The sequence below is a fragment of the Lissotriton helveticus genome, chromosome 3_1 (genome assembly GCF_964261635.1).
Source record: "Lissotriton helveticus chromosome 3_1, aLisHel1.1, whole genome shotgun sequence".
Taxonomy (NCBI): Eukaryota; Metazoa; Chordata; class Amphibia; order Caudata; family Salamandridae; genus Lissotriton; species Lissotriton helveticus.
Genome location: NC_136061.1, coordinates 811,725,475 through 812,215,473, shown reverse-complemented (window position 1 = coordinate 812,215,473; position 489,999 = coordinate 811,725,475). Strand labels below are relative to the sequence as shown.

The 489,999-nt window shown below is 46.2% G+C and overlaps 1 protein-coding gene and 1 pseudogene across 2 annotated transcripts; both read right to left on the bottom strand.

Moving 5' to 3' along the window:
* Positions 1–2,750: 2,750 nt before the first annotated feature.
* Positions 2,751–348,753, bottom strand: UEVLD (UEV and lactate/malate dehyrogenase domains). 2 transcript variants are annotated; one of them, XM_078681085.1, is made up of 12 exons: positions 348,619–348,752; positions 323,456–323,540; positions 298,532–298,597; positions 264,350–264,513; positions 233,141–233,276; positions 204,288–204,421; positions 202,472–202,580; positions 154,766–154,936; positions 128,386–128,559; positions 96,417–96,504; positions 47,275–47,398; positions 2,751–4,279 (listed from the first exon to the last, which is right to left on the bottom strand). In XM_078681085.1, exons 1-12 carry the CDS (start codon positions 348,658–348,660, stop codon positions 4,112–4,114), a joined length of 1,461 nt encoding a protein of 486 aa, XP_078537211.1. In that variant the 5' UTR covers positions 348,661–348,752; the 3' UTR covers positions 2,751–4,111. The 2 variants fall into 2 exon arrangements, 1 of the variants encoding a protein (XP_078537211.1); XR_013608720.1 differs by lacking the exon at positions 2,751–4,279 and adding an exon at positions 39,729–40,664 and having other exon boundaries at positions 46,768–47,398; positions 348,619–348,753.
* Positions 224,930–226,141, bottom strand: LOC144822991 (tubulin beta-4A chain pseudogene; annotated as a pseudogene).
* Positions 348,754–489,999: the final 141,246 nt, after the last annotated feature.

Below are 489,999 nucleotides of genomic sequence, written 5' to 3'. Positions count from 1 at the left end.
AAGACGAAAATTAACAAACTCATTGAGGATTTGACTACTGCTTTACCACCAGAGTGCTGTGTCTTATCGTGACAAGAGTCGTAAATTTTAGTATCGTTTTGTGCCTCTGAGAGAGTTATCCGAGTGACAGCTATAACTGCAAATGTTCAAAAATAATTTGAAACAGCATTCCATGGAAAGCAGGATTCTCATTTTACTTGTACCATCTTTGGCTCTGCATTCCAATGTATAGCTCATTCTAAGTCCAGGACTCATCGCTGAATTAAATAATAATAAAAGAAACAACATGATCTGGAAAACTTCCCTCCAGATTAGACTCTGTGCTACGACCTGTCTGAAGGACAGTGCTGCACAAGCTGCAATGATTTTGTTTTGACACAGTTACGAGCAGCATCTAAAGGCCTTATTATAAACAATTACAACATTCAAACAGCCACAGCAATGCAGCTGAAGGCTTACATGAAACCACACATGTGACCACACATACGGTAAAAAGCCATGTCTTCCCTGTAATGCGTAAAACACATACACATTTCTTCCCCCTCTAGGCTGCTGCTAATGTGTTTGCAGGTACAATTTGCATCTTTGTGGCAGAAAACGTGACAACAGTATGTTTCTTAAGGGAAAAGACAGCACCCAGTCAATTGTTATGCCTTGTTTATACCTGGAAGCACATGACACATTCAAGACATATTCTGGATTAATGAGTGTGCATACCAGTTTCTGAAAATTGTAAATCTGTTCCTCTGTCATATGACAAACCTCTCATGTCCAATAAGACAATTTTGACTTTGCGTGTTTTATCACACCAGACCGAGTTGTCACTTACATAGAGGAGCGAGAGAGACAATCAGTTGTAAGGGTGACACATCACGTCTTCCCAGATTATGGTAAATACGAAATTTTAAAGTGGGTCTTTTCCTGTATCACTAGGCATAAACAGGAATGAAGACTTGATGACTTTTGCAAGATGAAAGCTGGAGGTGCACTAGTGGGGCTGATTGTGGTACTTATATTTACCCAACATTTTTTAACTTAGGTTCATCGTGTAAAAATATACATGTTTGATGGATATTTAGACAATAAAAACAATTTAAATGTAAGGAATGTGATCCCTGTAATTCTATTGATATCCAATATGAACCACAAAAACAATTTTCCCGGTCATGGATGCACTAAGTAAGGCACTGGGCTTTGAGCTACTTTATTCTTGCCACTAAAACTTGGGCCTGCCTAGACTTGTACTAATTACAGCATTAGATGGTATGTTATAAAGGTACACAATCACAGCGCAAACCATGTAAAAAGTAGTGCAATGCATGCACTGAGCCTTTTACAAAATGTTCGGCCACATGCATCATTGTAGGATTTTGCGATTCCTAAATTGCGAAAATTAAGGAATCGCAATTTAGGAATTGCAAAATCCTATGCATCAAGAAATCTTTAAAGTTTTTAGGATTTCTTAATTTTCGGTATTTGTGATTCCTTAATTGCGAATCGCAATTAAGGAATGGCATTACATTGATTCCTATGGGCCTAGAGGCCCATAGGAATCAATGCCTTTTTGCAATTTTTATTTTGCGAATCGCAATTTGTTGATGCATTTCAAGGGTGCTGAGGGGGGTCCAAAGGACCCCCCTCACCCTTGAAATGTTTTTTTAAGTGCAAGTTTCACACACACATGTCCAAAGGACATGTGTGTGTGTGTAACATGACACTTTCAAAAATGCTTTTTTGAGCATTTTTGAAAGATTTCGCAAATTAACACGAGGGTCAACCTCGTGTTAATTTGCACCTCCTATTTTCTATTTGACATTTTTTTAAATTTCATGCATTGCATTTAAGGAATCGCAAAAATGCGATTCCTTAAATGCAATCGCATTTCTAGAACTCGCTATAAATTGTGATTTTTGAAAAATGTATGAATCATCCCAAAAAGTGATTTTGGAATCGCAAACGGCCGAATTTTCCGATTCGCACCGTTTGCGACTCCAAAATCCCTTGATGCATGTGGGCGTTAGTTCTGTAAGAATCTGGAGTTTTTTTAACACACACACACAACCCACTCACACACCCACCAATCCAGAATTTGTCTTTTTTTAATGAATTTTACTTTTTCGACCATGCTTTAGGCCACATTTTAGATGTGTGTACATGAAAGATCTTTTTTCAGCACAATGACCTTTAGAGTAAAGTACAGCATACACGTAGGCAGAAAACAGGTCTTTGATTTAAAATGTATTCCAGAGAATGTACTTTAAAGAACATTGCTGCAAAGTGCTTGGCCGAAGTGCTTCAGCAGGTGCTCTCAATCTGAGACAGTGTAATGTATATTCTGCCTCAAGGACATTTTAACAATAAAGCCACGATTTATGAAGTACTTGATAGAAGATTAACCTTCAAAGGTGACCTTTGTGACCAATGCTCTGACAAACATAAAATAGCAAGCTACTCTAGAGCTATGTAGTATATGGTGATACTGCAGAGGATGCCCACCTGTGAACAGGGGCATTATTGCTTATGTAGAACACTGTAAACTTTCAGTGTTGAGTAGTACACGAAATCAGAACTTGGACTTCTTATACCAAGTAGGAAAGAGGCACAAATAACCCATGAAAATGTATACCTGCTGCAGCCAAATGACAACATTCTCGACCAACCACCCATACTGGACACAGTGGCCTTGACAAAAAGCAATCTGGAGTCTCAGACCACATACTAAGTTTTAGATTCCATCTGCACAAGGAGAGCATGGATGCATAGATCTTTTATTTTAAATCTGTATGTAAAACATTACCAATGCATCAACACGATACATGTTCAATATACACACACACATATTTTCCTGGATATGTTGCCAATAACATAAAACACATTTGAAAGCAGTATGGTACAGGCAGAGTGGTATCTTGCTAGTGATTAACTTGATTTTTAGCATTTTAATGTAGTTCGGCTTAAGACATTACTTCTCATTCAAGAACATTTTAGCAGTTCAAACGCAAATCAAATAAATTACACATTTCTGAGGGATACAACCCCAGAAACAACACAAGATAAAAAATGGAAAAAACAGTGCATTTTTGGATTTGTTCTTCATAGTCACTCAATAAAATGGCAACATCGTGATCAACTAAAAATCATTAGACTCATGTTTACTCTTTCTCATCCACCATCATTAATCAGTGGCAACATTTAATGATTGGCTACGGGTATAAGAACCAGTTTAGAGTAACTGTTGGTTTGATAAATACACAGAACTATGGCCTGGCCTTTGAGCCTGATCTTCTGTGCTTCACACTGTGCAAGTTTCAGTAACTGTGATACATGTAGTTATTCCCGACCCGAAAAAAGGAAGGCAGGTAATAATAACAAATATTTAACTCCACGCTTTTTCTCTTATTATTGAATACAGTTAGAATGGAGGTTAGTGTGTCCAGTCACCACAGGAGCGTGCCTGGATTTGCAAAGCTGGAATGAAAGTGCATTGAAAAGCGACAACTGTCTCTATTGCTTTCGAGAACAACATAATTGTAGCTACCATAGGGAGAGAGCAAGGTACCATATTAACATCTGTATGGAAACTATATACATTACACATGTCCTTTACTATACTGTACAGGAATAAAAAAAAATCTCGTCTTTGGCCTGTCAAGATGCAGCTTAATAAATTCATTAAAGGTGGTACACAGCGTGTTTCAAGAGCCAGCTCTTGGAGTTTTAATTGGTCAGTGACTGACCAGAGTGACATTCATCTAAATATCACCAATACCTCCCTGCAAGGAATAAGTCCCTTCTGTTTTATGAAGAAAAGGGATACATACACGTCACTTCAATTCATATACAAGTGTCTCTACACATCATAACCTACCTAACAAAAGTATACGTTTATTAAACTGCATTAATTAAAGCAATATATCCATTTCACTGGACTAACCACTAACTTTGGGTTCCAGAGCAGCGTGCTGCCCATCGTAAAGTGCACCATCGCTTAGTGAGGGCGAGTAAGCACTTTATAAATGCAATTCAATTACAATAACAATCTCTTTAGAAGGAGGGGAGGCCGTCTTGCATCCTGGCAAGGGACACCATGAACTTGTAGGTAAAAAAGGATTCAAAGTCTCAGTTGCTGCTGCAGTGCATGCATCGTTGCAGCGCTGCTCTGTAGTTTCTGCATCACAGCATCGTCGTTTAGTGGAGTTCTGACAATTTCCAATACTCCACTGCTTCCGAGCATACAAGGCAGGCTTAAAAACACATCCGTATGTATACTACAAGATCCCTGAAAAAAGGAAAAGAGAGGGGATAAATGCAAACATCGTCATCATTTTACACGCACATCAGTAGAAAACTTGAAGGTGATTGTTTGCTTAATGGATGAAGATTTTAGAAAACCAAGGGTGTGTACTTCGGACTGGAATACGAAAGCGAACACTGACCTATGTAAATATGTTTAGCATGAGAAGTTATATGAAATGGATACTATATGGGGACAGCTTCTCGCAAAAAAACATAAGGGGAGGCAAAAAATCGTCAAGAAGAGGATTCTTCCCACTACATTGGAGCTCCGTTAGTTGACAAACTTTACATTTTTCACTGTTCTCAAAAGCAATGCAATAATCAACAGCATTTAACACAATATTCAACATAAGTACATGTATACAAAGTTTAACAATATTTACTCATTTGTAGAGAACACAGGGGAGTGGGAGGTAACTGATGTGCAATTAGTGCTGCTCATCATATGCAATTGAGAAACTCAATTACAGAAGTTGCACCAATACCTCTGAGCAAATAGTAGCACGGACATCCTACAAAAAGGAATATGGGTATAAAAGGACAAAAGCCCCACTCAAATCCCCACACCTCACACCCTGGACCAGAGACATGTCATCACCAACACTGGTTCATTGCATCAAAGGAAAAGTTTGCATGAAGAGAAAACTCTTCAATGCCTGCAACATGTGATCTTCAAATTTGAAATACCTTACCTTACAGTGAGGTCAATTTTAAAGAAGATCCTGATTCCTTGGTCCATGGCTTGTGGCTTAAGGGCGTTTTATGCTAAGGCAATTAACTGCCCCCTGCAGAGAACCATACTTGGGATTTGTAAGAGGATAACAGATCAAGTTACAGAAACTCACCTCAACAGTCAAAAGATAGCTTTCTTTCTTGATTAATACCCAGGCTCCTTATAATAAAGGAGAGATCTGGCCCTCACATTAAAATAGCCACTCTCCAGCAGGATATAACACGAGTCACGTAGACTGTCCTGATCAAGAAGGGATGAATAACAACACCACTACATTACCTCCAATGTTAATATGACTTCCATATCTACAGCACAGAATATGGCTTTAGACATCAGCCTTGCCACCTCTTTTGCCATTAAAATATTACAGGCTTATAGACCGGAAGGTCCTTTAAAGTATTTCAATGACTACATGACAGACAGCATCATACCCTTTTATGTTCGCTCAGAGAAGTCTCCACACCCACAGGAGGCTTTTCTTTTGACTGCAACTAAACGAGCAAATTTCCAGATGAACACCCTGAGAAAACTGCCTCACTCAGTACAGCTGCTAGACTCATCACAGGCTCCAAAAGAAACTGCCTCATTTCCCCTGACCTTCGTGCCCTCAACTGGCTAACTTTTGAGGCCAGAATCCATTTGAAAATTGCCTGTATGACACATAAGGCATTACATCACAAAACACTGAGATACCAAGCGGAGAAACTAGTACTATCGGGTGGTGACAGATCTACTAGGAGCTCTAACTATCTTCTACTTAAACCACAACGTTTCTCAAGAAGAAAACATACCACCGTACCTTCTCAGGAATGGCTCCCAGGATTTGGAACGCCTTGCCCCCAGAAACTAGACTTAATCCATTGGCATCTTTTTTTAAAAAAAGAAGTGAAATCGATTCTCTTGGCCAAATTCACCTGAACCTTTTTATACACTCCTGTAAATATGTGCTGTTCTATTTACCACTACTGTATTCACCTAATTCCTTGAACGTATATGTTTTATGTCGATATATTTGCCCTGTAAATCGCTCCGATACCCGCAAGGGTCTTGTTCGCGCTATACAAAACTGTCAAAATATAAGAATATAAGAATTTGTTTGATAAAGTGATACAGGTATCCAATCTGAGATATTATTCAGCCAAATTGTTTTCCATGTATCATATGATAAAGAGGTTGAAAATGTATTATTCCAAAATGTTAAATTCGTATCAATATTGTTACCTTGAAATGCATTCATTTTCTTATACGTTAATGAGCTAACATGAGACGAAGAGGATACAGTTTCAATATAAATTAATAAATCTGACTTAGTATTTGAGGGAATATTATGAGGAAAGAAATCTAATATAGAGTTACATAAAACTTCATATTTGAGAAAATCAGAAGATGGTAAATGACATTTTCTCTGTAAAACATCAAATAATATAAAAGTATTGGTATTGTAGACATCATTGAGGTAAAAAAATAAAAGCCTTAATCCATGAATGTAAAAATCTAACAGTTCAAGAACGTTTTAGGTGTGGATTATACCATAATGACATAGCTACAGTGTTGGACAAGGGTGAATGAAAAAAAGTCGAAATCGTTTAATATTAGTTTGGGGGATTTTAAAATAATGGATTTATAAAAAATGTTGATTTATTAGACATAGATGACAAGTTAGACAATGGAAACGGAGTTACCAGACTCCTTTCTATGAAAAGCCATGTAGGAGGACTAATCAGGTGAGAATAATTAAACAAAAGGGAGCTTTGTTTTAAAATAAATGCTTTATGATAATTAAAAAAGTCTGGTAAACCAAATCCTCCATTACATTTAGCCATTTTTAGTTTTTTATAACCAATACGAGGTGCTTTATTGTTCCAAAGAAAATTAGAAAGGAGCTGATCAACAACTTTATAAAACTTCCTTGATTAGGGATCATGGCTAGGGAATAAAAAACATTCGGTGCTATAATCATTTTTATTGAGTCAATTTTTCCCACCATGAAAGATGAAGTGAAGACCATTTAGATATTTTATCTGTAATGTAACTTAAAATAGAATCACAATTTTATGATATTGTCGTTTTTAGGTATCGTGCCTAGCGATACACTGCGCAGCAGTGTTCGCGCAGCGCGAGTCCTATGTCTGGGTTTTCAAAATGGACCTAGGAAATGCACATGCTCGTGCGTGTTCATTTCCTATGGTCAATTTTGATTGGGCTGTAGTGCATGTTGTTTTGTAACATCACCTGTGCGCACCTCCTGCCTCTCCCAGGGATCCTTCCACCCTCCTCTCTCCGCCCTGTCTGCCGCTTATATCAAAGGCTCCATCGTCCAGGACGGCACCGGATCTTCTGCAGGTAGGATCGGGCGGGGCACTTTAAGGGGGCTGGCCTGACAGCGGGTGAGCGCTGGGACACCCGCACACTGAGATACCGCAGGAGCAGAGTGGTGGGTCTCTCTCGTGACCCCGGACCTCTTGGCAGAGTGTGGGGGAGTACAGCTGTAGAGCATGGGGGTCGAACTGAACCCCAGCATTGCAGGTCCGGGGACACTACCTAAAATGAGTGGGGCGTGCAGGGCGCACAGTGACACCCTATGAAGTAGAGCTTTGGTGGGTCATTGTGCCGAGGGCAGAGATTTGGGGGGCAGACACAGCACTAAACACCACAAAGTGAGTTGAAGCGGGTCCTCTCCCCGCCCTCGTCCATGGCATGTGCATATCGCGATGCAGGCACAGGCTGGTAGGAATGTCTGGAAGTGCGGACACGATAACACCACAGGCAGCGGGGGCCGTGCAGGGGGCGAATAGAGTCAAGAGCTGCTGCAATTTGATCTCAGAGGGGCGCCTTGGAACATCACTTTACGAATGGCTGTCCCCCCGGGCCTGTTACATACATTGTGTGTGTCCGGATGGATAGTTATGCTTGTGGGGCGGGCGGCGGCACCTCCAGCAGACTCGAAGTCAATATATTGCCAGATGCGCTTCTTGCGTGCCCGCTTCTGCCCCATCCCGAGGCAGCGGTGTCAGGGGCGGCGCGTGCCGAGCACCGCCCGGTCTCTTATCGCACAGTCTGTGCTGTGGCAAGGGGTTACATGTGGGTAGACTGCGGATTCAAAGAGGGCCGAGCCGGCGTCTGGCGTGGCTCTAGCACAAGCCAAGCCATCCAAAGATTCAACATGTACGTTCCGAGTCTCTCAGTTAAGTACACATATTTTATTACCAAACTGAGTAGCATTTATTGAAAGCAATATTTTTTAAACATGAAGCATTCAAAAATCACCCCATGCTCTGACAATGCTGCCACAAGTTAAATGTGAAGAGATATTAATTTGTAATACTTATACACAAGGGAGGTGTTTGCACAGCACAGATCCTAGGCTGAATTACTTTTGCTTGGTGAAGAAAAATGGTGCATAGTAAAGTCATTTTGCCGTGAATTACACTTACATCAAGTCTCAAGGCGCTGGGGTCATTTTGCCGTGCATCACACTTAGATCAAGTAGGTATGCCGGGATATGAGCCCAGGTTTCCTGGTTACACAGTGTGTAATTCAGTAATTGTAGGGCTAGTTCCTTCTCTACGCTGCTTAGCACCACAGGTCAGTACTTTGAGTTCAGTTATTTCATGAATTGGTATTGGTACACAGAGTTTAATAAATACACTTATGACGCCTTAAATCAAACGGATATTATACATGCATATATTCCTGTACATAGTAATATGATTTGAAGGTGTGCTTTCCTGTTTAGAATATTTCCATAGATCAAGTACAGTGCACAACATGCGAGTGTGAAGCCACACTGCAGTTCAATAACTATTCGCCCATTGAACCTCGTCGCTACCAAGTTTTCTTGGAAACATTCGTATCCATGTTTTATTGACCGTGGCCTCCTTATTCACCTTCAGCAAAGCAAGGGGTGGGTGGGGGGTGAGGGGGTCCCAGATCCCTGCTGCCAATCCACCCCACTGTGGACCGGCGCCACCCCTGCTCAATTCCTCCTGTCGGCACCCCGCCCCCCCCAACAGCATTCAAGGCCTCAGGCTATTTCCGAATGGCACCAAACTGGTCATCCCACGCCCGCCCTGACATCCTTATCTTTATACATTCCTTCTCCTGGACGGCATCCTCCCCCCAACCCAGTCCTTTCCTCCTTTCCCTGCAATCTGACCCGTTGCTGCCTCTTCCATAGCTACCTAATTGGTGGCCACGGCACACTTTTATCACCTTCTCACCCTAGTCAGCGTGTATGTTTTGTTCTAGGAATACCCAGCCCTGCCCCCCAAGTCTTGTCCGCTCCCTGAGGCCCCGCCCACCGTTTTAAATTTAAATTTAAAAACATTTATTGAGCGCGCTTATACCCAGCGGTTTCATGGCGCTTTAAGGACTACGACCAGCAACAGCAACAAAAAAAGACAGGCTAGGCAGCAAAAGCTCTGGAAAAGAGGAAGGTTTTCAGGTTCTTACGGAACTCCAAATAGGAGGTTGAGTATCTGAGTGTCATAGGGAGGGAGTTCCAGAAGACAGGTGCAAGGGCCGCGAATTTCGCCCCACCTGCTTTCTTTTTCTTAAAGCGAGGTGTGGCCAGGAGTGCCATGTGGGTAGAGCGGAGTTCTCTGCCCAGGAGGTAAGGTTTGATGGCTGAGCATATGAACTCTGGGGCAGTGCCCATCCTGGCCTGGAAGGTGAGGCAGCCTAATTTAAATAAGGCCCGCTCCCTCACAGGCAGCCAGTGCAATGATTTCAGCAATGGGGTGACTCGATGGAATTTGGGCAACCCGTGGATCAGGCGGGAAGCCTGATTTTGCACTAGCTGCAAGCGGTGTATGGCATAGGCCGATGCGCCGTTATAGATTATGTTCCCATAATCAAGGCGCGAGAGCACCATTGCCATCACAATTATTTTCAATGCCGGAAGGGAGAAGAAGCGGGATATCTTCCTAATTGTCCGGAGGGAGAAAAAGCAAGAGGAAACCACCGAACTGACCTGGGTGTTTACAGATAGTTGGGAGTTGAGAAAAATCCCGAGGGTTTTAACTTTGGGGACCGGGAGAGGGGGGGGCACCAAGTGAAAGGGGCCAAAACGAGGGGGACCAGGGACTGCAACCACCTCCTGTCAAGACCAGCTCTGTCTTGTCAGGGTTGAGTTTGAGGTGGTTGCAGTTCATCCAATCTTGGATGAATAACATAACAGTTTGAAAGTTCTGGACAGAAGAGGGAGAGTGAGAGAGGTTAAAAATAAGCTGGAGGTCATCGGCGTAATTAAACACCGTGACCTCGAGCTGCTGCAACATAAAAATGAGGGGATAGATGTATAGATTAAACAGAAGGGGGGGATAAAGAAGAGCCCTGAGGGACGCCGCACTCCACCTTTAGTGAGGAGGCAGCAAAACCAGCGAGATGGACAGCCTGTGCCCTATCACACAGGAAGGAATTGAGCCAGGAGAGGGCAGAGCCATCTATGCCCGCCGCCCTGACACGAGTGAGAAGGAAGGAATGATCCACCGTGTCAAAAGCGGCGGACAGGTCCAAAAGGACAAGGGCTTGCGGAAGGTTGGTGTCAATACCCTCGCGGAGTCCATCCATCACTGAGATCACTACCTTCTCCGTGGAGTGCAGGGGTCGAAAGCCCGCCTGGCAGGAGGAGAGGCAATGATTTGCCTCCACATAAGTGCTCAGGGTACTCGTAACGTGGGTTTCTAAGACCTTTCCCAAGTAGGGCAAAAGGGAGATGGGACGGTAATTAGCTGGGGACGAGGGATCAGCGCCAGCTTTTTTTAAAATCGGGATGATGACTGCTGATTTGTGAAGGGTGGGAACAACACCATTGCTTAGTGAGTCATTAAGGAACGTGAGGGGAGGGGTAGGACAGGCCGAAAAAATCTCTCTTAAGACATAGGCGGGACCAAAATCCAAGGGGGAGCCCGACTTCACCCGCCAAAGCAAAGGGAGGAGTGAGTCCTTGGTCAGCAAGGGGATGCTAGCCAGTTTGGAGGTAGAAGGGGGAGGGGACGGATTAGCAAATGTTAACGAAGGAGGTGGTATATTAATTTTAATCTGTGCGACCTTCTCAATGAAGAATTCGTTTAGCGAGTCGCAAAGATGTTGAGAGGGAAGGATAGTTGCCGTAGCTCTATCAGATGCTGCCAATTCATGGACGGCAGCAAAGATCTCTTTGGATTGGGACTCTGCCGCTAAAATCCTGCCTGAGTAGTATTCTGTCTTAGCCTCAAGGATGCCTTTTTTATAAGTCTGTAAGACAGAATGGTATGCGGATTTTAGTAAAGGACAATAGGCTCTCCTCCAAGCTCGCTCAGCTCTCCGTGCAGCTATTTTTTTCACCTTAAGGTCAGAGTGAAACCACCTATTGGCTGCATGGGCCCGCTTGACCGTAATCCGCCTCAGGGGAGCGAATTTGTCGCCCGATTGAATCAGCCAATTATTGATGGATTCCAGTTGAACTGGGGCTGCAAGGCCTGAGAGGTCAGGGCTGGTCTCGGACAAGGACGAGCAGAGGGACGGCATGTCGGCTTTGCCCCATTTCCTGATCCAGATGTTCTTAGGGAGCGGGGGCTTAACCTCAGGGGATAGTGCAAGGGAAAAGGAAATGAGAGAATGGTCCGACCAAGGGCAAGGAGAGATGGTGGGGGGCGTTGTAGGGACATTTAGGGCCCAAATTTGGTCCAATGCATGACCATGAATATGAGTAGGGCTATGAATGTAAAGTACAAAGTTGAGACTAATCATAAGATCAGTGAAATCCTTAGAGTAAGAGGTTTCGGCGGGGTCGTTAGGCCAATAATTAAAGTCCCCTAGGACTAAAACGGACAAATTGTTTATCGCCAGAGTAGCCAGGAGATCTTGGAAACAAGGAATGAAAGATGAGGTGAGTTGAGGGGGGCGGTAGATAAGGACACAGGTCAAAGGGGTTTGGTATGAGGTCGAACGCGCTACCAAGTAGTCCACTTCTGGGATTACGGGGGAGGGAAGGATCTGAAAGTGCAGATCAGCGCGAGCTATCAAGGCTACTACTCCGCCCATCTTGCCCTCAGGCCGATCCGCTCGGATGGCAGAATGTGAGGGGGGCAATGCAGCTAGAACATTGGGCAGGGAGTCCGCTCTGAACCAGGTCTCAGTTAAAAACAAGAGGTCAGGTTCATGCGTGTCGATATAGTCGAATAGCTCGTACTGGTGTTGAACAGCTGACCGGGTGTTGAGTAGGGCAGCCGAGATGTTAAATACCGGTGTTTGAGGGTTAGAAGGAGGGAGTGGGGTGGGGAGTGAGGTAGGAGGCAGGAGTGTCACCTGGGATACAATCTCCGGAGGAGAACAAGAAGGCGAAGTAAACAAACCTAAGGAAGTCACACGGTTGAATACAGCGAGAGGGATGGTATCAGGGGTCCAATAGGAGCAGAGCTGTGATGGAGTGTATCTAATCAGCTGGGCAGAACGGGGTGCCCCTAACCCCGGTCGGCCGCGGACGGGCGCCGACGGGCTTGACTCTGGCGCAACTCCGGCGCGCCTACGGCACCCCCGCTGCGCTCGTCCGCTGCGCTGACTCATAGCGGCCGTTTAAGTAGAGGAGGAGCGTGGGGGGAGTGGCATAGATGGAGTTCGCCTGTCCTACCCAACCAAAGATGGCGGCCGCGGCCGCTGTGAGCCCGCCTAGGACGATCAGCCCACAGCCAGTCGCTCAGCCTCTGAAAGAGAAAACCAGGTTAGTGACCTGCTAACTTTGAGGGTTAAGTTAGTTCACAAAAGTCCCAGCGTTAAAAAAGCGCGCCACCGCTCGCACTCAGCGGGGCAAAATACAGTTTAAAATTCAGCAAAGCAACCATCCAGCTACCGCTAGCAAGCCCACTGCCACCGGGCTGCTCGCAATCGCAGAATGGGAGCAAGAGACACTCCTAAGTAGAGGAGGAGCGTGGGGGGAGTGGCATAGATGGAGTTCGCCTGTCCTACCCAACCAAAGATGGCGGCCGCGGCCGCTGTGAGCCTGCCTAGGACGATCAGCCCACAGCCAGTCGCTCAGCCTCTGAAAGAGAAAACCAGGTTAGTGACCTGCTAACTTTGAGGGTTAAGTTAGTTCACAAAAGTCCCAGCGTTAAAAAAGCGCGCCACCGCTCGCACTCAGCGGGGCAAAATACAGTTTAAAATTCAGCAAAGCAACCATCCAGCTACCGCTAGCAAGCCCACTGCCACCGGGCTGCTCGCAATCGCAGAATGGGAGCAAGAGACACTCCTAAGTAGAGGAGGAGCTTGGGGGGAGTGGCATAGATGGAGTTCGCCTGTCCTACCCAACAAAAGATGGCGGCCGCGGCCGCTGTGAGCCCGCCTAGGACGATCAGCCCACAGCCAGTCGCTCAGCCTCTGAAAGAGAAAACCAGGTTAGTGACCTGCTAACTTTGAGGGTTAAGTTAGTTCACAAAAGTCCCAGCGTTAAAAAAACGCGCCACCGCTCGCACTCAGCGGGGCAAAATACAGTTTAAAATTCAGCAAAGCAACCATCCAGCTACCGCTAGCAAGCCTACTGCCACCGGGCTGCTCGCAATCCACCACTACGTGCTCCCGACCCCACCCTCAGCATTCCTTCACTTCCATTGAACCTCAGCAATTCGAGACACACTCCGCCTCACAGGTGCCCCCCTGCACCCATCCCCCTTCAGCCTCCTACTGAGGCATGCAACCCTCCCCACATCCCTCACTCCCAAAAATTGGAGCCCCCAACCCCGCTTACTGGCACTTACTCTTCTCTCCCCACTCCCACAACCAGCCCCCGCTAGCAGATCGATCACGGCAAAACTCTAACCTCACTGACTTGCGATCCGAACTGGTGCCACCGCAAACCCACTCGCCCCGTGGAACTGCACAGGCGCTACCACAGGCCCCCCTGGCTGCGCTCCATCCATTGCCTTGAGGCTAGTCCTTCTGGTGCCAAAATCTGTGAATGTATGATTCAGTGATCTCTAAACGTAAGTCCAGACTATAATGTTGAGACCTTTATTTCTGTGATAGCCTGACTGGTGTGCACAGACATTACTGTAACATTGGCTGGCTGTACGAGGCATCCTGTCATCTCTCCACTGGTTCTGGGGATGGAAGATACAAATATAAAGGTCCACACAGGCCGCAGTTTCCCAACAGGCACATTTCGGAATGGTGTTGTCCTTGTAGAGATGCAAAGTGTGCATGCCAACATTTGGGATCATGACCGGGGAATATTTTGGTTTTGATTTTTTTCACCCAATTGCATCGGTGCGTAAACAAGCACTTTGTACTTATAGTCCATGCTTATGAGAAGCAAGGCTGGCAGTCTCTTTTACTGCCAGCCTTGCTCATCGTAAGCAAGGACTATACGTTCAAAGTGCATGTTTATGCACCGATTGCAGGTTTTAAAAACAAATTAATAAAAGGCATTGTCATTTACGGTGCCAATAGCTCAAACTTTAATAATGCGAGACCTATTGCATTGTAAATGCTTGTTTTAGATGAGGAGAACAAAATGCCATGGTATTTGAATTTATCTCTTTGCCAAATGATCTCCTTCATAGGTAACATATCTTGGGTACAGTGAATATTTAAAGGAAAAAAAATCAGTTTTACTGGTATTTAACGTGTAACCAGAAAATTCGGAATATGACGAAATAATCTCTAATAAAAGAGGGAGTCAGGATTCAGGGTTGCTAATAAATAAAAGTATATCATGTGCATATGCCAATGTTTTAATAATAACCACATTAATATTGATACCAGCTATATCATTACATTTCCGAATGGAAACAAGCAGAGGTTCAATAACAAGAAGAAATAATAACGGGGAAAGTGGACAACCTTCTCTGGTACCTCTAAAAAGAAAAAATTGATTCAAGATTTGACCATTAATAAATAAACAAGCAGTTGGAGTAGAGCAAAGAGCAGATATCATATGGATACATAAATCACCAAATTAGATACAGTTAAAGCACGAAATAAAAATTGCCAATGAACTTTGTCAAAAGCTTTTTCAGCATCCAATGCAAGTACTCCATATGGTAGGGATAAAGTGGATCCCTGTTCTATACCATGTAATACAGTTCTTGTGTTATTGACAGAGTATCATTTTTCATTAATCTAGACTAATCAGGATGGATGAGAGAATCTAAAATAGGGGTTAGTCTAGTTGCAAGTATTTTGGCATAAAGTTTCCAATCTGGATTTATTAAGGAAATAGGGCGATAATTTGATACAAGAGTAGGGTCTTTATTAGGTTTAGGTTACACAACAATTAGAGCCTCAGAAAAAGAACCTGAAGTTGATCCTGTAGAACTAAAAAAGGTAAAGAGTTTCAACAAAGTTGCAAATGAAATTCCCTAAAAAGTTCTGCTGGAATGCCGTCAGGGCCTAGGGATTTTTTTTGTTTAAGAGATTTAATGGCCAATAGAATTTCTTCTTCAGTAATGGGTAAATCTAGTTTGTTTTTGGTTAATTGAGGAACCTTAGGCAAACCGCATTTAGATAAAAAAGAATCAATTAAAGAAGGGTCATCAAATTTTGGTTAATCATATAGGGCAGCATAATAATTTAGGAATTCATTAACAATATCCTTTTGTGATGATGCAATTTTCCCATTAGGGCAATGAATTGAATTTATTTGCGTTTTATCTTTTTTAATACGCAAATAGTTGGCCAAAAGCCGGACAGATCCGTTAACATTAAAACAGAACTTTGCTTTAGAGTTAGAGAGTTGCACACCCGCTCTTTTGCTTACTATTGAATTGAACTCATATCGGAGTTTTTGCAATTTCACTATATATTGGGGGTCATTGGAGGTGGTAAAAAGTCTCTCAAATGCTGCAATTTGTTTATCTAATTCCTTGGTTTTTTCATTAAAAATGTTGTTTCTATGTGCCATGATTAGCCTAGGCACCGAGGTGAGAATTATCAGGTCCGGGGAGATTGAGTCCAAGAGCCGCCGAGGTGGGAATTGAACCCTGGTCCGGGGCCAGACCTCTGCATCAGGGTCTGCCGCTCTAACCATTGAGCCACGCTTCTCCACGTAGATTAAAGATATTGATAGAGGCATAGGATGAGAAATAGGGTAGTGCATTGGATATGCTTTTTCAGGAGAAAAGTGACAGACCCACAGATTTAAGTACATGGAAGGTACATATATGCACAATGGAAGTATGTACATGTAGACCAAAGATGATTTTTATTTATTTATTAGTTTTTCTCTTAACAATATAAAATTATTTTACATGGTTATACAAAGTAATACACAAAGATAGGTACATATCTATAGTGAAAACAAATGCTGATATACAGAGGTATATGCTGTAAATTTCTGTTTGCGTATTGTGCTTATGTGGGGAAGAGCCAAGTCTGGAGTAGTTTTCTGAAGATAAGGTGGTTGTCGGTGGACCTTATGTTGGGGGGTAAAGAGTTCCATAGTTTGGCTGCTTGAACAGAGAAGGATGTGCCACCCATGTTTTTTTTCTTGTATGGTGCAGGGGTGTGGAATTTATTAAAATATCTATGTGTCCATGGGGCAGGATGCTTCATAAATCTACTTGTCCTGTAACTTGTCCCTTTGATGCCATGTTGTGCGGCGACAAATTATGGCAGCAATCTCATTATATAAGACCTCTTATATAGCCTCTCTGATTATGCCAGGGCTCATACCATCCCTTTATGTTGCCACGTTTCCGCAGCTATACATACTGGGACTGAAGGTAGTGGAACAATAGTTCCAGGGTTGGAATGTCCTTTTGAGTATCTGCAAACCTACTAACTTGCATGTTTTAATGGTTTTCAACAACTCTTCTCTAATCTTTTCCAATACTTAGAAATGTTGGAAAATTACTCCTTACAATGGCAGATGTAAACCTTCTTCCAGAGTTGGGAAAAAAGTGGTTGGAGGCAAAATAAACTTGCAAACACTCAGGTGTTCCCATGAGCAAATCTACACATGCATATTTGCTCATGCTAAAATGCAGTTCACAAATATTTTCTAGAAGTACTATTTCTTGCCCTACTTTTGTAAATTCTTGTGAATTCACGAAAGCCATATAGCTGCCCTTAATGCAAGGACATATACCAAGGGTGCACTTTTGAGACTTTCTTTAATAATTGGGCCCCTAATTTGGTCTGGCGTTACCCAAGACCTTTTGTGTTAATTAAAATTCTCTCTCTGTATCGGCTGGCTTCACGGTGAGTGACAGCATTCTGCTCTTTCACAAGGAGCATATCGGCACACAAGGTAGTTTTATTCCGTGCCAGTAACTAATGTGGCAGTGTGAGCTTTTTTTGAGACCAAAAACAATTTTTGCTTTTGCCAATGTTTGTTATATTGGTGAGGGTCCGGCAGCTCCCACATCAATAAGGTTTTACAAAAACCATGCCAAAACAAGTCACGCATTGCCAAAACTAAAAAGCGGACTACCATTTCAGACCTACTGGCTTTGCCAATGCTTGTTTATTTTTGTTTCCCAAAATCTTATTGAAACTGGTTACACTGATTTTCTAATATGAATAGTTTGGGGAAATACTAACATGCATCAACACATTTTACAAAATGATGCTGAAAAGAAATGGTAACTGAAATTTTACAGTAGTTTAGCAAAAACATTTTTTTCCTACTTTCATTTTTTAGGAACATTTTATATTGAAAGCAAAGAATCATTAATCTTGCTTTAAACTTCTGCAAATATTTGCATCTAATCAGAGAGCATTCTGGGAGCATTATGCATAGCCTCACATTGCTAAACTTTGAAACCGTGTGTCCACATTTTTATACTGGAACCACTGTCAGTAGTGCAGTCAGAACTTACATTTACTGAAAGCGCTCAGCCTACTAATAAAGGCTCTCAATTAATGAACCATAAATACAAGTTTGAACAGCATTAACATATGCACACAAATACAAACTTAACTGCAGGCAGTGCCGTTCCCTGAGCCTTAATGTGGTACTGCAAACTGGCAGCCAAAGGGTTTGCGCAGCAGGGGGTTGGGCTTGCTTGTCCCAATGTCAGGAACCCCATTCAAGCCTTAGGTGAGAATTTGAAAAGAAAAACATTGGCCTCCACCTTCTTACCTGAATTCAAGTGCCCCCAGTGGAAGAAACAAAATCTGTGTTGGAGATCTTCACTTCGCTTGTTGTTGCGCGGACTTCAGCGGTCCGCCATGAAGGAGAGAGATTAGACCTCACCCACTTCCTATAGTGGTTGGCGGACTATTTGTTCTACTTTTGTTCGGCAGTGAGATGGTAATGCGCATGCGTGGCTAGCGCGCTGCACACTTCAACTGTGTAATTATTCCGACAGGAGCTTGTGCCTTACGCTCGCTGTCAACAAATGTTTTTTCCTCACAGAACTTCTTGATTTTGGGTCTGCGCTGACATTCCCTGAAGGGAAGTATTCATATTGAGCCTTGTTAGTGTGTTTACGGAGCAAAATAAAAATAATAACATTTTTCCTCAGCAGTGAAAAATATTGCGAGTCTGAAGAGAAGCAGAACCGGATTCCAGGGGATGGGAGAGTAAGGATTGTGGATACTGGAGTATCTTCTGTCAAGAGAAGAGTACTATTCTTCAAGTAAGAGTGTTCAGTTTGTTCTAATTTTCTCTTGCTGAGGCTTAAAAGGAATTCAGTGTTCTCTGGTGACACAGTATATTTTGAGCCTTTGGGAGCACAAGATTTCAGAGTTTTGAGTGACATTCTGAGTTATCGCAGTTCTGTAATAAAAGTCCAGAGACTATAGGAATAGACTTCAGAGGCCGCCAACTCAATATTCATTTATAGACATAATTATTTTGAGACTTCCTTCATTAATTACTGAGAAGAAGAAGAATTATTTAAACTGAACAATTAAACAGAGAAGAGACATTGAGAAGAACTTGACTGGTTGAAAATACTAGAAATTCAATAACATAGCACTTGTGTTAGGCGGGTTCTTCTAATTAATCAGACCTTACAATGAAAAGAACATCTATAGACAAAACTCCTCAGAGAGTTGCTAGCTTCTAATAAGGCACAGGTGAGACTAATTCCAGTAAAATAAGAGTAGTAAGATCATAGAGACATTACAGTATTAGAACGTTATAAATGTTATGTTATCTTACAGGGTATCTTGCTGAATACCAGAAGAAGAATCCTGTGCCCAGAGATGTGTCACTCTTGTTTTGTCTTCCACTTCCCCTTTCCCCCAGGGCTATGTTCAGAGGCAGTTTTAAAAGTAGCTGTCGCTGGTTTTGGTCAGTGGGATTTGGGGTAGGATCATCTGTTACCGAGGGGACTGCACCAGAAAGTATCCTTTTCTAACACTCAAGGGCAAAATGCACATTAAAACTTGTTGCCCTTGACCCCAAACAATATGTCCTGGGCGTCTGGCTATAGGAATTCTACATCCCTGATGATGGGATTTTGAGGCGAGATGCTCCTTTACAGCGGAGGTTCCTTTGTTGAATGTGTATGGTGATTTTATTCCTGAAGAAGAGTGGTCCTATTCCATATATTGCTTTGTGGGTGATACAAAGCAGCTTGAACGTGTATCTTCTGGCAACTGGTAACCAATGCATGGCTTTCAAGGCCGGAAGATGTGGTCTTGCGGTTTGATATGCAAGAGTAGTCTGGCAGCCGAGTTCTGAATCCGTTGTAGTCTTTTCATGATCATTAAAGGTGATCCGTGGTAGAGGCTATTGGAGTAATCGAGTTTGGACAGAACAAGGGAGATGGTAGCTCGGACCTTATGTGGAAATCCCAAATGAGGGAAAATTCGTCGCAGCGTTTTTATAGTAGCAAAGCTTGATCTTGCTAGTTTATCCACTTGGGCATTCATCGACAGCTTGGAGTCCATGGTCATTCTGAGGTTTCTTACTTCCTTCGATACTTTAGGCAGTGATCCCAGTTCATCAGGCCCTGCGTCAAGCGTGTTGTAATGTTTCCAATCGCCACACGTGAGTATTTCAGTTTTTGAAGCATTCAATTTGAAATGGATCCAAGTCATCCACTGATCCACGGCTCTGAGACAGCTGAAGATTGGTGATTTTCCAATGTCTTTGGGGCATTCCAGTTGAAGGAGTATTTGCGTGTCATCTGCATAGTTATAGCACGTGAGGTGAAATTTATTGATCAGTACTGGTAATGACTTCATGTAGATGTTGAAAAGCATGGGCGAGATGATAGAACCTTGAGGGACCCCTGCTTTTGTGGAGTACGGTTTGGATGAGAAAGGTGGGGTATGGATGACATTAGTTCTGTTTCGAAGGTAGGACGCGATCCAGTCTAGAGCAGTTCCCTCTATGCCGGCTTCATAAAGTCTTTGTTTCAGAGTGTCATGGTCAACCGTGTCAAAGGCAGCTGAGAGGTCCAAGAGAAGTAGCGCAGCAAGCCCGTTGCGGTCAACTGTTTTCTTTAGGTCATCCCAGATGGCAAGGAGGGCAGATTAAGTGCCTCTTCCCGGATGGAATCCTATTTGGAAGTCTGAAAGTATGTCATTCTCTTCAATGAATTGTGACATCTGGGTGAACACTGCTCTTTCTATCAGTATGCCCAGGAAAGGTCCATTTGTAATGGGTCTCTTTAGTTGTCAGGGTTCAGCAGGTCCAAGTTTGTTTTCTTCAGTAAAGGGCGTATGTATGACTTTTTGAGTTCTTCTGGAAATATTCCAGTAGTTAAGGAATTGTTGATGCTTCTTCTTACTGGAGTGGCAGCAGAGGTTGTTCAAAGAATTATCTTGAAAGTTTGTGGCGGTCAGGAGTCAGAAGGGCTGCCGGCAGGCATGCTTGCTTTGACCAGGTCAATAAATTCATTGTGTGAGATGTGTTGGAAGGAACGGAAAGGCTTGATTAGAGCATTCTTGGATTGTTGTTTTGTACAAGGGTTAGTGCTGGTGCTTTGTTTCTATTTTATGTACGAGTCCAACTTGTCTGCTTTATCCGTGGAATGATTTGCCAGTTTGTCTGTGAAATCTTGAGTAACAGTAGGAGTTCCTTCTAGGCAACTTGGTTTGCGAAATTCATTGAGTATTTTATAGAATTCTTTATTTGCACATTTAGCGTTAAAAATTCTGTCTGAATAGTACCTTTTCTTAGCTTTTTTGATAGACGACTTGTGTAATCTGTTAATTTTCTGTAGGTGAAGTTTTCTTGTTTGGCGTTTGTTTTGAGCCAGGTACTTTGCAGCTTTCTAATTGTTGTTTTATGTCTTTTATTTCTATGTTTCTCCAAGGCGCTTTTTTTCTTTTGTTCTGTTGTGGGGTTTTGAGTGGTATCAGGATGTCAAAAGCTTCCTGTAGCCACTCATATAGATTTTGAACAGAATTTATGGTTTCCAGATGTGTACTGGATGTTAGTTGTGTTTCCAAGTGTTCCAAATTGAGTTTGTTCCACGGCCGATAGATGGATGGATGTAAGGTAGTTTTAGGTCGCTCAGCGTTGTTTTATGTTGAAAAGCAAGCAAGTGGTGGTCTGACCATGTGACTGGAGTTATAGTTTGAAAGGTAACTAGTTCAGTATTAGCAAAATGACATCTAGGATATGTCCAGCAGTGTGTGTTGGATTGTGGACAATCTGATGCAGGTTCAATGCGTCTAGGCCGGTGATTATTGTTTTTGGATGGGTCATATTGGGTTTATCAAACCAAATGTTAAGGTCACCCAGGATGCATAGGTTGGAGTGTATTGTTATCAGGTTTGAGACTGTGTCTAGAAGTGGTTCTGAGAATGTTGCCTTGCTAGATGGAGGTCTGTAAAGGAGCAGGAAGTTACAGGAGGAAGACGGTGTAGGATTGCATCTTGTTAGAAGAGCCTCACAATTCTTTACGGAGATGTTGTCAATTTTAGTGATATGTATTGTTTGCCTGAATACAACAGCTAGACCACCTCCTTTTTGGGCTATACGATTTTGGGTGATTATTTGATAGCCTAGAGGAATGGCTTCATGCAGGACTGGAGCAATGTCCTCTCCCAACCATGATTTGGTTATGAATAGTATGTCTGGTTTTGCATCGGTGAGAATGTCGTAGATGTGATGCTTGTTTTTAGAAAGGGATCGAGCATTTATTAGTAGACAGTTTAGTGAGTGGCCTTTGGTGATAGTGGGACTTTGTTTTGTAGAAAGAGTGATCAGTATTGCGTGGGTTTGTAGCTGGTGTGTTTTAGTGCTGGTATTCGCTGTATCAGGATAGCAATTGTGTAGCTGTTCTATTTCGTGTTCCTCATCCAGCATGCTAAGAAGGCACTTTGATGGGTCTGCGTGTGTATGAGTTGGAGATGGTGTTTGAGAGTGAGTTGGAGTGCTGTGTTGCTTTTGTGGTGTAACATTGTTGTGAAGTAGACATGGGGAAGCAAAGTTGTGAGGTGTGGCATGTTGTTTATATTTTTGTGTGTGTATTTAACGCGGAAGGTGTGTTGCAAGGGTGGTGTTGTGCCAGTACTTTACACTTTAACACTGAGGTTAAGGCCGACTGCTCTGTGCCCAGCTACCCAAGGGTGAGCACTGGTTATTGGAAAACTGTATCATACTCATCCTATCTAGGACGGTGGATTCTGTCTGGCTTGGATGTGTCAAAGCCAGCCAGAAACCGCTGCGTCTAATATCCCAGAAATTCACTACATGTTTGGATCCTCTACACCTTCGACAGCTCTTGTTTTTCCAAGCTTCAGACTTTTCAGAAATGGATTCTAACTTTTTAAGGGTAAATTATATGTTATACTTCCTTAATAGATAATGTGCTAGCCTTTATACAAATCCTTTTACAACAGAATCCTCAAGTGTCAAACTGTAAGCCTGGAGCACCTTCAAAGTCTAGGCATGATTCATCTTGTCCTAAATAAAATGTAATCTTCTAAAAAGCGTAGACAAACAAATAAGCACGTCTCTCTTCATATAACTAAAAATGTAGTTACTAGACTAACCAATGACTACAAATAGCATATTAGAGGGGGGAAAGCTGAATTATTGCTTCGAAGAATTAAAGAGGCAATACAGTCTGGTGATCAAAAGATATTTTGCAAACTAGTAAATAACGTTTCCAACTGCTATCCAGGTGAACTTCCATGTATGATCGCAGAAGACACATGGATTGCTCATTTGGATACTCAATATGGTTCACCTGCAATGCATGTATACCCTCAGTCTCATTTTAAGGTTATTGATCTCATTAAGCTGCTTTCAATTAAACAAATTCAAACCGAAATGATAGTTCTGAAATTAGAAAGAGCTGCAGGCCCAGATAATACTCCGGCGATTACTATTAAGACAAATAGTGACTGTGTGCATAAATATAAATGCAATTGTTTCAGTTGATAGCTAAGACTAGCTTAATACCAGATTCTTGGAAAGTTTCTGTTTTGCAGCCCATCTTGAAAAAACACGATGGAAGTAACAAGAAATTATAGATTAATACGTTTGTTGGACATTCCAGAGGCTTTCCTAAATCCTATTGACTCACCTAGAAGAGTGAGTCTATAGGCGGCAGATTTGCCATCCTCGCTAACGATCGCCACCTCTTTTTCGTCCAAAGTGAGCACCACCCATATCCCATGCCTCCTTTATGCAAATGACCTAATACTTCTAGATTATACTGCAACAGATCTTCAGAGAAAACTAGGGGCCAGGTGTACGACTTCTCCTATTTGCGAGTCGCAAATTGTGTTGTTTTGTGACTCGCAAATTGGAATTTACAACAGTGTCTCAGACATGGTTTGCGATTCGTAGTGGGGTTGCAAACTGCGCACCTCATTAATATTCATGTATTTGCGACCCCACTTGGAATGACTAGCACTACCAGACATGGTGGCCTGCTGGGGTCAGCAGACCACCATGTCTGTGACTGCTTTGTAAATAAAGCAGTTTTTCTTTAATGCAGCCCGTTTTCCTTAAAGGAAAATGGGATGCATTTAAAAAAGAAAAATTAAAGGTTAATGTTTCATTTTTTAAGAGCTGGCAGTGGGACCACTGCCTGCTCTTTAAAAATATTTCCAATACCAGTCACAAAGGTGACCCTGAGGAGCCCAATCTTACATTGAAGTGCGAGCAGCTATCAGGAAGGGACGCCCTTGGCACGCCCCTTCCTACTAGCGAGACGCAAACCCTATTTTGCGAGTCAGTAATTGGTTACCGACTCGCAAAATAGGGTTTGTAAATAGGGCATACCTAATTTGCAGTCGCAAACGGGCTGAATTCTCGTTTGCGACCGCACAAAAAAGATAGTACATCTGGCCCCAAATGTTTAAACAACATATTGTAGAAAAGACCATATAAAATTAATTTAGAGAAAACAAAGATCATGACTGTTGGGAAAAAAGACCCTAACTTCACAAAGATGAGAGTTTAACTGCAAGCAGGGTCCCTTGTGAATTGTTATAATACTTAAAGGGGTTGTCATTGGCACCAGTCTTGAAAGCTTGCACAAGTAAAATTCCTCTCTTGGCCATACATGGGTCAGAAGTGTCAGTTTTGGATTTGCAAGTGGGATCCGCGCTGCTTGTGTGAAGTTTCTGGAGAGAAGAGCTGCTACTACCACACACAATACACCACGGCTGAGGAACCATAACATTTCCACAAGTTACTGGACAAAATCCAAACATGCGCCTTACTTGTTAACTGAAGTCTATGCAGCTCATCAAACCAAAATAAAATTCCTAGATGTAATTGTCAGCTGTAATACTCCTTTACCTGAGGTCTGGCTGATCAGCTCATCAACTCTAACAATTCTGCCACATCTGGGTCCACACTCTGGTCACGGATTGTGTACACCTCTTACCGTTTTTCTTGTGTGGTAGCCTGCCAACAAGCCCTAAACACACCATAATCCCAACGGCACCCAAGACAGCAGAGGCTGATCACTGTTCCTCAGACATGCCATTTTGCTGCAGGCTAATCACTGTCTGCACCATATGATTCATTACTATACAAAACCTGAGAGTACCATATGCTTTGTTGCACCTAATGTAGCGGTCATCTCTAAAGGATCACTCTGACACATACCACAGGCACATGGCAAACTATATACAAGGGACACTGGTGATTTTGTCTTTTCCACAGTTTCCTGGGGAACTTGGGGGTTTTGAAAAGGGAGGGATAGATAGCCGGAAATTAAAGCCCAAAGCTGAAACAACAATTTCAGTTTTCTGCAGTCCATGTCCCCAATATACATAAATTCAAGAGTGATCAAGCAAATAATAGTCCAGACCCAATCGATTTGCAGTACCCGACGATCTGAACAAAGCAAAGTAAGTACGGCACAGCTGACAGTTTAGCCCTCTATACTGTTGGGTTCCTACTGACCTCAACACCAGGACAGATAATCATTACTTTGTACCTAGTTTCTAAATCAAATCTTCATCATTTAAACCAAAAGTGTTTGACTACAAGAGCTCCTCCCCTCCCGTGTTGATGCTCATGGGGTCCCAATTAGGAAACTTATAATGTACGTTTCTCTACCATCTTCTTTCATCAATATTGAGGACTTTAAAACCACCTTTAATGCCTTACAATTTTTAGGCTGATGGGAAGTCTTTGCACAAATAAACAGAGGGAAGCACGAATCACATGATTTACGTGATATCGTGCATGAAATGAAAAATATATCACAGAGAAAAAATATATCACTATTTTATCCTCACACAAATAGGGTAAAGATATGTAATGATAATATCAAAGAGCACCTACCTAGACTACTAATTCTTTTTGCGTCTATCCTTTGTCACAATTAGGAAATTGTATATTCGCTCTATTAACGAATATTACCAAGCAGGTATCGAATGAATGTCTTGCACAGAAATATATTAAACTGAAACATCAAATAGTCTAACAGCACTAGACCTAGTCAGAGTAGTAACAGGGATCATTGTATTTGGTCCTGAAGAAGGAGCTTAAGTGTAGGCTTCGAAACAGGTCGACTAGCGAGAGAGCTGCTCATTAAAGCTTTTTTCCCTCCTTTTCTCCCCGTTTTTATCAATATCAGCTATAGGTAGCATTAAAGTTTCATTTTTCCATAAAGACAGGTCTTTTTTAAACACACTCATTCCTGACCCTTCCAGTCTCACCCCAATACACATAGTTCACTTCAAAGTGCTTCCATGTATTCGTCGGTCGTAGGACGCCCCGTCCCGCAGCTGGCAGGAAGAACCCGATGATGAAGCATGCCACCAAGGGACCTTTTTGTGGGTGAGGGTTATTTTAAAAAACGTTATTGCTTTCCATGCTAGTAACCAAACGGTTCACTTGGGTTTAGTCACTTTTTGGAAGGTTAAGCACTGTATTTTGTAAATTTTTGTAGACTCTTTGTTTTTTCATCTGAACAAAGCACCATAAAGTGATCCAGGTGGAAATACTGTGTAACATGCCAAATAATCTACTAAATAACAGATGATTATTTGTTTGATTTTTATAAAGTCTTACAAAAAGCATTAGCCGAGCCTAACTGATATGGAAAGATAACTGTAAGCTCTTTTTACTCAGTTTTAAATCTTTGTAAGTATGGTTTGTTAAACTTTTTCATTTACATATATATATATATTCCCCTTGTTAACGTCTTGTTGTATACCATATTTTGCCATCCGAACACACAATGAAAGCACTGTCAAGAGGAATGTTGTACTTCCCAAGTGCCAAAAAATGTCACAAAAATAAAACAATGACGGTTTGCTGCTGAAAGCAAAGGATACAGATGTAATGTTATTGTCAACACAATGAAATCTGTTCTTATTCATAGAAAAAACCTGAACAAATATTAAAGCAAATGTAATATACACATTTTAAATGTACTGCATTGGAAAAAATATATACAATGTATATATTTGCAAAGAGACAGAGGCATCCTGCACAGCAGTAAAGATAACCATCCTTTTAATTACAGGAGCCAAACATAGTCTAAGAAAATGGTTGTACATAAAGCCCTATGCATTATGCCATGATTCTGTATAATAGAAAAACAAATGTATAAGACATATCAGTGCAATTAATTTTTTCAAAATTTCAAGATCCAAACGGTACAGTCATTTTATCAGTTTTTAGATGACAATGGTTTTATATATCTAGTATCTAGGACTCTTAGGCATGACTTTCAGATGTATAATGACAAATGTGCTAAAATTTCACTGCCAACGGAGTAGCAGAAAGCCAATACCTGTTAGACGGTTTGTGCTGTGCAACATTTGATCAATAACTTTAAGAGATATTAAATGATCTAATGTTACAGCGATCAACATTATCCAAAATATATTATTTATTCAGTAGTAGGATCGCAAATACATAGTCTAGTTGAGAGTAAGTTGTAGGCTGGTTTATAGTGCAGCTTTGCGGGTAGAAAATAATCTATTCAGAGACAAGAGAATAACCTTATCCTTTCAACAAGGCAATTTTATATTTACTACATGACTTACCTTTCTTTTCATAATGGTTCTTTGCCTCAAAGACACAATGTGAGTATTATTCAAATGTACCCAGTGGCCATGGGTAAAGAACTAACTTTGTCTAAAGGGTGCCAAAACGTACTGGGGTACCTGGGATGCCAGAACAAATTTTATTCTCACTGTCAACAAACGTGAAGGCAGCACTATGGCAAATGAAGAAGGTAAAGGACGCAGCCCAATAATTTATTCAGCCGTGCCTTTCTCTCCTCCTAACCCCCCCTACCGTCCCCCCAACAAATACACCTCAGAATTTGATGGCACCAAAATCCAAGTATCCATGCTCTGAATACTCTACCACTTCTAACAAACTCAGTGGAGTTTGCAAGTACCCTGGTAATTGAAAGTCTCCAGTGTGTCTCCATTCAAAAATGAATCCGCAGGTTGCAAAAAAAAAATTCGAAAAAGTCACCAAAAAACAGACACTTAAAATATTTAACTTAAAAGCACACCATTTTCTCACAAGAAAAATCAGGATTAAACTCCGAATTCTCTCCAATTCCTCTATGACGCAGGCCAGAGCATTGTCAAATGCTGCTCTCTTACTATATAACAGATCATGAATTTCCAATCGGTCTACAAACAGTAGCAGAAGCAGTAAAAATGAACAGTAGATCCTGCAGAGTACAAAGTGGTTTGAGAGTGCCCCTCAATCCCACCTTGAGAAAACAGCCAAACCACAATGAACGAGATTTTGGTAGGTATCCGATGGCGCTCCATTCTCTACTGTCAACAGCCCTCCACCTCTGCTCCAATTATTGTCCTGATTCAAACCCAGACCTAAGAGATTCCTACCTCAACCACAGCTCCACCAGCAAATGTCTTCCCATACAACTTGCCTGCTCTGTATCAGTAGTATAAAGGATACCAAATTCAGTAAGAATACAGTTTATCTCATCAATATGAACTCAATAACTCAGTGTGCATGCTTGTGCCACTTAGCACTTTGGCAAAGCACATATGAAATTGCTAAAATAAATTAGTTACTTACCTGTAACTTCAATTCTCCAACATTGGTATCTTTAATATATTCACATGCTTGAATCATTACCCGTCATCAGGCTGGGAATCCCCAGTACATTAAAATAGCAGTATACAGTGTAAAATATATATCATACAGTATATGATGTAAAATGGCCATAGGGCTGAAATAACATAGTATGTTGATAGAAGCTTAAGCTTTCCTACTCCCCCTAGAGGCCACCATAGATCAGATATCAAAGCACAAGTGTATGAACAAATATGTTGAGCCTCTGACCGGGGAGGAGGGAGAGTTGCATGTGAATATATAAAAGATACTGAATTGATAATTAAGGATGCGTCTACATTCTGAGTAACGCACACAACCAGTAATATATAAAAGATACCAATGTTGGAGGACCAGAGTTACAGGTAAGTAACTGAATACTTCTCCAACATTGGATATTTTATTTGTTAGCATGCTTGAATCAGAATAGCAAGCAGTACACATTATAAAAATACAATAAAGCGGGAAGCAGGTTCACCTTTAAAGAAACAGGTTTCTCAGGACTGCCTGTCTCACTGGTGCCTCAGCTTCTACATCCACATCTAGTCAATTATGCTTTGTGAATGTATGCCTCCTCCTCCAGGTGGATACACAGTAGATGTCTTTCAAGGGCATCCCAACATAGACTGATGCAGTTGACGCCAGCACCTTGAGACCCTCACATGTGAGTAGTGTGCTTTACAAATCCCTGATTGAAGCCATACCTCAGTGGTATGGCCCTCACTCTTCCCTGGATAGGACGCTTAGCTTTGGCATGACAGAAAACAATACAGGCTGGGAGCCAATGAGCCATCCATCCCCTATTTGGACAGTGCTTGAACTTTTTGTGGTTGACCAAATGATACAAATAGCTGGTCTGATGTGCGTATGTCATTTGTTTTGTCTATACAGAATGTGAGACATCTACGCAAGTCTAAAGAATGTAATGATCTTTCTGCTGTTGAAGATGGATTGGGTAAGAAAGATCTAAGAACGACAGGCTCATTTACATGGAAGTCAGTGGCCACCTTATGAAGTTAGAATTGGTGCTAAGTATCACTTTGTGAACCAGAGAAAATGTTCCCCGATGGTAAATGCCTGATAATCTCCCACATTCTTTTAGCGGATGTCAGAACCAGTAGTAGTACTGTCCTCTTTGAAACAAATGTTAAGTCTGCTCTATGTATAATTTAAAAGGAGGTAACATTAGCTGGCTTAGGACTGTATTAGGCCCCCATGGAATCGGAGGATGTGGAAGAGGTGGAGATGCCCTGAAGTGTCCTTTAATAAACTGTATAATGACCCTTTTAGAAAGCAGGACCGAAGTTGATGGGTCAGTTCTTCCAAATCTCGAAATTGCAGCCAGATGGACCCTGACAGAAGAATACTTGAGAGCTCCAGTAGCCAAATTTAACTAATATGGAAGGAGCAGTGAAGGCTTCATGAGAAGTGGATGATACTTCCATTTAGCATTGTTAGTCTGATTGGTAGCTGGAGCTCAAGCTTGCACCAGAATCTGTTTACACTCTTGCAATAGATCCAAATGGCCAAATTCTAGGTGCTCAGATATCAAGCTGCCAAGTTCAGCAACTTGAGATTGTTGTTAAGAATATCTGGACAATATCCTGGGATGCACCTTCAAAGAAATGGCTGGATGTGCTGCCAACTGCAGCAGTTCACTGTACCAGTACAAGCAAGGCTATGTCGGAGCAATGAGGATCAGAGGGCAATTGTCTATTTTTGCTTTCTTCTACACCCTGGGGATCAGGGGAAAAGAAGGAAAGGTACAGGCAAATATCTAGAACCAATTGATCGAAAAAGGATTGCCCATTGTTTCTGGATTCCAAAACCTTATAGTAATGCACTGGCATTCCCCTGACTGAAAATGTAATCCACCTGTTTCTGTTTTAGTCCCCACTCGTGACAATTTACTGACTGAGTGCATATGCCAGATCGTTCTCGCAGCCTTGCAGATGTTCCACAGTAAAGTCTATCTTGTGAGAAACTGTCCAGTTCCACAGCAGCTGAACTTCTTCTGAAAGGAGTTTGGACTGTGTTTTTCCTAGCTTGGCTAAGTAGAACATAGATGTTGTGTTGTCTGTTCTGACTAGGACCAGGTGACCTGCCAATCTGGGGAGGGACGCTTATAAACCTAGTCTTATGGCGCCGAGTTCCAACACATTCATGTGGAGCCTCTTTTCTGCTTGTGACCAGTGCCTTCTGGTTGAAAGCTCTTGCAGGTGGACTCACCATCCGTCCATGGACACATCTGTGGTGAGTAATAACCTCTATGTTATCGGCAGAAAAAAAAGACCTGCAGTTAGATTTGCTAGAATCCTCCACCACATTAGAGCTTGCTTCAAACGACTGCTGGTGACACAGACCATACCTTCCCATGAGCCTTCTACCTGTTTCCATAGCAAATCAAGCTCTTGCTGAACAGGTCCCATATAATGCCTGCAAAATGGAAAGAGACCTCTACATGATGCAATCATACCTATCAGAGATTTGTATTGCCCAACTTTGATTGATTGCTTTGCAGCAATAGACTTTGCCATTCTCTGTAACTTTCTCACTCTTTCTGCCAATGGAACGGCTTTCCTCAACTGAGTGTCAAGTACTGCACCAGAATTGGATCTTTGTTTAGGGTTCCAATGAGGTTTTTTCCCTGTTCAAGGTGAGGCCTAATCTTCAAAAGAGATTTATGCAAGCATTTCTGGAAGCTTTTGCTCTTTCCTTGAATGGAGCTTACTTACCAGTAGTCCAAGTTTGGGAACACCTGGTGACCTTCTCTCCTGATAAAAGCAGCAACTGGAGCGAGACGTTTGATGAATATTCTCAGCACTGACTTGAGTTGAAAAGGGAGCGCCTTGAACTGGTAGTGCTGACCTACTACTGAGAATCAAAGGTACTTTCTGTGTTTTTTTTCTTCTGTGTTTTCGATGAATGTGTATGTGGAAGTTTGCATCCCAAAGGTCCAGCGAGGTAAAAAAAACAATCCCCTTCCTGCATCACCAGCAGGACTTTTTGCAAAGTAGACATCTGAAACTACTGTTTCTTTAGAAACCTGTTCAGCTCTCTCAGATCCAGTATTGGTCTCCGCGGACCTGTTTTTTTTTTTATTAGGAAGAACCTATATTAGGGGAGAGGATGTGATCTGACGGCTAGATTGCCGACTTTGGTGCTGGAAACCAAGGTTCGAGCCTCGGAGTCGCGTCCACATCCTGTGATTCTGGGCAAATCACTTAATCTCCCCATGCCTGAATGTGTCCTTGTGTAACGTAACTGGTGCTCATGTAAAGCGCTTCAACACCTTCGGGTCGAGTTTGCGCTATATAAATCTGCATTAAGAAATAAAAAAATAATTTAAAATAAAAGCTACGATTCCTTTGCGATTTGGGGACACCCTGCATGGCTCCTTTAAAGAGATGCATGCACATTTTAATTTGTAGCTCCTTCAATGAAGATGATGCTCCTTTCTTGGTGGATAAACTGGGAGTCTCTGAATGAACTCCAACATATGGCCTGATTGGACAATATGTATCACCCATTTGTTTGATGTTATGTTCTTCCATGCAGGAGCAAAAAGTGAAATTCTTTCCCCCAACTTCTGAGGACCAGATGAGAAAGGGGGTACAAGCTAGGAGTCAAGCTCTTTTCTGATTGTCATTGGTTTCATGCTTGTGAGAAGCTCTCCTGAAGTCTTCCCATAAGTCTGCCTTTGATTTCGACTGACGGAGTATCCTTGATTGTGTCGGACTGTCTTTGAGGATAATAAGGTTATCGCTGACATCCATACGGCTTGAATCGTGCTCTGAAATGTTGCGATCTTCGGGAGCCACGAAAAGTAGACGGATCAAATCTGCGATACTGCAACAGTCCTAACACCTTTGCCGTATCAGTGTCAGTTTCAAGGCCTAGCAAAGCTTCATCAACAAGCTTACCAAAAAGAGTAAGCCAATCAAAAGGCATGCCTAAGACTTTATATTGGACACCAGTAGGGAAGGCTGTAGATTGTAACCTGACTTGTCTCCTTAGTACAGTACCTCCTGCCAGCTGGGAAAAACCTATATTTCATACATCCATCACTGCATTGCCGTTTCCCTCTTATCCTCAGGAATAAGCTACAGTAATGAAGCAATGCATTCCACATTTGGCGATCAAAACAACATGGAATGGTCAGGGCATTGGCTGTCTTAATTGAGACTGCTGTCATAGAGGAAATTCTCCAGTCCAGATTGTCAGTACGTTTGCTATCCTTGTCTGGCGGACTAGGTGATGGTGTTTTCGGGGTTTCAATTCTTCTCCGAGCTGCTGAAGCAATTACTGGATCCGGTTTAATATGACCAGTGAGGTAGGCTAGAGATGAATCTGGGTCCTTGTATTTCTTCTCCAGACAAGGTATCACAGCTGGAACAGTAGTGGGCGTCTTCATTAATTTCAGACCTTGTGACCAGACATAATCAAGAAAGGATATGGACTTAACGCATTTCAGAGGTTGATCTTTAAAAACATAACGAAGCATGGTTGATCTACAGAGGTCATTGGTAGGTTGAATTTCTTGAATGAAATGTAGAGATACCATCTGTAGAATCCTGTGGAATTGGCGCATCATTTCCACTTGGGGCAATGAATTCTCGCTCATTAAATCTTCCATCACCATTTAGTGGTAGCTCTTCTTCCTCTCCCTCTATATCAGAATATGTAGAACCATTAGAGTAAACATCCTCCATATCTTCTCCATGGACAGATCCCCTTGGCGTTGGAGATGGAGGTAGCAGCTATGGCTGCCTACGAGGTGAAACTAGCAAAGACGAGATGGAAGGATGGGTGAAGCAGGTTAACCCATTATACGATTATTAGTTTGTTGCTATGGTAATAACTTATTAGAAGTATTAATTATTTGTTGCAACTTTGATAATATTGGTGCCTGGACAACATCTGGTTCTCTATCAAATTTAGGTGGTTTCTGCCTTAAATTAATTTGAGTACTCCCAGGCTTGTATTCCTGCTGACATACATATTCACTGACGGACTCCTCATCGTCCATTGCTTCCTCTCCAAAATCTGGGACATATCTCAGATCCAATTGAGTTGGGCTGTAAACAATCAGTGAGGCATTATCACTAGCCTCTTCAACTGTAAAGGTGAAAAAATATTTCCTCCCATATCCTTTGTTGGTTGCATGGTTCTCAACGGTGATGCAGTCAATGATGACTTCATCGTCGACGGTATCGTTGCCATCGGCAATGGTATGGTCGTTGTCGACGGTGTCTTTGACGTCGCCTGAATGCTCAACGGTGTTGTCATCAACAGAATGCTCAACAGTGTGGTCATCGACAGAATGTTCAACAGTGTTTTCATCAATGGAATACTCGACATCGACAGTGTCATTGAATGTCATCATTGATGGAATGCTCGTCATCGACGGTGTCATCGTTGACGGTCTCTTCGTCTATGATGGAGTTGAAGTCGACAATTTCGTCAACCAGGTTTACTTTGAAGACTTCCTTTTTATTACAAGTGAATCTCTATAGTGGTTAGACTCTGGTTGGTCAGCAGAGGAGGTGGCTGCAAGCGCTGTACCAAATAAGTCATGCTTCGGAAATTACAAAGCTCCTGCTGTGCGCTGCCTTCATGGAAGTGCTTGAATGGGCACTTCTCACAGAATCTTTCCCTGAAGAGTGGGCATCTCCATTAGAAGGAGTACAATTCTCTTCATTCATATGTAATAAAGCCAGCCTCCTTTCTCTGTCCTTAAGAGTCCTATTTTGAGAAAGACCTACACATTTTACTTTCTGCCGACTTATGATTAGGATAAAGACAATAAATACAGAGAGTGTGGGTCATCAGTGTAAATCGTCTTGCTGTCACAGTTGATTGTCAAACTAATGACATCCCTGGATCAGAAAATGTAACAATCTTCCCTGAAAGAAACTTTCAGTACAGTAGTGCTGAAGATAGGACTGGTTCCCTTCCAGGGTAGACCAAAATGGAAACAATTTTAGGATCACTGAAAGGTTAGAGCAGAGCTCTGACAGCGGACTCACTCGTACCCAACGTGTGGTAGTAATCTGAGCTTTGGTGGCCTCTCGGTGGAGTAGGAGAGCTTAAGCTTCCGCCTCATTGGCTAAAGTTTTGGGTTCTTTCGAAAGAGGTGGATGTGCTACTAAACATAACAGAACAAATATGTCTTAACAACCAAGTTTTTCATTTTTTTCTAAAATGGTGCTCCAAAGGGGATTGTCAAACAGAAAGAGGGAGCGAATTCCCCAAATTCAACGCCAGAAAGCTAAAAGAGTTGCCACCCAGGTGCACTCTTCTCACTTTCGGGATACTAGCCCTCAAGGCCAGAGATTCCTCAGAGGAGTAAAGGGTTGAATGAAGGGCTGTATGTACCAATGACCACTGTTTGTCAAGGCTGCAGCACAATGCCTTAAGTGAGATCCTCTGCTTCACAGGAAACCCGTGTAACTTTATAAGTGAAGATCCCACGGAGATGTGTTTCAGGAGATTGAGTAACAGAAGAGCACTTTCTGCACTTGGAGTCACATCATGCGAGCCAGGGACACCACCAGGTGCAACAAATTAAAGAAGTCAAGCCTTGAGATAATTAAAGCCTGGGCCACATCTTTCCTTGAGGTTTCTAGGAGCAAATACAGGATCTTTTTTCAGGGTCTTGAAGATTTCGAAGCATTTCCTAACCAATGCTGTGATTTGGCGGTCAAAGGACAGCTTCTGGTCAAACAAAATGCACAGGTTTTTAAGCTTGGGCTTGGGAAAAAGGGCCAACGGTTTCAGGCCACCAAGAGGTCGACCAGGTATTGGGTTGTTTGCTCAGGAACAGGACCTCAGTCTTTTCTGCATTTAACATAAAACAATTTTGTCCCATCCATCCGGCAACCTCCTCCGGAAACAACCTTGGAGAAGTAGCCATGGTTGCAGCATCCTGGGAGAGGTTAATGATCAACTGAGTATCAACAGCATAGGCGATTACTGTGAACCCATGATGTTCAATGATCTTAACCATGGGAAGCATGTATATATTGAATAAGGTTGGACTCAGGGAATTGCCCTGAGGTGCTACCTGCAGCAGATTAAACACTTTAAAGTGGAATGGTTTTTTACACATCTGGAAGGTGTGTCTCTGTAGAAAGGAGGCAACACACCATAAGGCCATATTGTTAACCTTGCATCTCCTCAGATACTAAATGAGCAGATTGTGTGTAATGGTGCTGAACGCCACACTGAGATCTAGCACCAAGAGAGTGTCTCCTGCGTCCAAGATTTGGCGAAAGGATTCGGAGGACAACAGCAGGGTTGACTCTGTACTATAGGATGGGTGAAACCCCGACTTTGTTTTATGAAGAAGACCATTAGTCTTGATAAACTGAGAAAGCTGTTGGTTTACATGGTTCTCAGTGACTTTAGCTAACAGTGGCAACAATGATACAGGTTGGAAGTTTTCTCGATTAGTAGGATCAAACAATGCCACAACAAGATGCTTACAGGGTAAGTAACATTTTCTGTTCAAGGCATATGTGGCTGTAGACCCACATGCTGTGCATAGACTGTCAAACAGTCCAAAGTGGTGGCTAGCCAGTGGATGTTGCAGAAGACAGAATGAGGGTATGTGATACAGCCTGACCAACACTGGCTTGTTGGCAGGCTAGCACATCTATACAGTAGTATTTAGTGAAATTATGTTGTGTAAACCAAGTAGCTCCTTTATAAATGTCTGCAATTGGGGATGTTCCAAAGGAAAACCAGAGAGGCCCCTTTCTTCCAGGTAGAGAAGTCTCTCGGATGAGCAGGCAAAATCCTTTCACCGTTTACGCAACAAGCCTGGATGCATTTAACTAATCATCTGGCTATGCCCGATTTTGATAAGCCCTTCCCCTTATGCGGTTCAGAAAAAGCAACAAACAGTTGCTGAGTTTTCAGAAACCAGTTTGTCCTACCCACATAGTACCTTAAGGCTTGTTTGACGTCTAACGTACAAAGGTCGCTAGCTACAATTGAGTCAGGTTGAGGAAAGAAGACTTGAAGCTCGATAAACTGGTTAAGGTGGAAAGGAGAGACCACTTTAAGAAGGAATTTAGGGTTGGTGCAAAGGGAAACCCTATCTCTATGAACCTGAAAGAAAGGTCATGTAGGGTTTAGGCTTGGAGCTCACCGACAGGTCTCAACAATTTGATAGCCACTAGGATAGCTACTATACAAGAGATTAATTGTAATGGAACATGACTGAATGGGTTCAAATGGGGGGCCCATAAGTCTTGTGAGGACAATATAAAGATTCCATGCCGCAGCCGGAGGCACCCATGAAGGAATGACTCTTTAGAGTCCCTCCATAAAAGCCTTAATGACTGGAACCCTGAATGGAGAGACATGTTGTCTATTTTGGAGACAAGAAGCCACGGTGGCCAAGTATAGCTGAATGGAGGTGAAGGCTAGTCCACACGTTTGAAGGTGTAGTATATAAGAAACAATGTTTTGAATGATGGCTGCTAAGGGGTCAATCTGGTTTGAAAGGTAGGTAAGTATCCCTGACCAGTTCATACATAGTGCATTTTCCATGGACTGCATGTGTGGGAATCTGGAGACGAAGTTTGGGCATTTTGAGTTTTCTGTATGTAGTACATGGCTGTCATGTTGTCCATCTGGACGAGGACTACCTTGCTCACTATGTGGGGAAGGAAGGCCTGCAGAACTAGATGGACAGCTAACAGCTCCAGATTGTTGATGTGGAGGCCCGTTATTGGGATCTCACTCATCTTGGACAGATAGATGTGCCCAACACCCAGTGAGTGATGTGTTTGTTGTAGTGGTAATCTGCAGAATCCGGTGGAGAAAAGGTTGCCCCTGTACCAAATTGCTGGTGTTCCACCTTTGCAGAGAGCAATGAGTGTGGCGGCTATCAACACTAGATCTTCCCAATGACCCTCTGCCTGAGACCAATTACGCAATAAACATTCCTACAGTGCGAGTATCTTTAATCCTGCATGGGGTACTATGGCGATGCAGGAGGCCATCATGTCCAGGAGGTGCATGACTGTCCAGACTGGAACCTGTTGAGCTGGCTGAAAAAGAGGCAGCAACACATGGGAGGACTGGATTCTTGTTGGACGGGTATAGGCTTTACTGACCTCTGCTTTGAGAAAGGCTCCCAGATAGGGTTGGATTTGAAGGGTTTGGACCTTGGGCTTTACAGATTGATCCACAAGACCACGGCTGAAGGAAAATCCTTTCTCCTACCTGACTGCAAAGACCTGAAACTCCCTGCCTCTATACCACAGGCAATCACCATCGCTGCCACAATTCAGGAATGACCTTAAGACCTGGCTCTTCGACTGAACCGCAGATTCCCCCCTCACACTCAGCGCCTTAAGGCCCTAGTGGGTGAGTAGTCGCACTTTATAAGAAACCTGATTGATTGATAGTAAACCCTAGATCATGAAGCAAGTCTACTGTGGCTTGAATGTCCGCACAGCACTGCTGTTGCGTGGCACTCTTTATCAGCCAATCGTACAGGCATGGGAATACACGGATGTCATGTCTTCGCCGGTGCAACTTTGAGGCATTTTGCCAAAACGTGAGGTGTGGTGGTGACCCCGAAGGATAACACTTTAATTGGTAGTGTTGACAGCTTACCACAAACAGGAGAAAGCGCCTATTTGCAGGATGGATCGAGATGTGGAAGTAGGCATCCTTGAGGTGGAGTGTAGCCATGAAGTCACCTTGCTGTAGCAGTGCAATGACATCCAGGAGAGTAACCATGTGGAAGAGCTCTGACAGTATGTCCTCGTTCATGGGTCTGAGTGACCCGTGCTTCTAGGGAATCAGGAAGTAGAGGGAATACACTACCCGAGCACTATAAGGTGTTGTGGCACAGGCTCTATAAACCCTTTGAGAAGGAGTGCTTGGACCTCTTCTCCAAGGAGGCGTTTATGTTCCAGGAAGTGGACATCTCTGCGAGGTGGCATGTTGGGTGGTGTGGAAATGAGCTCCAGGCAGTAACCATGTTGAATGATGTCTACTACCCACTGATCTGAGGTGACGTGTTGCCATGCGGGGAAATACATCTGAAGTCGACCTGACAGCTGTTCTGTGGTCGTGGAAGGGGAGTGGCACAAGTAATTGCCTGGCTAGGGCAGCTCCTATGGGGGCTACCTTTGACTCTACCTTTTGCAAGATCAACTCAGTAGGCGCCCCTAAAGTAGCCTCTTGTGGAGGTTTGCTGGGCTAGCTGATGTTGAAAAGACATGAAATATTCGGGAGGAGGCGGTCTTGGAGCATCCATGATAAGCTGAGCGGGGAAAGGACCCACGCGGGGTAGGCATCTGCAGGGCACCCATGGTTTTTGCCAACTCCATGTCATTTTTCATTTTCTCCGGCTTTTCATAAACCAGGGGCCCCAAAAGATGTTCTCCGTTAAAGGGCAGGAGAGGAGATGAAGTTGAACATCCGGTTTGAAGCTGGAGACACTGAGCCAAGCTTGGCTGTGAATAAGTATGCTGGAGTTGATGCCCTGAGCAGCATTGTCAGCGGCAAACAAGGCACACCTCATGGTAGTGTTGGAGATCAGCTTGCCTTCTGACACCAAATCACACCCTCTTTTACAGTGCTTCTTTGGGAGATGTTGGAGACCTGGGTGGGGTGGAGGAGAGGAGTGGAGGTGAGGAGTGGCGGGCCAGGGCCAGGAAGAAGACTGGTGCCTTTGTCCTGCTTCTTCCACTGCTTTGGTGGTGGAGCGGGCTTCAGAGCTTCCTTAAAGCTGAGCGGTCTCTTTGGAGGTCGAAAGCCTGGTGTCAAAGGTTGCGTGAGGGTCCGGCCTGTCTCAGGGTGGACGATCATCTGCCTCGGTCGAGATTGTCCTGCAGCTTCTGGAGGATTGCTTCGACGGCAAATTTTCTGGTCAGCACCGAATGATTCATTGCCGACTTGGATTTCAATATCAACAGCTTCGGATTGGACAACTGAGTCCGCGCCTAGCCTTGAGCGGGTGGCACCAAGGGAGACAGTTTCTAGATTTTCTTTGGCGCCGAAGCTGGGCGACGATGAACCGAAGGTTAATCCAGAGTGGCTGAATGCTCTTTGAGGGGAGGAAGCTCGGAGCAGTGACATTGGGGAGGGGAGCAGGAACTGTAACCACAACCTGTTGAGCCAGCGGGATGTCTTTGATCTTGAGGTCGGTGCCGAAACTTCCTTTCGGGCGATAATGACTCCCTGTCTGCAGCCGAGGGGCTCAGGATGATGTTCCCCCTAGAGGTCCTGCATGACGCAGAAGTCTGAGGTATTGTCACTTTTATTTTGAGTCGATGGGTTTGGCGGTCACGAAGAGTCTTTTTTTACCAGAAGGACCAGCACGTGCATTAAGAGGCCTGATCCTGCGTAGGTGAGTGCAAAGATTACAGACCTGGTGAAGGTCTGCCCAAGGGTACTTCACACAACACCAAGGGCAATATCGAAAGGGTGTCCATTCCATCACAGGCAATGCATGGTTAGATTGGACTGAGTTGAAGGGAGAGGACCCGAAGGATGAGGCCCTACTGAGGGCCGAGGTCGACCAGAGATCAGCCCCAGACGAAACAGCAGAAGTAGACCAGATATGAAAGTAGGAGAATTTGATTGAATACAATGCCGACGGAGGGAGAGGAACCGTGAAGACAGAAAAGAACACTGCAACAGAGTTGATCCGCAGCACGAGAGCACACTTCCGTTCCCACATGGCAGAAAGAAAACAATCTAACAAAAGAGCAGATGACCATGCGCATTACAAGCAAGAGGTGGGGCAACAGTACCTGGTGACTAGAAAATAAATCTTCCAAGAAAAGCAACGTGCACACTTCCGAGCCCAATACTAGATGGCAGGAGTATCTACAGCCACACATGCCTCAAACACCTTTTTTCTAAAGTATAGGTAAAAGTTTTATGCACACCAGATGAGATAAACTGTGAAGTAAATATTTGAGACTACATTTATGCAATCTGGTGACCTATGAAAAACTCAAGCTCCTGATTACTGCATAATGAGGATCTACATAACGTTTATCAATTGTCTCCGAGAACATGGTCCAGTACTTCTTAAGGGTTGGCCGTATTTGCAAACAGGTATCCAGCAGAATGAACATTAAGGCAGTTAGTAAGATAGATCATTGGCTTATGAATCCATTGAATAACTCTGGGGTTGAATGCATAAAAAAGCTTATGAGTACCTTAAGTGGTACTACAGGAGTACTCATTTATGTACTTTTTTTAAAAAAAAATTTTATTTTTTAAAAACCTTTATTTGAGCAAGCAAAAAGGTACAAGGATGGGCCTACAACCACACGGGCCAGCCGCTAAAAAGGAGTAGACACATATCATATATGCCCGCAGAGGTAACCGTCAATCAACAATGCAATACTCCACATTATATACAGGACAAAAACAGGTTTTATATATATGAAAGAACAAACATACAGAAAGGCGAGAGTGTATCACTGAAGGTCAGCCCAAGGGACGCAAGGGGGGAACAGCAGCGGAAGTGCAGTAGCAATATCCTAAGCACTAAGGAGTGCGGAGTGGGGGGGGGGGGGGGGGGGAGGAGGGGGGCAGAGATCAGGAAGAAGAAGGGGGGAGAGCCGGAGACACCAGCTCAGTCCCTATATGAAGATTCCGGGAACGCTAGCCTAAGGAGACAGGGTAATCTCGATAGTGTCCACAAGGGGAGGAGTACAAATGTCGCCACGGTATTCGTTCCATTGACCCCACACCTTCACCCATGCCCTGGGTCTGCCCCTGGCCACATAGACAGTTTTCTCACGGAACATGGACCAATCCATGTTATCCTCCCATTGCGAGAGGGCAGGGGGCCTGGAGGCCCCCCAGAGTTGCGCAATATCTCGCTTCGCAATCATATAGCCCAGGGTGGCCCATCTAGTCTGTGCCACCGAATAGTCCGTGGGCTCCCAAACATTCAAAAGACAGCGACGAGGTTCCGGACGCAAGGATATCCCTGTCACCACAGTCATCAGATCAAGCACAGCCACCCAATAAGCAGCCACCATCGGGCACTCCCAAAGAATATGCAGGAAAGTAGCACGCAAACCACATCCACGCTTACACAGTCCATCGGAGGAAAAGCCCATCACCATCAGTCGCGGTCCCGTCACGTACACCCGATGAAGGATCTTCAATTGGACCAGACGGAGTCGAGCCGGTATAGCCACCGCCTTCGGAGAGGAGAGGGCCGATTGCCAATCCTCATCATCAAGTTCCAACCCATCTCCCATCCACTGTTCCCGAAGTCGGGCCAATAAGTCAGTCCGATTGTTAATCAACTTTTTATAGATCAGGGAGATAGTGCTATCAGGAAGATATTCGTCAAGGATACGGTCTTCAAGTGGGGAAGAGTCAGGCGGAATCTCACCAGGAGCAAACACCGAAACCAAAGCGTGCCTGATCTGTAAATAACGAAAGAATTCCCGACTACTCAGGCCGTAGTCAGCCTGGAGGGCCTGAAACGGGCGCACAGAACCCTTAGAGTATACATCCCCCACTTTAGAGATCCCAATCAAGTCCCAACGGTCAAAACCCTTGGAAGACCAAAGACCGCCCAGACGTTCTGAAGCATAAAGCGGCGTCGCCAACGTCAAGCGATCCTCCCAGCCCAGGCTCACATTCGCAGCACGCCACACCGTCAAAGCAGTCAAAGTAGGTCCCACAAGATGGCGCCCAGCGGAGCGAGAATAGAGCACTCTGTTAAAGTCACCTCCCGGAAGCTGAAGTTTATCCATCTCAAACGCCGGATTACGACCCGGCGAGAACATAGCGTGATTAATAGCGGACAGATGGGAAGCCCAGTAGTATCTCTTAATATCGGGGAGCGCCATGCCCCCATCGTACCACGGGATGGAAAGTTTCGCGAGAGCAATGCGCGGTCGCCCATCCCAAATAAGTTGCCTCTGAAGGCTCTCAATCTCCCGAAAATAGGTCTTGGGGATAGGATCATAATAATTCTGGAGAGCGTAGAGAAACCGCGGTAGTGACATCATCTTAAACAGGGCCGCCCGACCCAGTGGAGACAGGGGAAGTTTGCGCCAGCGGGCAACGTCCAAACGGAGCCTAAGCAACGGGGGAAGGAGATTACGATCAAAACGAAGGGACGGATCCAAGGTAACAAAAACCCCCAAGTATTTGAAACCATCCCGGACCACCTGAAGAGGAAGTCTACTCGGCAACGGAGGCAAGATACCAGATAAAACGTATACACAGGATTTAGACCAGTTGATGACGAGGCCTGAGTTAGCGCCAAAGGACGCAAGAACGTCAAATAAAACAGATAAAGACTTGCGAGGAGAAGTAAGATACAAGAGGATGTCGTCCGCATAAAGCGAGACGCGGTCTTCGAAATCCGGGGCCCAACGAATACCTTTAAGGGACGGTTCCCAACGGAGCCAGGCCGCCAACGGTTCAAGAGCGAGCGCGAACAACAGAGGGGACAAGGGGCAACCCTGACGGGTACCCCTGCCCAAGGAGAAGGGGGCCGACACTCTACCGTTCACTACAACTTGCGCCAGAGGTTCCGCGTACAACAGCCTAACCCAGCTAATAAACTCGCACCCGAATCCAAATTTCTCAAGTGTCGCCCATAAATAGGGCCACTCCACAGTATCAAAGGCCATGGAGGCATCCAGGGACGCCAAAATGGCCGGTTCAGTCAAAAGCCCCGCCCTCGCCAGCGCGCCGTGGAGGCGACGTAAATTCAGAGCAGTGTTGCGATGCGGGATAAAGCCAGATTGATCCGGATGGACCAACTCCCCAAGAACCGAAAGGAGACGGGTCGCCAAAAGTTTAGCCAACACCTTAGGTTCAACATTTAATAGGGATATGGGCCTATACGAGGAACAGAGGTCACGCGGTTTACCCTCTTTGGGAATGACGACGATTGTCGCCAGACGCTGATCATAAGGAAGTATGTTCCGCTCACGAGATTCTAGAAACATGGCGCGGAGATACGGCGCCACCTTATCGGGGCGTAATTTGTACAACTCAATAGGCAAACCGTTCGGGCCCAATGCTTTGCCCGAACGGAGCGATCGAACTGCATTGGCTATCTCATCATTCGTAAAAGGGGAGTCCAAAGCAATACGGTCCAAGTCGGTGACACAGGGCAAAGTGATATCACGCAGAAGAAGGCGGGAGTCGGCAACATCCCTCTCTGACACGGGAGCATATACCACACGGAAATATTCCGCAAAACGATCAACAATGGCGGTCGGATCAATCACATTCTCACCACTCGCAGACTGAATCACGGGCACCACACGATTAACTCTTTCTTTCTTGTCCAACCACGCTAGGAGTTTGCCCGCCTTGTCACCCACATCGTACAATCTGCCCTGCTGCTCACGAAACATCACCTTTGCAGCGTCAGTGACCAGAGATTTATATGCAAACTGTTTTAGACCCAGGGCATGGAGTTTCTCAGGCGTGACACCAGATTCCAACTCGTCCTCCAAAGCAGAGATCTCCCCCTCAAGGTCCACCACCTCCCTCCTCCCTGCCCTCTTAGCTTCAACAATCAAGGAAAGGGCCTGTCCACGAATCACAGTTTTAAAGGCTTCCCACAGGGACACAGCCGAAGAGACCGACCCCTCGTTTTCCAGGAAATATGCATCCATGGACTTGAGCAAGAGGGTACGAGTCTCAGGGGAGGAAAGATACCAAGGGTTAATGAGAGCCACTCGGCCCGCCGCCTCTACCCCAACCTCGAAACGAAGCCAGAGCGGCGAGTGATCAGAAATACCCCTCGGCAAATGTAAAATCTCACGAACCGCCGATGATTGGGCTGCGGGCATCAGGAAATAATCCAGCCGAGACAGACTGCCATGAGCACCAGAATGGAAGGTGTATTGGAGCTGAGTAGGATGCAACAGTCGCCAGCAGTCCACAAGGCCAAAGGTATCTAAAAACCCACCCAACCACTGCTGAGCCTGCGGGGTATCTCTAGGGGGATGGCGATCGTGAAGGCCGGAAAGCACCGAATTAAAATCACCGGCCAGAAAGAGAGTGCTATCAGGGAGATCTAACAAAACACGGCCCAAGTCAGTAAAAGTAGAGGCCTGCAAACCCGGGGGAACATAAACATTGAAGAGAGATAGGGTGCGGCCTTCATACCTACCCACCAGGACAGTATATCTCCCACGGTCATCATGAATCACCTCATCGATCGCCAGGGGGAGGGAGGTTCGAACAAGAATACCCACACCCCTAGATCCGGAGGTAAACCCCGAGTGCGCCACAAGGCGGTAGCCCCATCTATTCATTGCATAACAAACATTACCAATCAAATGGGTTTCTTGCATGAAAACAATGTCCGGTGACAAACGTCGTATACATTTTAAGACCACACTGCGCTTAATACGATCTCCCAGGCCATTAACGTTCCAGGAAAGAAATTTCAACCCTCTACCCCCCATCCCAGCCGCCCGAGCCAAGACCCCTCGTCCATGAGCTAGACATCAGAAACAGCAGCAAACACAGGAGCAACTCGCCTTGAAAACAACACACAGAAAAGAAAAAACTTCCCAACCCCCCTCCCCCAAACTGAAGAGAAACACCCCCCACCCTGCACCCCTGCAAAAAGCTAAAGAGCCACCCCAACCTGCAGTGTGCCTGTCGCCCAAGAACCCCTATTCTACACAAAGACCCCGGAGGAGGAAAGGTCTCCGTTCCATCCTCCCCCCGACCTCAGCAAGAACAAAAATAACAAACGAAAGACAGAATGATCACAATGTAGAGGGACGCCGGCCAACACTCCTGAGAATGTATTCAAAATAAGACATAAGAGCCGAACAGTTAGATCTCCACACCACCTTCGGCACCACCAGGGTGAGCGGCGGAGTCCGTCTCAGGAGGACGGTCAGGCAATGAGTCCAGCCAGTCATTAACAGCATCTGGCCGATCAAAGAAAAGGGTACGCTCATTGTATTCGACCCGGAGTCTGGTGGGAAAGAGCATGGCGTAACGTAGGCCCCGATCCCGGAGACGTTTCTTGGCACCACGAAACTCCATACGTTGTCTCTGAACCTGTTGGGAAAAGTCCGGGTAAAAGTTCACCGTAGCATTCTCAAAGGCCACCGGGCCCTTCACCCGCGAGGCCTGCAGGATAGCGTCCCGGTCTCTATAATGAAAAAGCTTCGCTACAATGGGTCTCGGCGGGGCTCCCGGCTTGACTTTGCCCCCTGGAACACGATGTGCGCGTTCCACCGTGAAAAATTTTGTGAGACCAGAAGGGGCCAGATGGTTCAAGACCAGATCCTCAACCAGGAGATCCACCGAGTGGGGTTCAGGGTTTTCCGGTACACCAACCAGGCGAACATTGCAGCGACGTGCCCTATTTTCAAAGTCCTCCAGGCGACGGGTCATGAAGTCGTTCCCCCGACGTAGATTTCCAATCTCTGTTTGGAGCTCCGAGACGTCATTCGTAAGGCTAGAGGATTTAATATCCAGTGATTGTACCCTCTCATTCGTCTTGCCGAGATCAGCACGAATCAGATTCACCTCAATAGCCACGGTGTCAAGTTTGTGGGCCAAGGCCTCGTACTGTAGGCCGATGGATTCCCTCACACCCGAGATGGCGCCCATGATATCCTGTAGGGAGGGCTCCGCCGACTCTTCCAAAACTCGTTCGGACGCTATACTAGAACCAGGCAGGGCAGCTCCGGGGGACCCCTTAGAATGGGTATAACGGTCCATGACATTTGATTGAACTGGAGCTCCGCGCAGAGGTGTTTTCGTCTTGCGCGTCTCTCTGTCCCCTCTGCCCGCCATTTTGAAGATGCGTCACAGGACAAGCCACCAGGTTCGACGGGCCCGACACCCAAAGACAGGATCAAAAGTACATAAAAAAGGGGGCACAACTCGGGTAGAGGTCGCCAAGCCAGCAAATAGGTCACATGAAAGCCCAACAGCCGATCTGCCTCCAAGTCTCAGTCGCAACACGACATCCACATCCGTGGCCCAAGTCGGAACGGAATCGAAACCGAAACTTAGGAAGGGGGGACCCACAAGGCCAGATCTCCTGCCGTTGTTGTTCAATTGCAGGACGGCTACAGAACCGCACCCCGTCCCGGGCGCACCTCAAGGGCGGAGCCCAAAAGTTCAGAGCACCATATCTCAGGAATACGAGATCCAAATCGATTTCTGAAAAGTGCCAGGGTAATCAGCCAAACGTCCCCTACACGAATTCTTGCAAGAAATCAGGATTCAGCCAGGATAAAATGCCGGGAGCGGCGAGGGTCCGGAGAGCGCTGTGCTCAAGCGGCCATCTCGGATGCCCGCCAAGCTCCTCCCCCCATTTATGTACTCTTAAATGCCTATGTGAATCAGGCCTGAAAAATCCATATCGCTATCTCTATTAGTAAAGTGCTGAGATGGCAATGCCCCTTCTATTGGTACTCAATGTATATTTTGTTATAATTCCCGTTTTATATGTTTTGAGGCTAATTCGCAAGGTACATATGAGTTCCTTCAGGAGTAGTACAGGAGAACTAAATTAAATATAAGATTAATACAGATGTACTACTTTATGTTTACCAAAATGCCTTCATGAATAGGCCCCTTTGTATGCAGTTTGAAGATCATATGATTGAATAGCGCCAGAATACTGAGCAAGCTGTTTAGCAAGTAGTGAGTTTAGTTTTACAAACCCCCCAGAGAAGTTTGTTTTGTTTATATGTTACATGAGAACTGCCACATTTCCGCTGAGTGTTATGTCAGTACAATATGAAACAACAGCACAGTATTAACAATGCACAACATTATCATAATTCCAATTAAGAGAACATAGGAAAACATCAGTGTACATTTTTACCTTTGCTAGAGTTGAAACAGAGTGAACTTTCCTTTTATTTTTCACTATACTTTCGACCAGATCAGCGACAGACAGACCAACAGACCAGGATCTTTGACCTTTTGACTTAAGAATTTCTGTGGCCCTGTGGATGAGGAAGAAGAGATCAGCAGAGTTTGAGCATGACATTGATTTATGTTCAATATACCATACTTTAGGCATAAACAACAGTCAAAATCTGATTTTACCAAATTATTTTTAAGCCAACAATGCCTCATAGCAACCTTGTGCTCTCCCTTTTCCTTTAACATATCACCAAAGTGCAATACCTTACATTACTATTAAGTGCCTATGGTTATAGATACAAAATATACACATGCCAAGACACTATATTTTTTTTACTTCTTTTAGATTATTACACAGAGAGAGGATGTCTTGATCTCAGTGATAGACCTGCGCTTAAATGTGGATTTAAAAAACATAGCAACCTTCCGATACATGGCTACATTGAGAAGGGATTTCACCTGGAGGATCACAGCCTGATTCTTAGGGACTGGACCAATGTATCTGTCAGCTATATCATCTCAGTCACTCTGCTTCAGCAAGGTCTCAGCATGCTCTTACTCTGAAACAGATCAATATTCAGAACTTGAAATTGGTGATTTTAGATCGAGGGCCTTCCTGCTGTTCTTTAAGCATATGAGACTGATGTTCTGCAATGACAACAGAAGAGCAGTGCTTAATTTGTAAAAGAATAGAGCTTTCTCAGATGCCGGCAAACTGCGCTTTCGAAGGGTGGGATGCCAGATATGAAGTCTGCATTGTCTTGATTTCACCTCATGCCTCTTAAATCCACTATCAGACATTCCCTGTCTTTATCCATCTTTTCTTGGTCTAGACAAAAGTCTGATGATAAAAAATAAGCGCCAGTCCTAAAGAATGAGTACCTGCAACCAAGGGCTCAAATTAAGCACTGCACAAGAGCAATGTTATTTGTACCAATTCTTTATTTCAATTACAAGTGAAAAACAGAGTACATCTCTACAGTGTAATCAGACTTTATCTGAGAATTTGTGGAACAGAAACCTATCTTGTGTCAGGGAACATGGAGTATAATAATATCACAACCCACTATTCTACCTACTTGTGCCTGAAGTACCTCCAGTAGAAACCACCTGCCCAGCTAAGAAGAGCAATGTTTTAAGAAATCTGTCTAATTATGTAAGCCTCTGGCCATTGAATGAAGGAGGCTGGGCTTCTGCCCTATGGATGTTTTTGGTGCTACAGTGTGTTTCTGTAATCTGCCCACTGATGCCTCCCCATACAGGAGGTAAATAATTGTGTTGTCCCTCGTCTATTCTATCACTGGAGTCTACTCAGCACGTGACCCCCTACCCCCACAGGAGTTTAAGCCTGTTCAGTAGGGATCCTCATTCTGAGGAAAGTGTTCTTTCTTTTTACCAAAGTATCTGTTCATTTGAGTCCTTTCTCGGTGTTCCTGGTGACCCCCTTTTGGCCAATCACTTCTGTACCTTTGATATAAATCAGTGAAGCCGGGAGATGCTCGTTGTTGTCCACTCATGCTTTCTAGATTTGAGATTAGTTTAGAAACAAGTCCATGGCCTACTCCGTTTGTATAGAGCTCCTAAAGATGATTTTAAGTCTTTTTAATGACATTTTTAAAATCCTAGGAATATCAACAAAATGATTCCATCATCATCATCGAGATGAACATACTTATTTTGATTTAAACTTTTGAAAAAGTACAAGCTTAACTCTCTGCTGGGTCCACCATGGCAGCCACAAGATCTACACCACTGCCATAGCAGGAGACCTGCAAACATACTTGGAGTTTTCCATCAGGATAGTGGAGATCCTTCTGCCTGAAGCAGTGCTGACATTACAGCGGCTCATGAAGGCACAGCAACTTTCAAGTAGGTTGGATCATCTGTGCTAAACTGAACAAGTGATCAGGGGTAGTTTGACTGGGCAGCTGCCGGTCAAAGGTTTCAGACGTTGGAGCCACCATAGTTTCCCCCATTGAACACATAGTGGATTGCCAGACTCTAAACAGAGTAGGGGGGACACTGAATTTGGCAGACAGGGCATTCACCAGGTTTATGATGTTTATGAGCCCTTTGAATCTCTCTTTCTGACAGATGATCCTTTTTCGTTATCGTTTGATCTAGAGAGTTGTCAATTCCATCTGTATGCCTGAACTGACTGAGCTTTGCTTTGAATGAAAGTCATGTCTTTGCTAGGGACAAAACTGACAACACAACAACTATGTCTAACAACCCTCTTCTAATCTCTTACTTGGTTTTTCAGTTAGTAACGTTTAGAAAGTCTATAAGTAAAAACTATCTTTGACAGTCCTATTTTCTTAAGTGGAACAGCTTTCAGGATCCCTACCCTGGGTGTGCCAGATATAGTGTAGTCATAATGTTACTTCTGCCAACAAACAACCTGCCCCTCCCACCACCGCTCCCCCATGGTCTCAGAAGTAACCTACATATTTTTAGAAGTTCTTTGTTTGGCTTTAGTCAATCTATCAAGTCAAATGTCAGTTCCTTTCTTGAAGTGCCAGAACCACTTGCTCGATGTCACGTTCCAATGATACTATTAAATCTGTTGAATACTTCTGGAATTTAAAGTTGCTGTCTTGTTGGTCTGAAAGAGCTGTCATTTTCAGGGTGTTAGCACTGGCAGAGATTTTCTACCTCCTGAACTTTCCTTTTGTCATACCCCAATTGGAGGGTAACACGACTGGCAGGGTCTACTGTGTTACAACCGTTGTAGTTACAGTCATTTGCCACTGGTGGCATGGGGTCAGTCCTGCTATGGCTGAACCAACTGGGCCAAATACACAACTTCAACTTAGAGTAGGAAGGGCAAGCAGTTAAAGGCTTCTTTGGTGAGGCAGAGTGGTTGACTGGGGCGGGAGGAGGACCTGTTTTCTTCAGTGTAGGGGCCAAGAGCTCAGAACTCAATAGTTAACCAACAGCGACAATAACAAAGGATCCATAACAAATCTATTTTATAAGAAAGTTCTTTAATCTCACAGTAAAACTGACTGCTAAAAAAATCAATAAGAATCACCATATAGGTTTGTTGTCTCACAATCTTCAGGAAGGCGTTACACCCCCTTTCGATGCCCACATGACAGTGATGCAAAATCATTTGTGTAGTGCACATGGAAATCATGCGAGATACCGAGTTGTTTTAAGCTTTGCATCCAGTGTAGTTCCTGGCTGCCCTCTCTATGCTACTCAGCTTTATTGGACTGTAATGCATGGCAGGAAGACACTGGTCTTCTTCTCTAGGTCAGTTTCTCCTCCTGCAGGGCTCGGCACCCTCCGTTCCTCGCTCAGCAGGCAGGGAGATATGTAAGCACTTCAGGCAGACCCGCAGATCTTCCAGCAGAAAGTTTAAATATCAAGTGATGTTCCCCTCACTGATGGAAGACAGCCTGACAGGCAGGCACCAGTCTGGGTTGCACAGAAGCTCTTCGAGTACTGTCTGGTTCACTTCATAAGTTGTTTAAGTAGAACTTGGGAACAGAACAAAGCGGGGAGGTATGGATCCATCTTTTACACACATTTTTCAGACAGGGGATGTGGATTTCAAAACCAGTTTGGGTCAGTTCTTTAACAGGTGTCACTTTCAGATTGCTCCTCAGTCACAGCTTTTGTTTCAAATTGATTGCTCCAAACATGGGTACAATTAAGTGTAAAATGTATGACCCTAGCTGTCAGCAGCCTTCTTGAAGCAGGATTCAGAGACAGACCAAAGTGCAAGCCACTCTGAGAAATGTCCTCACCTTGGACAACAGAAACTCCAGTTCCAGCCATCACCTCTACCATCTACCAAATGTTAGTGCTCAGGAAGAAATGATCAGTAATCCTTTGCCAAAAAGGGGAACCTTTGAAATTCTAGGAGAAACCCTGCCACCATCCTCTTCCACTTCAATATTTAGGTCTTCACCCTCGGGAATGCAGGATGGAATTCTACTGTCTAGGGAAGCAGTCCTCTACATCCATTTTGTGCCATGTTTAGGGAGGGGCAAGGAGACGTTTAGGAAGAGACATGCTAATAAAAACACGCACTCACTAAAGAGCAAGTACATTGCTATTCACAAACTTCACTTCTGAAGTTACTATAGCCCATAAGGTCACAAGACCGTCGCAAATGTACTCCAGCTCAATGTTGGAGTAAGCTTACTACACCATACATGGCCATTCACAGGTAATACAAGTAACACCAATAAAAAATAATGGAGGCAGGGGCTTAATGCACAAGTTACTACTTGTGTAATGGCATATCTGTAAGAGACATTAGTTAGTGATAGATTCCTTACCTTAGAATATCCCCAGGTGTCAGACTGGATCCAGAAAGTTTTGCTTAGCAGTACCCCTGCGCGTCAGTAGGTGGCGTTGTGCGGCTCCGCATCCGTCACTAGCGTCGTATGCGGCGAGATGATGTCAAGGAGATTACTTAGGCACCACCCATGCGCACGGACGTCAGTTCTGTACACGACTTTCCGCGTCGAAACGCAGAGCCATGCAAGAAACTGACCATTGATGCATAAAATTAGGGCCCTAAAAAGGGGATGACTTTAACCCTAGTAATCAGTCCGCAGAACGGGGAGGATGGGTGGGGCGGTAAGGAATCTATCACTAACTAATGTCTCTAACAGATATATTGTTACACAAGTAGTAACTTGTGCATCTGAAAGAGACACGTTAATGATAGATTCCTAAGCTTAGAATAGATATCCCAGCAATACCAACCCCGGTAGTGGGTCTGCGAACGAGATTACAACAAAAAGTCAAGGAGCACAGGGCGGCCAAAGAAGCTGTCTCTCCGGACCCGACTGTCAAGGCAGTAGTGCTTTGTAAACGTGTGCAGCGAGGCCCACGTAGCTAACTGACAAATGTCCTGCACGGGAACGCCATGTCCCAAGGCAGTAGTGGCTGCAGTTGCCTTGGTCGAATGGGCATGCAGCCCCACAGACGGCTCCTTCTTGGCCAAGGAGTAACATGCTTTGATGCACAAAACAACCCAATGGTAAATGGTTTGTTTGTCCACAGCCCGACCTTTTTTGGCGCCCACGTAGCCAACAAAGAGTTGATCATCCACCCGGAACTGTTGTGTATGCTGCAGAGAGAAAGCGAGCGCACATTTTGTGTCCAGAAGGTGGAGCCTCTCCTCTTCCCTGGAAGGATGCGGAGGCGGAAAGAAGGTGGGCAGAGTGATGGTCTGCCCGATGTGGAAGGGCGTGGCAACCTTTGGCAAGAAAGAAGGACGGGTCCTTAAAACCACCAAGTCCAGATGAACAGAAAGGAAAGGAGGTTTGAAAGAAAGAGCTTGGAGCTCACTCACTCTTCTGGCAGAGGTGATAGCTACCAGGAAAGCCGTGTTTAGAGCAAGAAGACGTAAAGGACAGTTATGAAGAGGCTCAAAGGGAGCGCCCATCAGAAAAGTCAATACCAGATTTAAGTTCCATTGAGGCATTTTGAAAGGCACAGAAGGAAACGTGTGTGTAGTGCCTTTGAGAAAGCGCTAACAACCGGGTACTAAAAAAGAGAAGGCTGGTCTGGAAGCCACAGAAAGGCGGAGATGGCAGAAAGATAACCTTTGATAGTGCCCAACGCAGAGCCCTGCTGGGCCAAAGAGAAAAGGAACAGAAGAACCTCAGAAAGAGGGGCAGAAAGGGGATCCACAGCCATCGCTGTGCACCATACCACAAATTTTTTCCAGGCGTGCACCGTCTTGGTGGAAGGACGTCTGGCAGCCAGAATGACATCATAGACTTCGGAAGGAAGATCAAAAGGTGTCAACTGCCGCCGCTCAATCTCCACATATGGAGGTGGAGACTGGACAGGTTCGGGTGGAGGACCGTCCCCTGCTGCTGCAACAGAAGATCCTCCCGAAGAGGCATACGGATTGGGGGATAGACGCTCATACTGAGTAGCTCGAGATACCATACTCTTCGATCCCAGTCCGGAGCCACAAGAATGACTTGGGCCCGGTCGCGCCTGACCTTCTTCAGCACTCTGGGCAGAAGTGGTATAGACGGAAAGGCGTACAACAGACCGCAGCTCCACTCGCGACGAAAAGCATCTCCAAGCGAGTGCCGCCTTGGAAATTCCAACGCGCAAGACTGGTGACATTGCACGATCTCTTCAGTGGCGAATAGATCTAACCAAGGCTCTACCCACAGCCGAAAGAGACCTTGCGCGACATCCAAGTTCAGATGCCATTTGTGATCCATCATGCACCTGCGGCTGGGTTCGTCCGCCCTGGCATTCAGAGAACCTGCCAGGTGTTGAACCACCAAGGTAATCCCTTGACGTTCTAGCCATGTCCAGGGGCGGAGAGCCTCCTGACATAGGGTCCACAACCCCACTCCGCCCTGTCTGTTGCAGTACCACATGGCAGTGGTGTTGTCCGTGAACACCTGCACTACACTTTCCTGAACAGAGGGAAGGAATGCCTTTAGTGCAAGTCGGATCGCCCGAAGCTCCAGAAGGTTGATGTGAAGCCGGGACTCCGCCGGAGACCCGAGACCTCTGATCTCCGCCTCCCCCAAGTGGCCTCCCCATCCCAGGAGGGACGCATCTGTCGCTACTGTATGCTCCGGTTGGGGGAGGGAGAGGGGTCTGCCACTGACCCAATCGTGATTCGTGAGCCACCACTGCAACTGCTGTGCAGCGCCCTCCGATATCTGGATGCGATCGGACAGGTTGCCCTGATGCTGTGCCCACTGGAACTTCAGGTCCGACTTTAGAGCCCCCATATACCATCTGGCGTGAGTCACCAGCAGGATGCAGGAGGCCATCAGGCCCAGAAGCCGGAGGGTCATCCTGACGAAAACCGGGATAGAAGCTAAAAGAGCGGAATCATAGCCTGAATATCCTGGACACGCTGTTCGGGAGGATGAACCCGAAACAGTGTTGAGTCCAGAACCGCTCTGATGAAGGGGAGCGTCTGAAAGGGACTCAGGTGTGCCTTCGGCACGTTGATGGAGAACCCCAGCAAATGCAGGAGGTCGACCGTAGTCTGGAGGTGGGTGACAACTGTATTGGGCGAGCCTGCCTTCAACAGCCAGTCATCGAGGTAGGGGAAGACTGACACCCCTAACCTGCGCAGATGAGCTGCAACCAACGCCATCAATTTCGTGAACACCCGAGGGGCACTGGTAAGGCCGAAGGGGAGCACGGCAAACTGAAAATGCTCCTGGCCTACCGTGAACTGCAGGTAGCGCCGGTGGGCCGGCAGAACGGGACTATGGAAATAAGTGGCCTGCAAGTCCAATGCCACCATCCAGTCTCCAGGGTCCAGGGCAGTCAGGACCTGAGCCAAAGTCAGCATCTTGAACTTCTCCTTCTGGAGGAAGCGAATAACGTCCCGGAGATCCAAGATGGGGCGCAAGCCCCCCTTTTTACTTCTTGGGGACCAGAAAGTAGTGGGAATAACAACCACTCCATACTTCCTGACCAGAGCGCACTCGATGGCCCCCTTGGCCAGGAGGGCCGTGACTTCCTGACGGAGAAGAGCCAAATGATCCCCCGACATGCGGTGGTTCCGAGGTGGCATGGCTGTAGGGGAGGACAGAAAGGGGAGCAAGTAACCATGGCAGATTATCTGAAGCACCCTATTGTCCGATGTAATCTCGCGCTAGTGGTGGAGGTGGTGGTGAACCTTGCCACCCACCGGCGTAGGGTGCGCCCTGAAGCTCGGATTAGGAAGGCTTAGAGGCGGCAGCAGCGGGGGTGGAGGTGGACTGACGCGCGCGCTGGTTGCCAGGACCCGCCCCTGCGGAATCCATGGCCGCGCAGAGGCTGATTCTGCACAGGCTTGTTGGAGGGACACGCCTGAGTGCCCCCTCCCTGGCCACGGAAGGAACAAAAAACAGGCATGGTAGAGTTCTTTGTAGAAAGACCCAACGACTTGGCCGTAACCCGGGAGTCTTTAAAGCGCTCCAGGGCGTTATCAGCTTTATCGCCAAAGAGGCGGGAACCATCAAAGGGCATGTCCATGAGCGAGTCCTGGACATCGGGTGAGAACCAAGTGGAACGCAACCAGGCGTGGTGCTGCAACGACACCGTCGTGGAAATCGTCCTGCCCAATCAATCAGCGGTATCCAAACTGCACTGGATGGCAAACTTTGCCGTATCCTTACCCTCTGCAATTGCTTGGGAAAGGACAGCCTGGACCTCCTCAGAACACTGAGGCAAGACCTGGGCCACAGAATCCCACACTGCATGGGAGTTACGGCCCAACAAGCAGGCGGTGTTAACTGACTGCAGTCCCAAGCTGGCTGAGGAGAACAACCTCTTGCCAAACTGGTCCAGCCGCTTAGAGTCCTTGTCCGGCAGAGCCAAGGGAAAGGCACTCTGCAATGTAGAAGCTTGAATGAACAGGCTCTCAGGCGTGCGGTGAGCGGTCAGGAAGGCGGGATCGCCGGGCGATGACGCCTAGCGACTTTATCCCCCGGCGACTCCATGGCCCATCTCAACCAAGTACCCAAGAGGACTTCGGTGAGGGCTTGACTGAAAGGGAGCAGCGGCTCCCGCGACGCAGACGCCGTCTGGAGCACTTCAGTAAGGAGCTTGGTCTTGAGGGACGCAATAGGGAGGTCGAGATGGAGAGCCTCCGCCGCCCGACTGAGCACCATGGTGTAGGAGGCACCCTACTCCAAGGTAGGCAGAGGAGAGGGAATCCCCGGGTCCCAAGACACATCCAGTTCGCCCGCATCCTCAAGGTCGTCCACCCAATCCTGCTCGTAATCACATTGCCGAGCGAGGGGATGCACTGACCCGTCCCAGTCCTCGTCTGGCTCTGGCATAATTCGGGCCAGTGGCAGCAGCAGAGCCGGAGAAGGGACAAGCAGCGCTGGGAATGGCGCCGACCGGACCGGAGCCGCCTCCCAATGCGGATCCCAGGCCAGAACAAAATGGTCCGGGAACCGGGGCAGGGGTGGAAGGAACAGCACCCAGTGTGGCACCGGGGGCGGAGCCGAGGGTGGCGCCGAGGCAGGAGCCGGCGCCGCTACACCTCATGGCGCTGAGGCCAGAGCCAGCAGCGCAGGATCTTGAGCCGGTGGCGGAGCCGCAGGGCCAGCAGGATCTGGACATTGGACCGCGGGGCCCGAAGGCGCACCGGTGGGAGCCCGGGGCCTGTAAAGGCAGTCCTAGGCAGCAAGAAACTCTTGCATCTGTTCGGGAGTCGCCGATGGACCCGGGTATAGCGGGTAGGCCACTGGATTCCCCAGCAGAGCCCCTGTCCCCCTCCGGGGAGCAACGGGGGGGACGTCGGAGAGCGAACGCGCTTCTTCGACTTCTTTTTATGGCATCGCTTACCGGAATCTGAAGCTGAAGACTTGGAGCCCGAGGAGCGACGGCTCTGGTCCCGCGAGTGGTCCCAGGAACGGCCCCTAGATGCGGAGCGGCGGTGAGAGGAATGCCGGACTTCCAGCAACTTCAGGCACCGCTCCCTCAGGGCCTTCGGGGCCATGGCACGACAGTCTTGGGAGTCGTGGTTGGTCTCTAGGCAGTAGAGGCACACGTCGTGGGGGTCCGCAACCGACAAGTTATGGTGACACGACCAACAAGACTTAAAGCCAGGCATCCCTACATGCAACAGGAGACAGAAGGGGAGACAAAAGTCTCAAAAGATTTATCAAAAAATGACTGAGGTACATGCTCAATCCGGATCTGCTCTTTCAGCGCAGAAAAATAAAGAACTGACGTCAACGCGCATGGGTGGCGCCTAAGTAGTCTGTGTGACATCATCTCGGCACATACGACGCCAGTGACGGATGCAGACCCGCACAACGCCACCTACTGACACTCAGGGGTACTACTAAGCAAAACTTTACGGATCCAGTCTGACGCCTGGGAACATTCTAAGGTAAGGAATCTATCACTAACATGTCTCTTTAAGATATTACAAACCATAGCAAATGATATGTAAAATAAATTAAACTATTTTAACATTATAGGGAACCCTAGTTGGAGATCAGATCATTTATTTGGAACACTCTACAACACCACCAACACTCCAAATATGTCCACCTCAAATTTTTTTTTCTAGCAGTGTTTAAGCACAGTTTTAGTACAGATACAGCTACGAAGAGCTAAAAAAAAATGACAAAACCTTTCATCATTCCAGGCACAATATCACAGCTTTGGTTGGTAAAATACCACCCAAGCAGATTTGGAATGTCGGTGATGTTGCAGAGTGTTCCATATAAAGGCGCAGCTCTCCATCTAAAATATGGAACCTACCAGGAAATGCAGTGACCAAGACTGGGTAATGGTAGAAACACGTTGGTGTTTGTTGCGGTTTACCATTTATTAAATTTGAAGCCTAAATACCATTCAGGAGTGCTGCTCATATTTTGTCTTCTTTATCTATCTATCTTTAAAACTTACATATTGTATAATTTTAAAAATACATTTTTTTTTAAAAATAAACGTTTACTAAAAATTAAAAAAAATATTTTACACTATTGAAAAAACACAACTTTTAAGTAAACAGACTAAATATATACTAAAATGCCAGTGAGGGTTTTTTTTTTAATTTTGAATAAAAATAACAATTATAGAATGAATATATTTTAATTATCTCATTTTTTTATGTGATGAGTTAATGTGCTGCATCATTTCATTGCATTAGTTCCAGGTTAGTAAAAATGATTTTAAATTAATGTAATATATATATATATATATATATATCACAGCAAAAGTACAGCCTTACGCGTTTCAGGCCATCGCCCTTTGTCAAAGGCTCAATCCATCATCTCTACACAGCGAAATCATCATTAAGTATTCACCGGTACTTGTCCAAGTGGGCGCGGCCGTTAACACAGCCTTCTGGTAACTGTAGTTGTGTTCCCCAAGTGAGGCGCTGTGAGATGAAGTAATATGGAAAAGTTAAAGAATCACAGTGGGTGCTCTGACTGATTTCAAAAGCGCCATGTCAGCATGTGATAGTCTCTGGCAAGCTCCTTCTTCCCGCAGATTGGCGTACGCCACAGGACCGCCGCTGCAGCTGGGCCTCCTCCACGACTGGGTCGGCCGTAAAACATCCACAAAAAAAGGTTACCCATACAGAGGAGCCCAAAACAAGGTAAGTGGTGCTTAAATCCCTTTATTAGCTCAGAGACTGCCAGCAAGGAGTAAGACAGCGTCACAGCAAAAGTACAGCTTTACGCGTTTCGGGCCAACGCCCTTGTCAAAGGCTCAATCCATCATTTCTACACAGCAAAATCATCATTAAGTATTCACCGGTACTTGTCCAAGTGGGCGCGGCCGTTAACACAGCCTTCTGGTACCTGTAGTTGTGTTCCCCAAATGAGGCGCTGTGAGATGAAGTAATATGGAAAAGTTAAAGAATCACAGTGGGTGCTCTGACTGATTTCAAAAGCGCCATGTCAGCATGTGATAGTCTCTGGCATGCTCCTTGTTCACGCACATTGGCGTACGCCGGTTGGCGTCGCCACAGGACCGCCGCTCCGTATGGGTAAAGCCAGTCTCCTCTTTGTAGCTGAGGATAAATCTGGAGCAAGGACAGCATGCGAAATTTCTCCCTGCTAATCCATCTGTTTGCTTGTCGCAAATCCAGAATGGGCCTGAACTCGTTCTTGTCCTTCTTGCGCACCAGGAAGAACCGTGAGTATAGACCCTTTCCCCTTTGAGACAAAGGGACGTCTTCTATTGCCCTTTTTCTTAACAGGGTATCGGCCTCAGCTTGGAGCTCGCGCAGCTGGAGCTGCAAGCGAACCGGTGGAATTCCTGGAGGAGGGCTGACAAAACGAAGCAAACAATATTCAGCACCCACTTGTCCTGAGTAATTTTTCTCCACTCTGCCAGGTAATTTTGTATGCTTCCCCCCACCGGAGCGGGTAACGGACGAGGGGGAAGTAGCACCTCAGGGCTTAGACCCAGCCGGGCCCTTGTTCGCAGAGGAGGACTGCTGGCAGCCTCTGCCCGTCTGACGCTTCTGGAAAGGCTGTCGCTGGTACTGCTGCTGCTGTTGTTGCTGCTGGCCAGCTTGACGACCTTGTCCTCGCTTCTGGGAACCATATCTCCTCTGGAACGGACGGAAGGACTTCCGTTGTTCCTTTAGTTTCTCCAAACCAACGGCCTTCAATGTCTCTACTTCCGCCTTCATGCGGGCCATCTCTTCATCCGCATGCGTCCCGAAGGGCGTCGATCCAGAGAACGCCAAATTTGCGACTCTCTGCCGCGCCTCCGGTTTGAGAGAGGTAAGGCGCAACCAGGAATGGCGTCTTAAATTAATGCCATGGAAATAACCATGAGCCGCCAGGAGAGAGGCGTCCGCCGCAGAGCTGATGACTTGATTGGAGACCATCATGCCTTCGTTCAATATCTCCTGGAAGTCTTCCCTCCTATCCCTCGGGAAGAGCTCGATAAACTGTTGCAGAGACTCCCACAAAGCGCGGTCATAGCGACCCAAGAGCGCCGAGGCACTCGCCGCTTTCATTGATGTGGCAGCCATACCGCAAACCTTCTGTCCGGCTGAATCCATCTGACGGCTCTCCTTGTCCGGAGGCATCATTGAGCAGTAGCATGCTGTTTCTTGGCTGCTGTCACGATGACAGAATCCGGTACAGGATCTAACCTCAAGAACGCTGGATCATAATCCGGGGGTCTGGACTTCCTTTGCAGCCGAGATGGAGCCGACTTCACCGAAGCCGGGGTCAGAAACAGCTCCATAGCAGATTCCTCCAGTCCTGGTACCAAGGGCAACAGCGGGCGAGAAAGATGCCGTTTGTGCACAGTCTCAAAGATCACAGAGGTAGATGGTGTGGGTACCGTCAATGTGAACCCTAACTTCGCTGCCCCCCTCAGCAGCACCTCCTGAAACGTCACAATGTCATCCACAGGTGACACCCTCGTAAGAGGGGAATCCGATAATGTTGGAGAATACCTCCGGTCACTCGAGGAGCCCGTGTACCGGGACCGCGACTTGTCTCTCCGATGGCGGTGACGAGACCTTGTGGAGGAGCGGTGTCTACTGAGAGTGCGATCCCTTCCTCTAGACCTTGATCTAGATCTCCTGGGCTTCGCCGGAGCCGCCATTCTTAGAGGAGGCGGAAGCAGAGGAGTCGGAGACGGAACCTCAGGCCGAGGTTGGGGTCAGATTTAGCCTTCTTCCTACCACACTCAGGGCACTTGTCGAATAGAGCTGGCATTTTCGACAGAAAGAGGTGGTAAAACTGGTTAAAAAACACAGCAAATGGAAGAGGAAGACCCCAGACGTCGAGTGAAACACTCAAAACACTGGAAAAGTGCCAAAAATTTAAGAAATACCCAAAAAGGGAGAGCTCAATGCTCCAAGGTCTTGCTAGCAGGAGCCGGAAAAAAGAACTGAAAGTAAAAGGACTTTGGCTGTGCATCCTGGGATACCGAGGGTCTCTAGAGAGTTCCTTAAAGGCACGGTATCCCTTTTCCAGACCCATAATGGCAGCCTATGGGGGCTTGTCTGTCCAACCCTTCATCTCTATCATTTCAAGGATGTTGGTGAAGGGAAGTTTCTCTATGGGTGAAACCTGGCAATGTGTGTAAAATTTGATTTTATTTGGCTATCCTTTTCACTTTAAGTTGAAGTATTGGCCAGTGTAGCCTTGTAATTATAGGCTGCATTATTTGTCTTTGATCTTCTCTTAAGTGTCTATGCAGGACTGCAAAGAAGACAGCTTAAGAGATTATTTTTGATTGCTCCGGGGTCCCCGCACATGGGCTATTCACTAGATTATGACTATACACAGAGATCCCCTACTACAGAAATATATATACATACATACATACATATATATATATATATTCACTGAAAAAACCATAGGTTATAGACCATATATAGTTAGGAATTAGCATTTACAAAACCTTGAAAATTCACTGAAAAAACCATAGGTTATAGACCATATATAGTTAGGAATTAGCATTTAGAAAACCTTATTTTACTCACACAAAACCATTGAAATTCCATATATAGTTAGTTGCACTAACTATATATCGCGCACCCGCAATCCACTGCTGATGATGTCACATATTACATCATTCATGACATGGTCAGTGACATCACTGATGACATCACTGATGACATCTCAAATGACATCACTGATGACATCACTGATGACATCATCCAGTGACTGTGTGTTTCTGTAAAGTTTAAATATGTTTTACATATTGAAGAATGAGTAGATGTAGAAGTGTCTGGATGAAGGATTTAGTAGGTGCGTGACTGACTGTATGAGTGAGTGATTAAATGTGTCTCACTGAGTGCATGGGTTAGTGACTAAACTGTCTTAATTTGTGCATCATTATGTCTGTTGTTCTGTAAACTGCTGCATGTGTTGATCAGTAGCTATATGAGTAACTATATGGGTTATTGATTGATTGCCCAAGTATTTGTATGGGAGACTGAGTGTGTGTGTGGCTGGCTGGGAGGTGTGTGACTGTGCAGATCAATGTGTACTTGTATCAATGATTGTATAAGAGAGTAATTATGTGTTAGTATATGTTTCAAAATGTAAGGTGCTCTATGTTTAACTGTATAGATTAGAAAATGGAAGTGTGATTGATTCTTTACAGGACTGACTAGGTGTGTGAGTAACTCCATGGATGAGTGACAGAGTGTGAGAGTCTGTATAGGTGTATGAGTGCATATGATAGTGTTGTAAAGATGAGTGATTGTATGTATGAATGATTGTATGGGTAAATGAGTGAATGTGTGTGTAAACATAGGAATCACTGAGTGCGTATGTAGTAACTAGTATTGGTGTGTCAATGGTTTCAAAAATTATACTCTGTATTTAACACTGGGTGTAACAGAGGTTATATTAAAGTGTGAGGAGATGCATTGTATTGTCACATGAATGATATCATCAGTGATGTGGTCATTGATGTCAAATGAGATGTCATCAGTGATGTCATCAGTGATGTCATTTGAGATGTCATCAGTGATGTCATCAGTGATGTCACTGACCATGTCATGAATGATGTAATATGTGACATCATCAGCAGTGGATTGCGGGTGCGCGATATATAGTTAGTGCAACTAACTATATATGGAATTTCAATGGTTTTGTGTGAGTAAAATAAGGTTTTCTAAATGCTAATTCCTAACTATATATGGTCTATAACCTATGGTTTTTTCAGTGAATTTTCAAGGTTTTGTAAATGCTAATTCCTAACTATATATGGTCTATAACCTATGGTTTTTTCAGTGAATTTTCAAGGTTTTGTAAATGCTAATTCCTAACTATATATGGTCTATAACCTATGGTTTTTTCAGTGAATTTCAATGGTTTTTTAATAGCAAATATCATAAGCTGTCGAATGTCAAGTACGTGGTAAGTGAAAACATTTTCGTGTTTATGCACACTGATCTGCTTTGATTGCTGCCCCCACCCCTCATTTCTATTAGGAGTACTCTCTCTTTGCAGATAGTGAAGGGTAGTTAACGCAGCCCTTTGCCCCCTTTGTAATCCGTCGTGCCTGCTTCTCTCTCCATTTGATTGATTGTTCTCTTTGGTTCATTCTCTATTTACAAACAAGCACAGAGTCGCAATACTCTGTTTAGTCTTTGCAGATAGCGAAAAATCGTGTAAAAAAACAAAAGGAATCGAGCAAAATCAGTAGGCCACTAATGGGATCTCTTTTGACCTCGCTAAAATAGAAACATTAGGAACAACCTGTTGAAAATAGCAATGCGTATGTATATAAGCGGCGTTCATTTGTGTTCACAGTACCCCTTGTTGATTGTTTCAATCGAGCATTGAATTGTTCGAAGTTAATTCTCTTAAGGATCTTCTCTACCTGCAAACGAGGAAGAATAGGAATATTCTATCTCCCTTTGCAGATAGTGAAGGGTAGGTAACGCAAGCCTTTAACACGTCGTACCTATTTCATTCCTCATTGATTGATTGATTGTCCGAACATTGACTGTTTGGGAATTAGTTCTTTTTGGAGGTATTCCCTGTTTGCAAATAAACGTAGGAAAATCTTTGCAAGTAGTGAAAGGGTACGTAATGCGGACCGTTCTCCCCCGTTGTAATCTGTCATGCCTATCTACTCCCCACTGATTGATGCACCTTTTTCACCCGGACCATTTACTAGAGATACGTCATCTGGCCCGACCAGAGAGCACCCCTAGTGAATAGGACATATGCAATAATAACGAAGTGATCACTGTATCCTGTTAACAGAAACTTTACCATGAAACAACCTGGAAAGAAAAAAATAGGAAAACGAAAATCAGTAGGCCACTGATGAACATGAACTTTTATTAAACAACGAACAAAGAAACGATAACATAACGTAATGATAAAACCTATTAATGTCCTAGAAACAAGAAAACGTTAAAATATGCCAGTGGTGAGAGACCAGAAAAACAGTAAGAGAAACCAAATCACCCCTCGCTGTCCCACCGCCTGCCACGCCAAAAAAATCGATAGACTAGGGAAAATGCAAGTCAGTAGAACATCCACCCCCACTCTGGAAACTTCCAAGGTGGGGCAGGGTTCCGGCTACGCCCAGCCGGGAGCAGCCCATATAAGGCAGGTCCTGCTGCCACGCCTCGGCCAGGAGATCCTAACGTAGGGTGTAGCCGAAGGAGAGGCCGAGGCCAGCGGGACCCGGCCAGGGGATTGCCTTTACAACGCTGAACAGTTGCAGGGGGGGGGAATGTCTCCTCGACCCTCCCCTCTCTCTCCCAGTCCGGCCGCGGTGGCCCTTGAGAGTTGCAGGTAGTCCCGCCACATGCTCTTCCGGTCCGACCACCAACGGTCGGGGGGCCGAGGCCGACGGGATCCGGCTGCAGCCGATAAACCAAGAAACCCGTTCATGGGGCCAGAGCCAGGGGCGTCCGGCCGACATCCACCGGAAGCCCGGCCCGAAGACGGACGGGACACTTCTTTCTTTTATAATGGCTGCGACAACACTGGGGGGGGATGTCTTGCACATGCCTCCGACCCCCCCCTCGTCCTCATCGCCTGGTCCGGCCATAACAAATCTCAAGCGAGACGCCGTGGGGTGCACTGGGAGGGAGAGACGGTGCGAACAGGCCTCTCCCGCCTCCCCAGGTGGAGACTTCCCAGCTGCACCCTCAGCGCTCCAGGCGCCCGGAAAACGGTTCTTCCACTGTGGCCATGCTGCAACGTCTCGCCCGGCAGGGTGGAGCCCGTCCGCTCATGTGACCCTGCGATCGCCGGTAGCTGCCGAACTCTCAAAATGGCGGTCGACCTGGCAAGAGCGGGCCCAGCATAAAGAAATGGCCCGGTCACTGGTTGACTCCACCACCGTAGTCCTCCACGACCTTGAAGATTCTAGAGGAGCCGCGGGAGTCTCCGACCCCCGATGGGGAATGACTGCCATGATCGCCCGTGGAGTGACGAAACTGTATCCGCGGGACGTCGGCGCTCCCATGCTGGCGCCAGCCTCACTTTGAATTACTAGCATCCTGCAGACCTCACTTCCGGTGAAAGCACAGTGTGACCCGGTAGGAAAAATTATTGCACCCCCTCCCCTTTTTGACTGATAGTTCAAACCACCGATCCTTTCCTTTGCCCTTTTAACGGAACTTTGGACTGCCTCCCCCTCTTTTACATTTTCTAGAGAAAACAAAACATTAACCACTACATTAGCATAGCAGTTGACACCAGAACTGTTTTCAAATTGAAAACCAACAACATCTTCAACAGAATCCTTTTTGTTTCTGCTGTGACCCTGCTACAGCACAGGCATTGTCCCCAGCAGTAATTCTGCAATGCCGGTAAGAATAGCTGTGGTGCCTACTGGACTCACTCACCCCCGCGGCGCCCCACGCCGTTTTTTGCTGGGCGGCAACTTACTAGACATCACTTTCGTGCCATCTAGATTTCAGCGCGTTCTGCTGCCTTGGAACTATTCGCACAACAGACCGCTACTGACAAGAATATTTCATTATTGGTGCTGTCAATTTCAATAAATCTATTGGATAATTAAAAAGAAATTGCCACGGTCTCTTCGTTGTTTAAATGTTTTTACTGTTTTTGTTTTGTTGTATATATTTATATGTTATTAAAGTTTTATATTCCTACTACTTTGTTGGAGTGCTATATATTTTTAATGTGACACATAATTGTAAAAACTTTGATGTACAAAGAGTCATTCCTGGAATCTTCCGCTTCAGGCTCGGTCCCCTCCCCAATCACAATACAGGATGGTTTTCAGATAGTAGGAACACGTGTGGTGTGACGGATCTCATCGGGTGTGGGCCTTGATCTACTATAACTCCTTTGAAGAGGGGTGATTCTTTACAGCTGGGGCCATAAACTACATCTGCAGGGCTAGCTGATAGCCTGGACAATCGGACACAGAGAAAGAGGAGTGTCAGAGGGTGCGGTAGTGAATAGGGCGAAAGGGAGGTGTCGGGCGGGCACAGAGTGTGATTCTCAGGGAAGAGCAGCGCAGATGGGGGGAGGTTTATTGCCCATGCATAAGACAGAGAGCGGTGGTGACCAGTGCCTAGGGAAGATGCTTGCGTGGGTGAGGAGCCATGCTACGAATCGACAGCGTGCAGAGAGTGGGTCTGGTCAAGACATCTAAAATGGCTGCCGTGCACGACAAAAGTGTGGCATTTCAAAAAAGGCAAGATGGCGCAGACAATGTTTTTCAACACTTCCTCATTTCCTTCGAATCGAACGTTAACAGACGTTGGGGCATATTACCAAAGTTAAGCGATATTTATCGCTAACGATGCTTACCAACCAATTTTTTACCACTAAGCATCGTCAGAAATTATCGAAGATAAACCTTACTATTATCAAGGTTTATCGCAAATGCGATAATAAACGGCCGCAATGCATGAATATCGCTAAAAACTCAGCGATATTCATGCATTACCGAGCTAATGCTCTTAGCCATGTTATCCACCTCCCATTGGATAACATGGCTAAGAACTGCTCAGGGCAGGTGTTACTTTTTGGAGATATTCGCGCTTAGCGCGAATATCTCCAAAAGTTGGTAATAGGAGATAGATATCTTGCATGTTGTAATGCAAGTTATTGTGGTATATGGAACTCATACCATAATCTCTCAGGAAAGCAGAAACTGATCCTTTTGGGACCGCCTAAAAAGGCCTAGGGGGTGAGGAGTACTCTACTTTGCCCCCTTTTCACGTTCCGAACTATTTTATTTTACTCTCTTCTGTAATTACACAAAATAGCAGCGATAAGATGCATCGGAGACACACAGTGAGAGAAAGGAGGCCGGAGATGAAGAAGACATGTCAAATACACATTGGAGATAATATAGTGGCAGAAGGGAAGTAAATATGAGTAAACTTACCATGTAACATAAAAATGTTGCACTCTATACTATAAGTCTCATTTTATACTACAATCACTTCGCTACAACCTCATAAATTAAAAATAAAAATGAATAATGTCTCAAACAATTTTTGAATTCTAAATATAAATTTATTCTTCAGAATTTTCTAAATTTGAAAGAACTAGTAACATGTCCTCATCAGCAATGTCCTCATTAAAAGTCTCCAATGATGATTCTTGTAACTCTATGGTCTCCAAACACTCGATAAATTCGCCATCAAGAGATTGATTAAAAAAATCATTCAAGTCATCTCCTCCTTGTGACAATATTTCATTATTGGTGCTGTCAATTTCAATCAATGTAGTGGAATCATTCAAGTCATCTCCTCGTGACAATATTTCATTATTGGTGCTCTCAATTTCAATCAATGTAGTGGAATCATTCAAGTCATCTCCTCCTTGTGACAATATTTCATTATTGGTGCTGTCCATTTCAATCAATCTAATGGAATCATACAAGCCATCTCCTCCTTGTGACAATATTTCATTATTGGTGCTCTCAATTTCAATCAATGTAGTGGAATCATTCAAGTCATCTCCTTGTGACAATATTTCATTCTTGGTGCTGTCCATTTCAATCAATCTAATGGAATCATACAAGTCATGTCCTCCTTGTGACAATATTTCATTATTGGTGCTCTCAATTTCAATCAATGTGTTGGACAATTCAAAAGAAATTGCCACGGTCTCTTCATTGTGAGCCATTTTATTTTGAAATTGCTTGCTGTAAATTGCAGAAAAAAATAATCACTTTCATTTATCGTTTTTAGTAATACATAATATAAAACTAACTTTATCAAGTATTTAGTATAACAGAAGGACTGCAAATAAATAACAGAAAACATTTTTCAAATTATCTTCAAGTGTACAACATAGTTCCCCTTACAAATTAACAACTCACCTTTTTAAAAGTAGCAGAAGTGTTAGTACTGTGTAAATCAAACACCAGAAATTCACCACCAAAAATTCCTCACAAATGTACCTCAGACAGTAGTATCACAAAATGGCTGTGGTTTCCTCTCATTTGACATATATACATAACCAATTAACTTTCATCACACACAAATACAAAACCAAAGTAACATTTTAATTGGTTCTAAATTTCAACACTTTCAAATGTGTTTTCCCCATGCAATTTTCCATAGGACATTTACATACGTCTACAGCCTGAATGGCTGAACGGAATTACACCAAACTTGGCAAAATGGTACATCAAACCTAAGAGGTCAGGAAGGATCTACTATGCCCCCTTATGGTCATTTCCCCCTTCGCTTTGGCCTCCTCTTGTCTCTCAATCCTACCGAGGGACAAGATGGCAGCCGCTACGGACTGTTTGGAATGTTGACAGACGCCGGAGAACCAATCAGCTTCGCAAAGCTCCGTAACGCGAAAAGTACGCGAAGCGGAGCGCTGTTACAGATATATATCTTTTTTTGAACGTTAATTTCTCAAAATCCACTGGAGCACATATATTGAGACCTAGCAAAGGCACATCGGGCTACCAGTCCCTAATATTTTGCCAAGTTTCGTGCAAATCCATTCAGCCGTTCGATTATTATTATTTTGTTTTTTTTTTGCCCCGCGGGGCCCTTTTAAAACCTCCACATCAAACCTAGGGGGTCAGCGAGGATCTACTATGCCCCCTTATAGTTATTTCCCCCTTTGTTTTGACCTCCTCTTGTCTCTCGATCCTACCGAGAGACAAGATGGCGGCCGCTACGGACTGTTTGGAATGTTGACAGACGCCGGAGAACCAATCAGCTTCGCTTCACAAAGCTCCGTTGCGCGAAAAGTCCGCGAACCAGAGCGCTGCCCGGTCCGCTGTTACAGATATATATCTTTTTTTAAACGTTAATTTCTCAAAATCCACTGGAGCACATATATTGAGACCTACAAAAGGCACATCGGGCTACCAGTCCCTACAATTTTGCCAAGTTTCGTGCAAATCCATTCAGCCGTTCGGGCTAAAAGTGAGGCCAACCGCCCTATGGAAAACTCAATGTTAAAAACACGTTTTGGGACCCCCCTTTTTTCTCGGCCCCCCCTTGACGAACCCCCCCCAAATTTTCAAGGGCTGCTCAGAAACAAAATGTGCCATTTTCCTGAAAATTTCAGCCAATTCCGTCCACAAACGCCAAAGTTATTAGACATAGAATTTTCAAAAAACCCATAGAGAAAAAATCCTAACTATATATACCTACTGGCGACCGCCAGTAGGTAATATGAATGCTCCGTTGCCATACCCAAAATAGAGCCGCACACAAACGCTGGACTTAAGGTGGCAGGCCTTTAATGAGCAGTACAGGCAGGATATATATATATATATATATATATATATATATATATTACCTACTGGCAGTCGCCAGTAGGTATATATAGTTAGGATTTTTTCTCTATGGGATTTTTGAAAATTCTATGTCTAATAACTTTGGCGTTTGTGGACGGAATTGGCAGAAATTTTCAGGAAAATGGAACATTTTGCTTCTGAGCAGCCCCTGGAAATTTGGGGGGGTTCGTCAAGGGGGGTCCGAGAAAAAAGGGGGGTCCCAAAACGCGTTTTTCCAATGTTAATTTCCATAGGGCGGTTGGCCTCACTTTTAGCCCGAACGGCTGAATGGATTTGCACGAAACTTGGCAAATTTGTAGGGACTGGTAGCCCGATGTGCCTTTGCTAGGTCTCAATATATGTGCTCCAGTGGATTTTGAGAAATTAACGTTCAAAAAAAGATATATATCTGTAACAGCGGACCGGGCAGCGCTCCGGTTCGCGTACTTTTCGCGTTACGGAGCTTTGTGAAGCGAAGCTGATTGGTTCTCCGGCGTCTGTAAACATTCCAAACAGTCCGTAGCGGCCGCCATCTTGTCTCTCGGTAGGATCGAGAGACAAGAGGAGGCCAAAGCGAAGGGGCAAATGACCATAAGGGGGCATAGTAGATCCTCCCTGACCCCCTAGGTTTGATGTGGAGGTTTTAAAAGGGCCCCGCGGGGCAAAAAAAATAAAATAATAATAATAATCGAACAGCTGAATGGATTTGCACGAACCTTGGCAAAATTGTAGGTACTGGTAGCCCGATGTGCCTTTGCTATGTCTCAATATATGTGCTCCAGTGGATTTTGAGAAATTAACGTTAAAAAAAAGATATATATCTGTGACAGCGGACCGGGCAGCGCTCCGCTTCGCGTACTTTTCGCGTTACGGAGCTTTGTGAAGCGAAGCTGATTGGTTCTCCGGCGTCTGTAAACATTCCATACAGTCCGTAGCGGCCGCCATCTTGTCTCTCGGTAGGATCGAGAGACAAGAGGAGGCCAAAGCGAAGGGGCAAATGACGATAAGGGGGCATAGTAGATCCTCCCTGACCCCCTAGGTTTGATGTACCATTTTGCCAAGTTTGGTGTAATTCCGTTCAGCCATTCAGGCTGTAGACGTATCTAAATGTCCTATGGAAAATTGCATGGGGAAAACACATTTGAAAGTGTTGAAATTTAGAACCAATTAAAATGTTACTTTGGTTTTGTATTTGTGTGTGATGAAAGTTAATTGGTTATGTATATATCTAAAATGAGAGGAAACCACAGCCATTTTGTGATACTACTGTCTGAGGTACATTTGTGAGGAATTTCTGGTGCTCAATTTCTGGTGTTTGATTTACACAGTACTAACGCTTCTCCTACTTTCAAAAAGGTGAGTTGTTAATTTGTAAGGGGAACTATGTTGTACACTTTAAGATAATTTGAAAAATGTTTTCTGTTATTTATTTACAGTCCTTCTGTTATACTAAATACTTGATAAAGTTAGTTTTATATTATGTATTACTAAAAACGATAAATGAAAGTGATTATTTTTTTCTGCAATTTACAGCAAGAAATTTCAAAATAAAATGGATCACAATGAAGAGACCGTGGCAATTTCTTTTGAATTATCCACTACATTTATTGAAATTGACAGCACCAATAATGAAATATTCTCACAAGGAGGAGATGACTTGAATGATTTTTTTGATCAATCTCTTGACGGCGAATTTATCGAATGTTTGGAGACCATAGAGTTACAAGAATCATCATTGCAGACTTTTCATGAGGAGATTCCTGATGAGATGATTGAAGAGGAAATTCCTGATGAGGACATGTTACTAGTTCTTTCAAATTATGAAAATTCAGAAGAATAAATTTATATTTAGAAATCAAAAATTGTTTGAGACATTATTCATTTTTATTTTTAATTTATGAGGTTGTAGCGAAGTGATTGTAGTATAAAATGAGACTTATAGTATAGAGTGCAACATTTTTATGTTACATAGTAAGTTTACTCATATTTACTTCCCTTCTCCCACTATATTATCTCCAATGTGTATTTGACATCTCTTCTTCATCTCCGGCCTCCTTTCTCTCACTGTCTGTCTCTGATGCATCCTATCGCTGCCATTTTGTGTAATTACAAAACGCGTTTTTCCAATTTTAATTTCCATAGGGCGGTTGGCCTCACTTTTAGCCCGAACGGCTGAATGGATTTGCACGAAACTTGGCAAAATTGTAGGGACTGGTAGCCCGATGTGCCTTTGCCAGGTCTCAATATATGTGCTCCAGTGGATTTTGAGAAATTAACGTTCAAAAAAAGATATATATCTGTAACAGCGGACCGGATGGTTCTCCGGCGTCTGTAAACATTCCAAACAGTCCGTAGCGGCCGCCATCTTGTCTCTCGGTAGGATCGAGAGACAAGAGGAGGCCAAAGCGAAGGGGCAAATGACCATAAGGGGGCATAGTAGATCCTCCCTGACCCCCTAGGTTTGATGTGGAGGTTTTAAAAGGGCCCCGCGGGGCAAAAAAAAAAAAAAAAAAAAAAAAAAATCGAACGGCTGAATGGATTTGCACGAAACTTGGCAAAATTGTAGGTACTGGTAGCCCGATGTGCCTTTGCTATGTCTCAATATATGTGCTCCAGTGGATTTTGAGAAATTAACGTTCAAAAAAAGATATATATCTGTGACAGCGGACCGGGCAGCGCTCCGCTTCGCGTACTTTTCGCGTTACGGAGCTTTGTGAAGCGAAGCTGATTGGTTCTCCGGCGTCTGTAAACATTCCAAACAGTCCGTAGCGGCCGCCATCTTGTCTCTCGGTAGGATCGAGAGACAAGAGGAGGCCAAAGCGAAGGGGCAAATGACCATAAGGGGGCATAGTAGATCCTCCCTGACCCCCTAGGTTTGATGTGGAGGTTTTAAAAGGGCCCCGCGGGCCTGGGGAGCGTACTACAAGGAAACAAGAATGATTGACTTTTAACTTATTGTATGTTTATAGACTTTTTTTTTTCTTTTTTTTCTGCTGAGTGACGTCTCGGCCTATCTCCACGGGATGCAGTCCCTACCATCTCGGCGTTTAAGCCCAGGGGGACCGGTAGTGTGGTAGAGATAACGTCTGTTAACGTTCGATTCGAAGGAAATCAGGAAGTGTTGATAAACATTGTCTGCGCCATCTTGCCTTTTTTCAAATGCCACACTTTTGTCGTGCACGGCAGCCATTTTAGATGCCTTGACCAGACCCACTCTCTGCATGCTGTCGATCCTTAGCATGGCTCCCCACCCTCGCAAGCATCTCCCCCAGGCACTGGTCACCCCCGCTCTCTGTCTTACGCATGGGCAATAAACCCCCCCCCATCTGCGCTGCTCTTCCCTGAGAATCACACCCTGTGCCTGTCCGACACCTCCCTTTCGCCCTATTCACTACCGCACCCTCTGACACTCCTCTTCCTCTGTGTCCGATTGTCCAGGCCGGTCCCAGGCTATCAGCTAGCCCTGCAGATGTAGTTTATGGCCCCAGCTGTAAAGAATCACCCCTCTTCAAAGGAGTTATAGTAGATCAAGGCCCACACCCGATGAGATCCGTCAGACCACACGCGTTCCTACTATCTGAAAACCATTCTGTATTGTGATTGGGGAGGGGACCGAGCCTGAAGCGGAAGATTCCAGGGATGCCTCTTTGTACATCAAAGTTTTTACAATTATGTGTCACATTAAAAATATATAGCACTCCAACAAAGTAGTAGGATTATAAAACTTTAATAACTTATAAATATATACAACAAAACAAAAACAGTAAAAACATTTAAACATTTTTAGGGAAAAAGAAGGAAGTAGCGGTCGGCTGTGCGAATAGTCCCAACGCAGCACAACGTCCAGATTTCTGGACGGCACCCAGGTGATGTTGCCTGGGTGCCGCACTGATTTCGGTATTGGGCGTGGGGCGTCGCGGGGGGTGGGTCATCAGTAGCGGTCTGCTGTGCGAATAGTTCCAAGGCAGCAGAACGATGGCACCAAGGTGATGTCCAGTAAGTTGCCGCCCTCCGAATAACGGCGTGGGGCGCCCCGGGGGGGGGGGGTGGGGGGGGGGGGGAGAGGCGGCGTGAACGGGCCTCCCCAGGTGGAGGCTCGTCTGCTGTAGTGGGGCGCCCCTTTACCGTTTCAGTTGCCATTCCGTCCGCTTTTGGTCCACTGTGTCAAAATCCGCCATTCAGCTGAGTTGCGCCCACTCTTGCGGTGCAGCGATAGGCGGCTGCCACAGGACTCTCAAAATGGCGGCAGGCTCTTTCCTTTTTGGGCCTGGTCCACTGAAATGGCCCTGGGACACCTTGGAAATCGGACGCTAGTCTGCTAGGTCTTGGACCCCATTCTCGAAAGCGTTCCCTCAGCCTTGAGGATTGTACAAAAGTCTTGGGGGCCCCCGACTCCTGCAGGCTTCCAGTGGGGAGCGGCTGCCATGATTGCTCGCGGAATGACCACGACGGAGCCACGAGATGGTGGTGCTTTCATGCTGACGCCAGTTTCAGTCTGAAACATCCAGAAACAAGGTGGGGCTTTCATCGTTTGGGAAAAAAAAAGTTTTCATCCAATGAAAAGTGTTATTTTTAGGTCATATGATCAAGCCTTCCATCATTAGGAAACCAAAAGTAAAATGAACCAATGAAAAGTTTTATAAACAAGTCACATGACCTGTTATGCGGCATAGGGTATAAAAAGCGTAGAAAATCCGTTGGCACGTGAGGCAGCGTCAGTAGCGGACCGATGTGCGAATAGGCCGAAGGCAGCACAACGCGCCAAGATCCGGATGGCACCGAGGTGGTGTCTAGCAAGTTGCCGCACTGGTGTGGCCATCGTACAATGCTGAAAGTGGGCGTGGGGCGCCCCGTTGGCCTGTGAGGTGGCGTCAGTAGCGGACCGATGTGCGAATGGGGCCAAAGGCAGCGCAACGCGCCAAGATCCGGATGGCACCGAGGTGGTGTCATAGTTGAGAGTTCTGAGCAGCGGTTGTAACACTGTCTGAAGCTTATTTGCAGCTGCTGCAGCTTCACTACGCGCCAAGATCCGGATGGCACCGAGGTGGTGTCTAGCAAGTTGCCGCACTGGTGTGGCCATCCTATAATGCTGAAAGTCGGCGTGGGGCGCCTCGTTGGCCTGTGAGTTCGCGTCAGTAGCGGACTGATGTGCGAATAGGCCGAAGGCAGCACAACGCGCCAAGATCCGGATGGCACCGAGGTGGTGTCTAGCAAGTTGCCACACTGGTGTGGCCATCCTACAATGCTGAAAGTGGGCGTGGGGCGTCCTGTGAGGTGGCGTCAGTAGCGGACCGATGTGCGAATGGGGCCAAAGGCAGCGCAACGCGCCAAGATCCGGATGGCACCGAGGTGGTGTCTAGCAAGCTATGCAGCTGAGTTGCGTGCGCACTTGCGGCGAATAGGTCGAAGGCAGCACAACAATATTTTCTGAATAGAAGACACCACAAGGCGCTGAGATTCGGTTGGCACCGAGGTGGTGTCTAGCAAGTTGCCGCATTGGTGTGGCCATCCTACAATCCTGCTCCGAATAACGGCGTGGGGTGCCCGAAGGGGGGGGGGGGAGGCGGCGTGAACGGGCCTTCCCAGGTGGAGGCTCGTCTGCTGTAGTGGGGCGCCCCTTTACCGTTTCAGTTGCCATTCAGCTGAGTTTCGGCCGCTCTTGATGCTACAGCGGCAGGCGGCTGCAACAGGACTCTCAAAATGGCGGCCTGTCCTTTGGATTTGGGCCTGGTCCACTAAAATGGCCCTGGGACACCTTAGAACTCGGACGCTCGAATTTTTTTTCCTTTCCTCTACATGCAAAAAAGGTAAATTCCCGGTACGTTACACGCTTCATCTGCCACGATGTACTCTCCAGAGGAACCGAAAAAAAATATAGTTATGGTAACTATACCATGCATCGTCATATGGAGAGGTGGCACCGATTAATTATAGTGCTGCATAAAAGAGAGATTTGGAGGAGAACCCCCGACCTGCCAGTACATTCATCAAAGAACTGGCACTGACAGCATCAGAGGCAAGGGAAACGGTCCCAAATATTTAGAAGAACTTTGGAAAGATTAAAATGACATGTTTAGATTGTGGCAAATTAATTTCATGTGGACAGATGAGTGTTACTCTAATAAATACAGCATATGAACATCATCATAGTCGATGGTTGGTAGAGACATTTTGACTATATCCTGGACCTGCCCGTCCTCGCCCAAAATGGCGCCAGAATAAATGGGAGTCGTAACTCCTTGTTGTGTACTGGTTGCAGAACCTTGAAATCACGAGATACGTATGCAGTTTTGAAGCACATGGCGGGCGGGGACGAGAATTGATTGAATATTTCGACATCCCTATTGATATTAAGTTCTGATGTGTTATTGATTACTGTACTATTGAAAGTTCGAATTAACGTCACCCATGGTACTTGCCCGCAAATGTATATCTAGATAATTTTATTGTAACTGGCCCTGTCGTATTTTAATTATAAAATGTACGTCCACCGATTCCGCAACTGTTAGACACCTTAGTTCTTGCAACCTAATGGCCCGCCCGTTACGTTCCTCTACAGTGTAAATGTCTACTCATCATATACGATTACAGTTTGCTCCGTGGCCGGCCCACGTGGTTATAGGCCCGTATTTGTATACTGACATTTTCACAATAAAGGTTTTTAAAAGAAAACATGGTAGTAGTATTTACATTGGTAAAGTTTTTAATAATAGTCACTGTTTTAGAATCAGTAAAAGGCAAGTGAAATAAAGCATTCGAATTACATGAAGGGTAAAAGGTATAATACGCAGGAACGCAGTAAAGATAAATGGTCAAGGGTTGTTGTGTTTTCTACTCCTGCAACATAAAGTGATCGATAAGAATCTGATATTCTGGCGTATCGGCGACTAAGACAGCAGGCCGACCCTCTTTTGCTCAACGGCTCCGTCATGGGACGAAGAAACGCCCTTTTTCTCGAAAAAGGAATATATTTTACTTGCAGGACAGTTGTAAATTTTCCGGGAAAGTACATTAGCCTGGAACATTATAACATATGTTTAAGAAAAAATAATGTTCGAAAGTAATAAAAAGCGTAATTTTTAGGTCATATGACCAAGCCTTTCATCATTAGAATAAGAAAAGTAAAATGAACCAATGAAAAGTTTTATTAACAAGTTACATGATCTGTTATGCTTACGTTACGCGCTGCGCGCCGCGCCCCGGATCACTTCCGGATGCGCTAACGCGGCGCGTCATATGACGCATTACGCGACAACGCAGGTCCAGAATATAGTCAAAATGTCTCCACCAACCAGCGGTCGGAACACAACCCCTCTCAGCAGGCTAAATAGTTCTGTTAAATGACAACAGAAGGGACAGGCAACAAGAACCATCAGTCAAAGAGGGGAGGGCAAGTTCTTCTCTACCGGGTCACGTTGGGGCGCTACCGGAACTGATCGAATTGGTAGTCTACAGAGTTTCTGGATGTTTCAGACTGAAGCTGGCGTTAGCATGAGAGCACCACCATTTCGTAGCTCCGTCGTGGCCATTCCATGAGCAATCATGCTAGCCGCTCCCCACCAGAAGCCTGCGGGAGTCGGGGGCCCCCAAGACTTTTGTAGAATCTTCAAGGCTGAGGGGACGCTTTCGAGAATGGAGCCGAAGCTCTAGCAGACAAGCGTCCGAGTTCCAAGGTGTCGCAGGGCCATTTTAGTGGACCACGCCCAAATCTGAAGAGCCGGCCGCCATTTTGAGTCCTGTGGCAGCCGCCTATCGCTGCACCGCAAGAGCGGGAGCAACTCAACTACATGGTGAGCGAGACGTTGTAGTCGAAAGAGCGGGCGGTAAACAGCTGAATAGCGGAAGAGGCACAGTGTAGCAAAAGCGGGCGGAATGGCAACTGAAATGGTAAAGGGGCGCCCCACTACAGCGTGTCTTTAGGTGAAACGGATTGTGGGACAAGGTCAAGAATGGAAGAGTTACCAAAAGGCAAAAAGTTCCGCTTGATCCCGGGAGCCGGCCACCTATGTCGGGGGCGATCTCAGGCCACACCAGGAGAACACGACTTGGGGAGGGGGCCGGAGCCAAGCGCCCCCTCCGAGTCCGCGCCATCACACCGTCCCTCGGGGGCCTCCGTTAAGCGGTTCAGGGTGGCACCGCATCACATTGTTTACAAATGCAGTAACGTACTCAAACAGCCCCCACTTACTTTTAGAATAGTGAAGATGAAGCAAGTGCAAATAGGCTTCAGACAGTGTTACAAGCACTCTTCAAAACTTTGAATCATCAGAGTGCATGAGTTTCATGCTCGATCGATTGAGCTAGCCGGATCGGGCAACAAAAAGTTTAAAATAGTTATGTAAATAGTTGTTTAATAAAATGTTTTACCCTGTTACTTTGCTGGTGTGTTGTATATATTTGCATAGAGTTTATCGTTATTTTGGGCGGGGTGGGTGGCGGAGCCGAGCTGTCTTGCAGCCATCATGGTGTGGAGTTCAGTTCATCTCACTAGTTTCGTATTTGTCATGAGGGGTTGTTCCTAATGTTTCTATTTTAGCGAGGTCAAAAAGAGATCCCATTAGTGGCCTACTGATTTTGCTCGATTCCTTTTGTTTTTTTACACGATTTTTCGCTATCTGCAAAGACTAAACAGAGTATTGCGACTCTGTGCTTGTTTGTAAATAGAGAATGAACCAAAGAGAACCAATTCTAAAACAGTAAATGTTTGGATAACAATCAATCAAATTGAGAGAGAAGCAGGCACGACGGATTACAACGGGGGCAAAGGCCTGCGTTAACTACCCTTCACTATCTGCAAAGAGAGAGTACTCCTAATAGAAATGAGGGGGGGGGGGCAGCATTCAAAGCAGATCAGTGTGCATAAACACGAAAATGTTTTTTCTTACCACGTACTTGACATTCGACAGCTTATGATATTTGCTATTAAAAAACCATTGAAATTCACTGAAAAAACCATAGGTTATAGACCATATATAGTTAGGAATTAGCATTTACAAAACCTTGAAAATTCACTGAAAAAACCATAGGTTATAGACCATATATAGTTAGGAATTAGCATTTAAAAAACCTTTTTTTACTCACACAAAACCATTGAAATTCCATATATAGTTAGTAGTACTAACTATATATCGCGCACCCGCAATCCACTGCTGATCATGTCACATATTACATCATTCATGACATGGCCAGTGACATCACTGATGACATCTCAAATGACATCACTGATGACATCACTGATGACATCTCAAATGACATCACTGATGACATCACTGATGACATCTCAAATGACATCACTGATGACATCACTGATGCCATCTCATTTGACATTACTGATCACATCACTGATGACATCATTCATGTGATAATACGATGAACCTCTTCAGACTCTAATATAACCTTAGATACACTCAGTGTAAACAGACACTCACAGACTGTCACTCATCCATGGAGTTACTTACACACCTAGTCAGTCATGCAAAGAATCAATCACACCTCCATTTCCTCAACTATACAGTTATACACACCTTACTTATTCAAACATATACTAACACATATTTACTCTCTTTTACAATCCCTGATACAAGTTCACAATCATCCATACAGCCACTCACACATTCACTGGCTCTTATGCACAGTTATTTATATATGCCAACTCTCACATGTACTGTGTTTTACATATGTACTTACTTTGACATGTAGCACTGAGATATCCATTCACTCACCAATGCACAGTCATACACCTCCCAGCCACCCACACACACACTCAGTCTCCCATACAAATACTTGAGCAACCAATCAATAACCCATATACTTACTCATATAGCTACTGATCAACACATGCAGCAGTTTACAGAACAACAAACATAATGATGCACAAATTAACACAGTTCAGTCACTAACCCATGCACTCAGTGAGACACATTTAACCACTCACTCATACAGTCAGTCATGCACCTACTAAATCCTTCATCCAGACACTTCTACATCCACTCATTCTTCAATATGTAAGACATATTTTAACTTTACAGAAATACACAGTCACTGGATGTTGTCATCAGTGATGTCATTTGAGATGTCATCAGTGATGTCATCAGTGATGTCATTTGAGATGTCATCAGTGATGTCATCAGTGATGTCACTGACCATGTCATGAATGATGTAATATGTGACATGATCAGCAGTGGATTGCGGGTGCGCGATATATAGTTAGTACTACTAACTATATATGGAATTTCAATGGTTTTGTGTGAGTAAAATAAGGTTTTTTAAATGCTAATTCCTAACTATATATGGTCTATAACCTATGGTTTTTTCAGTGAATTTTCAAGGTTTTGTAAATGCTAATTCCTAACTATATATGGTCTATAACCTATGGTTTTTTCAGTGAATATATATATATATACATATAGTATATAGTTCATAGTGATATAACAATATACAACACCATGAGAAACTAGGGTCTCAAAGGCTTCTTTCCCTGTGGGCACTGCAGAGCGTGCCAGGACAGCACGATGGTGAAAGAATATAAAGATGGAGGTGGCAGAGTCGACTCCATCACACAATGAAGGGGCGTTAGAGGGTGCACGGCAAGATGGCCGCACTCATGTGAGGCTCTGCCAGTCTGAGCCTAAATCCGTCCAATATCCGCCACATCCAGCGTCTACTGCCTGATCTTTCTATGCTAATTTATGCCCGAGGACCTGCGGAGCTGATTTGAGCTGTTCCCGGGCGGCGGAGCCCTCTGGCAGCGTGTATTGGTGCGCCATTTCTATTGCTGCGAACTTTGCCGCATAGCGGCCGGAGTTGGCCTACATTTGTCAGAACCTTCCCAGCACCTGGCGCGGTGATTGCGGCGCGTCGACCAGTGGTGCTGTGCCCAGGAGGTGCGGGGGTCTGCTGTATCCGCCGGAGCGAAGACGGAGAAATTTTGAACACGGACGGCTGATTTTGGCTCCGGGACTGTCCCGGCTAGCCGCGCTGGGCCTACGCTGCTGCCTGAGTTGATAGCGGTGAGTGGGGCTGGGATCTAAGGGAGGCCGGGGCTGCGGAGGCGGCGCATGGCTGACCTGGGCCTGGCCGTGCGAACGGCGTTTGGCGAGGGTGGAGTGGGCACCGGAGTGGTCGGATTGTGGCAGCTAGGAGACTGGGGGCACCCGGGAAGCTTCGGGTCCTCGTGGGCAGCTGCGCTGGGGGGCTCCATTCCCCCCGGGACGGGATATTGGCTGCTGTAATCTGCCTGGCTACTGGGAACAATCACGAATTGGAGGCCTGATCTCTACCAGTATTGGATAGTCTGTGGGAGCGGTCGATTGGTGAGTGGACTTGGTCACCAGTGAATGTTCTGGAACGCTGCTAAATCTGGATTGCGGCAACTAGCTCTGGTGGAACGCTATTGTGTATTCCTGCAGTGTTACACACCTGCACGTGCTGCTGTGGGACTGACTGCTTGGCGTGGACACTCGGCGACCTGCTCGGTCTCCATTGCAGGAGCCTTATTGCGACTGGTTTACGTTCGCCTTGCCTAGTAGCGACATGGGAAGGCCTGAGCGAAATCAACCAAAGCTTAACTTTGACACGCGCAAATCCGCGATGTTCCCGTCTCAGGCCCCATCTGACGCTGAGAATGCGGGAGCGTCGGGAGGAGCGCCAAATTTGGAGGCCACGCTCATTACAATGCAAAAGACGTTACAGTCAATAGAGGGAACTATGGAGGCGGTGAACCACAGGCTTGACCACATGTCCACGCAATTTGAAAGGCAGAATGAGAGAATGGGTGAAGTGGAGCAGAGAGTATCAGCTGCGGAGGATGGCCTTACAACAGTCACAGACAAAGTCTTCAGCATGGAGCGGGTGCTGGCAGTGATACAAGCTAAGAACGAGGAGTTGGAAGGGCGGTCCCGGCGCAATAACATCCGCGTCACGGGGCAGCCGGAATCCACGAATGTGGGCAAGATGGAGGATTTTATGGAACGTTTGTTTGTGGATCTATTCGGGTCTGACCAGCTTCCCCGAATGTTTATTGTGGAACGTGCGCACTGCTCGCTAGCGAAAAGACCGGTGCCAGGTGCACCACCGCGCCCCATCATTGCTCGATTTTAAACTATAGGGACAGGGATGTACTGCTACGGTTGGCACGGGAAAAAGGCACTATTGAGTATCAAGGTAGCAAGTTGCAGTTTTTTCCTGATTTTACTGTGGCTGTACAGGCAGCGCGAAAAGAATTCAATAGCGTGAAACAGCTTCTCCGGGCAGATGAAATTCCGTATGCCATGTTGTACTCTGCTCGGCTGCGGATTGGTGCGCCTTCGGATAATAAAATCTTTACCTCTCTGAAAGCTGCCATGGAGTATGCCAAGAAACAGAAGAAGCGTAAGCGTGACTCCGCAGTGGCACAGGAGTAAGACGCCGACATGAACGCTGACAGCTGAACGTAACCCTAAGTACAATGTGTTGATTGTTGCTTGGAAAGATGTTCCCAGGAGCATTGTCAGGCTGGGGTCGCTCTCCTAAATAGTGCTGTTGACCTTGCTTTCTCTAGGCCATTGCACAACGTATGCACTGTTGGGATATATGCCCGGTGGGACACAAAGTTCGAGACTGTGATATTCTGAAGGTGCTGTATCAGTATGTACGTGGCATCTGGCCCCTTCAAGTATGTGGTTTGGGTGTTACAGAAGTAGCGGGATGCAGCCTCCAGGTGGTAGACGTAGGATGTTCATTATTGGGGCTTGGTCATTTCCCGTGTTCCACACATGGGAATTCTGCGCCTCTATGCCCCCACATATAGGAGTACCCCACAATTTACTTGCAGTTGAGACTGAGGGGGGGAGTTTGGGGGTGGGATGTGGCTTTGGCAGGTTGGGGGAGCTGAAGTGGGTGGGGGGTCGGGGTGGGTGAGTTGTGGGATCGGGGCCTACTGGTTGACATGTTTTTTGGTTTACGAGGGGTTCCTTGGACGCAACTACTGGATATACACTTGTGAGAATAACTGTTGGTGTTGGAGGGCGAATGATTTGCTTATTTGTCATCGGACGAGAGGAGGTCTGTTGGCTATATTTCAGGTTCTACATACTGGTGGGCCGTATGGATAAGGGAGGCAAGGTTTCTTGGATCTCTTGGAATGTGCGGGGATTAAACAAGCCACAAAAGACCAGGCAGGTACTAGCGTATTTAAATAGACATGGTGTGCAGGTAGTCTTTTTGCAGGAGACGCACCTCAGGGGGCGGGCGGCGGAGACGGTGGCTAAGCAGTGGGCGGAAACTAGACTGGCAACAGCATATTGCTCATATGCTCGTGGAGTCTCCATGCCACTGGAATCAAGCTATCCAGGCTGATGAGGGCTGAAAGCCCGAAACCGGTCCTTGGATGCTTGTTTCCAGTCCAGGGAGGACCTGGCTTGGCAGTTCGGGCTGGACTGTTCCCATGGGGCACAGGCTCAAGACTGATTTGCATATAGCTGGGTTCAAACTGGAAAGGCAAGGTGAGCAAAAAAACGATGGATTTAGGCCCATATCTCTGTACTGGGGTGAATGTATGACATTGTTCTGCATTCTGTCCATCACCTGTTGTTTTTGCTTTGTCACCCCGAGTGGGACGGGTATGCTCAGACGTGAGTCCCGTGCTCTCCATGCCACTGGAATCAAGCTATCAAGGCTGATGAGGGCTGAAAGGCCGAAACCAGTCCTTGGATGCTTGTTTCCAGTCCAGGGAGGACCTGGCTTGGCAGTTCGGGCTGGACTGTTCCCATGGGGCACAGGGTCAAGACTGATTTGCATATAGCTGGGTTCAAACTGGAAAGGCATAGTGAGCAAAAAAACTATGGATTTAGGGCCAGATCTCTGTATTGGGGTGAATGTATGACATTGTTCTGCATTCTGTCCATCACCTGTTGTTTTTGCTTTGTCATCCCGAGTGGGACGGGTATGCTCAGACGTGAGTCCCGTGCTCTCCATGCCACTGGAATCAAGCTATCCAGGCTGAAAGCCCGACACCGGTCCTTGGATGCTTGTTTCCAGTCCAGGGAGGACCTGGCTTGGCAGTTCGGGCTGGACTGTTCCCATGGGGCACAGGGTCAAGACTGATTTGCATATAGCTGGGTTCAAACTGGAAAGGCATGGTGAGCTAAAAAAACGATGGATTTAGGCCCAGATCTCTGTACTGGGGTGAATGTATGACATTGTTCTGCATTCTGTCCATCACCTGTTGTTTTTGCATTGATTAAGAAGAACTTACCCTTTGAGAGTTTTCATGAGGATGTTGATAAAGAAGGGCGCTATATTATTTTGCATGGCAAACTGTGTGGGACACGTATAACAATGGTCAATGTTTATGGACCGAATATTGACGATCCTGAGTTTTATGTCACTTTATGGAATAAGGTGTATGCCCTACCTCCCTCTGCAATTGTCTGTGGTGGAGATTTGAATGTGACGTTGGATTGTAACTTAGATAGAAAGGATAACCGGCAATGTTCGACTAAAAGAGCGGCTGGAGCGGTGTGGGACGGAATGAAAGAGCTTGGCTTAGTGGATGAGTGGCGCCTTGGCCATCTGGGAGCGAAAGAGGGTACCTGCTACACGTCTGCGCATGATACATGGTCACGTTTGGATTATTGGCTCGTGACGAAGGATGTTAGTGGTTGAGTGATGAAGTCGGAACATTTGCCTCGCACGCTGTCGGATCACGCGCCCGTCCTTATGGAGGTGTGGTTGCCGTCACATGCGCCTGCGCCATTTTCGTGGCGATTGCCGCCTGGTGCGTTGTCGGATCTGGTGTTGCGTGAGAGCTTGAGAGAAGTAATTGAGGATTTTTTTTTGTCAGGAATGTTGGCTCTGTGGTTGACGTGTGTTGTTTGGGAGGCCTTTAAGGGTGCGGTGTATTGGTTTGCAGGCTGGTGTGCTCAAGTCACTGAGGGGCTCCATGGACAAACTGGAGCGTGAGCTGATGAGACTAGAACGGCAATATGAGCTACTACCGACGGCATCTCTTTTGGCTGACATACGTTTTAAAGTTACCGAGTATAATGAACTGGTGGAACAAGAGGTCAAATATTTATCTAAACGCACCAGGGCACGGTATTATGGGTAAGGTGGTAGTCCGGGGCGTGGGCTGGCCGATAGAATCAAAGAACCGTGGGCTAAGCACTGCAGAGTCCAAGAAATTAAAGATGGGGACAGAACTGTGACAGATGCGGCCGGTATACTGAATTGTTATGCGCAATATTACACACAAATGTACGAGTATAGGGAAACGGCTGGTGAGGACGAGATAGCGCAATATTTGGAAGACATAGCGTTGGTCTGGCTGTCGAAGGGACAACAGGAATTTTTAATGCATCACATCACGGAGGGGGAACTTAGGGATGCGATTGCGGACCTGCCTAACGGCAAGGCGGCTGGCACTGACGGTCTACCGTCTGAATTTTATAAGGAATATGTGGACTTACTTTTGCCTCACCTGGTGGAAGTCTTGGAGGAGGCTTTAGATCAGGGGCAGCTTCCAGCGACGATGCGAGAGGCCCTGCTTGTGGCCCTTTCAAAGCCGGGTAAGCCACAGGACCAATGTGAGTCCTATCGTCCGCTTTCCCTGATGAATACCGATGTGAAAATACTTGCCAAAGTGTTGGCGACTCGCCTACGCTTGTTATTGCCTGTTATGATACTGCCGGACCAATCTGGCTTTGTTCCCCTGCGCTCTACATCTCATAACTTGAGAGCTTTGTTTGCGGTCCTCCATCTACTTAAGCCGGACCTTACGGCAGTGGCGGTCCTGCTGGATGCTGCCAAAGCTTTTGATTCTGTCGCATGGCGATATAGGATAGCGGTATTACATCGTATGGGGGTGCCCTTTGTATTTACGTCCTGGGTCACCTTACTTTACACCAATCCGATTGCCCGGGTGCGTGTTAATGGACGAGTGTCAGCGCCCTTTTCTATACAGCGAGGTACAAGACCGGGATGCCCACTCTCGCCCCAGTTATTTGCCATCGTTTTAGAACCCCTGGCCTGTATTTTGCGGCAGCGACACGCGGCCTCTGCGTTGCGTTTTCATCTCAGGTCGCTAGCGGTTTCCATGTACGCTGATGACATGGTCCTATATGTGCGGGAGCCAGATAGGTACCTGGAGGGGGTGATTCGGGAGTATATCCGGTTCGAACGCTTTTCTGGGCTATCGATAATTTGGGATAAATCCATATTATTGCCTTTGACTGACATTACACGACCCTTTCAGCTGGAATTCCCATTGGCATGGGCCACGGAACCTGTCCGGTACTTGGGGGTTTGGGTACATAGAGATTCCCAAGAAATAATCCGAGCTAATTATGGTGTAGCGATTTTGAAGCTGGAGGATCAGGTGGCTCGCTGGACGCGACTACCCCTATCGTTTGCTGATCGGGTCAACCCTGATTAAATTGGTGGTACTACCTAGGTTTCTATATTTCTTTGTTAATATTCCCCTGGCTCTGACGTCTCATTTTTTTGCTACGCTTCAGTCTTTGTTAATCACTTTGGCCTGGGATGGTAAGAAGCCCCGGGTGAAATGGGACACTCTGACCAAGCCTTATGAGTTGGGCGGGTTTGCTGTGCCGGATATGCGCTTGTACTATCTCTGTGCCCGGGCACATTTTGCCTCTTACTGGATTTCGGCACCGCCATATACTCCTCATGTGGCGATTGAGGCTAGTGCAATATATCCATTGCCCTTAAAGGCGATGGTGGTGAACCCGCATTCGGTATATGAGACGGGCGAGGTGGACACGGTGCAATGTACAGCTAGAGCTTGGAGGGAATTAAGGAAGCGTTCAAATAGACTGCCGCTATATGCACCGGCCATGCCTCTATTGCATCATGCGAACATCTCAGTGTCGTGTGAGGCGGGGGCCCTTCAGTTGTTACGAGGTGCTGGGGTCCAAACCATGGGTGATGTTTTTCCGGCTGGTCAATTTCTCCCACTGCAAAGCTTCCTGGAACATGAGACTAACGGTACCATGGCTACCTTTACTTATGTCAGGCTGCGTGCTGCGGTGCGTGATCTATATCCATCTTTCCCCGCGGAGCCACCGGTACTGCGCGCATTACAGTTGCTGTATACTGCGAATACTCGTGTGAAGTTGGTTTCGCGGTTGTACTGAGCGTCGCAGGAGGACGAGGGAGGTGTGAATGTGGCCGCCAGAGCTAGATGGGATGCCTGTTTGATGGAGCCACTGACGGATGATGATTGGTCTGAATGCTGTACCATGACTGGCAATTTCGCGGCTAACGGTACTCCTGGGTGCTTGCAAGGAGGTAACCAGGAAGTACCAGGTGGTACAAAATATGGCAGTTCACCTTATTTGTAACCTACCTGCCAGAACCTCAGCCGCGTCTCATATGCGTAAACTGCATTGGTTGCGAATTGAGAGCAGAGTCAAATTCAAGGCACTTTGTCTCATGCACAAAATCATGACTGGAAGAGCTCCACACTATCTATCTGTTCTAGTGCAGCAATATATCCCCCCCGCACACTTAGGTCATCCACGCAGAATAAGTTTAGGATACCGCGTGTCAAGAGAGCTAAAATGGGAGGTCGCTCGTTCTCCCTGTTAGCACCTTCTCTTTGGAACTCCCTACCCCTATCTCTGCGTTCTGAAACGTGCTTCTTGACATTCCGTAAAGGAATCAAAACCTGGCTCTTCAATACTTAAACTGCTGGTCTGCCGCTCCTCTCACCCTGTATACCATTCTGTTTGCCTTAGCGCCGGGAAACCTCCGGGTAGCTGCGCGCTTAATAAATGTAATTATAATAATAATAATAACGGTAATTTTAGACTCATACACTACAAGATTTTACAGCAGTGGTACTACACGCCAGCGCTGCTAGCTAAATACGGGCTGCGTGATTCGGCTGTTTGCGTGCGTTGTGGGATGGATGGGGCTGACTTTATGCACTTAGCATGGGTGTGCACCCGGGTATTTGCGTTTTGGATGGATGTGACGACGGCGTTGTCTGAAATGTTGGCGGTGACGATTGCTAATCACCTGCGCGTCTGTTTGCTCGGCATTGTCTCTAGCGTGCCAGCCAGTGCGAGCGTTTGGTGGTCTTGGCGTTACAGATGGCCAAGCGCAGAGTGGCAGTTTGCTGGGGAGGGAGGCGGACGCCTGATGTGAGGACTTGGTTGCAAGAGGTGGCGTATTGCCGTGACCAGCTGACGTGCTATTATGAGGAACTACCCACTGCCTCCCGTCCAAGAGATATTTGGGGCCATTACACGGCCTATATGTTGTCCAAGCTTTCCGACGACTGATATGCTACAATGTTTATCACTACCTTGCTCAGCTGTTGCTTTCTTGCAATTGTGGTGCTATGCGCTGTCATCTGCCTTGTTGTTGATGTGGTCCTGCACAAGTACATATTGATGTGTTGTTTGGTACCGATAACCTGCACTTCATAAACATGCGGTTCTCTGAATTCTGATGTCTGGCACGGTCACCTTCCTGCACTTGTGGTCTATTACGCTCCTTTCAGTAAGCATTTCACATGAATACAGGATATACGCAACGTCCAGGTACTGCATGGGAACGAGGTCCATGTGTTTCACACTTCTACTGCACTGTGATCTATTTGAATATTGGTTGCTGCCCTGCTGGGGGGGGGGGGTTGATTCTATGTTTTGTTTATTCCATATGTAAATGAAAGGCTGATGGTACATTCTGAATCAGAACTGCAGGATCTGAATGTGCCAGTTTTGCACTACAATGCCGCCAGAATTGGTTGTCGGCTGAAGGGCTGTCATTCGGACTGTATTCTATGCATATATGATCTTTGCGGCCGGCCCTATTAGGGTTATAGGCCAAATGCTGTGTTTCTGCAGAGTGGAACAATAAAGGTCTTTTGAAGGAAAAAAAGAAAGAAAAAAAAACATCACACAATTCCTGACTTGTGGAACTCCCTTCGTTATCTACTGTCTTGAGTGCCCATGTAAACTGAAATATATAGGGAGCACGATACACCCAGCCAAAAAACGTGTGCTCGAACACATGCGGGCCATAAATAACTATGATAAACAGTACCCAGTAGCACGCCATTTTCATGACCACCATTTCTCTAACAATACTGATTTTAGGTATTTCGCTATCGAACATGTCCAGCGTAACCCAAGGGGAGGTAATAGAGTGTTAAGATTGAGACGTGAGTCTAAATATATCATTGACCTCCAAACCAAATCCCCGGGGGGGGGCTTAACCTGGATGAGGAGTTGCGAATACATTTGTATGAAATGTGAATCAATTTAACTTGCAGTTTTTCCTCCATAATTGAAGAGTTTACATGATGTGTATGTATGAAATTTATGTTCAACGGATGTTGATTTTAATGGATTAATCACATTTTTGCTATTTCTTCTTTTTTACTTATTTTTTTCTCTTCACTACAGGAGGAAAGGCAGGGACCCACACTACGGAGGTAGTGTCACACTCACGGGTCCCCATCCTTTTTTCCGAAGACACTTCACGAATCGGTATCACGTCACCGTAACTTTTTGATGAATTCACTTTTTACCTTGTTTGTGTCCCCATATGTACAGTATCACTGAGAACACGGGCACTGGCCCAGTACAACACTTATATAGTTGATTTAGACTTGGACCTGTCACGTTCACAAGGCATCGGCACTTGGACATTACGCACATACGTTTATTGCTGCCACTGTATTTCGGGCTGTAGTGCTTCATTATAGATGCCCACTGCGGCAATAACCCTGCCAAATACACATGAGCACTTCTATACTCAGACTCACAACCACCAGGGGAGTGTACCCGAGTATAATCATGCCTGCTTGTATTTGAGGGGGGTCGAGATTTGCTACTTGCATATTTTATGCATTATGTGTCCTGCAGCTAACTATGTCGTTGTAGTCTGGCCTTACATATGGGTATTTGGGGACCAGCTAACATGTTAGAGGGTACGAGCATTTAGTAGCGGTTGGACATTAGTCCATGAGGAGTTCACTTTGATAGTCACGAGCATTTAGCTACAGACACTTAGGCGGGCCTTTTGAATATTATATTAATGAGCTTTGTCCATTTATTTAGCTCTCATGATTGCATTTATATTTTGTGGATTATTATTTACGTGTATATATTGACATCTGAGTAATAAGATGGCAACTTTATTGACAATTTGTATACACAATGATTAATACTATGTATGAACCTGTTCCATCATGGCCGCCACATTCCTCATACTGGGGATGATCCTGTTGAGCTAAGTCCTCTCTTTTTGTCTAATGCAAGACGAAATGACGATGTTTGTATATAGTAGTGACACAGTTTGTTTTTCCTTCGTGTCAACAAGTCTTTACCGCCGAAACGCGTAGCGAGGAATAAAACTTTCCTGATTTCTTTATATCATTGAAGCCTAAGAGTACATTTCATTTGCTATAATGGACATTTGTGGACTTATTTATATCACCAGTAGGTAGTTATAGTTAGGATCTAGTTTCCATAAGAAAAGCTTTTTTTGATTTGCGAATATCTTTGGCATTGTTTGACGAATCTTCGTGAAATTTTCAAAACTAATGGGGCAGTCAGGTCAGCCGAGAAAAGGGGGGGGGGGGCCCAAAACGTTTTTTCTCCATGTTAATTTCCATAGGAAACTGTCGCCGCAGCTACAGCTCGAACTGCTGAACGGAATTACACCAAATATGTCAGAAAGGTAGCTCTTGGTCCAGAGTGCACTCTTTTTGTTAAATGGTATAAATCCATTCAGTAGTTCCTGAGAAATGTAAACCGTTCTCAGATATACAACAGGGACCCACATGGCACACAAAAGCATGTTTTTATAATATTTGAGATTCGCGTTTACGGCCGAAATTTAAAAAAAATAATAATCGCAGGCTCCTTCTCTTCCTTTAATTAGGCCTCTGGGTGGGTCAGGTCCTGGTGGCAATGATTAAAATATATGCGGGGGCCCTCACAGCCCCGGGGACCGCCACCTCCCCGGGATGATCTATTCAATACGGTGGAGGCAACGAGACCCCCCCAGCAAATACTGGGACCGGCATCTCCCCAGGGCTAGGTGCTATGTATATTAAATTCAGGGGGGCCATCTCCACAGGGCTACATTACACAGATAAGTGGAGGGGCTCCAGCTCCCCCATGGAACGCCACCTCCACGGGCTGTATTTCAAAATAAAGTGTGAGGGACTCGAACCCCCCCTGCCCCCCCCACCACACAGCCCCAGGGACCATCACGTCCCCATGCCAATTTTAAAAGAGGAGGGGGGCCGCGTGACCCCCCTCCTGGAGCCGAACATGGACCTAGGGACCCCACACTCCAGGGCCGGCTCCAGCAATGTCCCAGGGTGCCCTCCTCCGGGACATTGCAGTTCGCTATTGGATAGCGGGTGCTCCCGTCATCTCATAGAAAACAAGTGCTCCACTGTGAACAAGTGAGAGCATTTTGCTCTCACTTGTTCACATTGGAGCACTTTGTATTTTACCCTCAGGGAGCAGCATGTCAGCGGCTCCGACCTCCCACGCAGGAGGCCGGAGCCCGCCGGAACCGCTGGGCCTTCAGGCTCCCCCGCGTTCCCAGACCATCTGACCATGCCCCGGGGGATGAGGTCCCCGGGGCCGAAATTGGCCTAGGCAGGGGGGCCGTGCGCCCTCCTCCTTAAAAATAAATATTAAAAAAAATAATTAAATGGCCTGGCCCCGGGGAATGGGGTCCCCGGGGGCCAAAAATGGCCGGGGAGGGGGCCACCCGGCCCCCATCTCTTATAAAACAATTATTAATAATGGCCATGCCCTTGGGGATGGGCTCCCCGGGCCAAAATTGGCCTGGGGTGGGGGGCCGCGCAGCCCTCCTCCCCTTTTCTTAATAATTTTAAAAAAGGGAAAGGCCAGGCCCCGAGGGATGGGGTCCCCAGGCCAAAATCGGCCTCAGGAGGTAGGACACATCACCCCCTCCATATTTCAGAGTTTCTTTAAAAAAAAAAGAAAAAAGGTCAGTCCCTAGGGATGGGTTCCCTGGGGCCAAAAACTATCAAGGGAAAGGGGGCTACACAGACTCCCTAACTAAAATATATACAATTTTAAAAAACGGAACTCGCCGAAGGCCCCTCTCCCTTTCTCCACTACTCTGTAAATGTGCCTCATGGCGCACTTTTGGGTGGGGGATTAAGTCCCCTTCACTACTGAGGGTCCTTAAGGGCCAACTTGCCCACTTGTTACCTCCAGTAAGCCCCACATATTGGGATTGCTGAGAGGTGGTCAGAGGCCACACCCCTTTCCACATCACTCTGAAAACACATCTCTCGACGCACTGCTGGTGGGGCAATGAGGTCCCCATGTGTCCTGAGGGACTCAGGACTAAAATGGACTTCATCCCCCAAGCACACACCTCCCCACCCACAGACAACCATAGACTTAGTCAGTCAACTAATCAATCACACATACAGCCGTCCACATACCCACTAACACACTCATACACCCACTTAGACATTAACTGACAGACAGATACACACATTCAGTAGTAGTGTGGCTCACTGGTTAGAGGCGGCAGGCCTGAGAGCAGAAGTCAGCCTGGGACCAGGGTTCAATTCCCGACGCGGCAGGGTCGTGGACCTTGGTCAGCGGACTCGATAATTCTCGCTTCGGTGCTTACTCTAATCAGGGGTTCCACTCGGCAACTCTGGGCATTAGCTTGCCTAATCTCCACAACGGCCGCACCAATTCCGGGGATGCCTGGCTCCACCTTGGGGACTCCCAGCAAGGGACCATCCCACAGGGAAAGCCAGGACGGGTTCCCCAGAGTTATACAGCGCCGGGACGCCCGTTGCTGGGGCAGCTGCGCGCTTTACAAGTATACAACACATACTACATTCACACAATCAGTCACTCACCCATACACTCACTGAGACACCTAACCACTCACTTATACAGTCAGTCACGCACCCACGGAGTCACTAATACACCCACTGATTCATCAATACACCTTGGTATATATATTTAACACTCATAAAAAACACAGTAACTAGATGATGTCATCACTGATGTCATCAGTGATATCATTTGAGATGTCATCAGTGATGTCATTTGTGAAGTCATAAGCAGTGCATTGTGGAGGAGCAAGTTATAGTTAGCTTAACTAACTAGAACGGCTGATTTCTCTGGTTTTGTACGAGTGAAATGTCAGCCTAACTGTAACGTCCCTGTAACCTTTAGTTTTTTCCGTGAATAAATACATATACATCTACATCTACATCTATATATATATATATATATATATATATATATATATATATATATATATATCCAAAGGAGTGTCCATGAGGGTGGCAGCATCCCCTCTTGTATGAGCGCAGCAGTGAAGTTGATCAAATGCTGGCAAAATCGCATCCGGGCTCAATGGAGGGGCATAACACAGAGTCCTAAAGAATGTGCAGCGGACTGGACTCACTGGAGGGTATGAATGGGCGTTATCGGAACTACGAATCCCAGCGTGCATCATAAAATCAAGTGCTATCGAGCAGGCGCACCGGAAGCCAATAAATTAATTAAACACGCAGGGGACTCGTGGTTCAGCCGTCAATTAATTTCCGCTGTCACGGCCTCTGATGAGAAGCGATAACGGCTTTGAAACGTGTCAGGCCAAGGACTTTGAAATAGGTTATGAAGCTGTCAGCATGTTCTAAATAAACAATGTTTCTTACCTGCTACGTTGTGCGGCCTCAAGCTTCTGGGCAAACTTTTGGATCATATTATGCGGCTGTCCGGGCCACAGAGGGATCGCACCACGCCAAGCCAAGCCAATGGAGTGTCCATGAGGGGGGGCAACATCCCCTCTTGTATGAGCGCAGCAGTTAACTTGATCGAATGCTGGCAAAATCGCATCCGGGCTCAATGGAGGACCATAACACTGAGTCCTAAAGAATGTGCAGCGGACGGGACCCACTGGAGGGTATGAATGGCCGTTATCGGAACTACGAATCCCAGCATGCATCATAAAATCAAGTGCCATCGAGCAGGCACACCGGAAGCCAATAAACTAATTAAACACGCAGGAGACTCGTGGTTCAGCCGTCAATTACTTTCCGCTGTCACGGCCTCTGATGAGAAGCAATAACGGCTTGAAACGCGTCAGGCCAAGGACTTTGAAATAGGCTGTGAAGCTGTCAGCATGTTCTAAATAAAGAATGTTTCTTACCTGCTACATTGTGCGGCCTCAAGCTTCTGGGCAAACTTTTGGTATGTATGTATGTATGTAATGAATGTAATGTATGTATGTATGTATGTATGTATGTATGTATGTATGTATGTATGTATGTATGTATGTATGTATGTATGTATATATATATATATATATATATATATATATATATATATATATATATATATATATATATATATATAGATATAGATATAGATATATAGATATTCACTGAAAAAACCATAGGTTTCAAGCCTTATATAGTTAGGAATTAGCATTTAAAAAAACCTTTGAAATTCACTGAAAAAACCATAGGTTTCAGGAGTTACATAGTTAGGAATTCGCTTTTAAAAAACCTTTGAAATTCACTCAAAAAACTATAAGTTTTAGTGGTGTTATAGTTAGCTGGACATTTTACTCATACAAAACCATTGAAATTGCTCCTATATAGTTAGTTGTAATAACTATATTTCGCACACCCGCAATCCACTGCTGATGATGTCACATATTAGATCATTCATGACATGGTCAGTGACATCCCTGATGACATCTCAAATGACATCACTGATGACTTCACTGATGACATCATCCAGTGAATGTGGTTTGCTTCGTTATTTAAATATGCATTATATATATAGCAATTTGCATTGAAGAATAAGTGGATATATATAAATAAATATTTGGATGGAGGATTTAGTAGCAGTGTAATTGACTGTTTACTTAACCAATTTATAATGTCTCATTAAATATAGTGGATAGTGACTAAACTGTGTGAATATCTGTATCACTTTGTCAGTTGTTGTGTAAACTGATTCTACAGTTGGTTACTAGCTATGTGAAAGTCTATATTAGTTATTGATTAGTTAACTGAGTATTTGTATAGGAGTGTGAAAGTGTGTGTGGTTCGGTGGGGGATGTGTGACTGTCCAAAGATGTGTGAATAGTTGATTCAGTAGATATATGAAGTTAAAACTACATGTTCTAACAGTTGTTTGGGTGAGTGAATCTCGTTATGGGTGTGGTGATGAGCAAATATATTTCTCAATGGTACATGTCCAACAAACTAGAAAAATAAAAGGCACTGTATGTGTCAGTTGTTGTATATAAATAAGTATACATAAGACACAATGATTGTGTGAGTGACTGTATGGATAACTGTATACTTGTAATAATGATTTTATAATTCACTAAGTATGACTTACTATCTAAATGAATAGAAGAAGTGGTGTTTGTATAAGTGTTTTGCTAAGTAAATATGTAAGTATGATCCATTGTTTGCATAAGTGAGTAGGATGACTTCATATGTGAAAAGGATGCGTGCTGTTGTTTAATGTCGATATAGATGTATAAGTATTTTTGATAGTGTTCTATTGTTCATTGACAGCATGTATGAGTGAATCCATAGATAAGTGATTAGATGTGTGTATACATCTATGAATCACTGAGTGGATTTTTAGATACTTGTATTGCTGTGACAATGGCTTTAAATATGATACTCTGTATTTTACAAAGAGTGATGAAAAATTGTAATAGTGTATGAAAAGGTGTATGTGATTGTCACGTGGATGATGTCATCAGTGATGTCATCAGTGATGTCATTTGAGATGTCATCAGTGATGTCACTGACCATGTCATGAATGATCTAATATGTGACATCATCAGCAGTGGATTGCGGGTCCGTGAAATATAGTTAGTACAACTAACTATATAGGAGCAATTTCAATGGTTTTGTACGAGTAAAATGTCCAGCTTACTATAACACCACTAAAACTTATAGTTTTTTGAGTGAATTTCAAAGGTTTTTTAAAAGCTAATTCCTAACTATATAACTCCTGAAACCTATGGTTTTTTCAGTGAATTTCAAAGGTTTTTTTAAATGCTAATTCCTAACTATATAAGGCCTGAAACCTATGGTTTTTTCAGTGAATTTCAAAGGTTTTTTAAATGCTAATTCCTAACTACATAAGGCCTGAAACCTATGGTTTTTTCAGTGAATTAGCAAGGTTTTTTAAATGCTAATTCCTAACTATATAAGGCCTGAAACCTATGGTTTTTTCAGTGAATTGCAAAGGTTTTTTAAATGCTAATTCCTAACTATGTAAGGCCTGAAACCTATGGTTTTTTCAGTGAATTTCAAAGGTTTTTTAAATGCTGATTCTATTAGCGGATAACGTTTAAATATATTAATATCCTAGTGGGACCACCTGAGCAGCCCTAAGGGGTCAGGGTGTTTCTACCATGCCCCCTTTTTGTGTTCTACACGTTTGTTTTTCTGCTTTCTTGTGCCTAATTCCTAACTATATAAGGCCTGAAACCTATGTTTTTTTCAGTGAATTTAGGTGTGCCATACTTTTGTCATAAGTAAGACTGTTAGCGCTCTAGTTGTTCTTTAGAACACTCTGGGACATTCTGCCATTGGGCTATAGTTGGGCTACATCTGGCTGATATTTGGGCTACATTTGTTTTTTGTTTGTTTCTGGTGGCCATCTTTGGGCTACATTTGGGCTCTAACATATATATAGCCCAATGTAGCCCAATATATATTTTTTCAAAGTTAATTTTCCTAACAACCACTGGAGCATATATCTTGAGACATAGCAAATATATATATATATATATATATATATATATATATATATATATATATATATATATATTAATATTTTTCCACATATGAAAATCTCCAGTCTGTTGGAAGAGTAAATTCGGTTTCAGATGTCTCCACCTCATGAAATGAGAGGCTGGAGACATGTAAATCTACACTGGATAATGATTAATAGCAAAAAAAGCGTAGGCGTACTCCTAGGAGTTGGCGTAGATTTACAAGTGAATAAATCTACACATATAAATTTAACTAGTGAATATGGCCCCAAATGAACATTCAGTCTTCTCTCCATCCAGTTTCTCCAATATGATTTGAGATAATAGGTTGAACTGCATTCAACTTCCCCAGGTGTCACTTGGGGGACATTCAGTTATTGTGCTGCTTTGTTTTATACATATTTTGTTCTTAGCTCCTTGCCCTATTGTGTTATACTTATGTAGTCCTGCGCTCTTTCTGCTGTCTGACCAAAGGTTTTGACATTTTTTTCTGTTCTGCGTATCCACACAATTTCTTACGTTTAATAAAGAGTTACTTTACTTCCACTTTAAAGTGCATCAACAAAGGACTACATGGCAGATATAGCATCTCTCGATTGTATGTTAAACATCTGGTACTTTATACTTCACCATACTACTAGTTACCTGTTTGCTAACTGCTCCTGGAAGGTTGTATGATCTGTTACCCCATCTGCATAGGATGGTGACCGAGCACGATTGCTCCAAGCAGGCACTGAACGAGAGATAACAGATATGCATTAGAACAAATTCATAAAAATGTATGCGTCTATTACCAAGCAATTCAGAAGAGTTTCTTCTGTTTGATGTGCACAATTAAAAAATATATTTTTTTATAACATAATTTTTACTGAGTTTTGTCGTTACATCTGTTACAACCAGTAATTTATACCATATAAATTTCACTATGGCGTTTCTGACAAATAAAAACAGTAACTAACCCCCCTCCCTCCCACTCTCCAGTCTCAGCGGTACATTATTATTTGCGCATAATAATCAACGTGACATTGTAAATATTGACACAATACATTCCAGCCGTTTTGCTCATCAGTTATATATATCATCTTACAACATCTCATAATGCATACGTCCCCTATATTGAAATCGACATCCTCCAGAATACATTCTTATATTTGTTGTGCCTGTAAATCTATAGCTATAAATTCTTCCAGCATCACATTCCAGTCCAGTGAAATGGGTTTCTTACACAGCCCCTGTCTTCTTCTCGTTTAAGCTCTGCGCTTTCTGCCTTACCCCATCTAACCATTTCGGCGTGCCATTCTAGTAGCGACGGTGATTTGGCCGTTTTCCATCTCATAGTATATTCTTTTAGCTAGTTAGCAAATTAGCAAACTTGCGCGCAGGGCTTCCCTTCTTTCCTTTTGAACACAATCCTAATAAGCAGTATTCCAGTACGTTGCTGCATTTTACTGGGGCAATTCTAACCACTATTTTGTGTATGGAGGACCAATATGGGATTAATCTCGGGCACATCCATATCATATGTAACAAAGCAGCATTGGAGAGTGGAATCTGGGCAGCCATCCGCCGTGTCTGGGAACATTAAATGTAATTTATGCTGGGTTAAGTAGCCCGATGTACAATCATAAACTGTATGAATTTAAATTTTGGATTTCTGGATTTGTTTCTTGGATTTTCCAGCAATGTCCCCCATTCTTTATCATTAAGTACCCGGCCGATGTCAGTGCTCCATTTGTCACGGTGTTCTGGAGCGATACTACAGTGTGTGATCTAATCCCGCGGTATAACCATTTTGTCAAATGGCACTATTACCCATCAGGTATTGCATACTAGGCAGTTCATGAGGCTCTCTTCCTTCTGGGGCCCAGACCGATCTTATATATCAAGTAATATTGGCATGGAGTAGGAATAATGTATTCAGTACTCCCTGCTCTCTCACAAATGCATCGTGGTTCATCAGGTTGGCATCAATAAAGAACATGCCTACCGCGTTCACACCTGCTTCCTCCCACACAGTTATATGGCGGCGAGTCACTGTCCCTGACGGCAATGGAACTCCCCGTATTGGGATATTAGGTGCGTAAGGGGCCTCTGTCTTTGTGCAGCGCACTGCTTAGTTCCAATATATAAATGCAGTTCTCAGCAGTGATGGCGCTGTATAGGAGAGTTTGATGTTTGGTAAGAGAAGTGTATGCAGCTGCCCTCATTCCCAGGCTGAGCAAATCATGGCAATCTCTTGCAAATTGTGGCCAGCTAACCAGTACGCCAACCACAGTAGTTGGCCGGCATAGCAATAAGGTTTCAGATCCGGTACTCCTAGACCCCCTTGTTTCGTATTTCATTGTAATTTAGTAAGTCCTATCCTTCTACGTCCCTTTCCCTAGATTCATTCTATGAGGAGGGAGTCTAAACATCTAAACACCTGTGCCGGGATAATGATAGGTAGGTTAGTGAAATAGTATAGTAGTCTAGGGAGTATCACCATTTTGGTAATGGCAACACGTCCCGGTATTGAGATTGGTAGTGAGGTCCAAAATCTTATTTGTGCTTTGAGTGCCGCAATAGCTCGGTTTAGATTTCCGTCCAGCATGTCCTCCGTCTTTCTGTATATCTGTATGCCTAGATATCTAAATGTGGTATTCGCTATTTGAAATGTCCAGCGCCCGAAGCGTATCTGGTTGTTGTGTGTCATGTCTGCAAAGAATTATGCATAGGACTTATTTTCGTTTATGGAGAGACCCGACACCTGTTGAAAGGTAGCAAACAGTGTGGGTATTAGCTCACAGTCCTCATTAAGGTTGTTCAGATATAATATTAGGTCGTCCGCATATGCCGAAACAATGTGAGTTTCATTTCCGATTTTTATCCCTTTATTACCTGTCATATTACGAAGCTTGATAAGTAAAGGTTCCAGGGCCAGAATAAATAGCAAAGGATATAGCGGGTATCCCTGTCTAGTACTGCTTGCTATTCTATATTTTTGTGATATGTGGGCCCCCCCCCATGCAGGCACGTGCCGTTGGTTTCGTATATAACATCTGACATATTCCTCTGGAATACCAAACCTCAGAAGTGTACGTATCATATATTACCACTGCAATAATACAAGTGCTTGACGCAGGTCAAGGGATATGCAGCCCTGCAAGTTATCCATTGATGATGCATGGGACTTCACCTGATGGAGTCTCCTAATATTGAGGGCCGTACATCTACCTGGCACAAACCCGATCGATATGAATCAACCGAGGGATAAACTGTAAGATCCTAGTTGCAAATAACTTGCTCAGTACTTTATAATCTGCATTGAGAAGTGAGAGGGGGCGGTAGCCTGCCATGTCTTTACTTTCTCTACCTGGCTTCGGGAGCGAGACCACTGTCGCTTGTAGCGTAGTAAGGGGGAGTGAACCAGTGTCTAATGAGGCCTGATATAGTCTCTGTATGTGAGGGACTAATAATTCATTGTATGTGGCGTAAAACTCTATGGGCAAGCCATCACTACCTGGCGCTTTATTACGCTGAAATGCCTTAATCGCCGCTCGTATTTCCAAGCTAGTTATAGGTCCCTGTAAATCTATTGTGCGGTCTCCCAGCAGCGGTGGAATTTGCAACTCCTAAAAGAAGGATTCATAATCCCGGTCATCCAACTCTTCCGGTTGCGCATATAGTGTTTCATAATATGTTTAAAGGCCAGATTGATTTCAAATTGGGTACGCGCTATAGTCCCTTCTGAAGTGTTAATTTGAAGAATAGAACTTATAATTCTAGCAAGTAGATGGCCTGCCCTATCTGCGTGGGCATGCTGTTTCTGCATATATTATCGATAATCCCATACACGGAGTTCCTCTAGTAATTCAGCGTTTTATGCGCGCCTCTTGTAGTGCTTCCCTACGTGTATCATTTGATGCTGCTTTCTGCTCTAACGTACCCAATTTATGTTCATTTTCGGTAAGTTTTTCAATTAATTCTTTACGCGTCCCCACTCGTGTGCTAATTGCTACCCCACGTATCACAGTTTTGAATGTGTCCCATTCAATTTGAAGTGTGCTAGCTGTGTCTACGTTATCTGTAAAATAATTAACTATAGCTGAGGAGAGGGTACTGCGAAATATCTGGTCTTCCAGTAATGCGGGGTGCAACTTCTAAGTAGGGATTGGTGTGGGGATTTTTCCCCATGATAGTGTAATTTCTAGGGGTTTATGGTCAGAGTAGGTTTTGCCTAGATATGTGGTATTTTGGATATTGGCCAGTAGGTTCGATGATCAGTACATTCTATCTATGCGAGTATGCAGTCCATGTGGTGGGGAAAAGAAAGAATATTCTTTTTCAGTAGGGTGCATCTTACGCCATGCGTCTTCAATATGCAATCCCTCCGCCCAGCCCTTTAGGGCCTCTGCTTGTTTACTGCAACCCGTGCCCTGCAGTGGGGGGTGCAATCTATCTAATTCGATATCCGTCAATGTATTAAAATCCCCTCCCAATACCCCCAGGGGTATTCTTCCCATCCCACTAGCACATTATTAAGTATTACAAGAAATGTGTCTTGTTCTGTGTTTGGGGCATAGATACTTCCTATCACTATGTGTTCCCCATCCAATAGGCCGTGTAACAGTACATATCTGCCGTTAGAGTCTATCCTTTGCTCTAACCATGTAAAGGGGGTCCCATTTCTAATCGGTATCGCTGTCCCACGCGTGAATGCTGAATAGGATGTATAAAACAATTGGCCCCTCCACTTATTTTGAAGTTTAAGGGCTTACGCTTGTATTAAATGGGATTCTTGGAGGAACACTACATGGGCCTTCCTACGATTTAGTTGTGCCAAAATTCTGTGCCGTATATGTATTGAGCCCAGCCTCCTAACATTCCAGGCTATGTACGTATATTTATTAGGCTGTGTTATTTACTTCTTTGTATAGTAATGTATCATGTCCCTGAGTCTCTGCATGTTGATTCTGGAATACATTAGGTGTCCCTGAGCCTGTGTAACCCATTAAACTTCCTAATGGAGTAGTTTCTTACATGTAACTCCAGTTCCGGAAGGACCTGCCCCCCATTCATGCCTTTTTTACCTTTGGAATTTTTAGTAGACCCGAGCCCGAGGATCTCAAGGTTCGGGCTGGCTCGTAGGGAGTAATAAGGTCTGTAGTGGTTTCGGTGCCTTGCCGCCTACAATACGATGACACAAGCACAGAGCTTTAAACTCAATTCTGCTCCTCACCGGAAGCCAATGAAGTGCCTGCAGCGCTGCATTTGAGGCAGATCTTCTAGGCAGCCGCAAAACCAGGCGAGCCGCGGCGTTTTGTAACACCTGTAGGCGGTCGAGGCTCTTTCCCGTGGCGCCTAAGTAAAGAAGATTGTCATAGTACAAGCGTGCAGTGACAAGGGCATGCACCAGAGTCTTTCGTGCCTCCGTAGGGAGAAGCTCGAGAATCTTCCGCAGGCCTTTCAGGACGCCAAAGCATACCCCCACCACCCGACTAATCTGGGGCTCAAATGTTAGTTTAGCATCGAGCCAAACGCCCAGGTTCTTAGCTTCCTGACATGGAGTAGGGGCCGACCCCAGACAAGACGGCCACCATGCCGACGACCAAACCGACGGGCCCCCCCACCACCACGAGCACCTCAGTCTTGCTACCATTCAGCCTCAGACAGTTGGTCAACATCCAGGAAGCAAGCTCCTGCATGCAAGATCTGAACCTGTCAGCAGCAAGACCGGGCGCGCGCGATAGGGAGATGACCAGCTGCGTGTCGTCGGCGTAGGACACTTTGCGCAACCCATGGGCCTCAGCTATGGCTGCCACTGGGGAGACAAAAAGATTAAATAAAGTTGGGCTCAGAGACGAACCCTGAGGTACGCCCTGACCCAATTGAATTGCTCTAGAGTAACAATCCCCCAGCATGACTTGAAAGCCCCCGTCTACCAGGAAGGACTGGATCCATTTCAGTGCGGCACCTGAAATCCCACCTTCATTCAGACACTGCAGCAAGGTGACATGTGCTACAGTGTCGAATGCCGCACTTCGATCCAGAAGGATCAAAGCAATAGTTTGGCCCTCATCCACCCGCTGTCTGATGGTCTCGACTGCCATAAGCAGGGCCAACTCAGTAGAGTGGCGGGGTCGGAATCCAAACTGAGTAGCGTGAAGGAGGTCAGCTTCCTCCACATATTCCATCAGCTGGATATTCACGACCTTCTCCGCCACTTTAGCCATATAGGGTAGAAGTGAAATAGGGCGGAGGTTCTCCAACTTCTCAAAGTTGATGTTAGGCTTTTTTTGAAGAGGGAGAACTACCGCCTGTTTCCACCCTATGGGTACCGTGTGAGTCCCAAAGGATACCTCCAACAGATGTCTAATGTATGGCTCAAGGGTCGTCAAGCTTTCAGCAAGTCGCTTGGGCGAGGCGGGATCCCTAGGGGAGCCCGACTTTATTGATCTGCAGATCTGTATAAGTGCCTCTGGGGAGGGGGTAGTGAAGTTCTCCAGTCCATGTCGCCCCCTGATTGCCCCTGCATATTCTACAAACTCGGACCCTGTTATAATTTGTCCCGGAAAAGAGGAATACATTTTTGCCACTTTTTCTGCGAAGAATTCCACAATACGGTTACATGAGTCCACAGAACAGTCCACCGGCGCAGCGGAGGACTTGACAGTGGAAATGGATTTATAGATTTTGAACAATTCCTTCGCGGAGTTCTCCGCCTCCCTAATCCTCTTAGCAAAGTAGGCTGCCTTTGCCTTTCTAATCAGCCCATGGTAGGCCCGCCTCTTCGCTAAGTACTCCTGTTTAGCCTGGTTAGAGAAGGTCACCCTCCACTGCCTCTCATAGCGCTTACATGCCGCTTTCGCTAGCCGCAGCTCATCATTAAACCAAGGGGCCGTTCTCTGTGTGCGGCATCCTGCATTGGTCAAACAGAGTGCGGCGGTACAGTCCAAAGCCTCTGTAATGCGCTTGTCCAGATTGCTACTAGCTGTTTCCATATCCACCCCGCGCGGCTGCCCTCCTTTAGTGAGTGCTTCATCGAACCTAGCCTGAGATAATTTCGCCCATTTCCAGCTAGGATAATTACGGAGTGCCTGTTCCGGTGTTCTTGCATCAGGAATCTGCACCACAAAAGACACGAAGAAAGTGGTCTGACCAGGGAACCGGGATGGTGGATTTAATCTCCACTTCCCCCCAGTTAGCAAATATCGGGTCCAACAAATGGCCCTGCAGATGGGTGGGGGTTTTTACTCTCTGGTCTAGCTGTAGTGCCTGCAGTTCCTGACAGAAACCTGCCGCCCCTCTGTCCAGGGGGTCTTCCATATGCATGTTCAGATCCCCTAACACGAGGAACTTGTCTCTGCGTAAAGCGGCTTCAGCAATTCCTTCTACCAAGCTATCTGTGAACCTGGTGTGGGGACCCGGAGGTCTATAAATCAGGAAGCCCTTCACTGTATTGCCCGCGTTCACCCTAATAGTGAAGGCACCTGCCTCACTCTCCGCAACCATCATTTGCTCCATTTGACAGCACAAATGCTGCTTGAAAACAATGGCTATGCCTCCACCTCTACCAATAGGCCTGTCTCGCCTCACCATCTGATACCCTTCCGGCAAGGCCTCGATAACATCCGGATCTGAATGCGCGTCTAGCCATGTTTCCGTAAGGAACATAAGATCAAATTGTTTTTCTGTAAGTAGATCATAGATGTCCAATCTATGTTTGCGCAGAGACCTAACATTGAGTAGCCCACAAACCAAGCTGGTATACTCCTGCTCTCCCTTACCTCCCGTGTTACACACAAATTGACAGTGCTTACAGCCTGTGTCCTCCTCCACTCTCATGCTATGAAGACATGAGTTAGGGGTGTTTCTGCAGAGACACAGGAGTTGATCTCTACTCCACTGCGTTCTAGCCATAATCCGACAAGGGGTTGGGGCCCTGGCCCGCGCCCGGCCGCGGATGGGCGCAGACGGGCTCGCATTTGGCGACCCTTCGGCGTGCCACCGGCGCGCCCGCTGCGCTCGTCCGCTGCGCTGCCGAGTAGGCATCCGCCTTTTTACCCCCCCCAGCGTCTAGGAAGACAAACGCTGACCGTCCTCCCCCGCGCACCGGAAGTGGCTGGCTCGGACCTTCCACGCCCTCTGCACAAAAGGTGCTTGTCACCGGCGTCAGAACGGGGCGGGAAGGAAACAAACGAACCCATCCCCCCTGCGCGATGTTGCTGCCTTCAGGTAGGAGACCTCAGCAGCCCAACTGCGTCACCAGTGAATGAATTAAAAATACTTGCGGGGTAGCTACCAGAAGACCACGGCAGTCCAGCAGTGCAGTACAGTGCAGCAAGTGATTAAAACAATGCACTGCGGGAGCCTAATCGCTCTCCTCCCTATGCCCCCTCACAGTTAAAAACCAATATAAAATTACACCACAGGTCGCGTTAGCGCTAGTGCCGTTAAAGCAGCCGGGACACTGCCCACTCAATCCACCTAGATATGGACTGTTTGGAGGTGGCAAGGCCAGTCCTGACTGAACCATAATTCACAAACAACTGATCTAACCTACTAATGTCCTTGGTCTTATCTAAGTAGAATTTCAACATCCGCCTCACATCAAGTGAATGAAGGGACGTCTCCGCAGGAGAGGAGGGATGTTGGAAAAAACGTAGGTAACAGATTGTCTGGTTGACATGGAAATCAGATATCACCATAGGGAGAAATTTAGGGTGAGTCCTCATGACAACCTCGGAAGCATGAAATACAGTATAGGGCTCTTGACAACACAGAGCCTAAATGTCACTCACCCTGCGAGACGATGTTATAGCCACAAGGAAAGCCTTCTTCCAGGACAAATGCTGTAGAGAAGCCTTATGAATTGGCTCAAAAGGCTCCTTCATCAACCTGGACAGTACCACATTCAGCTCCCACGAAGGCGAAGGACGCCTAACGGGGGAGGAAGCACCTTCAAACCTTCCAAAAAGTCTTTAATTACAGGTATCTGGAAAAAGGATGTTTGTGAAGGGCATTTCCTATACGCAGTTAATGCTGTGAGGTGAACCTTGATAGAATGGAAATTAAGGCCAGATTGAGCTAAATGCCAAAGGTATGGAAGGATGACATCTTCCTTGCAGGAGGTAGGGTCAGCATTCTTGGACGTGCACCAAATGCAGAACCTTTTCCACTTGTAGGCATAGGAGGTCCTGGTGGATGGTTTCTTAGCCTCCTTCAGTATTTCCATGCAGTTGTCAGGCAAGTTCAAGTGTCCATACTGTACTATCTCAGGAGCCATGCCGCCAACTCAACGATGAGAGGTTGGGGTGCATCATCTGCCCCCCGAACTTCGTTAGAAGGTCCGGCCGACATGGAAGCCGCAGGTGGGGTTGGAGAGACCGGTGGAGCAGGTCTGTGAACCACCACTGTCGGGGCCACTCCGGAGCAATAAGGATCATTCACGCTCTGGATTGAGGCAGCTTGATGAGCACTGCCGGAATCAGGGGAATGGGCAGAAAAGCGTACAGAAAGCTGTTCGACCAGCTGATCTATAGCGCATTCCCCAGAGTCCCCGGTTGGTAAAACCTGGAGGCAAAGTCTCGGCATTTGCTGTTTTCGGCGGTGGCGAAAAGATCTATTTCTGGAGTGCCCCATCTTTCGAAGATGTTTCCTATCACCTCATCGTTTAGAACCCACTCTTGGTTTTCCTGAACGAGCCTGCCGAGTGCGTCCGCCTGAGCATTCTGCACACCTGGTAGATGGGTAGCCGTTATTGTCAGTCCTCTGGCTATCAGCCAGTGCCAAATCGCTTGCGCTTCCTGAGACAGGGTGCGCGATCTTGAGCCCCCCTGATTGTTGAGGTAATACATTGTGGTCGTATTGTCCGTCTGTACAAGCAGGGAGCTGCTCCGGAAGGACGGATGAAAGGCTTTCAGCGCCAAATGAACAGCCCTGTGTTCCAGAAAATTGATATGATACCTGGACTCCGCCTGGGACCACGTCCCCTGAAATTGTAGATGGTCCGAATAAGCTCCCCAGCCCTGGAGAGAAGCATCCGCCACGTTGGTCAGTATTGGAATGTCCTTGTGGAATGGAACCCCCTTGAGGAGATTCTCTGCTGAACACCACCACTTCAGGGACTGCTGAGCGTGCTGCAACAGTCTGATCCTGTCCTCCCAGCTTCCCCGTTTCTGGTCCCATTGATCCTCCAGACATTCCAGCAGCGGTCTCATGTGGAGGTGGGCATGTGGTGTGAGGAATATGCAAGAACCCACCAACCTCAGGAGAGACAACACTGTCCTCACCGTCGTTGATGGAACGGACATGAGAGTCTGAGCCTTCCGAAGGATCGATAAGCGTCGCTCCTCCAAAGGACACACGCTTGCTCTGAGAGTATCGATGGAGGCTCCCAAGTACTGCAGACATTCAACAGGAGTCGGAACGGACTTGAACATGTTGATGTGCAGACCCAGTTGGTTCAACAGAAAAGCCGTCCTGTTGAAATGCAATTGCGCTTCTTGGAAGGTGGAGGTTTTGATCAACCAGTCGTCCAGGTACGGGTAGGCAAACACCTTGTTCTTTCTTTCTCATTGCCATGCATTTCGAAAAAGTCCTGGGTGCAGACTTCAGACCAAACGGAAGTACGGTGTACTGATAGTGGTTGGTGTCGACTAGGAAGAGCAGGAACTTCCGATGTTTACGTGCAATGGGCACATGGAAGAACGCATCCTGCAGATCAATTGCGCAAAGCCAGTCTCCTCGATGCAGCTGAGGATAAATCTGGTGCAAGGACAGCATGCAAAACTTCTCCCTGTGAATCCATTTGTTTGCTTGTCGCAAATCCAGAATGGGCCTGAACTTGTTTTTGTCCTTTTTGCGCACAAGAAAGAACCTTGAGTATAGACCCATTCCCCTTTGAGACAGAGGGACGCCTTCTATTGCCCTTTTTCTTAACAGGGTATCGGCCTCTGCTTGGAGTTCGCGCAGCAGGTATTGTGAGCGAACCGGTGGAATAGCTGGAGGAGGGCTGATGAAACGAAGACTGTATCCATTGCAAACAATATTCAGCACCCACTTGTCCAGAGTCATTTTTCTCCACTCTGCCAAGTAATTCTGTATGCTTCCCCCCACCAGTGGGTAACAGAAGAAGGGGAAGTAATCCCTCAGGGCTTCGACCCAGCCGGGCCCTTATTCCCCGAAGTGGCCTGCTACTTCCCTCTGCCTCTCTGACGCTTCTGGAAGGGCTGCCTCTGATATGAATGTTGTTGCCGCTGCTGTTGCCCAGCTTGGTGTCCCTGCCCACGCTGGAATCGTTGGGAGGAGTATCGCCTCTGGTTGGGACTGAATGACTCCCACTGTTCCTTTGGCTTCTCCAAGCCCACAGCCTTCAGCGTTTCAACTTCCACCTTTATGCGGGCCATTTTCTCGTCCGCATGGGTCCCGAAGAGGGTGGAACCCAAAAAAGGGAAAGTTGGCAATCCGCTGTTGTGCCTCCGGTTTTAGGGAGGTAAGGCGCAACCAGGAATGGTGACTCAAATTCACCCTGTGGCAGTACCCAAGAGCAGCCAGGAGAGAGGTGTCTGCAGCCGCGCTGATGATTTGATTGGAAACCATCATGCTCTCATTCAAGATTTCTTGAAAATCTTCCCTTCTGTCCCCCGGGAGGAGTTCAATGAATTGTTTGAGTGACTCCCATAACGACCGGTCATAGCCACCCAAAAGTAGAACTTGGGGCTTTCATGGAAGCGGCCGCAGTACTGCAGACCTTCCTTCCCGCCGAATCCATTTGGCGGCTCTCCTTGTCCGGAGGGACCGTAGATGATGAAGTAGTAGAATGTTGCTTCTTGGCCGCTGTCACAATGACTGAATCCGGTGCAGGATCCGTTCTCAGAAAGGCACGATCCGAATCTGGGGTCTGTATTTCTTCTGAAGTCAAGATGGAGCAGACTTCACCGAGGCAGGCGTCAGGAACAGCTCCATGGCAGGTTCCTCCAACCCTGGCACCAACGGCAGTAACGGACGAGAGAGGTGCCTACGCTGCAGCGTTTCAAAGATGACCGGGGATGGATAGGGTAGGCACTGTCAGTGCTATCCCCAGCTTCGCTGCCCCCCTCAGCAGCACGTCCTGAAATGTAACAATGTCATCCACTGGTGAAACTCTCATAGGCGGAGAGTCCGACAATGTAGGTGAATACCTCCCGTCACTAGAAGAGTTTGTGTACCTTGTATGCCTGGACCGCGACCTCTCTCTACGACGACGATGTCGTGATCTGGTCTTAGATCTGTGCCCACTACAAGAGCGGTGTCTCCCCCGGGGTCTTGGACTCCTGGGCGCCTCCGGAACCACCGGCACAGGTGGTTGTGGCAGAGGCTGAGCCGGAATCAAAGGTCTCGGTAGTGGAGGGGGTGGAGGCGGAGGAGGAGGTGGAGGATGTGGAGGATTTGGAGGAAGAGGAGGAGGCGGAGGAGGTAGTTGAGGAAGAGGAGGCGTAGGTGTCCTAGGCCGTGAAGGTGAGTAGGTCCTGGAATAGTCACAGTCCGGAGAACTAATTACTCTCCTTTTCTTACGAGCAGGCCTCGAGGAGGGTGCTCTGGAGGTTGACTTCCCTGATGAAGAGCGCCGGCACGACCGGGTACTCTGTGATGTGGAAATGCTAACCACAGAGGATGAACTTACACTAGACACTGTTCTGGGCGTCGACTTTCTCTTCGACGTCGACTTTCGCCGCGACGTCGGCTCCTTCCTCGACGTCAATCATCTCCTTGACTTTGATCTTCTCCTCGACGTTGATCTTCTCCTTGACGTCGATCTTCACTTTGACGTCGATCTTCCCTTTGACGTCGATCTTCCCTTTGACGTCGATCTTCCCTTTGACGTCGAACATCTCCTTGACGTCGACCTTCATGTCGACGTTGACGGCGAACGGCTGTGCCGCCTCGACGGCGAGCGCTGATGCCTTCGGGACTCAGTACGGCGGCGATGGTGTGTCGACGTCGTCTGTGAAGTCCTCGACCTCGTCCAAGGTCTCGACGTCCTTCCCCTCGACGCCGAGCGTCGATGTTGTTTCGACACAGGACCCTGGGTTGACGGGGAGCATATTGTAGTCATACCTCTCGACGCCGACGTCATAGCCATCGACGTCGACCGGACCGGTGCCGTTTTTGGGCCTTGTCTTGACTGGAGAACCTCCCAGAGGCCACTGCACGGGCAGAGGAAGAGGAAAGAGTCCCTCCATGCTCAGAGGTCCCACCTGCATCCAGATGTCTTCTCTGTTCCAGGCCTTTAAGACGGATCTTCTCCATGTCATGCAGGGTCCTCCTGGAGAAAGATTGACAAATATCACAGGAATCAGGAACATGTGTTGATGGAAGACAGAGTATGCATACTCTGTGTGGGTCTGACTTGGCCTTCTTCCTACCACACACAGGGCACTTGTCGAATAAAACTGGCATTTCGACAAGAAAAAGGTGGTCTAGGAGCTTTAAAAAGCAGCAAATGGAAGAGAAAGGCCCCAGACGTCGAATGAAACACTAATTAGATCAAGAAAGCTCCAAAAATTGAAGTAATAACAATAAAGGTAGAGCTCAATGCTCCAGGGTCCTGCTAGCAGGAGCCGGAAAAAAGAACTGAAAGTAACTTGCCTGTGGCTGTGCATCATGGGAAACCAAGGTTCTCTGGAGGGTTCCATAAAGGCATGGTATCCCTTTTTCAGAGACATAATGGCAGCCTATGAGGTTTGTCTGTCCAACCCTTCCTCTCTATCATGCAAAGGATTTTTGTGAAGTGGAGTTTCTCTAGGTATGGTGAAACTCTGTAAAATGTGTAAAATGTAATGATATTATTTGTTAATGTCAGGCTGCATAAGCACATGGGCGGGACTATTCACAGATTATAACTATACACAGAGATCCCCTACTACAGATACTAGGTTCCCCTTTAAAACACTAGAGGACCAAACTGTGAAAATAGGGCTCAACAGGAACCCTGCATAAGCAATAATATAGAGCATTAATATATATGTTCAGCTAATGCCTCCGCTGTCAGTAAAGCGTCTCTTTGGCTTTCTGTAATCTGCTCTGGCGAGGGGTTCCCAGTGTTATTCGAACCATATTGCTTCTGTCGATCCATGTTTTGTCCCCTAACACGTTGTGGTTGGGGCTGCTGCCGCTGGCTTGCCTGGGACGAGTTATGTGATCCAGGTGGTGTTAGAGTGATTTCCATTCAGTCTGCTGCTTTTGTTTGGGTTATCGAAAAACACTGCTTGTTGACCATGAATTATCTTTAGCAGAGCCAGAAACAACAACTCATATTTCAATTTATGCATCCGGAGTTGCCTTTTAACGTCCTGAAATGTGGCCCTCGCTTTCTGAACCGCCATGCTAAAGTCCGGGTAAAGACAGATATTTTTGTTTTTAAATGTTATTGGACCATTCTCTCTAGCTGCACAAAGTATTGTATCTCTATCTTTGTAATTGAATATTCGTGCTATGATGGGCCTGGGTAGTGCACCTGCAAGGGGAGGACGGGGTGGGACTCTATGGGCCCCCTCACCACTGTAGTGTTCCGTTAAGCCCACAGTTGCCACCTGGGTTCGGAGCCAGCTTTCAATAAAGTTCTTAGTGGTAGACCCTTCGCTTTTTTCCGGTATTCCAAGAATGCGTATATTTTTATGGCGGGATCTTCATTCCGCGTTATCCACCCTGTCTTGCAATTCTTTCAGTTGGTGCTGTAGCTGTTCTAGCTGAGAGGTGTTCACTGTTTGCTGAGGTATCAGGTCGTCTAGGGCTATTCTATTAGATTTGACCTTATCTGATAACTGCGTGGTTCGCCTTCAGCAAGGTGAAACTGGTGGTTAGTGTACCTATTTGAGCTTCTATAGCTGTACGTGAGGCTCTAATTTCTGTTAAGATCAGGTCCAATTTATCATCCCGTCAACCAGGTTCTGTAGGCGGCACTCCCTCTACGTCTGGGCTTTGCTGTAGCGCACCCTGCGCAGTGTCGTTTGTCTCTTCAAGAGTTAGGGGGTCTGGTTGTTTAGTTTTGGGACGTCCCATTATGATGGTGGATATGGGTATAATATGGCTCTGCTATTCGCTGTTGCGTTACTCACTTTTCTCTGCTCTTGATCTGATCTGCGTAGCGATATCAGGCATCCCTACTAGTTGCCACAAACAGTCTGCATGGTATAGCAATCTGTGAGGGATCGGGACGTCTTCTCACTCTCCAATCCGTGGCAAGCCTGTATGTGCTCTCCCTTTATTTTTGCCAAAACTCCCCCTTTAAAATGTCGAATTATCACAGCTTATTGATGCTCAGTCCATAATCATACTCTATCAATATAGTCCAGACAGTGGCGTAACGAAACTGATGGGGGCCCCCCTGCAAAGTGCATGGAGGGGGCCCCCAACACTTCTGACCCAGTCAAGAGCTCTCATGCCCACCTGTGTACAGTGCCGGAGGGGCCCCCATGGAGCTCGGGAGGCCCACCAGTACCGCGGGGGCTGTTTTTACGCTACTAGTGTGCACCACGCTTGACAGTGACAGCGCTATTTCATTGAGGCACTGATATACCCGCTGCTCTGCAAGCAGGTGCGGCCTGCTACCTGACAGCTAAAGTTGTAAGGATCTCTGTGAAAAAGGAGTTTAATCATTCTAAACACACCACTTGTATATGCCTGTCTCTTTGATTACTGCTTAACCTTTTTGCCTTGTAGGGTAATGTAAACGCACATTCACAAAAGAGATTGTGGAATACGTAAAGCAGTACTCCAGTAGTACTAGTTCACATACTACAAAATGCAATTCACAAACCCAAGGCCAGAGATTTCGAACCCTGCTTATCCAGTCTTTTCTGTACATATGTCTGCGCCCGGTGGCTGAGATGATCACACACATACGTGTAGGATTTAGTAGTCAATGTGAGTGATACAAGAGTGAGTGGTGGGAAAATAGGGAATAATTTCTACAAAATTAGTGGGGTTTACAGAAATTTAAGAAGGGTTTAGGGAGGGAAGTGCTGATAGAGAACACACAGCCATATAAGAGTAAGCCATTCGCTAATTCACAAAATACACTTCAAATTCTACTACAGCCCCAATAGTGACAAAATAGGGTTAAATGTCTGTAATGTTCTCCAACCCAGACATGGTGTAAGTCAAGCACCACACGTGGCCTGCCTCTGGAACGGAAACACTTCCATTGAAAGCATTAGAGGTAGGCTATAACACTATCCCCCTATAAGGGCTAATTCTACATTTTATTATTTTGAATATAATATTAGTCATACATTTTGAATAAATTCAATTACATTTTAACTTAGTTAAAAAAAAGTCTAATAAACAAAATCAAATTAATTAAAACCATAACTTATAACCAAGTGTGTTACAAATTAAATTAAAATGCGTAGGTGATACTTTTAAAGTATTGTTCGAAAATAATATTTTAAAAATGAATTAATATATTTAAATTAATTTACAATTGAATACCAAGTTAATTTCAGGAGGCAGTGGCTTATATATTTCCCATTAAGTAGTCATAGGTTAATATTATTTGTTTAAATGTATGTTCTATTTTTGTTTTTCATTAATTTGATTTGCTTAAATTAAGATTAATAAACCTCCCTGTGTTTTGCTATAGGGAGATCTCAATCCAGATGGTGGAGTTTGCCACAAACAGGACAAAAGTTACTAACAGTAACTTTCATATATAAAGTCAGTCGTAGGAGTCTTCCCCCAGCCCTTATAAGCGGACGGAAACTGTTAAGTCTAAGTCTGCACCTGGGATAAATCTACACTTGGAAATGGTAAACATAAAAGGAGTAGAGATTTACACCCATGTGTAATTGTAGAGCTACACATGAGTGGATCTACACATATAAACGTATCTTTGTGAATTTGGCCTATAATTTCGAGGTGGAAAAGAAAAATGAAATACCACCACATTAAAGGGGTGCAGAATTTCTCTGTGGAGATATGGTTTTAAAAAGTACAATGCAGATTTTCATGATACATAATCATGGTAATTGTTCACCTGCGGTCAATCTCCATGAGTAAGTATGATGCAGCAGGTGCACTCATAATAATAACTTAATTTTAGGTCTCATCCAAGACAGCACACTCGCTATCTCTGTCTGACCTTTTGTCTTCTAATAGTGGGCTCAGAAACTGTTTATCGCTTACCATTTGTTGGCTTTATTGTCACTCTCATGTGCTTCTTTCTCTTGGTCAGCTGCCATAGGCTTTCTTCCTCTTTGTGTATTTTTCCCTCCCCTGAAGCATGATCGCGTTACTTGCAATGGTTCCCCGAATAAAGAAAGCCCGTATTGGGGGGCGTTCCTTTAGGCTCAGGGCGCCACAGCTTTGGAATGCCCTACCATTGGCCTTACGTCGTACCTCCAATCTGATGTCTTTCAGGAAGGGCCTAAAAACTTGGCTCTTTACCCTCTAATTCTTTTCCTCTGCTGTCTGTCGCTGCCTCCTTTTCTTCTGTCTCTGTGTTATGTTTTCTTGGTTATGAGTCGCCAAATTAAAAGCGCCGGGACACTACAATTGGAGTAGCCGTGCGCTATAGAAATCAAAATTAACATAACATAACATAACTTGTGTCCTTTAACCGCTCATTTTTTTAAGGTGCTACTTTTTTCCTTGTGTTTAAGCACTCTACATCGCCCTCCTGTACTATTCACCCCTGTGTTCCTCCAGCCAATCCTCTGCTGTACATCTGATTATCGCCAGCATCTTCCTGCCACCCTCTGTTGTCCGTCTGCTAGCCCTTCTACCCTTCTTTGTCTGTGTGCTTGCTCCCAGTCCTTCTCTACAGCCCACCATTTGTCCGTCTGCTTGTCCCACCCCTCCCGAACATCCTCTGTTGTACATGTTGATTGACCCCCATCCACTCTCTTGCAATTGTCTGTGTTGCCCCCCACATGCCTCTCTCCGCTGTCTACGCTGCTGTACAACATGGTTAAATAAACATTAACGTCAATACCTCTTGTAAGAGACACCTATTGGCTTTGCTATTGCTTGTTTTATATAGTGCTGCTTCTTAACACATTTCTGCCATTTGTAAGCACTGTAAATAAGAGGTTTTCTATCACTCAGTTTAACGGCACTCAATCTACTGACCTCCCAAAAAAATGAGGGCTGGGGTTACTACCTTCCGGCATAATTGAAATATACAGATTTCTTGCAATTCCATAACTACTCTATGGTGCTTCCGTTGTCGCAAAACATATTGTACAACCAAATGTCTGTACTTATTGTGTCATCGCAATGCAGAGTGTGAGTAGCTACACAATAATAATCCATGCAGAAGAGTAGACCACACAAATGTACAACAAGCATCTTCTCACACTAAAGACCAATCGGGAAAAGCTCAGCAATAGGATGCAAGGATGCTACATTAAGTCTATTGAAAAACTGCTGTACACAAACAAAGGCACATAGTCTTGAAAATACAATGGATCACATCCCAATTGGAAGTCCGAGACAGCCGCAGGAATCCATAGGTTTTTTCCATCTAAACCTACAAGTGAGATGCAGAGGTAACAATAATGAGTAGCTCACCTACAGGTTGTGGAGGCAGTTTGGGGAGTTACTGGAGAGGCTGTGTTCGGAAGGTCACTTTTCGCAGCTGCTTGACTATGATGTATTTTGCACTCTCCGTAAAAGGGCACAGCAGGGTTACGCAGGTGGCTGGATCTTGCTGCAGGTGGTGACCTCTGACTCCTGTGACCAGAGTCCTGCTGGCCACTACTGGTTCAAAAGCACTCATGTCCCAATGCCTGGTGCAGGGACGTTGTTGCTGCGTCATAGAAAGAAAGGGAAACCCAGAGAGAAAATGTCTCTCTTTAAAGGATATCCCTTACAGGTACAACGATCACTGTAAAGTACACATAAGTTCTTTATTTGATTGTCAACATAGCACGCTACGGCGCGCTCATGTTTTAGCACCCGCTCAGTGTTCCATCATTGTGCACGCACTCTTGAAGAGAATGTTTCTCTTCAAAAGTGCGTCCCCTCGAGTCAATCCTGTATACAGTTTATGTTTAGTAGTTTGTGTCAGTTATTCCCTGGACTTAACTTGAACAGGCTGCGCTCCTGTGTTCTGCTGTATATTACTTAAATAAAGTATTTCTTAATACTTTCACCGTCTGCTTCCTGTATCAATCGCTCCTCACATATTGGCGACAAGCATCTCGGCAACTCCGGCGATTTTACCAGCATTTCACCATTTTTGCGCATCCTTCTCAAATACCTTCATTTTTGTGTGCACCGCGCTAACCTCGATTTTGATCTGCTACTGCATTCCTGGAAACCTCGTCATCCTGTGGCACTGCGCTGAGCCGTGAGGCATTTCTTCTCTTTTCACAGTTTTGAGATACCAGCGTTTGATTTGACTAGCAGCCAACTACGCGTATGACATCGTCTTCAACGTCATTACGCTCACGCCCAGACAGCCAGGTTTATTCACTCGTCTCTATGACAACGCTATAACGAGTGATTTTAAAGTTGATTTTCTTCAACCAGTGACCCTCAAGTTGCTTTTAAACAGCGCGCACACCTAATTCAAAAGGTATTTGCTTCATATTTACAAAAGAAAAGACTTTCTGCATTTTTAAAAAAGTATTTGTTTTATATTTACAAGTTAAAAGACTTCCTGCATTTCGTTTTAACTACATGTTATATACTGTTATTACTATTTCACAAGAAATTTAAAAGCTTCCTGTTTTAATTACTTTATCATGGCCACTAGTCAACAAATTGTTTATTTGAACCAATTTTTACCCAATCCTGGTAAACCTAAAGAGTCATGGAAGTTATGGTTCATAAGTTTTGAAAATTACTTAGTGGCCATTGGAGCAGATGAATACTCTGCAAAAAGGAAGCTGGCCATTTTATATAGCCATTTGGGTACTGCAGGAAAAGAAATTTTCAACAATCTTCCATTGTCTGTACCTCCATCAGGAGATGGAGAAGGATGGAATGTTTTCACAGATGCAATTTCAAGATTGAATAAAAAATTTATTGATCAGCCAAGTGTTATGATGGAGCGTTTCAACTTCATGAAAAGGAAACAACATCAAGATGAGTCTGTGGAAGACTTCATCTCTGTTTTGAGAAATTTGGCTGCGGAATGCAATTTTGGAGCATATCTAGATACTGTTTTAAGAGACCAGTTTGTCTACAACTGCTATCACAAAAAAATTCAAGAAAGGATTTTAAGTTGTCGTGACCCCACGTTAAATGAAGTGTTGGATATGGCCAAAAGTGTAGAAAGGTCGATTGTTTCTTCCAGATGTATCACCGATGGAAATTCTCTTCAACATGAAAAGGATGTACAAATTAATGCTGTTCTTCAAAAAAACTCATCATTTAAACCTTTTCAAAAGAAATTTAATTCTTATTGCTTTAGATGTGGATCAAAAAGCCACCTTAGTAACAGCCCCACATGTCCTGCGTTGGGTAAAAAATGTACTTTTTGTAGCAAAATTGGCCACTTTAATATTGTTTGCAGAAACAGGAAAGGTGTTAGAATCAATAACCTTTCTTCTGTTGAAGACCCTAATGTAAATGTTTCCAACATTGAAATGTCTGTCTTGCAATCTCCATTTGATGATCTTCACATTAACTCTATTCAAAATGTTGATTCTAACCTGTCTATTCCTGAAAGGAAAATTCTCTCCATTGATTTAGTTGAGCTTGATCTAGACACTACACTTGTCAAAGACCCCACTTGCTGTGTAATTGTTGATGGTGTAGAATTAGACATGATGGCAGATTCAGGGGCACCTATTACCATCATCTCTAATACCTTATTTGATAAAATCTGGAGCAAGAATGTAACTTTATCTCCTCTTGACATCATTCCCAAAGCCTATAATAAGAAACGTATTGACATGTTAGGATATTTTATTTCAAGAATTGAATGTTTAGGTAGGTTTACTAATACAAAAGTATACATTGCCATTGATGGAAAACTTATTGTTGGATGGCAAGATTTAGCTAGAATGGGTTTGAAATTGGTTCCTGGTTCTGACACACCAGTCCAAATCAATGAAACCTCAATTTTTAATGTAGTTCATGAAGAAAACTTGGAGATTCAGAGTTTAATATCTGAATTTCCAGAGGTTTTCAAAGATTCCGTAGGCTACATCAAAGATTTTGAGCATCTTATCAGATTGAAACCCAATGCCATTCCTGTCTGTCATAAACTGAGGAATGTTCCTTTGAATGTAAGAGATGACCTTAAAAAAGTTCTAGACAATTTAGTTTCAGAAGGCATTATTGTTCCCACCAATTCTTCTTTATGGGTTAGTCCTATTGTTGTCGTTAAGAAAAAGGATTCCTCTATTCGTTTATGTGCGGATTTGCGCTCCCTTAATCAAAACATCATTGTGGATTGCCATCCCTTACCTAAAATTCAAGAATTGTTGACAGGTATTTCGGAATCAAAAATTTTCTCACTTTTAGACCTCAAGAGTGCTTACCATCAGATTCCTCTCTCGAGGTCCTCCTCTGAGTTAACAACCTTCATAACCCCTTTCGGGGCATTTAAATATCTCAGACTCCCTTTTGGTTTGGCTTCTGCCGCCAGTGTCTTCCAAAAATTCATGGACACAATTTTGCATGACATCCCTAATGTACAAGCCTATCAGGATGATGTCCTGATCCATTCAAAAAATAGATCAGAGCATCTTAAAGTGTTAAGGAAAGTTTTGTCTCGCTTTCAGGAAGTTGGCATAACTCTGGGTGTTAAGAAATGCATATTCATGGTAAAAGAACTTGACTACTTGGGCCATAGTATTTCTGCATATGGTATTAAACCAAAGATTTGTTTAACCAAAGCTATTTCCAATGTTGCTGTCCCTAAAGATAAGGATGCCCTAAGGTCATTTCTTGGACTTGCTGAGTACTATTCACGATTCATCCAAAATTATTCTCAGTTTGTCCAACCTCTCCGCACCTTACTCAAGAAAGATATCAAATTCATTTGGTCTGAAGAAGCTAACAAGGCTTTTGACACTGTTAAAAAGGTTATTGTTGAAGCACCTGCACTATCATCATTCAATCCAAGTTTAGAATGTACCATTGCTGTTGACGCAAGTCAAAAGGGTTTAGGTGCAGTGTTAACTCAAAGAGACTCTTGTAAGGAGAATACTATAGGTTTTGCGTCAAGAGCCTTAAATGTAGCTGAGTCTCACTATAGCACTATTGAAAGAGAAGCCCTTGCCTGTTCTTGGGCAATTGAAAAATTCAAAACATTTATATGGGGCTCTCACTTTATTCTCCTCAGTGATCACAAGCCCTTACTTCATCTTCTCAATGGTAATGGTACAGGCAAGGCTTCCTCTAGGTTAGTTCGTATTTTGTCTAGACTACATGAGTACAATTTCACCATTAGACACATTTCAGGTGGCAATAATTTGCGTGCTGATGCCCTTTCAAGACTTACTTTACTTGAAAATGATGTTGATGATGATTCCGTTGATGACGTAGAGTGTGTTGTAGCATCCATAGAAGAGTTGGTCCTTTCACCTTTTTGTATATCAGAGACTGAATGGAAGCATAGTTACTCTGAGGATTCAGTTCTTCTCAATGTTAAAAATCTAATTGTTTCTGGGTGGCCAAGAATTCGCTCTCTCCCTGCGTCCTTGAAAGTCTTTGCTCAAGTGTCTGGTGAACTTTCCATTGCTAATGATGTCATTTTTAGGGGTGATTTATGTGTTCCTCCTTTGGGTATTAGGAAAAAACTTTTTGACTTTGCTCATCAGGGACACCTTGGCGTTGGCAGCACCTCAAGGAAATTGAAGGAACACTTTTGGTGGCCTGGTCTAGATGGTGATGTTGCTAACTGGATTGGGTCTTGTTCTACTTGTCTGGTTTCGGACAAGCACTGGAAGACACCCCTTTTACCGTTGCATACAGTTCCTTTTCCTGCTGAAGCTTGGCAAAAGCTAGCTATTGACTTCTCTGGTCCTTGGGAGATTTTACCTAGTAATAAACGTTTTATTGTGTCACTAGTTGACTATCATTCTAAGTGGTGTGTTTTTGACTTCTTAGACTCTCCCACTTCTGTTGCTGCCATTGATTTTCTCAGTAAAGTTTTTCTCTCTGAGGGTCCCCCTAGAGAACTGGTCAGTGACAATGGCTCTCATTTTTGTTCATCCTCGTTTGAGTCATTCCTCAAGTCTTATGATATCAAACATCTTAAAGTGGCATTATACTCTCCTTCTTCCAACGGACTAGTCGAGAGAATGAATAGGTTTTTCAAGGAGGGAATACAGACCGCTGTGTCTTCTAGTCTAGATGTAGAAAAATTCCTTAGGGGCAAATTATGGTCTTATTTAGTTACCCCTCATAGTACAACTGGTGTTTCCCCTTTCAGACTCCTGAGGAAGAGAAATCCTAATGGGAACATTTGCCCTTCTTGGTTAAAAGATTTGAAAACTCAGGACAACTCTTGTTTAGCTTGTCTTGACAAAGAAATTGTCAAAGTAAATGTTGCTTCTAAGCAATTATCCCAAGAAAGAAATTTTAATTCAAAGTTTCTTTCTTCTGTTCAGCCCTTCCATGTTGGAGACTGGGTCATGATTAAGTTTAATAACAAGGTTAAAAAAGGCCTTTCGACCTTCTCCTTACCCACACAGGTCCTTAAAGTATCTAAGGGATCTCTCTTTCTTGATGGAAGGGGGTGGTGGAGTAAGCGTGTCATTGTCAGACTCACTCCTGAACAAGCAAGGAAAATTTCCACTACCAAATATGTAAATGAACCGTCCTCTTGTTCCTTTTTCCCTTTAGGTACCACCTCTGATGAAGACACACTTGCTAATAATTGTTCTTCTTCTTCTCGAATTTCACTTCCTAATTCAAACTTTGTTTCAGATTCTCAGATTGAAGAAACAACATGTGATGCTGCTGATGACCCTCATGTTGTTGCAACTTCTTCTTCTCTTGTTTCCTCTGACAGGTCTCACAGAAATTGTTCTCTCCCAACTCGTTTTAAAGATTATTTTCTTTCTTAAATATTGACTTTTTATTGTCATTTTGTTTTCTTTTATTTATGTAAATAGGGAGAAGATGTAAAGTACACATAAGTTCTTTATTTGATTGTCAACATAGCACGCTACGGCGCGCTCATGTTTTAGCACCCGCTCAGTGTTCCATCATTGTGCACGCACTCTTGAAGAGAATGTTTCTCTTCAAAAGTGCGTCCCCTCGAGTCAATCCTGTATACAGTTTATGTTTAGTAGTTTGTGTCAGTTATTCCCTGGACTTAACTTGAACAGGCTGCGCTCCTGTGTTCTGCTGTATATTACTTAAATAAAGTATTTCTTAATACTTTCACCGTCTGCTTCCTGTATCAATCGCTCCTCACAATCACCTATTCGGCCTCATGCTGTAACTTTTCCAGCAGTGAAAACATGCGCACATCTATTGTACACCAGTGCGTATACTCAAACCTGACACTACAGAAAAACAAGCATTTGCAATGCAATAGGTCTCGCATTTGCGACATTTTTAAGCTATTGGTATTGTAATGACAATGCCTTTTTATTTATGTTTTCAAAAACGAAACATAGATAAAAGGTTTGTCATTTACAATGCCAGTAGCTCAAAGTCTCGCAAATGCGAGACGTATTGCATTACAAATGCTGGTTTGCATAGCCTTGAACAGAAGTGTGTGGATTAGCTAGCTAGGTAGTTTGAGCTGTCTACATAGCCTTAGCAATTGCAGGACCTCCACCTTTTGCCCCTGTCCCCATCCTCCCGACTCCGTCTCTCTAGTGGGAGCAGACAGCTACCTACTCCTGGGCATGGCTGGTAGTACGAATAAATTATGTCAAACTTCAGAGGCGTCTGAAAGGAGAGCATATCCATAAATGTTGCCAGCCAACGAGGGGGGGGGGGGCTGGCGGGAGGGGGCTCCCTGTCCGTGCATATCTTTGTGTTGTACAGTTTTAAACCAGCTCTAATCTTACCTCATGCCCTCCCCACCCCTTTTCCTTTTCTCTCACACCCCCTCAGAGGCATAGCCCATCACCTTAGAGGCCCCTGCAACCCCAGGAGCGGGTCTCGAGAGAACCCGATACCCCCCCCCCCCCGGCCCCTCCTCCCCCTTTTACCCCGAGAGTCCCTACCTATCAGACACCTGGTGTTCCATTGTGGGTGGCGGGACGGCATGCACGCCCAGGTTTCCAGCATTTCTAGTAATTCAAACTCGAGAGGGAAAGTAGAAAGGAGTACAGGCTGCAGATGAAGAGGGGGATACAGGCTGCGGAGAAAGGGTCGAGAGGGGTGCAGGGTGCAAAAAAGAGGGTGCGGGTGGCACAGGAAGGGTACAACGGGGGTACAACCTGCAGAAACAGGAGTGGAGAGACAGAGTGGTGCAGGCTGCTGAAAAGGTGGCGAGGAACAGTCAGCAGAGAAAGAAGGCACAGGCTGCAAACAGGGGTGAAGTGGGGCGCAGGACCCAGAAAGGGAAGAGAAGTGGGCAGGCTGCAGCGGAGGCGTGTGGGACAGGTCACAGTAAAAATTGTAAATACGGGGTGCGGGTGAACTTAAAAGATTTAAGAAGGGTGCAGACAAGGAGGGAAGGAAAGGGCGCTTAAAACCACGAAGAGAGGACAGGAGAGAGGATCGGAGCGAGAGAAAAGGGGCAGCAAAAAGGGGAGGGGGGAAGTACATGAAGCACTAGAGAAGAGAGTAGACAAGAGACGCTGGGATGGGTTTACCATTACCAACAAACAGGGCGGTGGAGACTGAGGGAGGAAGAATGATGTGGTAAAAAGGAGATGAAAAGATAAAAACATATGGATTGGGAATTGGCGAGATATGAGGAGCGCTAAGTGGGAAAGGCAGAAGAGGCAAGGCCACTGCTGAGTGTCAGGGTGCTTTTTACGAGTGAGCTGAGTTTTCTCATATAGCGCTCCCTGCGACTTGCGGCACTAGGTAGAGGTGGGCCTCTCTGCAGCCCAAATGTTTGCATACGGGGATCCTCCGAGCTCAGTTTTGTCCTCGCGTCCTCCAGCCATGACCTCCCGGCCCCACTCAAGGCGCTACAGGCACGTTCAATGGGCATCGGGGAGATGTAGAAACATGGGACACTGACGCATGTTGGCATGACGGGCACAGAGACACACTCATGTGACCCTGTTATGCACCAGTGTTCGGACAGCCTGTACTCTTGTCTGACCCTGTTGTGCACTAGGTATCAACACATGGTGTGCTCTTGTGCAAGGATTTAAGTGTACCACGTCTCAGGCATACTTGTGAAAAACGACTTTGAGACGGTTCCACTCCAGGCTCCATTTCCACATGCTCCACTTTACTGGCAAAAAACTGATCGACTTCTGAACAGCACTGTAACAAGCGCCCGCCATTGCCTCGATAAGACTCACTCACGGTGACTCACCTGAGGCCTGGCCTGCCACCTCCAGCTTCTCAAGTCCGACACGCGCACTTTTAATTGCGCTCCACAATGCGCATGACAATGGACCAGCCCCGACCCCACCCTGAAAAGTGCGCAGACGCAGAGAGTGGAGGAAACAACTGCGCGCCACGCACCTACCACCATTTCCTCTTTAATTAATGAAGGGCATAAGACTGAGGCCCCGCCGGGGCCAGCTCTTGCGCAGTTGAACCTGCGCATGGGCACCATTTAATAAATGAAGAGCCGCCTCTGAGGCCCGGCCGTGCATGCATAGCATTTAATTTTTTAAGAGGCCGATCGTGCAGAGCAAAGGGGCCCCCTGGAGCGCGAGGCCCCCCCGCAATGCAATGCGGGGGCTGCGGGGGCCTGTGTTACGCCCCTGAGTCCAGATCAGCTGTATATTTCCAATTTGATGCAGTTGGTCAGCCGTATGCCTCCTTCATGTGACCGATCCGGAGAGATGTGCAAATTGCTCATCTATGCTTGCCCTTTATTTGCATAGAAAGACGTAACATATGAGCATGCCCTGGTTTATCAGCTCCGACCTACTTTGGTTGTCCCCTTAGGTACCCGCCGTCCGCTTGGTTTGGAGTGGAGCTAAGTGCCGCTTTAAAATGGCGCTTCGCAGTTAGTCATCTCTTGCGCTGTTTTTCTGTCCTCCGGTGTCACTGCCTATCATTGTGCAGAGCAAAGCGTCTAGCCAGCAACCGGCGCAGTGCTCTATCTGTCTGTTACCTCACAATAAAGTCGTCACGGTGCTCATCTGTGGCGCAGTATCCAAGTCCTGTCTCAGTGTCCCCTCTGCAGTGCGCTGAATCGCCTGGATTCTCTCAGGGCTCCCGGTAACACGATAGCTGCGGAGTATGTCTGGGCACGCGTCTGTATGTGGCCTCAGTGTTCTTTACCATACGGCACTCCTCTCACGTCTAACGAACGGTCTGATCCGCATTTTGTTGGGCCCTCGGTGTGCATACTTTGGAACCGACTCACACCGTTACACGGCGTCTACGATTGTCCAGGCTCCGGCATTAGTCACTCTCGGGCACACCGGAGCCTGCGTTCCTTCTGCGTCGCTTAGTATTCGTGTCCGGTAGGACTCAGGCGAAGTCGGCTGTTCTCTCCTCTGCCAGTCTCTGGGCCACCGTGGGGCGTGCCGTGAGGTTTGGCTCGATGTCAGTAGCCGATTCAGATTTCGATGGGGTCGCTGTATGCCTGCATGTATCTGCCGAGTAGCGCGCTACTGAGAAAGCACGGATGGTCATTGTCCTGCCAGATTATTGCCATAGTGTCAGGGTTTCACTCGGAGCTCCTCTAGTCCGCGTCCACCATGATTGGTGGTTGGCCACGCCCCCTTGATGGGCACAACATAAGAGGGCAGTGTTGCATAGATATGTATTGTGAGTATCTTATTTATAGTCATAAGCTTGTTTGAAGGTTTTAGGAATTTTCACAGCCAGTAACTTATTGACATAAGCAACCTGTCAGTGAGATGCCAGGTGTGAATTCACTACCCATTGTCTCAGATTTGTGGACTTTTACTCTCTTTTACCTATTTGTATATCTTTTCTCCCTACAAATGTGAAGTACTTCACAGGTTTCTACTCTTCCCTTGTAGAACAATAGCTCACAAGCAGGCTTGAAATATCGGAGCAGCCACCAACCGCAAAAAAAGATGCTTTGGATTTCATTGTTCAACACTCCATCCATCATCCCTTTGGTTTTGCTTTGTTCGCCCTAAGTTGGCATGGTATGCCCAGACTTGGGTCCCTTGCTCACTTTGCCACTGGATTCATGATAGCCTGGCTGATGACGGCTGATTAGCCAGAAACTGGTCCCAGGATGCTTGTTTCCAGTCCAGATAAGACATGGCTTGGCAGTTTGGGCTGGACTGTTCCCATGAGGCACAGGGTCAGACTGATTTGCATATGGCCAGGTCTGAACTGGGGTGGCGGAGTGAGCTAAAGAATGATGATGGATTACACCCAGATCAGTTGACTGGGGGTGAGTGCTTGCAATGTTCAACACTCGGTCCATCATCCCATTTGGTTTTACCTTGGATTTCATGGCGTGCCCCCTTGCAGGCTTATTTTTAAACAATGGGAATTAGGGAGTATGTGGCTGGCCCTTTCTAAGTCCTACTAGAGTGCTTGTGCAAGGTAAGTACTAGTGTTTCAGAGGTAGAGAAGGGAGAATGCCTGGGGAATCTGGCAGAATTGAAGCTGGTATAAGGACTGGCATAAAGCCCACATATCTTATTTGAATATCTCGGCCATCAAGGAGGAATTCCAATAGCAAGCCAAAATACTCTGCTAATCTTTCACAACTTAAATATGTCTTAATTCTATATACTAACTAGGAGTTATCTGTGTCTGGTGGTTAGAGGTTTTGGGATATAATTTTGCTTAATGATGTTGTTTCAGGACAGTCGGGTAGTCAAGGACTTTATAATAATTTTGAAGAACTACAGTTACATCCAAGTAATTTTAAATTCTTCATGGCATGGTCTAAATAAATCTCCAATAATGGAAGCTCTGGATGGCACAGGGATCTGGAAAAATTCATTTTCTCTTCTCCAAAACACAAGCCCATCTTGAAATTTACAAAATATAAAGTTGCACCATCATATTTTGGAGGAAGCGCTGCAAAATCTGAATGCATCCATATGATTGAAGTATCATTTTTAGAAGGTGAGAATGTACCTTATCAAATATCTGTAAAATAGGCCAGATCCCAAAATAAGAGGTCATCCTTAATTAAGAAATCCTTCGCCATGGTAGAGTCCCACTTTTGAGCTCCCATTTACGATAGGGAAGAATGCTCACAGAACCACTCGAAGCAAACAGATAAACCGGAACTAATGTTGATACTATTTCCACCCCACATCCAGTAAGAGAATTAAACTATAATTTCTCATCAGCATAACTGTGAATATCTGCATACGGTACATGTAAATAGTAGGGTCCTGATTCACAAGTGCAAAACCACTTTTTGCAGTCGCAAAATGTAATACTCGTGAGATGTGAATGCTTAAGGTCAACATGGAGTGGTGAAGACTGACTGGGAATAAGCATTTCAAAGGTATAATACTCTTGAGTTTGTGCACACCCAGAAATGAATACATCCTAATTTGGAAAAAGATATTAATTTACTCCTCACAAGAGCAGGACTAAAGCCCTTTTCTAAGTGTCAAGAAGACTGGAACCCTCCAAAAAAGGTGGAGGTGAAGAGGAAAGGAGTTTTTCATGGATAAAGCAGTTTCCCATTGGAAAGGTTTTTTCTAAAACTTAGCTAGTACATTTGCACTTGCTCAGCAAATGTAATCATGAGGACCAGAGAATGGAACTCAAAAACGTTTTCCTGGGGCACACCTGGAACGCTACAGCGGTCACAGGTTTGCAGGCGTACTCTGAAAACCGCTATGTATTCCAGAAAGCCATAAATCTGCTTCCATGTGCGATTATAGACGTGCAGGTCAGATTTACGACTAAGAGTAGGGCCCAAGTTTTAGAGCCTGCACCCACCACATAGAGCACTTTTATTAATAAAAACAAATGTGAAAATTGCCAGGGCCCAGGATGGTTTATGATTGCTCATCAATTTCTGACAGCCAATGACAGTTGTAGAGCATTTAAATATGAAAGATAAAGTCCTAATATAATTCAACCAGGATTTCTTTTAGTTTTGGGTTCTGTCAAGGATGCTTTCCCCTTGAAGAAAGTCTGTCTAACTTTCAAATCAGTGGTCATTTCCTCACTGCACAGCATCTAATTTCTTTATTTTTTTGCGATTCTTTATTTACCTGTATGTCCAACATCTCCCTGAAGATCAACCCAACGAAGACAGAATTCCTGTTATTTTGCCAAGAACAACAAGCAGGAAAACTGGCTCAATTACATGTCCCTTGACGTCTTCGAATCCAAACATTCATGGAATACCAAGTTTACTTTGGACACCAACCTCAAACACTAAAAACAAAAGACAGTCTGGTACTAGCACTCTTTTCTAAAGAAAGTGAAACTGTTTCTGCCAGTAAGCGACTTCAGAATAGCTGTGCAAGCCCTCATACTCTCACTTCCGGATGATGGCATCTCCATGGTTTCCAGACTCTACAACAATACCACTTACGAACATCCTACACACTAGCACGTCTCATACACGACCAGAAGAAATATGATCATATCACCTACATCCTGATCGAACTCCATTTACTTCCCTTGCCGTCCGACAACATCTTTAAAACCAAGTCTAGCACCCCTACATATTTGGGGGAGAGGCTCCCAATTTGTGGTGCCCCTCTGCAAAACTTTAGCTAGGCCACCATCAGACTGGAGACTGAAAAAGTGCACCAAAAAAATTATATCAAAAATTTAAAAAAAGAAGAAAGCAAGACCGCGTGCCTTTTTCATTTATGCACCCAGAATCTGTAACAGCATCCTTGTATTGGAAAAGACCTCCCCGCGCTGCTTCAGTTTAGAAAAGAGTTGAAGACACACCTTTGTAAAGAACATTACATCACAATACAGTAATAATCCAATAACCAGCTACCTTCGTCATTCCATGACTTTCTACTGGTCTTTGAGCCTGTATTGCACTTGCTGCCTTTTCGGTTAGATTTGCACTATACAAATACCGCATACATATATACTCTCATTATATGAGTGGACATTGGCATATTATGTTATGCTTAATTGTATTGTAGACATATCAGCCAGGAGGGTATTATGCCACCTAAGAAGGTGGCCTTTGGCTGTCTGTGGTCCATTGGAAGAGGCAGGTTTTTAGTTTCTTACAGAACTCTAGGATGGAGCTAGTGGCTCTGATGTGGAGGGTGGGATCATTCCAGGCTTTAGGGGCGGAAAGACACACCACCCAGCTCTGGTTCAATGGATCTAAGGGATAGGGGCGAGGAGGAGATTGGCAGAGGGAAGGTGTCAGACTTGTGTGTGAAACTATCAGCTCTTGAGGTATGCTGCACCCAACTGAAGACCTTTCTGAGTAGCTTGATGGTGTGGCTTGGGTTGAGATGTGTTGGTGGTTCTCAGGGGAGACAGGGAGTCTGGGCAGGAGGTGATCATTGTGTTGACGTTTGTGATGGAGCATGCCACATCATCCTGGTGCGGCAGGCAGGCGTTGCAACTAGAGTTTGGTGATCCAGATGTCTTCACGGATTTTGTTCAAGCTGCACCAGGAGGTCAAGTGCGCCGAAAGTTCGTAGTTTAGTCAAGTACAAGCAGAAAAGGTAGAGTCTGACATAGTGTGGTTATGTGTGTGATGCAAGGATGGAAGGAAGTCAGAAGGTGCGTGTTGGGAGAGTCATCGGTGGGTCTGTTTTGTGTATGGTGGCATCTAGCATGATGTGGTTATGGGTGCGATGTGTGGTGGGTGTGGAGGTGGAGGTTGGAGGGTGCAGGTTAGAGGAGATGCATGAGAAGCGTCAAGAAGGATAAAAGAACAGACCTTTGGATCTTGTGGGGAGACCAGGGCACATCGCCGGGACAGACATCCAGGGTTCAACGTGAAGAGAGTTTCAGCAGGGTAGTGTTGTGGGCTGCTGTGGGTGGCTCATGGACCTGGCATTGGGCGCAGTCAGGGCTCAAATGGGTACAGACAAGCTTGCATTTGACACACTAGTAGTGTGCCCCCCTGCAAACGACCACCATTAAGAAGATCTTGGGAAAGTGAACAGGGTTAGGGAAGGACAGAAAGAGGAAGAAGGTGTGGCACATGAGGCAGGAAGTGGCATGGGAGTTGGTAACTGCAAAGGATGAGAAAGATCACAAGCACAGGGGAAAAAAAGCTGACATTGGGCAAAAGTGAGAATTAGCTGAAGGGGCAGAAAGGCAAGGAGCTAAAAGAGGCAAATGTGAAAAAGAGATGAAAGCCGAAAAAGAGTTAAATCAATTAAACAGGGCTTAACAAGCAAAAAAAGTACCAAGAAGCTGGAGGATGAGAGAGAAGCAGGTAAAGTGTGGGAGGAGGATAGGAGGCCACAGGCGAGTGAAGTGGAGGTCCCAAAGGACTGGGCCTGGTTGGAGGACAGGGAGCTTCGAGGTAAGGTGGTCACGTGGGGGGCCAGGCAGTAACGTCTTATAGTGTGACACAAAGTTTGCTCTGTTTGAAAAGGTTCCTCACCCTATCACCTCTACTAGTTTAAAGTTGTTCTGTGAAATAGCCCTAAAGAAAAACCTATTACAATAAGAGTGAAAACACCTATACCTTTTTCTTCTCCTTGTTCACCAACAATCCAAGCTTCCTTTCCCCAGGAGTGTGCCATTAGTACATTTTCAATGGTGTAACGAAATCTCTCAGTATCCAGATTACATCCAATCCCAATCACTTGGTTTTCTGGAAATCCACTTAGTTTCCAAACAACATGTGTCATTATATCAACTGAAAAAACAGTACAAATAAACAAAAGGAAAGAGAAAAAGTTAAGTCTGCAGCCAAAGTTCTCTGTACCAAGAAATTCAAAACGGGACTATAATCATCCATTAATGTTTGCATGAAGCGAAGATTCAGGCTGCACTTAAAAAACGCAAATACAATGAGGATACAATAAAGAAGAGATAGGAACAAGTTACTAACCATCAGTAATGTTCTTTATGGTGGATACTATATCTACCTGCAGATTCCTCACCTCCAGAATATCCTTAGGCTGTATTCCCATAATGGATTAGAAAGTTTTAAACAGCATTACTCCTGTGTACTAGTAAGTGGTGCTGTGAGGCTCTGCGTTAACTTGGTTCCATCCCAGAAGATATGATGGAGCCGGATATAGGCACCACCCCTGCATGTCAACATAGCTTTCTTTAAAGACTCTGTTTGCACCCTCGAATGCCAAGCACCGCAAAAATCAGAGGTATCAGTGTGCAGATCTCTAGCTTGAGACCATTTTAGCTGTAATAGAGACCGTTCCACAGAATGGGGAGGTGGGAATGCAGTGGGGAATTTGGTTAGTTGCCAAAAGTAACCAATTTGTTCTTCTGATGGATACTAACCACAGAGTCCTCAACTTTAGAATAGACATCAAAGCAGTACCTCCCAAGGTGGTTCATCTGTGGAATGGCTCTGACCAAAAAATACTGCAGGACTGAATGGGAGTAATGTTCTTCCTGCCGGACGTGGCTGTCACGGCAGTAGTGCATCGTGAACAATTGCACTGATTCTGATATCAAGAACAGGCACTCCAAGTTGCAACACAGTGGTAACAACCTTTGTCAGGGTGGAATGGGGCCCGGTCTTTCTGTACACTGCTTCTTGGCCAGTGTTTAGCAGATTTTAGTTCATAAGAAATCCCACCTTGACAGAGTCCTTTTCTGCACTGCCTTGTCTTTGTTCGTCCCTGAGAACCCCACAAAAAGCTGATCATCCACCAATATTCTTTGGTGCGATCGATGTAAAGTTCAAAGCTCTATTGTGGTCCGGTCGATGAGTCTCTCTACCTCTTCTGGTTTGTCCAACGTGAAAAGCAGCCATTGGCTTTGGCAAAAAGGCCACCTTGGTCCTTAACACCAGTTTATCTGGGAAAAATGTGGTATAAGGCGGGTGCACCGAGAGAGTTTGGAGTTCACTCACATGACATGCTGAAGGTATTGCAAACAGGAATACAGTCATGAGAAATGATGAACAGCTATGCATTTGTTCTAAGGGAGTGCACATGAGAAAAGGGAGGACAAAAATGTGATCCCACTTTGGCATCACAGTGGGTTGTGGAGGAAACCTATGAATCAAACCTTTCAAAAACCTCATCACAACAGGTGATTGATGGATGGCTGGCCCAGAAAACACAAAAAGGCAGAAAGGCCTGACAAATAACCTTTAATGGTGCCCACTGCAAGTCCTTGCCAGGCCAAAGTTAAAATAAACAGCAAAACATCTAACAGTTTGGCCTCTAATGGGTCAGTATTGTGAGTGCCATACCAAGCCACAAACTTGCCCCAGCACGAGGGGTAAACAGTTTTTGCAGAGGAACCCCTCACAGCAAGGCAGAAGATCGAATATAGTCAAAAGATGATGCTCAATCTCCATGCAAGGAGTTGAAAATTGAGCAAATTGAGGTGCAGGACCATGCCCTGCTGCTGCTGCAATAGAAAATCCTCCAGAAGCTGTAGCCTGATTGGAGGACAGATCCTCATGCCCACAAGTTCCGGGTACCACACTCTTCTTGTCAAATCCAAAGCCACTAGAATGACTTGGGCCTCGCCATTTTTGATGTTCTTCAGAAATCAGGATAGGAGAGTTACCAGTGGAAAGGGGTATGGGAGCTTGGTGCTCCACTCTATCCAGAATGTGTTTCTGAGAAAAAGCCTCCTTGAAAACTAAAGCCAAACCGTTTGACACTCCGCATTTTCAACTGTCACAAAATTCTAGCCAGAGTACTCCCCATTGCTGGAAGATGCTCTTTGTCACCTCAGGAAGTCATCGTCCTTTTGTGACGTGGCAGTTACTGCCAACTGAGTTTGCTTACCCTGACGCTCAAAGATCACGTCAAGTGATTCGTGATCAAGGAAATGATGCTCCAGCCAGCTCCAGCGACAGGGTGGAGTGGGTAATTTGCCAAGAGGCACTCTGTTTGTTGCAGTACCATGTGGAGGTGGTGTTGTCCATGTGAACCTGAACATCTCTTTGATGGAAGGTAGGGAGGCTTTCAGAGCAAGGAGAACCCCTGAAACTCCAACAGATTGATGTGAAGATGGGTCTTGGCTGGAGACCAGAATCACCTGATCTACACCTTTCCCAGATGACCTCCACATCCCAGCAATGACACATTCGTCATCGTCCCTAACTCTGGGTGAGGCAGGCAAAGGGGTCTGTCAATGTTCCAATTGCGGTCGAGCATCCTCAAGTGGAGGTCTTTTGCACTCTTTAAAACCTGGATGGAATCCAACAGGATTCCGAAGTGCTCTGCCAATTGAGACTTTAGAAGACCTCACAAATGCTACCTGGCATAGTAGACCAGCAGAATGCAGAAGGCCAAGCAGCCCAGTAGCCTCAGAGTCACTTTCATTGAGACCTAGAACCGATGTTGAAATATCGGGATCATAGCCTGAATGCCCTGGACTCGAGGTGGTGGGAAGGTCTGCATCCAGAAAGGCCCCACTTAAAGGGAGCCTTTACAAAGGAGTCAGGGGTGACTTCGGTACATTGATGGTGATCCCCAACGAAATTAGGAGGTTCATAGCCATCTGGAGATGGTCTATGACATACTGTGGAGAGCCCACCTTCAACAGCTAGTCCTCATGATAGAAGAAAACAGGAATCCCCAACCTCTGAAAGTGTGCTGTGACCACCGCCATCACTTTCGTGAACACCCGAGGGGCACTGGTGAGGCTGAAGGGGTGCAACACAAATGGAAAATTCTCTTGGCTTACTTTTAACCGCAAGTGGCATCTGTGGTATTGCAGGACGAATACATGAAAGTAGGCTTCCTGCATATCCAAAGCCACCATCCAGTCATCTGTAACCAGGGCAGACAAAACATTGGCCAACATGAGAGTCTTGAATTTGTCCTTCTCAACATGGCAATCAAAGGGCAGAGATCTAGAATAGGACAAATACCTCTGTCTTTCTTCAGCATGAGGAACTAGTGGGAGTAACAGCCAATCCCTAACACCAGAACCAGAACCCTCTCTTTTTGGCTACCCTGCCAAGAGCGTGCACCTCTGAAAGCTGCTCTGATGTGGGCTGAAATTGCAGCAGATCGAAAAGGAACAGTAGGGCATAGCCCCATTGAACGATCTGAACGACCGACTAGTCAGATGGTATATCAATTGCAGAAAATGCCTGATCCTGCCTCCCACCTGGTGGTCAAGTGCCACTGAGGGTAAACTAAAGCTGATTGGAGGCTGCTGCTGCAAGGGGGGTGGGGGGGGAGAGGGGGGAGACAGGGGAGTTTGCTGTCCCTGGTGGCTTGGATGTTGTCTGCTTGATTCCCACTCGCTCCTGAAAGGGCAAGGGTGCCTGTTGTGGACGCAGTGGGCCTCGGCATTGCCAGTATGCAAACACTCAGAAGTAGACTCGAGTACAAAGGCCTAAGGATCACGCAATGGATATATATTTTTTTTACTGTACCAGCACAGAGTCGCCCTTTTTGTTAAACAGGCAAGATCCATCCACTAACATATCCATCAAAGAGGCCTGCATGTCACCAAAGAAGCCCATAGATATCATCCAGGCATGATGCCAAAGAACCAGGTGACAGCTTGCTGGACTCAAGCAGTTAGTGGGGTCCAGTCCAAAATGCATTTGGCCACATTCTAAACATCCAAGATCAGTGGTTTCCAAACATTCTAGAACCATGACCAACGTTTTATTACAACAAACCTTCACAACCTATTTCGCTTTAATGGACTTGCTGCGGCTGCTTTTGTTTTATGTAACTAAAGATTTGTGTGGTAGAGCCCTGTCATTTACAGACATCACATTTACCATTGCAATACCACTCCATTTGCAGAGAGATACAGTTTTACTGATAAAACTATAACACACACCAATGATTATGTTTAGAAATTGGGTTTTGGTGAATCTATATAATTTGTGCAAGTAAACTGTCTTTATTTGTTTTGAGCCCATTAAAATCTTTGTTTCCATCACATTTCAGAATTACAAAAAAAAAAATCATTTTTGCTTTCCTAACTGGAGAATGTGTAGCATTCATTTGCAGGTATTTACATTGTGTTTTGTGATACAAAAAAATGACATCCTAAAGCCTTTCCTTTCACACTCTGTACTCGGCATAATCTGCTTTACTTTTCCTTGTCTGTCTGACTGTAAAGTGAGATGAAATTGTAAACACCAATCCTCACATAAAAAAATATATGCAGCAATTTGTCGAAAGACAGAGCAAGATAGTTGACCTCTGCATTTGAAGCACAGCAAATGTGACAAGATAAATACATAATCTAAAATACTTCTTTATTTATCACTTGGTCTTTCACAAATCAACAAAACAGCTTGCGACCCACAGTTTGGGAAAAACTGCCTAGTTGGCTTGAGCCAGGTTGCTCAGAAATTCCTAAGGGACTGCCGACAGGATCTCAATGACTATGTCCCATAAAACTATCTCTCCCCAGCAAGTAGCTGGCACTGCCTGACTGGAGGTCTAGGCTGGCAGATGAAAACATTAGTTTCAGGAATCCTTCAATTCTCTTCTACTCTGTATCCGAGTAGGTCGTAGGGAATGAATTGTGGTTCACACTGGTGGTGGAAGCCTAAACTATCAGACTTTCTGGCATAGGGTGTTGTATCAAGAAGTCAATGTTGCCTGCGCCGGCCTGTAACATCTGGGTACCTCCCTCTTCATCGGTGGGCAAGAACAAGGCTTAGACAAGGTGCTCATTAAGGTGGCACTAGAGGCTTCATTGACTGCCAAAAAGGCTCAGAAGAAGACTGTTCAGAATACAACAATTCTGTTAGCACGTTAGTGTTAACTTCCACAGATGGCAGCCGTAAATGTAAGATCTCTCGTGCACGTCTCATAAGCGCAGCAAAGGAAGCCGTCTCTAACTTTGACGATCCAAGAAGAGAACATAACTCAGTGTCTGGGGATATGTCTAACCCACAGGCTTCCTGCAAGTCCATGTACATATAATTATCATCACAGTGTAGGGAAATTATACCCATCATCTATATTGTCGTCTCTGAAATATTGTTGATTTGGATCACAGTTGGAACTGAAAAGTTGTTGGAGCGCTGGGGTGTGGCCCTGAGGTAAGGCATGGTTTTATCTGTTTCGGATTGAACTGCGATCGGGTGCGTCATTATTAATGTATTAGTAAATTGGTCTAATTTTGTCTTAATGGCCACTTCTGCACTTATTCAATGGAGGGCATAGAGGTAACAATTAAATGGAAAGCTTAGAGGTAACAGATCTTGGGATTATCATTGCATGAAATGAAAATACCATTCTGCCGCAGTAATCTACAAAAAAAGACAGATTATTCATCAAATGTTGGATGGGTCAATGCTTTAAAGTGAATGCTATAAGTTTTGAAGAGCATAATACACTGTCAAAATCACACAAGCAAGCATTTAGAAAATCTAATGAAACAACTCATTGGGTCTCAGATGAAGAAACCCACCATTAACATGGGCAGAAAGAAGATACTATTTTCAAAAATAGGAATTAGCTTAGAACAAGTAAAGAAATAACCTTTCACATTCATTCTTTCACAAGAATAACATTTAATATTACAGATCTATCCAGGTACCGCCAGATGTGTACACACAGAAACAAATGTTAAAGAAAAATGCCTTATATTAACACTAATGTCATAAAGAAAGATATTATGCTAATATGTCATAAATTGATTGAAGAGACCAACAGAGTTGATATCTGTCCACTAGAGTAACTCTCTGGGAGAATCAATACATTCAAATGGAAGAGCTTAGGCACCTTAATGGTGTAAAACAATACCCCTTAGACACACTTTCAGTCAACCAAATAATGTATGAAAGTTAGACCTTCACCTGATTCATGACTCAGCACACAAAGAACGAACTACTTCTGGACAATAAGACAAAACCTACTTACACAAAGAATATTACAGTGTTATGACAATTAACAAAACTATACTGCATGAGCGGTACAATGATCATTTCTTTACAAATCCCCATTGAACCCACTTAACGTATAGTCTTTACACATGAGGATATTCATCTACCAGCGAAATACAGAAAGGAAAAGAAAATATATTTTTACGTCATTCTCTGAGCCAATTGTCATAAATATCAGACTTAACTAAAATAGGAAGCACGAATAAGCAAACAATATATAATAAACAGTACATTCTGATGGGTGTTTATTTATCAGCAAGTAAACTAGTCAAACAAAGTCCTAATGAGGAGGAAGATTGCTGTAAAGCCAAGAGTCCAAATGTAAACCTTCAGGATGTTTGTGAATTGAAGGAACTGTATTACATTGTGAAATGAAACAGCCAAATGGATTCATTTAGTGACTTATTTAATGTTGTCTATCTAAACTAGTAATTCTATTCAATGATGACTCAATATGGCCCACACGTGATATATGAAAATGGTATGATTATAAGGAGCTTACTGGTTGCAAAAAATACTTAATACTTTAGTTTTCCATATTGGTGAAGGGTACTTTGTCCTTTATTCCTAAATCACTAAGCTACTTTGCGTCTTGGCCGGCCCTGTTCTAGCAGTCTGTGTGCAAAATTAGAGGTTATTATTTCAACAAACCACACATTTATGGCTAATGACACAAAAACAAAATTGTAATGAAGTACAAAATAGAGGAAAGTACACGCATGTAATATTAGCATTCTGCAGGTAGGTCTCCAAAAAATTGTAAATAAAATAATTAAAAACAGAACTGATCCACCTAAAACAGCTTATACAATTATCTAATCTTCTGGTACTACTACACTGCGCATTTTAAAGACATGCTTAAAATGGCGTTTCACCCAATTCTATGAAAATGGAGGTGTCTCTCACCCGAACAACCTTTGTAGGAATGGGACAAATGATATCAGTATACTGCCAGCTTTGTATTTTTCATAATGCAAATAACATTGAATTTCCATCATAACAATAGTTGCAAATAGATTCACACTCAAACACAGACTATAACTTTATCCTAGAAAGACTGATCAGTCAACATGAACATAACACACACAGATGGGGAAAAAAAGTACTCTCTTGCACAACACCGAGAATACTGTGATAGGGCACACTAGCGGGTGCAGTAACTACGTAGCTCCTAGTTTTTACCGCTTCCATTCACTACATCCAGGGATGGCACCAGAACATGGGCAATGTAAATAATGATGAGCAAAAGTTACATATTACAAGGCCCAAGAACTTGTCGAAGGAGAATAGAATTTCTTCAGTACCATAAGCATAAGCAAGATCATGGTGTTAGTTTGACTTCTATAAGTATGCTGATGATTGTTTTCATCTTATCTGAGATCGCAAATAACCTGTTCAAGTGCAGGCATCAGCACAATGAGAGATGCTAAAAAGTCCTTTTAAAGTACCAGAAGCAGAGAAATAACAAAAGAGGGGCACTGGGGCTCACAGACATCTTCCATGCCCCCAGCAACAACAAGGGCCTAGCATGACCAAGCTAATATTTGCAAATTAAGTTGAGAATGCAGTAATGTGGCGTCCAAATCCGACCTAAAAAAAGTTCTCGGTCAGCCAGAAGTTCTGCTGCTGAGGCAAGGGTTCTGGAGTAAAGTCCTCATTGTCCCTATAGTTTGCTTGGGTAATATATGCCTCAACACTGTACAGGCTCTATCAACAAACAGACCCGGGTCCAACGCCAGAGCTGGTTATGGATCCGGAGCCAGTGCTGGAGGAATCGTAGTGAGCGCTGAGGGAGGGGCCAGAAGGTGGGCCCAATGGCATAGGGGTGGAGGCTTGTCTTTCCAGTGGATACGTTTTTCGAATTTACCTTAGACCTATTCACAAGGATGACTTTTACTGAGATCAACCTTGAATCTAGTGTTCCTTGATACAAAGCTTGCCTAGTTTGCTCCTTTTGGCCCTTCGGATGCATTAAGGAATACCGGTCATAGGACTTGTAGCTAGGTTTGTACCCGAGGCATCATAAGCAGAACCATCACAGACATCTGCTTCTGACATGTGTCACATGGCTTATAGGCTATCAATATCAGGGTTGACACCCCTGCACACTGCCAAAGTTTTAATAAGAATTTGACAATTTGGTAAAAGGAGACAAGACGCCGCAATAGGTGAATCTGCAGGGTGTAACCTCTGACGAATGTGTGACTACAAGGCCGCCCTAGTTTACCTCCTCCATGAGGTTTTCCCTAGTTTAGTATAAGGACCTCTTCAAATACACACTGACTAAGCGTTCTTCCATTTAGCAGGAAAAAAGATGTATACGAATGAGTATGGTGCATGTGCCTGCTTTAACTGTAAGATGTGTGATCTAAGAATCTAGAGAATCGGTATCCCTGGTCCTGAAGAAAGCTGCAGACCCCATTTGGGGGAATTTGGCTGAAACATGGCGAGCTACTTGATGCAGGAGTGATGACGACTCCTAGGCATTGCTAAAACTTTTAATCATCCTGTTAGCCTCACAATTAAATAAAGGTATACCCTTATTGAGGGTTCCTGGTAATTTTAATCCTGAACTTTTTGAATGGATCACACCCCCAAACCTTCGTTGGCTCCTAATTATCTTATTGGTGAAGCTGAAGCACCCCTAGAGAATGCAATGGATTGGTAGGATGGCTGATGATGAAGCATGACACCCACATTGGGGGGCAGGAGGGGGGCGGGGCGTAAGGCCATACCTTTCAAATGTTTGAAATGATTTCCAAGTGTTTTGACTGGGGTTCTACATTTACCATATAAATATATTGCCAAGGTGTTACGGGTGCGGGATGAATAGGCAACAAGTGAATTTTAGTCTTCTTATGTTTTATTTTGTGAAACAATAAATCGGAACTTTTCTTTCCCCTTGTGATCGTCCCACGTGGAGACCGGCTTCTCGCGGTGCTTCTACGGCTGTACTCTGTGGGTTCTGTTCGACGGCCTCTCTCGGGTGTCCGTCGACGAAGAGTCTCGTCCGGTTCCGTCTTGTTGCTCGAAGCAATCAGAAGGAGAATACAGGGTATGAGTCGAATGTCCAATTTATACACTACGTTTAAAGGAAAGGGTGTGAGGATCTAACAACCCGTGCCACACATCTATGGATAATTTCAACGTGAGGGGTAAGTGCTCAGGGTAGGGACACAATACCAGGGATGTGGGAGTACGCAGGTTATTCGGAGATTTTTCCCTTATAACTGACCCAGCCCCTGATCTTGTCTCGTACCTGGGTGAGCCATACACCTCCCGCGGGTGTATGGCTGGGCGAATCACGGAGTCGTTGGCCTCCTGGCTTCTCCCGTCTCTCGTCCTCTTCTCGGCGTCTCGTCTCCGTCTTCTCAAAATCCGCGCCGCTCTTCTCCGGGTCGCTTTCTCTCTCCTCTCCGCTCCGGTCTCCTACTCGCTCCCTCCGGGTGAATAAACACACTGTTGATTCGTCCTTCTCAGTATAAGACTCCTCTACGTCCTGACGTGACTCCTCCCACTCTTGATTCCAGTCCAAATTAAAGGGCCATTGACCCGTCTCATTCTCTTGTAGTTCCAACTCGGTGTTGAAGTTCTGTGGAAAGTATAAGGAATGAGAGGTGGTACCTGACTTCTGTCTCTGTGATTTCTGTATGTATCCCTGCTTTTGCGACAGTCCCAGGCCGTTACATACCTCCCCCTCAGGACACTCACGATCGGTGAGTGGATGGCGAGACAGAAAGTCAGCGCCCACGTTATCAGTGCCCTTCCTATGATGAATAGAAAATACGTAAGGCTGCAGGGACAGGAACCATCGTAGGACTCTAGCATTATTAGCCTTGTTGCGAGCCATCCACAGTAGCAGAGCATGATCAGTAAAAAGGTCAAACCGACGTCCCTCGAGATAATATGCCAGTTTGTCAATAGCCCATTTTATCGCGAGGCATTCCTTCTCAATCGTAGCATATTTCAGCTCACGAGGGAACAACTTCCTGCTGACGTATAGTATTGGATGGTCGTGACCGTCACTACCTACTTGAGACAGCACTGCCCCAATACCATAATCAGAAGAATCAGTATGCAAGGAAAAAGGGCGAGAAAAGTCTGGGGAAGAGAGCACCGGTGTAGATGTTATAACGGACTTCAGTACTCGAAAGGCTTCCTGCATTTGTACGGAAGGTCGTACCGGTGTGGATGATTTCCCTGCATCTCTCAGTGCATCCGTAAGGGGGGCAGCTATGTCAGCAAATTGTGGAATGAACCGTCGGTAATAACCGACAAGTCCCAAGAAAGACCTCAGTTCCTTTCGAGTCGAGGAAAAAGGGGTGTCGGCAATAGCCCGAACTTTCTCAATCTGTGGTTCAATCAACCCGTGTCCCAGAACATAGCCAAGATATTTCACCTTTTGAAAGGCCATCTTACATTTTCTAGCGTTAACAGTGAGCCCCGCATTCTTGAGGGCCCTCAGCACTTTGCACAGGTGACCGAGATGAGTTTGCCAATCCGGACTATATATCACAATGTCGTCCAGATATGCCGACGTGAAATCGGACAATCCAGCCAGAACAGTGTTCATTAGGCGTTGGAACGTAGCCGGTGCCCCATGAAGTCCGAAGGGGAGCACCGTGATTTCAAAATGTCCTTCATGTGTGGAAAAGGCAGTTTTTTTGGCATCCTCAGGTCTTAGGGGAACTTGCCAATAGCCCTTTGTCAAATCCAGGGTAGTGATGTATTTCGAGCTTCCTAGTTTTTCAATTAACTCGTCCACTCATTCAAAGCTCGAAAGTCCATACAAAACCTCCTGCTGCCGTCAGGTTTGGGTACCATGACAATGGGGCTAGACCAATCACTTTTAGAAGGTCGAATAACACCAAGGCGAAGCATCTCGTCGACCTCCTTTTTAATAGCAGCCCTCCTAGCCTCTGGAACTCGGTATGGTCTAATCCTAATCTTCTTGTCACGAGGGGTCACAATACAATGTTCCGCCAGGGATGAACGCCCCAGTTGATCGGAAAAGACACTCCCATACTTTTCCAGAGTATCTTTCAGTTCTGTTTGTTGGCCTGCCGTCAGTTCCTCATTACGTACAAGCAATTCACATGTAGACTCAGTGGGGCGGGATGCCTCAGTCAAATTACACGGGAGGGTGGTGGACACAACCATTTTTTTAAAAGGTTGATGTGGTAGGACTGTTGTTTGTCGCGATTAATTTGCAATTTATAACTAGTGAGACCAATCACCTCGACTACTTTATAAGGACCTGTCCACTCTGCTTTAAATTTGTGAGAGGAGGAAGGCAATAGAACCAAGGCCCAGTCATTGATCTGGAGCTGTCTCCATTTTTTTCCCCTGTCATAAGCAACTTTTTGTCTATGCTGGCTAGTCTCAAGGTTGGCAAAGGCCAGATCTCTCAACTTGCCAAGTTTAGATTTTAGACCCTTAGCATAGTCGAGTGTCGCAGATGTTTCTTCTGAGGATTCATTAACCCATGCGTCCCTAGTCATTTCTAAAAGGGAGCGGGGTTGACGCCCGTATAACAGCTCAAATGGCGACACCCCCATACTGGATTGTCGCTGAGCTCTTATAGCGTATAACGCTAGAGGTAACATCTTATCCCAGTCCGCCCCACTAACTTCCATCATTTTACAGAGGATGGCCTTCAGGGTGTGGTTGTAACGTTCCACCAGTCCGTCCGTCTGAGGGTGGTAAACAGAGGTACGGATCTGGTGGATGTCCAACGTGTGGCATATCTCCTTCATTAGTTTGGAAACGAACGGACTGCCCTGGTCCGTCAAAATCTCCTTTGGAAATCCGACCCTATTAAACAATTCCACCATCTTATCCCCCACCTGTTTAGAATTTGCCGCCGACAAGGGAAACGCCTCAGGGAATCTCGTGGCATAGTCGACCACGACCAAAATGTGTTGGAAGCCTTTCCTAGTTTTAGGCAAAGGTCCAATAAGGTCCATTCCGACACGTTCGAATGGCTTCCCAATGATTGGCAATGGCTGAAGAGGGACAGCCGGGGGTTTAGTCATATTCAACCGTTGTCATATCTCGCACTTCCTACAATAGGAGTCGGTATCCTTATATATTCCTGGCCCAAAAAAAATTCTGAGGATATTTGGAGTGGTTTTTTCGGCACCGGCATGGCCTGCAACCAGATGGCTATGCCCAAAAAAAAGGACCTGCTCCCTAAAAGACACGGGCACCAGGAGTTGAGGGGAGTCACCCCGTTTACCTATTCTATACAGTAGCCCGTCTTGAATTGAGAATCCGGGATAAGAATTTGAATCTTCGGGCCTCAGGTGGGCCTGTTCCCACGCATTGAAAAGAGTGGTGTCACTCATTTGTGCAAATTTAAAACTCTTATCGAGAACCCAGGGGTCCTGTGAAAGAACCGCATGGATCGATTCGCTGTGTTTATCGGAGGACCCAAACCCGTTATTGCCACGACCTGTGTCGTCTAGTTTATTTACTTACCGTAGTGTAGTGGAAGCTATACTTTCACATATCAACTGTGCCACTCTGTCACCTTTACGGACAAGAAACGTCTCAGTCCCGAAGTTAAACAGGAGAATCATTATATTGCCCCTGTAATCTTCGTCAATAACACCAGCCCCCACGTCTATGAAGTACTTAGCGGCTAGCCCAGAACGGGGAGCGATCCTGCCATAGCAGCCCGGTGGTACTGCGATTTGTAAGTCTGTTTGGATTAAGGCTTTTTCCTTGGCTGGTATTTCATACTCATATGCGCTATACAAATCGTATCCGGCTGCTTTGGCCGAACCCTTGGTGGGGGACGTTGTGTGTCTAGATAACTTTACAAAGTTAAGACTGACCTCCCGTGGGTCTACACATGGTTCTTTGCCTTCCTCATCTTTAGGGTTTTTGTTGTTGAGCAGCTTCTCGGGATTAGTTTCTAGCGTTTTTTTAAACATGTTCAAGAAGCTGGGATTATCGGTTTCAATGATTATATCCTCAGGCAAGCTGGACATCACTCCCACCCTCACTGTGTGGGGAATCCCTACTGTAGGTTCTATCTCAATGTTAGCTATAGGATATAGTTTGACATCCCCGTGAACACATTTAATATTAACAGTACCCCGGGGAATGTATTGCTTTGAGGTCACATATTGAGATTGTATAACCGACTGACGACAGCCGGAGTCTAGTAAGGCTAGTAGTGAATGCCCATTAACTTTCACACTTACTCGAAATGATCCGCCAAGTTGCGCCGAGTAGAGAACAGATTTGGGGAGGTACCCGACCTCCATAGGTTCCTCATCCAGTCTCTTTTTTGGACACAAACGAGCGATGTGTCCCCAATGTCCACAATCAAAACACTGTGGTCCGGATGTTCCAGTGTTATCTGTTCGCCATGTACGAGGCCGTGCGGCTTCTTTTCCTTTAGAAAAATTTCTTTCTGGTCGTATAAGCATCTTTTTCTCTCTCTCCAAATCAAACGGGGCGTTTTTCGGTTGGGCTCTGGTAAATGAAGATGCCATCTCTACTGCTTGAGCGGTGGTTAGGCTATGATGTTGTCTAAGCAACTTTTAAGTAGCGTAGGGGAGTGCCTCAAGAAACTGCTCCAAATATATTCGGTCGAGTATTTCTTCTTTACTGCTAGTAGAGGGTGTAAGCCACTTATCCGCGGTCATTTTTAACCGTACGAACAAGGTTTTGGGGTTTTCTCTAACGGTGCCTCTCTCCTTGCGAAACCGGAGACGGTAGGCTTCCGGATCTAGTCCTAAATGGTCTAGTACGATTCTTTTTTGTCCTTTTACCAGTTGTTGTACGACAGTTTCCATCTTTTCTCCAGAGATGGTGCCTATGCCCGCATTCTCCACCACTGTTACGGGTGCGGGATGAATAGGCAACAAGTGAATTTTAGACTTTTCTTTCCCCTTGTGATCGTCCCACGTGGAGACCGGCTTCTCGCGGTGCTTCTACGGCTGCACTCTGTGGGTTCTGTTCGACGGCCTCTCTCGGGTGTCCGTCGACTAAGAGTCTTGTCCAGTTCCGTCTTGTTGCTCGAAGCAAACAGAAGGAGAATACAGGGTATGAGTCGAATGTCCAATTTATACACTAAGTTTAAAGGAAAAGGTGTGAGGATCTAACAACCCGTGCCACACATCTATGGATAATTTCGACGTGAGGGGTAAGTGCTCAGGGTAGGGACACAATACCAGGGATGTGGGAGTATGCAGGTTATTCGGAGAACTTTCCCTTATAACTGACCCAGCCCCTGATCTTTTCTCGAACTTGGGTGAGCCATACACCTCCCGCGGGTGTATGGCTGGGCGAATCACGGAGTCGTTGGCCTCCTGGCTTCTCCCGTCTCTCGTCCTCTTCTCGGCGTCTCGTCTCCGTCTTCTCAAAATCCGCGCCGCTCTTCTCCGGGTCGCTTTCTCTCTCCTCTCCGCTCCGGTCTCCTACTCGCTCCCTCCGGGTGAATAAACACACTGTTGATTCGTCCTTCTCAGCATAAGACTCCTCTACGTCCTGACGTGACTCCTCCCACTCTTGATTCCAGTCCAAATTAAAGGGCAATTGACCCGTCTCGTTCTCTTGTAGTTCCAACTCGGTGTTGAAGTTCTGTGGAAAGTATAAGGAATGATAGGTGGTACCTGACTTCTGTCTCTGTGATTTCTGTATGTATCCCTGCTTTTGCGACAGTCCCAGGCCGTTACACAAGGTTTATAGGGTCTACCAGAATTGGGGAACCTCCCAAATTGGCTGTTCTTAGGTCTCCTTCGCTCTGACCTCCCAGGAAAGCAGGGTGTAATTTCTTTAGGAGTATTTTACCATCCACATTGGTCCAACTTAAGTTTGTTGAAAGCTTGAGAGATACAAAGGTCTAACAAGCCGCTCGCACTGATTCAGAGTTTTTTAAAGCAATGGCGGATGAAGCAGAACAGTGCACAAATCTCAGAACACGTTTCTCGCCCTTACTGCCCATTTGACAGCACATCGATTCACAATGGCTGAGGAAGACATCACATAATTGGTTTGAGCAGCACTATATACCAATTAGGTACTCTAAGAATATAAACAAACAGAATATGCAGATGCAGCAAGGCTGTTCACATGCTATGCAATAATAGATTCCCCAGTCTGTTATGATCCATAAATATTCTCTGAACCGCTGTTAACTTGCATATAACATATGAATGTGCTCCACAGGAGGCTAACACATATAACACATGCAGTGCCTGTAGGATCAGATCTCTAATTTTGCTAGGTCAGACATGGCCTGACTTTGCTACATATAAACCTTACTCAGAAAGACACTGGCTGCCAACAGGTGAGCCTAGGCAAATGATGATGGAGATAAAAGTCACATTCAGACCATTTGGGTAGTTGCATTACAAAAGTGGGACACTAGGGTCAAAGGCACTGTTCAAATATCTATAAATGCCTGAGTCACTGTCCTTAATCAACAAACTATAAATATGATAAAAGTTTAATGCCCAGGTAAACAACATGAATTTCAGTTTTGGATACCCAGGTAAACAACATGAATTTCAGTTTTGGATACCCAGAAAAACCTATCAGTTGGAGGTGGCTCATCTCTACTTAACCTCACAGGATAAACATGAATAATGAGTATATCCTACCAACGGAAATGGTACAGAATCCACATTAATGGCAGTTGTAGGGAAGCATACTTGCGACTCTGCACACTACTATGGATAGCATACCATCAACAGCAGTTTTACAGTAGGTGATCAAGGAAATACAGGCAGATAATTGTGCACCGCACATGCAGGCAATCTGGGTATGAAACAGATAGGCAATATAGACAGTGTATGCAACTCGCTAGAGAGCCATAAAAGCGATGTAGTTGTGTTGGCTATGCACCATAGGTAGGGCACAGCTCAATAAGACGAAAAATAAGTAGAGTTATTGATGATTACCTCTCAGGTTTATGCATCAAGGGGAAGAAACACCCTGGGTGCAAAGACACGGAGGATCCAAATTAAATCAAAACATGAGAATGAAACAGGCACAAAGGAAAAGAAGCAGGGAGAAGCAACCCCAGGGGAAGGATACACAAGACAGGGGTGGATTCAGGAAAATTAAATTACAATACCATCACAAAGAAGAAGAACAGGCAGGGCATAACTTGAGAGATAAAAACTGAATTGAGGGTGGAGGAGCTTCCCTGACTCTGAGATGGTGGCTTAGTCTGCGAGTTCTGCTGTGTTGTATAACAATTTGGCATATAGCCTGCATCTGATTTACCTAATTTGCTTCCCAACCGACAGATTCCCGCATGCAGAGACCGCGCCAACATAAACGGCACCTTTTGCGGAACTTTAAAAGGCCGTTGCTGTGGGTGACCTTGCTGCGGGCGGCCGCAGAGGCCTGGGCTGACTCGGCAGAGACCAGCGGCGCAGCGTGGAAGACGAGCCAACTATACGTGCGCCAGGATTTTGGCAAACCCAGGGGGTTGCTTGCGACTCAGGCCATTGCTGCCCGAAGTGCATGATCGCCCCCCCTGTCCTCCCCGGTGGTATGTCGCACCATGGGAGCTGCGCACTTCACGTGAGGGGTCCTGGGCCTACAGAAGTAGCTGTGCAGGCGTCAGCGGGGGCAATTGGTGGACCGGAGCTTACAGCGAGTTTGTCGTCCCAATAGCGGTGAGTGCACACACACACCCCCGGGGCCAAGGACACCCCTCCGAGGCATAGTGGCACTGCCTGACTGAGCGGGATCCGCACAGGAGTGCGGTGACTGGTGAAGTCTCGTGCGCCACACTCGTGGTGGACAACGCTGAGATTGCGGAGGCTGGGCACTGAGTAAAGCGGTCCTGGCCCTCCCATCGGCCATAGAGAGGCAGCGGGTGCTTGGAGGAAGACTGGCCCCCGCATCGCCACTCAGTACACGACTGCTTGCTGCAGTTTTAAGTGCGAACTACGACCTCCCGGGCCTGGGATGGCTGGAGTGCTGAAGCCTCTCCGGACACGTGTGTAGGTCCCTTTAAGTCCTTTGTCGCACCCCAGGAGATGATCACAGTGGAACTCTAAGTGCCAGGACCCCTGCAGCCAACAAAGTGGAGTGGTGTGGCTCACTGGTTAGAGGCGGCAGACCCGGGAGCAGAGGACGGCCCGGGACCAGGGTTCAATCCCCGACGCGGCAGGGTCTTGGACCAGGGTCAACGGACTCGATAATTCTCGCCTCGGTGCCTACTCTAACTAGGGATCACACTCGGCAACTCTGGGCATTAGCTTGCCTCATCTCCACAACGGTCCCCCACATACGCCGGGGATGCCTGGTTTCACCTTGGAGATACCCAGTAGGGACCATCTCACAGGGAAAGCCAGGACGGGTTCCCCAGCGGTCTACAGCGCAGAGATACTCCTTCGGGAGTCGATTCTAGCGCTTTAGAAATCCACAATCAATCAATCAATCAATCAATCAATCAATCAACTAACGGACTACGGGGTCTAAAACCGCCGATCTCCTCTAATACTCACGCTGCCCCCCTTTGAAAAGCACATTGCAGGCGGTCTTGTCGGTGCCCTAGGCATCCAGAGATCTACAGCAGCCTGGTGGTCTCTGATGGACTCTGAGACTCACTTAGCGCCTACTGCGTTACTCCTGTGCAGGTATACCTCAGTTAGTACTGTGGGCAAAATAGACGAAACACAACCGAGGCTGAACTTCAAGCAGAGGAAGACGCAACTACGTGACCCAACCCCGTCTCGGGACGTGAATGCCCAATCGGAAGTCCCGGATTCGGAAGAAGGAGACCTCAAGACCATGCTGGCTGCAATGCAGAAGAGTCTTCAGAAAAGCCTGTCCACAATTGACAGTAAAATCGACTCCCTAGCTATTCGTATGGGCTGAATGACAGAGCACGGAGGTCAAAGAGGCGCAGACAGAAATGGATACAGACCAAAAACAGATGGGGAAACTACTGCAGTCTCTACAGGATAAGGCTGAAGACCTGGAAGCAGCAATATCCACATCACAGGACTTCCAGAAACCACCAATGTGGGAAACATGGTACTGTTTGTTGAGGGGCTACTAGCAATGTTACTTGGTAGGGAAAAGTTCTCCTCAATGTTCGTTGTGGAGCCTGCGCACCGCTCTCTAGGACCGAGACCACCACAGGGAGCTCCCTTGAGGCCGATCATCGCCAAACTGCTCAATTACAGAGACAGAGATGCAGCATTAAAAGCGGCAAGGGAGAAGCAAACTCTACAATATGAGGGCTCAACTATTTCCTTGTTTCCTGATTTCACGCTCAGAGTACAAGAAGCACGCAGACAGTTTGCACCTCTGAAGAGACAGTTGCATGACAAGAACTTAGACTATTCTATGCTATAACCGGCACGCCTGCGGGTATATTGACAGGGCCAATCTCAGATTTTTACGGACCCAAGACAACTGCAGAAAGCGCTGAAGGAGTGGGCCAGAGATTATGGCTCACAATGCGGGATCACCAGATCGAGATGGAGCAGCCGGCGGCAGTCTGGGCGAGCAAGTTTGAAATCAGAGTACTCTTACTAGCATATAAAACTCCTTGCTTTTCCATAATCTACACAGTTTCACAAACTCTGTAGATTATGGAAGTAGATGATAGAGAATGTGTTTAATTACCAATCATAACAGTTTCTCCGGGAGTGATCTGGGATAGCGCAAGTTGCATGTTATTTTGGGATGTTATCATCATTGAACTCAAGTACAGATATGATGCTGGTAGTCAGATAACCTTTTTAATGCTTGACGACCGGTGTAAATATCACCGGTCATTATTGGGGCGGGATTGAGTGTAGAGCAGGTTACATCTGACCACGAGTGGGATCCGCACACTGGCGATCTGCCTATTTTTGTTTATTTATTCTAAGGAATCTAGAAATGTTATTTTTAGGTGTCGCCTGAGCCAGCGCATACGCTGCTCTGGCGCGACATTTAGTGAGTGGGCTTTAAAAAGCCAACCACAGCTTTTTGGGTGGCATAGATCGTGCGGTTAAGAGCACAGTTACGAGCAGCTCATCCAAGTGCGTGTGCCTTGCTCTGCCTCTCGGTCTTCCTCGCGCATCAACGCTCCTCCCCCACCACAGAGTGAGTCTCACAGCCGCGGGTCTTGTTACTCCTTCTCTCTGGTTCTCGTTGTTTGTCGCCCTGCCCTTGCTTAGACACTATACCCATCTTCTCTTTCATGCTTCACCTCTGCCTTTTCTGTCCTGAGGGCAGTTTACTTGGCAGTGGAAGACGGTACTTGAAAGTTTTCAGCAGAAGCCCTTCCCAAGCTGGCCTCATTCTCGTGATGTATGTATTTCTTGATACTCTGTATCTCCCCGTTGGCTGTCCTGCCTGGCGCCTGGGGAGCAATGTCGAGTTCACACCATTGTGATTGGAATGGTCTTTTTGGGTGCCTTCTCTCCAGCTCACCTATCCCTAACACGTCTAGCCGCCCTCTCAAACGAAGGACCTTTAAAGCCATTAACAAAACGTAGGCATGAGCTTACTATTCACTGTGCGCCTGTCCGACCCGATATTCTTTGAGCAGCGCAGCTCAGTAATACCTCTTACCTTCGTTTCAGGGAAGGTAATAGATTGCTTCTGGGCAGGCGTTGGTACCTGCACGGGCTCTGCCTCATCCCTTGCACAGCGGGGGACCCCAGATGCATTGATCCCCCCCAAACTGACTGAAGTGCTTGCAGTTCATGTGGTGCAGAAGGCCGCATCAGATGGCTTCTTTGAGCAGCGCAACTCTGTAATTCTTTTACCTTTTTTACCTTTGTTTCAGGGAAGGAAAAAGATTGCTTCTGGGCAGGCGTTGGAGCTTGCACGGGCCCGCCTCCTCCCTTTCGCAATATCTGTTCTCGAGGCAGGCTGTTTGAGTATTTATATAACGTATGCGGCAAATTCAAAAGCATACAGGTCTTGATTTGCTCATTTGAGCAATAAGTTAACCGAAACTCTCTAGTTTCACAGGTCAGTGCAGGAGTAGCTCATCCTGCCAACGTTTTTTACAGTGCATTTTGGGACATGTAGTCCTGATTTCCTAATAGAGTCAAGGGCTACACGTCCCATAATGCAAAGCTAAAACCTGGGCTGGATGATCTCTATCGCACGCATGGACAACCTAAGAGTTTCGGGTAAAATTCGGAGAGGGTTAGAAAAGCGGCGCCTTGACGATTCGCAGGAAGCTGATGCCGCGGGCCATGGGCAAAATGGTGTTATTTAAAGTTGACGGCCATGGTTGGTACAGAAAAGACTGATCTGGAATGAGTACATAGCAGCGATAGCTTCTTAAGCTGTTGCTTTCCGACCCACCCCTAAGTGCTTTGTTGGCAGCCCTTTTCACTCCTGAGTGACTGCGTAGCAGCTGCATGGAACCAAGGCACCGGGATGAGCTGCGCAGAGAGCACATGCATGAAGGGAAGGCGTGGGCACTTTCAGCACGGGCCTCGCCTCATTCGGCTTACCTGGGGCAGCCTTTTTCTGAAGGAGAGTTTAGTGGACCTGGTGGGAGCCGCGCCTTCTTGATACCACGCAGTAACCTTTACAACCCGGAAGCGTTTGACAGCAAAGTGCAGCTGTCCTCTGTGCTGGTAGGAAGAAGACCCAGGAAGCACAGAGCAAACAGCCATCCACTTGTCACAGGTCCAGCAGCCCTCAGTCACAGGACTTCAGTCGGCTGTCACAGGTGAGGCTGAGACCATCAAAGGGACAACAATTAACAATGTTAAAAGCTGGTCGTTAAATTGCCTGAAAGTATGGTCACGCATGCCTGTCAACTCACTCGTGCGTGAAGTGATTCTTTTTGGTGCTAAGTCCGGTCTTAAGGTTAATTGGAATAAATCGCTATTCTTCCCGCTGATGGCAGAGATGGCCCAGTTTACGCCAGACTACCCCCTATGCTGGACGACAGAGCCAGTTCGATACTTAGGCATTAGAGTGCATACTTATTCGGATGTTGTATTCAAGGAAAATTATTGGAAAGCGATGTCCTAATTAGAAGATAACGTGGACAGATGGATACACTTACCCCTATCATTAGAGGGAAGAGTATCGATCATGAAAATGTTAGTTATTCCTCGGTTTTTATTCTTATTCACTAATATTCCCATAGTCCTCCCGAGGTCCTTCTTTCGGTTGCTGACAACCCTGATGGTACGATTAGCCTGGGCTGGGAAACACACTCGAGTCAAGTGGGAGATTCTCACACTCCATACAGCTTGGGTGGGCTTGGAGCTCCGGATCTCAAACTGTATAATAGGGCGGCGCAGTGAGTCCATGCGCACCACTGGCTGCACGGCCCCATGGATGCTCCGCATTATCGGATTGAGAATGTGGTGGCGGCTCCAATCCCATTGCCAGCTCTCCTTTTTAAACCGCCTCACCGCAGGACTGGTATCCTTGACTTCATTAATACGACAACGCATGCCTGGCATCACCTCCTGAAATTACAAGCTGGCGCCCTCCTATACTCACCTAAGACACCGTTGGAGTGGTGCCACTGGTTGCCCCCGTGCAGGGAAAAAGGGGTGAATAAGGCCTTAATCACTATAAATATCCCTACAATAGGAGAGTGCTGAGGGTAAAACGGTATCATGGGAAGACATAGTACGGTAAGGACATACAACTAGACCATTGACCCAATTCCACTTCCACAGGGTGAGGCATTCTCTGAGGGAGCTTCTGGGCAGCGGGTTGGATGAGGGGCACCAGATGCAGTTCTGCTCACATATGTTATTAAGACTGAATCGCCATTGCAAATCATCTCAAGGATATATAACACAGCACAGGGATACCGGGCCAACCACTACACTATGGCTCCTTTTTTAGGTTAGCGTGGCAGGCAGACCTGGGTCGGGTGATCGATGATACAACATGGAAGTACTGCTGTGAGAGCACGAAACGCTTCTCATAAAATGGGTGTCATAGTCTGATCATTTCAACTTTTAAATAGGGTATATTATAGACCAGAGAGGCTCTGCAGGTACGGTTTGCGTGACTCGGCAGCGACCCTGCAGATTTTTGTCATCTCGCCTGGTTATAACCTGGGATGGCGACCTTTTGGGAGTTGATATTCAAGACACTGGGGGAAGTCTCAGACACCACACTTGAACCAGACCCTATGCTCGCTCTATTGGGATACTCTAAAAATTGCCTATGGAAATCAGATGTCTGGTAGATATGGGACTCCTAGTTGCTAGGCGTAGGGTTGCACTCTGCTGGTCCTGGGGCCCGACACCCACTGTGACGGCCTGGACTAATGACATGATGTATAGCAGTACACAAACAATATTATAGCGAGTAACTACCCTCTCCAGCAATCGGCCTAAACACTTCTGGGGTCTATACCAGGCTTATCTGGCTGACAAGGCAAATGGCCCAAATCGCGCTGAGTCCCTTGAAACATAGCACAGGAGAATTGATTGCATGAGATATTCCTTGTTGCTGGACTGGGAGTAGTGCTTAGAATTGTGGCCATCCTCAAGTGCCACAGGATTAGTACTGTGAACTAGGTATGTACAACATTTAACTGAACTGTAAATGTTATGGATGCAAATTGTAAGGAGCTGATATTGATACTGCATGCTATAAGATACTAGCATTGCCCTACTGTGTAAGCCTTTGTGTATTGTGTATATTGCAGCAAGACTGATATGTCTCAGATTTTTTTATCAATAAAAGCCTTTAAAAAAAAAAGAGATAAAAACTGAATTAGGGCTCTACAGAGATTAGCAATTCTGTGATGAGCATTATTCTGATCCTTCACAGGATCAAGGAGAAAAGAGACCAGAGCCTAAAAGTGCTCATTCTTCTCAAGGATCTGATGAAAGACATACCTATCAGCAGGGGAAAATGGGCTGAAGAGGATCAAGTCCACAACCAAGATAGTACTTCCAAAAGAAGAAAGTAGCAGCAACTACAAGGAAGGATACCCTTATGGCACACTCAATTTTATATACAACAATTTTAGTAAGAATTCAGTCTTCGGTTGATGTTTTTCAGTCTTGCTTTTTTTTGATTTTGAGTGCTTTATTTCATTCCATAATATTCTTCACAACAGCCTCCCCTTTAAGGGGTATAACCCAAATATTACTCCTGTCCAGAACGCTTATCTCATGATGTAATCAGAGGGGATGGGGAACCCCTCTATACTTTTCTTTGGATTCACTTGTTTTACAGTTTGAACTAATTGCTGCATAAGATTATTAAAACGTACAATTTATTTTCCTGACCAGCCGCAAGTCAATCTTCATGGTCTCCTGGACTGAGCAAGCAGCAGATTCCTCTTATATTGCAGCAGCAGAGTTAAGAGTGTTATAATTGATATTCTTATTGAGGAGGAAGTTATAATGGGATTCTTCTATTTGATATTGCCACAGGCGGACCTGTATGTCACAAGTTGGTATTACAAAAGGTCTTGGCACAATATAAGAATCAAGCGGATTGAGCAAGAGAACAATTCCTCACATCTTCTCCTGTAAGAAGAACCCAAGGTTCAGAGCCAGTGTCCAAAGAAGTTAAAGACAAAGCAGGATCTGGAACTCTTATACAATGAATAGCAATATTAACAAATAACTACCTTGTACCCATCTACCACGAACAAAGCAGATAGTACTGGCTTAACTCATATGCTAAAAAAAAAACTACTAGTGATATACCAAATGGATTCCAAAAGCACAGCTTCTGATTCCAACTATCTAATCTAATTTTGTTCACATTTGAGGGGGACACAGTATGGATTTAGGAGACTGTCTCAAGGGTATAAGTAGCCCATGGGTGGAGTTTGGCCCATATTACTGAACTGTTGCAGGAGGATTTGAATCTGGTTTCTTATGTAGACATACACATTACTGATGAGGACCTAGAGGAACACTGCCAGAAGGTAAACAAGATACTGATGATACTTGCAGAGGCCAGTTGCAAATTAAGCTTCAGAAATTCCAAGATGTGATATCTGAATGTAATTGTCCTGGGATATAAGGTATCCAGTGAAGATAATGGATTTGACATATCTCCCACATTTTGTAGAGGGAATTATACCATTGTACCAGTTAATTATCCCTATTTTCATGGGGAAATACTGGAAAGAAGAGCACTCTTAAAAGCTCAAGGATTTACAGAAAGACATTATTTCGACAACTCACTTACAAGCACGGAACAGCACATTTAATCTAGTAATAAGAACTCAAGATTCAGATCAACTCAGCACATACCCCAGCGATAGAGATTACTTTAAAATACACCCCATTCAAGTGCGGCACTAGTCGTATTAACTTACTTCTATCCATAAAGCGTTCGGCGTGGTATCCAATTCCCTAAATGCAGCAAACAGAAATGGTTGCATTTTTCGGCCATGTATTTATACTAACATTGCAATGTCTTTCAATGCTATGTGATTTTGTGGAACATGTACAATCTAGGCTAAAAGGGCAACATTTAAAATGTGACTGATCAATTCCAGCTATGAGTATCTAATATTATAGAACTAATTTGAACTATTATCATTTCCACTGACGTAGATAAAATGATCCAAACCCCACAAAACTGATTTTTGTTACTTTCTCGTTTTTGGAACATGCCGCTGTATATTCAATGCATGCCATTGTACAGGTATCATGTCAATCGGTTTCCCTGTATGTTTTTCTTTGCGTGTGTCACTGTTAAAGCCAAAAGATGATAAGTCTGAATTATGCATATATATTTAAAATGAAAAATCCCTTGTATATTCAAAAGTGTTTTTAACCCCTTCCGCGCTCATGACGAGCTGAGCTCGTCATGAGTTACGACGCTCGTACGCTCATAACGAGCTGAGCTTGTAATGTAACGTGGCTTTTTAAAAACGGCCGCACACAGCGGGAAAACCGCTAGCGCGCATGCGGTTAATGTTTAAACTGGTATAGTTTTGAATGTTGTAAAACAATTAAAAATTGCATGAATATTGGCCAACAAATTCTTTATATGCACGTTCTTATAGCCTTGAAGAAGTCTCGTGGAGACGAAATGCGCCGCGTCAGCAATGATGGCTATGATTTTGCACTGTATTTTAAATGAATGAACATCTATCAAATATCAAATAAAAAAGAAAACTAGTATTTTCACATAAAATTTGGAGCTTTGTATATTTTCTATGGGGGATTGTTTTCTTTGTTCTTGAGTAACTTTGAACTCGGGATTACTAATCTTGTGATACGCATTATGATTAGACAATACATGGGTATGTGCTGAGTCGATCTGAATCTTGTGTTTTTGGTCATCCAAAAGTTGAGGGAACTAGGGATGGATTAAACCCAGATCTTTTGACTGGGTGTGACTGTTTGATTGGTTCAGATGCTCCATCCATCACCACCCCCTTTTGTACCTCTATGTTGAGGAGACACCTCAAAGGAGATCCGAAAGGACAACAGATGGTAGTAGCTGCAATGACACGAGCTTCTCATCATTGGTGCTCACTTGTGAAAAATTAGGTCATCAATTGCAGGGGAGTGGAAAGGTATATTATCCACCAGTATGAGACTAATCAAAAATATTGAACAAAAATTATTTCAACATAGTTACATCGCTAATCAGAAGCAATATATTGGTCTACAAATATAACAATCCATGTACCAGCTGAAGTCATGACGTAGTGCTCTTGAGAACCAGTGAAGCAACACGAAAAGGCAATGATAAACATTGTAAACTTGTATGTAATGACATAATCTAAAATGATTTTACAGACATAAGGACATGGGTAATCCAGTTGGATATAGGTCAGGGGACTGATCACAAGGGACAATCTATATTGATTTTGTTAATATTTTTAACAATTATATATTGAATTAAAGGGTCTTAACCAGGACAAAGGATGCCTGAAATCAAATGTGGTAGCATCATAGGGACCATTTTTTCACTTTCAATAGTTGAACACCGTTTCCATGGAATGAACAGTTAACCCCCTTTCTTAAATCTAGGAAGATATTCTATTTGCATAAGAATCTAGTAGAACTCAATTTCTGGAGGCACATTCACATTACAACCATCAATCATTGCTCTGGAAGAATCAGTGCTGCAATAGATTACATACCTGGCTGAGATGCCACAAGTAACACACAATGTTGACAGTGATGAGCAAGTGCTGGCACAATTCCTCGCAAGAGATCAACATTGCTCTGTATTACATTGAGGTAGGTCTGTGCATTGGTCCAAGCATTAACAGTAAATACTACCACCTTTGACCCTGCTGCAGCAGCAATATCTGTAAATAAATAGGGAACATTTAAAATTCATGCATTGTCTTTTAGCCTGTAGCACAAGTGGCATTGTAGACTCCTTTAAATATCTGCAAATTACTGATTGAAGCAAAATAAATCATCTATGCAATTTAATTCATGTATGTAGTGTCACTTCAGGACAGAGGGGCTGATTACGAGTTTGGTGGTGTGGGAGTAGGGTGGCACGCCACAGCCCCGCTCCTGCACTGTCAAAGTTGACTGTTGACCGCCCACCAGACTGGGAGTTTTCTCCTGGTCAGGCAGGCGATCCTTTGGCATTCCCACAGCAGTGCCTTTAAAAAAGGCACGGCATGCTTAGTCCATGTCGTGCAGGAACTTGGCATGCAAGCATGCCCCCGGCATTCATCTCAGTGAACAGGGGCGATAGGGGGCCCTAAAGGGCCCCCTTTGTTTCCCCACCGCCAGCCAGGTGGTGGGGAAACGGAATATGTCAAGCATATTACTGCCCAGACCGCCGCAACACTGCAGCAGTCCCAAAATGGTCAGACCGCCATTCTTGTAATACAGTGGCCAGACCACTGTTGTGGCGGTCACCGACCACCACCACACCTACACGATAGGTTTGGCAGTCTGATGGACCAGACTCGTAATCAGGGCCAGCAGTGTTGGTGAAATACTGCATTGCTTTGTAAAATAATCTGAATTATCTGTGTGGACATAGATGTAAACAAAAACTTAAGGGACTGATTACAAGTGGGCCGCATATCCCTGCATCTAATTGTGCCTACTTTAATTTAACAGCCACAGAATGTACGTGTATTACTTTATGTGTGGGGATGTGAGAGAAGACCATCACAGCTGGTGGTTGGCAACGAGATTAACGTGGAACAAAAAGTACTGCCCTCATGCTGCGCAGTTTGTTGTGAGAGGGCAGACTACTTGTAGGATTAAGGTCTAAATCAGTGTGGTAATGAACTGTGCAGTCAATGCTGTTGGGGGCCAACTTGGCCACTGGACAATAGCATTTGGTGGACTAACATACATTTTAACTTGGATGCCAGGGAATAGTAGTGGACCTGCTCCAGTGTCATGGCCTTCTGATGGTAGTATAGTGGTTGCGGCAAAGTAGCTCAAAGGAAACTAAACCCTTGTCTCTCCATTTCAGGACAAATAGCTCCAGGTTCCCTTATTGGGAGGGCAGCAGGCACTTCTACTGTGTTTAATACCCTTGTTATCATTAGCAGGGAACATATGACTGCATTACCTTGAATATACCCACTTTTGGAGGCTTCCATCACCAGCATGCCGAAACACCTGTGAGCATTTCATATTGATTCAATAAAGCCGGGTTCCATGCATTTGATACTTGCTAAAATGAGGTAGAACTAGAAATTATGAAGCATTTAACAGGCACCATCTCAACCCATTGTTCAGGTGTCCAAATAAATATTTTGGGATTCAAGGGACCATGTGCAACACATTATAGATGTCTTGAATTGCCAGAAGACCGGTTTGGAAATAATGACAGGCAGATTTAGCATATAAAGAGGAACTCTGGTAAAACAATCATTTTAATCAAGTACATTTTTACATTAAAAGTAATCACACTATTACTTGAAATATTGTAACAGTTCAGGTAGCACACTGTGTACATTAGCTACACTATATGTCAATTTGAGGTGAACCATATCTGTCTGAGGCCAGACGTGTGAATCCTTATGGCCCCACCCACTGACTCTTCTGCCACCAGTGAAATATCAGCTTTGTCCCACTAGCCACAAAGTAAGAACTAATTCTAAACCTTCTAAATACTTTACAGAATAAATCACATATTTCTGACTCTTAGAGAGTTTCGAAGACAGGATACTCGCAACACCTCTATGCAGTCAGGCAGACCAGCAGGTAAAATGTACTCTATTGGCGTAACACTTCCTCCAATGGCCAGAGGGAGATTGGCAGACCGAGGTAAGCCACTCGACAGTCGGATGGCTTTTTTTAAAAATTGTACGTCACCACCAGGAATATCGTCGCGGTGAGGGATAGTAAAAAATAAACAAGCATTGACAAAACCAATAGTTCTCACCTACGCAGGAGTTATGGTGTATGCAATGTGTTTTAGCCACATTCTACAGCTGTCCAGCTGCTGTGCAGCATGGCTGAACGTAAAGAATAAAAGAGCGATATGACGCGATCAGCGCTGTATGCATCACAGCTCTTTTTTCCCTTTACTTTCAGCCATGCTGCTCAGCAGATGCGCTGTAGTACAACAGGCTAAAAAAACATTGTCAAAGCCACTAACTCTTGCGTGAATGTTACCTATCGGCTTTGCCTAAGCTTGTTTCACTAGCTGTCTCGTTTTTAGTTTCAAGAGCAAAAATCCTACAACACAATAAGCCAACTGCATAGATTATTAAAGAGATGTCCTTCCCAGTTTTTAGAGGTGTAGTTTTCCAAAATTTTGGGAAACTGTGTTTTTTTTTACCCAAAATGTAGTCTGCCGTTTAAAGTAAGTATTGAACTTGTTAAAGTGTTCTGAAAAGCACCTTTTTAAATGTGATGAAAGGAACACGTTTATTTTGGCCACACGGTTTACTTGGCTGAACTGTAGCCAAAGCACCGCAGCTAAACAAACAAAACCGTTAAAGCTGCAAGAAAGCAGGTTTAATTTTACCTTTCGGATGCCTTAAAGTGGGCGAAGAGTGCCACAAGCAAAATGAGAGATTGTAGAGGGAACAAGCAGAAACGGTGTAGGCCCCAAATCTAGGATCACTCAATCTCCCCCTGCCTAAAAATATGAATGTGACCATCTGTAAATGTAACTAGTGCTTTTAAAAAGTATCAACAAATGCCAACTTTGTGAAGCCTCTGAAGGCTTTACCCTTCTTTGAAAGCACTATAGTTGGGCTTCTTGGGCCTAGAAGCAATCTCGATAGCTTGATATGCACTAGAGCGTAGTTTCTATCGATCAATATTGATGATCCTTAATAAAGCCCTCTGTTTTTCATGATAGTAAAATGAAACACGAAGAATCCACAATTAAATTCAGTGGAACGCTCAATTTTCAAGTGAAGTATCGCAGTATTGAATAAAGGGTGTATAAATGGCTGATCAAATAGACCTCCCTCTCCCAGCAACACTTCTGTAATTGTGATAAAAGACCGTTCTTTTGGATTCTGCACTCTCCTCGAATTGATTCAATCTACACATAATTAACTCACAAGGTTCAATTATAGCTTAATTCTCCCGCATTTTTAAATACTCGCAATTGCGACATGCATGGAGAGCTGAGAGTTCGCACTCCTCTTCCCTGCCAGAATATGCCCCGCTGGAGGGTCGCCTACTGCAAGAACAGGTATCCAACAAGATAGTATCTTTTACATATAGGACTCTGAACAATAACATGCCAGATAGATTAGGGAAACTGAGAAAAACTTGAAAACAGAACCTGGGCACGATGGACACAGTAGACTGGGAGGCTGCCTTATGCACCATAGAGAAGTGGTGATTAAATCCGCCTCCGACTCATCCAATACAAGATACTACACAGGGTGTATTTGGCAGGGTCCGATTGCACCGCATGGGCCGGGCCAGTGATTCAAATTGTCTCCGTTGCAGACACCCGTAGGGGGACTTCTATCATATCAAGTTGGACTGCCCCACCATCCACACTTACTGGACACAAGTATTGGGAGAGATGAGTAAGGTGCTAGAGGCCACACTCCCTCTGAAACCTAAATTCATACTATTGAGGATAACCAATGATATAGACCTGAGCCACCCACACCTGATCTTCGCATTGTTGGCCTTAGTGGCAGCAAAGAGAGACGCGGCACGGGCGTGGGGGGCGTCATCTCCCCCTCAATTAGGAGAATGGAGGAGGGGATTGGATATATATATGGCGGCGGAAAGGGTTACATACAAAGCGAGAGGGTGAACCTGGAAATTCCGTAGAGTATGGGGGAAATGGAGAATGTACCATGGTCTGGATGGGGGTCTGGGAACTGATTAATGCAATGTGGGTCCTCTTGAATTATGCTGTTCTCCGCGATGGTGTGTGATTGGACATGTGCCTTACACCCTGGGGGAGCTTCTGCAGGGGAGAAAAAGGAATATCAAAAGCGTAAGTTATGACAGAGCTGAATTTCGATTGGTTGCTTGACATGGACATGATAATGTGGGTTGTGGGTGGGTGAGCGGGGGGTTATTCGGGCGCATGGATGACTACTTGAGACATGCCAGTTGTTTTTGTATTGTTAAAAATGCAAATACAAACATTTCTAAAAAAATTATTTTTGCTTAATTCCAGAACATGTGTAAGGTTAAATCAAGTCCAAATTGCATCCACTTAAATAAAAGAAAAAAAAAAGAAATGCACATAAAATAATAAGTGTATGCCAAATTGCAGTCACATGACGTGTGAAGCAAAGTAAAGAAGTGGCATTCAATTGGTTAGAAGAGCAAAACCACAATTTACCGTAACACAATCTAGTTCCTCATGCTGTAAGCAAATGAAACAGCACTTGCTTGCACAGAAAAATGTAACCCACAATGTAGCCTCAAATGACTGCGATCTATAAGAATGAATCTACCAGTCACAACAACGCGGACATCGCAGTTGAAACGCAACATCGTTCTCTAACATTTGAAGTATAGACAAGCAAGAAAAGCAACAAGCCGAGCCATAAGAACTGGGAAGCAGTGATACACAAGGAGTCAGTCACTTCCCTGGTGGCATTGGAGCTTGGGAGCAGTGACGTATTCCATGATAAGAGTACAATCCGACTGGCTCAAGTCAGTTCTAAGCACCAAATACTGTAAAATTGCCCAGGTTCGTTGTGTGGTAGTTGTGGGAAAACTTTAAATTTAATGAAATTACACCTTGATTAAACAAGCATTTGCAATGCAATAGGTCTCGCAATTACGAGAGTTTGAGCTATTGGCATAGTAAATGAAAATGCCTTTTATTTATGTGTTAAAAGGCACTGTCATTTACAATGCCAATAGCGCAAACTCTCGCAAAAAGCGAGACCTATATTCTGGTAACTAGTCCTGCATGGGGCACGTGAGCTTTCAGAGGTATTTCCGGTTGCCTCTTTTGATAGATGTTTTTAATGGGAACCATGCCAGAGAGAGAAGCTGACACTCATTAAAGAGGCCTCGGCCTGTAGCTGGAAAGGAATATGCTACTTACCATTATACATCTGTTCTTGGCATGTAGAGCTGCAGAGTTGTACATTTAGCAATAGATCGCCACCTGGTGTTGGGCTCGGATGATTGCAGGTTGTTGTTGTCTTCTTGGAAGAAGTGTAGTGTAGTCACGAGATAGGGGACTCCTCCCTTGGACAATACTGCGCATGGTCATCGACTCCATCCTCAGATTGTTTTTCGCCATGATGGGAAATGATGGAGTTAGTAGAATCAAAGAGAAAAGGATGTCCATGCGTGTGCATCTAAGTAAGATGAGTACTGGAACGGATACAAGTCCCGGGGAGGCGGGAGGGCATGTACAACTCTGCAGCTCTACATGCCAAGAACAGATGCATACTGGTAAGTAGCATATTCCGTTCGAGGCATATGAGCTGCAGATTGTACATTTAACAACGATTGTGCTGCAGTGTCTCCCCTAGCGGTGGTCGCTCGTATCCGTTGCAGCATACTGAAATAGTGTTTTAAGTACAGCTTGGCCTACTGCAGCTTGCTGCTTGGCTTGCACATCAACACAATAGTGTTTAGTGAAGGTGTGTATTACCATGCTGCTGCTTTGCATATGTCCTCTAATGGTATGTTTCCTAAGAAAGCCATAGAGGCTCCTAGTTTGCGAGTGGAGTGCGCTCTAGGAGGAACTGTCAGTGTACGTTTCGCTTTTTGATAGCATATTTGAATAAACTTTACAATCCATCTGGCAATTCCTCCTTTAGAGATGGGATTGCCTTTGTGTGGGGGAGAGAAAGATACAAATAGTTGTTTTCTTTTTCTGAAGGGTTTTGTCCTGTCTGTGTAGTATAGTAGAGCTCTTCTAACATCTAAGGTGTGTAGAGCTCTTTCTGCAACAGAGTCCGGTTTTTGAAAAAACACTGGCAACTCTACTGATTGGTTGAGGTGAAAAGGAGTAATGACTTTTGGCAGGAATTTTGGATTGGGTCTAAGAACCACTTTGTTAGGGTGTATTTGAAAAAATGGTTCTTCTATTGTGAATGCTTGTATTTCACTCACTCTTCTGACAGAGGTGATGGCAACAAGGAATGCAGTTTTCCATGTTAGGAATTGTAGTTCACACTTGTGTAAAGGCTCAAAAGGGGGACCCATAAGTCTTGTAAGGACCACGTTTACGTTCCATACTGGTGCAGGTGGTAACCTAGGTGGGATTATTCTTTTCAATCCTTCCATAAATGCTTTAATTGCAGGTACTCTAAAGAGAGATAGATGCTGTCTATTTTGTAAATAGGCTGCAATTGCTGCTAAATTCAGGCGTATGGAAGAATAAGCCAAGTTGGACCTTTGTAGGTGTAGAAGGTAGCAGATGATATTTTGGATGGAAACATCCAGTGGATCAATGTTATTGTTGTTACAGTATATTGCAAATCTTTTCCACTTCGCCGCATAACATGCTCTGGTAGTGGGTCTTCTAGCTTCTTTAATTATGTTCATACAGTCTTGTGGTAGGTTTAAGTAACCAAACTCTAAGACCTCAGGAGTCAGATCGCCAAATTCAGTTGGTTTGGGAGTCTTATTTCTCCACGGTTCTGTGTTAACAGGGATGTCGTGAGCCGTAATATTTGATGTGGAACCAGTGAGAGATCCAGCAGTGTGGTGAACCACGGCTGACGTGCCCATGTGGGGGCCACTACTATCAGTTTGAGAGACTGTTGTCTGAGCTTGCGTACTACTAGTGGAATGAGTGGGAGAGGCGGAAAAGCATAGGCAAATCTGCCTGACCAGTTCATCCGTATCGCATTTCCTTGCGATTGTGGGTGTGGAAATCTGGCGGCGAAGCTTGGGCATTTCACATTCTCATGGGTGGCAAAAAGATCTATCTGTGGATGCCCCCACCTTTGGAAGAATGGTTGGAGAACTTGTGGGTGCAGCTCCCATTCGTGAATCTGTTGTGACTGACGACTCAACAGATCTGCTATCTGATTGTGAATTCCTGGAAGGTGTTCCACTGTCAGGTGTATGTTTTGAGGGATGGCCCATCTCCAAATGGTCTGTGCAAGTTGGGACAGTTGCAGAGAGTGCGTCCCCCCCTGTTTTTGTACATAATACATGGCTGTCATATTGTCCGTCCGGATTAGAACAGCCTTGTTTTGTACTTGTACTTGAAAGGTTTTGAGTGCTAAGAAAATTGCTAGCAGCTCTAAATGGTTAACGCATAACTGTTTCTGTTGATTGTTCCATTGGCCCTGTGTGGTATAATGCAAGAGATGGGCTCCCCATCCTGTGAGGGATGCATCTGTCGTGAGCACTATTTGTGGAATAGGGTCTAGGAATGGCCGTCCCTTTGTCAAGTTTTTGGTGTTCCACCATTGCAGAGAGCGATATGTACGGCTGTCTACCAACACCAGGTCTGTGAGCTGACCTTGAGCCTGACTCCACTGTTGTACTAGACATTCTTGAAGTGGGCGCATTTGAAGTCTTGCGTGAGGGACTATGAAGATGCAAGACGCCATCATGCCTATTAGTTTCATGAACACTCTGGCTTGAAGAGAGTGTTGGCATTGAAAAAGGGAAACTAAATTCTGAATGCTTTGAATCCTGGCTTGACTGGGATACGCTAGAGCTACTGATGTGTTTATGGTAGCTCCTAGATATTGGTGAACGTGCGAAGGCTCTAGGTGCGGCTTGGTGTAGTTTATTGTAAACCCTAAGTCGTGTAATGTTTGAATCGTTTGTTTTGTGTGTTGTACACACTGGTTGAACGATCTTGCCTTTATGAGCCAGTCGTCTAGGTAAGGGAAGACATGTATCTGTTGTCTTCTGAGATGTGCTGCTACTACTGCTAAGCACTTGGTAAACACTCTTGGTGCTGTTGTGACCCCGAATGGAAGGACTTTGAACTGATAGTGTTGTCCTTGTATGACAAATCTTAGATCATTCCTGTGCGCAGGATGTATAGGCACATGAAAGTAGGCGTCCTTTAGGTCTAGTGTTGAAAGAAAATCTCCCTGTTCTAGCAATGGGAATACTTGTTGTAACGTGAGCATGTGAAAATGATCTGATTGTATATAATGGTTGAGGAGCCTGAGGTCGAGAATTGGTCTCAGTGTCCCGTCCTTTTTGGGGATTAGGAAGTACAGTGAGTAGACTCCTGTTCCTTGTTCTTGTAGAGGAACTACTTGAATAACATCTTTTTCTAGGAGTGCTAGAAGTTCCTGTTGAAGCAGAGTTATGTGTTCTGTGGACATTGGACGCTGCCTGGGTGGTATGTTTGGGGGGGTTGCTGTGAGTTCTAGGCAGTAGCCATGTTGGATAATCTGTCTTACCCACTTGTCTGTTGTGATGGAATTCCAGACAGGTAGGAACTGTGATAGTCTGCCCCCCACAGGAGTGGAATGCTGTAGTGGAGGCAGAGGGAAGTCACTGTTTGGGAGTGGAAGAGGAGCGGTTGTTATTACCTCTACCTCTTCCCTTGTTGTTATTGCCTCTGTATCCTCCTCTAAAGTAGCCTTTATTAGAGGAGGTTTGTGTGTGTGTTTTAAAAGATGATGTGGTATCTGCGCCGGTTTGCTTGCAGCCTCCTCTATAAGAGGAGCGGCGAAAAGAACCTCTAGTTTGGGTGGATTGTAATTAGGGCTCCCGGTTTTATGGTATTTATTTTTTTGCCATTTCCGTCTGTATTTATCCATATTTATTTTTTGGGCATTTTTTCTGTATTCATCCACATTTATTTTTGCCACAAGCAAAAGATGACTCTACAGCTAGTATTTTTCCATGTTTATTTAAATTGACAATTGTATTTGTTTTCTAGTACAATATAGGCTATATTGTACTAGAAAACGGATAAAAATTTGGTTAAAAAAAGGGCAGGAAGTGTAGGGTGGAGAGAGAAGCGCGAGGTGGAAGCATGACTCTAGAGCCTTTGGTGTTTGGTAACCCGGGGGCTACTAACAAAAAATTCTGGGCCTATATAATGCGACCCTTACCCCGGGAGCACACTATGAGATAAAGAAGAGCAGCATAGTGACCTAGTTCTAGGACACCCCCGCGCCGCACGGCCACCAGCTGCTGCGTGTGCCCCCTTGCCGGTCTGTCTCGCTGCCGCCGCGTGACCACGCCCCCTGCCGACGAGCGGCGTGGTCCGTGATCGCCTGACTTGTCCCTGTGGTCTTTAGCTGTTTTTGTATTGTTTTGACTCTCTATATTGCCTGTTTTCTTATTTTTTATCTGAGTTCCTGTAATTTCCTCCCTGTTTGCCTGTTGTCCTGCTGCCCTCGCCCTCCCTCCCCGCTTCCCGCCACCGCCGCTAACCCCGCCCCTTTTTTCCTTCTGTACCCTCCCCGCTCCCGCCTCCCAGCTGCTCCGCCCCCCCGCGCACTTCGCCATATATGGCGACCGTGCGAACGCGCAGCGGTCACGCGCAGCGGGCGCGCCGATTGTGCGCCGAAGGCGCGCCAAAGGTAAGCCCGTCTGCGCCCGTCCGCGCGTGGACCGCGCCCAGCGCCAGGATCCCTGGCCCCCACCGACGGAAGCCGACCCGACGAACCTACAACGCCGCCGAACTCATCGCACTCAATACCGGCGCCATCCCGGGATGCCACCGAGCCACCCCGAAGCACACCCACGGACCCTTCAGCTGCCACGCCTGCAAATTCACCTGCATCCGGAACTACCCTGCACCAGCACCCGCCAAGCCGAACACCAACAGCAACCACCTCAAGTGCATCCTGCTCAACACCCGCTCCGTCCACAGACACGCCATCGAACTCTGGAACCTCCTCGACACCACAGCCCCTGACATCGCCTTCCTCACGGAGACCTGGATGAACGCCTCCTCAGCACCCGACATCGCCATCGCCGTCCCAGAGGGCTACAAGATCACCCAGAGGGACCGCACCGCCAACCAGACGGGAGGAGGCATCGCCATCATCCACAGGGACACCATCCGCGTCACGACCAACACTGACGACACCCTAACCACCGCCGAACACCTGCACTTCCAGATCCACACCGACCCGAAGACCACCCTCAGAGGCACTCTCATCTACCGACCCCCGGGACCACGCACACGATTCAGCGAGGACATCGCCGACTTCATCAGCCCGCATGCCCTCCCCTCCGCCGACTACATCCTCCTGGGGGACCTCAACTTCCACCTGGAGAACAACAACGACCGCAACACCACCACCCTGCTGGACAACCTCGCCAACCTCGGACTCAAGCAGCTGGTGTCCACCCCCACCCACCTCGCCGGACACACACTCGACGCCGTCTTCTCATCCAGCAAAGACATCGCCTTCACCCACGCAACAGGACTCCACTGGACAGACCACAGCTGCGTCCACTTCACCTTCAAAAGAACGACGACCCACCACCACCAGCAACAGGTTGCCCGAAGAAGCTGGAACAAGATCACAGCTGACCAGCTCACCACCTCCCTGAGCCAGCACCCTCCGGCCGGCTCAGCGAACCCCAGCCAGGCCGCCGACAACCTCACGAAGTGGATCAGCAACTGCGCGGACGAACTCGCCCCTCTGAGGACCCCGCCCAGCAGACCCGGCAGCAGAAAAGCCCCATGGTTCACCGACGAACTCAAGAGCTCCAAGAAGAACTGCCGAGCCCTCGAGAAAGCTTGGAGAAGGGAACCAACAATGGACAACATGACCACCCTCAAGCTCGCCACCCGGGAACACCACCAACTGATCCGCGCCACCAAGAAAAATGCATACAAGGACCGGCTGGACAACAACGCACACAACTGCAAGGAACTCTTCAACATCGTAAAAGAGCTCTCCAACCCCAACGCCGGAAACAACGACATCACCCCATCGCAAGACCTCTGCAACTCCCTCGCCTCCTACTTCCACAACAAGATCGCTGACATACACAACAGCTTCAGCATCCAACCGACGCACGCCACAGCCGCGGCAACGCCACCCACCGCCACCCTCCGCGCCTGGACTCCAATCAGCACCGAAGGCACAATGAACTCCGTCCACTCCGGATCGCCGACCGACCCCTGCCCTCACCACGTCTTCAACAAAGCCGACGTTGTCATCGCACCCCACCTGCAGGACATTATCAACACCTCCTTCGACACCGCCACCTTCCCCGAGAGCTGGAAGCACGCCGAACTCAGCGCTCTACTCAAGAAACCAACAGCGGACCCCACCGAACTCAAGAATTTCCGTTCCATCTCACTCCTCCCGTTCCCGGCCAAAGTCATCGAAAAGACCGTCAACAAACAGCTGGCCGCCTTCCTCGAGACGAATGGATCCCTCGACCCCTCACAGTCTGGCTTCCGAGCCAACCACAGCACCGAGACCGCCCTCATCGCCGCCACCGATGACATCGGAACCCTGATGGACAACGGAGAAACAGCGGCCCTTATCCTCCTGGACCTCTCCGCGGCATTCGACACTGTCTGCCACCGCACCCTAGTGCAACTCCTCGCCAACATCGGAATCCAGGAGAAGGCACTGGAATGGATCACCTCCTTCCTCGACGGAAGAACACAGAGAGTCCGCCTACCACCGTACAAGTCAGAGGCCACCAAAGTCATCTGCGGCGTCCCTCAAGGTTCCTCGCTGAGCCCCACCCTCTTCAACGTCTACATGAGCCCCCTCGCGGCCATCGCACGCCAACACAACCTCAACATAATCTCCTACGCCGACGACACCCAGCTGATCCTCTCCCTGACCAACGGTGCGCCGCCGCCAGAGCCAACCTGCACGGAGGGATGAGAGATGTAGCCGATTGGATGACGACCAGCCGCCTGAAACTGAACTCAGACAAGACGGAGGTCCTCATCCTGGGCTCCTCGCCCTCCGCCTGGGACGACTCCTGGTGGCCCCCCGCCCTGGGCACCGCACCCAAACCGACGGACCACGCACGCAACCTGGGCTTCATCCTGGACTCCTCCCTCTCCATGACCAGACAAGTCAACGCCGTCTCCTCGTCATGCTTCAACATCCTGCGCATGCTACGGAAGATCTTCTGGTGGATCCCCACCGAGACCAGGAAGACTGTCACCCAGGCCCTCGTCACCAGCCGACTGGACTACGGCAACGCCCTCTACGCCGGAACCACCGCCAAGCTCCAGAAGAGACTCCAGCGGATCCAGAACGCCTCAGCCAGACTCATCCTCGACATCCGACGAAACAGCCACATCTCCGGACATCTGAGAGACCTGCACTGGCTCCCCGTCAACAAAAGAATCACCTTCCGTCTCCTCACCCACGCACACAAAGCCCTGCACGACCAAGGCCCGATCTACCTCAACAACCGAATCAACTTCTACGTTCCCAAGCGCCACCTCAGATCAACCAGCCACGCCCTCGCCGCCGTCCCCCGCATCCGGAGAGCGACAACAGGAGGAAGGTCCTTCTCCTACCTGGCCGCCAAGACCTGGAACTCCCTCCCGACCGACCTGCGCCTAACCCAAGACCACCTCTCCTTCAGGAAGAAGCTCAAGACCTGGCTATTCGAGCAGTAACGGCACCCCCCCCTCCTAGCGCCTTGAGACCCTACGGGTGAGTAGTGCGCTCTATAAATGTCTTGATTGATTGATTGATTGATTTCATTTTGGTTCCATGCCCCTCTTAACCATCTCACAATCACTGGACGAGCAAAGAGCTCTCTTTTAGCCCCTTATTAGCTGTAAAATGTGTCTGTGGGGATCTACGTGTGCGGGGGTTGTGTACACTATAGCTTCAGGAACACTTTCAGCCAAAAAGACACACATTTAACCACATGCCGATAAACAGATCTCAAAGTGTGATTGACCGCCAGCCAGCCGCACCCGAGTACTTATTATGATTATTATTATTATTATACAGCTTGTAAAGCGCCTGGTTACACTAACTAGTGTGTCCCCGCGCTGAGTAGTGCCAACATTGACTGTCTAATGAGGATGTCTTATTTAGGGCAGCCCGCAGTCTAGATGTTTAGATGTTAGTATTTGGGGAACAGGAAGGTTTTCAACTCCTTGCGGAAAGCCGCCTCTGATGTCTCCAAACTGAGCCTCTGAGGCAGTCTATTCCACTGTGTGGCGGTCATGACTCTGAAGGAGCGCCCTCCCATTCTCGTTCTGTTGAATTTTGGGACCTGGACTTGCCCCGTCCTGCTTGACCGCAACTGTCGAGTAGGGTGGTATCGGTTAAGCATGTTAGTCAGGTACCTAGGGCCCTTCCCCTGTAGGATTTGGTGACCCACACAGAGGGCCTTAAAGATCACGCGTTCCCTGATTGGTAGCCAGTGCAGTGTTTTAAGCGCTTTCTTGGCAGAAGCTCTTCTGGGTAGCATCAGGATCAAGCGGGCAGCCGTATTTTGTATGTGTTGCAGCCTCTGCGTGCACTTTGCACTAGCTCCCAAATACAGGGCATTATCATAATCCAATCTGGAGGTAATTAAGGCGTGGACCATGGTTTTCCTAGCCAGCAGTGGCAGGAGGTCCAGTGTTTTCCTGAGGACCCTCAGTATTCCAAAACAGTGGCCTGCCAATTGTTTGGTCTGGTGCTCAAACGAGATTTTATTATCCAGCCAGATCCCCAGGTTCTTGACCAAATTACTGGGAGTGGGTAGGGTACCCAGCGTGGAAGGCCACCATGCCGAAGTCCATACTGAAGGAGCCCTACCCACTATCAGCACCTCTGTCTTAGATCCGTTTAACTTAAGACAGTTGTCCTGCATACACGCGGAGAAGTTGCTGGCACACTGCTCCTTTGGCTGTGACAGAGTCACAACCAATTGCGTGTCATCTGCATAGGACACTACTTCCACCCCAAATCTGTCTGTAATATCAGCTACAGGTGCGACATACATATTAAAAAGGGTGGTACTAAGACTGGAGCCCTGAAGAACTCCCTGTGTCAGGCCGATCCGTTTGGATCGAAAAGATCCCTGCGCCACTTGCAAGCTGCGGTCTGCTAAGAATGACTCCAGCCAGTCCCACGCTTTGCCCACTACTCCTCCCTTTCTCGGACACTGTAGCAGTGTGTGATGAGCCACAGTGTCTAAAGCGGCACTAAGATCGAGTAGAATTAGTGCCGCTGTTTGCCCTTCATCCGCGTATTTCCACAGGGTTTCGGTAGATAAAAGTAGTGAAGACTCGGTCAAATGGAGAGCACGGAAACCCGACTGGGTGGGATGAAGCAGGCCGTTGGCCTCAAAATGAGCAGAAAGCTGTTCATTAACGGTCTTTTCCGCAATTTTTGCGAAGTACGGGAGGAGCGAAATGGGGCGCAAGTTCTCAAGCTGCTCCATGCTGATGTTAAGTTTTTTCCTCAGGGGGAGGACCACTGCCTTCTTCCAGGTTTTAGGCACCTGTCCTGAGTCAAAAGAGAGCTCTAATAAGTATCTAATCCGGGGCTCCAGAATTTCCATACATCCTTTTAGAACTTTAGGAGCCGCGGGGTCTCTAGGGGAGCCTGATTTAATGCTGCCTCCAATCTGACATAGGACCTCCTGAGGGGGCACCATGAATGCTGTAAGACAACTATCTGGGATGGTGGGATTTACACCTTTGCTACAACCTGCCCTTGCCGTGTCTGGGAAGGCCGAGTAAATCCTATCCACCTTATTTGCGAAAAACTCTGCAACCTGGTTGCAGGAGTCGATCATAGGGGTCGCTGTGCTCGAGAGGTCTGACAACTCTTTATATACCAAAAACAATTCTTTCATGGAGTTGTCAGCTCCCTCAACAGGTGACCTGTTCTCAGGACACCCCCGCACCGCACGGCCACCAGCTGTTGTGTGTGTAACTCGTCCCGCTGCTGCCCGCAGCCTCGCCGAGCCTGCCTCGCCAATCCCGCCCCCGCCGTATTTGCGTGTACTGTTGATTATATTTTGTTTCCTTTTTGTTTTTCCTGCATCTTGTTAATCTTGTTTTTGTTTCCCATTTGCTGTTCTTGCTTTTTTGTGATTGCCTGTGCTGTTGTACTGTCTCTCTGCCCCCCTGTGCCTGCCCGCCCCGCTCCCCGCTTCCCGCCGCCGTGCTAGCGGCCACGCCCCCTTTTCCTTCTGTGCCCTCCCCGCTCCCGCCTCCCAGCTGCTCCTCCCTCCTTCCCACTTCGCCATAAATGGCGACCGCGCGGACGCGCAGCGGGCGCGCTGATTGTGCGCCAAAGGCGCGCCAAAGGCAAGCCCGTCTGCGCCCGTCCGCGCCTGGACCGCGGCAAGTGACAGGACCCCTGGTCCCCACCGACGCAAGACGATCCGACAGACCTACGACTCCGCCGCCTTCAACGCACTCAATGCCGGCCGGAACCCCGCCTGCTGCCGGGCCGCCCCGAAACGCTTCCACGGACCCTTCACCTGCACAACCTGCAAGTTCACCTGCCTCCGAACATGCACCGCGCACGCCAAGCCAAACTCCAGCAGCGACCTCAAGTGCATCCTGCTCAACACCCGCTCCGTCCACAGACACGCCGTCGAACTCTGGAACCTACTCGACACAACATCACCAGACATCGCATTCCTCACTGAAACATGGATGAACGCCTCCTCAGCTTCCGACATCGCCATCGCCATCCCGGATGGATACAAGATCATCAGGAGGGACCGCGTCAACCAGACTGGGGGAGGCATCGCCATCGTCCACAAAAACACCATCCGCATCACGACCGACGCCGACGACACCTACACCGCCGCCGAACACCTCCACTTCCAGATTCACACCGACCCAAAGACGACCCTCATCTACAGACCCCCGGGACCACGCACACAATTCAGCGAAGACATCACGGACTTCATCAGCCCACACGCCCTCCCCTCCGCCGACTACATCCTCCAGGGGGACCTCAACTTCCACCTGGAGAATAACAAGGACCGCAACACCGTCACCCTGCTGGACAACCTCGCCAACCTCGGACTCAAGCAACTGGTCAACACCCCCACCCACTACGCCGGCCACACGCTAGATCCCGTCTTCTCATCCAGCAAGCACATCGCCTTCAGCCACTCCACCGGACTTCACTGGACAGACCACAGCTGCGTCCACTTCAGCTTCAGAAAAACCACCACCCACCACCACCCGCAGCAGGTTCCTCACAGAAGCTGGAGCAAGATCACCGCCGACCAGCTCACCACCTCCGTCAGCCAGAACCCACCTGCCAGCACACCGGACCCCAACGAAGCAGCCCGCAACTTCACGCAGTGGCTGATCGTCTGCGCCAACGACCTCGCACCACTGAAGAACCCTCCCAACAAACCCAGAAGCAAGAAGTCCCCCTGGTTCACCGACGAACTCAAGGACTCAAAGAAGACCTGCCGCACCCTCGAGAAAGCCTGGCTCCTCGACCAGACCACTGACAACATGACCGCCCTCAAACACGCCACCCGCAAGCACCACCAGCTCATCCGCGCCACCAAGAAGAAATCACTGAAGGATCGACTGGACAACAACACCCGCGACAGCAAGGAACTCTTCAGCATCGTCAAGGAGTTCTCCAACCCCAGCACCGGCAACAACGACATCACCCCATCACAAGATCTCTGCGACTCCCTCGCCTCGTTCTTCCACCGCAAGATTGCCGACATCCACAACAGCTTCGGCGCACCATTCCCGCACCCAACCGCCGAACCAACGCACCCCACCGCCACCCTCCGCACCTGGACCGCAGTAACCACCGAAGACACAGCCCGCACGATGAACACCATCCACTCCAGATCTCCGACTGACCCCTGCCCCCTCCACGTCTTCAACAAGGCTGACTCCACCATCGCACCCCAACTCCGAGACGTCATCAACACCTCCTTCGACACCGCAACCTTCCCGGAGAGCTGGAAGCATGCCGAGCTCAGCGCCCTACTGAAGAAACCAACAGCGGACCCCACCGACCTCAAAAAATTCCGCCCCATCTCGCTCCTCCCTTTTCCTGCCAAAGTCATCGAGAAGATCGCCAACAGACAGCTTGCCGCCTTCCTCGAGACGAATGGATCCCTCGACCCCTCGCAGTCCGGTTTCAGAGCCAACCACAGCACCGAGACCGCCCTCATCGCAGCCACCGACGACATCCGAGCCCTTCTCGACAACGGGGAAACGGCGGCACTCATCCTCCTGGACCTCTCCGCCGCGTTCGACACTGTCTGCCACCGCACCCTAGTTCAACGCCTCAGCAACACCGGCATCCAAGGAAAGGCATTGAAGTGGATCATCTTGTTCCTCGCTGGAAGAACACAGAGTCCGCCTCCCCCCGTTTCGCTCCGAGGCCACCGAAATCATCTGTGGCGTCCCGCAAGGATCATCACTCAGCCCCACCCTCTCCAACGTCTACATGAGACCTCTCGCAGCCATCGCACGCCAACACAACCTCAACATCATCTCCTACGCCGACGACACCCAGCTGATCCTCTCCCTCACCAGAGACCCCGACACCGCCAGAACAAGCCTCCACGAAGGGATGAAAGACGTCGCCGAGTGGATGAAGAACAGCCGCTTGAAACTGAACTCAGACAAGACGGAAGTCCTCATCCTTGGACCATCACCCTCCGCCTGGGACGACTCCTGGTGGCCCCTAGCCCACGCGCGCAACCTGGGCTTCATCCTGGACTCCTCCCTCTCGATGACCAGACAAGTCAACGCCGTCTCCTCCTCATGCTTTCACACCCTCCGCATGCTCCGCAAGATCTTCCGATGGATCCCGATCGAAACCAGGAAGACGGTCACCCAGGCCCTCGTCACCAGCCGGCTGGACTACGGAAACACCCTCTACGCCGGAACCACAGCCAAGCTACAGAAAAGACTACAACGCATCCAGAACGCCTCCGCCCAACTCATCCTGGACATCCCTCGACGCAGCCACATCTCCGGCCACCTGAGGGACCTGCACTGGCTCCCCGTCAACAAGAGGATCACGTTCAGGCTCCTCACCCACACACACAAGTCTCTCCACAACCTGGGCCCAAAGTACCTCAACGACCGCCTGACCTTCCACACGCCCACCCGCCAGCTACGGTCCGCTAGCCTCGCCCTCGCCGCTGTACCACGCATCCGACGAGCCACCGCCGGAGGCAGATCGTCTCCTACCTGGCGGCCAAGACGTGGAACTCCCTCCCCATCCACCTTCGGCTGACCCAGGACCACCTCGCCTTCAGGAGACAACTCAAGACCTGGCTGTTCGAGCAGTAGCGGCCCCCTTCCCCCAAGCGCCTTGAGACCCTTCCGGGTGAGTAGCGCGCTATACAAGTGATTGATTGATTGATTGATTGAATTCTGCTGCAGTAATAAGCTTTACGAACCTTCCTAATTAGGGCATGGTATTCCCTCAGGCCCGCTTTATAGATATTCCTTTCCATCTCAGAGAAGCTTCTCCTCCACAGCCTTTCCAGGTGTTTACATTCTGCTTTCTTACCCCGAAGTTCATCGTTGAACCATGGGGCAGATTTAGATTTCCTCGATGGTACATTATGCGACCATGGCGCAGTGCAGTCCAAAGCTTTAAGAATACGTGAGTCTAATTCCTCACAGGCTAGCTCTATATCTAAACCTCCGGGGGGTCCGCCCTGGTCAAGGGCCTTATTAAATGCCTCTGTAGAGAACTTCGCCCATTTCCTGCATCTGTTTTTGGTTCTCATCTTGCCTTGAACCATGAGTTCAGGTATTATTGCCCTAAATGGGACTAAGTAATGGTCAGACCAGACCACAGGTATAGGAGGCGTAACAGCTAGCATGTCCCAATTTGCGAAAATTGGATCCAAGAGGTGGCCTTGGCTGTGAGTGGGCAGTTCAGATTTCAGCATCAGTTGTATTCCTGCTAGTTCCTGCCGAAATTCTTGAGCCTCCACGTTAGTGGGATCATTGAAGAGGAAATTCAGATCTCCCAGGAGAAGGAGTCTCTCATACCTCAAGGCTGGTTGAGTAAGACTCTCAACCAGATTTGCAGCAAACCGCGCCCCAGGTCCAGGGGGTCTGTATGTAAGAAAACCCTTAAGGATGTGGTTATGGGATGCTGAGATCGATAAAAATCCAGTCTCACTATCCACTATGTCTGCGGCCTCCAGGGTGCACCGGAACTCATGTTTGCAAATTATAGCGATCCCTCCCCCTCTCCCTTCTTGCCTGTCTATTCTGCTGATTCCATACCCCGGCGGGAGAGTGGCTACAATATCTGGTGCTGATGCATTGTTGAGCCACGTCTCGGTGAGAAAAAGGACGTCCACCTGTCCCGCCGTCAGGTAGTAGGAGTAGTTTCTGTCCTGTAACTCCAGTTCTGTAGTAGGGGTATCTCTGTTATAGTCATAATCTAGTGAATAGTCCCGCCCATGTGCGAGGACCCCGGCAATCAAAAATAATCTCTTAAATTGTCAAAAAATTGCAGAACTGCAAAGACACTTAAGAGAAAATTTAAAGACAAATAATGCAGCCTATATCCACAGGCTACACTGTCCAGTACTTCAACTAGAAATTCCACCAAAAAATCCACAAACAGCAAAGCCTGTCCAGATTTTCCTTGTTTTTACTGCAAAACCCCTCAGAAATGATAGAGAGGAAGGCCTGGACAGACAAGCCCCATAGGCTGCCATTATGTGGTTTAAATAGGATACTGTGCCTTTAAGAGAATCTTCCAGAACTTTCTCCCAGTATCCCAGAATGCATAGCAGGTCCAACTTAGTTTCAGTTCTTTTTGAAGGCGTAACACGCCCAGACCTGTCGCATTCCGTAAAGGAACATCTCTCTCTCTCTCTCCACCGGGGAGGCGGGAGGGCGCTTATGACTATAACAGAGATACCCCTACTACAGAACTGGAGTTACAGGACAGAAACTACTCCTTCTGTAGTAGGGGATCTCTGTGTATAGTCATAATCTAGTGAAAAGAATGGCAAGCCCATCCCCACACCAAAGCGGCGGTGGAAAAGAGAGAATTAACGCCACTATTGTGCGAACAGATTACGCAGCGAAGCCTGTCCAACTTGAGCATCTGCCCTGGCATCAGTGTCCAGGCAGTAATGCTTAGCAAAGGTATGAACCGACTTCCAAGTGGCCGCCTTGCATATCTCTGCAATCGGAACATTACGGAGCAAGGCTGTCGTGGCAGCTTTGCCCCTGGTGGAATGAGCCTTAGGCTTACCCCCTAAGGTCTTATTAGCTTTTTGGTAACATAGCTGTATGCAGGACACAATCCACCTAGTGATAGACTGCTTAGAGGTCGCAAGACCCGTCCTGACTGAGCCATAATTGACAAACAATTGGTCAGACCTACGAATATCTTTGGTCTTATCAAGATAAAATTTCAACACCCTCCTAACATCCAGGGAATGTAAAGACCTTTCCGCTGGAGATGAAGGATTCTGAAAGAACGTAGGCAAAGTTATGGTCTGGTTAACATGAAAATCAGAAATAACCTTGGGAAGAAATTTAGGGTGAGTACGCATAACAACCTTAGCAGCATGAAATACAGTATAAGGTTCTTGGCAACACAACGCCTGAATTTCACTCACCCTGCGGGCCGATGTAATGGCCACGAGGAACGCCGCCTTCCAGGACAGGTGCTGCAACGAAGCCTTATGAATAGGTTCAAAAGGCTCCTTCATCAATCTGGACAGCACCACATTCAATTCCCATGAAGGTGAAGGAAGCCTGACAGGAGGGAACACTTTCTTCAAGCCTTCCAGAAAATCTTTGATCACAGGGATCTGGAAGAAGGAAGTCTGTGAAGGGCATTTCCTGTAGGCAGTCAAGGCAGCAAGATGAACCTTAATAGAGTGGACATTAAGGCCAGACTGCGCCAACTGTAGAAGATAAGGAAGGATGACATCTTCCTTGCATGTCGTCGGATCATAGTTCTTGGACTTGCACCAGATACAAAACCTCTTCCACTTGTACGCATAAGAAGTCCTAGTGGAAGGTCTCTTAGACTCCTTCAGAATGTCCATACAATCTGCAGGAAGATTCAAATGGCCATATTGCACTATCTCAGGAGCCATGCAGCCAAACTCAAAGACGAGAGGTTGGGGTGCAACATCAGCCCCCCGAACTTCGTGAGAAGGTCCGGCCTGCACGGCAGCCGTATGTGAGGAAGGAGAGACCGGTGAAGCAGGTCCGTGAACCACCACTGCCTGGGCCATTCCGGGGCAATCAGTATCATCCGCGCCCTGGACTGGGACAGCTTGATGAGAACCGTCGGAATCAGGGGAATGGGTGGAAAAGCGTACAGAAAGCTGTTCGACCAGTTCATCCATAACGCATTCCCCAGCGTCCCCGGCTGGTAGTACCTGGAGGTGAAGTCTCGGCATTTGCTGTTTTCGGCGGTGGCGAACAGATCTATGTCTGGAGTCCCCCACCTTGCGAAGACTTCTCCTAGTACTTCGTCATTTATGACCCATTCGTGGTTTTCCTGAATCAGTCTGCTCAGTGCGTCTGCCTGAACATTCTGCACACCTGGCAGATGTGTAGCCGTTATCGTCAGCCCTCGGGCCAGAAGCCAGTGCCAGATCGCCTGCGCCTCCTGCGACAGAGTGCGCGATCTCGAGCCTCCCTGCTTGTTGAGGTAATACATCGTGGTCGTGTTGTCCGTCTGTACAAGCAGAGAGTCGGTCTGGAAGGACGGATGAAAGGCCTTCAGTGCCAAGTGAACAGCTCTGAGTTCCAGGAAATTGATATGATACGTGGACTCCGTCGGGGACCACGTCCCTTGAATCTGTAGGTCTCCGGAGTGCGCTCCCCAGCCCAGGAGAGAAGCATCCGTCACGATAGTCTGAGTAGGAATGTCCTTGTGAAAGGGAACCCCTCTGAGGAGATTCTCCTTGGAACACCACCACTTCAGACTGAATGGCATGCTGAGACAGTCGTATCATGTCGTCCCAAGATCCCTTCTTCTGATCCCACTGATCCTCCAAGCACTCCTGCAGCGGTCTCATGTGAAGCCGTGCATGTGGCGTCAGGAAGATACAAGAGGCCATCGATCCCAGTAGAGAAGACACTGCCCTCACCGTCGTGGATGGAGTGGTCATAAGAGCCTGAGCCTTCCGAAGGAGTGATAATCGTCGCTCTTCCGAAGGAGACACGCTTGCTGACAGCGTATTGATGGAGGCTCCCAAGTACTGAATGCACTGGACCGGAGTCGGAACCGACTTGGACATGTTGATGTGCAACCCCAATCTGTTCAATAGAACGCACGTCTTCTGGAAGTGAGCTTGCGCTTCCGCGAAGGAGGAGGCCTTGATCAACCAGTCGTCCAGGTACGGGTAGACAAACACCTTGTTCTTCCTCAGGTGTGCAGCTACCACAGCCATGCACTTCGAGAACGTCCTCGGCGCAGACTTCAGTCCGAATGGCAGTACTGTGTATTGATAATGATTGGCGCCGACTCGGAACCGCAGGAACTTCCTGTGTTTGTGTGCAATGGGCACATGGAAGTACGCATCCTGGAGGTCTATGGCACACAGCCAGTCTCCCCGTTGCAGCTGAGGATAAATCTGATGCAACGACAGCATGCGAAATTTCTCTCTGCGAATCCATTTGTTTGCCTGTCGCAAATCCAGAATGGGCCTGAACTCGTTCTTGTCCTTTTTGCGAACCAGGAAGAACCGGGAGTACAGACCTCTTCCCCTTTGAGACAGAGGTACGTCTTCTATCGCCCTTTTATTAACAGGATATCGGCCTCCGCCTGGAGTTCTCGCAGTTGATACTGAGAACCTACCAGAGGAATTGATGGAGGCCGGCTGGTGAACCGAAGACTGTATCCATTGCAAACAATATTCAGCACCCACTTGTCCTGAGTAATTTTTCTCCACTCTGCCAGAAAAGATTGAATGCTTCCCCCCACCGGAGCGGGTAACAGTCGTAGGGGAAGTAAGCGCTCAGGGCCTAGACCCGGCCGGGCCTTTGGTCGCTGGTGCCGACTGATGGCCACCTCTGCCCCTCTGGCGCTTTTGGAACGGCCTCCTGAACTGCTGCTGTTGCTGTTGCTGCTGCTGTCCAGAAGACTGGCCACGTCCCCTGCCCTGGCCACCGAACCGCCGTTGGAATGGACGGTACGCCTTCTTCGTCTCCTTGGGTTTCTCCAAACCCACTGCTGTGAGAGTCTCGGCCTCCGCCTTCATGCGGGCCATCTCGTCGTCAGCGTGCTTTCCAAAAAGGGTCTCGCCAGAGAATGGAAGGTTGGCGACCCTCTGTTGAGCGTCCGGTTTCAGGGACGTGAGACGCAGCCATGCATGCCTCCGCTGGTTGATTCCGTGACAGAAACCATGCGCCGCCAGTAAGGAAGAGTCAGCCGCAGCGCTGATGACTTGGTTTGCCACCAACATCCCTTCGTTCAGCACCTCCTGAAAGTCTTCCCGCTTGTCCCGCGGTAGAAGCTCCACAAATTGCTGAAGGGACTCCCAAAGGGCTCTATCATACCGACCCAACAAGGCGGTGGCACTAGCAGCCTTTATTGAGGTCGCCGAAGTCCCACAAACCTTCCTCCCAGATGAATCCAACCACCTAGACTCCTTGTCTGGTGGAACCGTGGAGGAAGGCGTGGTGGCGTGCTGTTTGCGCGCCGCCGTCACAATCACCGAATCCGGAGTGGGTTCCTTCCTCAGAAAGGCCGGATCCGAGTCCGGAGCCCGGTACTTCTTTTGCAGCCGAGAGGGTGCCGCCCTAGCCATCGCAGGGGTGAGGAAGAGGTCCGTAGCTGGTTCCTCCAGACCCGGCACTAGTGGCAACAGTGGACGAGACAAGTGCTTCTGGTGTAGCGTCTCGAAAATGACCGAAGTCTTGGGAGTGGGTACCGTTAAAGCAATGCCCAACTTCGCTGCCCCACGTAACAGCACGTCCTGGAAGGACACCAGATCATCAATCGGCGAAACCCTCGTGTCAGGGGAATCCGATAAGGTCGGGGAGTAATCCCTGGTCCCCGAAGACCTGGTCCGTGAACGAGATCTGCGCCTCCTGTGGCGCCGTCCGGATCGTGTGGAGGACCTATGGCGCGAGCGTTCCCTCCTTCTGGAACGAGAGCGCGACCTCCCTGCACGTGGGCGCTCCACCGGTTTACGTGGAGGCGACTTTCGTGGAGGTGTCTTCCGTGGACGATCCCGGGGCTTCGGGGTCGGAGTCCCCTTGGGAGGTGTCGGAAGCAGAGGCAATGACACCGACCTCGGTGGCCTGACCGGAGGCTTCTCTGGCAACGGTGCCGTACCATGAGGTGGAACCGGCGGCGGCGGTTGGCCTGTAGGCGGAAGCGGAGGAAGCGGAGGCAGAGGAGGAGTAACCGGAGGAGCCTCCTTCGGGAGAGGAGGAGGAGGAGTCGTAGGCCGTGGCGGTGTATATACCACCGAGTACACCGAGCCCGGTGACTTCTTCGGGGGAGGGGCCTGCGAGCCAGACCCTCCAGAGTGCGAGCGACGCCTCCGACGTCCGTCCCCAGAACCAGCGTGACTTTTCGCGCCAGAATCCCTCCTGCGCCGCTTAGGGGAGGTAGAGCCCCTTGAGGAAGCCGATCTCTTTTTGCTCGACGTCGAGCGTCGTTTTCCAGACCTGGAACGTCGATCCCTTGACTCCGGCGTCGAACGCCGTCTCCTCGATGTCGAGTGCTTCTTCCTCGACGCCGACCGTCGTCCTCTCGACGACGAACGGTCAGACTTCGACGTCGAGCGTCGACTCTTCTTCTTCTCCGTCGTCGACCGTTTCCTCCTCGACGTCGAGGATCCCCTCGACGGCGATCTGGTCGACGTCGACCGGCGGTGTCGCTTCGACGGCGAGCGCCGGTGCCTTCTTCGTCGACGGCGATGCGTCGACTCCGACGTCGACGACTTCGACGACGCCGTCGGCGGTGATCTCGACGGCGGCCTACCCAGGCCTCTAGACGTCGATCTTCCACGCTGTCTCGACCCGGAGCCCCGGGGAGAAGGGGAACATACCGTCATCATCCCTCTCGACGTCGTCGTCGATGCTATCGACGTCGACGGAGATCGGGACCTTTTGCTGGTCTTCCTGCCTCTGGGGAGCCCCCCAGAGGCCTCAGCAGGGGCAGAGGGAGCCTTCCCAGCCTGCCCAGACCCACCTGCAGCCTGCAGTCGCCTCTCCTCTAGGCCTTGGAGCCTAATCTTCAGCCTGTCCCTCAGAGTCCTTGTAGAAAAGGTCTGGCAGATGTCACAATCTTCAGGGACATGCTCTTCAGGAAGGCAAAGGATGCAGACGTCGTGTGGATCCGACTTGGCCTTCTTCCTCCCACATGCTGGGCATTTGTCGAACAAGGCAGGCATTTTAGATCCCTAAAAGCCTGAAACAACACACAGAAGTGAAAAGGAAGCACCAAGAATCAAATGAGAACACTTTTAGTCAAAAAAGTGACCAAAAACTCCAATAAACCCTTGAACAAGTGAGAGCTCAATGCACAGGGTCCTGTAAGCAGGAGCCGGAAAAAAGAACTGAAACTAAGTTGGACCTGCTGCATTCTGGGATACTGGGAGAAAGTTCTGGAAGATTCTCTTAAAGGCACAGTATCCTATTTAAACCACATAATGGCAGCCTATGGGGCTTGTCTGTCCAGGCCTTCCTCTCTATCATTTCTGAGGGGTTTTGCAGTAAAAGCAAGGAAAATCTGGACAGGCTTTGCTGTTTGTGGATTTTTTGGTGGAATTTCTAGTTGAAGTACTGGACAGTGTAGCCTGTGGATATAGGCTGCATTATTTGTCTTTACATTTTCTCTTAAGTGTCTTTGCAGTTCTGCAATTTTTTGACAACTTAAGAGATTATTTTTGATTGCCGGGGTCCTCGCACATGGGCGGGGCTATTCACTAGATTATGACTATAACAGAGATCCCCTACTACAGAAACAGATTTCCACCCTATGTTTACCTAATGAATGGCAGTTAATAAGGGCGAGGTTAAGTGTCTGACCCCTGCCCCTGACCTTCAACTGGCGGCTGACAGCGAAGGAGCAGTACTTGCAATGTTTTTCCTGGTTGTCTAGACTCATGCTGTGCTTACACTTCTCTCCAATTGTAGGGCGTAGTGCAGTAAGCTGCTGGGAGTTATATTGCTTTTTGGAGCAATCACTTGCAGGGGGTCTAGCCCCTAGCCGGCATCCATTTTATTTCCCTGGCGCACCAACAGCTAGCCCGCTGCCTACTCCGTACCCCCAATATGGCGGCCATTCACTAGTTAACGAGGCTTTGTTGTTTTTTTCACCCCCTCTTACCAGACTGCGGGCAGTGTCTACAGGACCCCCTGTGCTCACTGGCTTAAACAACGAAACGTAAGGAGCTGCCTTTTACACGAGACAGCAGAATTGTTTATTTGGAACGACGGCAGCGTGGCAAAATTTGCTAGTATTTTTTTTTCTTTGTGTAGATTTCTTTATTGTATGGCTTACAGAGGCTGCTCAAGGTTTCTCCAACTTCGCAGTGGGAGCTGGAACACGTTTTGTCCCACCGACACACCTTGCGGATCACAAACAGACAGCTGCTGCACAATTATCTGAATAGGTCAAATAAACAATAAAACAGGAAACAGAAGCAGCTGAAGAGTGAAAGCTGAAATACAACATTGATTTAAGAGTTACCTTAGGCAGGCAGATTTGGGATCGAGGAATCAGAATAGGCGACAGACTGACGAGCTAAGGAGCGGCCTCGGGTGCACTGCCTGTAACTGTGAGAGAATGTATATGCTCTAACAGGCCGGTATTTTACACTATTCTGGGAAATGTGGGTGGAACCCCTGTACATCCCTCAAACAGATGCAGGGAAGTGTCCCATAACGACACCAGAGTGGACATTGCTCAATCCCACCATTCATCATGGGAGAAGGACTGCTGGGTTCCCTCTGGCTAGCTATCTCATTGTCTGGCCAGAGGACTTTCTAGGTCTTCCCCACGACAGAAAAAGCAAGCAGGCGCGAGATCAAGGGAATGTACTAACACTCGTCATGTGTCTCCAAACACTGCAACTGGCAGCAGCGGCCCTGTACATATTGTCGTCATTGCCACTTCAGCTTTGAGCAAACCTGCAGGTGTTGGGCCTCTTCCGATATCAATGCTAGCGCCTATTCAGATATCACTGCTGCAGCAACTTTTCTTTCGACACTCTCTGCCCCTCCAAATATCTAGTGCCCCTGCCCAGTCAGATGATTGTATCCTTCCTTGTTCCCCAGTGCTCTGGTTGTCGTCGCTGGACCATCCTCCGGCTAGCTTCACAAGTCACTCTTGTAGTTAGTCCTCCAGCAGTGGCTGCGGTCACTGGCCCCAGAGCTCTGCAGTCAGTGTCACGGTCTCTCCAACGCAGGACCGAAGCGGTCAATGGATTGAAGGACGAGGGAGAAGTTGTCCAGGAAGGAGTTAATAGAAACACGTAGGATCCTGGCCTCAGCAGCTTTCCACTGCACATGCAGGATGTCGGTCACCAGCAGCTTCTTGCTTATGCCACCTTTTCGTGGCTTCCTGTCAGGGGCGAGACTGTTGTGTGCGATCTGCGCCTCCAGGTGGGAAGGAAAAAGAACCTCCGGCCCCTTCTGCGGCGGCCAGAGCTCTGGACCCGCGGGGGGTGTTGAAGGGGGGGGGGGGCGGACCGGGGGCTTTGCCAGTATTTTGCCGTTTCAAAATATAAATACAGACAAAGGAAATATAGATTTGTGTCTGTATTTATATGTAAAAATCTGTAAAAACTGAAAACCGGGAGCCCTAATTGTAATGCACCCATAGACTTAGCAGTGTCTGCGTCCTTTTTCATCTTTTCCAGTGTATTATCTACTTCCGGCCCGAACAGTTGGTTCTGATTGAAGGGCTGGTTTAGGATGGTAGTTTGTACTTCTGGTTTGAAACCTGAAATGCGTAACCATGCATGACGTCTGAGAATAACACTAGTGTTAACTGCTCTGGATGCTGTGTCAGCTACATCTAGTGCGCATTTAAACGAGGCATTAGATATTAATTTGCCTTCTTGTAAGAGCTCTGCTGCCTGATCCTTGTATTGATCTGGTAGGTGTTCCATTAACTTTTTTAGTTGGTCGTAATGAGCCCTGTTGTATCGTGAGAGTAAGGCTTGTGTGTTTGCTATGCGCCATATGTTTGTTGCTTGTGCAGCAATTCTTCTCACTGACGCATCAATAATCTTGGATTCTTTGTCAGGCGGAGGTGTGTCACCAGAAGTTTGAGAATTGGCTCTCTTACGTGCATTTGACACTAACAAAGAGTCTAACGGCAGATGTCCCTTAATGTATACTGGATCAGCTGGTGCTGGTCTGTACTTTTTCTCTATTCTGGGATTTAACACTCTACACCTTACTGGATCTTTAAAAATGCCTGGAGCATGTTTAATGACTCCTTTGATCATGGGTAATATTTGAGTAGACCTTTGTGACTGTTCAAAAGTGTCTAATAAGAAGTCTTCCTCAATGGCATCAGAGTGCATAGAAACCCCATGGTAAAGTGCAGCTCTGTTTAGTAAATGATTAAACCCAATACAATCCTCTGGAGGGGAGGGTTTTGTTGGGTAGTACTGAGGATCAGGGAGGTCTGGTGCATTGTTTGGTGCAAAATTATATGCATCGTCTTCCTTGGGATATTCTGGGTTGATATCCTCATCTAAAGGTTATGTATGTGGCTCTGGTTCATCATCCCCCCCGCCCAAATCATACTCCTCGTCAGTGTGGTGTGATGATGCCGAAGATCGGATAGGAGAAGTTATAGGTTCAATATATGGATTATTAGGAGAGGAAGAAGGTGAAGGAGAGGAAGGGTGCATTGGAGAAGTTGCACAATCCTTTTTGGCAGGAACCACAGGTGTAAGTGGTGTGTCTGCTGGCCTGGTGTGTCTGCTTCCACATGTCCAGTTTTTGGGTTAATATGGACTTTTTTCTGTCTAGGATCTGGTCTAAACAGATCTTCCTCCTGTATAATCTTCGGCGTCGATTTTTTCGGTGCCGGTAGAGGTTGCTTAGTGTTCTTTGCCTTAGGAGGAGTGATTGAGTTCTCTGGCAATTTTTTCGGTGCCGAAGGTGGGTTAGGTTTATCTGGAGTCTTTGGTACCGATATTGGCAGTTTCGGCGTGGAGACAAGTTTTGCTGGGCCTGCGGCGCCGGAATCTGGCTTCCCTTCTTTGTTTTTGGAACCGGAAGGTTTCGAAGTGGAAGCTTTCGGGTCCGGTACTGTCTTTGGCTTCGGCACCGATGTGTCTTTTGGTGTCGAAGGGTCTTTGTCTCTGGGCACCGAAGGGCGTTTTGGCTTCGGTGTCGACGAGTCCTTCGGTGTCGAAGGATGTTTCGGTGCCAATGGAGGAGGTGGAATTGGCACATGTGGTTTTTTCGGTGCCGAGGCACCAGAAGGCATAGTCTGTTTCCTCGGAGCCGAGCCCGAAGGCGGGGCGTCGGAGGGTAAATTTCGGTCTCGACTGGGCCCCATGGGCGGAGTGCTGACCTTTGCCTTTGTTTTGGGTAGTGTGTGTCGTGCAGGGGCAGATGTACTCAAGGGTTGTTGAGATGGAATCGAATCGTCCGAGTCCTCTGCCCCCGATATGATCTGGAGATCAGGCGAGTCTTCCTCGGCGACGAGTGGAGTCTCTTCCTCGGAGATATCTTCGATCGGATCTTCATCCGCGGAGACGTCTTCTTCGACGATCTCCCCCTCAAAGATCGCCTCCGGTGCTGGCGCTGATCTCATCTCGTGTCGACGGGCCCTACGATCCCGAATGGTCTTCTTCGATCGGAAGGAGGCACAGGCTGTGCAGGTCGACTCGTCGTGTTCTGGCGAGAGACAGAGGTTGCAAACCTCGTAATGGTCGCTATGAGGGAATTATGCTCGACATACCGGGCATCTTTTGAATGGAGTTCTGTCCATGAGGCGTAGGCCGTACGGCGCCGATAGGCCCAACAGCCCGCGTCAACGCACCGGGATGTTGCTAGTGATGGCGAAAGTCTGTTCGATGTCGAAGAAGTTTATTTAAAGTTTCACGCTTCGAAAATGCAGAAAAGTGTTTTCTAGCCGGAGCGGAAAACTTTCATCCGAACCCAGTGGCGGAAAAAAACAATCTGAGGATGGAGTAGATGACCATGCGCAGTATTGTCTCTGTGAGTACGCTCCTCCTTTAACTTGGAATCTCGACGGCGGCCTACCCAGGCCTCTAGACGTCGATCTTCCACGCTGTCTCGACCCGGAGCCCCGGGGAGAAGGGGAACATACCGTCATCATCCCTCTCGACGTCGTCGTCGATGCTATCGACGTCGACGGAGATCGGGACCTTTTGCTGGTCTTCCTGCCTCTGGGGAGCCCCCCAGAGGCCTCAGCAGGGGCAGAGGGAGCCTTCCCAGCCTGCCCAGACCCACCTGCAGCCTGCAGTCGCCTCTCCTCTAGGCCTTGGAGCCTAATCTTCAGCCTGTCCCTCAGAGTCCTTGTAGAAAAGGTCTGGCAGATGTCACAATCTTCAGGGACATGCTCTTCAGGAAGGCAAAGGATGCAGACGTCGTGTGGATCCGACTTGGCCTTCTTCCTCCCACATGCTGGGCATTTGTCGAACAAGGCAGGCATTTTAGATCCCTAAAAGCCTGAAACAACACACAGAAGTGAAAAGGAAGCACCAAGAATCAAATGAGAACACTTTTAGTCAAAAAAGTGACCAAAAACTCCAATAAACCCTTGAACAAGGGAGAGCTCAATGCACAGGGTCCTGTAAGCAGGAGCCGGAAAAAAGAACTGAAACTAAGTTGGACCTGCTGCATTCTGGGATACTGGGAGAAAGTTCTGGAAGATTCTCTTAAAGGCACAGTATCCTATTTAAACCACATAATGGCAGCCTATGGGGCTTGTCTGTCCAGGCCTTCCTCTCTATCATTTCTGAGGGGTTTTGCAGTAAAAGCAAGGAAAATCTGGACAGGCTTTGCTGTTTGTGGATTTTTTGGTGGAATTTCTAGTTGAAGTACTGGACAGTGTAGCCTGTGGATATAGGCTGCATTATTTGTCTTTACATTTTCTCTTAAGTGTCTTTGCAGTTCTGCAATTTTTTGACAACTTAAGAGATTATTTTTGATTGCCGGGGTCCTCGCACATGGGCGGGGCTATTCACTAGATTATGACTATAACAGAGATCCCCTACTACAGAAACAGATTTCCACCCTATGTTTACCTAATGAATGGCAGTTAATAAGGGCGAGGTTAAGTGTCTGACCCCTGCCCCTGACCTTCAACTGGCGGCTGACAGCGAAGGAGCAGTACTTGCAATGTTTTTCCTGGTTCTCTAGACTCATGCTGTGCTTACACTTCTCTCCAATTGTAGGGCGTAGTGCAGTAAGCTGCTGGGAGTTATATTGCTTTTTGGAGCAATCACTTGCAGGGGGTCTAGCCCCTAGCCAGCATCCATTTTATTTCCCTGGCGCACCAACAGCTAGCCCGCTGCCTACTCCGTACCCCCAATATGGCGGCCATTCACTAGTTAACGAGGCTTTGTTGTTTTTTTCACCCCCTCTTACCAGACTGCGGGCAGTGTCTACAGGACCCCCTGTGCTCACTGGCTTAAACAACGAAACGTAAGGAGCTGCCTTTTACACGAGACAGCAGAATTGTTTATTTGGAACGACGGCAGCGTGGCAAAATTTGCTAGTATTTTTTTTTCTTTGTGTAGATTTCTTTATTGTATGGCTTACAGAGGCTGCTCAAGGTTTCTCCAACTTCGCAGTGGGAGCTGGAACACGTTTTGTCCCACCGACACACCTTGCGGATCACAAACAGACAGCTGCTGCACAATTATCTGAATAGGTCAAATAAACAATAAAACAGGAAACAGAAGCAGCTGAAGAGTGAAAGCTGAAATACAACATTGATTTAAGAGTTACCTTAGGCAGGCAGATTTGGGATCGAGGAATCAGAATAGGCGACAGACTGACGAGCTAAGGAGCGGCCTCGGGTGCACTGCCTGTAACTGTGAGAGAATGTATATGCTCTAACAGGCCGGTATTTTACACTATTCTGGGAAATGTGGGTGGAACCCCTGTACATCCCTCAAACAGATGCAGGGAAGTGTCCCATAACGACACCAGAGTGGACATTGCTCAATCCCACCATTCATCATGGGAGAAGGACTGCTGGGTTCCCTCTGGCTAGCTATCTCATTGTCTGGCCAGAGGACTTTCTAGGTCTTCCCCACGACAGAAAAAGCAAGCAGGCGCGAGATCAAGGGAATGTACTAACACTCGTCATGTGTCTCCAAACACTGCAACTGGCAGCAGCGGCCCTGTACATATTGTCGTCATTGCCACTTCAGCTTTGAGCAAACCTGCAGGTGTTGGGCCTCTTCCGATATCAATGCTAGCGCCTATTCAGATATCACTGCTGCAGCAACTTTTCTTTCGACACTCTCTGCCCCTCCAAATATCTAGTGCCCCTGCCCAGTCAGATGATTGTATCCTCCCTTGTTCCCCAGTGCTCTGGTTGTCGTCGCTGGACCATCCTCCGGCTAGCTTCACAAGTCACTCTTGTAGTTAGTCCTCCAGCAGTGGCTGCGGTCACTGGCCCCAGAGCTCTGCAGTCAGTGTCACGGTCTCTCCAACGCAGGACCGAAGCGGTCAATGGATTGAAGGACGAGGGAGAAGTTGTCCAGGAAGGAGTTAATAGAAACACGTAGGATCCTGGCCTCAGCAGCTTTCCACTGCACATGCAGGATGTCGGTCACCAGCAGCTTCTTGCTTATGCCACCTTTTCGTGGCTTCCTGTCAGGGGCGAGACTGTTGTGTGCGATCTGCGCCTCCAGGTGGGAAGGAAAAAGAACCTCCGGCCCCTTCTGCGGCGGCCAGAGCTCTGGACCCGCGGGGGGTGTTGAAGGGGGGGGGGGCGGACCGGGGGCTTTGCCAGTATTTTGCCGTTTCAAAATATAAATACAGACAAAGGAAATATAGATTTCTGTCTGTATTTATATGTAAAAATCTGTAAAAACTGAAAACCGGGAGCCCTAATTGTAATGCACCCATAGACTTAGCAGTGTCTGCGTCCTTTTTCATCTTTTCCAGTGTATTATCTACTTCCGGCCCGAACAGTTGGTTCTGATTGAAGGGCTGGTTTAGGATGGTAGTTTGTACTTCTGGTTTGAAACCTGAAATGCGTAACCATGCATGACGTCTGAGAATAACACTAGTGTTAACTGCTCTGGATGCTGTGTCAGCTACATCTAGTGCGCATTTAAACGAGGCATTAGATATTAATTTGCCTTCTTGTAAGAGCTCTGCTGCCTGATCCTTGTATTGATCTGGTAGGTGTTCCATTAACTTTTTTAGTTGGTCGTAATGAGCCCTGTTGTATCGTGAGAGTAAGGCTTGTGTGTTTGCTATGCGCCATATGTTTGTTGCTTGTGCAGCAATTCTTCTCACTGACGCATCAATAATCTTGGATTCTTTGTCAGGCGGAGGTGTGTCACCAGAAGTTTGAGAATTGGCTCTCTTACGTGCATTTGACACTAACAAAGAGTCTAACGGCAGATGTCCCTTAATGTATACTGGATCAGCTGGTGCTGGTCTGTACTTTTTCTCTATTCTGGGATTTAACACTCTACACCTTACTGGATCTTTAAAAATGCCTGGAGCATGTTTAATGACTCCTTTGATCATGGGTAATATTTGAGTAGACCTTTGTGACTGTTCAAAAGTGTCTAATAAGAAGTCTTCCTCAATGGCATCAGAGTGCATAGAAACCCCATGGTAAAGTGCAGCTCTGTTTAGTAAATGATTAAACCCAATACAATCCTCTGGAGGGGAGGGTTTTGTTGGGTAGTACTGAGGATCAGGGAGGTCTGGTGCATTGTTTGGTGCAAAATTATATGCATCGTCTTCCTTGGGATATTCTGGGTTGATATCCTCATCTAAAGGTTATGTATGTGGCTCTGGTTCATCATCCCCCCCGCCCAAATCATACTCCTCGTCAGTGTGGTGTGATGATGCCGAAGATCGGATAGGAGAAGTTATAGGTTCAATATATGGATTATTAGGAGAGGAAGAAGGTGAAGGAGAGGAAGGGTGCATTGGAGAAGTTGCACAATCCTTTTTGGCAGGAACCACAGGTGTAAGTGGTGTGTCTGCTGGCCTGGTGTGTCTGCTTCCACATGTCCAGTTTTTGGGTTAATATGGACTTTTTTCTGTCTAGGATCTGGTCTAAACAGATCTTCCTCCTGTATAATCTTCGGCGTCGATTTTTTCGGTGCCGGTAGAGGTTGCTTAGTGTTCTTTGCCTTAGGAGGAGTGATTGAGTTCTCTGGCAATTTTTTCGGTGCCGAAGGTGGGTTAGGTTTATCTGGAGTCTTTGGTACCGATATTGGCAGTTTCGGCGTGGAGACAAGTTTTGCTGGGCCTGCGGCGCCGGAATCTGGCTTCCCTTCTTTGTTTTTGGAACCGGAAGGTTTCGAAGTGGAAGCTTTCGGGTCCGGTACTGTCTTTGGCTTCGGCACCGATGTGTCTTTTGGTGTCGAAGGGTCTTTGTCTCTGGGCACCGAAGGGCGTTTTGGCTTCGGTGTCGACGAGTCCTTTGGTGTCGAAGGATGTTTCGGTGCCAATGGAGGAGGTGGAATTGGCACATGTGGTTTTTTCGGTGCCGAGGCACCAGAAGGCATAGTCTGTTTCCTCGGAGCCGAGCCCGAAGGCGGGGCGTCGGAGGGTAAATTTCGGTCTCGACTGGGCCCCATGGGCGGAGTGCTGACCTTTGCCTTTGTTTTGGGTAGTGTGTGTCGTGCAGGGGCAGATGTACTCAAGGGTTGTTGAGATGGAATCGAATCGTCCGAGTCCTCTGCCCCCGATATGATCTGGAGATCAGGCGAGTCTTCCTCGGCGACGAGTGGAGTCTCTTCCTCGGAGATATCTTCGATCGGATCTTCATCCGCGGAGACGTCTTCTTCGACGATCTCCCCCTCAAAGATGGCCTCCGGTGCTGGCGCTGATCTCATCTCGTGTCGACGGGCCCTACGATCCCGAATGGTCTTCTTCGATCGGAAGGAGGCACAGGCTGTGCAGGTCGACTCGTCGTGTTCTGGCGAGAGACAGAGGTTGCAAACCTCGTGATGGTCGCTATGAGGGAATTATGCTCGACATACCGGGCATCTTTTGAATGGAGTTCTGTCCATGAGGCGTAGGCCGTACGGCGCCGATAGGCCCAACGGCCCGCGTCAACGCACCGGGATGTTGCTAGTGATGGCGAAAGTCTGTTCGATGTCGAAGAAGTTTATTTAAAGTTTCACGCTTCGAAAATGCAGAAAAGTGTTTTCTAGCCGGAGCGGAAAACTTTCATCCGAACCCAGTGGCGGAAAAAAACAATCTGAGGATGGAGTAGATGACCATGCGCAGTATTGTCTCTGTGAGTACGCTCCTCCTTTAACTTGGAATGTTCAAAACATTTCCAAACTATGCTGTGCTTATGTTAATCCATCAACCTGCTAGGTTCATTAAAGATGCAACAAAGACCACTGTGGACAAAGCATCGTCTACAACTCTGATGAAGAATTAAATACATGTCCCCTCCATTAAACTCCTGAGAAATGTACAAAAGCACACTTCTTAAACTGCTGAATAAATGTATGAAAAATCAAATTCACCACATTCATGTTCACAGCTTTTCCAAAGCAGTATATAAACGAGTGGTGCACGTGCGCACTTCGAGGAATGTCAGGAATGCAGCCGGCACCCGGCCGCGCTGCTGCTCGCTCTCGAGACCCTTAGGCCATGGAAGTCAATGTTCAGAGGGAAGGCGGGACATGCAGCCACCTTTGGCCAAAACGGGCGTTCAATTTTTGAAAGCCACACGCAATGGCCAAACACTTCAGCTTTTCAGCAAACTGGTGCGTTTAGTTTTTTTTTAGCCACACGCACAAGTTTGCTGAAAAGCTAAAGTGATTTCAAGAGGTAATTTTCTAGAGCAGCACGCTGCGCTAGGCTCGACCTAAAACATGCGCTCATGTTTTGTAGCATTCTTTAAGTTCTTTGCTTTGTTAAGTGGAGATCTAAGCCCTGCCATAAACCAAATGGGATGGGGAGCGGCCAGGTCCACATCAAACTATATGGGTTGGTTGTGTCAGGAGGTTATGCATCATCGATGGGCAAAAGGTGGGAAGGCGAGAAAATTCTCAAAATACCACGGTGTAAAGTGAGGAAAAAAGCGCAAGGGCGGGGCCATCGTTGACTGTGTCATAGCACTTTTTTTTCCTTAAGCCATGTTGCGTTATTGTGCAATGTTAAAGGAAGCAACAAGCAAAGACTAATGATGGGGATTATGAATGATTCAATTGTTTTGTGGCACACTGAAGTTCCTGTATTATACTAAAATTAAACTAATTTATGCTTGGGTAGGGTGCAGGTAGGTATCTCCCTCTGACCTGAGGGCATATTCACAAAGATAACGATTGCGCTGTTTGAACTATAAACAACGTCACCACTTTGCACTCCAGAGGGTTGAATAACACTTTAAAGAATTTTTTTTCCCCAAACGTTCAAAAAACCATTGAAATCTTCTTTCAAATTTTCTTTTTATTAAAGTGATGTCATAATGTTACGTCACACTTTAAGATAAATCATCAATAACTCCTCTTAGCGAGGGGATTTCTCAATATAGCGTTTCATGTAAGAACATTCTTAGTTTGCTTAGTGTACATTCCCGATGCATTTCGGGTCAAAGCCCTTCTTCAAGGGAATCATTCTATAACAATAAAACAAATATGGTGATTCAGAGATTCAAGAGGCAGGAACCCTTCCTCTAAGTTAGAAAAGGCTGCTGGTCAATAGCCATAAATTATGAGAACAATATGTCAAGTCAAGTGCCCAGTGAAAAATGTAAAAATTAAAACTAAGGTAGCTGTCTTCTCTATGGTTTGGTGCCTCTAGAAAAGATGCGAATAATGCATCATGTTCGTGACAAGTGTCAGCGTGCCAAGTGAATTGATTATATGCCATGTGAATCGCGTACGCACTCTCTAAGATCTAAAAACCTGTTTTAGATTTTTTAAGAACATTTCTTAAAGAATGTGCACACGAATCTCTACGTCCTGCTAACCCCGGTGAGTTAAGTGAAGAGTTTTAGTGTATCACCAGAAACTTGTCAAATAGAATCGTAAAAAGAACGTACCACTGATAAACAGATAGTGTAACCAACTTGAGTTATTGGTTAAATGCGAAACGCTTTCCACGGTCCAAGTTATCTAAGTGAAAAGTGCAAAAGTAATCAGAACACCTTTCTGCTTTGCGGTAGGCAGTCAATTAGCAGGATTAAAGACTCCCGTGCTGGCCTCTATCTTCCAAGGTACGTTGAATTTGTACGGCGGCGTGGGAAATGTTTACCATCACTGCTGTCTCAGTTCGTGGAGTAAGACGGTAAAAGAAAAAGTAAACGGCGATTCCGGAAGTTAAAAAGGGTGAAGACATGTCGCCATCTTAGAACATGCAAAAAGAGCTTCCGTGACATCATCGAATATATAATACAAGGAACCTGCAATTCTAATGATAATATGAAGCGAATATTGTCCACAAGGGACCCTTTTCAGCATACCACAGCCTACTTCTTCACATTAGTTCTTATCTAAAATATATTTAAAAATTGTTTTAAAAAAATATAAATTTTAAAACACACTTGTTCAGAGGGGAGGGGAAGGGGTGGTGGGTTGCCAAAAGGAAATTTCGGGCTTCCTCGACTGTGGCGATGAAATATTTTAAATACAATGGCCTCAGCAAACGACGTTGTAATATTTGTAATAGGGGACAGATAAATGAGACCTGATTTAAATCCTGTACTCAACTTCCACATAGGTGACGAAGTCTGTCCTGCCTGGCTAATCACTCCCACGCCCATGTTATAATTCGTAGGGGCAACAGATTGATCCTTAAGAACAGGATAGTTCTGCACACTCAGTGAGCGAGATTCCGTACAGCATATGGTTGCGATTGTTTATCAATACTACTCCCAGCCATTGTATGATTGCCGGAATGACCTAAGCACAAGGCAGTATCTCTTTTACGACAGACTTCATAAATGGTCTTTTTAATTAGCATTTTCAAAGCTTGTTTTGGTAAGGAGCCTACGCTACTAAGCCCAATGCCAAATAAATCTGCTGCTTTCACTTAATTACTAAAAACAACACTTTTCCCTTCAGGCTTGCAAATATTTCCTACCTTAGCGCTGCCCGTAAAGGGTTTTCAGCGCTGTTCAGTAAGGCATTACTCCATCTCAAACATGTAGCAATGGCGAACACATAGGTCGAGAGGATCCCGAATTCGAGCCTGATCGCCGCTATGGGGGCTGCTCTATTCAAATTACAGATCTGGCCCCAAATACGCCTCTTTACCTTCTCAAAATAAACCCACTCCTGTTCGTCCACTAGTTCACAAGTGTAACTCAGTACTGGCAGGATTTTATTTTGTATACTGATAAAACGTGTGCAAAGTGTCTTTGCATGCAATATTTGCAAAAAATCTGCCAATTGCGCATGCCTGAGATATTGCCCTACTTCGGCATTGGTTAGTATGATCACTGCTAGAACATCTGCTTGTGAAACCTCTTCCCAGGTACGGGTACAATTTCACTAAATCAATTTTGCCTTTCCCAAGAAACCAGTGGATATTTTTCCTGACTCTACAAACAGATACCTAAAAATCATAATTTTAGTTTTTGCTAGATTTTTTTTTTTTTTTTTAAATCATCATCAGCATAGCGCGCTAACTCATTAAGGCGCCTTTGAAGTCCTATCAGGGTTAGATCATCAGGATGGAGTCATCCGCATAAAGCAGACAACTGAATTTAATTGTTCCTAATTTTGGGGGTCCCCTTTAAACAGCCCCACCCTACGGGGCAAGTCATTAATGTAAAGGGAGAAGAGGAGAGGGGCTAACAGACACCCTTGCTTCAACCCATTATGAGTCTCTACTTTGTTTAACAGACCCTGATTACTCGCCCCCCCAATCAAAACCTGAGTCCAAGTTGAGGAGTACAATGCTATAATCAGTCTCAGCAAATGCATGGGGATCCCCATTGTAGCCAATTTCCTCCACAGTGTCCCCCGGTCTACCGGGTTGAAAGCCGTGGAGATATCTATAAAGGTAGTGTACAGGGCCATTCCCTTACCCATTGGGTATTTTTCAATCAGGATTTGCAAGGTGGTAATATTATCTAATGTGTCGCTATGCCTACGAAACACTGCTTGCTCTGCCGGGACAAAGTTATTTCCAAAAGCCCAATCCTGGAGCTGGAGAAGGATGCTTTTAGCAAACAATTATCCAGTCACATCTAACAGTGCAATTTGCCTAAGCTTGCAGGGGACGTTCTGGGACCCTTTTTAGGTCGAGGTACTATCCGGTTCGGCAGAACCGGAAGTAGCGAGATCTTATGTTTCTTAGAGGGGCTCTTTATCCCGCCTCTAATTTTGGCTCTCTCCCATTGGCTGGCTTCCTAAACGGTGACCAGCCATTGGAGGAGAGAGCCGTCACTCCAAATAGGCTCCGTCCTTTTCGGATTTGGAGGTGTGTTCCGTGTTCTTCTTTCCACTTTTCGGCCACGCACCTTTTTGAACACCGAACACGCCCCCAAATCCGAAAAATCTCAGAGCTTTATGCCGCCATTTTGTTTTCTTCCTCGCTGTTCTCTTCTCGCTGTCCTCTTGTTCTTGTCTTGCCTTCTGCCCGCGCCGTGTCTATTTCCCGCCCCCTCCCGCTGATGAGGACGCAGCTCTCACAAGAGCCGGGCACCGGCCTTCTGCTTCATGTGCGCCTGCTCGCATGCCTTCCGGAGGTAAGGGGCGACGGATGCGCGACCGCCGTGTGGTGTTCTGGGAGGTTTAATGAGGTCTTCTCCTAAGGTAAAACGATTTTCCTGTCTATGTATGCCATTTAATTTCTTACGAGTGGTGACGCGCCCACACTGCCTGCTCTGTCCATGCGGCGCTGGAAGCCCCGTGCAGCAGGCGGAGGCAGTCCGAGCCTTGCCCCCTCCATCTGGTTGCCCTTGTATGAGTTTGGGGTCTGGGTGACTTTAGGTCTTTGTATACCTTTGATTTGGGCCTTCGTCTCGCGTGCTAAATGGAAGTTAAGGCCGTGCCTTGACTGAGGAGCGCGAGGCGGAATACAGAGCATCCGCCGCCCGTAATGGGATTGAGAGCAGCATGTGCGAGTGTTTCAGTCAGAAGCGAACAGATGTTGGTATAAATTACCTCGGGGTCTGATGTGTTGCAAATTAAAGGCGCGGCTGGCATCGGTAAACTCTGTCCCCAAGTTAGGGGGGACGAGGGCTGTGATTACTGTCCCGCTCCGAGGAATGTTTAAGCTGCAGCGGAAGCCGGGTAAGGCAATGAGCAAGAAAATGATTCTTTGAATTAATCAGTGCCTTTGCGTGTTTCCCACTTCACCAAGTGTGTGTCTATTTGTTTTGTGCTCGTCTCTCTCTTCGTCTCCCCCTCCTCCACTGCAGGCTCAGCCTAAGATAATGCGCCACACTGCTCGGCTGCGCTGTGCCGTTCTCAGCTCCCCCCTCTCACCTCCGCCCCCTTACATCAGGGCTGTGATTACTGTCCCGCTCTGAGGAATGTTTAAGCTGCAGCGGAAGCTGGGTAAGGCAATGAGCAACAAAATGATTCTTTGAAATTAATCAGTGGCTCTGACATGTCCAATGACGGGTGAAGGAGAAATGCGCACCCCGTGGGCGTCTGATGTGGCAGGGACTAGTACATTGATCCTACCTCCCTCGGCTTTCGGCCTCTGAATATACACTGACCTCTGGGACCCACCTTGACTACAGGGTGCAGTCAGTACTGCACTGTAAGGTGCGCTGACCTGTGAATCACACCCTTTGCTCAACCTCAGAGCAACTCGCATTGTCCTATGATGACCATGACCGACGCCTCCATCAGACAAGAGAAGGCCGCAGCTGTTCACCACACAGACAAAGGCCCGAAAAATTCCCATATTGTTAGTTGATGGGAAGTGCTGCAGAGGTGAAACGTTGTTCTGCCTGAAGCTGCAAACATACAAGCAAAGCTCCTGCCTCTGAAGAGCATGCCTTGCTTATAGAAAAGGCTCTAAACTCTGGGGCGGACGCAAGGGGCTACCTTACCCTAAAGAGTGCAGCTTGACACATCCTTATCTAGTGCACTCTTTCGGACTTTTGCAGAATTCACCCTAATTGGCGCTTAGTTTGAGCCGGTGGTGTCTACCAACACTAATTTTTGGGGACCGGCACATACTTTTCCTTACCAGACATCGACGAGAGTAAAAGAGGCACGAGAGGGAAAAACAAGCTCATAAAATAGAAGAAGGAAGAGGAAGATGGGAAAATTGTCACAAAAAGAGAAAGCAGGGGGTGAGATAAAAGGGCATGGAGTGTTTCGTAGCAGATTGGACATGAGGTGCATTCAAGAATACGCAGCATCGGTATTCACTCCCCAACATTTAATAGGACCGGCTTTGGGTTTCTGAGCCGAGCTGTGGGCACCGGCACTCATTCTTTCACAAATGAATTACTGCCCTAACTTATTGGAGTAAACTTCAGCCTTGGCTGATATTCGCCTGAAATGGAGATATTCAGATTTGGCTGCCTAGTTTGCTGAGCCAGTGTCTGTCATGCTTCTGCTGTAATGGACACTATAGAGAGAGAAAAGGTAAAGAATCATTGGTAGAGATAAATTTGATCATACTGCAGAGTAGTGAGTGCAGAGTGCTGTGTGCTGTTGAGTGCAGAGTGCTGTGTGCTGTTGAGTGCAGAGTGCTGTGTATTGGCAATGAAAATGACAATGCCATTTATTTATGATTTAAAGAAAAAAAAAGAAATGTCATGAGCAATGCCAATAGCTCTACCTTTAATGATGCCGAGACCATTGCATTGTAAATGCTTGTTATATAATGGAACCACAATACTTCCTATCCAAGAAGGTAGGATAATCTCATATGTGTATGTATTGTATTGTACATGTATTGCGATTTATATAGCGCACGTATCACCCGTAGGCATCAAGGCGCTTGCCTTGGGAACCCGTCCTGGTATTCCCCTGTGAGATAGCCCCAGCAGGGTATCCACAAGGTGAAAGCCAGGCATCCTGCCGCGAGGGGCCGTAGTGGAGATTAAGCAAGCTATTGCCCAGAGTCGCAGAGTGTGAACCCATGAGTCAAGTAGGCACCGGAACGAGAATTATCGAGTCCATGGAATTTTTGAGCCCAAGACCCGGCGAGGCGGGGAATTGAACCCTGGTCCAGGACCGATCTCAGCTTCTGGGTCTGCCGCCTCTAACCCCTGAGCCACACTTCTCCACTATGCATAGCAATATGAGAATACTGGACCAAAGAATTGAGCCGATGCAGATCATTCTTGATTGATTACAGCTATCGGAAGATCATCAGGGCCCATCGGATCTGTATACCTTTCCCCTTTAATGAAACTCTCTTTTTCTTTACAAGAAGGGGGGGGCCGTAGTCACTCCCCACGTGTAACTCCTTAAATACCTCTAACTTGGACCTGGACATTATATTTGGAGCATATAGCTGTGAGATGTATTGGGTTGATTCTGCATCAGATATTAAAATGGCTTTTGCCTTAACTCTACTGTCACAATATTTGGCTATTAGAGCAAAATATTTGCGCAAATCAATAGACTGTGCAACCCCCCTTAGTTTAATCCAGTTTAAATCCTTCACCTCTCAACGTTCAGACGCCTGCATTCTAATTCTTATCTGCTTTAATCTACTAATTTCCGACTGCCTAATCAAAGAAGATTGCTTAAATTGTTCCCTTACTAGGGCATTTATCTGCTGATTTAACATTTTTACCGCTCCCGAATTAGCCGCAGGTTGCTTAGTGCCTCTGACCTGTTAATTCCTTCAGCAAGATCTTAATAAGAGGGTTTTTTTTAAAACCAGGGAATTGGATTTTCCTGTATAGGACCACAGCTAATGTTTTCAACCAGCCTCCCTAAGCATATAATGCTTTTATTGGACCACCAAAAAGTGAGCCCAACTTTCTTATGAACAGGGTGGGTTTGCTCTGCCTGATTTCAAGCTGTACGTTTTAAGCAGCACAACTTCAGCATAATAGGGGTCAAAATTAACAACAATCTTCTGGAGGGTGCTTAAAAAGTCTGAATTTCAACCTTTGTTTCAATTCCATCAGACAGGCATAAGCGTACCCTATTTGGTAAACATGATGATAAAGGTATTTAAATGGAGACTGTTGGGAAAATGCCCATATTATTCTATAGCGCCACTGTCCGCATTCCCTTATTTTTATAAGCTCAGTGCAAGAGCATCAGTTACAAGGTCAATACAAGGTGAATGTGAAGAGATAGGCCACTTGTTTGAGAATGGAATGTTTTTTGTATTTGAGAGTGCATAGGAGCGTTTTGGAATTCAGTGGTGTGAATTTTTGAACTATGTAGGACAGGTAACAATAGCAAGCCAGACATTGGATGATATCCTTGCTCACCACCTTAAAGATAATTTGGTATCACAGACACAGGGAGTCCATGCAATGTCTCTCCTAATCATGACACTAGTGAGTGATAGCCCAAATATGCAATTGGCTCTAAAAGCTGCATGGGATATAGACCGTTAGTCACTGTTGATAGTAGCTGCATGGGATAGTGTATGCTAAGAATATATTGGGCAATGTGCAATTTAAACTTGTACAATGTAATCTCCTCCACAAAATATACATTACCCTAGTGATACATTAAGATCTAGACATTGCTTGGGGGCTTTTGCCCTAGATGCTAAGAAGTAATGGCTGCATTTACATATATGACATGGTCATGCCCGATCATACTTGAATATTGGAAAGAGGTGGTGCCTCAGCAGAATGCTCAATCTTGAATTTTTGGTAGCAATATAAAACACTGTAAACTGGTTCTTCACCTGAGACCTTGTAAAGGAAGGATGCAATACAAATGTGTGTCCCTGCATTTTTTCCTGACTCACCACAGAATTGCCACCCAATGGTGCAAGAGACTGGTCCGCAGGTCAGTCTGTGGTGTAAGTATGTGATGAGGTGGGCAGAGGCTGGTGAGCTAAAAGTGTTGAAAACTATGAGTGATACTGAACTAAATGAGGTATTACATAATTGTCAAGAACAGAATATGATTTGTATCAATAAAGTGTGAATTGATATATATGGGGTTGATGGTATTTAGGCATGATGTCTGCCTCTTGCTAGCTTGATCACTGTTACTCCCTTGACTTATGAACCTGCACTGCACCAATTTGTGGTTTGGTACTTGCCTTCTGTATTAGGACAAATAGATAATATTTTTTAAAAAGCCGATGGCTCTAAAGCAGCAAAGTGACCACAATTGGCCACTGCACAGGAGCCTTAAATGGAACATGGCATCTGTGCCACGTCTGCACTTGAGCCCCAAACAGGTCTTTGCACATTGTGCAAGGAGGCTATGGCACATGAACTTCAAAAGGCCACAGCACCTTAGGCTTACATAGAGACTGTGTCACATTAGTCTTTAAGGGCCATCTTTCACAAAAAGTACCATGGCACATGTGCCTTAAATGGGGCATACCGCATGATATTTAATGGGACCATGGGCCATAAGTCTTTAAGAGGTCAAGAATCATCCACAAAAGAAATTGGCGGGTTCATCAATTTTACAAACGCTATAAAAGTATCATAGCACATCTGCCTTGAAGTGGCAATTGCATAGCCACTTTTAATGTGTCATGGCATGACCATCTTAAAGGAACTATTGAAATTAACCATAAAGGGAACAGGGCACTAACAATTTTAAAAGGACCATGGAATAAAAAAAACTGACCATGAAACAACAAGTTAACACAGTCATCTCCTTCTGCTTCCACACACTTCACATGCTCTGCAGAATCTTCAGATGGAGCCCAACCAACACCAGAAAGACTGTCACTCAGGCACTCGTCACCAGCCGCCTCGACTACGGCAATGCCCTCAGAAGACTCCTGATCATACAGAACACTGCTGCTAGATTCATCCTGGACCTCCCCAAACCAACCTACATTGCCCTCCATCTCAAGATGCTACTTCAAGATCCTCACGCCCAACTACAAAGCTCTCCACGACCTAGGACCAGTCTACCTCAACCATCGACTGAACTTCCACCAACCAACTAGACACCTACGCTTCTCTTCTCTCGCCCTCACACCCCCCTGCATCCGCCACCCTCGCAGCAGTGGCTGCTGCATCTCCTACATCGCAGCCAAGACCAGAAATGATCTCTCCCCCATCTCCGTACAGCCCTCTCGCTGACAGACTTCAGAAAGAGACTCAATACCTGTTGCTCTGGCAGAAACACAGTGCCCAGATACCCCCAGGGGTGACAGTGTGTGTTTTACAAATGCGGATGATTGATTGCAGACAACCCATAATAATCAGCTTGTGAAAGAGCAAGTCAGTGTAAGTCTAACTTCCACATCATGATTAAGTAGCCTAAGAGCCTGATTTATAGTCTGACGTACAGTACTCAGTCTGTCAGCGAGATAGAGGATATGACCTCAATCATCCTCACAGACTATCGGCCATCCAATTCAGAGATGACCACCAGTGCAGCTGTTATCTAGATTTTTAATGAACTTGTTGTCGCTGTGCCAAGTTTGGGAGGGGGGGAAATTATTTCTTTTTCCTGTGAGTTTAAGATCCGCCCAACTTTAAATGAAGCGGGTGGCCCAAGGGTTTGGCAGACAGAGCACTTTGTTGAATTTGAGATGGGGTACCCAGTTCACCAAACTCTAAATCTGGTCCTTAGACTTCTGCCAGTACCAAGCATTATGGTGGACAATAGTGGCCTTCAGACATAGCCATCTATGTCAGCACAGGCAAACTAATGAAATTATGTAAGATATAGCTACACAAAATTAATAGCAAAGAGCAATTAGTGCACCAGACATGTACTGTTACTAAAGGTATGTTATTAGGTCAAAGCAATGAAAGGTGGATTTGCAAGAAACCAAAATATTTCCAAACAGATTAAAAAGAAAACTAAGCACTGAAGCCTAATCCTCTAAAAACTTTGTTTGAGCCGGTCTTCCAACAGTGACATCACTAAAGCAAAGTTGACTGCATGTTGCTTGAATGCTGCTTATATGTTATGAATGAAAGTATTGGTGACAAAATGGTAAAATGTTTTGCTTAACTGCGTCTTTGCCATGCAGATTGGACGTTATTGAAAGATGTGGCAATCTATAACTGGGATTAAAGAAGACTACATTCATGGATTGTTCTCTAGGTGTCATCACAACACAATCCTTGGATGAACCTGTGGTACATTCCCCAACTCATAACTCCCTCCTCCATATCTTGATAAATAATAAATTCACCTGCACTGATTTTGTCGATTGATGAAGTCTTAATATGGATCAGGTTGTTTGAAAGTTCAGTAACAAACTATGATTAGAAAAGAACAGTCTTCAAGCCATGATTTTGACATTCTTGGCAACCATTGCCATACAAATCATAGGTGTCATACATAAACTTTATTTTTCCTCAGGCAGTTGAACAGTAACCATCCATTCTTTCATTTAAGTTTTCACAAATGATTTGTTGGTATTATGATTAACACCAAACTAGACTATGCAAATGCAGTATTGGGGAGACTACCTAAGTTCCAAATTGAATGGATGCAGTAGGTAGAGAATGATATTGCCTGCCTGGTCCTTAGACTCCGACAGTAGGATGGCGATTCGACTGGCTGCAAACAAACTACTTTGGTGTCCATAGGCAAAAGGATTATGTTCAATACTCTATGGCATGTTTACAAATGTGTGTCTGGAACAGCTGCACCATTTCTTTGGGGAACAATCACCCACAATAGGGCTACTAAGTCTCTTCAATCAGTCTTGCTTTGCAGACTTACAGGTCAAAAATGAGAAGGAGGTTGGAGGTTCACTGAATGCGACCCTGGTATGTAGAAATCCGTGCCCCAAGATGCTAGGGAAACCATTCCCTCCAGAAACAATTAACGACTATATTATTCCATTGTAATTCAGTTTTGTTCACCAAGCATAGCTTCTTCACTCTTGGCACTGTTTGAGCTTTACTTTATTTTAATATGCTCTTATTATTTTTGAGTAGGAAATGTAGAGAAAAACTATTTCACAAAGAGTGTCAAAGTTAATAAATAAATAAAATTATTAGGCCAGATTTTTGTATTGCCTAATTGTAACAAAGATAATAACAGCCTTTTCACCAACTTTTAATTTTCAAGTTTGACTATAGGGGTGCAGCGTACGTTGTATGATAGATCATATACACCTATCAGTACACTTTAACTAGAAAGTAAAATTATTATGAAAATGTTATGTCTCTCTCCCTTTTCCCCACTTCCATGTGTGCTTTGTTACCAGGTGAATACAATTTTTTTGTTTCCCAATCGGCGAATAAAGTATTGAAAAATCAAGTCTTGATAGAGAGGAGGGAGATCTGATAAATAGGCAAATTGTTTTTCCAGTTAGTGTCCCATTTGGGGGTTACCATAAAAAGTGATTCATGAAGACAAGTCATATATTTAATTGGGCCACATCATGCAAGTACCTCTGCTTATCTCCAAATTAGGCAAATGAAAAATGTCCAAGTCCATAGCTCCTCCTCCTTTGGTCGACCCTTCTGAGAGATCGAGAAGTACAATCTGTTCTTCAAAACCCTGTACAATGAAAAAAAGAAATCATATTTGGCTTCTGATGGATAATAAGCCTTATTAAAAGAGTAATGCTTTTCACCTGGAGGTAGAACCAACAAAGTCTTAGCTTGCAGTGGTGCAGGTGATGATTATAACCCTAGTATAAGGAAAGTTTCATGATGAGCAAAAACATGTACGGTCATGTTCTCTGAACTACACAATAAATATTTGAATTCTGTGGACAAAACTTGGACTTAGATCCAACAATTGAATGAGAAATGCAGAGTAACATTGATATACTTGCTTTCAGATTCTGCCAGGATTTATTTGTATTTAGTATCTGTGAAATTGAAGACTCCTGATAGAAGTACTGTACTTAGCATTAAGTGGTATATTTAAACATTCAAGGTAGCTACAGAGAAAGAGCGAGGGAAGATTGAATATACATGGTACATTAAACCTGTATATTGAACTGGAGAGACACACATATTGAGACATGGATCCAAGAATTTAAATATACTGTTCCGGTGCACAAAGAGCATAAGAGGCAGCTGGTGAAAATCAAATTGTGTTTTTCAGTACAGTCAAAACCTGGCTTAATATTTATAATTCAATACAAAATAGCTCAAAGGATAAAAAGCAATTTACATTTTGTTAGACTTGGCCTATTTTACTCTACATTACAAACCTCAATTTTTCAATTTATAAACATTGGAGGGAAAAAAATTGGTTGGGGCTACTAAAGTGGTATTTTTTTCCAGAGACTGATTAATGATTAGCCACAGTGGATAATGCCCACAATAGGAGTTAATATTACAGATAAAATAGATTTGTAGAAAGTTAACAAAGAAATGTATGCAGCAGCTGCATGACTGAACACTTTTTCAGCATTTCTTCATTAATAACAGGAGAACTACAAAGAGTTGAAAATTTACAAGCAGAACAATCTATTCTCGTGCAACTCTGAATCACAGAGGGTTTGTTTTCATCAACAATGGAAACTAAAGCAGCCTTCTTTGATTCAATTTGATACATTCCACAGGATATGTAGAGCAAGTGAACTAGCAATAAAATGTGATGCAAACACATTTGTAATAACGTTTACCATAAAATGGATAACACATGAGATTAAACAAGCAAGTAGGTAGGTAGCATAGGAGGACATTTAGATGTGGATTGACTTGTGAATTAAGAGCAAAAAAGAATGAATAAGTGTTTGTTTCTCTGATGATAAAAACATTCAGAGTTTTATCAGTATAATTTCAATGAACTCAGTCCATGTGCTGTGCATCTCCAATTATAGAGGCTCTAAGCTGAAGTTCAAAATCAGTCTTCCCACTTTGAGCAGTGAGGATTAGTCAGATCTACTGCAACACTGCCTTCCCATTAAAGAAACTTAAATCCAGTCATAAGCGATGCCTGCCACCTGGTAAGGAAAAGAATGATTTTGAAAGTTCAAACGTTTTCTTACTCTTATATTAAAACAAACAGAAAGATCAAGTGGTGAGACATTTTAGGCAAAATACAAATTTGACTGAGGTTGCTCTTTCAAATTTCCAAATTATTGTTTATGTACATATTCCTTACCATTCCCCATAAGATGCTTCTTTAAAAATGTTAAGAATGGCCATATGGAAGCTTTTATTACTCATTGCATTACATTAGCTTAAGGGAACATCCGTATTTGTACAAAGACAAAATTAAATCTTTTTTTATGAATACATTGTATACCTTAGCTAAGATTGCCATCACACAAGCTATGCCTAGATCTCCTCCTCCGATCACTGTAATTTTTTTAACTTCAACATTTTTGTGGTCGCCCATTGCTGCTTGGCTCTTGGAGTTCACATCAATGTCTGATACGCCTTGGGAAAAACAAGAAAATACCATTCAAGTACTTATAACATAATTAGCACAGCATTCTGTTTTGCTGAGAAAGGACAAAAAACTGATCTTCAATCAGATAATATCCTCTCCCTCTTTGATCAAGATTATTTATATCATCTTGTACAGTCTGTTCTCATGTTATGCAATAATCCTTAGCTTTCTTGCTAGGTTTGTACGCTACATATACCACTGTATACATACATATATACTGGTAAGGTATATTCATAGGCAAGTTCACATGATCTTGATTTGGCAACCATCTTTGCCAAATCAAGACCATCCCCAAAAAATTATATTTCCTGTGCTCAAATTGCTGACACCAAACAGAGTGAAATGATGTTGACAGCACACAGGAAATGTATTCTTGAGGTGAAGTTTATTAGAGGAAAAGGGAGAGCTGTCCCAGCAGACAGGAGGACACAAGAGCAATAACTGTCTCTCAGAGAACGCTTCAAAGGGAACATTCTCAGTGACATGGAATTGTTCCATGTTACGCAATGCACATCACCACACCTTCCCTCTTTAACAGGAAGAACAACAAATGATAAATACAATAAGAGGAGAATGCAACACATGTGGAGTCACAAGAAAAGTACAAGAAGATTAAACATAATCTCGTAGTTTTTTAGGTCTGACAGCAACACATGTGGAGTCACAAGAGAAGTACAAGAAGATTAAACATAATCTCATAGTTTGTTAGGTCTGACAGACACTCTGGTACTTTTCCTAACCTCATTCCCCTCTGAAGCATTCTTCAAACTAACACTATTAGGAGAGCCAGAGGGATCTTTGGCAATCTGAGAGGTGCACCACCAATTGCCATTCCATTGGTCAATTTAACAGCATTCTTACGAGTATCTACTACTTGCTGAGAATCTGAAAACTTAGAAAGACCCTTTCTAACTGAAACAGGATTCTTAACCTTGATCCAATCTCCAATCTGGATGTCGTGGGAAACTTTCTTTCCAGGCTTTGCATATTTAGAACACACATCAGAGGATTTTCTGTGAGCAGCATCCCACATACTGCTCATGTTGCCCCCCCTCACAAAAATTTCTTACCATCCAGAAAGGATATACTCGTGAGCAAGCTTTTCTCCCTCTCATGAGTTCGAATGGAGTATAATTGGTAGCAGAATGAGGGGAAGTGCGGTAGGACCATACAAGATCTTTGACTGCTTTAAATACACAACTTCTAGACTTGAAAGCAGCTTGAACACACTCCACAATAACTCTGTTAAATCTTTCAGTCTTGCCATTGCTTTGCGGATGATAGAGAGGAGTTCTGGTGTGTTTGATACCACACGACCTCAAAAAGGAGTTCATTTCATGAGAGATGAATTGAACTCCGTTATCGGTTAAGATCTCCTCTGGATAACCTTCTCTCAAAAATATACTTTTCAAGCAATCAATGACACTTTTAGAATTTGGTATACTAATTGGTTCAACTTCGACCCACCTTGACAAATGATCAATGAGGACCAAAAAAGTATTTGGAGTTGTTGGGAAGAACATGGAATGGTCCCAGAAAGTCCATTCCCAACTTCTGCCAAGCACGACCAGGAACAGAAACCTTAGATTCTACAAGGCCTTCCAACACTAATACCTTGTCACTGGCATTACAACGTGAACATAGTCTGACAATCCCATCTATCTGAGAGTCCATTTTTGGCCACCAGAAGTCAGATCTCACTTTTCTTTTAGTAATAGTAGCACCGAGATGACCAGAATGTGCTGCCAAAATAATTTTTTCTCTAAAATATGATGGAGGAACTAATTTGTCACCACGAACAATTATACCATTCTCCATTGAAAGCTCAGTATTAATTTTCCAAAACATTTGGAGATCGGGAGAAAGACATTTCTCTTTCGGCCACCCCTTTTTAATAAGAGAGGAAACTTCTTTAAGAATCACATCATCACTTAGTGCTTTGATCCAATCATCCTCTAGAAAAGAAATGGACTCTTGACAGACATTAGCAACAAAACACTCTTCTACCTCAGTCTCCCAATCTTGTTCATCACTGTCGGTTATGGGAAGCCTAGAGAGGCAGTCAGCTCTGCTGTTTCTTCCCCCTGGTATGTATTCCACGCTAAAAGAGAATTCAAGTAATTTCGTGGACAACCTTGCTAAACGAGCTGTCGTGCGTTTGACATTTTTTCCATTTAAAATATCAACCAAAGGTCGATGATCCGTTCTGAAAACGAAAGACCTGCCCCACAAATATGATTTGAATTTCTCCACACTCCATGTGCAGGCTAAAAGTTCTTTTTCAATGACGGAATATTTCCGTTCAACAGGACGGAGAGTGCGAGAGGCAAAGCCAATTGTATATTCCTTCCCGCCAGAACATTGAGAAAGAACTGCACCCAAACCGTACTCACATGCATCAACCGTGACAAAAGTTTGTCTTCCTTCAACAAATGCTTGTAAAGCTGGAGCTGAAAGTATATGATCCTTGATAATCTGGAAACCTTTTTTGCATTCTTCTGACCACTCGAAGGCAGCCCCTTTCTTTAGTAAAGACCTGAAGCATTCAGTAGTTTTTGCAAAACCCTTCATGAACTTTGCATAAAACTCACACAAACCGAGGAAAGACAAGAGTTGTTCTCCGTTTTGAGAAGCCGGTGCCTCAATAATGCTCTTAACTAAACTAGGCCTAGGTTTAATACCTTTTTCCGAAATGATATGTCCTAAATACTCTATTTCTTTGGTTTTGAAAATACATTTACTTTTCTGCAGTGTTAAACCTCTATTCTCCAGAACTTTGAAAACTTCACTAATTGCTTGGTTGTGCTCACTCTCTGTTTTTAGTAAAGATGAGAATGTCATCCTGGAAAACAACAACATTGGGATTGTGAGCAAACATTTCTGACATGAGTCTTTGAAAGACTGCTGCAGCTGACGCTAGTCCAAAAGGGAGACGACAGAATTGAAAGACACCATCTGGAGTGACAAAGGCAGTGAGATGTCTGGATTGAGGGTGCAGCTCTACTTGGTGATAGGCTGCTCTAAGATCAAGTTTCGTAAACCACGAAGATGATCCCACTTTGGCAATGAGGTCTTCAATTCGTGGTAGAGGAAAACCATCGACCCAAATGGCTTCATTGAGGGTGCGTAAGTCAACACACATTCTCAAATCGCCTGACCTCTTCTTGGCTAAGACAATGGGGGAAAGCCATAGGGTGGATTCAACTTTTTCAATGATCCCTTGATCACACAGAGTTTTCAGATGTTTGGACAAATCACTTCTGATGCTCAAAGGAACATTGCGCAACTTATGCTTGGTAGGAACGGCATTGTCTTTGACTCTGATGGAATGCTGAAAGTTGGTGATTTTACCAAGGCGATCTTCAAAAATGTTACTAAATTTTTGTTCGCAATCATTGTGGACAAAAGTACCGGATGTAGAGTTAGATATTATAGTGGCAGAGATATCTTTTTCAATCTGTTTGTCAATGAATACTGGATTAGCTAGTCCTGGTTTAATGGTTAAACCAATTTCAGCTTGATGGATGAGACCAAGGACATTAATTCCTTTTTTGGCTACATACACTTTACCTTTGATGGTTACTCCTAAAACAATAATATTAGTCCAGAAATATCCAAGTAGATTAATCCTGCTACCTTCAAATGCTACAGTAAGAATATCTGGGGGCAGTAAACTTTTGTCGGACCAAAACTTGGTGTATTTATCTTGTGATATGATGGTGATGCGTGCACCAGTGTCAACTAGCAATTGAACATGATCTTTCCCAATGACAACATCAACCTCGGGATCAGAGATATGTTGGGGATCTCTTTTACCTTGGGAATCTTGAACTACCACGACATATTCCTGATGCATGACATCTTCATGTGAAAGATCATCTTCATTTGAAAAATAGTCACCATTATCATTAGTACCATCATCGTTAATGACACATCGAATATTTCCCCTTACACTTCCTCTCCTGCCTCTCATGCATATCTTAGCAAAATGTCCCATTTTGCCACATTGACCACATTGTTGATTGATGGCGGGGCAATTCTTAACTAAGAAACGTGAAAAGAAGAACCACATCTATAACAAAACATTCTAGATTCAAATTGTCTGAATCTGCCACCCCTAGATATGTTGGGCCTTCTGAAATTACCACGTGGCACAAAAGGAATTTTAGATGTGGGAGTACTAGAAACAGCGCCAGAAACTGTGGTGTTGGATAAAGCTGTTTCCAAATGTTTTACATCATCCATGGAGGTTTCTATACTTTTCGCTATGTCAACTGCTTTATCTAATGTGGGATCTTTGCACGTAAGTAACTTCTTCTGTATTTCTTTGCAATAACACCGAGCAACAAGTTGGTCCCTAATGAGCTGAGATGTGAAATTATCAAATTCGCAATTTGCTGCTAGCATTTTTAAAGCGGTTATAAAGGTATCAATATTCTCATCACTTTTTTGTGTTCTTGTGAAAAACTTATATCTATGTACAACCAAATTTTTAGTTTTAGTAAAGTATTTTTCTAATTTTGCTATAGCTATTTCAAAGTCATCAGGATCCTGACCTTCAGGTGGATCATATGGAGGTAAATGATCAAAGACGTTTTGACCTTCGACCCCCAAATGGTAATACATAAGATTCTTCTTTCTTTCTGGTCTATATCTTTGGCCATCGATAGCCCCTAAGTAGGCCATGAAAGATCTAATCCATAACTTCCATTCCAACGGGGGATCCCCAGGTACCTGTAAAAATGGTGAAGGTGGAGTAACACTTTGCATATTGTGATAAATAGAATATTAATAAGTAAGATAAATTTGCTTTAAGAATAATACATGAAAATAATATGTAATGCGATTTTTTTTTTTTTTGCTTAAACATTTTTTGCGTTGTTTGAGAGGGAATAGCAAAAATATAATGTACTTTTAAAGTACTTAGAGTTTAATTCTTGAGAATTGTGTGCATATCACAGAAGTAATATGCTGCAAAGATTGTGTGTGTATCACAGAGGTAATACACTGCTAAGTTGTGTGTGTATCACAGAGGAAAAAGAAAAATGTTGATTTCAGGTTAAGTTCGAATTTCTGTCACTAGATGGCAGTGTGGTGTAAGATCCGAGAAGATTAGTAAACTTGTTCAAATCTACCAACGCTGCACTTTCATAGCGTGAAAAGAAATGTTTGACAAACACGTGTGGATGCTGTGTGTGTCAGCGCAGCGTTACAGATGTCATCTAATATAATGAGCAATTTGAAGGAAGATGTCGTTTCAAAACGTAGGTTGCGCAAAAATTAACTTGCTGCGTGTGATTTTCATTAATGGTAAAAACGATGAAATTAGATAAGTTTCTGATGTGCGCAAGCGTGTGAAATAGCTTGGCGCTGCTTGCCGTTATTGAAATCGGTTGTTATGGATACTTGGAATCCACAAATGGCTTGAAGTACGTCAATGTGCTAGGACGTGCCTGTAATTGGTTGAGAGTGCACGGGAGGCAGTCACGTCACTCATTGGATGTTCGGCCACGTCATCACAACGATGGAGGCAGCGCCGGTAGAAGATCCCTTCGGCTCCGTGAAATACGGTGAGAAAGAGAACGCATTGGGTACTTTTCCTGGAATGTTTCTTTGGTACCGTGCGTTTTCTAGACGGAGCGCTTTCTGAAGAGGGAAATTTTTCGGACAAATAAGTAGTCTTAGTGAGATTTTCCCCCCCCTTTTTTTTTTTTAAGATATGAAAAATAGTAGACTGTGACAAAGTAGTCCGTGTTGTTAAAATTAGTTAATTGGGCACGGCTCTCCCGACTAAATCTTTGTGATAGATGTAAAGGTGGTACTCACAGCTTTGCGTTGTCAGTTGGAGTATCAGGGTGATAGTGGGGTGGGGGAAAAAAAAAAAGTTCTTCTTGGTGAGTGTCCGAGGGGTTGTAGAGTAGATCCCGTCCTCAGTCGCCAGTGAAATGATGTTGACAGCACACAGGAAATGTATTCTTGAGGTGAAGTTTATTAGAGGAAAAGGGAGAGCCGTCCCAGCAGACAGGAGGACACAAGAGCAATAACTGTCTCTCAGAGAACGCTTCAAAGGGAACATTCTCAGTGACATGGAATTGTTCCATGTTACGCAATGCACATCACCACACAGAGGATTGATACTTTCTGCAACACTGAACAAAACAGCCATTTAAATGTCTCCTGGATAGGTATGAGGTAGCAGGCTTGCTTGGCAGCTCCTCTATATTCATCTACTGCCCTGAATACTCTTCTTACTACCATGATTGGAATAAAGTAAGGCTTGAAACTAAAAGGCAAATGTGTGCCAACAATAACTGTACACTCTAGAGCATTATCCAACATTATTGCAAACAGTGGGAACAGGGAAAGGTGTTGCCAAATATTCTCTCACATAGAGATATGTTTTTTAAATCCCACAAAATGTACCACAGTGTTCTTTAGTGTTTGCATCTTAGGGTTCCCACATAAAGCGCTTCAACTAGATTTCAAAGCAGTGAACCCTTCAATATACTACTCTTTTGGGCATCTGAAGCTGGTAAAAGGTTGACAAAACTATTCTGTGATAACAACCGTAACCATAAGAGTCCACCTCTGCAGCATGTGTATCATTACCCTAGCACACAATTGAAGCCCACATGTACTTGTAGGTACTGTGCAACATTCATCAATCTCTCTCCAACCAGCCACAGCTTACCTGACAGGGAAAGTTAAGTCCATGCTCCAGGATTTACATTCCTCCTTGTTATGGCATATAAGTCTCTAGGCACACCTACGTTTACCATGGACCAGCATCGCTAGAGCAGACCTTGTGCTATGGAATGTAAGCCAATACTTGCTAGACTCCAACAATTTCAAAACTGAACCTTTTTCATTATTACATTTTAAAATGTTGTTTTTAATGAAACTTGAGTTAGTAGATCAACATTAGTTTAGCACATTGCTTTTGGCTCCCTTAAATATCTCCCTTTTATAATTTGGGGAACAGTGACCGCACTTTATACTCTACAGATTTGTTTCTTCCTCCCCTTCACCTCTCGAAAGGCAGGTGGCTGATGGCAGTGGAGGAATCTTGCTCTCATAGGTCTCACAATTACCCAATGACATGTTCAATCTCTGTTCTCATGCTAGCTTCATCGTCCACGAAAGGACACATGGAAGTCTCAAGTTTCCCGCTCTAAGATCATTTTACATAAACTTCACCTTATACTAGAAATGCTTTATAGATTCCATTCCACAATTCTGAAATTATCCATGGTTCTGCTCAATTTTGGACAAAGGAATGGGCTACACAATATCAGGGAGCAAAAAGAAGGGGGGTTATGACCTGTGGGAATAAATTGCCAGACAACTCAACCAGAAAACATATTAATTGCTCACTGGTATGGTATAAAATCCCAAAATATTATTTATTAGCCTTATTTTAAAGCGAAAGTCCATATCTCCAGGGTTGGTGAAGAAAGCAGTGCAACGGCATGCAACAAAATAAACAAGACATCTACTACAAAAGACAACAATAGACAAAATAAGTTAAATGATACAATACAAACAAAAATATATATACGCAAAAATCCCTAAACAGTGGGAAGACTCTCTCTTGCACAATCTTAACATACATATGTATGGCTGCGAAATCTCGACATCAGACTCCGTCCATATTAGAGGTATTCAATTGGTGAGACACTTGTGAGGGAACATCCTGCTTTCATAAAAAAAGTTTTGCGTCCCATATATTTATACAAGAAGATTTTACATTTTTATCGGACTTCACCAATATCAGGGAGTTCTACAGTTTTCTGATCTAAGCAAAGCCATGACACTATACAGACAAGAAAAGAGCTGAAAGATATTAGAATAGTTTTGGTGAGCTATCAATCCACAAAGCAAGCATGCATCAGTATATCATGCCACAAAGTTGTGGGTCTTCAACCAGTCTGAGGCATCAGTTACATTCTTTGATAGTGTGTGGAAGGAGTTACTTCTTGAAAATGAGTTATTTATTTTATATATTTATTCAAAGTTTTCTATAGCGCGAACATTACCCAAAACCTTTGGTGTCAGAGCCCTTTACAGTTCAACAGCATTCAAATTCAGATGATGTATCAATCTTTAACACCTACTACAGGGAATAGGTAATCAAATACCGGTGGCATATTCTAAAACTTACAAATAACATACAATTTAAGATTACTACACATCAACTAGAATTACCGTAATACAAGTAACGTCACACTTACATTTCACAATAAAACAACTACTGAAAATTACTAGGTATCCACAATTGTTGTAGTATATTTAAAATTAACAGAAGGGGTCGGAAATGAGGATGACGGTCAGTGTTGGCAATAGTTAGAAATTTCCATCAAACGCCGTGCATGGAAAACAATGGGAGATATAGACAAGCCCTTTAGTTGTCTACTTAAAAGGGCAAAATACTTAATTTATTCTTGAAATAATTGCCATTCTATTTGCCCCCTTTTCATGTGAATAGCATAGTCACCTTGAACTAATCAATAAATTCAAGAAAGTTAGTGGTAACCAAGTCTCACTGTTATTTTCTTTACAATGCAAAGTGAACGGGACATGTTTATTTTAAACATGATATTAACAAATGAACATTTGAAAACATTCTGAAATAAATATTTTAGAATAGACAATAAAGGATCAAAGGGCCTTGTCCCTTTTTTTTGTTTCTTTTTGGACTGAAGTCCAACAGAAGAAAGATTGCACACTGTATACTCATTTCAACTCCAGGAAGAGGAGGCTGAAGAGTTTATATTCTCTTGTGGTTGTGAATAATGGGGAGCAGCTGGTTCATGTTTCTCAGCATGGGATCGTGCATCTCAACCACTAAGAACTAGGACTGAAAGGTACAGATATTTCGGGGGGGTGAGGGGAGGGGGGGGGAGGATTGGGTTGGCCAGCCAGCAATCATGGCGGACGCGATACGATAGTGCTCCGCTCTCAGAGCCCTAGTTTTCCTGTAACTTATCCTTACGAGGTGCTGCCTACATCCTTGCTGTGTGGGAGCGGAGAGGGGGACGTGGCGTGGGGCTCAGTAGCCCCCAGATTGGTGCTGTGGCAGTGGAGATTTTGCCCTAGCTGAGGTGGAGCGGCCCTGACACGAGAGGAGCGAAACGGTGGACAGCCGTTGGTGAGACCTGCAGCGCGGCCGCAACATCGCTGAGGAAGCCGGACGCTGACGCAGACCCTGGCGCCCCCGGTGTGTCTGAAGGGCTGCGCCTCTTGGGGGATCTTCGGCCTTGTGTTCCTGGGCTACCGGAGGCCATTGCTAGGTGCAGTGAGCCGGGACACGGTCGGGAACAAGAGCCGGGCATGCAACGGCCACCGAGCACCGCCGATGAGGCCTGGACCTGAGGCTTGGGCGGATTGCCAGAATCGCAGCAGGGGGCCTGAACCGGAGAGCGGATTGGTTCTGGTGGGCGCCACGACGGACCCTGCGACGCGCAGGAGACTGGGCCGAGCGCCGCTGGAGGAGTGCGGCTGGGAGCGAAAAGTGCATTGGGCCCAGACGGCCGCTGGTGGGACATACAGTGCGGCCGCAATGTTGCAGAGGAAGCCGGGGAGAGGCGCGAAACGGTGGACAGCCGTTAATGGGACCTGCAGCGCGGCCGTAACATCGCCGGTGTGTCTGCAGGGCAGCGCCACTTGAGGGATCTTCAGCCCTGGGTTCTTGGGTCCAGCCACGGAGTGCTGCTGACAAGACCTGGGCATAAGGCTTGGGCGGACTGTAAGAATCGCTGCGGGGGAGCTCCGGGGACCTGAGTAGGAGAGTAGATTGGTTCTGGCGCCGGCCACGATGGCCCCTGTGGCCCGCCGGAGACTGGGCCCTACCCCGCCGGAAGAGTGAGGCAGACCGGGACTCACAGGTTGGCCCCACCTGCGGTGCTGCCGGCAACTCACGGTGAGGAGCGGGACTCAGGGCGGCTGACGGAGGGCCTGCGGAGGCTCGGGGACACAGAGTGTGGCTGCCCATTCTACGCTGGCCGGCTGGGAGGCGACCCAAATACAGATTCAGGTCCACTATGCAGTGAAAGTGCAGCCTGTGAGCGGCCCGGTGCCCGTGGATGGCACAGCAGGTAATACGGTGAGGAGTCAAGCGGGTGACAGGGGAGAATTGAGGCGGCCACCCCTACGAACTAGCAGTGCCTGGCTGGCACAACATCGAGGCGCCGCACTACACCTAGTGAGGAGAATGATGGGGCAGCCCACTAGCGCACGCATTTGTGACACTGTTTTGTGACTGCTACTTGGTGGTGCTGAGGTGGAAATGGCCGGTGAGGACCGCGTGGCTGTGGCCTGGTGCACAGGGCCCTGAGCGCTATTGCGGAGTCAGCGCCATAGTGTGAGAGACAATTTACGTGCAGAGGGGGCACAGAGCGGACAACGAGACCCTGGTTATGTTGGACTCCTCCTGTTGTGGCACCGAGGTACCCGCTGACCTGGGGCCCCGGTGGGAAGCTGGGAAACGTTCGACGGAAAGGCACAGGAGGAGTGGCGCCTAGAGCCGGCGGTGACAGCAAAGCATAACTGGGAGATTCGGAGAAGGAGGGCTTCCACCTAAGCCACCCAGAGAGTTGACGTCTGGTGATCTGTGACACGGCCCCGACAGTGGCGGTGTCCACCCCACGGAGGGGGGTTCCCTATCTGCTGTTGGCACGGCCATTGGACTGATGGACTAGTGTGGTGGATTTTAACCACCCTGCTGTTCGAGGAAGAGGCCTGGACTATACGCGACAGCCTCGACGAATACCCACGGATGCCTACGGCGCAACAACTGGTGATGGGCAGGCTGCGGGACAAATCGCAGAATCAACAGCAGAAGGCGGAAGGCCTTGGCCCTCCCCTGGGGCATCAGAGTGGCAGCATGGAGCCTCAGGCGGCGGCCCGTGCGGCCAAAATGGACACTGTACTAGCGGCGGTGGAGCGGATCGGCACCACTCTAGAGCAAACCAAAGTATCGCTGGAAGCCAGGATTGATAAAGTTACGTTGGATTTCACTCTCCTTCATGCCGACCATCGTAAGCTGGTGGAGTCGGTCACCGTACAGAATCAAACACTTCAGGAGATCCAGCCCGTGGTGCAAAATCACACCATAGCGCTCCAGGACATGATTGACCGGGTCCATGTGCTTGAAGACCGCATTGAGGACGCGGAAGGGCGCTCCCGGCGCAACAATGTCCGGGTGGTAGGCCTTCCGGAGAACGAAGAGGGTAAAAACTGGAGCAGTATATTGAGAACTGGTTGTGTGAACTCCTGCCTTCGGGGGCGCTGTCACAACACTTTACGGTGGAAAGGCCGCACAGAGTACCAGCGCTGAAGCCCAGGCCGGTGGCGAGGCCCCGCCCGTTCCTCTTCAAAGTCCTTAACTACCGAGACCGCGACGTAGTGCTCCGTGAAACCAGGAAATTGGGAGACCTCACGGTGGGAAATACCCGGGTAATGTTCTTCCCAGACTATACGGCAGCGGTCCAGAGACGGCGGAGCACCTACATGGCGGTGAAACGACAACTGCGGGACCTTGAGATGCCTTATTCCTTGCTGTTCCCCTCTCGCCTCCGTGTGGTCTTGAAGGAAGGTGCTCGATTCTTTGATACCTCATCAGATGTTTGGGATTGGCTGGAGGAGACGGGACAATGGACGGGAACGAGACCCTCAGGTCCAGAGGAAGGTGGCTGGCAGGAGAGGGGTTCACGGCGACTCAGGGGGCGAGGGGCTTGCCGAACACGAGCCCTGGCCTGGCTGCACCCAGCCCGGAGAAGATACGGCTGGAACGGCAGGAAGCTCTTGAGGCAGTGGCGACACTTGTCGCAGCAGGTAACGTCACCCAACTGAAGACCCCGGCACGCAGTGACCCGGGAACAAGTGGTTCATCGTCTCCATACACTGGTCTATCCGAAGATTTGAACATGGCAGAAGTGACACCCCAAACAGCGGACCAACTCATGTGACTAAGTAGTGCCATAAGGCGTCCTCTCAGAGCCCAGTCCCCTGAGTACTATGCGCATTGTCTTTCCTAATATGCCCGCGCGCACGCTGCTGAAATATGTCATGCGCTGAGTGTGTTGCCTATTGCCTGATGTAATGAATGAGCATTTCTGAGGGTTGTCTTGCTGGCCTGAGGGCATGGTGCGCTGCGCGATTGCTACACTCGCAGGCTTCCACAGCTGTGGTCCGCGCTGCGCCTACATGGCTGGCCAGCCTGTGCTTTATTTGGTACCTCTTGCTTGTACAGGAGGCTTCAGATAGGGGCGTAATATAGGATAGTCGCTGATACTGCACGCACCCCATTAGCCAATACACTGGACTGACACTTCATCATTGGGGGTTCACCTTGAGGTTTGGACGTATGCCCCGTTGGGAATTCGCCCCACTAATTGCACTGTTTGCAGATGTTATGTTTCAATTGCGGCACACAGACACTCCCTCCCTGGTCGGCAATTCTGGTCCCCCCTCCCCGAGGCGGCTCCCCTGCCCCATGCTGGTGCAACACACCCAGACACATGACGCACACTAACATAGTGACTTGGAACATACGTGGTATGCACACGCCGTCAAAACGTTACTCTATCTTTTCATACTTGCAGCGACACGAGGTCGGGATTGCCCTCCTACAAGAGACCCATATGACCCAAACAGAACTCGACAAGCTCCGCAGATGCTGGAGGGGGCAGGTGCATGGTACGGTCTTCTCTGCGCATGCGCGGGGCACCCTGATATGGATAAGGGCGGGTGTCCCATTCATTTGCAAGGAGACGAGGGTGGACCAAGAGGGCAGGTACTCCCTGGTGCAGGGGCAACTGAACGGTCAGGAGGTCCTCCTAGGATCAATTTACGCTCCGAACACAGACCAACCATAATTCCTAACACACTTGAACCAGGTGCTACATCTGTACGCTGGCCTCCCCTGGCTGCTTGGTGGGGACTTCAGTATGGTGCTGGATGTACACCTGGAGCGATCCTTCCCTCCCCTCCGATCTGCAGCGGTGGCGTCCAATGTGCATGCGTTCCAGTGCTGGCTGTCCCATTGGGAGATACAGGACATACGGCGCGTACAGCACTCATCAGACAAAGTCTACTCCTACTATTCGTCAGTCCACGATTTGCATGTTAGGTTGGACAGAATGGTAGGCACCCAGTCCCTGCTCTCCCTTATTGCAAAATCAGAATACCTGGGGAGAACACATTCCGATCATAACCCCCTGTGGTTACAGATTAGTTGGGAGGCAGACCACCCGCCTGTCCCCACGTGGCGGCTACAGCCATCTGCATTGGAGGATGCGGAATTCTGTTCATTAGGCATGCCCATTCTCGCTTACTTTGATACTAATGAAGGGACTGCAAGCAGCACCATGGTAGAGTGGAATGCACACAAAGTAGCTGTCAGCGGGCATTGCATGGTGGCCACGTGGAACGGTCTCTGCCTCACTGACGCGCCTGGAAGCGGAACAACTGCAATACAAGTGGGAGGGGGAGGGTGTGGGTGAGCACTCGTGTAAGCTGGGGGACCTTCACACTAGGCACACGGTGCTCCTGGAAAGGTTAAGGTGTCACAATTATGCAGCACACAAAGCCAGAACTCATGCCAGGGAGGATAGAGCGGGCCGACTATTGACTTGGCTGATACAACGGGAAGGGCGTGGCGCCCCAATAGGTGTCTTACGTACAACAAGGGGAGAGATGGTGTATACGAAGCGCGAAATCCACCGTGCTTTGACTGAGCACTATATGCAGCTGTATAGGGCGCGAGGTGTTGGCCCCAGGCAGGTTCTGGAGGGGTTCCTAGGCTCTATCCACTTACCCGTAGCCTCTGAGGAACACAGAGACGCACTTGGGATACCTCTCACACATGGTAGTCTATCTCAATTGTCCGAGCACTAATCTGAAAAGAGGTGCTATTAAAGAAAACACATTTAAACTAATCGTGTGTTTAAGTGGATTGGTTTCCTCATCACATAAGGTGATCATATCAGAACCCTGGTCCTCCTCGGTGATCCATAAGTAAAGTCTATATACTCATTTGAGAGATCCCATAAATCAGTTTAAGATGGCATTCACTTTGAAAGATGCTGTCACGTCATACGGAACACACTCATGCCACTACCATTTGCTATCCCTGTGAAAACCTGATAAAGAAGGGAGCTTAAATAGGACTCACACTGGAATTCTGGCACCAGTCAGGGACCTCAGATGAGGTAGGCTTTCTCAATGCATCTCCTCAACCAGCAGTGAGTACATGGGCATTTTTCGGTGAACGGAGATGGGCTTTGATAAATCCACTTCCCAGGATTACGCTGGTGCTGAGCACAACACATTTGTTTGACACTGCTTACTCAAAGAAATAAATGAAGGATGAGAAGCAGCTCAGAGATACTCAAAAGGGCCCACATGATGACATAATAGGTACAAGCATAAAAACATGGTGTGATATATTGTCGCTACTAATGTGTGCTGTGGTCACAGATATGGTTATGTTATGGTAAATAATGTATAAAGCGCACGTACATTTCCCATGAGCCCAAACATCCCAATGTCTCATCCAATCATAGGACCATGTCACCATATATGTATCCATAACACAAAAGTCCTTCTTCTTTGTTTGCGAAGATCAACATAAGTGCTCCAACCCGAGTCCAACAAAAAACTTTGGCGGAACACCAACATGCCCACTCCACAGGTGGATCACACCGAACAGACGAGACAAACTCCTTTCATAATTATTCATACGACAAACAACTAGAAGCTCCTTTGTCAGCTTCATGTGGATTTATTATCCGTCCCTGATTGAAGAAATATCAAGAGTAATATTGAGTCGCTTAAAGATAGCAAAACAATGTCGTGGAGAAGTGTGGCTCACTGGTTAGAGGAGGCAGACCCTGAAGCAGAGGTCAGACCCGGGACCAGGGTTCAATTCCCAACGCGGCAGGGTCTTGAGCCCAAATATCCACGGACTTGATAATTCTCGTTTCGGTGCCTACTCGAATCACGGGTTGACACTCTGCAACTCTGGGCATTAGCTTGCTTAATCTCCACTATGGCCCCCCTGCGGCGGGATGCCTGGCTTTCACCTTGGGGATGCCCAGTACGGGTATCTCACAGGGAAAAAAGCCAGGACGGGTTCCCAAGGCAAGCGCCGAGATGCCTACGGGTAATCGAGCGCTATATAAGAACGCATAATAATAATAATAATAATAATAATGTCAGGTGGGAAAATTCAAATAGAAGAACAGCAACAGGCAGTGCATAACAAGGACCAGCAATCACATTTATAAATAACTTAACTAGAGTTTTATTTCCAGCCGTGTCCTTAATAGAATTGATCATTCTTGATGCGTCAGCTAGAATTGTTTTATTCTGTCAAGACCAGAGGCTTCGTATTATGTTAGTTTAAATTAGAGCCACCACCATTGATGCAACATCCACAATAGGTATATGATCAAATATCTGCCACAGCATTAATGATCTGTAAACGAGAAACACCTTTAGAGGCCAAAGCCTGAAGCACAGAATGTGTCCCAAAAAAGGATACATCAATTCAGTCTTCTGCCAACAGCCATTTAACGCAACGGGCTAAAGCTGCAGCCGAGAAAGGACAGAAGGGTCTTTCCAGAAGAAATGAGCAGTTGACCCACGGTATATTGCCACTCCGTTCATAAGACATTTAACCATGCATAACTTATGATTATGAGGAAAGGCGGTTTAACTAACACATCGTGATGCAGTTTTAGTATGCCTTCAAATAGAGAACACACCCCCTCCCCACCAGAGGGAGTAAATACTCTACCTTCTAAATCCAGGGCCTTAACATCTGAAACATGTCTACATGAAATGAGACACAAAAGCAGCGTCCACTTCGCTGAACAATATTCGCGAGAAAGACCTTCATTTGCAGGCCAAGTTCTGAGAAAGCGTACAACTACATCAACATACAATAACACTGAATATTTCAGCTGAGGGGCGGAACCAACTGAATACCTCGAAGCAATTTACAGACTAGAGGAAGTTCACCCACCCGTTTGCCATCCAGATGAACAGTTCCTGCAGAAATAGCAAAATGGAAGTTGTTTACCATCCTACAAGATAAACCCTGACTAGCAAGTTCAGATAAAAAATTCACAATCTTATTGATACCCGCCCTCATGTAATTCACACTTTGTTCACTACACCAACATACCCATCGACAACAGCCGTTTCATATAGTTTATGGAGGGAGTGACTAGAACAACATAACTTTGTGCGAAACTCCTGGTACTTGCCAGCGCTGCTGAAAAGTCTGCATGACATGAGGGACAACCGATTCTGAATCACCAACGGGTGAAGACGATCCATCTGGTCAGAGAGAAGATCTGGCAAGGAGTGAATTCACATTTGTGGTGCACAAGACAGCGACATGACTACAACAAACCAAGATTGGGCCTTCCAACATGGGGTCAATAGGACTAATTCTGCTGCCTGTCGGCACACCTGAAAGGGTACTCTCTGGATCACAGAAAAGGGAGGAAACTAATATATAAGACCCGTTTACCAGGATTGACTAAATGAATCTGGATTGGCCTCCAACTGTAAAAGATTGGAAGATGGGGATTCAGACAGGGTGCAAACAGATCTATTGTGCACGGACCCCAAAGCATTTTCACCTCTTGAAAAACCAGTGGATGAGGTCCCCAATTGCTGGAATGACGTAGGAGCCGAGAGTTTTAGCGTGCTATCACATTGGACCGACCCGTATATACTCCACTATCATAGAAATGGGATGCTGGAGGCAGTAATGCCAGAAATCCTGGGCAATCTCCACCAGAATATGGGGTTTCATCCCCCCCCCCCCAGAGCGCTGATGTACAGTACAGCCGAGACTTTGTCCATTCGCAGAAGAATGCAACCACTTGCTTTGCTTGGAGACAAAGTGCGAACTGCAAAAGCCCCCACTTTCAGCTTGAGGCAATTGATGTGGAGATGAAGCTCTTCCAGGGACCACCTGTCCCCGTCTTCACTGGGCTACACCAAGTCCACCAACCGCATCGACTGACATCCGATTCTGTGATCACTTCCGGAAAGAACACAAAAATGGCTTTGCAGTTCCATGCATTCATGTGATCTATCCACCAAGACATTTCCATCCTGGCATCCTCGTCCATAATCTGAATAAAATAGCCTCTCCCGAAAGTGTAAGATCTTTAATCTTTGAATGGTCTGATAATGAAGGGGTCCAGGAAATATCGTTTGGATGGATGACACCAAAAGATTCACAAGGCGAGCCAAAATACTCAATGATATTGGCTTTTCTCAACTCTTTCTTGACATTTTTCAAACTCTCCTGGAAATTAAGGCAACACCAGGGACATTTGTTTCTTGAGACGATTATAAAGAAGCAATATGCAGGCTAAAAACATTTTACAAAGGAAGATGCTCGAACTTCACAGTTTTTTAAAATGAAAATGATTTTGTTAAGAGTCGGTGAAGTAATACATAGCGAGGCTAAAGATTTTGGCAAAAACAGACCCATACTTAAGAGATCAGTTTGTGTTCAACAGGGGTTCCTGAATTGGATTTGACACACAGACGGAGTGCTGCATTCCAATTTTATCTAAACGTGCTAGACATCGCAAAATGAACTGTCAGACCCATTGACTCTAGATCTACTTAACCTGTGTGCCATACATGAAAAAGTAATAAGAAAAAATTTGTTTCTTTCAACACACTTACGTAACAGTCTTTAATGTCCAGCAAGTGTACAAGTGTCACAAAACTGGACATATTTTTAAAGGGTTTCCAGAAGTAATAGATCACCAACTTCAGTTAAAATTAATTCTGTAGGAAGTGTGGAAGAAAGTTTAAGCAATGTAGTTCTCGCTACTTATGTATCAGGTATTTACATACACAGTAGGGCACTCCTTGGTTGGGTCAATAGTGACAAAGTAGGCATAAATATTCAGGGTTTCCATTACTATTTTATCAGCATAGTTTCAAAGATGAATAGGGCAATATAAAATTAGAGAAGACAGACTTTAGTCCCAAAGCATTTGGGGAGTTTGATATAACAATGCTAGGATATTTTGAGGACAGCCAGGAATTTTAGGTGCAAGTCGTACATAAAAAATATAGGTTACCATCAATGGCAGAGATAGTGTGCACTCGTATGATTTGGGAAGAATGTCCCATTTCACTGAGAGAGATTTCCATCTCAAATGTTGATAATGCAAAGAACGGGATACAAAAGATCTTCAGTAAGCATAAGGCGAAGGTGTTTAATTTAAAAGTAGGTTATGTTATGTTTAAAGGGATGCATGTAAAATTAATTTGAAAGGAGCAATGCCCATACAACATAAAGTTCGCCCTGTACATTTAAGTGTCAGGGAAGAGCTTAAGAAACATTTAGATATGTTTGTAAAGAAGGTATAATTGAGCCTACTGACGGATAGGAGTGGGTTTCAGTGGCTGTGATTGCGTAAAAAAAATAATAATCAGGCTGTATATGTCTATGTGCTGACTTTCACTATTTAAATAAAAACATTATTGTGGACTGGCATGGCTTTCACTGATGAATCACATGACTTAAATATGTTTGTAACCCATGTTTGGAGTCTTCTCATATGTGAGACTACCTATGAGACTGACCCCTGAGGCCAGCGTATCCCAAAAGCTTTTGGAGGTACAATTTAAAATCTTCAACAGAATTAAAAAGTTTCAAGACAATATACTAATATTTGCAAAAAATATTGATGAACGTTACAAGCTGCTGGATAGAGTTCTGCAAATATTATCAGATAACGGTCTGAGTGTTAGCAAAGAAATGCAAATGTTTGAAGAGAGAAATTTAAAATTTGGGTGCAAAGTAACAGTTAATGGAATCAAGCCTAAAGCTGATTTGTTAGATGCCATTAAACAAGCTATCAAATTTGGATTTTGATTAAGAGAGTACTACACCATAATTGTGCATGTGTATGCTATTCAAGCTGAACCATTAAGCAATTGCACAATGTGGCTTTTGAAACCATCAAATCCTATATTGTACGGCCTCCCACACATAAGCCTTTGGACAGTACAAGTAAATGCATTGTCACAGTGGTTGTAGTTGCTTTGGCCTAGGGGGTGTCCTTAATCAGGAAAGTAATGGTAAATACAACACAGTGACCTTTATATCCAGAGCATTAAGTGGGGTGGAGTTGCATTGCAGTACGACACAAAGAAAGGTTTAGGCTGTGAGTAGGCTGTGTGGAGACGAAAGCCTTTTCTTTGGGGCAAGAAGTTCGATTTCATGACAGATCATAGATCATTAATTAATACGATGGATGGTCGAGGTACTGCCATGGTTGATGTCCAGACTGCAAGAACTTAATTTGGAAATAAAACACATCACAGGTGGGAAAAAAGTTTGGGCCGATGGTTTACCTAGGTTACACAACTAAAGGGTGATATTGACCTGATTGTGAATGAACAAGAGTGGTGGCGGCTGAGGCAGTAGGTAATTGTGGTGAGCCATTTCAGAAAAAGTGGGTGCAGATGTGTAACTAGTACAGTCAGTTTGCACTAATTAAAAAATACATGTTTAATGGTTAGCCTTCTGACAAGAATTTATATATGCATTTAAAGATCTTTGCACAAATGTCAGTAGAACCCATGGATATTTTGATGAGACATGATTTATTTGTCCCACCTGCCACTTTTCGGGACAGATGGTTAAAATATTTCATTGTGGGCACCTTGGGATTACTGCAACTAAAATGTGTCTTAACAAATAATATTGTCAGACATCAATGGATTCCATGGAGAAGGGTATGTTAATAGCTGTAAGGATGGTCTTCTTCCAGACTGGCTGTCTGCTATACCAATATATCCCAGGGAGAAAGCCTTTTTTTTTTTAGCACTTGATCTAATTTTATTTGTGGTCACATGGCGGCGTCTAAGTACTTACGATTTCAATTGTTCACCCAACCCCATCCCCAGTTCAACAGGCTTCTTCACATGTGAGGTTCAATCGTGACACCATGATTCACAAGTGACTGCTTACTCAGCTCCTTGCACACCATACAGGACAGACGCTCTGAAACAGTGAAAAAGAAAGCTGGAACTTGAGCCAGACAACAGAAACGAGTGAAAGAACGAAACAGGAGTGACAGGGAGGGGACAGGAAAGGTGAGCAGCCTGGAGACAAGCTACATGGAAACAAAACAAAAAAATGGGGTTCCTCTCCAGCACTCCACCCAGGATGTATTGACTAGGAGCCTGCTCACTTAACTATTGACTGTAAAGAAAAACCCGCATCTGAAAGAACTCCCCTACAGAATAACTCTGGACCGATGCGGTACCAAGCTGCTTCTAATATCCGACCAAACAATGGTGAGAAGACCGAAGTCTGGCAGACTGCAAAACGCAACCAGGGAGGAAGGGGGAGAAGGGTGTGGTCAACTCATGCTAAAAGGTCGAGCACTAGTCTGGACGGCTAGACAGGGCACCCACAAACAGGAAATGACAAACGCAGTGCAGCAATAACCATATTACACAAAGCCAGCATCCCTGAACAAGAGCCAACCAGTCACCAGCAGGATGCTAGTTGGCCCAGCGTTTAAGATCATGCCAGTGTTGGCAGTATGGTCCATGTTATTAGTGTGGAGAGATTTATGCCACTTCTTCCTCCGCCTCCTCCTCTAACTCGCCCTCTTCTGCAGTGGTTTCTTGGGACTGCTGGTACTCGGACACCAGGTCGTTCATGTTGCTCTCCGCCTCGGTGAACTCCATCTCGTCCATGCCCTCGCCGGTGTACCAGTGGATGAAAACCTTGCGGCGGAACATGGCGGTGAACTACTCGGAGATGCGCTTGAAGGGCTCCTGGATGGCTGTGCTGTTGCCAGTGAAGATGGCAGCCATCTTGAGGCCCCAGGCGGGATGTCGCACACGGCCGTCTTCTCGTTGTTTGGAACCACTTCACGAAGTAGCTGCTGTTCTTATTCTGAACATTGAGCATCTGCTCGTCCACTTCTTTCATGGCCATGCGGCCTCGGAAGATGCCGGCCTCGGTGAGGTAGTGGCCGTGTCGGGGGTCGCAGGCTGTCATCATGTGCTTTGAATAAAACATCTACTGTGTCGGCTCTGGCACAGGCAGGGCACGGTACTGCTGGCTGCCGCAACTGGTGAGCGGGGCAAAGCTGGGCATGAAGAAATGCAGACGGGGAAAGGGCACCTTGTTGACAGCCAGATTGCGGAAGTCAGCATTGAGCTGGCCGGGGAAGCGCAGACAGGTGGTGAAACCGCTCATTGTGGCGGAGACCAGGTGGTTCAGGTCTCCGTATGTAAGGGTGGTCAGCTTAAGGTTCCGGAAGCATATGTTGTACAGAGCAGAAGGTTTCGTCTGTGTTCTCAACCAGCTGGTGGACAGACAAGGTGGCATTGTAGGGCTCCACAACAGTGTCTGAGACCTTCGGAGATGGCACCAAGCTGAATTTGTTCATGATCCTGTTTAGGTACTCTTCGCTTATCTTGCGGATGAGCAGTGTGCCCATGCCAGAGCCGGTGCCACCACCCAAGGAGTGGGTCAGCTGGAAGCCCTGGAGGCAGTCGCAGCTCTCAGACTCCTTGCGCACTACATCGCTGACAGAGTCCACAAGTTCAGCACCCTCTGTGTAGTGACCTTTAGCCCAGTTGTAGCCAGCACCACTCTGTTCGAAGACAAAGTTATCTGGTCTGAAGATCTGTCCAAATTGGGGAAAGCATTAATTGGATTTGTGCGTCCTTACAATATTTTGGAACATGATAAAATATTTTAGTGGTATTAGCGGACACCTTCTCTAAATAGATTCATTATTCATTTTTGAGTAATCCAACTACAAATGAAGTACTTGAGTTTTTTTTAAAGAGATTCTAATAATGGAACAGAATTTGTGTCAGGGAAGATGGTAAAGCAGGAGAAGGTTTCCTTATACTGTCGTTTTGCTAATGGTCAAGTTGAGAGCACTCTTGCATTCTTAAGAAAGGCCTCCAAACAGCATTACCAAATAACATGGATGCTGATACATTTCTCAGAGACAATGTCTGGAATTATCACAATGCACCACAATCAGTACCTGGTTTTGAGGGACATATGTTGTTACCCCTAAATGGGCAGACAATTCAACAACTGAGACAGACTAAAATAATAAATGCTTTTGATGTCAGTCAGAGGAACATTACATAACAGGCAGATTCTTAATACGTTTGATCGAGGTGCGGTTAACAGATCCAGAGCAAAGCAAATTGTGGAAGGGCATTGGGTTCTTATATGTAAACCCACAAAAGGTTTCAAGATTGAGTATAATTTCACTAATTTTGTTCAGGTCAAATGAGTGTCTGTCAGTGCTGTGTTGCACAAAAATAGAGGTTAGAGGAACAAAAGTCCTGTTGTGGTTCTAAAACCAGGTCAAGAGAAAATTTTGAGCATGCATGCAGGAATGAATGTTTCTCTGTGGGAAGATGTTATCAGTGTGAACTATAAGAAAATAAGAGAATCAAGTGGAAATTGTACTGATTAAAATGACCACTTCTATTCTTGGAGCATCCCTTTATTTGAAGAAAATTACAGTAATGTTAGTCAGGATGATGATGGTGTACAGGAATAACATGTGTTTGATGAAAATAAGAATGGCTCTTCATTTCATGATGTAAATGGTCACAACATCGAAGAGACGCCAGTCAAATTACCAGCTACATTTAATTACTTTGTTGTTTACTAAAATGTATGCTGTGTCGGGCTTTCCATTTTTTTTACTGGTTTATTTGTCTTAAACACTTTATACGTTCATTAAAAACAAAAGGTGATCATGTTGTACCAATTCACATAAAGTAATTGCAAGGATTTGTTTATTAAATAATGGTGACAACTTTGGAATGTCTTGTCTTCTTTGTTCTCATTAGTCAGAATGTGTTTTGTGAGTGCTTCTGGTTAGAACACTGGAAGGTCATTCAATTGGATGACCATTTGCTGTCCATAGCCGCTGTACACATAAACCTTATGCCTATTAAATCAGCTTAAACTCTATAGAGTTCACACCAATATTTGAACCACCTTGACACTACAGCCAGCTCACAGCAAATTTGCTTGAAAGAAAAATAGTTGAATGTTGTCAGAGGTACTTCTAACATGCCACAACAAAATGTAGACATTTTTACAGTGAAACCATGTATTTTTTACCTTTTGGTGTACGTGAGATTTTTAGTGGCTATCATAATACCCACACAGCCCTATTGCCCCAGGAACATATTTTTGCAGAATAATCCCGCCAACTTCATGGCAGATCATGGACAACATTTACTGGCATAAAATGGCAGCTGGAACAAAATGTTTCACTCCTAAGAGCCAATCAGATCCCACATATTTATGGATAGTCCATTTTTATGTTTTTGCTGTAGGCTGAGTGCAAATATTCCTATTGAACATGCAGTTGAAAATGCTGCTTTTGAATCATCCACAACCCCTTTCCTCGATCAATTTAAAGGAAATGTTGTGATACCAGCTGAGTTTTACACAGAACAAATGTAGTATTATACGGAATAATTTGATACTAACTTTCATGCACAGTCATCAAACAAGGCAAAAATTAAATCTGCCTTTCCTATGCAAACACCAACTCATCCATACATCCACTATCATCGCGTTTGTAATATACCAACCTTTATTTTCAAGTATTATGGAAAAGCTATTAGCCCAAAATAATATCATTTTTAGGTCTTTAGTGTGAGAGAGCTGTAGTTTTTATTTCCCGACTAGTGCTTCTTAAAAAAATTAATGTATAATAAATAATCATAAACAAAATTATGGTCAATGACATTTATTTACCTGTCAGTAAATTTTTGTTGATGTGTATGGTATTCTGCACATATTTTATTATTAATTTTACTATACTAAAACTGCTATCATTAGTCTTGGAAGGGTAAATTAACAATGAGTATGCCAAAAAGCCCTCTATCATGTTACCTTTGTGTGAACATGCGAGCACACGCACAAGTGGCCGTCTTTGAATATTTTTTCAAACATTTATAATTATTTACTATTCCAAGATAGCCTATATGCTTTCACAGCATCCCGAAATGGTAAACAATAATAGTATTTCATGTACACAGGGTCCATCTTTGAATGTTTTTGAAATATTTCTTGGTTAATCAATAGCCATCAGCATGGAAAACAAAGCACTGGTAAAGCTAAAGCGAGCCCTTTTAACATTGTTAATACTTGCTTGTTTTGTATTCCATGAAACTACATAAAACTTTCCTAAAAATTTGTTTTCACTTTTGGTTGAAAATGGAGGGTTTTATCTAGATTGATTAGGGGGTATGTAATAGATAGGGCATCCAAAGTCACTTTCCCCATTTTTATTATCATACAGAAGGTATCCCGGGGTTGTATAGATTAGTGTGAAACTTGGCATTAAGGCAAAGGCCACTTCTGGCTGTGTGCTTTTTTGGTTTGGTGTAAATGTGTCCAGAAAAAATATTTTTTGTCATTGTACCTGTCATTTTTTGTCATTGTACCTGCTGTAAACAGCTTATTATTTTGCTTTATCTTCTGCTTTTTGAAATCCACTGTGTTTTGAAAAATAAACTGCTGCAACTTTGTATGTTGAGATAATTACTTGAGGGGTTGAAAATGCTCCCTTTTCTTCATTCATCAACAGCCAGGGAACACACTTCCCTCACTTATGAGGAGAGATGGTATTACTGGTTCCCCCCACCCTACCCCATCATAACCTTAACACTAAGAGATGGGAAGCTTATTATGACTGGAAAATGACGGATGTTATCAGGTTTGGGATCACAACCTTCAAGCCCTATATAGTATATATTTATATTTTTTTGTATGTTACGTATCATAGAGCCAGAGAGCTGGTATAGATCAGTCGATTTGTCTATAAGAAACTCTTTGTTTTGTTTATTTTCAACTTTGAAATTTTCCAATACTTGTGCTGAAAAATATCTTTAGAGATATTTTGGGCCAGTTGACCCATTTGTTAACACTTTGTTTAGGAGGAGACATAGCTAGCAAGTTGGAGCAATCCCAGGAGGAAAGTAAATGTACGAAATTGGGTTTACTGGTTCAAGCAGGAACCACAATCCTTGTCACGATAAGGCACAAGCAAACCCCAAATTAACCTGTGCTCAACCTTCAGGTATCTTGGCAAAGAGCTGTCAGGCTTAACTTATAGGCAATGTGTAAAGTATTTAGGTAGCACTTCAAACAGTAATAAAGTGAAAACACAACACAAGAAAAATCCCACATTAATTTAGATAGAGTACATTTTTAGAAATAAATCTAAGACAAACACAACAAAAATCCCATCAGTAAAAGATAAGATATGCAGGTTTAAATTTTTGAGTGAAATAGTGCCAAAATGCAACTTTACCATTAAAGAGGGCTTTTAATTAACTTGTCCATATAGATAACAAACTCGGGTTGTCTGCCTGCTCCCAACTGGAAGTCACAGTTTGTTAAATGTATTAAGGTAACTCCAATGTTATCCTATGGGAGAGGTAGCCTTGCAAGAGCAAAAAACAACTTTGAGAGTTTTTCACTACCAGTACATCTAAAACACAAACGCACATGTAAAACTTTTTAAATAAACTGTGCCCTGCACTCTGAGCTTTCACTAGGGGTGACTTATGAGCAATAAAAAGGAAAGTTTAGACCTAGCAAAAGGTTTATTTTGCCCGGTCGAAATGGCAGTTCACAACTGCACGCCTAGTCTGCAATAGCAGGCTCAAGACCTGTTTAATGGTTATTACGTGGATGGCACAATCAGTGCTGAAGGCCCACTAGTAGCATTTAATTTAAAGGCCCTGGGTACAGGAAACACCACTTTACTAGGGACTTACAGGTAAATTAAATATGCCAATTGGATAGAAGCCAATTCTACCATGTTTTAAGGAGCGAGCAGAAGCACTTTAACACAGTTTAGCAGTGGTAAAATGTGCAGAGTCCAAAAGCCAGTAAGACTGAAGTCAATAACACAGGAAGATTGAAGGTAAAAGTTAACGGAGAACCACACCAAGGTTACTAGGTCTAGCAGTAAAGTTTCCCTTTTGTAATACAAGTATATAAAGCACCTGATGTGTAAGCTCAAGCCCCAGTCTGCTGACCACAATGGGAGTAACCATGCAAAATCTGGCATTTCTTCTAGGAACTCATGCACAATCAAGAACTTTATGATAAATAATGTTCTTTCAACTTCTGGATGAAATGCTAAATGTGAAGCAGAAGCCACTGGTTGACTGTTGACCAACATAAAATGAAGGAAATGTAACCAATATATTTATTTTAAGTATTGTGCAATTCCTCAAAACATTGGAGAATTTTTTGGTTACCACCCAACTCTAAATCAGGTCCTTAGTTTTATGTGGGAAACACCATCATTTACTTTCATATAGCCAACTTCTGGTCTGCATGGTCTTAAATATCAAATTGAACATGATGGGGAAATGGGTAAAGGACAGTAACACACTTTCTGATTTTATTGTGCCCAACAGAGATACCTCATAAATCAATTGAGGCCTTTTGTCCCCTATAGTTCATGCTGTCCCTTGAAGGAAAATCTGCCCTCAGTCAGGTAAGAAGGAGGGTACTGATAAAAGCAGTGGTATCTATGCACAAACAATCTACAGTGAGCTCAGGAAAGGGCATTAAACAGGGTTGCAGAACTTCTTGCAGATTCCCTACATTGGACATTTCCCTTCAGTGAATATGAGAAATGTATAGGTCTTCTGACCTTAGCAGACAACTTCAGAAGTAGGGTAAGGGAAATGCTCCTTATTCTGTATTTAAACAATGACACCAAAACAGTGTACAATCCTCTTCCTTTCCATACTTATAGTCAAGTCAGGGAGCAGTGGTCAATGCTTTGGGACCAAACTTAGGTAGAGGAGTTGAGATGACAAACTAAAATACTTTTGGTCAATGACGCACAGATCCGAGGGTGGGTTACATAGAGATACATCCAAAAGTGTGATCTAAGCCCTGCAGTACATGAAGTCTACAACTCTAAAAAGTCTAACAATGGCATGAGAGAGAAGTAAAAAAAGCAGCATCAAAGAAAGGCATAGCAATAAAGTTGCAGTCACAACTGTCAAAAAGATCGATCATCAATAAAGAATGGGTGACTTGGAGCACATGTCGGGGGTGCAGTACTGTGAATCAGAACACAGACTGTGATAGAGACACACTGCAGGTACCTACAAGAGAGCATCCGGGGGGACTGGAGATGTTTGCCAGTACAACTATGGCACCTCTTCTAGGCTGACAACAGATTTCTGCTGCTGACCCCTTTTTAGGTGATCCCCTTCAGTATTCCATTTTTGGGGGTGGAGGGCCAGCTGCAACCAATCTTAATCTCTTACACTGGGACAACTGCTATCCAGTGCCCAGTGTATAGTTATAGTCCCTGAAACATGTCAAAACTGGCTTAAAACCAGATTGCACTTGGCTGACTAAAAGAGGTGAAAAAACAGTTCCCAAAGCAGAGACAGTGGCCTGGGAGTAGGGAGGTGTTTTCTTCCCCTAGCAGGAAGACCAATTGGGGTGGGTCCAAGAACTTAATTATCTTCAAAAGGGTCTGCCATGTCACAAGGAAATGTTAGATGACACTTGGAAAGCCCCAGCTTATGCCCACCATAGTTAAGTTGGCACCTAACACAGTGAAAGGTAAACTCCCCCCAGAACTGGCTTTGTGTGACTGCAGAGGAGAGGACTGCTCATTATCCTGGCCATCCCTCTGGTTGTACACACATTGTTTGCAGTAAGGCAGACAGGAACTATTGAAAAAATGGGTAGGGTTGGCCCCGGGAACTTTTTGTCCATTATTTAGAGAGCAAACAGGAGTCACTCCCACTCACTAGCTGGTGCCAGGCATAAATGTTGCATCCCTATGGATCCTGTTCAGAACACTTCCTGGACCTTTGGAAGATACGTAGAGGACTTTACCTGAGAGGAACCCTGAAGGACCGGACCTGTGTCCTCATATACTCAGCAAAAAGAGGTGGAGTCTAAGGGTAAGTTGGCTGACTTCCTGTGTAGTTACAGGTACACATCAACCTGCAACAGGCCTTTTCCTGGAAATGTCTACCCGGCCAGTGGCAACTAGACCTGGACTGGAATTTGCTGTTGGACTCTGCCTGAAATCCTGAGAATCTTTAAATGCCCCCCCAATTAACCCCATTGCTGCTGGCGACATCCAACGGACGTCGCGTGCACTATAGGAATGTCCTTAGATCATGAAATAAAACACTTGATGGGCAGTATGTAAGTATCTGCCAAGAAAGGCGATCTAGACATTAGCTTTGATTTGTGACTTTGAAAGATGATGTATCCAGATCAGAGACATAGGAGCATATTTTAAAGTGATTTGTCCAAAACGGAATGTATTGCTTGTTGTGAAATACAATAAGAAAACCTTTTTATATAAAATAAGGCAGAATGTTCAAAAGTCTTAGATGGTATTTGTTTTTTCACAACATTTTAAGCGAGACCAAATGTATTATGCAGCAAAAGGGGAAAACACTTGCATGAGTTTTAATTCTGTGTCCATGGTTTAAGAAATAATACTACCTTATTTACATCTAAACTAGAGAGACAAAAATAATTAGAATCACAACTGTTTATATTACTTGAGAGACTGAGACTGAATTATTTTAATCTGAGTCTGCAGTTTATTTAAAGAGCTCAAAAAAGGACTCACCTTCAGTGACTTTTGAAATATATGACAGAAGTTCGAACTTTTCTTGAGCATCAGCAGCCGACAGTGAATACATAGGAAGCTCTTCATTAAATTTGGCAATCATTTCATGAAACAAACCAATGATATTTGACTTTGGCTGGAAAAACAAAAATAAGAGCAATTATCAACAGTGTTCATAATTATTTTGTAAACTGGAAAAACAACCAATTTTTCACGACGATTTCAGAAATGTGCAATAAAATGTAACTACGAGGTATCATAAAAACATGTCCATTGCTTTGTAATGTAGGATGTCAAAAAGATTTTAGATTCTATCGCTGAAAGAATTAAATCTATTGTAGATTGTGTCACAAATGACAGCAGTAAGAAATTGCTCTGGAAGCACAGTTTGCTATTCCACAGGATACGTGCAGAAAGCAATCCTAGTTCTCGGTTTGGTATTATTTATTTTGGGCCTACAAAAAATATAATGGATGTTGACTAGGCTAAAGGAAGACAAAAGTAAGAATATTAGAATGATATTTGCTATTTGTTGGGGACTGAATGGTGGAGAGCAGACGTGTCATGGAAGCTGCTGACACTGGTCCAACTCCGGAGCAAATTACGGACAGCCAGAACGATATACTTTTGACGGCAGCAGCGCTGGCACATGATGCCCAAACTGCAGCGACCTCGACGCAGTCATCGGATGCGGCTACAGTGCGCACTGAATCTGAAGCTAGCTTGACATGGTTTCCGTCGATCACTGCACAAATTGCCAGACTACTAAACTTGTGGTTCGGGGATGGCCGGGAGTGGTAACGTATATGATACTACTCCGCAATCTGTTTTGGTGGTGTTAGATATTTTCAGAAGGTCTAGTCAACAAGAGCTGTAAATGGGAATGTTCAGCTATATTGTATTACATTCATTCTTCTAATGTGTAATGTAAAACCCGCTTGGAATGGGGCAACTGTCGCCTCCCACACTAGCAATTGCACTATGGCATTTTTTGTTTCAAATTCATGTTGAACTTTTTTTTCAAGTTTGGTCCTCTGCTGTTCTAAGGGGGAACCTAGTATTGGGGAGTTTAGTTAGTTATGCATGCACGGCCTTCAAGGGGTGTACAGAGCATAGATAAGTAGAGGTGAAATGACGGAGCAAAGGAGTAGGAGTGGAGACAGGGGGTGAGGGAGAATAGATCACATGTAATGGGAGACCAGCATACCCTAGCACAATGTTGATGTGTGATTATCCTTGTTTATAGTGCATGGAGCACACCGGTGGGGGAGTCAGTGGGGAGGGAGAGGGAGGGGCAAGAACATGTAGGGAGCACCAATTTTCGAGAATAATGCGCTGTGGGACGATTTGGCATTCCTACATTGATGTTGATACGAACGGGTGGTGAGAAGGATTGATAGCTTCATGCAAATTTGCTCAAGATACGAATGTTAATTTGAAGGCAGACTGCTAATATTAATGCAATGTAATAAGGAATGTGCCCCATTTAGAAATGAGTCGTGTACCAGGGGGGGTTTGTGTGTGTTGAAAAAATAATACAAATATTTTACAACAAAAAAAATGCTCGGCCTTCATACACGTCACCTCTCAGGTTCAAGGATTCGCATGTTGTCAGTAGATTAAGTCTCCTGTGTCAAGATGGCGTCACATAACAGGTATACACTCTGCACCTGGAACGTGAGGGGCATGGGCTCAGTACACAAGAGACACCTTGTTCTAGCACAGCTGAACAGAAGAAGGATTGATATAGTCTTCCTTCACAAAACCCACCTTAGTCAGGATGAAGCGGCTTAGTTGCAGAAGAAGTGGAGGGGGCAATTGTTTTCCACGGCCTATTCCGCATTTGCTAGGGGGGCGGCGATATGGGTTCGAAATAATATCCCATTTAGGTTGCTGGAGCAAAAAGTGGACCTACATAGGAGATATGCATTGCTACAAGGCTTACTTAGGTATTTGGAAACTCTTAGCGTGACACTGACGGACTGGGCGATAGGAGGGGATTTTAATGTGGTATTGGACATTGATCTGGACAGATCACATCCTCCGTTGCGAGCAACAGAATGTAAAAAACAAGCTGAAGCACTTAGTAGCTGGGCAGTAGGCTGGGGGCTGCATGATACCGGACACTTGAAAAACCCGAGGCATAAAGAATATTCCTTTTACTCCCCACTGCACCTACTACATACCCACATAGACAGGTTTTTCTGCTCAGGGGCGCTACCTTGTTCTGTTAACAACGTACTGCACATGGGCAAGACATTATCGGATCAAAACCCAGTTGAGTTTACTCTCCAGTGGGTTAAGGTACCGACTCCGATACCAACCTGTAAATTACAACCCCTACTACTGGAAGACCAGGTCTACCGTAGCACGTTATCAGAGGCAATTGTTAATTATTTCACTGAGAATAAGGAGTCAGCTAGCACCCGTCAATTGGTGTGGGACACCTTTAAAACAGTTATAAGGGGAGTGGCAATTGGCACGAAGACGGGTGTCAGACTCGCTCTGATAGAATGGCTTACGGAGATTGAAGGCAAACTGCATACACTAGAAGAGGAGGCAGCAGGGACCAATGCACAAACTGACACAACTACAAGAGGGCAATATGCAGAGCTCCTGGAGGAGCTGTGCATAATAGATTACAGGCTATACATGAAGAAACAGCACACACAGGCAGGTTTTTGACGGGTTGAACCTGCCGCAACTAACACGACAGCATAGCCAAGTGCTAAAACAGCCGGTGGCTGGGATGGAAATCCGTTAGGCGATCAAGGCTTCACGGCGCAATAAAACCCCTCGTAACGACTGCTTGTGGGTGGAATTTTATGAGGTGTACGTTGACTTGTTAGTGTCTCATTTACAATGCCAGTATCACAAGTCGTTGAAGGCAGGTACGCTCCCCTCCTCTACATTGCAAGCAACAGTGGTTTCACTATTGAAGCCCGGTAGAGACAGCTCCGACATGTCAGGATATAGGCCCTTAAGGATAAGGAGAGGGAACTACAACAGGCAGCTCTTACGTCCAGAAGTCTAATGCCACAACTAGAGAGGGAGGTGGTCTCTCTGCGAACGAGTTCCAAAGCCAGGATGGATAAAATTATAAAGGATAGATGGGATGCAAGTAAACTGCAACACGTCGCATATGGTGAAAAAGGCGGTTCTCTTCTTGCCTGGAAGTCCAGGGTAGACCGAGTCCGGAACAACATTAGGAACTTGGTCCAAAGAGGGTCGGGATCACTGCTGCAGAAAGAGGATGAAATCAGGAGAGAGGCCAGATCTTTTATGTATGATCTTTACAAGGAAGGAACAGAAAATAGTATTGAAGTGGTAAAAACATGGTTGAATAAGAGAGATATTCCTCATCTGTCAGAGTGATGGGCCATATCTAGCTACTAGCATATCTGAGGGGGAGATTAGGGAGCAGCTCAAAAAGATGAGTACGGGTAAGGCCGCGGGGCCAGATAGGCTCCCGGTTGAGATATACTTGAGCCTGCTGGATAAGGTTATACCGGTTTTAAAAACTCTCTTTAATAAAATATTCTTAGAGAAAGAAGCTATTCCCCCCCTCTTGGTCAGAGGCAACAGTTTCTCTGATTCTTAAACCGGACAAAGACCCTCAAAGAATTGAGCACTTTAGGCCAATTTCATTACTCAATTCAGACCTTAAGATTTTTTCTGGCATTCTGGCTAACAGAATGGCAAAAATTATTAAAACTATTATACACATCGACCAGAGGGGGTTTATACCTGGAAGGCAGCTCAATGAGCTCACTTTTCAAGCCATAGGAGCCATTGATGTTGCTATTGAGAAGGGGTTACCATTGACACTGGTTGCAATAGATTCCGCTAAGGCTTTCAATCAAGTTAACTGGAATATCATTGGGAGGCCATGCGTAGCTTTGGCTTCCCATCAAACTTTATTGATGCCATTAAATCTTTGTATGTGAGCCCACGTGCAAAGGTTTTAGTTAATGGCAGCCTATCTAAATGGTTTAATATTTCAAGAGGCACTAGGCAGGGTTGTCCCTGTCCCCACTATTATATATTGTGTATATTGAACCTTTTGTTTGCTCCCTTAGAGAAGAACCCTCAATTTTGCCATTTAAGATTGGAGATTTGGACCTTAAGGTTGCCCTGTATGCAGATGACCTTTTAATGTACACATCTGATCATATAACTGTTATACCCACATTATATAAGTTAGCGGGAGAATTTGGCAAGGTCTCTGGCTATAACATTAACAGGGAGAAAACTGAAATAATGAGCTGGAATAGTACAGATGTAATTCCAGGGGTGAAGGGTCGGATGAGCTATTTAGGTATCTACCTGACACAACAGCTGAATGATACATCTAGAGTCAGTTGGGAAAAGGTAGCCAAGGAGGTGGGTTCCTTATTGGTACGTTGGGCAAGCCTCCCATTAAACATATATGGGAGGGTGAACCTAATTAAAATGATAATCCTATCAAAGTTAACTTTTTTATTTAATTCAATCCCACTTTCCTTTAACACTAGAGAGCATGCTACCTTGCAAGGCAAAATCAGGTCATTTATCTGAGCCACCAAGACTCCGACGATAGCTTGGAAAAAGCTAAGGAGAGGGCTGAAGTTGGGAGGATTAGCTTTACCTGACTTGCTTTCCTATTGTCACGCTTTCCCCTTCAAGAATTTTAGAATGCTTGCTAATACTATCGATTCTTCATCGTTGGGCCACCTGTCCCGGGCATTATTGCATGAAATTCCGCAGGGACAGGAATTCTTTCTCTATAAATTTGGGGATCCCAAATTCTACAAGAAAGTCAGACTTAAGATCTTATCAGCTGCACTAAGAAACTGGGGGTATATTAGGAAAACATTACAAATATCATACTTTGCACCTCAGGCCCCAATCTGGCATTCCCCGGGTACCCCGGTTTGTTTTCAGGTTGGATTTGTAAAGCGCAGGACTACCCGTAGGCGTCCCGGTGCTGGAGACCGCTGGGGAACCCGTCCTGGCATTCCCTGTGAGATGGTCCCTTCTGGGTATCTCCAAGGTGAAACCAGGCATCCCCAGCGTCTGTGGGGGGCCGTTGTAGAGATGAGGCAAGCTTAATGCCCAGAGTTGCCGAGTGTGATCCCTGGTTAGAGTAGGCTCGAGGCGAGAATTGTCGAGTCCGCTGACCCTGGTCCACGACCTTGCCGCGTCGGGAATTGAACCCTGGTCCCGGGCCGTTCTCTGCTTCAGGGTCTGCCGCCTCTAACCAGTGAGCCACCAGGTCTGCTGGTATTAGATTGTGGGGAGACCTCCAGGTGGATTCACATCTTATGAGCTGGGATTTAATGTCTTGATTAACTAGAGGGACTCTGACGAAATGTAAGTTTTACCAGCTATCCACATGGTGATCATCACAACTATGGGATAATGAAGAGTCCAGTATAACCATCAACTCCATCGCAAGAACTGGAGTATGGAAACACGAAGTGTCCTTCTGGTATGGGGCATTAATAGAAATGGGGGCCGTGTTGGACTCAGAGTTGGTAAAACGCTGGGGTAATACCATCACTGATAATGGAGACAATCTTCGCAAACTCTGGTGTGACTCTTTCTATGTTACAGGATACGATCAAAGCAGCAAATCTTAGGAGAAATCATCTATACACCATGTATAGGGTGTATTGGACCCCAGGTAAATCATCCAGGCTATCCGCAACAATGTATTACTGCGCCAGATGTAAGTTTCCTGCTGCAGACGATCTTCATTTATTTATGAACTGCCCTAAGATCGGCCCCTTCTGGATAGAGGTATGTGGCTTTCTGGAGGATGTACTGGGCCTGCAGATTGAAGTAAGTGCTAAGCTAATTTTCTTTGGTCTGTTAGACAATTATGGTTTGAATGTTCCAGCCTCAAAGTTTGTGCAATATGTGGTAATTATCGCCAGGAGGGAAATCTGTAGAGTTTGGAAGCTTGAAATACCACCTACCTTTGCGGACTGTTTGAGAAACATCATAATGATAAGCCAATCGGACATGGCCTGTGATAATTTGAGTGCTAATAAGATCTGGTCAGCATTGGAGTTGTGGAGAGAGAAGTAAAATCAGTAAGACCAGTCCAATGATTATGCCAAGGCTTGTCGGTCCGGTCCTCCCTAACATCAGTTGGCCATTCGAGAATCGATAATGGGAGTGGGACAAGGATACAGCCGTATCTCTAGGAGGGCCCTGCTACCTCCTCAGGCCTTTTCCATTTGGGCGGCATTCAATCTTGGCCTGTAGGAGGGGGGCAGAGGCATTCCAACTTGAAAGCTCTTGTTTAATGGCATGTATGAGGACAAAAAAATAAAAAAATAAAAAGGATATAGGCACTTATCGCTACTGAATTAGGATTATAAAATCTCAAGTAAGTTGTTGACCAACCGGCTATGCCAGTTGATCCCGAAACGGATACACACTGATCAATGCGGGTTTGTGCCAGGTAGGAGTACATCGCGTAACATTAGACGATGGCATGAAATGATGTCCAATACACTCGGTACTGGAACGAAAGAGGGTTGCATCTCGCTTGATCTACGCCAGGCGTTTGACTCGCTACATTGAGATTACATGTTTTACGCCCTCTCTAAGTTTAGTATGCCAACGGAATATATTAAATGGGTGAGATTACTATATACAGACCCCACAGCACTTACGCGTACTGGGCAGCATATATCCCAGCAGTACGCCGTGGATAGAGGTACCAGGCAGGGATGCCCATTATCGCCGTTATTGTTTATCATGGCACTGGAACTCCTCTTGCATAGACTCCGTTCCCTACTGGGGTGCAAGGGAATAGTGAGAGGACACACAACGCATATTGTCTCTGCTTATGCGGATGATCTCATTTTATATATAAAAGATATGGATATGAACCTTGAGCCTCTGCCCTCAACTTTTACTCTTTTTCAGGAGTTTTATTGCCTCTCGATAAATGCCACCAAATCGTAAGAATATTTTTTCGACGATCATACACAACAAAAAGCTTTGGTCAATGGGTGTTCAACATAGCGCCTGATACCTTTCGGTATTTGGGAATACAGATCTATCCAAGGACAGCAGACCTGTTGGATGGCAATCTGACCCGTGCGGTAACTGCTCTCAAATCCCAGGTTAAGTTCTGGACCTCATTGCCTAATCCGGTGGCAGGACGAGGCACCATAGCTAAAATGGCGCTGCTGCCAAGACTGCTTTATTACTTCACTAATTTACCTATACTTGTTCCAACAGGAATTTTCAACCTGCTGAATTCAATGTTGACAGAGCTGGTTTGGGGCGCAGGACTCAGGCGAATTGGCCTACTGAAGCTACAATTGAGCACAAGACAGGGAGGACTGGGAGTACCGGACTTAAAGGCATACTGCTACGCTATTGAAACAAAAGGAGGAGTATCCCCTACAGAATATAAGAAGAATAGTCTGGAGGGTAGACTTTATGGCAAAAAAGGAGAAAATATATCCTTTTGTTTAAAACCCCTCACTCACCAGCCTAGCGGTGACATGCTTCATCATCGGGGTCCACCCTGGTGGCCTAGCGTCACCAGGGTGTGCTTCGACACCTGAACAGTGGAGCGGGTTGTGACTGTAAGTGCAAAAAGAAAATATGTTAAAAATTGTCCTGGTTTAACTCAAAAATATAACTTTATTGTAGAGCAACTGAACAATGTTAAAAATAAATAGTGGCGAGATGCTGGTAGGCAAGTTACGACCGAATCATCTCTATATCTGTTGGTGTGTATTGGTCGACATGTTTCTACCAATGGGCGAGTGCCCGGTATTCCTCAGGACCAAAAAACAGGTAGACGGAAGGTGTGGGCCCCCTAAAAGGCTCACCCTGTCCTGATCCCCTGTTAACCCACAGGCGAATTGCTAGGGGTGTATGTGCTCAACTGAATAAGTGAGCAGGCAAAAAAAGTGAAAAAGAGACTTAAATAAGAGCTCTAATGTGCTTCATCGGGCAGGGCGTAGGCTCCTCACATCAGAAAAACATATTAGTTTGTCGGTGAAGCGGTTAAGCTGTAACCTACTGCCATGGTTCCCTGCTCTCTCCTTTGATTACTACATACTGCTACGCTAGCCAGCTGCAATGGCTGGCATACTAGTTGGCAGGTCGTAATTTACAGGAATTAGACATGACACATCGAGAATGGGACCACGGAGATGTCCACAAGCTACTGTTGCCCGGGGCCAAGATTCCAACATCGACACCCCACCTATTACGAATACCATTAACTTACTGGAGAAACGCATTTAGATACACGAAGCGGGCGCCACCAAACACCCCTACCATTCCGCTGTTGGGTATTCCCACACATTCGGGTGTAGTCACTAATAGTACCCTTAGGGCATGGTCAGACACGGGAATAACTACAATAGGGGCGTTCTTTTCAGAGGGTGCCCTAATGTCACATGAAGCCTTCGTGCATAAACATGGAGGCTCAGACAGACTGTTATTCTACGCAAGCATCTCTAGGTTTTTTCGCGACACATGGACTCAGGAGGGTACAGAACCTGCTACTAACGAGCTACTTACCATGCAATACCTAATGGGACATGGGGCACACCTGACCAAATGGCTATCTCAGGGGATCCGTACCGTAACAACGATCTTGTTGCAACCACTCTGGGATAAATGGGTAAGAGAAGTGGGCCGTGAATTTACGGACAAGAAATGGGATACCATAATAGGTTATCCCAAGACGATATCTCGTAATCCCAAATTTAAATTCATCCAATTGATGCTGCTGCATAGAGCCTATCTGACTCCACATAGATTATGCACCATGTTCCTGAAAACGAGGGATACATGTCCGCGCTGTCACGCACCCAACGCGGGGCTGGTACACATGATATGGGACTGCCCGAGATTGGGACACTACTGGACGTCTATCTGTCAGATATTGAAAGCCATTGCCCCAGTGTGTGCTAATGACTCACTAGAATATTGTATTTTGGGCCTGGGGCCCCGGGGGAAAAAGGTTAACCCAAGTCATAAGTTCACCAATCTTGCGCTCCTCCTAGGTAAAAGGAACATTATGACACAATGGAAGGCCACTAGGGGGCCATCCTAGCAGGACTGGCATGCGGGAGTGGGGAGGGGGCTGAACTACAAAGAGAAGAACACAGGGGTTTATGTAAAACGCCAATATCTATGGCTTGGAATGCAATGATGGAGGAATATGTTGCAATTGACATACTGTCATACTGGAAAAACATAGTTACACCTGGTCAGACCCCAGACTACAGGTGATGATCTCACATGTCAGTAATGTTAGTGCCGTTCATCACGGAAAAAAAGGGGGTTCAAGTAGGGATGCATGCGGGAAACTGTGAACACAGACCGTGATACGAACATGTGAATATATCAGTATTGGGAAGAGTTGGCCGTCCTTGAGGGAGGAGGGTGGGGTGGGGACGTTTGTTATTGTAAGTTTGGTATAAAACTGAGAAGATTCAAATATGGTCATATAAAATGACACATATACAACAAAAGTAGGGAGGGCCCAAAGGAATATTTACAGACCTACTACTGCTACAACCCCTTAATAGACAGTAAACAAACAAAAAGTAGCAGAGGGTCCAGGATTCATTGTCTCATGCAAATATGCGACTAGTGAAACGTACCAAACACCGTGTAAGATATGGCCTTCAGGGAGTGTAAGAGTGCACTCGATATAGGGTATCTTTCTAATGTGGAAAAATACCCATCAGTTGTCGATTCTGGGCGCCCTGTTCATCATCTGGGTTCTTCCATACCAGGAAGATGGAATGGTGATACCAAATGGGGACACAAACGTTGTCCGCACAGTATGGCCCAGTGTGTATCAGGGAGTCTTTAGAATAAGAATGGACAACTATCGAGCAGTGCAAGTGAATAGTGATAAATGTGAACGACGTGATGTGTTGATAAAATTGGGTAGTAGGAAGGTTAGAACCTTTATTAGCACCTGACTACTCCCAAATCATTAAAAGGCGTGCGATAATAGTGGGTTTAACAAAATAACCACTTAGACTGGAATTAGGTCGACATGTTTCTGCAGACTTTGTTGGAACCTCATGATTTCCTGCTGCTTTCTTCAGGACCTGTGTCGCTACTGCTCATGCAAGGTGTATATATAAAAATAGTGCCATCACCTGAATATTTAGGTGCATCTTCATTCCCCTCTGGTTTAGACATCGATTACCAGATCATCAAGGCAAAGGAGAACGTTCCAACAGAGACATAAAAGAGAGACATACAACCAAAACAGCAATCAGTCAGTTGGATTGCACTTTCCGTTAGTGAAGTGCATTATGAGTTTGGATTTAACAAACAATTCTCAAACTTGTGTCTCTAAATGACACCCCACTTATAATAGTATAGAGTGGGCACTCTCGCTTACCTCATTCAGAGGAGAGTACCGCTCCACCCCACCTGGCCACAGCTCAGGTACATGGAGCCCCGCACTAGTGAGCAAAAACATAAATTGACACGAGTTGCCTCAACATGTCAGTAAAACTGACTTCATACCACCACCTCTAGACAGTCAACAGGAGCGCAGTCTCCTTTTCCGTAATGCAACTTATTCATTCTTTGTTAGTAAAATAATTAACATTAGGTTTTATACATAAGGGCATCTTGTTAAGCTTTCGTTTCATTTTTAACACAATGGGGGTTGTCTACGCATCATTTCATGGAGAACATACTGCCTGTACGCAATGATGTTTCATACAGCCTCTCTGTCTTCAATCTCAGTGTTCATACCGTGCTGACGTAAAATATGACCACAGGGAAGCCATCTAGTGCATGGTCATACATCGCACATATGCATTTGCTTACTCTACGTAAAGCGTTCTTAAAGACCGCAGTGTACTAGTCTCGAAGACCCATCTCAGAATGTAATCTCCGGTCGGTACTCCCAGCGTCCTTCTGGGCTGTCTCGGGGAGGTACCGACCGGGGCCTCCATCGTGTTTACATACTCTCCACTGATTCGGTAAGGCGCAACTAACGCGTCACGCCCTCCGCGACCAGCCATGGAGTTCTGGGAAATGTAGTTTAGAAGTTGGGTAATGTAGTTAGGAAGTTACCAACTTCAAAGAAGGTCGTAAATAACCATTGCCTTGAACAGTAATCCTAATATAAATACAGTACAAATGTATTTGTGCAGTCAATGATTATTTATAGTCCATTACTCGGAAATGTTGTGATGAATAGGTTGTGCTCCCGCAACCCATCCCGAATTTTTTGTGACGATAGTTGTCACGGCAGAAATTAAAACTAATGTTTTTTGGAACCTTTATCATGGAGTGTAAATACGAGTGACTATGATTTTATTCACTCTTGGTTGTGCATAACTAGGAATAATTTCTTAACTCATACCTCCCCAGGACCAGAAGTATAGAGATATAGGGAGGTTGCTTACTCTGCAAGCAAAGTCATGAGGAAGTATCATGAGTAATCACAATACCTCATGGTGTAACCAGAAAGCAAAACCATGACACAGCAAAGGGCAAAGTATACTTTCCAATACAAGGTGGTTGATTGCTCTCTAAGCAAAATCATGTGGGAGTGTCACGAATATTCTCAATAGCCCATGATGTAACCAGAGCATCAAGGCACGGTACAGCTGAGGACATAGTGTGTTCCTTACAATGACATCCAAGGGATGTCCTCATTTAATCCTACTTTATCTGAATTGAGCTTGTACACCCATTTCTGTTCACGTTTAAATAAGAACTTCGTTATATCAGTTATATGGGCCGGGATCACTGGCTGCTCAATCACGGTCCACTTGAGTTCACAGGGACCGTGACCTACTTCTATAAAGTGGTTTGTCATTTTCGTTGTTTGACGCTGGCATCTAATGGAACTCTTATGTTCTGAAATCCGAGTCTTTATTTTTCTTGTAGTTATTCCTACATAATTCAGATTACAAGGACATGTGATCAGATATATTAGATTCGCACTGTTACAATTAGTGAACCTAAGTTGCAACCACGGGCGATCAGTGCCTATGTCAATATTTGTGGTTTTGGTGGTTTGTGGGCACGCGGCACAATTGCCACAAGGATGATGACCCTTGACTGCCGGCAAGTCCCATAATGTTCCTACAGCTCGGGGCAACATAGATTTCAGTCTGGTGTGGACTAGTTGCTCCTTTAGGTTCTGGCTTCTTTTCCATGCGAATAGCGGTGGGAGGAGTTTATCATTTCCTGTGTTGAGAATCGCCCAATGCTTTTTTACAATTTGTTGAAGCTTGTTCGATTGTGTTGAGAAAGTACTGACACAAGTTAGTCGCTCTTCTTTCTCCTTCGGGGGACAAGGTTCAAGTAGGCTCTCACGATTATTATTGGAGGCTCTCTTTTTAGATTTATGGATCAGATTCTTAGGATAGTTTTTTGCTGTCAGATTGGCCTCTAGACCTTTAGCATGTTTCTCAAATAGTACTTTTGTTGAACAGTTACGCTGTATTCTCAAAAATTGCCCAAACGGTAAATTATCCCTTAGAGCTTTAGGATGACAGCTTTGATAGCTCAATAAGGAATTTCTGGACATTGGCTTTCGATAGATCTCCGATTGTAAGCCAGAGATGGTAGGTGTAATAAGCAGATCTAAAAAGGCTAGTTGCTGTCTACTGTATTCTACCGTGAATTGTAAAAAGCGATTCCTTTTATTCAACCACGCGTGAAAACTCTCAAGATCTTTTTCCGTGCCACGCCACACCACCAGAATGTCATCTATGTAGCGCCTCCACAGCCGCAGTTTGCTGCGATATGGGTTATTCTCATTTAGAACATGCTCCTGTTCAAAATTATGTACATACAGGTTGGCGAGACTCGGGGCAAAAATGCTGCCCATACTGGTGCCGCCAACCTGCAAGTAAAAGGAGTCTTCAAACTGAAAAAAGTTTTCAGTCATGGCAATTGTTGCCAGTGTCATGATCAAACTCACTGGTGTGATGGAATCAAGATCTCTATCTGATAATAGCCCCTCTATTACTTCCAACGTTTCTGTCTGTGGTATCGAAGTATAGAGGGATTCCACATCAAAAGACGCAAGTAAATCCTGATCCATATCGAATTCAATGTCTGGTAAAATCCTTAAGACATCATTGGTGTCTTTTAGAAAAGTGGGCATCTCTCTCACGATGGGTTTTAGGAAGAAGTCTACGAATGAGGATAACGGTTCTAATAAAGAACCTATGCCCGAAATAATCGGGCGGCCTGGTGGTGGTCGTTGTACTTTGTGAATTTTTGGTAGTACGTAAAAATACGGTACCACCGGATTCACTGCACATAGATATTGTGCCTCTTTTCCAGTAATCCATCCTTCAGATAGTGCCTCTTCAACAACACTATTGATCACTAATGAGAGTCTCTCTGTGGGGTCCTTACTTAATTTGCAATATGACTTTATGTCACTCAATTGCCTGAGGCATTCGTCACGGTAGGTGCTAGAGTCCATTACGACCTTCTTTGAAGTTGGTAACTTCCTGACTACATTACCCAACTTCTAAACTACATTTCCCAGAACTCCATGGCTGGTCGCGGAGGGCGTGACGCGTTAGTTGCGCCTTACCGAATCAGTGGAGAGTATGTAAACACGATGGAGGCCCCGGTCGGTACCTCCCCGAGACAGCCCAGAAGGACGCTGGGAGTACCGACCGGAAGGTAAGCGCTCGCGTGGGAGATTACATTCTGAGATGGGTCTTCGAGACTAGTACACTGCGGTCTTTAAGAACGCCTTACGTAGAGTAAGCAAATGCATATGTGCGATGTATGACCATGCACTAGATGGCTTCCCTGTGGTCATATTTTACGTCAGCACGGTATGAACACTGAGATTGAAGACAGAGAGGCTGTATGAAACATCATTGCGTACAGGCAGTATGTTCTCCACGAAATGATGCGGAGACAACCCCCATTGTGTTAAAAATGAAACGAAAGCTTAACAAGATGCCCTTATGTATAAAACCTAATGTTAATTATTTTACTAACAAAGAATGAATAAGTTGCATTACGGAAAAGGAGACTGCGCTCCTGTTGACTGTCTAGAGGTGGTGGTATGAAGTCAGTTTTACTGACATGTTGAGGTAACTCGTGCCAATTTTTTTTTTGCTCACTAGTGCGGGGCTCCATGTACCTGAGCTGTGGCCAGGTGGGGTGGAGCGGTACTCTCCTCTGAATGAGGTAAGCGAGAGTGCCCACTCTATACTATTATAAGTGGGGTGTCATTTAGAGACACAAGTTTGAGAATTGTTTGTTAAATCCAAACTCATAATGCACTTCACTAACGGAAAGTGCAATCCAACTGACTGATTGCTGTTTTGGTTGTATGTCTCTCTTTTATGTCTCTGTTGGAACGTTCTCCTTTGCCTTGATGATCTGGTAATCGATGTCTAAACCAGAGGGGAATGAAGATGCACCTAAATATTCATGTGATGGCACTATTTTTATATATACACCTTGCATGAGCAGTAGCGACACAGGTCCTGAAAAAAGCAGCAGGAAATCATGAGGTTCCAACAAAGTCTGCAGAAACATGTCGACCTAATTCCAGTCGAAGTGGTTATTTTGTTAAACCCACTATTATCGCACGCCTTTTAATGATTTGGGAGTAGTCAGGTGCTAATAAAGGTTCTAACCTTCCTACTACCCAATTTTATCAACACATCACGTCGTTCACATTTATCACTATTCACTTGCACTGCTCTATAGTTGTCCATTCTTATTCTAAAGACTCCCTGATACACACTGGGCCATACTGTGCGGACAACGTTTGTGTCCCCATTTGGTATCACCATTCCATCTTCCTGGTATGGAAGAACCCAGATGATGAACAGGGCGCCCAGAATCGACAACTGATGGGTATTTTTCCACATTAGAAAGATACCCTATATCGAGTGCACTCTTACACTCCCTGAAGGCCCTATCTTACAGGGTGTTTGGTACGTTTCACTAGTCACATATTTGCATGAGACAATGAATCCTGGACCCTCTGCTACTTTTTGTCTGTTTACTGTCTATTAAGGGGTTGTAGCAGTAGTAGGTCTGTAAATATTCCCTTGGGCCCTCCCTACTTTTGTTGTATATGAGTCTTTGTGCAATTTATACTGCGGGCCTTCTTTTATTAACTTTCCTGACCCCGAGTGTGACATATTATGTAGACGGATTTGCTTCAACTATATTTGATCCACCTCTACAGTGCAGCGCAGAATGAGTACAGTCTACATCATGGCAACTAACCTAGGGTTAGCTTTTGATGAAGCTGAAATTCAATCAATCTTGTCAGAAAATCCCAGTGTACTAGACTTGATGCCCATAATCCAGACAAATAGCGAGGAAGGTTGGGCAAAGATTCTGACATTGAAGAAAAGCCATGCTCGCATTTGCGTACATGGCATTTCAATGGCTGAATATTTACGAGGCAACTGTGCACCCAGTGGCTTGATCGTTACGAACGTACCACGGTTGTTTTTAGACAACAAAGAGTTTTTGCGCGACTGGTCTCTAGTTGCTTGGAAATGCACTAGAGATTGGCTAGTGCTAATTATAAAAACAGCAAAGAAAACAGCAGATAAAATTCTAATTGAAATTCAGATCCTTGAGAGTCAAATTAAGGCAACAATCTCAGGCAAGGCTTTTTCTAAGAACTGCGATGAGAGCAACAAAACCAGCAAAGAGTTCAAAGACTCAATCCTCTTTGCAAAATTGGAAAAGTTTAAAAAAGACCTTGCCAAGTTCACTCTAGAAAAAACCTATCCATACACAAGTGACACATATGTACCCACACCTTACAACCAGAATGGTCGAAGGGGTGGCTCCACATATGGTACTTCCAGCTCGGAGGATAAATCTAGTGATTCTGACTCATCCAATTCTGGGACTGGACAGATAGGCTATCGAGGGAGAGGGAAAAGAAGAAACAGGAGAGGATTCAATCAAAACTTTGGACAGACCCAATTCCCACCCTGGTGGCAACCAAATCCTTGGGGTGTGGTGGCACCATCCTTTCCACCCCCGATGGGACCATATGGCCCACAACAATTTTATCCTAATTACAACCAGCAACCTTTTGTAGGGTTTGGTCACGGGAGATCGAGAGGGAGGAGACGATCCCAACAACAGGGACATGTCCAGTGGAATGTGCCACCCCAGACAATGGATTTGAGGAATGGGAAGAAGATCCCCCAAGAGCAAGCAGGGACATCAGCGGGACCAGTCTCGTAGTCAATCTGAGCTCACACGAACTGACTGACCTGGAAGAACAAGTCCTTAACAGAGGGCTTGGTTTTGTTGCTACAAATACAGGAGACCCTTTTCTGACCCAGATAGAATTGGGTAAATTCTTTAGAAAAGTCCGCCTACACTTTCTGTTTTCAAAAAATGATGGAGACTCGCCAAAAGATACAGAAGAGTTAAATACTGGCCTTAAAAGACCATCCACTTTCAATCCTACTTTAGCGGGACTTCCGGCTAAAGTTATGGCCTTCGAGGAGGCAGTGGACCATGACCTCAGGAACTTGCTCCAACAACAACCTAAACCCTTTTCTAACTTTTCAAAAAAGGAACGAGAGACAGTGAAGGGCCTGACTGATAATGAAACGCTCACAATCAAACCTGCAGACAAAGGGGGTGCTATAGTCCTAATGGACTCTAGCACCTACCGTGACGAATGCCTCAGGCAATTGAGTGACAAAGTCATATTGCAAATTAAGTAAGGACCCCACAGAGAGACTCTCATTAGTGATCAATAGTGTTGTTGAAGAGGCACTATCTGAAGGATGGATTACTGGAAAAGAGGCACAATATCTATGTGCAGTGAATCCGGTGGTACCGTATTTTTACGTACTACCAAAAATTCACAAAGTACAACGACCACCACCAGGCCGCCCGATTATTTCGGGCATAGGTTCTTTATTAGAACCGTTATCCTCATTCGTAGACTTCTTCCTAAAACCCATCGTGAGAGAGATGCCCACTTTTCTAAAAGACACCAATGATGTCTTAAGGATTTTACCAGACATTGAATTCGATATGGATCAGGATTTACTTGCGTCTTTTGATGTGGAATCCCTCTATACTTCGATACCACAGACAGAAACGTTGGAAGTAATAGAGGGGCTATTATCAGATAGAGATCTTGATTCCATCACACCAGTGAGTTTGATCATGACACTGGCAACAATTGCCATGACTGAAAACTTTTTTCAGTTTGAAGACTCCTTTTACTTGCAGGTTGGCGGGACCAGTATGGGCAGCATTTTTGCCCCGAGTCTCGCCAACCTGTATGTACATAATTTTGAACAGGAGCATGTTCTAAATGAGAATAACCCATATCGCAGCAAACTGCGGCTGTGGAGGCGCTACATAGATGACATTCTGGTGGTGTGGCGTGGCACGGAAAAAGATCTTGAGAGTTTTCACGCGTGGTTGAATAAAAGGAATCGCTTTTTACAATTCACGGTAGAATACAGTAGACAGCAACTAGCCTTTTTAGATCTGCTTATTACACCTACCATCTCTGGCTTACAATCGGAGATCTATCGAAAGCCAATGTCCAGAAATTCCTTATTGAGCTATCAAAGCTGTCATCCTAAAGCTCTAAGGGATAATTTACCGTTTGGGCAATTTTTGAGAATACAGCGTAACTGTTCAACAAAAGTACTATTTGAGAAACATGCTAAAGGTCTAGAGGCCAATCTGACAGCAAAAAACTATCCTAAGAATCTGATCCATAAATCTAAAAAGAGAGCCTCCAATAATAATCGTGAGAGCCTACTTGAACCTTGTACCCCGAAGGAGAAAGAAGAGCGACTAACTTGTGTCAGTACTTTCTCAACACAATCGAACAAGCTTCAACAAATTGTAAAAAAGCATTGGGCGATTCTCCACACAGGAAATGATAAACTCCTCCCACCGCTATTCGCATGGAAAAGAAGCCAGAACCTAAAGGACCAACTAGTCCACACCAGACTGAAATCTATGTTGCCCCGAGCTGTAGGAACATTATGGGACTTGCCAGCAGTCAAGGGTCATCATCCTTGTGGCAATTGTGCTGCGTGCCCACAAACCACCAAAACCACAAATATTGACATAGGCACTGATCGCCCGTGGTTGCAACTTAGGTTCACTAATTGTAACAGTGCGAATCTAATATATCTGATCACATGTCCTTGTAATCTGAATTATGTAGGAATGACTACAAGAAAAATAAAGACTCGGATTTCAGAACATAAGAGTTCCATTAGATGCCAGCGTCAAACAACGAAAATGACAAACCACTTTATAGAAGTCGGTCACGGTCCCTGTGAACTCAAGTGGACCGTGATTGAGCAGCCAGTGATCCCGGCCCATATAACTGATATAACGAAGTTCTTATTTAAACGTGAACAGAAATGGGTGTACAAGCTCAATTCAGATAAAGTAGGATTAAATGAGGACATCCCTTGGATGTCATTGTAAGGAACACACTATGTCCTCAGCTGTACTGTGCCTTGATGCTCTGGTTACATCATGGGCTATTGAGATTATTCGTGATACTCCCACATAATTTTGCTTAGAGAGCAATCAACCACCTTGTATTGGAAAGTATACTTTGCCCTTTGCTGTGTCATGGTTTTGCTTTCTGGTTACACCATGAGGTATTGTGATTACTCATGATACTTCCTCATGACTTTGCTTGCAGAGTAAGCAACCTCCCTATATCTCTATACTTCTGGTCCTGGGGAGGTATGAGTTAAGAAATTATTCCTAGTTATGCACAACCAAGAGTGAATAAAATCATAGTCACTCGTATTTACACTCCATGATAAAGGTTCCAAAAAACATTAGTTTTAATTTCTGCCGTGACAACTATCGTTACAAAAAATTCGGGATGGGTTGCGGGAGCGCAACCTATTCATCACAACATTTCCGAGTAATGGACTATAAATAATCATTGACTGCACAAATACATTTCTACTGTAATTATATTAGTATTACTGTTCAAGGCAATGGTTATTTACGACCTTCTTTGAAGTTGGTAACTTCCTGACTACATTACCCAACTTCTAAACTACATTTCCCAGAACTCCATGGCTGGTCGCGGAGGGCGTGACGCGTTAGTTGCGCCTTACCGAATCAGTGGAGAGTATGTAAACACGATGGAGGCCCCGGTCGGTAGCTCCCCGAGACAGCCCAGAAGGACGCTGGGAGTACCGACCGGAAGGTAAGCGCTCGCGTGGGAGATTACATTCTGAGATGGGTCTTCGAGACTAGTACACTGCGGTCTTTAAGAACGCTTTACGTAGAGTAAGCAAATGCATATGTGCGATGTATGACCATGCACTAGATGGCTTCCCTGTGGTCATATTTTACGTCAGCACGGTATGAACACTGAGATTGAAGAGAGAGAGGCTGTATGAAACATCATTGCGTACAGGCAGTATGTTCTCCACGAAATGATGCGGAGACAACCCCCATTGTGTTAAAAATGAAACGAAAGCTTAACAAGATGCCCTTATGTATAAAACCTAATGTTAATTATTTTACTAACAAAGAATGAATAAGTTGCATTACGGAAAAGGAGACTGCGCTCCTGTTGACTGTCTAGAGGTGGTGGTATGAAGTCAGTTTTACTGACATGTTGAGGTAACTCGTGTCAATTTATGTTTTTGCTCACTAGTGCGGGGCTCCATGTACCTGAGCTGTGGCCAGGTGGGGTGGAGCGGTACTCTCCTCTGAATGAGGTAAGCGAGAGTGCCCACTCTATACTATTATAAGTGGGGTGTCATTTAGAGACACAAGTTTGAGAATTGTTTGTTAAATCCAAACTCATATTGCACTTCACTAACGGAAAGTGCAATCCAACTGACTGATTGCTGTTTTGGTTGTATGTCTCTCTTTTATGTCTCTGTTGGAACGTTCTCCTTTGCCTTGATGATCTGGTAATCGATGTCTAAACCAGAGGGGAATGAAGATGCACCTAAATATTCAGGTGATGGCACTATTTTTATATATACACCTTGCATGAGCAGTAGCGACACAGGTCCTGAAGAAAGCAGCAGGAAATCATGAGGTTCCAACAAAGTCTGCAGAAACATGTCGACCTAATTCCAGTCTAAGTGGTTATTTTGTTAAACCCACTATTATCGCACGCCTTTTAATGATTTGGGAGTAGCCAGGTGCTAATAAAGGTTCTAACCTTCCTACTACCCAATTTTATCAACACATCACGTCGTTCACATTTATCACTATTCACTTGCACTGCTCTATAGTTGTCCATTCTTATTCTAAAGACTCCCTGATACACACTGGGCCATACTGTGCGGACAACGTTTGTGTCCCCATTTGGTATCACCATTCCATCTTCCTGGTATGGAAGAACCCAGATGATGAACAGGGCGCCCAGAATCGACAACTGATGGGTATTTTTCCACATTAGAAAGAAACCCTATATCGAGTGCACTCTTACACTCCCTGAAGGCCATATCTTACAGGGTGTTTGGTACGTTTCACTAGTCACATATTTGCATGAGACAATGAATCCTGGACCCTCTGCTACTTTTTGTCTGTTTACCATATAAAATGACATACAATGGCTGATCTCTGTTAGATGCACATGAGTCATTAGACCGCACATTACTTTAAAGCCATAGTCCTACTTTATTATACACTAGAACTGTCGCAATGTGAATTAAGCATTGTAAATGTTTCATTAGGACATTGGAGGAAACAGCTGAATACATGATGTAAGCGCATATGACGAGTGCTGTACAAAGTGTATGTTAAATTAATGCTTTTTCATTATATGGATAATTAATGTACAAAATCAATAAAAATATGTAAAAAATAATAATATTTGCTATTTGTTAGGTAATTCTGTAAAAGTAGCTTTTACTATCACTGATATTAGTGCCAGTCCAATTTGTGAGAGGTGAAAGGCATGAGCTGAATTAGCAACTTTCAGCATATTTTGCTTCTCTCTCCACTCATCAAGATCCCAGAAAAATAAACTAAGAGGCTATCTACTTTCTTTGAAATAAATCAGGTTCTTGATCCAGTCTAGTTCTACTTGTGGCCCTTTCACAGCATCAAGGCAGCTTTAGGCTAAATTCTGGATGATCTCAGATTTGTATTGGAACAGGTAAGGTCTACAGCTCTAGTCCTACTTGACCATCCTGCAGCCTTCCGCACCGTTTCCCTCAACCACCTGTTGGCTTGTCTCCATGTGGCTGAGGTATGGTTTATCTCATAACTACAAGTCACAACCAGCCCATCCATATGCCTCCATGTAGCTCTCAATTGAAATCTTTATCACAGGGAGTGTCCTACTATTTTTTTTTATATCTATGTCAATTACTTAGCTAAACTCATCAGTTCTTAATGCATTTCTTTAAAGGGAGAGGTGATTAAGATGGCTGCTTAACAAAGTATCTGCAGAGGAGACAACAATTATCCCACAAAATCTAGTCCATAATCCAACTTGCTGGCCTGAGGCAGAGAGCGAGCTGCCTGATCAAGATTCAGGGCCAGCCAGAGGTTGAATCCGCGAAATCGGGACAGCTTAGCTGTTCCTGCCACTGACGCGAGTGTGGCCGGAAATGGGAGACATTTCCAGCCTCGACTGGGAAGAGCCAGAGAACTGGTGTTAAGTGGGGAAGGGGGAGAGGTTGTGGCTGGGACTGGCATTGGTGGTGACTTTTGAGGAGAGCTGCGTGGAGTTGCTTCATCCCTGCCTTCTTCTATTTTGAGATTTTGTCCCTGTTGTGGAGGAGACTGCCAGAGAGGAGGGGGCAAGGGTGACAATGTGGATGACAAGGCTAAGGTTGGCACAAAGGACAGCTAAACGGTGAGAGGAGCCATCAGAGGAGAGAGGAGGAGGGCTCTCCCGTACCGAAGCAAAGACACAGCAAACCGCCAATGAGGGCGGCAGCATTGTCTGGTATCAGTAGGGAGGCCGCAAGAGTCAGTTCATCTACCTGCTCTCTCCGCCCTTGAGTAGTTCTTCTCCCTGCATGGTTACCATCAACAGTGGGGGCCTTAAAGAAGAACATATTGACCCACAGCCAGCTGACATGTTCGGGGGCCATCAGAGAGAAGTGGGAGCGTTCTCCCTGTTCCCTTCTCCCCACACCTGAAACTAGGAGGTCCCGCAGATCATATGGGGCAATAAAAGATATGTGGAAGGGTACCCTGCGCACCTTCCTTGCCTGTATTGGGATGGACCATTAGTGACCGCAGGCCAAGACTCCGCACTGGAGGAAGTGAAACTGAGAGACCACTAGAAGGGGGATTACAAGGGTGGCTTAGAAAGGAGGTTGCCCCTCTGCCTACCTTGGTAGGTGGAGGTAACACCCTACATATCAGATCATCTTCCTGGTGGGGAATTCGAAATCCTGAGGGCCTTCAGACTGGGATACTCGAAGGTGGAGAGGGGAATACCAACATTTTAACAATGTACCATGGACTGGCATGCTGCGGGGCAAGGTGGCAGAGGAGGTCAACAAAATAAGATGGCTTAATATGCGGTGTGGAGACTGCATGTGGAGACCTTGTCGTAAGCTACTCTGTGCTACGTTGAGGAGGTGGCTGTGGACGGGTCCCCGAACCCTCCCTCAGGGTCATAATAAAAGGCAGACATGAAGTCAGGTATTTTCTGGAACCGAAGATTGACTTTGTGACGTTAGAGGTGAACCAATGCAGTCAGGCTTTCTGAAAATGGGCAACAGTCACTGAAATGGAAAAAGCTGTGGAGGATGGTGCAACCCTGAACAAACAAGTGCACAGACTGCGTTAACAAAATATGCAAATTATCGTGCGGATTGACTACTATGAGGTGCGCTCAAGAAGGGACAGTATTAGAGTGCCAGGTGCCCCGGAGAAAGGGTGGAAGGGCCCGGCATAGAATTCTTTCTGGAGGACAGCATAATACTGGACATCCTCAAACCAAAGGGTCTATGCAAACTTTTCACTACAGAAAGAGCACATATTCCACCCCCTCTCCCCCACCAAACCGGGGAGCCTCCCAGCGCTAGAATAGAAAGGATCTTCAACTATCATGACTTGAATGCAATTCTCCAAGCAGTCTGATAAGGGGTGGGTGTGTGGGGGAGGGGGGGGGGGGATTTAAGACTCTTTTTGGGCACAATTATTTCAGATAAGGTATTTGGTGCTGGAGACACTGATGTTGACACATCAACAACAGATGTTTACACGATTGTTGTTCTTTGAATCACCTATGGGCCATGGCGGAGTGTTGGGGGGAGGGAGACAAGCCGTATCATTGGGAACATCAAAAATCCACTGAGTTAGGGCCATAATGGTAGTAAAATGGGAAGAGCAAAACCAACCCTGATATACCACTACATTGAAACTCTCCTGGAATGTCAATGGACTGGGTGGCAAAATTAAAAGGGGTGGCCTTGCAGTTCCTCAATAGGCATATACCAGAAATGATCATGGTTCAAGAGACTCAACTCAAAGGGGAGGTGGAAATTCGAATGATAAAATCTTCACCATATGTTCCCCAAATAACATGGGCTGATGAACCCGGTAGATATGGAATACAGCCAAAAACATGGGATGGGAAGATATTCAACCTTCACTAAGTCTACATACCACCTGCTAAACCATACATTGATGGAGATATCAGTCTCGAAAGGTGCCAATAGATTCCTGGGGTGGGAGACAATTCTAATTGGGGAAAGCCCACTGTAGGACAGTGATATGCTGGATACGGTAGGCATTCTGGAACGTTCCCAAGGCTGGGACCAATTTGGAATAAGTAAATTGGATGACAGATGGCCGGGCACTGAGATGATTCCATTTAGGGACCTGTAGAATTAATAAAAAAATACCTGCCATTGAGAGGCTTCTGTCAATGTAGTATAGACATGCCCTAATGAGTCACATGTCAAAGGATACAGAGCTACCTAATCCTCCCCACTGGAGGACAGGGTATTAAATGACCCCTTAGAAAGAAGGAAGTATCTCTGATCTATACAAAATAATAAATAACTCGCTGGACTACTTCCAGAAGTGGAAAGACAGTTGGGAGGTAGATCTGGGGGCTTTCAAGAGGAAGAATGTGATAGTGAGATCACAACAAGCAGTAGCAATGTGAACCAGTTTCCGACAGGTTCGACCTGGGAACTTACATGTATCATATTATTGTAGGTCAGTAAATAATATACTCTTTACCCACTAAGGTCTTCTTCTCGCAGACTCTGGAGCTTTCCCGAAGTCTGTGCCTCTCGAGGCCGGGTCACCCCCTTACCCCCTCACCTGCTCGCCTGCTGATCCTGCCTGCCGCCTCGCCTGCTGCTCCTGCCTGCCGCCTCGCCTGCTGCTCCTGCCTGCCGATTCCGTCGCCCCCCTGCACCCCCGAGCGGCCCAGCACAGCTGTGCCGGCCGCTCGCCACTTTTTCCCGCCGCTGGCCCCCTGTGGCCCCGCCCACCACCGGCCCATTGGCCCAGCCCAGCTGACCCGCCCTCCCGTCCCCCTTCTTAAGGGGTGAGCCTGGTAGCCGCGGGAGTGACCACTGTGCCTCTCGAGGCCGGGTCACCCCCTTACCCCCTCACCTGCTCGCCTGCTGATCCTGCCTGCCGCCTCGCCTGCTGCTCCTGCCTGCCGCCTCGCCTGCTGCTCCTGCCTGCCAATTCCGTCGCCCCCCAGCACCCCCGAGCGGCCCAGCCACAGCTGTGCCGGCCGCTCGACACTTTTTCCCGCCGCTGGCCCCCTGCGGCCCCGCCCACCACCGGCCCATTGGCCCAGCCCAGCTGACCCGCCCTCCCGTCCCCCTTCTTATGACGCCCCCGGAGCGACCGCGCAGCGGACGCGCGCAGCGGGAGCACCGATTGAGCGCCAAAGGTGCGCCAAAGGTAAGCCCGTCCGCGCCTGGACCACGCCCAGTGCCAGGACCCCTGGCCCCCACCGACGGAAGCCGACCCGCCGGACCTACGACGCCACCGAACTCAACGCACTCAACACCGGCCGAACCCCGGGCTGCTACCGAGCCACACCGAGACGCACCCACGGATCCTTCAGCTGCCACTCCTGTAAGTTCACCTGCAACCGGACCCACGCCACACCAGCACCCACCAAGCCGAACACCAGCACCACCCACCTGAAGTGCATCCTGATCAACACCCGCTCCGTCCACAGACACGCCGTTGAGCTCTGGAACCTGCTCGACACCACAGCCCCTGACATCGCCTTCCTCACGGAAACCTGGATGAACGACTCCTCAGCGCCCGACATCGCCATCCCAGAGGGTTACAAGATCACCCGAAGAGACCGCGACAACCAGACTGGAGGAGGCCTCGCCATCATCTACAGGAACACCATCCGCATCTCGACCAACACCGACGACACCCTGACAACAGCCGAACACCTGCACTTCCAGATCCACACGGACCCCAAAACCACCCTCAGAGGCACCCTGATCTACCGACCCCCGGGACCACGCACACAATTCAGCGAGGACATCGCCGACTTCGTCAGCCCGCACGCCCTCCCCTCCGCCGACTACATCCTCCTGGGGGACATCAACTTCCACCTAGAGAACAACAACGACCGCAACACCATCACCCTGCTCGACAACCTCGCCAACCTCGGTCTCAAGCAGCTGGTGTCCACCCCCAACCACCTCGCCGGACACACACTCGACGCCGTCTTCTCATCCAGCAAAGACATCACCTTCAGCCACACCACCGGACTCCACTGGACGGACCACAGCTGCGTCCACTTCACCTTCAGAAGAACGACGATCCACCACCACCAGCAACAGGTTGCTCGAAGAAGCTGGAACAAGATCACAGCCGACCAGCTCGCCGCTTCCCTGAGCCAGCACCCTCCCGCCAGCTCAGCGTACCCCAGCCAGGCCGCCGACAACCTCACGAAGTGGATCAGCAACTGCGCGGACGAACTAGCCCCACTGAGGACCCCGCCCAACAGACCCGGCAGCAAGAAGGCCCCATGGTTCACCGACGAACTCATGAGTTCCAAGAAGAACTGCCGAACCCTCGAGAAAGACTGGAGAAGGGAACCAACTCCGGACAACATGACCACCCTCAAGCTTGCCACCCGGAAGCACCACCAACTGATCCGCGCCACCAAGAAAACTGCATTCAAGGACCGGCTGGACAACAACGCACACAACTGCAAGGAACTCTTCAACATCGTGAAAGAGCTCTCCAACCCCAACGCCGGAAACAACGACATCACCCCTTCGCAAGACCTCTGCAATTCCCTCGCCTCCTACTTCCACAACAAGATCGCGGACATACACAACAGCTTCAGCACTCAACCGACGCACGCCACGACCGAACCACCGCCCCCCACCACCACCCTCCGCGCCTGGACTCCGATCAGCACCGAAGACACCGTCCGCATGATGAACTCAATCCACTCCGGATCTCCAACCGACCCCTGCCCTCACCACGTCTTCAACAAGGCCGACGCTGTCATCGCACCCCACCTGCGGGACATCATCAACACCTCCTTCGACACCGCCACCTTCCCGGAGAGCTGGAAGCACGCCGAACTCAGCGCCCTACTCAAGAAACCTACAGCGGACCCCACCGAACTCAAGAATTACCGCCCCATCTCGCTCCTCCCGTTTCCAGCCAAAGTCATCGAGAAGATCGTCAACAAACAGCTGGCCACCTTCCTCGAGACGAATGGATCCCTCGACCCCTCACAGTCTGGCTTCCGAGCCAACCACAGCACCGAGACCGCCCTCATCGCTGCCACTGATGACATCCGAGCCCTGATGGACAACGGAGAAACAGCGGCCCTCATCCTCCTAGACCTCTCCGCGGCTTTCGACACTGTCTGCCACCGCACCCTAGTGCAGCGCCTCAGCAACGTCGGAATCCATGAGAAGGCACTGGAATGGATCATCTCCTTCCTCGACGGAAGAACACAGAGAGTCCGTCTACCACCGTACAAGTCAGAGGCCACCGAAGTCATCTGCAGCGTCCCTCAAGGATCCTCGCTGAGCCCCACCCTCGTCAACGTCTACATGAGCCCCCTCGCGGCCATCGCACGCCAACACAACCTCAACATCATCTCCTACGCCGACGACACCCAGCTGATTCTCTCCCTCACCAACGACCCCGCCACCGCCAGAGCCAACCTTCACGAAGGGATGAAAGACGTAGCCGAGTGGATGACAACCAGCCGCCTGAAACTGAACTCAGACAAGACGGAAGTCCTCATCCTGGGCTCCTCGCCCTCCGCCTGGGACGACTCCTGGTGGCCCCCCGCCCTGGGCACCGCACCCAAACCGACAGACCACGCACGCAACCTGGGCTTCATCCTGGACTCCTCCCTCTCCATGACCAGACAAGTCAACGCCGTCTCCTCGTCCTGTTTCAACATCCTGCGCATGCTACGTAAGATCTTCCGGTGGATCCCCACCGAGACCAGGAAGACGGTCACCCAGGCCCTCGTCACCAGCCGTCTGGACTACGGCAACGCCCTCTACGCCGGAACCACCGCCAAGCTCCAGAAGAGACTCCAGCATATCCAGAACGCCTCGGCGAGACTCATCCTCGACGTCCCCAGAAGAAGCCACATCTCCAGACACCTGAGAGACCTGCACTGGCTCCCGATCAACAAAAGAATCACCTTCCGGCTCCTCACCCACGCACACAAAGCCCTACACAACCAAGGCCCAGGATACCTCAACAGCCGCCTCAACTTCTACGCTCCCAAACGCCACCTCCGATCGACCAACCACGCCCTCGCCGCCGCCCCCCGCATCCGAAGAGCGACAACAGGAGGAAGGTCCTTCTCCTACCTGGCCGCCAAGACCTGGAACTCCCTTCCGACCCACCTCCGCCTGACCCAGGACCACTTCTCCTTCAGGAAGAAACTCAAGACCTGGCTGTTCGAGCAGTAGCAGCACCCCCCCCCTAGCGCCTTGAGACCCTCCGGGTGAGTAGTGCGCTCTATAAATGTCTTTGATTGATTGATTGTATGTTTTACTGGGTAGTGATCTACATCACATAGGATATCCCTGTCACGCCTGTGGAAAAGCTGCACCAAAGGCACCCTGCTTTTGTTTCCCAGTCTAGTTCAAATCGAAATGGAAGTTAGGGATACAAATATATGCTGTGATGATAGACACTCCGTATCCCCATGCCCACACCACTAAGAACCTTGACTAAAGGAAAAGCAGTCATTGCTCTGCCACATGCGTTTACTTGGGTGACTTCACACAAAAAAGTACTTACAGATTAACCTACTGGCTTCATATCCAAGAGAATGAAAGAAATCCAAAAGTTACTGAAAATCAAATGTATCAGAACCAGTCTCTATTATCCCAAAATTGAATCCCAAAACCCTCAAGAAGACCGATGGTGTGTACCCAGAGTAACGTGTAGGAAGATACATTACTCTCTGTGCTGCTTTTGATATGACAAATACCATAGGATTCAATGGGAGTTAGTCCACTGGAACAGCAGCATGATCTACAACCCAAACATTTGTTGCATATTATAAAAAGTAAATGAAAAATGCAAACCAGAACTCAATAATACTCCCACTAGGAACCATACAACTAAGGTACCCTTGTTTTTCTAAAGATGACAGGGTAACAGTCCTATTACAGGTGGGTGTCTTCCTTAAAACTGAAGTTCTTATAAGAGACAAATTTCAGAAGCTTGACATGACCAGAAAGTGGTCCAGGTAAACTATCTCGAGAAATAGGTTGAACCCTGCCAAAAGCCTAATACGACAGCATGTAGTGTGGTTTACTTTAATAACTATACCAGTCCTTACTACAAACTCAAAGCTACCAGCCTTCTGCTGTTGAATCCTATAATCTCACTCTCTCACAACAAAAGTAATTGGACCTTAAATTCTTGCACCATAGCACATTATTTTCAGAGACCTCTGGGTGGATCCGGATATCAGCCACAGAATTGGAAAGCTTGAAGAGGCATGCTTATGGTTGAAAACAAAGACTTTGTTAGTATAAAGAACATGGGGTCCAAAAAGAGGGGCAATACAAGTTGATGAATCATACACTATGGCTGACAATAAGTAAATGGAATTATCCAGAGATGTTAACATCAAGACCAGATGACAGCATACAATTTCGCGTGAATTTCCTTATCTAAATGGGTATCATCATTATTCAAATACGTGCATCCCAAAAACCAGGCTAAAGTAGCTGGTTCAATTCCCTAAAGTTCATATCAGCTCCCAATGAGCTTTCTGGTTCGAAAGTGACTAGTACTACAACAGCTTTACATATGTGTCAATCTTCATGACCTAACCATCAACAGTAAACCTGAGAGGGTAACTACAGGACTTAATCCAGTACCACTTTCAGCAATAGCAGTCTCACCCAAAGCCTGTAAACCTTGCATGTACGTTAGTTGACATCTTAGAATATTAGGTGGGCAATCACATTATCCAACCCAACAAAAAAGGTCTAAGCTGGTGACTCTTAAACTGGGGTCTGTGAGGCCAACAATGGGAGTCAGAAATTGTGTTATAAAATGAAATAATATTAAAATTAAATACATTAAAATGAATAATGTATATGCAAAGAAAACTTGTTCTAGATTTTATTGCAATTTAAACTAAATATTTAACACTTGAGCATTTATATGGGTTATACTTTTTTTGTATTTTCATTTATTGTTTTGAGGTTCGAATCCTGGAAATTTCTTATGCCAGGAGTGCTCAGCTTCCAAAATTGACTGAGTGGGGCTCCCCAAATTCCAGTATGATTCAGTGGTGGTCCACAGACGTCAAAAGATGAAGAATTGCTGGTCCTAGTCATTAAGAACAATCTACTACTCAAAAGAAAAAAGATCACTGCATGCTTTTCTTGGACTCATTAGATTTTATTCACATAATAGAGCTTTAATATCCACCCTAGCCACTGTCAGCAAAAAAGTTCAAGCTAACACAGTATCCTGGACAGTGCCGTTTTTGTGGCACCTGATGACAACAAATGGTTCATTTTGCAGATTGACGCTTCGATAATGGTCTCAATGTACAGTTGTCTTAGCCTCAAGACAAATGGAGTGACAAATTCTCAATCTCAGTTGAAAGTCGCCTTCCCAGGTGGTCCTATCCTCTGGAATGAAAGGAGTGCCTTAGTGTGAGTCATCAAATATTGTGCTACTAACTGGAAGAATGGTACAAGAATTGGAAGAATGCCATTTTACTTGGTTGCAAAACATGCCCCATGTATCTGGATAACAAGATACAAGGACCAGAACCCCCACTTTATTACTTTAGTTCTTGATACTTCAGTCTTTCTCCTTCATGCTTATCCATAATACGCTGAGACTAATGCTGATTTCTTCTATAATGTATCGATCTTGAGCATGCTCTTTGCCTGATCAGGTAAAGCTGAGAGGAAAGGTGGGGTTGTGCAGTGTAGGCTGGGACACTTTGAGCACAGCATTTAGTCACATTTACCTGGCGAGGTTCTGCCTAATCATCTGAAGCGTTGCTGTCTATGGTGATAGCCAATGAGCACCTTAATGATCTCTTGCCAGCATGTTACATGCAATGAGTTCCCTGTTGTTCCCCAACCAGCCTACCACTCGTACCATACGCATCGTGTTGCTTGAGAAATCAATGGTCACTGAAGAGCCACAGACTTTACAAGGCAGAAGACTGTGTGTCAAACTACCCAGCTACACAACTAGTCAAAGAAGCTGAATAGAAAATGAAAACAAGCAACAGAAAACCTGGCATGCTGCTACTCAGCAACAGAAAGGTCAGAAATGGTACTACTCAGCAAGAAAAGACTGTGTCAACAATGATGTCAACTTCTCGTATCAGACTGCCTGCTAAAAATGAGACACTGAAAAGAGTTGAGCTATGCAGGATACGAAAGGAGGAATATTAGGGATACAATGGAGAACTATATTGTACATCTTCTGGGCTCACTGTTTATAAAGCCAAGTAAAAATGTATAGTGCTGGAACTAGTTGGCACAAGTGTTTTAATACCCAAATATGCAACAGTGCTAGGCACAATAACAACAACTAGACTTTTGAAGAGTTATCACAGAAAGGAATGTCCATCCAAATAGACTGAGGAACGCTGCACTGTTTTGCTGGTACCTTAAATAAATACATCCATGGCTTTGCAAGTAAATGAACCAGTGTTGCCCCAGTCTTCACTGAGTCTTTTAAACAAACAGCGAAGAAAGGACATCATTAAATATACTAACAGCTTCTTGAAACAAGACAAAATCTTACGTGGCTCCAAGTTTGTAGGTAAGGCAAATATATCCGGCCTTCAGCGTCAATATGCTTCCCAACACGGATTCCCATATTCACAGTAGGCATGAGGAAACAAAGTGGAGGGGCGAAGGGATGAGAGTCCAAAATCCATAGACGAACGGGTATGTTATATAAATTACCTATTGGAAAAAATTTGATTATCATCACCATCAAGAACAAAATGTCAAACACATACTGATGGCACACAGAACCAAAGATATAAAGTGAACTAATACATTAAATTCAACGTTCTGGAACCACTCAGTTTACTGGAAAGTATATGTATCTTATTCCATTGTTCTGGAAATGGAATGAGTTTATAGTCAGCATGTCAATGTATATATAAAGAAAAGTAATGGACGTTAACAAGAGGATAAGTTTATATATGTGGAATTTTCTTCTTTTTCAGGCTTTTAGGGTCAAATTACAACAGGGGATATGTATGTGTGTTGGCTTCTTTCAGCCTTTCAGAAACAAAACATAAAAGAAAGATAAAATATCAGGATTCCTACAGAGTGAGTAATTCCCAAAATGATTGGAAATTAATTGCAAAATGAAAGACAAAAGACAAAGCTGAATCATTGTGAAATATCCGACATAATAGGATTTACCACAATTCATGATTTTACAGAAGAGCCACATGGCCGAACGCACAACTAAAAGTATAAGATTGATCAAAGTAAATACTGACCACAACTGTTTTGCCTGCAGGAAAGCATATTAGCTGTACAAAAAACGTATTCAACAAGCAGTGGCAAAGCCAAGATGTCTGCATTGGATTGCCAGTCTACATCCTTTGAAAATGCTTGTTTTTTTTAAATGATTTTGTAAATCTGCATTAACCCCATTAAAACATGACCACGCTTCTGTGCACAGAGGTTCTGGAATAAATGTTTACAGAAACACTCAAAGATGGCAACCCGTGAATGCATACGTGCATGCATGCCACACACCACTCAAGGGTAGCCATTTTTTTAATGGACGGCTCTATATCAGTGTCAAAGGAGTTGCCAAGTGCTGACAAAGTTTTAAAAAGTCAAAAATACTAAGAATTATTATTTAGAAAAAGTACATAATGGCCCAGTGGTCCATGCCACTGAGGGGGACTACTTTCAGCTTGGCTGACGGCACTGTGCTTCAGTCACCCACAGAGTAAGGAAACAATAGCTGAAGTATGCTGACCAATTGCCTTTTGCAGTATGTTGGGGTGAGTGAAAGGAAAAGCACACCAATGGATAAAGAAAGCTGGCTGAAAAGCATTTTAAGTATGTGTAATGCATGTATCTTTTTGTAAAATTAAAAGGTCTTGGCTAATTCTGGTCTTAAAAAATGTACAGAAATACAAATCATTAAAGAAGAACTATTTTCAAATAGAGCAGGTATAAACAAACCCATTATACGCAACTAAAGAATGGGAAAAGCATCACACAACAGACAAAAACCTGAATATTCTTACATTTCGAATTGGAAGCCCACACCCACAAGGTTGTGCTGAATCTCACTGCGATGAAGTTGGTGAAACTGGGCTTCCTGACGTTTGAATGTGGGAACCAACAACACAGTAAACTAAACAGTAGGGAGACATACTTTGCAAGACAATAGTGGAGAAGGATTTCTACAAAGGTCATTTTAAGAAGCCCTTATGCAAGGCCCTATTACACATGGGCAGGTGATGTAGGAACCTCTTTCATCTCATTGGTTCAAATCCACACTGTGGATTCAGGAAACCTGAGGTCAAATGGGAAGATCGAGAAAAATGAATGGAAAAAAAAAAAGATCAGAAATGCTTTTATAAATTAAATGGTCTGAAACACCTGGCAAAAACTGAAAAGTAGAAGCTAACTGTCCATTTTGGGTGTAACAATTTTCGGCGAAAGTAAACTGGAATGAAACAAGCCTTTGTCAAGCTACTTCCCCACAGGTGATACATTTCCTCACTTCCATAATGGAGAGGACCTCCTAACACTGCCATGTCCCCTTCACTTATGCCACCGCCTTTCTGTTCATCCTCCTTTTTGAAAGTTTCACTCAAACTTGATTTTAAGCCTTCAGCAGTGATTTTATATTTATTTTAAGAACTTGGAAGAATGTTGATCAGCTTAATTTTGACAAACATTTCCTGCCAGAATATATACATTTGTTCTAAATAGGTCTAAATATTTGTTTTTGTTCAAAACCTAATAGTCAAATAGCTTCAATCATAAAAAATGTCTGCTGAACCAAATCGACTTACAGACCAAAGACTGAATGGAAAAGTTGCAGTCTACTGACTGGAATACAGACATGTCAAGTAAATCCCGACTAGAAGAAAGTTAGACAAGGGCTTTTTATTGCCAGAAATGTTAAAATAAGTGACTGTGAATTTCATACTTTTACCCAAGGGGATACATTTCTGAAATATGTTGCAGGGATGAAATAAGTCAAAATGGGCATATAGGCAGCATACCTAAAGCAGTAGTTAGTTGCACTCTGCACAAAACTCCTCCAGAGAACCATTGTCAACGAGTTGTGTAGGACTTTTCCAACCGTAGAACTAACACACTGAGAAAAAATTCTTTAGATAAATGCAGCAGGACCCCGCATTTTAGGGCTTCCAGTACATGTAGAAATAAAATGAACTACTACTGCAACCAACAGGCTCCCTCACTGTTACATTATATGGTGTCCATCCATCATATACTTTGTTTCTGCTTAAGTGCTAAGTCCTGAGATGATACATTACAGACTTCAGTGGTGGCAATTAACATTCCAAAAGTTCTGCAGAATTTCGGTTTTTATTTTGATTTTATTATTCCAGAGTTTTACAAAGTCGTGCATGTCGCCTTTCGGTTACTTCAGAGAGGTTTTGAGTGGTAGTTCTGCACTACACAAACTATGATGGTATGCCTGGAATCACATCATTTGGAAACCAGAATAAACACCATAGCAGGGAGAGGTGCCAAGACCCAGAGGGCCTCTCTTAGGGGACATCAATACATTCAAGCAGAATAACTGTTGACATAAAAATACCACAAGAAGGACTAGCTGTGTGCCTACCAGTATGATGCTCTTAGATTAACCTGCCATTATAATTCAACTGCAGTTCGAGAGATTTGTGAAAGAGAAGAGTGAATCCTTCCAGTCAGAGGGCAGCTCAGAACTAAGCTATGCAACCAAAGCACAACGCATTGCATCACTCCTGTGTCCGGATATATCAAGAAAAACATTCCCTCAATATGACAGAGGCTCCCGTGCAGCAAATAATCTGGGGATGCTTTGGCTTACTCCCTAGAACATGGCCATAGATGAACAACATATGTTCCAGTTTGACTACATTTTCTGCCAGACAGAATGCACAGATGGAGGGGCCCTTCATTCTGTCAAGCAATCTGCCAAATACAGAGGCATATACACAATAATTGTAATAACTTTTTTATATAGTATTTTATACCACACGTCTGCATTTTCTAAACACAGTAAATAAAAAATTTAATTTGTACCTAATGTATCCTACGTAGGGGAAATATCAACCAAACATCACAAGTACTTCGATGGTTTACTGCTAAGGAACAGCTGTTACTTCCTCGTGAGGGTTATGATTATTGCATTAATTTCACACCTGGTGCATTGGTGCTCACTTAATGACAGTACATTGATGGCAACTTAAAGAGAGGGTTCATTCATCTTTCTTTTTTTTTTTTTTTTAAACAACACAAGCTTGCATTTTCTCCAGGTCAAACAATCAATACAGTACCGTGTCACTGTACGGACTACAGGGAGCTAAAAAAAATATCACAACTAGATTTACAAAGCACACAGTTACCACAGGGCATAAAGGCGCTAAAGAAAGGAGAGCGCCGAGGGAAAAGAGAGAAAGGAAAAAGCTCCTATCGTAAGGACAAAGAACATGATAACCCTAGATTAAAGCGTAAAAAGCAAGGTCTTCAATGCTTTCCAAAAACTATTGTGTTCCTGCCAAACACTATTGGCTCGTGGGGAAGAATTCCACAATTTTGATGTGCCTACTGAAAAATCCCTGCTGCCCCCACCCAGACTTTCTAAATTGAAGAACGCTTACAAGATTACAACTAGCAGACTGAATATATCTAGTGGGAATATATCTCTGGAACAGCTTTGTCAGTCCTCTGGGCCTGATGTTTTGCACCGCCCTCTGATGCATAAAGTCTTAAAGGTAATGTATTTGTTCACCAGTAACCAATGCAGTTTGGAGATCCCCGCGGAGACTAATTGGTGTTCAGGAATTTCAAGTATAAGTCTCCCGGTCACATTCTGTACTAACTGTAGTTCAACAATTGCCATTTTATTGATCCACAAATAAAGTGCAGTACAATAGTCTAACCAAGAAGAAATCAAGGCAAAAACTACCTACTTGCATGCTTTCACAGGGAAAATCTTTCTCGAGGTCCTAAAAATCCCAAAACAAGTGATTACCGTATGACTGACCTAAAGGTCAAGAGATAACTTTGTATCCACTAATATGCCAACATATTTAGTGGAGTCTGCCGGGATGGGCAATACCCCTAGCATCTCCGGCCACCAGGAATTATTCTGAACAGAGGAAAGGATAGCCAAAAATCAAATTCAGTCTTGTCCCCATTCAGTCCAAAATAGCTGCTACCCAACAAGGACGCTACTGCCTATTTGCATTTCTGGAAGTTAGCAGCAGTGGCATCCATATCCCTGGTGAGAGACACGATAATTTGCGTGTCATCAGGAAAGGGCCTGCAGTCCAAAAGACCATATCAACTTGGCCAGTAGGGGAGACACAGAGATGAAAAAGAGTGATCTCAGAGTGGAGCCCTGAGGTAACCCACATGGCAGAAGAATGGGATCAGAACTAAGTTGGTTAATAGAAACCGTCTTTGATTTATCCTTCAGAAAGGAAGTTAAGAGATCTAATGCTGGCCCAGAGAGACCCAGATTATACAGTCCATCAGCCAGGAGGGCAGGAGAGACGGAATCAAAAGCTGCATAAAGTCCAAGAGGATCAATACTACAGCCCACCCTGCATCAACCACAGATCGGACATTAACAACCGGTAAAATCAAAGCATTTTCTGTCCTATGATTAGTTCTGATACCAAATTGAAAGGATCTAGCAGTTCATGTTCCTCCAATTAAGCCAACAGTTGTAAACTGAGGAGCTTCTCCAAGATTTTGGACGGAGGGGCAGTAGAGAAAGGGGCCTATAGTTTTTAAAATCGGTGGAATCCAAGTTATTTTTTTTTTTTAAAGAGGCTTAACCATTGCTCTTTTCCTTTCCTGAGCTGATGGATTTATTAATGGTGGAAGCAAGATAAGGAGCAACCGTCTTAGTTAGTTGCAGGACGTTAGGAGGATATGGTTCAGGAGGCGAGACAGACTTTTAAGAAGATAGACCACAACTTGCTCAGGAGTCAGGCAAGAGAAACTGGAAAGTCCTGTAGTCTAATTAACACCGAAGTCTCTAAACTCTAATGAGGTACCATCCCCCTACACATTCTCATACATAGAAATACAAGAGTCTTCATTGAGTGAATAAAGTTCCCTATAGATATTTCGAATATTAGTTTGACAAAAGCTCCCTAGCCGGGTACAGAATTCTTGAGTGCCACCAATAATGGCAAGAGTAGTGGACATAGCAAGCAGATGGATCAATATAAGGAGCTCACTTGAGGACTTAGCTAGCTCAAATCCTATTTTTCTTTTTTCATGAGGGTCCTGTGTAGATCTTTCTCCTCCGAATCATAACTTTTCGCTATATCCTTTCTTGGCGCCTATAGGCCTGTATTAGCCCCGGGAGCTTCTTACAGACCCATGTGACTCTCCTAGATAGGTGCTACAATATCAACAGCTGATATAAACCAGGATGAAAATTTAACTACCGCTAAATTGTCATGGTTTATCCAGCTGTAATACATCAGAGTTTTAGAAAGAGTTTCTTCCAAGAGCATCTTCTAGTTCCTTTTAGAAATGTCAGTACTATGGCATGTAGAGTTCACTTGAGATTGGTGTCCTTCCACCAAAAAGGGACAGCATAATGGTCAGACCAGATTATTGGCAGTGCCGTCAAAACCTTACGATTTCATACAGTGTATGGCCCGCCCCGTGAGAAGGGTCATTGACCAGTTGTGTAAAAACCACTGCTTAACATCCAATCCCTAAACATAATCGTGAATATCCACCCTTCTCGTTTTGTAGATGGAAAATAAAGTCCCTCATAAAGGTAGTACTAGATTTACCTAAATTAGGTTCTACCAGATGTAAGAACTCTGATGTAAAAGAGGACCTTAGGTCCAGGGGGCCTGTCAGTCAAAATCTTAATAAACAAACAGATGGGATTGATTTTAATAGAGAACTATACTGCTTCACAAAGACTCTAACACAGCACTCCCTCAGTAAGACAGGTATAGGAGGATTTAAATATAATAGCCAGCCCACCTCCCACTCTTCCTATCCTATCTTGCTTTAGGATGGTAAAGCCAGGGGGCATAGTGTCAACCAGGTTGGGCCAGACAACTCCTTAGCCCATGTTTCTGTAATAGAGACTCAATCTGGGTAATGAGCTGAAATGAAATTCGTCACCTCACCTTTATTATTAATGAGCGAGCATTAATCAAAAAAACATTCAGACAAGATTTTCCAGGAGTTCTTTCAGCTATACTAACAGGGGAGGTGGCAATGTGAGAAGGGGATACCAATGGAGTAACCATAAAACCACATAAGGCGCTCCTACAGTTATGATGATAATACAGTTAAACTACAAAATGGAAAAGCACTGTGGAGAATTGCAGCACCAGCTTAAAATCTGCTCTCTTGAGTTCATAGTAATGGTGGTCTCATCTGGAGAGAAACATCCAGGGATTTTGGCACAGTCCAAGCACGGATGGGTGCAGACTAATTAATGTCTGTGAAGATGAGGAACACAGAACTAGTATATACTCCGAAAGGGACATACAAGAAGCATAAAATATGGTCAAGAAGGATCCAGTTGAGGAGGAGCTTCGCGCGCAACCAAGATGGCCGCGTGAGCTTAGGGCTCCCGAGACCGTCGTAACCTCCTGCATCTATCCTGTCGTTTATCCTGTCCCTCATTGATGTCCTCGTGAAGACGAACCACGGGTGAGGCGAAATCTGCATTCAGATCCCGAATCGGACCCCCGGAACTGGTGTTGTGGTGCTCCAAAGATTGTGGCCTACGTCTCCGTGATGCCCGGCTGTGGAGTTGGCATGGTGCCCGAGCTGTAGTTGAACAACATTGGCCCGAGGGGACGGGGACGACCGGTCCGGTTGACTTTCACTTCCGATTTGTCTTCCATAGAGATCCTCGACTGGGATCTTCCCCCCGTGCTGAGGGCTGTTATCCTGCGCTGCACTCGAGTGTGCTCTTTCATTGCCTTGTTGGTTTTGAGACGACATTTGGCTGATGCCCTCTGGCTGAAACTGGGCCACCGCTCGGGGATCCCATGGGCCGCCATCTTTCTATCTAGTCTAACCACTCCAAGTCGGTTTCCATCCCGCAATGGCGGGGAAACCGGAGGGGGAGAAGTAGAAACTTAAGACCACTCGGCGGGGTGGCTATACCCAGACTAACATCATGGATCGCTACGCTCAGGCTAAGGGATCCCCCGGTGGACCGGGCAGGTCACTGGAAGACACTAGAGATCCACCGACTTCGGCAACAGAGCTGACCCTTCAGGACGTTATGGCCGCTATCGATTAAATCCTCACTTGGGCAACAAATGGAGACTCTCGCCCATAAGCTCGATACTGTGGTGATAGATGTCAACTTGATCCGTACGGACTTGACGAAAACGAACAAGAAAGTCAAGTCGTTGGACATTAAAACTTCCAGTCTGATGGGTGATGTTGCTGACTTGCAGACAGAGGTCCGCAAATTGAGGGCCTCCAATGACCTCTTTGCGCGTCGCCTGGAGGATTTTGAAGGAAGGGCTAGGCGAAATAATGTTCGTATCATCGGAGTTCCGGAGAAGGCGGAGGATCCAGCGGCTGACCTCTTCGTCGAGGATCTCATCGTTAGCCACCTTGCACCCAAGGGAATGAGTACGTTTTTTACGGTCGAACGGGCCCATAGAGTTCCGGGCGGTAAACCGAAGATGGGTGCCCCACCGCGGCCTATCATCGCAAGAATCTTTAATTTCCGTGATAGAGACGCTATCCTGCAGGCCTCACGGATGGGTGGACCTATAAAATTTGAAAACACTATCATCAGCTTCTACCTGGACTTCACTCAATCGGTCCAGAAGCAGAGACTTGGTTTCCTAGGGGTAAAGAGAAGATTGCGTGATATGGGCTATGCTTTTCCCGGCTAAGTTGAGGATCGAACATGCGGAGCGGACTTATTTTTTTGATCGACCGGAGGGGGTGGCCGACTTGCTGGACACTCTGCCGAGCCAGCGTGCACAGGAGGAACAGTCTGGTGGGGCGGAAGGCGGACCGATGGCATAGGAATCGACACCTGCGGTCTGGTTTCTGGGGTCTCTAATTGGCCTCGAACTGTGGTTCGCTGATTCTGTTATGTGATTTGATGTAACATTTTGGGGGGTTGCGGGGCTATTGGTGGGTCTCTTTCCTCCTCTGATTGACTTTTTGTAGCTTAGTTAGATGTGGGGGCGACAGGCACACTGCAAGTTGGGGTGGCTTTCTAGTCTCACGCAGGGGTACAGGGTGGAGGGGCTTGTAACGGGATGTTGGTGGGGGGCATAGGGGTTCTGTTGGGGAGTTTGGTTTTAACGCAAGGCAATGTATTGTTAGACTTTCTGATCGAAGTGCTGAGTTCTTACTGGGTTTGCATCTTCTTTCTTTTTCGGGATGGGGGTAGGGGGTTGAAACTGATGAGCTGGAATGTGAATGGGTTGGGAGATAGGATAAAACGTGGGGTAGTACTGCAGTTGTTAAAACGTCTTTCCCCTGATGTTGTCCTTCTTCAGGAGAAACACTTTATAGTTAATACTTGCCATGCCATGAATAGGAAGGGGTATCGTTTGGTCGCCCATGCTGGGTTTTCCTCTGGTTCCAGGGGGTTGGTATCCTTGTTAAGAATTCTCTCCCGCTGGGGATTGACGCCACTGTCCTCGATGATATAGGGCGCTATGTCGCTCTTACGGGTAGGTGGGAGGGCCGGACCCTTTCCCTGGCTTCTGTATATTTCCCCCCTGGCCTGCAGTCAACTACTTTTGCGGACTTGGGGCGGGTTATCCTCGCTCTCCCCGAGGGATCACTGCTATTAGGTGGCGACTTTAACGCTGTTGTTTCTGGCATGGTTGATCGACATCCACCTAGGGATCTTAAGGGGGCTCAGACTTGGCTCCACAATCTCATTGACACTCTGGGCCTGGTAGATTGCTGGAGATTGTTACACCCCGCTCAGCGGCAGTACACGTTTCATTCGGGCGCTGACGGTAGCCTTTCACGGATTGATTATGTTTTGGTGCCTGCTGCACAGGCACTTTCTATTACTGAGGTTTAGCATTTGGCTAGGGGAATTTCCGATCACTCTCCGCTATGGCTCCAAATGGAGTTGAATTCCGGGACTGAGGGACGGGTAGCCCCGATTAATCCCTGGTATTTCCGGAACCCTAAAACTCGTGCCGACCTGGTAAAATCTTTTGACCAATATTTTCTGGAAAACGAGGGTTCTGTTTCGTCTGCGATGTCGCTTTGGGAGGCTTTCAAGACTGTCCTTAGGGGCCAGGCCCTGTCGTTAATCGCGGGCGTTAAGAAACGGAGGGATGAGGAGATGGTCAAGATCGAGACGGAGATAGTGGACTTAGAGCTTTGCCTGGAGCAGGAGGTTACCCGTGCTAAGACACATGTTCTGCGACTAAAACAGTTGGAATACAGGGCGTTGGTTACTGACTCAGCTAAGGCCATGAGTAGAGAACAACAGGGACGTCTATATGATGTGAGAGATAAAGCAGGCAAATTGATAGCGTGGCTGGACAAGAAAGATAGAGCTAGTCGTGTGGTGCCTGTGATTGAGACGGCGAGTGGTGCTCATGTCACCGACCCTGAAGAAATTGTTCAATGTTTTGCGGATCACTTCCAGACAGTTTACTCCTCCGTGTCGGATAGGCCGGAGGAAGACTCACACCTATTGTTGCGTGATATCGCTTTACTGCGTCTTTCTGATGTTGACAGGGAACAAATGGAAACCGCAATAACCGCGGATGAGGTGGCTCTTGCGATTAGCTCCCTGCGTTCAGGGAAAGATATGGGTCCTAATGGTCTGCCTATTGAACTTTATAAGTTGCGGCCTGACAAGATGGCTCCCTATTTACGGGATATGTTTTTGGAGTCACGCGAGTGTGGTTCTCTCCCCCGTGATCAGCGTCTTGCTACCATTGTGGTTATTCATAAGGAGGGGAAACCAAGAGATAGGTGTGCATCGTATCGGCCGATATCTCTTTTGAATGCCGAACCTAAGATCCTCGCAAAATTACTGGCTAACCGATTGATTACCGTTATTAGCGGGTTGATACATCCGGATCAATCCGGTTTCATCCCGCATAGAAACACTGCCCTGAATCTTAGGCGTCTACATGAAGTTCTCGCGAGGGCTGCGACGTTGCGGGAGCCGGACATCTTGGCGTCATTGGATGCCACGATGGCTTTCGATACTGTGGAATGGCCATATTTATGGGCCGTGTTGGCTAAGTTTGGGTTTGGACCCGGTTTTATTGGCTGTGTGCGACTTCTCTATGAGGACCCCCTTGCGCAAATTGTTGTGAATGGTCGTGTGTCTATTCCGTTTAGTCTTGAGAGAGGTACTCGCCAGGGTTGTCCCTTGTCGCTGCTCCTGTTTGCTTTAGCTCTCGAGCTCCTTGCTGCGTGGATCCGGTGGGAGCCCTCGATGAAGGGTATTCGGTGGTCCTCTGAGTTTGAAGATCGCATCTCGCTTTATGCGGATGACATTTTACTGTATCTGACCTCGCCTCGGAAGTCATTGATGGTCTTGTGTGATGTTTTGACCGCTTTTGGTAGAAACTCGGGCCTGATTATTATTTGGTCGAAATCCTATCTATACGTTCTTTCTGGTGACGTCCCTCTTCTCCCACGTAACTGTCCCATTCAGGTGACGCAATCGGGGTTTAACTACCTCGGTATCTATGTTTCATTGGACCGCGCAACTCGGTTTGAACAGAATCTTCTCCCGCCCTTGACTAGATTGAAACAGGACGTCGCAGGTTGGCGTAAGCTTCCGCTTTCGCCGCTTGGTCGTGCGGCCCTCTTTAAAATGATGTCTCTGCCTCGTTTTTTTTATGCCCTCCAGAATACTTTTGATATAGTTCCTGCTATTTTCGTACAGTTGAGGGTCTCCAAAGGAAGTTGATATGGGACGGTAGACCCCGTATTGCACTTGCCAAAGTGATGCTCCCGTAGTATAACGGGGGTATTGCTCTCCCTGACATCAAACATTATTATTGGGCGTCTTAATTGGGTGCCATTAATCATGGTATGTTTGGTCCCGAATTGAACCCTGCTTTCGCCATGGATAGATGGCTGTTGCCTGGGGGTAATTACTATAGGGCACTGTATTCAAAATCGGTGATTAAGGTTTTGTCGGGGCCCACGAAGACGGCAGTACGAATGTGGCAGGACGCAACTAGTTCTATGGGATGGAAAGACCGCTTGACTCTAGCGACCCCAGTTTTTGGCTCGGATAAGCTTGGTAAATTGTGGAAGACCAAGGGTTTCGATAAGTGGGACCTCATTGGTATTAGTAAGGTGGGAGACCTCTGGGTCAAAGGTCAGGTGAAATCGTTTGAGATGTTAAAGACGGAGTTTGAATTGGGTGACACAGAGTACTTCCGCTATGTTCAAGTCTGCCATGCTTTGATGTCAGTTTTCCCAGTGGGGGGTGTAATTCCGGAATCGTCTCCACTAGAAGATAGACTGTTGGATGGTCATGTACCTGATAGTACTATCTCCCTTGTCTACAAAAAATTAATTATCGATAGGTCGGACCTCCTATTGCATCTCCGGGACTTGTGGACCCGTGACGGTCTCGAGTTAGATGACGAGGACTGGCAGTCTGCGATCTCCTCTCCCAAGGAGGTCGCGATTCCAGCTCGACTCCGACTGGTACAACTCAAAATCCTCCACAGGGTATACGTCACGGGCCCCCGTTTGGTTCGAATGGGCTTTTCTGAAGAGGGCCTATGTAAGCGGGGGTGTGGGCAGGTGGGGACATTTCTCCATATTATTTGGGAATGTCCTGACGTTGCTGCTTTCTGGAACGGGGTGCATGAGGTAATGAAGGAAGTGTCGGGTGTTGCTCTCTTGCCGGAAGCCAGGCGCTGTTTGTTAAATGTCTGGGAACCCACTGATTATAATGTAGCCCAGACACAGTGGGCGACCCTGGGGGCCATGATTGCCAAGCGAGATATTGCTCAGCTGTGGGGGTCCCATAGGCCTCCTACAGTCGAATTATGGAAGAAAAACATGGACTGGTGTATGTTCATGGAAAAAACTGTGTGTTTGGCCCGGGCCGTCCCCGGAAATGGTGTAGATTGTGGGGACCTTGGAATAATTATCGTGGGGATGTATGTGCACCGCCTGTAGTAGATAACACTGATGTCCCACTCTCCCCCTGACCCCACATTCTGGCTATTTCATTATATGTGTATTGAGTCGGCCCATGTCCCCCTCTCCCTTTCCTTAATTTGATTGCTGATCTTGTTGTGATGTCTTTTCCTTCCTCGTATGAACTGGTACTTTGTATGACAATTTTTCTGCCTTGCTTGTTTATGTTTTTTCAAATAAAAAGAATAAAAAAAGAAAAAAAAAAAAAGAAGGATTCAGTTGTGATAATGTAAAAAAACAGTAATTCGATTACATTCTGGAGTATTTCATGATACCATTTAGGTTGTGCAATATCACATTTGATTTTCACTACTTCCTAAACGAGGTCCTCAGGTTCATATCCTGTATTAAACATGTTTTTACGTAGCATGTAAGTGCTCAAAATGTGAAGATCACAAAAAGGTGGCTGTTAATGTACTAGTTGAGACCTAGAAATGTAGAGAAGAAACCAGAAAAAACACAGCTATCCTGGCATGGCCGGCCTCTACAAAGTCGAGTGAACTGCAGAAGGATCTAGGGTCTTCAAACATCTATGAGTATTTTACTCGAAAATACTCATTGCTAGTGGTTCCCCTCACTGCAGTTATGAAAAAGGAGGACATACTTTTTGGATACAGTGACAGAAAAGAAACTCTTACAACTTGAAAATGTGTCTGATTATGCTCCAACTTTCCAATAGCTAAAAAGTGAAGCGGTCTTTGCTTAGAGGCTTATGATTTGATTATTCCAGTGGGGACCATTTTGTTACAGTTTAATTAGTACACAACCCAGAGAGATGCATTTTGTACTTTATAATTATGTTCTTCGACAAACCATCAGTGCAGACTAACTGAGCAGTAAATCACACAACAGTTGGTAGATAATTGCTGCATGAACATGTCCAACTTTTCGGTCATGAAAAGGCACTGGCCATTCCTGGCATTAGCCTATGGATTCATTCATTACATGTGCAGTTTAGCCACGCTGTGGCCTCGGATTAAGGAATCCTATTCTTCTCCATTGGGAGGAAGGAAATTCATTGTCCTTTAGTGGTGAAATGTCACCAGTCATCAAGCTATCACCCAGAAAGTAAAATAACATAGAATGGAAAAATGACAGAAAGGAACAAGTGCACCCATGCTCTTACGAGGCAATAAGACATTTGTCATGGCTCTGGTACAGGAACACCTTCCTGCTGTTCAGATGTGTATCATCACAGTTTATTATCAGTGATCCTTTAACTGATCAATTAAAGTCCATGATTTTCTCAAATGCTTGAAAAAAAGACCAGGATTTGATGATACAAAATCTAAGGGCAAAGAAAAAAGCAAGAGACAAACCCCATTGCTCTATATTTAAGTGTCAATGAGGTACAGTTGCACAAATGCAACTCGAACCATGATTCACAGAGTTTTATATCAAACCAAAACCAAGCCATTCTTGTTTTTTTTTAAAGGCAGTGAACAAAGGCAAACAAAAACGTGTCAGTGTAGCACAACTCCTCCAGTAGTGGCCGTCTTTACATCTAGCAATATAAAGTAGTACATATACTACAGTGTAGAACAAGAGGGTGCCCCCGTACATGATACATCTATAACTGCTTCACAGACTGACAAAGGGTCCTAAAGAATGGTGATGGGAAACATTCTCTCTCATATGAGCCTAACACTTGATACATTTATTTCATGATAGTTTCCAATATCATTTAGGAAGGAAAGACAAGTCCTTCAGCGGACCCCACCGACCTCAAAAACTACCGCCCCATCTCGCTCCTACCTTTTCCTGCCAAAGTCATCGAGAAGACCGTCAACAGACAGCTGGCCGCCTTCCTCGAGACGAATGGATCCCTCGACCACTCGCAGTCCGGATTCCGGGCCAACCATAGCACCGAGACCGCCCTCATCGCAGCCACTGACGACATCCGAGCCCTGCTCAACAACGGAGAAACAGCGGCCCTCATCCTCCTGGACCTCTCCGCAGCGTTCGACACTGTCTGCCACCGCACCCTAGTGCAGCGCCTCAACAACATCGGAATCCAGGAGAAGGCACTGGAGTGGATCATCTCCTTCCTCGCCGGAAGAACACAGAGAGTCCGCCTCCCCCCATTCAGATCCAAGGCCACCGAAGTCATCTGCGGCGTACCACAAGGATCATCGCTCAGCCCCACTCCCTTCAACATCTACATGAGCCCCCTCGCGGCCATCGCACGCCAACACAACCTCAACATCATCTCCTACGCCGACACCCAGCTGATCCTCTCCCTCACCAATGACCCCGCCACCGCCAGAACCAACCTACACGAAGGGATGAAAGACGTAGCCGAGTGGATGATGAACAGCCGCCTGAAACTGAATTCAGACAAGACGGAAGTCCTCATCCTGGATCATCACCCTCTGCCTGGGACGACTCCTGGTGGCCCCGGCCCTGGGCAGCGCACCCAAACCAACAGACCACGCACGCAACCTGGGCTTCATCCTGGACTCCTCCCTATTGATGACCAGACAAGTCAACGCCGTCTCCTCGTCATGCTTCAACATCCTACGCATGCTACGTAAGATCTTCCAGTGGATCCCCACCGAAACCAGGAAGACGGTCACCCAGGCCCTCGTCACCAGCCGTCTGGACTACGGTAACTCCCTCTACGCCGGAACCACAGCCAAACTTCAGAAAAGGCTCCAGCACATTCAGAACGCCTCAGCACGACTCATCCTGGACATCCCCCAACACAGCCACATCTCTGGACACCTGAGAGACCTGCACTGGCTCCCCGTCAGCAAGAGAATCACGTTCCGACTCCTCACCCACGCACACAAAGCTCTCTACAACCAAGGCCCCAGATACTTCAACGACCGCCTGACCTTCTACACTCCCACCCGCCAGCTACGATCGACCAGCCACGCCCTCGCCGCCGTTCCCCGCATCCGAAGAGCCACCATGGGAGGAAGATCCTTCTACAACCTGGCTGCCAAGACGTGGAACTCCCTCCCCATCCACCTCCGCCTGACCCAAGACCACCTCTCCTTCAGGAAGCAACTCAAGACCTGGCTGTTCGAGCAGTGGCGGACCCCCCCCCATGCAGACTTGGTATTCTGCACTGCTGATCTTTTTAGCACTGGCCGCAGACTTCTGACCAAAACTTTGGGCCCGATACTTCAAACACTGCCCTCAAGATCCCTGTTCTGTGGTGAAGAATCACTAAGAGCCACACGCCAAACAGACTCGGTCACCAAAGCATTGAGACTCTGTAAGGTGACAAGATGTTACAGTCAAGCAGGCCAAACACATGCAAAGGGGGAAAAAAACTGGAAACACCTATGTGCAGCCGTCACCCGGAGAAGGTGGGTCTCTCAGGACAGGCCTACACTACAAAGTTTCAGCAAACTTGAATTTTTCAACACCATCTCACCATTAAAAAACTACACTTAGAACATGAAAAGGAGATCTGGTCTTACTTGGAATCTGTTTTGCATCCATATGCTTCCAATAACTTACTTTCTATTCTTGGGAAGATGGCCGAAAAACACAACAGAAACCACTAAGGTAAGGTGCTTCCCTTGAAGATCTCGTACCGTTTTTTGTTTTAGTTGCCAAGCACTTTGATTGCCTTCAACAGATATCTTTTAAATTGTGACGTTCTGTGGTGGGAGGTGGAATTCTCATCGAAGTTGGTCCTCCTGGGCATTTTTGATGGTGTGGGAGGCACATGGGCTGACCAAGTGTTTTTGGGAGTGGCCACCATGGTGGCAAAAAGAGACATAGCTGGTAAGGGAAAAGGCACATGGTTTCTTCCAGATTCCATGGTACAAGTAATGATAAACACAGCACATAGTCCAGCACACTTGGGAGAGAAGGCAATGATAGACAGCTTACAGAATATCTGGTTTAACAAGCACCTGCGTGCAGCAGCGAAACAGAAAGTACGAACATGTATGATCTGTTGCCAGTTCAATCCAGGTAAAGGCATTCCGGTGGAACAAGGCGGATTTCATCCTCCTGACCACCCTTTTGAGGTCCTCCAGATGGATTATATCCAAATGGACAGATGTAGAGGTTACAAGTATGTCTTGGTAGTTGTGTGTGCACTATCTAGATGGACAGAAGCGTATCCAGTTCCAGATTATACTGCTGTGACAACAGCCAGGCAATTGGTGCGCGAGTTCTTCCCCAGATATGGTTTGCCCCATGTTATCTACTCAGATAACGGGCAGCCATTTTCCTCTGAATTAATGAAACAAGTGTCTCTTCTGTTAGGATATAATTGGAAGTTCCATTGTGTACGACACCCTGAAGCAGCAGGCCTTGTAGAAAGACATAATCAGACAATCAAGACGAAACTAGCGAAGATCTGTGCAGAAAAAGGCGTGGATTGGATGGTAGCCTTGCCGGTTGCCCTCTTTTACATGCGTATGGTAGCTCATTCCAGAACAGGCCTATCTCCATATGAAGTAGTTTTCGGTAGACCGCCAAATATGTGGGGTACGCCTATGCCTAAGAAAATAACTGATGTTGACAGTAACATGCTGACAGATTACCTGGCTTCCTTGATGTCTGCACTACTCTCTTGTCGTTCACAGGTTGCTGCCGCCTTCCCTGACAACACCCAGGTCAAGGAACACGCCATAGTCCCTGGGGATTTCGTTTTTGTTCGGAATTTTGATCGATCAAGTCCCCTTGAGCCGCGTTGGAAGACGCCAAAGTTAGTGCTACTGACCACAAGGACTGCAATCAAGGTGGAGGGACGAAAGGGGTGGCTTCACGTTCACCACTGTAAGAAATATTTTGGACAATCTGGAACTTTGGTAACGAATAAAGACATTAAAGACATTAAGGACAATACAGACTTTGCGCCGCCTTTGCTAGAAAAGACTCCACAGCAAGAGTATAGGTCTAAGTTACGATCTAGTAAGTCAGACGTAGTTTAATTGTTTAAGCCCACTAGGTGGTGAATCGGTTAGACTAGATTTCTGACATGTATAAGATCACATACGAGAATAGTAAGAAGAGCAAACTGAGAGAAAAGTACTGCAAGATATTACGCAGTAGATGTATAGTTACTTTGGTTATTCTTTTTCTTCTGTGCATCGTTATAATCTGTGTCAGTTTATTACTACATGTTTTTTTCTTTCCTCCTTTTGCCTCACATATGCACTCTTCCATTAACAATACCGTAGAGCATACATTCAGTGAACTGCCACCACATGAACTGTCATATCGACTTGCCCTGCGTAACAATACTTTCATTCGAATGTTACACCGTTCTCATCAGACCAGCAATGCGACTGATTGCTGGGTATGTGGCCAACTCCCACCTTATCAAAAGACGAAGGGAGTACTGCCCTTCTTTCCTTTACCGTTCTCACACAATGGTTCGTGTGGAGCATGGTTTGCCTTAATGACCTCAATAGATAGAAAGTACATAGCTTATCAGGGTGGCTGGATATATGGAAACTTGAATAAAATAATGAATGAAGCATGTTTTCCAGACAAAGACGGATTTCCCCCAAAGGAAAGGAACCGACCTAGAAAATGAAGAATACGAGCAAGGAAATGCATCCGTTAGTTTTGTAATGTTGAATGTTCAGCCCATGCAAAATGTAGGTCCACCGTTTATTTCAGTCCTGCCAGCAAAAGGTGATTTGTGTGTTAGAAAGAAAGGCTCAGTACATATGGGACACAGCGAGTGTAAAGTTGTAGTAGAGTTTAGCGATAAAGGACAGTCTACTTTCAAAACATCACGCCATACCTATTTCATTTGCGGTCAGACAGCTTATGTACATCTGCCCTTAGACTGGGGTGGGACATGTTATATAGCGTTCCTGCTGCCACCTGTCTTCCTGGCCCCATCCCATTACCATCGAGATTCACGACTAGAGTATGTTAGACAAAGGAGAGAAACAGATACCTCAGGGATCGATCAGACTGAAACAGCTTGGGAGCAATATACAGATTTCAACAAAGGTTTCTTTTTCTTCATAGGTCCCGTCCAAAACAGTAAACTAATACGTAGGTTAACTAGGACTCTAGAAGCAGTAGTGAATGTGACTGCATCTGCCCTGGCGAACTTGACCCAGGAGCAGTCTGCCATGAGACTTGTTGTTCTTCAGAACCGCCTTGTTCTTGACGTCATCCTGGCGGATAGGGGCGGGGCTTGTAGAGTGATCGGCTCTAGTTGTTGCATTTTCATCCCAAATAACGCGCCATCTGTGTACGCAGCAATAACAAGACTCCACAAGATTGCTCATGATATACATCAAGACCCAGGCACATGGACTTGGTCCAGTTGGCTCTGGGGTGTGATATCGGCATGGGGATGGAAAGTGATGTCGTTCCTAGGAATGATTCTGCTTATGATATTCGGTTGCTGTCTCTGTCTGCAGTTTGGCCCGGTCATTTGCGGCCTGTGTGCGACTGCCTGTATTCCACATCCACGTATACAAAGGATCAAAGATGAACAAATGATGCTGTATGATCAAATATACGGTCTGAATATAGATGTGTTCTGAAGGGTAAAGTAGGGGACAAGGAGGGAATGAGGAAAATGAAATTTTGCCTGACCAATGTGTCCCCTGCGTGTACCCTATGTTTCATGTATGTGCATGTCACCCATGCCTTTTCTCGTAGTGGCCTGAATCACAAGGCCTCTGCAATCACGTCTTGCATTAGAATACCAGTCATCAAGTCCCCCACATGTTAAGTTAGTATTAAGCATTGAGGCCCATGTGTTTGCATTGTACACTTTTAATATCGAGATGAACCCTTTTTGTGGTTCAGCCTGAGCCAGTTTCTGAATTAGAGGTTTTCATTGCCCAGACACTCTGAGAGCTGCAGTTACGTATCCCTGACCTCGCATACTTCTGGCTCAGCCGAAAGAGGCCCAGCAAGGGGTGCCAAGACCAGTTATCTGCTTGCTTTACAGAATCACATTCTTGCCTAGTGAAGAAGGTAAACAGAACCTGTCTGTAGAGATAGGGCCCAGCCTTTCTGTCTCTGTATAAGTGAATTACAGTACTTGCATCCATAGAAAGCTCACAGCCCCCACGTAATGAACGAAGAAATATATGCCCTCTCTGGCTCTTAGTGATGAGCGACCTTTGCTTCAGATAATACATCCCCTGACTCAAGATATCAGATAGTACCAGACGTGCTGGTCGCCCTGACACTGAAGGCTTCTCTACTAGACTGAAAGTCAGCTCCCCCCAGTTACACGTCAATTGCACGTCATGACCAAGTTGCACACAATTAGGGCAAAGTTCCAGCTGGCCATGCAACTCCTCCTCTATGTAGCCACCCACCTATAACCCACCTATCACACACCTATGACTCATCAAGTATACACCCTCATGCACGCCCACATGCTCTTATCTCTTATTCTTTCTTGCTCTGCCTTGAGCGCTCCTCCCTATGTCCTATGTACAAGACTAAATGTATATATATCATGTTCTGTAAATAATTGTTAGAAGACCCTTTCTGAACCTCAGTGGTGATGGAACAGATTCTCCCTTAACTCGAGTTATTGGAATAAAGCCCTTTTGAATCGGACACCACGGACTCTGCCTCTCATTTAATGCATGATGCATGTATATGCCTAGAAATTATGTCAGGGTAATATTTTATTTACCACATTAATCTGGCGCCCGGTCAGGGACCTATCCCCTTCCCCACTCGCCGGAGACGTAGGTCCAGCTCTTGCCCCCTTCTACAGCCGTGACGGACTTCAAAGTGTACACGGCAGCGGGACTTCCTGCTTACTCCCTCAGGCCCACGGAGGAGACGGACTGCGACCAGGCGTCCACACGAGGCGGTGAGGATTGCGGATCATCCCGACCAGAGCCCACCCGTGAGAGAGCAAGGTCCGAGGTTTCCGAAGGCCCACCTGTTCCGAGGTGCATGCGTAGCAGTAGCAGTAGTAGTATCAAGTTTCCGAGGCCTTCAAGTTCTGCTTCCCGGTGAGTACCACTATGGGGAATGCATAAAGTTCAAGACGGGTTCATTTTATATGAACACAGTAGAGACGGGTTCACGTTTACGTGAGCACGGTAAAGACGTGCCTCATTTCCATGAGCACGGTAAAGACGGGTTCGTTCACACGAACACGGTAAAGACGGGTCCACGGTAAACGTGGGCACGGTAAAGACGTGTCTCATTTCTGAGACCGGTATGGCTATACTGTATTCCAGTGCATAAAGTTTTTTTCAAGTACATGTTTAGTTCTCTGTAATGGTATCTGTTTTAGTGTTTTAGTGTTTTAATGTTTAATTTTGTTTAGTGTGAATGATTGTTGATTGTTTCAGTCTATTTTTGTGTATTGTGTTTTCATTGTGTTGGTTTCAACATGCCACTGTTTTCGAAATTGCGTCAGATAGGGACCAGAAAAGGTATACTAGAAGAGTCAGTTAACATCCCGCCTAGAGACACACCTGGTCATTATATGTATAATAAGCACGGGCTAGACGCCATTTTGTTTTTAGACTTATGGGTAGACTATACAAAGGACTTGGAGGAAAAGTATAGATGGCCTATCTCGGGAACATGGGATTCTGAATGTATTATGAGAGTAGAGGAAGCGCTATGGAAAAAGAAGTCAAGACCCTCTCAGAAAGATGCCATTGAGTTATGGCGCAAAGAGTCACATAGGAGAGCAGAGAAAGAATTCAATAAAGCAGAGAGAAGTAAACAAACAGTGGAAAAAGCCAAAGAAAAAGAACTACGGGAGGAGGGGGAACGGGTCAAAACAGAACAGACTGATAGAGAAAGAAATGCCGTTGTTACTGGTATTTATCCCGTCCTGTCAGAAGAACTAGCTAAAGTGACCACTTCAGTAAGTCCCAGTAGGTCGCGAACGCCACCACCTGTACCATATAGAGTACGTAGAATAAAGCCGACAGCATCCGAAGCGTTTATTTCCTCGTATTTAGACTAGTCCCTTCCGGACTACGTCAATGCAGGTTTCCCTCCGCCCCCTCCAGCAGATCAGCTCCAGCAGCTTCAGCAACCGCCTGTGAAAGATGACGTAGGGCCCGGGGAGGAGGGAGGGGTGCCTACTGTAGATGCAGGAATTCCAGACTGTGTATACGATCCAGAACCAGGAAAGGGTTCAATGCTCGTGATATCACAAAGACTAAGACGAGCAGTTGCATATTTAGAGGCATTACCAGACATGAAAGAGCACCTAGATAGAATGTATTGTTTCATTAGAACGGGAAAGGATCCTGATTGTATAGCACAAGTTATGTTACACAGAAAGGTAGGGGTTAAAAGCCACATCCTACGTTTTATTATTAACTGCCTGATCAGGGAACAAGATGACGGAGATGGAGATGTAAAGTCTGGTCTGATAGAATGGAGTGATCATATAGATGCCGGTAGACATGATAAACAGGGACAGATAGATAGCATGTACAAGAAAATACAAAAGGAAATATTAGCAATACACAGAGTAGGGTCTGACGAGAAGGATGAGTCATCAACGGAAGAGGTAGACGAGCCAAAGGACAAAATGAATTATGTAGGCAATGCACGACAGTTTGACAGACCCAAGTGCCTCGATTACCGTAAACAAGGGCCGGCTATAAAAGAAAGATATTCCCTTGAAGCTCTATTCCACGCTACTGAAAAAGCCCTGAAACAACGGATAGATAGCGAGCGACCTCCCACACAACACGAAATAGAGTTGGCCCGGTCAGCCACCCAGTGGGTGTCCAATTCAAATATATATGGCAGTGATATAGTGGCTCAGACATTTTTGAGCCTTCCACCGAACGAACAGCGTTTGGCTGGTATTTACATGGTTCAACATTTGATAACGTTGTATGAGAGTCAATATTCTGATCCTGGTCAATTGTATAAATTATTAGACGACATTTTACTAGTAAGATGGACAGGCCTAGGTACTGAATTAATTAATGTCATCCTGGATCAACGACATAAGTACATAAATTCTCTGACCACATGCATGCTTCCAGTCCCACACCACGATAGACATAATGTACACATAGACAGACAGAACCCCCTACGAGAGGTTCATCCCGTCAAGAATGCAGCCAATGAATTACAACGGGTGTATGTTTACATCCCCTTAACGAAATTGGAAATACTAGAAATGAAAAAGATGTTACCCTGCCATGACAAAGACCCGGGGGGGGTTTCACCGAGAATTAAAAGACATCCTCCGCATAGGAGATTATACGTACGCTGATATTCTGAAGCTATTGAAAGTACTGTTACCTGCAGGGATTTATGAAAAGCTTAAGGAAAAAGACTGGGAAGTAGGCGAGAAAAAGTTAAGTTGGGCTGCACTGGAAACAGAAGAAAAAGGCAGGGCCCCGGGAGTTGGTCTTGGGGAAAAAGCTAAGGAACTGCCTGAACTCCTGATTCAGGTTTTGCCGCGATTATTGATTACTAAAAAGGAGGACTGGGATGCTATTTCAGCCTGTAAACAGAAACAGGAAGAGGACACAAGTGATTTCTATTCTAGATTTGAGAAGTGTTTTGCTATTAATAGTGGCCTTAAGCCAGGTAGCGAATCATATCCACATCTTTTCGTGAGCAAATTAGTAGAGAATTCATTACCCCAGATCAAGAATAGAGTACTGAAGGTTGAGAGTACTTGGCAAGCAAACAGCCCTTCGCAAATGTTACAGATGCTACAGTATCACCAGAACAGGATTAGAGAAGAGCAGGATCATGAAAAGAGACGCATGAAAGAGACAAAAATGAAGGTGCTGGTTGCCCAAACGGTACCGACAAACACGAACAAAAATAGCACGACACCTGTCAAGGCGAACTGTAATTATTGTAAACAACCAGGTCACTATGTAAAGGATTGTACTGTCCTGAAACACAATATAGCTACAGGCAAGACAAAGGAACGACAATACACTCCTAGACAGAATAACACGCAACAGAACACACAGCAGACAGTAGCGAATTATCCTCCACCACCGCCTGTTCATGCCACACAACAAATGTATCAGTACACACAGTCAGACTATCCAGAATATCAAGAGTTCTCATGAAACCACCTCGAGAGGGAAGTTGGCTTGCCCCTTATTGAGGTTCCTGTAGATCAAGAGGGCCCGTATGTACATAGTCGTGTACTAGGTCAGGACCGAAAGTTTCTGATTGACACAGGGGCGAGCAGAACTACCATCAGTCATGACGAGGTTCCAGGGGCACCTCTCTCGGGCTCACAGAATGTTTCCCTGGGATTTTTAGGAAAGCCTATTGTTAATGAAATATCGAAACCAGTTTCCCTAGGGGTTGGTCCACTGTCACGTACCACAGACTTGCTACTTACTAAGTCATGTCCAGAAAACTTACTTGGTATAAAGACATTAAAAGAACTAGGAGCAGTTATCTGTTGTTCTCCAGAAGGAGTACGACTGTTCTTACGTGATTTTAAGGGACATTATGTGTTGACTGATTTTGACCATAGACTCAAGACCGTGCCACAGATCCTATGGGCACAAGGACTGACTGACGTAGGTTACATGAACATAACACCACACCATGTCACTCTCAAAGCAGGAGTAGTACTGCCACGTATTAGACAATACAAGTTACCACCTGATGCCGAAGTAGCATTATTGAAAATAGTCGACGAGCTCATTTCACGAGGGGTAGTGGTAGAGACTGACTCGAATATATGTAACTCGCCTGTCATTCCTATCCTTAAACGATCAGATCCTAGTGTACCACCAGTGTACCGACTAGTTGTTGACCTACGAGAATTGAACAAATGTGTAGTACCACAATATCCTGTGGTTCCAGACATTTCTTCGTTACTGACTGCTATTGATTCTGAGGCTACGTTCTTTACTGTTATCGACTTGAAGAACGCTTTCTTTAGTGTCCCCATTCATCCTGACAGCCAGCATCTGTTCGGATTTAGTTTAAAAGGACGAAGTTTTGTATTTACGAGAGCTCCTCAAGGTTTTACAGAAAGCCCTAGTATTTACAGTCAGGCATTGAAGAGACAGCTGGACAGTATTAACATGCCTACCAACACTGCGCTACTCCAATACGTAGACGACATCCTAATTACAGCACGCTCAGAACCAGACTGCGAAAATGCATCACTGACAGTTTTACACTTTCTGGCTGACAAGGGGCACAAAGTGTCCCCTTCGAAGTTGCAATTCTGTGAACAGCAAGTGGTGTACCTTGGACACTTGCTGTCCAAGGAGGGTAGACAGCTAACACAAGAACGTATACAGCTCATTGCTAACCTTTCACAGCCCAAGACACAAAAGGAAGTACGTGCCTTTATTGGCCTCACTTCATACCGGAGGCAATGGATTCCCCAGTATGCCTATCTAGCCAAACCACTCATACAATTGACAACACAGGAGGCAGCCACTTCGACTGTCCTCCCTTGGACACGAGAACATACCTTGGCATTTGAGGAATTAAAAAGAGCATTATGTCAAGCGCCAGTTTTAGCGACTCCTAGTTACAGTAAACCTTTTATGCTTTTCGTAACTGAACGGGATGGAACAGCGTTATCTGTCCTCACACAAGATCAAGCAGGAAAACACAAGCCGTGTGCTTATTTTTCTAGTACACTGGATCCAGTGGCCCAGGCTCTGCCTGCGTGCCTGAAATCGGTTGCAGCAACAGCCCTAGCCATAAGACAAAGTGACTCGATAGTGTTGGGTCAGCCCCTGACAGTACAGGTACCGCATGCAGTAGAAGTTCTCTTAAACAGGACACAGACACAACATTTGACTGTAGCTAGACTGACAGGATATGAACTGACATTATTTCAACCACACACAGAGATCAGACGATGTAATATTCTGAACCCTGCAACACTTTTGCCCGCAAGTACAGTAAATGCACCACCACATGACTGTGTGGAAGTAATGAATATAGTGACGAAACCAAGACAAGACCTGACAGATATTGCACTTCCAGACCCTGACCTGACACTCTATGTAGATGGATCATGCATGAGAACGAGTGCAGGAGAATTAGTAGCAGCATATGCCGTAACCACTGCTACTGAAGTCATAGAGACACAAAGAATAGACACACTGTCAGCACAAGCAGCAGAGCTCATCGCTCTGACACAAGCCTGCATAAGAGCCAAGAACTTGAAAGTAAACATCTATACAGATTCACAATACGCTTTTGGCGTTGTTCATGATTTTGGAGTACTATGGCGAGAGAGAGGTTTCTTGACCTCTCATGGTACGAAAATCCAGCATGGTCCGCTTATTCAAGCCCTGTTAGAAGCAATACATTTACCTACAGCCATAGCTATCCTGAAATGCAAAGCTCACACCAAAGTAACAGACACCATTTCCCAGGGTAACGACCTGGCAGACCAAACAGCTAAACTTACAGCCCAGACACCAACAGACACGACAAGGACAGAGGTACCATTACTGACAAAATGCATGACAGTCAGGGATCCTTCTCAAGATGTACTCAACATACAGACACATGCCACTACTGATGAAATAAAGAAATGGACTGAACAAGGAGGGGTCCAGACTGATCAAGGCTGGATGACTAAGGGAAAAGGCACATGGTTTCTTCCAGATTCCATGGTACAAGTAATGATAAACACAGCACATAGTCCAGCACACTTGGGAGAGAAGGCAATGATAGACAGCTTACAGAATATCTGGTTTAACAAGCACCTGCGTGCAGCAGCGAAACAGAAAGTACGAACATGTATGATCTGTTGCCAGTTCAATCCAGGTAAAGGCATTCCGGTGGAACAAGGCGGATTTCATCCTCCTGACCACCCTTTTGAGGTCCTCCAGATGGATTATATCCAAATGGACAGATGTAGAGGTTACAAGTATGTCTTGGTAGTTGTGTGTGCACTATCTAGATGGACAGAAGCGTATCCAGTTCCAGATTATACTGCTGTGACAACAGCCAGGCAATTGGTGCGCGAGTTCTTCCCCAGATATGGTTTGCCCCGTGTTATCTACTCAGATAACGGGCAGCCATTTTCCTCTGAATTAATGAAACAAGTGTCTCTTCTGTTAGGATATAATTGGAAGTTCCATTGTGTACGACACCCTGAAGCAGCAGGCCTTGTAGAAAGACATAATCAGACAATCAAGACGAAACTAGCGAAGATCTGTGCAGAAAAAGGCGTGGATTGGATGGTAGCCTTGCCGGTTGCCCTCTTTTACATGCGTATGGTAGCTCATTCCAGAACAGGCCTATCTCCATATGAAGTAGTTTTCGGTAGACCGCCAAATATGTGGGGTACGCCTATGCCTAAGAAAATAACTGATGCTGACAGATTACCTGGCTTCCTTGATGTCTGCACTACTCTCTTGTCGTTCACAGGTTGCTGCCGCCTCCCTGACAACACCCAGGTCAAGGAACACGCCATAGTCCCTGGGGATTTCGTTTTTGTTCGGAATTTTGATCGATCAAGTCCCCTTGAGCCGCGTTGGAAGACGCCAAAGTTAGTGCTACTGACCACAAGGACTGCAATCAAGGTGGAGGGACGAAAGGGGTGGCTTCACGTTCACCACTGTAAGAAATATTTTGGACAATCTGGAACTTTGGTAACGAATAAAGACATTAAAGACATTAAGGACAATACAGACTTTGCGCCGCCTTTGCTAGAAAAGACTCCACAGCAAGAGTATAGGTCTAAGTTACGATCTAGTAAGTCAGACGTAGTTTAATTGTTTAAGCCCACTAGGTGGTGAATCGGTTAGACTAGATTTCTGACATGTATAAGATCACATACGAGAATAGTAAGAAGAGCAAACTGAGAGAAAAGTACTGCAAGATATTACGCAGTAGATGTATAGTTACTTTGGTTATTCTTTTTCTTCTGTGCATCGTTATAATCTGTGTCAGTTTATTACTACATGTTTTTTTCTTTCCTCCTTTTGCCTCACATATGCACTCTTCCATTAACAATACTGTAGAGCATACATTCAGTGAACTGCCACCACATGAACTGTCATATCGACTTGCCCTGCGTAACAATACTTTCATTCGAATGTTACACCGTTCTCATCAGACCAGCAATGCGACTGATTGCTGGGTATGTGGCCAACTCCCACCTTATCAAAAGACGAAGGGAGTACTGCCCTTCTTTCCTTTACCGTTCTCACACAATGGTTCGTGTGGAGCATGGTTTGCCTTAATGACCTCAATAGATAGAAAGTACATAGCTTATCAGGGTGGCTGGATATATGGAAACTTGAATAAAATAATGAATGAAGCATGTTTTCCAGACAAAGACGGATTTCCCCCAAAGGAAAGGAACCGACCTAGAAAATGAAGAATACGAGCAAGGAAATGCATCCGTTAGTTTTGTAATGTTGAATGTTCAGCCCATGCAAAATGTAGGTCCACCGTTTATTTCAGTCCTGCCAGCGAAAGGTGATTTGTGTGTTAGAAAGAAAGGCTCAGTACATATGGGACACAGCGAGTGTAAAGTTGTAGTAGAGTTTAGCGATAAAGGACAGTCTACTTTCAAAACATCACGCCATACCTATTTCATTTGCGGTCAGACAGCTTATGTACATCTGCCCTTAGACTGGGGTGGGACATGTCATATAGTGTTCCTGCTGCCACCTGTCTTCCTGGCCCCATCCCATTACCATCGAGATTCACGACTAGAGTATGTTAGACAAAGGAGAGAAACAGATACCTCAGGGATCGATCAGACTGAAACAGCTTGGGAGCAATATACAGATTTCAACAAAGGTTTCTTTTTCTTCATAGGTCCCGTCCAAAACAGTAAACTAATACGTAGGTTAACTAGGACTCTAGAAGCAGTAGTGAATGTGACTGCATCTGCCCTGGCGAACTTGACCCAGGAGCAGTCTGCCATGAGACTTGTTGTTCTTCAGAACCGCCTTGTTCTTGACGTCATCCTGGCGGATAGGGGCGGGGCTTGTAGAGTGATCGGCTCTAGTTGTTGCATTTTCATCCCAAATAACGCGCCATCTGTGTACGCAGCAATAACAAGACTCCACAAGATTGCTCATGATATACATCAAGACCCAGGCACATGGACTTGGTCCAGTTGGCTCTGGGGTGTGATATCGGCATGGGGATGGAAAGTGATGTCGTTCCTAGGAATGATTCTGCTTATGATATTCGGTTGCTGTCTCTGTCTGCAGTGTGGCCCGGCCATTTGCGGCCTGTGTGCGACTGCCTGTATTCCACATCCACGTATACAAAGGATCAAAGATGAACAAATGATGCTGTATGATCAAATATACGGTCTCATGAATAATGATGTGTCCTGAAGGGTAAAGTAGGGGACAAGGAGGGAATGAGGAAAATGAAATTTTGCCTGACCAATGTGTCCCCTGCGTGTACCCTATGTTTCATGTATGTGCATGTCACCCATGCATTTTCTCGTAGTGGCCTGAATCACAAGGCCTCTGCAATCACGTCTTGCATTAGAATACCAGTCATCAAGTCCCCCACATGTTAAGTTAGCATTAAGCATTGAGGCCCATGTGTTTGCATTGTACACTTTTAATATCGAGATGAACCCTTTTTGTGGTTCAGCCTGAGCCAGTTTCTGAATTAGAGGTTTTCATTGCCCAGACACTCTGAGAGCTGCAGTTACGTATCCCTGACCTCGCATACTTCTGGCTCAGCCGAAAGAGGCCCAGCAAGGGGTGCCAAGACAGTGTTTTGCACAACAGTTATCTGCTTGCTTTACATAATCACATTCTTGCCTGGTGAAGAAGGTAAACAGAACCCGTCTGTAGAGATAGGGCCCAGCCTTTCTGTCTCTGTATAAGTGAATTACAGTACTTGCATCCATAGAAAGCTCACAGCTCCCACGTAATGAACGAAGAAATATATGCCCTCTCTGGCTCTTAGTGATGAGCGACCTTTGCTTCAGATAATACATCCCCTGACTCAAGATATCAGATAGTACCAGACGTGCTGGTCGCCCTGACACTGAAGGCTTCTCTACTAGACTGAAAGTCAGCTCCCCTCAGTTACACGTCAATTGCACGTCATGACCAAGTTGCACACAATTAGGGCAAAGTTCCAGCTGGCCATGCAACTCCTCCTCTATGTAGCCACCCACCTATAACCCACCTATCACACACCTATGACTCATCAAGTATACACCCTCATGCACGCCCACATGCTCTTATCTCTTATTCTTTCTTGCTCTGCCTTGAGCGCTCCTCCCTATGTCCTATGTACAAGACTAAATGTATATATATCATGTTCTGTAAATAATTGTTAGAAGACCCTTCCTGAACCTCAGTGGTGATGGAACAGATTCTCCCTTAACTCGAGTTATTGGAATAAAGCCCTTTTGAATCGGACACCATGGACTCGGCCTCTCATTTAATGCATGATGCATGTATATGCCTAGAAATTATGTCAGGGTAATATTTTATTTACCACAGCCGGAAGAACACAGAGTCCGCCTCCCCCCGTTCAGATCCAAGGCCACCGAAGTCATCTGCGGAGTACCACAAGGATCATCGCTCAGCCCCACTCCCTTCAACATCTACATGAGCCCCCTCGCGGCCATCGCACGCCAACACAACCTCAACATCATCTCCTACGCCGACACCCAGCTGATCCTCTCCCTCACCAACGACCCCGCCACCGCCAGAACCAACCTACACGAAGGGATGAAAGACGTAGCCGAGTGGATGATGAACAGCCGCCTGAAACTGAATTCAGACAAGACGGAAGTCCTCATCCTGGATCATCACCCTCTGCCTGGGACGACTCCTGGTGGCCCCCGGCCCTGGGCAGCGCACCCAAACCAACAGACCACGCACGCAACCTGGGCTTCATCCTGGACTCCTCCCTATTGATGACCAGGACAAGTCAACGCCGTCTCCTCGTCATGCTTCAACATCCTACGCATGCTACGTAAGATCTTCCAGTGGATCCCCACCGAAACCAGGAAGACGGTCACCCAGGCCCTCGTCACCAGCCGTCTGGACTACGGTAACTCCCTCTACGCCGGAACCACAGCCAAACTTCAGAAAAGGCTCCAGCACATTCAGAACGCCTCAGCACGACTCATCCTGGACATCCCCCGACACAGCCACATCTCTGGACACCTGAGAGACCTGTTTTGAAAAAGACTTATAGCAAACAGATAATTATATGCCAAAACCTCTCACTCATATATTGACGTATATAGCTACAACAATCACACAATTCTCTATGTATATAATAGCAGAGAGATATATAATTTGATATACAAAAATCTTTTTATTTCATATCATTGATTACCTAATTCTTTTAGTTGTCCTATATAGACTTTATAAATGGATGTTTATAATACAAAATTGTATATTACATTTTCTAGAAGTATACACATAGAAAGAAAAACATGAAAACATAAACATATATCACGAAAAACCAAAGAGACAAATCGGTCGATAGTCTATAATGGTAGGCAAAAGCGGAGCTGAGAGACCTGCACTGGCTCCCCGTCAGCAAGAGAATCACGTTCCGACTCCTCACCCACGCACACAAAGCTCTCTACAACCAAGGCCCCAGATACTTCAACGACCGCCTGACCTTCTACACTCCCACCCGCCAGCTACGATCGACCAGCCACGCCCTCGCCGCCGTTCCCCGCATCCGAAGAGCCACCATGGGAGGAAGATCCTTCTACAACCTGGCTGCCAAGACGTGGAACTCCCTCCCCATCCACCTCCGCCTGACCCAAGACCAGCTCTCCTTCAGGAAGCAACTCAAGACCTGGCTGTTCGAGCAGTGGCGGACCCCCCCCATGCAGACTTGGTATTCTGCACTGCTGATCTTTTTAGCACTGGCTGCAGACTTCTGACCAAAACTTTGGGCCCGATACTTCAAACACTGCCCTCAAGATCCCTGTTCTGTGGTGAAGAATCACTAAGAGCCACACGTCAAACAGACTCGGTCACCAAAGCATTGAGACTCTGTAAGGTGACAAGATGTTACAGTCAAGCAGGCCAAACACATGCAAAGGGGAAAAAAAACTGGAAACACCTATGTGCAGCCGTCACCCGGAGAAGGTGGGTCTCTCAGGACAGGCCTACACTACAAAGTTTCAGCAAACTTGAATTTTTCAACACCATCTCACCATTAAAAAACTACACTTAGAACATGAAAAGGAGATCTGGTCTTACTTGGAATCTGTTTTGCATCCATATGCTTCCAATAACTTACTTTCTATTCTTGGGAAGATGGCCGAAAAACACAACAGAAACCACTAAGGTAGGGTGCTTCCCTTGAAGATCTCGTAGCGTTTTTTGTTTTAGTTGCCAAGCAGTTTGATTGCCTTCAACAGATATCTTTTAAATTGTGACGTTCTGTGGTGGGAGGTGGAATTCTCATCGAAGTTGGTCCTCCTGGGCATTTTTGATGGTGTGGGAGGCACATGGGCTGACCAAGTGTTTTTGGGAGTGGCCACCATGGTGGCAAAAAGAGACATAGCTGGTAGGTGAAAATCGCCCAGTCCGCCCTCGCTGTCTCAACGGCATTGTGGGGTGGACTGGTGTGCTCAGCAAGAAACAACGGTATACGAGACCAGAGGCTGCCATAAGAAAAATGCAGAGATCTGGTGGAAACGGTGGTATCACTTTGGGTTGGGCTTAATGTGACGAGTGTATTGGAAATTTCCTTTGATTAGTGTTTATAGTGGACCTGATGCCTTGTCTGTAAGAATGTTGTTCTACTTATTTACTGTTTACCAGCAAAAGCTGAACGTGGTGGAAAGTTTATCATTACATAAAACAATAGAGTTGGATAAAAAAAGAAATTTGTGCCCAGGCCCTAAGAGGGCCTACACCATTCTTAAGAAACCATTGTGGCAGGCAAGAATCTCCTCTCTGTGACCTGCTGCCTATGAGAGCACATCAAGATCTGCTAAAGGTACACCAAGACCGTACTCATACATTACTATCGTAAATCAATAAAAAAAGTATTTCTGGCACTTTCATTTTAGAAAACCTAGAAGGCAAGCAATTGTTCCAAACAAACTATTTTTGCAATTGTCAACAAAATCATAACTTCTCAAACATTTTTAAATATTCACCATCTACAAATCCAACAATTGTGTAATTGTATAAAATAACTGCTTGTTAAACGGACTCAATGCTTCAGAAATGTGCTTACCCGTCCCTGTTAAAAAAAAAATCTAGTCCCATTTCAGGACATGCAGCAAGGCAACAAATGATGGCACGGCGCTCATTATATCAGAGCTTTGATAACACCCTCTCTGATTATGCCAGGGTGCATTTTGCATTTTTATCAGGCTCTGTATTCCACCAAGAATTTGTTTATGCAACCTTTATCATTATACTTACGTCCAATATAAGATCTTTGAATATTCGCAAGAATAGGTTTATGAATGGGCTGGGACTAGGCCTGCATTTTGATCATGGTAGGGATCTAATATGCCAGTGAATTAATTATGCTGATTATAGAAGAGTTCAGAATATATATTTCTTTTAATTATACTTTTTCCCCCGATTTCTCCATTTTTTGAGGAAGGGTCATGCTTTAAGAAGCCAGCCGAGGGTCAACAAGACCCCCTCACAGTGTGATCTTCTCCACTTGACCACAGTGTGCAATTCTTGGGCAAATCACTTCATCTCACTGTGTTTCAATTCCCTTGTTAAAAATAAATGTGAACATATACCAAATGCTAGTTGATTGGTTTACATTTCACAACTAGATGAACCCTGCAACGCCTTGTCAGTCCAAATGTTACAGCTCGATTCTGAAAGCTATTTACGCATTTAAGATTGGCTCATACCTGCAAAAGCTGGAGAAGAGTTTCATGCAAGTAGATCTACTCATGGGGTCCCAAAACAGGTCTGATATGTACTCCTGACAAAGGCAGGAATAAAAGTTTTTGCAGAGTCGAAAGGGATTTCAACTACTTCTAAAATAACTGCAAGCCAGGAGAAAGGAGTTTCTTTATTCTCCAGGAAGAAAATATTACCCTAAGCCCTGGAGAAAAAAGAAAAGAAAATAGTGAATTTGCACTTGCGCTACAGATGTTTGCAGACGCACAAACTCACATAAGTATTTTCTCATGCAAAATGGAAATCAAATAGGATTGCAAGGAGTGTGGCTTCCAGGACTACTTCTGTAAATTCTTCTGAATTTCTGAAAGTTGTAAATCTGCATCCATTAACGGTCCGAGGCCTGTGGTTACAGTTAAGTAACTTTAAGAATATGATTCTCCAATCATTTTTTGCATGTTGCTAATAATGGTTTTATACTAATTCTCCATTTAAAACAATCAACAGACTTGCTTTTATTCTCCTGCAAATGTCAGCATGTTATAGGAAGCATTCTATATGGCCGGACATTGTTAACTTTGCAAACATATATACATGTTTTCATATTGGAACCAGTGTCAGTAATGCAAGCTGAGCTTATATCTCACAACATTTCCTTAAAATGCTTATATTGTCTTTGCAAAAGACAGTCGTCTTTCTATCAACCATAATATAGTACTGTTTCTGACTCTTTGTCCAGTGGACAAAATACACACAAAACCTTGCTGCCATTGGTCCTAAACAATATGTCCTGGGTGATGGGCTATGGGAATTCTACACCCCTGAAAAATGATGGTTCTGTCAGAGGACCCTGAAGTACTTACCCTGATACTTTGTTGGAACGGTACCCTTACAGTTCAGAAGGTGCTTGAAGGTGCCATCTTTAAAAGCTGAAAATGGGAATTAAAGTGTAAGTGTTAAGGTTTAGGTCATATAAAAAAATAAAAATATAAATATTATTTTTTCTTACTGGTTAAATACGTTTCAATTCAAAACAGTCTTAAGCCTTCAGTGAAAATAGGCACTAATAAACCACTGACATTTTCCCATTGGAAACCTCGATTTTAACCAAAAACTGATACACAGTAAACAGTCTTTCAGTTAATTGCTGGTCATTTATCCACATGTACATCAGACAGGTTTGGAAACAGGTCAGGCAGGGGAAAGATCACGAACAGAGGCAGATGGGCGGTTTCCCTCTGTAAACATATCCAGATCGTCAAACTAGCTCTTATTATCCACGGCAATGCTCATTCAGCCCGTGCTGTGTAAGTAAGCCACTCACACATAACCCAAGAGCATTGGGCATCTGTTTCATGAGTATGGTCATCACTGAGCTCGATAAGCCGACTGCTCGCTGCGAGATCGCCCTACACCCCCCCCACCCCCACAAATCTATCTAAGGTTAACAACCTCACAGAGTACTACAACTCGACTAGGTCCGTCATATTAGATGAACTGGCACGGTTAAAGCTCAAAAGGTCCCAAATCAAAGACAAAACCCTGGTTCAGTGGACCCTCAATATGGAAAGGGGAGCTCTCGGACTTACAGAAAGAAACGGGAGACTGCACCCCTCAGCCTCCCAACTTAAACTTCTCCGTCAGGCCAGAAATACCTACAACAAGAACATCCTCATATCTAAAAAAGAGTTCTTCAGATCAGAACTGAAAAACAGACCCCGCAAACTCTTTTAATAGTCAAACCTCCAAACAAAAAAGCTAAATCATCCAAAGAAACTACAAAATCCCCAATAACCTGTGATGAGTTCTTCTCCTTCTTTCCAACCAAAATGAACTCTCTAGGTAACGAACTTAATGCCATCTGAAACTTCCCTCCTCCTCTTACCGGGACCCATTTCTCCTCTCTTAACCCACCCTCCCCCCGCAGGCAACACCCAAAAACAAAGCTCACTGGTCCAATTTCGAACTATATGATGACCATTCCATCTTGAAAAAATTCTATCCTCCTTAAAATGGAATACCCCCTTCAACGACCCTCTCCCCGCCAATTGTGCTTGGCAGCGACCTCCCTACTCATCGTTCCCATTTGAACTAGAATTATCAACACTTTTCTTCTGCAAGGGTTCATATCGGACTCCCTGAAAACCGGGCAAGTCAAGCCCATCCTAAAAAACCCACTCTGAATCCAGCAATTCCAGACAGCTTCAGACCAATTTCCAATAGTCCTCTTCTTGCGAAAGTGCTGGAGAAATGTGTGCAGCTACAACTAAGTCAACATATCGCACATTATAACTTGCTTGACAAATTCCAATCTGGGATCAGCCCTGGGCATTGCACTGAAACTACTATTCTTCACATCGTAGATGATGCTCTCCAATCCCTTGGCCAAGGCAAAACCTGTCTCTTGATCCTTCTGGCTCTTTCCTCGGCATTCGACGCAGTCAACCACGAGAAACTTCTTGAACGCCTCGAACACAGGATGGGTCTAGGAGGTACCGTCATTAAATGGCTTTGTTCTTTTCTCCAGACCCACACCCAGAGATTCTTAATCAACAGCAACCTATCTGCTCCTTCCCCGTTATCAATTGGTGTCCCTCAAGGCTCTACTCAGTCCCCTACCCTCTTCAATCTCTACCTTGAACCATTAGCTGAAATTCTTCGCACAACCAATATCTCCATCCACACGGACGCCGACGATATTCCGATCTACATCAAAATCTCTTCTCTTGAGGAGAATGACGCCCTGAAACTGACTGTTCAAGGACTCGCCAACAAACAGCTAAAACTGAATGCCCAAAAAACAGAGTTCCTTCTCATCTCCCCCCTGAAAACGGCAATGAAATCCTGGAATGAATTAACTCAATCACAGCACACAACTGCACACCGACCATATTGTATTCTGCAAAATCTATTGGTATAACCTAGGACAGCAACCTGAATAAGCGGGAACACATCAAATCGATTGCCAAAACTGCCAGGATCCATCTGAGTTACTTGAGAAAACGAAAACCCTTTCTTGATTCTGCGGACCTAAAAACAGAGGTTCAGGCATTAGGTATATCCAGAATTGAATACGGCTGCTCTACCCTATCTGGCCTACCAAAGACTTGCACGGACCCTCTAAAAGCTTGCCTCAACGCAGTAGCTAGACTCTTATCTGGCTCAAACAAATTTGACCACATTTCACCACATCTGAAGGCCGTAAACTGGCTTCCTCTTGAAGCCAGAATCCAGCTCAAGCTTGCCTGTATCACACACAAAGCCTTGTACACGAACGCCCCGGCATATCTCGCCCAGAAGATCATGGTATCTGGGAGATTCAGAAACTCCCGGTCCACTAGAGACCTCGTGCTCCAGCCACCCCGCTTCCGCAAGGAAAAAACATACAACCGAGCATTCTCTGGGGCTGCACCAAGAATCTGGAACTCTCTACCATCCTCCATCAGAAGAATACCTTCTCTGTCAATCTTCAAAAAGGAAGCTAAAACCATAATTAAGAGCAAATTACTCCAATAACTCTCCTCTGTCGCGCATACCGCCTTTTGACATGGTTTATGTTTCTGTGCATAATCTCCTGTATTGCTTGGCCCTTGCCGTATACCAATTCTCGCTCCTTCTAATGTTCTGCTGGTTCTCTCTGCCTTTTGCCATCATATGTCCCCTTTTATACAATTGCTCGTTTTCTCTTTTTATCGCCAACATGTCGCTCTGCTGATTATTATACTGTACTTTTTATTGTATACAACTGCCTTTTGTCCTAATGTAGTCAATTTCCGTACCCCTATCCTTGTGTTTTGCCTGTGCCTAACCTGTACGTAACGTGTTATCCCTGTAAAACACTCTGATACCCTAACGGGTCACGTTCACACTCTTATAAAACCTCAAATAAATAAATAAACTGAGGTTTAGTATATTACTCTCCACTTTGTACAGTTAGTTCTCCCAAGAAGGCTATTAATTCACCCATGACTACTAATAAACTATTTTCCCTTCTCTTAAATTAACATACTCCATTAATCCCCAGACCACCTGACTCCCCATCTAAGCTAAGTGGGTTTGGACTCCCATCTTGAATCCTGTAAACTAAGGAATCATGGGTACTGTGGTTCCAAGAGTCACATTCTCCCTTTTTTAGAAGAGAAAGCATCACAAATGTGTGAACATCATTAATATTGCCAACTCCTCTTACATAAATACCAACAAGAAATGCTGCAGTCCTGTTCTGCCAGCTTTGCTCACCCCTTATCTCGATTCTAAAGTCCCTGCATGCTACCCATACAATCCACAGTGTTTTTCCATCCAGTGCAAATTCGTTTTCTGAACAGAGCTAGTCGCATTTCAGTGCAAACGGCCACACCCTGATCTTGTTCCTAAATGCTTCACATGCTTTAAGACTTTCTTCACCATCTAACAACATTTACTAATATCAGTAATATCAGAATATTGGCTATACAATAAATGTGCTGCAGCGTTCCTTTTAGGGCTAACTAGCCCTCTAAAGATGAAGAAGTATTAAAAGGAAAGTAAATTAAAGGAATATTTCAACAGGTCCCAATTTTAGTAGTGTGTATAATTCCAATTAGACAGTGATCCCCACATCAACTTAATGTCTGTGACAATCCGTCACACCTACTTAAATCAAACATTGTTGACAAAACGTTATTTAAACTGTTCTAATATTTTCAAAAGTAATCATTTTCAGTGGCATATGTATAGAAGAGAAAGAGACTCCCAGAGTTCCGCCTCGGAGACACAAGGGTCCAATGGAGAGCTGACACCTTCAAATACCTGGGGATCCAGATCTACTGCCAACCGACTGACCTGTTTGATGGGAACCTGGGGCGAGCGGTGACCGCGCTCAAGTCCCAGATGAGCTTTTGGTCCACACTCCCGCTGACAATCTCGGGTAGAGTGGCGCTGACCAAAATGGTCATGCTTCCCCGGCTCCTCTACTACTTTGTTAACTTGCCTTTGTTCGTCCCAGCCTCCTTCTTTTCAAAACCTAACATGGTCCTTCGTGACTTCATCTGGGGCACGTCTAGGTATCGGTTGGGGCTACCGAAGCTGTTCTTACCGACAGACAGAGGAGGTTTAGCTGTCCCCTGCTTTGAGCACTACTACCTGGCTGTGCAGCTACAATGGATTGCCTGCTGGCTGGCAGACAGGGGTAGGGAAGACACTGCCTCGACCAAACCACCATACTCTTTAAGCCGCGTCGTTGATCTCTTTTACCCACTGGCGCCGCCCGTGAAACCCAAGCCGCCGTTGCTGGCGGTAGCATACAAATGCTTCCGCAGAACCCTATTCCTCACCCAAAAGGTGTCCCCATATGTGCCTGCTATACCCATAGACGGTTCCCCTGGGAGCGGGGGGGGCGAACACACACCCTCTGCTGGAACAGTGGGGAGCGGGCGATGTTCGGACGCTGGGGGACCTGTACAGGGATGGAAAGCTGGTGACATACGACACGTTGATAGCTGAAGACGGATTGCCACCAGGGGGGTTTCTGATGCACCGCTCGCTAGTGGCAAGGATGGCGGCCCGATGAGTGATATGGCGGCGGAGCCTGCACAACATCTTACAATGCAATACCTACACGTTATGGGGAGGGGTAGGCACTGGGTCCGCTGGTTCGCTGCATCGCTGCGAGCACACACAGAGGTTAGCCTGGCCCCACTCAGAGGCAAGTGGGAGCGGGACATGGGCAGGGTGCTTACCTATAAGGAGTGGGAGTGGCTCCTTAGGAGCCCGGTACGTATCCCCCGAAATATGCGCATGCGTCAGATACAACTTTTGATTGTCCATAGAGCCTACCTTACGCCTGAGCTAATTAATAGGTATTTTCACCGCTCTGACGTGTCCTGCCCTAGATGCGATGAGCTAGATGTGGGGCTGGTTCACCTTCTGTGGAGCTGCCCGAGACTGGTCATCTACTGGCGTGAGATAGGCGAGGTGCTCGGGGCATGCACAGGCCGCGTCATTCCCTTCAACTGGCCTGAGTACCTTCTGCACCAATTCAGGAAGAGACAGCAAGATAAGGCTTCGTCCCGTTTCCTAGATCTGGGTCTGGTGGTAGCTAAGCGACTGCTAACGCGGTGATGGAAGGCACGCGAGCCGCCTGCAGTGCAAGCGTGAGTAGCCTCCCTTAAGGCATGGGCACGGGCGGAATGGATAGCCATACGGCGGGAGGAGACAACCGGGCTTGGGAAAGAACCCATGGCAGAAAGGTGGGAGCGCATGCTTAGCGCCCTGCGGCCGCCGGAGGAGGCGGACGCACTGGATACTGGAGCGGCCTAATCTGCTGCCCCGGATGGTCACACATGCCGCGAGCTCTTCTACTGTCAGTTGCTGCACTGGGCCTGTCCGCATCTGGGCGCACAAGACTGAGATGCGTACATGCTCGCACATAATGACACCCATGGGGTGGGACGTCGGGGGTGGAAGGGGATGATTAACATGATGTGGTTGTGCCGCAATAGTTTGAAAGTTTGCATGTTCGCATTAACGGTTTGATTATTGTCATCTCTATGTGTAAGCACACAGTAGTGGGATTCACCTCATGATTATGTGATTATGTTATTGTGCACAATTGGACTAGCAGGAAGCCGTGCAACACTCCAGAGGACTCCGGGGCACAATCCTGCATGTATGTACCGGGACACAGCGCACACACTGCCCGAATGTGTTAGTGTAAACATGGCCTCAAGACTGTACAACAAGCCGATCTGAGAATTGTTAATAATGCACTGGTGCGCCCGGATTGTCCCGTTACACTATCTGAATATTGCACTGTCTTTCGACTAATATAAAATGCTAATAAAATAGATTTGACAAAAAAATAGAAGACAAAGAGACTGGTAGGGGATGGGGGAATAGGGAAAGAGTAACAGTTTACACACCCTGGGCAATGACATATAATTATATGCAGCAGCCTACAAAAAAAGGATACGAATTGTGTCCTATATCTTAATCAGCCTCCCAGTGGGTATGCAAAGCTACAAGCCGCTTCTCATTCTATGACTCTGGGGAGAAGTAGTTTGGGACAAATGCTGTCAAACGATAATCTTGTTGTCAGTTTGCGAGGGCTAACATTGACATTAGTGGGCGGGCAATAAAGTGGCCCATATTTTCTTAAAGATTGCCATTTGGACTTGCATTTTTCCTATACTTATGTCTTGATCATTTCCGTTTTCCAAACCATCAAGCTGTGAAGTCTGGGGCAGTCTTCCATCTCTGCGGAATAAAGACTGCGGCCACTAACAGAAATAGAAAATGTATATTTTCTAGTGCATCACAGCATGAGTGATACTTTGGAAGTTATGAGGGGATACCCTAAAACGGTTCTCTCTGAAATATATTCACTGGTACTTTTGAGGTGTCAATCTAGAAAGCATCCAAGGCCCACACACAACTATTAATTATCCAGATTTCTCTCCTTGTTCATAATATGTGAGTTTCAACCAAGTCAGGGGGTATTTGTCTAGGTATGCAAATAGAATATATGTCCTATTTTACAGGCATTCAAACCTGTCTTGGGACTGCTACTGCAGAGCCTGTGTGCACAGTTTACTGCCACTTTGACTTGGCATTTAAAACTACTTGCCAAGCCTTAACCTCCCCAATTGTTATACATAGGTCACTAATAAAGTAGGTCCTAGGTAGCCCAATGCTCAGGGCGCTGTGTAAGTAAAAGGTAGTATTTCAATGTTATTCCTCTGCACTCGAGTACCACACTCAAACTCTGATGTTGTACTTTCAAGTTGGCGCAACCTATGACACACGGCGTCCTTCCGTGTCTTTAATGAAACTCAAATAGTGGTACAAGGAGGAAAACCTTCTTGTGAATAGGTGCGCAATTTCATACATGAACCACACTGGGATTCTTCACTTGTGTAATTGCTTTTATTTTTGTAATTTTTCATCATATATTTCCGTTAGATTCTGATTTTCGTTGATTATTTCCTCTCATAATCATATTAATTGAACGACATATTTCTTTTTAACATCAGTTTATCCACACCCAATGCATTTCGGGTCATACAAAACAAATTGACCCTTCGTCAGGGGTCTGAAACGAAATGGAAAACAGGACCATTAGGTTCACCAACCTATTAAACAAATACATATTCTAGATTGTAATCATGATGGTTTGGCAAATGAAACATTACTTTTCAAAAAAATAGTCGCTTAGTGCATACTCTGGTAACATCAATTGCTGTACGTGTGGGTGAAATATCTACTCCGTACGTTCAATGAAATATATCATGGCGTTATTCAACAAACATTCAGGGCACTGTTTACCGAAAGCGATTGACCGGCATAGAGCAATGTACGGGTTTTCAAAAACAATCTTTACGTGCAACAATGTATCAACACTTACGTCCGGATCAGCGGGTTTCCTAGCCTGTCTCTCTGGACTCAGTGGCTTCTCTGCTTTTACGCGCCAAAATCTGGTGTCTGATTAACGCCAAGCTATGAGTCACGTGATCGGCACAACTACCAATGGGAGTGATTTAACTTCGCGCTCCTATGGGACTAGTTTACCTTCGCGCACCAGTGTCATGTGACGGGGGTACAAACCCGTTTCTGAATACAATGTGTTGTCAATAAAGTTAAATAACAATTTTAAATGATCTGAACCACAATGTTACATGGTAAACAACATCGCGTTGTAAAAATGATAAACAAAATTGCGTTGAAAAACTAAATGTGAAGTGTCCTGTGCACAAACAATGTACATCAATCTTGTATAATTTAGTCACGGAGTTCTCAGTGACCTGGTATTCCTTAAACTCACGCCAACTTGTATGTAGGTTATCATAAAAAACATGAATGTTCAATACGATCATTAAGCCCCATCGGGTGGGCCGAGTTTAATTTCTTAATCCAAAAGAATTCATTCCTCAGTCTTTGTTTTATAGGATCCTGGTCGGGGCGTATGGTGAGCTTTTCCAGAACCATGAATCTTAGTTGTGAGATTAGGTGATTATTTTCCATCCAATGTGTCGCAATACTGGATTTAGTGTTTTTTAAACGAATGTTGCTTTTGTGTTCTGTTATGCGTGTCTTTACTTTTCTTTCAGTTTGTCCTACATAAACTTTGCCACAGGGACATTTGATCATATAGATGCAGTTCATTGTATCACAAGTACTTGTGTGTTTAAGTTCAATTTGAGAACCCTTAGTCGGATGTGTAACTGTTAGACTTTCAATAACATTCCCACAGTGTGAAGAATCCCAGTGTGGTTCATGTATGAAATTGCGCACCTATTCACAAGAAGGTTTTCCTATTTAAGTAAAAGGTAGGACATGTGCCTTTATGTGTGGAATGTCCTGGTAGTGACAAGCAGCCTATTTTGTTTCTCACTGCCGTGAGGCCTCACCTCTCAGACTAGAATTGGGAATTCCTTAATATATTTTTAAGTGGCAATTTATGATCAGAAAGAAGTGGTGTTGCCATGTTTGGTATGTTTAGAATGGTAGTGATAAATCCTGCTTACTGGTATAGTTGGATTTTACATTACTATTTTAGAAATACCATTTTTAGAAAGTGGGCATTCCGTTGTGCATAGGACTCTTTGTGCCTTGCAGCCTGACTCAAATACATGTTTAGGACTGAGTGACAGCTAAACGTGGGGCATACTTTCCATACATCCACCACACAGGAAGGGCTGGGTTTGACAGAGGTTACACCTGCATTAATCTGCATACTGGTGGTCTTCCTGGGTTAGGAGAGGGCGCTCACACTTCACATTTGTATAGGTTGTGTCCTTCCCTCACACAAAGGACAGGTTTAACCCCTACTGATGTCTGAAGACAGGGCTGGGTTGGAAGGGATTGTTGTGCACTTGAAAGGGTTCCTTTTGAAGTCACCCCTTGAACAAAGACATTTTTGAGTATAAGCGATACAAAAGGGGATGATTGACGGAGCGTTTGAGCAAATCAAACACTCACCCCCAGTCAACTGATCTGGGTTTAATCCATCACCATTCTTTATCTCACTCCGCCACCCCAGTTCAGACATGGCCATATGCAAATCAGTCTGACCATGTGACTCATGGGAACAGTCCAGCCCAAACTGCCAAGCCATGACTTCCCTGGACCGGAAACAAGCATCCTGGGACCGGTTTCTGGCATTTCAGCCGTCATCAGCCAGGCTAGCTTGAATCCAGTGGCAAAGTGAGCAAGGGTCTCACGTCTGAGCAAACCCTGCCAACTTAGGGCGAACAAAGCGATACAAAAGGGGATGATTTTGAGTATAAGTACAGGGGCTCTGACCCCATGATTTCAGACACTGCATGGACTTTTAACCAGATGCTGCTAGCTCTACAGACTGCACATTGCTAGAGGACTTCTGTGCTGCCAGGAGGAACCAGCATAGGGACCATTTTCTTTGCTATGCTGACCTGCTTGCCTGCTGGAGAAAGTGCCAATCTGGTCAAGAAAACTATTGTGCTGGCCTTCTGCCTACCTGCCTGCTCTTTGTGCTCCAAGTGCTCTCCAGGGACATGTGGGCTTGCCCACTCCCTGTTCAGTTAGGATTTCAAAGAATTCCATCAGGCTAAAATCTTTGTTGAACTCTGGGGATTTCAGGACAGTGCTTTGTCTACCCTCAGAACCTGTAGTGTGGGCACTTTCTGGGAGAAGCCCCAATTAGCGCATGGTGAAGCACTGATATCTCCGCTGCTCGTGTTCTCAAACCATTGTGTAGTGAGGCGCTACTGCATGTTCCCAGGGCGTGTGTTCTGCGACAACGGTTTCCTGAGTGAAGCGCGTGGTGAGCCCTTAGTCTACCTTCAGTCTGAAGTACGGGTGCCGTTGGCATGACGGGGCTGTGGGATCGGCCCTGCAGCGCCTCCCTATGTAACTCTCACAAACCACTGAGCCTGGCTCCTCATTGTCTAGATTTGCCCTGCCCTCTTGGGAAGTTAACAGATATTTTCTGGGTCCAAGGGACTGCTGTTGGCGAGTCAGGACCGGGGAAGTTTGGTAGCTGTCCAATGCTCATTTGGCGGGTGGCTCAGTGTTCACAAAGGAGGACCGCTCTGGGGTTTCGGCAGCTGCACTCCCCTCCTCTGAACGTGAGGGGCCCAGCAAGGCCTCCCTGAAAAATCCTCCAGTTTGTGCCCTCCCTTACCTGGGTGATGCATTTTGGGGGCATCTTCTCCTTATGAGGGGGCATGACAGGGGGAGTTATTGGTGCAGCCCCCCCCGCCCCCGAGGAGAAACGGATTGTCTTTGGAAGAACTGCCTCTAAAATTACTGTATCACTTCACTTGTAGTAGGCATGCAGGTGCTCCTGCGGCCTATGTTGTAAACCAGCAAACCATCGTTTTCAACCAGGCTCACAAAGATTACTATAACACCACCAATAGGAGCGATGGGGTTTCTGTACCTATAAGGGATTATTGTTGCTGGATTCTTTATAGTGATATTACGGGATTTATGTACTACTGGTGATAGGTGGAGACTGATGTGTTTTGGTTCTAACCTAACTGCTGCATTTCATACACTGATTTCATAATGTATGTTTTGATTCTTGCATTACCAGGATAACGGGTACGATCTCAGGATTTGCATAGTATGCACAGTATTTATGATTTATGTTGTTTTGGTCTTGTTTTATGTATAATATACTATAGATTTATATTTAATCCTGTGTGTTGGTGTATTCATTGAGGTTCAGTGCTAGCGTGTTGCGCAAACACATTACACATTGCCTCTGATGATAAGCCTGACTGCTCAGTGCCAAGCTACCAGATGGTGAGCACAGGTTTTCTTTGGTATTTAACTGACTTACCCAGCCTAGAGTGGTGGGTTATGCCTGGCGTAGGTGTATATCCCAGAAACCCCATTTCTAAGAACTATTGTCCAGGCATTTATCATAGCGTGGCTAGACTATGGAAATATCCTTCTAAGGCTGCTGTTAAAAGGCACCAAAGGACCCGAAATGCGGCTGCACGTCTCTTGGGCCACATGCCTAAACAGTCTTCGATCTCTACTCAGCTCAGGGACCTTCACTGGCTGGCTGTGGTGAAGCGCATACATTTCGAAGCACTTTGCTTTGCCTACAGTGCGCTCACTCAGGTGGGACCTCGCTACTTCATGAAGCTGGTGACCCCCTACTGTCCATCGAGAACCCTGTGCTCTATTGATCTTAGAGTAGCTCAAGTTCTGAGGATTCATTGTGCTATACAAGGAGCACATTTCTTTAGATACCAGGCTCCAAAATTATGGAATTTCCGCCCCCACCATCTCCGCCTCTGTTCCACGGAGAAGGTATTCCATACACAATTGAAGACTTGGCTATTCTTATTCTGGCATCAGTGTTGCTAGTGGCTGATTTGATTGCTGCATTCCCGATGGCAAACCCTATTTGGGTAGCCATGCGCTCAAAATGGAAAATAGAAATAGACATCTTGTATTCAACGGAGTTGATTGACACTTTGATGGTGCCATGCCATGTTTACAAGTTGTTGATCTCTGCCTGGCAGCCAGTCTGCCGCATTGCTAGGAGAAGAGACTGCTGCCTATTAGAAAGGAATGCATTAACGGAGATAGCTGGTATCATTATTGGCCTTCTTGCCAGGCTGCCTTCAGCAGGTTTCTACTTAAGCTTAGGCATTCAGAGCAACGGTTAGCAATAGTGTACAGATTACATAGAGTGTGGGAGGTGTCTTGAGTAACAATTATAGTTGTCTGTTTTACTGCAGGTAGGTAAATACAAATGGTGGATGAAGTTGAAGGCCTATTGTACTGTTGCTCATCAGTTTGTTATGATGATATTGGGACAGGATGGCTCATGCTCCCTCATGTTCGTCACATGTGCTGTTTACATGCTCTTTACATTACTCTTCCATTTTCTTCATCTTTTTTCTTATGTCTGACCACTCACTCATGAGTACGTCAAAGAATTACATTTATATCCAGGATTTGCAACTGCATTTATTTCATGTACTTTCAGACTGTGAGAAGGCAGATCTCATCAATTGCTCTTCTCAAAAAACCCTGCTGCTACACATATTGAATGTTGTTCCATGGAACTGGTCAATATGAGACTGTCGCCATTGTGTCTACACTTACAAACAAGCCCACCTTCTCCCTTTTTTCAACCTCTCCCTTATGCTGCCTTCTCTCTCACGACTACGCCTCTCTACTAAGTAAAAAATATTCTTATGGCTAATATGTGGTTGGGGGGGGGGGGCTTGCTTACTCTTTCAAGCAGAAAGTCGATATGTGTACATAAGCAACCATTATAATTGCTGCTTATTTAATCCTACAACCATCCTCTTCAATATTAACTATGAAAATTAATAATATATTTTTAATAAAATTAAAAGAAAGACTGTTGTCCAACAGACAGTACTTTGACACAATGGAGAACAGAGATGCCATTTAAAAATAATGCTGAAGTGTTGTGCAGCAAAAGGTTCAAGGATCGTCACAGAAGCGATTACCAAGATGGTGTAACAATCTAGAATCACATATGCCGAACTGATTTACAATACATGAAGGACTGTGTTTTCAGAGGCATGATGCATAGAGCTACACTACTATTGTAGTTGAAGTACACCTTTTTGACCACAAAAGTTGTGGATCAGCAATGTATACCCCAAATACCATTTTAAAAGTACTCAAGTATCTGATTACAATGAGTTGAGCAATCTCCACTCTTGTAGCAGAAGAAACAAAAGCCAATCCATCTAAGCCATTGTACTAGCCAACATCTAAGTCAAGGTAGAATGTGGTAACAAAGCCTTAAAACAGTGGATGTGTCCATGACGGTTAGTGGAGAACTGGTGGCGTGCACTGTGCTTTTAGTGAAGTATAGGAGTCGAGGACGTTCTCAGTTTGTTCTCCTGGCTTGTGTACGGTTCAGTCTGATTCTTTTTAGCAAAGCAGGCTGCTTTTGAATCCAGTGAATTACCTGTTTCAAGGCTAAATTCCAGGGGCAAGTAGTACTGTGCTCTGGTAGTGTGTTTGATGGTACTGCAAAATTGTGTTCTAATTCGGCATGTCATCGTTTTTAAATTATCAAGCACTCCTCACATGCTTCACAGATCTATCAACCTGGGCTTTCGACATATTTTGCATCTCCAACTTTTGGGTGACTTAAAGTACACCCGCATGCTTTCAGACAATCGGTTATCAATTCAGGCATCCTAATTGGTGGGCCAAGGAATTGCCAGCAAAGTTTAGAAAATTATGGCCAAGCTAGTAAACATGAAAGCCCCATCTTCCAACCCGCTGCACATTCATATACTATCATCTTCAAATCCACCATTGCAGGAGAGTGTTAAAGTTAGAGCTTACTTCCGTATACCTAAGGAGGGAAACTGAACACAATCTTCCCCTGACGAGGGTTCCATTTCTAACAGATGTGTGAAAACTGACAATCCACTGACTGTTTCCATTTAGGAGCGGCATTCTTAACACGTTTTTTCCATGTTTCAGTACAGAGCTGATACAAAAAAAACCTGTTCATTGAGATTCTTCATTCCTTACTCTTTCTTGACTTATTGGATTTCTATTGCTATAGATAAGAACAAGAACATGATTGCTCATTATCTATTCTTTAAGGTTTTTCAAACTCAACCTGAGGATGAGTGGGACTCGGAGGGGCAAGACGTATAATATTTGACTAAATGCAGTGGTATTTCATTTTAGGGCATCAAGCAGTGCTCTAGTAGAAGCCAAGCAGTAAGACTGGTGTACAGCGGTGCTACCTCCAGTAAACTGATGAAGGCAGCAAAGCACAGCTCCTTTCTCTCCGATTGACAAAAGCAACAGTCAAAATTAAGTGTGCCTGTGTGATGGTGGGTCAACCAGTGACACATTTTTGTTTTTTGATTATTGTCAACAGGCAGGGCTTTGTCAGAGATGACAAGGTGGCACCATCTATAACAGAGTGATGTTCACTCATGCCTCCCAGGCAAGCCAGATAACCATGGCACTTTGGCAAGTGATTGGCAAGCGGCTGGCCAGATTCAATGCTCACAAAAACACAGTGTGGCAGACAGTGTAGGAATGCTGCTTATAGTGAATCACAATGGGGTTTACTGTAAGCCATAAAGTAGGTGACCATGTACATCAGGTTATTCGTTGTCAATCGCATTGGCTTGTGTGAGCAGACCCAGCCATGGAGTGTTAGGCAGTCAATGTAGGCTTCTGTTGTATATCGGCAAACACACCTGAACAAAAACGTTATTGAACCTGGAAATGAGTGAGAGTAGTGAAAAGTTGGCATGTATGTGAATGTGTGATTCTGGTGCGCAGATAGTTGTGTCAATTTGTAGTACTATCAATGGCATCTCATGACCCTCACCCCTTAGTGCCTGGCGGTTACCAACCACCAATGTCTTTTGGCAAGTTTGCACCAATGGCATCCGGGAAGCCTCTCTTAAAAAACAGGGCAGTACCTTGCTAGGCATATATGGCATGATGTTGGAGGCACACTTGGCAATTACAACCCACCACAGACTTAAGTTCTTTTTTGAATATTAAGGACTCCTATGTGTACCAATGGTGTACCATGATGGTGGCCTCATGTGGCATTTTGTGCTCATCCCTGGCTAAAGATGACCTCACTAGTGTAAACGGGCCCCCCCCAGCATACTCCCTTTTATTGTCATCCCCGTCCTTTAATGACAGTTGTCCCCTGTGTATAACGTGGGGATGAATGACAATTGAGAGCATACAGTGGACTTGCTGGAATGAATGGGGGCACTCCTGGCTTAGGCCCTCCATACCAGGCATCTGATGGCCCCCCCGATCATCCATGATAAATCAGGTGGAAATAAGACAGTTTATAGTGCCCAACCTTAGCAACATGTGTCATGTGTTGGCTGCACATTGGTTGTTACTTGGGGACCAACCTATTACATTTACCAAAAATAGAAAGGCTGGCATTACAGATTTTTTTTTTTTTTAAGAAGACAAGCTTCTGTTTGGCGAGTAGGAATTACTTTGCCAAAAATAAAAGGTAGCTTTTTATGTCAACATGTGGCTTTATCCTGAATGTATACCAAAAATGAAAAACAAGTATTGGAGAGAGAAGGTGAACAATTTTCAGGACATTTCAAGGTGACTTTTGAGGACAATAACGGACACTTGAAGGACTTTTTTTAGGACAATACATGCACATGAGTGATTATTAATGGTGAGTTGAGGGTAATTATTGCCGATGTAATTTCTCTGCTAGCAACTTTCTTCAAAGGCTTTTATGTAATAACTTAAGAGGCATTTTAACTGCCTTAATAATTTTTACTACAGCTCGTCACTCCCGCCATATCAAAACGGAGACGAGTCGTCATGTCCAACCATCTGATATTAACCTGAGATGTACCTCTGCCATCTTTCCTGTTACGATCAGTCTAACCTCAGGGATAGGGCTGCTGTCTAAGTACTGAGATCGTAGGATCTGTTAATATTTAAGGGTTTAATTCTTTCTCTTCAAACTAGATTTTCAGTCAGAGAGAGTGAGAAGTTACATGGAAGGGACTGAGAGGATTGAATGTAAAAGTCAGGATGCCATATACATCTTGAAAAATGATAACGTCAAATCATGAAAATTTGAAAGTCCGGTAACATTTATGGATTTTGTCTATATTTTAGGGACAATAAAAAATGTATTGTTTCCAAGGATGTCAAGTGCAAGATAGGATTGAAAAAGAACAGGGGGGGGCGGGGGCGGGGGGGGGGAGTTTGCTTAGTTATCGTATCTACTGCTTGGCAAAATACTCGTAAAGACGATGGCCTTTTAGACAACATATTAAAAAGTGTGCGGAACATGCACCAGTTTGCTCACGTTCAGAAAAATATTCACAGAGGCTATTGGGAGGCCTCAATGGAGTCGTTGCTTGTGAAGGGGAAGAACAGTCAGAGCAATTTAGTATAACAATGAATCCCCCACCATTTTGTAACTTTAGCGGACACCAGTGCAACCAACCTTTTTGATGGGGCTCAACCTCCATATTATTTACAGCTGATTACGCTGTCAGGGACACACATAGCAAGCCCATCCTTATAAAGCCAAATAGGATTTGTGAGTGGCTAACATAGCATAAATAATATTATTGGCGGCTGCCTATGCATAAACTACATGCAAACACAGCCTCTGAAACTCAGTTTTGACCAATGGTAATCCCAGGCAAACATCAGAGGTCGGGTTAGGAAAACACATTGAAAATGAGGTGCGCATGTGAGCAGGGAAGGTCTGGAGGTCAAGTTGGTAACCTCAGCAAGGGAATAGCCTATAAACCCCAGCACCTTTTCACAAATAGACACAAGAGATCTAGACAGCCTTCTTGGAACCTGGTGCCCACACTGGACAGTGCATAAACACCATGTAAGCATATGGAAAGGTCTGACACAGAGTAGGAAACGATGGTACATGAATTAGGACACCTCTGGTACATGAAGTAAGGTATCACTGAAATGTAACACAGTTTAACAAGCAGAAGGTAGCATGAGATGCCTGGGTCAATTTGAAAGTATTGAGGATGCTCTATCTGTCCTCTATTGCCTTTATAAACTTAAGAACTCCTGACATCACTTCCAGCATATCGTATTTCGTGGGGGCAGATGGCATCCTTCTTTAGAACATGGATCCATCAATTTGTGCGTTTTACTATAAAAACTAGAAACGCAAGGCAGTACCCAAATTCTGGAGGTTTGTTGTAAGTTGCAAACCTCTAAAGGTGTATTATGACCCTGGATACGATCAGAGATTAATCCTGCCAAAAGCATGAGTAATTCTGAATGCCGAAAAGCAACTGGAACAGACAAAAACCTGTGAAGTCGGTGATGCTGGGGCTAGGGAAGAGTGCTTACAAGAGACTTGGTGCAGCATTAGCGGCTAGAAGCATGGAACGTCTTGAATACTATACCACACACTTCGCTTTTTCAGCAGACATGTTGAAAATCCAGGATTGATTGAAAAAACTGCAACAGCATATTATGGAAAGGCCACACCTTTCACGTATTCAAGTTTGTTCAGCTACTTCCAAAGTGGCTGGCTCACATCTGCCTGTGCCTTTAGCAATCGAGTGGTTGTCACCAATCTATATGGTGGGAACATTATATGCATACCTCAGTGGCTGGAAACATACAGTTGAGTACTTTGTGGATTAAAACGACCAAGCTGGAGCGGTAGGATCCTGGATGCTCACGGCGGGACAAGGAGACCTTGATATTGCTGTGTGGGGGTTGCAGGAAGGGCCCGGGCAGGTCGCACACCTTTAAGATGCTTTCGCCTTCACCTGGTCATTACATCAGTGCATCGGGCGCTGCCTGTCAACTGCCCGCTCAAGATCTTGGAGAACTTTCCCAATTAAAACTTAAAAAGACTGAGGGCATAGGTGGACAACGGAGGAGTCGGTAGGGGAAGCAACATGAGTGAGCAAGTAAGAAGGAGAGCAGCAAGGAGGAAGGAAAGCAGCAAACAAGGGAAAGCAACACAAGGGAGGAAAGAAGCACACCACTGAGAGTAACACGGAGGGTGGGAGAGGCAGAGTTTGGTGGTGGAAAGAAAGCACAAATCCAGTGTTTGCAACTCGAGGGATGTTGCACTGTCTCAACCTACTGAGCTATCCCACTTCTTCCTACACAAGCTATCAGCCAGGTCCTCTGCAGCACACAAGCCTCCATCTGTCAAAGATCATATTCCAGCCCTGGACCAAGACTCTCACTGCCCTGGACAGTCAGCACTGGCTCAGGGATAGTGACTGGGCAAATCCCCCTTAATCTGCATAAGCCATGACATTACATTAAATACTATAAAGTGACTATTAATCCTATGGCATTGTTGAAGCCACTTTCCTGATGCAATATTAGTAGAACAGAAACATAAATAATTGACCTAATAATACAAGTAGAAATATTTTAAAACTATATTAAGTGAAAAAAACATATTATTCACTCTGGGTAGAAAAGCTAGGTTCAGGTTTCTTAACATATATCTTTATTCCAATGTTAGAAAATGTTTCCTGGCTAGTATGTTATTACATGTATATGTAATGATAACATTATTGAAATTTGTAAAGCGCGACTCTTACCCGCAGGTGTCCTGGTGCTATATGACGTCCTATAGAGGCAGAGAGACTATGTGACTGAACCTTAGGCAGTAAAAAGCCATGTTTTTAAGGCCTTCCTAAAGGCCAATAAATTAGTCATGAATCCAAGAAATAGCGGAAGATCATTCCATGCCTTAGCTGCCTTAGTATGTGTATTTATATACTGTAATCCTAACACAAAGGCAGTGGAGAGCTGCACAGGGTCAAAGACAAAGTCAATGTGTGTAAGAAGGGGTCTATGCTTTGGGGACTGTTAGTGTATCATGGTGCAGTGTTCTTTAAAGAGGTCTGTATTCAGCTATTTCATAAATTGGAGCTGGGTTGGGGATGTGCGAGGGATATCATTCCAGATTCTTGGTGCATGGATGGAGAATACTTTATCTTTGGTTTTAGCACTTCTTTGTCCCCCTACTGAAGGTGTCCCGGCTGGGTGTACGGCGAACCCCTGGAAAATGTAAGCTTGACATGCAAGTGAGCAGAGGTGCAGGCCGCCAAGAGGAGACCATGGAGTTCCTTCAGTGTGGGGTGATGTGGTCATATTTCTTCAAGCCCTAAAAAGCCCTTAAGGGGGGATAAGTGTGGATTACAATTCCAATATAGTTTCCCAGATGCCTAGTGCAAGTTAAGTTGTGTGGTACAGAAGATTTCGGAGCAAGAAATATATAAAAGGAAACAGAACAATTGAGAATAGCTAGAGTCCTATTGACGGTGGCACTAAAGTAAAACAAGCATTTGCAATGCAACAGGTCTCGCATTTGCAAGAGTTTAAGCTGTTTATATTGTAAATTACAATGATTTAATTTATCTGTTTTAAAAACCAACACATAAATAAAGGGCATTGCATTTACAATGCCAATAGTTGAAACCCTTCGCAAACGCGAGACCTATTGTTTCAAATCTAGTCACATCAAACATATGCTCAAGCCAAGAACGAATTGTTGGAATAACAGTTGTCCCCACAAAAACGTAATATATTAACTTTGGCTAAACTGAGAGCAGTAGAAAGCCATTTAAAGAAACAAATGGACATAGGAGGCAATTCATGTCTGAGCCCTTCAAGCCTTGACCCCCTTCCTGACCGCAGCTTATAAAGTGACAATATTAACTGATGGCTCTTTGTTACTGGGTACTCTGGCCTCAAATGTCACAAAAGCAGCAATAATGGAACCCACGGCTCTAGGCTGCGAGTGTGCAAAACTTTTTTTTTGCACTCATCACAAAGTTCTGTTCAAAATGTTGCAACTTGCTAATATTTGGTTTCCTACTTCTGTGTTAAAACCGTCACATTTGGTACAATTTGTGTAGCGCATATCCTTATCTAAAAAACATGAACAAAACGGTTCCGTATTAAGATCTAGTTTGAAGAAAACAGTGAAAAGGGCTGTCTAGTGTAAACGTGCACACGAATGGAGTGGAGTGGTGTGGCTCACTGGTTAGAGGTGGCAGACCCGGAAGCAGAGGACGGCCCGGGACCAGGGTTCTATTCCCGACGCGGCAGGGTCGTGGACCAGGGTCAGCGGACTTGATAATTCTCGCCTCGGTGCCTACTCTAACCAGGGATCACACTTGGCAACTCTGGGCATTAGCTTGCCTCATCTCCACAACGGCCCCCCACATACGCCGGGGATGCCTGGTTTCACCTTGGAGATACCCAGTAGGGACCATCTCACAGGGAAAGCCAGGACGGGTTCCCCAGCGGTCTACAGCGCAGAGATACTCCTTCGGGAGTCGATTCTAGCGCTTTAGAAACCCACAATTAATGGCTTGCATACATTTCCCCTCTTTCTGCATCCGATAAGACTGAAAATGATCTTGTAATTCGAAGAAAACTTTTGCACAGTAGACGGTAGCTAGCTAAGCTTCTTTTTTTGTCTATGCCCCCTAAGAGTGCCTGTAGTTCCAGGCTTCACCTGAAACTTGGAGGGGAAGCATAGAAAATATCCTTAAATATTCAATGGGAGTTCGATGTACTATTCTAACCCCAGCCTTGCGCTTTCTGGCGAAGTGTTAGTGTGAGCACTGATGTACTTTCTAAAGACCAGGGGAGAGTATATATGCCATGCAAAGCACAGGGATGAAATGCTCTCTCTTTTGCACAAGCATCGAGAAATGAAAAGCGCAGACAGACCTAACACCGGAAACCACAAGTGGAACAGGCATTTGCAATACAATAGATCTCGCATTTACAAGAGTTTAACTATTGTCATTTACAATGCAATAGCTCAAACTCTTGTAAACGCGAGACCCATTTCACTTCAAAGAAGCTGCCGCCACTGTCCGGGGCTGCTTGAAAGTGAAAGCGGGCATGACGGGGAAAGCACGTTCATGCTCGCAGTAGAAGAAACCCATTAAAGAAAAGAGTGCTTACAGACTAAATAAGACATACTATGTCACATCCGAAGTAAAAGGGCCAGTTGTCATGGAAGGTTACAAATGCAGACAAGGCGGTACCAAGGAGGGACTAACAACACTAAAAAGAACTCGCAAGCCAACGTTTACGAAGGACAATGAGACAAGCCAATGAAAAATATGGGAGAGTCTTCCATACCCCACTACAACAAGTCTCGCAGCGCATGCGCGCTGACTCAGGCTCGACTAAAAAAATTAAGCAATGGGACCCAGTGAGATAACTATGAGTTCGGATACATTTACATTTTTATTTAAAAGATTGTAAAGCACATGTAAAAAGGGCAGCAGAGTGCTGCACAAACAAAGCATTAATATTTAGGGTTTTTTTCAGACAGTAATTAGCATTCTATATTTTGCATCTACAACTTATATTGTTAAATGCGAATCTACTAGAAGGCAATGATATGTAGGCTAAAATATCTTATTGTCATGTGCTGAGCCATGGCCACAAGACCCGTCAACCCCTTCTACAGCCTTTGCTGGTGCCGAAGTACATTTGCCCCCTCTCTTGGACCTCACAGTGCTAGATCATAGCTGTTAGGGCCAGCTGTAAGGGAGGAACTGGAACTCAATAAAAAGGCCATGTGTGCTGAGCACCTGCAGGAGAGCCGGAGGAGCATAGCTAAGGTCTGGGCGAGCAGTGATTGCAGTGTTATGTGTTATATTATTTGTTATGTTATTTTAACTTAATGAAATGCACCGAATCATACTCTGTGGTATAGCTTGGCGCTCGGCCAACAACTAAGATGCATCTAGAGCCTAAAAAAAGCAAGGTTTTCAACATTGCCTTTATTATATCACAGCGGCATAAATGGAGAGGGAGTTAATTCCAGGCAGCAGGGGTTGTGAAGGAGAAGTCTTTGCCACAGAGTCTAGAAGTAAGAACACAGGGCATTGTCAGCAGCTCCTTGCCGCAAGATCTTAAAGTATGAGAAGGTCAATACTGCAGTTTACCCATTAGACATGATGGGCCTTTATCCATCAAGTACTTGTGGCAAAGGCAACATGTCTTAAAAGAGATGGGCTTTCTGATAAGAGCCAAAGAAGAGCTCTAAGAGTACGTACCGAGAGGGAGCCTGCTGGGAAATTACAACCCAGGCAGGCAGCCGTATTTTTCACCACCTGGAGCTTAGACAGTAAGGTGTCACTAACTGCCTTAAACAAACCATTACTGTAATCATGGTGGCTAACGACCAAAGCTTGGACCAATGTTTTCCTGGCAGAAGATGTTAACCAAGGAAAGATCCTCCAGAGTAGCCTCAAAGTAGCAAACCAGGAACCACTGGTTGCAATAATGTGATTCTTCAAGAAACATTCCTGACCTAGTTTGATGCCAAGATTCTTTAAGACATAACTTGGGAAGGGACCGGCCCTAATATTGGAGGTCCACTAATCGGGGGTCCAGAGGAGCTGAGCTTTTCCAAATTTCAGCTTTCTTGCCGTTCAGCTAGAGACATTTAGTCGCCATTCAAGCTGCAATTCTTCTCATACAATCCTAAAAACTATGTTTTGCATCGTTAATATCCTGTCCCAATGAGATGATCAGCTGGTTGTCATCGGCATATGAGATTAAACAAAATCCACAGGATTTAACAACCTGGGCCAGGGGGGCCACATAGATCTTAAACAAGGTCGGGCTCAAAGAGAGCCCTGAGGAACCCCCTTATTGATGGAAACCGTGCAGGATTTAAATGAAACCAGCCTGATCATTAGCGAATATCTAAGAAGTCAGCAAGCCAATCAAGGGCCTTGCCCTCAACACCGATCCCCTGCAGTCTTCTGATCAATACTGCATGAGAAACTGTGTTCGAGGACGGTGAGAGATCTAGCAACACAAGCATGGCAGGGGAGCCAGCATCCAAAATATGAGAAATGGTGTCCCTCTGTGCAGTGGGCAGCTCAGAATCCTAATTGTAAGGGGTCCAGAATCTTATGCTCCTCCAAGAATGCCAGAAGCTGTTTGTTGACACAGCTTTCCAACATTTTCCCTAGTCGAGGTAGAAGTGATATGAGGTGATAGTTGGACAGACTGTTTGAATCTGCATTCGATTTTTTAAGGGTAGGGGAGAGCCGAGTGGCCTTCCAGGATAGTGGTATTTTGGCCGATTCTAGCGAAAGGTTAAATAGCGAAAGAATCGAAGGAGCAATCACAGTTGCAAGATTTGCAAAAACTCCAGGCAGGCATAAGTATGCAGGAGAACCAGATTTGCCATTAGGTCAATAACTGCTGAATTTGGTCTAAGGTGAGGGGTTCAAAACTATCCAAGTTCTGAATAGAGGCCTTGGGAGGAGGAGTTAGAAGGGTTGAGTTTTCCCGACTCTGGCTGGCAGGGAACTTCTTGTATGTGGCATCGATCTTATCCTCAAATAAGTCTGCCAAAGAGTCACAAAGTTGTTGGGAAGCTGGAATATCCGAAATGCAGGCAAGAGGCTTGGTGAACTCATTGAGCACTTTGGTAGAGTTGCTCGCCTTCTCGATTCTGCCAGAAATATACCTTCTCCTAGAACTCCTGACATAAACATGATATAGAGATGCTGCAAGTTTGTAAGCAGCTCTATGAGCTGGAGTTTTAGAATGGCGTCTGCATCTCTCCAGGCTTTTACAGCCAGCTTTAAGAGTCCTCAACTCCACAGAGAACCATGGAGCATGCACCCTTGAGGAGGAGTGCCTGGGCTGTGTAGGTGGTGTTGATTTTATCAAAGGCTTAAGTCAAAGTTGTGTGATAACTAGACAGTGTTACGTTATAGTCTGAGTTTGGTGTAACGACTCTGGGGCTGAATGCCCCGGAAAACCCATTTAAAGGGATGGCATTCCAAGCTCTATAGGCCTTAGTCCCAACTGTGACGGGCTAGTGTAGAACATCCCCCCGCTCGATCTGAAACTTGATTGGATGATGGTCCCTCCATGTGAGAGTGAGAAGCCTCTTCACTCTTTAAATGTGGAGATTTAGTAAAAATCATATCTAAAGTATCCCTAGCTGCGTGTGTAGGGCCCATAACAGTCTGGCAAAGGCCACGCATCTCTCATTTTCTAAGAAGATGGACAACCTCTGGTAAGGCGACGTCTTCCCCATGAGAGTTGAAGTCATCCAGCAATAAAAAATTGCTGGAGGACAGAATGAGAGGGGCAATATGTTAAGTCAAATGACGGCTGAAATCTTTCTTTTCACCTGGAGGCTCGTAAATAAGTGATGGAGTGATGGAGGTGTTCTTGTAACACTGAAGAGGTTGCTATAATAATGGGTGTCATCAACCAACTCAGGGTAACAGAACCTAACTGCAATCTTTAAATACATCAGACATATTTAAGCATTGCCGATTTAATAGACTAATTGTAAAATATTCAGAAGAGGGGTGATTACTTTTCCCCCCACAGGTGTACAGAGATAAATGTGAGAAGGGTGCTGTGTGGTTTGTGGCCAACTGATACAGGGCCCCATGAAGACAAGGTGAACTTTGGCCCCGGCAGCTGCTCACAATACCCATGCCAAATGCCGGCCCTGGCAGCTGCAGACACCCACTCCCCTTTAGAGGCCCTTCTCGCCTTATGGTCCCATGCACATCTGGTACCTGTTACCGCACAGAGGTGCAGGAGTAGTTCCCTGACAAGGGAAACAGCAACACAGAGCGTTGGGGACAGTGTTTTGGCTGGGGAGAGAAGCATTTGAGAGGGAAGGCTGGAAACAACGTTTACTCTTGTGGAGAGCAAAAAAAGAAAAAAATTGTACAATTAAAATGAGCCATGAGAGGATGGAAGCCAACCAGTCAAAGAGATGGTAACAAATCTATGCTACATGGGAGGAAACACAAGATAGACAAGCTGACAGAAGGAAAGCCACTGAACTAGAAGCAAGCAAGAGAGACAATACATCTAACCAATGAGAAACAATGGGCGGCTGTAAGCTCCTTAAGGTTCTTGGTGAGCCAACAAAAGGTCTTTTGATACAAGACAGCTTCAACTGTCTGATAGGCTTCACCTAAAAAAGGCAAGTAGGGTCCTCGATTGAACAGTTACATCACTGTATTTCAAATATATTTGCTTCTATCCCAAGTAGTTCATATTGTGCATACTAGCTCTACTGCGAAATTTAATGGTCTAAAAGAGGTTTAGGTTTTCTTTTATTGATTTCATTTTTGTACAATATTTTGACTGACACAATTACTACTAAGTAGTCATCAATATACCTCGAGGACTACTAAATGCAAAGATCATCACAATAATTGAAAAAACGGTAATCTAACAAAACGTCCATCAAATCCATCATTACTGAAAAGAAATATATAAGAAAATTAATGTGAACTTACTGTACGTGTCCATGGAGTAGGTAAAGTTTTGATATGCTTTATGCACATTCTTTAATTCTTGCACCGTCAAATCTCTGAACTTGTACTACAACGAAAGATAAAACCAGACAAGCACTTAGAAAAAAATCATCCTCTTAACATGATGCAAACAGCTGATCTCTACCCCCCTCTGCCTCCCATATCCCCATACCAAATGCCTACACCTAATCTGCCAAATTAAAAAAACTAAAAGTGGACTAATGTATCAGAAGTGGATGAGGCTAAGAAAAACTATAAGGGCCCAAATAACCAGCTAAAAAGAAGTTAATATGGAACCCTCTACTACACGCACAAGAATGGACGTCAATTCACTGAAATGCCCGAGGTAGCAGGAGTGACATCACACACTCTTTGACCTCCACTTTCACTCGCATACACATACTTACAAATACACACATATACACTCTCGCTCACATAAACATACTCTTATCAGCAAGCATGCACCCAACATACATTTTAAAGCATTTTTTATTTACCTCACCTGCCATGGAAGGTCATATTCTAGCTTAATCCATTCCATTTTTATTACACCATTAGTGAATAATATAGTTTATTTATCCACTATTAGTGTAATAAAAAATTGACAAAAATAAAGAGAGTGAAGCCACAGCTGTGTTTGCCAGGGGTCGCAAAGGCAGTGCTAGGGATAGCAAAGGGCAAGCCAGGGGTTGCAGCGGCGACCCCTAAATGATGTCCATGCACGCAAGCCCCGCCTCTACTGTGTCTCATCTCAACTAGTGACGCACAGTAGCCGTCGCTTTCTCCCTGGTCAGTCATTACATAGTGTGCCTCACTTTCCCTGCTACTACATTGAGCACTGCAAAACAAAAAATTTTCATAAAAAGGAAGTAATTCTTCTTTTCACCCTCTTTGAATTTAATTTCAGTATTTAGGGGTTTGTATTTCCTGCAGGAAGACAGATGTTTTGTGTCAATCTTTCATTTCGAGTTGTTTGAAACAAAAATACCACCTCAAGTGCCCGAATACATAATGTAGTGCTGAAAGGTAAACAGATAACTTTTAAGACGTGCAAGCAACATCTTTAAACCCCATTTACAGTACTTAATAACTTTTGAGCCAACACCACTTGAAACATTTTTTGATTCAAAATATTGCGGAAAATAGTGGACTAGGTGGTATGTGCAACAAATTCATATTTACTAGTTAAACTATGCTGAGGCAAAAACTGGAAACCGCTTTAAAACCCAGCATTTGCCACACATTTGCCTTTACCATGCATATGCCTTTACAACAAAATGGTATGTATATATCTGGTAAGGATAAAGGAGTGTAAGTATATGTGTATATATTTACTGAAAAAAACAAAGGTTACAGGGACGTTATAGTTAGGCTCACATTTCACTCGTACAAAACCACAGAAATTCTGCAGTCCTAGTTACCTGAACTAACTATAACTAAAGCCCCCACAATGCACTGCGTATGAACTCACATATTACATCACCCATGACATGATCAGTGACATCACTGATGACATCATCCAGTGAGTTTAAGTGTTTTGTAAATGTTTCAGGGAGTTAAAGACATATACTAAGCTATTGCATACATTAAAATTACCATTTCTTTAGTACTACTGAGTGATACGGTTTCGAATACATGTGATTTGAGTAGCACCGTGACTGTAACAGGGTGGTAGCGGGTGTCTCAGTGGCTGTATGGGTGTTTGTGTGTGCATGTATGAGTGGCTGTATGAGTAAATAAGTGGGTGTGTGAGTAGCTGTATGGGGGAGTTAGTAGCTGTGTTAGTGCCTGTAGTGGAGAGTGTGTGAGTAGCTTTATGGCTGGATGAGAGACTGTGAGAGTGGCTGTATGGATGGGTGAGTGTGTAAGTGGCAGTTTCAGTGGGTGTGTGCGTGGCTCTATCGGTGGGTGGGTGTGTGTGTGTGAGTGGCTATATAGGTGACTAGGTGACTGAGTGACAGGCTGTATGGGTAAGTGACTGGGTGTGTAGTGTATGTGAATGTATGGGTAAATGAGTGGCTGTTTTAGTGGGTGTATGATTGGCTATTTTGCACTGTAGGTATCTGTGTAAATGGCTGTATAGGTGAGTGAGTGGGCACATTAGTACTTATATCAATGTGTGAATGGGTATGTAAATGGTTTGTGGATGAGTGAATGGATGTGTAAGTGACTGTATGGATGAGTGAGTACCTCTGTTAGTAGCTGTGTGAGTGAGTGGCTGTATGGGCGATTGAGTGTGTGTGAGTGGCTGTATGGATCTGTGAGTGGGTGTACAAGTGGTTTTGTGGGTGTGTGAGTGGCTGCATATGTGTGTGAGTGGCTGCCTATGCGTGTGAGTGGCTGTATGAGTGAGTTGTTATTTGAGTGACTAAGAGTGAGTGTGTGTCAGTAGTCGTATGGGTCTGAGAATGGGTATGTGAGTGATTGTATACGTGTGAGTGGGTGTATGAGAGATGGAATGGGAGTGTTAGTGGGTGTGTGAGTGATTCTGTGGATGATATCATCAGTGATGTCACTGACCATGTCATGAGTGATTTAATATGTGAGGTCATAAGCAGTGTATAGCTCAGGTAGCTAAAAATACTGAATGGCTATGGTTTTGCACTAGTGAAATCTGAGCCTAACTATAATGTCCTTGTAACCGTTGGTTTTTAGAGTGAATTTCTACGTTAAAAAAAATCTATTTCCTAAATAACTTCCCTGTAACCTTTGGTTTTATTTTTAGAGAATTGCAATGTTTTTTTAAATTTCATTTGCTAATTTTAACTTTTAACTTTTGAGAGTGGGTGTGTGAGTGGCTGTTTGAGCCTCTGAGTGAGTGGGTGCATGAGGGTCTGAGTGAGTGGGTGCATGAGGGTCTGAGTGAGTCTGTCAGGAGGTCCATAAGTGTCTGATTGGGTCTGGGAGTTGGTGAGTGGATGTGTGAGTGAGAGAGAGTGGGAGTGTGTGTATGTGTATGTGTGTATGTGTATGTGTGTATGTGTATGTGTGTATGTGTATGGATCTGAGTGGGTCTGTGAATGGGTGGATGAGGGTCTTAGTGGGTCAGAGAGAGCGTCCAAGTGTCTCTGAGTGGGTCTGTGAGTTGGTGCGTGACTGAGTGGATGTGAGTGTGTCTCTGAGTGGATCTGTGAGTGGGTGCATGAGTTTGTGAGTGGGTGTGTGAGTCTGAGTAGGTCTGTGAGTAGGTGAATGAGTGCCCGAGTGTGTCTGTCAGTGGGTGCGTGAGTCTCCGAGTGGGTGTGAGTGGGTCTGTATGTGAGTGTATGAGTGGGTCTGCCAGTTGGTACACTGAAAAATAAAATAGGGGTAGCACAGGGGGAACAGGTCTTCCTGCCCATCTTGCCTGCAGTCTACTACCCTCTGCTGCCTTTGTTTTTGTGCCTCCTCTGCTCATTTTTCTCTCTTTGCTCCTGCCCTCTGTGTTGCCTCTTTTTGCTCATTCTGCCTTTTTTTTGGCCTCTTTCTGCTCGCTCAGGACCTTCAGTCTGCCTCTTGCTGCTGGTTTCTCACCGCTATATTGTCTCTATCTACTCATTGTGCCTGTTATTTTGCCACTTTCTGCTCGATCCAACCCTTATTTTGCCTGTTTTTGCTCATTTACGACCTTTATTCTGCCTCTTTGTGCTTGTTTCTCACCTTTCTTTTGCCTCTTGCTGCTTGTTCAACCTTTAGTCTGCATCTTTCTGCTCCCTTCTGATCTTTATTAAGCATCTTTGTACTCCCTTCTGACTTTTCTTTTGCCTTTTTCCGATCATTTCTGATCTCTATTCTGCCTCTTTCTGCTCGTTTCTGACCTCTAATCTGCCTCTTTCTACTTGTTTCTCACCTTTATCTTGCCCTTTTCTGCTCATTGCTTACCTTTATTCTGCCTCTTCCTGCTTCTTTCTGACCTTTATCTTGCCTCTTTGTGCTCATTGCTCACTTTTATTCTGCCTCTTTCTTCTAATTTCTGACCTTTATTTTGCCTCGTTCTGCTCTTTACCGTGGAGCGAGCATTAAGCCACCCTCGGGGCCAGCCGGCTGCCTGCCCCTGCAGGAGCAGAATTGCTCCCACACAAAGGGAGTTGCTGGAAAAAAGTTTGCAGGCAGGGAAAAGAGATGAAACCTCTGCTTCCAGTGGGTGGGAGCACTTTCAATGCTCCAGCCCACTGGAACCGGAGTGTTTGCTTTGGCCTGGCGGGCACTGTCACAGCTCCTGCCAAGCAGAAGCAAACAGCTATGTCCCAGCGATGGGCACCCCGGGACACAGCAGGAGCCTGCCCTTGGCAGTCTGCAGGGCCATTATTGGCTCCAGGAGGGGGGACATGTGACCCCCTCTTTAATGTTACTTGTAGTCCCAGTGAGGTGCTGATCACAGCCTAAGGGGGTCCACGCCTCCATACTTATTCATTTCATTTATAGCCCGTGGAGGTGGTGGTGCCTGGGGCATGGAAATGCCTATGGCGGGGGACTTGTGTGCCCCCCTCCTTAAATTTAATAAAGGAGGCATGCCCCTGGCCCTCTCTAAGCCAAGCAACTTTGTTTTCAATTTTGGCGCAAATTTGTGGATCCACCCGCAATTTCTTATCAAATTTAAAAAAATATATTTTAACCCTTAGTCGGGTAACTGTAGGACCCCACTACAACACCTAGGGGGTCAGGTTATTGCTAGCCGGTCCCCTTTTCTTTATTTTATATGTTTTTTAGGAGACTCAGCTGAAGTCGCTTCCCATATTGGCTGGCAACATTTCCTGGTTGAAGTGTTGGCAGTCAATCAGATCTCAGCATGGCGACTGTCTGATCCAAGGAAGACCTGCACCGTTAGATGTACAATTGTGTATTTCGGTTAATATCTCCAAAACTAAGAACGGATTTACACCAAGTCACACAAAAGGCTATAGTTGTGTTCAAATCCCTATTTGAATTAAAACGGGGAAAGCGTATTTTGGGACCCCCCCTTCACACACCCCTTTTTCTCGGCCCCTGCTTCACGGATCGCCGCAAAACTTTTTAGACAGTAGCTAAAGTGAGTGTTGAATTGCTTTGGAAAATTTTGTGAAGATTGGTCTATGGGCGCCACAGATTTAGGCAAGTGAAAAAACTCTTTTCCTATGGAAACATGGTCCTAACTATAACTACCTAGTGGCGACCGCCTGTGGGAGGGAAATAGATAGATAGATAGATTAGATAGATTAGATAGATTAGATAGATTAGATAGATTAGATAGATTAGATAGATTAGATAGATTAGATAGATTAGATAGATTAGATAGATTAGATAGATTAGATAGATTAGATAGATTAGATAGATTAGATAGATTAGATAGATTAGATAGATTAGATAGATTAGATAGATTAGATAGATAGATAGATAGATAGATAGATAGATAGATAGATAGATAGATAGATAGATAGATAGATAGATAGATAGATAGATAGATAGATAGACAGATAGACAGATAGACAGATAGACAGATAGACAGATAGATAGATGTTTAGGGTAAGGCCGTTTTTAGGGATGGGTAAGAGTATTGGGTGGTAAGGGTATTTTAGGGGTGGGTGAGTTTAAGGGTTGATAAGAAAATAGGGTGGTGAAGTAAACAAAAAATTAGGGTGGTTTAGGGTCACCTCACTTCACTCTACCCCACGCCAGTCTACCCTTAACTCTAGTTTGCACCCCTCCAAGCCACTGTACTCCAAACTATGCCACTGAACTTCACTCTGCACTACTGCTCTCTATGCCAACAACATGTGCCAGGGCCATAATCAGGAGGCAACTGTAGCTTGCTCTACCTATTGCCCCTGCCAACACTGTCAATGACCGTAACAACACAACTACTAACCATCACACTCTTACAAGTAGCACAGTTGTGACTATACCAGGCCCCCAATGTATAAGAATGCTTTGGAGCGGTAGGCATTGATTAATTTATGCATAGTGAACTAAAACAACTGTTGTTGTGTTCATCTCTAAATTACAAATAGCGCCATCATGTGGCAGACAGTCACAAGAGTCGGAGTTAACAATTAAGTGCTGTTGTCGGCCACCGGAAACCATTGGTTGAAATTAAGAGCTGCACTCTACTCCAGTTTGTACCACTGTGCTCGACTGCACTCTACCCCAGTACACAATAAGCCACTCTACTCTACTCTGTACCACCTTATGCCACTGTACTCTACTCTGTACCACTGCATTCTACTCCACCCCACTTCACTCAACCCATTTTTAGTCTACCCCACTTGCCTCTACACAACTCTATGCCACTCAGAGCGCTAGAGAGCCCGAGTCAAGATGGCCGTGCATTAGGTCTGCTCTGCCAGCCAGGTGTAATCATCCAACAATAATCTGCCCATCCAGCTACAAATTATAAAAAATATAGCTCTTTAAGAGAGAGAGAGCAGTAAAGTACTCATCGTATGCCGAAGATTTTAAAGAATCAGCAAACGAACAACGTGATTAGACCCGGAAGGCATACGAACAGCATCCGAAGACAGGTCTCACTGCAAAGCTCTCTGACCAGCTATGCAGGTTGTGACGCACTCGGTGAAGGCTAGGCTGTAAGCAGGCAAGTACTGATCCGGAAGGGGCCACAGTGCGGACGCCGTGTGTGGTAGCTGTGCCTTAGCCTGCAGAGTGAGAGGAGGATAAAGGTCCTTGTCTGCAGGTTGAGAGTTCAAGTTCAAGTTCAAAAATTTGTATAGCGCACTACTCACCCAGAGGGTCTCAAGGCGCCTGGGGGGGGGGGGGGAGGTGCATTACTTATCGAATAGCCAGGTTTTTAGCTGCTTTCTGAAGGAGAGGTGGTTCTGAGTAAGGCGGAGGTGAGTAGGGAGAGAGTTCCAGGTTTTGGCCGCTAAGTAGGAGAAAGATCTTCCTTCCATGGTGGATCTATTGATGCGCGGAATTGCGGCGAGGGCTTGGTTGGATGAACGTAGTTGGCGGGTGGGTGTGTAGAAGGACAGTCGTTTGTTGAGGCATTCGGGTCCTATGTCGTAGAGGGCTTTGTGTGCATGGGTGAGGAGACGGAATTGAATTTGAATTTGAATTTAAAACATTTGTAGAGCGCAGCATACACCCTGCGGTTTCTTGGCGCTGTGTAGACAAGGTTAAGCAAAACGGAGCCGTGGATGGCTGGCCCAAGTAATGACATGAGGCACAATTTACAGAGGAAAGGCTTGTTTAAACAAAAAAGTTTTAAGGTCTTTGCGGAAAGAGGGATAATGGGAGGCAAATCGTAAATGGTCGGGGAGGGAGTTCCAGAAGGTAGGAGCCAGAGTTGAAAAATTGGCTCCTCCCCACTTTTTTCGTTTGTAGCGCGGAATTTGGAGGAGAGATTTGGACGATGATCGAACCTCTCTGGCAGGAGCATATTCATTAATTAAGGAGGAAATAAAAGCGGGAGCAGAACCCTGGCGAGCATGGAAAATCATACAACCAGTTTTAAAAAGGGAACGTTCCTTGACAGGGAGCCAATGAAGCTCCTTAAGGAGGGGTGTAGAGTGATGAAAGCGCGAAAGACCATACACCAATCGTGCCGCTTGGTTCTGAACCATCTGGAGCATCCGCAGGCTGTACGCAGGGATGCCGTTGTACAGGGCGTTGGCGTAATCCAGCCGCGAAATCACCAGAGCGGACATGATCAGTTTGAGTGCCAGAGGGGAAAAGAAACGAGAAACAGTGCGAATAGTGCGGAGAGTGAGGAAACAGGAGGAGACGACAGAGCTGATTTGTGAGTGTAAAGTGAGTTGGTTATTCACTTTAACACCCAGGGTTTTGACTGTGGAGGAAGGAGTGGGGGAAGGACCAAAAGAAGGGGGCCAAAAAAGAGAGTTCCAGGGACTGGAAGAACCACCTGTGAGAACCAACTCGGTTTTGTCCGGGTTCAATTTGAGATGGTTGTGGTTCATCCAGTCCCTGATGAAAATCATAATAGACTGGGAATTAGAAATAGAGTGGGGAGAAGAGGAGAGACCTCCAGCTGCTGGAGCGCAAAGATTAAAGGAAAGATGTATAGGTTAAAGAGTAAAGGAGAAAGTGAGGAACCCTGGGGAACACCACAAGTGACGTGGAGTGGGGTAGTCGTGAAGTCCCCCAACCGAACCGCCTGGGTGCGGTCCCTCAGGAAGGACGATAGCCAGACCAGGGCTGAGCCCTCGATTCCCGCCGCTCTGACACGTGAAAGCAAGATGGTATGGTCCACCGTGTCAAAAGCGGCGGAGAGATCGATGAGTACCAGCGCCTGATGTTTATTTTGGTCCATGCCATCCCTGAGGTTGTCCAGGACCGACACCACGACGGATTCGGTAGAGTGCCTAGGGCGGAAGCCGGCCTGACGAGACGCCAAGCCTCCATTTACCTCTACATGGGCGCTGAGTACCGAGATGACATGGCGCTCAAGCACCTTCCCCAAATAGGGCAGTAGGGAAATGGGGCGATAGTTGGCTGGGGTGGACGGGTCAGCGCCGGGCTTCTTCAGAATGGGCACTATTGTGGCTGATTTGAGTGCGGGGATCACGACTCCCTGAGTAAGAGAGCTATTGAGGAAAGTGATTGGGGGCTGGGGGCAGGCAGAATAAATCTGTTGTAAAATTCGTGCCGGACAGATGTCTGCCGGAGAGCCAGATTTGACTTTAGGCAGCATCTCTAAAAATACTTCTTTGGTGAAGGGAGGAATTGAGGTGAGACGGGACTGAACAGTAGGGGGAAGAGGGTCAACAAAAATAGAAGAGGGAGGGGGGATATTTGCCTTGATAATTGCAATCTTATCCAGAAAATAAGAATTTAATTGGTCACACAGGGCCTGGGTAGGAGGGGATTGGGGTGAAGCCCTGCCCGAGTAGGCTAGATCGTTGACTATAGTGAAAATCTCCCTAGGTTTATTTTCAGCTGAATGAATTTTTGTGGAAAAATACATAGTTTTGGTGGCTAAAATGGCTTTTTTGTACTCTGTTAGCAATGAAGAATATTGGTTTTTCAATAAAGGACAGTAATTTCTTCTCCACTGCCTCTCAGCCTGCCGTACGGCCAATTTTTGTTCCTTTAGGTCGTCACTGAACCACCTATTGGAGTCCTTGAGTCGTCGAGTTGAAATGCGGCGTAATGGGGCGACCGAGTCGCAGCTTCCAGCAAGCCAGGTGTTAATAGCGGTGGCTTGTGAATTGGAAGATAGACCTGAGAGATTAGGAGAGGAATTCAGAAGCAGGGAGGTCAGTGTAGGAAAATCAACCCGATTCCAATTCCGCGCCCAGGTGTTTTTGGCGTGCGGAGCCTTGGTGGCGGGGTTGAGAAGGAGAGAAAAGGAAATAAGGGCATGGTCAGACCAAGGGCAGGGAGATAGAGACACGGGGGAAACAGAGAGGTTGAGGGACCAAACCTGGTCTAATGTATGACCATGAGAATGTGTGGGGACAAATATGTGAGGGACAAAATTCAAAGACTGGAGGGATTTAGTGAATTGTTTAGAAGGGGTACACTCTGAAGGGTCCGAAGGCCAGTAATTAAAATCGCCTAACACCAGGACAGAGGCGTAGTTGACCACCAGGGTGGCCAATAGGTCTTGAAATGCTGGCAGAAACAGAGGCGAAGGCTGGGGTGGACGATACATTAGAAGACAGGTAATCGGAGGAGTAAAAGAGAAAGAGCGGACTACAAGGTATTCAGTGGAAGAGGATGGGGGGGGGGAGGGCAAAAATTGAAAATTATAGTCCGAGCGGGCAATTAAGGCTACGCCGCCACCAGTCCTGCCCGCTGGGCGGTCGGCGCGTAGAGCAACATAGGAAGGGGGGAGAGCAGCCAAGAGAGCAGGTAAGGAAGAGTCACAGAACCAGGTTTCGGTCAGGAGCAGTAAGTCGGGCTTTTCAAAATCAAGCAAAACAAACAGCTCATGGTGGTGTTTAACCGCTGACCTGGTATTGAGCAAAATGATGGATAAAGAAGGAGTGGGAGGAAGGGAACCAAGCAAAGAAGGAGGCGTGGCAAAAATACAGGGGAGGGAGACGAAGGAGTCAAGGAAGAGGGGGTAAGCCCTAGTGAGGCGATGTGGCAGCGGACTGACTCTGATAGCGGCCAGTGGCCCTGAAGAGTTGTGAGCTCCCCAGCAGAGTATGTTAAAAAATGGACATTACTACGGGGCCCTGGGCCTGGTCGGCCGCGGACGGGCGCAGACGGGCTTGACTTATGCGCGACTTCGGCTCGAAGTCGGCGCTCCCGCTGCGCTCGTCCGCTGTGCTTCCTCCATACTGCCATTTTATACCTATGAGAGGGAACACTAGACCGCTAACCTGCAATGCCTGTAAGCAGGGCGGAAGTGGTGTTGCAGGCAGGCAGGAAGTGACGCTCCTCTGACTGACCCTCCGCGCAAACGGCACAGAGCCGGGGCGGAACGGGGTCACGAGCGTGGCAAAGTGAGGCAAGGTAAAATTGTGCGCTACACAAATCAAGTAAAATACAAGAGTGCTATTAAAATCAGCAATCAACATTCAGATCGATCTTTAACAATTCCAGCAGCCTCAGCGAGCGTGCATCCGCAGCCTAGCTCGCCGCTTTTGTCACTGGCCGGGCGCTGGGAGCGAGAATAAATCTACTCCAGTTCGGCAACACTAGACCGCTAACCTGCAATGCCTGTAAGCAGGGCGGAAGTGGTGTTGCAGGCAGGCAGGAAGTGACGCTCCTCTGACTGACCCTCCGCGCAAACGGCACAGAGCCGGGGCGGAACGGGGTCACGAGCGTGGAAAAGTGAGGTAAGGTAAAATTGTGCGCTACACAAATCAAGTAAAATACAAGAGTGCTATTAAAATCAGCAATCAACATTCAGATCGATATTTAACAATTCCAGCAGCCTCAGCGAGCGTGCATCCGCAGCCTAGCTCGCCGCTTTTGTCACTGGCCGGGCGCTGGGAGCGAGAATAAATCTACTCCAGTTCGGGAACACTAGACCGCTAACCTGCAATGCCTGTAAGCAGGGCGGAAGTGGTGTTGCAGGCAGGCAGGAAGTGACGCTCCTCTGACTGACTGAGAACGTTATTCTCTTGTTGACGGGAAGCCAGTGGAGATCTTTCAGGTGACCGGAAATGTGAGCTTGACGGGGGATGTCCAGTATGAGTCTGACTGAGGCGTTTTGGATGCGTTGGAGTTTTTTCTGTAGTTTGGCTGTGGTTCCGGCGTAAAGGGTGTTTCCATAGTCTAGTCGGCCAGTGACTAGTGCGTGGGTGACTGTCTTTCTTGTTTCGGTGGGGATCCAGCGGAAGATTTTTTGGAGCATGCGTAGGATGTTGAAGCATGATGATGAAACGGCATTGACTTGTCTGGTCATTGAGAGGGAGGGGTCTAGGATGAAGCCCATGTTCCGTGCGTGATCTGTAGGTATGGGTGCTGTGCCCAGAGCCGGTGGCCACCATGAGTCGTCCCATGCAGAGGGGGACGATCCTAAGATGAGGACTTCCGTTTTGTCCGAGTTTAGCTTTAAACGGCTGTTCTTCATCCATTCGGCTACTTCTTTCATTCCTTCGTGTAGATTGGTTTTGGCGGTGTTGGGGTCTTTGGTGAGGGAGAGTATTAGCTGGGTGTCGTCAGCGTAGGAGATGATGTTGAGGTTGTGTTGACGCGCGATGGTTGCGAGGGGACTCATGTACACGTTGAAGAGGGTGGGACTGAGTGATGATCCTTGTGGTACGCCGCAGATGACTTTGGTGGCCTCTGATTTGAATGGGGGGAGGCGGACCCTCTGGGTTCTTCCGGCGAGGAACGAGATGATCCAGTCCAACGCTTTTCCTTGTATTCCGGCGTTGCTGAGGCGTTGTAGGAGGGTATTATGACAGACTGTGTCGAAGGCGGCGGAGAGGTCAAGTAGGATGAGGGCAACTGTTTCTCCGTTATCCAGTAGCGTTCGGATGTCATCTGTAGCAGCGATGAGGGCGGTTTCGGTGCTGTGTTTGGCTCGAAAGCCGGACTGTGAAGGGTCAAGAGAATTGTTGGATTCAAGGAAGGCGGAGAGCTGACTATTGACGGCTTTCTCGATGACTTTTGCCGGGAAGTCGAGGAGTGAGATGGGGCGGTAGTTCTTAAGTTCAGAGGGGTTCGCTGTGGGTTTCTTCAGGAGGGCGCGGAGTTCAGCATGTTTCCAGCTTTCTGGGAAGGTAGCGGAGTTGAAGGAGCAGTTGATGACATCGCAGAGATGGGGTGCGATGATGGCGTCTGCTTTGTTGAAGATGTGGTGGGGGCATGGGTCAGTTGGTGAACTTGAGTGGATGGAGTTCATCAGACGGATGGTGTCTTCAGTAGTGATTGGGTTCCAGGCGCAAAGGTTGTGAGAGTGCTGTTTTGGTTCGGAGGTGGGTGGAGTGAGTTGTTCCTCGGACAGGTTTTCAAAGCGGTTATGAATGTCGGCGATTTTGTTGTGGAAGAAAGAGGATAGTGAGTCGCAGAGGTCTTGGGAGGGAGTGATGTCGTTGGTGCCGGCGGTGGGGTTGGTGAATTCTTTGACGATGTTGAATAATTCCTTGTTGTTGTGGGCGTTGTTGTCGAGTCGATCCTTGAATGCTGATTTCTTGGTGGATCGGATCAATTGGTGGTGTTTGCGGGTGGCGTCCTTGAAGGTGGTCAGGTTGGTAGTGGTTGGGTTTTTCTCCAGGTTTTCTCAAGGGTACGACATAACTTCTTGGATTTCTTAAGGTCGTCGTTGAACCAGGTGGCCTTTCTGCTACCTTGTATGATCTGGTGGTTTTTCCAGGGTGCTAATTCATTAGCGCTGTGGGTGATCCATTGTGTGAGTTTGGTGGCAGCTTGGTTTGGGTCCGATGATGTGGCAGGGGGGTTTTGGTTAAGCGAGGTGAGGAGTTGGTCGGTGGTGATTTTGTTCCAGTTTCTTCGAGGAATCGGTTGTGGGGGGTTGTGGGTCGGGGTCTTTTTGTAGCTGAAGTGAACGCAGCTGTGGTCCGTCCAATGGAGAGCTGTGGTGTGATCGAAGGATATGTGTTTTCAGGAGGTGAAGATGGGGTCGAGCGTGTGTCCAGCAAGGTGGGTGGGGGTGTCAACAAGTTGTTTCAGTCCGAGATTGTTCAGGTTGTCCAGGAGTGTGGTAGTGTTGTTGTCGTTATTCTTTTCCAGGTGGAAGTTGAGGTCTCCCAGTAGAATGTAGTTCTCGGAGGTGAGGGCATGTGGGCTGACGAAGTCAGTGATGTCTTCGTTGAATTGTGTGCGGGATCCTGGTGGTCTGTAGATGAGGTTGCCTCTAAGTGTTGTACTGGGGTCGGTGTGGATCTGGAAGTGAAGGTGTTCGGCGGTAGTGAGGTTATCGACGGAGCTGGTCGTGATTCGGATGGTGTTTTTATGGACGATGGCGATGCCTCCTCCTATTTGGTTGGTGGTGAGGTCTTTTCGGATGATCTTGTAAGCATCCGGGATGGCTATGGCGATGTTGGGCGCTGATGAGGCGTTCATCCAGGTTTCTGTAAGGAAGGCGACGTCCGGTGATGTAGTGTCGAGTAGGTCCCAGAGTTCAGTGGCGTGTTTGTGGACCGAGCGGGTGTTCAGCAGGATGCACTTCAGGTGGTTAGAGTCGGAGCTGTGTTTGGAGTTAGTGGATTTGGTGTGGGTCCTGATGCAGGCGAACTTGCAGGAGTGGCAGGCGAAGGGTCCATGGGTGTGTCCTAGGGCAGCTTCGCAGCATTGTGGTGTGCGTCCGGGGTTAAGGGCAAAGAGGGTAGCGGCGTCATACGTTATGCGGGTGGAGTGGGTTTTGCGAGGAACAGGGGGTCTGGCGCTGGGCGCGGTCCAGGCGCGGACGGGCTTGGACGGGCTTACCTTTGGCGCACCTTCGGCGCGCATGGGGCGCGTCCGTTGCGCGTAGGCTGTTCTGACATATGTAGATATTGGAGGGGGCGGAGCGAGGGAGGGTCAGCTGGGAGGCGGGAGCGTGGTGGAGGGAGGGGCTGGGACGGCACAACACAAAATGGCAGCAATAATAACAAACAAAGCGAAGCAGGGTGAGATTGGGGTCCAAAGTGAAAGAGCTGTGCAAGCAATGGAGCGCTATGGGTGATATTGAGGTCCAAACAGCAGTGGTATAGCGCTGCGATCCCAGCAGCAGTCGAGCAATGATACACGCTATAAATGGATTTTACAATACCCAGCAGTCGAGCGAGTGATCAGCAGTGGAGAGTTCAGAGCACTTTAAAAACACTGCACAAACAATTTAGAGGCATAAAGCACAACCAGCAGAGACAAAGCGCAACGATATCAGGAGGAGAGGTATCACGCTATAAATGGATTTTACAATACCCAGCAGTCGAGCGAGTGATCAGCAGTGGAGAGTTCAGAGCAATGTAAAAGCGCAGCACAAACAATTTAGAGGCACAAAGCACAACCAGCAGAGGCAAAGCGCTACGATACCAGGAGGAGAGGGAGTGAGGGGAGCGACCGCTTCTGCACAGGTCAGGGCGGTCACAGCTCTCCACGAGGACGAGGTCAGCATGTACTATCAGTGGGTGGGAGGGTCAGCTGGGAGGCGGGAGCGTGGTGGAGGGAGGGGCTGGGACGGCACAACACAAAATGGCAGCAATAATAACAAACAAAGCGAAGCAGGGTGAGATTGGGGTCCAAAGTGAAAGAGCTGTGCGAGCAATGGAGCGCTATGGGTGATATTGAGGTCCAAACAGCAGTGGTATAGCGCTGCGATCCCAGCAGCAGTCGAGCAATGATACACACTATAAATGGATTTTACAATACCCAGCAGTCGAGCGAGTGATCAGCAGTGGAGAGTTCAGAGCACTTTAAAAACACTGCACAAACAATTTAGAGGCATAAAGCACAACCAGCAGAGGCAAAGCGCTACGATATCAGGAGGAGAGGTATCACGCTATAAATGGATTTTACAATACCCAGCAGTCGAGCGAGTGATCAGCAGTGGAGAGTTCAGAGCAATGTAAAAGCACAGCACAAACAATTTAGAGGCACAAAGCACAACCAGCAGAGGCAAAGCGCTACGATACCAGGAGGAGAGGGAGTGAGGGGAGCGAGTGAGATGCCACGTAAGGAGGCCGGGAAGGCCGCTGAATCCACCACGAAGACCAGGTGAGCCGGGACAATATGCTGCGGCTGCCCTCCAATCCACGAGACACAACTGGTGAATTTGCAAAACGCGGACAACGATCTGAGCGAGCACCAGACAGGCCAGAGAAACGTGTAGAGTGGCGGCGGTGGATACAGTTCGAGAATTTGGACGCCCATGAGCACCACACCACTGTGATAGCTGGCAGCATAATGAACCGGGATTGAAGAGGGCACCGGAGCAGCACAACGGATCGCTAGTTCAGCTAGGAAAGTAAAACAGAGTCCAATCAAACAAACAAAAGGTCTGTATTATACATGGATGTTGGTCAGTAAACTGTAGAGCTAATATAGGCCTAAAGATCATAACCACCTGACTAAAAGCCAGGAAAGGAGGCCTCAAATAAAAATAAGCATCTAAAACAGGTACACCATCAGAGCAGAGTGCAACTGTTGGCATAGCTGGTCTGATGTGCAATCAGCGCAACAAATAGGGGGAAGCGGAGAAAAAAATAGCCAGATATCACTTTCAAGACCAAAAACAAAAAAAAGCACAAAACCAGTGCATGAAGAACAGAGAGACCCAGATCAGGAACCAGATGCACAGGGCGCCACGGACTAGAACTGATGCTACAGGCATGCAACAAAGCCTCATTTCAATCAGTAGCAAAATGGACTCTTTAAATTAGCGTATAGACAATATAAATGCTAAACTCGACAAGCAGGCGTCCAGAATCACAGAGGCAGAGCAAAGAACCTCGACGGCGGAAGACGAGAAACAAGCCACAACTAGCAAGTGTTCAGAAATGGAAAAGCTCCTGACCATAATGCAAGCAAAAAATGAAGATTTAGAAGCACGCTCACGGAGCAACAATTCACACATTATAGGGGTTCCAGAATCAACTCATACAGGAAGGATGGAACTCTTCGTTGGTGGTTGAAAAAGCACATAGATCACTGGTGGCAAAACACCCGCCAGGAGCAACGCCGCGACCCATCATCGCTAACATGCTCAATTATCGGGATAGTGGAGAAGTGTGGCTCAGTGGTTAGAGGCGGCAGACCCGGAATCTGAGATCGACCGTGGACCAGGGTTCGATTCCCCGCCTCGAGGGGTCTCGGGCTCATAAATTCCACGGTCTCGACAATTCTCGCTCCGGTGCCTACTCGACTCACGGGGTCACACTCTGCGACTCTGGGCAATAGCTTGCTTAATCTCCACATCGGCCCCTCGCGGCGGGATGCCTAGCTTTCACCTTGTGGATACCCTGCCGGGGTTTCTCACAGGGGAATACCAGGACGGGTTCCCTAAGCAAGCGCGGAGATGCCCCAGGGTAAGTCCTGCGCTATATAAGTTTCATACATTTACATTCACATTTACATATGATATTGCCCCTAGCTTGGGAGAAGAAGGAACTCAACCATCAAGGATATTGGGTAGCTTTTTATCCAGACTTCACAACAACAGTACGACCTGCAAGAAGGGAATATTAGACTATTAAACAGCAATTGCAGAAAGAAGAAATACCATATGTGATGCTGTACCAAGTCAGGCTGCACACTGAATACAGAGGGAAGCAGAAAATATATACAACCCTGAAAGCCGCACAGGAGTTTCTAAAATCCATCACAAGAAGAAAACGCACTCAATGCACTCAGGATGGAGAGGATTAAGACCAATAACTTAATCCTGATGGGGCACACAACCACTCAAAGATTCTCCACTCAGGCACAAGACAGTGAGACTAATGAAGAATGAACTAGGATCCCATCTTTAGTCACAGACATTTTGAAAGCAGACTATCTGAATCACCTGGTCCCATCCAAGACCGGAGGGGGTCTGAGTTGGTGGAAGCCCTCCACGCAGGAGAACCCCATAAGAACAGATAAGTAAATTGTTATTGTGAGACAGTTAGACAGGAGAGGAGGGAAAGTGTCTTTAGAATGTTTGGGATGCTGAAGTGGAAGGAGGGATGGGGGAATATGTTCGTTGTTAGGATCATCATAGCTCATTGAAGGCATACACACAGTTCAGACACAAGATTATCACACATGCAGATAAAGCATTTCCAACACTTAGATGGCGATAGATAGAAACTCCGGTAACATCAATTTAACATGGAATGTACGAGGTTTAAATAAACCCAAGAAAATACAACATGTAATTGCATACCTCACCAGGCATAATATTCAAATAGCACTTCTTCAAGAAAAACATCTAACTTAAGATACAGAAACGAGGGTGGGTGCATGCTGGGCGGGAGTCCAGCTGGCATCCTCATATCCCACATACGCAAGAGGGGTGCTGAAGCCTGTGAGAAAAGGAACAACATTTGTGGTTACACACACTGTCACGGACAAACCGGGATGCTATTCCATACTACAGGGCTGAATAACATTAGTCAATGTGTACTGGCCAATCATTGATGATCTACATTTTTACACAGACATACTCAAAGCCCTACGACCCCTCCCACAATCAGAAATAATATGGGGGGGATCTAAACCTACATCTGGGCCCAAGCAAAGATTAATCAAGCCATCACGGGTTGCAAAACACTAGGGCTGCCAGAATCATCAGGGATGGGATAGACGAAATGGACTAAGTGCACGTATGGAGAATCCGTAATCCAGATTGCTTAGAAGGTACACATGCATCACTGGAACATAGATCCTGGCCCAGTCTAGATTACTGGCTGATGACCGCAAGAGCAAATGCCTGGGTGAGTGGGATTGGGACACTGGCAAGGACATTGTCAGATCATAATCCAGTCAGGCTGGACATGCAGATCCCAGCATGCACCCCCGGCAACTAACATGGAGATTCAGGGCAGACACACTAATAGTTCCGGTCTACAAGACTACAATTAGGGAGGCCATCATAGACTAGTTAGTCATAATCTCAGTCAGCAAAGTTTTCACGCTTTGGGAAGCATTTAAAATCACTATACAGGGTGTAAGTATCAGTACAAGTGCGCGAATACTAAAAGACATCCGTACACAGATGCAACGCGTAGAACAGACCCTGCAATACCTAGAGCAGGAATATGATGCAGAACTGTGCCAGGCCACCTCAGCAGATACATGTGAGCAAATAACAGCATATAATGATCTAGCAAAAAAGGAAGTCCAATATCTGTCAAAAAGACACTGTGCAATGGCGTATGGTGAAGGGGGAAGACCAGGACACAACCTAGTAACCAAAATAGCAGCAAATAAAAATCATCACCATAAAGATCACGGACGATGAAGGGAACCATTATTACGACCCAGGGGGAATTCTGACACAATTTAAGTGATACTACGAGGGCCTCTACGCCGCCAGTAGGCAGGTAAACCCACAAGGCAAGATGACTACTTATCGGATAGAGCATTCTCATGGCTGTCTGACGGACCGAGGGAATATCTAAGCCAACCCATCGAAGAAGCAGAGCTACAAGAGGCTATACACTCATTACCAAACGGCAATTCACCAGGTCTTGACTGACTCAGCGGTAAGTTTTATAAAGCATTTTCGGACATAATAATCCCACATATTATAGAAATGTACAGGGAAGCATCTGGGAAGGGTACTCTTCCAGCAACACTGCTCAAAGCTCACAAGCCCAAAATGAGATGTGTCTCCTACAGGCCCTTATCCCTCATAGATGCCAAAATACTGGCACGAATCTTGGCCACCAGATTACAACTCCTACTGACGATGATGGTATTTCCAGACCAATCGGGATTCATACAAACCAGATCCACCACCTATAACCTGAGCACAATTTGGCACTTTATCACCAATGCTGGACGCGGATAAAGCTTTTGACTTTATTGAGTGAAACTATATGTTCTGAATACTTCAAAGAATGGGGCTTCCTGAAGACTTCCGAAAATGAATAGGTCTCTTATACACGTCCCCTGTGGCGCGAGTGACTGAAGACGGGCACACATCTGAACAGCTAGCAATACACAGAAGTACTAGGCAGGGCTGCCCCCTTTCGCCGCTGCTGAGCTCCCTGCTGTTAGCTCCACTGGCATGTATCATACGGCAGCAACATGGGGAAACACTGTTGAGATTCAGACAGAGGTCAATTACCATCTCTCTATATGCGGTTGACATGGTACTCTTTTGTATGGGAGCCGGAAACACACCTGGCGCCAATCCTCGCAAATATATCCGCTTCAGACAGTTTTCAGTGCTAAGCATCAATTGGGGGAAAACAACAATCACAACTCTAATGGAATGCACCACACCATATGCGCTTGAATACCCCCTAGAATGGACCACACAACCAGTGAAGTATTAGTGGATACACAGAAACCCAGATCTGGTTATAAGAGAAAACTATGGAAGGGTACAGACTAAATTAGAAAACAGAGTGGAAAGATGGATAAAAATGCAGCTATCGCTCGCAAATAGGATGGCATTAATAAAAATTATATTAGTCCCAGAGTATTCTCTACTTGTTCATAAATATTTCCATAGTCCTGCCTGGTTCGCTTTTTGCAAATACGCTCACAATTGCTAAGATTAATCTGGGAAGGTAAACAACCTCGTGTTAAGCGGGAGCCCTAACCATGCCTTATAAAAACAGAAGATTAGGCTACCAGACTCATATGCATACTGCCTATGCGCACAAGTGCATTTTGCACATTAGTGGTACAACCCGCATTCGTAAACGCCACATTTAGCAGAGGAGGAAGGAGATGCACACCCAATACTGCTACAGAAGGTACTATTACATCAAAAAAGGGGAATACCGCACACAGAAATGAACACTATACAATGCACTACTTCCGCGTGGCAAACTTTGGGGAGGAGAGCAGATAAACTGCCATTATATGCTATGTTACTCCCTATTGAGTATCACCCGGCTTTGTCAGTCATGCACAAGGAGGGAGCTCTCAATATACTAAAACAGGCGGACAGGGAGAGGATGAGCGATATGTGCCCAGAAAGGAGGTTCTTCACAGCTGAAGATCTACAATACATACAAAACAAAACACCATTATTCACATTCACTTATCAAAAGCTCAGAGTGGCTATGAGGGAACGGTACCCCACATTTCCCGAGGAACCACCCGCGCTAAATCCACTGCAAGTGCTGCTAGCAACCCCTATGTGATGTAAATTAGTTACCAAACTGTACAAGACGGTGCTAGAAGATAAAAAGAGTACCTCTAACCAAGCTCTAGAGTGATGGAATGCACAGCTGCACCCTCAGCTTACACAGGAGGAATGGATGAGTTGTAATCAGACAGAGATGATAACTTCCAATTGTAACCTGCGTATAATACATTTTAAATACATACAACAAATGTACTCCACACCAGATAGGTTACATAGATATGTAATCAAAGAAAGTGATGAATGTCGAAGATGTGGGAATAAGGGTGCAGACTTTATGCATTTAGTAAGGGAGTGTGCTCGGACAAGAAATTTATGGATGGAAGTAGTCAGTAGTGTAAATAATACGATAGAGAATACGATACAGTGCAGCCCGCATGTCTGCCTGCAGGGCCTACTCTCAAACCTGAAAAGAATTGTACTTCAATTCACAGCAATAGCGCTTTTAATGGCCAAGAGGTGAGTGGCAATGCACTGGAGGATCAGGTCAGCCCCTAAGCTGGAGCAATGGATTAAGGATTCGTATTATTGTTAAGAAATGCAGAATATCTCCTAAAATCGTCAAAACCTAAGGACATATGGGGTCCACTGGCAGAATGGGACAGATGCTGGTATCTAGATGTCTAAATAATGTGATTTAGTGCTGAATAATAAATGTTGATGTAACTGTGTATAACTTAACGTACAATGTAAGTTGCAGCATCGATGTAACTATGATGAATGTTTGTCGTTGATAAAATGATAAAAAAGTTCAAAATCATTTTTTTTTTTTTAAGTGTACGCCACTCTAATGTACCCAACTCCACTCTAACCAACTTCACTCTACCACATTTCACTGCACGCCACCCTACTCTATGCCACTTTACACCACTTCAATCTGCTCCAGGCAACTGCACTTTATGGCACTGTACTCTACTCTGTATCACTCTACGCCACTCTACTTTACCCCCACTTCAATCTAGCCCCCATTTCTATACACAGCTACTCTACCCCACTCAACTCTAACCCACTTCAGTCTTCGCAACTCTACCCTATCCTACTTCACTCTAACCTATCCCACTTCACTCTACCCTATCCCACTTCACTCTAGACCACTCTGCCTCACCTAGCTCTACCCTATTCCACTCTACCTCACTTCACTCAACCCCACACCATTCTACGATAATCTACATCACGCTACTAGTCACCACTGCACTTTATTCTACGCTACTCTGCGCCACTTCATAGTACCCAACTTCACTCTACCTAACACTACTCTACGCTACTCTATCCAACTTAATTCTACCTCACTACACTCTACACTACTGTATCTATGTTACCCAACTGTATGCCACTCCAATCCACTGTATTTTCCCTCATTCTACTCAACTTCAGTCCACACAGTTCTACTCGACCGTATGCCTCTTCCCCACTCCAATCTACTCTACCCCGACATCGAGCAAAGGTCTATGTACGTCTATTACTAAGGGACCTAGAAGACTGGGTGAACAATAATGGTATCCTCCCCCCATATCAGTCAGGCTTCAGGACAAACAGCTCAACAGCAGATAATATCGTGGCTTTGTCCTCTCTCTCTAAGCAAGCGGTAAAGAGAAACAATATGCCCCTGTTTTGCTGCTTATTAGACTACACAAGAGCCTTCGATAGAGACAAATGAGGGAGACTAAGGGCAAAACTCGAATCCTGGGGGATCACTGCAACTCTTTTAAAAGCTATAAAAGCCCTCTATAAGGGGACATTGGTCTTGGGCCAAGTAATCCACACGACTGCAACCTCAAGAGTTGAAACTAACACCGAACTAAAGCAGGGCTGTGTTCTGGCTCCACTATTATTTAACTTGTATACAGCAGACAAGCTCTGAAAGACGCCAGCCTAATACCCCAAGATTGGGTAAGATGACCCTTGCTACCCTTCTGTATGCAGAGGACACAGTGGTCATGGACCACACCAGGGTGGGGCTCTAAAGAGTCTAGCAGAGCATAACAAGGAAAATAGCCTGCAAACAAATGAGAGCAAGGCAAAGATAATAATCTTTGGCAAATACCCTCACAAAAAGCAAGCGTCCTGGCTTTAGGCGACAACCGAATTAGGACAGCTACTTCCTCTAATTACTTGGGGGTATGACTAACAGAGAGGGCTACAGCAGCCAAACACATTAAGGAGCTAATCCCGAAAATCAACGCAATAATTCTCTCACTTAGCTGCCTAAGCCATCGCCTAGAAAGCCCATTCGTAGAACCCATGTTGACAGTACTCAGGGCAAAACTAATCCCATCAATCAATTATGGCCAACTAGCCTTCCCAGTCGCATTGGAGAAATCCATCACCGCAGGCCAGATAAAAGCCTGTAAGATTGTGCTGCAGGCACCTTGAAAAGCAAGGAATACCAGGCTAAGGCTGGAATTAGGACTAAACAGACCGGATCTGGCATTACAGGGGGACCTAATAAAATATTATATCAGAGTGATTAAAGCCCCCGACACCACCCTCAAACATTTCCTGAAAACCATTTTCAGGGCAGCAGGATCTCCATGGCACTTCAAGCTGGACCAAGCTGCAGGATCATTGAAAATAGAGGCAGAAAGCATGCCCCTATATGAAATCTCACACATCGCTTGGGCTAATGTAGCGAAGTGCAAGGTCCAGTCCATCTTGTTCTAAATGGATCGCGCTTCACTCCGGTACAACTTTCATACACTGGCACTTGACAGTTCATGAATCTCTGGGAAAACTCAACCTTACCTGAGAGACGCACTCTCAGCCCAAGCCAGAAGAAAAATCCTGTTTCTACGCCTCATTGCCTTTAAGATCCTGGACTTCAACCCAACATGTGCTCGAATAGACAACACTGTCTCTTGGCAGCTATGCAACTACCATAGAGAATCCTAGCTACATCCCTTATGTTGCTGCTGTACTCTGGCCAGTGATCGCCATTGCTTGCTATGCCCCACCCTAAGGGACAAGGGCTTTAGAACCAGCAGGGACGCTTCGGATTGGTGCTTTTCAGAAACTATTACCTGCTTACTTGCCAGATCAGTCAGGTTTAACCATCAAATTAAAAATCGCACTTGACATCCAGCAACAGGTAGCAGAAACTAGGGCCAACATCATTCAGCAACTGAATCATCCGACCACCCAGCTATAATGGATGTCACTCAATCCAGGAGCTTCATCACATGCATAATCAGAGCAGAAAGGCCGTCGTGGGGCCAACTGTGGGGCCAAGTATGGGTCCCACCAAGGGCCCCCATCAAAGTTAACCGACTCAACTCAGGCAATGACACCGACGGATCCCATAAAACTATTGAACTGTTAATAGGACAATGAAAAGTTGGAGCAAACTATCATTATAAAGGAGCTGATCGCTCATTTTTTATTCTTTTTTTAATCAGTTTGTAGTCTTAGAAGGACACAAAGTAGTAATCAGGGCACATGCAGGCATGGAACATTTTTACCTTCAGCATTGGGAAGCTTCACTGTACAACTCTGTATAGCACTGCACTGTACGCCACTCTACTCTAGTCTGCAACACTCTATACTAGTGTATTTGACACCACTCCACTGTAAGCCGCTTCACTCTGCGCTATTGTACTTTGCAACACTCTACTCTAGCCCACGGCACTCTACGCCACTGTACTCCATGCCTTTGCGCCTTACACCACTGTACTCTGAGCCAGTGCACTCTACAGGACTCTAATCTGCACAACTGAACTCCACAGCACTCTACCCTAGTGCACAATACGCCACTCCACCGTACTCTACACTACTGCACTCTTCGACACTGTACTTTACTCTGCACCACTCTATGCCACTGCACTCTATGGCACTCTACTCTACGCCACGCCAATCACCTCTACATCTTGAGAAATTATGGATTAAGTACTATGGCAATCTGCAACTGTAAAAAAAAAAAACTCTATAACAAAGAATACCAAAATAAACTAAATTATATGATTACAACACGATTTTTCTAAGGTAAAGATAAAAAACATATTCAGTTAACAAACACAAAGGTTAAAGATAAGTTATAGTTAGGGAAACTTAATTTATTTCTATACAAAAACAACTAAAACTACACAAACCTTAGAAATTAAAAAGTTAGAACTCAAGGTTATAATTTCTGCCCTGACAAACTTTATAGAACTCGCACACCTTCGTACAGAGTGTTGTAAGCTAAGGCTAAATCAACTATAACTCGTGCCTTCACCATGCACTGCTTATACCTTTTCATATTACATCACTTATAGCATGTTAAGTCATAGCAATACCCGTGCCATCTCAAATAACAATTTATGTTATAATTTCTAAGAACATTGTGCATGGTACAGGTGAGAGTTATAGTTAACTTAGTCTGCGTAGTGAGTTTACAACCCTCGGTACGAAGGTGCATGAATTATGGAACGTTTTGTTCGGGCAAAAATTATAGCTTTAAGTTATAATTATAACTTTTTAATTTCTGAGGTTTGTGTAGTTTACGTTGTTTTAATATAGAAATAATAAATTGTTTTCCTAACTATAACTTTCCTTCAAACTATGTTTTTTATATATATGTCGCCGGCAGCTGCCTCCATAATAGAGTTCCACTATAACCAAGACAACACAAAACAAGCATCAACAAAGCCAACAGGGTGGCAGCCAACACCAGACCTACCAGGGGTTGCTAGTGTTTACGTTTATACCCAGTTACTTGAAGTCTTATTGCAAGCTTGTGCCGGCAACTACAAGATTCAGACAAACAGGAGCGGATGAAATTCACACATATCTGCTGTAGGAGAACTACAAATTTGCTGTAAGTAGAGTTTTCCAACGTGCCACGGTCTTAGAAGGTCTCTTAGCGGTGACCAAAGATGTGCAGTTCCCGGAATCAGGAAATTGCAATGTTACCGGGTTTCTTTTTACGTCTCCTCGCTGGCAGACCTACTGAACGGCAAGCTGGGACAAGAAACCACAGTGAAGCTCAAGAAATTAAGACCTCTACGTGATCTTTTCAGCCCAGTTAACTTACCTTCGCCAGCATAGAGCGCACAGTATCCTCTCTGAACTCCATCGCTGAGCGCCAGGCAGACTTCTCAGCTTCCGGGTTTCATGATGGGAATAGAAAGCGGACTTTTCCAGTACCGTGAAGAAACCTGGCCCCAGTCCAGCGACTTGACTGCTCGGTCCGACTCCAACCGCCGAAACCAAGACTACAGGTGGACAGCAACCCTAGAGCAGCAGGAAATAGGGGATTCGAAAGTCTCTTCCCAACGCATATCAGCTAATCCTTCCTTAGAAATATTGTAAATCCTGTACAAATCCAACACACCTCATAATGCGATACCCAGGAGCCCAAGGACAAAATACAGTACAAAGAAAGGCAGCGATGCGTGCCAGGAGGCACAATATGCACCACCTCCAGGCCTCCTGACCTTTTTGTGTTTCAGCGTCTGCTTTTTGGAACTTTATAGTTTCACGTCTCCATTATAAGAATATATATCTAAGCATGCATAGTTCTGCTGGATAGCTAGTATTAGGTAAAGGTGTCACATACCTTTTTTGGATGTCAGTCACTCACCTCGCGTCTCCTTACGATCATGCCTTATATTGACAACAATGGTTCGCCCACCTGAAAACCATCTTCACCCTCCCAAAAATTGCTAAATCTCCATTGATTTAAATGTGGTCACCACCCAGAACCCCTGAATCTCACCTTTCTTACTAAGGGAGGAGGGTCACTAGATGCCATGGGTAGTACCGCAAATTCTCACTCGCCAATACAAACACCTACCTGCACAACAGACAAACATTCACATTCATGAACACTCTTCATTTCTGTCACTCCTCCCTTCGATTCAACCCCATCACAGCGACTCCAAAACGCTTTGGGGCAAAGACAAAGTCCCATCAGGCATGCAGACACTTAGCACAATAGCATCCAATCAATCAGTACTTCTGCACAGAAAGTCGTGAGGCAGTAGCTTGGACACTGGAGTAGCACAGTCTGCTCTGCACACTGAGTCAGTGCTGGATAAGCCACTTGCCTGGCAGGTCAGCCAGGGTACCCCAGTACAGCCACCTGAGTTCACAGGATACTTTTTCGTCATATTCAGTAACCGTTCGGGTACTGGTCGGTCAATGGCAAGGTCACACTGACCACACCTAAGGGTATGCATTGGGTGCCGCAAAGCAATGTCAATCCCTTCTTCAGTCAGCAATTGGGCACATTTAGCAGCAAACACAAGATGATGATGTACGGAGTGCTGAAACCTTTCAACCACTCACCCCCAGTCAAGAAATCTGGGTTTATTTAATCCTTTGTTCTTTTGCTCACCATGCCACCCCAGTTTGAGCCCAGCCATATGCAAATCAGTCTTGACCTTGCACCTCATGGGAACAGTCCAGCCCGAACTGCCAAGCCAGGTCCTCCCTGGACCAGAAACAAGCATCCTGGGACCAGGGGGCGTGGCTTGGACGCCGATCGGGATGGCGGCGTGAGCCTGCAGCTCCGTGCCCGATCCCGCATTTTATCCTGTAATTCACCATACACGCGCTGTTTTTAGCGTGATTATCCTGTGTGGAGTATCGGGGTAGCCGAGGGGCACTGTTCCGGACTGGAAGGAGGCCGAGAAGTGTGTTGAGGCCCGATTTCTTTGCTCGGCGGGACGACGCATAGCGAGGCAAGATGTCGGCGACCCCGAACTACGGAGGCTGACTTCTTCGACACGTCGGCTCGCAGCGGCAGCATAGTGCACATCGGAGCCTGGGGGTGCGAGCGGAGAAACAACTGCCGCGACAAGTGGCTCTTTAGTTGGAGTGGCCGGGCAGAGCCCTCGCTGCTGCATTACCATTTTGTGGACTGGGTGCTGCTCCCCCGTCACTGGCGATGGCGGCCAAGTAGAAAGTCGCCGTTCCTCGACTGTGCCCAAGGGTCCCCAGGAGCCTGGTGGCGCCATACAGTGTAGACCGGAAGAGAGAGAGTGTAACGGGAACGGATCGGAACTGCGTCCTGGAGGACCCAGCAGCCGCTCTGACCGGATGCCCCGGCTGGTCGCTGATTCCTGAACGAGACGACGGCCCGCGGCAACGACTGTTGGGCTGTATTCGGAGTGGTCCCCGGAAGAGGGGTGACGCTACATAGGCCACTAAACAGGGCAACAGTTACCTGCGGACTGCGCACCTGACCCCACATTAAGTTTCCTGGACTGGATTATACCATTGGCATCGCTACCCGGTTTGGTTGGACCTTCCTGTTTTCTGTCATAGCCATACTGTGGGTAATGCGAAACTGGTTAATCAGCGGCCCCGGGTGCTCTCAGGTGTGGGAGCTGCCTGCCCGGAGCAGGAGGAGGCGGTGACCGGTCGGCCATTTTGGGCACGGGAGTACACCCGTGTATGGTGATCGCCTTCGCCCCTGGGATTGATGTTCGTTTCATGGGGAGTCCACTGACCCTGTTGAACTACCAGAAGGTCGGAGAGCCACCCTTGCTTAGAGAACGAAGGTGAGAGCTGGGCTACCCCCCCTCAAGCGAACCGATGATGGCGCCCACGGGGCACAAGATGGCCGCTGAAGGTGATGGCGTAGCACTGAGTAAGGCGACTGAACAGGGCGCAGATGGAGGTGCTCATACAGATCCAGAAAGTTCAGCACAGGAGCGGCGGCTGAATATGCGACTGGATGGGATACTGGAGGTGATAAATGCGTCCAAGGAATCCCTGCATACGGATATAGTGCAGGTCGCCACGGGACTGGGTCTATTGAGAGCGGACCATGCTAAGCTTACAGACAGAGTGAAAGACAACGAGTTACTGCTCCAGGAGCTTAAACCCGCAGTGGTGACTGCAGAACACAAACTGTCTGATATACTAGGTCGGTTGGAGACACTGGAGAAACGTGCAGAGGATTCCGAAAGTCGCAATAGGCGCAATAATGTAAGAGTAGTAGGCCTTCCGGAAAAAGTTGAAGGGGATGATGCAGTGGCCTACATGGAGAACTGGTTTAAAACGGCCGTGGCACCGGAGGGTCTGTCCCCCTTCTTCTCCCTGGAGCGGGCGTACAGGGTCCCGGCCCGTCCGCCTATGCAGGGCCGCCCTCCCAGGCCTATGGTGGTTAAGCTGTTGCATTTCAGGGACCGGGACCTCCTGATACAGAGAGCACACTCACAGGGCCCCTTTCAAGTGGACAACAGCTCTGTCACGATCTTCCCCGATTACAAGCAGGAGGTCCAGAGGCGCAGGGCTTCTTATCTCTCCGTGAAAAAAGAACTGAGGGACGAGGGCATACAGTATTCCTTGCTCTTTCCGGCCAGATTGCGAATGATAGTGGATGACAATACTCAATTTTTTCAGACCCCTGATGAGGCATGGTCGTGGCTGGAGTTGTATCGGGCCGGTACGGATCGCAGAGGTAGAGGTGACCATGAGAGACAGAGACCGCTCCAGATGCGAAAGTCGAAACGCATCCGCAACCGGAATAAACTCAAGAAGGAGCTGATGGACAGCCAGATGGCAGCAGACAGGAAAGGGGCACTGGCCGTGACGGCGTCCATTACGGGCTCACAACCTGACAGACTATCGGTGGGCTCGGACTCTGATGAGGACGGAAGGAAGTCTGGAGGAGACGCTTCGGAGGTGGACAGTGCTGGCGGACCGGAGGTCACCCCACAGACGGCGGACGGACTATTTAACGAGTGACATTCCAGGAGGGACCAGTGTAGGCTATTCCCGTCAGAACATTATACCCTGGTGCTCTGCGCTCTGCCAGGTACTGTGTTGCAGTGTCACATGGGATCAAGGCTAGGAGCGGGGTGCCTGTCTGCCCCCGGTTGGCTCTGACTCACCCTCCCATTGCCCTTAAGGCCTTCTGTAGTGACGACTACAGAGTAGTGAATTGTGTGTTGTGTTACGAGTTTAGATGGGGGCTGATGACTTGTTGTTAGGTCCTGTTCTGGGGAATGGGGTTTGGGGAGTTTTTTGGGGTGTTCTGTGTGGGGGGTTTTACTGCAATGATGTGGGTGGTCGATTGATTCGGTGGAGGTGGTGGGGTGATGGCTGCAATGGGGGCGTTACCTGATTTGAAGTGCCTCACGTGGAATGTCCGTGGACTCCGAACGATCTCAAGGAGACACAAGGTCCATGCCCATTTGGTGCGGCGATATTTACAACAAGGGGTGGTGATGGACAGAGTCTCTGAATTAAGCAGAGTACTCTCACCCAGTCAAGAGATCAGGGCTAGATCCAACACCGTTTTTTGGCTCATTGCACCATCCCAGTTTCAGAACCTGGCTGTATGCAAATTAGTCTGTCCCTGGCCCAGTGCATCATGGGAACAGGGCAGACCAGACTACAAAAGCCAATTCTTACACTGGGAAGGAAACAAGCTTCCGGGGACCGGTTTCTGGCATTACAGCCGTCTTCGGCCCAGCTTGCTTGAATCCTGATCACACATTCAACACATCAATGCAATGTGAGTCGGTTCTTTTGTCTTAAACGAGAAAACGAAAAACATCGCGCACACGGGATATATACCACCGAGCCAAAAGAATTCCCAGACTACATTTCCCGGGATTCCTTGTGGACCCGGAAGTCCGCCGCCGAGTGCCCGCAAGTGACTTACGAAGGAGAACAACAAGACTGAACGCTGCCCAAACGGAGACAGGTAAATGCCGCAATCTACTAACCCGTTGTCCGATGCCGAAGACCAATTTCGGAAGAACTAGTTCGTCAGTTTTCTTGAGGCTTCGCCCAAACTCATTGCGCCTTCATGTTTTTATACCCATAGGCAAACAGCGGTCCACAGCGAACTCAGATTAATACCTGCTCACACGCTGCTCGGTTCCCAAAGGAGTGACGAAAGCACTCGTGTTGTCCTTTGTCACCAAACATACAAGTAAGTCAATTTGAGAACCAGAAGAGTGATACAGGATGCAAGTTGTGTATGTGATTAGTAATGAGTCCCTTGCTCATTGCACCATCAGGATTCAAGCAAGCCGGGCCGAAGACGGCTGTAATGCCAGAAACCGGTCCCCGGAAGCTTGTTTCCTTCCCAGTGTAAGAATTGGCTTTTGTAGTTTGGTTTGCCCTGTTCCCATCATGCACTGGGACAGGAACAGATTAATTTGCATACAGCCAGGTTCTGAAACTGGGATGGTGCAATGAGCTAAAAAACGGTGTTGGATCTAGCCCTGATCTCTTGACTGGGTGAGAGTATTCTGCTTAATTCAGAGACTCTGTCCCTCACCACCCCTTGTTGTAAATAATTTTGTCCACCCTAAGCGTGGAAGGGTATACTCAGACATGAGTCCCTTGCTCATTGCACCATCAGGATTCAAGCAAGCCGGGCCGAAGACGGCTGTAATGCCAGAAACCGGTCCCCGGAAGCTTGTTTCCTTCCCAGTGTAAGAATTGGCTTTTTTAGTTTGGTTTGCCCTGTTCCCATCATGCACTGGGACAGGAACAGACTAATTTGCATACAGCCAGGTTCTGAAACTGGGATGGTGCAATGAGCTAAAAAACTGTGTTGGATCTAGCCCTGATCTCTTGACTGGGTGAGAGTATTCTGCTTAATTCAGAGACTCTGTCCCTCACCACCCCTTGTTGTAAATAATTTTGTCCACCCTAAGCGTGGAAGGGTATACTCAGACATGAGTCCCTTGCTCATTGCACCATCAGGATTCAAGCAAGCCGGGACGAAGACGGCTGTAATGCCAGAAACCGGTCCCCGGAAGCTTGTTTCCTTCCCAGTGTAAGAATTGGCTTTTGTAGTTTGGTTTGCCCTGTTCCCATCATGCACTGGGACAGGAACAGACTAATTTGCATACAGCCAGGTTCTGAAACTGGGATGGTGCAATGAGCTAAAAAACGGTGTTGGATCTAGCCCTGATCTCTTGACTGGGTGAGAGTATTCTGCTTAATTCAGAGACTCTGTCCCTCACCACCCCTTGTTGTAAATAATTTTGTCCACCCTAAGCGTGGAAGGGTATACTCAGACATGAGTCCCTTGCTCATTGCACCATCAGGATTCAAGCAAGCCGGGCCGAAGACGGCTGTAATGCCAGAAACCGGTCCCCGGAAGCTTGTTTCCTTCCCAGTGTAAGAATTGGCTTTTGTAGTTTGGTTTGCCCTGTTCCCATCATGCACTGGGACAGGAACAGACTAATTTGCATACAGCCAGGTTCTGAAACTGGGATGGTGCAATGAGCTAAAAAACGGTGTTGGATCTAGCCCTGATCTCTTGACTGGGTGAGAGTATTCTGCTTAATTCAGAGACCCTGTCCCTCACCACCCCTTGTTGTAAATCATTTGGTGCGGCGAGGCATCCAAATTGCACTATTGCAAGAAACTCATTTAACTAAACAGGAATGCACAGCGCTGCAGAAGAGGTTGCGTGGTCAGGTATTTGGTACCGCGTACTCGGCCTATGCCTGGGGAGTGCTGATATGGGTGAGAGCGGGGATCCCATTCCAGGCCTTAAACCAGTTGGTAGACCCTGAGGGGCGGTTTGTGGCGGTGGAGGGGAGGCTGTACGGTCGGGATGTGGTTCTGTGTAGTATATATGCCCCTAACACTGACCAAGCTCGATATTTTGATGGCTTGACGGGACCGCTCGCACACTTTCTGGCTGGCCCCATAATACTGGGAGGCGACTTTAACTCGATCACTGATGTCTTCTTAGATCGGTCGCATCCACCATTGGTTGACTCCCCTGTGCGTAGGCTAGCCTTACATAGACAGGACTGGCAGGAAAGGTGGGGCCTTCTTGATGTATGGAGGGAGCAACATCCGGACTTTAGGGACTATTCTTTCTTTTTAGCACTGCATGCCTTACATGTTAGGATAGACTCCATCCTCTGTAGTGGCCCCTTAGCTACCCTGTCAACCCACACGAGGTACCTAACCAGGACCATTTCGGACCATAATCCCTTACTGATGATGATTAGGTGGCAGAGGGTAAGGTCGGCGGTCCCGACATGGAGGCTACGGTCTGACACATTAGAGGACCCGGTGTTCAGTGATAAGGTCCTTCAGGGTATTGAGAGCTACTTTGCTGAGAATGAAGGGACTGCGGCCACGAGATCGATCTAATGGGATGCGATGAAAGTGGTGGTGAGAGGTGTCTGTATGGGCAGATTCATGAATGAAAGGGCGACGGTCCTGGCTGACCTGGAGAAAGCGGAAAATGTGTTGAGAGATCTGGAACAGCGTAGCCCTGAGCGGCCTGATTTGCAGGAGAGACTGATAGAGGCGAAGGAGATGGTTGCTACAGAGACCGAACGTCTGCGGTGCTATGATTATAAGCTCTATCTCACCAAGGTGCATGCGGAGAGGGATAAGGTGGCACATTGCTTGCTAAACTAGCTAATCAGGAACCTGGGGGTAGCCCGGTTATGGCCATTAAAGCGGAAACGGGGGTGATGGTCTACTCTCAGACAGCGGTTTTACAGCGCTTCCAATCGTATTATACGAGCCTATACACGAGTCGGCTGGAGATGACGGGTTCTGGAATAAGCGACTGCCTAGAAACCGTCCATCTCCCACGGCTGGAGGATGAAACCGCAAAGTCATTGGGTGGCCCGATAACGTTGTCAGAGATTCGAGTGGCCATCAAGCAGATGGCCAAAAATAAGACACCGGGGGTAGATGGCTTCCCGATTGAATTTTATGTGAAATATATCGATACTCTGGCACCCAAGCTGCTGACGGTATACTCGGAGGCCCTGTCGCTCGGGCGTCTGCCCCAATCGATGAGGGAGGCCCTAGTGATACCACTGCTGAAACCTGGTAGGGAGGCCTCGGATGTGACATCGTATAGGCCCTTGTCTATGTTGACAGTGAACTATAAGATCCTGAGCCGTATCCTGGCCACGAGATTATTACCACACATGACCACGCTTGTACATGGGGACCAAGCCGGGTTTATACCTACTAGGAACACCTCCATAAACATCCGCCGCCTGGTCCGCCTATTGGACGGTGCATGGACGGCGGCTCAAAGGTCAGCAGTCCTATCCGTAGACATCGAAAAAGCCTTCGATGGCCTTGAATGGACATATCTCGACAAGGTGCTTGAGAAGTTCGGCCTGGGAGACGGCTTTGGACGATGGACCAGGGTTCTCTACTCCTCGGCCACTGCCAGGGTGCGATTAGGTTCTGTCATATCCTCCGATTATCCGGTGCACAGAGGAATGAGGCAGGGTTGCTCGCTCTCTCCCCTGTTGTTTGCTTTAGCAGTGGAACCGCTGGCAGCGCAGGCAAGGGAAGGAATATGGTACAACGGGATTGAGCACGGTAGGGACATCCATCATATCTCCCTATATGCAGATGATCTCTTATTGTACCTAGCGGACACGGAAAGGGCTCTGGAAGGGGCAGTGGAGTTGCTGTCACACTTTGGTCGGCTGTCGGGCCTCAACGTAAACTGGAATAAGACTTGTGTTTACCCATTGCGGGCGGATACGCCGTATCCCCCTCTTACGGTGGATGTGGTCTTGGAGGATGCGTGCTTCACCTACCTGGGTGTTCGCATCTACCATGATACCACGAATCTACTGGATGGCAATGTAGGGCGCTGTTTGCGGGCCCTGAGGGGCTGTATGTCTTTCTGGGCCTCCCTCCCTTTGTCGGTGCTGGGCCGGGTGGCGCTACTGAAAATGGTGGCACTACCAAGGTTGCTCTATTACTTCCGCACCCTTCCGACGTGGATCCCACAACGGATCTTTAAAGAATTGAGAACGATGATTATTGGTTTCCTGTGGGGGCCTGGACGGCGTAGGGTTGCAGTGGATACTCTGACGCGACCCAAACTCGAGGGGGGGATGGCAGTCCCTGATTTTGAGTTGTATTACCTGGCGGCTCAGTTGCAAGTGTTGACGCAAAACGTTGCTAGAGAATTTAGAGGCCCAGACCATACACGGGGGACGGGTATCCAGCGACACATCTTGTCGTACATTGTCATGCAACAGACACTGGAATTGAGGACTCTGACTGCAGAGGAGAGGACCCTTCGATTATGCTGGCATAGGAGTTTGAAACGGGCGAAAGCAGCATGACCATATGCGCCGGAGATCCCTTTGGGGATGTTGACAGCTCTGCCGCACGGGGGTGACTGGTCCCCATTGCTGAACTGGGAAGAGCTGGGTCTACATGTAGTTGGGGATCTATATCGTGACGGAACGTTGGTCCCGTTTACGGTACCGCAAGATCAATTTGGGCTCCCAGATGGGAGCTACCTTTTGCATGCGGCAGTGGTCGCGGCAATGCAGAAGCACTGGAAGGGAGGGCTGACGGAGCCGAACACGACCATGGCCTGCCAGTATGTGGTAATGGCAGCGGGGACATTCAGGATGCTGCATGAGGGATTAGAACCGCTAACCAAGCTGAAGGCTACATGGGAGGAAAGTGTAGGCAAACCCATACCGGACACGGTCTGGGGCCATATTTTGGAACGGACGTGGAAGGGTTGCAGGAACGCCCGCTTTCAGCAGGTGCACTTCTTCATACTACATAGGGCTTACTTGACCCCGGGGAAGATCAAACGGTACTTTCGAGTGCAAGATGCGATGTGCCCGAGATGTTTAGCGCCTGAGGTTGAATTCGACCATCTACTGTGGGGTTGCCTGAAGTTGGGGACATATTGGCCTGCTGTGGGGGAGCTCCTGAATGTGGTTACTGACCGGGAGGTGGAGTTTGACATGGCGGCCTGCCTGCTGCTTTGGTTCCCTCATACGGCTAGGACGAAAGTCACAAGCAAATTTATTGACCTAGGACTCGTTCTAGCCCAGAGAGAGATAACCTGGCACTGGAAGTCCAAGGAGGGCCCATCGGTGCGGAGATGGATGAATGAGCTGTTGAAATGGTCCAGGTGTGAAGGAGTGATTAGAATGCGACTGGCTACCAGGACAGGTAACGAAAAGAGTTTAGAGAAAGCGAGGGCCTGGGAGGTCATAGTACAGGCCTTGAAAGACTACATGACAGAGGATGAAGAGCAGGAAGGATAAGCGAAGGGGGTTCCACGAGGCCTAGAGGTACGAATGCGCATGCCCGATTAGTAGCGTACTCTTGTGCCAAACCCACAGTTGCCACCCACATCAGCAGGGGGTTGGGGAGAGGGAGGGGAGAGGGAGGGGTGGGTGGACCGCATTAGTGCACCGCTGTGGAGATGGGGGAAGCACCAGTAATATGGTCAGTTAGCTGGGACTGTTGGACAGGGACCTTTGGGACTGGTGACATAGGGGCACCTCAGGTGCTTATTGAGGGACCTTAGGAACCACCAGTGTGGGGAGCGATAGTGTAGGCCTGACACAGCGGACACTGGTGTTCCGGTGCCATCCATACAAGATAGTTGACTACGCTTAGCGGTGCCTTGGGGAAGGGAGTTTGTTGGTATAAAAGCGGATACTAAATTATACTGTTGACCAGACATTTCCTAGAATTGGCCACTGTGTACTCTGCTTGAACTAGTTGATATGCCGCCCTACCTCCGGGATGTGGGCTAAATGGCGGTGTGCAACTTTATAGATACAGAGGTACTTTATGAGGTGATGACTATGAAGGTTGACCAATTTCAATGTTTGTTTTGTACATCTGCAATAAAAACTTTTTTAAAAAAATCCTGGGACCAGTTTTGTGATATTAACCCTCATCAGCCAGCCACCTTTCTTGCTAAGGGATGAGGCTCACAAGATGCTATGGTTAGTACAACAAACTCACACTCACCAATACATATATCTACCTGCACAACAGGCACACACATGCACATGCATGCACACTTCATTTCTGTTACCCTGCCCTCATTTTCTTTTTTTTTAAACATCTTTTTATTACATAAACAGGCTCCATACATTCGCACAGTAGTCAGCAGCAGTAGGATAGTGATACAGAAAGGATAGTGCTCCATAGTGTAACACATCAACAATTCAGCATGCATTGGTAGATCAAACCCCCATTCCACCCCCCGCACTGGCAGTGGACCCGCCGGCCACCATCACTGTGGAACCACCATTGGCGGACATTTCAGCTGGCATTGTTACAACACTACAGCCACTTCTGCCCCCTCCACCCCGCCCACCGCCCTTCCTTCCTTTTTTGAGTGTGGAGCATCAAGCAAACATTTTCTCGCAACTAATCAGACTCAGGCATGTCCTGGGTATCCACCAACTCTCCTCTATATTGCCTCCACGCCGCACACACCTTCTTCCACTTTTTAGGGCACCCTCTACTTTTATAAATGACTCTCTCGGCCCTCTGGCACCAATCCAGGTCCCTCTCCCAGTCTTCCACTCCCCAATAGTCTCGCTATGACCCTGCCCTCATTTTCAACCCAATCACAGCTTTGGGGCATGGGCGAAGGTCAATCGGGCATGCAGATACTTAGATCCATGGCATCTAATCAGTACTTCAGCACAGAAAGCGGTTAGGCAGTAGTGTGGCCTGCTCTGCACACTGCATCAGTGCCGGATATGCCACTTGCTCAGGTCATCCAGGGTACCCTAGTACAGCCACCTGGATTCACAGGATACTTTATCATCAGCAGCAAGGACAGTTTGGGTACTGGTTGGCTAATGCGGCAGTCACACTTACCACAACTAGGGGCATGCCTCGGGTGCTGCAAAGCAATGGCAATCCCTTCTGCAGTCAGGCGATTGGGCACACTCAGTCAGATGCCATGGCTGTGACGACAGAATTGATGACGGCAGGAGCCACTTAGGTACGCTTCATAAATGCTGCAGCTCCTATGCTAGAGTTCAGTGAGCAAATGTGGATTGAGAGTACACCGGTCACGTTTTTTTCTGGTCTCTGGTAGATGGATCACACCACCAGGGTTAACCGCTTCTGTGCCCACCAACAGTCAGCTCCTCCTGCAAGGTCAGTTTGCACCTTCACTATTGCTCAGGCAGAGCACTCTTTCTGGTGGATACTCAGTCCACAGATCCTTGTGGATACACCCAGGTGCCAGACTAGAACTGGAGATTTTTCCTCGCAATTTAATATGCTCCAGTAGGTGGCATCCTGCGTCTTCCACATCGGGTCCATCCACCCCAGAAGTGAAGTTCCGGGCCACATTTAATTGCCGCACCTGGGCATCAGGTTTAGTTTCATTCTGATATCTGTCCATGCCTCAGGACAAGGAGCCATGCATGAATCAGATATGACAGTGTGCAAATCTCGAATTGGTACCATTTTAGATGTAGAAAAGATTCCATTCCACAGAATGGGGAGGTGGGATGGCTGGTGAAACCACCAAAAGGGACATTACTGAAGGTAAGTAACTTGTTCTTCAAATGGATACTTCTAGCCACAGATTCCTCACTTTGTGAGTAGATATCAATGCAGTACATTCCCAGGTGGAAAGACCATGGAAAGTCTCAGATCAAAAAGTCCTGTGTGAACGAATCGGCAAAATGTGCCTCTTGGCTATCTAAACAGTAGTACTTTGTGAATGTGCAAACTGATACACACGAAGCAGCCTAGCAGATTTCCAAGAGAGGTACTCCTTGCACCAGCACAGTGGTAGCTTTCTTGGCTGTAGAGGAATGAGCTCATTAACCTTCTGGAGACTGTTTCTTAGCAAGTCCATAGCAGAAATTCATGCAAAGTGTAATCCTAATAAAGAGGGTCAGTTTCTGCACTGCTTTGCCCTTTTTGTCCGATAGAATCCCACAAAAGGCTGATCATTCATATGATCAATATAAAAGCTCAGGGCTCTCTTTGGGTCCAAACAATGGAGTCTTTCTTTCTCCTTCGATGAATGAGGTGGGGCAAAGAATAGTGGCTGGCAGAGTAATAGACTGCCAAATATGGAAAGGAGTCAAGCCTTTTGGGAGAATAGTGGCTTTAGTCATCAGCACTAGATTGCCCAGAAAAAAAGGTTGTTTATGGTTGCTGAACAGATAATGCTTGTAACTCACTCACATGAGGAGCCAACATGATTGAAATGAGGAATAGAGTCTTTAGCATTAACAACCTTAAGAGGGCAGCTGTGCATTGGTTCAAATGGGGTACACATCAAGAATGTGAGTACCAAATTCCGGTCCCACTGAGGCATCACAAAACGTTTTGGCAGAAACATTTGGGTCAGTCCTTTTACAAAGAGCATCACAACAGGTGATTTAAACAGAAATGGCTGATCAGGCAATCATAAAAGTGCAGATAAGGCCGACAAGTAACCTTTAACAGTAGCCACAGCAGGGCCTTGCAGGGCTCAGAATAGTATTGAAAAGTAAAACAACACGTAACTTGGCTTGTAAGGGTTGGATATGCAGAGAATAACACCAAGTATAGATGGTTTTGTTGGATGGACGCCTGGCTGCTAAAAGTAAATTAACTACCTTGGGAGGAAGATCAAAGGCAGTTAACTGTCATCACTCAATCTCTAAGAATGGATGCGTAAGGAGGGCAGGAGTCCCAAGTTCTATTTCTGCAGAAAGGCATCTCCTTGGGAACTCGAACGAGCAAAAGCTTTGTAACATGAGCAGTCTCAGCTTTGTCAAAAAGATCCAGCCAGGGTTCTCCCCATTGCTGAAAGTTGCTCTGCACCATCTCAGCATGTAGGTGCCATTTGTGATCCTCTGCCAATGCCAACGAACCTCATCCTACCTGGTGTTTAAAGATCTGTGCATGGGTTTTATGACTATATCGATTCCCTGACAACTCAGCCAGTCCTTGAGGCAAAAAGCCTCCTGATACAGGACCCACAAACTCACACTGCCCTGCTTGCTGCAGTACAACTGGCATTACCTCATGATGGCAGACCAGAAAGCTTTTAGTGCCAAGCAAGTCACCCGCAACTCCAACAGCTTGATGGCGAGACTCATCCCTGGAAGAGAACAGAGTCCTCTGATTTCCAGCTCTCCCAGATGTCCTCCCTGAACCAGCAATGATGTATTCATTACAACTGTTAGTTCCGGGTGGGGTAAGAGGAGGTGTCTGTCACCATTCCAATTGTGGTCTAGCAGCTAATATTGCAGATCATCTCTGACACGTGGATGGAATCTGACTGGTTCCCCTGGGGCTTAGCTCACTAAGACTTCAAATCCCACTGCAGAGCCCACATATTCCATCTGGCTTTGTCCACTAGCAGGATGTATGTGGCCAAAAAGGGCCAGAGCTGCTCTCCCTGAGAACCCAGTCAAAGGTTGAAACATTGGGATTGTTAGACCTGGCACCATTGGCGTGGGTCTCCCTTCCATGTTTTGCTGTTTGCTGGTTATAAATGCTTTGGGCACTGTGCCACTGCTATTCAGTGCCACAGTGCAAGAGCTCCCTATGGTAAATCGATTTATGGATTAGTGACTCCATGATTGGCTGGTTTGATTTACTTGTCAGACCCAGTACAGTACACGGAGTGTGCCCAGGGCTTGTAAATCAAATGCTGCAGGTGGCTTGCAGCACTGGTTGTGCCACCTACAGAAGCAGCCTGTAAAGTGTGTCTCAGGTCTGCCATTGCAGAGCCTGTATGCAGTCTGGTACTGCCATGTTGACTGGGCAAGTGCACCCACTTGCCAGTCCCTAAACCTTCCCTTTCTGCATATTAGTCACCCCTATGGTAGGCCCAAGGGCAGGGTGCATTGTAGGTAAAAGGTAAGACATGCCCTGATGTGTGTGGCATGTCCCAATAGTGAATTAAAGCCATTTTTGTTTTTCACTATTGCAAGGCTACCTGTTCCCCATAGGCCGGAATGGGCAGTTTGATTATAACATCTTATAATCCTAACTGACTCAGGGAACTAGGTAGAAATTCGAGTTTAGTATGCCTGAACTCAGAATGATAAAATACATATTTTAGTGAAGTTGGTTTTAACATTCTGTGTTTGAAAATACCACTTTTAGAAAGTAGATATTTTCTTCCCTAACTATCCAAGCCTGCCTCTGCTAGGTTGTGTATTCCTTGTCTGGAGTTTGAGTGACAGGGCCTGGGGGATTCCAGGAGACAGGGCGAGTCAGCACGGGGCTGAATAGACCCATCTGCATGTAGAGCGAGGGGAGGGGAGCACCTGGGACCTGAATAGGGCTGTGCCTGCCTTCCACAATGCTGGCTCGACCTCCTGTGGTGCGCCTGATGTCCCTGGCCCACACTGTCAAAGGAAAGAAGGAGTCTTGTCAACAAAGTGCTCCAGGACTGAACAGAACTGGTTTGGACTAGGCACAGACACTCTCTGCCTTCATAGACAAAGGATTGTGGTGTATAAAAGAGGAGACCCAGACCCTAGAACTTTAGATCACTTTTGGGAAACAAGAAGAACCTTTGCTGAGGAGAGGAACCAGAAAGAAAATGAAGGAGGAGACTATCCCTAAGCTGAGGGCTGTTTGGGGGATTGGCCTGCAGTGGTTGCCTGACTGCCAAAGATAGGAGAAAGGAACTTTGTGCTACTTTCACCAACTTGTAAAGGATCTCCAAGGGCATGGAAATTGAGCTTGCCTCCTGCTGAAGTCTCAGGAATAACAGACTTCACCTTATGAGGGACTGCGTGTCGCAAGGAGCTGGAAGCGCGACTCACGAAGAAGAAGCGTGACGCCGCCACAGTTGTCGCATCACTAAAGAAGGGTGTCACCACTGGCGCAATGCATCGCATCGCAGAGGCACCTCGCATCGTCGGAGAAGAGTGCTGCCTTCGCAGCAGATGCGGTCGCATCCCCAGAGAAGCGTGTCGCGCCGCAGTCTTCGCATCACTGAAGAAGGGTGTCGCCGCTGTCGCATGGCATCTCAGCAGCGCCTCGCATCACCGGCGAAGAGTGTCGCCGTCGCAGTAGATGCCGTTTCATCCACCGGAGAAGTGGGTCACGAAGAAGAAGCGTGACGCCGCCGCAGCCACAGTCGTCACATCACTGAAGAAGGGTGTCGCCGTTGCCGCTGTCGCATGGCATCTCTGCAGCGCCTCGCATCACCGGCAAAGAGTGTCGCTGTCGCAGCAGACGCCGTTTCATCCACCGGAGAAGTGGGTCACGAAGAAGAAGCGTGACGCCGCCGCAGCCACAGTCGTCGCATCACTAAAGAAGGGTGTCGCCGCTGTCACATCCCATCGCAGAAGAGCCTCACATCGCCGGAGAACAGTGTCGCTGTCGTAGCAGACGCCGTCGCAGCACCGGAGAAGCATGTTGCGGGGCCTGTCACAGCTCAGAAGATTTGTTGAGTCGCCTCATGGCCGTTGGGTGTGCACGCATCGTTGTCGCATCGAGAAGAAGACGCCATTTTGTTTCATAGCCCCAGATCTTCATCTCATCCCAGCGTTGCGGGCAGCATCGCCGCGTAAGCACAGTAAGAAACCGACGCATCACCTCCCCATGCAGAGAAGAACCGACTCATCAGCGTCCCCTACGCAGCAGTAGGGAACCGATGCATCACCGTTCTTGCGTGTAAGGAACCGACGCATCACCTTCCCTGCAACACTTTCATTGTATAGCGTTACGCATCCAAAGGTGCATAACTTAAAGTGTCGCATTTACCATCTAAAGAGAACTAAGCTATTTGTACCATTTTTGAATTACAGTATTGTGGATTTTTGTCGTTTGTGGTCTTGTGTTAAGTCTATATAAAAATACTTCTTTTTATGCTACAACTTGTGTGGTGTCCATCTGTAGTGTTGTCACTATTACTGTATGTGTTCACCAATGCTTTACACACTGCCTCTGAGATAAGCCTGCCTGCTCGTGCCAAGCTCCCAAGGTTGTGAGCAGGGGTTATTTTAGGAGTGTACCCCCTTACCCTGACTCGACGCAAGGGTCCCCATTTGGTCAAAGGTACCTACCTCTGCCAACTAGAGACCCCAAAATCTAACAAGGATCATAGCCAGAATGTCCTGGACTTGGTGAGGTGGAGGGAAAGCTCAGAACAGCACTGTATTCAAGATGGCTCCTATAACTTATGTATATTTGCTGTGAAGCGCTCTGATACCCTCGGGTCCAGCCAGCGCTATACAAAACTTTAATAAATAAATAAATAAAATAAGAGGGAGCCTCAGTGAAGGAGTCAGGTGTGACTTCAGCACGTTTATGGAGAATCCAATACATTTTAACAGATTTGTGGTCATCTGTAGACAAGCGTATCTTAAGTAACCAGTCTTCGAGGTATGGGAAGACTAGTATACCAAACTCCAAAGATGGGCAGGGTCTACCACCATCACTTTCGTGATCACCTGAGGGGCACGGGTGAGGCCAAACGGGAACACCGGGAGCTGAAGGTGCCAGTGACAACCTGAAACCACAGGTAACGCCTGTGGGACTACAGGATAGGGATGCAAAACAGTTGTCCCACAAGTACAGATCTACCATCCAGTCACCTGTATTCAAGGCAGACAGGACTTGGGCCAGGGGGAGAATCTTGAGCTTTTCCTTCTCAAAGAAGTAGTTCAGAGGCCGAAGACCTAAAATAGGATAAAGTCCACAGGGCAGTTGGAGGTCAAGGACTTCTGTAGCCCCCCGATAACCATGGCAAAAGATGCTGATTTCTTCCATGGAAGTCCCAGGTGGAGAGTTGATGCCAGTGTCAGGCAATTGTCTAGACTACTGGCATTCTGAAGATCCACAAATAAATTCTCCTAGTCATATGACCGGGACTCATCATCACCACCCTCATGGGGTACTGGGTCTGAGAAGCATTGTGGCAAAGGGCAGAAAGAAGCATACCTTTGAAGTCTGGAGTTGAGATCAAGGTGGGCCCAACTTTGGCCAAGATAATGGTTGATTCAATTCTGATAGGAAAATAGAATCTTCCTCCAGTATTGGTTTTGGTGTCAAAGCTCAGGGCAACGGAAAGGGTCTCAGCGTTAGATAAGGAACTGAAGCAGGCATCAGCCCCGGAGTCAGGACATGCCTGGCAATGGGATCGAGAGGCACAGTCAGCGTTGACAACGAATTTCTTAGCAGTAGTCTGAATGGAGGCCTCATCTGATCCTTGGGGCCCGGAGGCAACTCAGAGGGAACCGAAAGAGTACCAAGTGATACGCAACATGGCCTCTTTGAAGACCAGGATGTGTTGCAGAGCTGCTGTGCTTTGGAATTTGGGCTGGATTGGAACAAGCAGAGGAATCAATTCTGTGGCAGGAAATTGAGGACAAGACTGTGAAGTATCCTAACGTCTGATGGGCTTTTCTTGATGAGAGTGGCTGGAAGAAGATGAATTGTGCTTTTTATGTTTCAGAGTTTGTCTTCGACTTATCTGATGACTTGGAGTGAGATGAAGACCTTTCTAACAATGGTCTCAAAAGTTAGAATAAGTCTGCATCCTCAGCTTAGACAAAGACCGGGCTTTACATGCTTTCCTGTAGTGCTCAGTGATCTAAAGTTTGGCCTTGCGGCTTGAATGGCTTTTAGATTCATCTGAGCAGAGTTGTCGCACAATTAAAATTCATTAGAGGATTCCAGACACCAGAGAAAGACCTTGTAAGAGTCTGTCATCAACATCTATTTACAGCAATCAACACCGTTGCAATTTAGGTAAAAAACTTCTATCAAGCGAGATAGTCGAGAGAGTGAGCTCCAGGTATGGGTTAGAAAGGGGCAGGAAGAAAAGAATGGCCATTGATGCTCAGTGTTTATAATTATATGATGCCCCAATGTCACTTCCTGGGAATGACGAATCTGACTTAGAAGTCAAAGAAAGGGAGTCCCTATATTCCACAACTTGGGAGTATCATGCTAGTATACCTCTTTAATAAACACATAAGCCCTTGAATTTGAAAACCACAATGTATATACAAATACTTTCAATTGACTGAATCATACAGACACAATGTTGGATAAATTTAAAAACAATTGTACAATTTATTTGAACGATAAAAAATTCATATATTCATTAACACTTTCAGTGCCTACATATTATGATGTTTGAGAAAAGATTATAAAATAATTTTAAAATAACACAAGAAGAACAGAATTATTTACAGTAGTTGTGTTCAAAAATGTCATTGACAGAAGCTGGCTGTCAGGCAACACCAGCTTTAGTTGTGCATTACTCCTCTGGGTACTCTGTGGAGCACTCTCTGATAGAGAACTTGGGATTAGAATAACAAGTGGGTCAACAGCTTCCACTCTTATACAGGGATAGAAGACAGGGGATGTGTATTCTCTGTCTGCACTTTCAGAACCAGTTTGAGTCAGTTCCCTTTCATGTGTTTTTCTCAGGCTGTCTTCCGAGCTATCAACAAACACATCTGATAGTCCTCGCCTCGCCGCCAAGACGTGGAACACTCTTCCCATCTGCCTACGGCAGACCGAAGACCTCCTAACCTTCAGGAAACTCCTCAAGACCTGGCTCTTCGAACAGTAGCAGCGCTCCCCCCCCGCGCCTTGAGACCCTCACGGGTATGTAGTGCGCTGTACAAATGCTATGATTGATTGATTGATAGTGATCAGGAAGAGAGAAAAAGGGTTGTCCCCTTTCTAATGTATTATTCAGACTTTGGAAGAGGTATGACGCAGGGGCCAGGGTGCCTGACTCCGGACCACGGGGTTCACGGTTCGATCCGCGGCGCCGGCGGCAGGTTAGCCCAGCACCAGGTAACTCTGGGCAATAGCTCGCTTAATCTTTCTGATGGCCCCTAGTGCCGGGACACCTCTCCAGAGGTAGCTGTGCGCTTTACAAATGCTGGTACAAATGCTGGCGCTTGCGAAAAAAGGAACATCAAAACCCATTATTCACCCTTACTACCAGCTAAATGACAGTTTCAGGAAGAGTATTCAGATTCGCACAGTATCAAAAGGACCTAATTGAATTGCTAAGGAAAAGTTTGTCTCCTTTTTGTTCGCTTCAGTGTCTTGGTTTCCTCCCTTCAGTCTCAGAAATGTCCCCAATATACTTCCACTGTCTTGGAAAGCAACCTCAAAGTCTTATGCACATAAACAGTCAAGCAGCTTCCAAAATGGAACCCGCAGGCCTGTGTAACTCTTGCTAATGCAGATCCTCATGCAGGATGTAATAGGATTCTATCAGACAACACGTATTCATCAATGCGTTCAGGATCTCGGTGCTAAGATTCCAGGTTCATACTATCAGCAGAAATGTACGCAAGTAGAATAGTATGATCATGCTATTGTAATGCAGGCCTGAACATGCTAACATCACAAAAAAAAACATACAATATGCTGCCATCACCATGCTACTCGCATGAACCTATTACAGGGACAGTAGGCCTCTGCCACTACTGAGGGAATGCTAGGTGTGCCCCTTTTGGGCTAGGATAGGTCCATGACAAGACTCTTCGAACATGTGGTAGATTAGCACAAAACTAGGACCAAAAATTCAGAATCCAGATACTTGCAGTTTGGCACACAAGGCAGGAAGCATACATGTCCCAACAGTGTCACCCTCCTTTTGGAAGTTTCCACAGCAGTGTCATTTGTTTTTACTCCAGTGTTGATAATCATAGGAACCCACTGTAGGTTCTCCCTTTTGCCAAACGTACATACCCTTTTGTGAGAGAGTGGATGCTTCCCTCTCAGACTGATCAAAGCACTGACCAGTGGTGGAGGCACCATGTTTATGGCCAATAACACAGGACTGTTTACCTTTACCTCTGTTGGGAGACTGCCTACTGGCTCTCCCTTAGAAAATGTAATTTAATCCTCCCATACCTGCTGCCTTGAGACCCCTTTCATACAAGAACAAGCATTTGCAATGCAATAGGTCTCACATTTGCGAGACTTTATGTGTTTTCAAAACCTGCAAGCAGTGCGTACCGCTTGCAGGTTTTCAAAACAAATAAATAAAAGGCATTGTCATTCACAATTGCAGCGAGTACGCCGGCCGTGGTCACACCACTCCGAGGTTCCAAAGTGACCGAGAAGACTCCCGGTCGGAGAGGAACCCATCAAACATCTTTTAAGTGTTGCCAGAAGCCCTGAAGAAGTCGTGGGGTACTTCCCCAGACAAAACACGTGGTGGATGGGCAACTGTTCGGATTAAAGAACAATACAATTACAAGTGCACTGTTTCTTTCTTTGCATAATATATGTACTCTTGATTTTGCGAAGGTTAGATACTATGTCGCAATCAGCACTGTAATTTTAGCATGTGCACAAGTTTGCGATAGTAACATCATACCAGTGTCAAAATATGTTTACACAGGACTATAAAAGTACATCACACTAGCCTCAAAATGCCAGTGCAAATTGACAGAAATTAAGCTCTAAGCTACCAGTTGAAGGGAAAGTCCCAGGCTTGCTTCATTTTTAGGGCTCGCAAGCGAAGTGAGCGAAAAGCACTTTTACTAGGGTTTCAAAAATGGACCTTGAAATTCCACACAGCTCGTGCATGTGCATTTCAAGGTCCATTTTGATTGGGCTTTGCATGCGTGCTGTTTTATAACAGAACAGGCAATAGGCCTTAGGCGGTCGAGTAGCTCCGCCTATGGCCTATTGGTGTCTGTTACGCGCACAAAGCCCATATGTCTTCAATTATGGTGGCCAGACTCGGCCGCCATAATTGAAGACATATGCTTGCAGTGGCGCGCGCGGCACCACTCACAAGCTTCTTTTTTTTTTTTTTTGATCCATTTCACGGCAAAGCGCTGACGTCTTCTTTAATTCTGACAGCAGCTCGGCCTGTGAGTTGTGCCTTTATCTAAGCGTATGAAGTTAGAGCTTTATGGCAGAGAAGACACATTAAAGTCTGGCTCTTTTTGGGCTCGTTTATTTATTTGCAAGCAGGGCGATTTTGTTGTGTTTTAACTTATGTGGGAACACTGTGCATGGTGTTTATGCCTCACAGAAAAGTGCCAGGCTGACTGGGTTGTGCTGTGATCATGAAGAAATCCTAGTTTTATCTTCGCTGGCCTCCCAGACTGGATTAGCCCGCTCACAGATGTCAGAATGCACCTGAGCTCCACACTCTTTTAATCACCACCGCAGGCTGGGTTGACTTCAGTATGCTCAGGCTGCTCTGCCACAGTGGAATACAAGGCAGTGAGCGGAGGCGATTATTTTTTTAGGCAGCAAAAACAATACCCGCTATGACTACCCAACACACGTCACCACACCAGTCTTGCAGTGTGAGGGGCAGGCTCGCCGCTCAGTGTATGAGGTGAGTGAGGCTATCGGCGTGAGAGTGGGGGTTTGTCACCATTCATCGCCAGTGTAGCAGGCAAGGATTTGTGAAACCACAGCAGACGAAAGACATCTTTTTTTAAGTACTGCCCTTCCCTTTATTGTAAAAAACAAGCTCTCTATACATTTCTGACAGCAGTCGGAGTATCGGGTGTCTAATTGCTTGTGTGTGTGTTTTTTTTTAAGGAGTGTGTGTGTATGTGTGCGCACAATTGCCTGTGTGTTTGTGAAGGAGTGTCTGTGGGCACAACTGGCAGTGTTTTTTGAAGGTGTGTGTGTGTGCACAACTGGCAGTAATTTTTGAAGGAGTGTGTGTGTGGGCACAACTAGCAGTGTTTTTTGAAGGAGTGTGTATGCGTGTGTGTGTGTCTGTGTGTGTGGGCACAACTGGCAGTGTTTTTTTAAGGTTAGTTATGAACCGTGCATGCGGTACATGTGACACATGCTAAGTTCAGAACCATATATTTATATTTAGCATTGATTGATCATTTATTTTTTTGCACAGTACCAAATATCACAGTTCTGCCCTTTCTTAGCACCGAAAATAACAGACGTTACTATTACTTAACCTATAGCAATCAATGCAGCCACCTTGGAAGGGTGAACGGCTGACTGCCTTGAAGCGATTCAAACGCTCGTACTCTGTCTCGCAGCATTTATCAGCCTCACTGTGTTATGTTTATAAAACGTACGGGTTATGTGCGTATTTCCTTATGTCATGCCAGATCTTTCCCTCGAAAAATCCTTGTTGTATGCCTGCATGCTACTCTGGCAAGTAGCCGCCTGGACCGACGAGTCTGTATCAGACCGCTCGGACACAGTTTTGTGTACATGTGTTTTTTTCCCTGCAGTTTTTATATTGCACACGTTGCTCGAAGGGCACTGTGAGGCTTTATAGGACCACCAGATTACATTACATAGGGTAGTCATGTTTTTAGGCACGTAGAGATTAAGCGATTTGCCCAGAATCACAGGTTGTAGAGCAGACGCCGGGACTCGAACCCGTGTCCTAGTTCTAAAGTCGGCAGCTCTGGTGGTTGGGCCACATCCCTTCAACTGCTCTCGGCGTTAGGCCCATGCTATACAATACCCCAATAAAATCAAAGGAATAGTACCGGCTGCCATAAAAGAGCCACTCTCGCCTTGGTAAATGCAGTACCGTGGGCTTTGTAGGAGCTGCTTAAAACTGCGAGGACCAATTAAACAAACCGCACCGTGAAGGACGGCGGCAGACCCTGCGTGACCCCCTCACTGCTGGCGTGAAATCACTCTTTTCACAAGGATAGGAACTGTTTGAGGTAGGTAGCGTCGGTGTCTTGCTTCTTCGTTGCGGTTTGAGTTGTTGACTGTACTCCTTTGACGGACGTCAGGAAGTAGAGAACTGTGACATGCAAACTGCTCTAATTTCTCTAGAAGGTGCATTAACCCACTGAGGTGCCTCGCCGGTTCAGGAAGGTGCATTAACCCACTGAGGTGCCTCGCCAGTTCAGGAAGGTGCATTAACCCACTGAGGTGCCTCGCCGGTTCAGGAAGGTGCATTAACCCACTGAGGTGCCTCGCCGGTTCAGGAAGGTGCATTAACCCACTGAGGTGCCTCGCAGGTTCAGGAAGAGGAAGGTGCATTAACCCACTGAAGTGCCTCGCCGGTTCAGGAAGTGAACACGGTCAGTGTGTTCCAGTGGTGAACTGTGAGGTCCGTGTTTACGCGTGGGAGGCTCGGTGGCCCCCTGGCACCCCCCCTCCTTTGCCTGTACTGACCTGCTCATGGTTGGAGTCTCTGGCACGTGTCCTCGTGCAAGCCCCACCCCTTCTACTCCCCCTCACTTGTGCACAATTTCTGTGCAGTGCTGTGGCTTTGTAGCCAGATGTGCACTATACAAATCTCTCACACACACACACAGCAAGATTCACAGTTAGAGAATATATTGGACAGTGCAGTGTCTGCTTTTAAAGTTCGGGCAGGCCCTAGATTTCCAGGACACCCACCTGCAGAAAGAAATAACGCAAGTTGCAGTTTAAAAACAAGCACTGGCACAGCCAACGGTAGGGCGCTGTCTACCTTTTGGCTTTGTCAATGCTAGCTTTCTTTTTCTGTTTTTCGTAAAAAAAAAAATTGTCGGTGGAGCTACACAGCACTCACCAGTATATAAGAATCATCTAAAGGCAAAATAATGTTTTGGGTCACACATTGCATTAGCAGCTCTGAAAGGAACTACTTTGCGTGCAGATGTGCTTCTTGTGACAGAGAAAAATTCCATCACTCACGTTGGACTTAGCCAATGGCTGCAGAGGGCTGACCTGTTACCCCTCGCTGCATGCTGTAGTGGTTGGAAAAAAAATTGAATGACATGACAACAGACCATTGGAGGAAGAAGGGTGGCTGAAAGACCCTATAAGCAGGGTCACGTGAAGATCATTTGAGGATATAATGTGAGGGTCACTTTAGGAGCTAACATGAGGGTTATTTTATTAAATGCTTTAGATTTCACAGGAGGGTCTCCATCAGCCGGCCGATTAATCAATGTACTGGTACGCTGCTTCTTCCCAGTGGCGATAGATGCAAAGCGGAAGTGTGCCTGGGATTTATTGAGGCTTAACAGCAGTGCAAGGTATAATTCGGACCGACCGTCAAGGGGGAGCAGGGAGTCTGGAAACACATGCAACCACACACACAAACACAACACACACAACAACACACACACACAACCACACACACAACCACACACACAACCACAACCACACACGTAACCACACACACAACCACACAAACAACCAACCATCAGTGCACACTTTCACCAAGCACAGACACCATCAGCCATCAGTGCACGCTTTCACCGGACACAAACACCACCAGCCGTTAGTGCACGCTCCCACCAGGCACACACCACCAGACGTCAGTGTGCGTTTTCACCAGGCACACACACACCACCAGCCATCAGTGCACGCTTTCACCAGGCACACACACACCACCGGCCGTCAGTGCACGCTTTCACCAGGCACACACACACCACCAGCCATCAGTGCACGCTTTCACCAGGCACACACACACCACCAGCCGTCAGTGCATGCTTTCACCAAGCACACACACACCAGCAGCCGTCAGTGCATGCATTCATCAGACACACACACCACCAGCCGTAAGTGCACGCTTTCACCATGCACACACACACCAGCAGCCGTCACTGTATGCTTTCACCAGGCACGCACACACCACCAGCCGTCAGTGCACGCTTTCACCAGGCACACACACACCACCAGCCGTCAGTGCACGCTTTCACCAGGCACGCACACCACAAGCCGTCAGTGCACGCTTCCACCAGGCACACACACCACGCTTCCACCAGGCACACACCACCAGCTGTCAGTGCACGGATCCACCAGGCACACACATCACCAACCGTCAGGGCACGCTTTCACCAGGCACACACACACCATCAGCCGTCAGTGCACGCTTCCACCAGGCACACACACCACCAGCCATCAGTGCACGCTTTCTCTAGGTGCACACACACCACCAGCCGTCAGTGCACGCTTTCACCAAGCACACACACACCACCAGCCGTCAGTGCACGCTTTCACCAGGCACACACACACACACCACACGTCAGTGCACGCTTCCACCAGGCACACACACCATCAGCCATCAGTGCACTTTTCAATTGTTAACGCATCCACAATTAACTATTGTAGCAATCGCAGTAAGGCGTACTTTACTTTTAAACATATTCATTTAAAGCGCAGCATGCCACCATTGCTACAATAATAAATACACACTTTTTTGGCCTACAATTTATAGACTTCTGTTGCAATTGGTGTTGCAATATTTAGCAATGCCAATAGCTCAAACTTAATTAATGCGAGACCTAATGCATTGTAAATGCATGTTCAGGTTTACATCTGTTTATTGTAGTCATAAGCCGGGGTTCTCGCAGGTACTCAGGGCACTTAATTTTCGTATACTCTCACTTAAGGAACATGAGGCATGGTCCCCAGGACCATGTATTGTATTGTGACACCTAAGCATGAGATAGATTTCTGCGCCCAGGAGAAAGGGTAGTACTCCTGAAGAGAAGCCTGGAGGTTTTTCGGTATATTAAGTCCTAAAATTTGAGACTTTTGCATCTTGACCTTAAACCTTGATGTAAAGCCAAAGGTGTCGAGATCGTGGAGTTGGGATGGGAGAGTGGTCTGTGGATTGGTGAGCATCAGCAGGACGTCATCCGCATATAAAGCGTTCTTATGTTCTGCTTTACCAAATGTGACCCCAGCGATCCGCAAGTTTCGCCGGATCGCCTCTGCCAGGGGCAACATGTTGTGAGTGAACACAAGTGGAGACAGAGGGCACCTCTGGCACATCCCCCCTCTGTACCTTAATAGGGCCCAACTGTGCCGTACACCCTAACCCTCGCCTTCGGGCTTGTGTAGCCACTTAACACCCAGTTCCGGAACCTGGGGCCCATCCTGGATTTGTTAAGGAGTTGGACCGCTCAGAGAAAGGGCCATTGTACACGATCAAACGCTATGGACAATAGAAAGGTCGGGTTCTCGGTACGTGAGGTGGTATCTATTATGTGTAGTGTGCATTTTGTGTTGTTGTGACAGCCCTGCTCTGGGTTGAATCCCTTCAGGTCTGGGCCAACCAAGTCCTGCATATATGGGGCCAACCTGCCGGCAAGGATGCCAGTAAAAATCTTCGCATCTACTTAAGAAGTGAGACTGGGGAGGGAGGAGGGAAATACAGTGGGGACTTTCCTTGGTTTGGATATGACTTTGATGGTTGTTGTGTGCATCGTGGGAGTAAGTGTCACAGTGTCTACAAAGGTGTTCAATACTCTAGTCAGGAGGAGAGCCAGTTGTGGGCTAAACATCTTTTAGAAGGAAGTCGTGACACCGTCTGGTCCTTTCCTTGTGTGCAGTCTGGAGATGCTATTTACAACCTCTCAACTGCAATGTTCTTTCTCCATCATTTCAGACTGTCTTGTAGTGAGGGTCGAGAGGGGAATCGTATCTATGGGGGAGTGTGTGGTCCCCGCGAGGGGCAGGCCAAGGGTATATAGTGCAATGTAATAGCATTGGAAGGCATCTGCAATATCCTATTTTTTCCCGCCATCGCTGGTGGTAATATAGTTGATGGTCTCCCTCTGCCATTTTGCTTGGTCTCCCCCTCTGTAATATCTGTGTTTGGCACGCAATAAAGCATATTTCGTGGGGTTCCAATCAAGCGCTTTAAATTGCTGTCTCGCAGTTGTCAATTGGTGCCAAACTTTCCAGGATCCTGAGTGTTTCCAGGTCACTCGCCATTTCTTTCGAGCTCTCTGTTCTTAGCCCTCCTATCTGCATTTAGGGTGGCGGAGACAGCAATAAATACCCCCCTTAATACCGCCTTAAGGGCCTCACATAACACCTAGATCCGGGTGACCGATCCCTCATTTTCTGCCAGGAAGTCCACGATCCGAGTGCGAACGGAGGCAAGAACATCTGGCCATTTCAGAAGGTTATTGTTCAACCTCCAGTGACCCTGACATAGGGAGACATCTCTGTCATGTAGGGAAATTAAAGACTGGGGCGCGATCTGACAGCGCTATGACCCCAATATACACCTGTTGAACTTGTATTAGGAGTTGCGTTGTGCCAAAATAGTAATCTAATCTGGTATAGGTCTGATGTGCGGCAGAGAAAAATGCGTAATTCTTAAATTCTTACTAGTGGGGTGCTGCATGCACCATATGTCTGTTAGTCTCAGATCTCTTAGCCATGTTTGCCCACGTGCTGAAAGGGCTGCCTTTTGACCCACCCTCCACGTCGAGCAATCGAGCTCTGTGTCAATTATTACCATATTGAAGTCCCCCCACAAAAGTATTTTGGCTTCTGGGGTGACCATGATTAACAATATAACATTCCAGATTAATTGCTCCTGGTTTTCGTTGGGGGCGTATATGGTGCAGATTGTAAATGTGTGAGCCTGCTGCACTATTCTCAGCACCAGCCTCCTACCCGGTATTTCTGCGATTGTGGATAGGATTTTGCCCTGGAATTTGTTGGCTAATAGTACAGCAATTCTCTCCTTCTTGTCCGGGCCAGATGACAAAAGTTGTTGTGTGAGTCAACGGACTGAAGGCAACCCCAGTCCTTCTGGAGTAGATGTATCTCCTGGAGGAGACATATGTAACAGCCGGAGTCCCTAAGCAAGCAGAGCACCGAGCCTCATTTCACTGGTGCGTTAAGGTCCCTGGTATTTAGACTAAAGACCTTCAGTAATAAGCTCGAAGTGTCCTGCCATGTGGTCCCTTAGAATGTATTGCAAAGTCATGGATGTCTCTTGTGTGTTAATCATGTGATGGTGGTGCAGATGGTCTACTGTGTTATTGTGGCGTGGTTCCCAAATCTACCCGTGAACTGGACAAGCGATCTCGTAAAACTACCACTCCCCCTAACTGGAGTATACCAATGAAGGAATAGTGCTAGGAAATGCCCATCAGGTCCATGGTCCATCATACCTGCTATGATCCCTCTGGTTCACTCCAGCCAAGCGTAGTGTGCCGCGTCTACTTTAACCAAACCTGTCTCCCCACCCCCATTTCACGTCAGCCCAAGTCACAGACTTAAGGCTCCAGGTCCCCAGCTTGGGGCTTCTCCAGAATTGCCTGCTGCTTTGGCTTCTGTGGGCTTTGCTTTTGGTTGCCTTCCTCCTGCACCTTCCTCCACTGACCGGCTCTCCTTGATGCTCGATCTGTTGCGGAGAAAGGCTCCCGCTGGGAGCGCTTCTCCGTCAGCTCCAGAATTGCAGCCACTTCCATTAGGAAAAAAACTCCATGGGCTTCCTTGTTCCAGGTGAAAAGTAATTTAAGCCATCGGTACTTTATTACTTTACTTTGTAGGAAGGAGGTAACTGGTTTCAGCTGCCTGTGATGCTGTAGGGCACCCAAGAAGAGATCCTGGTGAAAGCAAATTGTAGAATCCTCGAACTGTATTGTGCTCATTTGGCGAGCTGCTTCCATGATCGCCTCCTTCTGGCGATAGTAGTGTAGACCGGTCAGGATGTCCAGTGGAGTATTTCCTATACTACCCTATGGGTTCTGCCCAGTTTTATGTCAGACAGAACCAGATCAGGGAGAACAGGGTGGAGTAATCACTTTACATACATTGAAATATCTCCCTTTTCCGCTCCCAGTGGTGCTCCCTGAATGAATAGGTTCGATCAGCGTGATCTATTTTCCAAATCATCCATGTGGGCTTGCAGTGCAAAGTACTCTTATCACAGCTCGATCAGCTCTCTTCTAGAAGCCTCCAGTACCCCTTCCTCGCGCCATGCTGTTTTTCAGGACAAAGCCTCTTTGGCCTAATTCCCCCAGTTTGAGTACATTGTATTTCACGTGTTTCACTTTCATGACCTTCGTGACCTCCCCCCATAGGAGTATTATATCCTGGCGAAGCCTACCAAATAGGTCCTCCATGAAGATACTGGTCACAGGTGTCTCTGCTCGTGAGATGGTTGATTCTTTTAAGAAGGTCCTTGGCAAGCATATCTTTAAGGAAGGAGTCCTTTTGCACCTTGTGCGTCTCCATCTTGTCCAGGTTCAGAGTCTGTAGGGGCACTGTTGGGTCTGGTCCCTCACAGCGCCTCCACTGCACAGCCACGGTGCATTCGTATCTATGAGGCCCAGTGTGCTGCCTGAGCAGATCCAGTCGAGGCGATAGTTCAGACACTGATGCACCCGTTATCACCCCTGTTGTCATGGTGGCTCCTTGGCAGTCTAGGTGGGAGCTCGAAGCGTGATGCGGCTGATGACTAGGTGAGAGGTGTCAGCATTCTCCTCAACCCCTGGGGTATCCAAACCTCCAGGTGTCTGATCCACAGTCATAATCTCCCCCCTTCCGGCCGGGGCACCTCGCAGGACTGGCACCCGTCCAAGGCGCGCACACACAGCAATGAACAGTGTAGGCCCGTCTGGGGTGAGCACAGTTCAGGGCGAAGGGGGGGGGGGGAGGGGACCTATTGGTCCCATGTGAGTTCCTTGGCTTCCAATAAGGCAAGTGCACTGGTGCGCGGTCAGCCGGCTCCTACCCCCACCGAAGGAACCTTGGTATGTGCCATTCAATTCGGGCCTGTTGCTCTCCTGTGTGTGGCCAAGATAAGGGCGGGCAGCGCCAACCCACGCGCAGGCTAGGTCCAGTCCGTAAAAGGTTTCTGTCTTCCTCCACTTCCTCTTTGTGCCTCGGGCATCCCGTCGGGGGTCAGTCTGGGTCAAAGCTGCAGGGGACAGAAGCCACGTGCTGTCGCGCTGCGGCCCTAGCAGCCAGTGTTCAACAAGTTCCGCGCTCTTAGGCTGGGCCCACTCAGTCCCTGTCAGCTGGCTGTGACAGTGTCTTCCTCTCTGCTCTCTGAGGGCCATGTGGGGTCCTTTCTATGCAACAGAGTAGCTACTGCATCTGTGCCCCCTGGGTGGGTAGATGCGGGCAGTGCTTAATTTGTAAAATATGAAGTCCAGGTGCTCAAGTGTTTGTTGGAGGACACACCCACTTTTCCTGGCTCCACCCACTTCCTCCACCTGCTCCACCCACATCCTCAACTGCCACTTGTAAAAGTCAGATGTACTTTACACAGAAAGAAACATGCATAAAAACATTTTTACTGACAGTCCAGTGCAAAAACAACTTGTGTCCGACAGTCTAGCACTAAAACGACGTTTCACCTTTTCGCAAATGAAGACCCCATCAACTGTATTCTCTTTTAAACTGCTGGTGGGACCTAGCTCTCCATTGGTCATTTTTTATAGAATTTGTTGAAGGTTATGTTTTCTGGTTCATAATAAATGAATGTGTGCAACAGTGAGTTTTAAAGTTGTAGGTACTCAGGGCCTGCCCAAGATCACATTCTCACGGGTTTCTCCTGCAGAAGAATGGAGAGCTGATCGGGGTATCTCGAAGTTACATTACAAGGGTTGCCTTTAACTCATCTCGCGTCGCTGGCTCTGGCCTTAATCTTGCGATGTCTGGAGCCCCCAAGTTGCGCGCGTCTCAATGGGCACACATTTTTAAAATGTCTGAAAGCCGGAGCCATGGGACGGATTGACTGATATGAAAACTTCTAGAACTCTCCTGTATTATAAAAAATATGGAAAAAAATGAAACTATATATATTTTGCGCAATTTTTGCTGCCACAGAATACATACATTCTTTGGTGGTAGCGATGCACAAACATTTTACACGCAGAGAAAAATGGGACACAGCAATTTCTTTTTTTAGTAAGTAATGCAGAACAAGATCAGAATAAAATCTGTATGCTTGATGAGTGAGATGTGACGCAGACAACCTAAATCGTGCACGGTAGGCTTGCTGGTGCTTCTGAAAAGGGTACAAGTATGGTGTGTGTGAGGCAGCCCAGGCTCCCACTATTAATAACTGCTATTGGTTGACTCTCCTCTAAGGAGAAAATACGGAATAACGGCTTCGAGACGGAAACTGAGTTATCAAGCAGCAGTTGACTGCTGAGAGTTTTCTCATGGTGCTGAGCTAATCCCGAAATGTCATTTGCAAAGTGGTGACTGTGAGCTCAGACCGCATGGTGTTCTCAAGCCAATTGCATATCCAACAAGAACGTGCACAGGAACCCTATTCACCCTAGGACTTAAAATTAGTCAGCCATTTTTATATTCTTCAAAAGAAGACTGCTGGGTTTGAATTGAGTTAACAACCCGTCAGCTATGGCAGCAACAAGGCCTAGCAAACAATATTGGCAAATGCAAACTAGCTAACACAATATTCCCAAAGGGTAACACAAAGACCAAGTCAAATTAAAAAATAAATTGTCAAAAGGTATACGTTTTTAAGATTTGTATAAAAACTGTTTGAGGCTTATTCCATCCAGTCCTTTTTGACCGAGGAGAGTACCTGAATTCCAGCAGTTGTCAAACAAATCGGCCTAACAAAAGTAAAATAAAACTATATAGGCAAACCCACAAACAAGAAGAAAATGAATGGGAAGTTAATATAAAACAAGCAAAAACACAGTATTGCCAGCATAAGTCAACATCTAGACAAAGTATTTTCCTCCATGAAGCGAAGCCATAATATTATAAATGGACTAGAGCATAAGGTAAGTGAGCAGTACCCTGGAATATATGAGTGGCTTCCTGACATATTCGAGAGACAACTTGACATAAAGAGCAGAAATCGGCACTGGCCTTACCATGAAATCCAAGTTTGCTGGGCAGACTGCAGTTTCCCAGATTCAGGTACAGTTTAAAGGCACAGCTTCTTGAAACTATACAACCTAAGTATGCTCAGGACTTTGGACAGAAACTACCCTTCCCAGCATTTGGGAGGATGAAATCAAAGCATGAGCTCTCAATTTGTTGGAGACTAGGCCATGCAGCTGTGCTGCTAAAGTCCGGGGTTAAGTAAAGTTAAAGGCCCTGCATGGCCACTGCCCTTCTTCTAGCCTTCTCCTCCTGACCTGGCCCGGGCAGTCCCAGTGGACTTGCACATGCAACACAACTCGGTATTTACTCCGTGAGCATCCTTTTCGTGTAGCAGACCCACTGTGGACTTTATAGGGGTACTAGAAGAAGCTTTAATGTTTTGCATGGAACAAATCACCCTCAACCTCAGCACTTTAAGTATCTAGAGTCTCGCAGAGCCTCGTCAACACTTCACCAGCCTTCCACTTCAATAACTAAGTAAAGATAAGTAAAAAGACAAATATTCAATGCATATATGAATGTGGACATCAACTAAGATTTTGAATTACTTAAGCCGACTACAACAAAATGTATTCTGTCAAATTGAAATTTATAGATATCTATACATCTTAATATAAATTATATTCAGTTACCATTTTATCACTTTACAAGCATACAAACCGTCAATTCTAGAGAAAAGGTTAACAGAGTTTGAAACTTTTCTAAAAAATCTGGGGCTTTCTGGTTATGTAGTTGACCTGATAACTTATGCTTCACAGTAGTTTCACAGAGGAAACCACACCTCCTCTGTATTAGAAATTGTCAATTCAAGTTGGTCATCATAATGTCAGGACAGATGGCAGCCGGACTTTTTCAGTCCCTCTTCCGATTCTACAGGGCTGACAACAAACAGTGGCTGCATGTTTGCAATTGTATACCTGTGAAAGCCCCAAAGAAGCCACTGCTTGTGAATCTGCAAGGTGGCACAAGGTTAAAACAATCAGCCTTTTAATGCTATTTCCCAGTATGGAGGCGGGGGGAAGAAGACAACGTGGCACAGGAAAAACATACAAAATAGTTACAAGCACGAGTCTTTCACACTCTCTATAAAACATAATTCACATAAAAAATTTTGTTTTAAACTCACAAAGATGATAAAAATGTGTTTTCCTGTAGAAAGATTTCAGTCCATGCATCTTGGTGTGAGTGTGACACAGAAAACATACCGTATGTCAAAAAAAGGCATGAAAAGGGTGGCTTATCACAAAAGAAAACTAAAATGGAAATGAGATATGCCATGCTAAAGGGCAGAATGAATCCCGCCATTCCCTGCATCGAGGAGCGCATGTTTCAAACACATTGTAGTAGCCCCTCAGTGTCCCGAGATGGTTTTGTTTGGAAGGCGAAGGGTGGGGAGAGGGGAACCTCTCAGATGTTGACAAGCTGCTCAGCGTGGTCCGTCTGAAGTTGATCTTTCAAAGGCATGTCATTTGTCCATATTGTGGCTACTTCCAAGTCGCATAACAACCAATTACACAGTCAAAAACACGGTGCCCGGCGCTGGAGGCATGATTGCTCATGGCAGGCCTTGGACACGTCACTCGGTGGTTCACTCAAATTCAAATTCAAATTTATTAGTCTTTATTCGGTACTTAAAAAGACACCATGAAAGCACACACACAATATACACATTAAAAAAAATGTTTTAAACTAAAAACACGTATTTCATTAAGCTTAGGAAAAGGAGTTATCCATACAGGTTTAAATGGTATTACAGTCACTTTTCTCTTGTGTTCCTTAACCGTAATGCAATTCGGATAAAGTTCACAATACAGAACAGTGTATGGGCATCTGGGGCTTCCTGTAAAAATGTCAAGGCCATTTTTGCTTGTCTGAGTTTTGTTTCTTTCAGAATCCCTACTAAAAACTTGCGCCTTGGGGCAGAGTAAAAGGGGCATAACAAAACAAAGTGAAGGGTATCCTGCGGAGACCTAGCGTCGCAGCCGCAGGTACCCTTCGCCTCCACTGTAAGAGTGAACCCAGGGGGGGACCGAAAATAAGTGGTGGAGCATATTCAGTCTAAAACGGGTCATATGATAACGATCCTGGGCATTATACATGACCCTCAGGTATGGTTCCATTCCCTGTTTCACTGTTAGTTGGCAGTAAGATAAGACAGTGGGCTTTCGTCTTTCCCTCTCCGCCCTGATCATACTTAACCGTTCAGAGAAAAGTTTTTTAACCATTGTTTTATTCTCAATAGTTAGGGATTCTGGGTCTGCAAAGACATTTTTACAATCAATGTCCTCCATAGAGTCCTTAATGTACTTCAGCCAAGGTATATGAGCCCATTTATCCCGTTTGAGGCAGTCTTTTATAATTTGCCTTGTGAAGGACGCATCGGGATTGGTCCAGATTTTAACCCAGGCTAAAAGAGGTTTGCTTCTAACCCGATCTTCGATGTACGACTCTCCAACTTCCTCATGAATGATGAAGGCCGGTACACTCTGTGGCACTTTCAGGATTCTTCTGAAGAACTTATTTTCTTCCACCTGTATCAGTTGCAATTTTTTATCAATAAAACCCCAAACTTCTGCACCATAAGTGACCTTGGCACAGCATTTTGATCTATACAGATTTAATATTTGCTCTGGGGACCATCTACCCAGTCTTCTCCTGAACCCCATAATAGCGCCAGATGACGCCGCCAGTTTAGTTGCGTGTTTCTCCACCAGGGGTTTAAAAGTCAGTTGATTGTCAAACAGTACACCAAGATAAGAAAAAGTCTTAACCTGCCCAATTTTATGTGAACCAATATGATAAGTGATTTTCCCTTTTTCCTTGGTTCCTGTTGACATAATATAAGATTTTTCCAGGTTTGTTGATAGATCAAGTTTGGCCATAAAATCAACAAAACCGTCAATCAACTTCTGCAGCCCCAGGGGGGTTCCGGCTAACAATACTGCGTCGTCGGCATATAATAATACCGGCACCGCACGATGGCCAATTTGGGGCGAATTTACCTGCAACTTAAGAAGTTCTTTTTCCAGGAGGTTTATATATATAGAGAAAAGGAAGGGCGCTAAAATGCAGCCCTGCCTCACTCCACTGGTGCATACAAAAGGATCGGTCTTACTTCCCTCTTGGTTATATCTCACGCTTGCAGACGTATTCCAGTGTAGATTTTTTAGGACATCTACAAGTGGTTGATCCACTCCTAGATGTAGCAATAATGACCATGGTTTTTCTCTGTTTACGCGATCAAAGGCCGCGGAGAGGTCCATAAACCCCATATATATATTCCCACTACCAGCGATGGTATATTTTGCTGCCAGTAGGTACAGGTTCAAGCATTGATCAGTGGTGGATCTACCCTCCCTAAAACCATATTGAACATCTGATAGGACCTGGTACTCCTCAGCCTATTCCTGCAAATGGCGTAAAATGACACATCCCAAAACGTTCGCCGCACATCTATGAGGGATATGGGGCGATAGCATTGTGGGTCATCACGATTCCCCTTTTTATAGATCGGCACTATAGTTGCTGTTGACCAAGAGCGAGGCAGTCCTGCCACCACTGCCTCGTTCAAAACCCTCGTGAGCAGCGGTGCCCAACGATCTATATTGCTCAAGTAAAGATCAGGGGGTATTCCATCAGGGCCGGGTGCTTTATTCTTGCTGAGCCCAGCTATAGCCGATGTTACTTCTTCCAGGGAAAAGTCCAGTTTTGGGTGTTTTATTAACCTAGGTCCTTCCCCTTGGATTAGATGTCCTGTGTAGTTATAAAGACTCTGGAAGTGAGTCTGCCATTGTTCAGGTAAGATAGTATTCATTATTTTTGGTGCTCCTGGGTCCTGGAAACATGGGGTATTAATGACTTTCCAAAAAGCTGAAATATCTCGGCTTTCTGCAGCCTCCCTTAAATCCTCCCAGGCTTGATTTTGTAGACTCTTTTTCCGTTTATTCAGTATTTTTTTGTATTCAATTCTGTTTTGTGCTATTGTCAGCTTGTCTCTGGGTCTAGCATGAAGGCTAAGTTTCAGTTTTTTGTGCGCCTTAGTACAAACAGAATCAAACCACTTTGTTATTTTTTGATGTCCTCAGAAGATTATGTACATAACGTGCGATTTCTTCAAATGCGCTAACCACTAGCGCTCCTTCCACTAGGGGATCAAGGCATACATTTATGGCGTTTAGACCCTCTGTTATCAGTTTTTTGTAAAATCTGTCTCCATCAATCTTAGCCCACTTAATCCTTCTTCCCTGATCCACTGCCTTTTCCGTGATATCTAATCTCTTAGTAGAATTATTAAAAACAAACCCTTTTAACACAATAGTCAGAGGGTTATGGTCACTAAAGATGCTAGTGTCTATGGCCATGTTACTAATGTTTTTCTTTAGTAGGGTTGAAACTAGAACAAAGTCAATATAAGACTGGCAGCCTCTACCTCTAAAAGTTGGGTTGAGGTCTCCCTTTTCACCCAACTTAACGAGGTCCAAAATGTGGACCAAATTATACCTTTTCGTTAGTTTCTCTAGCTCCCATTCCTCCGTTACATGAGCAAAATGAGGCCCTTTCAAAATAGTGCATCTTGACCAATCTCTGTTGAACGGTTTTAGATTATCACAGAGATGACAATTAAAATCCCCCAAGAGTATTATATTTGGGGGGTTTGGTGTCTCATTCGCAAAACTCAACTTTTCTAAGCAGGAGTCCAGTTCCTTAACAACGGACCCCTTTCCCGTCATACCAACGGCATTATACCAATTTAGAAAAATAAGATTGAAACTTTTAAAATGAAATCCGACAACTTGTATATTGTGTGAGTCCCAGTTATAACTAGACCATACACCCTGAATTTGAAGGTTTACATACATTATTAGTCCTCCCCTTGCTCTCCCCGATGGTGAATTTATGGCCGGAACAGCAAAGCATTTGTACCCTTCTAAACTATATGGATTGGGATCAACAGCCCATGTTTCTTGTAGGCATATGACTTGAAATTTAGTAATGTAATTATGCCATTCCTGGGAATCAAATTTGGCTGCTAGTCCAGCAATATTCCAGGATATAATTCGGAAGTTTTCGTGATTATCCCCCGTACATTGTTCTTTTGGACCCCTTAGAAAATGTTGTGGTTCACTCACTTAACAGTTCATGCGTATCAAGTGAACTGTGAAGTGAACAACCGAGTGACGTGTCCAAGGCCTGCCCTGAGCAATCATGCCTCCAGCGCAGGGCAAGGGGCACCTGACCAGTTAAATGCCACTGCCAGGCCCAGGAGAAGGCTGGAAGGAGGAGGGCAGGGGCCAGTGATCTGCAGGGCCGCGCAGCCCGCTCTAACTTACTTAACCCCGGACTTCATGTGGTGCCGAGCTGGAGCTACCACCCGATGTCGGTGAACGTTATGTATGTTAAGACACCCAGCAAGTCCACGACCCAAAACATCCCCAGTGTTGGTAATGTAATTGTTTATTACAATATGGCTGTTACTTACCATGACTGACTGCCCTCGTGGTGGTGTGCGGCCGAGCATTTGCCCGTCTGCCTTTACATTCGGTAGGCGGTGTAGGCCAGGTTGCTGATGCAGCTGCTGTCTGCACTACGACTTCGACTCGTCGGGCCAGGCGGGCTAACCACATCAACCCAGATCTGCATCAATGACTCGGGGCAGGGACCGGTGCGTGCGGGTGTGCCGGGGCATTGCATTTTGGGAAAAATCTACACGCAGTGCCTGCCGCCCAGCCCAACGCCCACAGAACCAAATCCAGCCCCCTACCTCTGCCTAATCAGTGTCCCGCCCACCGGAAAGGGCCGCCGCCAAACTTAAGGAAGCAATTTCTAAAAGTGCGTTGTGACCGGCGTCACGTCACTCACAATCCGATCTGATCTGACTGCTGCATATTGGATTCATTCATGCAGTAAATAAATAATGAGTGGACGGTCTGAACCACTAATGTGATGCACTGAGTCAGTGAGGTAATTACATTTTTTGTACTGCCATTTACATTGATATGACGTGCAGAGTTGCAGACGTGTATTAGACCCGGCCCTGGTAAATAAGTGCCGGTGCTAAGCACCGGAAAGCACCGGCACAAATTAAGCACTGGCGCGGGTGACGGTAGGTTTGCAACGCAATCGAGAGGCCGAGCGCGTAGCAGAGAAAAGGGTGCTCCTACTCCGTCGCCATCTTGGCCACGACTCACCACTTGCATCCTTTTTAAGAACAACTGGATCACAAGCTAGAGCCAATGGTGGATACCCCCAAAGGCAATGAAGAATAATCACCCAGGCAACACCCAGGTGTGAGATGCATGAATGTATATTTAGCAATTCCCACTCAGTGAATCAGATGTATTCACAGATTAAGAGTAGGAAAACTATATGGTGGCAAGTCATACAATTATTTTTTCCACAAATAAACATATGTTTACATCAACATCTCCTTCCTTTATGCCAGCCACAACCTCATAAATGAATTGTGACAAGTGTAAATGAGTTTACTAATGTGCATTTCTCTGCTACGGCATTGAAGAAATCTGCAGTATTAACTCCCATCCAATGCGTAGTTACCTGTAACTTTGTGAATGTATAGAAGAACGGTAGACCGGTGGATCAAATTGCCTCTGTCCCTGACTGATAGGATTGCCATACAAAAGATGGTGGTCTTGCCAAGATTTTTATACTTATTTATGAACATCCCGATCTGGCTCACACAAGAGCTGTTTTCTAAATTGCGCTCAGCTATGCAGCGACTAAAGCCGGGCGAGAAGCCGGCGAGAGTTGGGTGGAAAGTTCTAACCAAACCATATCGTCAGGGGGTTTGGAGCATCGGATCTCCAATTGTATTTTTATTGCGCTCAGGCACAACATGCCCGTTACGAGCTACAACCACATGCACACATACCATCAGGGTACATGGCACAGCACTGAAGATCTTTGCGTTTCTGCGGCTGCGTATGACAGTCAGGGAACTATATCCATCATTCCCAGACGAACCGCCACAGCTTTACGCACTACAAATCCTGCTAACAGCGCCCACACGCCAACACTTGGTAACACGCCTGTATAACTCATCACAGGGGGAACAGGGTCAAGCCCAGAATAGATCGTTCCAGAGATGGGAGGAGGCAGTCGGAAATCCTATAGACAAGGAAGATTGGGATTATAGTTGCCCACTAAAGCAGTTGCTGACATCAAATTGCAATTTGAGCATTATTCATTTTAAATTTCCACATCAAATATATTACTCTCCAGCAAAACTGAAAAGGGGGGGCCCTCGGCCCCCCCGCCCGCATAGCGGCGCGGCAACCCCCCTCTCCCCTTGTCTCCCGGTGGTGGGGGCGTGACCTGCCGGCATCCAGTGATGACACGGGGGTGCGCGCCGCACCACCGGCTGGCTGGCGCCCGACCCCTGACCCGGAAGGCCTTGTGCAGACTTCCGGGTCGGGGGGGCGGGCGTCTAGGGGGTGGGGGGAGGGGGCGTGTCGCCCCCTCCCCGCGATCCTAGGATAAAAAAGGGGGGAGCGCTCAGGTGGCCCCTTGTCGCCTGGACGCTCCCCCACACTGGTCGTGCCCCGCGCTCGGGGCCTCCTAATTTTCCCCACCCACCATCCCTGGAACATGGCAGTGTTTTGTGCTGTCTTATTGTGTGTATTGTCGTATATTAATTACTTATTTCCCGTTTAGGAAGTGGTATTGAAACATAAATGTCGGTTGCAATGGTGTCTCATGTATATTGTATACCTGTTTTTATGACGTGTATTGACGTGTATTAACTATTTATTTCCCATTTAGGAAGTAGTGTTGACACATAAAAATGTCGGTTGCAATTTTTGTTTAGGCCTTTTTTCCCTAGTAGCCTGACGATGGTATGTCATGTCGTGTTGATTTAGTTAGTGTAGTTATCCTTTAGATCTTTTTCCACAGGTCGTCGTATTTATTAGGGTATGGACATGCGGTAAGGTCATGACCGGTGAGCAGCTATTTTAAGGTCTGAGGGGGCGGCATCATCCTTTGGAGGTGTCCGCCCAGGGGGAGGGGTCACTGGCCCCTCCCAGAACTTCAGGGGCAGGTATAACTGGTGCTGCAAAGGGGCGCGGGTAGGAGAGTCACGCTGCCCTTATGGCTGGTAGCCACCCCGCGCGTACTCATGACGTCAGCGAATGGCGCGAGTAAGGGCCCTCCTTCAGTGGGTAAATGGAGTTCACGGCGTGGACCGAGTAATTAACGGGCTCGGCTGCGCATGCGCACCTGCGGTAAGGGCGCAGCTAGTAGGACCTGACACCGGTTAGGACCTCGCCATATGGGCAGTAATGTTAGATGCAAAAATTTCAGAGGAGGATGTTAGATTCGGTTAGGAAACAAGCTGTATTAGAATCTTGTTATGGTTAGCATATCATGCTTGTTGATATGGTTGTATCTAATGTCCCTGAATAAATTTGCATAAAACGGTATCTTTTGTTTAATAATTTTATTATTTTGTATCTTAATAAATACGGCCGGGGGGTCTTGCGATCCCCCGCCTTCCAAAGACAATCATGTTTTGTGTCAGTGTGTCCTGGGTTGATGGGGGTCCACAGGGAGGGGGGCGGTAGCCGTCGCTGACCATGTACATAAATACGGACTTAGACCAAACAATAGGTGCCACAGATGCGACGCTCCGAACGCAGACTTTCTACATATGGCATGCACATGCTCCCAACTCCAATTATACTGGCAGAAAGTTACTAGTACTCTTACGGCTAAGCTATCTGAGCAGATACCAAATGCTCAGCTAGTATGTTTGTTAGGACCCTGCAAGATTTGGCTGGCTAGAAGAGGAAAGTTTCTGGCTGTGGCGTTATTACTAGCTAAATGCCGTGTCAAATTACGATGGGGTAGCAAGCGCCCACCACGATACAAAGACCAGCTATCTGATATGACCTACTGTAAACATATGCAGAAGAAATACCGCAGGCCTCTAGACCTAGATATTTCTGGGAACCTTTTGTACAATACCTTAGGTCCACACAAGATGCTGAATGAACTAATGCCACAGTGTATGGATAATGCTTGATTAGCACAGGGGTGGCTTTGCGACAAAGATGCTGGTGGTAAGCAATATGTAAAGGTGACAAGCAATGAACCTGTGGATGGATGAATGCTGCGTGAATATTACACTGTATAATCGATGTGCGGGCATGTATGTAAGACCTATGCGATACACAATTGTATGTACCAAATGACGTCATGCTGTGTAATCATGCTTATTTCTTGTTTTGCTGACCAGAATAAATAAAAACAAAAAAAACAAAAAACTTTGAGAATGTAAGTGTGTGGCCTTCCACAAACTCAGATCCGACTGTTTCCCATGCTGAACATGGTGGGGATTTACTTCAGCAAAGGGCTGGTGTAACTTGTAACTCCACAGGGAAAATGTGTTTCCTAGGGAGGTAAAACAGCAAAACAAATGTGCCTTTGAATATTGTTCACCTTTTCCTCATTACTTAGGGGTATGTGATGTAGAATTATACATTGGTGAAATGGGAACCTTGGGAATATCACATTCCCAGTAGTACTTTGCAAACTGCAGGGGGAATAAGAAAAAAATCCAGTCTATCGATAAGCAATGCTGCTTCCACTGGACATTCCATTATCGATTCTAGATCTTTAGGGTATCCTATTGTGATGTGTGGGAATTAATGGAAAATGAAAATTGAGAAACCACATTGGAGGAAACCAAGTCATGGAAAAACTATTTTAAGGAAAGGCAATTGGAAGAAAATAAAAAAATAAATACAAAAAATTCAAAAATGAATGAAACATTTTAAAGAAAAGATAGTTTTAAGGAAAAATCTAAAATTACATTAAACTTGGGTGGAGTTTAGGACTACTGTAGGGTTTTGTTCAGGGATGGGTACTGTTTAGGATGATGAGGGATTTGTAGAGGTCAGGATATTTTTTTTTTAAATTCTTTTTATTATTGAAAAATAAAACAAAGCAAAAGATACAGTGGCAGACGCCTTACATCACGGAATAAGTAAGTCTTAAACAAATAAATGGTATGCAATGATCGGAGAGTCCATACGGTGAAGCTAGAGCTTGGGCTAAAATGGCGTGCGATCTTACAGTGCACAATAATCATCAATCCAATTTACCGACATTATTGACTCTTCCATCACTCATTGAAAACAGGATATTAAATACAAGATAATCGAGTGGTTGTTGAAGGCAACACGATAGAAACAATAAGCGAAACTACGATCGTTATCCATTTGCAGCAATTAAGGTGAAAACATTGTGAAGAGTCTAAAGCAACATCAGCACCCCTAGGGCCCGTCCGCCCACCGATCAAGATAACCCCACGGGAAGGCATCTACCACCAGGATTTGAATAGGAGTTTGAAACATAAAAACACCACAAATACATACAACAAACACCCCCCCACCCCTGCACCCTTGCATATGGCTTCCGCCCAACCCCAAATAGCAGTGTGCCTGTCGCCCCATCTAACTAAGAACCAAACATGGAAAACTGGTGGAGGAATTTGTCATACATGCTCCAGGCCCCCTCCGCCCCCCGCCAAAAGTGAGCGACCCTTACGACTAAAAAATTATTAAAAGGAAGTCGCTAGCAAAACTATATAAGGGAAGTTCTAACAAACGCCCAACCTCCCGCATCGGCAAAGGTAACAGAATGCCATGTCCATTACGGTCTCAATATCGAACCCAGACAGTCAAGCTCATCCCTGGCCCTTACGATCCTTCGTGCGAGCTCCCACCATTAGAACCACTGTGAAGACAGGAGAGTTAAGATGTATAAGGAAGTTCAGACGATTGCAGCAGAAACAAATAAAAAATATTAAGTCTTGGAATGAATCAATCACGCTGAAGTATTCCCCCACCGACAGAAAATCTCGACAACGCTTCCTCGATGAACGTGGTAAAGTCAAATGGGGGAAGAGGGATGTAAACTCAATCCAAAAGGTAGCAAAGGAGTCCTCCAGCCGTGAACGATCAAGTGGTTCCATCTCAAGCGGCAATATCGTTGGAAGCAAGAAATTTCAGAGATCTCGAGCTCGCAAGCTGTTACTCGAGCGTTGATTAAGGTAATCAGATCTGTTTTCAGCACGGGGCCCTCTTCCTCGGTTAAGAACCGCTCCGCAGGAAACTCAACTTGTGTCGAGGCTGGCGAAGGGTCAGAATCCGGTCTCAAACATATAGTCTCGACTACATCGGTCATTTTGTGGATAATGGCGTCAACTTGATAGTGAAGTGCCCCGATAGCGGCCATTACAGTACTGAGTGACAAAGCACACTCCGTCCGATCCATCTCCTCACGCCTGATCTCAGACAAACTCATTTATATCGGAGGGGCCGGACAGCTCCGGGGGAACAGACAAGAGCGGGGTGGACGGCAACGGAGGGCGACCTATCGGTACGGCAATTTTAATCCGCCGTGGAAAGCGGGGACCCCAGCCCGTCAAACCCGGGAGGCGGTGCAAGGTCCCCGGGGATGGGATCCTGCTCACAGCCACAGACCTTTGGTGTCGCCGGTCCTGTTTCATCAAACATACCACTCGACCGCCACCCGAATTGGGCAAGGATGACCTCCACTTCGAAAGACCGAACTCTGCCCAAGTCCCGCGGCCGATGTTGAAACCCGACTGGGTCAGTACTCGAGGCCCCGGCTCCCAGGCTGGGCTAGGCCGAAAAATGAAGCACGGTGTAACTCCATCATTCGAGCCAGCAAAAGTCTCGGGAATGCACCATTGGGATCCGCAACGCCTCAGCTGCACGGAGGTCGGGCGCAAACTCAGGATAAATAGCAGGATTGTTAAGCCAGTGGCGGAGGTCGACGGAGCCGGGAGCTTACGCGGCCATCTTGGTTGTTGTCGTAGCTCCTCCTGTAGAGGTCAGGATTAATTGGAATTTGGGCATAGAAAGGATTTTTTAGGGTTCAGAGATGGTGGAGTGCATAGGTGGGAAGAGGTTTTTAGGGTTTATGGATGAGTGTTTTAGGTGTGTTAGGTGCTTTTAGAGTTCAGGGATGGGGAAGTGTAAGGGTACTGAGGGTTTTAGGGTTCAGGATGAGGTGGAGTTTAGGGTGGTGAGCGGTTTTAAGTATTCAGGGATGTAGAAAGGGGTTTTTAGAGTTCAGGGATGTGTAGTTTAAGGTGAAGATGAGTTTCTATGCATAATGGACTGCTGGTATTTAAGAACGGTGGGGGTTTGTTGGGTTCAGGGATGGGTGAGTTTGGGTGTGCTGAGGTGATTTAATGGTTGGGATGGATGGGGTTTAGGCATTGGAATGGTTTTTTTAGGGTTCTGGAATAGGTGGAGTTTGGGTATGGTTCAGGGATGGGGCTGTTTGGGGTAGAAAGGGCTTTTAGGCTTCAGGAATGTGTGTAGTTTAGGCGTGGGAAGGGATTTTAGGGGGCAGGGTTTGATGCTATTTAGGGGTGGTGAAGGGTCGGCAATGGATTGTGTTTATGGGTGGTGATAGGTCAGCAAATTAAAAGCATCTGAATTGTTTGATAATGTAAAAGATATTAATATGAAATAATGTCCACTATGGTGAAGCACTGATATAAATATCCCAGACAAAAGTGTTTCTGGAAGTAAGGCCTGGAACCATTGCCTTTACACTTGAAAATAAGCATGCAAAAGCCAATTTAGATGAAAAAGACATTCTATGAATCGGTTTCTATGCAAAGGTAAATGCCATTCCTTCAGGAAATTCAATCAACCTATTGCAGTGTGCATGTAATCGAAGTAAGTCCTGGTAGTGATGCAACTTTAGTTTTAAGGGTGTTGCACCCTCATTCACAAAATGTGGCGTTTCATCATTGTCTCCTCTCACAGTGGGGGTGTACATCCATTGTGAATTTTGTTAAATACAAAGGATGAACAAAGACATTGTGATGCTCAAGAAAATAATGTAAGTCTTGAACACAATCACCACACACGTTCAAATACTCTAGACCTGGCGTCTCCAACCAGTAGCTTGGGAGCTACTGGTAGCGCACCAGCACCCTCAAAGTAGCTCACCGAGGTGAAGCCAAACCAATCTGAGCTTAGGGATTCTGTGTATATTAAAGAAGGCAGTATCAATGTTTCCCTCATAGACCATCATCCTTTTAATAAATGACAATGTTCACATCTTTAACAAGTACATTTCAAAAAGTACACCACTGAGCAAATCAGTTCATCTCAAAATATCTTTTTAATTATATCAAAAACTTATCATTATATTTATATCAAAAATATATATATATATTTTTTTGTAAATCCTCATTTGCCAACTCGCCACCCAGTTTACTAACTATTCCGCCTGCTGTTTTGTTTTATATCTCATAAGCTAGTATATTGAGGAAGAGACATCGGGGTCACCTCCACAGAGTCCGGCCAGCGCATTATCCGAGCCCTTGATGCCGTTTGACCCATCCGGTGTGCCCATCTAGTCCTCATTCATGGAGCGTGAGTGTCAACCCAAATACTAGCGAGAAAGGCGTGGGGCTTAATCATAGGATTGATCTTGCTTTGTTCAATAGACAATTCAAGAATTTTTCCCCCACATACCAGTCACCCAAAATGTAAAAGAAACGGTACCCAGAATGCTGGTTTTTTCCTGGTGTGATTCAGCATATCTAATTTAGCTGTATATCTCATTGATAATATCCAGTCTAAAACATTTGGAGAGAGGGAGGAGACCCATAACTTACAAAGTTCTCTACGTGCCAGTAATATGGCATAAAAAATCTATTTCACATTATCATTAATTCTGTCTTCCTCTGGGTCAATCCTCCCAGTAATCATAAGTTCGGGGCTTACCTCTATTTGTAGATTCAGAGCTTGAGATAGACAGTTACTCACATCTTGCCAGAAGCCCCTTATCTCCGGGCAAGAGATAAACATATGGGGGTCGTCGGCGTTGGGGGTCTTACATTTGGCGCACTCCACCACTCCACTTGATTTGAGTTTCGTCAATCTGCGTGGAGTCCAGTAAGCCCTGTGGATTGTGAACAGAAGGTTTCTCCTTAAATTCGCAGGTTTAACCACTCTGTATAGTAAAGCCATAGATACTTGCCATTGGTTTTCTGTTACAATCTTTGGCAAGCTTTGCTTCCACGGGACCTCCGGAAGTAAGAAAGGGCCATCTTCCATCTCCAACATTGACCAATACCACAAGGCCACCTCCTTCTTAAAAGACCCTTCCATCGCCAATTTTTCCTCAAAATCATTCTGTGTTCCAATTCGAAATTTGACGCCCTTCGCCCAGCTCTGAATCTGTAAGTATTTATACCTTGAGAAGACTTGCCCCCACCTTTGTTGGCATTCACTCCATGCCAACAAATTGCCCTCCTGAAACAAGTCCTTCCATCTCTGAACTGAGCCCTCTCTCTTTAATGGAGTTGCCAATGAATCCTTTGTCCAAGGCGGAGACCCTGGTGAGTCCCATATTGGAGCCATACAACTCAAATATGGTATCTTTAAAGATTTCCTGATCTTGTACCACATCTCCGCCAAATCATATAGAACTTTCAGCCTAATCTTTTTAAAGAACTTAGGATCTGAAAACTTATACAAAAAGCCAAAATCTGTATAGCCACCATTCTTTAACATCACACCAAATAAATCACCAATTGGTGACTGAAAGCAGGTACCCAATAGCATCCTACAATTTTTCAATCCAAAAGCCCATGCATAAATTTGCAGGTCCGGGGCAGCCAACCCTCCTTTACAAAGCCTCCTTCTTATTTTCTTCCATGACAGTCGTGACCCCTTTGATGCCCAAATAAAAGAAGCTATCTCGCTCTGAAGTTTGACTAACCACTCCTTTCGAAATCCAAGCGGAATAACCTCAAACAGAAAAGTTACCTTTGGCAGGATCATCATCTTCACTAAATTAGTTCTGCCATATAATGACAAGGGTAGATTCATCCATCCTTTAAGCATGGCCGAAACATCTTGTTTAACTCTGAAGAAGTTTGTTTTCGCCAAATCCGCAATCTTATGTGTAACCCTCACCCCCAGGTATTTCATCTCCGCCTTAGTGACTAACCCCTCTGTGGGCAAGTTCCACGCCATAATCTCAGTTTTTTCTTGGTTGGTCTTATAACCCGAGACAGCTCCAAAGTCCTTAGTAATACCTGTCAGGGCATCCAAAGAGCCATGCAAATTTGAAGAAAGAATAACAATATCATCTGCATAAAGGCCTATTTTTTTTACCAATTTGCCACCCCAAAAGGCAGAATCCTGTTTGAGCTCCTTATTTTGCAAGCCAGTGGTTCTATATATAAGTTAAACAAGAGAGGTGACAAAGGACACCCTTGTCTCGTACCGTGCATAATTTGCACGGGTGGAGTTAATAATCCATTAACCAGAACTCTGGATGTCGGAGAGTCAGTAAACCTCTTTCCCAAATTAAAGTATTGTAGAAGAGATTTTAAGAAAACGAAATTAACTCGATCAAAAGCCTTGGTGGCATCTAAAGCGATTACCGCCAAGGGAAGATCATTTGTGACTGCCATATCTATACTGCCAATAAGAGCAAAAGTTAGTTCTTTTAAATAACGACCCCTAATGAAGCCTTTTTGATCTTTGTGTATCAGCTTAGGAATCACTAGACTTAACCTATCAGCAAGAATCTTTGTGAAGAGCTTATAATCACAATTTAGGAGTGATATAGGTCTGTACGAGTCTAACGATCTAGGGGATTTGCCAGATTTAAGTAGCAAAGTAATAATAGCCTCGTTCCATGTACTCGGTATAACTGCTCCACCCATAAAGATTTGATTAAATGAGTTACACAATACAGGAGCCAATTCTTCTACTAGAGTCTTATAGACTTCAGAAGGGAGGCCATCTGGACCTGATGCCTTCCCCCTTTTGCTCTCTTTAATGACCTTAACCACCTCTTCTATCGTAATGTCATAGTTTAGCACCACCTTCAGATCTTCCGCCAGGGGCTCCACCTCCTGCAGCCATACCTTAATCTCCTCTAGCCTCGGGTGTAAATCCTCCCTATATGTATCCTCAAAAAAGGTGTGGAAGGCTTCTGCTATCCCTTGACTATCAGTAATCGGAGACCCTGTAGCTGAGGTCTTAACCCCCTTAATTTGATTCCGAAGCAAGTCTTTTTTAGCTTTCCAAGCTAGCAATTTACTGCACCCTTCACCATAGGAGAAATGCGCTAGCTGGCTGGCCTCCCATTTTTCCTTAACTCTTTGTGACAATATAGTTGTTAATTCTAGCTTTAACTCAAACAGTTTATTCTTTACCTCCTCCTCACCCAATATCCCCCCCCTGAATCTACATCTGCCTCCTCCCATGTGCGGATTTCCATCTCCAAGTCCAAAACTTTCCTCCGGTATAATCTTCTCCTCTTGGCGCCCTGTGCTCCCAACCTCCCTCTCAAAAAGGCCTTGCAGGTGTCCCAAACAATTTCCGCTTTAGCCGAGCCCTCATTAACCTAAAAAAATGCTTGTATCTCACTCCTCAAGATACCTACATATTCCGTATCTAAGAGGACTGTCCGATCCATCCTCCAAGTTGAAGTCGAACCCTCCGCTCCTAGTATTAACTTCAAGGCCACAGCTGAATGGTCAGAAAGGTGCGCCCCCAAATGCTCCACTTCCGTAACCTCATCCTTCAATCTTACATCGACCAAAAAATAGTCTATACGGGACTTATGGTTATATTTCTTATTATGGAAAGTATACCCTACCTTCTGCCCTGCTTTTATTCTCCAAATATCACAAAGACCATGTTGAGCAGTGAGAAGTTAGATCCTGGCTGCCATCTTGCTATTTACTGCTGCCCTGTTGTTATTTGACTTATCTAGTTTATGATCTAACACAACGTTGAAATCTCCTGCCATGATTATTTTACCAGAGAAATCCAGCAGTTCTGCAGCTAACTCATCCAGAGGGGTTTCATCATCTACATTTGGCCCATAATAACCAACCACTACTAGCTGTTCCCCGGCCACCTTCAATTTCACAATTGCCCATCTTCCTCTCGTGTCCGCCACCTTATCTTCCATAGAAATATTAACCCCCTTTCTAACCAATATTGCGACACCTTTTGTCACTATCTCTTGAGGAGTGTAGAAAGCGTTTGCAATCCACCGTTGAGTGGAAAAGATATCCTTACTCTCACTTGCAGATAAGTGCGTCTCTTGTAAGATTATCACATGTGCTGGGGAATCTTCAAGATACTTCAAAATCAGCTGCCTCCTGGACTTCACTCGCAAACCATTAACATTCCATGTAAGGAACCTTAACTCCACAGGCTTAACCCCATTCATCTCTGCTGTCCCATCTTCTCCTTAGACTGGTGACAAGAATGCTCCTGAGGATGTTTTTTCGTTTTTCTCCCGTCTCGCCCTCACCTCCCAGCCCTAATCCCCACCCCCCAGACCCCCCTCCCACCCTCAACCAACACCCAACCCCTCCCCTGGAAAAACCCAACCAAAACATCCATGGCTAGTAGGCCCATTGGATGCCTTTGAGTGACGGTGCATCATTACCAACTACATTTTCTTTTTCAGTACATTATTAGTGCTGAGCTCGTATTCTCCTTGGCACTGCTCCAAAAAATCATCCACCTCCTCAGTACTCCGAAATGTAAACATTTTATTCTGCCACATGACTTTCAAAAACGCTGGAAACTTCAACTGAACTGTGGCCTCTAGTGCTCTAAGCGGTTCCATGCGCTTCCCTAGCTCCCATTGTCTATTTGCTGTAGCAGGAGATAGGTCCGATCTGATATCCACAGAGATTCCATCTATTATTAAACTTTTCCTTTTTAAGGCCAATGCTAAGATTTTTTCCTTCAAGTTATAAGTCAAAAATTTAACTAGAACCTTCCTAGGTTTGGAGCGGTTCGGGTTCAACCGGAAGGGATCTCGGTGAATCCTCTGTATATCTTTAAGTAGAAATTCTTCTGACACTTCCAGCTCTAAATCTGTTTTTAACAAGTGTACTATATAGGTCTTGATATCCGCCCCCTCCTTTCCTTCGGGTAGTTTTATGATTTTCAGATTATTCCTCCTCTGCATATTTTCTAGCCTTTCGACCCTATCTTCTAACTCAAGTTCTCTAGACTTAATAGCAACAATCTCCTTGTGGTTATCAAAGACCCTCTCGCGCATCACTTTTACTTCTGACTCCAGGACTTCTGTGCGGGCACTCAGAATATCAAATTTAGTCTCAAGTTGGCTGCAGGAGGCTCTAATACTCTCTTGATTTTTCTTTGAATCTTCAAAACTTCTATTCGACGCCTCAAACCCCTCGTGAATATCCTTCTCCAGTTTCCTAAGAAGCGCAACTACCGTGAGATCCGAGGTATCAAGTTCAAGACCCACAAGCTTCTTCTCTGAATCTGTGTGGATTAAATCAACACCCCCTCCCGCTGCCTCCCCCTGTGGGCTTACTCCGCCAGTTAATCCCACACTTAACTGTGGAGAAATATCGATTCTATCTGCTGCTGAATCAACACTTGACTGTATTGACTTATCCGAGTTGTCCGTGCCAGCTGCTTGCTCCAGCCCTCCTTCATCCGCCATAGTGAAGACCTGAAATCTATTGGGAGTTGTATGTCGTGACCAATCTTGGGCTGCAATATTCTCTAAGTTATTTACTAAACTAGAATCCTCTTCTGAATCTAGTTGGGATTTCAGCTGATTATTTAGAGTGTCTTGTGGTTTTAAAACCAACATTTTTGGGACAGGTTTAAAGTAAGTAGTGAGGGAAGGTGTCGTTACTAACTGATGATTAAGCCTCTTTTTCCAACTCTTTTTTTTAACTGGCTCTACCCAACTCTCCTCTCCCCTGACAACTATCTTCTGCGAATTTTTCAGCTTATCAGAGGAAACCCCCAACTCTACTTTCTTAATACTTCTTAAGGGGTACCGGGGGGGCTCTGCGCTAGTTGTTGCTTTATCCTTACCGTTACCGTTACCCACTTTCTGTTCCACCTCTAGCTCCACCTCTAGCTCCTTCTCAGCTGCTCCCGTCTTTCCTACCAGCTTCCTAGTGTCGGCTAACTTAAGTGACAGTCCTTCCAGGGATTCCACACCTTTTCCTCGCCCACCAACTCCTCTCGGAGAAGACCTGGCCACTGCTAAACGACCTCTATTTAACTCTAAAGCTGCTCTTCTCCAAGTAGCAGTCCGTGTAGATATTACAGGGCGCTGCACGCTTTCATTTTCATCCAGCCCCTCCCAAAGCTGTGTAGATCCCTCAACCTCCGCCATGCGACACCGAGCAAAGAGTCTGAATCACTAAACTACTGGATTACTGGATTACTGAATCACGATGACAGTAAAAAAAAAAAATATATATAACAAGTACATTTCAAAAAGTACACCACTGAGCAAATCAGTTCATCTCAAAATATCTTTTTAATTATATCAAAAACTTATCATTATATTTATATCAAAAATATTTTTGTCTTTTCTTTTATCACATTAATTCATCAAGCATTTCAATAAAGGACACAATCCTACAATACATATAATCATTAGTACATTTCTTTCTTTTCAACCATGATCATTGTAAAATATATAAATAAGAAAACATTTCTCACACAACCCACCTGGATCACCTCACACACAACCATACATAATACCAATCATACCACTTCTTTCACTCTCAAAACATAAAGGCAGACTACATCCATACATGGTACTAAAGAAGTCTCAATTGCAATGCATGAGACTCCGCACATGTTGGCATCTCAGTATATGTATTTTTAGGTCCCCTGGAAACTGCAAGTGGTATATCTGACAAGGTCCTGAGGAAGGTGGTTGTTGAACACCATATAATCCACCAAAACGCACGTAGACCGATCTAGTGCGGAGTCTCATGCATTGCAATTGAGACTTCTCTAGTACCATGTATGGATATAGTCTGCCTTTATGTTTTGAGAGTGAAAGAAGTGGTATGATTGGTATTATATATGGTTGTGTGTGAGGTGATCCAGGGGGATTGTGTGAGAAATGTTTTCTTATTTATATATTTTACAATGATCATGGTTGAAAAGAAAGAAATGTACTAATGATTATATGTATTGTAGGATTCTGTCCTTTATTGAAATGCTTGATGAATTAATGTGATAAAAGAAAAGACAAAAATATTTTTGATATAACTATAATGATAAATTTTTGATATAATTAAAAAGATATTTTGAGATGAACTGATTTGCCCAGTGGTGTACTTTTTGAAATGTACTTGTTAAAGATGTGAACATTGTCATTTAGTAAAAGGAAGGTGGTCTATGAGGGAAATATTGATACTGTTGTATGTTCTTTCTCCTCTTTTCCCTGACCGCATAGGTTCTACAGAGGGGGTCCCCTATTTTTGCTCTATATTAAAGAAGACAGCACTGCTCGTTTCATTACCCGTAAGAGTTACAGACAGCCAAACCAATGGCAGGACCTCTTGATAACACTCAAAGACACACTCTGTTGGCCTATCAATCAATCAATCAGGGATTTATAGAGTGCACTACTCACCCATGAGGGTCTCAAAGCGCTGGGGTGGGGGTATTTGGGCAGCTCCGGTCATTCGAAAAGTCAGGTCTTGAAGCTCTTCCTGAATGCTTTCAGTGTAGGGCTTTGTCAGATGCTGAGGGGCAGTTTGTTCCAGGTCTTGGCCACGATGTAGGAGAAGGATCTGCCTCCTGTTTTGGCTCTGTGGATGCAGGTGAGTTCGGCCAAGGCCTGGTCAGCAGAGCTGAGGTTTCTCTTGGAGGCATAGAAGAAGATTCTTTTGTTGAGGTATTGGGATCCGGTGTTGTGGAGGGCTTTGTAGGTGTGTGAAGCAGCTTGAAGGTCACTCTTTTTTTGAAGGGGAGCCAATGGAGGTCCCATAGGTGCTGGGTGATGTGGTCTTGTCGTGGGATGCTGAGGACGAGTCTGGCTGCGGCGTTCTGGACGGTCTGGATTTGTGGAGCAGAGATTTGTTGATTCCGGCATAGAGGGCATTCTGGTAGTCCAGCCTGCTGGTGATGAGTTCATGAGTGACGGTCTTCCTGGATTCGGGAAGGATCCATTTAAAGGTCTTGCTAAGTATGTGGAAGGTGTTGAAGCATGTGTAGGGTACGGTGTTGGCCTATGGGTCTGTCACATGAACCATCTTTATCCACTTTAAATGTACCTAAGAAGGAGATTGGCCATGTTATATGCCCTGCTCTATCAGTCACACTGTGTGTGATATCAAAGAATAGTGGGAGCAGTAACCAGGGCTGACCCGCCAACGTATGTGACTGCAAGAACTAGAGTGAAAATGTGTTAGTTGGGAGCATGATCCACCAAAGAGCTGAGGGAAGAGAGGATGCATCCAGGGCAGAGAAAATTAGAAGCCTCATATTCATTTTTGTGTGGGTGTGTGACATTGTGTCCTTCCCTAATAAACAGTGTTAGTTCCTTAAAGCTACTCCTAGTGTCAAGGGCTACCAAATATGTATGCTACTCCCCATCATAAGAGTATTATCTCTGACGCAATTGTGCTCGTTCATGGTATAATTGTGCCATTGCCATATTATTACATCCTTGACTATTTTGGGCATACAAGTCTAGAAATTACATACTTGCTGCCATCACTGACATATTAGGAGCATGACTGGCTTGCTTTTAGCCATTCCTGACAGAGTGGCAACCGCTTCTCCCATAATAATGTCCATAACTTATATATGTTGGGCATGCAGCTGTGGCACAGTGGTAGCCCCGGTTTAATGGTGGGCATTAATAGCATAACAGATGCATTAATAGTGTTATGGTGAGCAAGAGTAGCCTATGATTTCAATTCCTGAGTATTTGGAGCAGAATTTGTCCATCCCTAGCATTTTTACATGGCAGTACTCAATGAAAACGAAAAGCTGATGTTTAAGGACTGTGCATTTTCTAACAGCGAAAACTGATTTGATTTTTAAAGCAAATAATATGTTTTTTCTGAAAAGGTTTTTCTTTTGGAAAATTAAGTTTGATTGCTGGAAAGTGGTTTTGATAGAAAAACATGTGTATTTTTAAAAACTAATATGCCAATGAAGACAAAATATTACAATTCTAAAACACATTTAAAGTTGTTAGCTGAATGAAAATTCAGTTTGAATTGGGGAGACTTACTGCTGTGGTAGTACCCTTTGTGGCACACGGCATGTGATGATTTGAATTTTACTTGATTATAAGCATTCAATATTGTGATAAACATTTTCCTAGCGTTCTGCTTATAACTTCATTTGGAATGTTTGGGTGGTGACTCCTGATAAATCTTTCTTAGGGTGGTCATAGTGTAATGTTAATACATATCATCAGCATTTTACAGTGATAAAATATACTAGTAGCTCGGCAGGACTTTCATTGAGCAGAATTAGCTCTCACTACAGAAAAGGTTGGAGACCCCTGCTCTAGACCTATCCTCCGCCCTATGATAATGTAGATGAACTAGTTACCTACCAATGGTAACACTCGTTCTGGTGGACACTCTATCTAACTGCAGAGTCCTCACCTTTAGAATATCCCCAGTGTAATGAAATGCCTCTTTTTGTATGGTCAACCCCAACATTTTTGGACTGATAGTACTGATTTTTGGACTCTCAGATGAAATGAGGCCTACCAACCAGACCTCAGTGCCTGGACCCTGTCCTTAAAGATTGTATTTTGAATTGGCTTCTACCCCAATAGGCATAAGCTAACTTATTCGTAAGTCCCTAATGTATGGTACTCAGGGCCGGTAAGTTAGAGGGTCACCACAGGCATTGCATCACTGGCTGTGCCAACTTGGGTATGACAAAGGTAAACCGTGACTCCAGACTCTGCCACTGCAGACTGGTGTTAGTATGGGTAAGTATGATGTCAATGTATACCATGATATATGCAGGCCCGAAAATGGCAATGCCCATATAAAAATGTAGATACCAATAAATGCAATATCAATGTATGCAATTAACTATGCCTGCATAACAGTGTCAATACCAGTAGAAACAATGTCAATGTATGCCATGATCTATTCACACATAATAATGTCGATACCAGTAGAAACAATGCCAATGTACGCCATGATCTAGGCATGCATAACAATGTCAATATTAGTAAAGACAATATCAATGTACGCTATGACAACTGTCAACACAATAATGAGGACATCAGTAAAAATTATATCAATGACCGCCACATTATTTGTATAAGTTCTAATGAGCTTGTATCATTGCTGTCGGATTCACCCACGGTGACCTCCACATCAACCCAGAGTCAAGGATAGGTGGTCAGAAAGGCCTTGCAAACCCAACCCACACCTATCGAGTGACAGGTTCATAGGTGAGGTCTCACTTAGCCCAAAGACAAACGCGCACCCAGGGAAAACCCAGATCAATCCCACGGATAGACAGTTAAACCACAAACACGACTGAACAAATTGTCCCAATAAAACACGTTTTGGCAAGAGGTGTGCGTTTCCCAAAATACCACATGTAGATAGGAACACTCAACCAATCGGGACACAATATGCACACCACACGTAGTCATCACATGGTCCCCCACACCAGACATATGAACATATACATACTGGCCCAAACCAGCTCTTCTTGAGGTCAAGAGCCACCTGTGTTCCCTTATCAGACAACTGTACTTGTTATTTATGGCTTAGATGGTTTTGCAATCATGCAGAATTGGTTTATTATACCTCATGAGATATATATATTGTCAGACGAAACTCTGTACAGCGAGAGACTTTCTTCGCACACAACTCTGTTGATACTCTCCCAGCTGCTGCATTTGGTTAAACCAACTTGTTCCTTTTTTGCCAAATGCCTCTTGTCTTTTCATTTCTTTTAGTTAAATTCATATCCAAGCAACACTGGTAGAGCAGATTTACACTACAAACCAAACTTTGCAGTTTAAAATAAAGGCAAAGTCCAAACCTCCCTCTCTAATATGTAAGTCACCCCTATGGTAAGCCTACCGATCCCTAAGGCAGGGTACAACATATTTCCAGAGCAGAACATGTATTTTACCTGTTCTGACAATAAAACCACAAAACTGTTTTTTTTACTGTGGAAGAACTTGATAGCATTATTGGCGAGTACAGGATTAGCGCGCTGACCCCCCTCAGTTGTGCTAAATCTTAAATGGTACGATCAAAGTGAATACATCAAGGTATCAAACAGCTCGTTACATTAAACCTGACTTGATACTCAAGTCAAAGTATCGTAACTTGTTGCAATGTGCACCTTTTGCAAAGCTTACACTTCGTTTTTCAGAGTCTCCTGTACTCTCCATCATGGTTGCACATGAGGTCTGTCCCTGAGAGAGCGTTCTGCCCTCCTGGGGAGACGTGAAATCAGCTCCCAGGTAAGGGCTGAATAGAAGCCTGTGAGGCCGAATAGAAGCCTGTAAGGGGGAGAGGTGTTACCTGTACCTGGTAGGAAGCCACATGGGTGTTGGCCCAAAAAGTGATCACCAAAGGAGAAAACACCTTTGAAGGCCAAGTAGGAAACACTTGGGAGAGGGGCTGCTCTATTGTTTAGGTAGACAGGCCTTCACTGGGGACAGTCAAGGGAAACCAGTTGTCAAACTGGTTTTTCAGGAACATGTAGCTTCCTTGGTAGCCAAACCTCTGGGTTGGTTTAGGGAGCTCTGCACATTAAGAGAGGGTTTCTGCCATCTCGAAAGTGGGCAGAGTAGAGAGTCTTAGGACAGCCAGATGCCACACTTTGAAGGAAGTGTTAACCAGGAGGGAGGGAACTTTGGTAGCCCATTGGCTGCTGATTCGCAACCTACTCTGAGGGCATTTTCTGGGCATAAAAGGGGCACCCCTGGCACTCAGATTTCGTGGGTCTGGGGAAGAGGACAGAAGGAGGACTGCCCTGCCACACCAGGGACGTGGTGAAGAGAGGCTGCACATAAAAAGACTGCACCTGCTGAACATGATGGCTAGCAAAGAAGAAGGGACTGAGTCTGCTGTGTCCTGCTCATGGAGAAGTCTTCTCTTGAACCCATCCGAAGCAAGAGACTCTAAGAATCAGTTGGTTGACCTCCTGTTCGCAGCACAGAGCCACAACAGTTGAACAAGCCTGCTTGTTTGAGTTGGTAGCCTAGATTTTGAATCACCAATCCTTGTCGCCATGCAGCACCAAGGACCAGGACCCGAAACTCAAAAAGTGCCCCGTATCTGGACAATGGAGAGTGGGAGTGCACCTTGGTCACCCAGAAGGCAAGTTATTGCCAAAGGAAGGATTCCACTGTGACTGCAATATGTGGCAACTGGATTTTGCCAGGCTTTAGAGGACCTCAAGGGACGTCGACCCTTGTGGGCAGGACTTCCTCACCAAGTCCGTGGATCGAGGAGTAGCCGCAGGGAGACCACCATTGACCGCATCCCATCCACAGCACTTTGAGCATGTTCAGCATCCTGTATCCCTTGAATCGGACCCATTCAATAGGAGTCTATGATAAGGGGATACACAAATGGAACTGACAGAAGACTGCTTCTTTTCTTGAATTAACTGTTTCTGAGGACCTTGCTGGCCTCCCTGACTGGCTCCCTGCCGGAGTTGGTCACCTATAATAACTCTAAGTAACCGCATTGTTACTTACCCAAGTTAATCTTGAAAAAGTTTCCAAGTGTCAAATTTGTTGAATTTGCCAATGTTTGTTCACAGTTAAGTAAACATTGCATATTTATATATCTTGTAAAGTCTGTGTCACCGGAATCCAATGGCGGATCTTTTTAGTGTTAGTGTAAAAAATGACATCAAAATACAATCTATTGTTATATATTAGTGTTCGATTTCTTGAGTATCTTGTGTATATCTTCTGCAATTGTTTTGGTGCTGTTTAACGGATGTATGACGTTACAACGCATACTTTACAACGCATACCTTTACAACGCATTTTTTATACCGCAACATCCATTACAACGCACACCATTACAACGCATGCCATTACAACGAATTCTTTGAAACTACCTTTACAACGCATTCCACTACAACGCATACTACATTTACAACGCATACCATCACAACGCATTACATTACATTGCATATAAGGTAAGTGTTGGATAGTGTAGCGGTAAAAATTGCTATTCTAACTCCAGGGGGTGCAACAGTAGGGTAAGTGTTGGATAGTGTAGGGGTAAAAATTACTATTCTAACTCCAAGGGGTGCAACAGTAGGGTAAGTGTTGGATGGTAAGTTATGCGTTGTAATGGTATGCGTTGTAATGACTGCGTTGTAATGGTATGCGTTGTAGTGGTGTGCGTTGTAGTGTCATGAGTTGTAAATGCATGCGTTGTAATGGATTTTGTGTTGTAAAAGTTTTGTTGTAATGGTAGTGCGTTGTAAAAGTTGCGTTGTAAAGGTTGTATACCTGTTTAACCCCTTTAGTGCTGCCGTCGGCCGCTGGACGTTGCGAGCACTACCTCCGTAGTGCTGCGCACGTCCAACGGCCGACGCGGCACCACCCGTTTCTTAGAACGTTCAGCACTGGCGCTGAACGTTCGACGCAAGAAACGGGTTAAATGCTTTACACTAGTTCCTTTCTGTAAGCCTGACGGCCCAGAGCCACAGTTACTCAGAGCTGAGCTAAGGGGTTCTAAAGGGGTTGATAAGTATATTACAAGGTGAGGTCGCTCAACCACATAATGTAATACACTGCAATTTCCTCATACCCAGGCACAAGAATGGACCCAGAAAAGCTTCTAAACAATGCTCCTGCACACAGGTAGCTCCACAGTGACTCTATTCCAACCCGGAGGAGGCAGAGCGGACTGAAACTGCATATAGGCACCACCCTTGTGCTCCCAGACACAGAGCACTATGAAACAATTGCTGGAGACAGTGCGCCAAAATTCAAACCCCACTTTATGATATACATGAGTCCAGGTAATAACTAAGTGTAAAACCTTTGGTTGGATACTTCTAATTGCAGAGTTCTTCCCTTAAGGATAGATTCTATGGCAGTACTTCCCAAAGGTGGAAGATTCTGATGAGTGAATTCGGATCAGAAAGTCTTAGAGAGGAAAAAGTGGCAGTGATGTTTTGTGAACATGTGCACCGATGCCCACGTTGCAACCTATCAAATGTCCAGAATGCCGCTCCTCCCCCCTTGCAAATGCCTTGGCGCTGGCTTCTCGAATAAGCCTACAAGTGTCGGGGGTTGCTTCTTGGTCAGCAAATAGCAGTTTTTAATGCCGAGGACTATCCATTTTGCTAAGGTAGTTTTCTGCATTACCTTTCCTTCTTTTCTTTAGAAAATCCTTCAAGGAGCTGATAATCCACACAATGGTCTCTTGTGCAGTCAATGTAAAAGCTCAAATCCCTTTTAAGGTGGAGCCAGTCGAGTCTCTCCTTCTACTTGAAATGATCAAGAAGGGCATAAAATGTGGACAGTAACTGATTGGTCAACATGGAAAGGAATCACAACTTTGGTCAAGAAGGCAGCTTGAGACTTCAGCATTAAAATGCCACGAATGATAAATGGTGTAGGGCAGATGCAAAGCGAGCACCTGTAGTCCCTCCTGCTGGTATCTAAATCAGGGATGGTGCCGACACGCAGCACGTAGAGGCAGACAGTTTGACACAATTCTATGTGCTCTCACATTGCACGTGTGCTGCTTAATGTTAATACTGGGAATGGTTTTAAAATTATTTCTGCACCATTACTACAGATCGCTTTTACTCTTAACTTGCACTATTACTGCAGATTGCTTTTTAGGTTTTGCCTTAGCCATGCGTACGAAGTACGCATGCGCTAGCAAAACCTCTTGATTTCTATGTGGGGTGATGACCCGCCTCTGCCTATCATTGGCTAGCTCCATAAATGGAGGCTAGCCATTGGGAGGCAGAGGCTGTCAATCGCGCTTTCTCTCGAAAACGCGATTCGGGGGCGTTTCTGGTGCTTTTTTTAAGCCCCGCCCCTTTGTCCCGGGCCGCGCTGCCATTGGCTGCAGGCCCGGGACACCCCCGTGACGTCATTCCCGGGCCGCGCTGTGATTGGCTGGCCGGCCCGGGACCTGACTTGTTTAGGACTTGTGCCCTGGATATTAAGATATGCTTTGAGTACATTTTACAGTGTTGTGCAGTTCCGGAGATGATGTTAGATTCTGCCTCTGCTATTAGGAACTGTTGTGAGTTTATCTCCAATGACATGAGTCGGTACATCAGAGGCAGTGTCAGGTTCTACCTCTGATAGTATGAGGTGCGTTGAGTTCGCCTCCAGTGCTCTACAATAGTTCAGTGTGCTGTCGCCTTTTGCCTCTGTTGTGTACATTCGTCTGGTGCGAACCTTACTCAAGGATATTAGAGCACTTTACAATAGAACCAGTTTATTTTTTCGTCACAGGGTTACAAGACCAACCCGAGGTTCGAACCTGCTTCCCCGTATTTCGAGGTCGGTAGTTTTAGCCATTTACGCAACATCTCCTGTGACAGAAATGGGCTGCTGTGAGTGCATTTCCAGTGGTCTGCATTTCTGGGGCGCTGCCCCCGATAATACGAGGTGCTCTGAGTTCATTTCTAGTGGTCGCCGTCCTAGGGGCCATGGTCTTCGTTTGAGATTATGAGATGCTTTCTGTGCAGCTCCAGTGGTCCCAGTGCCTGGATCAGGGCGGCTGCTGAGCTGCAGGCAGCGCATGCACAGATCACCACCTTCTGCATCCAGCCAGCCTGGCCGTCCTCAGCCTGCCCCTTTCCGCAGCCACCTATGGCAGCACAGCTCGCTGCTCTCTGCCTTCCCCCTGTGGCTTCCGCAGAGCCATGTCTGCGTATTCTCGAATAATCTGACACCAGAGCAGCACATTCGAGTCAAACTAAAAATATAGATTAAAAAAACGGAAACCCAAACGAGCCTTTCAGAATCCCTGTCGTGCTCTCGGTCTTCAAAACCAGATTATGTGTATGCATAATTTTTAAATGCATATCATTTGCCAGTTTATAAAAAATAACACCCCCTTCATTTTTTTTGCCCTTCCCTGAAACTGCTTTGTTAATCCTGTATGTAAATTACAGCCAATAGATGTTGTTGTTGAGCGGGGCTGGGATTAGAGACGGGGCGAATGGTTTTCAATATTACTGGGATTACAGAACAAAGACAGAACAGAAACGGGGGGATGTGGTAGGGGGGGAGCAAATTACCAGCCCCCCACCCTTTCCCCCTACACACCACAGACAGAGATGATTCCAGGAATAAATCAATGGTTCATTTTCCACTGCGGATCGGGGGAGAGATCGCTGCTGATCTGAGAAGAAATTATACCCCCATGGGCACCACCCCCCTCTCTCTCCCTCCGTTTGCCTTTCCTTTCTCCCAGATTAACTGGTGCAGGGAGCCTGAGATCTGGACTGGGGAGGCTGTGCACAAAGTGCTCCGATGCCTGTGGGTAAGAGAAACTTTGCTCCTCTTTTTATGCCTGCTTGCTGTCTGAATGTCGCCTTTTCTTCCGATTTTAGCATAGGATACAGTTCTGGGGGCACGTGACTCGGGAAGGTTACAGGGCTGACATGATTCCGGATTATAATTTAAATGGAAGCGATAGGAGATCGGGGAGGGTTGGCGCTGCTCGCAGGGAGAGGCAGGCTGCTGGCGGTGGAGGGGAGCATCCAAGGGTGTTCCCACTCCCCCACCCCTCCGCAGTGTGCTGTGGATTACACATTCGGCGCTAGATGGAAATGTTTTTGTAGAGCAGACTGTTTTTGAGGAATAGCTAAGCTCAGGGCTATATACTAGGGCAGTGTGCATGTGATGATCGCATAAACGTGTAGTTTCCTGGGTCCGGTGGGCCGTAGGATAGGGTTGTGTTCACTACAGGGCCGCGGTGGGTGTTTAGATCCGTTTCCCTAAGTACAGTTACATGGTTTTGATGTAGGCTTTTTCTGCTGTACTCTGTGTTCCTCCCCCTTCCGTCTTCCACCTCCTCCCCATATGAAGGAAGCTGGTGTGTGAGAGACAGGAAGCAGGGAGGCAGCAGCAGCGGGTTATTGTGCCCTCAGATGTGTCTGGTCGGATATGGGGCACAGGTCCTCCTGCAGGAAGGAGCTGGTACTTCGGTGGCAGTGCTTGTTACCCACACGTTGTCAGTGCAATTCATGTTTGGAAACATCCGTACAATACAGATTACAGCTTGTGCTAGTGGATTTGAGCCTGTCATGCGATGGTCACTTAAAAATCTAAAATATTTTTGTTCTGAAAAAAAAAAAAAAATCTAAAATATAGTGTGGTTTAAAATTCATTTATATTCTCAAAAAAATGAAACTGTACTTAATCACTGGTATTTCAAGTTTGTAAAGTTCGCACGCCCTATTTTTTTTGTTTGTTGCCCCCCCCCCCACTATAATAAATACGTTATTTCTTTAATGTTAGGATATATGCTGGGTTAGGTGGTATTCGTAGAGTAGAGAGAGTATCGGCTACTGTGTTGGTCTCTGCGCACTTAAATAAGAAAGTAGCAAACTAAACTAAGTAAGCTACTCTAATGTAACATAGGCCTCTATAAACATGTTTGGACTTTTAAATATTCACTGGTATCTGTATGTAACCTTTTTTCGGGGTCGATAACATGGGCACCTTTGGGTTGTGAAACAGCAAGCACTAGCTAAAAACGTATATCACAATTATTTTTATTAACAGCAATTGTTTTAGCTGCTAGACAGTAGTTTTGGCTAGTTACCCAGAAACCAGCATGAATGTGGAAAATATGGCACACATTAGGTAATGTTATCAAATTAGTCTGATAATATTTACAGAACACATGTGGGCAGTGTAGGTGTATTATAGAAATGTAGCAAGATTAGGTACGAAATGCCAAGCGAAAAAGAGCATAGCCTATGTTAATTTCTACTGCTTGCTAGATTATTTTAATTACTTGATTATTTATCCGTATTCTGAGCTCAGGAATCGCACCGCCGCAGCATATTCTTACATGTACTCAAATGGATTACAGTAATGCAGTTCTTAGTATAGAACATAGTAATGCCTGCACCAGCGAGCTTGGCTCCCCCAAAGGTTTGCATTACATTGTTGTCACAAAGCTACCGTCGCCTTGACCTAAATTGATGTAACTGTGGTAAAACCAGCCATTGCATGTGCATAGCAATGCTCTTCTTACATTCGTGTTTAAGTGGAACGAGTTTAAAGTTTACAAAAATGGACTCTGGAACTTATATGAGCAGCCAGTGTAATAGTTTCTCCCTAATGCTAAAAGCTAATTTGATGTCTGAGACCAATACTATGTGTATATGTGTGTGTGTATATATATATATATGTTGGTCTCACACATCAAATTAGCTTTTTGCATTAGAGAGAACTGCATTGTCTGCTTGCGCAAGTTTTATATATAATTTATATAATTCAGTTTTTGCACTAGTGGGAGATTAAGTAATTGTGGTTCCTATATTGTTTTGTATATGCTAGTTGATGATAAAACAAGCATTTGCAATGCAATAGGTCTCGCGTTTACGCAAGTTTAAGCCATTGGCATTGTAAATGACAATGCCTTTTATGTTTTAAAACCAAAACATAAATAAAAGCATTGTCATTTACAATTCCAATAGCATAAACTAGTGTAAATGCAAAACCTATTGCATTGCAAATGCTTGTTTAAATATCGCCGCCACTGGTTTTAATCATGTAATTCTCTACCTGCATAGTTGTTGCTCCTCTGCTGTTTTCCCCGGCCCACTGCAGGACTTTGCGCTGATTGAGTGGAGGGAGAATTCGAATCTTTAGTTCCCTCACTTCCTGGTGGCCATTTGCAGGCTCCATTTTGAAAAGAGGCAGTCTAGTATTTCGGCGGAGCGCCTCCCTGCTGGTATTTAAATCAGGAATGGCGCCGACGCGCAGTGAAGACGCGCCAAAGGCAAGCCCATCTGCACCTGTCCGCACCTGGACGTCCCCAGAATCCAGGATTTCTGGTCCCGGATCGCCCCACAGGTAAATTTATACATGGACGCATTGCTTGCTCTACAATCAAAAGCCGCCTGCGGACAACAGAACTGGAACCCTGATTCCTCCCACATGCAGTGCAACATATGCGGTTTGGGGGTAGGTATCTGCTCCCGGCTGCCGCTTGCTGCCCCCGGGTTGAAAGGTTTTGCCATCAGCATCCTTAACTGCAGATCCCTTGTTAAACATCATGCAGAGGTATTAGACCTTCTGTTAAGAAACCTCACTGGACATTTTATTCCTTACGGAAACCTGTCTCACCACTGATTCTGTGGCCATTCCGGCCTTGGCCTTACCTGCAGGTTACTTGATGCACACCCAGAATAGAACAGTCGGGAGAGGAGGGGTGCTTGCCATTATACTCAACTCAGGGTACTTCTGCAGCCTCACTCCGCAGAATATCCCCGGTTGTGAAAGTGTTCTTTTTAAAATTACACTGGCCCACAATTTCACACTATCTGGGTTGCTTACATATCACCCACCAGGCGTTTCAAGAAGCTCTAGCTAACACCGCATCCACGCTAATACTAGAATCTGACAGTTTCAGCATTGTTGGGGCCTTAACCTACATCTGGACTGAAAAGAGTCCCAGTAGATCATCAACTTCGTGGGAGATATGGCTGCATGTCAGATGAGGCAGTTGGTCGACGGACCAACACATGTAGCTGGCCACCTTCTGGATCCCGTATATACTAATATCCAGATTATGGAGGCTACCCCCCACCTTCCGATGCTCTGGACGGATCATTCTCTCATCTCTTTGCATCACCATTTAGAAGGCTCCCCACTTCAACTCCTTCACCCGCCTTCTATGAGGCACCCATGGCACAAATTAAACCCTACTATTTTCACATCCTATTTAAACTTGCATTATCCAGAATGGCAACAGATATAGAGACAGTTGATGCTGCCTTCATGGGATGGGTCAACAATAAACTGAATTGCTGCATTACCGCAAAAATGACTCAGGCAGAGCGCCCCCAAACTCATGCATAGTATAATGAGTCTCTGACTATGGAACAGTAAAAAATTTAAATTCTAGAAAGGGCCTGGAGAAGTTCCTATGATCTCACAGCAAAAACTATCTATAGGAACACATGCTAAATTTTACTATAAACTGTTCCGGAAGACCTAAGCAAGTTTTATGCTAACATGATTTCTACTAGCTGTAATCCAACTAAAACCATTTTTTTCCAAATGAAGGAAATGGTAAAACCCTCGCCTACTGCTAATAACACTATATCCTCCAAATTGCAATGCGAGACACTTGCTACATTTTTTATCAGCAAAGTGGAACGTATCTCCGCTAACCAGAGGAATACATTCCTGGTAGCAATGCCTTACTCCCTCCAGGACCCTCTGTCCATGTCCCCAAAGGATATGGAGGCACTGTCGGCTAAGGTAAAATCAGGCTCCCCGCGGACCCATTAAAATCTGACTTTATTAGAAAATTTCATGACTGCCTCCTTTCGGAGTGCGGGGAGCTGATTAACAGGTCACTATTAGTGGCAGTTATCCCCAAGTCCTAGAAGCATGCCAAAGTTATCCCCCTGTTAAAAAAATCGACATAGATGCGTCGCTGCCTGAAACTTATCACCCTTTATCTCTGCACCCGTACTTTGCTAAAATCATGGAGTCCCATGTCAACTCCATCCTCACTCAATACCTAGAAGCTAATGCGATTCTAGATCAGTCACAAAACGTCTTCCGGCCTAAATATAGTATGGAATCTGCACTACTTGCAGTTACAGAGCAGCTACGGTCTACTTTGGATAAGGGCATAACCTTGGCACTGATACTGCTGGATTTCAGAGCAGCCTTTGACAAGGTTTACCACAGGATTTTGCTACATCGACTAGAGGAGATTGGGGTCAACGGCAAGGCCCTGGCCTGGTTCATGTCCTTTTTTTTTTTCACAACAACATTTTTATTTTATTGATCAGGTAAAGCATAAATGCGGTCCTCCACAGTCAGGAGAGCCCTGCCAAAAATATCAAAGCATGTATGAGCACGGTGCAAACCCAATCAGAAACAACCCCACCCAACCCCCCCACCACCCATGACCACCCAACGATCCCTCTACCCTCCCCTTATCCCTCCCTAACCCAGCGCATGTAATTACAGCCAGCCTCCAGTAACTGTTTGTATCAAGCAAGGAAACTAGCGTCTCCTCAGGCCTGGGGCCCATCTACGAAGTCCACATCGTCGTCAGGTTCCGCTGGAGGATCCAAAGTCAAACCCCTATATTCCGCCCACCTCTTCCATATCTTGTAATGTTTTCGGGGTCACCCTCTTGCCTCGAACACCGGGCGCTCTAGCCCCATACAATAATCCATCACTGCTTTCCAAACGCTTAGCGGGGGGGCTCGATCACTCTTCCATGCTTGCGCCAAGTCCCGCTTGGCCACGACAAGGCCCAGCAGTAACAGGTGACGCTTGTAGATGTTTCCCCCAACGCCCTCCAGCACATGGAGAAGGGCCAGACGATGAGTCCGGGGAAGATCCCAACCCAGTACCTTAGATAAGCAGCTCCATACCCCCCGCCAGAACCGGGTCAGACCAGCACAAGACCACACCGTATGCAGCAGAGTACCCATCTCGGCTCCACAGCGCAAACACTCCGGGGACCCAATCAAACCTGCTTTCCACAGTCGCTCTCGCGTATAGTAGGCCCTATGTAGATACTTGAATTGCACTAGTCTTAGGCGCACCGCGATTGCAGTCCCTCGCGGGGACTCCAAGGCCTCTCTCCAATCGTCTTCATCCAATGGGCCAATGTCCCTTTCTCAGGCTTCCTTCAACTTAAGTAAGGGGGAGGAACAATGAGTGACTAGGGTTTGATAAATACGGGACACCTTCTTGTCTCCAAGGTCTCCCATGAAAACCTTCGCCTCCAGAGGGCTAAACTCCAGCAACGACTCCAGGCCCACCAAGCTGGGTCCAAGTGCGTGGCGGAACTGTAGATATTTAAAAAATTGAGTGTTGGGCATATGGAACTCGTCTTTAAGCTCCTGGAACGATTTGAGGGCCACACCGGATACGACATTTCCTAGCGAAGAGATCCCTATAGAATCCCATCCGCCGAACCCTGGCAGCGATGCTAAAGCGGGGAGTCGCCCGTTATTCCACAACGGAGTCTCCGCCGTCAGTCTGCCCCACCAGCCCATGCGACGCAGCGCCTCTCGCCATATCGTGAACACCATTTGCGTGGCTCGGGGCAACTGCCTCCGCAATCTGGCCGAGTACAAGATCATATGCAATGTGTGAACACCCATCAATGAGCGCTCTAAGGCATATGCTGGGTCTCCCCTGTCGCCATACCATCATTCATTCAGTACTAACAAATGGGAGGCTTGGTAGTATGACAGGACGTCCGATGTCGCAAGACCACCACAGTATGTGGACAGGAAACATGTACGCAGCGCCACCCTGGCGGCAACCCCAGCCCACAAAAATCGTCCCAGTACCGAATTAACCTGCCGGAACCACTGGGGTTCAACCGGATGTGGGTGGTTCTGCAGCTGATACAAAAGGCGTGGGAGCGCAACCATTTTAAAAATCGCAGACCTACCGAATATAGTAAGAGGCATCCGGGACCACGTTCTAATATCCGACTGAACTCTGTCCCAAACTGGTACCACGTTGCGCTCCCAAGAGATCGTCGCAGACTCGGACAGGAACACACCGAGGTACAACAGGCCTCCGACCGCCACCTGTAAGGGTGACGCCCAGGAACCCACTGACGCCCCATCTCCCAGGACCCACAATGTGGACTTACGCGGGTTAAGGCATAGACCCGAAACCTCGCCGAATATGCGCATAATTTCCAACACCCGCGGGCCCGACCTATCCAGGTCCGTAAGGAAGAAGAGGACGTCGTCCGCATTAAGTGCGATCCTGTCGGTAAGTTCTCCACCCCACCTGAAGCCCCGTAGCTGCGCATCAATTCGCACCCAAGAGGCCAGTGGCTCCATTGCTAGCGCAAATAAGTACGGGGACAGCGGGCAGCCCTGGCGGGTCCCCCGACCGATAGGACACTTCCCGGAAACCGCCCCGGAGACCCGCAAGGCCGCCGTGATGTCGGTGTATAGCAGTTTAACATATGAGATAAACACAGGACCTAGGTTAAGACGGGGCAGAAGCGCAAACAAGTAGGCCCAGCTCACAGAGTCAAACGCCCTATCTATATCCGCCAGGAGCAGGGCAGCCCGCTCTCCCATGGTCCCCATCGCATCCACAGCTGTCTGTGCCCGTCTGATGTTGTGCCGCGTCGCCCTATGTGGCATGAAGCCGGCCTGGTCCGGGTGAACCAGGTCCGCCAACACCTTTGCTAGTAGTTTAGCCTCAATGTTAAGCAAAGATATAGGGCGATACGAATCATGTCGAGCAGGCGGCCTACCCGGTTTCTGGAACACCACTACTTCGGCGTGTCGCCAGTCTGCTGGCAGCCGACCCAGCTCCCTCGCTGCCTCCAACACAGCCCTGTAGTGGGTCCCCAATTGGAGCTGGAATTTCTTGTAGAATTCGCATGGGAAGCCACTCGGCCCGGGTGCCTTTCCAGTATTAAGCTGTGCCAACGCAGCCCCCAGCTCCTCCACTGTAATGGGGAGGTCCAATGCCGCGCGCGCCTCATTGGAGACGGCCCTCGGGGGCAGGTCAGCAATAAACTTATCTACCGCATCGACCGGGAGGCAATCCTGTGGCGCATATTGTTCCGCATAATACCGAGCAAAGCTAGCCGCCAGCTCCACCGGGTCCGTCACCGTAACGCCAGAACTATCTGTGAGTCCCGGCAGTGTACTCGGCTGCATAGTATTCTGACACAGCCTATGGAGCATAGTGCACGACTTGTCTCCCCACTGGTAAATCCTACTGCGCGTGGCCAGCCATGCCTGTCGGGCCTCATCTAATAGCACGGACGCATAGGACTGTTGCGCATGTAGGAGTAACCGCACCACCACACCGTCCTCTTCCCCCTGGCACCGCCGCTCAAGGACCTCCACGCGCGCCGCCGCTGCAACTATGGTTTCCTTGCGTCGACGACGAGCCGCCGCACACCACGCTATGTCTACTCCCCACAACGTGGGCTTCATGGCCTCCCAGACTATTGTCACATCCGCATCCGCGCCAAGGTTCTCCTGCCAATATTAGGCTATTGCCCCCCACAAATGATGTACATAATCATCCTGCTGAAGATGCCACGAGGACATTCGCCACCGAAACGGTTGCCTCCTCCTGTGCAATTCAATATCCACGCCCACTGGGGAATGGTCGGACAGCCCCCGAGGCAGGATAGCCGCCCCTCGCACCCTACTCAAATACACACCGGGCACAAACACACAATCCAGACGCGAAAAGGAGCCATGCACAGCTGAAACAAAGGTATACTCTCGGGCCGCAGCATGCAAGTGCCTCCAAGCATCTACCCAGCCCAGCCCTTCCACCATTGCACTCAACCGGGTGGGGGTAGCAACTGTTAGTGTCTCCTGCAGCCTCCGACGGTCCAGACTCGCATCCAGCACATCATTCCAATCTCCTCCCATTACTGCCAGGGACTCCGGGATTTCCGCCCACACCACCAACAGCCTCTCAGCCAGGGACCACTGCAATGGGGGAGGGGCATATACACTCCCAAGCACAACAGGTTTCATACCCACCATCCCTTTCACAAAGATGTATTGACCCTGCGGGTCCAGCCACTGCCGCTCATGAACGTAAGCCAACCGTCTATGGACCAAAATGGCGACTCCCCTGGAACCCCTGGAAAAGCCTGCATGGAAAACCTGCTGATAGCCAAATCGCTGCAGACTAAGTACTTTCGTCCCCATCATATGCGTTTCTTGTAGTAGGAGTAGGAGTACATCTGCCCCTTTCCCTCTTCCCCCATCGCAGGACGGCACTCCTCTTAATTTTATCCAGCATACCCCTAACATTCCAGCTCAATATGCGCATGGACGCCCTAGGGGGCCCCGGAGTTAATGCGTCAGCCATGATCCCAGGGAACACAAATCAAGAGCACCCAGCAGCAGGCCTGAATACACAACACTAGTACTAACAAGGCATTATAAATCACATGCACATCCCATCAACCTCCCTCAACCCCCCCACCTGCACTCCCCCAGAACATCCCCTTCAACTTACCGTCCCCCAACCCCCACCCCCCACCCCTATACCGCGGCATGGGCGACCTCGGGCCCAAAACAGAGCGCCCAAGACCAACCATACCAATGGATCCCAACTACCCACACAACCAAGAAGAACCCCCCCACCAACACCCACCCACGCAGAAGGCAAATAGCCCCTGTAGACAAGCTCCCCGAACTCCACCCCGCAGCCCCACACAGTCACCAATGTGTAGAGCGAACAGCGTCCAATTACTCAGTCCTCATCCATCCGAGCAGCAGGGCACATCCAACCGACCACTCACAGCCGGAGTCCACGACATCAGTAAGCCACCTCGCAATCCGATATCCTTCAATGTTCCTTTCCGGAGTGGTCCGAGTCTGCAGGCGCCCCGTCTTGTGCCCCACTGCGAGAAGAGGAGCGCTTCCGCGATCTAGATCTCCTGTGTCTCTTACCCTTGACATTTTGGTCGCCCCGCTCTTGAGAAGAGCCCCTGGATGAACCCGGGTTCAGGCCCGGTTGGGCATGCGGCCGGACCCTCACCGTCTCATCAGTCCACCTGAAAACCTCCTCTGGGGTATCAAAGAAGTGTGTCCGTGACTGGAATATCACCCGAAGGCGGACAGGATAAAGTAAAGAATATTGGAGCTTCAGACCTCGCAGTTTCGCCTTGGCCGCTATGAAAGAATGTCGTTGCTGCTGCACCATCTTAGTATAATCCGGAAAGATCATGATTTTCTGGTTTTCGAACACAACAGAGTCCTTTGCCCTCGCCTCTCGTAAGATGGTATCTCTGTCATGGAAGTTCAAAATCCTGGCAATCACCGGTCGGGCCGTTCCCCGGCGGGCGGTTTCTGCGTCAGGGCTCTATGTGCACGCTCTATCACAAAACAGCGTGACAGTGCGTCCGGGGGGATCCAGGTCTCCAACCACTGGGATAAAAAGTGTTCCATATTCCCCTTCTCGCATCCTTCGGGAAATCCCACGAAGCGGAGGTTATTCCTGCACGCCCGCCCTTCGGCATCCTCCACCCGGAGCGCAAGGCCCCTCTGAATTTTCTCCATCGTGGCAACTTTCTGCTTTAGGGTCCCCACATCGTTTTCCACACTCGAGAGTCTGGATTCCGCCTCTGTGATGCGAGTCACCGCATTGCGAAGGTCTTGACGCAGCAAAGTCACATCGGCCCCAACTGCTCCTATCTTGGCGTCGAGCATATCCCTGGATTGGGTTATCGCCGCCATGCGCGCTGCGTTGTCCAGCCCCGCGCCCTGGCCTCCTACAGATGCTCCGGGATCCCCACTCGGCCCAGTGTATTTGTCGATGGGCCCCTGTTTGGCGGGCCCACTGCCCCCTCCGCCCCTGGTCATGGCCAAGGTATTATGTGCTCGGCCGCGTTCAGGCACTTCAAGAGGCCTCAGGGTACTACTCCAGACTCCCACCCGGTCAGCCTTAAGTCGCACACCGCAGGGGCCCCCTCACTCCACCGTCCAGGCTCCTAAGGCGGTCTGTCCACTGCGGCTCCAATCAATCAATCAATCAATCATGCCATTTGTATAGCGCACTACTCACCCGGGAGGGTCTCAAGGCGCTTGGGGGGAGGGGTATGCTTCTGCTCGAACAGCCAGGTCTTGAGTTGTTCCCTGAAGGCGAGATGGTCCTGGGTCAGCCGAAGGTGGATGGGGCGGGAGTTCCAAGTCTTGGCAGCCAGGTAAGAGAAGGATCTTCCTCCAGCAGTGGCTCTTCGGATGCGTGGTACGGCTGCCAGTGCGAGGTTGGTGGACCGTAGCTGGCGGGTGGGCGTGTAGAAGGTCAGGCGGTCGTTGAGGTACTTGGGGCCAGGTCGTGGAGAGACTTGTGTGCGTGGGTGAGGAGCCGGAACGTGATCCTCTTGTCGACGGGGAGCCAGTGCAGGTTCCTCAGGTGGCTGGAGATGTGGCTGCGTCGGGGGACATCCAGGATGAGTCGGGCGGAGGCGTTCTGGATGCGCTGGAGTCTTTTCTGTAGCTTGGCTGTGGTTCCGGCCTAGAGGGCGTTTCCGTAGTCCAGTCGGCTGTTGACGAGTGCCTGGGTGACAGTCTTCCTGGTCTCGGTCGGGATCCAGCGGAAAATCTTGCGAAGCATACGCCCTTCACTCACACACTCGGGGGCACTTACTTCTCCGGCCGCGCAACCACTGTTACCTGCCCTCAGGTACTCTCGGGTCTCTGGCACCACACCAGCAGGGGCCCCCAAGGCGGCCACTAGTCAGGGATCACAGCCAGCACACCAGCGTTGTGTTCAGGATATCAGGCAGGGCCGCCCGCCTCGCCGCCCGGGCTATCTCCAGGCACCACCACCAACATCCGGGGAGCCACCAAACTCGAGGCCCCGGTCTCTGGATCTTCGTGCAGGCCGCGACTCCCCTCCGGCATCCCCACAGCTCGGGCCGCCACACGGAGAACCGGGGGCACAGCGGGACGTCCACCCTCCGCTCCGAAGCCAATCCAATGCCTCGAGTCAGCTCCAAAAGCCGCAGCCACGGGCCAGTGCCAGGACCTCCCGTCCGGGAGTCACCGAAATCGAGGCCCCGGCTGCGCACGCCGGGACTAGGCCTCAGGCCGCCGCTATCACCGCTCCCAGGGGCCCGGGAGCTCCTCTCGCTGCACCGGAAGGCACTCCCCGCCGTCCGCTACCGTATCCACGCTCGTAGGCTGCAGAGCGGGCCCGGGAGCCAGAATAAGTGTGCAAATTGATGTCGGGCCAGTGGGAGCTCTAACAAGCTATGTCCACCATCTTCGCCCGCTAAGCCACGCCCCCCGGTTCATGTCCTTTTTGACCGATCGGTCTTTCCCGGTCTCTGCTCCTCCCTACACCTCCAATGTCCATCCTCTCAGCTGTGGCGTTCCTCAAGGATCTGCCCTGAGCCCCACTCAATTTAACATTTATGTCCGTCCCCTAGCCCTTCTGGTCAAAGCCCGGAACATGGCTATGGTATCTTACTCTGATGATACCCAATTGGTGTTTACATTCTCCAGCAACGTTAAACAAGATAAAGCGAAATTCTAAGGCGACCTTACGGCCATCTCTGAATGGATGGCAACAACTACTTGCAATTGAATTCAGTCAGAAGTGCTTTTGGTGGGCCGAGACACCCATCTATGTGGTAATCAATGGTGGCCTAGAGCCCTTAGTACCCCTCCCCAGCCAAAAAGCGTGGCTAAGAATCTGGGAATTCTGATAGACAGCACCCTTTCATTCGAGGTGCAGGCGAAGGCTGTGGTGGGCACCTGTTTTGGTCTTTTATGTGGCCTGAAACCCATTTTGGGATTATTTGATGCACCCACCCGACAGACGATTGTTCAATCCACCGTGATGTCACGTCTAGACTATTGTAATGGGCTAATACTTGGGACCAACAAAGCTGTGATGAAAATACTTCAACGGACTCAGAATGTGGCTGCCCACACGCTTGTTTGCAATACCTAAACATTGCCATGCCTCTGACCTCCTTTGACGGCTTCACTGGTTTCCTATAGAACAGATAGTTTACTTTAAGACCTTATGCACCACACATAAGATCCTGCATGGCCTGGGTCTGCAAATTCTGAGCGAGTTGTGCTCAGTACATACTCCGGCCTTGCGCTCTGCGGTCCTGCACCTGGCCTGTGTCCCATGGGTGCGCAGGACCAGAGCAGGAGGGTGCTCTTTCAGGGCATTGGCACCTGCCCTCTGGAATATCATCCCTCTTGATGCCCGCGGCATGCAAGACCATTGGGTTTTAGGAAAATGATCAAGAAGTGGCTTTTCTCCAATCTTTAGCCAACTGCCACTTTGTTCGCCTCTATCTGATTTAGCGCTGGGACGCCCCATTGCTGAGGCAGCCATGTGCTCTATAAGGGCTGATACCTTCCAAAAGAAGAGAGTTTCCCAGATAAACCAGAAAGGACTGGGTATACGTAATCAGAAAAAAAGGGGGGGTTTCCTTTCTGTGTTCTTCAATTAAATCTAGACCATTTGGCAAGTAGCAGATAAACTCAATCAGTTATCACATGACATGTAGAAAATATAAAATACTAAAGAAACTTTATAGGTTCCTCATTTCTCACAAATTTATTTTTAGAAAAAAAACAGGTTAGAATTTCAATTCACAATTTAAAACAATGTAAAAAAAAATAAGAAGACAATATGCAATCAATTGCTCTAAGATATTCTATTTCTATACAGTTCTAAGTTGATCTATAAATCTTTGTTGCAGATGTTACATACATTTAACATACAGTATACAGATTAATACATTTTTAGACAAAGTAAAAATTAGTTGGAGTGTTTTTACATTGTTTTTAAATTGTGAAATGAAATTCTAACCTGGTTTTTCTAAACATAAATTTGTGAGAAATGAGGAACCTATAAAGTTTCTTTAGCATTTTATATTTTCTACATGTCATGTGATAACTGATTGAGTTTATCTGATACTTGCCAAATGGACTATAAGTGCTGATAACATAACATAACATAGCATTCAGGCAGCATGCAGTGGTGATGACAATTAGGAAGACTGGTCTGAACATCAGTAGTCACAGTGACTCAAAAGTCAGCGGTAAAAGGCCTTAAATGCACCTGTCTTTAGGATTGCCACTATGAAGGGAATTCTCTCTGTGGGGTACAGGAGAGACTTGTGTTCATTAATGGAAAATCCCAAATGCGTCGGGAGTTAGTCTGTCATCTGGAGGTGGACTATGACTGAATGCAGCAACTTCATTTTGAACCACCAGTCACGGAAACAAATGTACCCCCAATCTCTGAAGGTAGGCAGCGACCACTGCAATCACTTTCATGAACAAAGGTGAAATGACGGAACGAGGAGCCACAATTAGGCCAAAGGGGTGTGTAGCAAATTGCAAGTGTTCTGACCATGCTGGGAACCACAGGTAGCACCTGCAGGACTGCAGGACATGTATATGAAAATATACAACCTGCAAGTCTATGGACACAATCCAGTCTCCTGGATCCTGAGCAGAAATAATCTGGAATAGGGTGAGCAACTTGAATTTATCTTTCCACAGAAAGGTATTTGGTGGAGGGAGGACTAGTATAGGCTGAAGCATCTTTTCTTCTAAAGTAGCACAAATAGCACCCTTCTACTGTGTTTGAAACTGGCACCCACCCAGTGACTCATTGGACAGCAGAAGTTTGACTTCTTACAGCAAGAATGCAGGATGATCTGCTATACTAATCTGGAGGGAAAACAGGTTGGTGAGGAAATGAAAGGTAAAGCATAGTCTGTTTGAATAATTTGTAATATTCACCTGTCCAATGTGATCGTTCTCCATCTGGAGAGGAAATGTATATGATGCCTACTTGCCAAGTGTGGGTTTAAGAAAGCAAGTTAAATCGGCTTAGAAACCACCGCTGCAGGGTAGGAAAAGGTAGGGGAGAGCTGTCCTTACTGCTATGAACAGCCTCAGCTGCATCATGGCCTTTGCCGATAAAGGACTTGCCCAGCTGCTGCTTCACAGATTGAGAAGGCTCCGGTTGCCTGTAGTTTGGCTCCCTGTACTGTTTCTAGAAATGTCTGGTTGGAGACATGGTTCATGCAATGTGTTGGCTGTTCTTAAATCATCTAAATATCAAATCAATTTTCTTTCCTAACAATCTAGAGCCATCAAAGTGCATGTCCATAAGGAAAGCCTGGACATTTAATCAAAATCTGATTATCCATGCATAGCTTCTAAGCACTATACTGATTCCAAAAGCTCTGCCCAAGCAGTCCATTGTATCTAAACAAGCATGTAAGACATACTTCGCCCCACATTCTGGCCGTCATGTTCTATTTGAGCTAGCATGATCTGAGGTCTTTCGAGGGAGCCAACAAGATTTCGCTGGCCATATCCTACAACACGTGTGTACCTGCCAAAGTGGCTGAAGATAAAAATCTCTTTCCAAAAGAAGCAATATGTTTTGACTCCCGGTCCACAGAAGTGGTCAGAAGAACAAGTTACCTACCTTCGGTAACGCTTTATCTGGTGGAGACTCTATTTAGCTGCAGATTCCTTACTTTAGAATTATCCCCAGGTGTTAGACTGGATCCTGATTTGTTTTGTGAGCAGTACCCTTGCGCCGCTAGGTGGTGTCGCTCATCTCTGCATGGCTGTGTTGGCATCGTCCGCGCTGGAAATTACATTTGCTATGCCTATATTTGCACCACCCAGGTGCGCTGACGTCCATTACTTTTGTGACTTTCCACAGAAGAAGCACATAGCCATGATGTTTCTTCTGACCACCCGTGTGGAAAACTAGGGCCCTGAAAGGGGAAAGACCTCTGCCTAGAAATCCACTCACAGGGCAGGGAGGATGGGTAGGGTGTTAAGGAATCTGCGGCTAGATAGAGTCTCTACCAGATAAGGCATTACCGAAGGTAAGTAACTTGTTTATCTGATAGAGACTTCTAGCCGCAGGTGGGTGGGTGGACCAATTTGATATGAGGAAGTCTTGCAGGACTGAACAGGCAAAATGCCCATCCCTACAGACCTGACTGTCCAGGCAGTAGTGTTTGGTAAACGTGTGCAAGGAAGGCCAAGTTGCCACCTTGCAGATGTCCAGGAGCGGAACTCCGTGTGCTGATGCAGTGCTGGCAGCTTCAGCTATGGTGGAATCAACATGCAAACCCCTTCAGGGGGGTGCTTTTTAGCCAATGTAATCGTCATGAGAAAGGCCGTCTTGATCATAAGGAGTGTGAGTGGACAATTGTGAAGCAGCTCAAAGGGAGGACATATAAAGGACAAGATTGAGGTCCCACTGGGACATATTAAAAGAAGTGGGAGGAAACATATGTTGTAAGCCTTTCAAAAACCTATATACAATAGGGAATTGGAAAAGGGAAGGTTGGTCACGCAATCAAAGAAAGGCAGACATAGCAGAAAGATATCCCTTCACAGTGCCCAGAGCAGAGCCCCCTGGGCAAGGGAAACAATAAACAGAAGAACCTGTGAGAGTGGGGCAGAAAGGGGATCAATGTGTCTTTCTGTACAGCATGCCACAAATGTTGCCCAACAGCAGGTGTGAACCGTCTTGGTAGTGGGATGCCTGGCTGCCAAGATACCGTTACGGACTTCAGGTGGAAGGTCGAAAGCTGTCAACTGTAGCTGCTCAATCTCTGGGCAAGAAGGCAGAGCATTGACAGGTTTGGGTGGAGAACCCTCCCTGCTGCTGTGACAGACAGGCACGGGCCACGCAGGTTAGGGCAATGGGGCGGGGTTGATAGTCGGCGTATGACAAGGGAATCTTAAAAATATACAAAAAACACTTATTTTGCGCTCGCTGCATCACCAGTGCTGCGAGCGCAAGGTAAGTTGTTTTTGTTTTGTTTTATTTAAGTTTCTCTTGTTGTCTGTCGACTGCGCCTCCACCCCACACCGCCCCACCACTCTTACCTCCACTGGCCGCACCTGGTGACAGAAGATCCTCCCTAAGGGGCAGTCTGCCATGCTCAACAGCTCAGGATACCAGGCTCGCCATGCCCAATATGGCGGCCCACAAGGATGATTTGGGTCCAGTCGTTCCTGATCTTCTTGAGAACTCTGGGCAGGAGTGGTATGGGCGGAAAGGCGTACAGGAGGCCTGAGCCCCACTCGAGATGAAAAGTGTCTGAGCGACAGCCGCCTTGGAAAGTCCAGCACACATTCTCCTGGGTGGAGAACAAACCTACCCAAAGCTTTCCCCACTGCTGAAAGAGACCTTGCACCATCTCTGGATAGAGATGCCATTCATGATCCGCTAGGCATCTTTGGCTGAATTTGCCCGTTCTGCCATTTAGAGACCCCACCAGATGTTGAACCACCAGGGATTTGCACTGCTATTCCAGTCATGTCCAGAGAGGAAGGGGTTCCTAACAAAGGATCCACAACCTCCCTGTTAGACCTGGCCTCGTGGCGTGGTTCCCCCCCCGTTCCTCAGCACCCCATTAGCATAGCCCTGCACCCAGAGTCCCCTGGTCGTCCTGCTCCCTGTACGCCCAAACCCCGTAATCAACGACCAGCCCCGCATGTCCCGTCCCGCTCCCGGCTCCGAGCGCCCAAAACCTGCATGCCCCACAAGGCCCGACAGCCATTTTCCTTCCCCAAGGTCCCTGACTCCCTGGGCCTAGCATGACCCCGGCCCCAGCGAAACTTAGACTCCAAGGCGCGCCAGTCCCGTCTGGGGGGTAAAGGGCTCCCCAAGTGAGATAAGCCAGGGAGTTTCAATGGCACCTCCGGCCTCCCCTGAGAGACTGGTTTCTGTCACACCTTTGGCCCTCCCCTGTGGGCCAGTTTCGATTGCACCTCTGGCCTCCCCGAGGGCTGGCTCCAGACCCTGCTGGGCGTCTGGGAAATCCCGGACGCATCTTCAAATGATCAAAGAGCCAACCGCCGGACCTCTCCAACGGCCAGCCCCCAAGGCCTGAGACCTCCACCTGCGAGGGTCCAGACATCAAAGGGCCACTGGACTATATCAAGGCCCACCCAACAACTAGCGGGCAGTTGTATCCTGGACCAGAAAGCCCTGCTGATCTGATCGCGGCTGACCCTTGGGAGAACTGAACCTTTGACTCTTTGAGCCCTGCTGACGCTATCGCGGCTCCTTCTCGTAACACGGAACCTGACCATCGGAGCCCTGCTGACGCTGTCGCGGCTCGACCTTGCAAAGACGGAACTAAGACCTCAGAGCCCTGCTGACGCTGAAGCAGCTCGACCTTGCAAAGCCGGAACTAAGACCTCGGAGCCCTGCTGACGCTGTCGCGGCTCGAGCATTGAACTCGAAAGAGATCTTTGTGAAACCACCTGAGCCCTGCTGACGCTGTCGTGACTCCTCAAGAATACCCCCGGATCGAGCCCTGCTGATCTCGTCGCGGCTCGAGGAGAACTCTGGTCCGGCTGGACCATCGACGCTACCATCACGACCTGAGTCGACTCGAAGTGAGTGAAGCAGCCAGTACGACCATCATCTTCCATATCCCCCGGCTCGAGGATTGAGAGCTGTGCGCAGGGTACGCTTCGTACTGGCCTAAAGACTGAGACTGTCCCGCTTCCCCCTTCCCGAATTCCCAAAGACTTTACGATCCCTCGATCGCCTGTACATAAGAGTGCTCATTTTTCTTACTGTTTGATAAAGAACTTGTTACTGAAGACCTACGGTGTGGTGTCCGTTCGTAAGTGTGGTGTGAGCTCAGTGTGTACGATCCTAGACTCGAAGTCCTCCCCGGTGGGGACCTCACGTTAAGACTCGGCAATACTTGTGGGAGAGGTGGGTCCTGGAGTGGTCAGGGGAGCATAACCTGGCCCTCTGAGATCGCCCCTTCCAACACTCCCCAACCCAGCTTGTTGCAGTACCACATGGCAATAGTGTTGTCTGTGAACACATGCACTACCCTTTTACTGGATGGAGGGTAGAAAGGCTTTCAATGCCAATCAGATCGCTCGGAGTTCCAACAGGTTAATGTGGAGCCCGGATTCCGCCCAAGACCAGAATCCTCAGATCTCCAGATCTCCTCCTCTTCCAGATGGCCGCCCCATCCCAAGAGTTATGCATCTGTCACTAAAGTCAGATCTGGTTGGGGAATGGAGAGGGGTCTGCTGCAGACCCAATCGCGGTTCGTAAGCCATCACCGCAGGTCCTTTGCAGTGCCCTCTGAGATCTGGACTATGTTGGAGAGATTTCCCTGATGCTGCACCCACTGGAATTTCAGGTCCCACTGCACAGCCCCCATATACCAACAGGCATTTGTCACAAGCAGGATGCAGGGGGCCATGAGGCCCAGCAGCCTTAGAGTCAGTCTCGGAGAAATCCAGGATAGATGCTGTAACATCGGTATCAAAGCCTATATATCCCAGACTCACCGTTTGGGAGGATAGGCCCAAAACTGCAACATGTCCAGAACAGCTCTAATGAAAGGGAACATCTGATATGGAGTCAAGTGTGACTTTGGCATGTAGATAGTGAACCCCAGCGAATACATGAGGTCCGCCATAGTCTGAAGGTGGGAGACCACAGGCTGGAGCAAGCCAGCCTTCAACAGCCAGTCACCGAGATAGTAGAAGATTGACACCCCAGATCAGTTGCAGCCACCACCATCACCTTGGTGAACACCTGATGGACACTGGTGAGGCCAAAAGGGAGCACAGTGAACTGAAAATGCTTGTGCCCACTGTGAACTACAGGTTAACGTCTGTGGGCAGGCAGGACGGTAACGTGGAAGTATGCATCCTGCAAGTCCAACCCCACCATCTAGTCTCTAAGGTCCCGGGCAGACAGGACTTGAGCAAGTGTGAGAAACTTGAATTTCTCCTTCTTGAAGAAGATATTGAGAGAGCACAGGTTGAGGACAGGACAAATGCCTCCGTCTTTTTGAGCACCGGAAAATAGCAGGAATACCAACGATGACCTACTTTTGTCATTGGCACTCTCTCTATGCCTCTTTTGGCCAAAAGGGCAGTCACTTCCTGGCGGAGAAGAGGATGGTGGTATTCCGTCAGCCTGTCATAAGTAGGAGGCTTGGAGGGAGGTGTAGTCTTGAAAGAGAGGGAGTAGCCCGTCCGGACAATCTGCAAAACCCACCTGTCCAATGTTATGGACTTCCAGCGGGGCAGCCAATGGAAAATCCTACTGCTAATTGGGTGCCCATGATGGTAAACGGGCAGGCGAGGAGGTTTTGGAGGCTGCTGGGGGGTTGGTGGACTGACCTGACCCGACCGCTTGCCACTCGATCAACAGGGCCAGTAGGAACCGCATCCGCAGCCATGCAGAGGCTAGAAAGCTTGCATGCTGCAGTGGCTGGGTGGGTAAATATGCAGTTATAAACTCCTTCCATGGCCACGAAAGGAGTGAAAGGCAAATTGAGGGTGACAAGGGGCAATAGAAATGCTCAAGGACCTGTCCCCAGTCCTGCTGTTCTCAAAACGCTCCAGCATCGAATTCGCCTTGTCTTAGAAGAGACAGGACATCAAAGGGCATGACCATGAGCGAGGACTAAACATACCCTGAAAAACCAGTAGTCCTCAATCAGGCGTGATGTTGCAGGGACACTGTTGACAAAACCGCTCTGCCTAGTTAGCCCGTGGTGTCTAGTCCACAGCGGACGGTGAACTTAAGTGCATTCCTCCTGCAGGAGGCTAGCTTAGTATATGATGCACACTTATTCAAGGGGTGCGCCTTGCACTAATCCAGGCAACCCTCATGGTGATTTTAATGGTCTTTGATAACCATAGAAAGCTCTCAAAGTGCTAGCTGTGGAGAGCAGCCTTCAGGCTTATCTTGAAGGAGTGTTAAGCAGCTTGTTTTACTAGTTTAATCTGTAGTGTAAGTTAAATGAAAAAGAACCACACTGTATTTATATATAAAAATACTTCCATTTATTACACCACATTCACTAACACATTGTTTTATGTCATACCCGGAGATATCAACACAATACACAAGAATACTTCAAATGCAATTAAGTAAGTAGCACAAAAATGAGTGGTCTCCAGGGGGACACCAAACCATAATTTTAAAAAGTGGAATGCGAACTGCAAAGCAGAACAGGACTTGGACAGAAGACCCAGGGGAGCCGGGGACTCAAGGAATCACCCAAGGTAAGTACCCAGGAATCCCACCAAGGCTGTGTGCAGAGTGGGAACACAGCCACAAGCCAAATGGAAGTCAATGGAGAAGTCGTGGCTGCAGTTTTGAAGAAGGACCCTCGCAGAGGACCCCGAAGAATTCCCTTGGAGGACCGAAGGTTGGAGAGCCACCCCACCCATGGATGCCCCACAAACCAGGTTACTTACACCAGGGAATCCAGGTGCATAGGCGTGAAGAGATGTCAGAAACCTCCATAGGTGACAATAGAAGACTTCAAAGAAAATGCCTCTGGAGAAGACAATGAAAAAGTCCGGTAGATTCTGGAAGTGAAGAACCTGCAAGGAGATGGGACAGAGTCTTTGCCACTTGGAAGTGACCAGGAGGCACGGAGACATAATGCCTACTAATGTGGGAGGTTCAGAAGAGTCAACAGTGACCTTGTTGTTGCAGCTATGAGGACCAGGCAACGCTGAGGAAGACCAGGACCCGTGAACGAGCTGTCTCACGTCGGATGCCGGAGACTAAGTGGTTGGGAGCACTAACAAGCCCTGGTAGCCGCACCTAGCGTGGAAGACGAAGAAGGAGCAACATTGGGACCAGCAAGGCCCAAGGAAATAACCAACAGCAGGAGAGTCAGAGCAGGTCCGACGTGCAGGCGAGACGTCTGAAGCAGTAGAAGACCCTCAGGAGGACCCAGAGGCCAAAGGGACAGTGCAAGAGAACCTTGAGCAGCTCTCCAAAGATGAAGGTCTATGGTGCAGAGGATGCAGTGAGGACGCTGATCTTGGAGGGAAGAGATGCTGGAGCTTCTTGTAGCCCGAGGATTTCCAGAGTGCAGAGTCAACAAGCATTGGCAACAGCAACTCAATGCGGTGCACAGGGGTTTGGTTCCAACAAGAGATACTGGCCTCATAATTGCAAAGAGGACAGGTCAGGCCTCAAGGAAGCTGCAAAACCACCACCTGTGTTTCTGAGCCCCAGGAAGTCCATAGATCGACAGGAGCAGCAGACCGGTCAGCTTTGTTGAGGTCCCTGCAGATGCAGGGGAGTGACTCCTTCACTCTAAAGGAGATTTCTTCGGGTGTCCTTGATGGCCCGAAGTCTATTGAAGAACATGGCAGAAGCACAGACAGAGACAACAAAGAAGACTTGAAGAGGAGTGCGACCAGGAGCAGCAGGTGTCTTCCTTGGGGCAGTCTCGGTTCCAGTCAAAGTCCAACAAAGTCCAAGTGAAGATCGACGTTGTTTCAGGCTTGAGTCTAGCCCACGACGAATCTAAGGACCCACCCAAAGGTAAGCCTTTAGGTACCTTAAGGAAAGAGTTGGGACAACTCGGGGGTCCCTTCCAGAGGAGGGGCTGGACAGAGGGGAGGATACTCTCATGCCCTTTGTCCAGTTTTGCACCAGAGCGGGAGCCAAGGGCTCCCTTAACTAGAGCATGCAGGGAGGACACCAAATGGCCCTTCAAAGCAGTCTGGTGGCACTGGCAAGTGCCCCCACCCCAATTCACTAAGTACTGTCTGGGAGTTGTAGCACCTCCCTGTGACAGAAAACCTATTGTTCTACCTTCCCCTGCCCGAGCTTGGCTCAGCAGCAGGAGGGCAGAATCAGGTCTGTGGTGGGCAGCAGCACTAGCTTGCTAGCAAACGCTGAAAGGCTGTTACCGGGAGTACAGGTGGGTTCCCAAGGGAGCCCCCAGTACATGTGATCATACTTCCAACACTGGGATAGGTGTTGGGGTATGATTCCACCATGATTGATACAAAACATGACTGGGTTTGGTCTAGCCACTATATAGACATCTCGTAATGACTGATGTCCACCATCTGCATTAAAATGTCTGACCGCACTAACAAAGCCTGGAGAATCTACTTCGGAGTTTGTAGGGGTGTCCTGCTCATACAGGAGCACCTTCACACTTCTAAACAATCACCCTGCCCTCAAGGCTGAAGAGCCTGCCATAGGGGTGACTCATAGGTTTTAAGTGCAGTGACTTCAGATATAAGGAAACGTATGTCTGTCGTGAGAGGGGCAAGCACCAACTCACACGGGCAGCAATGACAGGCCTGTAGTCATAGATTAAGTGGACTTTCACCATGGTCAATTTAAGGGAGATAGCACTGTGACCATTGTCCTGATTAACAGGATCCCAGTCGGACTAGGTCAAATACATATTGACCCCAGCAAAAAGTTAATGTAACTGTTGGACTTGGCCCTTTTTGGTTAAAGTTCCCTAAACTTTTTGCCTTCCCCAGTAGACCTTTTTCTGACATGGTGTTGCCAACGTAGATGCTCTGTGCACTTTGCACTGCTGATCAGTGTGTGTCAAAGTGCAAAGGCTACCTGTATAAAGTGTAATGGTAATTAGTTGTCCATGATTGGTATGTTTGCCTTACTAGTAAAGTCCCTAGTAAAGTGCACTATGTGTGCCAGGGCTGGTAATGCAAATGCTACTAGTGGGCCTGCAGCACTAATTGTGCCACCCACACCAGTAGCCTTAAAGAAGAGAACGTAGGCCTGCCACTGCAGTGCCTGTGCGCAGTTTGTTAAACTGCCATGTTGCCCTGACATGTGGACCCACTTGCCAGTCCTTACCCTTCCCTTTTTATGCACATCAGACACCCCTATGGTAGGTCCAAGGTACCCCCCTGGGCAGGGTGCCATGCATGTGAAAGGTAGGACATGTACTGAGGTGTATACCATGTCCTGACAGTGAAATAATCTCCATTTTGTTTTTCACTGTTGAAAGGCGATCTTGCCCATAGCACAGAATGGAGGAGGCCGTGTAACATGTTTCCATAAGCTTAAGATGGAGAGGTGAAGTTTAGTGTGCCTGAACTCACAATTTAATAACACATCTTTTTGTGAAGGTGCTTTTTGCATTGTGTGTTTAGAACCCACTCTTTCAGAACTGGCTGGGTTTTTTGTTTTAACATTTCTGTGCGTGTCTGCCTGGTTGTGGATTGACTGTCTGGATTTGAAAGTGATAGGATCTGGGGAATGTGTTGACCCAGGGAAGGAGGTGAGACAGCAACAGGCTGACCTAATTCTGGAGTGTAGGGGGGAGGAGTAGCCCCTGGAGATGAAGAGGCCTGGGTGCCACCATAAGACAAGGGCTCCATCTCCTGCTGAGTGATAAAGGATCCAGACCCCCACTATTAAAGGAAGAAGGTGTCACTGGCAGGGAGACACCCAGAACTGGTTTGGACAGGGGTCAGTGAACCCCTGAACACAAATACATTTAGGCATTTAGACATTTAGAGATTAAACCCCTGGACTTTGGATTGCTCATGACTGAAAAGGATTGAAACTACTTTGTGGTCAAGAGGAACATCTGCCAAGGAAGAAACAGCTGAAGAGACTGAAGGAAAGGACTGATCCTTGCTGTGTGTTCTGGGGCTGGCCTGCAGTTTTCTGATTTAACCAAGGAGAGGCTAAAGGGACTTTGCTGTGTGCTGTGTCCCCCTGCTTGAAAAGACTTTGCTGTGTGCTGTGTCCTGAAGTAACTTAACCCCAAGGGCCCGAGGAGAGCTGGCTCCCTGCTGTGGAACTCAGGAACACAAAAGTTACAGGTGTGTCTCAGTGACGCTGTGTACGTGTGCTTTTTGCAGCCTGAGACCCTCGTAAGAATTGACCTGTGATTGTGGGCACCAGGAGTCCAAGTGACTCTCAGGGACGCTGTGTGCGTGTGCTTTGTGCAGCCTGAGACCTTCGTGAGGATCGTCCTGTGATTGTGTGCACCCAGAATCCAAGTGAGTCTCAGCGATACTTTTTGCATGTGCTATGTGCAGCCTAAGACCTTTTTGAGGATTGCCCTGTGATCGTGTGCACCCGAAACTCAAGTGTGTCTCAGCAACGCTGTGTGCATGCGCTTTTTGCAACCTGAGACCCTTGTAAGAATTTCCCTGTGATTGTGGGCACCAGGAATCCATGTGAGTCTCAGCAACGCTGTGTGCGTGTGCTTTGTGCAGCCTGAGACCTTTGTGAGGATTCCCCTGTGATCGTGTGCACCCGGAACTCAAGGGAGTCTCAGCGATGCTGAGTGTGTGTGCTTTGTGCAGCCTGAAACTTTCATGAGGATTGCCCTGTGATTGTGCACACCTGGAGCTCAAGTGAGTCCCAACGCCGCTGTGCGCGTGTGCCCTGTTGCAGCCTGAGATCTTCGTCATTGGCCTCGTCCAGGACCGGCATCCCCAGAGGAGCTAAGCCGCCGGTCTGAGCCCATCTGTGCCATATAGGGACCTCGAACCATCCCCGTGTTAGGGGAGGGAGCCCGAGTTCCACTGCCAAAGTCAATGAAGCTGCATCGGAGGCCTAAGTCACGAGGAGAGCAGAGAGAGGTTGCACCCCCCAGGTAATGCTCAGCGAGTGTGCGTGTGTCGTGCCAGGGGCGGGGTGTGGGCTCGGAGAGGAATGCTCTCGGCCTTTCCCATTCTCGCAGCGCGAGCCCAGCTCAAGCTCATATCACGGCCTGTACTTGCCAAGGAGTGGCAGTACCAAGGCCGGAGTGAGGAGCTACACTTTGTTTACACTACACCCGTGTTGGGGGCATATTGAGGCATTATGGAGTACATTATTTTGGTATTACGAACTACCTGATTGTTGCATTTGCATTACATCATTTTTGGTGTTACGAACAGCCTGATTGTTGCATTAAGCATTGCATTATTGTTGCATAACGACCTGCCTTATTGTTGCATTCCGAATTGCATTATTTTGGCATTATGAACTGCCTGATTGTTGCATAATGAACTGTATTGTTTTGACATTACAAAGTGCCTGATTGTTGCATTACAAACTGCATAGCATTGCATCAGAACTGCATTGGATCATAGAGAATTGCTCACAAATACTACAAGGGCTGGTCGGCCTAATAACCGGCCAGGTAAAATATTACACATACGCATATGTTGGATTTTTATCGTGAGGTCTCATCGTATATTTTTTTTACATCAACATATATTTGTCTTTATGAAACTCGTATGGAGTCCATTTGTGGTGTCCTCATTGGATTGCTGAAAGTGTGGTTGCAAATACTTAACACATTTGCCTTGAAAATGAGCCTGACTGCTCCTGCCAAGCTACAGAGGGGGTGAGCAAGGGGCTATCTGAGAAGGTGTCCTCCCTTTGCCCGACTTACAAGCAAGGGTCCCTATTTGGCTGAAGGTACCTACCTCAGCCAACTAGAGACCCCCAGTTCTAACAGTTACCATGGAAGCAGATCCTACCTTCCAACACCTCCCATCGACAACACCCTGGGAGAGCATGGACAGGGCCACCTCCAGGACCATTGGCAGCATCTGCGCAACTGTATCTCACAGGGCGTGGGAATAGCGGCCCAAAAGGCATGCAGTGTTCACGGGCCGCAGTGCCAGGCTGGTGAACGAAAACTTCTTCCCAAGATCCAGCCTCTTGGATTCCCTGTCTGGGGAAGTGGTAAGGAATATGTCAGGATGTACATGGGACCATGAAGCTTGGACCACCAAGCTCTCCAGGGCACAGTATTGGGTGAGGAAATTTGGGTCCCCTGGAGCAGGGTGGCAGTGGGCAATCGTCCTGTTCACAGGAGCCCCTGTGTTGGGCTTGGACCAAGTCCCAAGAAGGACGTCATTAAGTGCCTCAGTGAAAGGGAGCCAAAGTATGTAACCACACAACCAATAAGTTTTGTGTAGCCCAGGGTTAAGACATTCCCAACAACTTGCGTATTTTTCAAAAGCAACTTTTATATTATTCCATAAAAAATGGCATCAAATAGACACTCCGTCACAACAGTTAGTGCAAAAACTTGGAAGAATATATACACATATATACAACAAATATCTGTACATCACATTGAAGGCAACATACACTTGAAAAAATGATGAATAACAATATAATACAATTATTGTGATGACACCAACATCAATATACAAAATAAATTCAAAGGCGTACGTTTGCAAAATGAACACTTTTAATGCAAATCATAACAGAAATAAACCAGTCCTTTGGTAATGGCATGTGAACAGGACGGACACTAAGGTGGAATGGCCTGCCTGTCACACAACGCCTGTGAATAGTAATTTATAAGGAGTCGCAGGTAGGGCCCACAGAATTGGTATGAATTTGTCCCTAGCTGCACCCTCCGTTCTTAACACAGGCTGGGGGTCAACGCGTTTCGAACCTCGTTTGTTCTAGGTTCTCCTCAGGACGAGGACTGGATAAGAGATTGCCTTCTCAGCCAACACGTTGACTGCGTGGAGAGAAGGGGAAACACCGGAATGATTCTGGTTATGGTGTCAAAAGGTGCCGCGGTGTGGGGCGCCTTAGGCGAGCTGTGTTATTCAGCACGGACTCACATCATCGCTTGCTGATGTATTATTCAAATGGAGAAGGCTGCACCCGTCGTGCGCTGTTCAGAGGGAACGGGCCGCACTGCTTGCTCAAGCTGGCGAAGGGGAATCAATCTCTCGCTGTCTGCACCCGTCGTGCGCTGTTTAGAGGGAACGGGCCGCACTGCTTACTCAAGCTGGCGGAGGGGAATCAATCTCTCGCTGTTTAGAGCCTTTCGTAGGTGAGTCCGCGATGTTCGTCTGCCTGTGGGGTCAGATTAGTGACTAATCTGACCCCACAGGCAGACGAACATCGCGGACCAGAATCATTCCGGTGTTTCCCCTTCTCTCCACGCAGTCAACGTGTTGGCTGAGAAGGCAATCTCTTATCCAGTCCTCGTCCTGAGGAGAACCTAGAACAAACGAGGTTCGAAACGCGTTGACCCCCAGCCTGTGTTAAGAACGGAGGGTGCAGCTAGGGACAAATTCATACCAATTCTGTGGGCCCTACCTGCGACTCCTTATAAATTACTATTCACAGGCGTTGTGTGACAGGCAGGCCATTCCACCTTAGTGTCCGTCCTGTTCACATGCCATTACCAAAGGACTGGTTTATTTCTGTTATGATTTGCATAAAAAGTGTTCATTTTGCAAACGTACGCCTTTGAATTTATTTTGTATATTGATGTTGGTGTCATCACAATAATTGTATTATATTGTTATTCATCATTTTTTCAAGTGTATGTTGCCTTCAATGTGATGTACAGATATTTGTTGTATATATGTGTATATATTCTTCCAAGTTTTTGCACTAACTGTTGTGACGGAGTGTCTATTTGATGCCATTTTTTATGGAATAATATAAAAGTTGCTTTTGAAAAATACGCAAGTTGTTGGGAATGTCTTAACCCTGGGCTACACAAAACTTATTGGTTGTGTGGTTACATACTTTGGTTTCAATTTTCATGATCAGCCATTTTGTTCTGTTTCTCAACTATTGAGGTCCAGGTTGGTCAGTTGTAGGACCCTACACCTCTATTTTTGTACTGTCAGTGAAAGGGAGCAGCAGGTCTGATGGGGACACTCCCTGCTGAAGCACTTCCATCAAGACCTTAGTCTTTACTGCCACCAGAGGCAAGCTAGTGTAACAGGACCACAGACGACCGCTGCACCACCATTGCAAAGGAAGCTCCCTCCTCTGTAGCCACGATAAGGAATAAAGCATACAGGTTTCCAGGCTTCACCCGGATTCTCACACCAGCCCATTTTTTCTTCTCAGGGTCCAGCAACCCCCTTCCATGTATCCCAGAGTCCTAGCCCATAAGACTGGGGCTCAGGCTTTGGCCTGGAAGTCATGGCTCCAGACGGAGCCGGCGTTGGAAGATGCCCCTCCGGCTCTGTGTGGGAGTTGGGGATGAAGATGGGGATGGCGCCGCTGGGAGCGAACTCTGGATCAGCGTCGGGGAAGGTTGAAATGGCATGACCGGTGCCGATCCGGATCCATCTGAGGGTTCTTGGGGCCCGACTGGCACCTGAGCCGCCAGTATGGATCCATTAGGGGTCCCTCCCAAACCCTAATGAATGAAATGAAATGAAATACCAGCATTTGTAAAGCGCACAGCTAACCTCCAGAGAGGTGTCCCAGCGCTGGGGGCCATTGGGAAGATTAAGCAAGCTATTGCCCAGAGCCCGTAGGTGCACCACAGACCATGGGCCACCCAAATAGGAGGTGCATGCCTTCATAAAATTCTTTCAATGAGGCTGGGGTCGCCCAGTCTCCTGGAAGGTCAGAGAGGTGTGGAGCTGACCCAGGTGCTGGCTCAAACACAGAGCCACCATTGAGTGGTGATGCTCCATCTCGTCATCTGACAGACGAGGTGAAGTGAAAGCATGCTTCTACTTCTTTTTCTTCTAGTGGGACTTCGACCGAATGGCTTGAAGACTTGGAGTATAACGATGGCCTCCGATTTGGTGACTACTCTGGGACCTCCATCGTCGGAGCATTTCATGTCGAGCCAACATAAGCTTGCAGGATTCCTCCATCAAGGCCTTTGGGTGCATGTCATCGCAGTTGGGCTAGGCCTTTGGGTCGTGGTCTGGCTGGAGGCACCAGAGGCATACAAGGTGCAGGTCCATCATCGACATCTCTTGGTGACAGGTGCCGCAGGGCTTAAAGACGGCCCTCTTCAATAACATTTCTGCCACCTCAGAAGGTAAACCTCAAAAAAAGACTTCTACAAAATGTCGAAAAAAACCTAGTCAAAAAGTGACTACGGGTAGCTCTTCCTGTATCTTCGCAGGCTGGCGCAGAAAGAAAATAATTGAAGTCAGCATACCTGGGTGGTGCCTTTATAGACACTGCACATGTAATTTCCGGTGTGGATGATGCCAACAACGTCACATAGACTCAAATGACCCCATCTACCGGCATGAAGAGGTAATGCTCCTGACACCTGGGGATAATTCTAAGGTAAGGAATCTGCGGGTAGAAGGCCCGATTAGATAGGTATTAGGAGTGGCTTTTCTCATTTGCTCCTGGACCGCAAGGCTTTCAGTCGTGGTAACATTGTTAACAAATCTAGATCACCAGGGGCCACCTATGTTGTTGCGTTTCTATCTAGGACCCTAATTCGATATTCCCGATTTATACCCTTATGTGGTTATAATAAATAATATCCTTATAAAGGCATAAGAATCATATCCATATTTCGTAATAGCCCATGCAGTCCAAATACGGCAAGGCTACTCCCCTAGACTCCTAGAAAGTACAACGCGTTCTTTAAACAAACCAAGCCTCCAGCCGCCCGGGAAATCCCCCTGCTTTTGTTTTGATTTGAACAAGACCTCTTGGAGTCCAGAAAGAACTGTTAGTTCTTAGTGACGTCTTATGTCCAACCTTACGTCAAACCTGGCACCTTTCAGGTATAAATATACCAACGTCGCCTTAAGCAAAGACACGGTGGTTTGGAGCAGAGTGGCTATCTACTTGCCCGGAAGCCCAGTTGATGTGAGGAACCGAAGGACACCGCCCCTCCCTTTTGACGCACTGAGAAAGACGCTGTCTTTTTCTCCAGCGGAGAAAATCCAGCTCCGGTGTTTCCAGCCACCCTTGCGGGTTGCTGGGATATCGAGTCCTGAGAAAGAGATACAAGACCTCCTACATTCTATTACCAAGGTACGGAGCGGACTAAATCCTTAAGAGAATTCTTGATTCAGATTCTTGGCAAAAACTAACTTAACTTAAACTGCTACTTACTTACTCCTTCCCACATATTAGGCTTAGGTCAGGTACACCGGGGTAGGTGTATTTAGAAGCACCAGTTGAGTACGTTAGTCAATGTTTTTATGTATGTATATATTTTATCCATTTTAAAGTATCATATGGCTAAGAAACCATATCAATGCTTTTACAGTATTATTTCATAATACTACTTTTACTGTACACACTTTACTTCATGTTAAGTATTGCAATTGTGGCAATTCCTTTCTCTTGCATGAGAAAGAAGACTGCTCAATAAATAACACCTTTTATTGAAAACGCCCGTCTCTCTATTTCTCTGCACTCTGGTGAAACTAAGTATGCACGATTGACTGAGTAAAATAGCTGTCTATTGTTTTCACACGACTCTAGAGATACACTCTTATTCTGAGGGAGCAAAGTTGTCATGCTTATGCGGTTGTCAGAAGCTAATCCCTTCTTGTCTAAATCCGGAAAGTGAACTCTTTCCTGAACATTCGAGAAAGTTTCTAGTGACCTCTGAGCTAGCTGGCAAAACTAATTAAGTCTAATATAGTCAGTAGCGACCTAGTCAACCTCAGTCCCTCGTCTACACTGCTGTTTATATTATTCCAATGCGCAGAGCCTATTGGGAATATAGGAACTACACTACATGTCGCCCAACGTTTGGTAAGGCGATAATCTAACGCAAGACACTAGAGTAACTCAGTCGTGCTTTTTCACACAGACTCTTTTCCCGTAAAAACTCCAAAAGACGTCTGGAGTGGGTAAATGGTTAATATCCGCCGGAACTTAGTAGGAAGAGATTCCGATGTATAGTTTTTTGGTTTAGTCAACGTTAAAGGATACAGTGTTCCAAAATATTGTGCACCTAATCTTTGTTTCCCTTGAAACTTGATCTGCAACACAAACCTTTCAGTCAGTAAAATGCCGGAAGGCAATGAAGAAAGAGATGCTTTAGCGTCTCCACTGTTGTTAGATGACACGACTCTCCAACAGAATGACCCGAATGCTATAATCATTCCGGAAAATGTAAGAAGAACTATAACTAAAAAACGTATAGAAAATAGAGTATCACCAGGAGGTGGTACAGTCATATTCGTGGTAGAGGCCCATGAATATCGGCAGACAGAGGTATTCTATTCATGGATAAACTTTCCAGCAGCAAACTCTGTAACACACGATTTCCACTATTACAAAATAGAGGAACCTCCGGATGAATACACTCTTTTTGAGGACGTTGAAATCCCACTAAATTACCAAGAGCACCTGCTCTGGTTTAGGCGCCCTAAAACATCAAAATCACATCACCAGGCTCGGTCCACTAGGTAGACCAGGAGCAACTTGGCCGGTTCTAGCCAGCTACACACCACATCCAGACATTGAAACAATGTCAGACCAGGAACTATTAGCTCAGCTAAAACTACTAATTAAAATACATAGACAATTGGTCCAATATGTAATGCGGACTTCAACAGTCCAACCAGCGATTAACATTCCACAGCTGACCCCTCATCAGGGGAACACAAACAAAATTACACCACAGAACATACAATCATGTCTTGGTAAAATACCCTCAAAACGGGAACAAATTCCATTCTGGTTAGCACAAAAAATCACTCAAATAGAGGCAGTATTTCCTGATACTATTCCTACTGAAAAACACAGAATTCTGACTATCTGTCTTCCAATGGGGATCGCACCACATGTGGAAGACTGTGACACTTGGGGCACAGTCTTTGCTTCAATATACACAAAAACACATGGTGTTCCGTCTATGGCGCTAATACCAGATGTGCTAAGACAGATTCAAAATGAATACGGTCCAGAACCTGCTTTAACTCTGGGTATGAAATTACTGAAAGACTTCAAGCAGGTCTCGGCTATATTATTAGCCAACATAAAAGGAGAAGCAGCATCTGTGGTGCTCCACCAGAAATTGAAAGAAGCAGATATAGCAGACCAACCATTTGAACTTGCCAGAATCATAGGAAAATCCTATGAAGAACTAGGTAGAGATAGTTTGGGTGGGAAACCAGTAAAACCCCAACTAACTGAAAAACCTGAAAAAACATTTATTAAAAACAATCTAAATACTGCAAAAAAGAGTTGGGATGGTAATAAACAATCCACTCCCAGAGAAAAACGATTCCAGTCCAGAGGAAGGTCTCCTCAACGGAGAGAAAGATCTCCTGACCGAGGAAACAAGTCTCCCCAGAGGGAGCCCTCTGAGAAAAGATACAACCTTAGAAATAGGGATACTTTGGGAAAACCTGATAGATATCAAGATATTGGTTGGTTTGGTTGATAGCTTTATTTCGATATGCAGGTATCATAAAAGCATTACAAAATGTATAAAAACAGCACATCGTCAAAAGACTGTACATTTAAAAACAAAACAGATAAAAAGTAACAATAAGATCGGCAATGAGTTATTTAAAAGTATATTACATAGATAGAGACAGTCTTTTTAAACGGATCAACCATGCACATTTTAAAAATTTAGATACAGCACAAACGACCCGAGAGGATGTATCAGATAGTAAAATCCGTAAAGCCACCAAATGCTGGCGAGTACCCAATTGTCTACAGAGCGGTTTCAGCCAGTGGGATCTTGGACGGGCGTAATCTGGACATTCAAAAAGAAGGTGGATCACAGTTTCGGGCCTGTTGGAACATAGGGCGCAGTAGCGTGATACCTGCGCAGGCTTGTTCCATCTAGAACGAAGGTCATTTAGAGGTAATGTACCTAATCTAAATTTAATGAAAAGTCCCCGGTCCATAGGTGCTGTAATTATGTCCAGATAAGGCTCAAGGGCAACAACGTCTTTTGTTTGCAAATAAACTGCGGTGGAATTGCAGTGACGCTGATTGCTGATGAGCTTGGCAGAAACCCATTCCCAGTAAAGTTTTTTTAGGGTCGCCTTCGGGGGGGCACAATGGGTGGACCAGCACGACCCCAAGCCTAGGTCCCCTAAAAGATTTTTAATGTCCCTAAGCCATTTTATCTTGTTACAGCCATCCAAACCCATCACCTCTGACAGCCCGTCTGCGTAAGGTTTTAGCTCCGGAACCCTCCACAGACGAGCCCAAAGGAGGAGAGGCCGTAAACGGGCCTGGTCCTTAATTGCTTTACAACCCGTATCCAAAAGCACAGGAACTGTCGGGGTGCTCATCGGGATGACCAAGAGGGCCTTAGGAATTTATTCTCTGCCTTAGTCAGAGCCTCCACATTACCTAAGCCCCAAAGCTCAGCCCCATAAAGTGATGCGGTTACAGCTCGGGCTTTGTAGATATCTATTATTGGAGCTACACATTGTTTAGATGAGTTATTGTACTCCTTCAACAGAGCTCCCCCCACCCTTTTGTGACTGATGGTCATTTTGTTTATATGGGGAGTCCAGCTCATGACATCACTCATTCGAATTCCCAAATAGTCAAATTCTGACACTCTTTCGAGAGGGATAGAGTTCAGAATGGGAGGGCGGCCGAGCTTACGGGGTGGGTGCATAATTAGATATTTGGTTTTATCCACATTGATGACAAGTCCTCTTTTTGTACAAAAGTCCTGGAATCGGTTCAAAAGCTTCTGGAGGCCCTGGGGGGTTTTGGAAATGAGGAGGGTGTCGTCAGCAAACAACAAGGTTGGGATCCTAATGCCCCCCAAAGAGGGTGCGTCTGCTGGTTCGCCAAGCAGGTGCTCTACCACCCCGTTCACATACAGGGAAAATAAGGTGGGAGCTAGTACACAGCCCTGCCGGACGCCCCCTAACGACCGGGATCCTGTCTGTCTTTTCCCCATTCAGTCCCCATCGCACCTGGGCATAGTTGTCTTTATGCAGTTTGATGAGGAGCATTAAAATGTAAGGGGGCATCCCCAGACCATACAACACCCTCCAGAGTTCCTCCATAGGAACCAGGTCAAAGGCAGTCTTCAGGTCTATAAAGGCCAGGTAAAGACTGCCCTTGCCCAGCTCCACCACCTTCCAATAGAGTAACAGGAGTCTAAAGACTTGCTCGATAGTTCCTGTACCTGAACGAAAACCAGCTTGCATATCGGACAATATGTGGTTGTCATCCACCCACTGGAGAATCCTCCCTAGAATTGCTTTACCCGCCAACTTCTGGGTTGAGTCAATGAGGCTTATTGGCCTATAATTTCCCGGTGAGTCCCGACAATCCTTTTTAAAAATTGGGACTACCTCTGCCCCTTTCCAAGACTCAGGGACAGAACCTCCCTCGAGGATAGCATTAGGGAGGCCAGAAATCAACACCCCCCATTCGCCTGGGTAGGCTCGGAGAAGATCCCCTGGCAGCCCGTCTGGACCAGCTGCTTTTAGTGGTGTTAAAGATTTAATCAGATACGTGACCTCCCGTGCGGAGAAGAGGTCAGTGCCTCTATCCACAGGTGAAGGGGGGAGAAAAAACGGGTCGTTAAGTGTGCCTTCTACGGCAGAATAGAGAGCCTTAAAGTGGTTAAACCACGCCTGGGCAGTAATACTGCAAGTCCTCAAGGACGGTTTCTGCTACCCACCAGGTCCCAGAACCCTTTGGCGTCTCTCCCTCGACTGGCGACCAGGAGGTCCTGCCAAAAGCTATCCTCCCATTCCTTTTTGGCATTTTTTAGACAGTGTGAATAAAGCCTTCTGGCCTCCCTAGTCCTGGCTTGTGATTTGGATTTAACCGTTTCTACAAGCGATTTCTTTGCTTCCCTGCAGTTATGATTAAACCAACCCTGTCTGGCCCGAGGCCGTAGTCTCTTCCCATTGGGTCTGGCTGGGACAGTAAACAGATTAGTTAGCGCCTGAGTTAGGTTACAAAACCTATTAGACACCCCCGCCACCCCACCCTCGAGAGGGTCAGAGCTATCTAAGGCTGCCGCTAGAAGCTGCGTTATGGAGGATGTTATCTCGACTGAGAGCGACAGCCTTGCCCACTTTAGTCGTCGTCCACAGTTAGAGACAGATGACAGGTCAGAGACAGTGGCACATGGGGTTCCATTCCCTATACCTTCTAACCACCACGGAGTCATGTCGAGAGAGAGCAGATTGTGATCGCTCTCGACGGAGGGTATAATCTCCATGTCTTTGACCGAACTCCATAGGTTGACGTCAAGCAAAATATAATCGATTCTTGACGTATGGCTGGGCCTGTTATATGTATGTGCTCCCTTTTAGTCCGAGTTGGTCCTACCATTAAGGGCCCTCCGGTCAAACTCCATTAATAGGGAATTTACCTGGAGCACCACTTCCGTCCATCTTCTAATTGGGCTGATCTCTAAAGCCGGTATCCCCCTCCTGTAATCAACATCCTCTTGATCTTGTGTAACATCTGAGCCGAGAGGCTCAAATGTACAATTGAGGTCACCCGCTACCAGGGTACAAGACTTGTAGGGGGAGGATCGAAGCAAGCCCTCAAGGTGGGTTATAGTAGGGGATGCTCTACCCCCCTTGATGCCTCGTGCATAGATGTTATAGATGTTTAGAATAACACGGCCCTTGGGGGATTTGAGGGTGATGTTGAGGAGATCCGGACACTTGGTGTCGTGCTCCTCCACCCTACAATTAAGAGAGGAGGCTACCCAAACAAGGAGGCCTCCCGAGGGACGACCCCTACCAGTCTCTGAGTGTACAGCCGGTATATGGTGGGATGAATATCCTGCCTTATGAGAGGGCTCCCTACTCCAGGTTTCCTGGAACAGACATATGGAGTACTCTTCCACAAGAGCGTTCCAGTCGGGCAGGGCCAGTTTCCTGTCCAGACCAGCAACATTCCAACTGAGAACCCTAACAAGTGGGTCCGCCACAGCCGCAATGCTACTGGGCTCGACAGGGCCCTCCGTGTCTGTGTCTCCCAGGGGAGGACAGACAATGGCAGGCTCTATTTGGACCATCGCCACCCCTGCTTTCCATATATCGCCAGGGGCGACCTGCTCCCCTGGAGTAGGCAGTAGGTCGTTTCGTACTACAGGTCTGGAGCTCCTAATCTTAGATGTTCTGTCCACTCTGTTAATTCTTCCCCTACTAGTTTTCGGGTGATCAAGGGTTTGTCAACATCCCCACCCTAGGTCTTGCCAACCACCCGAAGGATTACAAATCGGGCCAGTGGTATGATTATAGTACTGTGGCAGTGGAGCTGATGTAATGATCCCTGGCCACGAACAGCTTGAGGGGCAATTTTGCTCTTTAAACAGACTAGTCGAAACACTGGTGGGACGTGGATAAAAAAAGTAAGGTCAACAATGCCAATTCCTCCATTACTTGTGCCCCAACCCTGTCTTGTTAGCCATCCTGCCACCCTTGGGTCTTGAAAGTTAACCACAATACAGTCCCCCCCCAGGCTTTTGATGGTAGAGCCTATCCAATCTATTCTCCTTACCCCCAATATGAGACCATCAACTTCCCCTGGTAGAGGCCGATTCACCCTTAGCCAGTGCATAGTTTTATTTTTAAGCATCTGGAAGGTTTCTCTCTGTCCCGGTAGGAGTGGTGGGACATTTATAAGGACTACTACAAAGGGGAAGGAATCTGGGGTGAGGTTCATGGGGGGTTTCTTATGGGGTGGCTTTATCGGGGTGGTACGGACGGTCTAGGAACACTAGGAACAGGGCGGGGTATAGGTTTATTTACTAAAGGTTGGTTACTAGTAGATGGGGCAGATGGTAAAGCAGTACCCATTCTGGTACACGCGTCACCCCCTGCTACTACAGTGCCCAAAGAGTTTGAACTAAGCGGCGGTTGTTGCGCCGCAGTCTGAGCTGGGGCTACAATGTTGGGGGGATTTATGACAAGTCCCAGTAGTGCTGAGTCGGGAGGCTTAAGAGGTCTCTTGACAACCGCACTAACATTCTTTGGTGGTAATAGAGAGTTAGGTTGTTGCCTTTGTCCCTTAACTTGTGGTGCACCTTGGGTAGTATTCTTGCACTTACTACTTTCGTCCAGCCTAGCCTGAGCTTTTATCAATGCCTTTGTTGAAAAGAAATTATCTAATGTTACCTGCTCGAAATGGTCTAAGCGGTCAGAGAGCTTACTAATACGTTCCTCTAATGGGAGCAATATTGACCGTAACAACCTATCTAAGTCAGGAAACAGGCTGCTTGGGGGTGGCGGTTTGTCAGCCGTTACCAACCCAGTGACTGGAAGATTAATAGTACTAAGATCTGGGCTGTCTAGTGTCACTACAACCCCCTCTTGTATAATTTCCCTACCACGGCTTACTTCGGTGACAACCTTACTGGGACACGTACTTTTGTTTACTTTTCTAAATTTGTGTGGGGGCTTGGCTGGGAAAATTTTTCTAGATACAGTATTCCTTTTTGGGTCTCGCTGGAAATGCATCCGTAAGGATGCATCCAGCTGGAGACCAGTAGCGATCACTCTGGGGGGAATGACGGACCGTAGGGTGCGCAAGCTTTTTCTCTCCTGGATTCGTGTGCGCGAACGCGCACGTCGCGTCCCGCGCCGTACACATCGCAGACAGACACTCGCTCACACACCCCCTCCCCCACAGTCACACACATGCACTCCAAGACACACGCACACACACACGCACGCACGCACACACACACATACACAGGCCGCCTCTCCCCCCCCACACCCCCCCATGCGCGCGCGCGTACATGCTTTCTCCCCCCCTCCCCCCGCCCGCCCGCCCGCCGCTCAGCAACGCACTCACCGGCTTCCTCTCCTCAGCTGCAAGGCCCGGCAGCAGGACTCTTCTTCCCTCCTTCGGCACCGGGGCGCAGGGTAGGCTCCTGCCTGCTCCGGTGCTCCAAACATGGCTCCAATCGCGGCTCTTCCGTGGGAGGCGGGGTAGGCTCCCGCCCTCCTACTTCCTGTTTCCTGTTGTCGCGCCGGCCTGCCTGACTTCCTGGTCGCAGGCCGGCAGAGTAACGAGGATGTTTTGCGGTATTTATTTATTTATTTAATTATGCATTTTTATATAGCGCAGACTTTACCCGAAGGCGGTATTTATTTATTTATGTATTTATGCATTTTTATATAGCGCGGACTTTACCCGAAGGCGGTATTTATTTATTCATATATTTATGCATTTTTATATAGCGCGGACTTTACCCGAAGGCGGTATTTATTTATTCATGTATTTATGCATTTTGAAAAACGAATCTGACTTTGTGTAATACTTCAGTGAGGATATCTCATCTAACTTTCCTGTCTAATGTTTATCATTTGGGGCAGAGACAACACTATGCTAAGTGTTTGCAGAGAGTGCGCGCCTTTTATTATTACACAATAATGTACACATTTATTTTAAGACAAAAGATGTACAATATATTTTTTATTTCGTCTATAACGACCATCCACCAAATCTACAACGGAGACAATATTTAACAGAACTGTGTGTAGATAATGCATTGTTTTTTTTCTCTGAAACCATGACTGTATGCGTGATCCCCTCCTTCGATCCCCCGCCCCCTCAGATCCTCAGTGCATCCCAGTTGACGGACTGAGTTGGACATCCCTGTGTTCTGCATTTCATTGTGAAAGACATAACTATACAAGATCGTGTAGAAACAAAATGCTTTTCTACCATAAACTTCGGGGTGAAACTTAAAAGTTGGCATGATTTTTGTGAGTGTGTGTTTTATTTGACAGCACAGTTGTCATTTCATGCACAGTTGCATACACAGGGGCAGGAATGCTTGCTCTTAAAGCAGTGTAACCAGAACAGAAGGGCTTCAGAAACAGACGTGCGTGCACAACAGAGCTGCTCGCCTTTTAATTCACTTGCAAGAACTGGAGACATGATTTTAGTCTTTTTTCCCCAGTTGTTACATAACTCCTTAATTCGTTCTGGGAAGCACTTGTAATGACGTTCGCCATTAAGAACCGGACGACGATTTCCCAGAGATCTTGCGGGGTCCAGTCCTGTTTTTTCATCCAGTCATCCCGGTTTGAGTCCATAGGTTGACTGGGTTTGCTTAACCCTGTGAAAGGTGAGGGCGAGGAAAGGTGTCCATTCACTCCCAGTACAAAGGAGCATGGAAGTCTATTCACTGGGCTCTGATAGCAGCATGTGGGTCATCCCTGACCCCTGGCCACCCTTGTTGCTGGTAGTAAAGGGCGTTGCAGTGAAAGGGACTGCGCTACACCACCCTCTCCCACTACAGATTACCCCATGAAGCAGACATCTCAAGCTCATTACATGTGGGTAATTCCTACCTGAAAAAAAATACTGCAGTATGGGAAGGGCTCTCCTACTGGGAGCTGCATCAGGAGGGAAGGTCTATGCCGTGAGCACTGCCATGTGATTGTGCACTGATTTATTTTGATTGCTCAGGCTGTATTAGTGCTGGTGCAATTTCATAATGTCATTTCTTCAATACATTGATTGCACCATTGCAACACTGCACCACTATTTCTGGTGGACATAAAGTGCACATGTGAACTATAACAAAAATTTATCTGGGTTAAAATGATAAGACGAGCCAAATTTGCACATATAGTTCTGGATTGCAGAGATTAACTTTAGTAAGATTTTATACTTTCAACCACACTGCATTACAACATGGCACAAAAATAATAAAGCCAATAGATATTGTATAGGCAATACCTGTAGGGCTATGCCGATGATTGTTCTTTTAAAGTCTTTATAGCTGAGTGTGTGAATGGGTGATATCCTGAACCATGACATACCTCTGGTTACACTTGAGTGTGTTTGGGCTTTCCCGTGAGTCTCTGTGTCTGGCTTCAGGGGTGGCAAGGATCCGTGCTGAGATAGATGGCTGTCTGTATGCTTTTAACCCCGTGCACCATCCCAATCAATAGGATTAAATGCTACCTGGAAGGGGTAAACAACCTTTACAACGAAACTTTTACAACGACCTACCATTACAACGCAACTTTTACAACGCAAACTATTACAACGCATTGCTCTGGGGGGCGCTCTAGGATAGGGAATAGGTTAATTTACTATCCAATAACCTTCCCTACTATCCATGGGGACTGGAGTTGGAATAGTAAATTAAACTATTCATTATCCAGCGCCTAACAGCATTATGCGTTGTAATGGTATGCGTTGTAAAAACCGCGTTGTAAAGGTAGGCATTCCTGCACTTATATTCGACTGACTTGAAATAGGGCGGTTAATGCCTCACTGTTCATTTGTGGGCACAGCTGTCTGTCACAGAATAAAGTCGTTCTTAGACAGCTGCTGTTCCACTTAATGTTACAAATACTATAGGTGTCACATTTGTGAAAGTTAAAACTATTGGCATTGTAAATGACAAAGCTATTACTTTAGCTATTACTATAGCTATTTTCACAACCAACACATAAATAAAAAAAATGTAATTCACAATACCAATGGCTCAAACTTTCCTAATGCGAGACCTATTGCATTGCAAATGCTTGTTCTTTTAGATCCAGATTTTATTTGTTAAAATTAATTTATTAAGCGCTCGTACGCCCAAGGGCTTCATGGCGCTGTAGGAAGGAGCGTAACAGAGCAATCACGGTAAAGATGAGGCGGCTCAGTAATGCGCCTGCGAAAAGAGCAAGGTTTTCAAGGAGTGTCTAAAACTGAGGATGTTATCATTCAATTTGAGATCAAGGGGAAGAGAGTTCCAGAAGGCAGCTGCAAGATGGTCAAAGCAGCTGCCTCCGAGACGTTTCCTCTTGTAAGAAGGGACGATCAAAAGGGATTTGTGGATGGACCGAAGATTACGGGAAGGGCTGTATCTTTTGAATAGATCTCTAATGAATAAGGGGCCAGAGTCATGTAGAGACTTAAATAGGATGCATCCTGCTTTAAAAGCTACGCGTTGCTCAACAGGCAACCAATGTAGCTGCTTCAAGCCAAGTCTAACAGACTGTCTCTTGGAGAGATTCAGAAGCAGTCTGGCTGCCTGGTTCTGAACGAGCTGGAGGCGTTTAAGCTCTCCAATTTGGAGGCCAAAATAAAGGCTGTTAGAGAAATCTAATCTGGAAAGAACCAGGGAGATGACGATCTGTGTTAGAGCAGCCGGGGAGAAGAAACAGGCAATTTTCTTAATTTTCTTCAGCTGGAAAAAGCTGGATGACACGACTGCTCCTACCTGTTTTTTTAGAGAGAGATCCTCACTAATGAAAATGCCCAGGCTCTTAACCGAGGATGACTTAGATGGAGGGGCACCCATGCTAGAAGGCCAGAAGCTGGGGTTCCAACTAAGTGCACTCTGTCCAGGCAAGACCAGTTCGGTCTTGCCTGGATTAAGTTTCAGATGATTGCAGCTCATCCAGCTCATAATGTGGGACATGGTGTTTTGAAATTCTACCACTGAGTCCTTGGTGTTCAAAGGGAAGATGAGCTGCAAATCATCTGCATAGTTGAGGATGGTGACTTTCGCATTCCTGAGGGAGTATAGAAGGGGACGTAGATACAGATTAAAAAGCAGGGGTGATAAAGATGAGCCCTGAGGTACCCCACAGATGGTAGATATAGTAGGGGCAGTGAAGGAACCCAGTCTAATTGATTGAGTACGGCCAGTAATGAATGAGCGGATCCAGCTCAGCGCAGGGCCCCTAAGACCTGCCTGCTCGACACGGTCGACCAAGATGGCGTAGTCGACCGTGTCGAACGCAGCAGAGAGGTCAAGTAGCACCAGAGCCTGGTGGATCCCTACATCCGCGTTCCGCCTCAAAGTGTTCTGCACCGAGAGAATGACTCCCTCAGTAGAGTGACAAGGGCGGAAGCCAGCCTGATTAGGTGCAAGATACTTTGATTCCTCCAGAAATTTGGAGATGCTGTCACATACATGAGCCTCCAGAAGTTTGGCGCAGTAAGGCAGCAGGGATATAGGCCTATAATTGAGCGGATCTAGCGGATTGGCTCCTGCCTTTTTTAAAAGGGGAATAAGGAGGGCCTTTTTAAAATTATTTGGGACTTTGCCCTGTGTGAGCGATCCATTCAGCATGGCAAGTAGACCCACGGAGATGCTAGTTCCTACTTCATTCAGAATATAAGGGGGGCAGATGTCATCAGGAGAACCTGATTTAACCTTAGCAAGAAGTTTAATTAAGTTAGCACTATCGATGGAAGGGAAAGAATCCAGGGTCACAGGATTGTAAAAGGTGTCCGCCAAAAGGAGGGGAGACTGAGTGGTGGGAATACCCTGTTTTATAGTGCAGATTTTATCAACAAAGAAGGAGTTTAGCGAGTTACAGAGCTCCTGGGTGGGAACCACCGGGATAGAGGTTCTGTCGCTGGCGCTAAGATTTTCCACAATGCTGAATAGTTCTCTTGATTTGCTATGAGCATTTAGAATTTTTTCCGAGAAATATTCTGTTTTGTGTTTCTGAATGAGCTTTTGATAGTCCTTTCGGGCCTTACAATAATTGGCTCTATCTTGTTCTGAATAGGCTATTCGCCATTTTCGCTCCATTTGACGGACTTCGAGTTTAAAAGTTTTCAAAAGAGGTGTAAACCACCTGTGAGCGTCATTGGGGCGAGAGCGGGGAAAGTTGATGCAGGGGGCATGAGCATCAGCTGCCTGGAGCAGCCATTCGGAGAAGGCTTCTTCCATTTTTTCAATGTCCTGATCTAATGAGGGGAGGGAGGAGGTTAAAAAATCAATAAAAGCAGGAATATCGACATTCTTCCATAATCTTGTTTTTCCTCCTATTTGGGACTGGGGCTTCTTACTTCTTTCGATAGTCATAGTGAAATTGATCAAAGAATGGTCCGACCAAATACAGGGCATGATGGAATTGATAGCCAGGGAGATGTTCTGAGACCAAATCTGATCAAGGCTATGCCCTTTTTCATGGGTTGGAAGATGTATCTGTTGAGTGAGGTTCATGTCAAGGAGGGCCTCTTTCAATGCAGCTGCATGAATATCTAACTCAACAGAGTCCAGCCAAAGATTGAGATCGCCCAGCAACACTATTTTTTTGTAAGAAATTATTAAAGGGGCAAGCTGTTCGGCTAGGGATGCCGCAAAAGTGGGCATGTTTTGAGGAGGACGATATATGAGGATAAAAAGTAATGATCCAGAGTTAGTGTCCATTTTAAAAATCAAGTTGTCTGATCCTATGAGGTCAAAGGACGGTAGGAGAGACACTTTATGGGAGTTGTGAATAATCGCGGCGACCCCTCCGCCCCTTTTATCGGCCGGTCTATCGACATGCAGGATGTAGTAATTCGAAGGAACTGCAGCCAAAATGTCGGGCAAGGATTCGGCGCTAAGCCAGGTCTCTGTAAGGAGTAAGATATCTGGTTGCTCAACTTGGAGCAGGAGGAAGATGTCCGTATGGTGTTTAACCATGGACCTAGTGTTTAGATAAAAACATTTAAGATTGACCTCTAAATCAGGAGAGGATAAGGGGGGTAGGGAGGTACTTGGCCTGAGAGCTATACCAGTGATGATCTGTGGATTCAGAATACCATAAGTGGCAGCACGTTTTAGAGCGTGAGCAGGAGGGGCGAATCCTGCACCATCAGAGGGTCTAAGTGACAACAGTGCTAAGGAGGAGTATTTGTAAATTTGACCAGGGGTTCTGGCCCCAGGCCTCTGTCGGCCGCGGACGGGCGCAGACGGGCTTAACTCAGGCGCAACTCAGACGCGCCTGCGACGCGTTGCGACGCGCCCGCTGCGCTCGTCCGCTGCGCTGACACATACTGGGAGTTTAAGTAGGATAGTCACGAGGGGGGTGTGGCGGAGGTGGGACACGCCGACCAACCCAACCCAAGATGGCGCCCGCCGCCACCAGGGAGCACCGTTAAGCGGGCAGCCCAGGGCGGATGACTGGCTACAGGGTAAGTGAACCTGCTAGTACTCAGCAGGGAAGAAGTAGGGGGAAATTAAAAATTATTATGTACCTGCTAGCAGTCAGCAGATACGCGACGAAAAGAGCAGTAGGCTCGCTAGTAATCAGCCAGGTAAAATAAGGGGTTTAAAATCGAGTTGCTACAACGCTCCAACAATCGCTGGCATGCCCTCTGCCACCGGGCTGCTTTGCGAACGCTAGGGGCGGCGCCGACAGCTCCTAAAGTAGGATAGTCACGAGGGGGGTGTGGCGGAGGTGGGACACGCCGACCAACCCAACCCAAGATGGCGCCCGCCGCCACCAGGGAGCACCGTTAAGCGGGCAGCCCAGGGCGGATGACTGGCTACAGGGTAAGTGAACCTGCTAGTACTCAGCAGGGAAGAAGTAGGGGGAAATAAAAAATTATTATGTACCTGCTAGCAGTCAGCAGACACGCGACGAAAAGAGCAGTAGGCTCGCTAGTAATCAGCCAGGTAAAATAAGGGGTTTAAAATCGAGTTGCTACAACGCTCCAACAATCGCTGGCATGCCCTCTGCCACCGGGCTGCTTTGCGAACGCTAGGGGCGGCGCCGACAGCTCCTAAAGTAGGATAGTCACGAGGGGGGTGTGGCGGAGGTGGGACACGCCGACCAACCCAACCCAAGATGGCGCCCGCCGCCACCAGGGAGCACCGTTAAGCGGGCAGCCCAGGGCGGATGACTGGCTACAGGGTAAGTGAACCTGCTAGTACTCAGCAGGGAAGAAGTAGGGGGAAATTAAAAATTATTATGTACCTGCTAGCAGTCAGCAGACACACGACGAAAAGAGCAGTAGGCTCGCTAGTAATCAGCCAGGTAAAATAAGGGGTTTAAAATCGAGTTGCTACAACGCTCCAACAATCGCTGGCATGCCCTCTGCCACCGGGCTGCTTTGCGAACAGGTGGGTCAATGAAACCTGAGCACATAATTCAGCTGTACAAGTTATAGGATCTGTATGACTCACACAAGATGAAATTGATTCGCCCGCAGTACCTTGGTTCCCCTTATTAGTAATAGCATCATGAACCGATTCGTTACAGCAGGCAAGTTTAGTGATGACAGAGGTGTTACCAAAGCAGGATAGATTTGTACAGGGCGCTTATCCATTGGATTTTTAAGAAGTTCAATGGACAATCTCCGCTCAGCACGCCTCTCTGCAAGCGATATTTCTCTGTCAATAGTCTGATTCGGGCGGTTGAAAAATGTGTCTAAAGGACCAATAACTGTTGGCCCAGCATCGCCCGGTGGAGTCATCAAGGCGGTGCTACTTGGGAGTTCCGGCATTCCTTAAAGTTACCAGCCCTTTTGCAACACTTACTGGTGAGCACTTGTATGGCACGGCAATGTACCAAGGAGTATAATATCCGTTTGGAATCAAAGTCAGGGGGGTGGCCCAGCCCGGCCTCCTCCGGCCCCGGACGGCCACAGACGGTCCCGCCCTTGTCCCGGGCTTCTCCCGGGCGCGCTCCTGCGCGCTCCCGCGCAGCGGCACAAATAGCTCCTTTTAAAATAAGGGGGAGAGATTATAGGCGGGGGGCGGGGCCAGCAGGGAGAGCAGTCCAGGTGTTGGGAATAGGGCACGCAGGGACTCCTGGTAAGTTGAGTCCCTGCTTACACGCTCGCAGCCCTGCCGGCAGCTCCAGAGGCCCCGAGGTCAGGACTCCTGTCCCAGATGGCACACACTCGGTGTGCGGCGCTGCGGGACCCGCGAAGCGGGTCCGGCGAGGTCTCTCTCTCCTCAGGGGCGAACACGAAGGCAAGAGGTCAGTAGGAGCAACAGCAAGCAATCAGGCAAAAAAGGGTCCCGTTGAAACAGGCTCCTCGGCCCCTTTTCACTCCGTGGGCGGGGGGGCGGGGCCAGCAGGGAGAGCAGCCCAGGTGTTGGGAATAGGGCACGCAGGGACTCCTGGTTAGTTGAGTCCCTGCTTACACGCTCGCAGCCCTGCCGGCAGCTCCAGAGGCCCCGAGGTCAGGACTCCTGTCCCAGATGGCACACACTTGGTGTGCGGCGCTGCGGGACCCGCGAAGCGGGTCCGGCGAGGTCTCTCTCTCCTCAGGGGCAGACACGAAGGCAAGAGGTCAGTAGGAGCAGCAGCAAGCAATCAGGCAAAAAAGGGTCCAGTTGAAACAGGCTCCTCGGCCCCTTTTTTTCACTCCGTGGGCGGGGGGGCGGGGCCAGCAGGGAGAGCAGCCCAGGTGTTGGGAATAGGGCACGCAGGGACTCCTGGTTAGTTGAGTCCCTGCTTACACGCTCGCAGCCCTGCCGGCAGCTCCAGAGGCCCCGAGGTCAGGACTCCTGTCCCAGATGGCACACACTCGGTGTGCGGCGCTGCGGGACCCGCGAAGCGGGTCCGGCGAGGTCTCTCTCTCCTCAGGGGCAGACACGAAGGCAAGAGGTCAGTAGGAGCAGCAGCAAGCAATCAGGCAAAAAAGGGTCCCGTTGAAACAGGCTACTCGGCCCCTTTTCACTCCGTGGGCGGGGGGGCGGGGCCAGCAGGGAGAGCAGCCCAGGTGTTGGGAATAGGGCACGCAGGGACTCCTGGTAAGTTGAGTCCCTGCTTACACGCTCGCAGCCCTGCCGGCAGCTCCAGAGGCCCCGAGGTCAGGACTCCTGTCCCAGATGGCACACACTCGGTGTGCGGCGCTGCGGGACCCGCGAAGCGGGTCCGGCGAGGTCTCTCTCTCCTCAGGGGCAGACACGAAGGCAAGAGGTCAGTAGGAGCAGCAGCAAGCAATCAGGCAAAAAAGGGTCCCGTTGAAACAGGCTCCTCGGCCCCTTTTCACTCTGTGGGCGGGGGGGCGGGGCCAGCAGGGAGAGCAGCCCAGGTGTTGGGAATAGGGCACGCAGGGACTCCTGGTTAGTTGAGTCCCTGCTTACACGCTCGCAGCCCTGCCGGCAGCTCCAGAGGCCCCGAGGTCAGGACTCCTGTCCCAGATGGCACACACTCGGTGTGCGGCGCTGCGGGACCCGCGAAGCGGGTCCGGCGAGGTCTCTCTCTCCTCAGGGGCAGACACGAAGGCAAGAGGTCAGTAGGAGCAGCAGCAAGCAATCAGGCAAAAAAGGGTCCAGTTGAAACAGGCTCCTCTGCCCCTTTTTTTCACTCCGTGGGCGGGGGGGCGGGGCCAGCAGGGAGAGCAGCCCAGGTGTTGGGAATAGGGCACGCAGGGACTCCTGGTTAGTTGAGTCCCTGCTTACACGCTCGCAGCCCTGCCGGCAGCTCCAGAGGCCCCGAGGTCAGGACTCCTGTCCCAGATGGCACACACTCGGTGTGCGGCGCTGCGGGACCCGCGAAGCGGGTCCGGCGAGGTCTCTCTCTCCTCAGGGGCAGACACGAAGGCAAGAGGTCAGTAGGAGCAGCAGCAAGCAATCAGGCAAAAAAGGGTCCAGTTGAAACAGGCTCCTCGGCCCCTTTTCACTCCGTGGGTGGGGGGCGGGGCCAGCAGGGAGAGCAGCCCAGGTGTTGGGAATAGGGCACGCAGGGACTCCTGGTTAGTTGAGTCCCTGCTTACACGCTCGCAGCCCTGCCGGCAGCTGCAGAGGCCCCGAGGTCAGGACTCCTGTCCCAGATGGCACACACTCGGTGTGCGGCACTGCGGGACCCGCGAAGCGGGTCCGGCGTGGTCTCTCTCTCCTCAGGGGCAGACACGAAGGCAAGAGGTCAGTAGGAGCAGCAGCAAGCAATCAGGCAAAAAAGGGTCCCGTTGAAACAGGCTCCTCTGCCCCTTTTCACTCCGTGGGCGGGGGGGCCGGGCCAGCAGGGAGAGCAGCCCAGGTGTTGGGAATAAGGCATGCAGGGACTCCTGGTAAGTTGAGTCCCTGCTTACACGCTCGCAGCCCTGCCGGCAGCTCCAGAGGCCCCGAGGTCAGGACTCCTGTCCCAGATGGCACACACTCGGTGTGCGGCGCTGCGGGACCCGCGAAGCGGGTCCGGCGAGGTCTCTCTCTCTCCTGAGGGGCAGACACGAAGGCAAGAGGTCAGTAGGAGCAGCAGCAAGCAATCAGGCAAAAAAGGGTCCCGTTGAAACAGGCTCCTCGGCCCCTTTTCACTCCGTGGGCGGGGGGGCGGGGCCAGCAGGGAGAGCAGCCCAGGTGTTGGGAATAGGGCACGCAGGGACTCCTGGTTAGTTGAGTCCCTGCTTACACGCTCGCAGCCCTGCCGGCAGCTCCAGAGGCCCCGAGGTCAGGACTCCTGTCCCAGATGGCACACACTCGGTGTGCGGCGCTGCGGGACCCGCGAAGCGGGTCCGGCGAGGTCTCTCTCTCCTCAGGGGCAGACACGAAGGCAAGAGGTCAGTAGGAGCAGCAGCAAGCAATCAGGCAAAAAAGGGTCCCGTTGAAACAGGCTCCTCGGCCCCTTTTCACTCCGTGGGCGGGGGGGCGGGGCCAGCAGGGAGAGCAGCCCAGGTGTTGGGAATAGGGCACGCAGGGACTCCTGGTTAGTTGAGTCCCTGCTTACACGCTCGCAGCCCTGCCGGCAGCTCCAGAGGCCCCGAGGTCAGGACTCCTGTCCCAGATGGCACACACTCGGTGTGCGGCGCTGCGGGACCCGTGAAGCGGGTCCGGCGAGGTCTCTCTCTCCTCAGGGGCAGACACGAAGGCAAGAGGTCAGTAGGAGCAGCAGCAAGCAATCAGGCAAAAAAGGGTCACAAGATATTGATACACGTCCCTCTCGATCTTTTCAGACTTCCTCACAGAAATCGGAAAGAAGAGGACGGTCAGAACACAAGGAAGAGCATGTCAAGTCCAAAGACAAGGAACCTGCTCATCAAAGTAAAAAATTACAATTTCCAAGAAAGTATTAAAATTAAACATGCCGAGGCTACTGAGGACACAACTGAAAAACGGAGAGTGGGCCCAGCAATGCTAGACAGCGCGGCAGAAGTGACCATAGCTCGCAAGATCCTGATGAATCTTCTGGAGACAGTGGACACGAATGAATACATTCAAGTGGAAACTGCAGATACCAGAGTTAGCAAACCTCATAAAATATACGAAATAACATTGCTTATAGAGGGGGACAAGACTAGGAAAGTAAGGGGTCTCTTTTGGGATAACCTTTCGAAAGGTTATGACATCCTGTTAGCTGAGAAAGACTGGCCACCAGAGTTTGTCAGGGAGTGCCCTCTTGGTGAATAAATGATTATGCCTGCCTTCTCAAATCATATTTCAAATCATAAAAAATCCATATATGCAAGAAAATGGGCAGTAGCCCAATCTCATGCATTATATAAAAATCATGTAGGATGGGATAAGGACTCTCCTCCCCACAAAATCCAGTTAAAAAGTCAGCCCACTGCACAAAGACAGTACCCAGTTAAACAAGAAGCTAAAAAGCAAGTCAGGGAGATCCTAGATCAACTTAAATACCAGGGGGTGATTGAAACATGCACCTCACAAACGAACAATCCTTTGTTTCCTGTCTCCAAGCCAGACGATTCATATCGTCTAGTTTTGGACTACAGACACCTAAACTCCTGTTGCAAAACATTTGCAGTACAAAACTCACACAGTGCAGCACTAATGAATAACATTGTACGCAAAAAATATTAAACAACATTAGATATCTCTAATGGATTCTTTTGCCAAAACATTGCACCTGAAAGCAGGTTTTTGACCGCTTTCTCAATAATGGGGTCGCAAAAACACTTCGGTCGACTCCCACAGGGATTCAAGAATAGCCCAGAATTATTCTCAGCAAGGGTAACAGAGTTACTACAAATATATGATGATGAGGCATTATCTTATGTCAATGACATCTATCTCACAGATGATGACCTGGAGACTCACTTGAAAAGAGTGAACACCATAATACTTGGATTTGCAGCTGAGGGTTACAAATTCAACTTTAAAAAGTCACGAATTGCCCATCGAACTGTCCTATTTTTAGGATATGAATTATCAAGTGAAGGCAAAAGCCTAGCAGACAACTTCTTAGAGAAGTGTGCTGTACTCCAAGCACCAAAAACGCTGAAGAACTTACAATCAATACTAGGTTTCCTGAATTCGAAAGAACATACATTCTAAAGTATGCAGAGAGGGTTAAACCTCTCTATTAATTAATAAAACCTGATTTCAAACCAATAAATTGGACTCAGAAACATACAGAAATTTTAAGATCATTACAAACAGACAGGTTAGCTAAAACAAAATTGCAAACTCGCGAAAATGTACGCAACCTTGTAATCCGAGTCATCCCAGGAAGATGCGGATTCACGTACCTGACCTCTAATGAGGGAGAAACGGTACCTATAGCTTACAAATCACACTTGTACACACAAGCTGAAATGAAATTCAGTTCTACTGAAAAAATTCTAACTGCGGTTCAAACTGCTGTAGCAAAAGAAAGAGCCCTAGCAATAGGTAAACGAATAATAATCGTTACACCAGTACCTGCCCTAGAAGCAGTTACGAAAGCAAGCATTCCAAATGCCAAAGCATTACATCCGAGATGGATACAATGGGTTAATTCTCTTGCTGCAACAGACGCAACATACTAATATGATCCTAATTTAAAAACACAAGAATTTCTCCAATATGAATATGAATGTCCTCTGCCGACCGAAATCCTGCCTCTAGAACATTACGGCTGTGTAATATATACAGACAGATCAGCACAACCCGCAGTGGGAGATAAACAAGCTTACAGTGCTGCGTGCGCGATAGTTAAAGGTCGTTGGCACGATGGAAAATTTAGACCACTGGTGACTAAAACCCAATCTCTAGGAGATTGTACAGCTCAGCGAGCTGAACTACTAGCATTTAAGATGGCGCTTGAAAATACCGATCGCGAATTCCCCACACTAATAGTGTGCGATTCATAATACTGCGTTCAGTCTTATAATGAATACTTGCAGAACTGGGTTCAAAACGGTTTCAAAGATGCAAAAGGTGGCACAATCAAGCATAAAACGCTTTTGGAACAAGTAGTACTTTTACAGAAAGAACAACAAAAGACTCACGTGATACATACACTGAGTCATCAACGTGATGGCGTTCACGTTGCGGGGAATTCATTGGCTGATGAGGCCGCAAAAGCAGCTGTGCAAACGGCTTCCGTAGCTGCCATCACTCGGTCAAAAACAAAAATAGACAGCGATATAATGCAAGCTGTCAGTGCTTCAGTAAAAGATGATAGAAAAACACTCCCGAAAGGCTTTCCAGTAAAGTACTCATACATAACTGATGCGAATAATGTCCTTTTTGCTCAAATCCCTGGAGTGGGGCATAGGGCAATTCCAAACATGGAACACAGGTTAGGACTAATTCTAGCGGCACACGAAGGGCTCGCTTCTGCACACGCTGGTGTTTCCGCCACAATATCATTATTAAAACAGAGATATTGGTGGCCGCGCATGAGAAAACAAACTAGGAACTATGTTCTAGAATGTGAAATATGCCAAAGGAGAAAAGTATTAACAGTGAAACGACCAGCACATTCGCCCCTTCTAATCTCAGATAAACCATTAGCGTGTGTTTACCTGGACCACTGTGGTCCCTTACAAAGGGATGGTAACTATAAATATATCATGGTCGCAGTGGATTCCTGCACAAGATTCATTTGGATGTGGCCCCAGCGCTCGGCTGACGCCAGAACAGTTATAAAAGATTTGCAAGTCTTTATCGGCACATAGGCAATTGGCAGCTACATTCTGACCAGGGTACTGCGTTTAGCTCTCGGGCTTACAAGGAGGCCATGGCCAGCATGGGCATTGCATTGCGGTACTCTTCTCCATTCCATCCTGAGGGAAATGCGGTAGTGGAAAGAAAAAAACGGGACATAAAGCAATCTATAACGGCGAGGGTATTAGGTTCGGGTGATGGGTGGGTCAAATATTTAACAAGTGTCCAACGTAGTCTTAATAATCTGCCAAGAAAGGGAAACATCCTTTACAACGCAACTTTTACCACGCAGTGCCTTTACGACGCAACTTTTACAACGCAAACCATTACAACGCATTGTGCTGGGGGGCGCTCTAGATAGGGAATAAGTTTAATTTACTATCCAACACCTTCCCTAGTGTCCACGGGGACTGGAGTTGGAATAGTAAATTCAATTATTCACTATCCAGCACCCCAAAGCGCTATGCGTTGTAAAGGTTTGCATTGTAAAAACCGCGTTGTAAAGGCATGCGTGGTAAAAGCACGCGTTGTAATGTCATACATCCGCCAAGAAATTTTCTAAAAGGTCTCACTCCATACGAACTATTGTTCGGTACTAGAATGCACATTCAGGATCTTGATAGTCACACTTCAGTGGTAGAAGAAAAATCCTTTGATATCAAAGACCATTTGGCTGTTTTACAGGATTTAAATGAAACAAGAAGAAGCCTGAGTAACATAAAGTTAAAGCAACAGCCAACAGCCACTGAAGAAAAACCACCTGTCCCAGCAAGACCTGTCTGGATTCCAAAGATTGGGGATCTGGTCAGAGAGAAGATCGCGGTGAAGAAGGAATTTGGGCCTTCTTACAGAAAAGCAGTACCTGTCTTAGCTGTCAGCGGAACAAGATCAGTAGTACTACTGCCCCTTGCTGGTAAAAAGGATAACCGAGTTGTATCCATCGACTTGGTAAAACCACAATCATGTGGCCAATAATAAGTAGTAGGCCCAGTGGACTCCCAAGAAATAGCAGAATACCAAAATTTGATACAATCCAAGAGGTTCAAACTGAGAGACTAATCACATTTGATAAACCTGCAGTGAATAAAAAAGTACTATGCAACAAAGCCATAGAACTTGTGCCTCTTGAAACCCAAATTGCAACAGTTCATCAAGTAATACCAGTCTACAATGATGTAGCCTCAGACTATGCTAATAAAACAAAAAAAGATGCAGAGACAATTGAAAATCCGGAAGCAATTCCAACAATTGACAGAACCGCATCTGGCTACTTCATCAATTTCGATAACTTTTCTGAAGATCAAAGTGACTGAACTTTTTCACCAACTTAAAGAAACATATCTGATTTCACCATGGATTGAATTTTGGATTGTGTTAGGTGTACTTTTCCTCCTGTTTTGGCTCATCATGGTTCTATGTTTGGGAAAATTCATTGATGGAAAATATAGTACAATGGACACAGCAAGTCAGAACATCAACTTGGTCCTAAAGCCTCACACATCCTCTCACATCGAGAAAAGAGAACTGTCATCAGTGAACATCACAGCCAATCCAATACCCGGTGGGGTAGCATGGGACAGAACTGATTATGAAATATTTGGCCCGATTGAGCTCTTGAAATATCTACACCAGTTTAAGGTTTCCTTAAGTGACTTTGTGACCCCAAGTACTTTCTCTGATGATTGGGATTTTGAAAACATTAATAATATGATGTCATATTTAGTAATGTCAGCAAAATTTACAGAACATGATTATTTGCAGGGCTCATCAAATTATGAAGAGTTATATTGTTATAATCATTTTGGTGACCACTATTTGCATAAAACTGCTCAGGCTAGAAATGTTTTTAAATATAATCAATGGGAACATTGTCCAACTCCGCCTAAAGGCAGCTCGAAAACATTTTATGAGAAATTCCAATATTACTCAGGGTTTAACAACAGTGATCCAGAAACGTTTTATTTCAAAATGTTAAATAAGACAGGAATGAAAACAATATTGACAAATACTAAATTGATTTATTCTGAAAAATTTGATGACAAAATGTCTACATTTGGTTTTGAATTTTGGAAAAACAACATTGAAACAAAAACCATCTGGGGTACCAAAGATTGGCAGGTATAAGGCCTAGAAGCATTATTTAGGGCATGCATGATCCCAGAACAAATGATATTTCTGAATGACACAATTCAACAAACTACTTGTCTTGGCCTAGCTGAGATAAAAGACTTTAATAAACCGTCTATTCCGAAGCCAATACCTGATAGTAATAGCACTACAGATGTTGAGATAGACTTATCCCATATTTGACACCAAAACAGAACACATCCTGATTAAAAAAATAGTTGATCTGGCCCACAGACACAAATAACTGTCAAGATAGATTCCTGAACAAAACACAGGGGTTCAAAATGACCAGGCCAGACCCAAGATACTCCCAGAGACAACATCCAGGGATAGTTACAACATACAGTGTAGGGAAACTATGCCTTGAGTGGCTACAGAAATCCACACTGGCAGAAATTAAGCAACACTTGACTTTACTTAAAGACAGTGCTGACTTGCGTGATTTCATACTGGTACCACGCAAACAGCGTCAAAAACGTTTCATATACGCCGGTATATACGCTGCTTACAACGAGGCTTGGAAAGTAACACAAATTGAGACAGCAGAAAAAATATGAGAAATTGATCGTATTAATTTGGAAAAATTACTTTCTGTAGTGGACAATGGGTTAATGACTCTGTCCTCCAGAATATATTCACTGGACAGCATTGTATCATCTGCTATTGATATATTAGAGCAGGACTTGCTTATGTTACAACATGGTCAGTTCCAATTGCGTTCTATTGTACAGCTTGGCTGGACGTTGCAAAATCTGCTTTCAGGCTACGTGCCATGGCGTTTAATCAACACAACGTCATTGTTCTCTATCTTTAACCTTACTGATAAACAAATCAGTTTGGCACAAAAAGGAGCAGACTATACGATTCTGAGTATTGAAAAACCTGAGAGATTACCATTGACAAAGTCAGAAAGACCTGTCATTGAATGGATAATACACGGAACAATCACAATTCCGATAACAACTTTCCAGTTTAAATATTGCCAAGAGTATATACCAGTAGGTCTTTATGAAAGGTTGGGTAAAGGATACATCAAATCAACCTGGGATTTACCTTACACACACAAATGTTATAGTGAAGGAATAAAGGAGGTATTCCTTAGTGGTAAAAACTGTAAAAAATCACTAAGTGGTACACTTCTGTGTCAAGGTATTAACTTGCATGGAGCCTGCGAAGGCTCTTCAAATAACCTTTCATGTCACCTGCATGGCACTCCTGCAAAACAGATAGAGCCATTTTTCAGACACCTTTCCAACGGCAGTTATGTTCTAATAAGTGACCACAGCTGTTGTGGAATGGTGCCAGGAAAGCCTTATCTCGTAATCGTTAGTTCCAGGGTCATTTGCTGTATGCAAGTATTGGATCCACACAGCAATCCAGACATGGAGGCTGCGTTGTGGCCTTTTTTGAATATCTCTTCTATTCGAATTGATACTTTAAGCAGAATGAAGTCTATTCTTTTACAGACAACTGTGCCTTTGACCTCGTCCAAAGAGACATATGATCTGCAAGTTGCAAGGACAGCGGCAGAGATACATTCCCTATTATCAACAAATTGCCTCGTAGAAATGTTAAGTCAAATCTTAAACATGTCAGATACCAGTGGAATCGCACATGTATTTAAGACAGGTTTTTCGGGACTGTTAGCACCCTTTGAAACAGTTCTGGGCTTCTTTCTGAATTTTGTCCATTCTGTCTTTGGCGGCCTACCTCTACTTTTGGGACTCGTAGCAGGAATTTTATTTTTGATCCTTCTGCTCCGATATGGCAAGCAAAGCCACAGACAAAACTCCAGCAACAATGGGAGAAACGATCCTAGCTATACGCTACCGGGACCGCATAGCTAAAGTCCTCGGATTAGCCCGGCTAAGTGATCTGAATACAACATGGTTTCTTTCATTCAGACCAATCTGGCAAGATTGCATCTTACCTGTGCTTCGATGTATGCTATGCGGAGAAGAATGCGTGTTGGACGTCTGTCTTACACTACCATCAGCAGTACCAATGGATATAGATACCTTGCTAGGTCTGGTAACGACTCATGCATCATGTTGTCCCCAGCGGTTACCTATTCCGATGACGGCATTCGTTGAGACTTCACCACTACGAGTAGGTGGCAGTGGAGTACGAGACGAAAGCACCACCACACAGGTACAACCTTCCGTGAGCATTGCTGATCCTGACATCGATGATAGCAATCATTCTCACATATGCACAATTTCGGCATTTTCGAACTTGGTCGAACTTTCACCTGATGTTGTAGACCAATTTTTGCAAGCCTGTCTGATATGATGTTCTCCCCTGAACAACGATAATAACTTTTTAAAAACAACGAGCACACAGCGTTCCCTGAACTCTGAATTCGGCCTTCAGTTTTGATAAACAAAAGCTACTGAAAACATTTGGAACTATTTTTTCCCCTGAAAGCAAAATTATTTTTCTTTCACTTCCAAAATATTTACCTTTTTTTTGGCACATGTACTCTGCTTAAAGTAGAACTATTCTTAGAGAACAGAGCTTCTATTTTAGGAACTCTAGAGACAATATTTTACCTCAGCCTCTAGCACATGTACAGCATTTGTATAAATATGTGATGAAATGGTCTCAACCTTCTTTTCTGTATTCAGAGCCATTTCATGTGTAATTTTCCCAATTCATTCAGCTGATATAGATATGCATTTAACTGAATGATAACACTGCTTGAAAAGCGTACAGTACCAATACTCATTTTCGTGTATTTACCATATACCATTTCAAATGCGATTTATGTATTTAGGGGTGGGTTGGAAAACACACATGCATCGTTATATGTTTACTATTGCTTAGTTTTAGTAATGATGGACATTAATTCGTGGAGTGGGTGTTGCGTTTCTATCTAGGACCCTAATTAGATATTCCCGATTTAGGCCCTTATGTGGTTATAATAAATAATATCCTTATAAAGGCATAAGAATCCTATCCATATTTAGTAATAGCCCATGCAGTCCAAATACGGCAAGGCTACTCCCCTAGACTCCGAGAAAGTACAACACGTTCTTTAAACAAACCAAGCTTCCAGCAGCCCGGGAAATCCCCCTGCTTTTGTTTTGATTTGAACAAGAACTCCTGGAGTCCAGAAAGAACTGTTAGTTCTTAGTGACGTCTTATGTCCAACCTTACGTCAAACCCGGCACCTTTCAGTTCAGGTATAAATATACCAACGTTGCCTTAAGCAAAGACACGGTGGTTTGGAGCAGAGCGGCTATCTACTTGCCCGGAAGCCCAGCTAATGCGAGGGGCTATCTACTTGCCCGGAAGCCCAGCGGATGCGAGGAGCCGAAGGACGCCGCCCTCCCTTTTGACGCACTGAGAAAGACGCTGTCTTTTTCTCCAGCCGAGAAAATCCAGCTCCGGTGTTTCCAGCCACCCTTGCGGGTTGCTGGGATATCGAGTCCTGAGAAAGAGATACAAGACCTCCTACATTCTATTACTAAGGTACGGAGCTGACTAAATCCTTAAGAGAATTCTTGATTCAGATTCTTGGCAAAAACCAACTTAACTTAAACTGCTACTTACTTACTCCTTCCCACGTATTAGGCTTAGGTCAGGTACACCAGGGTAGGCGTATTTAGAAGCACCAGTTGAGTACGTTAGTCAATGTTTTTATGTATGTATATATTTTATCCATTTTAAAGTATCATATGGCTAAGAAACCATATCAATGCTTTTACAGTATTATTTCATAATACTACTTTTACTGTATGCACTTTACTTCATGTTAAGTATTGCAATTGTGGCAATTAATTTCTCTTGCATGAGAAAGAAGACTGCTCAATAAATAACACCTTTTATTGAAAACGCCCGTCTCTCTATTTCTCTGCACTCTGGTGAAACTAAGTATGCACGATTGACTGAGTAAAATAGCTGTCTATTGTTTTCACACGACGCTAGAGATACACTCTTATTCTGAGGGAGCAAAGTTGTCATGTTTATGCGGTTGTCAGAAGCGAATCCCTTCTTGTCTAAATCCGGAGAGTTAACTCTTTCCTGAACATTCGAGAAAGTTTCTAGTGACCTCTGAGCTAGCTGGCAAAACTAATTAAGTCTAATATAGTCAGTAGAGACCCAGTCGACCTCAGTCCTACGTCTACACTGCTGTTTATATTATTCCAATGCGCAGAGCCTATTGGGAATATAGGAACTACACTACAATGTCACCTGACCTGAGTACTCAATCATACCTTGGATTAAGTAGTAATAAGGGTGTCCAGAAGAACCTCATTGAATGATAATAATGGTTCAGAAAAAGTTGGGACCTGTTTGAATGATTTCAGTTAACAAGTTTGCCTTGGTTTCAACAGTAAGCAACTATAAATCAAGTATTTCTGCTGCCCTTCACAAAACCACTGTGAGAGGGGCAATCTCCTCCGTTGGTGGCCCAGGCTGAGAGTTTAGTTCAGTCTCTTGGGATGTGTATATAGTCCACTGTTATTCTGTAAAGCAGGTGTAGGCCATCTTTGGTATAGTGAGAAGGTAGCAGGTTGTCCACCTCCTCGTCATGGTCAGTGTTATGAGGAACAGTTTCCATACCCTAAACCAGGTCAGAGTTGGATTCAAATAAGGCCTCTGGACTCTGTATGTACTGGCATTGCTACTGAGGTTTTAGGATTATAGCGTAGTCTCATACTGACTGGCTGTGCATTCGTGATCTCATAGCACAACGTAGACATGGAGCAAGCTGGTGACAGATAGGGGCAGATACAGGCATCAGAACCAGGTCCTGGGTTAGCAGAAACAGCATTGGCATGGAATGGACTGGTGTGGCACCTAGACCAGACTGGAAGCATGAAATAGCAGAGGAATGGGCATGGGTCTCATGTGGTCAGTTGGCGTTGAGGGAGGGCCCACCATCGAAAGTCCAACTTGAGCATCTCACATGTCCAGGGGTGCTGAAGACAGACCAGAGGGAGCCAGAAGCATCTTAAAACCTGCAGGATGGACTGTTTGAAGGCCACAATTTGCTGTGTGGTAGACAATGGCCTGGGAAATTCATGATGCACCGGGACCAAATTGGAGTTGGAAGATGCTAGTGGACTATGACCCTTTCATTCATACCCCCACAATGTCTCACCTGATTTCAAGTGGTGGGGTGGGGCTGAGTTCTACTCAACCTTCTAGTGCATCTTAGACTTACCTGGAAGACTTTAAGCAGATCGAAACCTTGAACTGGATTACAAATTGCCCGCACAATGGAGCTGGATCTATTTTTGAAGTGCAGCCTCTTCTTGTTTGATGAAGGAGAGTTTTGCTGCCCGCTTCCAGATCACCTTCGGGTGCATGAGGGCACTTATTTCATGAATTAACGTTGTGACCAGAGTGCAAGCACCAAAGGCACACATTGTGTGGGTCCGTTATCAACATCTGCTTCCTGAAGTCATGTCACAATGTGAAACTTAACATTTTTGGGGGAGACGTAATTTTTTTTACAAAATCATTGAAAAACCAACAAACTTCGGAGCGAAGCTCTAGATCAGCATCTTGTGGTGCGGAAATAAGGGACCAAACATCAGCGTCCAAGGGTGCCACTCCATTAGTGATGGGTCGGAATAGAATCACCTCCAAGCCACATCGCACCAGGTGTCATTGCATGGAAGCATTGTTGAGAACATTCTCTGGATCCAGTCTGGTGCCGGGGATATCTACAGGCAGAAGTATCCATGAGAGGTATCTACCCCTTACTGTCATGAACCTACCTATAGTAATAGGAATGGAAGCTATTTGCTAAGGGCCTCCCTTACACAAGATTATGATCTGCGTTCACACACAAAGTAGAAGGTAGCCACCACAAACCAGAATACTCCAGGAGGAGGCAATGGACCAAGTGCGCACCCAACCCTCACCCCTATGGAGGAGGTCTCTCAGTGCATATCCAACCGGAGCAATCGCTAAAGTCAACATCACTGACATATTTGCACTACAATAGGCAAGTGCTGGTCTGCGCCCCATTGTAAAAATATATATATTTTTTAAATCAATAGATGTGAACCAGCTCAACTCGAGGGAACATACTTAATAGGATGTTGTGTAAACACGGAGAATGCCCATGCAGCAACAATCCTTTCCGGTCTACATGTTCATCACTAAAATTGTTTGATAGCATTGATATCCCCAAATCTGTAGTGGTTCGTTAGCTGTTCCAGGCATCATAACATGGTCTATACCATTGTTCATCCATACAAAATGCATGATAGCACATCCGAGACCAAAATGAATCAACGCCTTGTTTCATCTCAATGTGTAGTTTCCTCTACCTCTGTCAAGGCCACTATGGTCTCCGTCGTCCCAAGATCCAAACTCACATCCATCAGATGGAAGAGGGAGAGGTGTGGCGCCGCGGCCAGGGCGACTGACGCTGGAATCTGGGGACCACGGTTCGATCCCCGGCTCCGGCGGCAGGTTAGCCCAGCACCATGTGACTCTGGGCAATAGCTCGCTTAATCTTCCCGACGGCCCCCAGCGCCTAGAGACCCTTACGGGTGATTGTGCGCTTTACAAATGAGGACTTTACTTTACTTTAACTGAGGTGATGCACACTGAAGAGGAGGTTAAACCACCAACAAGGGGAACAGCGCCTGAAGCACTGCCATCATCACAGTCCCATGACCAGGATCCCATTACCTTCACGTTTGCACAATCAGGTTTTCCAAAGCTCCCACCCCTAGTAGCAAAATGAACCCTCAGAGCAGCCAGGAAACTCAGCCGGAACATGAGGTGACACCCACTCCAATCGGCGGACAGTGGTGGCGCCTCAGCAGCTTGGGAATTCAAAGTGCTGGAAATGTCAGTGCTGCAAGTGCAACAGAAGCAGTAGAAACACATGCAGTAAGGTAGGAGGTGCGTGCTTTAAAGACAAATGTGTTAGATGTGTTTATGACACTCCCAGGCTGTTAATGAAATATGTGAGGCAGCCACAGCACTGTCAGGATGTACAAGCAGATTTGGTGGCACAAAGCCATCGACAACGCCACGCCAACAGTCCGTATTTGGCTTTGGTCAGGCCATTCCTGCCTCCGGCCTGTCCAGAAGCGTCAAGCTACAGGTTCAGCTGATGCATCAAAAGGGAGAGGAGTCCTGGGCCTCGTGCCAGTAACAAGCACTGGAGTTGCTGTAGATGGCGAAGGCTGCACTCGGACTACTCTGCAGCGAAGGGGAGCGAGGAGGCCTGTAGGTTTTGGTGAACTGCAAACAACACGTTAGTGCAGAGTTGGCCCTGCCTTGGATTGATCCCTCAGTTTACAGTGCTGTTGATGCACCAAACGACCAACATCTGCTAGCGATTCCCTGGCAGGCCGGTCATAGCAGGGAGCGGAGTATAGGAATATGTAGGCGTGTTCTACACTCCCTGAGTAACATGCCACCAGACACGTCTCATACCACTTGAATGTTCAGGGAGGGGTGGCTCAGTTTCTGTAGATGTGCTGCATGTCTGAAGGGGATCATATCGATATGTATGGGAGGAAGGCAATTCCAGAAAATGTTACCAGCGGCAATGCTTGTGCGAATTAGGGACAATACTGGGTCTAGGACTTTGCTGAAGGCTTCTAACAAGGCATGCTAGAACAGACCACCAACCACAACTATGATGAACTGGTGGCTAACATGTAATGCATGCAATACCTCCAACATGTGTCTGCGCTACAATTGTCCACCTAGGAGTATCTGGAGCTCATTGATGAGGTCCGCAATAACTTGTCTGCTGGGCTTCCCACATACGTCCTCCTCGGATTGGTTAAAGGGTGTTTGTTACTCTTTGCCTTAGTAAAATATCCCCTCTATTCCCGTGTACCTACTCCGCTCTCAGCTTCTCATCTATCTCTGTGTGGCAGAGAGAGCAGCTCTTTTGAAAGTTGGTGAGACATTTTGTGTGTCTTTTTATATTATGCACACCTGGTAAGTTGTAAGTGTAGTTTGCTGGACCAATGAAAATTTGTGAATGCTTAGAAGGTACTTTTACGGATTTGCTGCTAAGGAAGGAGTAGTTTCTGTCCTGTAACTCCAGTTCTGTAGTAGGGGTATCTCTGTTATAGTCATAATCTAGTGAATAGTCCCGCCCATGTGCGTGGACCCAGGAGCAATCAAAAATAATCTCTTACAGTGTCAAAAAATGCAGAAATGCATAGACACTTAAGAGAGAATTTAAAGACAGATAATGCAGCCTAAAAAGGCTACACTGTCCAGTACTTCAACTAGAAATTCCACCATAAAATCCACAAAACAGCAAAGCCTGTACAGATTTCCCTTGCTTTACCAGCAAAATCCCTCAGGAATAATAGAGAGAAGAACCTGGACAGACAAGCCCCATAGGCTGCCATTATGTGGCTCAGAACAGGATACTGTGCCTTTAAGAGAACTTTCCAGAACGTCACAGTATCCCAGAATGCCCTGCAGGTCCCAGTTACTTTCAGTTCTTTTTGAAGGCGTAACACGCCAGACCTGTAGCATTCCGTACATGAAAATCTCTCTCCACCGGGGAGGAGGGCGGGCGCTTATGACTATAACAGAGATACCCCTACTACAGAACTGGAGTTACAGGACAGAAACTACTCCTTCTGTAGTAGGGGATCTCTGTGTATAGTCATAATCTAGTGAATAGAATGGCAAGCCCATCCCCACACCAATCGGCGGTGGAGAAAAAAGAAATTACGCCACTATAGTGAGAACAGATTCCGCAGCGAAGCCTGCCCAACCTGAGCGTCTGCCCTGGCATCAGAGTCCAGGCAGTAATGCTTAGCAAAGGTATGGACCGACTTCCAAGTGGCCGCCTTGCAGATCTCTGCAATGGGAACATTACGGAGCAATGCTGTCGTGGCAGCCTTGCCCCTGGTGGAATGAGCCTTAGGTTTGCCCCCTAAGGTCTTATTAGCTTTGTAGTAACACAATTGTATGCAGGACACAATCCACCTAGAGATGGACTGTTTAGAGGTAACAAGACCTGTCCTGACCGATCCATAATTGATGAACAATTGGTCTGACCTACGAATATCTTTGGTTTTATCCAGATAAAATTTCAGCACCCTCCTAACATCCAGGGAATGCAAAGACCTTTCCGCTGGAGATGAAGGATTCTGAAAAAACGTAGGTAAAGTTATAGTCTGGTTAATATGAAAATCAGAAACAACCTTGGGAAGAAACTTAGGGTGAGTACGCATAACAACCTTAGCAGCATGAAATACAGTATAAGGTTCTTGGCAACACAACGCCTGAATTTCACTCACCCTGCGGGCCGATGTAATGACCACGAGGAACGCCGCCTTCCAGGACAGGTGCTGCAACGAAGCCTTATGAATAGGTTCAAAAGGCTCCTTCATCAATCTGGACAGCACCACATTCAAGTCCCACGAAGGCGAAGGAAGCCTGACAGGAGGGAACACTTTCCTCAAGCCTTCCAAAAAATCTTTGATCACAGGGATCTGGAAGAAGGAAGTCTGTGAAGGGCATTTCCTGTAGGCAGTCAAAGCAGCCAGATGAACCTTAATGGAATGAACATTAAGGCCAGACTGTGCCAGATGCAGCAGATATGGAAGGATGACATCCTCCTTGCATGTAGTCGGGTCATAGTTCTTAGACTTGCACCAGATGCAAAACCTCTTCCACTTGTAAGCATAAGAAGTCCTAGTGGAAGGTCGCTTAGCCTCCTTCAGTATGTCCATACAATCCTCAGGGAGATTCAGATGGCCATATTGCACTATTTCAGGAGCCATGCCGCCAAACTCAAAGACGAGAGGTTGGGGTGCACCATCCGCCCCCCGAACTTCGTGAGAAGGTCCGGCCTGCACGGCAGCTTCATGTGAGGAAGGAGAGACCGGTGAAGCAGGTCCGTGAACCACCACTGTCTGGGCCATTCCGGGGCAATCAGTATCATCCGCGCCCTGGACTGGGACAGCTTGATAAGAACCGTCGGAATCAGGGGAATGGGTGGAAAAGCGTACAGAAAGCTGTTCGACCAGTTGATCCATAACGCGTTCCCCAGCGTCCCTAGCTGGTAGTACCTGGAGGCGAAGTCTCGGCATTTGCTGTTTTCGGCGGTGGCGAACAGATCTACGTTTGGCGTTCCCCACCTTGCGAAGACTTCTCCTAGTACTTCGTCGTTTATGACCCATTCGTGGTTTTCCTGAATCAGTCTGCTCAGTTCGTCTGCCTGAACATTCTGTACACCTGGCAGATGCGTGGCCGTTATCGACAGTCCTCGAGCCAGAAGCCAGTGCCAGATCGCCTGCGCCTCTTGTAACAGAGTGCGTGATCTCGAGCCCCCCTGCTTGTTGAGGTAATACATCGTTGTCGTGTTGTCCGTCTGAACAAGCAGAGAGTTGGTCTGAAAGGACGGATGAAAGGCCTTCAGTGCCAAGTGAACAGCTCTGAGTTCCAGGAAATTGATGTGGTACGTGGACTCCGTCGGGGACCACGTCCCTTGAATCTGTAGGTCTCCGGAGTGCGCTCCCCAGCCCTGGAGAGAAGCATCCGTCACGATAGTCTGAGTGGGAATGTCCTTGTGGAAGGGAACCCCTCTGAGGAGATTCTCCGCTGAACACCACCACTTCATAGACTGAAGAGCATGTAGAGACAGTCGTATCTTGTCATCCCAAGATCCTCTCCTCTGGTCCCATTGATCTTCTAAGCACTCTTGCAGCGGTCTCATGTGCAGCCATGCATGTGGCGTCAGGAAGATACATGAGGCCATCGATCCCAGTAGAGACGACACCGTCCTCACTGTTGGAGATGGAGCGGCCATAAGAGCCTGAGCCTTCCGAAGGAGTGATAAACGTCTCTCCTCCGAAGGAGACACGCTTGCTGACAGCGTATCGATGGAGGCTCCCAAGTACTGGATGCACTGGACCGGAGTCGGGACAGACTAGGACATGTTGATGTGCAACCCCAGCTTGTTCAATAGAACGCACGTCTTCTGGAAGTGTGCTTGAGCTTCCGAGAAGGAGGAGGCCTTGATTAACCAATCGTCCAGGTACGGGTAGACAAACACCTTGTTCTTCCTCAGGTGTGCCGCTACCACTGCCATGCACTTCGAGAATGTCCTGGGCGCAGACTTCAGCCCGAATGGAAGTACTGTGTACTGATAGTGATTGGTGCCGACTTGAAATCGCAGAAACTTCCTGTGTTTGCATGCAATGGGTACATGGAAGTACGCATCCTGAAGGTCTATGGCACACATCCAATCTCCTCGTTGCAACTGAGGGTAGATCTGATGCAACGACAGCATGCAAAACTTTTCTCTGCGAATCCACTTGTTTGCCTGTCGCAAGTCCAGAATGGGCCTGAACTCGTTCTTGTCCTTCTTGCGGACCAGAAAGAACCGGGAGTACAGACCTCTTCCTCTTTGAGACAGAGGGACGTCTTCTATCGCCCTTTTCCTTAACAGGATATCGGCCTCCGCCTGGAGCTCGCGCAACTGATACTGCGAGCTGACCGGAGGAATCGATGGAGGCGGGCTGGTGAACCGAAGACTGTATCCATTGCAAACAATATTCAGCACCCACTTGTCCTGAGTAATTTTTCTCCACTCTGCCAGAAAAAATGTAACGCTTCCCCCCACCGGAGCGGGTAACGGATGAAGGGGAAGTAACCGCTCAGGGTCGAGACCCGGCCGGGCCCTTGTTCGCGGTAGAGGACTGCTGTCCACCTCTACCCCTCTGACGCTTTTGGAAGGGTCTCCTGTACTGCTGCTGTTGCTGCTGGTGCTGCTGCTGCTGCCCAGAAGACTGTCCTCTTCCTCTACCCTGCGACCCGAACCGTCGTTGGAATTGGCGGTAGGGTTTCTTGTCCTTGGGCTTCTCCAAGCCCACAGCCGTCAGGGTTTCAGCCTCGGCCTTCATCCGGGCCATTTCATCATCTGCATGCTTCCCGAACAAAGTCTCTCCGGAAAACGGCAGATTAGCCACTCGCTGCTGCACCTCAGGCTTGAGTGACGTAAGCCGAAGCCAAGCATGGCGTCGCTGATTGATACCGTGGCAGTATCCATGCGCAGCCAACAGGGAAATGTCCGCCGCAGCGCTGATGGCCTGGTTCGAGACCAGCATCCCTTCCTGAACAATCTCCATGAAGTCCTCTTTCCTGTCAAGCGGGACAAGCTCCGCGAACTGTTCCATGGAATCCCACAGTGCACGGTCGTACCGCCCCAGCAGCGCCGAGTCACTGGAAACCTTCATTGTCGTGGAAGACGTCCCACACGCCTTCCTTCCAGCCGAATCAATCCAGCGGCTCTCCTTATCCGGAGGCACCGTGGAGGACGGGGAGGTAGCGTGTAGTTTACTAGCCGCCGTCACAATCACCGAATCTGGCACTGGATCCATCCGGAGGAAGGCCGGATCCGAATCGGGAGCCCTGTACTTCTTTAGAAGCCTGGAGGGAGCGGCTTTGACCACCGCTGGCGTAAGGAAGAGCTGTTCCGCAGGCTCAACCAGCCCTGGCACCAAAGGTAGTAGAGGGCGAGATAGATGCCTCTTGTGTAAGGTCTCGAAGATCACAGACGTCGTAGGTGTAGGAGCCGTCACCGTGATCCCCAGCTTCGCAGCCCCCCTCAGGAGAACCTCCTGGAACGTGCCAATGTCATCAATCAGAGACACCCGCGTCTCCGGTGAGTCAGACAACGTAGGTGAATATGAACGGGTCCTAGAGGTGGAACGGGACCTGGACCTGTGCCTCCTATGGCGATGCCTGGATCTAGTGGAGGACCTGTGTCTGCTCCTAGATTTGTCTCTCTTCCGTGAACGAGACCTCGACCTCCTGGGTCTGGGACGTTCATCCGGCTTCCCCGGGACTGACGCCCTGGGCTTAGGAGGGTCCTTAGACTTAGGTGTCTTCTTAGGAGGCGTCGGAAACTTGGGTAATGACACCGATCTCGGTGGAACCGGAGGAGGAGGAGCGACAGGCGCAGGGGCCCGTGGTCCCGATGGAAGGGGAGGTAGAGGAGGCAACGGCGGAGGAGTCGGAGCCCTCGGAAGAGGACCTCTGGGCAAAGGAGGAGGAGGTGTAACAGACTTCTTCGGGGTATACACCTCCAAGTACACCGATCCCGGTGACCCACCATCCTTTCCGGACTGAGGGGAGCCCCCCACAGTCTTCAGCCTGCCCTCACGCCCCCTTGACCTCGAAGAACGGTGTCCAGACGTCGAGCGTAGGTCCCTCGACGTCGAGCGTCCCTTCGGCGTCGACCGTTTTACATGCGTCGGCGTCGACCGGCTTCTATGCCTCGACGTCGATCCTGACCAGATAGACGATCCTCGAAACCTCGACGACGATCGCTTGTGCCTCGGCGTCGACCGCCTCGACGGCGACCTCTTTGACCGCCTCGACGGCGACCTCTTCGACTGTCTCGACGGCGACCTCGATCGCCTCGACGTCGACTTCTTCTTCGCCGGAGACCCTTTCTGCCTCGATGGCGATCTCTTCTGCTTCGACGGCGGCCTCGACGACGAGGATCCCCTCGACGACGATGATGTCCTCGTCCTTGACGGCGAATGGCGGTGTCGCCTCGACGGCGAGCGTAGATGCCTGGTCCGTCGACGCCATCCACTCGACGTCGACGCCGACGGCGACGACGAAGAAACCGTCACTGGGTTCGACGGCGGCCGGTGTAAGCTCCTCGACGTCGACGGGCGACGTTTTCTCGACCCAGAGCCCTGGGGAGACTGGGAACTGGCCGTGGACCTTCCTCTCGACGTCGTGGTCGGAGCCACCGATCCAGACGGAGAAATAGGACGTTTGCTGGACTTCCTGCCCCTGGGAGCCCCCCAGAGGCCTCAGCATGGGCAGATGAAGCCCCAGCAGACCCACCTTGAGCCTTCAGCCTCCTTTCCTCGAGGCCCTGAAGTCTGATCTTCCTCCTGTCTTTCAGGGTCCTGCCAGAGAAGCCTTTACAGATCTCACACTTCTCTGGAACATGGGAAGAGGGCAGGCAGAGGATACACACCTCATGAGGGTCTGACTTAGCCATCTTCCTGGAGCACTCAGGGCATTTGTTGAATAAAGAAGGCATATTCGACAAAAAAGAGTGCAAACACCAAGAAGAAAAGTCACAAAGTACTTTAAAAGTACTCAAAAACGAAATTTCAATGAAAAAACACTAAACAACCCTAAAAAGGGAGAGCTCAATGCTCCAGGGTCCTGCTTGCAGGAGCCGGAAAAAAGAACTGAAAGTAACTGGGACCTGCAGGGCATTCTGGGATACTGTGAAGTTCTGGAAAGCTCTCTTAAAGGCACAGTATCCTGTTCTGAGCCACATAATGGCAGCCTATGGGGCTTGTCTGTCCAGGTTCTTCTCTCTATCATTCCTGAGGGATTTTGCTGGTAAAGCAAGGGAAATCTGTACAGGCTTTGCTGTTTTGTGGATTTTATGGTGAAATTTCTAGTTGAAGTACTGGGCAGTGTAGCCTTTTTAGGCTGCATTATCTGTCTTTAAATTCTCTCTTAAGTGTCTATGCATTTCTGCATTTTTTGACACTGTAAGAGATTATTTTTGATTGCTCTGGGGTCCACGCACATGGGCGGGACTATTCACTAGATTATGACTATACACAGAGATCCCCTACTACAGAATTGTTATTGGCAAGTTGCAGTAACGATTTGTACGTACATCTGGCCCCAGGCCCGAGATAGAACTGTGCATTTGAAATAACGCAAGAAACATCAAACTGTATTTACCTGCTGGATGGCTAGAGTTCTATACTACCAGAGCCACAGCATACTTCACATGCTTACACTGTACATGTTTCAAGAACATGTTGTCGCTGGTAAAACAGCTACAATCGCCCTCTGCTTCATAGATTCAAATCCATGGAATAACGACACCACCCTGTGCCTACCTGGTGTATTACAGGCAATCCAGATGCATTCGTTTTGCCAAATGGAATATTAGCAGTTTCCGTTATTTGTTTGGTGCCTTTTGGCTGTGCACAACACAACGCACATTTATTTTGTTGTTACTGGCTATGTGTGCATGAGCAGCACCTGTATAATGAGAGGCATGACTTTAAGTGCTGGGCATCTCAGCGTACCCTCGATGGAGCAGATTGTGGACGTCAAACATTGGGACTTTTAGAAATCAGGTGATTGCAGGGGCGAAGCTAGAGTTTGTGGCGCCCGGGGCTACCCCTCAGATTGCCGCCCCTTGTTGGGTTGGGGCCCTGAGGATCGCTTCTGAAAGGTCATAGATAAATCTTTTTATGTCCTTATCCTCCTTGCCATTATATCTGATCAGAAGATTGCAGCGACAGGAGCAGTTCTCCAAACCTTCCTGTTTGTCTTGGAGTGCAATCAACTGGTGGCTTATAATCACCAAACAGGGGTGGGATTCCTCTAAGCCGAGAGTGTGCTCATCTTGAATCGTTTCAAGGGAATCTACCCTTGTACCCAAGTCTCCAAAGTCCCTCCAAATTTCAGTGAATTCTGTTTGAGGTTTATATGGGCAGCACTGAGTTTGTTCTTGATCTTGGTGAAAAAGTTGAACATAGCTCTTGGTGGGGGCTTCCACATAGTCCCCCGACACCGCCAGCTCATTCTCTAAGTTTTCTTCCAATTGGGAGCCGGGTGAGGGATTTGGTTGTCTGTATTTAGGGGTGGGGCCAGAACAGATCCATTATAGTGGTTTCACTCTTGGGCCTCGAGGTCGCCGACGCCATAGCTCTAGCGTGACCTGTCAGAGAGGTCCCCAGCAACATTGCAGCAACAACAGAGGATGAGCACCGAGCACAAGCTGACGTGGGCCCAGCTAGAGTAGAGACTCACCCCCACCCTCAGGTCACGTGCTCCCCGGGGAGTTCACAGGTAGATCCCACCCATATAGTGTCCCCAGTGCTGTCCAATTGAAAAGCACACACTCCCAGTGAGCTGAGAAGTGTAACGGTCCCAGATAGGCTGCAACACTGGAACGAGGGTCAGTCACTTTGTGGGGAGGAGTCCTCAGGGCAATCTCAATGGGGGCCTCCAGTTCTACCTGTGTCTAGTTTTATTTATGCGTTTTTAATTATTAGCGCGGACTTTACCCGAAGGTGTCAGAGCTCTTCACAATAGGAACAGAACTTATACATGAGAACATTACAAGTGAACAAATTACAAAAGCAAACGTTACATTACATGAGACAAAAGTGACAATCGTGAGCAAACAAAATACAAGAGGTAGCAAACGTGCATTACAGGAGGAAAAAGAGCCCCAATGGGGTTACCGGGGCTGCATGCCAAGCGGCAGGATCGAAGTGAGAAAACAAGAAGCATCACTCACTCCCATTAAACTAGTCCCCGAATGTGGATATGGCGAGGGGGCAGGTATCATAATCTGATAGACTAGGCCCCACCTGGAAGAGAGATGTCTCTTGTGGAGAGGCTTGGTCAGGTAGCAGCTGCCACTCTCGTCCTGGTGCCTGACTGTTTTAGAGGCCAGGAGGCCGCCAGGGTGGCAGTCGTACCTTGACCTGTATCCACAGCTCACCGCCTCTGCCGTCGGAGCAATCATCATTCATCATTGTATTTATTGGACGGACCACGGCGCGGACGGTTCTTTATTACTTTACTTTCTCTCAGACAGTCTCACCTTGAAGTACAGTAAGCAGCAGGCTGCAGGCAACAGGCAAGTCAGAATGGTGGACGTTCTCCTCTCCACGCACTCCGACTACTCGACACGATGAGGGGCGAGTGAGCGTAGGGGGCAGTGAGCGCGTAATGCGTAGTGACCTGACCTGACCCTGGTCTGCGACGGTCGCTCCACTCGCCGCGCGGCTCTCCCTGAGTGCGCCCGGCCACCCTGCCTCCTCCGCGTGTCCGCCGCTGCCCCTGTGGCATAGGTTCCTTTTTTTGTTCTTCTTTTTGCTCCTCGTGCATCTTGCCCGCTTTTGTGCCCTGGATTTGCTCGCCTTTCACGGCCCCTCGGGACCGCTTCCCGCCTCGGACCCCTCTTTGCTCCCTGCCGCTGCTCCCCTGCGGCCAGCCCCCCTTGTCCTTCTGTTCCTTTCCCCCTCCCTGCGCCACCCCGCTCCCGCCTCCCAGCTGCTCATCCCTCCCACCGGCTATTTAGGGTCTAGCCGCGCGACGGTGAGCTGTGACCTGATCTGACCCTGGTCTGCGACGGTCGCTCCACTCGCCGCACGGCTCCCCCTGAGTGCGCCTGGCCTCCCTGCCTCCTCCGCGTGTCCGCCGCTGCCCCTGTGGCATAGGTTCCTTTTTTTGTTCTTCTTTTTGCTCCTTGTGCATCTTGCCCGCTTTTGTGCCCTGTGTTTGCTTGCCTTTCTCGGCCCCTCGGGACGGCTTCCCGCCTCAGACCCATCCCCGCTGCCTGCCGCTGCTCCCCTGCGGCCCGCCCCCCTTGTCCTTCTGTTCCTTTCCCCCTCCCTGCGCCACCCCGCTCCCGCCTCCCAGCTGCTCCTCCCTCCCACTGTGCTACGTATGGCAGAGTCCACGCGTACGCGCAGCGGTCATGCGCAGCGGGCGTGCCGATTGCGTGCCAAAGGCAAGCCCGTCTACACCCGTCCGTGCCTGGACCGCACACCGCGCCAGGACCCCTAGTCCTCAACGATGCCAGCGCACCCGACGGACCTACGACGCCGCCACCCTCAACGCACTCAACGCCAGCCGAAACGCCGCCTGCTACCAAGCTACCCTGAGGCGCACACACGGACCCTTCACCTGCCAAGCCGGCCGATTCACCTGCCTCCGAACCGCACCCGCCAAGCCAAGCACCAGCAACAACCACCTCAAGTGCATCCTGCTCAACACCCGCTCCGTCCACAGGCACGCCATGGAACTCTGGAACCTCCTCGACACAACCTCACCAGACGTCGCCTTCCTCACAGAAACCTGGATGAACACCTCCTCAGCCCCCGACATCGCCATAGCCATCCCGGACGGCTACAAGAACACCCAGAGGGACCGCGTCAACCAAACCGGAGGAGGCATCGCCATCGTCCACAGAAACATCATCCGCATCACGACCAACTCCGACGACACCCTCAACGCCGCCGAACACCTTCACTTCCAGATCCACACCGACCCCAAGACCACCCTCAGAGGCATTCTCATCTACAGACACCCGGGACCACGCACTCAATTCAGCGAAGCCATCGCAGACTTCATCAGCCCGCACGCCCTCACCTCCTCAGACTTCATCCTCCTAGGGGACCTCAACTTCCACCTGGAGAACAACAAGGACTGCAACACCGCCACCCTGCTGGACAACCTCACCAACCTCAGACTCAAGCAACTGGTGAACACCCCCACCCACTACGCCGGCCACACGCTTGACCCCGTCTTCTCCTCCAGCAAGCACATCTCCTTCAGCCACTCCACCGGACTACACTGGACAGACCACAGCTGCGTCGACTTCAACTTCAGGAGAACCACGACCCACCACCACCCGCAACAGGTTCCCCGCAGAAGCTGGAGCAAGATCACCTGTAGTGTAGTTCCTATCATCCCAATAGGCTCTGCGCATTGGAATAATACCTACAGCAGTAAAGGCCTAGGCCAGACGTTAACTAGGTCTACTACTGTCGATACTAGACTTAAAGTTTTGGGTTTGCCAGCTTAGCTCAGAGTTCACTAGAAACTTTCTTGAATGTTCAGGAAAGAATTAACTCCCCTGATTAGACAAGAAGGGATTTAGTTTCTGACAACCATAGAACATGACAACTTTGCTCTCCCCTAATCAAGAGTATATCTCGAGAGTCGTGTGAACAAAAGGCAAATTATTTTACTCAGTCAGTACGTGCATTCTTAGTCTCATCAGAGTGTAGAGAAAAGGAGGAGACGGGCGTGTTCAATAAAAAGGTGTTATTTATTGATCAGTCTCTTTTCTCATACAAGAGAAATGGATCGATATTATTGCAATACTTATAGCTAAGTAAAGTGCATACATTAGAAGCAGAAGTATAAAATAATACTGTAAAAACATTGATATGGTTTCTAAGCCATATGAAGGTTTAAAATGAATAAAATATATTACATACACATATACATTTGACTAAACGTACTCAACTGGTGTTTCTAGATACGCCTACCCCGTGTACCTGACCTAAGCCTAATACGTGGGCGGGAATAGAAAGTTACAGTTTAAGTTAAGTTTGTTTTTGCCAAGTGAATAACTAAAGAATTCTCTGTGAGGGGTCATTCAGTTCTGTACCTGGAAGTTAGGATGAATGAGGAATGGTATCTCTCTCTCTGGTCTCGATATTCCAGGCTGCCTGCGAGGGCTACCCAGAAACGCCGGTGCTGGATTCTCGGCAGGAGAAAGCAGCGCGTCTCTCAGCGCGTCAGGAAGGCGGGGCTGCTGCCAGCGGGGTCTGCTCTGCTCTTGGCTTCGGCAAGTATGGCTGCTCCGTCTCGTCACCACGCGTGTGTTTGCATAGGGCAAGATCGGTAATATTTATACCTTTAAGGTGCCGAGATTGACGTAAGGATGGACATAGATACGTCAATAAGGATGTCATACGACTTGCTCGTTAGCACATTCTTTTACTGAAGTTCTCGGTGAAATCAAAACAATGGCCGCAGGGTTTTGCCCAGGTTGTCATAGGTTTGATTTGTTATGAGAACTCCGTATGCCTTATCAGGGGCTGGAGGAATATCGCTTGTCTAATTAGATCGCAAGCGTTATGACCTAATCAGATAACACGTTCCTGTGCCGTAGTGTGACTGCGTCAGATAACGGTATCTGCATCATGGGGGTTTTCTGCCTCATGGGCTGACTGCTAATTAACTTGTTGGTTTGTTTAACTAGAATAGGGTCAGGAATAGGGGGATCGATTCAGAACCTATAGGAATACATGACACCCACTCCACGCTAACTATGGACATATTTACTAATCTAGGCATAGTATAACATAGTACAACATACTATAGAGCAGTGTGTATACCTTACCACCCCAAAATACATAAATGCATTTTGAAATTCTTCAAATATACGGAAAATTGCAGACATATATATTGTATGCACTCAAGCTATGGAATAATGCTAAAGTAATCACGCATTTGTATACATTATTGCTTATTTGGTATATGAGAATTACACATGAAATGGTTTCTTAAATCCAGAAAAAAGTTTCGAGACCATTCCATCACAGAATAAAATATTTGTGAACATACCAGCGGGCAGCTAAAGTCTATAAAGTATCTAAAAATAGAAATCTTAGTTCTTTAGGAATAGTTTCTTACTTTAAGCAGAAGATAAGTGTCCCGAAAAACCGAAAAAATGAATTGGGGCTTCTGAAAGAGTTGCTGTCCGTGAATTGGAGTGAAAATTAGTTCATGTGACTTTATTATTTAAAGTTGAAGGCCGAATTCAGGGAACGCCGTGTGCGAGCTTGCTCAAAAGTCTCTATTTCTGTTCGGGTGAGAACATCATATCATTTAGGCTTTCGAAAAAACTGTCAACAGCTTCCTGGGAAAGTTCCACTAACTCGGAAATAGGTGTAATCATGCATTCTTGTGCATGATTGTCTCCATTGACATTCTGATTCGCATTGCTGACAGAAGGTCGTACCTGTTCGATGCTGCTTCCACGAATGCCGTCATCAGGATTGGTAGCCTTTGAGGGCAGCACAAAGCATGAACCTTGATCGGGCTCAACAATGTTTCTGCATCCATCGGCGCATCCGATTGTAGCGTCAGACAGGTGTCTAACACGCATTCTTCTCCGCATAGCAGACACCTTAATACAGGTAAAACACATCTTTGCCACATTGGTCGAAATGATAGAAACCAAGTCATGTTCAGGTCTCTAAGCCGGGAGAGTCCCAGGATTTTTGATATCCGGTCCCGGTATCCAATGGCTAGGATTGTTTCTTCCCTTGTCGCAAGAGTTTTGTCTGTGACATGGGTTGCCATAACGAAAAATAAGGACTAAGAATAGGATTCCTGCAATTAGTCCCAAGATCAGGGGAAGTCCGCCAAAAATCGAATGGACGAAATCTGGAAAAATACCCAGTATGGCTTTGAATGGTGTTAATGCCATCGAAAATACTGTCTTAAATACCTTTGAGACCCCATTGGTATCAGAAATATTTAAGATTTCATTCAGGATTTCCGCGAAATGTACGGGGGAATTAGTTGATAATAATGTATGTATCTCTGCAGTCGTCCTTGCGACTTGTAGATCATATGTTTCTTTTGATGACGAGAGCCTGGTAGGCGTCTGAAGAAGCACTGTTTTCATTCTGCTTAAAGTATCTATTCGAATAGAAGTAATTTTCAAATCGGGCCATGCCCTTGCCTCCCTGTCTGGGAAGGAGCTGGGGAACAATGAGCGTCCACAGCACTTGACCTTCGCAGTAGTAGTTACTAGATAAGGAGTCCCGGGCATAAGACTACAACATCTGCGGTCTACAATAAGAATGTAACTCCCATTATAGAGTCTTTGAAAGAATGGTTCTATTTCTGTTGCAGGTGCGCCTTGCTGGTGACATGAAAGGTTGTATGAATTCCCTTCACAGGCTCCATGCAAACTAATTCCGTTACACAGAAGTGTGCCACTTAGTGACATCGCACAATTGTTGCCACTAAGAAACACTTTCTGTCCTTTATTACTGACACATGCATGTGAATAGGGCAGGTTCCATGTTGTTTTAAGGTACCCCTTTCCCAATTTCTCGTACATGCCAGCCTGTATATATTTTTGGCAGTATTGAAACCTGAAGGTTGAGATTGGAATATTTATTAGCCCATGTATTATCCATTCACTGACAGGTCGTTCTGACATTGTCACCAGTAATCTTTCTAGTTTCTCAATGCTCAGGATTGTATAATCAGCACCCTTCTGGGCCATACTGATTTGTCTATCAGTAAGGTTAAAGATATAGAATAGTGACGTCGTGTTGATTAAACGCCAAGGCACATAGCCTGAACGCAGATTTTGTAACGTCCAGCCAAGCTGTACAATAGAGCGCAATTGTGACTGACCGTGTTGTAATAACAGTAAGTCTTGCGATAATATATCGATTGCTGAAGACACAATGCTGTCCAAAGAAAAAATTCTGGAGGACAGAGTCATTAACCCATTGTCCACTACAGAAAGTGATTTTTCCTAATTAATACGGTCAATTTCCCGTATTCTCTCTGCTGTTTCAATTTGAGTAACCTTCCAGGCCTCATTGTATGCTGCATATACAGAGGCTGCTATGAAACGCTTTTGACGCTGTTTGCGTGGTCCCATGGTGAAATCACGCAAGTCAGCACCATCAGTAAGTAAAGTTAGGTGTTGCTTAATTTCTGCCAGTGTGGAAGTTTGTAGCCATTGAAGGCATAATTTGCCCACACTGTAGGTGGTTAATATCCCTGGGTGATGTCTTTGGGGATATCTAGGGTCTGGCCTGGTCATTTTGAACCCCTGCGTTTTGTTCAGGAATCTGTCTTGACAGTTATTAGTATCTGTGGGCCAGATCAACCACTGTTTCCAATCAGGATGTGTTCTGTTTTGGTTTAATATATGGTTTACGTCTATCTCTTCATCTGTATCAGAGTTATTGCTAAACATTGTTGGCTTTGGAATAGACGGTTTATTTAAATCTTTGATTTTGGCTAAGCCAAGACAGGTGGTCTGTTGAACAGTGTCATTTAATAATATCATTTGTTCTGGGATCATGCAGGCTCTAAACAAAGCTTCTATACCCTGTACTTGCCATTCTTTTGTACCCCAAACACTTTTCAATTCAACATTTTTGTCCCAATAATCAAATCCAAAGGTATTAATTTTTTCAAAGAATGAGTCTGAATATAACAATTTTGTGTTGGTTATCATGGTCTTGGTCCCTGTCTTATTTGACAATTTAAAATAAAATGCTTCAGCATTACTTGTGTTAAAACCTGAAAAATATGAATATTTGTCGTAAACGGTTCTTGAGCTCCCTTTTGGAGGTGTTGCACAATGTTCCCATTGATTATAATTTAAAACATTTCTAGGTTGTGCTGATCTATGTAAAAAATGGTTACCATAGTGGTTATAACAGTACATACTATCATAATTGGTAGAACCCTGCAAATAATCATGTTTGGTAAATTTAGCAGACATTACTAAATCAGGCATCATATTATTAATGCTTTCGAAGTCCCAATCATCAGCAAATGAGTTTGGTTTTACAAAGTCACTCAAGGAGATCTTAATTTGGTGTGGATATTTCAGGATCTCGACCGGACCATAAATTTCATAGTCAGTGTTGTCCCAGGCTACCCCACCAGGTATCGGATTGGCTGTGAAGTTGGCTGAAGAAAGTTCTCTTTTCTCGACGTGTGAAGATGTGTGTGGTTTGAGGATCAAGTTGATTTTCTGACTTGCTGTGTCCATTTTAGCATATTTTCCCTCAATGAAGCGTCCCAAAGTAAGTACCATGATGAGCCAAAGTATGAGGATAAATGCACCAAAACCCACCCAAAATTCAATCCATGGAGAAATCAGATATGTTTCTTTCAGTTGTTTCAAAAGTTCTTTAGCTTTATCTTTAAAGGTTTTTGATGATGGCTGTGTTTTTGATTCAGTGAAGCCTTCAGAGGAATCATCGAAGTTTATGAAGTAGCCGGAAGCAGTTCTGTCAAGTGTTCCAATTGGTTCATTGGTTGCATTTTCACTTGGTACTTCATTATAGATTGGTGTGTCTCTGCTAAATGTTTTTATTTGGGTTTTCAGAGGTCTGAGTTCTATTGCATTGCTGCATAGTCCTTGTTGTTCTTCTGTAGGCGTTTCGAATGTGATGAGCCTCTTCGTAAGAACCTCTGTACTGGTAGCAAATCTTGGTGTTCTGCTACTTATTGGGAGTCCACTTGGCCTACTGTTTGTTATCGGCCACATGTTTGTGGTTTTACCAGGTCGATGGATATAACTCGGTTCTCCTTTTTACCAGCAAGTGGCGGTAGTACAACTGATCTTGTCCCGTTGACAGACAAGACAGGAACTGCTTTTCTGTAAGAAGGCCCAAATTCCTTCTTTACCGCGATCTTCTCCCTGACTAGATCCCCGACTTTAGGAATCCAGACAGGTCTTGCTGGGACAGGTGGTGGTTCTTCAGTGGTTGTTGGCTGTTGTTTCAACTTTATGTTGCTCAGGTCTTTTCTTGTTTTGTTTAAGTCCTGCAAAATAGCCAAACGGTCTTTGATATCAAAGCTTTTTCCTTTCACCACTGAAGTCTGACTATCAATGTCAGAGATCATCATCCTAGTTCCAAATAATAATTCGTACGCACTGAATCCCTTCAGAGAATTTCTTGGCAAGTTATTTAGACTACGTTGGACACTTATTAGATGTTTGACCCACCCAGCTCCCGAACCTAATATCCTTTCCGTTATAGATTGCTTTATGCCTTGGTTTTTTCTTTACACCATCCCGTACCCTCAGGAAGGAAGTGAGAAGATTCCCGCTGGGCTATGCTCATTTGGCCATGTTTCCCCTCAGGCTGGAGTGCTAGAGTGGAGACAATGGTCAAACATAGCATGCTCTTAGCGTATATGCCATTTAGACTCGCAAATCTTTGTATAACAGTCCGGACGTCAGCCGAGTGCTGGTGATCTACATTATAAGTGGAACTAGCCTGTATATGTTAATCGCAACCCCTCCTTTTTACTCCTGATTTTTACTGGAGTAAACCGACGAGGTATTAAACTGTTTCTCTCCCCACTGCGATCTCTGTTGCAGTTTGGGCAGTTTTTTACAAACATGGTGTGACGCAGACTCATGCCTGGCCACCAGTACCGTGATTGTAATTCTTCCAGAGAATCTTTTAGTTTGAGGTGTCTGAGACCTTCGCCCATATGTGCGTCTGCGATTAACAAGTTTCTCCTGTTCATGTTTGGAATCACTCTATCCCCCACTCCAGGGATTCGAGCAAAAGGAACGGAGTTTGCATCGATTATGTATGTATAATTGAGTGGATAGTTGATCGGTAACGCTGAGCAGTCGCCTTTTGATGACGTTTTCACTGCCAGCACTGTTTCACCGTCAATGTATTTTAATGTACGCTTTTTTCGATCTACGGGAGCCGATTTAGTGGCTGCCGCTGTGGCTGTCTCAGCCAATGAATTCCCTGCAACGTGAACGCCATCACGCTGATGACTCAGTGAGTGTGTCACGTGAGTTTTTGGTAGTTCTTTTTGTAAAAGAGCTATTTGTTCCCAGAGCAGTTTCTGCTTTATTGGTGCATCTGTGTCATCTTTGTAACCGTTTTGAATCCATGTCTGCAAATCCTTGTTATATGATTTGACGCAGTAATATGAATCTGACACTATAAGTGTCGGGAATTCGCGATCCGCATTATCTAGCGCCATTTTCAATGCTATTATTTCAGTTTGTTTTTCTGAATTAGTTTCTACTAAGTGTGTTTTTGTTAATAGAGGTTTTAGTTTACCTCCGCGCCACACTTCTTTTGTAATCTCACATGTGGGGTTGTATGCCTGTTCTCCCCAAACGGGGGGTTGAGCATGTCCGTCTGTATAAATTACACAGGCGTAATGTCGTAAAGGCAGAATGTCGATAGGCAGAGGGTATGTTTTTTCATATTCTAGATTTTTCAACTCTTCTAGTTCTGGATCAAGGTAATAGTATACTTTGTCCGTTGTGATTGAATTCACCCATTGTATCCACTTCGGATTCAATGCTGTTGTTGGCAAATTACATGGTGTTGTTAATGCCTCAAAGGCTGGTTCCGCTGTTCTGACTATGATATGTCTACCGTCAGCTTTATCTTTTTCTCTAGCTATTGCGGTTTGAACTGCATGAACTATTCTTTCTGTACTGCTGAACTTCTTTTCAGCTTCTGTGTACGAGTGCGATTTGAATGCAATTGGTACCTTATCTCCCTCATTAGAGGTCAGGTATGTGAATCCGCATCTCCCTGGGATGAGTCGAATCACAAGATTGCGTGTGTTATCACGTGTTTCTAATTTTGTTTTAATTAGCATGTCTGTTTGTAGGGATCTCAAAATTTCGGTGTGTATTTGAGTCCAATTGGATCTTTTAAAATCTGGTTTTATCAGATCATAAAGGGGTTTGACCCTTTCTGCGTAATTTGCAATGTATGTTCTTCCGAAATTTAGGAAGCCTAGAATCGACTGTAGGTTTTTTAGTGTTCTAGGTGCTTGGATTACGGCGCATTTCTCTAGGAAATTGTCAGCCAGGCTTTTTCCTTCACTTGATAACTCATATCCTAAGAATAGGACTGTCAGATGGGCAATTCCGGATTTTTTAAAGTTGAATTTGTAACCCTCTGCTGCGAACCCAAGTATTATGGTGTTCACTCTCTTCAAGTGAGTCTCCAAGTCATCATCTGTTAAGTAGATGTCATCGACATAAGATAATGCTTCATCATCATATATTTGTAGTAATTCTGTTACTCTCGCTGAGAATACCCCCGGGCTGTTCTTGTACCCCTGGGCTAACCGACAGAATTGTTTTTGAGTGCCATTTATTGAGAATGCAGTTAAATATCTGCTCTCTGGTGCTATGTTTTGACAAAAGAATCCATTAGAGATGTCCAA

Coding starts and splice junctions, on each gene's coding strand:
- UEVLD (XM_078681085.1), bottom strand. CDS start 348,660: ATGGAGTTCAGAGAGGATACTGTGCGCTCTATGCTGGCGAAG. Junction 264,514..298,531: donor CGTTCCAACAAAGTATCAGG/GTAAGTACTTCA, acceptor TTTTTCCAATAG/GTAATTTATATAACATACCC. Junction 128,560..154,765: donor ACTTGTGGCATCTCAGCCAG/GTATGTAATCTA, acceptor CTGTTTTTTCAG/TTGATATAATGACACATGTT.